Source organism: Rhea pennata, chromosome 6 (genome assembly GCF_028389875.1).
Source record: "Rhea pennata isolate bPtePen1 chromosome 6, bPtePen1.pri, whole genome shotgun sequence".
Lineage (NCBI taxonomy): Eukaryota > Metazoa > Chordata > Aves > Rheiformes > Rheidae > Rhea > Rhea pennata.
The window spans coordinates 40,144,599-40,721,314 of record NC_084668.1 but is presented as its reverse complement, the minus strand read 5'-3'; the positions used below and the strand labels follow the sequence as shown (position 1 = coordinate 40,721,314).

At 44.1% G+C, this 576,716-nt stretch overlaps 3 protein-coding genes and 1 long non-coding RNA gene across 8 annotated transcripts in view; 1 reads left to right on the top strand and 3 right to left on the bottom strand.

Moving 5' to 3' along the window:
• Nucleotides 1-160,538: 160,538 nt before the first annotated feature.
• On the bottom strand, nucleotides 160,539-172,637 carry LOC134142309 (uncharacterized). The gene is made up of 3 exons (XR_009958821.1): nucleotides 172,591-172,637; nucleotides 170,243-170,319; nucleotides 160,539-160,600 (listed from the first exon to the last, which is right to left on the bottom strand). It is a non-coding gene; the product is annotated as an uncharacterized LOC134142309 (long non-coding RNA).
• Nucleotides 172,638-172,917: 280 nt separating this feature from the next.
• On the top strand, nucleotides 172,918-548,890 carry AGAP1 (ArfGAP with GTPase domain, ankyrin repeat and PH domain 1). Of its 5 annotated transcripts, none has more exons than XM_062578166.1 (18): nucleotides 172,918-173,132; nucleotides 295,013-295,071; nucleotides 302,543-302,630; nucleotides 321,812-321,897; nucleotides 326,248-326,389; nucleotides 328,051-328,185; nucleotides 355,684-355,811; nucleotides 366,442-366,597; nucleotides 371,115-371,207; nucleotides 413,726-413,830; nucleotides 427,092-427,260; nucleotides 443,163-443,324; nucleotides 460,337-460,498; nucleotides 502,384-502,538; nucleotides 505,065-505,155; nucleotides 511,396-511,618; nucleotides 546,868-547,123; nucleotides 547,539-548,890. In XM_062578166.1, exons 1-18 carry the CDS (start codon nucleotides 172,970-172,972, stop codon nucleotides 547,740-547,742), a joined length of 2,577 nt encoding a protein of 858 aa, XP_062434150.1. In that variant the 5' UTR covers nucleotides 172,918-172,969; the 3' UTR covers nucleotides 547,743-548,890. The 5 variants fall into 5 exon arrangements, with proteins under 5 accessions (XP_062434150.1, XP_062434149.1, XP_062434148.1 ...); XM_062578163.1 differs by lacking the exon at nucleotides 172,918-173,132 and adding an exon at nucleotides 251,857-253,181; XM_062578164.1 differs by lacking the exons at nucleotides 172,918-173,132; nucleotides 366,442-366,597 and adding an exon at nucleotides 251,856-253,181.
• Nucleotides 548,891-565,715: 16,825 nt separating this feature from the next.
• Nucleotides 565,716-567,355, bottom strand: GBX2 (gastrulation brain homeobox 2). The gene is made up of 2 exons (XM_062579007.1): nucleotides 566,848-567,355; nucleotides 565,716-566,355 (listed from the first exon to the last, which is right to left on the bottom strand). The coding sequence occupies exons 1-2, from the start codon at nucleotides 567,353-567,355 to the stop codon at nucleotides 565,832-565,834; spliced, it is 1,032 nt and encodes a 343-aa protein (XP_062434991.1). The 3' UTR covers nucleotides 565,716-565,831.
• A 7,444-nt stretch (nucleotides 567,356-574,799) lies between these two features.
• The window catches only part of ASB18 (ankyrin repeat and SOCS box containing 18), a 9,673-nt gene continuing 7,756 nt past the window's right edge, over nucleotides 574,800-576,716 (bottom strand). Inside the window, exons 3-5 of the mRNA XM_062578390.1 lie at nucleotides 576,100-576,598; nucleotides 575,525-575,638; nucleotides 574,800-575,187 (exon numbers count right to left, since the gene is read on the bottom strand). Coding sequence (XP_062434374.1) covers nucleotides 575,002-575,187; nucleotides 575,525-575,638; nucleotides 576,100-576,598 — 799 coding nt within the window. The 3' untranslated portion in view covers nucleotides 574,800-575,001. The remainder of the gene's footprint in view (nucleotides 575,188-575,524; nucleotides 575,639-576,099; nucleotides 576,599-576,716) is intronic.

Genomic DNA, 576,716 nt, shown 5'->3' with positions numbered 1-576,716 from the left:
TATCCTGCCTCATGCGGGGTGCCTTCTGAACACACAGGCATGCCCAACAACAAACTGAGAGGGACTTTGCCTAAGAGTCAGGCAAGTGGTGACCAGAGCCAGGAATGTGCTGCAGTCTTCCCTCACAGGCAGAAGCACTCCTGGTGCGCCTAGAGCGCTTCCCTTAGCGCCCTGCTTTGTTTGGAGGCTCTTGGAGCACAGCAGCACGCACAGCGGGAAGCTGCGCGCTGGCCAGCTCCAAGTCTCGGCAGACAGAAGCGCAAGTGAGGCACCTGCTCTCGGTTTGTCCCGCGCATGGGAAGCAGCACGCTGCGTGCCCAGATTGCTTCCCGCTCTATCCTGCCTGCCTTGGGGCTACTTCTGAGCACGGAGGCATGCCTACAAGCAAGCTGAGATGGGCTTTGCCTAAGAGTCAGGCAAGTGGCGAGCGGAACAAGGCATGTGCTAAAACACCTTCCTTCGCAGGCACATTCCCTCCTGGGGCGCTTCGTTCTCTTGCCTTAGCGCCCTGCTTTCTTTGGAGGCTGTTTGCGTCCAGCAGCACGCACAGCGGGAAGCTTCCTGCTTGTGCGCCTCCAACTCTCGGCAGATAGAAGCACCTGCTCTCGGTTTGTCCCGCGCATGGGAAGCAGCATGCTGCGTGCCCAGAATGCTTCCCGCTACATCCTGCCTCGTGCAGGGTGGCTTCTGAACACACAGGCATGCCCAGCTACAAACTAAGAGTCAGGCAAGTGGTGACCAGAGCCAGGAATGTGCTGCAGTCTTCCCTCACAGGCAGAAGCACTCCTGGTGCGCCTAGAGCGCTTCCCTTAGCGCCCCGCTTTGTTTGGATGCTCTTGGAGCACAGCAGCACGCACAGCGGGAAGCTGCGCGCTGGCCAGCTCCAAGTCTCGGCAGACAGAAGCGCAAGTGAGGCACCTGCTCTCGGTTTGTCCCGCGCATGGGAAGCAGCACGCTGCGTGCCCAGATTGCTTCCCGCTCTATCCTGCCTCATGCGGGGTGCCTTCTGAACACACAGGCATGCCCAACAACAAACTGAGAGGGACTTTGCCTAAGAGTCAGGCAAGTGGTGACCAGAGCCAGGAATGTGCTGCAGTCTTCCCTCACAGGCAGAAGCACTCCTGGTGCGCCTAGAGCGCTTCCCTTAGCGCCCTGCTTGGTTTGGATGCTCTTGGAGCACAGCAGCACGCACAGCGGGAAGCTGCGCGCTGGCCAGCTCCAAGTCTCGGCAGACAGAAGCGCAAGTGAGGCACCTGCTCTCGGTTTGTCCCGCGCATGGGAAGCAGCACGCTGCGTGCCCAGATTGCTTCCCGCTCTATCCTGCCTGCCTTGGGGCTACTTCTGAGCACGGAGGCATGCCTACAAGCAAGCTGAGATGGGCTTTGCCTAAGAGTCAGGCAAGTGGCGAGCGGAACAAGGCATGTGCTGCACACCTTCCCTCGCAGGCACATTCCCTCCTGGGGCGCTTCGTTCTCTTGCCTTAGCGCCCTGCTTTCTTTGGAGGCTGTTTGCGTCCAGCAGCACGCACAGCGGGAAGCTTCCTGCTTGTGCGCCTCCAACTCTCGGCAGATAGAAGCACCTGCTCTCGGTTTGTCCCGCGCATGGGAAGCAGCATGCTGCGTGCCCAGAATGCTTCCCGCTACATCCTGCCTCGTGCAGGGTGGCTTCTGAACACACAGGCATGCCCAGCTACAAACTAAGAGTCAGGCAAGTGGTGACCAGAGCCAGGAATGTGCTGCAGTCTTCCCTCACAGGCAGAAGCACTCCTGGTGCGCCTAGACCGCTTCCCTTAGCGCCCCGCTTTGTTTGGATGCTCTTGGAGCACAGCAGCACGCACAGCGGGAAGCTGCGCACTGGCCAGCTCCAAGTCTCGGCAGACAGAAGCGCAAGTGAGGCACCTGCTCTCGGTTTGTCCCGCGCATGGGAAGCAGCACGCTGCGTGCCCAGATTGCTTCCCGCTCTATCCTGCCTCATGTGGGGTGGCTTCTGAACACACAGGCATGCCCAACAACAAACTGAGAGGGACTTTGCCTAAGAGTCAGGCAAGTGGTGACCAGAGCCAGGAATGTGCTGCAGTCTTCCCTCACAGGCAGAAGCACTCCTGGTGCGCCTAGACCGCTTCCCTTAGCGCCCCTCTTTGTTTGGATGCTCTTGGAGCACAGCAGCACGCACAGCGGGAAGCTGCGCGCTGGCCAGCTCCAAGTCTCGGCAGAGAGAAGCGCAAGTGAGGCACCTGCTCTCGGTTTGTCCCGCGCATGGGAAGCAGCACGCTGCGTGCCCAGATTGCTTCCCGCTCTATCCTGCCTGCCTTGGGGCTACTTCTGAGCACGGAGGCATGCCTACAAGCAAGCTGAGATGGGCTTTGCCTAAGAGTCAGGCAAGTGGCGAGCGGAACAAGGCATGTGCTGCACACCTTCCCTCGCAGGCACATTCGCTCCTGGGGCGCTTCGTTCTCTTGCCTTAGCGCCCTGCTTTCTTTGGAGGCTGTTTGCGTCCAGCAGCACGCACAGCGGGAAGCTTCCTGCTTGTGCGCCTCTAACTCTCGGCAGATAGAAGCACCTGCTCTCGTTTTGTCCCGGGCATGGGAAGCAGCATGCTGCGTGCCCAGAATGCTTCCCGCTCTATCCTGCCTCATGCGGGGTGGCTTCTGAACACACAGGCATGCCCAACAACAAACTGAGAGGGACTTTGCCTAAGAGTCAGGCAAGTGGTGACCAGAGCCAGGAATGTGCTGCAGTCTTCCCTCACAGGCAGAAGCACTCCTGGTGCGCCTAGAGCGCTTCCCTTAGCGCCCTGCTTTCTTTGGATGCTCTTGGAGCACAGCAGCACGCACAGCGGGAAGCTGCGCGCTGGCCAGCTCCAAGTCTCGGCAGAGAGAAGCGCAAGTGAGGCACCTGCTCTCGGTTTGTCCCGCTCATGGGAAGCAGCACGCTGCGTGCCCAGATTGCTTCCCGCTCTATCCTGCCTGCCTTGGGGCTACTTCTGAGCACGGAGGCATGCCTACAAGCAAGCTGAGATGGGCTTTGCCTAAGAGTCAGGCAAGTGGCGAGCGGAACAAGGCATGTGCTAAAACACCTTCCTTCGCAGGCACATTCCCTCCTGGGGCACTTCGTTCTCTTGCCTTAGCGCCCTGCTTTCTTTGGAGGCTGTTTGCGTCCAGCAGCACGCACAGCGGGAAGCTTCCTGCTTGTGCGCCTCCAACTCTCGGCAGATAGAAGCACCTGCTCTCGGTTTGTCCCGCGCATGGGAAGCAGCATGCTGCGTGCCCAGAATGCTTCCCGCTCTATCCTGCCTCGTGCGGGGTGCCTTCTGAACACACAGGCATGCCCAACAACAAACTGAGAGGGACTTTGCCTAAGAGTCAGGCAAGTGGTGACCAGAGCCAGGAATGTGCTGCAGTCTTCCCTCACAGGCAGAAGCACTCCTGGTGTGCCTAGAGCGCTTCCCTTAGCTCCCCGCTTTGTTTGGAGGCTCTTGGAGCACAGCAGCACGCACAGCGGGAAGCTGCGTGCTGGCCAGCTCCAAGTCTCGGCAGACAGAAGCGCAAGTGAGGCACCTGCTCTCGGTTTGTCCCGCGCATGGGAAGCAGCATGCTGCGTGCCCAGATTGCTTCCCGCTCTATCCTGCCTGCCTTGGGGCTACTTCTGAGCACGGAGGCATGCCTACAAGCAAGCTGAGATGGGCTTTGCCTAAGAGTCAGGCAAGTGGCGAGCGGAACAAGGCATGTGCTAAAACACCTTCCTTCGCAGGCACATTCCCTCCTGGGGCGCTTCCTTCTCTTGCCTTAGCGCCCTGCTTTGTTTGGAGGCTGTTTGCGTCCAGCAGCACGCACAGCGGGAAGCTTCCTGCTTGTGCGCCTCCAACTCTCGGCAGATAGAAGCACCTGCTCTCGGTTTGTCCCGCGCATGGGAAGCAGCATGCTGCGTGCCCAGAATGCTTCCCGCTACATCCTGCCTCGTGCAGGGTGGCTTCTGAACACACAGGCATGCCCAGCTACAAACTAAGAGTCAGGCAAGTGGTGACCAGAGCCAGGAATGTGCTGCAGTCTTCCCTCACAGGCAGAAGCACTCCTGGTGCGCCTAGAGCGCTTCCCTTAGCGCCCTGCTTGGTTTGGATGCTCTTGGAGCACAGCAGCACGCACAGCGGGAAGCTGCGCGCTGGCCAGCTCCAAGTCTCGGCAGAGAGAAGCGCAAGTGAGGCACCTGCTCTCGGTTTATCCCGCTCATGGGAAGCAGCACGCTGCGTGCCCAGATTGCTTCCCGCTCTATCCTGCCTGCCTTGGGGCTACTTCTGAGCATGGAGGCATGCCTACAAGCAAGCTGAGATGGGCTTTGCCTAAGAGTCAGGCAAGTGGCGAGCGGAACAAGGCATGTGCTAAAACACCTTCCTTCGCAGGCACATTCCCTCCTGGGGCGCTTCGTTCTCTTGCCTTAGCGCCCTGCTTTCTTTGGAGGCTGTTTGCGTCCAGCAGCACGCACAGCGGGAAGCTTCCTGCTTGTGCGCCTCCAACTCTCGGCAGATAGAAGCACCTGCTCTCGGTTTGTCCCGCGCATGGGAAGCAGCATGCTGCGTGCCCAGAATGCTTCCCGCTCTATCCTGCCTCATGCGGGGTGCCTTCTGAACACACAGGCATGCCCAACAACAAACTGAGAGGGACTTTGCCTAAGAGTCAGGCAAGTGGTGACCAGAGCCAGGAATGTGCTGCAGTCTTCCCTCACAGGCAGAAGCACTCCTGGTGCGCCTAGACCGCTTCCCTTAGCGCCCTGCTTGGTTTGGATGCTCTTGGAGCACAGCAGCACGCACAGCGGGAAGCTGCGTCCTGGCCAGCTCCAAGTCTCGGCAGAGAGAAGCGCAAGTGAGGCACCTGCTCTCGGTTTATCCCGCTCATGGGAAGCAGCACGATGCGTGCCCAGATTGCTTCCCGCTCTATCCTGCCTGCCTTGGGGCTACTTCTGAGCATGGAGGCATGCCTACAAGCAAGCTGAGATGGGCTTTGCCTAAGAGTCAGGCAAGTGGCGAGCGGAACAAGGCATGTGCTAAAACACCTTCCTTCGCAGGCACATTCCCTCCTGGGGCGCTTCGTTCTCTTGCCTTAGCGCCCTGCTTTCTTTGGAGGCTGTTTGCGTCCAGCAGCACGCACAGCGGGAAGCTTCCTGCTTGTGCGCCTCTAACTCTCGGCAGATAGAAGCACCTGCTCTCGGTTTGTCCCGGGCATGGGAAGCAGCATGCTGCGTGCCCAGAATGCTTCCCGCTCTATCCTGCCTCATGCGGGGTGCCTTCTGAACACACAGGCATGCCCAACAACAAACTGAGAGGGAGTTTGCCTAAGAGTCAGGCAAGTGGTGACCAGAGCCAGGAATGTGCTGCAGTCTTCCCTCACAGGCAGAAGCACTCCTGGTGTGCCTAGAGCGCTTCCCTTAGCGCCCTGCTTTGTTTGGAGGCTCTTGGAGCACAGCAGCACGCACAGCGGGAAGCTGCGCGCTGGCCAGCTCCAAGTCTCGGCAGACAGAAGCGCAAGTGAGGCACCTGCTCTCGGTTTGTCCCGCGCATGGGAAGCAGCACGCTGCGTGCCCAGATTGCTTCCCGCTCTATCCTGCCTGCCTTGGGGCTACTTCTGAGCACGGAGGCATGCCTACAAGCAAGCTGAGATGGGCTTTGCCTAAGAGTCAGGCAAGTGGCGAGCGGAACAAGGCATGTGCTAAAACACCTTCCTTCGCAGGCACATTCCCTCCTGGGGTGCTTCCTTCTCTTGCCTTAGCGCCCTGCTTTGTTTGGAGGCTGTTTGCGTCCAGCAGCACGCACAGCGGGAAGCTTCCTGCTTGTGCGCCTCCAACTCTCGGCAGATAGAAGCACCTGCTCTCGGTTTGTCCCGCGCATGGGAAGCAGCATGCTGCGTGCCCAGAATGCTTCCCGCTACATCCTGCCTCGTGCAGGGTGGCTTCTGAACACACAGGCATGCCCAGCTACAAACTAAGAGTCAGGCAAGTGGTGACCAGAGCCAGGAATGTGCTGCAGTCTTCCCTCACAGGCAGAAGCACTCCTGGTGCGCCTAGAGCGCTTCCCTTAGCGCCCTGCTTGGTTTGGATGCTCTTGGAGCACAGCAGCACGCACAGCGGGAAGCTGCGCGCTGGCCAGCTCCAAGTCTCGGCAGAGAGAAGCGCAAGTGAGGCACCTGCTCTCGGTTTATCCCGCTCATGGGAAGCAGCACGCTGCGTGCCCAGATTGCTTCCCGCTCTATCCTGCCTGCCTTGGGGCTACTTCTGAGCATGGAGGCATGCCTACAAGCAAGCTGAGATGGGCTTTGCCTAAGAGTCAGGCAAGTGGCGAGCGGAACAAGGCATGTGCTAAAACACCTTCCTTCGCAGGCACATTCCCTCCTGGGGCGCTTCGTTCTCTTGCCTTAGCGCCCTGCTTTCTTTGGAGGCTGTTTGCGTCCAGCAGCACGCACAGCGGGAAGCTTCCTGCTTGTGCGCCTCCAACTCTCGGCAGATAGAAGCACCTGCTCTCGGTTTGTCCCGCGCATGGGAAGCAGCATGCTGCGTGCCCAGAATGCTTCCCGCTCTATCCTGCCTCATGCGGGGTGCCTTCTGAACACACAGGCATGCCCAACAACAAACTGAGAGGGACTTTGCCTAAGAGTCAGGCAAGTGGTGACCAGAGCCAGGAATGTGCTGCAGTCTTCCCTCACAGGCAGAAGCACTCCTGGTGCGCCTAGACCGCTTCCCTTAGCGCCCTGCTTGGTTTGGATGCTCTTGGAGCACAGCAGCACGCACAGCGGGAAGCTGCGCACTGGCCAGCTCCAAGTCTCGGCAGACAGAAGCGCAAGTGAGGCACCTGCTCTCGGTTTGTCCCGCGCATGGGAAGCAGCACGCTGCGTGCCCAGATTGCTTCCCGCTCTATCCTGCCTCATGTGGGGTGGCTTCTGAACACACAGGCATGCCCAACAACAAACTGAGAGGGACTTTGCCTAAGAGTCAGGCAAGTGGTGACCAGAGCCAGGAATGTGCTGCAGTCTTCCCTCACAGGCAGAAGCACTCCTGGTTCGCCTAGACCGCTTCCCTTAGCGCCCCTCTTTGTTTGGATGCTCTTGGAGCACAGCAGCACGCACAGCGGGAAGCTGCGCGCTGGCCAGCTCCAAGTCTCGGCAGAGAGAAGCGCAAGTGAGGCACCTGCTCTCGGTTTGTCCCGCGCATGGGAAGCAGCACGCTGCGTGCCCAGATTGCTTCCCGCTCTATCCTGCCTGCCTTGGGGCTACTTCTGAGCACGGAGGCATGCCTACAAGCAAGCTGAGATGGGCTTTGCCTAAGAGTCAGGCAAGTGGCGAGCGGAACAAGGCATGTGCTGCACACCTTCCCTCGCAGGCACATTCGCTCCTGGGGCGCTTCGTTCTCTTGCCTTAGCGCCCTGCTTTCTTTGGAGGCTGTTTGCGTCCAGCAGCACGCACAGCGGGAAGCTTCCTGCTTGTGCGCCTCTAACTCTCGGCAGATAGAAGCACCTGCTCTCGGTTTGTCCCGGGCATGGGAAGCAGCATGCTGCGTGCCCAGAATGCTTCCCGCTCTATCCTGCCTCATGCGGGGTGGCTTCTGAACACACAGGCATGCCCAACAACAAACTGAGAGGGACTTTGCCTAAGAGTCAGGCAAGTGGTGACCAGAGCCAGGAATGTGCTGCAGTCTTCCCTCACAGGCAGAAGCACTCCTGGTGCGCCTAGAGCGCTTCCCTTAGCGCCCTGCTTGGTTTGGATGCTCTTGGAGCACAGCAGCACGCACAGCGGGAAGCTGCGCGCTGGCCAGCTCCAAGTCTCGGCAGAGAGAAGCGCAAGTGAGGCACCTGCTCTCGGTTTATCCCGCTCATGGGAAGCAGCACGCTGCGTGCCCAGATTGCTTCCCGCTCTATCCTGCCTGCCTTGGGGCTACTTCTGAGCATGGAGGCATGCCTACAAGCAAGCTGAGATGGGCTTTGCCTAAGAGTCAGGCAAGTGGCGAGCGGAACAAGGCATGTGCTAAAACACCTTCCTTCGCAGGCACATTCCCTCCTGGGGCGCTTCCTTCTCTTGCCTTAGCGCCCTGCTTTCTTTGGAGGCTGTTTGCGTCCAGCAGCACGCACAGCGGGAAGCTTCCTGCTTGTGCGCCTCCAACTCTCGGCAGATAGAAGCACCTGCTCTCGGTTTGTCCCGCGCATGGGAAGCAGCATGCTGCGTGCCCAGAATGCTTCCCGCTCTATCCTGCCTCATGCGGGGTGCCTTCTGAACACACAGGCATGCCCAACAACAAACTGAGAGGGACTTTGCCTAAGAGTCAGGCAAGTGGTGACCAGAGCCAGGAATGTGCTGCAGTCTTCCCTCACAGGCAGAAGCACTCCTGGTGCGCCTAGACCGCTTCCCTTAGCGCCCTGCTTGGTTTGGATGCTCTTGGAGCACAGCAGCACGCACAGCGGGAAGCTGCGTCCTGGCCAGCTCCAAGTCTCGGCAGAGAGAAGCGCAAGTGAGGCACCTGCTCTCGGTTTATCCCGCTCATGGGAAGCAGCACGCTGCGTGCCCAGATTGCTTCCCGCTCTATCCTGCCTGCCTTGGGGCTACTTCTGAGCATGGAGGCATGCCTACAAGCAAGCTGAGATGGGCTTTGCCTAAGAGTCAGGCAAGTGGCGAGCGGAACAAGGCATGTGCTAAAACACCTTCCTTCGCAGGCACATTCCCTCCTGGGGCGCTTCGTTCTCTTGCCTTAGCGCCCTGCTTTCTTTGGAGGCTGTTTGCGTCCAGCAGCACGCACAGCGGGAAGCTTCCTGCTTGTGCGCCTCCAACTCTCGGCAGATAGAAGCACCTGCTCTCGGTTTGTCCCGCGCATGGGAAGCAGCATGCTGCGTGCCCAGAATGCTTCCCGCTCTATCCTGCCTCATGCGGGGTGCCTTCTGAACACACAGGCATGCCCAACAACAAACTGAGAGGGACTTTGCCTAAGAGTCAGGCAAGTGGTGACCAGAGCCAGGAATGTGCTGCAGTCTTCCCTCACAGGCAGAAGCACTCCTGGTGCGCCTAGAGCGCTTCCCTTAGCGCCCCGCTTTGTTTGGATGCTCTTGGAGCACAGCAGCACGCACAGCGGGAAGCTGCGCACTGGCCAGCTCCAAGTCTCGGCAGACAGAAGCGCAAGTGAGGCACCTGCTCTCGGTTTGTCCCGCGCATGGGAAGCAGCACGCTGCGTGCCCAGATTGCTTCCCGCTCTATCCTGCCTCATGTGGGGTGGCTTCTGAACACACAGGCATGCCCAACAACAAACTGAGAGGGACTTTGCCTAAGAGTCAGGCAAGTGGTGACCAGAGCCAGGAATGTGCTGCAGTCTTCCCTCACAGGCAGAAGCACTCCTGGTGCGCCTAGACCGCTTCCCTTAGCGCCCCTCTTTGTTTGGATGCTCTTGGAGCACAGCAGCACGCACAGCGGGAAGCTGCGCGCTGGCCAGCTCCAAGTCTCGGCAGAGAGAAGCGCAAGTGAGGCACCTGCTCTCGGTTTGTCCCGCGCATGGGAAGCAGCACGCTGCGTGCCCAGATTGCTTCCCGCTCTATCCTGCCTGCCTTGGGGCTACTTCTGAGCACGGAGGCATGCCTACAAGCAAGCTGAGATGGGCTTTGCCTAAGAGTCAGGCAAGTGGCGAGCGGAACAAGGCATGTGCTGCACACCTTCCCTCGCAGGCACATTCGCTCCTGGGGCGCTTCGTTCTCTTGCCTTAGCGCCCTGCTTTCTTTGGAGGCTGTTTGCGTCCAGCAGCACGCACAGCGGGAAGCTTCCTGCTTGTGCGCCTCTAACTCTCGGCAGATAGAAGCACCTGCTCTCGGTTTGTCCCGGGCATGGGAAGCAGCATGCTGCGTGCCCAGAATGCTTCCCGCTCTATCCTGCCTCATGCGGGGTGCCTTCTGAACACACAGGCATGCCCAACAACAAACTGAGAGGGACTTTGCCTAAGAGTCAGGCAAGTGGTGACCAGAGCCAGGAATGTGCTGCAGTCTTCCCTCACAGGCAGAAGCACTCCTGGTGCGCCTAGAGCGCTTCCCTTAGCGCCCTGCTTTCTTTGGATGCTCTTGGAGCACAGCAGCACGCACAGCGGGAAGCTGCGCGCTGGCCAGCTCCAAGTCTCGGCAGAGAGAAGCGCAAGTGAGGCACCTGCTCTCGGTTTGTCCCGCTCATGGGAAGCAGCACGCTGCGTGCCCAGATTGCTTCCCGCTCTATCCTGCCTGCCTTGGGGCTACTTCTGAGCACGGAGGCATGCCTACAAGCAAGCTGAGATGGGCTTTGCCTAAGAGTCAGGCAAGTGGCGAGCGGAACAAGGCATGTGCTAAAACACCTTCCTTCGCAGGCACATTCCCTCCTGGGGCACTTCGTTCTCTTGCCTTAGCGCCCTGCTTTCTTTGGAGGCTGTTTGCGTCCAGCAGCACGCACAGCGGGAAGCTTCCTGCTTGTGCGCCTCCAACTCTCGGCAGATAGAAGCACCTGCTCTCGGTTTGTCCCGCGCATGGGAAGCAGCATGCTGCGTGCCCAGAATGCTTCCCGCTCTATCCTGCCTCGTGCGGGGTGCCTTCTGAACACACAGGCATGCCCAACAACAAACTGAGAGGGACTTTGCCTAAGAGTCAGGCAAGTGGTGACCAGAGCCAGGAATGTGCTGCAGTCTTCCCTCACAGGCAGAAGCACTCCTGGTGCGCCTAGACCGCTTCCCTTAGCGCCCTGCTTGGTTTGGATGCTCTTGGAGCACAGCAGCACGCACAGCGGGAAGCTGCGTCCTGGCCAGCTCCAAGTCTCGGCAGAGAGAAGCGCAAGTGAGGCACCTGCTCTCGGTTTATCCCGCTCATGGGAAGCAGCACGATGCGTGCCCAGATTGCTTCCCGCTCTATCCTGCCTCATGTGGGGTGGCTTCTGAACACACAGGCATGCCCAACAACAAACTGAGAGGGACTTTGCCTAAGAGTCAGGCAAGTGGTGACCAGAGCCAGGAATGTGCTGCAGTCTTCCCTCACAGGCAGAAGCACTCCTGGTGCGCCTAGACCGCTTCCCTTAGCGCCCCTCTTTGTTTGGATGCTCTTGGAGCACAGCAGCACGCACAGCGGGAAGCTGCGCGCTGGCCAGCTCCAAGTCTCGGCAGAGAGAAGCGCAAGTGAGGCACCTGCTCTCGGTTTGTCCCGCGCATGGGAAGCAGCACGCTGCGTGCCCAGATTGCTTCCCGCTCTATCCTGCCTGCCTTGGGGCTACTTCTGAGCACGGAGGCATGCCTACAAGCAAGCTGAGATGGGCTTTGCCTAAGAGTCAGGCAAGTGGCGAGCGGAACAAGGCATGTGCTGCACACCTTCCCTCGCAGGCACATTCGCTCCTGGGGCGCTTCGTTCTCTTGCCTTAGCGCCCTGCTTTCTTTGGAGGCTGTTTGCGTCCAGCAGCACGCACAGCGGGAAGCTTCCTGCTTGTGCGCCTCTAACTCTCGGCAGATAGAAGCACCTGCTCTCGGTTTGTCCCGCGCATGGGAAGCAGCATGCTGCGTGCCCAGAATGCTTCCCGCTCTATCCTGCCTCATGCGGGGTGCCTTCTGAACACACAGGCATGCCCAACAACAAACTGAGAGGGACTTTGCCTAAGAGTCAGGCAAGTGGTGACCAGAGCCAGGAATGTGCTGCAGTCTTCCCTCACAGGCAGAAGCACTCCTGGTGCGCCTAGAGCGCTTCCCTTAGCGCCCTGCTTTCTTTGGATGCTCTTGGAGCACAGCAGCACGCACAGCGGGAAGCTGCGCGCTGGCCAGCTCCAAGTCTCGGCAGAGAGAAGCGCAAGTGAGGCACCTGCTCTCGGTTTGTCCCGCTCATGGGAAGCAGCACGCTGCGTGCCCAGATTGCTTCCCGCTCTATCCTGCCTGCCTTGGGGCTACTTCTGAGCACGGAGGCATGCCTACAAGCAAGCTGAGATGGGCTTTGCCTAAGAGTCAGGCAAGTGGCGAGCGGAACAAGGCATGTGCTAAAACACCTTCCTTCGCAGGCACATTCCCTCCTGGGGCACTTCGTTCTCTTGCCTTAGCGCCCTGCTTTCTTTGGAGGCTGTTTGCGTCCAGCAGCACGCACAGCGGGAAGCTTCCTGCTTGTGCGCCTCCAACTCTCGGCAGATAGAAGCACCTGCTCTCGGTTTGTCCCGCGCATGGGAAGCAGCATGCTGCGTGCCCAGAATGCTTCCCGCTCTATCCTGCCTCGTGCGGGGTGCCTTCTGAACACACAGGCATGCCCAACAACAAACTGAGAGGGACTTTGCCTAAGAGTCAGGCAAGTGGTGACCAGAGCCAGGAATGTGCTGCAGTCTTCCCTCACAGGCAGAAGCACTCCTGGTGCGCCTAGACCGCTTCCCTTAGCGCCCTGCTTGGTTTGGATGCTCTTGGAGCACAGCAGCACGCACAGCGGGAAGCTGCGTCCTGGCCAGCTCCAAGTCTCGGCAGAGAGAAGCGCAAGTGAGGCACCTGCTCTCGGTTTATCCCGCTCATGGGAAGCAGCACGATGCATGCCCAGATTGCTTCCCGCTCTATCCTGCCTGCCTTGGGGCTACTTCTGAGCATGGAGGCATGCCTACAAGCAAGCTGAGATGGGCTTTGCCTAAGAGTCAGGCAAGTGGCGAGCGGAACAAGGCATGTGCTAAAACACCTTCCTTCGCAGGCACATTCCCTCCTGGGGCGCTTCCTTCTCTTGCCTTAGCGCCCTGCTTTCTTTGGAGGCTGTTTGCGTCCAGCAGCAGGCACAGCGGGAAGCTTCCTGCTTGTGCGCCTCTAACTCTCGGCAGATAGAAGCACCTGCTCTCGGTTTGTCCCGGGCATGGGAAGCAGCATGCTGCGTGCCCAGAATGCTTCCCGCTCTATCCTGCCTCATGCGGGGTGCCTTCTGAACACACAGGCATGCCCAACAACAAACTGAGAGGGAGTTTGCCTAAGAGTCAGGCAAGTGGTGACCAGAGCCAGGAATGTGCTGCAGTCTTCCCTCACAGGCAGAAGCACTCCTGGTGTGCCTAGAGCGCTTCCCTTAGCGCCCTGCTTTGTTTGGAGGCTCTTGGAGCACAGCAGCACGCACAGCGGGAAGCTGCGCGCTGGCCAGCTCCAAGTCTCGGCAGACAGAAGCGCAAGTGAGGCACCTGCTCTCGGTTTGTCCCGCGCATGGGAAGCAGCACGCTGCGTGCCCAGATTGCTTCCCGCTCTATCCTGCCTGCCTTGGGGCTACTTCTGAGCACGGAGGCATGCCTACAAGCAAGCTGAGATGGGCTTTGCCTAAGAGTCAGGCAAGTGGCGAGCGGAACAAGGCATGTGCTAAAACACCTTCCTTCGCAGGCACATTCCCTCCTGGGGCGCTTCCTTCTCTTGCCTTAGCGCCCTGCTTTGTTTGGAGGCTGTTTGCGTCCAGCAGCACGCACAGCGGGAAGCTTCCTGCTTGTGCGCCTCCAACTCTCGGCAGATAGAAGCACCTGCTCTCGGTTTGTCCCGCGCATGGGAAGCAGCATGCTGCGTGCCCAGAATGCTTCCCGCTACATCCTGCCTCGTGCAGGGTGGCTTCTGAACACACAGGCATGCCCAGCTACAAACTAAGAGTCAGGCAAGTGGTGACCAGAGCCAGGAATGTGCTGCAGTCTTCCCTCACAGGCAGAAGCACTCCTGGTGCGCCTAGAGCGCTTCCCTTAGCGCCCTGCTTGGTTTGGATGCTCTTGGAGCACAGCAGCACGCACAGCGGGAAGCTGCGCGCTGGCCAGCTCCAAGTCTCGGCAGAGAGAAGCGCAAGTGAGGCACCTGCTCTCGGTTTATCCCGCTCATGGGAAGCAGCACGCTGCGTGCCCAGATTGCTTCCCGCTCTATCCTGCCTGCCTTGGGGCTACTTCTGAGCATGGAGGCATGCCTACAAGCAAGCTGAGATGGGCTTTGCCTAAGAGTCAGGCAAGTGGCGAGCGGAACAAGGCATGTGCTAAAACACCTTCCTTCGCAGGCACATTCCCTCCTGGGGCGCTTCGTTCTCTTGCCTTAGCGCCCTGCTTTCTTTGGAGGCTGTTTGCGTCCAGCAGCACGCACAGCGGGAAGCTTCCTGCTTGTGCGCCTCCAACTCTCGGCAGATAGAAGCACCTGCTCTCGGTTTGTCCCGCGCATGGGAAGCAGCATGCTGCGTGCCCAGAATGCTTCCCGCTCTATCCTGCCTCATGCGGGGTGCCTTCTGAACACACAGGCATGCCCAACAACAAACTGAGAGGGACTTTGCCTAAGAGTCAGGCAAGTGGTGACCAGAGCCAGGAATGTGCTGCAGTCTTCCCTCACAGGCAGAAGCACTCCTGGTGCGCCTAGACCGCTTCCCTTAGCGCCCTGCTTGGTTTGGATGCTCTTGGAGCACAGCAGCACGCACAGCGGGAAGCTGCGTCCTGGCCAGCTCCAAGTCTCGGCAGAGAGAAGCGCAAGTGAGGCACCTGCTCTCGGTTTATCCCGCTCATGGGAAGCAGCACGATGCATGCCCAGATTGCTTCCCGCTCTATCCTGCCTGCCTTGGGGCTACTTCTGAGCATGGAGGCATGCCTACAAGCAAGCTGAGATGGGCTTTGCCTAAGAGTCAGGCAAGTGGCGAGCGGAACAAGGCATGTGCTAAAACACCTTCCTTCGCAGGCACATTCCCTCCTGGGGCGCTTCGTTCTCTTGCCTTAGCGCCCTGCTTTCTTTGGAGGCTGTTTGCGTCCAGCAGCACGCACAGCGGGAAGCTTCCTGCTTGTGCGCCTCTAACTCTCGGCAGATAGAAGCACCTGCTCTCGGTTTGTCCCGGGCATGGGAAGCAGCATGCTGCGTGCCCAGAATGCTTCCCGCTCTATCCTGCCTCATGCGGGGTGGCTTCTGAACACACAGGCATGCCCAACAACAAACTGAGAGGGACTTTGCCTAAGAGTCAGGCAAGTGGTGACCAGAGCCAGGAATGTGCTGCAGTCTTCCCTCACAGGCAGAAGCACTCCTGGTGCGCCTAGAGCGCTTCCCTTAGCGCCCTGCTTGGTTTGGATGCTCTTGGAGCACAGCAGCACGCACAGCGGGAAGCTGCGCGCTGGCCAGCTCCAAGTCTCGGCAGAGAGAAGCGCAAGTGAGGCACCTGCTCTCGGTTTATCCCGCTCATGGGAAGCAGCACGCTGCGTGCCCAGATTGCTTCCCGCTCTATCCTGCCTGCCTTGGGGCTACTTCTGAGCACGGAGGCATGCCTACAAGCAAGCTGAGATGGGCTTTGCCTAAGAGTCAGGCAAGTGGCGAGCGGAACAAGGCATGTGCTAAAACACCTTCCTTCGCAGGCACATTCCCTCCTGGGGCGCTTCGTTCTCTTGCCTTAGCGCCCTGCTTTCTTTGGAGGCTGTTTGCGTCCAGCAGCAGGCACAGCGGGAAGCTTCCTGCTTGTGCGCCTCCAACTCTCGGCAGATAGAAGCACCTGCTCTCGGTTTGTCCCGCGCATGGGAAGCAGCATGCTGCGTGCCCAGAATGCTTCCCGCTCTATCCTGCCTCATGCGGGGTGCCTTCTGAACACACAGGCATGCCCAACAACAAACTGAGAGGGACTTTGCCTAAGAGTCAGGCAAGTGGTGACCAGAGCCAGGAATGTGCTGCAGTCTTCCCTCACAGGCAGAAGCACTCCTGGTGCGCCTAGACCGCTTCCCTTAGCGCCCTGCTTGGTTTGGATGCTCTTGGAGCACAGCAGCACGCACAGCGGGAAGCTGCGTCCTGGCCAGCTCCAAGTCTCGGCAGAGAGAAGCGCAAGTGAGGCACCTGCTCTCGGTTTATCCCGCTCATGGGAAGCAGCACGATGCGTGCCCAGATTGCTTCCCGCTCTATCCTGCCTGCCTTGGGGCTACTTCTGAGCACGGAGGCATGCCTACAAGCAAGCTGAGATGGGCTTTGCCTAAGAGTCAGGCAAGTGGCGAGCGGAACAAGGCATGTGCTAAAACACCTTCCTTCGCAGGCACATTCCCTCCTGGGGCGCTTCGTTCTCTTGCCTTAGCGCCCTGCTTTCTTTGGAGGCTGTTTGCGTCCAGCAGCACGCACAGCGGGAAGCTTCCTGCTTGTGCGCCTCCAACTCTCGGCAGATAGAAGCACCTGCTCTCGGTTTGTCCCGCGCATGGGAAGCAGCATGCTGCGTGCCCAGAATGCTTCCCGCTCTATCCTGCCTCATGCGGGGTGCCTTCTGAACACACAGGCATGCCCAACAACAAACTGAGAGGGACTTTGCCTAAGAGTCAGGCAAGTGGTGACCAGAGCCAGGAATGTGCTGCAGTCTTCCCTCACAGGCAGAAGCACTCCTGGTGCGCCTAGACCGCTTCCCTTAGCGCCCTGCTTTCTTTGGATGCTCTTGGAGCACAGCAGCACGCACAGCGGGAAGCTGCGCGCTGGCCAGCTCCAAGTCTCGGCAGACAGAAGCGCAAGTGAGGCACCTGCTCTCGGTTTGTCCCGCTCATGGGAAGCAGCACGCTGCGTGCCCAGATTGCTTCCCGCTCTATCCTGCCTGCCTTGGGGCTACTTCTGAGCACGGAGGCATGCCTACAAGCAAGCTGAGATGGGCTTTGCCTAAGAGTCAGGCAAGTGGCGAGCGGAACAAGGCATGTGCTAAAACACCTTCCTTCGCAGGCACATTCCCTCCTGGGGCACTTCGTTCTCTTGCCTTAGCGCCCTGCTTTCTTTGGAGGCTGTTTGCGTCCAGCAGCACGCACAGCGGGAAGCTTCCTGCTTGTGCGCCTCCAACTCTCGGCAGATAGAAGCACCTGCTCTCGGTTTGTCCCGCGCATGGGAAGCAGCATGCTGCGTGCCCAGAATGCTTCCCGCTCTATCCTGCCTCGTGCGGGGTGCCTTCTGAACACACAGGCATGCCCAACAACAAACTGAGAGGGACTTTGCCTAAGAGTCAGGCAAGTGGTGACCAGAGCCAGGAATGTGCTGCAGTCTTCCCTCACAGGCAGAAGCACTCCTGGTGCGCCTAGACCGCTTCCCTTAGCGCCCTGCTTGGTTTGGATGCTCTTGGAGCACAGCAGCACGCACAGCGGGAAGCTGCGTCCTGGCCAGCTCCAAGTCTCGGCAGAGAGAAGCGCAAGTGAGGCACCTGCTCTCGGTTTATCCCGCTCATGGGAAGCAGCACGATGCGTGCCCAGATTGCTTCCCGCTCTATCCTGCCTGCCTTGGGGCTACTTCTGAGCACGGAGGCATGCCTACAAGCAAGCTGAGATGGGCTTTGCCTAAGAGTCAGGCAAGTGGCGAGCGGAACAAGGCATGTGCTAAAACACCTTCCTTCGCAGGCACATTCCCTCCTGGGGCGCTTCCTTCTCTTGCCTTAGCGCCCTGCTTTCTTTGGAGGCTGTTTGCGTCCAGCAGCAGGCACAGCGGGAAGCTTCCTGCTTGTGCGCCTCTAACTCTCGGCAGATAGAAGCACCTGCTCTCGGTTTGTCCCGGGCATGGGAAGCAGCATGCTGCGTGCCCAGAATGCTTCCCGCTCTATCCTGCCTCATGCGGGGTGCCTTCTGAACACACAGGCATGCCCAACAACAAACTGAGAGGGAGTTTGCCTAAGAGTCAGGCAAGTGGTGACCAGAGCCAGGAATGTGCTGCAGTCTTCCCTCACAGGCAGAAGCACTCCTGGTGTGCCTAGAGCGCTTCCCTTAGCGCCCTGCTTTGTTTGGAGGCTCTTGGAGCACAGCAGCACGCACAGCGGGAAGCTGCGCGCTGGCCAGCTCCAAGTCTCGGCAGACAGAAGCGCAAGTGAGGCACCTGCTCTCGGTTTGTCCCGCGCATGGGAAGCAGCACGCTGCGTGCCCAGATTGCTTCCCGCTCTATCCTGCCTGCCTTGGGGCTACTTCTGAGCACGGAGGCATGCCTACAAGCAAGCTGAGATGGGCTTTGCCTAAGAGTCAGGCAAGTGGCGAGCGGAACAAGGCATGTGCTAAAACACCTTCCTTCGCAGGCACATTCCCTCCTGGGGCGCTTCCTTCTCTTGCCTTAGCGCCCTGCTTTGTTTGGAGGCTGTTTGCGTCCAGCAGCACGCACAGCGGGAAGCTTCCTGCTTGTGCGCCTCCAACTCTCGGCAGATAGAAGCACCTGCTCTCGGTTTGTCCCGCGCATGGGAAGCAGCATGCTGCGTGCCCAGAATGCTTCCCGCTACATCCTGCCTCGTGCAGGGTGGCTTCTGAACACACAGGCATGCCCAGCTACAAACTAAGAGTCAGGCAAGTGGTGACCAGAGCCAGGAATGTGCTGCAGTCTTCCCTCACAGGCAGAAGCACTCCTGGTGCGCCTAGAGCGCTTCCCTTAGCGCCCTGCTTGGTTTGGATGCTCTTGGAGCACAGCAGCACGCACAGCGGGAAGCTGCGCGCTGGCCAGCTCCAAGTCTCGGCAGAGAGAAGCGCAAGTGAGGCACCTGCTCTCGGTTTATCCCGCTCATGGGAAGCAGCACGCTGCGTGCCCAGATTGCTTCCCGCTCTATCCTGCCTGCCTTGGGGCTACTTCTGAGCATGGAGGCATGCCTACAAGCAAGCTGAGATGGGCTTTGCCTAAGAGTCAGGCAAGTGGCGAGCGGAACAAGGCATGTGCTAAAACACCTTCCTTCGCAGGCACATTCCCTCCTGGGGCGCTTCGTTCTCTTGCCTTAGCGCCCTGCTTTCTTTGGAGGCTGTTTGCGTCCAGCAGCACGCACAGCGGGAAGCTTCCTGCTTGTGCGCCTCCAACTCTCGGCAGATAGAAGCACCTGCTCTCGGTTTGTCCCGCGCATGGGAAGCAGCATGCTGCGTGCCCAGAATGCTTCCCGCTCTATCCTGCCTCATGCGGGGTGCCTTCTGAACACACAGGCATGCCCAACAACAAACTGAGAGGGACTTTGCCTAAGAGTCAGGCAAGTGGTGACCAGAGCCAGGAATGTGCTGCAGTCTTCCCTCACAGGCAGAAGCACTCCTGGTGCGCCTAGACCGCTTCCCTTAGCGCCCTGCTTGGTTTGGATGCTCTTGGAGCACAGCAGCACGCACAGCGGGAAGCTGCGTCCTGGCCAGCTCCAAGTCTCGGCAGAGAGAAGCGCAAGTGAGGCACCTGCTCTCGGTTTATCCCGCTCATGGGAAGCAGCACGATGCATGCCCAGATTGCTTCCCGCTCTATCCTGCCTGCCTTGGGGCTACTTCTGAGCATGGAGGCATGCCTACAAGCAAGCTGAGATGGGCTTTGCCTAAGAGTCAGGCAAGTGGCGAGCGGAACAAGGCATGTGCTAAAACACCTTCCTTCGCAGGCACATTCCCTCCTGGGGCGCTTCGTTCTCTTGCCTTAGCGCCCTGCTTTCTTTGGAGGCTGTTTGCGTCCAGCAGCACGCACAGCGGGAAGCTTCCTGCTTGTGCGCCTCTAACTCTCGGCAGATAGAAGCACCTGCTCTCGGTTTGTCCCGGGCATGGGAAGCAGCATGCTGCGTGCCCAGAATGCTTCCCGCTCTATCCTGCCTCATGCGGGGTGGCTTCTGAACACACAGGCATGCCCAACAACAAACTGAGAGGGACTTTGCCTAAGAGTCAGGCAAGTGGTGACCAGAGCCAGGAATGTGCTGCAGTCTTCCCTCACAGGCAGAAGCACTCCTGGTGCGCCTAGAGCGCTTCCCTTAGCGCCCCGCTTTGTTTGGATGCTCTTGGAGCACAGCAGCACGCACAGCGGGAAGCTGCGCGCTGGCCAGCTCCAAGTCTCGGCAGACAGAAGCGCAAGTGAGGCACCTGCTCTCGGTTTGTCCCGCGCATGGGAAGCAGCACGCTGCGTGCCCAGATTCTTCCCGCTCTATCCTGCCTGCCTTGGGGCTACTTCTGAGCACGGAGGCATGCCTACAAGCAAGCTGAGATGGGCTTTGCCTAAGAGTCAGGCAAGTGGCGAGCGGAACAAGGCATGTGCTGCACACCTTCCCTCGCAGGCACATTCCCTCCTGGGGCGCTTCGTTCTCTTGCCTTAGCGCCCTGCTTTCTTTGGAGGCTGTTTGCGTCCAGCAGCAGGCACAGCGGGAAGCTTCCTGCTTGTGCGCCTCCAACTCTCGGCAGATAGAAGCACCTGCTCTCGGTTTGTCCCGCGCATGGGAAGCAGCATGCTGCGTGCCCAGAATGCTTCCCGCTACATCCTGCCTCGTGCAGGGTGGCTTCTGAACACACAGGCATGCCCAGCTACAAACTAAGAGTCAGGCAAGTGGTGACCAGAGCCAGGAATGTGCTGCAGTCTTCCCTCACAGGCAGAAGCACTCCTGGTGCGCCTAGAGCGCTTCCCTTAGCGCCCTGCTTGGTTTGGATGCTCTTGGAGCACAGCAGCACGCACAGCGGGAAGCTGCGCGCTGGCCAGCTCCAAGTCTCGGCAGAGAGAAGCGCAAGTGAGGCACCTGCTCTCGGTTTATCCCGCTCATGGGAAGCAGCACGCTGCGTGCCCAGATTGCTTCCCGCTCTATCCTGCCTGCCTTGGGGCTACTTCTGAGCACGGAGGCATGCCTACAAGCAAGCTGAGATGGGCTTTGCCTAAGAGTCAGGCAAGTGGCGAGCGGAACAAGGCATGTGCTAAAACACCTTCCTTCGCAGGCACATTCCCTCCTGGGGCGCTTCGTTCTCTTGCCTTAGCGCCCTGCTTTCTTTGGAGGCTGTTTGCGTCCAGCAGCACGCACAGCGGGAAGCTTCCTGCTTGTGCGCCTCCAACTCTCGGCAGATAGAAGCACCTGCTCTCGGTTTGTCCCGCGCATGGGAAGCAGCATGCTGCGTGCCCAGAATGCTTCCCGCTCTATCCTGCCTCATGCGGGGTGCCTTCTGAACACACAGGCATGCCCAACAACAAACTGAGAGGGACTTTGCCTAAGAGTCAGGCAAGTGGTGACCAGAGCCAGGAATGTGCTGCAGTCTTCCCTCACAGGCAGAAGCACTCCTGGTGCGCCTAGACCGCTTCCCTTAGCGCCCTGCTTGGTTTGGATGCTCTTGGAGCACAGCAGCACGCACAGCGGGAAGCTGCGTCCTGGCCAGCTCCAAGTCTCGGCAGAGAGAAGCGCAAGTGAGGCACCTGCTCTCGGTTTATCCCGCTCATGGGAAGCAGCACGATGCATGCCCAGATTGCTTCCCGCTCTATCCTGCCTGCCTTGGGGCTACTTCTGAGCATGGAGGCATGCCTACAAGCAAGCTGAGATGGGCTTTGCCTAAGAGTCAGGCAAGTGGCGAGCGGAACAAGGCATGTGCTAAAACACCTTCCTTCGCAGGCACATTCCCTCCTGGGGCGCTTCGTTCTCTTGCCTTAGCGCCCTGCTTTCTTTGGAGGCTGTTTGCGTCCAGCAGCACGCACAGCGGGAAGCTTCCTGCTTGTGCGCCTCTAACTCTCGGCAGATAGAAGCACCTGCTCTCGGTTTGTCCCGGGCATGGGAAGCAGCATGCTGCGTGCCCAGAATGCTTCCCGCTCTATCCTGCCTCATGCGGGGTGGCTTCTGAACACACAGGCATGCCCAACAACAAACTGAGAGGGACTTTGCCTAAGAGTCAGGCAAGTGGTGACCAGAGCCAGGAATGTGCTGCAGTCTTCCCTCACAGGCAGAAGCACTCCTGGTGCGCCTAGAGCGCTTCCCTTAGCGCCCTGCTTGGTTTGGATGCTCTTGGAGCACAGCAGCACGCACAGCGGGAAGCTGCGCGCTGGCCAGCTCCAAGTCTCGGCAGAGAGAAGCGCAAGTGAGGCACCTGCTCTCGGTTTATCCCGCTCATGGGAAGCAGCACGCTGCGTGCCCAGATTGCTTCCCGCTCTATCCTGCCTGCCTTGGGGCTACTTCTGAGCACGGAGGCATGCCTACAAGCAAGCTGAGATGGGCTTTGCCTAAGAGTCAGGCAAGTGGCGAGCGGAACAAGGCATGTGCTAAAACACCTTCCTTCGCAGGCACATTCCCTCCTGGGGCGCTTCGTTCTCTTGCCTTAGCGCCCTGCTTTCTTTGGAGGCTGTTTGCGTCCAGCAGCAGGCACAGCGGGAAGCTTCCTGCTTGTGCGCCTCCAACTCTCGGCAGATAGAAGCACCTGCTCTCGGTTTGTCCCGCGCATGGGAAGCAGCATGCTGCGTGCCCAGAATGCTTCCCGCTCTATCCTGCCTCATGCGGGGTGCCTTCTGAACACACAGGCATGCCCAACAACAAACTGAGAGGGACTTTGCCTAAGAGTCAGGCAAGTGGTGACCAGAGCCAGGAATGTGCTGCAGTCTTCCCTCACAGGCAGAAGCACTCCTGGTGCGCCTAGACCGCTTCCCTTAGCGCCCTGCTTGGTTTGGATGCTCTTGGAGCACAGCAGCACGCACAGCGGGAAGCTGCGTCCTGGCCAGCTCCAAGTCTCGGCAGAGAGAAGCGCAAGTGAGGCACCTGCTCTCGGTTTATCCCGCTCATGGGAAGCAGCACGATGCGTGCCCAGATTGCTTCCCGCTCTATCCTGCCTGCCTTGGGGCTACTTCTGAGCACGGAGGCATGCCTACAAGCAAGCTGAGATGGGCTTTGCCTAAGAGTCAGGCAAGTGGCGAGCGGAACAAGGCATGTGCTAAAACACCTTCCTTCGCAGGCACATTCCCTCCTGGGGCGCTTCGTTCTCTTGCCTTAGCGCCCTGCTTTCTTTGGAGGCTGTTTGCGTCCAGCAGCAGGCACAGCGGGAAGCTTCCTGCTTGTGCGCCTCCAACTCTCGGCAGATAGAAGCACCTGCTCTCGGTTTGTCCCGCGCATGGGAAGCAGCATGCTGCGTGCCCAGAATGCTTCCCGCTCTATCCTGCCTCATGCGGGGTGCCTTCTGAACACACAGGCATGCCCAACAACAAACTGAGAGGGACTTTGCCTAAGAGTCAGGCAAGTGGTGACCAGAGCCAGGAATGTGCTGCAGTCTTCCCTCACAGGCAGAAGCACTCCTGGTGCGCCTAGACCGCTTCCCTTAGCGCCCTGCTTGGTTTGGATGCTCTTGGAGCACAGCAGCACGCACAGCGGGAAGCTGCGTCCTGGCCAGCTCCAAGTCTCGGCAGAGAGAAGCGCAAGTGAGGCACCTGCTCTCGGTTTATCCCGCTCATGGGAAGCAGCACGATGCGTGCCCAGATTGCTTCCCGCTCTATCCTGCCTGCCTTGGGGCTACTTCTGAGCACGGAGGCATGCCTACAAGCAAGCTGAGATGGGCTTTGCCTAAGAGTCAGGCAAGTGGCGAGCGGAACAAGGCATGTGCTAAAACACCTTCCTTCGCAGGCACATTCCCTCCTGGGGCGCTTCGTTCTCTTGCCTTAGCGCCCTGCTTTCTTTGGAGGCTGTTTGCGTCCAGCAGCACGCACAGCGGGAAGCTTCCTGCTTGTGCGCCTCCAACTCTCGGCAGATAGAAGCACCTGCTCTCGGTTTGTCCCGGGCATGGGAAGCAGCATGCTGCGTGCCCAGAATGCTTCCCGCTCTATCCTGCCTCATGCGGGGTGCCTTCTGAACACACAGGCATGCCCAACAACAAACTGAGAGGGACTTTGCCTAAGAGTCAGGCAAGTGGTGACCAGAGCCAGGAATGTGCTGCAGTCTTCCCTCACAGGCAGAAGCACTCCTGGTGTGCCTAGAGCGCTTCCCTTAGCGCCCTGCTTTGTTTGGAGGCTCTTGGAGCACAGCAGCACGCACAGCGGGAAGCTGCGCGCTGGCCAGCTCCAAGTCTCGGCAGACAGAAGCGCAAGTGAGGCACCTGCTCTCGGTTTGTCCCGCGCATGGGAAGCAGCACGCTGCGTGCCCAGATTGCTTCCCGCTCTATCCTGCCTGCCTTGGGGCTACTTCTGAGCACGGAGGCATGCCTACAAGCAAGCTGAGATGGGCTTTGCCTAAGAGTCAGGCAAGTGGCGAGCGGAACAAGGCATGTGCTAAAACACCTTCCTTCGCAGGCACATTCCCTCCTGGGGCGCTTCCTTCTCTTGCCTTAGCGCCCTGCTTTGTTTGGAGGCTGTTTGCGTCCAGCAGCACGCACAGCGGGAAGCTTCCTGCTTGTGCGCCTCCAACTCTCGGCAGATAGAAGCACCTGCTCTCGGTTTGTCCCGCGCATGGGAAGCAGCATGCTGCGTGCCCAGAATGCTTCCCGCTACATCCTGCCTCGTGCAGGGTGGCTTCTGAACACACAGGCATGCCCAGCTACAAACTAAGAGTCAGGCAAGTGGTGACCAGAGCCAGGAATGTGCTGCAGTCTTCCCTCACAGGCAGAAGCACTCCTGGTGCGCCTAGAGCGCTTCCCTTAGCGCCCTGCTTGGTTTGGATGCTCTTGGAGCACAGCAGCACGCAGAGCGGGAAGCTGCGCGCTGGCCAGCTCCAAGTCTCGGCAGACAGAAGCGCAAGTGAGGCACCTGCTCTCGGTTTATCCCGCTCATGGGAAGCAGCACGCTGCGTGCCCAGATTGCTTCCCGCTCTATCCTGCCTGCCTTGGGGCTACTTCTGAGCATGGAGGCATGCCTACAAGCAAGCTGAGATGGGCTTTGCCTAAGAGTCAGGCAAGTGGCGAGCGGAACAAGGCATGTGCTAAAACACCTTCCTTCGCAGGCACATTCCCTCCTGGGGCGCTTCGTTCTCTTGCCTTAGCGCCCTGCTTTCTTTGGAGGCTGTTTGCGTCCAGCAGCACGCACAGCGGGAAGCTTCCTGCTTGTGCGCCTCCAACTCTCGGCAGATAGAAGCACCTGCTCTCGGTTTGTCCCGCGCATGGGAAGCAGCATGCTGCGTGCCCAGAATGCTTCCCGCTCTATCCTGCCTCATGCGGGGTGCCTTCTGAACACACAGGCATGCCCAACAACAAACTGAGAGGGACTTTGCCTAAGAGTCAGGCAAGTGGTGACCAGAGCCAGGAATGTGCTGCAGTCTTCCCTCACAGGCAGAAGCACTCCTGGTGCGCCTAGACCGCTTCCCTTAGCGCCCCGCTTTGTTTGGATGCTCTTGGAGCACAGCAGCACGCACAGCGGGAAGCTGCGCACTGGCCAGCTCCAAGTCTCGGCAGATAGAAGCGCAAGTGAGGCACCTGCTCTCGGTTTGTCCCGCGCATGGGAAGCAGCACGCTGCGTGCCCAGATTGCTTCCCGCTCTATCCTGCCTCATGTGGGGTGGCTTCTGAACACACAGGCATGCCCAACAACAAACTGAGAGGGACTTTGCCTAAGAGTCAGGCAAGTGGTGACCAGAGCCAGGAATGTGCTGCAGTCTTCCCTCACAGGCAGAAGCACTCCTTGTGCGCCTAGACCGCTTCCCTTAGCGCCCCTCTTTGTTTGGATGCTCTTGGAGCACAGCAGCACGCACAGCGGGAAGCTGCGCGCTGGCCAGCTCCAAGTCTCGGCAGAGAGAAGCGCAAGTGAGGCACCTGCTCTCGGTTTGTCCCGCGCATGGGAAGCAGCACGCTGCGTGCCCAGATTGCTTCCCGCTCTATCCTGCCTGCCTTGGGGCTACTTCTGAGCACGGAGGCATGCCTACAAGCAAGCTGAGATGGGCTTTGCCTAAGAGTCAGGCAAGTGGCGAGCGGAACAAGGCATGTGCTGCACACCTTCCCTCGCAGGCACATTCGCTCCTGGGGCGCTTCGTTCTCTTGCCTTAGCGCCCTGCTTTCTTTGGAGGCTGTTTGCGTCCAGCAGCACGCACAGCGGGAAGCTTCCTGCTTGTGCGCCTCTAACTCTCGGCAGATAGAAGCACCTGCTCTCGGTTTGTCCCGGGCATGGGAAGCAGCATGCTGCGTGCCCAGAATGCTTCCCGCTCTATCCTGCCTCGTGCGGGGTGCCTTCTGAACACACAGGCATGCCCAACAACAAACTGAGAGGGACTTTGCCTAAGAGTCAGGCAAGTGGTGACCAGAGCCAGGAATGTGCTGCAGTCTTCCCTCACAGGCAGAAGCACTCCTGGTGCGCCTAGAGCGCTTCCCTTAGCGCCCTGCTTTCTTTGGATGCTCTTGGAGCACAGCAGCACGCACAGCGGGAAGCTGCGCGCTGGCCAGCTCCAAGTCTCGGCAGAGAGAAGCGCAAGTGAGGCACCTGCTCTCGGTTTGTCCCGCTCATGGGAAGCAGCACGCTGCGTGCCCAGATTGCTTCCCGCTCTATCCTGCCTGCCTTGGGGCTACTTCTGAGCACGGAGGCATGCCTACAAGCAAGCTGAGATGGGCTTTGCCTAAGAGTCAGGCAAGTGGCGAGCGGAACAAGGCATGTGCTAAAACACCTTCCTTCGCAGGCACATTCCCTCCTGGGGCACTTCGTTCTCTTGCCTTAGCGCCCTGCTTTCTTTGGAGGCTGTTTGCGTCCAGCAGCACGCACAGCGGGAAGCTTCCTGCTTGTGCGCCTCCAACTCTCGGCAGATAGAAGCACCTGCTCTCGGTTTGTCCCGCGCATGGGAAGCAGCATGCTGCGTGCCCAGAATGCTTCCCGCTCTATCCTGCCTCGTGCGGGGTGCCTTCTGAACACACAGGCATGCCCAACAACAAACTGAGAGGGACTTTGCCTAAGAGTCAGGCAAGTGGTGACCAGAGCCAGGAATGTGCTGCAGTCTTCCCTCACAGGCAGAAGCACTCCTGGTGCGCCTAGACCGCTTCCCTTAGCGCCCTGCTTGGTTTGGATGCTCTTGGAGCACAGCAGCACGCACAGCGGGAAGCTGCGTCCTGGCCAGCTCCAAGTCTCGGCAGAGAGAAGCGCAAGTGAGGCACCTGCTCTCGGTTTATCCCGCTCATGGGAAGCAGCACGATGCATGCCCAGATTGCTTCCCGCTCTATCCTGCCTGCCTTGGGGCTACTTCTGAGCATGGAGGCATGCCTACAAGCAAGCTGAGATGGGCTTTGCCTAAGAGTCAGGCAAGTGGCGAGCGGAACAAGGCATGTGCTAAAACACCTTCCCTCGCAGGCACATTCCCTCCTGGGGCGCTTCGTTCTCTTGCCTTAGCGCCCTGCTTTCTTTGGAGGCTGTTTGCGTCCAGCAGCACGCACAGCGGGAAGCTTCCTGCTTGTGCGCCTCTAACTCTCGGCAGATAGAAGCACCTGCTCTCGGTTTGTCCCGGGCATGGGAAGCAGCATGCTGCGTGCCCAGAATGCTTCCCGCTCTATCCTGCCTCATGCGGGGTGGCTTCTGAACACACAGGCATGCCCAACAACAAACTGAGAGGGACTTTGCCTAAGAGTCAGGCAAGTGGTGACCAGAGCCAGGAATGTGCTGCAGTCTTCCCTCACAGGCAGAAGCACTCCTGGTGCGCCTAGAGCGCTTCCCTTAGCGCCCCGCTTTGTTTGGATGCTCTTGGAGCACAGCAGCACGCACAGCGGGAAGCTGCGCGCTGGCCAGCTCCAAGTCTCGGCAGACAGAAGCGCAAGTGAGGCACCTGCTCTCGGTTTGTCCCGCGCATGGGAAGCAGCACGCTGCGTGCCCAGATTCTTCCCGCTCTATCCTGCCTGCCTTGGGGCTACTTCTGAGCACGGAGGCATGCCTACAAGCAAGCTGAGATGGGCTTTGCCTAAGAGTCAGGCAAGTGGCGAGCGGAACAAGGCATGTGCTGCACACCTTCCCTCGCAGGCACATTCCCTCCTGGGGCGCTTCGTTCTCTTGCCTTAGCGCCCTGCTTTCTTTGGAGGCTGTTTGCGTCCAGCAGCAGGCACAGCGGGAAGCTTCCTGCTTGTGCGCCTCCAACTCTCGGCAGATAGAAGCACCTGCTCTCGGTTTGTCCCGCGCATGGGAAGCAGCATGCTGCGTGCCCAGAATGCTTCCCGCTACATCCTGCCTCGTGCAGGGTGGCTTCTGAACACACAGGCATGCCCAGCTACAAACTAAGAGTCAGGCAAGTGGTGACCAGAGCCAGGAATGTGCTGCAGTCTTCCCTCACAGGCAGAAGCACTCCTGGTGCGCCTAGAGCGCTTCCCTTAGCGCCCTGCTTGGTTTGGATGCTCTTGGAGCACAGCAGCACGCACAGCGGGAAGCTGCGCGCTGGCCAGCTCCAAGTCTCGGCAGAGAGAAGCGCAAGTGAGGCACCTGCTCTCGGTTTATCCCGCTCATGGGAAGCAGCACGCTGCGTGCCCAGATTGCTTCCCGCTCTATCCTGCCTGCCTTGGGGCTACTTCTGAGCACGGAGGCATGCCTACAAGCAAGCTGAGATGGGCTTTGCCTAAGAGTCAGGCAAGTGGCGAGCGGAACAAGGCATGTGCTAAAACACCTTCCTTCGCAGGCACATTCCCTCCTGGGGCGCTTCGTTCTCTTGCCTTAGCGCCCTGCTTTCTTTGGAGGCTGTTTGCGTCCAGCAGCACGCACAGCGGGAAGCTTCCTGCTTGTGCGCCTCCAACTCTCGGCAGATAGAAGCACCTGCTCTCGGTTTGTCCCGCGCATGGGAAGCAGCATGCTGCGTGCCCAGAATGCTTCCCGCTCTATCCTGCCTCATGCGGGGTGCCTTCTGAACACACAGGCATGCCCAACAACAAACTGAGAGGGACTTTGCCTAAGAGTCAGGCAAGTGGTGACCAGAGCCAGGAATGTGCTGCAGTCTTCCCTCACAGGCAGAAGCACTCCTGGTGCGCCTAGACCGCTTCCCTTAGCGCCCTGCTTGGTTTGGATGCTCTTGGAGCACAGCAGCACGCACAGCGGGAAGCTGCGTCCTGGCCAGCTCCAAGTCTCGGCAGAGAGAAGCGCAAGTGAGGCACCTGCTCTCGGTTTATCCCGCTCATGGGAAGCAGCACGATGCATGCCCAGATTGCTTCCCGCTCTATCCTGCCTGCCTTGGGGCTACTTCTGAGCATGGAGGCATGCCTACAAGCAAGCTGAGATGGGCTTTGCCTAAGAGTCAGGCAAGTGGCGAGCGGAACAAGGCATGTGCTAAAACACCTTCCTTCGCAGGCACATTCCCTCCTGGGGCGCTTCGTTCTCTTGCCTTAGCGCCCTGCTTTCTTTGGAGGCTGTTTGCGTCCAGCAGCACGCACAGCGGGAAGCTTCCTGCTTGTGCGCCTCTAACTCTCGGCAGATAGAAGCACCTGCTCTCGGTTTGTCCCGGGCATGGGAAGCAGCATGCTGCGTGCCCAGAATGCTTCCCGCTCTATCCTGCCTCATGCGGGGTGGCTTCTGAACACACAGGCATGCCCAACAACAAACTGAGAGGGACTTTGCCTAAGAGTCAGGCAAGTGGTGACCAGAGCCAGGAATGTGCTGCAGTCTTCCCTCACAGGCAGAAGCACTCCTGGTGCGCCTAGAGCGCTTCCCTTAGCGCCCTGCTTGGTTTGGATGCTCTTGGAGCACAGCAGCACGCACAGCGGGAAGCTGCGCGCTGGCCAGCTCCAAGTCTCGGCAGAGAGAAGCGCAAGTGAGGCACCTGCTCTCGGTTTATCCCGCTCATGGGAAGCAGCACGCTGCGTGCCCAGATTGCTTCCCGCTCTATCCTGCCTGCCTTGGGGCTACTTCTGAGCACGGAGGCATGCCTACAAGCAAGCTGAGATGGGCTTTGCCTAAGAGTCAGGCAAGTGGCGAGCGGAACAAGGCATGTGCTAAAACACCTTCCTTCGCAGGCACATTCCCTCCTGGGGCGCTTCGTTCTCTTGCCTTAGCGCCCTGCTTTCTTTGGAGGCTGTTTGCGTCCAGCAGCAGGCACAGCGGGAAGCTTCCTGCTTGTGCGCCTCCAACTCTCGGCAGATAGAAGCACCTGCTCTCGGTTTGTCCCGCGCATGGGAAGCAGCATGCTGCGTGCCCAGAATGCTTCCCGCTCTATCCTGCCTCATGCGGGGTGCCTTCTGAACACACAGGCATGCCCAACAACAAACTGAGAGGGACTTTGCCTAAGAGTCAGGCAAGTGGTGACCAGAGCCAGGAATGTGCTGCAGTCTTCCCTCACAGGCAGAAGCACTCCTGGTGCGCCTAGACCGCTTCCCTTAGCGCCCTGCTTGGTTTGGATGCTCTTGGAGCACAGCAGCACGCACAGCGGGAAGCTGCGTCCTGGCCAGCTCCAAGTCTCGGCAGAGAGAAGCGCAAGTGAGGCACCTGCTCTCGGTTTATCCCGCTCATGGGAAGCAGCACGATGCGTGCCCAGATTGCTTCCCGCTCTATCCTGCCTGCCTTGGGGCTACTTCTGAGCACGGAGGCATGCCTACAAGCAAGCTGAGATGGGCTTTGCCTAAGAGTCAGGCAAGTGGCGAGCGGAACAAGGCATGTGCTAAAACACCTTCCTTCGCAGGCACATTCCCTCCTGGGGCGCTTCGTTCTCTTGCCTTAGCGCCCTGCTTTCTTTGGAGGCTGTTTGCGTCCAGCAGCACGCACAGCGGGAAGCTTCCTGCTTGTGCGCCTCCAACTCTCGGCAGATAGAAGCACCTGCTCTCGGTTTGTCCCGCGCATGGGAAGCAGCATGCTGCGTGCCCAGAATGCTTCCCGCTCTATCCTGCCTCATGCGGGGTGCCTTCTGAACACACAGGCATGCCCAACAACAAACTGAGAGGGACTTTGCCTAAGAGTCAGGCAAGTGGTGACCAGAGCCAGGAATGTGCTGCAGTCTTCCCTCACAGGCAGAAGCACTCCTGGTGCGCCTAGACCGCTTCCCTTAGCGCCCTGCTTGGTTTGGATGCTCTTGGAGCACAGCAGCACGCACAGCGGGAAGCTGCGTCCTGGCCAGCTCCAAGTCTCGGCAGAGAGAAGCGCAAGTGAGGCACCTGCTCTCGGTTTATCCCGCTCATGGGAAGCAGCACGATGCGTGCCCAGATTGCTTCCCGCTCTATCCTGCCTGCCTTGGGGCTACTTCTGAGCACGGAGGCATGCCTACAAGCAAGCTGAGATGGGCTTTGCCTAAGAGTCAGGCAAGTGGCGAGCGGAACAAGGCATGTGCTAAAACACCTTCCTTCGCAGGCACATTCCCTCCTGGGGCGCTTCGTTCTCTTGCCTTAGCGCCCTGCTTTCTTTGGAGGCTGTTTGCGTCCAGCAGCACGCACAGCGGGAAGCTTCCTGCTTGTGCGCCTCCAACTCTCGGCAGATAGAAGCACCTGCTCTCGGTTTGTCCCGGGCATGGGAAGCAGCATGCTGCGTGCCCAGAATGCTTCCCGCTCTATCCTGCCTCATGCGGGGTGCCTTCTGAACACACAGGCATGCCCAACAACAAACTGAGAGGGACTTTGCCTAAGAGTCAGGCAAGTGGTGACCAGAGCCAGGAATGTGCTGCAGTCTTCCCTCACAGGCAGAAGCACTCCTGGTGTGCCTAGAGCGCTTCCCTTAGCGCCCTGCTTTGTTTGGAGGCTCTTGGAGCACAGCAGCACGCACAGCGGGAAGCTGCGCGCTGGCCAGCTCCAAGTCTCGGCAGACAGAAGCGCAAGTGAGGCACCTGCTCTCGGTTTGTCCCGCGCATGGGAAGCAGCACGCTGCGTGCCCAGATTGCTTCCCGCTCTATCCTGCCTGCCTTGGGGCTACTTCTGAGCACGGAGGCATGCCTACAAGCAAGCTGAGATGGGCTTTGCCTAAGAGTCAGGCAAGTGGCGAGCGGAACAAGGCATGTGCTAAAACACCTTCCTTCGCAGGCACATTCCCTCCTGGGGCGCTTCCTTCTCTTGCCTTAGCGCCCTGCTTTGTTTGGAGGCTGTTTGCGTCCAGCAGCACGCACAGCGGGAAGCTTCCTGCTTGTGCGCCTCCAACTCTCGGCAGATAGAAGCACCTGCTCTCGGTTTGTCCCGCGCATGGGAAGCAGCATGCTGCGTGCCCAGAATGCTTCCCGCTACATCCTGCCTCGTGCAGGGTGGCTTCTGAACACACAGGCATGCCCAGCTACAAACTAAGAGTCAGGCAAGTGGTGACCAGAGCCAGGAATGTGCTGCAGTCTTCCCTCACAGGCAGAAGCACTCCTGGTGCGCCTAGAGCGCTTCCCTTAGCGCCCTGCTTGGTTTGGATGCTCTTGGAGCACAGCAGCACGCAGAGCGGGAAGCTGCGCGCTGGCCAGCTCCAAGTCTCGGCAGACAGAAGCGCAAGTGAGGCACCTGCTCTCGGTTTATCCCGCTCATGGGAAGCAGCACGCTGCGTGCCCAGATTGCTTCCCGCTCTATCCTGCCTGCCTTGGGGCTACTTCTGAGCATGGAGGCATGCCTACAAGCAAGCTGAGATGGGCTTTGCCTAAGAGTCAGGCAAGTGGCGAGCGGAACAAGGCATGTGCTAAAACACCTTCCTTCGCAGGCACATTCCCTCCTGGGGCGCTTCGTTCTCTTGCCTTAGCGCCCTGCTTTCTTTGGAGGCTGTTTGCGTCCAGCAGCACGCACAGCGGGAAGCTTCCTGCTTGTGCGCCTCCAACTCTCGGCAGATAGAAGCACCTGCTCTCGGTTTGTCCCGCGCATGGGAAGCAGCATGCTGCGTGCCCAGAATGCTTCCCGCTCTATCCTGCCTCATGCGGGGTGCCTTCTGAACACACAGGCATGCCCAACAACAAACTGAGAGGGACTTTGCCTAAGAGTCAGGCAAGTGGTGACCAGAGCCAGGAATGTGCTGCAGTCTTCCCTCACAGGCAGAAGCACTCCTGGTGCGCCTAGACCGCTTCCCTTAGCGCCCCGCTTTGTTTGGATGCTCTTGGAGCACAGCAGCACGCACAGCGGGAAGCTGCGCACTGGCCAGCTCCAAGTCTCGGCAGAGAGAAGCGCAAGTGAGGCACCTGCTCTCGGTTTGTCCCGCGCATGGGAAGCAGCACGCTGCGTGCCCAGATTGCTTCCCGCTCTATCCTGCCTCATGTGGGGTGGCTTCTGAACACACAGGCATGCCCAACAACAAACTGAGAGGGACTTTGCCTAAGAGTCAGGCAAGTGGTGACCAGAGCCAGGAATGTGCTGCAGTCTTCCCTCACAGGCAGAAGCACTCCTTGTGCGCCTAGACCGCTTCCCTTAGCGCCCCTCTTTGTTTGGATGCTCTTGGAGCACAGCAGCACGCACAGCGGGAAGCTGCGCGCTGGCCAGCTCCAAGTCTCGGCAGAGAGAAGCGCAAGTGAGGCACCTGCTCTCGGTTTGTCCCGCGCATGGGAAGCAGCACGCTGCGTGCCCAGATTGCTTCCCGCTCTATCCTGCCTGCCTTGGGGCTACTTCTGAGCACGGAGGCATGCCTACAAGCAAGCTGAGATGGGCTTTGCCTAAGAGTCAGGCAAGTGGCGAGCGGAACAAGGCATGTGCTGCACACCTTCCCTCGCAGGCACATTCGCTCCTTGGGCGCTTCGTTCTCTTGCCTTAGCGCCCTGCTTTCTTTGGAGGCTGTTTGCGTCCAGCAGCACGCACAGCGGGAAGCTTCCTGCTTGTGCGCCTCTAACTCTCGGCAGATAGAAGCACCTGCTCTCGGTTTGTCCCGGGCATGGGAAGCAGCATGCTGCGTGCCCAGAATGCTTCCCGCTCTATCCTGCCTCGTGCGGGGTGCCTTCTGAACACACAGGCATGCCCAACAACAAACTGAGAGGGACTTTGCCTAAGAGTCAGGCAAGTGGTGACCAGAGCCAGGAATGTGCTGCAGTCTTCCCTCACAGGCAGAAGCACTCCTGGTGCGCCTAGAGCGCTTCCCTTAGCGCCCTGCTTTCTTTGGATGCTCTTGGAGCACAGCAGCACGCACAGCGGGAAGCTGCGCGCTGGCCAGCTCCAAGTCTCGGCAGAGAGAAGCGCAAGTGAGGCACCTGCTCTCGGTTTGTCCCGCTCATGGGAAGCAGCACGCTGCGTGCCCAGATTGCTTCCCGCTCTATCCTGCCTGCCTTGGGGCTACTTCTGAGCACGGAGGCATGCCTACAAGCAAGCTGAGATGGGCTTTGCCTAAGAGTCAGGCAAGTGGCGAGCGGAACAAGGCATGTGCTAAAACACCTTCCTTCGCAGGCACATTCCCTCCTGGGGCACTTCGTTCTCTTGCCTTAGCGCCCTGCTTTCTTTGGAGGCTGTTTGCGTCCAGCAGCACGCACAGCGGGAAGCTTCCTGCTTGTGCGCCTCCAACTCTCGGCAGATAGAAGCACCTGCTCTCGGTTTGTCCCGCGCATGGGAAGCAGCATGCTGCGTGCCCAGAATGCTTCCCGCTCTATCCTGCCTCGTGCGGGGTGCCTTCTGAACACACAGGCATGCCCAACAACAAACTGAGAGGGACTTTGCCTAAGAGTCAGGCAAGTGGTGACCAGAGCCAGGAATGTGCTGCAGTCTTCCCTCACAGGCAGAAGCACTCCTGGTGTGCCTAGAGCGCTTCCCTTAGCTCCCCGCTTTGTTTGGAGGCTCTTGGAGCACAGCAGCACGCACAGCGGGAAGCTGCGCGCTGGCCAGCTCCAAGTCTCGGCAGACAGAAGCGCAAGTGAGGCACCTGCTCTCGGTTTGTCCCGCGCATGGGAAGCAGCACGCTGCGTGCCCAGATTGCTTCCCGCTCTATCCTGCCTGCCTTGGGGCTACTTCTGAGCACGGAGGCATGCCTACAAGCAAGCTGAGATGGGCTTTGCCTAAGAGTCAGGCAAGTGGCGAGCGGAACAAGGCATGTGCTAAAACACCTTCCTTCGCAGGCACATTCCCTCCTGGGGCGCTTCCTTCTCTTGCCTTAGCGCCCTGCTTTGTTTGGAGGCTGTTTGCGTCCAGCAGCACGCACAGCGGGAAGCTTCCTGCTTGTGCGCCTCCAACTCTCGGCAGATAGAAGCACCTGCTCTCGGTTTGTCCCGCGCATGGGAAGCAGCATGCTGCGTGCCCAGAATGCTTCCCGCTACATCCTGCCTCGTGCAGGGTGGCTTCTGAACACACAGGCATGCCCAGCTACAAACTAAGAGTCAGGCAAGTGGTGACCAGAGCCAGGAATGTGCTGCAGTCTTCCCTCACAGGCAGAAGCACTCCTGGTGCGCCTAGAGCGCTTCCCTTAGCGCCCCGCTTTGTTTGGATGCTCTTGGAGCACAGCAGCACGCACAGCGGGAAGCTGCGCGCTGGCCAGCTCCAAGTCTCGGCAGACAGAAGCGCAAGTGAGGCACCTGCTCTCGGTTTGTCCCGCGCATGGGAAGCAGCACGCTGCGTGCCCAGATTGCTTCCCGCTCTATCCTGCCTGCCTTGGGGCTACTTCTGAGCACGGAGGCATGCCTACAAGCAAGCTGAGATGGGCTTTGCCTAAGAGTCAGGCAAGTGGCGAGCGGAACAAGGCATGTGCTGCACACCTTCCCTCGCAGGCACATTCCCTCCTGGGGCGCTTCGTTCTCTTGCCTTAGCGCCCTGCTTTCTTTGGCGGCTGTTTGCGTCCAGCAGCAGGCACAGCGGGAAGCTTCCTGCTTGTGCGCCTCCAACTCTCGGCAGATAGAAGCACCTGCTCTCGGTTTGTCCCGCGCATGGGAAGCAGCATGCTGCGTGCCCAGAATGCTTCCCGCTACATCCTGCCTCGTGCAGGGTGGCTTCTGAACACACAGGCATGCCCAACAACAAACTAAGAGTCAGGCAAGTGGTGACCAGAGCCAGGAATGTGCTGCAGTCTTCCCTCACAGGCAGAAGCACTCCTGGTGCGCCTAGAGCGCTTCCCTTAGCGCCCTGCTTTCTTTGGATGCTCTTGGAGCACAGCAGCACGCACAGCGGGAAGCTGCGCGCTGGCCAGCTCCAAGTCTCGGCAGAGAGAAGCGCAAGTGAGGCACCTGCTCTCGGTTTGTCCCGCTCATGGGAAGCAGCACGCTGCGTGCCCAGATTGCTTCCCGCTCTATCCTGCCTGCCTTGGGGCTACTTCTGAGCACGGAGGCATGCCTACAAGCAAGCTGAGATGGGCTTTGCCTAAGAGTCAGGCAAGTGGCGAGCGGAACAAGGCATGTGCTAAAACACCTTCCTTCGCAGGCACATTCCCTCCTGGGGCACTTCGTTCTCTTGCCTTAGCGCCCTGCTTTCTTTGGAGGCTGTTTGCGTCCAGCAGCACGCACAGCGGGAAGCTTCCTGCTTGTGCGCCTCCAACTCTCGGCAGATAGAAGCACCTGCTCTCGGTTTGTCCCGCGCATGGGAAGCAGCATGCTGCGTGCCCAGAATGCTTCCCGCTCTATCCTGCCTCGTGCGGGGTGCCTTCTGAACACACAGGCATGCCCAACAACAAACTGAGAGGGACTTTGCCTAAGAGTCAGGCAAGTGGTGACCAGAGCCAGGAATGTGCTGCAGTCTTCCCTCACAGGCAGAAGCACTCCTGGTGTGCCTAGAGCGCTTCCCTTAGCTCCCCGCTTTGTTTGGAGGCTCTTGGAGCACAGCAGCACGCACAGCGGGAAGCTGCGCGCTGGCCAGCTCCAAGTCTCGGCAGACAGAAGCGCAAGTGAGGCACCTGCTCTCGGTTTGTCCCGCGCATGGGAAGCAGCACGCTGCGTGCCCAGATTGCTTCCCGCTCTATCCTGCCTGCCTTGGGGCTACTTCTGAGCACGGAGGCATGCCTACAAGCAAGCTGAGATGGGCTTTGCCTAAGAGTCAGGCAAGTGGCGAGCGGAACAAGGCATGTGCTAAAACACCTTCCTTCGCAGGCACATTCCCTCCTGGGGCGCTTCGTTCTCTTGCCTTAGCGCCCTGCTTTCTTTGGAGGCTGTTTGCGTCCAGCAGCACGCACAGCGGGAAGCTTCCTGCTTGTGCGCCTCCAACTCTCGGCAGATAGAAGCACCTGCTCTCGGTTTGTCCCGCGCATGGGAAGCAGCATGCTGCGTGCCCAGAATGCTTCCCGCTACATCCTGCCTCGTGCAGGGTGGCTTCTGAACACACAGGCATGCCCAGCTACAAACTAAGAGTCAGGCAAGTGGTGACCAGAGCCAGGAATGTGCTGCAGTCTTCCCTCACAGGCAGAAGCACTCCTGGTGCGCCTAGAGCGCTTCCCTTAGCGCCCTGCTTGGTTTGGATGCTCTTGGAGCACAGCAGCACGCACAGCGGGAAGCTGCGCGCTGGCCAGCTCCAAGTCTCGGCAGAGAGAAGCGCAAGTGAGGCACCTGCTCTCGGTTTATCCCGCTCATGGGAAGCAGCACGCTGCGTGCCCAGATTGCTTCCCGCTCTATCCTGCCTGCCTTGGGGCTACTTCTGAGCATGGAGGCATGCCTACAAGCAAGCTGAGATGGGCTTTGCCTAAGAGTCAGGCAAGTGGCGAGCGGAACAAGGCATGTGCTAAAACACCTTCCTTCGCAGGCACATTCCCTCCTGGGGCGCTTCGTTCTCTTGCCTTAGCGCCCTGCTTTCTTTGGAGGCTGTTTGCGTCCAGCAGCACGCACAGCGGGAAGCTTCCTGCTTGTGCGCCTCCAACTCTCGGCAGATAGAAGCACCTGCTCTCGGTTTGTCCCGCGCATGGGAAGCAGCATGCTGCGTGCCCAGAATGCTTCCCGCTCTATCCTGCCTCGTGCGGGGTGCCTTCTGAACACACAGGCATGCCCAACAACAAACTGAGAGGGACTTTGCCTAAGAGTCAGGCAAGTGGTGACCAGAGCCAGGAATGTGCTGCAGTCTTCCCTCACAGGCAGAAGCACTCCTGGTGCGCCTAGACCGCTTCCCTTAGCGCCCCGCTTTGTTTGGATGCTCTTGGAGCACAGCAGCACGCACAGCGGGAAGCTGCGTCCTGGCCAGCTCCAAGTCTCGGCAGAGAGAAGCGCAAGTGAGGCACCTGCTCTCGGTTTATCCCGCTCATGGGAAGCAGCACGATGCATGCCCAGATTGCTTCCCGCTCTATCCTGCCTGCCTTGGGGCTACTTCTGAGCATGGAGGCATGCCTACAAGCAAGCTGAGATGGGCTTTGCCTAAGAGTCAGGCAAGTGGCGAGCGGAACAAGGCATGTGCTAAAACACCTTCCTTCGCAGGCACATTCCCTCCTGGGGCGCTTCGTTCTCTTGCCTTAGCGCCCTGCTTTCTTTGGAGGCTGTTTGCGTCCAGCAGCACGCACAGCGGGAAGCTTCCTGCTTGTGCGCCTCTAACTCTCGGCAGATAGAAGCACCTGCTCTCGGTTTGTCCCGGGCATGGGAAGCAGCATGCTGCGTGCCCAGAATGCTTCCCGCTCTATCCTGCCTCATGCGGGGTGGCTTCTGAACACACAGGCATGCCCAACAACAAACTGAGAGGGACTTTGCCTAAGAGTCAGGCAAGTGGTGACCAGAGCCAGGAATGTGCTGCAGTCTTCCCTCACAGGCAGAAGCACTCCTGGTGCGCCTAGAGCGCTTCCCTTAGCGCCCTGCTTTGTTTGGAGGCTCTTGGAGCACAGCAGCACGCACAGCGGGAAGCTGCGCGCTGGCCAGCTCCAAGTCTCGGCAGACAGAAGCGCAAGTGAGGCACCTGCTCTCGGTTTGTCCCGCGCATGGGAAGCAGCACGCTGCGTGCCCAGATTGCTTCCCGCTCTATCCTGCCTGCCTTGGGGCTACTTCTGAGCACGGAGGCATGCCTACAAGCAAGCTGAGATGGGCTTTGCCTAAGAGTCAGGCAAGTGGCGAGCGGAACAAGGCATGTGCTAAAACACCTTCCTTCGCAGGCACATTCCCTCCTGGGGCGCTTCGTTCTCTTGCCTTAGCGCCCTGCTTTCTTTGGAGGCTGTTTGCGTCCAGCAGCACGCACAGCGGGAAGCTTCCTGCTTGTGCGCCTCCAACTCTCGGCAGATAGAAGCACCTGCTCTCGGTTTGTCCCGCGCATGGGAAGCAGCATGCTGCGTGCCCAGAATGCTTCCCGCTACATCCTGCCTCGTGCAGGGTGGCTTCTGAACACACAGGCATGCCCAGCTACAAACTAAGAGTCAGGCAAGTGGTGACCAGAGCCAGGAATGTGCTGCAGTCTTCCCTCACAGGCAGAAGCACTCCTGGTGCGCCTAGACCGCTTCCCTTAGCGCCCTGCTTGGTTTGGATGCTCTTGGAGCACAGCAGCACGCACAGCGGGAAGCTGCGTCCTGGCCAGCTCCAAGTCTCGGCAGAGAGAAGCGCAAGTGAGGCACCTGCTCTCGGTTTATCCCGCTCATGGGAAGCAGCACGATGCATGCCCAGATTGCTTCCCGCTCTATCCTGCCTGCCTTGGGGCTACTTCTGAGCATGGAGGCATGCCTACAAGCAAGCTGAGATGGGCTTTGCCTAAGAGTCAGGCAAGTGGCGAGCGGAACAAGGCATGTGCTAAAACACCTTCCTTCGCAGGCACATTCCCTCCTGGGGCGCTTCGTTCTCTTGCCTTAGCGCCCTGCTTTCTTTGGAGGCTGTTTGCGTCCAGCAGCACGCACAGCGGGAAGCTTCCTGCTTGTGCGCCTCTAACTCTCGGCAGATAGAAGCACCTGCTCTCGGTTTGTCCCGGGCATGGGAAGCAGCATGCTGCGTGCCCAGAATGCTTCCCGCTCTATCCTGCCTCGTGCGGGGTGCCTTCTGAACACACAGGCATGCCCAACAACAAACTGAGAGGGACTTTGCCTAAGAGTCAGGCAAGTGGTGACCAGAGCCAGGAATGTGCTGCAGTCTTCCCTCACAGGCAGAAGCACTCCTGGTGCGCCTAGAGCGCTTCCCTTAGCGCCCTGCTTTGTTTGGAGGCTCTGGGAGCACAGCAGCACGCACAGCGGGAAGCTGCGCGCTGGCCAGCTCCAAGTCTCGGCAGACAGAAGCGCAAGTGAGGCACCTGCTCTCGGTTTGTCCCGCGCATGGGAAGCAGCACGCTGCGTGCCCAGATTGCTTCCCGCTCTATCCTGCCTGCCTTGGGGCTACTTCTGAGCACGGAGGCATGCCTACAAGCAAGCTGAGATGGGCTTTGCCTAAGAGTCAGGCAAGTGGCGAGCGGAACAAGGCATGTGCTAAAACACCTTCCTTCGCAGGCACATTCCCTCCTGGGGCGCTTCGTTCTCTTGCCTTAGCGCCCTGCTTTCTTTGGAGGCTGTTTGCGTCCAGCAGCACGCACAGCGGGAAGCTTCCTGCTTGTGCGCCTCCAACTCTCGGCAGATAGAAGCACCTGCTCTCGGTTTGTCCCGCGCATGGGAAGCAGCATGCTGCGTGCCCAGAATGCTTCCCGCTACATCCTGCCTCGTGCAGGGTGGCTTCTGAACACACAGGCATGCCCAGCTACAAACTAAGAGTCAGGCAAGTGGTGACCAGAGCCAGGAATGTGCTGCAGTCTTCCCTCACAGGCAGAAGCACTCCTGGTGCGCCTAGACCGCTTCCCTTAGCGCCCTGCTTGGTTTGGATGCTCTTGGAGCACAGCAGCACGCACAGCGGGAAGCTGCGTCCTGGCCAGCTCCAAGTCTCGGCAGAGAGAAGCGCAAGTGAGGCACCTGCTCTCGGTTTATCCCGCTCATGGGAAGCAGCACGATGCATGCCCAGATTGCTTCCCGCTCTATCCTGCCTGCCTTGGGGCTACTTCTGAGCATGGAGGCATGCCTACAAGCAAGCTGAGATGGGCTTTGCCTAAGAGTCAGGCAAGTGGCGAGCGGAACAAGGCATGTGCTAAAACACCTTCCTTCGCAGGCACATTCCCTCCTGGGGCGCTTCGTTCTCTTGCCTTAGCGCCCTGCTTTCTTTGGAGGCTGTTTGCGTCCAGCAGCACGCACAGCGGGAAGCTTCCTGCTTGTGCGCCTCTAACTCTCGGCAGATAGAAGCACCTGCTCTCGGTTTGTCCCGGGCATGGGAAGCAGCATGCTGCGTGCCCAGAATGCTTCCCGCTCTATCCTGCCTCGTGCGGGGTGCCTTCTGAACACACAGGCATGCCCAACAACAAACTGAGAGGGACTTTGCCTAAGAGTCAGGCAAGTGGTGACCAGAGCCAGGAATGTGCTGCAGTCTTCCCTCACAGGCAGAAGCACTCCTGGTGTGCCTAGAGCGCTTCCCTTAGCGCCCTGCTTTGTTTGGAGGCTCTGGGAGCACAGCAGCACGCACAGCGGGAAGCTGCGCGCTGGCCAGCTCCAAGTCTCGGCAGACAGAAGCGCAAGTGAGGCACCTGCTCTCGGTTTGTCCCGCGCATGGGAAGCAGCACGCTGCGTGCCCAGATTGCTTCCCGCTCTATCCTGCCTGCCTTGGGGCTACTTCTGAGCACGGAGGCATGCCTACAAGCAAGCTGAGATGGGCTTTGCCTAAGAGTCAGGCAAGTGGCGAGCGGAACAAGGCATGTGCTAAAACACCTTCCTTCGCAGGCACATTCCCTCCTGGGGCGCTTCGTTCTCTTGCCTTAGCGCCCTGCTTTCTTTGGAGGCTGTTTGCGTCCAGCAGCACGCACAGCGGGAAGCTTCCTGCTTGTGCGCCTCCAACTCTCGGCAGATAGAAGCACCTGCTCTCGGTTTGTCCCGCGCATGGGAAGCAGCATGCTGCGTGCCCAGAATGCTTCCCGTTACATCCTGCCTCGTGCAGGGTGGCTTCTGAACACACAGGCATGCCCAGCTACAAACTAAGAGTCAGGCAAGTGGTGACCAGAGCCAGGAATGTGCTGCAGTCTTCCCTCACAGGCAGAAGCACTCCTGGTGCGCCTAGAGCGCTTCCCTTAGCGCCCTGCTTGGTTTGGATGCTCTTGGAGCACAGCAGCACGCACAGCGGGAAGCTGCGCGCTGGCCAGCTCCAAGTCTCGGCAGAGAGAAGCACAAGTGAGGCACCTGCTCTCGGTTTATCCCGCGCATGGGAAGCAGCACGATGCGTGCCCAGATTGCTTCCCGCTCTATCCTGCCTGCCTTGGGGCTACTTCTGAGCATGGAGGCATGCCTACAAGCAAGCTGAGATGGGCTTTGCCTAAGAGTCAGGCAAGTGGCGAGCGGAACAAGGCATGTGCTAAAACACCTTCCTTCGCAGGCACATTCCCTCCTGGGGCGCTTCGTTCTCTTGCCTTAGCGCCCTGCTTTCTTTGGAGGCTGTTTGCGTCCAGCAGCACGCACAGCGGGAAGCTTCCTGCTTGTGCGCCTCTAACTCTCGGCAGATAGAAGCACCTGCTCTCGGTTTGTCCCGGGCATGGGAAGCAGCATGCTGCGTGCCCAGAATGCTTCCCGCTCTATCCTGCCTCATGCGGGGTGCCTTCTGAACACACAGGCATGCCCAACAACAAACTGAGAGGGACTTTGCCTAAGAGTCAGGCAAGTGGTGACCAGAGCCAGGAATGTGCTGCAGTCTTCCCTCACAGGCAGAAGCACTCCTGGTGTGCCTAGAGCGCTTCCCTTAGCGCCCTGCTTTGTTTGGAGGCTCTTGGAGCACAGCAGCACGCACAGCGGGAAGCTGCGCGCTGGCCAGCTCCAAGTCTCGGCAGACAGAAGCGCAAGTGAGGCACCTGCTCTCGGTTTGTCCCGCGCATGGGAAGCAGCACGCTGCGTGCCCAGATTGCTTCCCGCTCTATCCTGCCTGCCTTGGGGCTACTTCTGAGCACGGAGGCATGCCTACAAGCAAGCTGAGATGGGCTTTGCCTAAGAGTCAGGCAAGTGGCGAGCGGAACAAGGCATGTGCTGCACACCTTCCCTCGCAGGCACATTCCCTCCTGGGGCGCTTCGTTCTCTTGCCTTAGCGCCCTGCTTTCTTTGGAGGCTGTTTGCGTCCAGCAGCACGCACAGCGGGAAGCTTCCTGCTTGTGCGCCTCTAACTCTCGGCAGATAGAAGCACCTGCTCTCGGTTTGTCCCGGGCATGGGAAGCAGCATGCTGCGTGCCCAGAATGCTTCCCGCTCTATCCTGCCTCGTGCGGGGTGCCTTCTGAACACACAGGCATGCCCAACAACAAACTGAGAGGGACTTTGCCTAAGAGTCAGGCAAGTGGTGACCAGAGCCAGGAATGTGCTGCAGTCTTCCCTCACAGGCAGAAGCACTCCTGGTGTGCCTAGAGCGCTTCCCTTAGCGCCCTGCTTTGTTTGGAGGCTCTTGGAGCACAGCAGCACGCACAGCGGGAAGCTGCGCGCTGGCCAGCTCCAAGTCTCGGCAGACAGAAGCGCAAGTGAGGCACCTGCTCTCGGTTTGTCCCGCGCATGGGAAGCAGCACGCTGCGTGCCCAGATTGCTTCCCGCTCTATCCTGCCTGCCTTGGGGCTACTTCTGAGCATGGAGGCATGCCTACAAGCAAGCTGAGATGGGCTTTGCCTAAGAGTCAGGCAAGTGGCGAGCGGAACAAGGCATGTGCTAAAACACCTTCCTTCGCAGGCACATTCCCTCCTGGGGCGCTTCGTTCTCTTGCCTTAGCGCCCTGCTTTCTTTGGAGGCTGTTTGCGTCCAGCAGCACGCACAGCGGGAAGCTTCCTGCTTGTGCGCCTCCAACTCTCGGCAGATAGAAGCACCTGCTCTCGGTTTGTCCCGCGCATGGGAAGCAGCATGCTGCGTGCCCAGAATGCTTCCCGCTCTATCCTGCCTCATGCGGGGTGGCTTCTGAACACACAGGCATGCCCAACAACAAACTGAGAGGGACTTTGCCTAAGAGTCAGGCAAGTGGTGACCAGAGCCAGGAATGTGCTGCAGTCTTCCCTCACAGGCAGAAGCACTCCTGGTGCGCCTAGACCGCTTCCCTTAGCGCCCTGCTTTGTTTGGAGGCTCTTGGAGCACAGCAGCACGCACAGCGGGAAGCTGCGCGCTGGCCAGCTCCAAGTCTCGGCAGAGAGAAACGCAAGTGAGGCACCTGCTCTCGGTTTGTCCCGCGCATGGGAAGCAGCACACTGCGTGCCCAGATTGCTTCCCGCTCTATCCTGCCTGCCTTGGGGCTACTTCTGAGCACGGAGGCATGCCTACAAGCAAGCTGAGATTGGCTTTGCCTGATTTGTCAGGCAAGTGGGGAGTGGAACAAGGCATGTGCTAGAACACCTTCCTTCGCAGGCACATTCCCTCCTGGGGCGCTTCCTTCTCTTGCCTTAGCGCCCTGCTTTCTTTGGAGGCTGTTTGCGTCCAGCAGCACGCACAGCGGGAAGCTTCCTGCTTGTGCACCTCCAACTCTCGGCAGATAGAAGCACCTGCTCTCGGTTTGTCCCGCGCATGGGAAGCAGCATGCTGCGTGCCCAGAATGCTTCCCGCTACATCCTGCCTCGTGCAGGGTGGCTTCTGAACACACAGGCATGCCCAGCTACAAACTAAGAGTCAGGCAAGTGGTGACCAGAGCCAGGAATGTGCTGCAGTCTTCCCTCACAGGCAGAAGCAATCCTGGTGCGCCTAGAGCGCTTCCCTTAGCGCCCCGCTTTGTTTGGATGCTCTTGGAGCACAGCAGCACGCACAGCGGGAAGCTGCGCGCTGGCCAGCTCCAAGTCTCGGCAGACAGAAGCACAAGTGAGGCACCTGCTCTCGGTTTGTCCCACTCATGGGAAGCAGCACTCTGTGTGCCCAGAATGCTTCCCGCTCTATCCTGCCTCATGCGGGGTGGCTTCTGAACACACAGGCATGCCCAACAACAAACTGAGAGGGACTTTGCCTAAGAGTCAGGCAAGTGGTGACCAGAGCCAGGAATGTGCTGCAGTCTTCCCTCACAGGCAGAAGCACTCCTGGTGCGCCTAGAGCGCTTCCCTTAGCGCCCTGCTTTGTTTGGAGGCTCTTGGAGCACAGCAGCACGCACAGCGGGAAGCTGCGCGCTGGCCAGCTCCAAGTCTCGGCAGACAGAAGCGCAAGTGAGGCACCTGCTCTCGGTTTGTCCCGCGCATGGGAAGCAGCACGCTGCGTGCCCAGATTGCTTCCCGCTCTATCCTGCCTCGTGCGGGGTGCCTTCTGAACACACAGGCATGCCCAACAACAAACTGAGAGGGACTTTGCCTAAGAGTCAGGCAAGTGGTGACCAGAGCCAGGAATGTGCTGCAGTCTTCCCTCACAGGTAGAAGCACTCCTGGTGCGCCTAGACCGCTTCCCTTAGCGCCCTGCTTTGTTTGGAGGCTCTTGGAGCACAGCAGCACGCACAGCGGGAAGCTGCGCGCTGGCCAGCTCCAAGTCTCGGCAGACAGAAGCGCAAGTGAGGCACCTGCTCTCGGTTTGTCCCGCGCATGGGAAGCAGCACGCTGCGTGCCCAGATTGCTTCCCGCTCTATCCTGCCTGCCTTGGGGCTACTTCTGAGCATGGAGGCATGCCTACAAGCAAGAAGAGATTGGCTTTGCCTAAGAGTCAGGCAAGTGGCGAGCGGAACAAGGCATGTGCTAAAACACCTTCCTTCGCAGGCACATTCCCTCCTGGGGCGCTTCGTTCTCTTGCCTTAGCGCCCTGCTTTCTTTGGAGGCTGTTTGCGTCCAGCAGCACGCACAGCGGGAAGCTTCCTGCTTGTGCGCCTCCAACTCTTGGCAGATAGAAGCACCTGCTCTCGGTTTGTCCCGCGCATTGGAAGCAGCACTCTGTGTGCCCAGATTGCTTCCCGCTCTATCCTGCCTCGTGCGGGGTGCCTTCTGAACACACAGGCATGCCCAACAACAAACTGAGAGGGACTTTCCCTAAGAGTCAGGCAAGTGGTGACCAGAGCCAGGAATGTGCTGCAGTCTTCCCTCACAGGCAGAAGCACTCCTGGTGCGCCTAGAGCGCTTCCCTTAGCGCCCTGCTTTGTTTGGAGGCTCTTGGAGCACAGCAGCACGCACAGCGGGAAGCTGCGCGCTGGCCAGCTCCAAGTCTCGGCAGACAGAAGCGCAAGTGAGGCACCTGCTCTCGGTTTGTCCCGCGCATGGGAAGCAGCACGCTGCGTGCCCAGATTGCTTCCCGCTCTATCCTGCCTGCCTTGGGGCTACTTCTGAGCATGGAGGCATGCCTACAAGCAAGCTGAGATGGGCTTTGCCTAAGAGTCAGGCAAGTGGCGAGCGGAACAAGGCATGTGCTAAAACACCTTCCTTCGCAGGCACATTCCCTCCTGGGGCGCTTCGTTCTCTTGCCTTAGCGCCCTGCTTTCTTTGGAGGCTGTTTGCGTCCAGCAGCACGCACAGCGGGAAGCTTCCTGCTTGTGCGCCTCTAACTCTCGGCAGATAGAAGCACCTGCTCTCGGTTTGTCCCGCGCATGGGAAGCAGCATGCTGCGTGCCCAGAATGCTTCCCGCTCTATCCTGCCTCGTGCGGGGTGCCTTCTGAACACACAGGCATGCCCAACAACAAACTGAGAGGGACTTTGCCTAAGAGTCAGGCAAGTGGTGACCAGAGCCAGGAATGTGCTGCAGTCTTCCCTCACAGGCAGAAGCACTCCTGGTGCGCCTAGAGCGCTTCCCTTAGCGCCCTGCTTTCTTTGGATGCTCTTGGAGCACAGCAGCACGCACAGCGGGAAGCTGCGCGCTGGCCAGCTCCAAGTCTCGGCAGACAGAAGCGCAAGTGAGGCACCTGCTCTCGGTTTGTCCCGCTCATGGGAAGCAGCACGCTGCGTGCCCAGATTGCTTCCCGCTCTATCCTGCCTCATGTCGGGTGGCTTCTGAACACACAGGCATGCCCAACAACAAACTGAGAGGGACTTTGCCTAAGAGTCAGGCAAGTGGTGACCAGAGCCAGGAATGTGCTGCAGTCTTCCCTCACAGGCAGAAGCACTCCTGGTGCGCCTAGAGCGCTTCCCTTAGCGCCCTGCTTGGTTTGGATGCTCTTGGAGCACAGCAGCAGGCACAGCGGGAAGCTGCGCGCTGGCCAGCTCCAAGTCTCGGCAGAGAGAAGCGCAAGTGAGGCACCTGCTCTCGGTTTATCCCGCTCATGGGAAGCAGCACGCTGCGTGCCCAGATTGCTTCCCGCTCTATCCTGCCTGCCTTGGGGCTACTTCTGAGCATGGAGGCATGCCTACAAGCAAGCTGAGATGGGCTTTGCCTAAGAGTCAGGCAAGTGGCGAGCGGAACAAGGCATGTGCTGCACACCTTCCCTCGCAGGCACATTCCCTCCTGGGGCGCTTCCTTCTCTTGCCTTAGCGCCCTGCTTTCTTTGGAGGCTGTTTGCGTCCAGCAGCACGCACAGCGGGAAGCTTCCTGCATGTGCGCCTCCAACTCTCGGCAGATAGAAGCACCTGCTCTCGGTTTGTCCCGCGCATGGGAAGCAGCATGCTGCGTGCCCAGAATGCTTCCCGCTCTATCCTGCCTCGTGCGGGGTGCCTTCTGAACACACAGGCATGCCCAACAACAAACTGAGAGGGACTTTGCCTAAGAGTCAGGCAAGTGGTGACCAGAGCCAGGAATGTGCTGCAGTCTTCCCTCACAGGCAGAAGCACTCCTGGTGTGCCTAGAGCGCTTCCCTTAGCTCCCCGCTTTGTTTGGAGGCTCTTGGAGCACAGCAGCACGCACAGCGGGAAGCTGCGCGCTGGCCAGCTCCAAGTCTCGGCAGACAGAAGCGCAAGTGAGGCACCTGCTCTCGGTTTGTCCCGCGCATGGGAAGCAGCACGCTGCGTGCCCAGATTGCTTCCCGCTCTATCCTGCCTGCCTTGGGGCTACTTCTGAGCACGGAGGCATGCCTACAAGCAAGCTGAGATGGGCTTTGCCTAAGAGTCAGGCAAGTGGCGAGCGGAACAAGGCATGTGCTAAAACACCTTCCTTCGCAGGCACATTCCCTCCTGGGGCGCTTCGTTCTCTTGCCTTAGCGCCCTGCTTTCTTTGGAGGCTGTTTGCGTCCAGCAGCACGCACAGCGGGAAGCTTCCTGCTTGTGCGCCTCCAACTCTCGGCAGATAGAAGCACCTGCTCTCGGTTTGTCCCGCGCATGGGAAGCAGCATGCTGCGTGCCCAGAATGCTTCCCGCTCTATCCTGCCTCGTGCGGGGTGCCTTCTGAACACACAGGCATGCCCAACAACAAACTGAGAGGGACTTTGCCTAAGAGTCAGGCAAGTGGTGACCAGAGCCAGGAATGTGCTGCAGTCTTCCCTCACAGGCAGAAGCACTCCTGGTGCGCCTAGACCGCTTCCCTTAGCGCCCCGCTTTGTTTGGATGCTCTTGGAGCACAGCAGCACGCACAGCGGGAAGCTGCGTCCTGGCCAGCTCCAAGTCTCGGCAGAGAGAAGCGCAAGTGAGGCACCTGCTCTCGGTTTATCCCGCTCATGGGAAGCAGCACGATGCATGCCCAGATTGCTTCCCGCTCTATCCTGCCTGCCTTGGGGCTACTTCTGAGCATGGAGGCATGCCTACAAGCAAGCTGAGATGGGCTTTGCCTAAGAGTCAGGCAAGTGGCGAGCGGAACAAGGCATGTGCTAAAACACCTTCCTTCGCAGGCACATTCCCTCCTGGGGCGCTTCGTTCTCTTGCCTTAGCGCCCTGCTTTCTTTGGAGGCTGTTTGCGTCCAGCAGCACGCACAGCGGGAAGCTTCCTGCTTGTGCGCCTCTAACTCTCGGCAGATAGAAGCACCTGCTCTCGGTTTGTCCCGGGCATGGGAAGCAGCATGCTGCGTGCCCAGAATGCTTCCCGCTCTATCCTGCCTCATGCGGGGTGGCTTCTGAACACACAGGCATGCCCAACAACAAACTGAGAGGGACTTTGCCTAAGAGTCAGGCAAGTGGTGACCAGAGCCAGGAATGTGCTGCAGTCTTCCCTCACAGGCAGAAGCACTCCTGGTGCGCCTAGAGCGCTTCCCTTAGCGCCCTGCTTTGTTTGGAGGCTCTTGGAGCACAGCAGCACGCACAGCGGGAAGCTGCGCGCTGGCCAGCTCCAAGTCTCGGCAGACAGAAGCGCAAGTGAGGCACCTGCTCTCGGTTTGTCCCGCGCATGGGAAGCAGCACGCTGCGTGCCCAGATTGCTTCCCGCTCTATCCTGCCTGCCTTGGGGCTACTTCTGAGCACGGAGGCATGCCTACAAGCAAGCTGAGATGGGCTTTGCCTAAGAGTCAGGCAAGTGGCGAGCGGAACAAGGCATGTGCTAAAACACCTTCCTTCGCAGGCACATTCCCTCCTGGGGCGCTTCGTTCTCTTGCCTTAGCGCCCTGCTTTCTTTGGAGGCTGTTTGCGTCCAGCAGCACGCACAGCGGGAAGCTTCCTGCTTGTGCGCCTCCAACTCTCGGCAGATAGAAGCACCTGCTCTCGGTTTGTCCCGCGCATGGGAAGCAGCATGCTGCGTGCCCAGAATGCTTCCCGCTACATCCTGCCTCGTGCAGGGTGGCTTCTGAACACACAGGCATGCCCAGCTACAAACTAAGAGTCAGGCAAGTGGTGACCAGAGCCAGGAATGTGCTGCAGTCTTCCCTCACAGGCAGAAGCACTCCTGGTGCGCCTAGACCGCTTCCCTTAGCGCCCTGCTTGGTTTGGATGCTCTTGGAGCACAGCAGCACGCACAGCGGGAAGCTGCGTCCTGGCCAGCTCCAAGTCTCGGCAGAGAGAAGCGCAAGTGAGGCACCTGCTCTCGGTTTATCCCGCTCATGGGAAGCAGCACGCTGCGTGCCCAGATTGCTTCCCGCTCTATCCTGCCTGCCTTGGGGCTACTTCTGAGCATGGAGGCATGCCTACAAGCAAGCTGAGATGGGCTTTGCCTAAGAGTCAGGCAAGTGGCGAGCGGAACAAGGCATGTGCTAAAACACCTTCCTTCGCAGGCACATTCCCTCCTGGGGCGCTTCGTTCTCTTGCCTTAGCGCCCTGCTTTCTTTGGAGGCTGTTTGCGTCCAGCAGCACGCACAGCGGGAAGCTTCCTGCTTGTGCGCCTCTAACTCTCGGCAGATAGAAGCACCTGCTCTCGGTTTGTCCCGGGCATGGGAAGCAGCATGCTGCGTGCCCAGAATGCTTCCCGCTCTATCCTGCCTCGTGCGGGGTGCCTTCTGAACACACAGGCATGCCCAACAACAAACTGAGAGGGACTTTGCCTAAGAGTCAGGCAAGTGGTGACCAGAGCCAGGAATGTGCTGCAGTCTTCCCTCACAGGCAGAAGCACTCCTGGTGTGCCTAGAGCGCTTCCCTTAGCGCCCTGCTTTGTTTGGAGGCTCTGGGAGCACAGCAGCACGCACAGCGGGAAGCTGCGCGCTGGCCAGCTCCAAGTCTCGGCAGACAGAAGCGCAAGTGAGGCACCTGCTCTCGGTTTGTCCCGCGCATGGGAAGCAGCACGCTGCGTGCCCAGATTGCTTCCCGCTCTATCCTGCCTGCCTTGGGGCTACTTCTGAGCACGGAGGCATGCCTACAAGCAAGCTGAGATGGGCTTTGCCTAAGAGTCAGGCAAGTGGCGAGCGGAACAAGGCATGTGCTAAAACACCTTCCTTCGCAGGCACATTCCCTCCTGGGGCGCTTCGTTCTCTTGCCTTAGCGCCCTGCTTTCTTTGGAGGCTGTTTGCGTCCAGCAGCACGCACAGCGGGAAGCTTCCTGCTTGTGCGCCTCCAACTCTCGGCAGATAGAAGCACCTGCTCTCGGTTTGTCCCGCGCATGGGAAGCAGCATGCTGCGTGCCCAGAATGCTTCCCGTTACATCCTGCCTCGTGCAGGGTGGCTTCTGAACACACAGGCATGCCCAGCTACAAACTAAGAGTCAGGCAAGTGGTGACCAGAGCCAGGAATGTGCTGCAGTCTTCCCTCACAGGCAGAAGCACTCCTGGTGCGCCTAGAGCGCTTCCCTTAGCGCCCTGCTTGGTTTGGATGCTCTTGGAGCACAGCAGCACGCACAGCGGGAAGCTGCGCGCTGGCCAGCTCCAAGTCTCGGCAGAGAGAAGCACAAGTGAGGCACCTGCTCTCGGTTTATCCCGCGCATGGGAAGCAGCACGATGCGTGCCCAGATTGCTTCCCGCTCTATCCTGCCTGCCTTGGGGCTACTTCTGAGCATGGAGGCATGCCTACAAGCAAGCTGAGATGGGCTTTGCCTAAGAGTCAGGCAAGTGGCGAGCGGAACAAGGCATGTGCTAAAACACCTTCCTTCGCAGGCACATTCCCTCCTGGGGCGCTTCGTTCTCTTGCCTTAGCGCCCTGCTTTCTTTGGAGGCTGTTTGCGTCCAGCAGCACGCACAGCGGGAAGCTTCCTGCTTGTGCGCCTCTAACTCTCGGCAGATAGAAGCACCTGCTCTCGGTTTGTCCCGGGCATGGGAAGCAGCATGCTGCGTGCCCAGAATGCTTCCCGCTCTATCCTGCCTCATGCGGGGTGGCTTCTGAACACACAGGCATGCCCAACAACAAACTGAGAGGGACTTTGCCTAAGAGTCAGGCAAGTGGTGACCAGAGCCAGGAATGTGCTGCAGTCTTCCCTCACAGGCAGAAGCACTCCTGGTGTGCCTAGAGCGCTTCCCTTAGCGCCCTGCTTTGTTTGGAGGCTCTTGGAGCACAGCAGCACGCACAGCGGGAAGCTGCGCGCTGGCCAGCTCCAAGTCTCGGCAGACAGAAGCGCAAGTGAGGCACCTGCTCTCGGTTTGTCCCGCGCATGGGAAGCAGCACGCTGCGTGCCCAGATTGCTTCCCGCTCTATCCTGCCTGCCTTGGGGCTACTTCTGAGCACGGAGGCATGCCTACAAGCAAGCTGAGATGGGCTTTGCCTAAGAGTCAGGCAAGTGGCGAGCGGAACAAGGCATGTGCTAAAACACCTTCCTTCGCAGGCACATTCCCTCCTGGGGCGCTTCCTTCTCTTGCCTTAGCGCCCTGCTTTGTTTGGAGGCTGTTTGCGTCCAGCAGCACGCACAGCGGGAAGCTTCCTGCTTGTGCGCCTCCAACTCTCGGCAGATAGAAGCACCTGCTCTCGGTTTGTCCCGCGCATGGGAAGCAGCATGCTGCGTGCCCAGAATGCTTCCCGCTACATCCTGCCTCGTGCAGGGTGGCTTCTGAACACACAGGCATGCCCAGCTACAAACTAAGAGTCAGGCAAGTGGTGACCAGAGCCAGGAATGTGCTGCAGTCTTCCCTCACAGGCAGAAGCACTCCTGGTGCGCCTAGAGCGCTTCCCTTAGCGCCCTGCTTGGTTTGGATGCTCTTGGAGCACAGCAGCACGCACAGCGGGAAGCTGCGCGCTGGCCAGCTCCAAGTCTCGGCAGAGAGAAGCGCAAGTGAGGCACCTGCTCTCGGTTTATCCCGCTCATGGGAAGCAGCACGCTGCGTGCCCAGATTGCTTCCCGCTCTATCCTGCCTGCCTTGGGGCTACTTCTGAGCATGGAGGCATGCCTACAAGCAAGCTGAGATGGGCTTTGCCTAAGAGTCAGGCAAGTGGCGAGCGGAACAAGGCATGTGCTAAAACACCTTCCTTCGCAGGCACATTCCCTCCTGGGGCGCTTCGTTCTCTTGCCTTAGCGCCCTGCTTTCTTTGGAGGCTGTTTGCGTCCAGCAGCACGCACAGCGGGAAGCTTCCTGCTTGTGCGCCTCCAACTCTCGGCAGATAGAAGCACCTGCTCTCGGTTTGTCCCGCGCATGGGAAGCAGCATGCTGCGTGCCCAGAATGCTTCCCGCTCTATCCTGCCTCGTGCGGGGTGCCTTCTGAACACACAGGCATGCCCAACAACAAACTGAGAGGGACTTTGCCTAAGAGTCAGGCAAGTGGTGACCAGAGCCAGGAATGTGCTGCAGTCTTCCCTCACAGGCAGAAGCACTCCTGGTGCGCCTAGACCGCTTCCCTTAGCGCCCCGCTTTGTTTGGATGCTCTTGGAGCACAGCAGCACGCACAGCGGGAAGCTGCGTCCTGGCCAGCTCCAAGTCTCGGCAGAGAGAAGCGCAAGTGAGGCACCTGCTCTCGGTTTATCCCGCTCATGGGAAGCAGCACGATGCATGCCCAGATTGCTTCCCGCTCTATCCTGCCTGCCTTGGGGCTACTTCTGAGCATGGAGGCATGCCTACAAGCAAGCTGAGATGGGCTTTGCCTAAGAGTCAGGCAAGTGGCGAGCGGAACAAGGCATGTGCTAAAACACCTTCCTTCGCAGGCACATTCCCTCCTGGGGCGCTTCGTTCTCTTGCCTTAGCGCCCTGCTTTCTTTGGAGGCTGTTTGCGTCCAGCAGCACGCACAGCGGGAAGCTTCCTGCTTGTGCGCCTCTAACTCTCGGCAGATAGAAGCACCTGCTCTCGGTTTGTCCCGGGCATGGGAAGCAGCATGCTGCGTGCCCAGAATGCTTCCCGCTCTATCCTGCCTCATGCGGGGTGGCTTCTGAACACACAGGCATGCCCAACAACAAACTGAGAGGGACTTTGCCTAAGAGTCAGGCAAGTGGTGACCAGAGCCAGGAATGTGCTGCAGTCTTCCCTCACAGGCAGAAGCACTCCTGGTGCGCCTAGAGCGCTTCCCTTAGCGCCCTGCTTTGTTTGGAGGCTCTTGGAGCACAGCAGCACGCACAGCGGGAAGCTGCGCGCTGGCCAGCTCCAAGTCTCGGCAGACAGAAGCGCAAGTGAGGCACCTGCTCTCGGTTTGTCCCGCGCATGGGAAGCAGCACGCTGCGTGCCCAGATTGCTTCCCGCTCTATCCTGCCTGCCTTGGGGCTACTTCTGAGCACGGAGGCATGCCTACAAGCAAGCTGAGATGGGCTTTGCCTAAGAGTCAGGCAAGTGGCGAGCGGAACAAGGCATGTGCTAAAACACCTTCCTTCGCAGGCACATTCCCTCCTGGGGCGCTTCGTTCTCTTGCCTTAGCGCCCTGCTTTCTTTGGAGGCTGTTTGCGTCCAGCAGCACGCACAGCGGGAAGCTTCCTGCTTGTGCGCCTCCAACTCTCGGCAGATAGAAGCACCTGCTCTCGGTTTGTCCCGCGCATGGGAAGCAGCATGCTGCGTGCCCAGAATGCTTCCCGCTACATCCTGCCTCGTGCAGGGTGGCTTCTGAACACACAGGCATGCCCAGCTACAAACTAAGAGTCAGGCAAGTGGTGACCAGAGCCAGGAATGTGCTGCAGTCTTCCCTCACAGGCAGAAGCACTCCTGGTGCGCCTAGACCGCTTCCCTTAGCGCCCTGCTTGGTTTGGATGCTCTTGGAGCACAGCAGCACGCACAGCGGGAAGCTGCGTCCTGGCCAGCTCCAAGTCTCGGCAGAGAGAAGCGCAAGTGAGGCACCTGCTCTCGGTTTATCCCGCTCATGGGAAGCAGCACGATGCATGCCCAGATTGCTTCCCGCTCTATCCTGCCTGCCTTGGGGCTACTTCTGAGCATGGAGGCATGCCTACAAGCAAGCTGAGATGGGCTTTGCCTAAGAGTCAGGCAAGTGGCGAGCGGAACAAGGCATGTGCTAAAACACCTTCCTTCGCAGGCACATTCCCTCCTGGGGCGCTTCGTTCTCTTGCCTTAGCGCCCTGCTTTCTTTGGAGGCTGTTTGCGTCCAGCAGCACGCACAGCGGGAAGCTTCCTGCTTGTGCGCCTCTAACTCTCGGCAGATAGAAGCACCTGCTCTCGGTTTGTCCCGGGCATGGGAAGCAGCATGCTGCGTGCCCAGAATGCTTCCCGCTCTATCCTGCCTCGTGCGGGGTGCCTTCTGAACACACAGGCATGCCCAACAACAAACTGAGAGGGACTTTGCCTAAGAGTCAGGCAAGTGGTGACCAGAGCCAGGAATGTGCTGCAGTCTTCCCTCACAGGCAGAAGCACTCCTGGTGTGCCTAGAGCGCTTCCCTTAGCGCCCTGCTTTGTTTGGAGGCTCTGGGAGCACAGCAGCACGCACAGCGGGAAGCTGCGCGCTGGCCAGCTCCAAGTCTCGGCAGACAGAAGCGCAAGTGAGGCACCTGCTCTCGGTTTGTCCCGCGCATGGGAAGCAGCACGCTGCGTGCCCAGATTGCTTCCCGCTCTATCCTGCCTGCCTTGGGGCTACTTCTGAGCACGGAGGCATGCCTACAAGCAAGCTGAGATGGGCTTTGCCTAAGAGTCAGGCAAGTGGCGAGCGGAACAAGGCATGTGCTAAAACACCTTCCTTCGCAGGCACATTCCCTCCTGGGGCGCTTCGTTCTCTTGCCTTAGCGCCCTGCTTTCTTTGGAGGCTGTTTGCGTCCAGCAGCACGCACAGCGGGAAGCTTCCTGCTTGTGCGCCTCCAACTCTCGGCAGATAGAAGCACCTGCTCTCGGTTTGTCCCGCGCATGGGAAGCAGCATGCTGCGTGCCCAGAATGCTTCCCGTTACATCCTGCCTCGTGCAGGGTGGCTTCTGAACACACAGGCATGCCCAGCTACAAACTAAGAGTCAGGCAAGTGGTGACCAGAGCCAGGAATGTGCTGCAGTCTTCCCTCACAGGCAGAAGCACTCCTGGTGCGCCTAGAGCGCTTCCCTTAGCGCCCTGCTTGGTTTGGATGCTCTTGGAGCACAGCAGCACGCACAGCGGGAAGCTGCGCGCTGGCCAGCTCCAAGTCTTGGCAGACAGAAGCGCAAGTGAGGCACCTGCTCTCGGTTTATCCCGCGCATGGGAAGCAGCACGATGCGTGCCCAGATTGCTTCCCGCTCTATCCTGCCTGCCTTGGGGCTACTTCTGAGCATGGAGGCATGCCTACAAGCAAGCTGAGATGGGCTTTGCCTAAGAGTCAGGCAAGTGGCGAGCGGAACAAGGCATGTGCTAAAACACCTTCCTTCGCAGGCACATTCCCTCCTGGGGCGCTTCGTTCTCTTGCCTTAGCGCCCTGCTTTCTTTGGAGGCTGTTTGCGTCCAGCAGCACGCACAGCGGGAAGCTTCCTGCTTGTGCGCCTCTAACTCTCGGCAGATAGAAGCACCTGCTCTCGGTTTGTCCCGGGCATGGGAAGCAGCATGCTGCGTGCCCAGAATGCTTCCCGCTCTATCCTGCCTCATGCGGGGTGCCTTCTGAACACACAGGCATGCCCAACAACAAACTGAGAGGGACTTTGCCTAAGAGTCAGGCAAGTGGTGACCAGAGCCAGGAATGTGCTGCAGTCTTCCCTCACAGGCAGAAGCACTCCTGGTGTGCCTAGAGCGCTTCCCTTAGCGCCCTGCTTTGTTTGGAGGCTCTTGGAGCACAGCAGCACGCACAGCGGGAAGCTGCGCGCTGGCCAGCTCCAAGTCTCGGCAGACAGAAGCGCAAGTGAGGCACCTGCTCTCGGTTTGTCCCGCGCATGGGAAGCAGCACGCTGCGTGCCCAGATTGCTTCCCGCTCTATCCTGCCTGCCTTGGGGCTACTTCTGAGCACGGAGGCATGCCTACAAGCAAGCTGAGATGGGCTTTGCCTAAGAGTCAGGCAAGTGGCGAGCGGAACAAGGCATGTGCTGCACACCTTCCCTCGCAGGCACATTCCCTCCTGGGGCGCTTCGTTCTCTTGCCTTAGCGCCCTGCTTTCTTTGGAGGCTGTTTGCGTCCAGCAGCACGCACAGCGGGAAGCTTCCTGCTTGTGCGCCTCTAACTCTCGGCAGATAGAAGCACCTGCTCTCGGTTTGTCCCGGGCATGGGAAGCAGCATGCTGCGTGCCCAGAATGCTTCCCGCTCTATCCTGCCTCGTGCGGGGTGCCTTCTGAACACACAGGCATGCCCAACAACAAACTGAGAGGGACTTTGCCTAAGAGTCAGGCAAGTGGTGACCAGAGCCAGGAATGTGCTGCAGTCTTCCCTCACAGGCAGAAGCACTCCTGGTGTGCCTAGAGCGCTTCCCTTAGCGCCCTGCTTTGTTTGGAGGCTCTTGGAGCACAGCAGCACGCACAGCGGGAAGCTGCGCGCTGGCCAGCTCCAAGTCTCGGCAGACAGAAGCGCAAGTGAGGCACCTGCTCTCGGTTTGTCCCGCGCATGGGAAGCAGCACGCTGCGTGCCCAGATTGCTTCCCGCTCTATCCTGCCTGCCTTGGGGCTACTTCTGAGCATGGAGGCATGCCTACAAGCAAGCTGAGATGGGCTTTGCCTAAGAGTCAGGCAAGTGGCGAGCGGAACAAGGCATGTGCTAAAACACCTTCCTTCGCAGGCACATTCCCTCCTGGGGCGCTTCGTTCTCTTGCCTTAGCGCCCTGCTTTCTTTGGAGGCTGTTTGCGTCCAGCAGCACGCACAGCGGGAAGCTTCCTGCTTGTGCGCCTCCAACTCTCGGCAGATAGAAGCACCTGCTCTCGGTTTGTCCCGCGCATGGGAAGCAGCATGCTGCGTGCCCAGAATGCTTCCCGCTCTATCCTGCCTCATGCGGGGTGGCTTCTGAACACACAGGCATGCCCAACAACAAACTGAGAGGGACTTTGCCTAAGAGTCAGGCAAGTGGTGACCAGAGCCAGGAATGTGCTGCAGTCTTCCCTCACAGGCAGAAGCACTCCTGGTGCGCCTAGACCGCTTCCCTTAGCGCCCTGCTTTGTTTGGAGGCTCTTGGAGCACAGCAGCACGCACAGCGGGAAGCTGCGCGCTGGCCAGCTCCAAGTCTCGGCAGAGAGAAACGCAAGTGAGGCACCTGCTCTCGGTTTGTCCCGCGCATGGGAAGCAGCACACTGCGTGCCCAGATTGCTTCCCGCTCTATCCTGCCTGCCTTGGGGCTACTTCTGAGCACGGAGGCATGCCTACAAGCAAGCTGAGATTGGCTTTGCCTGATTTGTCAGGCAAGTGGGGAGTGGAACAAGGCATGTGCTAGAACACCTTCCTTCGCAGGCACATTCCCTCCTGGGGCGCTTCCTTCTCTTGCCTTAGCGCCCTGCTTTCTTTGGAGGCTGTTTGCGTCCAGCAGCACGCACAGCGGGAAGCTTCCTGCTTGTGCACCTCCAACTCTCGGCAGATAGAAGCACCTGCTCTCGGTTTGTCCCGCGCATGGGAAGCAGCATGCTGCGTGCCCAGAATGCTTCCCGCTACATCCTGCCTCGTGCAGGGTGGCTTCTGAACACACAGGCATGCCCAGCTACAAACTAAGAGTCAGGCAAGTGGTGACCAGAGCCAGGAATGTGCTGCAGTCTTCCCTCACAGGCAGAAGCAATCCTGGTGCGCCTAGAGCGCTTCCCTTAGCGCCCCGCTTTGTTTGGATGCTCTTGGAGCACAGCAGCACGCACAGCGGGAAGCTGCGCGCTGGCCAGCTCCAAGTCTCGGCAGACAGAAGCACAAGTGAGGCACCTGCTCTCGGTTTGTCCCACTCATGGGAAGCAGCACTCTGTGTGCCCAGAATGCTTCCCGCTCTATCCTGCCTCATGCGGGGTGGCTTCTGAACACACAGGCATGCCCAACAACAAACTGAGAGGGACTTTGCCTAAGAGTCAGGCAAGTGGTGACCAGAGCCAGGAATGTGCTGCAGTCTTCCCTCACAGGCAGAAGCACTCCTGGTGCGCCTAGAGCGCTTCCCTTAGCGCCCTGCTTTGTTTGGAGGCTCTTGGAGCACAGCAGCACGCACAGCGGGAAGCTGCGCGCTGGCCAGCTCCAAGTCTCGGCAGACAGAAGCGCAAGTGAGGCACCTGCTCTCGGTTTGTCCCGCGCATGGGAAGCAGCACGCTGCGTGCCCAGATTGCTTCCCGCTCTATCCTGCCTCGTGCGGGGTGCCTTCTGAACACACAGGCATGCCCAACAACAAACTGAGAGGGACTTTGCCTAAGAGTCAGGCAAGTGGTGACCAGAGCCAGGAATGTGCTGCAGTCTTCCCTCACAGGTAGAAGCACTCCTGGTGCGCCTAGACCGCTTCCCTTAGCGCCCTGCTTTGTTTGGAGGCTCTTGGAGCACAGCAGCACGCACAGCGGGAAGCTGCGCGCTGGCCAGCTCCAAGTCTCGGCAGACAGAAGCGCAAGTGAGGCACCTGCTCTCGGTTTGTCCCGCGCATGGGAAGCAGCACGCTGCGTGCCCAGATTGCTTCCCGCTCTATCCTGCCTGCCTTGGGGCTACTTCTGAGCATGGAGGCATGCCTACAAGCAAGAAGAGATTGGCTTTGCCTAAGAGTCAGGCAAGTGGCGAGCGGAACAAGGCATGTGCTAAAACACCTTCCTTCGCAGGCACATTCCCTCCTGGGGCGCTTCGTTCTCTTGCCTTAGCGCCCTGCTTTCTTTGGAGGCTGTTTGCGTCCAGCAGCACGCACAGCGGGAAGCTTCCTGCTTGTGCGCCTCCAACTCTTGGCAGATAGAAGCACCTGCTCTCGGTTTGTCCCGCGCATTGGAAGCAGCACTCTGTGTGCCCAGATTGCTTCCCGCTCTATCCTGCCTCGTGCGGGGTGCCTTCTGAACACACAGGCATGCCCAACAACAAACTGAGAGGGACTTTCCCTAAGAGTCAGGCAAGTGGTGACCAGAGCCAGGAATGTGCTGCAGTCTTCCCTCACAGGCAGAAGCACTCCTGGTGCGCCTAGAGCGCTTCCCTTAGCGCCCTGCTTTGTTTGGAGGCTCTTGGAGCACAGCAGCACGCACAGCGGGAAGCTGCGCGCTGGCCAGCTCCAAGTCTCGGCAGAGAGAAGCGCAAGTGAGGCACCTGCTCTCGGTTTGTCCCGCTCATGGGAAGCAGCACGCTGCGTGCCCAGATTGCTTCCCGCTCTATCCTGCCTGCCTTGGGGCTACTTCTGAGCATGGAGGCATGCCTACAAGCAAGCTGAGATGGGCTTTGCCTAAGAGTCAGGCAAGTGGCGAGCGGAACAAGGCATGTGCTAAAACACCTTCCTTCGCAGGCACATTCCCTCCTGGGGCGCTTCGTTCTCTTGCCTTAGCGCCCTGCTTTCTTTGGAGGCTGTTTGCGTCCAGCAGCACGCACAGCGGGAAGCTTCCTGCTTGTGCGCCTCTAACTCTCGGCAGATAGAAGCACCTGCTCTCGGTTTGTCCCGCGCATGGGAAGCAGCATGCTGCGTGCCCAGAATGCTTCCCGCTCTATCCTGCCTCATGCGGGGTGGCTTCTGAACACACAGGCATGCCCAACAACAAACTGAGAGGGACTTTGCCTAAGAGTCAGGCAAGTGGTGACCAGAGCCAGGAATGTGCTGCAGTCTTCCCTCACAGGCAGAAGCACTCCTGGTGCGCCTAGAGCGCTTCCCTTAGCGCCCTGCTTTCTTTGGATGCTCTTGGAGCACAGCAGCACGCACAGCGGGAAGCTGCGCGCTGGCCAGCTCCAAGTCTCGGCAGACAGAAGCGCAAGTGAGGCACCTGCTCTCGGTTTGTCCCGCTCATGGGAAGCAGCACGCTGCGTGCCCAGATTGCTTCCCGCTCTATCCTGCCTCATGTCGGGTGGCTTCTGAACACACAGGCATGCCCAACAACAAACTGAGAGGGACTTTGCCTAAGAGTCAGGCAAGTGGTGACCAGAGCCAGGAATGTGCTGCAGTCTTCCCTCACAGGCAGAAGCACTCCTGGTGCGCCTAGAGCGCTTCCCTTAGCGCCCTGCTTGGTTTGGATGCTCTTGGAGCACAGCAGCAGGCACAGCGGGAAGCTGCGCGCTGGCCAGCTCCAAGTCTCGGCAGAGAGAAGCGCAAGTGAGGCACCTGCTCTCGGTTTATCCCGCTCATGGGAAGCAGCACGCTGCGTGCCCAGATTGCTTCCCGCTCTATCCTGCCTGCCTTGGGGCTACTTCTGAGCATGGAGGCATGCCTACAAGCAAGCTGAGATGGGCTTTGCCTAAGAGTCAGGCAAGTGGCGAGCGGAACAAGGCATGTGCTGCACACCTTCCCTCGCAGGCACATTCCCTCCTGGGGCGCTTCCTTCTCTTGCCTTAGCGCCCTGCTTTCTTTGGAGGCTGTTTGCGTCCAGCAGCACGCACAGCGGGAAGCTTCCTGCATGTGCGCCTCCAACTCTCGGCAGATAGAAGCACCTGCTCTCGGTTTGTCCCGCGCATGGGAAGCAGCATGCTGCGTGCCCAGAATGCTTCCCGCTCTATCCTGCCTCGTGCGGGGTGCCTTCTGAACACACAGGCATGCCCAACAACAAACTGAGAGGGACTTTGCCTAAGAGTCAGGCAAGTGGTGACCAGAGCCAGGAATGTGCTGCAGTCTTCCCTCACAGGTAGAAGCACTCCTGGTGCGCCTAGACCGCTTCCCTTAGCGCCCTGCTTTGTTTGGAGGCTCTTGGAGCACAGCAGCACGCACAGCGGGAAGCTGCGCGCTGGCCAGCTCCAAGTCTCGGCAGAGAGAAGCGCAAGTGAGGCACCTGCTCTCGGTTTGTCCCGCGCATGGGAAGCAGCACGCTGCGTGCCCAGATTGCTTCCCGCTCTATCCTGCCTGCCTTGGGGCTACTTCTGAGCATGGAGGCATGCCTACAAGCAAGAAGAGATTGGCTTTGCCTAAGAGTCAGGCAAGTGGCGAGCGGAACAAGGCATGTGCTAAAACACCTTCCTTCGCAGGCACATTCCCTCCTGGGGCGCTTCGTTCTCTTGCCTTAGCGCCCTGCTTTCTTTGGAGGCTGTTTGCGTCCAGCAGCACGCACAGCGGGAAGCTTCCTGCTTGTGCGCCTCCAACTCTTGGCAGATAGAAGCACCTGCTCTCGGTTTGTCCCGCGCATTGGAAGCAGCACTCTGTGTGCCCAGATTGCTTCCCGCTCTATCCTGCCTCATGCGGGGTGGCTTCTGAACACACAGGCATGCCCAACAACAAACTGAGAGGGACTTTGCCTAAGAGTCAGGCAAGTGGTGACCAGAGCCAGGAATGTGCTGCAGTCTTCCCTCACAGGCAGAAGCACTCCTGGTGCGCCTAGACCGCTTCCCTTAGCGCCCTGCTTTGTTTGGAGGCTCTTGGAGCACAGCAGCACGCACAGCGGGAAGCTGCGCGCTGGCCAGCTCCAAGTCTCGGCAGACAGAAGCGCAAGTGAGGCACCTGCTCTCGGTTTGTCCCGCGCATGGGAAGCAGCACGCTGCGTGCCCAGATTGCTTCCCGCTCTATCCTGCCTGCCTTGGGGCTACTTCTGAGCATGGAGGCATGCCTACAAGCAAGCTGAGATGGGCTTTGCCTAAGAGTCAGGCAAGTGGCGAGCGGAACAAGGCATGTGCTAAAACACCTTCCTTCGCAGGCACATTCCCTCCTGGGGCGCTTCGTTCTCTTGCCTTAGCGCCCTGCTTTCTTTGGAGGCTGTTTGCGTCCAGCAGCACGCACAGCGGGAAGCTTCCTGCTTGTGCGCCTCTAACTCTCGGCAGATAGAAGCACCTGCTCTCGGTTTGTCCCGGGCATGGGAAGCAGCATGCTGCGTGCCCAGAATGCTTCCCGCTCTATCCTGCCTCATGCGGGGTGGCTTCTGAACACACAGGCATGCCCAACAACAAACTGAGAGGGACTTTGCCTAAGAGTCAGGCAAGTGGTGACCAGAGCCAGGAATGTGCTGCAGTCTTCCCTCACAGGCAGAAGCACTCCTGGTGCGCCTAGAGCGCTTCCCTTAGCGCCCTGCTTTCTTTGGATGCTCTTGGAGCACAGCAGCACGCACAGCGGGAAGCTGCGCGCTGGCCAGCTCCAAGTCTCGGCAGAGAGAAGCGCAAGTGAGGCACCTGCTCTCGGTTTGTCCCGCTCATGGGAAGCAGCACGCTGCGTGCCCAGATTGCTTCCCGCTCTATCCTGCCTCATGTCGGGTGGCTTCTGAACACACAGGCATGCCCAACAACAAACTGAGAGGGACTTTGCCTAAGAGTCAGGCAAGTGGTGACCAGAGCCAGGAATGTGCTGCAGTCTTCCCTCACAGGCAGAAGCACTCCTGGTGCGCCTAGACCGCTTCCCTTAGCGCCCTGCTTGGTTTGGATGCTCTTGGAGCACAGCAGCACGCACAGCGGGAAGCTGCGCGCTGGCCAGCTCCAAGTCTCGGCAGAGAGAAGCGCAAGTGAGGCACCTGCTCTCGGTTTATCCCGCTCATGGGAAGCAGCACGCTGCGTGCCCAGATTGCTTCCCGCTCTATCCTGCCTGCCTTGGGGCTACTTCTGAGCATGGAGGCATGCCTACAAGCAAGCTGAGATGGGCTTTGCCTAAGAGTCAGGCAAGTGGCGAGCGGAACAAGGCATGTGCTGCACACCTTCCCTCGCAGGCACATTCCCTCCTGGGGCGCTTCCTTCTCTTGCCTTAGCGCCCTGCTTTCTTTGGAGGCTGTTTGCGTCCAGCAGCACGCACAGCGGGAAGCTTCCTGCTTGTGCGCCTCCAACTCTTGGCAGATAGAAGCACCTGCTCTCGGTTTGTCCCGCGCATTGGAAGCAGCACTCTGTGTGCCCAGATTGCTTCCCGCTCTATCCTGCCTCATGCGGGGTGGCTTCTGAACACACAGGCATGCCCAACAACAAACTGAGAGGGACTTTCCCTAAGAGTCAGGCAAGTGGTGACCAGAGCCAGGAATGTGCTGCAGTCTTCCCTCACAGGCAGAAGCACTCCTGGTGCGCCTAGAGCGCTTCCCTTAGCGCCCTGCTTTGTTTGGAGGCTCTTGGAGCACAGCAGCACGCACAGCGGGAAGCTGCGCGCTGGCCAGCTCCAAGTCTCGGCAGAGAGAAGCGCAAGTGAGGCACCTGCTCTCGGTTTGTCCCGCGCATGGGAAGCAGCACACTGCGTGCCCAGATTGCTTCCCGCTCTATCCTGCCTGCCTTGGGGCTACTTCTGAGCACGGAGGCATGCCTTCAAGCAAGCTGAGATTGGCTTTGCCTAAGAGTCAGGCAAGTGGGGAGTGGAACAAGGCATGTGCTAAAACACCTTCCTTCGCAGGCACATTCCCTCCTGGGGCGCTTCGTTCTCTTGCCTTAGCGCCCTGCTTTCTTTGGAGGCTGTTTGCGTCCAGCAGCACGCACAGCGGGAAGCTTCCTGCTTGTGCGCCTCCAACTCTCGGCAGATAGAAGCACCTGCTCTCGGTTTGTCCCGCGCATGGGAAGCAGCATGCTGCGTGCCCAGAATGCTTCCCGCTCTATCCTGCCTCGTGCAGGGTGGCTTCTGAACACACAGGCATGCCCAACAACAAACTAAGAGTCAGGCAAGTGGTGACCAGAGCCAGGAATGTGCTGCAGTCTTCCCTCACAGGCAGAAGCACTCCTGGTGCGCCTAGACCGCTTCCCTTAGCGCCCTGCTGTGTTTGGATGCTCTTGGAGCACAGCAGCACGCACAGCGGGAAGCTGCGCACTGGCCAGCTCCAAGTCTCGGCAGACAGAAGCGCAAGTGAGGCACCTGCTCTCGGTTTGTCCCACGCATGGGAAGCAGCACGCTGCGTGCCCAGATTGCTTCCCGCTCTATCCTGCCTGCCTTGGGGCTACTTCTGAGCACGGAGGCATGCCTACAAGCAAGCTGAGATGGGCTTTGCCTAAGAGTCAGGCAAGTGGCGAGCGGAACAAGGCATGTGCTAAAACACCTTCCTTCGCAGGCACATTCCCTCCTGGGGCGCTTCGTTCTCTTGCCTTAGCGCCCTGCTTTCTTTGGAGGCTGTTTGCGTCCAGCAGCACGCACAGCGGGAAGCTTCCTGCTTGTGCACCTCCAACTCTCGGCAGATAGAAGCACCTGCTCTCGGTTTGTCCCGGGCATGGGAAGCAGCATGCTGCGTGCCCAGAATGCTTCCCGCTCTATCCTGCCTCGTGCGGGGTGCCTTCTGAACACACAGGCATGCCCAACTGCAAACTGAGAGGGACTTTGCCTAAGAGTCAGGCAAGTGGTGACCAGAGCCAGGAATGTGCTGCAGTCTTCCCTCACAGGCAGAAGCACTCCTGGTGCGCCTAGAGCGCTTCCCTTAGCGCCCTGCTTTGTTTGGATGCTCTTGGAGCACAGCAGCATGCACAGCGGGAAGCTGCGCGCTGGCCAGCTCCAAGTCTCGGCAGAGAGAAGCGCAAGTGAGGCACCTGCTCTCGGTTTGTCCCGCGCATGGGAAGCAGCACGCTGCGTGCCCAGATTGCTTCCCGCTCTATCCTGCCTGCCTTGGAGCTACTTCTGAGCACGGAGGCATGCCTACAAGCAAGCTGAGATGGGCTTTGCCTAAGAGTCAGGCAAGTGGCGAGCGGAACAAGGCATGTGCTGCACACCTTCCCTCGCAGGCACATTCCCTCCTGGGGCGCTTCGTTCTCTTGCCTTAGCGCCCTGCTTTCTTTGGAGGCTGTTTGCGTCCAGCAGCACGCAGAGCGTGACGCTTCCTGCTTGTGCGCCTCCAACTCTCGGCAGATAGAAGCACCTGCTCTCGCTTTGTCCCGCGCATTGGAAGCAGCACGCTGCGTGCCCAGAATGCTTCCCGCTCTATCCTGCCTCGTGCAATGGCCATGGCACTGGCAATTACGGCCTCAGGCAGAAGTCACCTCGCAACCACAAAGAGTAGCCAGGGGCCTAGCATTGCTCTGTCAGGCACTGCTGCACAAGCCACCTCGCAACAGCGACCAGCAGCATACGACAAGCCCTGCCCTATCAGGCCCTGTGGCACAAGTGAGCTCACAACCACCAGCAAGGGCCGTAGCATTGCCCCGTCAGGCAACTACAGGCCGGTCAGCCTCACCTCCCTCCTTGGAAAGGCGATGGAACAGCTCCTTCCGCATGTCATCTCCAAGCACACGGAGGAAAAGAAGGTGATCAGGAGTAGTCAGCATGGAGTCACCACGGGCAAAGCGTGCTTAACCAATCTGCTAGCCTTCTCTGATGGCATGAGTGGCTGGGTAGGTGAGGGGAGAGCAGTGGACGCTGTGTGCTTTGACTTCCGCAAGGCTTTTGACGCTGGCTCCCAGAACATCCTCCTGCATAAGCCCAGGAGGTGTGCGTTAGACGAGTGGACTGTGAGGTGGATTGAGAACTGGCCAAAAGGCCACGCAGAGGGTCATCATCAGTGGCACGGCATCTGGTTGGAGGCCTGTGGCTAGTGGAGCTCCCCAGGGCTCAGTACTGGCTCCCATCCTGTCCAACTTCTTCATCAATGACCTGCACAAAGGGACAGTGTGCCTCCTCAGCAAGTTTGCCGACGAGACCGAGCTGGGAGGAGTGGCTGATACCCCTGAGGGCTGTGCTGCCACGCAGAGAGACCGGGACAGGCTGCAGAGCTGGCCGGAGAGGAGCCTCATGAGGCTCCACAAGGGCAAGTGTACGTAGGCAGGAATAACTCCATGCCCCTGTACCGGCTGGGGGCTGACCTGCTGCGAAGCAGCTCTGCAGCAAAGGACCCGGCAGTGCTGCTGGACAACAAGTTGACGGCGAGGCAGCAATGTGCCCTTGCGGCCAGGAAGGCCAATGCTATGCTGGGCTGCGTCAGGAAGCGTGCTGCCAGCAGGTCGACGGAAGAGATCCTGCCGCTCTGCTCGGCCCTGCTGAGGCCACATCTTGAGTACTGCGTCCGGTTCCGGGCTCCCCAGTACGAGAGAGACACGGAGCTACTGGAGAGAGTCCAGCGTCGGGCTACCAAGATGATCAGAGGACTGGAGCATCTGCCCTCTGAGGAACGGCTGCGAGAGCTGGGCCTCTTTAGCCTGGAGAAGACGAGACTGAGAGGGGAACCCTATCAATGTGCCTAAGTATCTGAAGGGAGGGTGTCAAGGGGATGGGGGCTCAACTCTTTTCGGTAGTCCCGTGCCAAAGGACTAGAGGCAACGGGCACAACCTGAAACCACGGGAAGTGCCGCCTGAAGACGGGGAGGAATGTCTTCACTCTCACAGTGACAGGGCACTGGAACCGCTTGCCCAGAGAGGTTGTGGGGGTCTCCTTCTCTGGAGACGGTCAAAACCCGCCTGGCTGCAACCCTGCCTAACATGCTCTAGGTGACCTGCTTGAGCAGGGAGGTCGCACTAGATGATCTCCAGAGGGCCCTGCCAACCTTACGCAGGCTGTCAGTCTGTGATTCGGTAGGGCCAGTCTCGAAAGAGTCGCATGAATGGACTAGTCGCGCTTACCACTCGGAGTGCTGTACTGCTCAAACGCCTCCCCCATCAGGCAGCTCTCACAAGAAGGAGCTCTGCGTGCACCAAGAGTGCCTCTGCATGCCTGCAGAAACTCCGCCACATGTGCCTCACTCGACTTTCTAGCCTCCGGACCCTTGCACCAGGCCTACTTCTACCTTTCTCTTAAGGTTGCCACCATGCTGGAACGCCCTCGGCACCATACCGGACTCTCAGACAAGAGCTCTGGCCACACCAACTGTGCTTCCACAAGCCTGGGGCAACTCCTGAACATCGGAACGCCTCACCATTCTGCTTGCCGACACTCGTACCAGCCCTACTCACCCCTTACCACTAGCAGCGCTTCACTGCTCAAACGGCGCCCACGCAAAGTAGGCCGCACAGGCCAGAGCTCCAGGTGCACCAAATGTGCCTGTATATGCCCGGGGCAGGCCCACAGCACAAGCCAGGCTCCGCTTTCCAGCCGCCTGACACACCACGCCTAACCACAGCTTGCCGCTGGCAGGGCCACCTTGCTAAAGTGCCCCATGCCCCATCCAGGCTGCACAGGCAAGAGCTCCGGGTGCACCACGGTTACTCATGCATGCCCACAACACGTGCTTTGCTCGCCTCGCTCCTCGGCTGACAGCGACAGCAAGCCTACCGACACCTTACCACCAGGAGCGCCACCATGCTAAGACCTCCCCCAAAGGCCTGCCATTGCCCCGGCAAGCAAAAACTTGAGCCAAGCCAGCAGCTTTCCGCACAGCCCACGCCACACAAAATAGCCACGGAAGGCTCTGCCTCCACACTCCCTCTTGCCGTGGCACAGGCTCAGTCCCAGAGCCCCAGGCAAGGCACTGACCCAAGCAGCTTGGCGCCTGGCAGATCAAAGCTTGTGCATCTCCCAGCGGGGCCAGAGGAGCGCTCTGCTATGTCGCCACTAGGCCGCAGGCTGCACAAAGCACTACTTCTCTTCCTTTGCTTCCCGAGCAAAGCACCTCCAGCGCTCCACCCAGTGCCACCTTCCCTTCTCAGGGCTGCACAGGCATAAGCACCTCAGAGCCTCAGGGGGCACGCATCCACAAAACACAGGGCTCACAAGACAACAGCGGGAGCACTCCACACGCTCTCAGACAAAGAGAGCCTCCAAAAGAGCTCACGGAGGAAAAGGCAAGGCTCAAGGGCTTCCAGCACACCGAGGCCAGACAGCTGGCCAAAGACTCGCCAGGCTGCTTGCAGCAGGGCTGTGCTCACCAGCACTCCCTGGGCGCCAGTTCCTCCTAGCACTGCATTCAGACCAAACGCAGGCAGCCCGCTGCCATCTAGAAGACACGGGAAAAATCCAGCGGCAGCACTGTACGCCACTGAGGCAGAAGGGACCTCCCAAGCCCAGGATAGCACTGGCCTATCAGGCCTTGTGGCACAAGTGACCTCACAAGTGCAAACAGATGACAGGGGCCTGGCACGGGCCTGTAAAGCTCTCGCAATGGCGTAGCAGGGCCAAAGGCAGAAGTGACCTCACAAGCGCTCGTAGCAGTCAGGATCATTGCACTGTCCTTTACTAAGGCAGAAGTGTAGTGCCAGTCCCAACTCGGTCAGGCACTGTGGCACAAGCGACCTCCCAGCAACCAGCAGCAGCTATGGCCATAGCCTTGGCAATTCGGGCCTCAGGCAGAAGGCACCTCACCACCACCACCAGGAGTAGCCAGGGGCCTAGCATTGCCCCAGCAGGCACTACTGCGCAACTCACCTCGCAGCCACAAGCAGCAGCCAGGGGCCTGGCACTGGCCTGCAGGGCACTGAGGCAGAAGTACCCCACAAACCCCAGGAGAGCACTGGCCTCCCAGGCATTACGTCAGCCGTGACCTCACCGTGACAAACAGCTGACGGGGCCTGGCACTGGCCTACAAGGCACGAAGACACAAGTGGCCGCACACCCCAGAACATCAGCCACGCGCCTAGCAATGCTGTGGCAGGGCCTCAAGCAGAAGCGACCTCACAAGCACCAGTAGCAGTCAGTATCCTAGCACCGAACGACAAGGGCCTGGGGCAGAAGTGACCTCACAAGCCCAGCTATCAGCCATGCGCCTAGCAATGGCCTGTCAGGGCCTCAGGAATAAGTGCCCTCACCGCCACAAACAGCCGGGCACCGGCCTGCAAGGCATGGAGGCACAAGCGGCCTGACAATGCCCAGGCTGGCACTGGCCTATCAGGCACCGTGGCACAAGTGACCTCCCAGCAACTCACTGCAGCTGTGGCCGTAGCACTGGCAGTCAGAGCCTCAGGAAGAAGTCGCTTCACAACCACATAGAGCACCCAGGGGCCTGGCACTGGCCTGGAGGGCCTCAGGCACAAGTGACCTCACAATCCGGGCTGTAGCTCTGGCCTATCAGGCAGCGCTGCACAGGTGACCGCACAACTCCCAACAGCAGCTAGGGGCCTGGCACTGGCCTGTAAAGCGCAGCGCAACAAGTGACCTCACAAGCCTGGGTCGAGCACTGGCCCATCAGACGATGTGGCACAGGAGCCCTCCCAGCAACTAACAGCAGCAATGGCCATGGCACTGGCAATTAGGGCCTCAGGCAGAAGTCACCTCGCAACCACAAAGAGTAGCCAGGGGCCTAGCATTGCTCTGTCAGGCACTGCTGCACAAGCCACCTCGCAACAGCGACCAGCAGCATACGACAAGCCCTGCCCTATCAGGCCCTGTGGCACAAGTGAGCTCACAACCACCAGCAAGGGCCGTAGCATTGCCCCGTCAGGCAACTACAGGCCGGTCAGCCTCACCTCCCTCCTTGGAAAGGCGATGGAACAGCTCCTTCCGCATGTCATCTCCAAGCACACGGAGGAAAAGAAGGTGATCAGGAGTAGTCAGCATGGAGTCACCATGGGCAAAGCGTGTTTAACCAATCTGCTAGCCTTCTCTGATGGCATGAGTGGCTGGGTAGGTGAGGGGAGAGCAGTGGACGCTGTGTGCTTTGACTTCCGCAAGGCTTTTGACGCTGGCTCCCAGAACATCCTCCTGCATAAGCCCAGGAGGTGTGCGTTAGACGAGTGGACTGTGAGGTGGATTGAGAACTGGCCAAAAGGCCACGCAGAGGGTCATCATCAGTGGCACGGCATCTGGTTGGAGGCCTGTGGCTAGTGGAGCTCCCCAGGGCTCAGTACTGGCTCCCATCCTGTCCAACTTCTTCATCAATGACCTGCACAAAGGGACAGTGTGCCTCCTCAGCAAGTTTGCCGACGAGACCGAGCTGGGAGGAGTGGCTGATACCCCTGAGGGCTGTGCTGCCACGCAGAGAGACCGGGACAGGCTGCAGAGCTGGCCGGAGAGGAGCCTCATGAGGCTCCACAAGGGCAAGTGTACGTAGGCAGGAATAACTCCATGCCCCTGTACCGGCTGGGGGCTGACCTGCTGCGAAGCAGCTCTGCAGCAAAGGACCCGGCAGTGCTGCTGGACAACAAGTTGACGGCGAGGCAGCAATGTGCCCTTGTGGCCAGGAAGGCCAATGCTATGCTGGGCTGCGTCAGGAAGCGTGCTGCCAGCAGGTCGACGGAAGAGATCCTGCCGCTCTGCTCGGCCCTGCTGAGGCCACATCTCGAGTACTGCGTCTGGTTCCGGGCTCCCCAGTACGAGAGAGACACGGAGCTACTGGAGAGAGTCCAGCGTCGGGCTACCAAGATGATCAGAGGACTGGAGCATCTGCCCTCTGAGGAACGGCTGCGAGAGCTGGGCCTCTTTAGCCTGGAGAAGACAAGACTGAGAGGGGAACCCTATCAATGTGCCTAAGTATCTGAAGGGAGGGTGTCAAGGGGATGGGGGCTCAACTCTTTTCGGTAGTCCCGTGCCAAAGGACTAGAGGCAACGGGCACAACCTGAAACCACGGGAAGTGCCGCCTGAAGACGGGGAGGAATGTCTTCACTCTCACAGTGACAGGGCACTGGAACCGCTTGCCCAGAGAGGTTGTGGGGGTCTCCTTCTCTGGAGACGGTCAAAACCCGCCTGGCTGCAACCCTGCCTAACATGCTCTAGGTGACCTGCTTGAGCAGGGAGGTCGCACTAGATGATCTCCAGAGGGCCCTGCCAACCTTACGCAGGCTGTCAGTCTGTGATTCGGTAGGGCCAGTCTCGAAAGAGTCGCATGAATGGACTAGTCGCGCTTACCACTCGGAGTGCTGTACTGCTCAAACGCCTCCCCCATCAGGCAGCTCTCACAAGAAGGAGCTCTGCGTGCACCAAGAGTGCCTCTGCATGCCTGCAGAAACTCCGCCACGTGTGCCTCACTCGACTTTCTAGCCTCCGGACCCTTGCACCAGGCCTACTTCTACCTTTCTCTTAAGGTTGCCACCATGCTGGAACGCCCTCGGCACCATACCGGACTCTCAGACAAGAGCTCTGGCCACACCAACTGTGCTTCCACAAGCCTGGGGCAACTCCTGAACATCAGAACGCCTCACCATTCTGTTTGCCGACACTCGTACCAGCCCTACTCACCCCTTACCACTAGCAGCGCTTCACTGCTCAAACGGCGCCCACGCAAAGTAGGCCGCACAGGCCAGAGCTCCAGGTGCACCAAATGTGCCTGTATATGCCCGGGGCAGGCCCACAGCACAAGCCAGGCTCCGCTTTCCAGCCGCCTGACACACCACGCCTAACCACAGCTTGCCGCTGGCAGGGCCACCTTGCTAAAGTGCCCCATGCCCCATCCAGGCTGCACAGGCAAGAGCTCCGGGTGCACCACGGTTACTCATGCATGCCCACAACACGTGCTTTGCTCGCCTCGCTCCTCGGCTGACAGCGACAGCAAGCCTACCGACACCTTACCACCAGGAGTGCCACCATGCTAAGACCTCCCCCAAAGGCCTGCCATTGCCCCGGCAAGCAAAAACTTGAGCCAAGCCAGCAGCTTTCCGCACAGCCCACGCCACACAAAATAACCACGGAAGGCTCTGCCTCCACACTCCCTCTTGCCATGGCACAGGCTCAGTCCCAGAGCCCCAGGCAAGGCACTGACCCAAGCAGCTTGGCGCCTGGCAGATCAAAGCTTGTGCATCTCCCAGCGGGGCCAGAGGAGCGCTCTGCTATGTCGCCACTAGGCCGCAGGCTGCACAAAGCACTACTTCTCTTCCTTTGCTTCCCGAGCAAAGCACCTCCAGCGCTCCACCCAGTGCCACCTTCCCTTCTCAGGGCTGCACAGGCATAAGCACCTCAGAGCCTCAGGGGGCACGCATCCACAAAACACAGGGCTCACAAGACAACAGCGGGAGCACTCCACACGCTCTCAGACAAAGAGAGCCTCCAAAAGAGCTCACGGAGGAAAAGGCAAGGCTCAAGGGCTTCCAGCACACCGAGGCCAGACAGCTGGCCAAAGACTCGCCAGGCTGCTTGCAGCAGGGCTGTGCTCACCAGCACTCCCTGGGCGCCAGTTCCTCCTAGCACTGCATTCAGACCAAACGCAGGCAGCCCGCTGCCATCTAGAAGACACGGGAAAAATCCAGCGGCAGCACTGTACGCCACTGAGGCAGAAGGGACCTCCCAAGCCCAGGATAGCACTGGCCTATCAGGCCTTGTGGCACAAGTGACCTCACAAGTGCAAACAGATGACAGGGGCCTGGCACGGGCCTGTAAAGCTCTCGCAATGGCGTAGCAGGGCCAAAGGCAGAAGTGACCTCACAAGCGCTCGTAGCAGTCAGGATCATTGCACCGTCCTTTACTAAGGCAGAAGTGTAATGCCAGTCCCAAGTCGGTCAGGCACTGTGGCACAAGCGACCTCCCAGCAACCAGCAGCAGCTATGGCCATAGCCTTGGCAATTCGGGCCTCAGGCAGAAGGCACCTCACCACCACCACCAGGAGTAGCCAGGGGCCTAGCATTGCCCCAGCAGGCACTACTGCGCAACTCACCTCGCAGCCACAAGCAGCAGCCAGGGGCCTGGCACTGGCCTGCAGGGCACTGAGGCAGAAGTACCCCACAAACCCCAGGAGAGCACTGGCCTCCCAGGCATTACGTCAGCCGTGACCTCACCGTGACAAACAGCTGACGGGGCCTGGCACTGGCCTACAAGGCACGAAGACACAAGTGGCCGCACACCCCAGAACATCAGCCACGCGCCCAGCAATGCTGTGGCAGGGCCTCATGCAGAAGCGACCTCACAAGCACCAGTAGCAGTCAGTATCCTAGCACCGAACGACAAGGGCCTGGGGCAGAAGTGACCTCACAAGCCCAGCTATCAGCCATGCGCCTAGCAATGGCCTGTCAGGGCCTCAGGAATAAGTGCCCTCACCGCCACAAACAGCCGGGCACCGGCCTGCAAGGCATGGAGGCACAAGCGGCCTGACAATGCCCAGGCTGGCACTGGCCTATCAGGCACCGTGGCACAAGTGACCTCCCAGCAACTCACTGCAGCTGTGGCCGTAGCACTGGCAGTCAGAGCCTCAGGAAGAAGTCGCTTCACAACCACATAGAGCACCCAGGGGCCTGGCACTGGCCTGGAGGGCCTCAGGCACAAGTGACCTCACAATCCGGGCTGTAGCTCTGGCCTATCAGGCAGCGCTGCACAGGTGACCGCACAACTCCCAACAGCAGCTAGGGGCCTGGCACTGGCCTGTAAAGCGCAGCGCAACAAGTGACCTCACAAGCCTGGGTCGAGCACTGGCCCATCAGACGATGTGGCACAGGAGCCCTCCCAGCAACTAACAGCAGCAATGGCCATGGCACTGGCAATTAGGGCCTCAGGCAGAAGTCACCTCGCAACCACAAAGAGTAGCCAGGGGCCTAGCATTGCTCTGTCAGGCACTGCTGCACAAGCCACCTCGCAACAGCGACCAGCAGCATACGACAAGCCCTGCCCTATCAGGCCCTGTGGCACAAGTGAGCTCACAACCAGCAGCAGCACACAGGGCCTGTCACTTGCACACAGGTATCCCTCTTTGGTAGGAGGAATTCAAGTCTCTCCCCAGCGTGAAAGGGGCTATGTGGAAGATGCATTTAAATCTTCCATCCCTCTTGTAGACTCTGCTTGATATAGACAGCATGCTGGATGTGTTGGTGCTCAGTTCCTCTACCTCCAGCTTCTTGGAGTTTCAGAAGATCTTGCTGGTCTGGCATTTACCAGGAGTGCGGTTCCCAGGGCTAGTCTCTCATTTGCAAGGGAAATTCCCCCACTCAGGTGAACCCCCCCCCCCCGCTGTACCCAGCAGCAGTGGCAGAGAGCACACTGCAGAGAGGAAAATGGCTCCCTTGTGGGAGCAATGTTCCCCACAGCATTTCGTGGCTGCAGTCAGCATCCCTTCCCCCTGCCCCACTTCTGCACTGTCAGGGAAAGCGCTGCCCCCTGCCCCTTCAGGCCAACACTGGTACCAAGCAGAGTGAGGAGCTGCAGCCTCCTTCCAAGGCCCCACAGAGCTGGCAGCTGCCTCTGTCACCCCTCGGCGTTCTTTGTGCTTTCCTCACTGGGGCAGAGCAGGGTAGAAGCCCCCATGCCTGCCCATGCCAGGCTGGAAGCTTTTCTCCTCAGACTTCCTCCTGGGCCTGAGCCCCGAGGGCCCAGCAGCAGGGCAGGGCTAGCCGCAAAGCCTCCTGGTCATGGAGAGGGCCTGGAGGGACAGGTTTGGAAAGAAGCAGGGGCTGCAGTGGGAACGGGCTCCAGCTGTCAGAGTGGCCACAGCAGGCGAGCTCTGGTTGCCTGCAGGACCTGAACCCAGCCATTCAGCTCCAGCCCAGTGCCGTCGCCCTGCGTCTCTAGGGGTCACTATCTGTGCCAGCACTGCCCCACACCTCTCCCCAGGGCCGCTTGCTGCTCAGCCAAGCACCGCTGTTGGGTCACTGGGTGTGATATCTCTGTCTTGGCTGCCCTCCTTTCTCTGGCAGATGTTTAGGGAACACCTTCAGCCCACCGAGAGGACAGAGGTCCTCCTCACAGCCATCGGGGGCATGAGTGTTGGCAGTACCTGTGACACACATGTGTCTGGATGAGCTTTTGACAGAGTAGCAGACAACTAGCCTGTAGGTGGCATGGCTGGGGCTTGAGGCCACTGGGGTTGTTTCCTCTGTTACCCAGGTCTGCCAGGCACCCAACACCCTGTGAGGACAGCACCGAGTGGTGCAAGGGCAGCTGTTCTTGGTAGGAGCTGGGTGAATGGCTGCAGTAGAGTAGCAGCCCCGCTCTGAGCTGTGTTCCCTGAAGGTGCCAAAGATGGTGAGGTGTATGTTGAGAAGTGTGCTGTCCGTCAGTGAGGCATCTACATGGCACAGTGTGTACAGAGGTCTTCTATGGCTCACCTGCATGTACCCCAAGGAGGTGGTTGTGAGCGTGTTGCGCTGTTCCCCATCCTGTGACAGATAAGGGCCTTCTGGCCTCTAGTGCTTAGAGCTCATGCCATGCAGTCTGCGGGACAGCTGGAGGTTTTCAGCCCTCTGCTGAGGGGCTGGGTCCTCCCGTTGTGCCCGTGTGTCAGGCAGGGCTGCAAGAGGCAGAGCTGACCCCATCTGCCTGCCTTGAGCCTGTGAGGCTGGTTGCCTTGCTCCCTGCCTGCAGCACAAGGGACTTGAGGTTGGCCCTGTGGTGGTTGGTGGGGCAGGGCATGCTGGGTGCTGCCAGCAAGGGGCAGTGGGCAGAGGCAGGGCTTGCAGGCAGCCCAAGCCAAGGCACTGTGCAGCTGCCCAGGCCAGGGTGCCTCAGCAGTGGCACCTGCTAACAGGGTACTTCAGGCCAGCAGCATTGCTGTGGCCATGTGGAGGGTGCTGGTGTCAGAGCCCATAGCTGCAGGGAAGGTGCTGAGGGAGCTGCTCAACGTGCTGATGGAGTGGCCAGCACACAAGGCAGTCATCTCAGACAGGAACAACATGCATGTCAATCCCTGCTGCTTGTGCCCCCTATGCCCAACGCTGGAGCCGTGTCTGGGTGGCCCTCCGCCCTGTTCTGTCTCTACATCATGCTTAGTGGGCTGGAAACCTGGGTTGGGGGCAGACTTAGGGTCCAGGGCATGCTTAGGGGTCTGGCAGGAGCAAGGCACAGCCCAGGTAGGCCTGTGCATTGAGGGAACGTTCACGTCACCCCAGGAAGGCTTATTGTGGCCATGACAGAAAGAGGAGCTGAGCCCCAGCAGCTCCCATGGCTTTGCTCTTTCTGCATAGCAAGTCTGGGCACTGCTTCTGCATCTTCCATGGCCCAGGACAGCACCTGAGCATCACTGCCAAGACTGGGCCGTGCAGCAGAGACATCTCAGTAGTGAGAGCTCTCTCTGGGTGTTTTCTGCAGGCAACCATGGCACTGCATGAGATCCTGCAGCGGCCCACCTGCCCACAGCATGTGAAGTCATGTTTCGCCCAGCTCTTCCTGGCATTGTTATTGCAGATGTCCTTCACTGCAGATCTGATGCTGGAACAGGCTGAGATATGCTGGAGGCAATGCCAAGGAGAAGAGTCTGCTTGTGCCAGCCCCATGAGGTGCTCCATCTCAGCCCTGCTGTCTATGCCATGGACCTACAGGCAAGGCCAGGGTGCCCACATGACCTGGTGTTTACTCTGCACACAGGTTAACAGTGTGGACCATGAAAGGACTGTTTTGCCGTTCTGGCTCTGAGAACCAGGTGCTGGACATGGCAAGGAAGGGTGGCTGGGACATGCTCCTCAGTGCTGAGACCCACCAAGGGAAGGAGGTTGACTGGCCAGGTGAGAGCTGCCTTGTGTCCACACTGCCCCCACATTTCTCCTCTGCAGACAGGCTGCCTTCCACAGCCTGCAGGGATGCGCAGCCCTCCAAGAAAGGGGCTGCAGACTCTGGGCTTGTGACTTCTGCCAGAGAGATGAGAAAGACCCCAAGACAGCTGCATGTTTTCCTCTTCCATCAACTGACAGAGCTGCTCAAGAGCGAGAAGTCCTGCCGGAAGATCCCCGCCATGGCTTTACTTGTGCAGGTGAGCCTGATAGCAGGCAGTGCCTCTGTGGGGTGCCTCTAGCTCCAGTGCTTGTATCCACAGCGGTGTGATGGGTGGCAGTGAGTAGAAGTGGGGCAGCGGGTGCCCTGTGATTAGTCCCCTTAGCCTGCCCCCCCTCCCCCCGTGGTGGCATAATCTTGTCTCCACATGTATTTGATGCCTCCTTTGTGCCAGCTCTCTGTTCAATGGCTTCTCAAAGGCCTGAGGTTAAGAGGCTGTAGCTGGTGGAAGGGAGTAGAGGAACAGGTGACAGATGTGCACAGTGCAGCCTGAGGTGCAGGGCAGGGAGTGGGGCCCCAGAGGCTCTCAGCACTCACTGTTGCCCACGGGCCAGTCTTTGTGCCTGGAGCCCTTACCCAGAGCTGTTGGTGGGATGCAGCACTGCCCAATGCAAGAAGTACTGCTGGCTCTGCCAGTATCTCTGTGCTGTGTGTTTCAGCTGCTGGCCTACAGTGTCCTTCCTGGAGACAATGATGATTTCCTGATACTCATTTGGATGTCTCTGCTGCTCATGAGGCACCTGCAAGACGCAGACAAGGACATGAGCACAAAGGCCCTGCTGGTGCTCAGCAAAGTGCTCTGTGTCATGGAGAGACAGAGAGTTGTCAGCATTGCTCCGCTCCTAGCTGAGAAACTCCTACTGCTCATTGATGACGTAAGGCTGGAGGGAGAGCCAGGCCCCTGCTGGTGTGCCTGTGAGGCTGTGTGCAGGGTCATGGCTGTGGCAGATTCCATTGTGCATATGCACCCCAGCATGTGAATCTGTGCTTCCCATCACAGCCCCTGTGTACTGCCTGGAGCCTTTTTGCCTGGTGACTATTGGGATCATTTCCTGTGCTGCCCATGGTGTCCTGGCTGCAGGACCGCATTGCGCCGGGATCCTCTGTGCCCTTGACTGCTCTGCACTGGATTTGGCCCCTGCAGCCTTTTCTGAGGCCAAGTCCAGGGGCAGTGCTGAGCCAATAGCCAGGAGCAGGCATGGATGCCAGGTGGGGCTGTGCCCTATGGCTGCCTCTTGCTGCCAGCCTGTTGAGCTGGGAGCCCTGCTGGAGCCGTAGGCACTCAAGAAAGGCTCCCCAGGAGGGCCAGGCAGGCAGAGCACAGGGAGCCTGTCCTGATGCTGCCCATCCCCAAGGCTTGCTGCCAGCACCCCGACAGCCCTGCTAGGCATGTGGCTGAGCACGACCGCAAGCTCTTGCTGCTCACTGAGGCAAGCAGAGGGGGCCTGAAGCAAGTGGATGGGCCTAGGTAGCTCAATGGAGAGCCATCCTGGGGCAGCTCTTCTGGGCCTCAGTTAGGGGTGAGTGGGGGAGCGTGGCCAGGGCCAGAGGAGCCATTCCAGGCACAGACATTTCTCCCAGCTGCACTCTCACTGGCTGCAGCCTGTTACAGAGGGGCGCTGTATTGCCCTGCCTGGGCCTGGGGCCATTTTGCAGTGTCTGCAGACCTGGGCCAGAGCTCCTTGGGGTGGAGGGAGGCTCAGAAACCTTCATCACCCCATCAGCCACACTGACCTCAGAGCTGAGTGTGGGCTTGGAGCAGCCAGTGCTGAGGCGCCCCCTCTTCCTTCCCACCAGGACTCCAACTGCATGTGCAAGGTCTCCATCCACCTCTTCAGTGATGTGATGAAGAGTGTAGTGGGCACCAAAAAGCAGCAGATGAAGATGCAAGTACACAGGAACCTGCCCCCCTGCTCTTCCACCTGCATGATGAGAGCCCAAGAGTGGCCTAGGTTCAGATGTGTAACCTGAGCAGTCATTTGAGTCCCTACAGGCTTCATGGCTACCTCTGCAGGTGTCCAAAGATGGGGCTTGATCCCCCCCCCAAATCCCTGTTGCCCCTGTGCTCTGCGCAGGGCTCAGGAGATGTCTGGGCTGGTGCATTCGCCCTGCTGCCAAATCCTGAGCACTGCAGAAAGAGACACCCTGCTTACTGAGTTCTGCCTGTGGTTCCAGTGTCCTTGGCCTGCGCTGAGAGGGGCAGCACCTGCAAGGGGTTTGGGGAGCCAACCCCTTCCCCAGCACCAGAGCCTGGGGAGAGCCTGGGGAGGGAGATGCAGTCAGGGGAGGGGTCGGGCCTTGCGTCCCAGGTACCCATCTCTGGGACCAGAGCCCAAGTCTGGGCAATAGAGCAGCCCAGGGAGCCCAGCACCCGCATTCGGACTGCCTAGGTGGCCTGAGGTGCCTGAGGTGGTGGTTGCCCCCTCCCCCCTCCCCCCTGCATCTGCACCTGGGGATTGAACCCCATGGCAGACTCGGTGCCCAGCTGCTGCCTCTTCCCATGATGGGCCAGGGAAAGCCCCAAGGCTTGCCAAGAGAAGGAGGACCCAGGGAATTGTCCCCTGAGCTGCGGTGACATCACCCAGTCTCTGCTGCTGCATAGGCCTCGCAGGAAGCCCACCTTCGCACTGCCAAGTTCCTCAAGTGGAAGCAGTTCAGACACCTGGCTGAGACAGCACAGACATGGAGGATCAGCGAGTGCCTAGTAAGGATGGCTGCAAAGCCCCCAGACCAAACCTAGACAAGGCCTGTTCCCCTCCATGCCCAGTGTGTGGGGCAGGCTGTTCTGCCCCTCACCCTGGCTGGCACTCAGAGCCGCCAGCCTAGATCAGCACTCACACTGCCCTTCTCCAAGCACACTGCCCCAGTGGGTTCTTCTCCAGCCACTTCTTTCCTTGCTGACCCCTGGGATGCTAAAGCAGCCCTTGGCCCAGTTGGGCCTTGCAGCAGGAGGGCACGTCAGCATGCTTGGAAAGCAGCCTGCCCTCTGCTCCCTCCAGAGCTTGGCACTGGCCAGCTTGTGCATGGGAGTCATGAGTGTGCTGGCAGGGGGAGGCTGGTCCTGGGTGGAGGGACTGCCTGGCTGTGTGGGGAGGGTGTACACCAAGCCCGTGCCCTTGTGGTCTCCCCAGGTGACAAGGGGCAGGAGAAGAACGCCTACACCAGAGCCTGGTGTACTCGGAGAGACCCAGGAGTCCTTGCAAGAGGCAGCCATGAGGTTCACTGGTGAGCCCCAATCACTGGGGTCCCTCTCTGTCCCAGGGACACCCAGCTTGGCCTCAGCCCTGGCTGCTGCACTGTCATCAAGAAGCAGCCCTGTGGCTGTTGCATCCCTGAGTGCCTGATGCAGGGCCTGGGCTCCCAAGGGCTCTGTGTCACCTCCTCCCATCTCTGCCCGCATGTGAGCAGCTGGTGGGTGTCTTGTTCAGTCCCTCACAACAGCGCATGGGGGATCAGCCCTGCCTGAGGGGAGGTGGGCACATCATAACCAGGCCAGCAGGGCTGGGGCCAGGTTTCCTACTGGGTGTGAGCTGAGGAGCAGGATTTGTGAGGGACAGTGTGCATGTGCCTAGGGCTCACTGGACAGTGCATGAGGAGCCAGAGTAAGAAAAAGCTGGAGGACATCTGCAAGGGTGAGTGAAAGTAGCCCGGTGTCCTCCATGGCTGGTGGGAGAAAGACAGATGCTGGGCAGGGAGTTCCCATGCCTGCCCTAGGCGAGGAGGGCTCTGCTCCCCATGCAGAGCAGGGATAGTGTGGGTAGAGTAGAGTGAAAATTTCAGGCTCCTTTGGGATATTGCTGGCCAGCAGCTCCCAGCTGATCCATTTGTCCCCTCCCTCCCCTGGCTCCCAAATGGCTGTGGGAAGAGCTGAGTGGGACTGGCCATGTCAGGAGGGGATGCTTGGGGTCTGTGGAGATATGGGGCCTTGATCTCTGCTCTGGTCCTTTCTCTCTCAGCCTTTCGAGGCTTGCAGGAGGACATCAACCCCTCCATCTGCTGCCTGGCCACACAAACCATCCTGCTCCTGAGAGCTCCAGGGAAGAAGATCCCACCACAGGCCTGTGCTACCACCTAAGGAGAAGATGGGAGCGGTGACACTGTCCTCTGTGTGGTGGCTGTGTTTGCTGCTGGAGCTCAGCCACGTGCTGATGCCAGGCTGCTCTGCCTATTGGGGCCACCTGAGCGTGCGGGAAGCTGGGGGTGGGGGGAAGTGATTCCTGGCTTCTCTGCCTGCCTGCAGGATAGCTCCAGCCCTCAGGCCCAGCCTGGCCCACCCTGTGGAGCCCGTCTTCCACCCTCTGCTGTGCTTTCCCCAGAGAAGCAGCCTCGTCTCTTCACCACATGTCTGTGTTGTCTTTTCTTTGGAAAAATGAATTGGGCGGGGGGGGGGGGGGGGGAAATCTCAGGCCATGAAGGAATCATGCTCAGCCTGGAGGGGCAGGGCATGCACTCTCTCTAGCAGTCTGTGCAGCCACAAGATTCCCCTCTTCCAGCAGTCAGAGCAGTGCTGGGAAAGGCTCCTTGGCCTGCGGGTGGGCTGCACGCTTTACTCTGACCTGCAGCCTCTCCAGCCACACTGAGAGAGGAAGAACCGCTGGGATGCCCATTGCATGCCAAGGACTGTGAGTGCCTGCCGCCAGCCATTGCAGCATGCAGGCACCAGTGCAGCAGAGCCCAGAGCTCTGCACAAGCGCTAGAGGCTCTAGCCCTTGCACAAGAGGAGCTCTTCAGGCACCACAAGTTCAAAAGACAAATGGGGGAGCAGCTTATCAATGAGTATAAGTATCTGGTGGGAGAGGATCAAGAGGACGGAGCAGGGCTCTTCTCAGTGGTGCCCAGTGAGAGGCTGAGGGGCAAGGGGCACAAAGTGAAGTGCAGCACGTTGTGTGTGAATCTTAAGAAAAAGCTGGTTTACTGTGAGGGTTACTGAGCAATGGAACAGTTGTTCAGAGAGGCTGTGGGGTTTCCTGCAGAGTTGTGTCATTGCCATGAAGTGGCAGAAGGCTCTGGAGAGGGGCAAAGCCCTGCACAAGATGGGGAGGGAGAAAGGACAGAGGTGCAGGAGGGCACCAAAGTGGGGAGTGAGCAAAACTCCACCATGTCCTGGCTGTGGGGTGGGAGCACTCTGTTCCTGGAGGGGTGCTTGAGCCATGTGTCCTAAAAGGAGGGTCTGGAAGAGCTCCCTTGCTGCTTGCTTTTGGCATGGAGAATCCAGGCAGTAGAGACCAGGAAAGAAGAGAAAGGTGGAATGCGGGGAAGAGGCCAAGAGGCTTTCTCCACTTGCCACGCAAGTCCAGTTCCAGCAGGGCTGTAGGGATGCCCCAAGGTTAAAGGGGCCACTGCAAGCACAGCTGTCCATGTGCTTTGGGAGGAGGCTGCTCTGGGAGAGGAGAGGGCAGCCATGTGCATTTCCGCACGCTTGAGGGTCTCAGCTCTTTGGCTGCAGAAGGTCCCTGCTGGCCACTGTCTCCAGCCCATGGCCCTTGGCCCAGAACTCCAAGCAGGTCCCAGCCCCTGGACAGACTTGGCAGGCCACAACCAGCAGTGGCCAGAGCTGCTGGTGCCCACCACCAGCAAGCGGCTGCCCCCTGTGAGTACCACCAGTTGGGACATGCAGGTGGCTGAGCAGTAAGAGCTGCTCTGGGAAAAGGAAAGCCAGTATGGAAAGCTCAAAATTAATGGACCCAGTGTGACCTGACAGGATCTGCTCAGATGCAGTATAAGACCTGACAGTGTCTGGGGCACCCAGCAGTTTCTTCCAAGAAACTGGCAATTTGTAATTTGGGGTAATTTGTACTTTTTGTGGCAAGTATGATTCAGATGCAAGATGGCAGTCCTTAGAGCATTTCCCTGTGGAAAAGGCCAGCAGGCTGCACAAAGCTGCAACAGAGATACCTCAGTGTCAGCCCTGAGGCCATTACCCTGTGTGCCCATCCCAACCCTTGCCTCACCACCATGCAGAGATTGTGTGGCAGCCCATGGCCTTTGGCTGAAGCTGCTGGGGACAGTAGGCACCGGTATGCCCTGCTGCCCCCATGGGAGCAGGGCAGGGCAGAGGGAGCTGCTGGGGAGGTGCTGGGATGCATGGCTCTGGCAGGGCAGTGAGGCAGCTCCTGGCCCCTGTGTATCTTCCTGGTTGGAGTTTACAGGGGAGGAGCCTGGCCTGGGGCTTGGGGTGCTGGAGAGAGGAAGTTATTAAGAAGGAAGTACTTAACTGATCGTGAGCTAATCCTGTGTTCAGTTAAATGAACTCTCATGCTCCAGGAGCATCTGAGTAGCCCAGCAGCCTGGAGCTGCTGGTGGGATGCAGCACTGCATGATGCAGGGAGTCCTGCTGGCTCTGCCAGTTTCTCCCTGCAACATGTTTCAGCTTCTGGCTTGCCGGGACCTTTGCTGAGAGGGTGATGATGTCCTCAACATCTTTGCAAGGCATCTTTGCTGTGACTGCTCCATGACACAAGGGCTGGTGCTCAGAGACTTCAGCATGTTGTGCAAGACACCAGGGATGGTGAGGAAGGGACAGCTAGGTGAACCTGTACCAGCAGTGCTGGGTTGGGCAGGGGATGCTGGCTAACATGGTAGTTCAGGGGGGTGCATGATCAGGTGGCCAGGGCCTGGGGAGAGATGTGCTGCTGGGAGTGGACTGGGGAGCAGGAGTTGTGTTTGTGCCTAGAGTTCATCAGGCAGTACATGAAGGACCAGAGTGAGGAGAAGCTGGAGGACATCTGCAAGAGTGAGCAAGGGCAGCAGGGTAGAAGAAGGGGCTCATGGGGAAGAAGGCATACATGGGGCAGTGAGCTCTCATCCCTGCCCCAGGCAACGACTCTGCTCCCTGTGCAAAGCAGGAGCAGTGTGGTTAGAGGGATTTCAGGCAACTTTGGAACATTTCTGGCCATCAATTGGCAGCTGATCCATTTGTCCCACCTGCTCCATCCTGGCTGTGGGAAGGAAGGGCTAGGTAGGACTGGCCGTGTCAGCAAGGGAGGCTTGGGGTCTGTGGCAATGAGGCAGGTGCTCTACTCCACCTCTCTCCAATGCATGCAGGGTGCTGGTGCAGCACAGTCAGCAGTTGGAGCCTCCTGTCACCACAGGAAAAGATGGCATGCTCCAAAGAGCAGGATCTCAGAGACAGCTGAGCTCAAGGGTTAGTCAGCCATTGGGGTGTCAGTGCTCTGGTCAGTCCTTCCTCCAGAACCAGTTGTGGCCTCCTGTGTCCAGCTGGAGAGAACCCCACTTCTGTTGCTCATTTCATTGTGTACACCACCCTGTCATGCTAGAACATGAGTCAAACATCCTCAGATACCCAGGACACAGCCTGCCTGGGCAGGTGCAGCTGCAAGAGCTACAAAGTGCTCTTCTGGCAAACTGGATGAAGTCTCTCCAGCAGGTGCTAATGAGCTCTCACAGCCCAGCTGTAGGAATGTTCTCTCCCTCCCAATTCCTATCTCTTAGACTTTGCAGGCTTTGGCAAGAGTTGGTGCATGACACAGCCATCGTCGTTGTGCAGGTCCTCAGGGAAAAGGAGAGGGAAACCAGGTGCCAGGGTTGTCCCTGCAGAGCTGGCACAAACTCTGGGCACATCCTCAGTCTCCATGGCCCTGGGGATCTCATGATGCTACCAGGAGGCCCTGTGATCCCCTTGAGAATTCTCCAGCCCCAGACACCAAGGTGGCAGTTGTGTTCAGGCCTGTATGGCTGCACTTGTGAGGCACAGCCCCAGCAAGGGGACTTGTTCCCCAAACTCCCACAGAGTGAACTGGAAGAGAGGAAGGCTGCCAGCATCCAGCTACATTAGCTTGGTAGCTGCAGGGCTTGGGCAAGGCCGCACACTTTGCTCTGCCCTGAAGCCTCCCCTGCCACACTCATAGAGGAAGAACTGCTGGGCTGTCCATTGCATGCCAAGGGCTGTGAGTGCCTGTGGCCAGGCACCACAGGGTTTTCCCATGCAGGTGCCAGTGCAGCAGAGCCCAGAGCTCTGCACAAGCACTAGAGGCTCCTTGTGTAGTCAGGTTGCTCTGTAAATCAGTAACAGGCAGACACTACACCCCAGCCATGGGCCACAAAACCAGGCCCTGGGCTCAGCACATCTTCTCCCTGCACAATCCCAATGGCCCAGAACTGGGGGTAGTGGCAGCGGCAGCTCAGCCTACAAGGAGTTGGCCTCACAGAGTTGGCACCAACGGATGGCAGCTCGCCCAGCCCTGTGCGGCTGCTGCCCTTGGTCGCTCAGCACTGGCTCTCTTCTGGGCTCTTGCCAGCAGTGCCTGTGACAGGCTGGGAGGCAATGGGCATAAACTGAAACACAGCACGTTCTGCCCAAAGCCAGGAAAAACCTTTTGGACTGGGAAGGCAACTGAGCATTGCAGCAGGATGTCCTCAGACAGTGCAGAGTCTCCGTCCTTGAAGCCAGTCAAAATCTGACTGGACGTGGTCCTGGTCAACCTGTGCTAGGTGACCATGCTCAAGAAAGAGGCAATTAGATGAGCACCAGAGACCCCTTCGAACTGCAACCTGCTGTGTTCCCGCTTTGTGGAACCTCACAGCCTCTCCTGGAGGGAAGCTCTGTAGGAGCGCTGTGGCTCAAGCCAATCAGGCCTTCTCACACAAGCTATAATTTGCCCCAGTGGATCTGGCCAGGTTCATTTCTTGCCCTGGCAGAAACGACCACGGGCTCCAGCTGCTATCTGGTACTGTCAGATCACACAGTCACCACGATTCTGTTTCAATACACGTTTTATTCCTGCACAGCTACCTGCACACCCTGAGTTCCAATACTTACAGGGCACAGTTGCTTGCTGATGGCAGGCACCAGCGGCTCTGGCAGCTGCTGTTTGTGGTCTACAAAGTCCTGCCTGAGGGCTGAGATACCCACTCAGATTTCAGTGCTGAGGCTGCAGGCTGGGGAGAGCAGCCAGCCAAAGAGATGAGACCTGCAGCGTGACTTCTCATCTCTGGTCTCTGGTGCTTGTCCTGCTGCAGGTGCAGCAGGCACAGGTACCCACATGCTTTCTCCTCAGGGCAGGGTCTGCCTCGAGCCTGCAGAGCTCCTTGTAGGTATTGCAGCTGCACCTGTCCCAGCAGCCAGCCTGTCCCCAGGAGAGCTGAGGGTGTTTGGCCCAGCTCCTGGGAATTACATGCCAAGGGGCCGAGGGGGCTGAGTCCTGTCTGGCTGCACTTGGCCTCTTCGCCACAAACTCCAGCCTCGCTGCACTGCTCCCACTTGTGTTTAGAAAACCTCCAGCAGGCCTGTGTCTTCTGCTCCCAGCAGATTTAACCCCTGCGGCTTACCATGTTGCCATTTCCCCCTCCTCCATTACAAGGCCTGCCAAGAGGCAGAGGACTTTTTGGGGCCGGCCAAGGCTTTCTTGTCCATGAGGGTTTTTATTCCACCTTCCAAAGCCTCCTTGCCCCAAGGCCTGTGCAGAGCTCTACTTCCAGTGCCCTGGCACCACCTGGCCTGCCTCACCTGGCCTGTCTCAGGTGTCCCCTGGCTTTGCCACAAAGCTCCATAGCAAGAACATCCTGCCCACATGAGGCCCAGCTGGGGCAGCTGCAAAGGCTGAGGCCACCGTGCAGCAATGAGGCCACACAGAGAGAGCAAGAACCACAGCATTGTCCAGGGATTTGTCCTCAGGAGGAACCAGGCAGAGAGCTGGCTTTCACCATCAACGGAGCCTAGCCAGGGGCTGCTAGGACCAGATGGTGGTCCCAGGCACCTGCCACTGGGCAGTGGTGACATCATCAGCCCCACATCACTCTCACCAAAGGCCCAGGGATGTCATCAGACTTTTCCCTGGGCACCCAGCAGCGAGAAAAGGTACAGGCTGTGCTAGGGAGGGAGGGCCCTCAGGAATATTTCTACCCTGCTCCTCCCATTGCTGTCCCCACTAAGGGTTCCTCTGCTCAGCAGAACAGTAGGCCTCAGCTCCACTTGCTTTATCAATCCTCAAAAGTAATTTATGGCAGCACCATGGGGTACTTTGCTGCTTTACCAACAGAACTGGGACGAGGGGACTCCCAGTCCCCTGCACCCAGCTGGTCTCAAAAGAGGGGCCAGCTGGCAGCTGGATGGGAGGCCATGGGGCAAAACACCAACTATGCCACAGCAGCAAGAACCTGGGAGAAAGGAAAGCATGTTTTACTGCAGAATCCCAGCAATGCAGCCTCCAGGCACTACCCTGCTACCAGTACCAGGCCTCACACCCCTTTGCCTAGAGCGCACAGGGCACTCACAGACACACTCCTCCTATCATGTCAGGGCTCAAGGTCAAGATGCAGACACCAGCTCTCACCAGCACCTTCAGTAAAAGGGGTTGCCCACAGGCTCCCAGGCATGGACAGCACAAGTCCTGAAGGCTGACCCACCCCACCTGTACCTGGGCTCCTGCTTCTTTCTGCCTGGTGGCCTTTCCCCTGGGCAGGTGCTGCCTCTGCAGCATCAGCAGCCTGCACCCATTGTATGGCCCCAAAACCAGCCTCATAGCCATCACCTTGTGCCCGGGGCCCTTGCACATGCCACTGCAATCCCCCTGCCTCCAGCAAGCAGCAAGGGCCCTCCGCTTAGGCTCTGCAGGGCACAACCACCTCTTCAAGAACAGGCGGCTCAGATCTCACAGCCAGGGCACAGTTGAGCTTTGTTCACGCCTCACTTTGGGGCACTCTCTTGATACCTCACGTGCCTCCTCCCTCCCTCCTCATCCTGGGCAGGGCTCTGCTCCTCACTGCCAGCTTCATGCTTCCATGCTATGAACAGCATCGCCTGTGCTGAATCAAAGCCCCACAGGATAAGATGAGAACAAAAGAGGTCAAGAACAAGACCACTCTCTCTCACCAGCACCCCAAGCCCCAGGCCAGGCTCCTCCCCTGCAAATTGACGAAAAAAAGGCACACGGGGCCAGAAGCCACCTCACTGCCCTGCCAGAGCCATGCGTTCCAGCACCTCCCTCTGCACAGCCCTGCTCCCACAGGGGTAGGTGCCCACTCTCCGCAGCAGCTTCAGCCAAAGGCCATGTGTTGCCACACAACCTTGTAACCAGCAGCCTAGCAGTTCCTCCTCTCTGAGCATGGCAGGGTTTGTCCCCTCAGGGGGCACAGGCCCTGCTCGCCTCCCCGGGCAAACCTCTGTTTGCCTTTGAGGTGCCGCATGGCCCCAATGAGGGTCTGGTGCCCTCAGGGCTGCTGCTGTCCTTGTCTGCTCCCCCTGACTGCTCCTCCCTGTCCCTGTCCTTCTCCACCCCTGTGAGCGAGCCCCAGCACTCTGTGCTGGCTTCAGAGAGTTTTGGGTGCCTGGCAGAGCTGGAGTCAGAGGGGAAAAAACCCTGGCGGCCTCGAGCCCCAGCCATGCCACCTACAGGCTAGTTACCTGCTCCAAAAGGGAGCCATCCTCTATCACAAGCTCATCCAGACATGTGTGTGTCACAGGTACTGCCAGCACTCATGCCCCCGATGGCTGTGAGGAGGACCTCTGTCCTCTCGGTGGGCTGAAGGTGTTCCCTAAACATCTGCCAGAGAAAGGAGGGCAGCCAAGACAGAGATATCACACCCAATGACCCAACAGCGGTGCTTGGCTGAGCAGCAAGCGGCCCTGGGGAGAGGTGTGGGGCAGTGCAGGCACAGATAGTGACCCCTAGAGACGCAGGGCGACGGCACTGGGCTGGAGTTGAATGGCTGGGTTCAGGTCCTGCGGGCAATCAGAGCTCACTGGGGGCAGGAGGGAAGCCTTTGACTAGTCCCAGCCCACGGACAGTGCGCAAGCCCTCTCCCCAGGGACCACAAGGCCCCATCAGCCCTACTCGGTAGCCATCCCTCTCTTCCTCCAAGTCACATGCTGACCCCACAGCTGTCAGTCCCCACCAGGGAGGTGCTGCTTACCCTGCTCACTTCACTGGCATCATGGGACCCAGAAAGCCAGAAGGTGTTTACAGCTTCCCAACCCTCTTGGAGCTCTAGGTGCTCTGGCCTATCCTGCGACAGCTCCCTGCCTGCACAGGAGGGGAAACGCAGGGCAGTCAGCAGGAAGGCTGTAGAAGTAGAGACAGCCCACTGAAGGCATCAGGGAGAAATCTCCCCTGGCAGCTGAAGAGGGCATGCCAGGAAAGTCTGGGCAGCAGGACACCCAGGGAGGGTCTGTGCCTGGTGCCAGGTGGAGGAAAGGGACTTTGCTTGCAAGAATACAGAAAGGCGGAACAACTCTGGTCAGATCTTCTGACATGAAGCAAGACAGGAGGCTCTGGAGCAGCAGGTGCTGCTGAAGGTTTCCTAGGCTGCTGCTAAGCAGGACAGGGATGAGTGCCTGCTGCCTGGGTGCCCATGTCTGCAAGGAGCCAGCCCCATGTGGCTTCTTACTCTCTTTCCCAAAGGAAGAATCTGTACAGGTGCCAAAGAGCATCCGCTGCTGCATGACTACTCCCCGAGTCCTTATAGGCACAGCACAGGGTGAGATGCCGCATCAGCTGGCTCAGGATTGGAACATGCTTCTGGGTGAGGCTGGCAGAGCTGGCACTGCTTCCCTGAAAGCAGCTACAGGGCTGGGAGAGGGAGGCAGCACTGACACCAGGGCTGAGGGGCACTGCTCAGCCTCAAAGCCCTGAAGCCACGCTCCATCCAGGGCTGGAGTCCAATGGGAGCCAGAGCTTTGCTGGCCCCTGCTGGCTAGGTCTGAGGTCTAGCTGCACTTGTCCTCTTCTCCATAAACTCCAGCCTCGCTGCACTGCTCCCACTTGCTCTAAAAAAACCTCTGGCAACACCTGTGTCTTCTGCTCCTGGCAGATTTTACCCCCACTGCTCAGCACATCAGACCTCAGCAGACTCCTTTCCCCAACAGAGCAAGTTCCTGCCCCAGGGATCAAAGTGCAGAGATTGCTAAGATGAGTTGAATGCCTTCATAGCAAATCTATTTCTTCAGGGGATATAAAGCTGTTGGTTTCATTTTCCAGGTAGCACGTCCTTCGCTGTGGAAGTGTTAGCAGAAAGTCAGTGAGATGGTGCCAACCTGCACGCAGCCCCAGGTTCTCCCTGGGGATGCAAGTAAGTAACAGCTGGGGAAGAACAAGCTCTTTTCCAGTGCCTGAGCAAGAAGCTTTTCCAGCCCTGCTGGGCCAGCTCTGTGCCCCAGGGACCACATGCAAGAGAAAGGGCAGAAAAAACAGTTGATGTGACAGCAGAAATCTTAACTCCAACTCAATCCACAAAGGACTAGAAACCAATAAAGCCTGCCACAAGCTGGTTGGTCTGTCATATGGCTGCAACATCACATCTCACCACTCATGTGGCCCGCATGCAGCAGGTATCTTTTGCTGTATGGGGCACATAATTTCAGTCCGGTGTGGACACCAAGCATTTGACAGTCATAGAAATGAAACTTATTTTTCTTTCCCAGAACAGTCTCCTGGCTCTGTCACCACTCATAGCTCTTTGCACAAAATGCAAAAATAGAAGGGGGGAATATTTTATTCAGGAGCACAATGCTCAGCTGAATTCTGAGAAAGCAGGCTATTATTTGTAAAGTGTCTCATCCTAGGGCATTCAGCTGTGCAATACATCTCATGGAAACAGTGTCAGAAGTCCCCAGTGCAATAAACCTGGCCAGGATGGAAGATGCACAGCCCAGTCCCAATATTTAAAAAGAGGCTTTTATAATTTATTGTCAGACTAGAATTTTGTCTCAACCCTATATTTAGTGTATTCCAGCTGTTTGATCCAGTCATAAGAGATAATCAGCTAATAACTACTTGAGAAAGCAACCAAGGAATCAGTTTTGTCCAGATCTTGACAGGTGACAGATTACACAGTACAAGTTATTTGATAAACCTAGATTTATTTCTCTAATAGAATTACCCTCTGACAGTCATAGCCATAGTGGGTAGACAATTCATGAGCATTTTCAGTTGAGGAGCTTTGCCATCAAAACAATAGTACCAAAACAGTTGGTTAGCTCAGAGTCGTCACAGACTCTGCTAAATGGAGTCAGACTGATCCCGATCTATACAAGCACCCAAAGAGATTGCCCAATATACCATGTTTTTGCTTTGCCAAGTGATAGTGGGAACCTTGCATGAATGTAGAAGGTCGGAAGCAAAGACTTGATTGCCTAATACTAGTGTGAGAAGATATCTCCCATTTTCATTGAACTTGGGGAACAGCCCTTTCCAGGTAGCATGACAGGAAAAGAGTTGGCCAAGATAAGAGCTATAATCTTGAAGACTTGAGCACTTCACAGCACTAAACCAAGGCACACAGCACATGCCAGAGAAGAGCAGTGAGGGCACATCCTGTCTGTAGGGGCAGGACACAGGGTTGTGAAAGCATGTGCAAAGCTGACCAGCAAGGGCTCTTACATACAAGGCTAGAAACTCTCAGTTTCTAGAGATAAGTGAGTGTATGAGACACCTCACTGTATGTACATGAGTCTAAAAATGACTTCTGGGTCTCTTCTACAGTCATGTGTGTGGCCTTTCTCCCCACTGCTCTGTATAAACAGCCTGGAAAAAGAAAACCGGAAAGTTCACCTTGAGCAATCATGGGGGACTGCAGCCTCCTGCAGACATGTAAACCTGATCACTCAGCATTACCAAAATGCCCGTTCTGCGGAGAGGTCACCACCCGTTGCTGTTGGAAGCAGCCTTGTTCTTACAGGGCTGTTTAACCTTGCCACATACGCTCATTTTCTTGCCTGATTGTCAGCCATATGTTATATCCAGAAGCTAGCACATTTGCAAGACCAGTGTCTGACTTGATTTTCTGAGTTTGAAAGCACTGTTGCCACCTGTGGCACTCAGACCCCTGTGGAGCAAGAGAAGGGAACAAGATGGTCCAGCATGGACCAAAAGCAACCCTCCGGCAGCCTCTTGATCCAAATATCCCTTGGGCACAAGTAAGGGCAACAGTAACAGCCTGGGGCAGGCATAATAGGCCAACAGCTGGAACTCCTCCACAGTACTTCATTACAGTTCATTATTTAATATAATGAGAAATTTGGCTGAGTTAGTTTACATTGTATATGACAACATATGTAAGTACTAGATGAATGCCTTACAGATAGAATAGCAGCATTATATTTAGTAATAAGAACAGATTGAATGCATATGTCAGTCTCTGGCCTACATATGCCAAGTCCACAAGCTGTGTGGAGAAGCAGGTGATGCGTATTTTGGTAAATATTCTAGAGTTTGTACCAACACAACCTGAGAAAAGATTTAATAGGAAAAATACAGATCTTGCATCGGTGCTTTATTATGAATTAGCAGAGTAGCAGTGCTGCAGATTCACTAGCTGAACTCTTTTGAACAGTGTTATTTAAATAAGTGCTTTAGTTATAGCTCCAAAAGCTTGATGGCCTTATATACAATTAGTCCTCTGCTTTGTATTATAGCAAAATACCATAATTTCTTCAGCAGATTAGTTTACCTTTAGAAATAGACCTGTGGGCTGGGGAAGGTCACTGGTTTGGCAGCCCTTAAGCTTAACTCAATTTAAGCCATAGGCCCAAGGCCTTACTTTTCTGACACAGCCAACGTCTGACTTGGTTGAAGCCAGCCAAACTGACATATAGCTGATTGAAGCTATATGGGGACATGTCCTGTCGCGTCTGTAAAGGGGATGGCATTTTGTTTCCCCAGCTGAGAGAAAAGGCATTCCTTCTGAGAATAGTAAATGCAAAACCGTTTCACTCTGCCACCCCTTGGCAAAAAAAACCATTGCAATATTAATAGCAGCTATTTTTGTGCTGTGCTGCTTCCAGTCCTAGAAGAATAGTGTCATTCTTTTGCAAGTTACTGAAAATCTTTTCTCCAAAAAAATGCCACACAGTTAGGAAAAGGTCCAGTAAGTTAGACCAAGCTAGAAAGAGGTCCATCCCCCACCTAAGTTGCATACTACTTGTACTGCTTCTGTTGAAAAAACAACAATATATGGTTATCTATACAGAGCTAAGATACATTTATAATAGGATATCCAAGCCAACACTATCAGAATTACAATGTTTTGCAAACTCAAATTTAAAAAATAGTTAAAGCAGAAAGTTCATAGAGTAAGGCATTTACTTTAGGGATGTCGGAGCAGAGTCAGGTACAGCAAGTATATGCATATCTGATTATCCATCTGGGGTCTCTCCTCTGCACAGGAGTGAGAAACAGCTCAGAACTTGCTTGAATTTGCTTTAAAATTTAGCACTCACACAGTTATCAGGTAAAGCAAGATCCTGGGGTGAGGTGGCAATTATTGGCTGATGTTACCACCTTTAACCCAGGTTGTCAGCAGAAACGCTATCAGGTCTCAACTGCAAGACAGTTAAGCAGCAGGAATTTCTGTAAAGCTGACTACAGTGAACATCCATTAAGAGGTGCCACATAGTCACTCATGACTGCTCCATTTACATTTAAGAAACCAAAACAAACACTTAAAAATAGGAACAAGCAGTGATGTGAACAGCTGACAAGCACGACACTGCAAATACATTATATCAGCAGTAAAACAGTCTTTTCCTCTGAACTAATGAAGAGTCACTGGCGGAGAGGAAAGCAATGCTTCCTAAGAAAAACATTAAAGTGAGTGACATCAGGGGACAGCTCCCATGCTCATTTTGGAGCAGCCACAGTCTTTTGGGGCATTGTGTCATGCCTCGCATAGGGGGTATGCCTGTATTTCAGAGTGGTACACTCAGCCTCCCTGCCTAAAGCACTCCCCAGGAAGCTGTCAGAAAGGGGAGCAAAACAGGAGAGAAAGAAACAAGCTAAATGCAGAGCCTTCTATTTGCACCGGAAGTCTGCAGTGTGCCAAAGGAGCTCTGCACAAACTGTGGGAGATTTTGGTTCAGAAAGCTCAGATTTTCATTCTACCATCGGATGTCATTGTGGTAAGAGGCAAACAGCACATTTGGTCTCCCCCAGCAGCCATGAGAGCTGTTATAAGAACATCAGCAGCCTCTTCTTTTCCGGTTCTGTTATCCCATAAGGAAAAAATGAAGCTTGCAGCAATTATCAGGAGTCCTTCCCTTTCAGCTCAGAAGCTATTCCAAAATGTTTCTGGGAAATCTGCTGAGTAGGTCAGGCAAGGAAAGCAGTTACATTTCATAACTGACTCCACTACACTCAAAAGTTGCTTCACCTCCTAGGTATTGTGAGTTTGAGCACCTGCAAGGAGCCAGGCCATTCATAGTCCTCAGCACTAGAGGGATATCCTCAAGAGCTGTACAAGAAAATTTCACACTGAACTAGAAGTAACAATGTCAAACGGACACCCTCAAGGTGGAGAAAAAGGCAAATGTATTGGACACGCAGATGCCACATACAGCATGGCTTTTCTGTAGGAAATTCAGGCTGAAGCAAGGTATAGCTTTGTCCCAGCATGGAAGCAGTCTCAGCTTGAGCAATATGTGCTCTGCATCCATATGGAGCTACCATTCAGCCCCTTTAGTTCTCCCAGTTCACCCCACAAGCAAGTGCTTCTTGAAAACCAGGGCTTAATGTGATTGTATATAAAGCTCTGAAAGCACAAAGTCCTTTCTGAGCTAGCTAACAAGTCCCCTGGTAGAGATGGTTTTCCAAGGCACAAAAAGTCTGTATCTTCTGAACACGAGGGAATTTCCATGCATGTAGAACGGCAATAGCAGTAACCAGCAGGAAAGAAATACCTGGAATAAAGCTTAACAATGACATCTTTCTGTTGAACGCTGCTCTCCCTTTATTTCTAAAACTAGAGACTTCCCAGTTCTCTTTCCTTTCTGAAAGGCAAAAGGGATTCCTGTAAAGCTTTTTCCTTTCCAAGAGGTAAGTTTTTTTGCTTTTTGATTTCTTTATTTCCTCTGCTCAGAGGAGGAAGTAAGGGGGAGAGAAATCTTAGGTACACTGCTATATTTGTTTCTCAGGAGTATTTCAAAAATCCAGTAGCAACATATTGTCACAAGACAAAATAGAAGCCAGATGCCAGTCATACCTATTCTTTGAAAATGATGTTATGACTAGCCACGTTAGGAATATAAAGGTCTGGAACAAAATGAAACCAGACCTCCGAGTTAGAAGTCTATGCCAAAACATTAGAGGCTACTTCGGTCAACTGGAATAGGGTAAACCAATCCGGTGTAATCAGGGGCAAAGCCACCATCATCCACCAGCATGAGATTGAATTTGGTCTTGTTGAATTAACGTTTCTTTGCCAGCCCTAGAGGAATTAGGCAGATGAACAGCTACCTTCTGAAAAACTTTAGATGTCTTAAAGACGGATAAGACTTAATTAATAGAGTGCTTTCAGTTCAAAAATAAGGCTTTCCTTCCACAGAGGGAACCCTTTAGTTCATATCTGAGCTTCTCTCCACTGCCCAAGGAAGTCTTGCAGAATAAGCACAGAGTAATCCGGAACCTCTAGTAGCCAAGCTAGTAATTGCATACAACATGGAGCCCATTCAAGATCGAACCCTGGAAGAAGTTTCATCTCTATTATGTGAGCCTGCACACTGTTCCCTCAGAAGTAACCTAAAAAAGCCTTGCAAATCTTTTCTGGAGCTATTAAGGACTAGATCACATCTCACAGGCAGTAAAATTAGCTGTCATTGCTAGCCTACTTTATTACATTCTTTCCACTGTTTTTAATTCCTTTCTACAGATAGCCCAGAAATACATGGATGTATATTCTGGCTTTTGACTGCAGTAGAGACAAGCTATGTCTGCCTATTCTTCTACATGCAAATAAAAAGCAAGGAAAATCTTTTTCAGGAGCAGAGCTACCACCTCAAGCCAGCTTCTATTTACCTGAATTAGACCCACTGCTTCTAACGTCCACAGGGTTGTCTAACCATATATACACCCTGGTACTTACAGAAGAGCAACTATAGGCTCAAGGTGCTCTGGATTGCCAGAGTTCATACCACACAAAAAGTTGCTTCATAGTTTCCATTTAAAAAGTCTTGGATCCTGTTTTGTTGCAACATCCAGCTGTATGTTAGAGGGTTAAATTCTTCATTTCTAATGCACATTGTGCCACTAGCTTGCTGTGTGACCTTTTAGCAAATCAGTTAAAACTCTTCCTCCTATTTCATTTGTACTTTAAATTCTTATTACAGATAAGTAATGCAGAAAGTACATTCCCCTGTAGAGCCCTTCTGTTAAGAAATCCTGACAGGCACTGTTGTAATGAAAATAAGTCCTACTCCAGGACTATGTCCAGGCATTACTCTCTACTATGGACCTAGGCCACAAAATGAAAATGGAGCCTACGCCAACCCAACTGGACCAGCAATACAATTTTAAGAGAATGAAAATATTGACCAGTGCCATGATCCTACAGTAAAAATTGGAAGAGCAGCTACCTAAGTGCCATAAACCAAATAATCCTTAGACTATAGCAAGCACCCATTGAAACCTCACTCCAGGATTAAGAGCTCTAACACCTGCTAGGCTTCAAGTAATATGTGTAAACCAAGTGCTACAGAAAGAACAAACATGCACTAATCAGAGATGATAGTGTCCGAATGGCTTGTGCAATGATGCTACATAAACCATGCTTTCTCATTAACCCCTGGATCTCACTCTCTGCAAAAGTTCAGCAGTCTGTTGGTACTTCTTCCCTGACATTTCAAGGCTGTGAACCTTTGAAAGATGCATGAACAGACTGAAAGTGTAATTCAAATAACTTGGGCCAATTTAAAACTACAAGAAATATCATTTAGGAAGCCAGAGTCATACTGAGACAGCAATGTAGAGAAAAGGCAAGCAAACAGGCTAAATCCCAGCTTTTATTATCTGTAATTGTTCTGAGATCAAGGAACACGTTTTACTGTAGGGAAAAATAAGATTGCTTCCTGTGGCACAGACATGCAGTAACCAGGCACTCTGGACTCTAGGTACATGCCTAAGAACAGCAAAGTGGACATGAGCTGGAGGGTATTTTTGTATGCTGAATACAACAGTCCCAAGACTATGGACTGACAATACAGTAAAAGGGATTTTAAGCTTTTTAAATACCTAGCTAAAAATGCTCTGGTCCTCTGAGAAAGATCATCGATCAAGCATGACTCTCGCTTGGCCTTTTCAGCCCCTTCTACAAGATTGACCGTTGTCTGCTCTCATTCCACCGGGATGAATCTGCACGATGCTAGCCCAAAGTGGTCATCTGCCCAGACCTGCTCCAGGGTACATCAGTCCTGCTGGCTCAGCCAGTTCTGCTCAGATCTGGTGCAATAGGAGCAATTCACTTTTTCCCTGGAAGGCAAGACAGGAACATAGATGAGTAGCACGCCAACAAACCTCCAAGCAGAGTCCAGTCATGTCCCTCACTTCCTAGTTTATCTGTGAGCCCACTTGCAAAGACTGTCTACATGCTAGGACTGTCTGCACTGAATAAAGCTAGGGGGGACTATTCAGTGAAGCATGGACCCCCCAACAATACTCCTTGCACAGTGTCAGTTTGCAAATTTAGCTGCATTCAAGCACAGAGACCTTAATTTGGCATTTAGTGTCCTGCTGTGTTGCTTTGGTAGTTTTCCTATTACTGTTGTGAATAGTGTCTGTGCTCCTACATAATTAAGAGGAGCATAATGCCTACCAGGTGTTTCTAGTTTGCAAGGCTGCTTTTTCATGCAAGTGAGAAAAAAATCTGTAACCAGACATGAGCAATCAAGAGGCAGACCACTGCACACACTGCTTTTGCTAGCAAACTTTACTTCCTGCTTTGGGCAAAGACCTCAGATGATTAGCAAACTGCTTCATTCTTCAGCTCTGTGGTACCTTCTGTGAGCTCAAAGTCAAATTATAGTTTGTGTCTTATGCATTTCTAATGTATCATCAAGGAAATACCAGATAGCTGGTTCAGATGTGGAAAGCTTTGACACACATAGCCTCCTCTTCACTAAAATAGTCTAGGAAGCAAGAACCAACTGATACCCAGTTCAGAAACAGGCCCTAATGTATACACAGAAGTCTGCATTTTCTCCCTACATTATATGAATACAGCTTAAATGAAGGGTCTCTTTGCACTGAAAGATATCCATCTACCCATGCTAACAGACCACGAGTGTGGTTTGCCCTTTAGTTTCGAGACAGAATAAATACAATAATTGTGCCTTAAGAAACCTGCAGTACACAGAGAGGTATCATTTATGATCAAGTGATATAAAGCGATATATGGCCAGATGTCCCCTACCTTTGCCATTCCCCCATGACAGTCCTGCTTCTCCAGCTATTGTGGCACTTCCTGACTCTCCAAGTGAAAGGAGGGGAAAAAAACAGGTTTAGACTCCCGTATTGGGGCTGTTCCTGCCTCTTGGCTAGCAACCGCAGTCCCCAAAGTCCTCCACTCCCCTTCCAAATTCTCCCATGGGGCTCTCTCTCCATGTTCTCCAGCTTGCTCAGACTCTAATGAGCATTTCCCTCTGTGCAAAGCCTTTCTCCCTACCTTTTTCTACTTCTTGTTCACTATCCCTCCTTTCTTTTTATACACTAGAGGGAGGGGAGGACCCATAAGTTTTCACCTAGCACTGCAAACACTCCACCAGCACAGCTGTATTTAACTGTTTTAAACTCTGCAAGATGCTCTGAGTTGAAGATGCTGGCATACCAACTAACTTTAAGCAAGCTAAAAGCAGGATGCTGACACTACTGTAAATTCAGTAGCATACACATAGATCCTGTATACACAATTCCTCCGATAATCCATGTGTGCTGACAGATATCTGATGTTTTGATACAACATTGAGGTTCTCTTCAGTCTAGGAGTGGAAGGCAGCAACTGCTGTGTGTTTATCTTCTGGCAGATGTTCATTCTCTTCAGGCTCAAACATGCCTCTCCAACTTCTCTGATAAAAAGCACATTGTTTACAGTAAGCTTATTTTCATGGAAGAATTTAGCTTGCATCTAAAGGTCAGACTAGGAGGAAATGTTCATTAGCACAACTGAAACCATCTGAAGGGATGTATCGCAGGGTAGTACTGGCTCTGTGCTGTTCTCCAAAATGAAGCTACTAGTGTAGAACTATTTAGGTTTTCAATGCAATGCCTCATTTTACTCCTTAGAAAAAAGTGAGACTAAACTATAAAAATTAAAACAACTGCTTGAATGCTTCCAGCTTCATTTACTTTACCAAGGAAACAAATCTCCTGGGAAATGAAAGAAACCTGGTATCAGCCTAATTAGCACAGGGTTTTGGAAAAAGCCAGCTCTTGAGGCCTTGCACAGCAGCCTGGCAAGCAGGTCATGCCCTAGATGGAAGGCCTGAGCTCCCCGGTGAAGTCCCAGTGCAGGTGCCTCCTCTCTTTGAGACTACTGACATCAACGTCTCACCCCGTTAGGGCATGGGAGCTGCCAACAGCATGCTTAAAGTTTCTCCAGCTTTAAGCGTTGCTTTTGAAAACAACTTTACACACACCAGTTCTGTGCTGGCAGAGCAAACCAGTTGCAGGTGCTGGTATTGCTGAACACAAAGCCGCACACTCCCAGCGCTCCTCCCTGTCCCCACACCATTCACACAGGAGCATGACACACTAGGGCCTCCTCTCTGCCTGTAGTGCCATTCTTTCACTCCTTGCTTTCAGCAACCCCAGGAGAAAAAGGGCAAGATCTACAGCAGGCGTGAGCAATTGCTGCAATTATTTATTGATAAGTCAGGGAGATGGTGACCAGTAATGGCACTGTGCTCAGACTTCCCAAGGTGGGGGCAATACAAAATAAAATTAAAAAAAACCCCTCAACCTTGCTTCCTGATATTTTACAAGTCAGACATCATTCCCTTCCAGTTACCCATCTCACTTATAAACTAAAACTTTACTGCAATTCAAAACAGAGTGCAGGACTGGGATAGTCCTTCTACACTAAGAGCTTTTTTTTTTTTTTTTTTTTTCCTTCCCCGAATGCCCTGAAAAATCCCAGCCCAGAAAAGTTGCCACTGGACTTTTTTTTTATTAGATACTGTATTGCTTTAACACTGATCTTCAAGATTGTTCCAGCTGCAGTAGAGGTTCCCCTGTAAATCAGTGCTTCTTCTTGCCCAACCAATTGTAATGAACAAGTTCCTAAAATATTAACACTGAAGTACTAGTAATAGCTCCATCCCTTGGTAGAGGCCCATTAACCTCAAATGGATGATCCTTTAGCTCTAGGTGTCAAGGTGTTGACTGCTCAGACCAGTCTTGCCCAAGCCTTCACGCACCCACTGCCCATGTGCCACACTCAGATAGTCAACCCAGTTGTGCCCTGAGCCATGAAAGGAATGTGCCCATCTCCTGGATGAATCACTTTGGGCCACATTGTAGCCTTGTCTCCAGTCCCATCTCCTGCTGCCTTTAGTTCTCACCTTATCTTATCTAGGCAAGATCTGCACCTTATCTAGGGCTGCTGATGGACCTGCCACCAGGCAGCATGCTGCTCAGCCTGCTATGTTCAGATGCTGCAGGACTGGTGATGAAGGCACTGCCTGCTCTGGGGTCAACCTTGGCTCCCAGCTTGCCCTCCTGTGTGGAGCAGTCCCACTTTCTACTCACTGACACAGCAGCTTTTCAACCTCAATATGCTTCAAACAGAGTTTAAGGTTAATGTGTAGAGGAACTGCTTCAGATCATCCCCCAATTAAATTTTCTATTTGTTGAGCAAAGGTAAAATAACTGGGCTTGGACTAGAGTGTCCATCTAAGAAACCCTGGCCTCAGATGCTGACATCTCCAAACATTTTCATTGATGGATCAGGCAAAAGCTCAGGATTGCTTCTAGAGGAACTCTTCCCGGAAACTGCTTTAGCTCCTGACAGGAGCATAAAGCAAGGCTCCCTTGCATGCCTTCATGTGATGAGCTAGGAAGGACTGCTGAACTCTTGAGCTCAGTATGATCCATCTTCGAAGGCAGCCACTCTGTTGCAACAAGCCAATTAAATCTCTAGGACAGCACTCCTTCAAGCTAGGTTCAGCTGTCAGACTACTTACCAGCCTCACAGTCCAGCCTTAGCTTCTTGCCATCCTGCCAATGTAATGACTGTGAAGCCAGAGGTGCTGGGGCCAGGTCTGGCTCCAACAATTGGAATGGCACAGATTAAGAAGTACAAGGCTTCTCAAAATACATTTGACATCAGACACCAAAAAAAGACTTTCCATCATTGGATTGAAATATGGAGTCCACTTAAATTTGATTTCTTCACTCCTCTTCCCCCCCCCAAATATTTTTATAAGAGCTCTTTAGCTATAAACAATAAAACTCCCTCCCCCCTCTTCCTGACAGGCTCTGTTCTCTCCAGTATCACTAACTGGACCAAAGGAGGATTAAATCACATTAGAGTGAAGGTAGCCACACAATTCTCCCACAGTGAACAGCATCATCATTCACTATGTCCATCGCAGCCTGGAAATAGCTTTGTTTGTGGATGAACATGCATTCCTGTGACCTCTCTTGTCTTTAACAAATGTATAATGGCATGCATATTTAACAGAAATGTACTGAGGCAAGACTACTAACACAACACTCACCCCTGGGAAGAGGATGAAAGAACAAACAGCATGTGACAGATGTTACTCATGTCTTCTAAAGCATAACTGGAATGGCACTGGGATACTGCAGCAGTAAGCACAGTGCAGGAATGTGTGAAACAAACAGTTTTGCTTTCATTTCCTTCCCATGCTGCAGAAAATACATCAGGATCTCCAGGACTGGAATATTTCTCTGGAGCAAAATGAAACAAGATCAGGTACTTTGCTGGCCAAGCAATTACATCAGTTCCCCAAAGGGAAATTATATCTTCAGCCATCACATTCAGTCACTCAGCATGCATGACACCAAATGCTAGGTAATTAGGACTCAATTTTTTACATTACAGGGAAAACAACTCCCCTCCCCTGTCAAGCTAACAACCTTCCTCAGCCAACATGCCTGAACTCTTAATTACAGTTTTGAAGGGCTGAGGGCACAGATTTGAATATCCCTCTTCAGATTTTAAAATGATAGCATACTTTTTCATCGTTAAATGTCTACCTCTACAAACAATTCCAGTGGGATTTATTAGAGCTTTGGAGGCTGCTGTTTTAAGCCTTTCGTATATAGTCAAACAGATGAATCAAATGGTATTAGTGCCCTGGTTTAACAAAGACAGACTGCAAATCAGCCGACAACATCACTGTCAGAGACGTCTACTTACATACTTAGGACTGGAGGAAGCAAGGTTTTTTTTGTAGAATATAGCAACATACTACAGATAGTCTTGAGTGAGGATGGAAGATGGATACGAGGGTTGCAACTTAAGGGTAACTGCCACTCCAGGTAGAGAACAGCTTGGTGCTACCTACACTGCTCCACTACGAAGAATGGCTCAATGTCTTGAAGATGACAGTGCTATATTTGTATTGATGATCTTGTTTCTTCTTTGTTCTCTACCCTCATTTTCCGCTACGTGGCAAGTCACAGATATCCTCCTTTGGACATGCTTAGTGGTGTAAACTCAGACCTCATATGTATAGAGTACTCACACTTCTCTGGGATCATGAAGCTTCCTACATGGTTTACCCTAACAAAGTAAGAGAAAGAGGATGTTCCTGGCAGAAAATGATCTTTCGGTCTGGAAAAGAGGATTTCTTGGCTCAGAACTGTTCAATACTGCCATCTCTCAGCCTTGCAGATTCGGTCATATCTTCAGAGCCTGCTTGTCTGCTCTGAGGGTGTAACAAAGCCCAGTGCATTTCAGGCAGCTCTTTGCTCACCATACTCCATTATACTCATCAGACACCAGTGGCTGGCAGCTGCCAAGAAGCTCTAACTTGTCATGCAAATAAATCTGTGCTTGTTCTCTCCTTGTTTACTTCATACAATTTTCCATTGTCCTTGCTCTCCTTCACTGATTCTCTGCTATTTTAGCCAGTCATTTCAATGCTTTGGATAAATTGTGTGTTACACTTCTCCCTTGAGGAGCAAGTAATCATCACCTATGCCAACGTACCTACCTGCCAAAGAAATATTGACAGAAGCCATTAGCTTCAGCAAGTTCTTTTCTCATGATATTTTCTTCTCTGCTGAGACCAGTCTAAGTTATCTGGTCCACTAATCCCCACTTAAAAAGATGCTTAACTCTTAAATCCCAAACCTTGAATCAGGGTTGCTTAGCTAGAATTGCCCTTAGAGAGGATTTACCCGCTTCTGGCTTTACCTGGACTGCCTCCAGTTTCCCCCAGGATGTGACACTGGAGTAGGTTCTCCCAGCAGCAGGCTCACCACCTAGTAACTCCTGAGATTGCCACTATCCTCAGCTCACAACACAGGAAAACATCTCAGGTGACATATCCCTTCCAGTCTAAACCTAGACAGTCTTCCTCTGCTTTCCTTTGCTTATCCTCTGCCTTCTTTGGAAATGCAACTTACATTTCTCTTTGGAAATTTTCCTGGGAACACCAAACAAGAAAGTCACAACAAATTTGGAAGAGAAAACACTTGGATTGCTATCCCATCCTCTATTTTATTCTTAGCCTCTTGCATGACATGTTCAGTCAGATTGTCAGATATTTCACCAGACGCATGCCACCCCAGCCAAACAGCTCAGTTTATCTAGGTGGCAGCAGGGTCTCCCCTTGCACAGTTCCACAGACTGAAATTTCCATGCTTCGTTATCCTGTGATTTCTTGATGGTATGCCTTCCAGCTGCTTAAGGTATACACCCCAAGAAAGGCACTCATGGGGGCATTAGCCAAGAGGAGTTCTCTAACAGAGTCCAGAGCTTTGTGTATAACAGACCATAAGAGTCACATTCATTAGAGCTCTAAATCTGCAACTCTAACTGAGACACCTGATTAGACATGGAACATCCTAAGTCCCTTTGACTCAAGTATATTAATGCTTTTTGCTCTAATATTTACAGCTATTAAGAGCTATGAGGAACAATTGCAATTACATGGCACAGATACCTGCACAAAAGCAGAAGAGCAAGTTCCCCAGCATTTCTGCCATGAGCTCAAATCATGTCAAGCAACAGCTCATGTGAAAGAGCAAGACCAGAAGGCAGAGGGCCCAGTGCAATGGAGACAAGTCATCATGTTTTGCCACCCTCCCATAAAGTCACTTAAAAACTGAAACTGATGGAAAATAACACAGCAGCCCTGTGCCTCCAGTCACCTTTGCCTGGGAGACATAAAATCTGTAAACTGCAAGTGCAGCTTGCACATTAATTACTCTGCAGGATTGTTACACCGAATGTGGTAATTTGTGCTTAGCCTTAATTCTTGGAGCATGCCAAAACCCACTAAAAAGGTTGATATAATTGTCATATCCAATGTGCTTTGACTGAAATGGAGAGTTAAACTCCTCTTATGGAAAAATACAGAAGGAAAACAGTTCATTCACATATACAGGAAAAAAAAATCCATCTTAAATCAGTGAATTAATTGACAGAGGCTACAGCAGTTGCCTGTGCAACTGGTACAGACTCCATTGGTTATGATCAGTACTAAGCACAGGATTGCCAGGCAATGTTAAACGGAGCATATTTTTTTTAAGCCGTATATTACAGTTGCACTGAATGCTCCACTCCCTAGCTGCAGGCTAAAGGATCGAGTGTCCAACATACACTATGGAAAGAATATGAGCAACTGTTTTCTAGCATGAAACCCTAGCATCTGCTCTTCATGTCTAAAAGCAAATTAAGAGTGCTTCTTTCCGCTGGCTTGGGCATAGTGCTAACCAAGAGCTTGCTCCTCCCAGCCTTCTTTACTACCTGTTCATGCATATGTAATAAAAATGTTTAACTTGGCCACCGTTATCTGTAATAATTTTGTCTGATAAAAGATGGAGTGGGGGATTTACGCTTGCTGGGGTATAGAGATTAAGTATTGTATTACCAAGCCCAAATCAAACATGTCTGACACAGACAAGATATTTCTTATTGCTGAAGGCCCTTCAAACAAGCGCTGTGCCAGGGATGGCAAAGTCCTTCTAAGCCAGTTGGACCTTAGGAGGAGTCAGTCTCTAGGTCTAGCACTGGGACAAAAAGCTGACCTAGTTAGGAAATTGAGATATATGGAGCCACAGAAGTACCTTTGTCTAACTGGGCCCAGACATCATTAAAAACAAGAATCAGTCAAGTATCAGATGCATGGTTAAATCCCCACAAAACATTACACCAGAAGGCAAGAGATAGGCAAATGTGGTTAGTTAGGACCCTCACCTCTGCCACCTTGTGGCTTGAGCTCTCCCATCTTTTTCATTGCAGCAAGAATATTCTGTTCTCCAATTCTGAGTAATCTCATCTCAGTTTATGTATGCTGATCACAGAGCTGGCTTCCTCTTTCAGCATAAGGCACTAGGACTTTCTCATTTTTGCTGTTGTTCACCAAGCACCAAACAATGTGACACCAAAATGTTATGAGAAAGAAAAGTCCCCAAAGACTGTACAGTGACAACAGTCCATAAAAGTTCAAGAATCTCTAACCACAAGTTTAAGTGAACAGCTTGCATGAATCTGAAGTGGACTTAAAGGGTCCACTGAAGGGGACAAAAAAACTAATTGCATCTCAATAGAAAAAGCTGATATCATAGTTTAGTACTGTTTTTGTTGCTAAACTACGAAAACTTGACCTTTCCTGTTGACTTGATGTGACCAATTTAAAATACACTTAAATCAATGCAATTCTGATGAGACTACTGAGCAGACAGTGAGAGTTAGGTCACTATGTGCTACTTTTATTTTAATAAAACACTCATACTAGTTGATCTAAATAGCTTGTTTGAGCAAATTCACCAATATGCCTGATACCACATTAGCTGTCAGCTAAGCTACATTACATTGGCTATTTAGAAACTATTACTTGTCTGTCATTTAAGGTTCAGATATCAGTTCCAATCCAAAGGACACTGACTACTAGATGTGCAACCTAGTTAAAGCACAGCTATGTTTCCTAACAACACCTAAGAAAACCCAACCTACAGCTCTTAGAAGCTGATGGTCTTAACAACCGAGTTGTCTAGATACATGGCTTGAGGATAATGTTTTTCCTAAAGAATCTGCTTTGAGTTTGTCTTTCGAATTCTCAAGAAAAAATTATATTTCTTGAAGCCTAATTGAGCTGCATTAATCTCAAAGTCTGAACTGCTTCAGATCAGTATTTCTCTGTAGGTATTTCTGTACATGTCATCAAAGAGACAGTCAAGATTTGTTCTCTGCTAGCCTGAAAAATAATAATACTAACTCCTCAGTTCAACTATATCGTCAATGCTTTCCCAGTAAGTTTCAACTAATTATCTTCCAAAACAAGGAGAAACAAACATAAGATTACCACATTTTAGTGTCAAATACACACATCCTGCTTCAAAACCAACTCACCTCCAGGGAGCAAATCATTGTGAATGTGACTAGTTTTCAGATTCATTCATACAGCAGCTTCTGCTCTGAGCTAATGAAAAAAAAAAAAAAAAAACCCACTCCAAAAGAAAAAAAAACACCCCACAGTCTGAGGTAAAATAGACACCTCATTCCTCTCTGAATTTCAGTGATTTCTAAATAATACTTGCAGACTGATCAGCCCGGTATAATACTGGTTGCAGACTACCAGAGGAGGGCAAGAGGGGGAGCAATATAAAGCCTAACTAACTGTTTCAAAGGTATATGACCTCAGTTCACATTGAAGGATTACTAAAATTTTATCCAGCTGCACATGACCTATTTGGCATCCTGTATTTTAACATTTGGGACTGGAAAAAGAGTAGCATTAGAGTCAATAAAGACATCTCTATCTCTAATGTGTATAGAAGCTCTTCAGCTGGCCAAAACGAAGTTGCTTTTCATGCAGTTGTGGACATCAAACAAAAGCAGCATTTGCAGTAGCAACAAGGCCAGGTCGTTCTCCCTGGCTGAATCTCCCAGAGGATGAGTTGATGCAAGAGCACTCCCCAGCAGGTGAAGGAATGCTCTGAGCCACATCCGCTCCTGATGCGCTTGCTGGAAAAATGCCCATGCAGAAAAATATTTCCTAGCACAAAGTACCAGCAAAGGCAAGACCAAAGCAATTGAAGCAGTGAAGCCACCTGAGGGCTGTTAAGTCAGGCTTTGAACTGCAGCTTCCCTGCCGTGGAGATGTGGATAGACAAATCTGTTAGTGAACCTCAGAGAGCGCCTGGAAATAAGCAGCCACACACAGAACATGAGGGCTGCTTCTCCAAAGTGCTTTTCTGCCTGCAAGCCGATAACAATATACAAACATGAACCCAGAGGAACTGTTCCATACCACAGCCAACATCTGTCTGGACAACAACTTGTTGAAGCAACATCTCCACTACAAGTACAACAGATAATGCAGGTCTAAGAGACTCTCATGAGAATCAGGCCACCCGTGTTCTTCCCTGCTGATAAAACTCCACACAGAACTTTATCTAAGCTACCCTGCATGATTATTTCATAGTGAGGCATTCACACTCAGTTTTCAAGGGTTAGGTATTTAAGTCATACCAACATGGAGGATACCAGACCACCAGCATCTTCCTAAAAGGATACTGCAGGATTTTTCAGATACTAGGAAAGCAACCAAGCCTAACAGGCAACCATGTGACTGTGCAGATCAAACTGCTTCACAAGAATAATTTCAAAAGATCAGAAGGGCATTACTGAGATCCTAAATCCTGTCCTTGAACATATAAAGCTACAGGAACCAGAAACTGCAACTTGCAATTAGAGGAGAAGTAGTAAAGAACTCCAGCTTAATTCCACACCAACAGTAACAAATATTTGCAAACTATGTGGGAAGGCAATTGAAATAACCTGCATAAGTGAAGCTGAGAAAGCTAAGTACTTCTGTTGAGAAGGAGGGGGTGGTTGAAACATGAACAGGATGTGAGGATCAAAACGAGCTCAAGAGGGCAAGTGTATTTTAGCCAACAGCTGTTTCTTTCCTGCTCTTCTCATTTACATTTTCATTTCCATGACAGAAGACTGAGATCTTACTGTAAACACAAAATTAAGACTGCTAGCAAGGAGCAGGACAGGCTGGAGTCTTGTTTAAAGACCATTGACTGAAATGGTCAAGTCCCTGCAACCACACTAGCAGTAGCAATCATCTTTGAAGGCATTACATTTCGAAGCATCATATTTACTACAGCAGCTATGTTGTGGGAAGGATGCTGTTTAAACCAAGTCTTCAGTCTCTAGAGGGAACAGACAAATGATTATTTTGAAAATGCTATCTACCGCCTCTTCCCACTAGTTTCATCCCTTTTCATCAACTTGAGCCCACCACTAAGACTTCTTGACACTGCAGCTGAATGGATTGTCTCATGTTAAATAGCTGCCATTTTCTGCCACTCCTACACAAACTGACGTAATTGCAGAAGTGCAGAAAATAGTCATTAGAGAGTTTACAGTTTACAAAACTGTAAACTGCCAGTCTACAAAAGCATAGAGCTGTAGAAGGGAGGATCACTTCTCAAATACAGGTGCAGGTGCAAAGTCTCTGTGCCTGCAGGAGCTCAGAACACTCTTCATGTTAAAAAGACATACTTTTAAAGTCACCATGGCAACCAGCCATAATTAATTATGGCCAAAGTAGACTCTGGACTAATGAAAATGGGCCTTAGCAGCATCTCACACTCTTCAAACTGCTTGCTTAGCACCAGTGGTAGAAGAGGAACAAACAGGTGGATGGGGACATTAGTGGATTATTCATATCTCAGGGGAGAACCTCACACTTCCAGGTTGTTAGTTGCTATGTTGTGGTCAAACAGCTTAGTAAAAATATATATATTTATATTTATTTTTATACAAACACATATATACACACACATACATATACACCCCTACACACAAAGAAAAGAATAAGACAGGTTTCCCATAGCTTCTGCCCTAAGGACATGAAGGTTACTCTGTCAGGATGCTGCTACAGTGCTACAGGTGCAAGATCAGGTGAAACCAATGTTCTGGCCCAAAATGGAGAAGGTAGATATTTTGCGCAAAAAACAGTTCAGAAGAAACTCTTAACTGAAGAAACTTGGGGAAAATGGTTTGTGAAGGGCCTTAGAAGCAAGATACATACTCAAAACAACCCCTTTGGCTTCCAGGCTTTGCACAGGAAAGAAGCCATGATACTGTGTAGATGCCATATTAGGTAGCTGTTTATTGGCTTATCAGAGAATTGGGCATCACTCCCACATTTCTAAAGATTATTTGCTCGTCTCAAAGAGTAGCACATTGCATAAGGGAAAGGTTTGGCTAAACTCCCGAAAGCAGCTACCTCCAGGCCTGGAAACACGGCTATGTTGACAGCTTAGTGTCCTGCAAGGCCAGATTCATCCCCTCTGTTACACTTGTACAAGAGATGCAGGACTGGCAAATTGGGGAGGCTGTTAAACAACCTGTGCAACATGTCCTGTGGCAGAATCTCAGAGACCAAAAGTCATATGCAAGAATTAAAGGAATAAAAGGAAAGTGTAAAATTACATAATGAAATCTTGCTATCCAATGACAGAAGTAGTCAGGGTACATGGGAGATACCAAACAGAAAGGGACTGGCCTTACAAGGGTGAGAGGCAGGGCAAGGGCGACCACATGGACAAGGATCCCTTGGTATAGTCCCTCCTGCTCCAAACAAGTGCACAGCTGTGTGCAGCCACCAGGACAAGAAGCATTAGACTTGCATGTCATTATCCGCCTGGTGCCTGAGCACTGCCTGAAAGACTATAAAAACAGCCGCACAACTCCACTAAGGCATATAAAGAATGATATTAGCTACATGTTTGCGGAAAAGCAAGTTATGCAGCTGCCTGGCCAAGTTTCAGCAAAGCCATTCCCTTCGTTGTGCAGCATGTCAAGGCAATTGCATGTGTTTGCGATGAGCTCTTTGTCCTCTTCACAGCTAGTTTCACCCATTGTGTGTAGCAGTGGACTAAAGCCCACATACAAATTAATTAATTCAGGATGGAAAGGCATTTGCCTCTGTGGTTTAGTCATACTTAATTTCAGTCACATTTGGCTCTATCCAAAACAGACAGATGAAGCTGAGTTTTGTCCAGACACTTTCAGGTTTGCTGAATTTGGGAATACACAGCTAGAGTACCATTTGCACATTAGTACAAAGAAGAAACTAGAGATTTATTTTTCCTGGTACAGCTATCATTTGTACAAGACATACCACAGAAATCCGGAAGGCCAGGCATAAGACAGTACAGATCTTAATTCCAGGAACTGCGCTGTTCAAGAATCCTTTCCCAGGCAGCCTGTAGTCAGTCATCGTATAATACTTGCTGCAAAAGGTCATGCAAACTGAGTGCTTCTCCTCTTTGCAACCTATTTCCCCAGCTATAGATCTCCAAGACTGTATTTTCCTTTGCAATCACCAAGGCAGCAAGCGCCAAAGGTCAAGCACTGCTGTTTTGATGGTTAACATTTAGACATGGTCTGCAGTTTTCTTAGCTGCCTCTACAGTGCAGTGGCCCAGTACCAGCACTTCTAAAAGCACCTTTAAAAGAATTGTTAGCCCTGTGGTGGACATCCTAGAGGTTCTGTCTTTCCTATTCTGTAACATGTCAGAATACCTTTCCTTTTGTGTGGCACTGAATAAAAACCCACATCTTCTGAGCAGCTGTACTAGTGGTGTACTGCTACTGCTGAACAGCACAACTTCTCCTAGGAGGACGACAAAGTCCAGGACTTCAGCACGGGACCGTATTATTGTATGAAGGTTGACTGAACAAACAGGAGATGACAGTTTAAAACTGCATAAGCTGAAAGAAGTAAGGATCACACCTGGCTGCACATCTGCACTGACGAGGGCAGTAACATCCTGCCAAGGGGATGCTAGAAAAGAAAGCAGGCAGGGAAACAGGTGATCCAGCCATGAAAAAAACTCCAGTAAAATAGAGCACATGTGCAACATATGTTAACAGCATGAGAGTTGCACAGCATGTTTGAGCAAACATCCTAAAGCTTAAAAAAATTATGTCTTGAACCAAGCCTAGTGACACACGAAATGACTTCCAAATTCCTCCCCTGCAAACAACTGGATACTATACTGCAGAAGTCAATTAGATCCTTAGCACAGTCAGCCCTTGCTAGCATTTTAGTCCATGTCTTCACCATACATGACAGTTTCTGGTGCCACAAGGCCACATGCATTGATTTCAGTAATGGATTCAAGAGCTCTTCTGTTGCTCCCGTGGTGTCACCACCTCTTCAGGAAAATTCCCACAGAGGTAATCTCTTAGGGTAAGTTCAATTTTCCAAAGTGCCCTGGCAAAGCTGCCGTATAAGACAACAGAAGGAAAAAATTACATGAAGAGTCACTACTCCTTTGTGCAGAGGAGAAGCACTGGCATATTTTATTTAACCTGTGTCCTCTCAGCAATGGGATTACCAAAAATCCCTTTTTTTCTGTAAATCAACATATACTAAGTACCTTGAAGTACACATCACCACCAGAATATTCCTACTAAAAAACCCTATACCAGTAGGTTGTACTGATATAAATATAAATATACACATACAGTATAATATACTGTTATACTGATATAAATCAGTATACTTGATTTATTTTTGCACTAACAAATTCTTTATTTTGCAAGTCTGATGAGGACCACTAGATAACTCACTAGAATAGCCAATATACTTCGCAGAATATTGACTAGATAAAGCAATATAATTACAGGAGACCTTAAACACATGAAAATTAAGGCACTGGATACCTGCCCAGAAAGCCTACCATCAATAAAGGGTTTAACAATGCTGTGTGAAAAACAATTATTACACTTAGAATACATATACTTTCCATATATTGCTGGCCCACGTGTATATTGTATATTGTATTTATAATTTGTAATACATGTGTATTATATTTATACCAGTGTAATTACATGGCAATTACCATACAATCATAGTTAAGGGAAAACCCAGTGGGCCATCAGACATAGCGCCTTTGAAAGAGACTGATTAGACATGGAAAATATAATTAAGCAATAGAAGGTGAGTTGTTTCCTCGTAATTACGTCACTTGGTGTATTTTCAAGTAGGTCACTTGAAAAGGTAGCCTAGTTCAAAGGGAACAGAACTCGCACAGCATTTTGAAGTCTATGGGAATGCTGCTGCACAGACAAGTCAAAAGCGAGACTCACTCCCCAGTTCTGCAGAAATGTACAGCTCAGGAGAGCTGGAGAGTAACTGCAGATTTTGCAGCAAGCGAACTTGGTTTCTCAGATCACATTACAGAGGTGTTTTAACCTCTTTGGGAAAGAGACAGTTGGCTCTCATTTTTGTGTGTTCCTGGAAAAAGCTATACTTTCACAAACAAGTTTCACTACAAAAAGCATTTTATGTTCATTCTTTTCTTCCTCTGAAAGGATCCTCCTTAAGAAAAGCTACAAGCAGAAAAGTATGACCATGGATTAGGCTTTCCTAGGCTAAGCTAATAAGCTAATCAAATGCCACTTGCTCTTGTCACTGTATCACCTAACTTGTCACAGATTGCACAAAACACAATTATCGCATCTGAAACTTTGTACCCATTTCACACCACAGATGGATTTCAGAACATTAATATCAAAAGCTGCAAAAACCCATGTCCCTGTCAAAAGCCAGATTCAGCTTCTCACCATCTGCTTTTTGAGACCTCATGGGCAAGTAAGTGCAAATCCTTGTCTTGTCCACAACTCACTGGATAGCCTAAAAGTTCACAGCCTCCAGCACAAAACGTACTTCCTTGCCATTGATACATCTAGAAGAGTAAGCACTCGATTCTGCCTTGCTCAACATTAGCAGGACTGCTACACACACACACACACACACACACACACACACACACACACAAAAAAAAAAAAAAAAGACATTTTGGAGAAGGTAAGGTTTGTACTTACGGCCTCAGTCCACTCACTAGAAAGCTTTCAGTGAAATATTTCACAAGCTAATAGTTTTTTTTAGCCAAGCCTGCTGATGTCCACCACCACCTGCCTTCTCTACCCAGTCTATTCTTGTCTGCCATTTATGGCTTTGTAGAAACAAAGCCACAAGAGACATCAAGAACGTCTAATCCGGTCTCTTCTGATCTAGCAATACTTGAATCCCTGTCAATCAAGCTGATGCATTCTCCATTTCCCATTTGATACCTCTTTCCTAGGAAAGATACTCTGTTGCCTTGGAATCAATTAATCCCATACATTTCAGGCCCTTGCAACTTGAAGAACCATGCTGAATTCTTATCTGGCCTCCAAAAGTTTTTGCATGTGAAAATAGGCCAGAAAAGAGGCATTTGTTGCATGCTAAATGAACAAGAAAAAAAAAGAGGGTGAAATAAGTGGTCACAGTCCAGACTTGAACTAAGAATGTGCCTTATACAGCCTTTTCTGTACAAAAAGCCCAGATAAAACCAAAAACCTGATTATGTAGATTATTCTTTCATGTCACACTTTGATAATCTTCTATGGAGACTTTAAGCTTCTAACATACCTCTCAGAGAACAGGGCTTGCATGAATCCCACAAGGGCTAGGAAGGAAAAAAGTCGATTTATTCTATCATTCAGAAAGCTACCGCAACCACAGCAGGAAGCTGTGAGAGCCTGGCGTTCTGCCAGAAGACAAAGCAAAAAGAAAGCTATTCTGTTTTTAAGCCAGCCACACTGAAATTAAGCCTGTAATTTCAGTATGTTGAAAGGGGCTCTTATAGCTTAGTTGCTATATTCCTAGAGACCTACACAGGCTCCAAAAGGCAAGAGCAGTGTAGTATGTGTGGGCTTATTGTGTCTACCACCTGCCCATACGCAGCAAGCATGGTAAACATCAAGTTTTTCTGAAGATACAACCCTTCATCAACAAGGGAAAATTTCAAAGCTGCAGCGAGACTGAGGAATGGCTTCATTGCAGTCTGATACCTCAGAGACCATCCTGCATACCGCAGCTCTGCGCATCCAGGGCCCATCTCCCAGGACCTGCTGCCTTCTCAGGTCTCTCTAGTCCGGTGCAGACCTGCTGGTCGTTCAGTCTTAACTGAAAAACCTTTACCCCTCTTCCAAAAGGACGTGATACTCAACAGCTTCACAAACGCTGCGTAGTTTAACAGCCAGGTACCCTTGATTTTTAAGCACTAACCTTATTTTTCTCTGCTCCTCTAAAAATGAGCAAAATAAGAATAGACAGTGAGGTTTAGCCCATTTCTATTAACAGCTTGGTGATACTTGGTTGACAGTACAAAATAATTCACATAAATTCTGAAAATCCTTAGAAGAAAGAATTGTGTTTTTCCAGTGAGTCACTGGTTTGTTACCACTGCCAAAGGAAGGAAAGGGTAACCACAGTACTGTGGCTACCCATGACTAGAAAACATTTGTGGCTTTGGTAACCATGGTCAGATGCAGCTAGACCAGAGGGGCTGCACACGCAGCCACTCTGCAGCACAACAGGAGTATGAGCACGGCCTTCCGACCACCCTCTCCGGGCAACTGCTCAGCTCCAGCCCTGTTATCAGCTTTGAGCGCAGATAAAAGTAATGTCTTTGTGGTAAAACACCGGCTGGGACATACAACCCCACATTAAGTACCTATTTCAACTACCAGAGAAAAGATGAGCAAACCACTTTTCTGCTTTCTTCCACTTCCCCAGGGGATCAGTACTCCCATACTGAAGGGTAGATAAGCACCATTAGCAATTACAGGGCACAAACTGCATATATAGGAGCTATCCTTCCAACAAAATGGAATTGCAAATTAGCTATTGCATTACACTGAAAGGTATAAACAAGATTTACCCCAATTTGGTTTACTTTTGTGTAAACTTTTATGCCCCTGTGAGTCTTCCAGACAAAAAGCTGCAGTCAAATCACTTGCAGCAGTTCAAAGTGACCTTCTGAGATTGACTGCTTTTACTCGGCGCATTTAAGAGTTGGTTCTGATTTATTTACCTCAAGCTGCCTAAAATCTGTGGAGTTCCACTTGAATGTGTTAGACTTGGCTAAAAGCCACCCTATTGTTATAGAAAGTTGATGCCATCCTATTGTTTCTAGGTTTCTGCTAATCACATAAAAAGATTAAGAAAGTAAGAAAATAAACCTTGTGTAGTATTTGCCAGTTATTTTCAGGTCTCTGAAAGAACATAATATTTACACAGCACTAAAGATTAAAACAAGTATTGCCAGTGACAGCTTAGAGCACAGAGTTACACAACAGCCGAAACAGGAATAGCGTGAAATAGGAATATTGTGCCTACAATGGTCTCCTATGCCTGCTTGTTGTTCTTGCCTCCTGCACCACACAGAAAAGATTTCAAGGGTTTCTTCCTACTTCACAGTCCCCATTAAAGGTTCATATTTTAACTGTAATTTGGCACTCATTTCCCTCACTTCCTCCGTGGCTCCCTTACCCTTTTTCCTTTGATTGTTATTCCAGAAAGGAGGAGTATTATCCCTGCCTTTTCACTAAGCACGTTATCTTCAAACTCCTTGGTCCTCCCCTCTATTCAGACCTTGCTCTGCAGAGCTCACCCACACAGAGATTCAAGCATCAGTCCCTTTGCTCCTGCTTTCTCATCTTCCCACACTGCAGCCCGCTATCCCATTTAGTCAGCTAACTCCACCTCTCCTCTTCTTCCTCTTTCCTCTTTAGATTCACTTCAAGGCCAACTTTGCTTCCTTGCTGCCGGGCTGACACAGCTGGCAGTGTCAGAAAGCAGGAGGAGGGGAGCCAAGCAGGGGAGCTTTTATTCAGCAATGCTTCCTTGACAGAGCAGCTGCTTTGAAGCTCCAAGGTCCAATTTCTACTACTGGAGTTGCTAGTAATAAAAAATAAAATGAAAAAATAAACCCCACAGCTAAATATAACGCTGCTTTCAAAGCATACTTTGTAGATAGTGGATACTACTGCCTTGAAACATAATCAGAAACTGTAAATAGACAAGTCATGCCAACTTCTACATGAGATAGTTAAGCGCTTGATAGGACACGTGTTAGCACGAGGACTTCAAGCTGTAGTCATCAGCCTGCAAGACCTGACCATTCCCTTGTTCTTCTCCAGGTCCTACACAAGCTGCTCCAGCTTGGACCTGCCACCCCATGTTATCCATCTCTCGGCACGGCTGCTCCCTTAGAGATAGTACATAGGTCTATGGCAAGGATAGAGGCAGACAGTGCACTAATGGCTCCCACAGCTATGGCTAAATTAGACTGTTAAATGCTCTGCAATGCACATATGACCACTAGAAGTTTAATAAGGTGTGAGTTCAGATCCAGCACTCCAGCTGAGTGTGATTCACACTGCCTTTGCAGTAACTTCTGGAGAATTTGACATTAGTCACCCAACAGATTTGGTACAGCACTAGTCAGATCAATATGATTTCAATGATTGACAGCTCAATCCAGGCAAAAATGTGTTGAGTCGTGGAGACAGCATTGTACAAACACTGTTCTCTGGTACCTCTCCTTCGGTGAGATTGCAGGCTGCTGAGTATTTCACCACGCTTTTCCTCTGTTTTCTAGTGCCATTTGGTATTTCATGAAAGGAAATCTAACAGGGAAGTTATAAGTCATAGATTGGCAGATGGGTTTGTCATTTGAAAGATTTCATCAGAAGCCAGTTACTTCACAGGAGCATACAACACACAACATGCTAGCTAAATAGAAATTAAAGCCTTGAGGGAGGCTAATTTAGATGAATGGTCCAGAGAGCATGGGTTAAATTGATGGGGAAGAGGGCAGAAATGGAGTTGTTGGTGAAAACCTAATAAAGTTTCCTTTTCAGGACTAAAAAAAAAATATTGATGAGCATCCACTGATGCTGATAATTTGAAGCATTATGTTTTCCCTTAGGAAAATCCGAAAGACACTGGTGAGAAAGTTGCTAAGACAGGAATTAGAAAGAACAACACAGGTGGAAAATCCAATACTTGTTGTCATTGCAGTTAAAAGACTGACAGATTATTGTAGGGTTACATTTGCAAACAAGCCTTCAAAGCAAGCTCAGCTGGGGTCATTTTTGCATTTTGGGAAACCTAGAGATAAAATAAGCAGGGAAGGTTGGCTAGTTTGCCACACTAGGCTTAGATATTAGGAAGGTGCATCCCAAGGGACATTTGAAAGCAAGGACTGTGGAAGGGTAATAAAGGTCTTGGCAGTTCTCAGTCACTCCATGGAGCACGGAAAGGTGCTGAGTGAATTCCTTGCTCCACAAAATCAAGACAGCCCTTCCATTCAAGGATGGCACATGAAGCCAACTTGCCAGCAAAGAGTCAGGAGCTTGGCTTTATGCTACAGAAGCATCACCCATCCTTGCAGCTACACCTTCCTAAGCATTAACACATTCATTACCAAGTGTGTGTTTAAAGTCAGTGAGAGCTGCTAGCGCCCCATCTCTTGAGAGAAGCTTTCAGAGTATGAACTCTGAGCAGCATGGGCTATCTACAGGGCTGAGTTAGCAAAGACAAAAGATGGTGGAGGAGAATGTCTATACTAAAACAGCTCTAAGTGCCATTGCAGATACAATTTTGATGGGGAAAACAGCTTACCTAGCTATTCTTTTGCATAATAAATGTATTTTGCCCCCCTGCATGTCACTGTTTACCTGCCACAAAAACTGTATTCAGCAGTTCTTTCTCTCCTTTTCATTACATATATTTATCTTCCTATACACAGAATTAACTTTATGCACGCAACACATCTTAAAATTTTATGCAACTTGCATTTGAAAGAGAACTTTTTATAGATGTTTTTTCCTTCAGTCAGCCACTGACACATCTTCAGTTAGGCATTTTTTTGTAGCTTTTGTCAAAATGGTTACTGCTACTTTTTCCTCGTTTTTTTTTTTCTTTACAAATTTTGCTCACCTGAGAATATATCTTCCTTCACTAGCTCAGCTTTTAATACAGTCTGTTTCTATTTATAACAGTCTTTGCACTGCAGCATACCCACTCCCTTTTATCTGAGGAGTCACAAAGCTGAGTCAGATCTTTTCATGCTGAAGGGTGAGTAGGCACCTGCCTTCCAGAAGGGATGACCCTTCAGCTGTGGGTAGCCAGACTTTTAGCATATAGTGCTGCCTTAAGTAGTACGATCACAGCCTTAGATGCACAAATGGGGTTAAATCCAGCCAGGGCCCGGTGAGCATTTGTACATGGAGCTCCTCACTCAAGGTGTGAAAGCATCTTCCTAAAAACACTTGTGGTTCCAGCTTCTAGGTGCAGCTATAGGAAGACCAGGGCCCATGGTAGCAGCTCAGGCTATCTTTGGCAGCAATGTTTGAATTCCTTCCGCTCTCTCTCCTAACCCTCAACTTCAGCAAAGCAGAACAGAGGCAGATTGCTGTTATTGCTGGGACACTGAACAAACACACTGCCCGTGCGTGATCCTGTCCCCTATATTCCAAGTCATCAGAGGCTCAGTGAATTATAACTAAATGAGACAAACACACAGTCGTACTTAAAACTCTTCGGTGAGAGGTCTCATAACTGAGCCCTGCTACGCACCTGACAAGTACTGCAGAATGTTTTGTAGCAAGATTGCCCGAAGTTCATGGCCTACAACACATACTAATAATACGAATATTATAAACTGAAAGTTGTACCTGGGATAAGTTCTTGCTTTATAGCGAAAAAGTTATAAAGCTTCCTTTTCCTGTTATTGGCTGCCAGAGACATCTCACTTATATTAGCGCTCAAAATCTAACTAACATATGGGATTGAGGGCATTACTTCAATCTACTTTCAGTACTACTTAAATACAGGCTTTTTGCATCTGCATTTTCCCTTTCTCATTCAGGATCTCAGTAGCTAAGAGGTTTGCTGAATATAAAGGCAATCAACATGAAGGTTATAGAAAAACATCAGATTTATTATGAAACAAAATGATTGCTTTTGTGACCTTAATCCTTAAACAAGGAGCTTAATTAGGACTAGTCAAAGGACTATTTCTCTTACTAAAATCCTCATCTGGAATGAAGGACTATTCACTATTTTCTTTTCCATTCTTATCAAGCAAGGCCTACTTAAAATATAGTTCTATCAGTACGTTCAAGTGAATTGCAGTGCCAGAGTAAGCTCCTTAATTTTGAACTGAATATCTTAGCTATCTCCAATCTAGCAAATTCAAAGAATTCATACAAACCAGCTAGCTGCATTGACTCAAGACAATCTGGAGAGTGCTCATAGCTGAAGTGCGCCTCTTGCAAAGGAAAAATTTGTCTTTATGATTAAAAGCAAGCAAGAATCACAGAAGAGATGACTTGCCAGGGTTATCTTCTGAGCCTCTGAGGCAAGAGGGAGACCCTCACGAGGATGTCCGTGACATTAGGCAAAACTTGTACAGTCGCACAGCCCTTTTTGTTATCACAGAGGGCCAGAGCCAGGGACAGGACAGGATCCCAGATCCCGGTAGCATGCAGATACCATAGCCACAAAATACTCCCGCAACCCACGCTTCCTTGATTCACTTGTCAGGGGAACAGCTGGCCAGTCTCAGTTAAACCCTAACCCAGGGTCTTCTCTGAGACTTGAACATGCCAATAACATTGAGTTTATCTTCTCCTCCTCACTGAACAGCAATGTCTGCAGCTTTTGATGTGCATTTCTCAGAGCTCAAATACTTACCTCCCTTAAGAACTCGGGGGAGCAGATAAGACAGCTCGCCTTGCGCAGCATCTGGTTTAGCTTTGGAAGCTTGTGTGTGGGCAATAGCAGAGGCAATGTTGAACAGTGGCTCTACTTGGAAAAAAAAATCTGATGAAATGGCTGTGGTTCAGAGGAGATCCTGTCCACTAACACATCCTCATTGTAAGAACGGAGGCTTTACATGTCTGAAGAATAGCTGCTTTTTTGCTCCAGTTTGTTTCTAAATGCTGCCTGTGACCAGTTCACAATTCTTCAGGTAAGCTGTAATGGATCTATTCCAGGAGGTCAAAGCAAGGATATTTACTACCTGTCTTATCGCTGCTTTCCTAGTTGCCTAACACCAGGGACACCATCCAATACTTTCAGAGGGTTTGGGTTTATTTCATATATCTTAGCTCACAGTTCTTGAGTAATAGCTTTAACTGTAGTCAGGCAAGGAGACTGCTACATTCTTGCACAAGTCCTTGAGTAAGTATAGCTACACAAGCCCCTCCTTCGAAACTGAGCACAGGCAGCACATAAACAAAAACTTTTTTTAAATTGGGAATTGAAATAATTCAGGGTCTAAATACCTGAAGCAATTCACCCTAATCTTACTGAGCCCAAACATACCTCCATCCTGTGGTACTGACAGCAGTTGCTGATGTTCAGGTCTAAGTCTAGGCACGGGCTGCTGTCTGCTGCCCCAGCCAAGAGGGGAGCTGTTGTCCTACCAAAGCCAAATCTCAGCCACACAGCCCGGGGGCTCCTCTGTGGCACTGCCCTAGCCTGCAGCTGCCAGCTGTTCCAGCCAACTCTCAAACAGGCTGGATATTCAGATCACAGCTGCCCAGACTTATGTGCTCTGTATCAGCTGCTGAACCAGGAACCAGCCAGGAAAATTGGTGCCCAACATCCTTTCACCTTTGTGCAAAGCTCCCAAGATACTCTGAGGCAGCATTCCTCATCTCCCAGAGTTGGTTCTGAGGCCAGCACTTCTCCTTTGGTCAAGGCAAGCCCTTTCCACCCCATTGCTCATCTCTGGAGTGGGGATTTGCCTTTTGTTGTATAACATTATGCACAGCACAAACACCTGCTTTGCCACAAGGCATCTGAAATAAGCCAGCCATATGTAAAATGGATATATGCCATCAGCCACGACCTCCTTCACCTATCCAACAAGCCAGAAGCATCTTCAGCACAGGACATGCTCGAGAGCTTTGAACCCAAAGATACAGGCCTTTTCAGGCCTGTGGTGATTAGCAGTCTCAGAAAGACACCAGCCAGAAGCTTTACCTTTGCAAAAAGCTTCTGTAGGAAGCAAGGCAAGAGAAAGGTGGAAAACTGCCTTACAGAAGATGAGTTAAGTGGCAAATAAATGCTCCTTACAAGGATGTATTATTAAGCGAGGACCAAGCTAAATCTTTACACAGACTCCCAAATTCATACAAGTTGAGCTTGAATACACTAGAGTTTAAACTGTCCCTTTAGAACATGGTAGTGTTATTTTGCTGGAAAAGGATGGAAACACTGCTTTTTTCTGCTCTACCAAGCAGTAGCCAGTCTTAAAGCCTTGACATTTTGTTGAGCCCAGAAATAGGGGAGTCATTTTGTGTCCTGTTTTTTTTTTTTTTTTTTGCCCTGATTCTTTGAAGAGTTTTGAAGATATATGTTCATGCTCGTTATTACATTGAAGAACTCTTCTCTCTTGGCAGTTCTATTAAAACATTACATTGCTTGGTTAGGTTGAGCTTTTTCATTCCAAGAGCTACACAAACCTTGAAAGCAGTCATTTCACTATGTAGACATTCTTCTGCAAATCTTGGGTGAAATATTCCCCAATCTGAATTTACTGAAGAGATCATTTACTCAGTTTCTGAAACACAAAGACTTCTTTCCCCCAAGAGGTGTCTGTGCTTAGGAGCCTGGAAAAGCCATACCATAGCTGCTTTCATTCCTAAAAAGATGAGCTGACAAAGGCAATGACAGCTTTCCTCACCTAGCTGCCTTCAGCTGAGCTCTATCCACCCCTATAGTCACTGCTGCCCAATCCACTACAGGCAGCAGTGTAATATGACATTACCGTGGCCTCTAGAAAGATGCACCAAATATCTCCACGAGCCATTGCCAGTGCTTAAGGCTTCACCCTGCATGCTGACGTTTGAGCTGGTTACAAACTGAGGAACATACAGAACTGCTGCAAGTTTTCCCTTCTTACATACCATCCCAACTTTCACGCCAACTTTGCCTTTCATACCTCGCTGATACTCGAATTTTCTCTTTGCTTCATTTTAAATGAGGCTCAATATATCACCATGATTCCAGCCTTCAAAGAGACAGTGCACCTCTTGCCTGGACCTGTGTTCAGGACTTCAGAAATCTCATCCGTTTAATTTCTGGACAGATGACCCTTTACCTAACACACTTATTGTCTCCCTGGAGACATCTATTTCTATTCCCAGCAATGTCTAAGTGCTACCAAATTTTCAACCTCAAAAATGTCCTAGAATACTGGATTAGACTAAATTCATTTCCTAAGATATCATAGAATCAGTAAGGTTGGAACGGCCCTCTAGAGATCATCTAGTGCATCCTACCTGCTCAAGCAGGGTCACCTAGAGCATGTTAGACAGGGTTGCAGCCAGGCAGGCCTTGAAGATCTCCAGAAAAGGAGACTCCACAACCTCTCTGGGCAACCCCTCATGTTCAGGCAGAACTTCCTGTGGTTCAATTTCTGCCCATTGCCTCTTGTCCTGTCACATGGGATAACTGGAAAGAGTTTGTCCCTGTCTCTTTGACATCCTTCCTTCAGGTACTTATACACATTGATAAGATCTCCCCTCAGTCTTCTCTTCCCCAGGCTAAAGACGCCCAGCTCTCACAGCCATTCCTCAGAGGGCAGATGCTCCAGTCCTCTGATCCTCTTTGTAGCCCTATACTATGAAAGAAGCTATATGAAAAAGAAAAACTCAGATGGGACATTGCAGATACCCAGAACCCAAGAACTGCCAGTTGGCAGTTCACAAGCAAGAAAGCTTGCAGCAGCAAAGCAAGAAATTGATGGTCAATTCAAACAAAAGCGTGTATTATTAGAACACGTCAGATGATTGCACTGCAAATCCCTTGAGTTTCTACATGGTTATTTTACAAGCTGAAACACAGGGGGTATTGAAAGAGGCAGCAATAATCCTCAAAATCGGATATAGTGGCCTAAGCACAACAGAAGGAAATTACTTGCTTTTATAAGCACATTTGAAAGGTACATTTCACCTCTTGCAAAAATTCTTCCTCCTCAGGATGGAACACTCCCTGCTGTTTAGAAGCAAAAGTTGCATTTGTACTGCTTGTATGCATCTCTGCTCAGGACATTTCAGGCATAAAGTATCTTCTCAGTTTAGGCTTCTTTTATTGCTATTAGCCAAAGAGGAGAAGTATACAAAGTATACAGCAAATCAAGTATTAAGGAAAACACTATAATAGATTTTTGCCTTTCTGGAAGTTTCTGGCACAGGTGAAACCACAGGTGAAAACCAGGTTAGAGAGGTAATTGAAACTTTATTGCGTAGAGTTTACAATAAGAAAAGCAGTAATTGCAAAATTAAGTCAATGATTAACTTGTCCTAAAGACAAGGGCACTAACTGCTGAGCATTTTCCTGGGCAAGAAATAGGAAGATGCTACAAAATGGTCAATTTGCATGCAAGTACAACCCACATAAAGAAGAGCTGCAGCCCCTCAAACAGCTCAGCATTACAGCCTCATTGCAGAAGTGCTGGGATGTAACCACTGGGTAAGTGTTCAACTTAACTTCAAAGGTGGAAAGTCCACTATAGTATCTGCATCCTACTTGCATAATGCTTTATTGTGTTGATTTAGCAACAGAGACTTATTTGCACCCGCAGCACAGAGGGTGTTTTTGTCTTTCTGCAAAACTCAACACAAGCAAAAAGATGGAAAGCTGGAAAATCACAGCAGGAGGAAAGGCTCCTAGTACAGTAGCTGATTTCCTCAGATTTAAACACTGCAGGAGGTGTGGTGCCTCTTCCAGGAGCGCATTCCTGCCCCGAGCAGGCAAAACCAAATCAGACTAATAAAACAAATCCCCGAAAGGCATGTTGCAGGCTTGCAGCACTCAGGCTTATAGCAGGATGTCTACCTGCATTCTTGCCTTCACATCTGGGTCTAAATCAAAAGAATTTGAGCAGTTTCTGGTGAGATCAGTGTGCTGCTCCAGCAAGACATCCAGAAGCCCTTCAGCTTCACCAGCAGCACAGCTACCTAGCCAAATAGCTGCAACTGTAAGAGTTTTCCAGTAGTGCAAAAGGCTGTTGTATTAATTTTTTTCTCTAGCAGAAAAGTACTACGGGAAAATGAGTGCTTAATGATTATAGCACCAGGCACAACTGTTGCAAGACCACCTAGGGTAACCTTGAGCTAGTTATTTCATCTGAGCCTCTAGTCCCCAGCTGTAAAATAGTCTAACAGCACTGACATACAAGCCTTGTGAAGATAACTAAAGATCAGTGCTCAAACCTCACAAATCAGGATCAAATTTGATAAAAAATATAAAGAAGATATAACTCTACCTTTCAGATCTAATCTATCAACGCAACAGCTCCCTAGCTTAATTTCTTTGATAGCTTGGTTTCCAAGAAGAGTACATGAAGAGATATTCTTGGGATTATACTGAGCTATGGTAATAACTTTTATTTATTAAATCTCCAGTGAGCAAGCTTTTTATAGCTGCTCAAATTAAACATGTACGACCTGTCTGTTCTGTAGTCAGCATCAGTGTTATCTCACTGCAGAGAAATACAATGGAGAACAACAACATTCTCTCTTCTGCAGCCAAATAATTTTTAATCACATTAGCCATAGGACTCCTATTGGTAACCCTTCCTCTGGGCCCTCCCACTTCTTAAAGCAGAGGCTGATAGAGAATTCAATTAATGTTCCCCCTAAGGATAACACATTCAATCACAGTAAGTGAGGAAAAACATGCTCAGATTAAAAAAAATTGCAGCCCCAAACTTCCAGTAGAAAGCCCCTATGCTGGTAGGCAGACTACCATTAGTCTCATGCAGTAAGGAAGGACTTTGTGTCTTGGTTTTGTCAACAAAAGCTAGTTTTGCAAGGCACTGTTGTTGTTGAGTGTTTTCCCCCACCCCTGCTCTCATAACAGACTGTCATCTTATTTCAGCAATGACGTGGAAACGCCAGGGAAGCCCGAAGGCGTTCCCAGGGTCAAGCTTTCAGAAGATCAGCACTGGGCCTATTGTACTGATTCAATTTTCACCATCTGTACAGCTAACGGTTGAAGAATATGTAAATCCTTTATGCCACCACTTCTAACGCTCAAGTTACCAGAGCCTAAAACATACCCAATTAGCACACAAAAAAAAGCATGGATTAATTCCAGCCCTTTCTGAAGGGCAAGTAAACACGTTCTCAGAGGAAAACAGTGCTCAGCTTAAGGTTTTCTCCTACTCACAATTTTTTACTGTAGTAAGAGATTCAGTTCAGCTTCACCACATGATCCTCAAATGGAGAATTGTATCCAAGTTATATCATTCAATCTCTGTGCAGACCTTGAACAAAAACCACCATCTGATCACGACTGTGATGGAGAGCACCTGACTAGAGCAGATGATTATTCATGGAGAAGGTCGCCACATGGTAAAAGTAGAAACTAAACTGGAGTTAACCAGGCATTCGGCTTGCACAGGCACAACTTCAGGACAATTCAGGGCAATACTTGTACTCCCAGGGCCAAAGCTGATGGCTGCTTCTCATTCTTCTATGAAGGCCAAAACAGTGTTAGGTCAAACACTGCCCACCCCCAAGGAAACCACCCAGAGGGTGTGCCCTGGAGGCAGGACAAACAACACTATTGCAGACATGCCTAGCTCTCCTCCGAGGCTGTCGCATCCTCCTGAGTGCCAGCAGCACATGACTGACCCTGACATGCTTCATTCTGCAAGGACTGCAGAAACATCACTCCTCAGAGAGAGTCTTCACTGAAGAATTCACAATCTACCTTCACCTCCCACCCTCCAAACATTCAATTGCAACTCAGAACAAACGTGCAGCTCTTAACAGGTTTGCAATCTATATCATGCATCTTCAATCATATAGAGCAGCCTTCTTTTTTTGCATCTGTTCAAGCAGAAGGCATTCTGCAACTCAAAGGACTAAGGCTTTAATAAGCAAAGCCTTTAAAGCAAGTTTTCTGTATATCCTGTCACAGCAAGCTGAAGTACTCAGGCAGAATGTGTAAAAAAGCAGCTTCTCAACCCATCCTGCTGGAATGCTGCATGAACACACCGAGCAATGCTTGCTGAGTCACAGCAGTAGCAGCAATGTCTTCCAACTACACACGATTACCTGGGGTTTGAGAAGTCTGGATTTCAGAACAGAAACCACTGCTGCTCCTACAAGTTGGCAGTGAAGCAAAACACAGCATTGAGAAAAAAGGAAAACAAAGCTAAACTGTCAGCTATGTTGGGTAACTTTTCCAGTCTTACCAGCTTGTGACAGTGGCAGATGGCCCAGTCTGTAAATTAGCAACTACCAGATGGGCCCTCTAAGTAGCTTACTGCAGTAAAATCATTTGTTCGTGGATTTAGTATTAAAATGTTCTTCATCGTTCGGGTACAGTTTGGCCACAGAGATACAATGTCAAGTTGACTGTGAGAAAGCATTGAAGCTGGGCAGCTACTTCTGCAGTGCAGGGCAACTATGGGGGCACCTTTGCCATTCACAAGCCAGGCAGGCGTACAGGAGATATTTATCTCTGAAAACAAAGCCAAAAATAGTTAAACAGTGAGAACAAATGATAGGACTTTGTCTTCCATATCCAGAATTAAGAAAACTTCCAAATAAGCAAGCTGGGGAAGGACACCCTGATGAGCTGGAGAAATACCTACCTGGTTGACACAACTTCTTCAAGACAGAGTAATCATCAGCTTGGCTGTATATGTTAATGGGGGAGGAATCACAGCTTGTCAGCTGCTTCAGTGCCATCACTCCCTTGTTTCCTTCTTTTCTTCTTCCCTTTTTCCCCCCTCCCTTCCAGCCATTTTGGCTCTAGCTCTTCTGCAGAATTCGCTTATGAATTGCAGAGTTTTGACCATCTTGTGCACCTTTTATTGTTGACCTTTTATGTAGAAAGGACACTGTGGTGATACCTGCTGCCTTGGTACTCATGGGGAACTGCGGCCTATGAAAGGTTAAGAGGCCTTTATACAAATCTGATTTCTACTCCTACTTCAGTATCTCAAAGATGATAAAATTACTAGAAAGAAAAAAAGAGCGAATGTCATTTCCTTCAATTTTGTGACAGAGGCTGATAGCCAACATTTCCTAGCTTAGTTGCTGTCCTCCCAGGCTGCTCCTCAATTTAAAGGAAATTGTCTCAGCAGTAGTGAGCTGGAAGCTAGAGACCGACGTTTATTGAAGTGAAATAACTCGACATTCCTTACATTTCTTCATAAAACCACAAGCATTTGCATCTTCCTAGAGCTTCTTCAGCATGCCATGGCATGAGGTCCTTTAAGTATTAGGCCCAAGTGCCTTGGCATATTTTTTAGCTCGTGTCAAATATTTGAAAATCATGATTTAATTCCTCCAATGGCACTCTAACAGTAAAGACTCTGAAGTCACCAGAGACAACTGACAAGCAAAGAGAAATGACTCAATGTTTCCTTGAAAGTATTGTCACATGTGATGTTTTATATTTCTAATATATAGATAGCTGGCAAAGCAAGCAAAGCAGCCCTTTTTCTAAAGCCCAGATAGTTAAATCATTTCTCAGTCTGGAAGCTCAGTCTGGAAGTTTCCTTGTTTGACACAGCTGACAAAGGCAATGGGGGTTTTGCTCAAGGTGTGGGGTGTTCCACCTCCCCCTCTCCAAATCAGTCTTTTTGAGGCAAAAAGGCTACCAACTACTAGGAAGTTACAGTGACCTTCTCAAGTCAAAGTTAACTTTCAGAGCCTTTAACTTTTGACCAGAATTTGGAAAAGAGGACAGTTTCTCCCATTCTTTCATAAGAGTTGCAAGTTAGACATAAGTACATTTATTGCTCCTAATTATGGTTAACTCCACCCAAAAAATCTTCTTATGCAATCTGTAATCCTTAATTAAGCATTAAGGATCAAAATCTTATCCACAAAACACATGGAAGGAGCATCAATAGCCAACCATAGCTGTCTGTAAGACATTTGTTGTTTTAGTACCTTCTTGTGAAAGAAGGCATTTAGTACTCTGAGAAGCGCAGCACTCAAAACCACTGTTGTGCTATAAATCATTGCTATTTAATTTTGTATTTTTTTCCATGAGGTGACAGGACCATTTCTGAATGAGGTTTTTACAAAGAGAATGTGGCATTTAAAGGGCTTCATGCTCCAGCTGAGTAGGCTGTTAACATTCAGTGAGCCATAACTATTATGCACGAGCTAAGAGAACTATTATGCTTCAGGAAAGCATGTCACACCAGTATCAGTCCAAGGCTGAGAAGGGCCTGCTACATCAAGAGACGATGCAACTAAATCTCAGTCTCCAGGGAGCACTGGGAATTGCAGCAGGCTTCCCCGCTCTTCCCTTTCACTTACACAACTCCTTTCCTCTAGCAAGCATTTTCCATCTCATTGCTGATATGGCTAGTCCCCAGCTGTTTGTTTTCTACCTCACATCTCATTCAGTAGAGAAAGTTTTAGAAGTTGGATCACAAAGACCAATGTGCATTGTAATAAAGCTTAGAGAGCTGCAGAAGTAGTGGTTGCAAAAGGAACTGTTCTGGCCATCTGACTTCTTGGATATAGGATAGTCTTTTTAGCAAAAGTCCTTGTCTGATCTGTAAAAGTCATTTGTCACCCTAGGCCTTTATTCCAATAAATCTGCATTTCAAGTACTCTAAATCTGACTTGAACAGGAAGAGCATAGCACTTCACCCAGTGTCTGGACATCTGGGACAGTACATTTCCTCTGTGAACTAGTGGTTTTCTTTGCTATCCCACCAAATGGAGTCCTACCCTGAGAACTAAGACAGATATTCCTACTGGAATTAAAAACAATCTAGCATTTTCAGCATAAAGTTTATTGTTGTAGCCTCATTTCCTGTTGGTCATTCTTCCTTCTCCAACTCTTCTCTGCTGAATCTCAATTTGTCTTCAGATTTTACCCATGACCTGGTGTGACATGCCTTCTAACCTCTGTCTCTCAAATTGCTCTATAGTCATGTCGTCCTGTCCAAAAAAACCCAGGGTCTCTTGGCAATGAAGCACATAAATCTGCATTTAGCAAATTAAACAGCAGCAACAGAAAATCCATCTCTGCTGTTTGGAGCCCTGTCTGCCAAACTCAGAAGTCCTACCTACATTCAGACAGATGAATTTCTGCCTGCACTTCTACTCCACCGTTCTGCTGCCTTCTGTACTTTCAATATCTTTTCTTTGAAAACCTACAGTTATTTTTCTGGATACTTCTGCCACTTAAATGACTTCTTAATGTGCTTTTCCCAACCAACTCACCTACAGAGCCTCTTGGAGCAAGTTGGACGGGGATGGGTTCCTGCCCCTTCTCACTGAAGCCAAATTCTACTTTTTTAGTAAGCAACTGTTATGCACAGAATATAATCAGTTGCTGCTCAGAAAGTCTATCCTCTACACCTCATCACTTTGGGGTCTTCCTTCCATATACCATCTTCCACTACTTTAGTGGGATGGTAGCTTCACTTATGCACCTGCCATTCCACATTTATTTTTAACATAGAAACATTTGAGATCCTGGCAAGCATGTCTTGATAGTGAGGACAGCACTTACTTTGTGCTCTATTTATCCTTCTGTTCCCTGTTTTATTCTCGCCAAAACCAGTCTTTTCCTCTCTGTGTGCTGTTCCCATCATAGAGTACTGCAGGATTTCAACACCTCGGCAGACTAAGATTTGCTTGGATGGATAAAGTCCCTAGAAATATTTTCATTGTAAATCCAAAGGTATTCCTTTATACACAGTCCCAGGATGCAAACTCGTGTGGGAAAGTTGTATGTCACCATTTCTTGCTCTTTTAAAAGCTGAAATGTAAAAGCATTCAGCGTAAGAATTGGAAACAGAAATATCTCTGCTTAGTGTATGGCTTGATCGTATGGCCCCCCACTTAATCCCTGAACAACTGTGCATGGAGGAGCGGTTGCTGTTACATCTTATACTTCTGCTGCAGATATTTAGGAAAGTAGACCAGTTTTTGCTAATTCTTTTCGTATTTAAGTAAAAAGCTACATCTCTACAACACACAAAGAAATACTTATTTAACATTTTCTGATATCAAATCATATCAGCTTCAAGCTAACAAAACCCCAATGGTACAATAAGTCTAAGCAACTATCAAGAATCTCTATTTTTATCCATTTATCAATTAATGCAGTGAATCTCTTAACAGCCAAAAATCACTTAACCCCCTCCACCTGCAACATTGCCAGTCAGGCCAAACACGTAAACAGCTTCTGCACTGCCATCTGTGCCAGCCAGCAGAGGCTGTGTGGACTCCTACACTTAATATATTTGGTTGACGTGCTACTTCACCAGAGCATGTTACGAAAGCACACCTAGAAAACCACAGACTTTACACAGATGGAAAAAGATAAAAATAGGTTAAATGCTGGAACTATGAACTGTAACTCAATCACATTTTAGGGTCACCTTAACCCAAAATGTTCATGGCTGGGCAGCTTCTTTCAATTCCATGATTATGCAAAGACACATGGCAGCAGTACTGGGTGTTCGGTAAGTGCCTTCATGCAATGCAGAGCACAACAGTTTGACCTGTTGCTTTGACTCCAGGTAGCTTTTGTAGGTTCTTCCCTTATGCAAGTCAAACCAACAATAAAAGGCTCTTTTCCTCTTCCCAGGCCACAGCGCAAACTACTTCAAACTCAGGATAAACATTTTTATTTACCACACTTACCAGACCAGGCTCATCCACTGACGCTCATGAGACTGGAAGCTAGCCAGTCCTTTTGCATCTGTTGGCAGTCAAATTCTACACTGTCCTAACATTTGCCTCAGCTTTGTCCTATATAGGAGCAGAGGTACTTGGGCAAGTGCAAATGCAGAAGCCTATGCAGATTTGATCAAATTTAGACATCAAGTATGCATACGCTCTCAGTAACAGCACTCCCCAGGCTTCTCAAAGTCCTTAGCTTGGAGTATTTAAAAATACAGTAACCAAATTATTCTTTTCCTCCACTCTCTACAGACTGCTTGTTTCTGTTATCTTAATGCCCAGAAGAGAAAATCTGGATCAGTTTAACCTTTGCTGAGGGAAGGAAGAGAACAAGAACTATGGAAAGGAGTCAGGCTTGAAGTTTGAAGGGCTTCGTATTAAGCATTCTAGCTGAATAGCTCAACTGTTTACAGTTATCCTTCAGTATGGTTTATTGCACTTTTTTTAAACCAGTGATGCAATCGAGACTTGAATAAGGCCTGGTTCTTCTGTACTGAACTGATTCCCTGAGCTGAGCTATTTAATTTGACTCTTAGATCAGGCATGAATTTGGCTCTGTGATACAATGCTCAGAGCTCTAAGGGCTCCAAGTGCAGATGTTTAAACACTATGCACCAGTAATACATGTCCACCAAGGAGAAAGAGGTCTTTGCAGGCAAAAGAAAATGAAGCCAATCGGGAAGAACACTGGCAAATTTGAGGCCACACAAAGAGGCAGTGGTAACAAACTGTCATCAAAACAGAACAGAGTATGATACTGTCTTGCTGGCAATAAATTGCAGTTGTGAGAAAACTGATACACTTAAGACTGCTCAATGCATTTTCCCAGCTGCAGGTCATTTTGAGACCTTGGAATATAAAAGTTTTAGCCAATAAGCTTTACACTTCAAAGATCCTCCCTGCTAATTACAAATTACTCATTTAACACTTTTCCTTCTATTCCGTGTGATATTTTCATGTCAACTTGCCCATTCAGGAATGAGCCTTGGGCACACCAGCCTTCCCTTGGACTACAATTCTTTTGCAACTAAGAGTTGAGAAGTTTACTGGCGATCTTTGGAGAATTAGAACAGAGCCAGTTCAAATCCTCTTCCATGAGTACACAGCAAGTTCTGCTCAGAGTGAGGAAGTACCACTACAAAGCAGTCCTAAGGCTTAGTTCTCAGCTGGCTCACTGGAAGACGTGCCTTTATGTGAAGATCAGAGAGCCTGAGACAGGAGGCTAGGTCTTTAAGAACTTCAACAGTCCTGTGGTTAAAAGCATACTTCCAAGTCTCTTCTGCTAAGAAAACTATTCAAATAAAATACTGCAACAGTCAACTGTTAACCATTGAGGAACCACACATGCACACCAGGAGTTCATGTCACATTCATTTTCAAGCCTCATTTTTCAAGTACCCTGGCTGCATTAGCCACGTCGTGCAAAGCTGCAAGGCCAGGATTACAAAATGATGTTAAAGGTTTATATTGCTCAGTCCAAGTAGGATGCGATTATACTACCTCATACGTTCCAGCAGATGTACAGCCAGTAGGAGGACTTCAGCACAGGATTTACAACCAAAATCCTCAACCAGCACCCTCTGCCACAGAGGCACAGAAAGGACCTTCTTTTTGATGTCTCTTCTCTATAGCCAGTTCCGGGATTTGGCTAGAAACAGCAAGTAGTTTTCAGTTAGCAACCATTTCATTAGCATCCACTGAATGGTTTTATTCATATCCTTTGTCCAGTTTATTTCTGTACATGCTTAGACAAAAAAGCTCAGTTTGAAATGCTAATGCAATCCCCTTCTAGTAGACTTGGGATATCCTTTTCACTACTATTTTCTTCTGACCTCCAAAGAGTTAAGATCCAATTTTATGGGGTTGCCATTACCACCTGAAGTACTGCTCTGGCTTTTGAGATGCTAGTGCCATTCCTCAAGCTGTCGGTTAAGCAAACAATTCCCCTGCTTCTTAAAAATATTCGGGAAAGGTTTGGGCAGTACTCTGTTGCAGCACACACCATTTTTGTCCATAACGCTCAAAAGCTGAACAGCTTCTGCAGGGGAAAGGGACAAACTGCAAATTAAATTTTGATTTTCAACCAAAAAAAGAGCAAAAATACAGAACTCTGCAACAGTACCGAAGAATACTTTTTCCTTTCAACGAATCTGATAAAAGAATTGAACAAGTAGAAGTTCAGTGCCATCTGTCTCTGGAGGCATCCAATTATAGTATCAATCATTTTGTATCATAAAGCTAATAAATTGCTTAAGCTCTTCAGCATTTAAACCAGTTTTTCAATTCATATTTAGTAATAGTTACAAAATACCAGCTGTTAGTACAAGCCTGTTCCTTTAGATTGTCTGATAACTGAATAGTTGTCCTTTAGCCATATCTTTATTCTTCTGTTGACAAGTAACATCATGCAAGAGAAGAAACTCTTGACATTTGTGCCCTAACTTCTACTTCTGCAAATTAAAGGGTCAGCAGCCTCTGGAAGCTTTGGCTGGACAGATCTTGAAAGCTACTGTATATCGCATTCTCCTAGAGATTAAACTTTTGCTGGAAAACAAAAATATGAATCGTCTCATGTTTCCTGCCCCAGGCTCCTCCGCACACATCTTAACTGTGATTCAGCAAGGGAACATTTCATAGCTTCCTCTTCAGAGGAAATTAAGATTGCTGTATATCTTCCGCATATTTATACAGTTCAACTCCATTTAGCTGAGGGTTAAACAGAGCAAATACAGTAGCTATCTAAAGCTTACACAGATATGTTCCTTCTCTGTTTGCAGAAGGCAGCTAAAGGTTGGATTTATATTTTAGTGAGATTCTGTTTTTCATTAAAACCCAGATGAGTCTTAGTTTTCTTCTGTCAGTTTGGGTAAGAAATGTGCATTCCTTCTTAGAGGCAAAGTATTCACGCTGCCAGATTTAGGCTTTTCCTAATCTTCTCAGAGAATGAATTATACTGAAGAACCACTTAAACTTCTCTGAAACTGCAATTTCCTTGAGTGGCAAGCAGCCCAATTCTATAAAAAGTATCAGTATAAAGACAACTGTATTTGATGAAGGCTCCTGCTGATGTCAACATGAGAAACCAGCAAGACTGAGAGGTAAAAACATGCACCCTGCAACCAGAATTAAAGTCAGTTCCACATGGGACAAGTTTTATGACTGTGAAGTACTGCTACACACTCAGTCCCATTTGCATTATTTTAGTTTTTCACATAAGGTGTCTACAGGCTTTGTTCCGAAGAGGTTTATAGTAGCATTACAAATTTGTCACTACCTTGTTTTGTCAGGAGCTGTCGCCTTTTTATTATTGGCGTTGACTCAGCATGTTTTCTATGGGCTGACAGACATCTCTGCATTCGGGATCTTGGAATGGAAGTGTCTATAAACGTACATTTGTACGGTAACAAGTTCCTTCTGGTCTTGAAAGAAGCATCGTCAGGAGTAATATCAGGTAGATAAATCAAGATTAAGGTTCATTTCCTCTGGCTGATCATTACAGCAATGACTTTGTAGACCAAGTTTTGTCCAGAGTCAAGGATCTATCAGTACAGACATTACATAAGAGGCCTGAGCTCACTCACGTTGCAAGTTCTAACTGCGTGTCTGCCGTAGTCTCAAAAGAAGCTGGAAATGGTCAAATACAGCATCTCAGAAACCTAAGGAAGAGACAAAAAATTTGGATCTTTCTCTCTCCATGTCTGGAGTTAGGAACTTAAGCTAAAACAGACCTGGTGTCACATCTCTGGAAGATGCAGCTTCTGCAGCTAGGCCAATAGCCACCACTCTTGCACAGTTTGTGTGTGCAGTTGTGAAAGACTCATCACCAGGCATCTTATCCTCTCCTCAGAGAGGAAGCAAATTTGAAAACCTTTACCCAAACTGTAGCAGGAAATGGATACCATTCTCACCCCAAACACCTCCCAAAAGAAGTCACATGACCACTACAGAGAAACAAAATTTGGTCTCATGTTTGAATTCAGAATTTTCCACAAATACCCTGACTTCTTAGTCCTCCACTTCTCCAAAGGCCTTCCCAGCAGGCTAGGCACTTGCAGTTGGATAATATAACAAGGTTTATTAATGGCAGTCTGTGCTTCATGTTTACTTGATAAGAAAGGCTGATTCTCTGTTCTGTCCCAACTGGCTCCACCACCTGGAAAGAGTATTTCTCTTTCCTGCAAGCTGTAGACAAGCTTGGTAACAAATCTTCTCCCAGAAATGTTACTCAAATGTTTGAGCCTCCAGTTGAAAAAATTCCTAAGACCATGCAGCATGCTATAATCAGTTTGTCCAGATGTTGACTCGGATGCTCTGTGATGTTTTCAACCAGTTGTTTTACAGAAAGTTTGCCAGGAGAGATGCAGACTTGTGAGAAAAGCAAAATAAATCTCTCCAAGTGATGCTTTACAGTTCAACAACCTGGTAGCTGGGTTTGCAGACTCTGAACATTTCAGTCAAACTTACTACAAATGAGAGATGATAGCACTCAAGGACCTCAGGTTCATGAGTCATAATTTTCAAGTGATTTGATGGCATAAAACTCACGCACTGCAGAATAAGCTACAGCTGAACTGCTGCGGATATGTGAATCACAATGCTGTCTCACCAAGGAAGAACTCAGGTTAACCTCAGCTTCCTGAAGGGTTGTCTGAAATGCCAGTTACTGTATTTAATAAAAGAAAAATATGCCCTCAGGGGTCCTGAACAACAGTTAATAACATTCAGTGACAGTAAACGAGTGGCATAATAGAGTTTTTGTAGAGGAGCTCAGCTAATGACTTTAACCGCAGCAGACAGAGGCTGCTACGAGCTGGATTTGAGGGGAGTCTGATACCACAATGTTCATTGATTCTGCAATTGCTAAGGCAGGCTAAGAGTTGAGTGATAAACTCCGACTGTGGACAGCTGAGTCAGTCATCTTAGCTTAGGAAAAGACACCAAGTAAATCACTTATTTTGACAGTTCAGGGATGATTCAGCTAAGTTGAAACCTCCTAAGTCAAGCATGTTTCTTGGCTTCAGCTGCAAGCAGAATGTTTCTGTTGATAACCCGCCAGGGCCCTAAGGCACCAATAGGCCTTGCTGCCCTGAGTAGCTCTGCCTGGGGGCCAACACCCACCTTGGTCATGGCCCATGAGATCTATTTAAAACTCAGTCCTGGATACCAAGTTCTGACCTCCCAGTCATGGCCTGGGGTAGCTGTCTCCAGGAAGCAGGCAGTTTGTCTCCAGTTCTGCATCCAGCCCCATCTTCTACTGTTCCTGACTAGACCCCCTGGATGGACCTCACCCTGGTCCATCCCCTCACCTCTCTCTGGGAATCCTGATGGAGCCTATTACCTGCACCCAGCTTTGCCAACTGTGTTGGGATGCTCTGGGACTGTGCTTTGTTAGTAAGAGTGTTGCTTCTGCTAGAGTCACACAAGGCTCACCCAGCTCTCACTGCCCCCAGACATAACCTTGGCTTTAACATAGGCTGTTTTCTGCCACAGGAACCCTATCACAATGCCACTGACAGCAGGCTTGCACATCAGCATCATTTGTCCTCATTCTGGGGACACAGACTCCAATTGCTTTCTCAGCAGTGATTGGCAGGTTAGGTAGCAAGTGGAAGCCTGCCTATTCAGTATATCCTCAGGGCCAGGAGGTCTCGTGTACATGTCTCAGCCTGTCGTGCCATTTATTAAAGCTGGCATTGATCTTCCTTCAGTTCAAGAGATGCTCTAGAAGAGCACTATGTCAACGCAGCAATGCTTTAGATAAAGATCTTCATCTAATTCAAATCTTACTGAGAAACCTAAAGAAACAAGCAGAAGGCACATGCAGGCAGGGTACCTAAACCAGAATTAACGGACAAGAATTAAGTTTTGCTTATTCACCAATGCTACCCAGTCTCAATCCTTTATTTTCATTTTTTCAGTTTATCTTCTTCCTCCCCCTTCACTGACCTGTAAAGGACATTATCAGACTCTGAATAGCATAAACCCTCATAGCAACTGAGCTATAGCTGCCTCTTACAGCCTAGCACATGTGTGTTCTAGCAGTAGCGCTATTACCACATCCATGCTGTGAATCCCCTCCTGTGCAGAGGCTTCAGACAGCCTCTCTGCAGCAAGATACTGTCAAAAAAACAGCTGAGAGATTCATGTTCCAGCACTGTGGCAGTGGCAAACAAGAAGGTTCTGCATGACCATAAACCCAACCAAATCCATCTGCACATAAGTTCATATTTACTAGCACACAGTCAACAATTGCATTTTATTTCCCTGATTACTTGCAGGCTTCTGCATCTCACCGATGCATAAGCAGGTTTTCTGCTGCTATTATAAAATGAATTACCTCATGCATGAACGGCCTTAATATCAGTTGAAGCTCCAAGCCATTCTGCTGCACTGACATATGTTACACCCTGTTCACCCTGCTCTGCAAAAGGCATATTTGCTCCAGAAATGACTGAGCAGATAAAGCAGTAAATGGATGAGAAATAAGGTGCAACATTAGCCCTGATACATTTCCCGTTATTCCACTGCCTTTGCCCCTGGTTTACTTCTTGGTATAAATACAGGGTTACTGGTCAAGCTATAGGGCTTTAACATACCTCTCCCTCTATCTCCATTTCTCACAAATCTTACATTCCTCTGCCTGTCATGTTTGTATAACTCTTACTCCATTTTTAAGACAGTTATGCAAAAAGGCATAAATCTGGACCTGGACAGTATTGGTCACCTTAGCTAGTAAATAATCAAGTCATAATAACACCAGCAACTGAGATGAAAATGTTATAAATAGAAATATTCTCTGTAAGCAGCTTGCGACTAAGCTCACTTTTGAGCTAATATCTTCCTATGGAGATAAACTCTGCAGGAAAGCTCCCAGAGCTATAAATACCCAGAATTCATTAACAGATCTTTTTGTTGCAAAAATTCTTTTCCGGCTGTGCAGCATGTCACTGCTGTTCCCAACCCATTCTCTTTTCACAAGCTGCAATTGTCTAACCTCCAGCTCCGGCTGGTCTCAGAAATCCACAGGAAGAAAACATTGGGGCAGTTCTGAATATTGAGTCTTATTATTCTAGTGCCAAAAAAGGACAGAAAAACACCACAAGAGACGTACTATGTCATGAGAATGTCTGAAGTTTCATGTTCTTTGGAAGCTTTAATGTTTTGCTCATCTACCACTGTTTTTTATGAAAAAAATTATTTTAAGCACCTATGACTTGATTCTACAGGTACTAAAGCAGTAAGAACTGCTGATTCCAGTTCAATCCCTGTTCCTACTGCACTCCTGGATCCGTTTCCCAGCACTGCTCTGCTTAAGTGTACCAACGCTGGCCTACAAGGCTCACTGCTGTGGCTGTTTCCATGCTGAGATATTTTTGCTTCCACGTGGTTATCCAGCAGAGCCTCACATCAACGCTTCATTTTTCACAAAGAACTTGCAAAGCGTAGCGTTATGTGTATCAAAGGTCTTCTCCTGCATCTGCACACTGCATGGCAACACTTCCTTAAACAAGGGCTCATTTATGCTTAGTCCAGTTTAAGACCTGCTTATTTGTTTCTGAGAAGTAACCTAGAAGAGCCCAAGACTTATTCTTTTATGCTGAAAGCCAAAACCAGAGCAGGCTGTTATCTTTCCCCCTATCTGACCCCTGTTCAAGGTAATGTTATCTACTGGAGAGCTACAGCTAGCAGGATTTCTTGCTCATACTTATTTCTCTGGCAGGATTCACTTAATTTACTGCAGGTTGGTACCAAGATGCAGTCCTGTTGCTCTTGCCACATAGGTGTTAGCCGACAGTTTCCACGCAGGGTTCGTGATATAAATATCGAGCATTTTATCATTCAACTGTAAAATGAAGTGCTCTTCTTCCACCTCGCTTGTGCTTATCAATAAACCCTTGGTAATGCTCCCAGTTACCACCAGAGCAGAGCGCCAGTCTAAGGGCAAGAAAGTAAGCTTCAAAAAAACTAACAGAAATCATCTATCTTGTTGCTTGTTACCTATTCCAGCACTACTGCTCAGCACAATAGTTTTTTGCTGTATTGCTCCTTTTCCTTGAGGGAAAGGCTGAATTTAAATAAGCTCCTTCCACACAGCAGAACTGCTCCTCTCACCCTAGTCTTTGCTGAGGTCCCTGTTTAAAATCAGGAGCTTCAGGGCTGCTTGTTAGCTGGGCAAATCCTGCTCTTGCTTCACCTCTAAGAGTAATGCTTGTACAAGGGAGAGGACAAGAGCTGAATACTGAGTTTAGCTATGCAAGCCAACTGAGCAGCACATCTTAAGGCATCCTAGTACGTGCTCTTTTGCTGCATGGCAAAACACTTTCTGCAGCTCTCTGCTCCAGACAAGACCAGCAGTTGTGGCTTGGTCAGTTTTTCTGCTCGAGAAAACAACCTTGGCCCTGCTTGTTCCAGGCTGTTTCTGGGTACTTGGGCTTTTTCCAGCCACTTGTGACTTTAAAGATTTAGTTCAGAAACGCCAGTGTCGCACAACTTTGATTAGACAGCACTCTCCAAGTCCACTAGCACTTACACCTAAGCAAAAGCTTCCAGAAATGAGACTGATTCTTAGACATCTCTGCTTCCAGTGAAATAAAGCTCGTGTTATGACATGTCCTAAGTCAGATCATCTCAAAGTGTAAACACATTAGGCAATCCCAAGGCTGACAACCAAAAGCATACTGAAATGCAGCAGAACAGTAAATCACAGCTAGGAGAGTTAGCAGCATGCTATAAGCTACTGCTCTATTGAGCTACGACCCACCAAGGAGACTGTATAATTACTTTTTCAGGCTTTCTAGAAGCAAAGGTCAGATTCTTCAACCTCATCTAATAGTTCATGCTTGTAATGTAGCACAACTACAGAGATCACTGGAGAATTTAGCTAGCATAAAACAGATTAGGGAGTACTTTGAATCTAATCCTGAAGAGCCTAGGAAGGTAGCCATCACCGAGCTAAAGCCATCTTTGTGCTTCGCTCGTTCTCCAGGGAAAGATCCAGGATGTCTATGTAACATGATGTATTTTACAAAAGCAGGCTTTAATCAGACTGTTCCTTATAAGGCATCTACCTTTCATATCTGCAAATCATTTCAGGATAGTCAGTGTTGAGTACTGCCTGCATTCACATATCTTTATGTTCAGGGGGGTAAGAGACATGGTAAGGTAACATTTCGCTAGTGCACTCGCTACACTTTGTGCAGGACCATCTCATTTCATTGTCAAGTACCTGACGGCCACCTTAATGATTTTCGTGCTCACCCAGAGGAGGTTGCCGAGTGACATGTTGAGGTAGCTGTTAAGCCTCATTGCTGGGGCAGAGCAAGCCACTTCCCTGGTGGTTGGCATTTCCACATAATGGCTCGTCCAGCTTGCGCGTTCTTCAGCAATTTTTGCTCTCGTGCAACTGTTCAGACTTGTAGCATTAGCACACGGGGTGAGTCCCTTGGCATCTATGCTCCTAGAATTGGTCAGAGCATGTCCTCCAGCTCCTAACCTGCCCTGTCATCCTTGAATATAACCAACTTCTCCCCCTCCAAGAAAAGCAAGGTCTATACAAACAATCTGCTATAGAATCAGCTCATTTCCAAAACTTGCTTTTCTAAATCACCTCTACAGATTACCTCAGGCTCATGTGACCTTTCACATCATCTACCATTATTTTAATTTTATATACTCTCCTCACCAGTGACCAAGTGGTGGAATAACACAAATGATAAGCCCAATGTCTTCCAGTAACTCTTTCAGCAAATGTCTTTTAGGTAACTACCACAACTTTGGAGATGCTTTAGTTTCAGTTGGACTCCACAGTCACTCCTCACATGAGGTACAGTTTTGCTTGCATTGTTCTACCTGCTCTGCACTCAAATTGCGCTTCAAAAAGGGGAAAGCAGAGAGTTGTCTCAGCTTCTGAAGCAGCTTTTTCTTGAATCTCATCAAGTACAGTTATGGGCAATTTTAAGACCACCTGCAGCATCAAGTTGCTTTTACCACCACATCAAAGTATATACCTGACAAATGTCCCACTGTTGCCTTTGAGTAAATCTCTTGGATAAATTCCTGCTCACTGGTTCAGAACTACGAGGGTTGCAAGTCAGCCCAGCTGACTCGTACTTAGCTTATACAATCCCGTTTTGTTCTCTAATCTTTTTGGCCCTCAGTAGAAGTTACCCAGGTTTCATTATTAGAAAATGGATTTTTACTAAGTATTACCTTCCAAGAGTTCTTCAGTTCAGACCCAGTGCCTCACTCAAGCTACAGGAATCCTTTCTATGTTAAATTTGTCTGCACCTTTCATACATGCAAGATTTTATTTCTCCAAACGCACTTGGCACCAAGGGGTAAGAGTATTTTACAATCCGCTTTCATCAAAGGTGCAAGTTTAACAGAAGCTCCAATTCTATCTGCCTCTAATCAGTTTTTTGAAAACTATCTTTCAGAAGTTAGAAGCAGTGCACAGAATAGTCTTTTCAGAGTATAAAGCTAATGAAAGACCAAAACATTCCCACTCATTTCATGATAGAGGATTTCATTTACATACCGTTCAGCTGAATCATAGCGCAGCCTTACACCCACACTGGGCATGCAGCCTATACAATTTACATATGTGTCGGTAAAAGGTGAAAAACGCTTTGCCAGACAAGTTCCCTAATCCTTTTCTCATAATCTCTTCCACTACAAGTGCCCAGTTTTTATCATGGTTCATGACATGCTAAAGACTAGTTTAGAATTGCACCTTAAAGATTTCATGAGTCTGACAAGGGTTCTCTTTTTTCTCCCTCTCCAAATAACATTTTTTCTGGAAAAGTGACCATCTAACCCACTACAGTTTTTCAATCAAGTACAGAAACATTGAACAAAATGTGTCATCTGCTAATTTGGCATGCATTTATGCATTTTATTCTCCTCCAGTGACAATCATTCCAATAGGGCAGTGATTACTTAGCTGCAGGTTTCAGACCAAATTCAAGTACCTCAGTTGGCTAGCGGTGATGATACACAGCTCTGCACACATTTCTCACATCTACTATTAAAGAGGAGATAGGTGTTTCCAAATCCTGTGCAGTAAAGGCCCTCAAACATTCTGCAAAAATAGTCATCTGATAGCAGCTTGTTATTTATCTCTGGCCTCTGACTATAATCCATCAATGCCTACACTGCTAGTCTTAGGAGATGGAGGTCTTAAGGTGCAAGGATGACATTCATTTCATCTGCACTACTTGTTGTGCAAGTAATCTAAATTATTGGCTTTAACAACTGATAGATAGCCCAGACAAAAGTGAGTGTACATCAGGAACAGAAGTCCTGAACACCAAAGTCCTTTTCCAGCTGTGTACTTGAGGAAGGATATAAAGAAACTTTGATGTATGGCAATCCCACCCAAAGCAGACATTTGAGCAAGTTACCTGCTTTGCATTCACATCTACTGCTGACTGAGCAAACATGTCCAGAACTCTGCCCACGCTGATTCATTTAGTTACAAATGCATTACACTCATCTTAACCAAAAGCCTGTGCTCCAGATATTGCCTCTTCCACCTGTAGCCTCTTCACGGCCCAGAAAAAAAAAAACTTCCTAGAGTCCATGCACAAATACACTCTCTTGACTGTGTACCATTCTGGACACTCCAGGCTGGGCATTTAACTTTCATGTAAATATTAGGAAAAGCTTGTAAATTAGGAGGCCCTGTGCTGACCCCTGCCATAAGCTTTATGTATAGAACTGCTTAGCACCATCAGTTCCTGAAAAAAAAAAAAAAAAAAAAAAAAAAATCCTGCATCTGTGGGGTGATTTTCCATGAGTAGTCTCAAACTGAACCACCATTTTCTAACCACCTAGCATGGCAGCTTTGACCACCTGCTTTGGCTCTTGCATTTCCACGTTTTCAACAGTCTCTCCCAGGTCTAGTGCCATATTAGAGACTTGATGCAAGTGACAGCTAATACTAGCATGTAGCTTTAGAGACAAACATTTGTTCCTCGCATGGATAGGTAGGGCATGAGAGTAGACTCAGTTCATCCAGATAGTCTTCATTCACTCCCAAACATACACAAGACCCTGCTGAGCAGTCCTGGAAAACAGTAGCTGCTTGATTTAGGAGACAGCTCCAGCCCATCATTTATCCTGTTATCCAGAATCAAGAATACTGGTTTTATTAACACAAAACAGTATTGTAAGACAAACAATGGTACAAGTTAGCCAGTGCAAATAAAGGCAAGTATTCTCTAAAAAGCTGATCATGTTCTGTTACCAACTCATATTCTCCCCTTCAAAGATTACAATCTAAAAAAACATCTATAGCCAAGCACTGGCATTTTCTTCCGAGTCGCCCGAGCAGTCATATCTGTTTCAGCACTTTGTACTGATGGCTGATTTCTCTTTATCATACCACTCCAGCTTTTATCTGTCATTTCACAGTAATTTGAAAGCTCTGCTATCTGCTTCTGTTTTCACTCCTATTTTGATGCTTCTCCTGTATTTTATATGGGGAGAGGGAATGTTCAGTTCTCCTGTCCTGCTGTGCCTTGCATACCTGCCCTTTGTGCCCTTCACCAGTTTTTCCTGTTTGTCCCTTTTTTATATCTGTCATCTAGTTCTGCCTGTTCTTGTCATCTTCTCTGCCCTCTTCTACTCACGATAACCTTCACAACTAGCTGACCTGGAGCAACTGGCAGCCCTAAACCAACAAAGTTGCAATTACATTGGCAAGTTTAAAGAAGCAGGACCAGAGAGGGAAACTATGTGGCCAGGCACTATGCTGTTCAGCAAAAAATGGATATGTCCATCTGGGTCTTATCTATACTAACCACTAACTCTTCCATAAATTCCAGCAATTACAGAAGCCGAGATCCTAGTAGCAAACTAAAAAGCTGTGTTGTCAAAGTCAATGCTGGAGACTTGATAGTCTCTATAATGATACCTACACTCCCTCAAGAGCAGAGATCTGCCGCATATAGGCAGATTATGAAATCAGAAAACACTCAGAGCTCCCAAGAAGGCAGAGCTCAAAAGCGGGTTGCCAGGGGGTGTTGGGCACCGAGCCATCTATTTCAGTGAGGACCAGTTTAACCATCACCTCACAACAGTCTCCAGAAGCTAGATGCTTTAAAGGAAGCTGAAAGAGAAGAAAAAAAAATCAGCCTCAACTGTTGTATGAACAGGTGATAACTAAGGCGAGCCAGGTTTGAGATGTACCAGTTCTAATCCAGCAGAAATCTCTGAAGGCATCTCTGGAGATTTTATTCACACTGTGGCATCACAGCAGTAGTGATGCTAACTTGCTCAGATTGAGCATCCTCAAGTTTATTTTGGAAAATGATAGTTCTTGAGGATACACAACAGGAATTATTATTCCATCTGTCAAACATGGAGCTTAATCATGCAAAGTTTTAAGCATACTTGAAGATCTAGAAAGAAATTTAGCAGGAAAGTAGGCTGGAATTTTAGGGACTAAACGATCCATTTATCCTCTGGAATTAGAAATAGGTGCTTTTCACACTTTAGGTTGTACCTGGCACTTAAATCGCAGCAGGTGAATGTTTGTTTTTTCCTCACCAGCTTTGCACTTCACCATCCTTTGGGGAGCAGAAGCATGATCTATGCCAAGGGCAAAATACCTCCATGCCACATCAAATAGCAACCTACATTTCACAGCTTCTAAAGTATCCGTCTTCCCAAATTAACAACCACTGTGCTAAAGACCTGCAAGAATCAGCTAGAGTTTAAATCTGCGTAAGAATGTTATCTTTCACATTGGCTTTCATTCTTTACTGTTCTATTATCTGCCAAATTTGTACCCAAAGTTTAACTATATCATTTTTCCCCCTCAGTTGTACAAAAAGGCTTTAGGCTTTCTGCAGACGGGTTTGTAAAGCCCTTACTCTCTGGACCACTTATTATTTACAAGCTGCTGATGCCTCACAGAGGGGTTACTAAAGGCCATCTGCCTAAAGAATTCTTGCTTATATTCCTCTTGCTTTATCCTTCAGAAAAACAGTTGCATAAAAGCAAAGGTATTTAAAGCTTGATCCATCCTACATCGTCCTGCTGAAAGCTATAATCTGTCTGTGCTATCTCAACTGATATTTGTGCAACTGATTATGTTGTCCAAACAAGGGATTATGATTCCAGTTTGGGAGTAAGCAGTATGAACAGAGGACGTCTGAAGGGACAAGCATTTTTTTGTTCCATATAAGATTCCTTAAACAAAAGGGAGAGAAAAGAAATACATCTTACATAAAGGGCAATTGTTTCCAAATGGAACATTTCATGTTTTCCCATTGAGCATGAGCTGCTCTAGCTTTTATGGAATATTTTATTAACAGGTCTGTTAATGCAATGCTCAGCTCTAGCACAGACTTAATGAAGAAAACAAAGCTAGCACAAACCATCCTTTTGTCTTCTGATTTTCTCTTCACACATAGATGAATCAGAATTTTTGCATTATCTTCTAGTTTATGGATATTGGATGAATATTCCTACGTCTCTTGCATAAAAGACAATTCCTTGTACTAGCTTCTCAATTTTTTCTACACAAGCAAAGGGCAGGATGTGCCAGACTTTGCTTCCTGGGCATCAACCCAAGGAATACATTTGGTCCATGACATAACCTTTGTCACACAACATTAGAGTCTTTAGAAGACCAGCCAGAATCAGGGAAACAACTGCACAATATGTCTCACCGCATAATTAAGATACAAGATAAACAAGCTCTGGATATTTTACCTGAGGGTCTGGCCAACTGAAGAGAGCTATCATCATCCATGGCGTGTTTTAAACCATTCGGTATGAGCAAGGACAAGCCGTGCCATTCAGATAGCCAAGAACACCAAATTATTCTTCAGCTGCATAACCCCAGCAAGTGTTCTGCCTCTACAACTATCTGTAGTGCAGTAGTCCAAGGATAGTAAGTAGGATCATACATCTCTGCCTCCAGCCTATCTTTTTCTTCTCAGACTAGGAGAACTTCAGCTCAAGAAGTCCAGACAAAGCAGACTGCTGTGTGCTAGGGCTTTTTTTTTTTTTTTTTTTTTTTTTTTTGCATTTGGACAAAAAAGTTAACATCCCCATCCTGTCCAGACAAATCATACCTTGCCATCCCTTTTCCCAAATTACACTTATACAGTCAGATTGTGGCTGGCACTACTTGTTAGAAAGGCTAGGAGTCAGGATTCCTACTAAAAACAAGCAATTTACAAAACATTAAAGTTTCTTGAAATACTGTTCCTTCATCATGGGAAGGATATATAAACCCAGAGCAGATACAGAGAAAGGCAACAGCAACGATCCATGCAAAAAGCCACTCTAGCAAAGGTAGAGAAAGGATAGGGGATATGATACTGGTCCGTAAAAATCACAGGTGGCGCATATTGTATCTTACACTATAAGAGGTAGAAGGCAGTAAAGGAAACAAGCAGTTTCAAACAGAAAATGGAGAAAAAACCTACAGCACAGAGAAGCTGTAGAACTTTCTTCAAAAATGCTGTAAGAACAGCTTATACATATTCAAAAAGGCCTTGGACAAATTAGTAGAAGAAAACAGTAACATGAATGGCTAATACAGACCCCCTACATCTGGTTCAGAAAAACCCACATGCTACAGATAAATGGAGGTAAGGAATATAGCAAACATAGGTTAATTTAGCACAGAAAAGACTTCTGGATGCCATCTGGTCCAACGTCCTCATCCCTTGGTTGAGACTAGGCCAATTTCAAAGTTAGATCAGGTTGCTCAGAGCTATCTACTTTGACTTCTGAGTGTCTTCAAAGATGGAGATACTACTACAACACTTTCTGAGTTTTTAACCATGGGAATTTTCAAGATAGTACACTGTTTTAGTGAGGCACCTCTGTTTACTCCCAGGAAAGAGATGTCATGCCCTATGGTTAATGGAATTGGGTTTGATTTGTAATAATGGAAGCTTTGATGTTGAAATCTATTTATGTCCTGCATGTACTAGCAAACTACCTGGAATATGTTCAGTAGGAATCACTGAAACAGGAGGCTTTTGCCTCTCAAGCTTGTGCTGCAAGTGAGGCAGTGCAAGCTAGGCTAGCAAGCAAGAGTGGAATTCTTGCACATAAAAGCATTTCTCTTAAGGCTCACATTACAAGATAGCTGATACCACAAGTATTAGGGAAGAAATGCCATGCTTTGAAAGTATCACGTGATTTTTCACCTTGAAATTAAGTAGTCCCATTACAGACAGAGCAGCTCCAAGCTAATGGTAGAGTGTCTCCACCAGAACTTAAGTACAAACTCTCACTTTCTCTCTCAGATCAGCTGCTAGAGTTGCTGCCGTATTGTTTTGGGCATTATTGTTACCTTCTCCAAAGCAGCACCTTACAGCTACAAAGCCTGTTCTTCATGGCTTTTCAATGTGCTGCTCCAGGCAAACGTACCCAGGAGGCCAATTTTAAGCTCTGCAAATGGACTCCTTTAGGCATATAGGAGAGCCCGTACCAATTCTAAGAGGCACCAAATCTCTCAGGTTTAATCTCACTAAAACTGAAGTTCAAGGTACAAGGCAGAGCTAGTGAAAAGGATAAAACCTCGTTTCCACTGTGAACTCCAGCTGGTACATTCCATGCAACTTCGTGCCAGTGTGTCTGTCCCACGCACAGTCTGACAAGGTCATTGACCCAGCAGTGCCTGTAGAACAGACGTGCCAAGATGCCTTATTCAGTGACAGAGGGTAGCAACTTGCACTGCATTGTATTTTAGTAAAGCATCAAAGCAGCATAACCACTACAGAAAACAAATCGGACTGTCCTGTTGAAATAGATGAGGGAAGTTGGGTTACGCTGTCTGGTTGGATATTTCTAAGATTCTCCCGAGCCCAGAATTACACAGTTGGAACAGCAGAAAATCACCCAAGAGAGATATTTGATCTCAGTGCCACATGGCAACAGCATGCTGAGAAAGGTTGATTCCTTACCATTTGTATAGCATCAGGATCCCACAATCATTCACTCACGATGGAGGTGTTAAATGACACGCCTGTGCCTTGCTAGTCATGTCAAGGATGACAGCAGAGTGCCAATGGGCGCAAGGCGAGACAAGGGAGGCATTATTCCTGGAACTGTGTTTTTACACAGCCTGCAGGCATTAAAACATCTACCCTTCACCAAGGCATTAGAAAGCTTATATTCTGCAATACTGGACTGCAACGAATTTAAGTCTCACTCTAACAAGCTTGAATAATGAATGTCTTGTATGCATTTCTAATAGGGTATTGACAGACTCAGATACACAGTGCAGTATATTCCTGTTTGAGGATAAAACATGAAAGTCATAGAAAGCGATTGCCTGAATCTATTGCATTAGTCACAACTCATACTTAAATTTAAATAAAATCAACTAATCAGAGTGGAACCTGTGATGCCATTACTATCAGATAGCCCCTTCTGGCTCAATCTGTTCTTGGGTTTGTTTTTAATCAGTCGGTAGCACATTGATCTCAAAGGAGCTGCAAAATTTATTGCTTAGAGCCTTTGGCTAGATACACCCTTCATGAGCTGCATAACCTCAGAGCTAAGCTGACAATGTTTTTGCTTGTGACAAGCCACTTGCAATATCAAGCTGCTTCTGCTAGTGCAATAGGCATCCAGCTAAACTCCAGGGAGAGCTGCTTCTTATCCGCACAGCTTATGTAACACTGCATGTGGATGGCTGACTGGTTTTCTTTCAGCACAAGCAAATATTTAGATTCATTTTCCAGTGTGGCAAAATATTTGTCTTCCAAAACATCCGTGGCACCGAAATTGTAAGGGCAAGGGCAGTACCCATGCTCTCCTGAAATCAAATTACTAGTATGCTTGAGCTGAACTGCTAGAAAAGTGAGCAAGTCATTAGAACAAGAGATTAAAGAAATTGCAGCTGTGGAGACAAGCATCCAAAAGTGTGTATTTGCCTGGAGATCTGAGGTTGAGTGCAGAGCACCCACCATCAGGGCAATCCATCTAAACGTGGTTAGCTGATTGATCTCTCCTCAGGAAGCAGCAGCTCTCCACCACAAAATATGAACTCAGTGCCTGAAAATCTTACCAAATGAATTACCAAATCACTGCTCTGCTACTGGATTTCCTATTCTTTAGGCTTTCCTGCATTCCTGTTGCTCTTAAAAGATTTGTCCAAGAAGCTTGTTGCATGTTTCACTATTACAGAATTGCAATAACATAAGAATTCATTGTCAGACAGATCCAACCTTACAGATAATACCAAGGAAATACAAAGGTTTCTTTAGCAAAGAATTTCCAGTAAAGGGTCTTGACTCTACTAAAGGCCTAAATCAGTTCTCCTTTCTTTTTAAGGGCCAATTAATTTTATTCTATAACAAATGTTTTCTTCATCTTTGAGCTCAAAGAACCTTATGATATAGAAGAAAAAGTGGAGCAGAAGCCAAGTTTCAGTAATTTGTGAAGACGATTTGGACAACAGAGTCGAAAAAATAGCGAAAAATAAGGTTAAGAGTTTGAGTCAGTGCAATGCAGACACTGAAATGAAGGGCTTCTGATCACTTGTAATAGAAGCATTAGAGTGCCTGTGGGGCTAGCAGGCTACCATCTCCCAGCATGTTTGATAAAGCCAGGATTATAAGGAAAGTTAATGTCATACAACTACAGCTAATAAATTGGAAAAGAGGCACACAAACCTTTTGCCTGCCAAGAGGGAACAGAAGACTGTGGGGAACACTAAAGGAGAGGCTGGCAAAGTGCAGGGAGAGACTCAATCAACCCTTGTGCTACACCATATGCTTGGCCTCCCAGAATAACACAGAAAAATCAGCTGCTCGTTTTGAGCCATTAGGGTTCCCTCAGGCCACATTTCAAATGTCACTACAACCATTTTTCCTATATGAAAAGAGATGGTCTCATGTAATCAAAGATAAAGAAGCCTAGCATTATGCAATTTTATTAGAAATCTCCCAGGCTGGCTACAATAAACTCAGCACTTAAGTCATCACAAAATTCAATTTGGCAATTACAGGAGCTGCAGCTGAAAAGATTTAAGCAGATCTCATTGTGCTATTCCACTGGAAATGTCACAATCAGCCAGCAGTTCTTCAATACAGAAGAACTCTTTAGTGAATGCTCTGGACTGAGAAATATTAATTCTGCTCCCAAGGCAAACCTGCTTCTGCTCCATGGACCTGAAATTGTAATGTGAAGCTCAAGTAAATAGTTTAGTATGTCCCTGCTTGCTAGTTGCTCTTAAAATGCAGCAGGGGAAAATAGGACAGGGACTGTGCATCTTCTTTTAAATAATTTCTTAGACAAAGGATGAGCAGTAGATTGTAAGATGTACAAATATGTGACTCCAACAGCTTTGAGAGGGAATCTCCTCCTAGAGCTTAGAAGAGGGAAGGTAATCCCCTATTAGCAGTTACCAGGCTGTGAGGCTGTGCCTCTTATTCCCAAGATATTCTGAATCTTGTTTACTACAGTGGCAAACCGCCCCCCCCATCTGTCCTAAATGTCAGTACTATCTACCAAATGTTGGCAACACCCTAGGACTTGCTATGTGAATTAGTCTTCCATTTGCTTGGTTGGAGGCCATTAAGTTCTATTTCCTGTAACACCAGCAGAAAAGACTTCTGTTCGAAGAGCTCATTGAAGCTATTTGCCTCTCCAAGAAAGGAAGGATTTGAAAAGTCTGTTTTTTAAGCGATTACACCATAAGATACAAAAATAAATGTATTATGCAAGACTGGCAAAATAGGAAATTCATTGTTAAGACTTGTGTATTGGATGCATTTTTCCTCAGATCCTGATACAAGTTTAGCTATTCATCATTTATATGATCTGTATGGCATCGACAGAGGCACAAGTATAACAGAAACAGCATTTTCTTACAACTTTTTCCAAAGGATTTAACTAGTCGCACACTGATATAACCAACTCAAACATGAATATGTGAACCAGTGTTTATAATTTTGTGTCTGATAAGACCAGGTGTCTCTTGGTCTTACCTTAACTTTATTCAGGACAAACATGCTTTTACTTCAGAAACAGTCACTTGCTCAAGATTAAGCTTTCAGAGGAAGGACCATCCCAAATAGTAGACAATTAGTAATTGTTTATATAGCTGTTTACACTAGCTTAACAGAAATAACATAATAGACAAAAGAATGAGCACTTTTGCTGCCTTTTCAGCACAGAAGCAGTTACTAATTACTATATTTTGTTACCCATCTCTTTAATGCTTCACTAATGCATACATACCAGCAATACATTTAGTAATTACTACAGAAGAGATGCTGAAAGCTATGTTTTTCTGGCAGTCAAGTAAAGGCCTTTACTCAGTTAAAAAATATATATATACAGTACTCATACTGAAGCCAATCTGCAAATAACTTGGACTACAAATGAATTTGAGTTAAAAATATTTTTAAAGTACCATTTTTTCTTTGAAATGCTATCAAGTCTATCCTTATCAGTTTAGTTACCTTTATAGATAGAAGGCCAAATATGGTCCCAGCTCCTGGAATATGGGAAGGTACTGGTACAGTCTTGTCAGACTAGAAGTTTCCAATCTGCATAGCTCTAGCAGGATAAAAGGAAAGAAAAGCATCCTGCCCATATTCCAGCCCAGATTAAGACAGATACAGGAATGTCAGGTAACGTCACCACTAGCACATGATGCTTGCAGGGGCACCATGATTCAGCTCATGGACTCACTCAGTAATGGGCTGCCTCCCTCTTTCACCATCCTTGCATGCTCTGGTGCGGCTGCTTTACCCCTATATTAAAACATATATTTTCTTTCACCAACTTCTCCCACTTGTTGCCCCCCTAATGTTAATGCACATATTCCTTGCACCTTCCAGACTCAAGCTTCACCCTTGGAGCCATAGGTTTTACAGATGAGAGCGAGCACAGCATGCTGTATCCTGCCATCACTTCAACCCTCTGATACCCCCGAGGAGCACAGGAATGGGTGCAACACAGGTCAGCACCATGCAGACCACGCGTGCCACTTCATAGAACACCTTCTGCAAAGTCATCAGCATCTTGACCTTGCAGGAAAATGTCACCACAGCCACCATTTCATTACTTTGCTTGGGGCCATGCCATGATGTGTATACAGCTGTATCACACCAGTAACATCAGAGGGGAGGGGGTTGAGAAGCTCAGCATTGTGATGAGAAGCCAACAGCCATAACCCATGAGCTCAAAGGATGATCTCTTCCCTGAAAAAGAGAACAGGGAGGAGTTAGCAGAGAAATCTGTGTGCGGACGGACCATGCTGAACATCTTGTTGTGGGTACGTAATCTTTCTGCACCAATAAACCAAGGCAGTTCCCCCTGCAGTTTCCCAAGACCACAATGCTGAGATTTAAGTTATAAGAAAGCAGCAGGATTTAAGAAAAATCAGTCATTTTATATCTGAATTGCATTAAAGGCATGGCACCTAGATACATCTGGTTTTTAAGCAGAAATCATTAACAAGGCAGTAAATTGATGTTTCTGGTAAGCAACTACCTCTATAGGAAGATGGACAACATATTCTTAAGTAAATCTCAAGAGAAAGACTAATTAGCAACTCCAAGTGCAGATGAGCACTGCTATTTCACTTTTAAAACTCATCCATCATGCTCTTCCTCCGCATAAAAACATTATGCTTAGACACATCTGAAGTCTTAAATTCTTAATGAAATCAACACAATGCATTGTGCTTTAGTAGAGAATTCATTTTTTAGTCTAACCGGTGTGGCTTGGTCATCTTTTTAATTGAAGATTCAGTACTATATCTGTATTATTTTTCCCTTTGTATTTGAATCCTAATTGTGATTTCCTTCCCAGCTGATGATTACAACTGGCATCAGCATTGTGAAGTTGGTGTGATTCAAGAGCAAACTGCAAAGCAAGAGGCAAAAAGGAAAAGTGTTTCTCTTTATTAGTATCTTGCAATGCTTGGACTGACGTTAGTTAGCTAACACTGAATTCAAGTTATAATTGCCAAGGAACTTCTTAGTGCAAGACAATATGAAAAATGAGTTATATGAAAGCTGCATTGCTATATTTCCTAAGAAAAATGCTGGAGTTTTCTGTCAGTTCTTTATTAAAGTCCACCTTTTAATAAACATGGTGCACATGAGGGTCATTTTTATTTTGACCTTTCTAGTATGCATTTCACTTACCATTCTGCTCTGGAAGTGGCAGGTCCTGGTACCAACCAGGCACAAGTACGAACAAGCAGCTCTGCAGCAATTACCTGGGCATTGCACAAAGGCAACATGAATCCACTTGAACTAGGTGCCCGGCACTGCAGCAGCAGGAGCCCTGCAAGAGTTAGGCATCACTCAGAAAAATCAGACACACGCATGACTCCTAGCAGAAAAAGTAATTCACAACATGAGAAAAAATTTGAGGCACACTCAAACATCAGCTTGGTCTCCCTGATGCTCCAAAACAGCCATGGAAAGGAAAACACAAAAGAATTAATCCTATACATCACTTTATTTCTGCATGGTTGTCTTCTTGCTTTGACAGCTGTATACAGCTCTATGTAGCACTAGCTCTTGATTATCTCAGACTATAATAAATTAAAATTGCAGGAAGCTGGTGCATATATACAAGTTTAAACTACTATTCTTACTGTTAACTTCTGACATTATGCCTAGGATCTTCTCCTCAAATGCAAGGCTAGCCCCTGATGAGTAAATAACTTCTGTCACCAGTAACCGATGAGTAAATACCCCAGCTGACAGCTAAAATAAGGTAGTCTCCACACATACTGTTCTCTTGCTCTTCACATCAGTTTTCAGCTAGTGTTCAACATCCAAAACAAATGCAGCAACTGCTATCATGTTATACCACCCACCTGCACATTACACCAGCATTAGTGTGTTATACCTAGCCTAGCTCTGCCTGAACCTAAACCCCAAAGTTACAAGGCTCAGGGTTGAACAGAGATATTGGTAGCAGTAGCTGCAAAATACCATGCCCAGGATTTTATAAAGCTCATTGGTTTCAAACAGAAAAGAAACCTCGTTATATACAAGCTAAATTAGTGTTACCTCTTCCTAAACAACACCAGCTTTGTGGGGGAATTGCTTAGTCTGCAGCAGTTAAGTCTACTATTTACAGAGCTCAGAAAAGGTGCCAATGTTACAACATCCCTACTATGCAGTATATTCTCTAAAACCTTGTGCTGTCAGCACAGCTACCTGCAGATGTGAAGAGTATTTCTTTCAGGTACATGCAGCACTTGCACCAATAGCTTGTCTTAACCTGACTGGGAATCCAGTGTATGAAGCTGAATATTGAAGGAGAGATGGTATGAAAAAGTAAGAGAAAATATGAGATAGGCTGACTTACAAAACTAATTGAGCCTTGGCACAGTATCATTCCCCTTGCCTACACTGGCTGTAAACTCAGTCACGGTGGAGTATTGCCAGTTTGGAATGTGAGGACCACAACAAACGTACCTGATAAGATACAAGCATTAGGCAAATTCTCTGCCTCAAGCCCTTGATATAAGGACTAAAGCTCAGCTGTTACCACTGTCCTCTGAGCAGTGTTATGATACTGCCTTTTAAAATTAGATGTAGCCATAAGAAAATAAATACTGGTAGATTCAAAAGACTACACTGCATTTAACTTCCCATATTTGAACCATGAATACCAAAACTGTTTGGTTGTTTACACCATTTAGTAAAGACAAGAGTCTTAGTGGTTTTGCCAGAAGATCAATTCAATTCAAAATTTTCTCCTGAAACAGTTTTAGCTCTTTTAGCCATTTCATTTCTCAGAAAGTGGCTTGCATCTCTTCTGATGAGGTAATGAGTCTGCAGTGGTTGCATTTGCCTGGAGAGTACATGGCAAGCTTCTCGTCTGCCTGTGGAAATGAAAGCTCCACTGAGAATAGAGGTTAAATCCCCATGACAACCATATGGCTGTGGGAAGTGAATTAGAAGTATTTGAAGAGCAGGGAAGAGATTTCACAGGCAGGGATGTCAGCTGTGATAGTTGCATTCAGAGAGGCATCATAGATTCTGAGACAATTAAAAAGACAATACACAAGGTTTCAGGAAAAATAAAAAAGAGAGAAGAGACTGTTGTGCTCGGATTCTTAAATCCGCCAAAACTCAGTATTCATTTCATTTGAAAAGTACCCTTTTATGGCAGTCTGAATGAAGTCCTGACCAAAGAACTGATTGACATGAATCACTATTTCAGTGTACAGTTAGACTGACACTGGTATATGCATTGCAAGCATCATTAGTCACAAGCTTGTTAGAAGAGCACGTTGCCAAAATGCAGAAGAAAAAGCCAATTTGAGCTAAACAGCCTGCCCCAATGTAGATAACAGATGTCCTCTTTCAACACAGGTATCTCAGAAACTTCAAGTGCTATAATATACCCTTAGTAGTTTAACTAATTCCCTCTCTAAAAGGAAAGAAAAAAACTCATACAGTTACAAGACAGGCCTGCCAGGCAGATTTAGGCGACATTCACCATGATGAAAAGGGAAGCAAGCAAGAGGGTCAGAGGCTGAAGGAAAGTACGAACAGGTATGAAGCAGGAGAGACGTGAACATTTACTAACTAGTAAAGTCAGCTGGCATCTCCATATAAAAGATAGTGCTGAGTTTACGCAAGGAACTGCTAGAAAATGCCAATGGAAAGTCTCCTGGACTGGAGCAGTGACAAATATTGGCTGGAGAACGGATTTCAGGACAAGTTTTTCAGCTCAGCACGTCATTTCAGTCAGGGCATGCTACTGAGGTTTACGCTTGAACTGCAGTGTGCCAATAAATTGGTATTCAGGACACTTTTGCTGCACCAAAATACTGGATTTCTTTTTGTGTAAGGATAGCAGAGTAATTTTACCTGAACAATTAAAACAGGCCTCTAGCATGCCATAATGAAAGGATCACCTAATTATTTCCACTACAATATCCAGTTCTATCTTCCAATTTTACAAGCCATGCCTCATGCTTCAGCTCATACCAAGGCAAAATGACACAATGTTCTTATTCACCCTATACTGATTAGGTAGAAGTTTGTGTTTTACCGCTTCCCTGCGTAGATGACCTACAAAGAGGGAGATGGCACTTTCTGGTGCCAACTAAGTCTCTACAGCTTAAGATGCCAAAAATCTAAGTCTTGCTAGTGGATTCCAGCAAGGATTCAGACATGCAGTACAGTTTCTGACTCATGGGAGCTCTTCGGGGAGCTTCTTTGCTGCTTCTGCAGCAGGCCATAGAGCAGTTGCAGCTGTTACAGCCCTAAAGTAAGGCAAGAAGTCAGAGAGAACATTCAAGTTTATTTCTGAACATAGTGGGGGTAACAAAATTGTGGCTGCATCAAAGAAGAGATGTCATACTCAGGTTGGTATCTGCCAAAGTGCAGATGGTGCCCCACATCTGGGATTACACTGTGGCTTTCCTGTGCTCCCTCAATACGGCAGATGGCTTTTTAAGAAAACTGGTGAAGAGTAAGCTCTCTGTAGGGGCTGTCTTTATGAACCAGGAACGTGAGGGGATATGTTGTCCTCTCCTTTGTAAACAGCTTAATATTGTTTGGTAACAACATGCTGTTGCTACACTGTATACACATACACTGTATGGATTTCCACAGGTCTGATGCAAGCCAGAATATAACAATTTTTCTGAATTCTTTTTGTTTCACATCTAAGAGTTAAGTCCAAGAACAGTTATGGAAATACATAGAGTATATGCACTTACAGCTGGCAGTCGTTCGGACCAATATGTTTGAGGATTTCATTGCTCCTACACCACTTCTACAGCTTCAGTTGCCTTGATACCCATTTCATCTTAAAAACATACCAAACCCACTATTATCTTGGACAGGGGTATATTTTTGACTTTATCAAGTGACATCACTTTGAAGAACCTCCAAGTGTTTTAGGTACTGGATAAACAACTACAAGACAAGCTGGGAAGATTGCACCCATAACATCAGATGAAATGTTAAATATACTGCCATCAATTTCTTGGAAAATAACCTGTCTAGACAGCTGGAAGAAAAACCGAAACATTTAAATATCATAATCGTGGATTTCCTTTTGCCTTCCTATGCCAGCTGATAATAGCCAGGGTAGTGGATAAGTAGTGGATAAATTTAACTTTATTATTACACTGCTAGCCAACTTTGGAGGTTCAACTTTCATAACCGTTAGCATAATGAGACCTTTAACATCATTGTAGTACAGCTACTCAGGAGCCACACTAAGGGGCTCAGAGGCTTAATCTGTTCTGCCTACCTGAGACAGTGTGGTGACAGGAACATGCAACCAGATCCATCAATTACTGATTAGGTTTCTGCTCACTTGACATCGTTCTCATTTAGAAATCACTTGAAGCTGCAGCTGGAGCATGGAACACCTATATCATCTCACAAAGTTAACTTGATTAATTGCTAGGCACACTTCTGCCAACATTTTGCAGCATTCTGTTACTTTCATACCAATCTCTTGCACAACTGTACTCGTACACTATCACACTTTGTTAAAGCAGTGGATGGCTGATTGCATTTAAGAACATTGCTTTGCTGCATTCATTCACCCAGCTCAAACCATACCTATTTAGCTGTCCCAGGCAGGCAGAACAAGATAGCTAGGAACCAGAGGCCCAGTTCTTAATCAGACTTGAGAAAAAGCAAATGTTCCTCTAAAGGATACCACCCAATTAAACTCCTATAGAGAACTTCATGTACAGCTCACTGTTCCTTCAGGGACTTCTTAAAAGCAAGTTATTAAACTGAGGCATCTCCTCACTAAGGCAGTAAAAGCTGCTTAACGTTTCTCAGCAGAGTTTGCTGTTACCTAGGCAGTGTTAAATGTGGACTGATTTGCTGCCTCCAAGTCCAGTATCAGGCCATCTCATTAAGTTAGATGCGGTGGTTGCTTAAGGATCAGAGCTGTGTGCCACTTCCCACATTCAGGGCAGTGGTATTGGGACAGAAGCAGGTTCTAGTACCCTCTACACAACTACTCCATAATCTTATGGATAGTCAAAGCCAGTTAAGGATGCTCTCAAGTTGTGGGAGCTCATGGCACATTAGGGTATGTATTGGCTAATGACATTGTGATGTAGGGAAACTCTTGCTCCTTAGGACCTAACAGCAATACTCACACTAAATCAGATTCGGAGAGCTCCAAGTTTTACATAAATTGATCATCAATTTGGAAGGCACTTGTAATGCTTCTTGGCACCTGAACCCACTACACCTCCTGAAGCACTCAGCAGAAGAACAGATTTTTCTCTACATACACCAGGCCATCCAGTAAATGGAAAGGATGAGTCATACTGACCTCCTACCCAGCATTTTAAATATGTTTATTTCACAGACTGAGAACTCATTTATTTTATCTGTTCACCTCTCCAGCTGACAAGGTCAGTCAAATGTCATTTTGTGGCTAAACAGTCAGAAATAATGTATCACAGCATTCACTGAGCGTGTATTTTGTGTGTAGTGCATACTTTTCCTTTGCATGTGGTTAAAACAGCATGCTCCTACCTCCCCCAAAGGAGACTGTTTTCAAAAAGTGAAAGTCCTCCTAACTAGTGATAGCAAGCTGAATAGTGCCAAGTCTTAGAAAGGCATGACTGTCCATTTTCTGGCCAACCCAAATGAGTCAGTGTCCAATGTAACACCAAGAAATAGTCATTCAGAAATGCTCAGCAGTAAATATTTCACATCGTTACTAACCACCTTGCTAGATCATAGAAAAGGTTAGTATAGTCCAACATCCTGCTTCCATATGGTCAGGTCCATCCCTAGCAAACGCCTAGGGAAGAACATAAAAGGAATCATAAAATAAGCCCCCAAGCACAGATACGGCTTTGTATATTTAGTAACGTAATCTCTTCCACTAACATCATCAGCGTCCTCTTGAACTCACATATACTTCAGCATCCAGGGCTTTTGGCAGCAAGGAACTGAACAACTAATTTATCTTTGTGTGAGCCAGCTTCCTCTTGTTTTCAGTTGATGTCCCATCTTTCTGGCTCTAGCTGAGAATTCACTTCTCTTTACCAGAAGTCTTAATCTACACAGTCCATATAAAAGCAGACTGATAGCTTCAGTCACCCTTCTGAGCTTTTTCCATTCCTGCTTTTAAATACCACATGCAATATTAAAATGCACACATACTACAGACTTATGCAAAGTAGCATAATGTTCTGTTCAATTCGCTTTTTGTGTTTGGTTGCCACTGAGCTCAGGTTTCCATAAACTCATTTCACTGTGCTAAAACATCTGAACAGAGTTCATTATATGTGAAAATTAAGAGTGAGTAAAGACAGAATGTAAACACATTGAACTACTACTGCTGTTTTGCTACACAGGCAGCATGGCTGAAGCTCTAGTGCTTCAGCTGCTCAGCCTCAGCCCTCACTTCCCTGACCTTGAATAAGTGAGCTGGAACAAGGCAAAAAATATGGGGATAAAGTTCACTGACATGAGCAAGCTCTTCATTGAAAACACTGCAAATTAGCCCCACCAGTTTCTTGGTTCAGAGGTGCCTCAAAAGCTTTGACAGGAAAGAGTATCAAGATAGATTTGAAAGACAGAATAATCCCTACAGTGGAATAGCTTTTTGCTTGAGCTGTCCTGCCAGGCTCTTATCAGGGAGCAACAAAGGCCAGCTTCTCCCTTGCTGACAGGGAGCCACAGCCAGTAGGGCAGGGGCCACCAGCCAGGGCCCATCCTACAGTACCCAAGTAATGCGAGCAGAGATAGTAGCTAGGTTCAACCTCCATCAGGAGCCCAGATCACCAGACATGCACACAGTAACGAGGCTAGTCCAAGATCAAGCTGAGAAGTCAATCTACAAGTCAGGCCTGTCCCAGAGAAGGTAACCAGGGTTGGAGAAAGCCCAGTAACAATGAGACAGGTCTATAATGACAGGACAAGTCTGAGATAAGGCCAGGAGACTACAGAACAGAGCCCAAACCAGTAGCATCTATGACCAAGCCCAGCCACAGCCCAGGGCTGAGCTTAAATGGGCCTTCTGGGCTCATTGGCTGGGTGTGGGTGGAAGCCTCAGGTGAGGCTGGTCAGTGCAATTAAAGCCTATTTGTGTGCTCAGAGCCCTGACAGCTCTACTCTGGGTATTACTAAGATGAATAGAAATTAAATTGATTAAAAATAGCTTAGGTTTGTATTTCATCAGCCAATTCATTAGCACCAACATGAACTAATTGAACCTACTGATTTTTAGCAGAATACTTTTTTGCAAGAAATTCTTCTCATAAAAAAAGCATTTAGATGCTTTTGCTTAGGCAAACCATCCACTATGATGTACTCCTAAATAGCTTCTTCAGTTATTTTAATTCCTTTTTCATCTTTGCAAGAAAATTGTATCTTAGATCCCTGCAAGCAGTTTAAATGGGATAAAAGAACTGTCCCAGAGCAGGAGCTCATGCAAAGTACTGAGATATTTCATTTTTTTCAATTGAGAGAGTTAAAAGTCTAAAGTCTAATTCAGGCAGATAAAGTTTGTCTTGCCAAGAGTTCATTATTAGCTTGTCCATAACTGGTCCAGTCAACTTTTAACACATTTTTGCTGTTTATTCCAATCAAACAAATGCTGAAGTGAGCATCACCGTTGGGACACTTCAGAAAGCAACCTGCTGACCAGACATCTCAATAAATCATGTACCAGGACTGATCATGTTAACCAGCACCATGAACTTCCAGCATCTTATTCCTTCAAACAACAAGTTTATGTGGTGGAAGGAGGCTGAAAAGACACAAAAGCTGATCTTCTGTTATATGTGTTACATTAAATTATTGCAATTTCTCAGATGATTAATAAAATCTCTTATTAAAGCTCATTGCAATGTGGATAAAATTAGGACTAAAAGTTGATCATTGCTTTAACACTAGCATTAGTAACAAAAAAAAAAAAAAAAAAAAAAAAAAAAAAAAAACCCAAGATGTCTATTAATCTCAGATGCCAGATTCTGTTCTTGTAGTAGTAACCTCATAGGGTCCAAAAAAAGTGCTGCTCGATCATATATACTGTGAAGAAATCCCTACCTTTTATCTCTCTGGCTTCTCTTTTATATTGTTCTTGGTACCAAGTCAGATTTTGCAGTTGCAAGGCTGACTTTGCCTGTTTCTGTTGCTGTTACATAGCTCAACTGTTAAAGCAGTTGCGAGCAGCTAAGACCAGTTTTGGCAAGTTTACATTTCCTTTTCTTCTTTCAGGTTATCCTGATTTACAACATCCGTGTGCTATACAATTAGAATTTTGAACCTTTTGTCCCTCTCCAAGCATGCATTTGATTAACCATTTCCAAACAATATGTCCCAGAAAACTACAGCGTAAGTAGGAAGTGAGCCTGCTGGTAACCTCCATTTGGAAAAGACCTCAGGTTTGTTTCATTCCTGACATTGCCCACATCCGTGCCACACATTTCAATAGAGCTCAGGTATGATTAATCCAATCTAACCTGACTATCCCTGCAACCTACACAGTTCAGCAACGAGTCAGATGCACTTGTGCCTGATAGGCAGCTGGGACTTCTCATTACATTTTAAAATATTTTACAAGTGGCTTCAGTATTGCTTTTTTGCGCAGAAAAAATGCTGCAACCTGCTTACTGTCACCCAGTGGTCTATCAACAAGTCACCTAACCTTCCAAATACTAGCCCAGTGCTCTGTGCAAGTGGCCACAAGAAGTCAGGCTGCTCTCCTTGTGCGTTTGTGTGCCAGGTGATCCGTACAGTGTGCATTGCAGTTCAAGGTCCGTAAGCATTGGAATGCTCTAAGTTCCTGTTGTGCCATGTTCTCCTCAGTTTTGCCCTTACAGGCCCAGAACTGACCCATCTGTTGCAAAGTTTTCATGCCTGTTTTGCTCTGAAGAGCAACTTTACCCACAAATTAATATCTAGACACTCAACCGGAATTTGGGATAAAGTTTTGAACATCTCTCTAAAGCAGATACAGAGCGTCAGCTAGGAGGAGGTCATGCACGGCCTCTGGAATCTCTTTCGGCAGGAAGGGAGTGTTAGCACCTTTTATCACTCGCCTTACAAGGACAGACATCAGACAAATGTGATCAGTTCTTGCATTTAAGTGCCCCATCTCCCACTAAACACTAAACTTCCAAGTTGATTCTGGTTTAACATCAGAGGCAGTGGCTATTACCTCCGCGGTAGCACAATCAAAATCCTTTGGAGAGGCTTCTAAGCAGGCTCTTCAGAGGAATCGCCGCTCCATGATATCATTGTTTTGGTTACTATGATAGGGGAAGTTCCAAATCATTCGAAGACTGCTCACTGTAAATACAGACAGAAGACTGCCATTGTAAATACACTGCCACAGAGAGAAATCTCTTCTGGGGAATGACTCCTCACTTCCCTTTGCAGTGCTGCAGTGCTATTTTGCTTATGAAGTTGCCTCAGTTTACTTTGCCCTTGCTGGCTATTTCCCCATTTTCATTTAGAGGCACACTACCTCTTGGTATTGTTGTCACAACAAGATTTAACCCTGAGTTACTGCATCATGTTTCTGCTTGAGATCAGGCCCCCAAGAAAGAATAAGTTGCCATGAGTACTGTAAGAGTAGATGCATCTCAGCCATACCTCTAGGGGAAAGGCTGGGGCTCTGGTTCTGCTAGGAACAGCCAATTTAGTCAATGCAGACTAGCATGCAATTATAATCTCTACTGAAGTTGCGCTCATTACAGTTTTCCTGTCCATTTCCCATCCATTACCAGACCACACAGTGATCCTTCGTTTCTCTAAAGCAGTGACTAAAATTGCTTCTAGATCAGTAACTCAAAAGACAGAGTGAGAATAGTGTGCCTCTAAGCTGTATAACCCAAAAGACTATCTATCCTTACTCTGCACCCACACCAGGTAGATACACATCTATTGAATCTAATGATAGAAATTTGACCTGTCACTCAAACATGTGATGTCAGGCCATGAAACTGATTGTTTCAATCCACATAGTTTATTCAGATTAGCATCAGAAAATGAAATTTATCATCAGGACTGGTACCCTTGGAGTACACTCTTACCTGAAGTCAGAAGACTATTCAATTGTGAGAGCCATGGAGTTCTTGATATATACAATTTAGGTTCACGTTCATAACCAGCAACCTGAAGCACTTGATAGAGATGTTGTCTCCATTTATTCCTGCAGAATGTCTTGCACCAATAACAGGAATGCTATTGCCAAGAAGCAGTAACATTTTTGTCCTCTTGAGCACAATGCTTTTAACAAAAGTATTAACTCTCAGTTAAACCAATCACTCTTAAAGAAGAAAGCATAGAGTTGAAGTTAGCTTTTGGGACTTCTGCCAAGTATTCTGGGTTAGATAACTATCTGCATCCAGATTTCATGTTCTGCAAGACAACAGCATCTCCAGGTCTGTTTTTGCATGCCTAGCTCCAGCAGATGTGCACATGTGTTTGTCAGCTGCCTGAGCACTCAGTTTTCTATTCCATTTTCCAATCTAAGAAACAGAGCCACTGTTATAATAGTTTATCTCAGCTTTGAGAGTACTTTATCCCAGGTCCCTTATATATAGTTTAACACTACAAGGCCCCTAAAACTGGGTCAGGGAATATTTAAAATACTACTATACTTTTTTTTCCCCCAAGTCAAATAGTGAATAGATACTGAATGAATGAAACACTTACACAAGTAAGTGTTTATGGTTCTCAAGATAGTAGGCCTGAAGTGCTGCTACTGGAGACCACAGTAGAAATTTTTCACTTGCTTTATTATGACCTAATTTTATGATGGCTGATTTGACTATAAACCCTTCTGAGCCAAGTCTTTGTAGCCCTTTCTTGAGCCCTCAGAAGTATGTAGTGGTAGCTTTAAACACTTCCCACACAGGTCATCAAAACTCAATAGATGGCTGAAGGTTAATGACTTAGTCATATTTATAAAAACTGAGGCGACTGACAAAGGAATAAGTAACATTCCAAGACATGCTTTCATCTTACTTCATCCAGCCTACTATTCTGAAAACTAATGCCAAGACTCCACTGTTTTTAGCCCTTAAAGGCTTAGGTCAACAGCAGCTTGTTGCATGCGGTATTGAACTTTGGACAAGGGGTAGAGACATGTCTGCATCCTAGCCTCCCTCCTTGCAAAATGCAGGCCCATCATGTCTGAAGCTATCTCACGTCAGTTGAGTTCAAGGAGATCTAAGTTTGCATTTTATCTAGGGTCTTGCATTTCAAAGTAGTGACAAGAGTTAATCCTGTAGACAAGACAAGGTGCAGGCTAGGCTTTGAGGTCTTTCAGCTTTCCGTGCTGTCTGAAACCAACCTGTACCACACTGCTGATACATGGTAGTTTACTGCCTTAAGAATACTTCAAGGAGAGGATTGAGCCACAGGATCTAGCTAATCTGCTCTAAAAGTAACAATTTAGCTTTCTTTGAGGGATGTCATACTTTAGTCTTTTGGCTTTAACCGAATTCTGGTGCTTAAAATCCCCAAGACCTCTTCTGAAGCTACTGTAACAACACTTGACCTCTCTTTTTAACACACTCTCCACCTTTAGAAGAGCCAAGGGGACCAAGCCTTCCCTCTCCAGGTGTCAGAAAAGCTGAAGCAAACTTTACAAATAATGCAAGAGCAGGGGAAAGGATCTAAGCTGCCTCTGCAAAGTAGAGGAAATGTTTTCCAGCAGACAAAATACTATTCCATTCACTTTAGTCTGGACATCAGCCATCAACTGATTACTGTACCAACTACAGAAACTGTGCCTATGAGCAGTGTCCAGCTTTTGGAAGCTTCTTTCTTCAGCTGTTTCAACATAGAGCTAATGCTAGTAATTCCTTAAGGCTCTGACCGTACTTTTTCAAACTCCTTTCATTTCCCTTCAAGGTTTTCCTTGAAGGGAAGGGAAGGGAAGGGAAGGGAAGGGAAGGGAAGGGAAGGGAAGGGAAGGGAAGTGAGAGTGTTTGCCTGCCTTTAACATGCATACAGGACCTGGGCCCAAGATCTTCTTCCCCAGCTAAGCACACCAGCAACGTTGTCTCTATCATTTGTCTTCCTACTAGCAGACAGAAAGACAACTCCATTTCACACAGGGCATCTCTGCTAAAAGGTCCGATTCTGGTGCCTCTGGGCATTCTGCAAAGGAAAGCAGTGGGGCCAGGACTCAGATCCTCTGAAGAAAAAAAGCTGTATCATAGTTAATCATTGATAACATTAGCCTTTAGAACCTCATCCTACAGCTTGCTTCAGTGGTGGTACACAGGCTAATGATCAGCAAGTAGAGTTCTGCCTCTGAGAGGCTAAACCAGGACATAAAAGAAAACATGCCATTTGTTTTGTTTTGAAGAACGGGTCATAACCTATGCAAGGGAGGAGTCATTATCACTTCTAACATAGTCACTTCCACCCTAAGTGAAAATTACTGGTTTCTGCTGCAGGACTACCTTAATTGAGTTGGTATGTTCCTCAGGTTACTCGTCTTGCCCAGGAGCAACTTACCCTCTACAGAACTGCAACATTTTGGCAAACCCTGCCTCAGCAGGGCAAGCACCCAGCAGCTCCCAGTTTGAGCTCTGTAGCAGCTCATGTGGTATTCACTCCACGGTTGCCGGCAAGCTGGGAGCAAGCACAGTCGGTACATTTCTATTCCAGGAAGTCTCAGAGGAACCATCTCAGGAACTGCAATACCAGAATGAGGTTCCTCTACAATTCACATGTCAGTTACTAATTTAAGTGCATGAGTGTTTGTTGCAGTGGAATTCTAGTGGGAAACCTCTGGCTATTTATAAAGCAGGAGAATCAACAGGTTTTACAGTAGCTTCCTACTGTAATGTATGCTACATCTAGCTCTGTTATGGATACATGACATACTGAGGGATAGTTCAAGTATTAACCAGGATCAAGTCTAAAATTTTGAGTTGCTGGTTACATATTTCTAACAGCAAGCACGTCATGCAAACCTACATTTTAAACTAAATGCTAGGGATGCTCAGTTCTTTGAGAGTTAAGAATGACCCTTTCTCTTTCAAATTTCAGGATCTGATGTCCCTTGTGTAGTTGTAACTTCCCATCCCAGTAAATTCATGTTAAGTGGTTCATGGAAGGTGATGAGATTTGGGCAAGTCCAAAGCATTTCTGGATGAAGGTAACTGTACATGGAAAACATGACATTTATTTAGTAACTCCTCGACTGTGTCCTCTCTGTGCTTTAGACATAAAGAGTATGATTTAGGTAGCCCTAGTTCAAACAAGGGTTGCTTCTTGGCTAGATGTTTACTGCTAATAATCCTCCCTGGCTATAATAATTGTGCAGCATTCTCTAAGAGCCTCATGATGTTCAAATTATTATTGAGTATCAAGTTTCACGTTATTATACTTGTTCCCCCCTTTTTTCTATTTTTAGTTTTTGCAAATGATGGGAAGTTGCAGTGGAATGAAAAATCACACCCAGCTTTACAAAAACAATCCAACACTTTATTTTATCCTGTAATAACAGTGCTATGATAGCAGTGGGTACACAGGAAGGAGATTTTCCAGTTCAGTATATACCTAGCAGCAAGCAACCTGGGATGAGCAGGTCCCATAGTGCTGTATGACATTGAATATAAGTCCTGCCATTATAAGAAGCTTTTCCAAAGCTTAGAATCACAGAAAATATGTTTTTTGTGTTAATATTAGGATACATAGCTGGTGAAGAGCTTTAGAACAGCAGTAATTACTGCAGAAGAAATAGCCGGGCTTTAACAGCTGGAAACATTTCCAAGACTCCACCGCTAAGCCCAGCTTATGCATAGAATTAGGTCAAACCTAGGCAAACTGTAAGTAAAATGTGAAGGTGGAAATATGCTAAGAGCCCTTCCTTAGCTCTACACAAATAACCTGTGGGATTGCATTACTTATTTATCAAAAAGCTACAGCTACCAAAGGGGGCACGTAAGGTGACACACACTAGCAGTGAGTACCAGACCCTTTCTGGGGAATTCTTCCGCAGCGCTTTCTGTAGACCACAGTGCAGTGCAAGCAGGCCAGAGAAACCATCTCTACTATGACAGCCTTCCACTGCAAAAGGCTGAGTTGTTATCAGTGAGCTGTTGAGCAGTTTAAAGAATGTACAGACCCAGCAAATCCCATCAGTGTTTATGGTAACCATGTTCTAGATGACAGTTGATGGCATTTTGGAGACCCCCCCATTCTGGCATGGTGCACCAGTGAGGGACAATGCTGCTTGTTGGGGGTTGTTGGGGTTAAGGGCCGATTCTGTGCTGTCATGGCATACAAGTCACTCCTCAGGGAAACTTCTCACATAGGAAAACCAAAGGGGTGGAATTACTGTGCCAAGTAAATATTACTGATTCTGAAGGACAAGTTCCAAAGAAAAGCAATTCAAGTTACACTATTGTCAAATACATACCCAGGAGGAATAAACGTCATACTCAGAACTACTGTCCTTGGTACAGGGCCAGACCTGTTTGGAACAAGCAGCGGGGCTGAACTCCAGATGTTATTGCCGGGAGTCTGTAGCCATCCTGAGAGCTCAAGCTCTGAAGTGAGCAACTCTGCTCACCCACCATGTATTGCTGTGGATTCTGGTGTTGCCTGACAGCACTCTTCTTCCTGGCCACAAAGCCTGTTGCACAGCTGCAGCCAAATGCCTGCTAGTCCATTCCCAAGCTACTGCTATGGCAAGCTGCTTTTCTAATACGAGTATTCACAAGCAGCACTCTCCCTGCCATGGCACACACAAGTGTTTAGGGCAAGAAGAACAAGAGTTCTCATTGAAATGTAGGGGAAGAGCATGACAACCTCTGACTGCAGTTCTCAGCTTTGCTTTCATGCTATTTTACCTCCCATCTCTGATCAACAATAACTCGCTCCCCTGCACATAACACCAAAGGAAACATTTTGGTTTCCTACCAGACAAATGTTGTGATGTATAGCCATGTTCTGTAGCTGTATATTTGAAGTTGCTATTTCAACTATGCAATCTGCTACCTTGGTGCCTTGTTAGGGGATGCTGGGTAAGCCACTTGCATAATGTCATGCTCTTAAAATATCTTTCACAAGGTCTTCAACAGAAAGGGAGTTCATAGTTCTGATCTCTGTCTTGCCTTCAGGGGAACATTTCTGGTAGCACAAACTCAGTGAAGACTTCTTTGCTACCTTTTTTTTCAGAAGAGGTACAGGCAAGGGCAAGGGTAGGTCACTGCCCCTCACAACAGGAAGATCCGTACTGCTCTTTAGACCCTCTTTGATGGAGCAAGCTTAGCTCCTCAGCAACAGGTAACTCTCACTGGGACAGTCCTGGGAACATGATCTTCCTTGATAGTTACCTACAGCTCCTTGAAGCACAGGGTCCTGACCACAGTTTGTCTGACCTAGTTGTTTTGCTTTTCTCTATCCATTTCTTATCCTGTCTCTTCATTCCTTACCATGAGATATTACAGCATTATGCATGTGATATTGCTCTAAACTAAGGTTATTTTTCTAATAGATTAGTTTGAATTGCAGTACTGAGAGACCTCTCCTATAGTATTTTGTATGAAATTGATAGCATGTTTGAAATTTCAAAGGTAACAACTGAGCTATTTTTCCCTACTGCTTAAAGCCCTGTCAGCATAGCACAGCTGAAGCTAGATCTGAGCTTAACCTGGAATTATGTGATGAATCAAATATTGATTCTCTGTCAGGGAAGTGACAACACGAATAAGCCCAGAGACACTTTCAGTGTAATCATATTTAGCTACAATAAGAGCTCAATAAAGTGCTGAGTATCCAGGAATAGGGATATGAGGCTGTCACTGGACTAACTCCGGTATAAAATTCAGGATGTTAACTGAGCCCTGACTCAGGGGTACCAATATCAATGGGCAGATTGAAAAAATCTTTACCACATGTAGTTGAAGTTTGCACTGAAATGAAGCTGTCTAAGCTTTGGATAGCACAAGTAGAACTCAGGACTTAAAGCCTTCTTTCTTTCTTCATCTGAAGATGACATTTATTTTCACTGTAAACATTTTAACTCCCTGTTTTAAGACTAGAAAATAGATGATTATCAGCCTGACAACAGCTACACACAACTCCAGATTTGATCAGTGTCTTTGGTTTAATGAAGATGATAGTTGTGTAGATCTGTAAATACTATAAACAGTTTTACAGTGAGACTTTACTTAACAAGAAGCCGAAAACTGAGGCAGTTTAAGCAATGGCTCATTTTAACATTTCAGACAATTTCAGATTAGTGAAAATCTAAATTCCGGGGTCTAAAACCAACAGTTGACTCCAGAACATCTTTCCCCATATGGTGAACACATATTGTTACTGCTAATTCTTTGCTCTGTAGCAGAATGCTAGTATATAGTTTATTTCTGAGTGGAAGTCTCTTAAAGTAGCACTGTCTGAAACTGCAAACAATGTCAGAATTTCTGGTTGCTTTTGCCACCCCATGTTTTTTCAAGCAGCTGTGGCATAGAGTATCATTTTCTCAGGTATCACAAGAACACTGAAGACTGAGCTAGAACTTCAACAACCACTTGTTGTTGCTACCCCATGATTAGTATTATTTGAGCTAGTTGGCATTTCTCTGAGAACAGATTTCACAGTCTGTGAATGAGGTTAATTCATTAGTTACATTTGTTTTAAAGCTTCTTGAGCAATCTAATCACTCTGTGATAGTAACTGACTGACCTAAATTTTTCCCCAGTAAAATAACAGAATTTCATCCCAATTTGTTACCACAGGGAGCTTAGCCTATTTAAGTTTATATTCTGACATTCCAATGCAGACCATGACAAAAGTGATTCAGGAGAGCTTGATGTTTCCATAGCTGTTTTCCATATGGGTTTGTTTTTAGTCTGCATGGTGATGTCAGCATTAGCAGGCACAAAGATGCATCTCTAACGTTTCCTGTATTTTTCCAGACACACCCCATGCATTAAACACAACACTGCTCGTACCAACAGTGGTCACATGAACAGCTAGGGTATAAGCTCATGAACAAGCAGGGAGACAGACCTCACTAAGTGAAATATTGCTTATGACTCTCAGCTAGCTCTTTCATGACCAGGGACTTCCTTTTTTGGATCATCCTTTGGATGAACAGAATCCTTATATTCTCAGTTTTCTTAGTTAATCCTTTCTCTACTAGGTCTGCAAGTGAACCTCTCTGTCTAGTTATCTGTGATATTTGAGTGTGCATATTAAATGCTGTCACTGATCAGGATAGGATGTTTCAACTCTTTTTTTTTATGTAATTTCAATAAACATTTCAGCTACTGATTTAGTAACTAAAAGTTAGTCCTGCCTAATTGTCATTTCAGCAGTCAGGAAGGCATGCTCCACTATGTTGCTACAGAACATCAGAGGGAGGCAACACTGGGTATTCAAATGAAATTCCATGAGAGTTCTCCATTTCCAAGATCTGCACTTAAATATCAGCTTCTTGGGATTGTGAACCCCATCTTTAACTCCTCTGAGGATGTTTTATACAATCACATTTCCATTAAGGTTTAACTCTGATGCTAGTTTTTAGCACCACCTGTCAAGACTCAGTTCTAAAAACAAAACTGAATTGTCCAGATGTCAAAAGTTCAGCTACAGCAATTGCATATTCTCAGATTTCTTTCCTACACTTTCTGTACAGTTAGGCCACAGTGGACAGATTATTCCTAGGAAAAGTAGGAACTGGGAGCTAGAGCTGTTTGACATATGGCCTCAGTGCTGCTTCCCAGTTACTGAATACTTCAAGGAATAGCAAATTGAAATCATAATGAAATCATCTGATTTATCTTTTTGTAGTCACGGCAATGAGTGGATTTGTTAGATAGGGAGGAGGAGTAGGAGGCTGGCACAGATGGCACCGTGGTACATAACCAAGCACAGAATCTGCTCTATGGGAGTGCAGTGCAGCAGGAAGCTCGCCCTCTGAAAGGAAAACCAGGCACTGCCCTGCTTCCAGTGACAGAAGACTAACCCGGGGTCATGCTCATTCTGTGCGCTTCACTTCAAAGCACATCAGCCCTTTAGAATCGTAAAAATAGTCCAAGTTTCATGATCTCCACAGATTCAGAGATGAGCACCAACCTTAGTGGTCATCCCGCCTTTGACAAAAGCAGGCCCAGAAAAGCTGCAAAGTGCCCAAGCTAGCCATGGCCCAGACCAAATAAAAACCAGGCTAGATTCGTTAATGGCTCACAGCAGTGCTGCCAAAGCCATTCCCTTTGCCAGTTCACATTAAAGGATGATGGGGCACTTCAGAAGCCAGACTCCTTGTAACAGAGTTTAATAGCTAAGAGATCAGCATTGCTCTGTGCATCACAAGCAGCATTTCAGGCTAATCTCAGCAGCAAGCACAAGCGAATGTTACTTATTGTTACAGCGTATTTACAGGAGCTATCTGAGTAAGCTGCAATAGTAGCTTATATTTTGCTTTAATTTTACAAAGCTTACACGGAAGCTATTATGTAGCAAAAAAAAAAAAATCAGGATAGCAAAAGCTTCATAGAAAGTGTATGAGTCAGAGTATTAGAGAAAGGCTTTGTATTAACAGGGGGTTTTAATGCTCCAGTTTTTTTTGTGTGTAGTAGCTGCATCTATTTACATTTGAGACTACTCTAACTGGCAATGTTTTCCATATCTTAGCCAACCATGAAACCACTTCTAGAGCTGGAAGGATATAAGGAATAAGGCAGCAGTGGAAACAGTCAGCCCCGTATGTAACAGGGGCTATTGCTTAACTTTGTTCTGCTGTTGACTTAGGCATTTTGTGAAAAGATCAAGTAGTGTGATGCAATGCTTCTATGCCAGAACAGTAGAAATCAGGGTAGAGGGAGGAAAAATCAGAGCATTATAGCTTTCATTTACTAGCTTTCCTCATCCCATTAGCTTATGCAAACAGTTTAAGGTGACTGAAAGCAAAAATCCTGTTATGCTTCACAAGTTATTATCTTCAACAAATACCTTGAAGAGTGCTCACAAATCAAAGCAGGGACTATATCCTTCTTGCAATTCTTGTTATCCACTCAAGATATTTTTTCCTAGGATTAGAAAATAAGAACATTGATATAAATTATAACAATTCCTGTTGAGAAGAAAGAGGGAAGAAGACACAGGTATCTACGACCATATTTGCCCTCTCTTCCTTAACTGTCCAAATGAGTAAAAAACAGCCCTTGCTGCAGTCAGTAACCAACACTGAGAAGCTTTTGTTCCTCAGCTTGATTTGAAGGTTTCCCTGTGTGAGAATCAGAATGGGAAAATTTGTGATAAGTGATTGTCTTAGGAAAAAGTAAGTTCCCTTTGGTAACTAAAATGGTCAGCTCACTTTTACTGGTTGCTGACAAAAAGACTGTTCAGGTCTTCTTAATGTGAATGTGAAAGCTATTTGCAGTTAATTAGGTGTATCTGTTCTCAGAATAGCACAAGCAGGAGTACCAAAAACTCTATCTCATATCACACCTCTTTCTTTCACTTCTGCAGCTGGTTGTATAATTTGTTTTTTGGTGTAAGCCATCACATCGAGAAAGCCAAGTGTTACTGGGCTTATCTGCAAACAAGGTAGTAGTTGCTCTGTTACAGCATGAATTGGTAGCAACTTCTTATCTTAGGCATAATAGCATATGTATTATGTGAATTTGCTTAGAAGCAACTGATAGAAACAGCACCACAGCCATTAATTGGAGGATCTCTCTGTCCTTCCTTCAGCTCTCTCTCTCTCTCTCTCTCTCTCTCTCTCTTTTTTTTTTTTTTTTTTTTTTTTTTTAAGGAAGACCTGCAAAAGAGTGTCAATAGACAAGCCAGCGAGCAGACGGCTACTATGTCACTAAGTACTAATGGACACAGCACCATTAAGTATTGGATTTTATGATACCCCATATTCTTCCGCTTGCAGCTGAGCTTACCGAGCCTTGTTTGGGTTATACATACCAGCCAGCCTTACTCTCTTAAGCCATTTGGGTTAAGAATACAGTTGCATTACTATAATTACTATTTCTGCCCTGGAAGTCACATGATCTGCACCACTATGAATTTCGCAGACATCCTTAAGAAAAAAAAAAAGCAATTTGCATTTTCTAAAACAGATGCATGAATCTGATAAATGCATTAAGTTTTCAGAAGCTTTTATCTCCTCTGGCCTTAAGATCTAACATGACCAAACACCAAGTACTCAAGACAAAGCTTTTTCAAAAAGATAAATTATTTAAAAACATAAAAAAGCTTGTCATAAGTAATTTAGGGAAACAACTTTATGAGAGCATAACAGTTTCTCATGCATGCCACGCCAGAGGTGTACATCCAAATAATGGTATTTTGTATAAATATTTTGGGAAAAATAAATAGAGATTACACCATTCACTGCTGGGGGACATGTCAGTAAAATGGTACAGTTTTCTGAGGCTATCCCTTACCAGGGTGTCCTTGTGCTCAAATCTTTTGCATATTAATGCTTGTTGCACATTTTACAGCTTAGAAGTTTAAATTCATAAAAAATTAACCTAAAAATGGATTTGCTGGGGTGAATTTCTAACTCTGTGCACAGTTGCTCCGCAAATGATATTGCTAATAATACTTGTTTATGCCAATGATAACAATTTTCCATTAGGCTGCAATTTGTTCATCTAATACGAAATTCAATTCATAGCTTTTTGACTGAGAATGCTGCTGTTTTTTTAACACCGTTTTTTCTCATACCAAGCTTTCAGGGCAATACAGTATATTACACACTTTATGATACGCAAAGAATTGGGGCTATTGCCAGAGGCGGCTGGCAACTACGAAGGGCATTAGGCGCCAGGAAGCGGCCTGCGTACTCCCTGCGGCCTGGACGTCCGCGCAGAAGAGGCGCCTGCCGCCCTTCAGGGCTCCCCGCGAGCGAGGGACGCCGGGCTGGCTGCGACCGCGGGTGCATCGCAACCGGCTCCGAGGAAGCGGCTCGGGGCAGGGCCCTTCCGGGAAACGCGGCGACGAGGCCGCCGCTGCGGCCTGCCCCGCGCCGACTACAACTCCCAGGGTGCCGCGCGGCGGGCTCGGGGCGGGGGTGCGGTGTGCGGCCCGGGGGCGTGACCAACGAGGGCTGCGCGGTGACGTTACGGGGCGGGAGGGGGCGTGGCCTGCGTGAGCGTGAGGCGGGCAGGCGAGAAGGACGCAGGGGGGGAGAGTGGAGCGAGCGCGCGGGAGGGGGGGGAGAAGCAGAGCGGAGCGGGGGGGTCGTCCCGGAGCGAGCGAGCGCGCGCCGCAGAGAGAGCGGGGGCGCGTGCGCGGCCGTTGGCGTGGCCGTTATCACCCCCCCCCGCCACGTTCCCCCTTACCAGCCTCGTCGCGCGCGGGGCGCCGGGCAGCAGGCGGCGGCTGGGCCGGGGGCGCGACGCTGCGGAGGGGCCGGCCGTCGGCGCGGGCGGTGAGGAGCTCGCCGCCGCCGCCATGGGGGTGGGGGGCTACTGAGTTGCCCTGCCCCGGCGGCGCGATGAAGTGACAGCGGGCGGGCCGCGGGCGGCCCCGGTGCCCCGTGCGGGCTGCGAGGCGGAGGGGGCCGGCGCGCGTGAGCCGGCGGCGGGCGGGCGGGCAGCTCGCCCCCGGCGCGCCCTCCCCTGCCGCCCCGCCGGCCTGCGAGGGGGGCAGCTCGGCGCGGGCCGGAGCGTGGCGGAGGCGCCGGGCCGGAGCGGGCGGGCGGCGGCGAGCGGCCGCACCATGAACTACCAGCAGCAGCTGGCCAACTCGGCAGCCATCCGGGCCGAGATCCAGCGCTTCGAGTCGGTGCACCCCAACATCTACTCCATCTACGAGCTGCTGGAGCGCGTGGAGGAGCCGGTGCTGCAGAACCAGATCCGCGAGCATGTCATCGCTATCGAAGGTGAGCCGGCGGCCCCGGCGCGGCGCTCGCGAGAGAGGGGGCGGGGGGCCCGGAGCAAGTGCTGCTCTTTGCTTTGCCCATTCGTGGCCCGGCCCGCAGGGCGCTCGCTGGCGCATTGGCAGCAGCTATTGTGCCCTCCGGGCCGCCTTCTCCACCTCCTCTCTCTTCCCCCCCCCTCTCCCCCCCTTCTTGCTCCTTCTCTGCCGGCACGGTTGTTTGGGGGCGATTGACCTGCTGCCCGTCCGCTCCTCCACGCTGAATGCCCAGGGTGCTCCTTGGCGCGCGTTGTCTTTACAACCAGGCAAGAGGTGGATTTGTCGAGAGTGTTGCTGGAAGGGGACAGTCAGCACTGCAGGGAGAAGTTGCTTTGCTACTTGCTGCCTGTCAGTGTACAGGCAGAGCAGCAGTCCTGTTAGGACAGGGTTAAAGTACAGGGATGATGCTTGTTGCTTACCTTTGCAAGGCTTTGAGAAAACGAGATTTTCCTTAGTGTGCTTTTCCTTTTCTCTTGCAGACCTTTAAAGTACTGGTTCCGGTTTAGAGGTATTAAGTAGGTAAACAAGATGTACAGCTGGCTTACAGGGCAGTAGTCTATGCAATGGTGTAAAGACACAGGTGTGAAGTCAGCATGGAGTTAACAGGCTTCTAGGCTTAGATTTATATGGGTCTATCCTTAAGGGAGTCTTAGGAAGTGCATAGTAAGAAGAGATTATTGCTGTTGGGAACTTTGCTTCTTCTCACTCCAGTGATGCTGAAGGAAAGTATCTGCAAACAATTTTGACCGAGAATGTGCATTTTAAGATTTTTTTTTTTTTTTAAGTTGTATGGCCTTGCAAAGGAGATTTATTGTATGGAAAGTCCCTGAGGCTGGCAGCACCTGTCACATGCTAAGTTTGATACAGAGACTTTGTACGTTGTACAATTTTATGCATGTTCTCCATGATGCTTGTCGCTTGCTTGAAATTATGGTGGATTTCTGAGCCCCTTGCGGCAGTGCTTCCCTCTGCTTTCCTCTTTCATTGAAGAGATGGGCTCCACTGTTCCTTTCTCGGTGGTGTTTGGACTTCTGCAGGGTGGAGGATGTTCTTCAGCAAAGCATATACATGTATTTCTTCTGTATTGGTAGTTAATGCATGTTTATGTGGTATAAATATATTCCTTGAATAAGATGTTGAGGATGTACTGATGCAACTGAGTTTGTGTTGGAGCAAGAGGAGAATGTGGAGCAGTCTATGTAGCTATTTTTATGGCATGTGAGTTATGTTCATCTCCATCTATTAATGATTTGCGTTACGTAACTGTAATGCTGTTCATTTAAAAAATTCAAAAGCTTTAAAACTGAAATAGCGGATGGCAAGTACGCTTCAAAAGCGGAGTCCGGCTGATGAGTAAAATTCTCGTGTAAAACTTGCTGGTTAACTTGCATTGGGCACTGAATCATGAAGCCAGCAGATGTGATTCATGGGAAAAAATTGCCTGAAAAAAAGTTTATTTTAAATCTTCTCTGTTCTTGGGGCTCTTCAAATAACTCTGAATATTCAAAAAATGGCATATATAAGGGAGGGAAAATCCTGCTCCTGGATTGCAACTGCACATGGTATTCTTTCCAAGATGCCTTTATCTAACTGTTTCTGACTGATAGCAGCTTTTAAGCCTATGTAGTAACTTTATATAGCGTGTAGGAATAACTTATAATAGTGTGTCTTGCTGCTGCTGAAATACTAGAAGTCTCTTTATCTGAGCTGTAAAGAATTTAGCAGTCTAACAATACTCCCTACATATTTCAAGCTTTTCAAGTGCAATGTATTCAACCTTCCTTCTGGTAGATAAAAATTGGGATGTAGTTGGCATGTGGCTAGCATGAGAAAATGTTAAGTAGCTTTTTGCTGAAACAGTTTCTTTAAGCAGAAAAAGAGACCTAAGACTTCTTCCCTTGTACTATCCGTAATCTGATATGTTATCAGATGCAACAGTTCTGAGTGAGGAAAAACTAATGAACTAAAAACACTGGATAAAAACAATTGAAAATGGGTTGCCTGCATTTTGCTGCAGGTCAGAGTCAATAATTTAATAACATGCTCTTCAATTCCATTTTTTATTATATGAAATTCATATAAAGCAGGCAGACAAATTCAGATGCTGTCATTTACAATGTTAACTATAGTTAAGTTCATGACAGACAGAACATGTACAGATAGTTAATGGTTTTACCGACAAATATGTTGATACTTGGTCAGTATGCAAAAACTTGTACATCAGGTGTGTAGTGTGCACAGAAATGGGGAGAAAAAACATGGATTGAGTTCAGCAGTCTTGAAACTGCTGGAAATATCCTGGGATTTCAAGATGCATTCAGCTATTTCCTACCCTTACATGTTTGTCTTAACATCATTGTATCAGCTTCTTTTTTTTTATCACCCCAAACTTGGACTATCATTCTTAAAGTTTTATAACAATGTAATGCTACAAAACCAAGAAAAAAAAAGGTGAAACAACATGAAAATAAAATTTCTAATCCTTCACAAAGGAATTTCAGAACAATCTAACAGTATCAATGTCATATTGGCCTCTAAGTCTATACAAACACTGTTGCTAATTTACTTCTTATTAACAGATGTATAATATAGGTAGTGATGAGTGTCTGAAATAGTTTTTTCTTTTTTTTTGTGGTGGTAAGCCCGTCAAAATAGATTTTGCTCCAGCTAGCACTGCTACAGGTTTTGAGTGTACTTCTCTAACCAGAGAGAGGCAGTGAAAATATAGCAAGATGTCTTTAATCCTCTACTAGTAAAACAGGCTTGAGATGCTGACTTCTATGTAATCTGCAGGCAGTTATAAGGCTTTTTCCTCCCTCTCTCCCCCTGGTTTATACTTTAATGTATAGACCTATATATATTTAATGTATAGGAAAGCTGGGAGTTTTGTGTATTTGTATATTTTTTTATCTAAGGGAGAGTTGTTGCCTTAAATCTCAGATGCTATACCAAACAGTATTCATTTATGAATGACTGTGACCCAGAGCATCTTATTTCCATTGTAATTTTTCTGTTAAAGAAAACAAAGATGTAAAAATAATGTCTTGTGAATGTGAATTTGAGTTTTAGGTGAGATTATGACTATTAAGTGTTTCCTATCAGTCTTGAGACTTGAGAAAAAACATCAGCCTTAGAAGAAAGGCAAGGTCTGTGCACTTGGAAAATACTTGCTCAAGGCAGTGCGGAGATCCGGGTGCATTGTGGGAGGGGGTGGGGGAGAATGGGAGAAGATACAAACTTTGCTTTATTTTTATTTTTTTTCTTGAGTCATTTAAAAAGTCCTGTTTCTTGAAAATGAAATAACACAGGGTGGAGCTGGAAGCACGGTTTGAGTTCACATTCACTAGAGGAGTCTGTCAGTAACTGATATGGGATTCCATGTTGGTCTTGCTAGCTGTTATGACTATTCTTTTCTTGAAGCCCTCTAAATTTGCAACTCGATGCTGACACCAGGCATGTTAGAAGGGCAGTAGTGTAGGGGAACTAGATTTATTGGTGATAATGTACTCAATTTTTGAGTTGTTGACAATAGTAATTTTAAATGTATGTTGCTGCTGAGCTATGAGACAGATGAGTTCACCATGAAAAATGAACATACTGAAAAGTGAATGTGCTGTAAAGATACTGTTTTCTACTGTTGAGTGCAAGACTATCTGTTTTTTTCTTCTGAACGTATGTTTTCTCCTACTTGTGATGATAGAAGGATGCCAGGCACATCAATGTTGATTTTTTTGACTTTTTCCTTGAGAATGAGTGACACTTAGTTGAGACTGTGACATTTGTTTAATTTGGCAGCTTTGTGATGAGAGGAAGGTGGATCACTGCTGTAAAGTAGCCTTCTTTTCATAAATGTGAGCTTTCCTGCAGGCATACAAATACTCATGGGAAGTAGCAAAAGCTAACTATATAGGATAGGACTTGGGAAGGAGTATAGTCACTCTGAAAATTGATGCCAGTCGCTCCTATTTATCTGTTTGTTGAAGCAGACTTGTATCTCCAGCATACAGATAGATGATTCAGTCAAGCTCTAGGGGAGCTGGGGTTGCGAGTATGTTGTGTTTTTTGTGGGTTTTTTTTTGTTGTTTTTTTCTGCTTTTAAACATCAAAAGAATGATGGTATCATTCAAATACTTAGGCAAAAAAGACAGCTGAAAAACAAGTGTTACGTAAAACAATTAAATATGGAACCTCGATATCGCTCACCTTATTCAAGCTTGTGCTGTCTCTGAGTTGTGGATCAAACTCCCTGCAGAATTAAATTCACAAGGAATTAATATGATGCATTTACATACATTGAATCTGAATGCCGGAGTGTTTTCTCCATATCTAGTTCATAGGTGCATTTGAATATATTCTGAGTTTGCATATACATAAGTACTGATTTATACTTAGGCAATGATTACTGCTTGTATGAGCTGATGTAACATGTTTGAAAAAGTTATCTTAATGTTTTTATTCTGCTGTAGCTATACATGAACAACTTTGTGTACTGTATTCTGTATTAACCTAGCTAAAAGGTAATAATTTCCTTGATGTGATTTTGTCTTCCTTTCTGTAGACTTTGGGACAGACAAATCTAAGTGCAGTACGTAGTTTGTAGTGTTAATGGCTAATATCAAAAAGGAGAAGTGTTTCTTTTTTCATGAAGAAGGTGGTAGGCTTCAGCATTTGAATAACCAAGGAAATGGAAATGTTTGTCCCTAGGTTTACTTGGATGGTAAACTGAAAGTTTGGTTTAATTGTAGTGGTGTCTTTAGATTACTGGACTGTCTTATTCCAGGTAGAATGACTGTTTTCTGGATTATAAAAAATAAATACCAGATGCTTATTGGGTAAGTGCTTAAAAATGGCAAATCAACAGCAAAACCTTAAGCTTTTAACTTCTGAGGATAACTTTTTCTTTTCCCTTCTTTTCTTTTTTTATTTTTTTTTTCCTGAGGCAAAGAGACATGCTGTGGATCAACTGATGTTGTCAGAACAAATGTTGTAACTCTGTAGGTTTTTCATGGAGTGTGCAGGACTTCTCCCACCATTTGCTTTGGGGGATTAGTTTAAAGCGGCATGCAGTAATGATGAAACGAGAGTTCATGCTGCTGTGTATACAGATTGTTTTCTATTTCTATTTAAATTGGCAAACAAGTCCTAGTTTCTAAGGTGAGGTGGCACTCAGCAATGCAGGAGTTTTCAGGCTTTGATTCTTTCTGGCTAATCTTAGGCACTTGAGAAAAGAAAACATATTGTAACATCAGTTGCTCTGTATGTGCTGCATTGTATTTTTCTAAGGCCAAACAGGCAATTGCAGTTCCTTAGAGGTGACTGAGGTGTGCAATTTAAGCAACTTCACGGGATTTATTTTCTAATAGGGTATATTATCCAGTTCCTTAGGTATGCACAGCCTTAATCTGTTTGCTTTTTCTACCTAAAGCAAATGGTTTTAATCTTCGGTCATGTGTTTTTTTGATGCTGAAATAGGATATACTTCAGTAGTTGTAAATATTTGCAGAGGTGCATTTGCAAACATACTGTAGTCAGACAGTTTCACATGAAAATAAAAACTACTCTTTTTTTATTATTTTTTATTTTTTTTGGGGGGGGGGAGTGATGTAGATGGGGAATAGTGATTAGTGCAAGGCAGATGAAGAAACTTCTCTCCAAACTTCGGGAATACATCGTTCTCATCCATATGGCTTTATATCGTTTGTGGGGAAAAAAAATTAAAATGATTGCTTACTGTCAGCGTAAATTACAGCAGATAAAACTCTACCTGCTTTTGAGCAAGAAGATATTAAATGTTTTTGATAATATGAATTTCTGTGGGAATAAGAGAGAGATCTTCTGTAATGTTATTTGTCTTTGACCTTCTTTAAGGACTGTTTGTATTTGATGCCACCTACATTGATGAAGGATTGTGGTTAAACTTTTTTAAGGTTCTGACTTATCATTGTACCATGAGATAAACAAAGAGTGCCGGATGTGTTACCCACAAATTGTGGGATGCTGGTCACATTTGATTTAAGGGCTTCTGGGAATTTTCTACCATCAGGACTCAAATGTAGTTTCATAAATGTCACCTGCATATGGAAAGAGATCTGCATGTGGAACTGAGATGTTGAGTTATGAAATAAAAAGAACATGTAGTCAGTGCATTGAGTGACCAGGCTGACTTGTGCTAGGTGGGCACAAGTACTCACCCTTGGGAGAGGTGGTAGAATAACTTAAAAGGAAATACTGAATTTCCCTCAGTACCTTTATAATAACACAGCTTAAGGTTTTTATATCTGACTAGATTTTAATTTCATTGCTTACAGACTCTTTTTTTTTTTTTTAATTGCAAGTGTTTTGTATATGAAGAATGCATCTGCTAATGAAATTTCTAAGGCTTTGTTGTGAGTCTTTGTGCAGGTTCACAGAATTGGTAAGGTTAGAAGGGGCCTCTGGAGATCATCTAGCATTTGGCAGTGATTATATCTTCTATTAAAAGAAAGCTGCAGGTGGTGTTCTTCCTGTTAGGATATTTTTTGTGAATTTATACCTGTGTATTTGTTTTCTAAATCTTCTTTTTGGTAACTGCCTAGGAGAAGGACACAGCAAGATACCCACAGTTGCAGGGTTTTGTAGCAACCTGTGGTTTTATTCTAGCTACTCTGTTAAACAAATACAGTGCTTTAAGACTTTTTTTAAAGTGTTTATTTCAGTACTGTGACTTAGCACGCTCAGTATAGAAGCTAGGAAGCCTACATTTTAGGTATCACAGCAACTGAGTTCTCTAGGGGAAATACATTAAAAGCATGGCACTCAGTGGCTGCTAAGGCAGCAGACTATTAGTCGTTTAAATGCACACCACTTAACTTTCCAAATGTTCTTGGATCTGAATTAACTAATTATGAACCAGAAGTGGGACTTCTGTATCACTTGGTCAGTAACTCAAAAAAGGTATCTTAGGACCCTGAGTAAGATTTGGCATATGAGTGTGTATCAGCATTGAAAGTGAGTGTAGCAACCAGATAGATGTTATACTTAAGCAGCATATCTGTGTAAGTGTTGGAGTGCTTGCTTCGTATTTTGTTACTTCTTATGAAGCTTTTCATTATTGAAAGACAGCTTGTACACAGAATAATGCTTCTAGAGTAATTGTAGCATGGTGCTGGATATCAGGTTTCATTTCCCATTATTGTCCTGTGGAAGTTAGTGTGGTAAGAATGACTAGTGATCTTACGATACTGAAATGGCAATGTAGTTTAGGAATAAAATCATCAGTGTGCTACTGTATTCCGGGCTGCCAGAGACTGTCCCTGTCTGTATGCTCTTAGGTAGAGTCCTCTCCTCAAGGCCTGGAATACGAAGTAGATGTTTCAGATAAGAACTGCGTTGCCGTTGGGCTAGGTTGGTGAAGATTGTGAACTGAAGTTATCCTGCAGTTATGGAGTATTTGTGTTACCTGAAGGGTGGAGTATGGTGGATTGGATTTTCATGTTTGTGCCCTTGCCTCCAATATTTATTGAACATGATAGTTTATCTCACGTGGGTAGCCTTGGTCATAAATGTTTAGACAGTGTTTTGATAAAACCAATTTTTTATCCAGCAGTGGATTTCCTCTAAAATACCAGCCAAACCAAATTCACCATAGTTAGGTGGGTGAGGAAAGCAATTAAGATGCCCATGGCTGTGTATGAATTCATGAAGCGCAAAACTGAAACTAGATCTCCTGGATAGGGTGCAAGATCCTTCATGCTAACCGATATGGAACGGTTAAAATGTACATCCCTAGACATTCACAGAGGTGAAAATGTTAGAGCTACTTAACTGCATCAAATAAAGGGTATGAAAGTGTACCCAAAGCATAGGGATAACTGCTCCTGACTGTCATTTTAATCTATTGCTTTCAACTAGGTTAGCAGGTACAAGCTGATGGAATTGTCCCTTCTGCTCCCTTGCTTCCTGCAGCATTGAAGCCAGAATTAGTCATCCAGTACAATTACTTTAAGTGGTTTGAAGCTTTTTAATCATTTCAGAGTATTGCAAAGACCATGATCGTATAATCAACTTTCCTGAGGCGGCTGCTGTTACCCTCTGTAGCTCAGTGAAGACAAATAGCCAGCTGGAGTAGTAATAATCTAGTACACTCCTTTCATGGCTTGACTTGAAAAATTACCTATATTCCTTTCAAAATTTTGGGTTGACTACACAGGATTCAAAAATTACGTTGTTATTTATGGATTGTATGGAAAGCACTGTTGCGTAATATTGGACTTGCATTTCTCCCCAGCTTGAAGAAATACAAACTTTTGCTTTGCTGTCTTCCTCTCTGTGTATGAGGGAAGCTTGCAGCATAATAGAAAAACAGTATTCATCTTCAGTCTGTTCCATCTCATTTGAGAAGGAAAGGTGCAGGTGGGTTTTTTGCTCCTGTTTTTGGGGGTTTTTATCTTTTGAAGACTATTGGAAAGATGAGGTAGGATTTGTATGCAAGTATTTGAAAGGACTGAGAAGGAAGAAAACTAGAATTGATTAAAAAAATAGAGCTTTGAGATAGCAAATAGGCAAGGAGGGCAAGAGAATGTCAAGTGTAGCATAGGACAGTGCTGAAGCTGTGGGTGTTGGTCAGTGGTTAGATATTGGAAACTTCTGTGATGACAGCCTAGAACATTTATGTAACCCTGTGTGGTCGTCCAGTACAGGAGTGGCTGGCTTCTGTCCTCCCCACTTAATGCTTTCCTTCTGAGCAGCGTAATTGATGATATTAAGACTGTTTCTTAGTTTGTAGGTTAGATACAAAGAGGCATTTTGGTCTTGTTCTCAAACTACTTGACTTTTGGAAAGCCTACTTTTAATGCAGAGGGATTATCCTGGGACAGAAGATAGACATGCAATTCTGTGCAATGCTTGAAGGATAGATGCTCTAATTGTAGACCTGATGTTTTCAACAAGATGCACAGTGATCTAAAAAGCTAATGAACAGCTATCCCTGGAGATAAGGCTAACCCAATTTGGCTATTAAAATGAGGGCTTTGTGTAATATTTTCTTTCTTAGAGCGCTAGACTTAAAGACTGGAAAGAGTAGGAGATCAGTAGTGCAGAGGGAAAAACAGGAAAAAGGTCTCCTGAAAACAAAGCCTTTAGTCATGTTGAAAAAGTGTGAAATAGTCATTGAGCTGACATTGGATATTCTACTTGGATTTGCTTCTTAATGTCTTTTCTGTTGTGAACTTAAAAGTTAGTGATGTGAATTAGACTTTAGTGACTAAGTTCTTCATGATATGTAAAGATTAAGTAATAGCTGATACTTAGGTCACAGAAAAATATTATGGCCTTTATGCTACTCACGATCATCTTAGTAAGCAGATGTGGTAGGCATTTATGCTCAGGTGAAGGTGGTATACTCTTGTAAGAACCTAACAAGTTGGCTATAAGAAATAGGCAAAAGTCAGGTATATTTTAAAAAAAGAGTAAATATCATGTTTCTTAAAGAAAAATGGGGGAGAGGCTGAAATCAAAAAAACTACGTTAAACCTTTCCTTTAGAGTATTTTTATTGGTTAGAACCAAAACTAGAATTACAGCTTGGAAAAATCATAATAGCTAACTGCTTTATCAGAGTCCTCACTATCAAATGCTCTCACTAATCCATCTGTAGCATTCTGTTATTAACTGTATTGTCTCTGTTTCTCACTTGAAAGTTTTACCGACTGTATTCCCAAGTACATGTGTCAACTATCAAAACTAGTGAATAATGCCAGTGAAGGAAAAGAATGTTCCTTTCCTTTTTCAAACATAAAATTGATAATATGCTAGAGTTTAAAATGGATTTATAGCAACATCTTATTTTTTCAATACGGAGATGTCTTAAAATGTGTCTTGAAATGTGGTGTGGATTTTGTTTGAGTTTGGGGTTTTTTTTGGTGTGTGTTCTTGTGGGGGTTGAAAGACCTCTGAGGGTCTTTGGGCAAGCTCCCGATCCCTTTGCATGGAGTCTTGACAATGACAGGTAGCTGCTTTGCTTGAAACGGTCTGTTTTGAGAGCGCTACTGGTATACTCTGACTATGAAGAAAATCTACAGCTTCAGTCTTAATGTATGTGGGAGTTTGCTGTGGGCAGTGCAGTTGTGTGAACTGGAACGTATAGGTTCATCCTTTGAATTGAATAAATGAAAGCAGGCAGAAAGAGAAACTAGTTGTGGAAAACTCTTCCTGCACCCTGTGGCAACTCCTCTGTTTAGTCCCATTTTATTCCTCTTTTTATGCAAAAGAAGAATCTAATTTTAACCTGTGTTAATTAAGCTTAAAAATACTTCATTGCTATGGGAATGTGGCATTTAATACTATTTAAATGTGTAACAGTATCTTTTCTTGCTATTGACTCATCTTGAAAAATTAAATTGAGTAGGGTGGAGCTAACCAAAAGGACATAGCTTGCTTGAGGCTTGATGCACCAATTGCTCGGGTGCATAACCTTTGAGGGGGAAACGAGCAACGTGTATTAATCGGATAGGTAACAATGCTAGCCAAGTTAGACACACAAATGTTTACAGTGGACATCTGCCTTAAACTGCTTAATGTATTTTGAAGCTAGTATTCTAGCTGAAATCAGGAGATCCACATGACCTTTTGAGCTATTCTTTTCATGTATGTATGTGTGTGTGTGTGTGTGTGTATATATATATATATATATATATGTGTGTGTGTGTGTGTGTGTCTTTATATATATATAAAGACAGTACCTCTCAGGGAATATTTTGCTTATTGCAACAGCTTGCTTCCTGCTGCATAAGAGAGGGAAATCAGTTAGAGGGTTGCTGGTTTGATTTACTATGCCAATTGATGTGGTAGGTGATGTGAACTGTGTGTACTAGTTACTCACTTGCCATTGCTCTCCAGATTGCCTTACAAAAGCTTCTAAAGTGGAACAGTACATGTATTTTAAAACTGGTCAGGATGCAAATATAAGGAATTGGTGGCTCATGTTATTTTGCAAGTAAGTGCCTAATGTAAAAGTATTGGTCCATTTTAGTCAAAGGACTGTTTTAGGGCAACTTAAGTGACTTGTTTTCAAAGGTTGATTAATGTAGTCTCATAGCAGATCTAGTGTTCCAACAACCTCTAGAAAATGTAGTCATGAACTATTTCTAGAACATACTCTCCATCCACCCCCTCAACATTGATGTTAGTTGTATGGTAAAAGTAGAATACATAAGATTACATGGTTTCAGGTCGTAAAGGACATGATATACCACTTAAATTTGTGTTGACACATACGTGCCAGTCAGTGCAGCAGCAACTGCAGTGGATAAAACAAGAATAAGAATGGGAATAATTCATCCAGTGGTATTCGGGTAATAGGAGGTTATGCTGACTGTCTCAAATCCTGATAAAAGGAATCACGTATGACATATTTATGCATTGATCTAACTTAACCAGATCTGATGTAAACTAGGAAGCTTTTATATTTTTGGGGTGATAGGAAAAATCTTAATGTTAGATTATGGAATACAAGAGGCTCAAGAAATGATTGTGTCTTCACTTGAATTAGGATGGCCCTGTTTGAGGAGAGCTGAATAACAGTTGATTCTTTAAGAATTGTAGAAGCTGTTCTCTGTGTGAATGAGATAGGTGGACAAAATGTTTCTTTCCTGTAATTGCAGTTCTGTCAGATGACAGGTGTTGATGGTGAAATCAAAACATCCTGATGTGGTCCATTAATTCTTGACAGATGAGTATTTGACAAAACATACATTAATCTACCCTGAACTTAATATTCAAGATGACTTGGATGTTTTAATGAATATGCAGTCTTCTAACTGGAGGCTTACTGTGAGACCAAGCCAGTAGGCACTGAAATGAGACTATAGGCAGCTGAATGAAATTAGTCAGCTTGGAAAAAGGTGTGTGTTAGCACTGGTGTTTGACTGTAACCTGAATGTAGGCCGTCAATAGCAAGAGGAAAAATACCTCAGTGACCTTAAAAGTACAAATATGTCCCATTAGGGATTACTTAATGTTGGGTAATGACACGCTATTAAAATTAAAGTCCCAATATGTATTCCTAGATCTACTATCTAGGCCAGTCCAAGGGTTGTTTGTTTGTTTAATTATTTATTTTTAAGAAGAATTACTATAGAAAGTAGGAAATAAAAACATTTTGCCAAAGTTTGTAAAGGATCTAAAGCAAGTCAGCCTATGGGGCTTGTTTCAGAATTGATTTTGCCATTTCTGTGTATGGTGTGTGTGTGGAAGAACCTTTTACAGCATAAATCAGATTGCTTACACAGGCTGAGCCAGCTCCCTGGCCCTTCTTGGAGAAGGAGGGTGGTGCTCAGTGGAGGCATCTTCAAAGTTGTCTCGTGGTAAGGACTACCGTGGTAGAAGATGCTATCAGAAGAACTTGTGTTACTATCTAGTTTTGATATATTTGCCTGGATTATCTAACGCTCTGCAACCATTCTTGTATAGCTTTCGTAACTTTTCTCTATTCAGCAAATGGGGATATTGCTTACTAGTAAAGTGATGTGTTTGATTAAGTGCTTTTCTTCCTCTGCTATCCTGAGATGACACTTATGTAAGTCAAATGCCAATGAATAGATTTGGTCACAAATGGTATTAGAGCTTTTAAACAGGATCAGGAAGGCAGTAATACAAAAAAACCCTACTGTGAACAGATATGAACGTGGCTGTATAAATCTATGCAGTGTTCTTCCTGATTTGTTTATTTATACTTTATTATAATCAATATATGGCTCCAGATGCTGTTTTACTTGCTTTAGTAAATTGGAGGTACTCAAACTAGCTTACTCAAAGTTACTTTAAAAGGTGTGTAACAACCTTTTTTTAAAAAAAAAAAAAAAGGTTGTAACTGTTGTTATGTGTTAGAGAAATGAATGGCTTTGAAAAGCCTTCTGTTCCTGATGTTTTGCGTGATAATTGTGACTGTGATGTATGTGAATATTGGACCTAGCATAAAACTGGTTAGCTTGGAGGCAATGTTAATGTTAATGCATGGGCCTCAGTGCAGATTATGGGAATCCTTTAGGGTCTAAGTAGGAGGATGGTTAGTCTGTGTTGATATTGCATGCTCTCAGTGTTGCTAATACTTAAGCTAACTAGATTGAAGCTGACTAAAGTAATTAGAAGAAGTATTGGAGTTTTAAGTGTGGTGACACTTGAGCTTTTTATCTTGCATTTCTGGAAAAATTTTGTTTTGAAAGGCAGTACGTACTATGAATATGAACCATATCTTCATTTGCTCAATTCCAGTCTCTCTTTCTCCCCAGGTTAACTTGATAATCCAGTAAATATAAAGGTAGTTCATATTTCAAGATTTAAGCTAAAAAAGGACCAACTTCAGTGGAACACATTCGATAGTGATTTAAAACACAGGTTTCACTGTGAGACTTCAGGTCTCCTAGAAGGATCATGTCTGAACTGAGGAACTGAGTTATCTGTATGCTTCACAGGTGCTTGTTGAAACACTGAAGTGTAAAAAGCTAAGGTCAAGAAGAGTTCAGTGGACTTGAACTTGAAGAAATACTATTTAAATTTCCGTAAAGCTCTGAGCAGGCAACAGGGATGGCAGCATGACATGTGTTGGTTGTAAGTGGTGTCCTTCAAAATTTATATTGCCAAACTATTGAAGCAGTGCCATCCTGTACAGATTCAAGTAAAAAGTAATGATAGTTGAAGCCTACGTTTTTGTCTAATTACAGCCTGGTCTTATAAGTAGAGCATCAGATTTGAGTCTGGTAATTATCTTGATAAAGTTGAGTCTGTGATAGTTACAGTGACTCATTCGTTTGCTTCAAAAGTGGATTTTGTCTATTGGACACTGTAGTCAAGCTGCTTCATAAGCATGCCTATTGTATGTAAGAATGATCTGAAAACCAGTTCTCTGGGTGCTGCTAGTCCTGGAACTAGAGGCAGTTCATAAAACAGTTTATTCTAAGATTATTTTGTCTTTAGCACAAGATGCTAATGGAAAACATATGAAACTTGAATTACATGGGAGTTCTGTATGAGAAAACTGATACTAGATTGAATATCCTCTTCAAAATGGAGGATAATTAGAAACTTGGCTGCTGATGGAAAAACATGAGATGCAAAAAAAAAAAAAAAAAAAAAAAAAAAAAAAAAAAAACTTGAAGTGGGAGAGAAAGAATACAGAGTTTTTTAACTTTTTAATTTGACAGTAGGTGATTCCTATATAGCTACTAAAATTGATTCTATTGATCAAGCTATCCCAAGTACATGGAGGTTAAGTAGTGGTTTCCTAACTTGAATAAGTGTTATTTTGTAGAGTACTTGCCTTGGAGATAAGACAAACAGGCCATTGAAATGTAGACATTCAGTAGGATATAGTGGCTTCAGTGAATGTTGATTTTACTCTAGTAAACCTTTCAAGTGGTTGTAGGAGAGCTGCAGAAATCTCATCACTGAAAGTGGGCAGCTAGTTGCCATAAGTCTTCTGGAACTAAGAGTGCTAATGATTTTTAGCTTGGCCTGTCTGAGATGACAGCAGTCAAAAGATGCTTTGTTACCTGTGCCATGAGGGTGCAGTCTGAGAGTATAGGTATTTGTTACAAGGTCAAGTATACTGGATTAAAATGTTGGGTTGGTTCTTGGACAAGGCAGTGTCATCAGCAGCTCTTTGCAGTGCACAACACTAAAAAGGGTTGTATCACTCCTATGGGAATGATTTATTCTTTTAACACATGAATTCAGCAGCATTCTGAAATGCAGGATTACAGCGGAATGTGGTTTCAGAAGTGAGAATAAATACCTTTTGTGAGAGTGTAGATTACTAGTGGAAAGTTAAGAGAAATACAGAATGCAGATTGTGATTGAAATGTTCAAACAGTTGAACTTGTTATTGGGCTTGGGAAAACATCGTATGTGGCTGTTCAACAAAATGCTATACTTGAGGATATTGAGGACTATTTCTCTTTCACGGAAATAAGCCTGAGACTTTGAGTTCGCTGTATGTTAAAAAAGAAAATCATGAGGGGAAGAAAAGATACTTCTGTAAAGCTATATTCTTTTGCTTGGTGGTGAAGGTAGTAGCATTTGATGTAAGGAAATAAGGAAGGTTAATCCTCTCGCAAGTTTGTCCTTTTGGACCAGCTTGGTGCTCTCTGGGGAACTGGGGAACGCATGGGCCACCTGTGTGGTGAGTGACATACACTGGAGTGGTCGTATGATTTTTCTCAGTTGGTGGCACTTACGTTTTTTGGCCAGATCTGTGAGTTCTTCTGAAGGATCCTTCAGGGGTCTGCTTATTGCAGAGTGCTTTTGTATGTGAACAGAGTGCTGTTGCAAGTTCTGTGGCTGTTGCTAAGGCTGGTCTAGGCAATTTCTTCCCACAGTTGCTCGCTTCTACTTCTGTGCTTCTCTTTATGCTGTTTCGGCATCAGCATTTGACAAATCTGGTTGAGAAAGAAATTTGGCTGAAAAAAGTGGAAACGTGTGGTTACAAGTGGGAGGAAGGCTGTGAGATGACACTCTTAATAGCAAAAGAAAAAAAGTTTAGTATATAGAGCATCTTCTAGACAATCGCAGATAACTTACAGAATCGACTTATGAGGAGGCCTGGAAAGGACTTTGTATGCCAGGGAAAATCAAAGGGAGAGGGGAAGGTGAGATATGAATATTTGAATCTAAATAGGAATTTGCACTGCAGTATAAAGCTAGAGATGAATCTCATGCATGCAGTGAGAGTAGAAAGGATTAAATCTGTGAAGTGCACTGTGACTCTTAATTATATTCAGACATGTGTGGGTAATAGCCACAACCATAACTTTAGATCAAGGGCATCTGGTTTTGGAAATAAAAAGAACAGAAGCCATCCCTCAAAGACTAGTGATTGGTCTTGGGAGACTTCAAGGTGTAAGATAAAATGACAGAGGGAACAGATTTTCTGAGGCTTCTGAATACCATGTTAGTTGGCTTTGAAGAAATGAAGGGCTTTGACTTAGACTTGCTTCTTTTTCTACCCTGCATGAGTGCATATCAATGTCAAATTTAATACTGACTTCAATATTTAGATGTTGATAGACTGTGCTGTTGTGGTGACCATCTGATTCAAAAGCAAAAATTTTGAACGAAATCATCAAGGGTGTTGGTTTGATTCGCATTTGCCATTTTCTTGTCAGGAAGTGCATAAATGCACACTTAATTTTTAAATGTTAAAGTGAAGCGTGAAATTTAACAATTGCAGTAAATCAGATTGTTTAATTTGTTGTACTCAAGTGGCATGTGACAAGGGAATATTTGTAAGGAGAGATATGCAAAGTACCTTGCTAATGACAAATTGTCACATAAGCTGAAGTAATTCTGACATCCATAAATCAGGTGAACTCCCAATCCTACTAAATAAAAGAAACAGCCCCAAACAGATGACTTCAGTGCTTCAGTGACAGGAGTCAAGTAGTGCCTTCAAGTTTTTGGTTTTGTGAACAGAACTAATGAAATATTGTTTCCTGTGGTTCTGTCCTTTCCCGATACAGCTTCACTGTAAAAATGCCAACTATCACCTGCTTTTCCTCCACTGTATCTCATGCTTCCTTCTGTAAGCCAAGCTTTTAGCTGAAGAAGAGGCAGCACTTGCCAAGGCTATGTCCAAGGTACCTACCTGTGTGTCGACAAGCTCGCATGCGCTGATGTGAATGCCGTATGCAGGTTGACTAATGGCAGGCCAAATGGAGCTGTGCACGTGCTGAATCCATTCTTTTGGGTGAAAGACTAACCTAAGCTGCTTTCCCTGTCCTTCTTCTAGGCACTTAATTATCTACACTTCTGCTGCTGTCAGATCAGGCTGAATCTGGGTGATAAATTCAAAATTTTGAAGTGGAAGGGAGGCCTTTTCACGTTTACATTCAATGAAGCTTGATGGGACTGCAGGAGAAGTCTAGAAAATCAAGTGCTGACAAGAAGGATAGAGAAGAATGCTTAAAACATTCTTCCAGCTGAGAAAATGGATTCACTGTGTGTATAGCTCTGTTTGGGCTGTTTAACATGCTGTTTTTTATTCAATGGCTAAACTGACTTAATTGAAAAGAAATGCTCAAACTTCTGCTCTGTGGATAACCTTTAAGAGGTTAAAGCTTTATATTTAGAGAAGGATACAGTGTGTTTGCAGTCATGTAACAACGTGTGGCCAATTGCTAAGCTTGTGAGAATTATGTGTATTGAGTAGATGAGGCCTGATTAATAACAATTGAAGGTACTACAATACTGTTAGTCTTCCAAAAGTTAGGCTTTTTACGATCTAAAGAAAAAGGCAGGGTGAATTTTGTGATCCTGTTGGAGGCCTTTTCAGATTAGTCAGGCAAGATAAGATTGTAATTTGAGAGTTACAGTTCTATACCTTTCTGTGCCTTAGCATTATTACAGCTTCAATTAAAGTTGAATTCAAGGTGCAGTGATATACTACTTGACTTGTAGTATGATTTTAGTTGAAAATAGTGCTAGGAATACCAAAGGCTTTTGGTAAAGTTGAGTAACAAAATATAACTTGCTAAAAATCTTATATGTATTTTCATTATCTTCTAAGGGTGTAACTTAAGAGTGGACAACCTACAATGAATAATTTGCTGTTGCTAAAAGAGGATGCTACTTCCATCTCACCAGCTCCCTTTGTGGAGGTTTTTGAGGGATTGCATTGTGAAGTCTGGGACAGATTGCTGTGCTGTCAGGGGGCTACTGGATCTGTTCAGTGGGTTTTTGGACTACTCGGAAACCTTGTTTTCCTTGAGCAAGGGAGGCACCCGTGTAGCTGAATGCTGCACAGAATCTAATGCAACTGAAATGATCAGTAAGCCTGATCAGTAAGTAACTTCTAAGCTCTAAAAATTTAACCTGTTTTTCAGGCAGCTGTGTGCCTTTTCCCTCTCTCTGCAGCTGATTATAAAAATGCTGAACCTGAGTTGCTTTTATAATCAACAGCCTAAGATTTTAATTCATCTTGTCATAAGGCTAGTGTGTTGTGTATTTTCTGTATACTTGCTCTTCTGTTTGCTGTGTGCAATTTAGAATACTGTTAAATTGTATTGCATGCAAGTCATGCAACTAAACACAAATTTTATTTTGATAAGAAGAAATTTGTAGTACAAATAAAGCACTGAAAGGTGATACAACAGGAAATATATTTATGTTGGCTGAATGTTTAGGATTTTGCACTGAATACTGTAACAAGGCATAGCTGCAGTTACTGCTGACAGTATTTATGATTGTCAAGTATTTGTGTGTCACTAGATAGGGAGGAAAGGAAGTCTTGTCTTGGAAGATGATCAAGTTCTCCGTTAGAAACAGAGAAATGATAATAAGCACCTTAAAAAGAGAGGGAGCATGCAAGTAGCACTTGCTGCAAACTCCATCTGTGCTGTAGTAAAGAATGGATTAGTAGAACTTGGTACATATGCACTATTTACTAGGCTTGAATGAAATAAGAAGCATTTCTCTGGAGCTAACCTTCTGTCCTATGATAGTGCTGTCCTGGACATGAATACTTAGTACATGAATACTTAGTACACGATAATGTAATAAATCATCTTTCAAGAAACCGTTGGCTGTGTGGTGACTCCTTAAAAATTATTGCGGGACCCAGAGGAACAATTATCGGCTGAAGTATTCAGTGAAATTTTTCATTGGACAGTTGGAATTTTCTGTCAAAGGTTAAGTTATCTCAATGTACATGAGTCATTGAGTGCCAGTTGTGTTTGACTTGGTCTCCTTGCATTTGCTCCTTTTTCTTCTCATTTGTTTCACCTACAAAGTCAGACTACTCTTTGGGGGCAGGTTTAACTCAGTGGTCATGGCGCTGCTAATGCCGAGGTTGTGGGTTCAGTCCCCATATGGGCTACACTAAGGGTTGGACTAGATGATCTCCAGAGGTCCCTTCCAACCTTACCATTCCATGATTTCCATGATCCTAAGTACTCTGGAATTGCAGCCTTCTGTGAGTTGGTGTGGAAAGCCAGACAGTGTAGTAGAGGTGAGAATTCTTTCAACACACAATTTCCATGGAAATATTTATCAGGAAGTTTTACTGAATGAAAAAAAATAAGCTAACTGGCTGGCTTAGATCAGCTTTCTGATGTTGACTTAACATGTCCTTTTCCCTAGTTGACCTGATATTGAGGTATTTCAGTATTTAGTTAATTCAGCAGTTGACCTTCTTGCATAATGGCATTTGAGTTGTATTTGTCAACAGTTATGACAGTTTTATCTGCCTTTTACTGGTTTGTTCTGCTCAAACAAAAAAATACTGAAATTTAGCTCAGTTTAGATTTCCTCTGTCAAATCTAACTTATAGACAAAATGTCTGTTACAGTTAAGTAAAGCACACCCAACGTAAGCATTCCGGTATTCTTATTGGCAGCAGCCATCAGACTGTGTGCTATGTGACACGTAGCAATGTCAGATGTGACAGTGCTAATATAGCGGATGTAATTGAAGACCGTGGGCATATTCTAGTTAGAGCAGTAAGACTATTCAAAACATAGGTCTTTAGCTTTTACAGAATGTGATTTTATTTCAGTGATTGACTCCTGTACTACTTTTATTAGCAAATAAAATGTATCTTAAATTTGCTGCAGATATCAACTACTGAAGGGGAGGAAAACATAGGAAATGATACTTTTGGGGAAGTAAACATCCAGTCCTCGAAGGAATGGCACTGCAAAAGTTGGCCAAATCGCCATGTATGCTGAGAGAAATGTTGGAGAGAAACAGTCCTAGTCACTGTGAATTGCTGGGGTATGCGGCTGGTTTGTTAAAATCAGTCTCGCTTGAAGGTAACTATGGCTGAAGGCAATAAGAAGATGATAACCATCATCCACAACATGAAAATAATGAGTTTTGTGCTAGGTTCTGCCATTTCACTGGAATACGTCAAACATACCAACCTCAAGCACTTGTGAACAGAATGCATAATGTGGTGGGATAGATCAGTGAGCTTTCTTTGATGTTCTACTTGAGATAAAGCTAAACTGAATGCTTGAAAGTTTAATATACTGACTTGTCTGAATGTGCAGGGTTCAGATCATGTACTGAGACTTTTCTTGCAAAACTGCTCAGTTGGAGGTAACAAATGGTGTCATCACATGTCTGTGGCATGTGTGCTGTATTTTTGTGCTACATCTTGGAAAAGTTTCCTCTATCTAGTTGTTCTGGCTGTGGCCTTTCTGAGACTCAAGAGTTTGTTCGGTATTCTAAAACTCCAGACTCTAAAACCATCACAGCACAGGAGTGTTTCAGTGCTGAAAGAGCTGTAAATTTTGAGGAAAGTTGTAGATATTGCCAAGTAAAAGATAATCTGATTTTTTTTCTGACCAATGAGTTACTACTGGATAAGCAGAGCATGCAGGCAGGAGGAATGTTTTCTTACAGTAGCATTTGTGTCATTTGGAATGTGACAGACATCTAAGACAAATTTTATAATGTAACTCTTTTTCTTTTGAAAATAACTGTCAATTAACTTCTTTGGTTTTGGTACCTAGTGCAGCTGTACTGATTTCAAAAACAGATTTTTAAAGACAGGCCCATCCAGAGGCTGTAGGCAGAGTATATATGAGGCATTCTATTTTTTTGGAGCAAAGATACAATTTCAAATGATGGAATGCAGTGAAGTGGAAAGGAATGATCTAGAGAATAGAGCCATTGGTATTCAGTTTGATGATTTGAAAGGGTGAGGAAAGGACAGAGTGTTAAGTGAAAGGATAATGCAATGAACTTTGACTGTTTTTGTGTGCTGAACCTACTAACTGGTTAATAGAAAGAACCTGTGCACCCACTATCCTGCAGTGGGTGAGCAGCTGTGCGTTTAAGATTTGACGCTGTGAGAGGTCAAGAGCAGTTCAGTGAGACAAAAATAGGTGACTGCAGCCTTTGGCATGTGTATCTGTGTGGCACTGGTAATAGGAAGCTCTGCGAGTCAGACATACAAAGGAGTCCCTCCAATCTGCTAGACTCCTCTAAGGCATTGGCTTGAAATTGTCTGGTGATTCATGTCTGCAGTCACCACAGATACCATAATAACATTTTCCTACATAACCTCATTGATCTTGATGTTTAAAGCAGTTGCAGTTTGTGTCTATTACTCCTCAGTGAATGGTTTCTGAATTTTGGTTGTTCTGGTAACTATACTTGTCTTTGGTTTCCAACAAACTTGACTTGACTTGACTCTGTGGTGTGCTTTTGACACTTCTTGCTCTGGGAATAATGGATAGAAGCGCTCACCTCTATCTGTAGACTAAGTGTTCGAGTCTTTACTTCAACTGATTTTCTGGGGTTTTTCTTGAAGCAGGGAAAATGATCATGTCAATCTTTATTCTCACCTGACAGGTGAGAAGGACCTACTTAAGATGAGCTTACTGCTGATGTAGGGACTAGAAGTGGTGTAGCCATGTCAGTTTTGGGAAGCCTTGAAATCAGCTCATGTCATATCAAGCTTATCTTAAGTGTAAATAGTTCTCCTGGCTTAAAGATATTCAACTGGCAGTTAAAGCTGTGTGAAGAAAGGATAATTATGATGGAATATTGTCACACTGACGGAGTGCTGTAGTCTTCAATGACTACCTATGATGTCTAGATTCAAGCCTACCTCACTAAGCACTTTACTTCAGCTTGAAGTAACTTGTTCAGTTTTAAATTATTTTTGTCAAATAACTTAAGGTGAGCTTTTGCTAAAGTTTCCTAAAAATAAAATACCAAATGTTCAGAATCTTTCGTATTGTCTGTGCTTAGGAGAATGGGCAATTAAATACCTGGCCATAAAAAAGGGGTATTTGGGGCAGCCTGCTTTGAATGCTCAAGTATGTCAAATGCTTGATCTGATAGGCACTTAAGTGATTGCCTTTTCAGGCAAATGAACAAAATGTTATATTAAATATTTCCTAGAAATATTTGACAGACTGGTGGGTTTAATGCTTGTCTGTCAATCTACAGTGCTACCGCAGGACTTATTTCTTTTTCTGATGGAAGTATTTAATTCAAAACTGGAATATTGGATCCATTTGATTTGTTTCTGAACTTAGCAAGATGGACAGACAGTCATAGCTGTGGATGGTAAAGTGTGGTGAATTTCTGTAGTGCTATAGCCAAGGCTCTAATAAATGATCCTTACTGTCTAAGGAAGTTGAATACTTCTTAAACCTTCTTCTAAAGTGCTCATGAACCATGATCTGTATGCAAACCAAAGACAGTGATCAAGCTTCTTTGGTTGCTCCTAGCTGCTACTTGGAGCTAGTTTTTATTTCATTAGGTTATTGTGAACCTGTGGAACTCCACTGCTGTTGAGAGTCATGTCTATGATCGCTTGCTTGCGACTGAGTAGCTTGTGGGGGGAGGCTGTGTAAGTTGCTTTTTAGGCCTTTGTCAGATGTGTACTTGGCTGTAACTGCTAGATAATAAATAAATAATATTACAGATACCTGAATTTTCTTGTGTTCTCTGAACAGCTCTTGTCAATAACTCTTGCTGCTGACTCAGAGGTCTAGAGAAGGGATGAAGAACATGTCACAGAGCAGAAAGAAAAGGATTTTAATTTTGGGCTAGTAACTTTGCAGTAGAAAGAACATAGTTAATTTTGAACAACTTTAAGTGAAATAAAGGTAAAAGTCAAGACAGGACAAGAAATAGGAGCTCTCTGATGACAGGATCAGGGTAATAATTAATCAGCCTATTGCCTAGATTAAAAAAGAAGTCTACAGGAAAACAGTAATACGAATAGAGCATATAAAGTATGGGGAAAAAAAGATGCCATAAATATGGCTGTTACCTGTAAATACAACTTAAGGAAAATGCCAATGAATTGATATTCAACCTTGAGTTAATATTTTCAACTTGTGTTTAGTATTAAAGGGAGCACGTTAGTAAGTGAAAAGATTCTCCATAAGAACTTATTTTGCTTCTTTTAATATGGTGGCTTCTTTTAAAGACTTAGCTATGAGACCTTGTTACATTTTGTTTTGTTACAGATATTCAGTTGATGATACTGAAGGAGGTTGCTCGGAAAAAGGGGTCGCTTATTTGTGGGCCAATCATCTGTTTCTGATCCTTGGTCTGAAGTTTGCATAAAGGTTCTCTGATCTGAGTGAAAGAAAATGTGAAGGAACCCTAACTGAAACTTTTTTTTCTCCTCTTTCTTGCCTGTGATTTTTTCCTGTTTTAAGTGTTGAAGCAACTGCCATATTATCTTATGGATGTTTTTTTCTTCTTGGAAGAACCTTGTAATAAGCTTTCTTTTGGCATGTCTCCTTTATACCAAGAGTTAATGAGTAAGACGGTCAGAGGTTCTCTGCTTGCACTCGCATCAAAGATCAGGTGGTATACAGAAAATTACCCCCCCTCCTACAGGTGAGAGCTGGGCAGATGCCCAAGGTAATAAATATATTCAAGGAGGTTCTCTGGTTTTCTGTGGATGGAGAAAAGTGGGAGCAACCTGGCACCACTCTTAGAGGCTCAGGAGCTTAGTGTGAGAGATTACTTCTTGAGGGCCCCAGAACGTCCTTAGTGCATTCTTCTTCTGTAGGTGTCTGCTAGTGGAAAGGGTAGAGGAGGGACTGAATTGCTTGAGTTGGTGGGTAGCAAGGTAAAGCAGGAATCAAATTCTCACACTACTAGAAGTTATTGCTGTTAAGAATGGACTTCAGGGGGAAGAGGATTAAATTCAGCAGCTCAACTTAATCAAATAGACCAAATGAATTCAGACTTTTTCTGTTTTCCCTTGTGATTGCTGTCTTTAGCTTTGAGCTTTTCTATCCAAAGTCAACACACAAGGGAAGTAGTCTAAGGTCTTCTCTCTCTAAGTGAACTTGCGTTAAAATGAAATCTGGCATGCTAGAATACGTAAGTTTTTTTTGAGACATGACTTGTGGCAGCTATAGTCTGTATGCCAACTGTACTGTGGGTCAGTTCTTCAATTATTGTTGTATTAATTTCAAAACCCCATCTATGGCAAACTCCTGAAGAGTAGTCATTTTTCTTTTTCTTCAATGAACTTTAGTTCTAGCAATCTATATATAGATTGTAATACTCTAGCTCACCTTACAGGGCTTGTTCTCATGTTGAAGCAAAATGATATCATCCAGTCCTCTCATATCTGAGTTAATGTTGGGGCTGTATTTCTTTGACAGTCTGCTTTGTGTGACATGTTCTGGCAGGCGGATTTAAAAGCAGAACTGCGCTAGCTCTTAAGATTTAGCGTAACAATTGTAGGTAGATGAAAACCATATTGGAATATTGACTCGAAGCATAAACCAGGTGGGTGATAAACACTGCAGAAAAAAGCTTATTCGTAAGCGCTGCAGGCTTTCCCTGGTGAGTACTGTACTGAGTATGCCTGCGATAGCTTGTTTGCTAACATTAGAAGCCTATGTGTGAGGATGCTTAATAACAATGGGAGCTGTCCCTACTTCAGTAAGAATGCTTATTTTTGAATAAATGTAATGCAAATTCATGTAAACTGGAGTAAACCACAGTGAAATTGTGCACTAATAATCTCTTTTCCTTCTCCTCACTCCTTGTTAAGCAGAGTGTCAGAGGCTCTTAAAAGGTCAGATTATAGTGGTATTAAAACTGGAAATAAATAAATATACAGAAAATAATCTACTAAGCATTGGCTTAGGACACTTAATAGTGACAGAGGGGAGTCTGGAAGTCTGCTCAGTTTTGCCAGTACAGTTGATTTAGGTCGTTCTTAAAACCTGATGTATTTTGAGGATAAGCTGCTCAGTTCATGACTGTGCATCTTGTGGTTTACCTTATGTTCTAGATATCTATGAGGAGTGAGGATAGGAGATGGCAACTGTAAATGCCAGAAACTCATAGGCAGTGCAGGACTGGTTTGGAGATCTGCTTTTGTTTGGACTTAAAATGGTGATGTGCAGCTGTCTGTTTGCTTGAGCTGAGATGCTTACTATTTGAGTAGCAGCAACATAATTGATGTGGAAAAGTAGATGATTTAAAACTAGAAATAATTGGTCCAAAATTGTTTGTTATACCTAATGTATGCAAACACAAAAGTGTGCTTTGCTTGTAAGGGTTGGGGGATGTGTGGAAGAACTGAAAATGCTGCTAGGGGATTAGCCCTGTAGTTTCTCCTATCAACTCCAAAGCAAACACACCACCACCAAAACCCACTCCAACAACAGTCAGCAAATATCCATAAGTGTTCAATGCTTAGTAATAGTTGAATTATGTTATCAGTCTATAATAAAGGAAAAGCTTCTAAAGAAAGTGAGGATTTGATTCCATTGAATTGGCTAATAATGTAATGCTGTAACAAGCTGCAGTGTAAAAACAATTCCAGCAAATAGGAATTAACTGATAACTAAAGCTAAGAAAATCAATATCTCTGATTTAGATTGCTAAAACATTATATATAAATGAAAAAGTTTTAGTCAATTCTAAAATTGCCTTAAGTTCTGTAAGTTCTAAGCAAAGTGGTTGATCATAATAATCACTTAAAATATTTTAAGTCTTACACCAGTTGGGTAATTGTAGTTATAAACAAGTTGAAAATTAACCAGATGGGCATAAGTTATGAGTAAACTGAAAAAAAAATCCTAAAAAAAGGATTGAAATAAAATGTTTTGAATGTTCTTTCAGCTGGAAATAAATGCTAGCTTTCAGCTAAAACTTCCTGAAATGACTCTTGTACTAAGAGAAACTAAAAAGTAGAACTTGAACAATTACACCTGGATAATATAAACTGAATGAGTAGGAAAAGAACTAGAGAAACTGTCTTGAGCATGTTTTCTGAAGTAAGCTGGCTTAGTCTCATCTAATTTATGTAACAAAAGTAAAATTATTGTGTATGTCCAGTATTTAAACTAACCTTCTGAAATTGATAGGAACCCATGTATATCTTTCCAGGTAGCAGATCTTAAAATGTTGAAAATGGAGTCTGGAAGTCAGAAATGGTATGCTACTAGTGTTGGTCATCAGAAAAGAAGCCTTGGGGCAGTTGGTATCTGACAAGTGAATGAACAGGAGGCTGACTTATGTGGTCTGTGTATTCCTCTTTGTGACTTAAACAAGTAAATCATTTATTACTTGTGATAGCACTTAAACTATAAGCAAGGTCACATCTTTCTTTCATGCTATGTACTATAGCACTTGTTCTTGAAGTATGACACAAACATATATATAAAATTGAACTGAAACTTTCATGAGAATTGTGCTAAGAATTGGTGTGAAAAAGGAGCATAATGTGTTATTCATGAGAAGTAGTAAGAACGTCTTCTACTTTAGGCCACGTTGTACCTCTCTGTTTCAGTTGTGACTCCGTTTCTGACCCTCTGCTCCTCTTTGCCTCATCTGAGGCATATATAGGCCAGAACTAAAACTAGAGTCATGTAAATAGTGATAAACATCTCTCTGCCTATGAAAGACAAAATACAGGTGGCACAAATGGAAAGACTTTCAAATCACAATATGAGCTAGCTTGATCTGTATTTCATAGCTGGCCAGTGGTGGATGTTAATGAAACATTCCTATTACACTTAGTCTGGCTAATCCTTCACCAGGCTCAGTGATGCTGATTTTACTTAACTGTTTGTTAATAAAATTGTAAACATGAGATTTGGTTTGCCTGTAATGATGTCAGAAGGTTGAGACTTTGCTAATTCCGGTTGCTGTTGCAGTGACAGAAGCTGTAAAGACTTCAATGAAACTTGACCGTTATCTGACAAAAGTGGCTGTTGAAGGCTTATTGCCAAATGTGGATCTGTATTTAAGCAGATATAGTTACCTGGACTTTGTACTGGATTGTTTGACAGATGAAACTTCTGTGATAGTGCAAGATAACAGCAGGTCACAGTCCAGGAATAAGGTCCTTAAGAGTATATATTCATAGATTAATGGATGACTGCCTAAATTTGTAGCAAATTCATGTTATTAGATGCAAAAGTTTTGATGCTGATTCTCAATGATACATTGGCGCTCTCACAGTGAATTTAAGGACTGTGTGCTGATAATGGTCTTTCACATTAGTGCACATAATTTGCTTTTTGAAACCTGAAACAGCCCCCTCATTTCTAAATCTGCAGTATTGACAGCTGAGATATAATGATATGCTAGTAAGAATTGTAACTCTGTCAGACTGAGAACTAAATCCTTGTTCCTAAACATTAGGCAGCCTCTACCACCAGATATTGAGCAAAATATAAATCTGGCTGACCGTGCTGTTAAGTAGATAGCAGGTCTTACCATGAGACTTCATCAGTGGCGCTGGATATTGAGAGTGTGGATACCAATAGCAGCTGGTGTTCTATTTTCAGAAGCATCTGAGAGCCTTGATCTGGAAGTGTTGATCTGCCAGCCTCTTAAGTCAGCTCATCTGAGAGTCAGACGTGGGCACGCAGGGAGGCTGCAGAGGAGCAGATAGACTCTTTCTTCATGGTCAAGGCTGTGGGTGGAAACTGCGATAACTTGGAATTTCTATCCTTATGCAAGAGGAGAAACTTATTTCCTAGTATAATGCAGAAGAACCCACGACTCTTAAGATGGGTGAAGTTGCGACCTCAGGAAATAGCTCAATGCTTCTTCAGAAAGCTCTTTTAACATCTCAACGATATGTTTGAACCTATGTATGTGCATATGGGTAATGCACAAGCTGCTTTCTGCACCTTCCTGTTCCTTTGGAGGATGTTTTTCATTTCAAAGGAATCTGAAGAAGATAGGGTGTCAAGCACAGGTATGATATTTTCTGGTTTGCAGTACAGTTTTTTTGTCCTAAAAACATGTCTTGAATGGCATTTCTTACTAAAAATAGGATAAGACACGATACCTGTTTCTAAAGCAATGAAGTAATGAGGGATTTCTTGGATCACGTTAAGCTCATCTTTTTCTCAACTGTTCAGAGAAATACCTTGCAGATGTACTTTGGAATAAATTTTAGTCCTCTGTTACTATTGAGCTCGTGCCACTATGAATGTAGATATGTTTAGGGGAGAGAGTTGGATTTTTAGAAGGAAAACCGTTAGCTGTACTTTGGGGTAGGTGCACTAATTCAGTAAATGGAGGCGATGTCACATGCATTACTGCACAAAGAGCCTCTTAAAAGTATCAATGTGCTGAAATTAATGTTTGTATTTAAAGTTTTTGCTTGTGAAAGTGATAACCTGAAGATAGTGCTGTTGTGCTGTCTGGAGTCAAAGGTGTTCAGGAAGAACTTTTGTGGGATACAAATACTGCTTTCGGTGGTGCAGAGACCGAGAACTTTCTAAGAAGTTTTTAAAAGGGCCAGATAAGCAAATATACTGTTAATCATTATGAAATCTGGACCTAAAACTCCAGAGAAACAAAGTCATTTTCAGTTAAAAGCATCTGAAGAAAGATAATAGTTTCTAAAAATGGAATACCTGAAAACAGTTAATTTGTATGTCATCTTTACTTGTCTGGAAGAAGCTTTTAGAAATGACTGCAGACATCTGCAGTGCTTTTTAATATTTGATAGAGTCGTACAGTTCTCATTACAGCAAATGCATGACCTGCTCTATTTCTGTGAATCTGATTCAGAGAGGGCATGAGTAAAAAGGTTAGGTGGGTTCCTTATTTTCCTATTACAATATAGATATTGAGAGATGGTGATATATTTGCTTATAAAATGTGTCCTTTCTGTGTGCAGTAGCTCTGTGGCGGTCTGATAGTTTTTAGGCATCTGCAACTGCATCGTGTTCTGCTGAAGTGCTATTTTTGCTCATGTTTGGAATAGATGAATTGGTAAGGTACAGATTCATCGCCTGATGCTGTTAGGATTCTTATTACTGTAGAAGTTATTTTTGAAACTTCAGGGAACGTAGTGCTAAAATCTGAGAACCACTTTGCCATGACTTGTATATGCAGAAGAGGCTTTGAATGCATGCAAGAAAGGTTGTATGCCAGATCTCTAACAGGCTTCACAACATGTTTTTGTTTTGTGAAAATCATGAAAACGTAGACTTTTTTCTTTTCGGTTTGTTGATTCCTTAAATTTCCTATTTGCCATGCTTATTTGTGCAGCAAGTTTATTGACAATGGACTTCTCCATCACATTACATGGACTGCTTTGAAAACGGTCAGGCTGTTTTGATAGTAAAGAGCTGTAGTAGCTTACTGAGGCCTTGTGTTGTGATAAAGTTGCTTTTATTTAAAAACAAGAAAATACAATGCCAGGAGCATCTTGTGCACATTCTAGCCAGAAGATGCAACAGAATATTAGCTATAGGGCAGGTGGCTTTTTGGTGCTGCTGCTGACCATGGTGTGTATTAGCTAAGTATGTGTAACTGAACTTCCCAACATGAAACTATCCTAAATTTTCTTTGTGCTTATTCTGTAGCTGGAGATGTCAACTTTTCTTTCTGTGGCTGGCTTTAATAACCAGTCATTTGTAGTCAGGTATGGAGAGCTGTGAAAACAGGATGTTTTTGTTTGAGCTGGATTTTGATAGTGTCAGGTGAGTGATTACAGTAGGTCAGGTAAAGGTATTCTGTAAGACAAAGCAAACTATTTTAGATGTATTAAACATATATGAATGGTTCAGGTAATGAAATCCTAAACAAATTGTTTATTTGTTTTAATTAACAATATAGCTATAATGGCGGCAACCCCTTTCCCCCAGCAGGGCTAAAATGAACAGCCAGTGCATATCAGAATCAGTGGAAAAGTATTTTTGTGGTATAGTCTTGTCAGTACTTGACAGAAGTTGACGGAGCTAAAATCGTGATTCCTTCCAAATTCAAAATTCAAAAACTTTGGTCAAATTCTCATTTGTTGGGGGAGGGGAATAATCGTTGTTTTCCTGTGTTTTAGTCTGGTAAGTGGATCACTTGTCAGATTAAATGGAGAAATTGAAACTTTTGGTCTCTATTAAGCTGCAGTCTGATTTAACTTGGTAGGTTTAAAAATGTGTGCTTTTAAGGGTAGTGTGTTAGGAAAAAAGTACATTCATTTTGGAGAAATATTTTTTTTTTCTGAGGTACTTAAAGTATCCCAAATACTCAGTTCTGCATATTCCAGTGATTCTGCTACAGAGACATATTTTCAAAAATGAGGCTTAGCAGGTAAAATATTTGTCAATATACTTAGTATTTGTGATGAAGAGTTATGTGAGTCAGTGATGTTATTTATGTGGTTTAAGCAACTCTTGAGTTAACTTAATATCCTTATGCTTTGTCGTTAGCTAGTTTAAAAAACACCCCCACACTTGAGTTGACAAAACTTTTGTGCCAGCATGCTGTACTGCACTATTTTTTGTGCAGCAGAGGCAATCTTGCAGTGATGTTAAAGCTTGAGCTTCTTTTTAGGAAAATTTTATATGCAAAGTATCCACACTTCTAAATACAGCAGCAGCAGTAAAGACTCTTGCATTCCAGAGACTTTTTTTTTTTTCTGTTTAAGTTAGTGAGCAATGATGATAAGTTTGTTACTTGTCATTAACAAACACTAGCGCATGTCTAACAAAAAATGAGCCCTTTCCTTCCCAGAGCCAAACTTTTATTTTTCTTTAACGAGTATCTAGCTGAAGCCCCATATTTCTGGGAGCAGAGGTGAGCTATAAGCCTTGTGAGCACAGTTATTGTCTCAGCAGTAACTGGCAGAAGTAGATGCTAGGATAGTAGGCATGGATATTGCTCACTGTCTGCTGTAGGATCTGATAATTCACAAAAGTAAAATTTCTTGCTTCTACTTCAAACTTACTTTTTCCTAAGGATTTTTTTTTTTTTTTTAAAGAAATCTTGAACTCATTTCAGAAAAAGCACTCTTCTTACCTTCATGTTAGCTACCGGTTACATTTTTCTACTATTGGTGGTGAGCGCTTAGTAATTGCTGTACAGTATTAACTCAGCTGTGTTTAATAGCTGTCAAAGCAACGTTTTAGTTTTGTAGGATTAATAACAAAAGAAACAGAAACAAAACGAAAACCCAGTGAGAGGTTGTAATGCTGCTGCCAGTTCGGTGTGGGGATCTCAGGGAATGTAAGCACCTGCTGTGATGTTTTTAGCAATGATCAGTAGTGCAGCTAGATAAAAATTGGCTTTTTCAAATGTCAGTTTTGATAAAATTCTTCGAGATAAAGACTGAAAGATCTTGTTGGCATTCATCAACTTCTCAATATGGGTCTTAACAGCACTGGCACATCATTGAGTGCTGTCACCTAGACATCTCAACAGTTGAGATGAAGTTCAACAACGTGGAGTTATTTGAGGAGGTGAATGGCAGCAGCTTTTAAGGAAATTTTGATGAGATAAGAACTGAAATACCAGTTTTATGGGTTTTCTAGTTTCTCTGATGTAGGGTATAGATACCTGCTACAGAAAAATTGAGTAATGATAACTGTTGTAATGTGTACACTCAAATATGTATTGTGGTGTTACTGATGGACTGGGGTTCATACGGACACTACTGTATCAAAATTAGGATACTTGCAGCAGCTTAGCAGTATTGAGATACTGATCAAGAGATTCTGAGAAACTTCTGGATGTTCAGGCTATTCATAAGAGTTGGGACTTCTAAACATCTTCCAGGAACCTCTGTGATGAATTGAAAGGAATTGCATGCTAGGAATTATGCAGTAAACTAACAAAAGAAGAAACCTTTTAATGAGGAATACTCCAGTTGAAAAAGTTTTAATAAGCATACTTAATATAAAAACTTACATTGCATATATGGATTTTGAAATTCAGCACTTAAATGTGGAGCAAGATTGCTTCTCCTGTGATCAGCAATGTTTATAATATTCCTGTCATAAGGAGAAGGGCAAGTGGAGAGTCATGCTGGATTTTTCTCTTTAACTGGACAATATTTATGTGAGAAATCTCTGTTGGTAGAGCAGAGGTGCAAGATGAATAATGCGCTGAAGGCAGGTGACTATTGATTAACAGGTTGTACTCATGGAGAAAACAAGATGTAGCTTAAAATGCTGTTTGTGACCTCTGAGGGGGAAATATCGATTCTTTTTTGTGAGTTGTTTTCTATATGGGAAAGTATTATGTGAGTTTGAGAATCCTTGCATAAATATTTCATGTTCTGACAGCGGCAGTGGAAGCTACTAATAATGTGGTTAAGCAATCAAACACGAGGGATTATGCATCTCTTTTCCCTTGAGTTTTGCAAAGTCTTATCGTTCTGGTGTCCTTAAGTATTAACTTACATAAAAAGGGCTATGGCAAGTTAATTAGCAGTAATTGTTGGTATATTAGTAAATACAGAAAGACCAGATTGGATGTACCAGAGGAACTATAATACTGATAATACTGATGACATTTGGAAGCTAAAGATGATTCAGGTAAAAGAGTTTCCTTAGGTATCAAAGCAGTGGAAGTGCGTTTTTGGCAAGTCAAAAAAAATATCTGCCAAAGGAGGTTAAGAATGCGAATGCCGAGGTCCTGGAGAACATAATACTCTAATGGGGGACATAATACTCTAATGGGGGTCCATGTTGGTGGTGGTGGGGGGAAATCTTAACTCTGGCTGTAGACCTTAAAGAAAATCTTTTCCTGCTTTGTCATTGTTATGATCTATGTGCTAACTCAATTCAATGGAAAGTGCAATAGTCTGTTAAATGTAATTTGTTTTCAGACCGGGAGAAGAGGTATATTATACTGCATAAGAGATAAAGTAGTAAATAAGGCATTTGCTGGGTGTAACGAGCAAAATCCATCTGTCTCCTGAACTCTCTGTGCATTCAGTGCGTACTCTGTGGGGACAGAAAGCATGTGCTATAGGGACTATCTTTATTAAAGAATCTGCAAGTAAGCGCTTGTTTAAACCAGTCTAAAAGTAATTCTTTCAGTTATTCTGAAACTTTTTAGTGGTGAAGTCCAGATGTATTCAAAAGCTTCAAGGAATGGTGCTTAAATGGGCAATTCCTGTTGACCTTGTCAAACTGTAGTAGGTTATACATTTGTTGATCCAGCTGGGAGCTTATAAAACATGTGGGTATGATGTTGTACTATTATTGTTGGTATTGGCCTTGTGCCACAGAGTATCTGTTTCTCATCCTCCGGTAGAAGACAGTATCTGGTTATGAAGAGTACCAGGCATTAAGATGTTCTGGTGAGTTTCTGAAGAAGAGGTATTACTTTATGCTTTAAAATGAATAAATTGTCTAGTTTAGTCCCTTAGAAAAAAAGGTGAAATTTCATTAAATTAATTTAAATCCTAATGTTATGATCTGGATTTTACTTCTAGTAGGCTGGTGCATGTGCCCACAACAGATGTATTTTGTTTAACACTCTTGAAGAGTAATACTGGAGTATGTTACGTGACTGTGTTGGGGACTTGAGTCTGAAGTGATTTGGTCACCAAATTTTAACTGTATAACTGAGTGCAAACTTTGATTGTATAGCCAGAGTTGTCTTTAGGTGGCTGGTTGAAGAGCCGATCTTACCTATCGATGCTGAGTTATGTATTAATGAAGTCATATTTTTATAGTGAACTTGATCAGAGGAATTCATTTCTTAGCGTTTGTTTTATGACTTGTAGAGATGATCAAAACTATTGTCAACTTTCAGAAAACCTTAATTTTGGTCTACTAAATTTAAATGTAGCTTTCTCTTGGTGAAAAATACCAGGAGGAGATAGCAATATCTGTAATTCAGATGAAACAAAGAAGAACAATACATAATGCTGGTAAAGCAACGAGGAGTATAAAATCCTTTTCAAATTAGTAAAAGCCTCAATTCATCAAAACTGGTATCTGACTTTAGTACTATTTAGAGAACTATTTATTTTGTTATCAAAGGTGTGGTAGTTTCAGGAGAAGCCTGAAAGAAGGAAGAAATATGGATGGTGTATCTTCCATGTACAGTCACGTGCTGGGGAGTGCTGCAACTCATTCAAGAAGCTGTTGAGAAGTGTTTGAAGTAAGGCAAACACCTTGTGCCTGTGTCTGTGAGCTCGTTTTGCTAAGAATTAATGATTGTAGTTCAACAGTCAACATATGATCATGGAAATACATATGTAATATTTAGGATAGGATATTTAAAGCTTTTTGTTTGTATTTTTGGCTGGAACTTGCCATACCTACTTAGTTATAAGTTGGTGTGAATGCTTTGCTTAAGGCAGCCCGTGCACAGGAATTGTAATTCTGTAAGTTCTGGTAATTACATAATGGGCTTAATTTTTGATTACATCTTTTTATTGTTATTTTTTTCTGCCACTTAAATTGAAAAGTGACTAGTGCATATATAAGCTCTAGAAAAATGGCCTACTTTCCTGTTCTGAAATTTTAAGTTTTAAAATCTGAATGAATCTTTAATTATGAAGTTAATTTATTATTATTATTATTATTATTATTATTATTATTATTTGTCACAGCACAGCTTAACACTCTTTCCTTGCCTTTTAAAACTCGGTGCATGTGTAAAACTATGGAGAACTTGAAGGGGTGTTTCGCTTCAGTAGTTAGGAAGGGCCTGGTTCCCAAGAAAATGGAAATAAAAATCTTGCAGGATTCTCATACCATGTCAGAACTGCAAGCATCTTGCCTTCATATCCATGTACCCAGCTCAGCACAAGTTTAAGATGTGTCTAAAGGTATTACCAAGGATGCATTGATCGTACAGGATACATTCAGATACTTGTTTAGAGCAGGTGCCAGTTACATATGGAGAATCAGTTTTCTTCTCAGCCCACAGATTTCCTGTGAGGAAAGATGTATTTTGTTTCCTCCTGCTGTCATAGCCAGCAGCAAGTTGAATGGTGCTGTGTGGGCATGTCGGCATCAAGCTGGAAACTGGATGTGTAAGAGGCATTGGGAAGCAGTGCCAAACGTTAATCAGACTTTTACCAGCAGCATCTTTGTCCTTTGGATGTGTCTATTGAACATGGCCCCTGCCAAGTTTCAAGATACTGCTTACCTTCGCTGGAATTGGAGATGAAGCGTTCAGTGAGAGAATCCCGCCAGTGGGCTTATTTCATAACCCCAAACCTACTTTTTTGACACGCGCACGTAGCAGTGGTGCTCATTAGCTTTCATGTTAGAAAACTAAAGCTTTCCTGTCTTTGGTGAATCCTCAGTTAAGTTTTACACGACAGTGTTCAAGTTCTTCCTCTTTTGTACGGTCTGAATTAGTACAACGTATTTTTCCATGATGGTAACTTGTTCTCCTGGCCATCACATGACCAAACTGAAATAGGCTGTTAAAATGTCAATCTTTGCCATTACTCTCCACAGCATTTGTTGGTTTTAGACCTTTTCTGTTCTTTAAGAAGCATCAATGCAGCGGCAGTTCCTTGGCAAATTTGTGGCTCTGCTTGTGGATCTGGACAGTACTGTTGTGAAGTAAATTGGTCAGAGCATGTTTACCTTGCTGGGTTTCAGAGAGCAAATAATTCAGCTCGTTTGTCATGAGAGGAAAAGGCTCGATTTCCCTCGTCTGGAATGGATTGCCATCTTGAATTGAGTGGGAAAGCTAAACATATAGCCTGGAAAGTACCTCATTCTGTGATAGGCAGCTATGCTACTTTAGTCTAATCTGAGAACCAGTAAGGGAAATAAAGGAAGAAGAATCTGAAATGCTTTAGATTAGACCTCGTCTGAATTGAAATTCAGTGCATAAAATTATGCAGCACTTTCCTCCTAGTTAATGGAGGTATTTCTGTAGAGCAGTTGCTGTACTTGAACTGAAACCTCATAGCAGTACACTGGAGAGTTGCTGGTGAAATTTAAAAGCAGAACTTCTAATTTACTGTTGAAAGGCAAAATTTTGGGATCAAACCACTCATTAAAATTCCTGGATTTGTATATAACTAGAACTTTTTTTTTTTACTTGAAAACTTTCAAGCAAGGAGCTTTGATGTGACATGATGACTTTTTGTAAGAATAAGCATGTCAAATAACTTGATAACTGAAAAAAACTGGGATAGTTTTCATATACTGTTTAAAATCCTGCCCCCTTCTGGTTCCTGACAATTCTGTGAATTGGGCATGGAGAAGATGAGAATAAATGATATGCAAGTCTTTGGAACAAGCTTTCAGGTTTTGCAGTAGAAGGAATAGTTTTGGTATGTTAAAATAAGCCAGTGCTTTAAATAGATGTTAAAGGAGATTATGCAGTAGACTCTAAACTGTCTTCTTTCCCTGTTTTTTTTCTTTTTCTTTTTTTTTTTTTTTTGGGGGGGGGGAGGGGACTTCATCTTTCTATGTGGTTAGAAGCTTTCCTTCAGTTCATTTTTTTGACTTTGTAATGTACTGTAATTTCTTTTCTTTTTTTCTTCTTTTTTTTATTTTATTTTTTTTTATTTCTAAGGATACCTTTGCCTGGGTGCTGTGTTGCTGAGTAGAGGAGTTATCGCTGCGTGCCAAAGTACAGCTGCAAGCTGTGCTGGCCCCCTGAAAAGATTGTATATTACTTGGTGCTAGTCTAGCAAAGATGCTAAGATTTTTTTTATTTTTGATAGAAGCTCTTACAGTTTCTTCTAACGGAAGATACTAGTGATGTAGGTTCACATGCTTTGTTTCAATTAATGTGTTTGTACATGCTTTAAGAAAGGTAAGATTTGGAATGAGAACAGATTTTGAATAAATTGAGTAACCTGAGTTATATGTGGGTTGTTATGGAAAAAAATTCTAAGAATTTGGAGTGCCAAGATTGATTTCCTGTTTGAAAAGGAGTTGAGAAACAAGTAATGTTGTATGGGGAGAAACATGTATCACGTGAGTGTTAAATCACACAGTCTTAAATGGTGTAAAATTAGGGCTTTGGAAACAAATGAGAACATATCTGGCTGACTCCTGCTGAGTTTCAATCCAAAGGTATCTTTAATACACTGGTAGTGGCAGATAAATTCTAGAAATCAGAAAGTGGTGGTAAGAGGTGTATTAGTTTTTTTTTTTTTTTTTTTTGCTTTCAGGTTTTCTGAGTTGGATTGTTTGTATTCTATTCTCACTTTTGTTATCAGCTTTTTCTGAAATTTAAAAATTAAAAAAATAATTGCTAAAGCATGTGAAATGCAGGTTTTGTAGCAAGTACCAACTCTGACCAGTAGGTGGGGATAATGAGATGCGTAAGTCAAACTAGAGTCTAGTCCTTGGGGAACAGAATAAAGCTAAGTGGTATGTAGCAGGCATGAAAATTGATATTTTGTTTTTGCATTTCATGGGAATTACAGAAGAAATTAAGAAGGTCTGTTTTTATTAGGACTTGAACTTGAAAAGCCACTATAAGTGTTTTTGTATCATGTGGGTTTCCTTAGGTTTTCTCCTTTTTGTCCCCCCACCCCAGGCTTATGCAAGTAGTTGAAATGCTTCAAGACTCTTCTGGAGCTCTTCTAATAGTATGAGTCAGGATGATACTTGATTTGCTCACAGCAGTTTTTTAGTGTGCCCCTTGATTTACTGCTATATAACCTCTCATCCTGCTTTTCAAAGTTACATAATGGGAAGGAAACGGGCTCAGCTGAATTCAGGCTTTTAGGGTGCGTGTTAGAGCACGAAGGTCCCTCTTATGGGATAAGACTATATGCGACTTGTAAAATCCTCTTGCTGACTTCAAATTATAATCTGCTTTCTCTGATAGGTAGGCGTTTTTAATCAAGCAGGTGAGAGCAGTGCCAGCATGTTACTGCCAGTTTCTTAAAGTGCATTAGGACAGTCTTTATCAGTTTTCAGGATGACTATAGATTATGTTAACATGTTACAAGCCCCCATCACTGCTTTATTAATGACAGTTGAAATATCAGTTGGAAGAAAATAATTGTACTCATTTTTGTACGTGAACATCTTAACTTCCATAGTTCTTTGGATAAATGGTGTTCACATAGCATTAAGATAACTTGGTGCATATAGTGTTTTCATGTGCTGCACTGATAGTTTATGAGTTCGACCCCTAAACTTATTGCATGCTCACCTTATTACTTCACAGGTTGAAACTACAGCCACTGAATCTCTCAGCCATCCATTTTTACTTGGCAAATGTCAAGTGGTATCAAAGTAGTGGTATTCAGTGAATGTCTCTTGCAGGAGTTGAGCCTTTTGTTCTCTGAATGTTTTGCAGTTGTATCTCAGTCCCCTGCTTTCTGACATTTTAAAACTGCTTCTGTGAGTAGAGGAGTAGAGTTGTACAATGAATCAGCTCTACTCATTGTGTAGTGGCCGAGGTTAAAAAAAATATGAAGCTTAGAGAAATTTTAGACACCAAACTGAGCAATATGTTCAATAATTGAATATACTCAAGCCCTTTTTAATTAGAGGTGCATACAAGTGTGAGTTGAGAGGTTTTCCATAAAGGAAAAGCATGCATCTGAAAAGGAAATATTTCTCTTCAACTGTCATGAATTTCATAAGAGTCAGCATTAACTCTTTTTTGCATTGCATATGCAAGTACAATTTGCCTTAAATTAGCTGCTGTGTGGCTTTGTGGAGAGGTAGTGCTCCTTATGAACTGTTTTAAGGCAATTATGTACTAGAGGAATAAAGGAACCTTAATATGAGCAGCTTTTGTGTAGTGTTTGTGCCTCTGTTTCTTCTACCTTCCTCTTTCACAGCAGTGAAAATAATTGCAGGCTTTCTAGGGCCTTGTTTGTGCAAGGCCATACAGGAAAACAGTGCCCTGAAATGAGTGGCTGTTGATACGGAAATAGTATCTGGAGTCACAGGTTTGTGCAAACAAAACTGACCCAGCAGCAAAAGAGGTAATTCTGATTTAGAGATGCTTCTTTCAGCATCCCTGTATGTCAAGATGTCGTTAATTCTCACGTTGCATGGCTGTTCTGGATCTCTGTATCAAAACCATCCAGAATAAGTAAATGTATTTGCAGTTGAGAATGCCTCCTATAGTTTGGTTAATGGCGTAAGAATGACTAAAATGTCTCAGGTTCACACCTCAGGATAGCAGAGAGGACTTCTGAAGGAGAGTGTGTGTGGAAGCTGCTTAGATGTCTCGAGAAATTTTTCATGTTAAATGTTTGTGGGTTTATGCTTGAGAAACGAATCTAAAAGGCAGAAATAAAATACTGTTGCCTTAAAAACATTATACAATTCTCAAGACAGTAGAATGTTAGAATTGAGTTTCCAGAAACATGGGGACTACTTTCTTTATATTTGGTGAATAAATTTTGATCTCTACTGTCCCCTGTATCCTGAGTCTTGAACTTTATAGTTCCAGGCTGTGTTAGTTTTTGAGCTCCAAAATAGGGAGGAGTGAATAACCAATGTTTCACCTCATTACGTGAATAAATGCATTCTCTTATGAGGCATTTAGTAGTAGGGCAGAAACCTAGGCTCCTTTAGTGCAAATGCAAAATTAAAAAAAATATATATTTCTTATATGTACAAACTAATGTTGTTTGTGTCTGCCTGCCATACAAATGTAGTTTTGTTTAATTTAGAGGAAAATGCATGCTAACCCTGTAACCTGCAAAGTGAAATAGTAAAGGTCAATGTTGATTTGTTTGATTCTCCTGTGCTTATCGCTTGCAGGAGGTAACCTGAGGTGTTGCTCTCTGGGCATGTCCTCCTCAGCTTTGGCTGATGTTTTCAGTCTGTAACTGGGTTTTCAGAAACTCTTCTGGAGGTTAAATCCCATTGCTTTCAGAAGATCTCCTGTGAGATGTCTAGTTTGGTGATTAAAACTAGCAGTGTAAAGTGTTTACCAGTCTCTAAGGAGTATGTTTATATTCCTTGTTGGCTTGATAATTGCTCCCTGTGGTGTTGTAATCCTAAATACCTCAAACTTGATAAGCAGTTGTGAAGTGGTACTGTAAATAGGTGGTGTTTTGGTTTTCCTGGTTTGGTTAAATTGCATGATGATAAAAGGTTGAGTTGTTCCTGTATCTCTCTTCCCCCTCAAAAAAAAGCTCAAAAAAAAAAAAAAAAAAAAAAAAGTCTCTGCTGTAAAGAATGAAGGGAACACATTTAAATGTATATAAATTAATTTTCATGTGAACTGTTTAGGGGATGAAGGCATCTGTAGGCTGGGTGGCAGAAGCTGAGCTGCTTTGTGTGTGTATTATATATGTAAATGTTTTGTACCTTCAAGTCAGTGCTTCGTTTACGAAATGATGGAATAATGACTTGCAGTACAATGAAGAAGAGTTTCCTGAATAGAAGCGAAAATGTTGTTGCACGTCTGAAAGCATTGAAAAAAAAATGAAGTAGACACATTACAAGTTGTACAGAACAGTATATACCTTTAAGTGCTAGGCTGTGCGGGAAACACTGTCCCATGGCTAAATACTGACTCATTTCTCTTCTCTTACTTGCCTCTGTAACTTTCAGAAACTGTTTCAGTCACCTCAGATGTGTCAAAATTAACTTGTGCCTAGCAAATCAGCCTAACAAAATAACAGGAATGAGCACCCCAGTGTGGTTGAGATAATCGTGTTTCATTGTTCATTCATGAAAACCTGTTATGTTCATACATACTTGAATTGTTTTTCACACCAGCATTACAAATATTTTCAATTCTGTCACTTAGAGTTAATGATTCTGTATAAGCTGAAGATGTGATTTTAACAGTCAAATTCAAGATGTTCCTATTTGTCGATCAGCTTGATGGCTGTGGAAGCCAAATGTGTTGTTGGTGCAAAGATACTGTATGAAGACATCTGACTTAAGTGATGTTAAATCCACGAATGAGACTAGTAAATAAACCTGGATCTGTAGCACAGTCCCAGAACAATGAGCGAGATTTCAGGCAGCTTGTTTTAAAGAATCAGGTCAGGTAGCCTGCTTGGCTGCCCTCTGATAGGGGAGAAGGAAAAGATGTGGGGAAGATTTGGAATTTCCAAACTGCTGGAATTTGGATGCTGCAATCCATAAGACATTGATAATGTGTCTCAAGTGGGTAATAGTTTTTTTTATTTTTTTTTCTCCTGAAATCACACTGTACAAGATAGAACCTGTCCTAAATATATGAGCGTGAGAGTGTTTTGATGTCTGTGTCTCCCTGAATACTGTCACTCATATAATGGGAGTTTCACATGCTTTGGGTACATATGATAAAGATTAAGAACTTTTTTTTTCTGTCCAACGTGTCAAAAGAAAAGGAAGACCAACATGTGTTTTACAGCCCATTATCATTTCCTTTCAGGTTATAGTGAAAACATCTGTACGTTATCACATGTGACTGGTGAACTTCAGCTTATCAGTCAAGAGCATCATTTTTTTTTTTTTTTTTTGCAGGATGAATGTTATTTTAATTCAGTTTCTGGCTTTGTTTCCACATGGTGGTTTTAAAACTGGGGCACAGATGCACCTTCAGCATATAATGCATGTGCATAATCAAAAGCACTGGTTTGCAGTAAATAATTCATGTCAGCTGGGGCACTTGGTTCTGATAATGAGATCTCAGGGGCTTGGCTCTTTCCAGATGATACATGAAATATTCTTTGCTGTTAGTCATTCACAGTGACAAGTACTTAGTTAACAGCTAATGGGATTTGCATGTTGAGGGAAAGGAAATTCCGTAAGTTTTCTAGTTGCTTCCATAGTTTCTTGATGCCAGTTTTCCCTATCTGCCTTGGCTTTAAACAGCTGTTAAGGGTTAGTAGGGCAAGTTGACTACCACCCCTGGACCGAAACCTCTAGGAACTGATGATTGAGGGATATATTTGTCAACTGTACTCTTCTTGGGCAACCTTCTTCATACAAGATCTGTATAGTAATTCTGTGTGAAGGGGAAGGAGGTTGACAGATGTGTGGACTTTCAGAAGAGTCAAGAAAATGTTGAGGGAGAAAAACCATACATCTATTTTCACATAATCCTTAATCTTGTTTCAGGAACACTGAGCTTTGGTTAATATAGTGCTATCTTTAGGCCAGCTATGGTAGAGCAAATTACTTAATTTGTATTATGTTGTGTACTTGATAGGATGTTGAAGTAATAAATTGCCAGATTAACTTCTGTCTTCATCTTTTGGCAGATTTCTTTCTTAACTAGCACGTGTAGGAGAAAAGAAGTAACTACACATGCTCAGTATCTGTTGATGCTCACAAGCTTTCAAGTCAGCAGTGTAAACCTTTCTTAAAGAATGCTTATACAAGTAAGGTTATTTAACCACTGTGGGTACTCCACCCTACTGTTTTGGCCACTAATAATTTAATATTTTCATCAAAATTATTATTCTAAAAGTTTCCTTAGTGAATGTGTTTAATTGGTACCCTTCCCTAGTGCATAGTACTGCAGTAGTTCTGAAGGCTTCTGTAATTAATAGTGTATTAGCATATGCTTGTGCTGTGTGCTTTTTATCCCATCTGCTGCCCATGAAACTTGGCTGTCAGTCTTACATGCTTGAAGCTGTTCAGGGCATTAGAGACAGGGTCAATGTTTTCCCCCTTGCGAATGCTTAAAACGTTCCCCACAGAAGTGGGCAAGAAGGGTCTTTGGAACTTCTGTGAATGGCCAACTCCATTTCTTGATTTGGAAAGAAAGGATCATGTTTTTAAGCAAATGGCTCTCTTAGAAACACAAGGTATTTGGGGGCGCCTCTTGGCAGCTGCAGTTTGAAAGAGAAAAGTAGGATCATTGCTTGATAATGTGTGAGCCTCACTGGTGCAGTAAAGAACATGTAATGCTTTTCAGCATGGAAGTGTGTTGCGAGTTACACATTGCACAGGGCGCTTCCTCTCTTTGGCATAGTAATAGGAAATAACGTGCTGGCGGGTGGCTTTCTGAAAGAAGGAAGGCAAAGCTAGATGTGATGAGATAGCTGAATGCATGTAAATACGTTGCTGTTATTATCATGATGAGCTTCTATAGTCTCCAAGGCAGTTAGCAGTATTCCATGTGTATATTGATAATTATTCATTGTATGCATTGCTTTTGCAGTGAAGTGGCCCTGGCGGGAATGGTATGACACTGTTATCCAAGTGAGCATTTTAGCTATTGCGCTTTCTTGCTTGAGAGAATTGTGATTTTTCTTTTTTCATTGCCCTTATAAGCTTTTCCAGTAAGACCTGTGCTGTGATACTTTTTGCCTGCAAATAATATTTAATTTAAAATACTTTGCAAATAATATTTAAATTTAAATACTTTATCTGAGCTCTTTTTTGTGAGCATATATAGCAAGTGAAGAGGATTAGGACACATTAGGTTCAGCTGTTTTCTGCAGAGAGTGAATTAACAAAATAGACATACATTCCCTTTCCATGTGAGCTTAACATGTAATGGTCATATGGGTTTCTGCAAAAATGGGTCAAAGCCGTTTTTCCTTTTTTTTGCCTCTAGGCATGAAGGAAAAAATTGGACACCTGGCTTTCATATATGCCAGGCTTTTTATGTCTATTTTAATATGCCTTCACTACAAAAATAAAAGCTCTTCCTAGTCCTATTCTCACTCTTGAAAGAATTGTAATTTAAAAATAGATGGGCACATTTTGAGGAACTGATTTCTGGAATAAAATTTTCATCATTAACTGAACCAAAGAGATGAATAAGAATTGAGTGGGTTAGTATTTTAGTTAAGACTAAAGGCATCTTAGGGCCTTCTAAGTGTTCTTTAAATGGGACATAGAGTTGTACTTGCATACCATAGGGTGCCTGTTCTATACGCTTCAGCTTGGAGTGAAGCTATGTGAACCTAAGCAAAACTAGGTAAAGACTGGTGGATGCTGTTCAGGTTGTTAGTGAGGAGTGTTAGCACTTGAGAAGGAAAGTGTGGATTAAATTGCTGAGGGTGTTCGATAGTCTGCCTAAGAATATCTACTTGATTCTTTTTTCACTCTTATCTTTTGCTTTTGGAACGATCTTGAAGGTTTGCATAGTTACATGGTGAATACCTTGCAGTAATATGGTGAATTAAGGATAAAATAGCACTTTTAATGTGATAGGTATGAGCAAATACAGTACTGCTACTCTTCAGTGTTTCTGCGGGGATGTTTTCAGTAAGGTGAAGTGCTTGACTGAACTTTAAAATTATTTTCAATACTTACTTACTAGACTCCTTTACACTTTCTCCCCTGTTTCCTTACTGCTTGCCTAAAACTACTTGTACTGAATGAGTGGGAAGGCTTGTGTTTTTCTTAAACCACAGTAGAATGTGGTAAAAGCAGGACATGATCTCTTCTTAGAAAATAGGATAATAGCATATTACACTTTACAGGTAAAATTTTATTAGAACACAATTAGGCTCTAATTTTTGAAATAACTCAAGCATGTTTAATGAAAGAGCAGAGTTACTAGTGCTGCCAGTAATGCTTTGTCATTCTTTAACCTTCCCTGCACTGTACAAGCTTCCATCATAAATTATGCTGTTATTTAAAACATAGTCTTCCTCTTCTCATTTGCTCTGCCTTCTGCACTGGGCAGCAAGGGAAATAAATAGCCTTTTTTGCTACCTGCTTGCTCTTGTGAATGAGAGTGATTAGGTAGGAACTAAGAAACTGAATTTTTACTGTCCATCCTATATGGAAACAAAGTGATGGCTGCCTCAGATTTGTTGCTTCCCTAGCCAGAACTCCAGCTGAAACTTCCTCTAACTAGAATACTTGAAGCAAAATTGTCAGGATAGATGCTACTGAATACATAGAAGATATCAAATATTGTCTGAGTACATTCTTTTAGACAGAACATTCCTTTTTCCAATGTTACGGGCTATTTACATAGAAGCTTCTTCAGAAAACACATGCATACGTGGAGAGTAGAAGTAGTAATGTGGGAGGAATATGTAACAGTACTGATAAACTGTATGATTTTTCACTTGTAAAATTCCTGTTGAATGTTTCAATGTAATTTCGTAGTTCTTTGCATTGTTCCTCTTGATATGAAAGAAACATTGATATAAACGCATGTACCACAGTCATATCTTATCTTAAAAGCTGTCTACTTCAGCAGATACTCCACTAATAACATTTATTTGAAATAACAGCCTGATTTTAAATCCAGGCTATGCTGGGTTGATTGTTGCTTTCAAATGTAGGTTCTCCAACAGAGTGGTGGTTTTTCTTTTTTTTCCTTTTTTGTTTGTTTGTTTCTTGTAGGCTTCTTTCAGTAGTTTCCTTTTTTTTCTTGGGAAGATAACCTAGATTTATGCTTAATTTTGAAACTTCAAGCATGGTGGAAGTTCTGAATTGAGTCAGACTTCACCGAGGTATGCGCCTAGCCTAGCGCTTCACCATGCAAAGTACGACTAATGCCTCTTCTTTCTTTGAATCGGTTTATGGGTAGGTAGCCTGTAAGATCATGGCTGGTTGGTGCGTTTCTACTGTTGGCTCCTGCTTGTTGCTGGGTTATGTAAAAAGCAGTGTTGATGATACCAGGTCCTTTCTTTTTAAGGAAGGCCTTTTTCTTTAACTCATTATTTTGGTCTTTGGTAGCTCTGGCTGTTCGGAGTTAACTCCCATGACTTTGGCAAATCACACAATTTGAATATCTGGATATTTTTCTTAGAAATTCTGTTCATAGCAAGGCTTACAGATCGTAAGATTTAAGAGACAAAAGCTCTGTTTAATGGCTCTGACCTTCTGAAGGCTACCTTCATCTTGAAGGCTCTTGCTCAGAAAGATGGCTGACTGGCTTTCTCCCTTCTACTGAAGTAGAATCCTTTAAGTTTGGACCTTGTCCTGTCTTCTTGTGGGATGGATGGTCTTGTGCTCAGGTATCTGGACTTAAAAATGCTGAATGTCTTGGATACTGTCTTGCAGTTATTTTGCCTCTCAGTCTACTGCCTCATCCTTTTTTTTCAGGGGTCTTGTCAAATCTACTTTGGGAGGAGATCGTTTCTGTTATAGTTCTACTGGTCACAGAACTGCCTCTTGTCAAGGGAAGCAAAGGAAAAAGATTTTTAGATCTTTTGGAAAATGAGGGCAGGCTAGCTGTGGATGTAAGGAAGCTCAAGGTATGTATTTGCTTATTCCAGTGCAGAATGTGTTAGTGGGTGCAATAACGTGATTTGGCTTTTCTCTCTTGATATTCAGCACAATGATTTCCACGTTGTAGTTTATGTACAGCTTAGGTGCAGCTTAGAGGCTCAGAATGGACAAAGGGGAAAAGTACAAATATGCAGTGTGTGACTTGAATGCCCGCATTTATGTTTTGCAAAACTTTTCCAGACTTATGTGGCTGGGGCTGCCTCCCCCTGGAAAGGTACTTAAGTTCTGGTAAAAGCCTTTCTCGCTAGGTCAGCAGGGACTTCCTTAGCTATGTTGAAGTACATGTTCCTTATTAAATTGGTAGAGTCATTCAGTGTGTGTAGAGACAGTCCTGTTGGCTTCAGTGGCATTCTGGCATGTATAAGAATTGTTTATTTGGGGAAGTTACTGAGAATACAAAACTGCCTAAGGTTTTGGTGCTCTTAGGAAATGTTTTTTAATGTCTAAGTTAAAGCTCTGAGTTATGTAGAACACTGCGCCTTCAGTGCTGAAAGAACAATGTGGCAACCCCACAAGAAGAAAGCTGGGAATGCCCCATTGGAAAAGTTGCTCCGAGACTGTCTACCAGACAGTCTGCCAGAAAAATATTGAGGTTCCAAACAACTTGTATCCGCTGTTGGGTTAACATAGCAGGGGCCTCTTTTGGGGAACCCTGAGTGAACTAGTAAAGACCTTGGTTACATCCACAACTGCCTTAATTTCAAGGATTAGAGGTAACCTTTATAATAAGAGGATCTGGATCATCTGAGTGAGTTGTTTAGCTGATCTTGATCTCCCTTGAAAGTCTTTTTCTTTTGATAAGGTCATACATATTCATTTTCAAAAAAAAAAAAAAAAAAAACCCTATAGTGATATGAGGTTCATGTTTTGTTTTTGAGGTGCCCATAGTTTTCTTTGCTGACCTTCAAAGCCACAAGGTAGGTTTTAACTTCTGTGGTGAGTAGTAAGAGCACTAGCCAGTAGGTTTGGAGTCCTTGACATGCTGCATGTTAAGTCTTTATTTTTGGTGGTGACTTTTATTTAACTGAAAAATAGGACAGGAATTTTATAGAGATCTTGAAGTCTCTCGGTAAGACTTCACTATTTTGCATTCAATTACAGCCAGTACTTCGATCAAGCTAAGTTTAGAAAAGTTACTAATTATTCATGTCTTGCCATGCCTCTGGGAAAATGTACATGTATAATGAAAAACATGTATAATGAAAAACATGATGGTGTTAGCCATACAGTTTTAATTCTACATTAAATATTACTGTTTGAAGTAGAAGACGTTTTCAGTTCAAACTTTTCTTTTTTTTGACTATCGTATGTTTTTTTTTTTTTTTTTTTTTTTGTTGTTGTTGTTGTGGGGGGTGTGTGTGTGTGTTTTGTTGGCTTAAATACACTTAAATCACTTTGGGAAGGAATTGATTTGAATTGTATTTCCTCTGTTCTGTAGCAGGTACTGATTCATCCATTAATTCACAGCGGGAAATGCTTAAATAGTATTAAGATGGGGAAAATGTTGTATTTAATTCCCATCTGGTGCCTACCAGTGAGGTCATTCTAGGTAAGCCAGCATACACATCCTATGTAGGATAAATGGTACTGGTGACATGTTTTTTCCTACTTGATGGTGCTGTATCCTGGAAGGATAATACTTGTTTTTAGCTAGGAAGTGAAAGCATATATATGACAGTGGTGCAAAGACTATTACAGATGCAGAAGCATTCTAGTTTGCCAGCTGAATGAGATATTAGAAAATCAAGTTTCCTTTGTGAGTTGACCTCAATTTTGTTGGCTTAGAGAGCGTATACTTACTTGAGGCACACTCCTGCCTTAAAGATGGGGGATGAAGGAGTTGAACTCAAGGTGAAACTGATGTTGCACTGTTGTGTGACTTCAGCTATAGCCTAGATATCAGATTTACTAAGGACTGGCTTTTATGAATATTTTTTTCCTCCAGTGTATTATAATTCTCTGTTAGCAATGATTTTCGCAATACTGGGAGGAAAGTGTAAGAGCAATATGGTACGGTGAATGCTTCACCTTTCAAATGCTGTTCTTGATAATGTGGAAGAGCTAAAGCAGATCAGCTGAAGCTAATGGGGAGGTTGGCAAAATGTCTAGCTTGCTGTGAATCAGAAGTCTGGAATCAATTGCTTTTTCGTGTCTAGAAGACGATGAAAAGTCATCAGATACATTTTGGCAAGAACAAACATACGCTTTACAAAGCATTTGTGTGCACATTCTCCACTTCGTTGTGGATACCTGGGTATTCTGTGTAATACATTTTTGATAATTGTACCTTCTTTGACTTGCATCTTGCCTAAATGTAACACTAACATAAATGTTACTGTGTTAGTGGACTGTTTTAAGAAATGCAGCAGTTTGAAGTCAGCATATATTATTTTAAAATGACTTCTGAAATGCAAGTTTTTATTTCCTATCAGTAAATATATGTGTATGTTCTGACCATAATGCAATCCCTACAACATCAGCAACGTGTTCGTAGTGCATTGTTTGGGGATCGTAAATAATTTTGAAGCAGCAGGAGTGACCTACTTTGAAGCATTTGCCTTCTGGCTGTTTTGTGGGTCCTGCAAATTCCTAGATCCCTTGCATTTAAAGGCAGTCTTCTTTCAGTTTTAATTTTATACAAAAGTAAAAATTTTAATTGTATTATGCATATAATTTTATTATAGTATTGTTATGCAACTAAAATGATGGTGCTCTGTACTGTTGTCATTTTATTTCCTAAAATGTTTTAAGCACAGAATCAAGCATAGCATGTGTAATAATGTTTCACGTGCAGACTGCATAAACTGTGAATTACTTTGTTGAACACCAGGGAATAATTACAAGCAAAATCTTACTATAGTGAGACTTGCTTTTCTGCTGCTTTAGGTCACTACCACTCCTTGTAGGAGAAGTGATTATAAATTTCTTGTGTAATTGAGGATAATGTTATCAACGTTAGATTTCATGGTAGAGGCTTATGATTTATCTAGGCAAGATGATTGCAAAATGCACAATTTTGGCTAGAGGTAGTGTGAGATATTCTGTTCTACCTTCCTTATTTAGCAAAATTTCGTGAGTTTGGTTACTGCAGATAATTGATCTACCATTGTTAATGATATCTTTTGCTGTTCTATATTTTTATTCAACTTTAAATAGAATTTTCCCAGGGATATATTATGTGCATAACTAATGTGTGAGCACTCCCTTTCCAGCTTTGGTCTAACATACTGGATGTTTGTTGAACTTGAAGTTTATATTGATTTTTAAGCAAGGACAAGGTTTTGGCAAAGCATGTCATTTACCAAGTTCAACTAGCAAAAGGTATGGAATGACAGAAAACAAAGTGTATTATCTGGCCCAAAATGATATGGGTGGGGGTAAAAATTCAGAGGATACTGGAGGGCTAATTATATGGTAAGGAGATGGAACGTGCTCCATAGTTTGTAGTAATGCTCAGAGGCATTACAGCAACTGTAAAACTGTCCTGAACATCTTTTTAAAGAGGGTCACTGTTCTTTGCCTGTGGATTGCTGCAAAACCTCAAACAGTCTGGTTAAAGCAAAAGACAAGGCCAAGTGACCTCCTTTTCTTACTGAAAATCCTAGATTTGGAGGAAGTCTTCCAACTGGTGTTCAGTTGGGATGACTTCCCAAATTGTTGAGTATGAGAGAACTTAACCTTGAAAGGGCAATGGAACTTGCTGCTTTGGTTCACCTCTCTCAGAAGAGCTGATATGCTTAGGTAAGTGAAGGCACTTTTATTTTTCCCACAACCAGTACTGGTTGCATGGGACATTACTGTGTTGCTCAGACTTTTTGTCATGCTACTGCATGCATGTAGTGAGAGAGCAGCTACATCTGGGATAGGCTCTCTTCCAAGTCTGTTAGGGGAGCATTAGTAGTTGTCTTCAATGAAGAATCATAACCTTTTGCCTCCGGAAAGATGAAATTGCTGGGGACAGGGAATCTTGCTGAATTACTAGGATGATTTAGATTTTTCTAAGTTATGTGTTCCTGTGTTTTCCAGTATCCTGCATGGGTTTCTGAAGACAAAACAGGTCTCTTCACTGTTCTCTGGGATTGCTCTGGAAAAATGAATCCCAATTATAACCTGTCAGGCTGTCAGTGAAGCTGCACAAGGTATCTTGAGTCTTAGCAGCAAACAGAGGAAGAACAATATTCTTCGCTGCCCGTCAAGAGCAGAATGCAAGGCCAGTTTTGCAGTGTGACCTCTGAGCTGAACTTCAGTTCTTGTTCTCTATCCATAGATCTTAAGTATCACTTTTAAACATGTTCTTTATTAAGCTCAAAGCAGGAGTTGCTTCAGATCCTTCAGTATGGGATTCTGATCTTATCGGAGGACTGCTTTGTTTCCTTCTCATGTCTCACCCCTCCCTCCTACCCGGCCTCCCCCTCCAGTGCAGGCTGACCCAAGGTCTTTCAACAGGCAGGTCTTGAGCTTGTTTTTCCAGACTGACACTTTTATAATGAAATGTTTTGAAGCAGAACTATGTGGTACTCTGGGTTGCAATTGCAGCAATTAGCTTCCTCCTGTTATTTCTTATGGCAGTGGCACTTTCATATGGTAAACAGTTCAAAAAAAAAATCAATTTCCAAATTTTTGATTTAACCGTTCTTAGCTATCTCATATTGGCAAAGAGAACAGTTTGTTGAATTTATTGGGCTTGTGGTTTGTCTTTTTACTTTTAGCTCTGAGAGATGGCCTTTGCTGTGCCAAGCTTCCCAAGTGCTGGAGTTTTACCTCATAGTGAAGAACTTGTTCTCTCAAATTAGTGTAGGAATGTGTGGGTGGGACTGTTATCCATAGTACAGCACCTGATTTGGGCACCTGTGTGCCTCTGTGAGCACATGTTAATCTTTATTTTAGTTGACAGATGTTCAGATTTGCCTTCCAGCGAGTGCTTGGCTCTCTGCAAGCTTTGTATGTTTGTTCAGTATTTCTTATCAATATACATCAGGTTGAATTGTCTTTCCTGTAGACAATGAAAGAGTGTCACTTCTGTCCCTTGGGGCTAGCAAAAAGAGCCTTTGTGTTTTAGGTGAGTATATTTTAAAAACCTAATCTTTTGCCTTTCTTTATACTTGGACATTTTCTATATATATTTTAAGAAAGCAAGATGGAACAAGGCACTCTTTCTGTAGTTCTTGTATTCTTCCTCTGCAAATATTTGAAAGCTTGATAAAGTAGGGTTGAAGTTTGGGAAGGGGGGCGGGGGTAAGAATTCTTGTGCTGGGTGATTTTGACAAAAGTAAAAGGAATGTTCCTGGACTTAAAGGAGTAAGTAAGTAGAGAATTGGTTTCTGTCTGAAAAATGGTCAGAACTGCACAAACAATTTTAGGTAGTTAATGTATTCTTCTGGACTTAGTAGCTGTGAATACTCAGGTTTAGAATACAGCTCATTTGCTGTCCCAAAATACCATTAGACAGGAAGGTTATAATGCTTTTTCTGAGATGCACATCAGTGCATCTTTCCTTTCCCTTGTGTTCTATGCAGCAATGTTGGAACTGAAGGAGAATCTCAATTACCTACTGTGTTCTGCTTTTAAGGTCTAATAATACAGAAGGAAATAAAAAACGTGTTTCCTGCCTTATTTAAAGTAATTGCATATGACCGTAAATATTTCATCACATATATACTGTATGCACTTGAAAAAAGTATTTTGGATCTTGGGTAATACCATATAAGATGACAAAATGAATGAAAGTCAGATGGTAATATTTGACTGTAACCAGCTTGGGGAAGATGGCTGAATGGGTACTACCATAATAAACATGGTGAAAATAGATGTGCTGTGTGTTGCCATATGAACTGATTTGGAGAGTAATATCTTGAAGTAAGACTTTTACGGACTTAATTAAATGGTTATATCTGCCTTAGTTTGACTGGAGGAGCAAACTGATAGCAGTCATTTTGCTCTAGTTTCTGATGCCATAATTGGAAAATAGAAAAATGAAGATTTTTTTTGACAGATGTGCTACCAATTTGAAGATAATGGAAGCTTTTTGAAGCAGCTACTCAATAAGAAGCTTTTCTATGTGTATCAAGTATTGCCTGCTGTCTTGTAAACAAATATTTCCCTCAGTGAATTTGATAGTAGCTGAGCACAGTTTGATGTTGCTGTGCTTAAAGCATGGATATCATTCTTGCTTTTCCTGTATGTCTGGAACAAGAAAGCAAACTCAAAATATCCATAGAATGAATTGCTTGCAGATAGCTCTGAAAGGACTGAATTTTCATCTGACATCTTTCAGAGAAATGTAGGACATGCTCTTGTCATGAGTTCACTGTGTTTGGAGCAAGATTTATGCTGTGAACTGGTGTTTAGTTGATGTTTTGTGATATTAGTTGATTGTATTATCATTATGAACAGTCTTTAGCTAATCGCACGCCTCTTGAACCATGTTCTTCTAGGAGCGTAAGGTCATCTTTCCTTGTTATGACAACACTCCATCCCAATACCATATAAATTCGGTTGTTCTGTAGGTGTATGGGACAAGGCATGTCCTGCCTTTCAGGTTTATATAACCTGAAACTGTGATGCTTTATGGCTGAAAAGAGTCTAGAAAAGCAAGATAAAGCTGAAGATCTTTAGCATCTTCCCTGACGTCACTTACATATGTCTAGAGGCTGTGTAAGGCCAGTGGTGTTTTTCCAAAAGGTGAAGGAGACCATTAGCACAAAAGTTTGGTCTGAAAACTCAGTGCTACAGCTGCCCTCTTCCCCCTAAACCCCCAAAAGCTAGTGATGTTAGCTAGCCCCAGTAATCACTGTGATAGCATTTTGTTTCTGCTGTACTCTTATTTAAACTGTTACCTTCCTCTTTAGTTAACACTGCTACTTCTGCTGTGAATTTTGGTAACAGTCTTTTGAGCTCAGCCTGTTCGTTCTGTCAGTGATACAGATGTAATTGAGTTCACACAGATTGCTCACTTAATTGTGGGACAGCCAAAAAAGAACACTAATACATCAGGATGAAAGCAAGGTTTGGCCAAATGACACTCTGGCAAGAGTGGTGTGGGGACCCAAGGTTGCATGTTTGGCAGACAAAATTGTATTTTCTTAAGAGAGCTCTAGCTTTTTTTCTGTTGTCTAGATTTATTATTCTTTGTTTTATACTATTGCTGTAGTTATGAATTACTTAATATTCAAAGTTACTGCCATTTTAACAAATAATGACAATTTTTTAATAAGTTTGCTTTCTCTTGCTGTGTATGGAAAACCTAAGTTTCTGTCTCTTGAATGACTCTTGTTTTCAGTCTCATTTCTATTCATAGCACTGAATAATAGTTTGGATAGTTTGCGTAATCTGATCTCCCTTAGAAATGTCAGCATGGTTGCTTAAACCTATAAATATTGATAGGTTGGCCATTGCATCTTAAATTTCTGGCTTTGATTGCTGTTCAGATGCTCATATAGCATTAACCTGAAATTCCGCACGTTTTCTCTCTATGTGAGCAGATAAATCCATTGTGTAAGCCAAGCATTGCTGGCATGAAGAGAACCCGACCAGCTCCTTTTCCTGTTAAGGGAATCCATTCCCATTTGTTTGCCTTGTTATAGCCAGGACCTCCAGTGCATATAACTGAAAACTCATGGGTGTGTGTGTATGGGTTTGGTTGTTTTTGTTTGCTGTTTTTTCTTTTCTGCCTTGTGTAGACTACTTTCCTTTTTATGTTTTTTATTCTTTTTTTTTCTTTTTTTTTGCAGTACATGAATTAACTACAAAAGAACTTCCAGCTTAATTGCTCCTTCATTTTGAAGTACTCTGCAACTCATTTTCCTTTTCAAGGAGCTATGTGTAATTGAACACTGGCTAGCTGGGCAACAGGAGTTGAGTAGACTTTGCATAAGCAACTACAAGCTTTATATGTCTCCTGCTTGTCTATCACGCTCTCCAAGTCCTCTTTTTGAGCACCTGAAAATGCACTGCTGATGACACAGGGAAGCACAGCAGCCTGGTAAAGAGCTTGCTCTGTTTTACTAGGTTGCAAAACATCTTAAAGACAAAGCCGCAAAGGGACTTGGAGTGGCTTTTCGTTCAGCATCCCTAGGATCTGACTGTGATCTGTGAAACCAGAAATGAAGAACTATTCCTCTTGTTTTGGGTGATAGATGAATTATCCTCATTTAGAAACATAACCCTCCAATATCTCATATAGCTGAAATAAGCAGCTATTTGCAGCCACAGTTGGGTAGATTCCATAGAGGGAATCTTGATATATATTTCACTTTGGCCTCTGGAGAACAGTAAACTGGGACCAGAAAACCTCCTAGTGTTTCCAAGCTAGTAATGTGTGTCAATTTTTTCTCATGCTAAATGAAGTGAGGCCTGGCTAGTACCAGAGATTTGAATTATATGTAAACGAATTACTAGATGTAAGAAACATGTAACTAGTAGCCCGCAGCACAGTAGTCTTTGACCTAGCCTGAGCCTTAGATTAATTATTCCTTGTAATTGCCATCGTTGTAAGCAATAAAAGACAGAAGTTCATTCCTTTTCTAAAGAAAGGTTCACAAGAAGATTGCTATGAATTAGAAGTAATTTTGAAACTGCTAGTTGATTGTATTAGGTACCTCAGCTGTGAACATGTAACTAGCTAAGAAAAGTGTCACCCTTCCAATTGCAAAGGCCATTTTCAACACCTAAATACTGGCGGATAAGCTTACTAACTTGCTGTGAAATGTTAGGCTGCTTGGAAGCCACAGTAAATGCTCTGATTTAGGTCTTGAGCTACTAAAAGTTGTTTAAATGACAAGTGATTGATTTTTGAAGCTTAGAAATAGAATTGCATTGTTAATATGCTTAGTATGCTTCTTAAGTGCTTTGTAATGTTATGAATGGCAGTGCTCACAGTTGATATTTCTCCTATATACACAGTTAAATTAGAGGCGGATTCATAATTTTCCCATTTGGATGACTGCGGTGGGAAATTTTGTGGGCTGGAGCAGATTGGAAAGACAAACTTCCTGGGTATCTCCTCTTGAGAAAAATTTCCTTTTGACTGAACATCTGTTTCCCTGCCTCAGGATTAACCTTTAGCATTATATTTGCCAAACAGTTAAATCGTGAGTACATGTGAAACTGCTAGAGTTGTTTTTTTCCTTTCCGTTGTGAATTTGCATACTTAAAGCAATAGATGAGTAAGGTTATGATTATTTTTTTTATAAAATAGGAGTAGGAATATACATTTTCAGTTCTTTTAAGATAGCACTGTATGCGTTGGGGAAAGCATGATTTCTTAAAATGGACAATGAACACTTCATTAGTCTTTAAGCACCTGCCTGAAACCCTCCATGAATTAAGGTGCTTCAGCATATAGAAGTGCCAGATACGAGTATCAGTTTTTATTCTATCAGTGGGTCATTTTGAGGCTCATGAGAAGAACAAACTATTTCTATATGTTAAAGGAATGAAAGAATGCAAATATTTAACCATTTGCTCTTTTTCCTTTAGGTCTGTAAGCTGCCTCTCAGTTTGAGAGCAGTTTCAATTCCTGAAACTTCACTACCCAAAACATGAGTACTTCATTACCTTGGTATAGTAAAATTGAATTAAATAGTATTATGAAGATTCTCAGTTAGCCTAGGCTGGGTCTGATAGGATGTGTCTGAAGATGCTGAGAACTGGCCAATGTAATTGCAAGGCCACTTTCTTTCATCTTTGGAATGTCATGAAAATCAAGATAGGCTCTTGGTGACAGAAGAAAGGCGAATGTTGCACTTCTCTTGGAGTGCAAGAGTATCCAGAGAATGGTAGGACAGGAAGGCTAATTTCAGTTCCTGAGAAGGTTATGGAGCCAACCTTGCTGAAAGTTGTTTCTAAGCACTGGAATGACAACAAGGTGAGTGGGAACAGCCAGGTTAGATTTGCCAAGGGAAAATCATGCCTGATCTGATTGCCTTCTGTGATCCAATTGTTTTACTGCGGACAAAAGAGGAGCAATGAATTTTCTATGCTTTCATTTTAGAAAGGCCTTTGATGTGATCTTCCATACTATCCTTGTAGCCGACTTGGCGAGATCTGGGCTAGATAAGTGGACAGTAAACTGGCTGGAAAACTTGCTGGGCTTGAACTGTTGGGTTTAAAGGCTGGTGATCAGCAGTAGCAAGTCCCAGCTGTTGGCCACTTGCTAACAGCATCCTTCAAGGACCAGTACTACAAACAGTTCTGCATAATGTTAGCAGCCTGGTCCATAGGTTGGAAAGTGCACACATTGAATAAGTTTGTGCATGATGCCTAGCTTGAGGGAGTAATGCATATGCTGAAGAGCATAGCAGCTGTTTAGTGGGATCTTGAGAGGCTGAGGAAATGGGCTGATGGGAAGCTCATGAAGTTAAACCCAGGCAAATGCTGAGTCCTGCCCTGGGATGGAATAACCCCACGCAGCATACCAGGCTGGGGGCCAATATGCTAGGGAGCAGCTTTGCAGAAAAGAACCTGGGAGTCCTCATGGACAAAATGAACAGGAGCCAGAAGCATGCCCTTGCAGAGAAGGCAGATAAGTGCACTCTGGGTTTATTAGCAAGAGTGTAGCCAGACAGTTGAGAGAAGTGATCCTTCCCTTCTGTTTTGTTTTGCTGAGACCACATCTGGGCACTGCGTCCAGTATTGGGCTCCCTGTACATAAAATAAATGGACATATTGGAAGTAATCCAGTGAAGAGGCACCAAGGAATGGAGCTGAAGCACTTGATGTGGGGAGAGGCAGAGAGGACTGAGTTTGTTCAGCTTGGAAAAGAGAAGAAGGAGAAATCTTGTTGCTGTCTGCAACTTTTATGGAGGGTATAGAGAAGGATTTGTACCCTTCTGGAAGGTGCATAGCAATGGATCAAAGGTAATAGACAAGTTGGAACATGGGAGATTTTGATTAGATATTAGGAAGAGCTTTGTCACCATGGAGGTGGTCAAATACTGGAACAGGTTGCCCAGAGAAGTTGTGGAATCTCAGTCCTTTGCAATATTTAAAACTCTACCATGCACAGCCCAGAGCAACCTGCTGTAATTGGGTCTGCTTTGAGCAGTAGATTAGACGAGGTGATCTTCAGAGGTCCTATCCAACCTCAGTTATTTTATGACTTTTTGTCTGGGAAGAAGAGAGGGCATAAGATCTACACAGCTTGTTCTTAAGCTGGTTGGATCTAGATGTGTTCTGCCACGTATCACCTTAATACTTTGAGTAGCTAGCATGACATAGGAATGCTTAAGCCCTCTTTACTAGTGAAAAGGGGAAAATCCTGCTAAGAGTAGAAAGTGGAGCTCTGACCAAGAATTGCAGATGTATTTCTGTTTTTAGAGTGTTTAATCACTCTGTCTACCTATTTGTTGAGGTTAAGTAGCAAGTTCCATTTGCACTAAACTTGGAGGAAAAAAGACTTGAAAACATTATTGCTGTAGTATATCTAGTAGATGATGATCAGTGTTGAGTGGTGGGATGATGTATGGCAGTGCCAACTTTTAGCGTGACTTTGAACTCTTACATAGATTGATATTAACTTCAGAATATTCTGCAGTTATCTTAAGGGTTGTCTTAGTCCCAGCTTTGAAATAACTTACTAAAAAACGTTTCTGGGCAAATACTGACTTGAGGTATTTTAAGTGTCCATGACTCTTCTACAGCAGTTGTTAATTAGCTCTTACTTGACCCAGTGCATGAACCCTCCTTCTCCTGAAAAATAATAAAATTCTCTACATATTCTTATAATCGGAGTTAAGAAGTTGACTTTTTGCCAATGTAGCTATGCACACGCTTAAGTGATCAGGGGTCTCATGCTAATGCTAGGTCAACAGGGTCTGCTTAGCAAAATTTGTGTGGAAAACAGCATGATTTTCTTTTAGAAGTTGATTGAATCTTGCTTATATTTGGAAGGAATGTTAGCAAGTTGCAACTTCAGATGCATCTTTTTTAATTGGAAAGATTTTGAGGCACACTTAGGAAATAATGCTGTACAAGGCCAGTGACTTGAAAGTACTTGTAGGAAGATGATGGTTTTCCATGATGTAATTGTGGTTAAACTGGCTAAAAGAGCACAATATATTGCATCAATCTCTAATGTTACCTAGAGTGCCAAAGACTTTGTTTTTATTTTTAGAGCTCCTACAGTTTTTTCAGAATGCAAGTGTTACTGACTTAGGATTTGTTTTTACTTTAAGTACTTGGAAAAATCATTAAAGATGACTGTCTGCAGAAACGCTAGCAAGCTTCACAGTCCCTGAGGTATGAATATTGGTGATCCACAGACTAGCTTAGAAATGTTGTCATTGGAAGCAAGACTTGTGTTGATGGATTTGAAACAGTTTTTGCATGATAACCTTTTATACAGATAAATTAGTCTAGTGATTACACAAGTTAGTATGTCGTTACAGAGGTGTCCATCTTTTAGCAATAATTTCTGGGTTTTGTTGCTGAAAAGCATAGCTAGTAGTGGTGTAAACTTCTAACAGACAGACAGGAAGTAGGCACTAAAAGATGTAGACCGCTTTTAAGTGTGAAAGGGTACCTTGTGTCACACATTAAATCCAAGAAAGTTTTTGTGGCCCTGTTCTAGAGCTGCTGAGGTAATGCCGCTGTTGTTGAGGGGAAGAAATGGAGAGACCTAGTTACAAATGTACTTTAAATCTTGAAGAGGCAGATAAAAGTTAGCTTTGGGAATGAGGGCAGGGAGAGGAGGAGAACAGTATCTCCAAGCGAATTTTAAAGGTTTCAAGGTAAAACATTAACTATAGCCAAAGCATTTGGTGCGGGTGGAGCATTGCTCTTCCAAAGGATCTGCATGTTCTTGCTTTCTCAGCATTTTGCTCACTGCATTATGCAGCAGTAGTGGGAACTCAACCTAGTAGTTGTTCACATAGTGAGCATGTTACTGAATGACCTCTAATTCCACGCAGTAATATCTAGTGTTTTGATGTAAAGCCTTTCTAGTTATGATACTGAGCAGTTGTTTGTTTTTGCTTCCAAAATATTTAAAAAGAGGGCTCAGAGTCTCTTGTTAAGAATGTTATTCTGGACATGGTGGTACTTCTGTAAGTAATACTGTAAAATAAAAGACAACTTATCTATTTTTGACCATTTAAATCAGGCGATGCCAATGTGGTACCATCGTTGCTTGCAAAGGTGTGTGTGTGTGTGTGTGTGTTTTTGACAGATGTTATGAATATTCTTTTTTCTGGTTTTTTTAAACTTGAACCTTCATCAGATGTGCATACCTGTAATGAGGAGTAGAAGTCTCCTTAGAATTGTTTTATTCTCTAGGATTTGGTTATTTGTTGTAATGCACATATTCTTGAATTCACTGAAGACGAGGATGGCAGAAGAAAAGGGGCATCTACTGTAGATGCAGAGGAACTTGATTTAGTGTTGGTGATTTGATGCCAGCTTTAAGCCTTGTGCTTCGGTAGCCTTTCTTCAAATGTCAGCTAGCAATTCGTAGGTACTGCGATGGTAACTGTAAAGTTGGTTGAAAAAGATACTTCGTAGAGGAACAATTTGCTGCTAGAAAGTTTAGCGTTCAGTCTCTTTACCTTATGCAGCTGTGAACTTGTATCAGTATACTGGAATCTAAGAATGTAATGATCCAGAAGCAGGAGAAAATATTTTTTTTAGTAGCATATATTTAAGGATTTTGTGGTGGAGACCAGCTAATGAGAAAGGTGTGAAATACGTTTAGTCTTCAGATATAAGTAGATGAAATGGGAAGTCAAATCATGAGTTAGTATGCTAGTTATCTTCTGCCTCTCTGCAATGGGAGCATTGAAACAGTCAATGAGATGTTCCCTTTTCTAGGATATAACCACATCTATACAGGCAGAATGGACTATGAATTTTGTGAGGTGGGCTTTCTGGGTTTGCATGTGATGTTAAAGCATCTACTGAATGACTGAGAAGAGTTTTCTTGCTATTTCTTCCTCTGCTAGAGAACTATACAGTTACACTATGCAGAAAATTAAGGAGAAGGCAGTTATGCTTTTCAGATTTTTCTTTCAGTATGTAAATACTTTAAAAGTTACTTTGTCTTTTGAAATGGAATTGAAAATACCAAGACTGTGTTTGACTGGTCTTAAAACCTTCACATATGTCACAGCATCATATGAAAATTTAAATCAGAAGGGAACTTGGGAGGTTATCTAGTCCAACCTCCTGCTCAGAGTAAAGTCAGGTGGAGTATCCGAAAGTATCTCTAAAGTGTATGCCTTGGTTATGACCTAGGGGAGTATTAGCTGTGTCCAGCTTTAAATTTGCTGGAAGCCGTATCCATTATGTTGTTAGTGTTTTTCTGTGAGCTGAAGTTGTTCTCTAGCCTGGCTCCTCCCTGGCCTCTGGTGTCTTGCAGGTCTGAAAAACAACCAAGAAAATTCTTTAGGCTTCAATTAGTTTTTTTTTTTGTTTGTTTTTTTTTTTTTTTTTTTGTAGTCTTGTTTTGTTTTGATGGTGTAAACAAGCATACACATAAAAATTTACATTTGAAGAAGAATGAAACCTGTATTAGGGTCGGCTAAGTGGCTTTATAGCCCAGGTGAGTTGCAGTGCTTTTCCATAAGTTGCCTGGGGCTCAGTCTGAGCTGTAGAGTCTGCCACTGAAGGGTTGCTAAGGTAGCTGTCTCTGACTGTTTTTCTGATTTTTTTTGTACGGGATCTTAATCTCCTGTGAGAGTGACTGGAAGGAAAGACTGTCCAGGGATTGCACTGTGGCGTCTGCTACAGCGATCGTGTGTTTTTGCCAATTGCTCCAGTCAGCTCCATGGTTGTCAACTAAGTGTGAAAGGTGACAGAAAGAATAAATGACTGTGAAGTCTTAATGCTGTGTTTGTAATTATAACCCCATATATCTCTTTTAGGTTGATTGAAACAGAGACCTGCCAAATTCTGTAGAGCATCTCCCAGAAGCCTTAGCCTTTCCCAGTACTTACTGATACTAGCTGGCTTTTGATCAGGGCTGAAGGTCAGTAGGCTTGTTACTTGCTCACCTGATGTGTTGGCCTTTTCCTGCTAGATTAATCATTATGTTTATTGCTGAGGTCATTACGATCTTGTAGGTTGGAGTTGCATTGATTCTGCTGATGTTGCAGAAGTGACTGAGCCAACTGGCGATGTTCCTACACTAGAAGTCCTTGACTCCTGCTGTTGCTAACTCTCTTTAAAAGGATTTCTACCCCTACTTCCAACCAAATTCATTCTGAGGTGACAGATTCATTGTTTGAGTTGGGTAACTTCACTGGTACCTTCTGAATTCTGAAGGATCAGTCTTTTTTGTTCAATTTCCCCAGTTCAGGTGGTCTACAGGCAGAGGACCAGCAGTAACTAACCTGGGGAAAAAATCCAAATTGTAGTTAAGCCAGTTGCTCCTGGCTTTCTCACCCTTCTTGTGATTATGTAATGCTATTCTTCAGTGTTAAGTGCAAAGACGGGTTTACTTCGGCACCTTCACGTGTGTATAAGTACACAGTGGCAGCCAAAAGCACTAGAGAAACTGTAATGTGGCTAAATGAATTTTGCATTTAAGTGCTTCTCAACAAATGTAGTTGGTAACCTGTCATCCTCTGACTACTTTGGACAAAATGATACAATGCAGCTAATTTTCTTAGTACTCTATTGCTGAAGATGAATTCAAAAAATCAAAATTGTCATAATGTAATTTCAAAGGATTCCTAAAAGCAGTTGAAATTCTTCAACTGGCAATTTTCTCCTTAATGTCCTGGTTTAGTGTGACAGCACTTGTGATCTTGGTCTCAAGTAAATTCCTCGCACAATTGCCTTCCCAATTCCAGTGAACAATCAAAAAAAAAAAAAATCTTTTCCAGGTCAAGAATGCATACTTTTTCACAGCTGTTATGTCATGTAATTCTGCAGTGAACTAAGTTATACACAAATAAGGGTATCTGTGGAATTGTATTAGTCCTTCTTTTCTATGCTTAATTTTCTTATGCTTTTATATGCTGTTTTTCTGTACTTTTTATCGATGCTTAATTCACAAAACAGAACAAAAAACCCCACTGTTTCTTCAAGGCTTGCAGTCACTGGTAGGATTGGTTGCATCTGCTGCCAGGAGGCTGGATTAGGCTTATATGATCATTAATTTCCAGGGGATTTTTCAGATGTTTAATATACTGCTTTGTATTATCTAGACAAGAGTGCAAGTAAGGCAGTAAAAATACTCTCAGTTTTTGGCTGTCTTCCACAAGACAGCTTTAAATGAACCTTCTCCAACTTTCAGCTTTTAATAAACATGTCTTAGCCACCCTCCATCTGAAGGTTCTCTGTCTATTTGCAATGAAACTAAGAGATAAAATAGACCAAGTTCAGTTTATTTGATTGGATTATATTTGCTTTGCTTGGGCTGTTGTGAAAATTGATTGTATGTGTGTTGCCTGACTAAAGAATGTTACCAGACTTGTGAAGGCATTCTCACAATTTGCTTATCTAGTTTTCTATTGGCGAGTTAAAAATTACATGCATTCTGCAAGTCACTAATAGTTCAGCACATGATATGTATTTGCAAGTCACTAACAGTTCAGCAGACCAGTTTGTTCTAATATGTTGTTAAATTCCCCAAAGTCACTGAATTTTGAGACTTTATAATTTGAATATACAAATGCTTTTAATGAATAAAAGTGTGCTTTTAAGTACACCTCTAACTGGTAACCACTGTTATGGCATTTGAATCTTATTTAAACCCGAGTAAAGAACATTCTGAGTGCATAAATCATAATTTTACAAGCTAATAGGACTGCTAACTATTTTAGTGCAAAATTCTTCTTCATTTAAAGTTAGGGGCAAGGAAGTTTGTACAGCTGAATAGGCAAGTGCTGATAATACAACCCATTTGCATGAAATCTGTAATGGACAAAGGACTTTATAATGCTTGTCTAATTCTCATACAGCTTCATGTGACAAGGTGATCACATGGAACTGAATAAATGTTAGAAGTTTGCTGTCCCCAACTTGGTTATGTTAGAGGACTGTACGTATGCACCCAGTCGGCTCCAGTGCGATGCAGTACAGCTTTGCTTTATTCACCTCCTCTGATTTATGTGAATCTGTTTTCGTTGGTACTGCAGTGGAGGAAGAGTGCGCAGGCAGCCTGACTTGTATCTCAGGTTGTAAGATGATTACTTGTAGCACATTTTACAGTATCTACTATTAAAACTGCTTAATATAGTAAGTATATTAATAAAACTGCATAACTATTAAATTTTAATGGGGATGAGCTATGTGGCTTTGTGATGAATGTGTGACTGTCAGAGACATGGGAAGTATCATGCTGCATACTTGCTTCAGAAATAGATACGAGATTTTTACGGGGACTGTATGTCTTACGGTATTGCCTGGGGAAGTAATTGTTTAATGTGTGCATACTAAACTCCTGACTATCCCTGTATGTTATTGTAGATATTTTATTTCTGGGAATTTTTGCAGTATCATAGCAGAAGGGAATCACAATGGGAGCAAGTACATATGATTTAATGTTTCTATAAAACTCTCTTTAGAACAAAGAGGTTGTAAGCCATCCAATTAATAACTTCCTTATAGGGGTTAGCTGTTGGTATTTAGCTTCACAAACACCAAGAGCAAATTCTTTAAATTATACATAAAAGTCATAGTAGAACTTGAAGGAGCATACTTGAAAATCTTTTCCTGATAAGAAGGTAAAGAAAAATGTGGCCATTCATAGTTTTTCAAGGTGGGCAGAACTTGAATTTTTGAATGAGAAAGTTTTGATGCATCATATTTTCTCTGCTAAGGAAGGCAAATGTGTTGTCTTCTAAGTTTTCATCTGTTATGACTGATCTGATCCTAAACCTTTTAATCTTTGGCTTCAAATCCTGTGTTCAGTTTAATGCCTTGTATTTCTCAGGATCTTAAAGACTTTGCTTCATAAAGCTTATTCCACACTGAGGCCATAACTTAAAAGATTTTTAAGACAAAAGTTGATTTTTTTCTTTTTTTAATCTACAAAGTAATTTGGACCACTGCAAATTGCTGTATGTGACTTAATGAATTTAAAGAACTGTTGAAAGAAGGAGCAGGAAAATATTTAGGCTTTCCAGACTATTTTTCCTTTTACAAGAGATTCACTCTAGCTCCTGCCTGGTGTATAAATGTCTGTCAAATGGTAGGATCCACATATAACAAACTAACTGTATGCCCAGTTTTCAGAAAAATGTTGGTGGCAGTGTTTTAAATTGCTGATGAAAAACAGTTGGATGGGCTTTTTTTTAGTAGAGCTCAGAATGCTGAATTGTGTCACTTTTAATATAAATGTAAACCTAGGTTGCTGTAAGGTAAAACTCACAGGTTATGGACTTGGAGAAGAATGATGTATTTTCTCCTATTGCCAAAATGAGATAGGGACGGTTCTAATGGTAGGAATAGTTTGACTTCAGACTGGCCAAAGAACGCTGTAAATCTGGTTGCTGCATCTGCAGTAAGCTTGTTCTATGCTAGTGATGACTGAAGTAACATGCAGTCACTTGTGTTAATCTTGGTTTCACCATCATAGTATAACAGGCAGGGCTTTTTCTTTCATGAAAGAAGTACTTTTAAAAGTGTGTATCCATTTACTGAATACAAAACATTAATGAATAGGTACTTTAAGAACTGTTTATAGAAGAATGATTTCTAAAAAACCCAAGGTGTTTGAATCCCTTCAAACACACTATAAAAGCTAAACCTTTACTGCTTCTGAAGCTTTCTAGAGGTAGAAGTAAAGTGTCAGACATGCCTAGACAAGGAAATTAATTAAACCTGTCAGAGGCATCATTTAATTCTTCCGCGGCCTGAGAAGCTGAGAAAATATTGTCTTTTTCTAGTGCTTTGATGCCTAGGAGTCAAACGTGAATCCCAAGGCAATATCTAGAACACTACTATGAGTAACACTACTAGAACACAGGCACACAAATGTTCATCAGCAGAATTTTACATGCTCAATTGCTGTTAGGCCAGAAGTAGTCCCTGGGAAAAAGATATGCACACATGCTGTGTTCTTAAGGCACTTAAGGCCTTAGGAAATGCTAGTTAAGCTCAAGTTGTCATTATGACCGGACAGGATATGACAGTTTAGACCTGACTGCATTCAAAGGTCTTCAAGTCCTTAGGTGGTACGTATAATGCAGAAGCTGCTATGCAAAGAAGCTTTCATCTATACTTTCACATAGATGCCAAGACCATGTTTAATACAGAGTAACAGAGAGCACCCTCGTTCAAAGGAGTAAGTCTTCACTTTCATTCATAGCTGTTTGATTTACCAGCGTTACCATGAGGAAGCACTAAGGTACACGTAGGCTGATCGTCACCTTGGAATTTTTCAGCATGAACTTCGTCAACTGTGTGTTCTCAGACTTTTACTCAGGACTATACAGTTGAAGATTTCTTCTCCTCAACTAATTTACATAACACACTTCACTATTTCAAGGATAGTTCAGGCCACATTTTACCATTTTCTGCTCTACAAGAACTCAGTTACAGTAAGTAAAGTAAGTAAAGTATCTGAAGAAACAATGTCATGCCACTACCTAATTCTCTTGATGCAATCACAAGCTTTCAACTTCTTCCAAAAAGGTTAAGCACCCAGGAACAGTCCTTGCACAACAAAATTCCGTGTCAGGTCAAGGAGAACACACCCCAACTCTTGGTCTTCTGCACAAATACTGCATGCCCCAGGCTATGCACGCTAAGTTTTACTAATAACATGCTTATTTTGATTATCTCATTTTTTTCCTCGAACAATTTCTCTGTAGCAGAAAAAATACACTTTCAACATCACTTCTTTCAAGTTAGAAATATTTAATTTTAAATACTGCCAAGTAAACTGGAATATGCGTGGAACAGTTCTTACACTAGTGCCAGCAGCTCTGAACACAGGCCAGCGAGAAACTGTAGCTGATGACAAAAACCCTCCTGTTAGAAAACAGTGCCATCACCATGCTATATCTTGTTGCCTTCAAAGTATGGTCTTCGGGCTTCCTTCCTTCATTGAACCATATCATCTTCTATACCCAGATGTTATTCCTATGTTATACCATCTGTTATTCCTAAAAGAATCCAATCCTCTAAATGTGTATGGAGATTAGCTTAAGCAAAATGACTCATATTGAGACAGCTTTTGCCTGTCGGTGCCATCCATGATTAGAAAGAGGATGGAAGCTCATCCTCATCAAGAATTTCTTCCACAAACTCCTGGAGTACTTCTATCTTCAGCATATTTTCATGTTGTTAATTTGAGAACTTTGCAGAAGCTTCATATGTGGGTCTCACCAACAAGGTTAAAAACAGGTAGACACAATTCAAGATGAAGGGCTAGTCTTATGCAGTCTTATGCCTTCTTTGTACCTGTAAGAGGAAACACACTAGATCTAAGGTAGTTCTTTGGCTTCATGTGCAAGAAGAGTAGTCACTGACTGGACAAAATGTCCTTTTCTCTTTATTCCTAAACATACTACCAGGACAGGCCCAATCTTAAAAAAACAAACAAGCCCACACACCCCACCAGCAAGTTTTTCAGATGTTACGTTTTTTTCAAATTTATCAGCAGTAACTATTGAACAATGCTTCAACTCCCAGTGAACGTCAGCATATTTTCCTGTCTTTCATCTGCATAGATTCTCAATCTCCAAGCTTTAATTACTAGTGGGAAATCATGTTAATGACTTAGAGGTTTACAAACGCTTGCCGTTTCACTTGGAAATTTGTATCTTCCTTCCTACAATCAGTGCAAGTTCAACAGATTTATCACAGGTACAGAAGGTAGAAACAGTCTCACAGCACGAGAGTTCTTTCAGATCAGCACATTATTGATGATCCCACAGGTAATCTGGGCAAATTACAACTTTGACATCTGCCATATGATGCAGTGCAGTAAGTAAATAAAGGGTGGTGTAATGCAGACAACAGAAAGAAACCATACTACCTACTACAGCATCTACAAACCTAGAAGCTTACAGCTTGGAATCTTTTATTCTGAGCTCTTCACAGATGGCTTAATCAACTGAAAATAGATTCTGGGATTAAAAAGCAAAACACCTTAATGGTATAAACTGCACCTGAAAGTAGGAAATCTAGCAAGAGTTTGAGCTTAGGGCTGGACAGCCTGTCAGAGGAGGACAGTGTAAATGGTACACACTTTTAAAAGTACTTCTTTCATGAAAGAAAAAGCCCTGGCTGTTATACTATGATAGTGAAACCAAGATTAACACAAGCGACTACATGCAAAGTCAATGTATAGTGCAGTTTAAGGGCTGGATATGACCCTACTAATATGAAGTTAGCATGGTAGTTTGTTGTAGACATTGCATAAAAATAATTTTAGGGGACAGCAGAGCAGTAGAAGCTAGAAAAGACACTTTGGGGTTTTCTTTTGTTTTTTTTTAATATAGAACTTCCTATCTTGATGTTCCTGGGTAAAAAGGAATGGTAACTAATTTGAATATTCTTCTGTTCAACCAACTGTATCCTGTTGGCTGATCGTGTTTTTGTTTATGGTGCACTAGCTTTTCCTGTGGAGATGTATGTTTTTCATAGGAGGTGTCACCTTTGCTAGATATAGTTGAGTAGCCACAGCAGGTGTCAAATACTCAATGTATTAACAACTGCAGATACTTTAAAAGAAAATTCCACAGGTCTGACTTGCATTTGACTACGGTCATGGTGAAATCTTTATTTCTAATATCTAGTTGGGATTTTCTTGCTGCAGCTTGTCCTTTCAGTATGTACCTCCAAAGACTCCTGTTCTGTCTTTTCTGCATCTACCATTAGCTAGATAATGATGACTACAGGATCTCTCCTTAGCTTTTTTCTTAAGACAGATGAATGTCATTATTACATTGAATTACAGAATTTCTAAATGAAAAGTAAAGCTGTTTTGGATTATTACTTAAGCATAATTACAGTGAATAGTCCCTAGCAACTGTAAGAATTTTGGTATCTGAAAGTTCTTCAGTGCTGTAAGATGAATAAGAGAAACTCCAAAAACAGTTATAGTAAAATAGGCTGAAGTGGTCCATTAAAATGGACAATGTTATTTTGTGTTGTCTCCAAATGTAACACTAGAAAGAAAACAAAATGAAACCACTTATAGAATGAATGAGCTGTGGCTATGTGAAGGGAAGTAACTTTCATCTGCAATTTTTTTCATTTTTTTCCAAAGCAAGTGCAATATCCAGAAAACAGTAGTGTTAAGTCAAGGGTTAGTTGAGTAGCTCATGTCTCCCTATTGAAATTTCCCTGTTTCAGTTCTTACTTGTGTGGGGTTTTTTAAATAGTTTTAATCATGTGCTTGAATTTTGAAAGATGAAGTTTTTAAACATGGCTGAGAACTCTTTTGTAAGAGTCATTTGATTTCTGGCCCATTTGCGGCATGTGAAATTTTTGACAGCAATCTCGACTGATTCTTCCATGTTCAATAATGTGTTCATTAGAATGGTATTTCCTGAGCAGCTGGGGTTGCTTAGCTTTGGAGCTAAAACAGCAGAAGCAAGGAAGTGAATTTTCCAATCTTTCTTTTTTTTCCTCTCTCTCTCTGTCTTTTTTTTTTTTTTTTTTCAAACATGCACAAAATTTATGTTAAATTTTCTTATTAATGAAAAGGTATGGAAACCATTTGAATACTGGAGGCAGGGTAAAGAGAAAATGACCTGTTGCTATGGTCTTGTCATGTACAATGAGAGAGTGAGCTTCAAGAATTATCTTACTCCTTCCAAACTAGTCTATTCTATATTGATAGGAAAAGCTGCATTTCCTGATGATCTCTGGGTTAAAAAGTGCTTCTTTCAGGCAGTTCTTTTCAAGTGCTAAAAGAGTTGGGCTTTTATGTTGAAATGATTTTGGTAGGTCTTCAGTTCTTAGCCGAACAATCTTAATGCTTCTCATTGGCAATGTGATAGAAAAAATAGTACATGAACTGGTATATGTCAACAAAGGAGAATGTGTGCACACATTACATTGAGAAATGTGTGTTTTAAAGGCTACTGTAAGAACTATCATTCATTGGAAAATAAGATTCTTGAGATTTTAGTCTTATATAAGTGGTATCTTTGTCTATTATGTACTGACTGAACAAGTATAAATATTAACTACTTGTAATACTGGTACTGAATAGTATTTTCTGGCTGATGTAGATTTGTGTATCAACATCTACAGGTTTTATTTTCTTCCCTAGAAGGGCCTGTGTAGATCTCTGATGTTTACCACCTGTCTACTTTCAGGCTTGCAAGTCTGGAAGGGCATAGTTGAGGCACTTGAGCTTCCTGGAGTGCTTTCTTACATCTTCACACCCTCAGTGTAATGAGGGTTTGAAAACTGTGCACCGTATTGTGGTATCTTAGTGTGTCTCAGTTTTAGGCCTGCAGAATCAGTCCTACCACCTCTTTGACAGTTATGGAAAAAATGCATCTCAGATTACTTTTTGTAGTTAGGTACCATATGCAGTCTGATGTATTGGAGGAGATGATCACAGTGAGCACTCTAAACAGATGCTTGTAACGTGATTTCTCTGTTCTGACCTTGCCGTATTGTTGAAAAAGTTGTGATAGAGGAGTGCAGGGAGCTGTACTTAAAACTGAGGCACACCAAGATAGAGGGCTGAGTGCTTTATACACAGAGCAAGTGGCAGAAAGCAAGTAACACACTGCATTGGTCTTTGGAAGAATTTTTTTCATCTAATTCTTTCCCTTCTCCCCCTCACTTTTCCTTCTCCTGAATGCATGATAATAGTTCTGTTTTCTTCAATAGCTATGCCTGGAGTACACTGCGATACATGAGCTAGAAACAAATGTAATTTTATAGTTCACATGAATATTCATACTACATCGTGCAACTCATTAAGCCAAAGAAAAGGGGAGCTGTAGTGGACAAGAAGGAGACTTGCTCAAAGTAATGCATGAAGGGCAGAATGAGGCTAGAAACGCAGAAGTGGCAGAGCTGTAACGATGGAGGTAGGTGTTTGAGTGTAGGTACTAGGTAAATGACTGCTTGTCAAGTCACATATGAACTGAAACTTGATGGGGTTTGCTAATTTGCCTAGTTTTACTTATGTATTTTGTGTACTTCAGTGACCCTCAGAGTCACTCTGTAGTTTTCAGCATCTACCCTGTTGTAGGTACTTGCTAAAACCATTTTGGCTTGTTGGCTTTCAGTATGACTGGAAGACACTAATACACAAGTTTTTCACATTATTGTCTTTATTACTATACTATGTTCTTTAAGACGGAAATTTCAAACAATTTTGGCAAATATTACAAGCTTTTACTGACTGCATAATTCATCTTTGATTACTTCTAATGCAAGTCTGCTGTAATACATTGGTAGCTTATTGAATAGAGTAACTAGAGTGTTAGATCTAAGCCACTTCCATTCATCTGCTTTTCTATTGAATGCATGCTTGTGTGATTTCAGTACAAGTGTGTAGGTGCAGTAGATATGTATATATAGTAAAGTTATTGTTCTAGAATAGGCTAAAATTTGGGTAGAAACCAGCACTTTTCAGAAATGGTAAGAGAGGAAGCACAAGCCTCTCTCCTCCCTGTAGCTATTCAGTTTGGGAACATGAGATAATGTGAAATAGCTACAGTACTGAGTTTATCTATAGTTACCTATAGATAAGACCAGACTATTCCCCTCTTGCCACCAGTGTTAATCTCCTCTGCTTTATAGATCATCATGCTTACAGTTCATAAATCTGGAGTCAAATACAGGCTACATGCATACACTTAATTTTGATGATAAATCTTGCATACCTACATAACATTTAAGATTTTGACCCAATCAGCAGTCACTACATTCTTATGCTGTCCAGTTCAGTTAATAGATGGCTGCTTCAATAACAGGTGTCATAGAATAGCCTTCTAAATTGAGGTTAAGTTCATGCTTTTAGTGTAGTACGTTTTCATAAAAACCTAAGTCTTTGAATTCATGACACTTCAGGAGTCTGTGTAGCCTTCATGTGGATAGAAACAGTCAGCTAATAGTCATTGATGAAAAAATAACATTTTTTCTTTTGTTATGTAAAAGTATAACCAGAAGTGATTTCTTGAGTTTTATGTTTTTCATTGAAGTGCAGTCATGACACTTAGTGTGTAAGAGAAGTGAAAAAGTGGTTTGCCTCAAAATGAGCAACACTAGCAGCTGTCTGAAAGTTTACCTGCTTGGTGTGATACTGAAACACTGTGTCAGAGGCAGAAGTTGCAGCCCTGCATTTGAGGGACTGCAATAAGTGTTGATGCTGCCTGGCAGGATACTTTCTCTGTATGTGAGAGAGGGCTTAAAGGAAATGAATGAAAGCCTGAGTTGAAAAGCAGTTCACTTTTAGAAAAAATGCATAATATCTACAGTCAGGTAAAGGGTTTTTTGATACTCACAGCATTTCTTATTGAGATAGGTGTGACTTTTAGACTTACCAATTGTGTATTCAAACTGAGTTTCTGATTTGACATTTTATATGACCCTTGATTATTGTTTCCAGCCCGTAGAGGCACATTGGGTGTATAGAAAGGTGAGTCATCTAATTTGTTCTTAGAGACTTTGGAATTGTTGGCTACCAGTAGTTGAAAGGGCAACGAGAGTGTATCCTTCCAGGCTGTGCCAGCTGATCCTTTTCTGAACATTTTTTTAAAGTATTGGTTGCCTTTCTGCCACTTTTAGATGTCTGAGAAGTGTGAGTGATTGCATAATAGTGTTCTGTCTTCAGAGGTGAAAAGAATAGTGTGCAAAGACCATATACTTTGTGTTGTTTGTATGTCTATTTAACTTCAGAAGTATGAATGCTCCAGCTTTAATTTTGCTTTTATCCTTACAGAGAGGTGATATGTGCCAGCAGCTTGGATAAAAAGAATTAAAATTTATGAGGAATGATGGTGGAACACAAGTTTGGGGATCATCTGGTGAATTGACTGCAAGGCTGCAAAGAGTAGTGACTCTTACTGCTTCCCCATAAAAGCAGATGGAACTGCAGATAATTAAGCATTAACACTGCAGGGAGAATTTCAAGCAAGTCTGTTTTAGCATTTAGTGTTCTTATATGAAGTGGTGTAGGAATTTGATTTGTTTCTGCACAAGCAGTCTGTGTTTCACCTGCAGCTTCTTTCTTCATTTGTCTAACAAGCCAGTTTTTCTAACTCCAGTGCACCAGAGTGTTCTGATGGTTTTGCAGTGTACAAAACAGGGCCATCTTCAATATGGGCTGCTCCATACCAAAGTCCTCAGGTTTCTGGTGTCTCACAGGGGTACCGCATGCTTGCGATGTCTTGGCCTGAAGTATTAACAGACTTGAATGTGATTGCTGTGCTTCATTTTATTTTGTCTGTTCTGTTGCTTTGATTGTTTTACAGCAGCAGAAGGTTGCAGCTCTCCTGTCAGAAGGAATGGTAGGTTCTGAAAACATCCTTTAGTTAAAATGTTAAGATGGTTCTTTCAGTGCCGTTTTACTGAGAAAACTTGTAGCTTTTTTTATTGAAATCAATGGAGATCCAGCTGCAGTCAGTCTTTTTTATTTTTTTTTCCTTCAGGCCAAGAAGCAGATGAATAGGCAAAATACATTAATTGTAGTGATGCCAGCAGCTTGACAGAAATCAAAAAGATAATGTTAGCCATGCAAAAAACTGAAGGTTTTTGTGCTTTTCCCCTTTGATAAGTATTTTTGTTTCTGTTCTTTTAAGTAAACCTCATTAATGAAATGCCACATCCCAGGCATTAGAATTGCATACAGTTTGGAGTTTGCTTGAAGCAGACTAATTAGAATAACTTTTTTTTTTAACAGTATCTTTAGCATGTATGATGGTAAAAAAGATCATAACTGATTTAACACTTAATCATTTTCCCATTTCACTCACCGTTAATAAGTGGATACAAGTCAAAAGTTTCATCCATTGTATTCATATTATGGAGCAGTATATTCTATTAAATGAGTCTTAGGCTATTAAATGCGTAAGTCGGTATGATTAGGTATGATTTAAGTTAGAAGCACGAAAGTGTGCACTCAGAAATTAAAATATATGGTGTGCTGACCTTGTAATTGGACCTGCTGCCTTGTTAAATAAGTGATGGTGCTTGAAGTTTGAAAATACTCTGAGTTTTCAAGATGAACCACAGTTGCAGTTAGTAAAATTTCTGTTTAGATGCCAAGACCTTTGCTTAAAACCAGCTGACTCTCTCAAAGTTGAGCAGTTGTTTCTTGTATGTGAACTTCTGTGATAGTGCCATGAGGTAGCTTTGTACTGGTTGTTTTTGAAGCAGTTAACCAGCTGAAGCTGAAGTTAGGTGTCCTGTGACCTGCCACGGAAATGTGTGCAATGGATGGAGACCTATTCATGGAAGCTTCCTTGGCTTTGAATGGGTTTGTTGCTGCCTCGCTTTTTCCTCTTAAACACAGGCTTGCAGCTCTCCCCTCCCTCTCTGGTGAGAGAAACACTAATGGTTGAGTTGTATCTTTATGACACATCCCATTACCCCTTTCCTCTTTCCCACTCAGCAGCCAGTGTTTTAAGGACAAGAATGTAATTTCACTGTGCCAACAATAAGCAAATTACTGATAGCAAATGACTTCCTGCTGGTAGCTCCTCTTCTTTGTATTGTTGTGAGATGTAGCTGTTCTTCATCCAAGGAAAGAATCGCCTACAGTGAATTCAGGCCTTATTTTAATGGACGAGTGCATAGTGACAGAAGAGCACAGATCAGTGGCTTAATGTAAACCCTGTGGCTTGAGAGGCCTTGAGTTTGGTCTGTGCATTCCTGGTACCCTCTAGCACAATGTTGTTCTCATCCAGATGCCTTCTCATGTTTCTTCGTTGTACACTGATCTGTAATGACAAACAGCGGACGGAAAGCAGTCTGTATGTGGAAGTGAAGAGTGAAATCAAATCTGAATTATTGTAAGCATTATTCAGGTGACCTAATTAAACTTTTTTTTTGTGGAAGAGAAAAAGAAACAGCAACTTGAAATGATACTGTGCATCAAGAATTAAACCTTCAGTTTGCAAAGACCATAAAATCAAGTCTACATTTATTAAAAAACAAACAAACAAACAAACAAAAAAAAAAAGATGGAGCAGGAAGATTTGAAACAGTGGAAGTTTTCCAGTAAAAAGCCAAACATAGGCATATGAACAAGCTGTATTACAAGAGTTGTGTACCATTAAAGCTCTCAAAAGAACAGAGAAAACTGATGGAAATTTTAATCATCAGATGCTACATATATATGTATTAACACATGTACATGTACGCATGTGCGCGTGCGTAAGGACATATATTTTCAGTGGTGTGTGCTGGAGATTCAGCTGGCAATGATGTGAAACTATACTCAAGAATATTGTTTGGAATAGGCAGTGTTTGCACTGGCAGCGAGTGCTACATTCACACGCTTTTACTCATCAGTTTAGTTTTCACCTGCAATCTAGATCCTTTCTTTTGTGGCTTGTGGTTTTTTTATGGTGATCAGTGTCTTACTACAGATGCAGCTGGTATTGCTACATTCCAGTTCCAAAGAAAGGCAGACCTGGTAAGACGGAAGTCCATGTGAAGATTGTGTTTGAAGCATTTTAAAAATATATTCGAGACGCCAGTGTTGCTTGTGTTCCACAGGGTGGATTAAAGCAAGTTACTGGTTTTTGTTGTTGAAAATTGAGACTCTCAATTACAGTAGATTATTTCTGTTGTGTAGAGCATACAGTACACTATTCATGCAAGTCATCAGCCTGGGTTTTGCTGTAGTTTGTTACGAAAATTGCAAAATTAGCCAGCTTTCTATGTGGAAGATCAGAAGGCCATATTTTCCATATTTAAAAAGCTACTGTGCGACTAACAGATGCACTGGGGTTTACTGCTGTTAGTAATGAGCATCTCAGAAGTATTTGTAGGTATGCTTGACGTTGGCAATAGGATAGAAAGTGGCAACTATGACCACCATCCGGGTGGGTTGAATGGGAGCTTACAAATGCTGTTTTTTCAATATGAATAGCTGGAGAGAGAATAAGATATGGCCAAGCATAATATTTTGGAGGTGTTTCTTGTACTTGGCAGAGTATAGTGCAAAAACATTTAATCTTAGAGATGGAATAACAGGGACACACACGTCTTGTCATCAGTTCCTACTTTGCATGTGCAGTGGACCTGATACTTTTCAGAAGCCCTGTGTTTTATTGTATGTGTGCTTCATGCTCTTCTCTTCAAGTTGCCAACAGAATAAAAGGTAAATGGGAGCTAGCTGCTTTAGGACACAAGGAGTGGACTGTTAGTCAAATGTGTTGTTTGGATTGGCTGCAGATACTTCTGGCTGCTCAGATCATGGGGCCTGTGGGACTCCTGTTATAGGACCAGAGCTGTGCTCATCATGGTGGCGGGACCAGTAGTAGGGTAGGAGGGGGTGCACTGTAGCTGCTGGAAAAACTTGGACCTCAGACTGCTCTTGAGGGACCTCTCTGAGGGGGGCTTATAGCTGGATTATTCCTGAGACACAAATACCACACGTGGGCTAGGGATGGAATACTGACTACCTTGAGTTGATATATTGTATAGGCTTTGGGGATTATGGCAGAGTAAGTGCCAGTTCTGTGCCTCCATGGTAACTTAAAAGCTCTTTCAAAAAGAAACAAAACGTAAAACCCAGTATTCAGTAAAATACGCTGCTGCTATAAGAGACTGAAGGTTGCAAGGAAGTCTAGTGACAGATTTGTTAAAGGTGGGGTAATTCCTCTATTTCATGGAGAAAAGAAAAGACAGGACATGCAAATGACAGTCTTTTGAATGCCAGCAAAGTTGGTTGCATTAAAAGAAGTCTTCAGTTGCTGGGTGGTGAATAATTTATGATGAGTAGTCAGCTTGAATAGCAGAGCAATCTCTTTGAATATGATTTACTATGCGTAAAGGAGTTGTTATAGTATCTTGACCTGATGATTAATGCAAATATTGCCACAGTCGATGAGACTGTAGCTTACCAACCAAAGCACAGCCTCTTGGAGAAGCAGGGGAGGTGCTAAAATGAAAAAACAAAACAAAACAAAAACAAACAAAAAACCCCTAACCTGTCGGCAAATTTAAGAGATGTGTAAGTAAATGTTTATGCAGAAAAGAGCCATTCACATGTCCGATTGGGTGCATTAGATCATACCATGGCTCCCTAGCCAGGAGGAGGGTGGGCGTCTGGAACAGGGTGCCTGCTTCCATAACCACCAGGGAGGTCACCCAGTGCAGGGAGGGCAAGAAGACAAATGCTCTGAAGGGAACTGCAGGAATGTGTGGCCTATTTGTGCTTAAAAGTGGTTCCTCTGAAGGCTTCTGTCATCTAAGGCAGATGAAAAATGGATTATTCCACTCCTAGTAAGAAGCCTGCTTTCCTAGAGAAGTGCAAGGGAAAACGTGGCATGGATTAGTGTGGCGGGTACTGTGAACAAGTTCCTGCGTGCTCAGAATGTTGGTTTACTACACTGATTTATAACAGCTGAAGTATAGTGTTCTGAACTGCTTAATTGATAGGTTTCAGTACTCATGCACTTCTTAGCATGTCTTATTTTCTGATGTACGATTCTTGTATTTCTTGTATATAGACTCATTTTTCCTTGTGTGCTCCCCCCTCCCCAGCTTATTTAGAACTGCATAGTAGAGGTGACTTTTTGGATGCCTGAGAAATGGCAAAATCTACTCTAAATTTGTATGTTTAGTGCTGATTGAGCGCTTAAGAACTAGAAATGTGTTTTGAATGCCCAAGCATGAGCTCTGAGTGGATGGTAACTATTTCTTTAGGTCTACAGTTGCAGTTGGTTTTCATGACATATGTGCTCAAGACACATGCGCAAATCTTTTCAGTGATAAGAACCTCAGAGCAATGATGAATAATAAATGCTAATAGTAATAAATGCTAATTATTCAGGGTTAATTAGAAACAACGACACGTGTCATAGCTGAGATGGTGAGTTAGACCGTGGATAGTTCAGAGTGAACTACTGCTATGTGTTGCAGGATCCTGGCATAGTCTGTAAACTAATGCGAACAGTGGTTCTAATAGAGTGTCTTTGCCTGTTGGATGCATCTACTATGAGAATATAACCTCTAAACCTGGAAGTAGTCCTGAAGGCATGTCAAGTCCAGCTCATACTATACTTGCATTTCAGCCAGGAACCAGGGTGCTTGTCTGGGGTGCACCTAAAAAGCTTATGTGCTCTCCTGTCTGACTTTGAAGCTACACTCAGGCTTAACTTGCCTTCACAACTGTGAGGTTGCATTCATACTGGAGTTGTTTTGTTTTTCTCCTCTTTAAATGTTTACTGGTTTTGAACATTACGAGCATTGGTAAAAACATTGTTGATGATAGGCTTGGAGTGTACATAGCAGCTGAAGCTAGTTTTTAAGTTTTTAAAGCTTGACTACTTTTTAAAGAAAATAAACAGGAAATATAAACCTTATTCCTAGGGTTTTTTTGTTTGTTTGTTTTTTATAACCTTCTGGTGTCCATCACTATACCTGACTATTGACACTTTTTTAATATGGGCACCAGCGGGTAGTTAATGGCTTCAGTACCACTGATCTGGACTGTATGAGACTTGGCAACCTTAATGTGAAAGAAGTACCATATACCTTTCTGTATTCCAGCTTTTTAGAAGAGCCGGGATCTGTTGAAACTAAATGACTGTGAAAGATATGGTAGGTCACAGTTTTGCATGACTAACCACATAGCAATGGTTTCATGCAAAGCATTACGGTTAACAAATTTATTCACGATAATTGTAGTTGCCACAGATTAAAAGAAGATAAATCCTGGGTGATTTGACTCTTCAGTGTCAAAAAGGCAGTATTACCCTTGATCTGTCCTTCACCTTAGACCTCAGGACGCACTGCTGATTGCTAACTCATGTGAGATCTGAGTCTCTGGATGAAAATTCTCGGGCTTCCTGTTGTCTTGCCCTTATTTTGGCCTGGATAAATCCTTGAATTGTTAAGTGAGAAATGTTCAGCTTAGCTAAGTTGTGTGTTTTTGGAAAGTAGCCTTGGAAGAAGAAAAATAGCTGAGTGCAACAGACAACCCTCCTACCTCACACCCCTTTCCCATGTGTTTAGTGGCAGCAAACCTTTCTCCCGTGGTCCGTGTAACTGTAAGTCCGTCCGAGACGTGGCAGTGTCCTGCGCAGCGATTGCAGCTGGGTGGCAGGAGCGTCTGTTCTCGCTCCGTTCCGCGATCCAGCCCAGCACTTGAGGAGTGCTCTGGATGCTGGAGGCTGAGCTCTCCTACTCCAGGAATATCTGCTGTTTCCTGATGTTGGGGGACTCAGTGGTGCTCTGCTTGCCCTCGGAGAGGGTGTTTGTCTGAGGCTCGGATTACTCCTGCACGCGGGCATTTTCATTTGGAAACAGCCGCCTTTCAGCCCAATCGGGGCAGCTGATGGCGAGCTCTAGTTGTCCGGCTCTCCTTTATACTGAGGACGAATATTAATCAGATTTACTCTGCAAAAAAGGACACAAAATAGGCAAGCGTACAGCCTGCTGTAAACAATGAAATTGAAGGCTGCTGCTCTAATCCCTTGAATACCGGACCGTGCTTCTCCTGAGCAATGCATTTCGGGATTTGCAGGAAGGTGCGTGCAGTTACCGAATGGATTTAAATTGTCCCTTGATGTATTTTTGGAAGGGGCCAAGAGGACTGGTTATTACTTATGAGGACGCTGTACAGGCGTGAAGAGAGGCGCAGGAGCGGGGTGAAGAGCTGGAGGGGAGCTGCCACTGCTGAACTGGAGGCTGGGGGCTGCGTAACCTTTCCGCAGTCCTGGTGCACAGCAGAGTGACTTTGCTTTGGAAGGGGGGCCTGAGTGGGGTGTGCCACAGGATTTTTTTTTTTTTTTTTTTTTTTTTTTTTTTTTGCAGTGGTTTGTGGTTCTGCATTTCAATTTGCAGCTCCAGAAGCGCATGTCTCCCGTACCTCCAGCCCCGGCAGCGGGCGAGGTAGGATGTCTGGGCTGAACGTTGCTGCCTGAAGGGAGGAGAGGGGAGGGGAGGGAGACATGTACCTTCTGGACAGCAGCGAGCCGCCGGCCGCCGCCTCCCCGGAGAGGATGCAGCGGGGGACACCCCAGAGGAAAACGGTCTACCGCATCTCTGTGACCATGGTGAAAAAGGAGCTGCTAGGGCCAGAGGGAAGCCATCCTGGCCCGGAGGTGCCCCAGCACGGGCGGCGGGGAGGGAGACAAGCTCTGGACTCTTCCAGCCTCACCAGGGCCGGGCTGCTGCTGCTGGAGGAGGAGGCTGAGGAGGAGAGCGAGGAGCAGGACAGAGTACCCAGCCCCTGCGGCTTCCGCAACTTCAGGACCCTCAGCACCGGGCAGCTGGAGCTGGGCCGTCTCAAGGTGCCGCGGAGAGTGGCACAGCCTTTCCCCGCTGAGCTGACCTTCAGGTGGCCCCGGGAGCCAGACACTGCCGCCCCTGAGAGGGCGAGGAGCAGCCCTTCACCAGAGGAAGCAGCTCCCGCTGCTGCACTCGCCCCCCACCAGGGCCCATGCCCGAGCAGCGGGGAGCCCCTGCCAGCGGTGGCCACCTGTGGCGGGGCTGAAGCTGCAAGAGAGCTGGAGCTGGCTGCCTCCCCCGGGGGCGATGCTCAGCTCGGGGCCCACCACTCACGCACTGACCGCTCCAGCAACGCGCTGCGGCTGGGGGAGCAGGGGCAGAGCCCCTGGCGGCAGCCAGGCCTGCTGCGGCGCAGCTTCAGCTTTAGGCACTGGAGCGGGGGGGAGCTGCTCCGGCTCCGGGCGCTCACCCGGGTGCGGCGGCACAGCAGCTCAGGCTGCCTGCCCACACTGCCCGACCCTCCACCAAGCGCGGCGGCCCCGGCGCTGCACTCGCCGCCCGCCGCCTCGCCCGAGCCGTCTGCCGCCGTCCCTGAGAAGCGCAACACCCTGGACGTAGGCGAGGTGCTGAGCAAAGCAGACCCCCTTTCTGAGCTGGAGCGCTGGGAGCGGAGCAAGAGCAAAAACCGGACCCTGGATAACAGCGACCTGCAGCGGCTCTCCGAGCGCCTGGGGCGGGATAGCCCTGCCGGTGGCGGCCCCGCTGCCCATGAGCACCGGCTGCTGCGCTTCTTCAGTGGCATCTTTGCCCGCAAGGATGGTACCTCCACCCCCTTCGGCAGCCCCCACGGCCGCTCCCCGCGCAGCAGCTTCTCCAGATCCAGGGCTTATTTTAGCAGCCTCAGGAGAGCCACTGTGGATGTGCAGTCTAGCTCCGAGAGCATCAATGGGTCCCCTCACAAAGGTGCCCTTTTTCTTGTGATCTGGGAGACGTGACAGAGGGGAAGCACTGCAAGGGTTTAAGTCGGGGCTGAGGGATGATGGTGCCAAAAGGCCCCTCTGCTTGAGGAGAGGGAGGTGCTGCTGTGGGAGCATGTGATCTGATGTGTTTTATACAGTGTTTTGAAATATTAGATAGTGCTTTTTTTTTTCCTGAGGTGCATAGCCTGCTGGTTGTGATGGAGGCAGATTGAGCTGTGTGCCTTGTGAATGGAAAAACTCAGGGGGCTTCGTTGCGGCCCCTAGGACAGTGGGTGAGGCAAGTGGAGCTTGCTCAGTTATGCAGCGGAAGCTGAACTCCTGTGTTGATGAGTGTGTGTATATAGGTGTGTGTATATTTTATATATATATATATATATATATATATATGTATATATACATATAGGTCAGTGGGTGGCTGAGTGCTTTGCAGCATTTGGGATTTCTCCTTTGGGAAAGATATTTTTGAAAAGGGATTACAAGGGCCAGAAGTGTATCTGCTGATGTTGGAGTGGGTGAGTATTGCTATAAAGGCATTTAACTTCATAAATATCTGTCATCTTGGTTACAAAAATATGTAATAGTTAAGTGTTCTTTAAAACAAACTCAAATGATGCTCTGAATTATCTTACGTGGTTATGTATAGATGGAATCTGGAAATTTCCAAGTGTTGCTAACAAAAGATGGCAATCAGGTGGGGAATTCTGGGCTTCATGAATCTTTGGGATTCAAGAAAAACTCAAAAATTGAAGCTTACTGTGGGATGGGAAGTCAAGAATTGGCTAGCTGAGTTTTGTAAGGATCTGAAAGGATTGTGGTATGCTTGACTGAGACACGATAAACTGGAAATGCTCGTTATGGAGCTTCACTGTAAGGTAGTGTGTTTTCTTCTTAGCAGTGCCTTTTAGGTGTCTAGATCAAACATTTAACCAGTAATTGTACTAGCTTTGAGCACAAAGTGCTTATCAAATGTCTTTGAGCACCAAGTGCTTATTTGGATGTCATCTCCAAGCATACGGAAGAAAAGAAGGTGATCAGGAGTAGTCAGCATGGAGTCGCCATGGGCAAAGCATGCTTAACCCATCTGCTAGCCTTCTCTGATGGCATGAGTGGCTGGGTAGGTGAGGGGAGAGCAGTGGACGCTGTGTGCTTTGACTTCCGCAAGGCCTTTGACACTGGCTCCCAGAACATCCTCCTGCATAAGCCCAGGAGGTGTGCGTTAGACGAGTGGACTGTGAGGTGGATTGAGAACTGGCCAAAAGGCCACGCAGAGGGTCATCATCAGTGGCACGGCATCTGGTTGGAGGCCTGTGGCTAGTGGAGCTCCCCAGGGCTCAGTACTGGCTCCCATCCTGTCCAACTTCTTCATCAATGACCTGCACAAAGGGACAGTGTGCCTCCTCAGCAAGTCTGCCGACGAGACCGAGCTGGGAGGAGTGGCTGATACCCCTGAGGGCTGTGCTGCCATGCAGAGAGACCGGGACAGGCTGCAGAGCTGGCCGGAGAGGAGCCTCATGAGGCTCCACAAGGGCAAGTGTACGTAGGCAGGAATAACTCCATGCCCCTGTACCGGCTGGGGGCTGACCTGCTGCGAAGCAGCTCTGCAGCAAAGGACCCGGCAGTGCTGCTGGACAACAAGTTGACGGCGAGGCAGCAATGTGCCCTTGCGGCCAGGAAGGCCAATGCTATGCTGGGCTGCGTCAGGAAGCGTGCTGCCAGCAGGTCGACGGAAGAGATCCTGCCGCTCTGCTCGGCCCTGCTGAGGCCACATCTCGAGTACTGCGTCCGGTTCCGGGCTCCCCAGTACGAGAGAGACACGGAGCTACTGGAGAGAGTCCAGCGTCGGGCTACCAAGATGATCAGAGGACTGGAGCATCTGCCCTCTGAGGAACGGCTGCGAGAGCTGGGCCTCTTTAGCCTGGAGAAGACAAGACTGAGAGGGGAACCCTATCAATGTGCCTAAGTATCTGAAGGGAGGGTGTCAAGGGGATGGGGGCCTCAACTCTTTTCGGTAGTCCCGTGCCAAAGGACTAGAGGCAACGGGCACAACCTGAAACCACGGGAAGTGCCGCCTGAAGACGGGGAGGAATGTCTTCACTCTCACAGTGACAGGGCACTGGAACCGCTTGCCCAGAGAGGTTGTGGGGGTCTCCTTCTCTGGAGACGGTCAAAACCCGCCTGGCTGCAACCCTGCCTAACATGCTCTAGGTGACCTGCTTGAGCAGGGAGGTCGCACTAGATGATCTCCAGAGGGTCCTGCCAACCTTACGCAGGCTGTCAAATGATCTGTAAGCTGCTGCATCTCTAAAAAAACCAAAATGGTTAGAAAGATTAAGTTTTCCTTAAACTGCAGATAAATGGAAATTTTTGCAGGGATCGATCAATATGGTTTTTATTGTAGGGAAGTTAGAGCGGGAGATGCTTTTCAGTGCTACCAGCCTACCACAGATGCTGTGACACAGAAGTGGTGCTACAGATGGACATTTGGTGCTTGAGGCACTAGGAGCAAAGTCCACTATTTGGACTTAATAACTGAGAGGAGTAATACGTTATTCGTGTAGAGACATTTCTGTGGGTTTGCAATAACCTTAGTGGAAACTGTGGTCTGACCTTGATTAAAGTTTGAGGTAACCACAACAAGGAGTAACTTCATCCCATGGTTTACGCCTGTGCTTTGCAGTATGCTTACACTGTTACTGTAATTTAACATAGCATGGTTGCAGACCTGGAGAGTAGTCTTTTCCTTGGGACAGGTTTAAGACTTTAGTTAATCAGTAAACAACATGTGCAGCCTCAAGACTTCCCGGTGAGGTTTTTTTCTATATGCCACTACCAAATTTATCTGTTCAAGATCAACTTTGTGTCCTGTTTTCCTAGGTATGGAAAAATGCGTGTCCTGGGTGTGAAGATACGGTTACATGTTGGAAACTGTTGCAGGCTTCTGTTACAGGTTAACAGGTCTACTGTCGGCATCCTATGCTACTGTCTCCCTTTTTTGGGGGGGAAGAGTGCGGTTACAGATTTTGCTGTCAGGAAGTTCATTTTGTCCAAGGAGAAACTGTATGCAGAGCCTCTATGGATTGATGCTTGCTGATGTCCTTCTGGAAAGCCTAAGTTTTAAATTAATCTGTTCTTAAATTCGTCTGTTATTTCTTAGGAGGTAAGAATGTGTTTAAGACAGTACAATTAGTACACCAAATATTCTAGTATGTTAGATTAGAATGATTTGCTATTCAGCTAAGACTTCATTTTACTCCTTTTAGTGGATGTAAAATTGGTATTGACAATCTGGTGACTGGAGTGTAGAGTAATGGTGAATAATGGAGACACAGGTGGAACCTTTATTTTCCTGTGTAACTGGTTGTAAAAAGAGGTTCTATTACTCAAAACTTTCCTCCCTTGTGACACTGGCATTTTGCATGTTTGGTGCCATGTGTGAATTATTTGACTGCTACAAAAGCACTGTCTAAAGGCTGTGCAGAAAGCAAGAGTATAAAAACTTGTATTTGTTTCCATTATCAACTTGAAACAGTTGCTCAGTCCACATTGAAAAATTTGCTTGTATGCTATTTTTTGGAAATCTCCTGGTCTTTATTGTAGCCAGGTAAAATATATTAGAACAAGCTGAAATTTTATAGCAAAGAATGAACAATATTTAACTCTACCTATTATTTTTGTTATTGAGCTTTACTTATGCTATGAAGTGGGCACGAAAGTTTTTTGGTGTTGTTTGGTTTTCATTTTTTTTTTCTTCTGGAGGAATTTTTCTTTATTCTACCAGTAAATTGCCTTTCGGCATTGGATGTTCTTGTTTTGAGAATTGTGGAGTTAGATGACAAGATGCCTTCTTTTGTTTGCTTTTTAAGACCTAATTGCCAGCTAAGATGAACTACAGTTCTAGGTCACAGAAATGTTGAACAAAATTTCCTGAAAAGTTAACTTTTAAAGGAAAAGCCGAAAGTACCTATGGGAAGGAAACGGTGACCTGTCTGCCAGCTAGATTTGGGGTGTGAGGAGGAGGCGTATCTTGTGGGTCTTGTTCAGTCTACGTTTTTCTAAACATTGCAGTGTATTAATGTCATGACTTTTAGACCATGGAGGTGATGTTAGCAAACCTTTTTCTTGCTGGCTTTTGGCTAGCCTTGTTTTAGTAGCACAGTAAAAGGTTGTTGGAGCACTGTGTCAGAACAGTTATAAAGCTTTTTGTCTAAATCTTTCTTTAGAAACTTTGTGTCAAAAATTGCAGAGAATTAGTAGCAACAGAGTTGCAGGGCATACTCTTTTTTACATGTCAATGCTGGTCTGTTTTGAAATAATCATTATGCAGTAAGCCAGTCCTGTATCAGTACTGATCTTCCAAAAATTGAGCGTTTTTCAATTTAAATTAAAAACAATTACCAAGTTTTCTTGTCACTGGTTTTAGTAGCCTTATTTCATGGTATTCAACTTGTCAATTCACTTACTTGAAATAAGAGAAGTTCTACCATGTTTTCCCCTCTGTCCTCCCAACTTAAATGAGCTTCCTCAAGTTGAGGAAACAAGATCAGCTATTTTTGCCTTAAAACCATTTAAGGGAACTTGTCAAGGGAAATATTGTTCCTCATCTAAACCCTTTTCCCCTTGAAGTCTTATTTCGTTGTTCTTTCTCGTAATTTGAGAAACTATTGCTGTTCTGAAGGAATATCATCATTCTGGGGCAATGGGGTCCTAAAATAGCTTTTTTTTTCCAGTGGTTGTTATTTGATGCTTTTATCTGGGGACAGCTTTATTTCAGTACCCCTCTTACGGATTTGTTAAGCAGAATTGTGGCTCAAAATGATAGAGTAGCAAAAAGAGTTTTGAGGATTGCGTTAGTGCTCTCCTGAGTCGTTCCCCTGCCCCCGAATTGAGAGGAGTTAGCATTACGCATAAGTGTTAATACAAATTCTCCTCAGTTTGTAGTCATAGAAAATAGAAACTGGGGAGCAATCTGTGCTGGAAGCCCCCAGTCTGTGTGTAGTTTCACTTGAGGTAATTGGACTTTGCCTCCTCTTAGCACAGCTCCTTGTCATCTCTTCCTTGTTAACCTCATATGACTCCTGCTCTTCTGCACTGGTGGCATTTTCAGCAGCAGCCCAGTAGACTTACGTATGCTTTTATGAGTGTGCAGATTTGGGGAGTATGGTGTGAGTGTACTGGAACTGGTTCCTCATAGTTCCCTGTACTGTAGTTGATGTTTTCTGGTGATGTGCTGATGCAAGCATGTTAATTTTTGAGAGCATTTGGACAGTCTCCTTTTCTAATAGACTGTCTTCTAGAATTTATCTAGCTATTTCACTTGCTGTGAGTGTTGTCCAAACATTATTATGAAAATAAAATCTAGCAGATAAAGGGATTGTAATCATCTTAAGCATTGTCAAGAGTTGAATAAGAGGGTTTTTTTTTGTTTTTTTTTTTATTTATTTATTTTATTGGGTAGTCCTCTGTCAGGCAAAATGAGTGCCAGCTGCACTGCCAGATGATTAAGAACTGAACTGGTATTAAGGTCACTGGCTGAATTAGAGAATGAGATGGATTAATGTTTGCACAGTATTGAAATGTATGCCAGATGCTAGCAGTGATGGCCTCTGTTTATCTGTTAAAATCCAAAAGAAATGTAGTGTTTTGATGTTGCTCCATATAAACTGTTTAATGCATAATGGCAGTAATGAGTAACTTTCTGTGCAGGGCCTTGGTTATGATATGCCATTGAATACATCTGTAAAAGTATTATACAGGTATTCATCTCTTTTCATCTCATAAACTAAGCACTGTAAATTAAATAACAGCTTTTTTGTTTTCTTTTTCTTTCTTTTTTTCTTTTTTTCTTTTTCTTTTTTTTTTTTTTTTCACCAAATCTGCTCCAATTGCTTGGTTACCTAAATAAGTAAACACATTGTGTTTGAATGAACCTTATGTACGTGATGAGAATACCATTTGCACAAGGGAAAAAAAAAAAGGAACATTCAAATCCACGTTATAGTTGTTCTTTTTCTCGCAATTACTGGCCCTGAATTGGAGGAGACTTGATGTGACACCAAGGATAAGGTTACTCTAGACATACTAAAATGAGTAATCAGTTCTAGACTTAACATCAGAACATTTTGATTGCCACAGCGAGGTAAATATGTGGAGCAGCATGCATCCTTTTCAAGACCAAAGGAGAGGGGTCATAGCTCATAGGAGCTGCTTATGAAGGAAACTTTAAACTTTGCTGATTGAAATGTTAGCAGTTCTTAATGGACTGTAAACAGAAAATAGAATTGCTTGTAACAGATGGTGAACCCTTTTCTCTCCAGTAAACCAGTGAGAGCTTTCGGTTGACACATTTGACAAAATACGGTTTCAAAGCAGTATGTTGCTTGCTGCACAAAACAAACTCGTTAGCAGAATGTTACATTCAGATCTGTAGTTTCTAAGTTTAGCACTGAAGGACTTGACTGATGTGTCTTCTGAATGAGCAGTTTGACTCTTTTTTGCAAATCAGAGCTTATTTTGATCCTACTGTTCTGGCCATTAGTAGCTTCTGTTTAATACAGAGTATTGAAGTTTAACTGTCAGATAGCAAATCATTTGTGAAATACAATAGTTAAAAAAGTTTGTAGCTATTGCTTCCTTCGGCATGGTTATAATCTTAAAAATAGGTATTGGCAGCACAAAGAGTGCAACTGTATTTCAAGTGTGTGCGTATTCGTCCATACTTTGAACCAAATAGGGTTAAATAATATCATTAATTCAGACTATTAATGTAATAGTGTTGCTTTTGATAATTAGTGTTAGGATTTCCCCTAGGCAACTGCTGTAAACACACAGTGAAAGGAGATCTGTGCCAAAAAAAACCCAGAATGGGCTTTTTCATGTGCGAGGGAAAAGAAACATCAGTGTATTGAACTTGGGAAACTGTAATCTAGTCTGTTCATGAAAAGCATACAACATAAAGCTATTATCTTGACGGAATTTTAAAATAGAGCATTTGATTTTGCTGTTTCAGATTTGTATATAATGACAGCTTTTGACAAATACGTCTGCTTTATTAACAAAATAGTACCAAATGTTTTCTTAAACAAAATAAGCAACAAAGACCATAAAGATGATAATCATACAGTGCATAGTAGCTTCCTAGAGTTTTTCTACTACTCTCAGAATATACTGAAAAAGCTAACTGATGCACCTTATTTGAGATTTTCTTTGCAGAAAACAGCTAGCTGATGGAGGAAGTGTGAGGGACTCTGCTTTCCATGACATACACAGCTGCTTTCTGAACTTTGCCAAACTGTATTCCACCTGTGAAACAAGGCCTGTAGCAAATGTAGACTCATCCATGCAAGAATTCAGAATGAAAGGGAAACCCCTTGTGGAAAAATGGCAGGTATTACAGCCAAACCAGAAAGTAAATGAGCCTTAGTTTGTAACTGAGGCTGATTTACTTAGCTTCTGTAATAGCTGTAAGCTTTTTGGAGTGGTTGAGGACTCATGGGCCACCCATCTGTCTAGAGATTCATTTTCTGCTTTATAATCGCCTTAATCTTGACCAATATAATTGGAAGGAAGATGTACAGAGTGAGTATCCTTAAGCTAATTCATATCTTCATGGATAGTACTTGTTTTCATATATTTCGACCTCATTTCTCTGAGGTTGCACAAAGATGTAAAGGTCACTTGTCTGAAGTTTATAATGGAGACGTTCTCTGTAAGTAGATTAAGACATTACAGAAAAGTCTTTTTGAAGACCTCACATAAGATTTGGCCGTAATGTCAGAGATAGTGCTGAACATCAGCCATTCTCCATTCTGAGGTTGGGCACCTTATTTGTGTAATCTCTTGGTTGTGGTTATTTCATTTGGGTGATATACAAAGTTGTTTCTAACAAATATTGGAAGGCCCTTTATCTGCAACTTTATTTTCACTGGTTTGGAGATGGAAAGATGGCATTAAATAGTGCTGTTAAATAACTACTGAAATCAAAATTCAGCTACTACGATTCTTGTTGTATCAAATCACTTATTTTCTAGATGAACTGATAAATGTGTCCTTTCTGCTTCTGGACTGAAAGTGAGCTTCAGCTTTGGAGCTACTTATGAAGAAATTATTTGAAAGTTTCCAGTGAGTTACTCGTTTTCCAGTCCTAGTAGTGGGTTCATATTTTTCACAGCATCCAAATTGCAGAAAGTTTTGAATGCCAATGAACTAAACTTCCATTTTGTAGATGAAGTTGCATAGCAGATCTTCCCTTGTTGGAAGCTTAAAGTGCCAGTTTTAGCAAGTTAGATTTGAAGGGAGATAAAGTATTGTGCTGGCTGCTGCAAGCTCCTGGCATTTGCAAGTTATTTATGATAGCTCTTTAGATGTTTACATGTATTTGCTGCTGGGCTTGTCTGGCTGATTTGCTAGAGAATATAGATTTCTAAACACATTGTTTTGCTTGTATGGACTTGGGGTGTGTGTATATAGATATAACTGTCTGTAGTTTTGAAGAAGAGGATTCTTAATACTGTGATGCATTTTTTTTCTGCTTATAGCCATGTGGGAAGTCACTTAATGGCAGTACTATGATTAAGACAGGAGGGGAGATCTATTTTAGGAAGTGGATGCTAAACCACTTAGCGTGGTTGTATTCGAGATTGTATTTGTAGGGATATGTAACAGTGTTCAAGGTGCACACACTACTTAATCAGTTTTACTGGTACTTTCTGTAAGTCCTTAAGTCATTTGGGTCCTAGGAACAGGATGTTTGCTCTTTGTGTTGATATGAAATTATTCTGTTTCGGCTCATTCTTACTGTTAAGCAGCACTTTCTTTTTAAGATCGAAAACTGAATGAACAGTGGCCACATTAGCACATCTAGTGTTGCTATTATGGAGTGTCCTTACATAGACATTGCTCTCCTTGCAGCTTCTGAAAGCCAAAGCCTTCTCTGCAATGAGCATCAGAATTACATACTGCCTGAAACATCCTCTGCTTTTCCAGGGCTGTTCTTGCATTTCTGTTGGGGATAGCCTGCCTGGGCAGCTGGGTTGTTGACCTGACTGTTCTTTATGCAGTGTCCTAGTTCAGAAGCTCTTCTGCTCAGAGATACAGAAATATTTATGTTGGCAAGGCAACAGCTTTTCTATCTCAGTCTCAAAGCAGGGAAAAACCTTATGTTGGGGTTGTAAAAGTTGCAAGGTTTCACTTCTCTGTAGTTCTAGTTCTAATCGTTAAAGCTGTTAAAATAGGATGTGTGATCCTTTTTGCATCTTACAGGGAATTGTACACAGGACCTGGGGGAAAACAGTCTTGTATTTTCTAGGCTGATGACTGGAGTTGAAAAACACCTGTTCTCTCAGACCCTTGGCAGTGGAAAACAACCAAGCTACACTCCAAAGAGAAAAGCTGTTTCTGTCCATTGCTTTCCAGTGTCAAAGCTAATATTTTGGACTTCTTTGCCCAGCCTCCTGTTTCCCACAGTGGTGTGGTAGGTCTTTATTGGCTCTCTCTGGGCTCCCTCTCACAGCTATAATGTCCTCTTGTCCATTTCTTCTTTGGCCAACCTATGTGTCTATTCAAGTGTTTTGTTGTAATTCCTTCTTTTTTCTTTAACTTCTAATTCCCTTTTTTTATTTTTTCTGCATTTAACTATTTTGCCAGTTGTCCCCCACTTATGAAGTATTGCATCAGTAGGGAAAAAGAAAAATTTTTCTACCTGTCTCTGGTTTTTGCATACTGACTCCCAGCTTCATTCATCTTCCCTTGACGATAAAGATGTTAATTTTCACTAAGTAGCTAAAAGGAAGAGAGATGTAGCCTTGTTATCTAGGGACACTGCCCAGGTGAGAAGCAGATCCATATGTCAGTCTTGTAGTCCTTTCCCTGCAAGCAGATTGCTTTCTCCTTCCTCTGTGTAGAATTAGCTTTAGGCTTCTGGATTTTTTTACATTTTGGATAATGAAAATCTCCTTATTAACAGTTTTTTTGTTTTAATATTGCACTGTAATCTCTTGAATAGAGTTGATTTTCAGCTAAATTAAGCAATTATTTATTTAAGCATGTATAAGTTTGTATATTATCAAGTAATCCATCAGGTGTCTATCATATGCCTTTTCTCATTATTTCATTCAGTGACAGGTGCCATGGCTAAATATTTTAATTATCCTGTAGATGTTTGCAGGTTACTTGGAAGGTGTCTTAGTTCTTAGTGAAATGGAGGAGCTGGAGATGTTAAACTGCCTCACTTGATAGCTCTAGAAGGCAGGTGTGAATGTATGTGTGTTCTTCTGTAAGTAAAGCTTCCTCAAGTTATTCATATAGCTTTGGGTTGGTCCTTAACTGTTTCCTTTCCTTACAAAGAAAGGAAAAAATTATAGTGATATTCTGCCAATTTTGTAGGTGTCTTACATCTGTAGATGTAGGGACTTGTAGATATCCTTAAAACTGAACCTTAGCTGCTGAATATCCATCTATTTTTTTTGTAAATGGAGGTTGCATCATTATTTTTGTAAGGCTTGTGAAATCAGAAATAGTGTTGATTCTGGATGCATCTTTTTTTTCCTCTTTGCTGTGGAAAATGGATTTGTTGGAGACAAAGGCAGGTTTTATTTTATTTAGAAGTTGCTTAGAGGTCACTTAAAGCATTGGGTCAAAAGCACTTGAGAGCTTCTCTCTGCCTACTTCTGATTTCCAGGTAGAGCATAGCTAGAAATGTGTTCAAGGCCCCTTGCTTTGCTACAGTGTTCTGAAGAAACACAACTGCTCTACTGCTTTTATGTGGTGCCCCCAGTCTCCCCCCATGTGATGCTGGTGCTCCTGCACCTTTTCTGGGTAGTGCTGAGGTGAAGTGCTAGTGGGGTCTACTGAGGGTTTCTTGTCTCTTCTGCAAGTGAGAATGGAGCCTGGTGCTATGGTGTTAGGCACAAATGCTTGAGAAATACCTTTTGAGAGTTTAATTGATAGCTTAACACCCAATTAGTCGCATTTTCCTGCTGAACTAGTTCAGGCAAGTGCGTTTTCAGCCAGTTGCACAGGCTGCTGATAAGCTAGAGTTATGGTGCAGCACTAGTGAAGTTCTCATTTCCACCTGTAGTCTTGTCTGATAGGGCTGGTGGCTGGGTGTCAAAGGGAGATGAAGTTCTGTTCCGAAAAAAGGCATTTTATCACTATGACGCTCAAAAGCGTATGGAAGCCTCTTCCAAACCACGTTTACAGTGGTTTACAGTGGTGTTGCAAAGAATGTTGCTTCTGCTCCGATTTAACTGGGACAGGCAACTGTCAAAGGTGGTGTTGGCTTTTCACACCTACGTTCCAGAAGCCATAAATAACATACTGTGAAAATAGGCTGCGCTTGAGTAACGCTGAGGAAGATGTGGCTTAAGCATATAAAAAGTGGTTAGTTTTATGTGCTGTTTGTGTGACTTGTATTAACGAAGGAAAACAATGCAGAGTGTCAGCTGTTTTTCGTAAAGGATGATGCTGGCTTTCTCTTTAGGGATTGACCCTTGGATCTTTCCTGCTTACTCCAAGCAGGGCTCTCTGGGGTGGTTAAATCTGAGTTGCCCCTAGATCTTCTTGAGACGTGGAATAAGTTAGGTGTCAGCTAAATGCCAGTGAATGTTAACAGTTCCACTTGAAGTAACTTTTATCTCTTGTTCACTTCTAATTAGTTTAAAAAAAAATCTAAGCATAATTTATGTTAGAGAAATACTTAGATATCAAAGATAGCTGAAAAGTCCAGGCTTAGTGCAGATAGTGATATTTGATCTTGTAATCTTGCCCTGAATGAAGAATAAAGCTAGTAATACAGGTGAACTTCAGATTTTGAGTTTGATAGAAATGATGCGGTCTGGGAGAGGATGTGAGGTTATCAAGAATTTATTTTGAGTTTCAGTTTAAGAATATGCCAAGCTTCCGGAGTCTTGACAAAATAAGTTATTTTTACTCCGTTGTAGCATGAATATGTCTTAAACACTGTTTTCACTCTTCTGTACTTTTTAATACTTAGGTGATTAGGCTATGTATTTTAGATATTATTTATCATACATGTTCTACATGTCTTTTCACTTTGTAAATAATTTTATATATTTAATTTTTTAGGCATTGCCATCTTAGGGGAACAATCTGCACAACTAAGGACAGACAGCTAAGGAAGAAATATTGGTGGAATGGCTATGTTTGAGCCCCCTTTTCCCCCCTGCACTTTGCCCTGTATGGCCCTGTGGATGAAGGGGTTATGTGAGTGGAAGATACTCCCAGTGTTCCAGAATGCTTAATGTCTAATTGATTTATTTTCACTTTCATATTCATTGGGCTTTGGTTCAACCCCAGTCCAAGCATTAGAGCAGTTACATACTGTTCAGTGTTTCCATAATGTAGTATAGAGGTACAAGGAGAGTACTGGCATACTTCCCTGCATTGGAGTGCAGAAACAAGGACTTAAAACTGTAACGAGGAGGAGGAAATTATGGGACCATAGGTTAGAAATATTTGGAAAGAAGCCTATTGATAGGAACAAACTAAAGCTATTTGGAGTGACTTGAGGTAAAATTAGTCTGAAGTAGTTGCAAACATAAAATTCGAGAATGCAAGACTTGAAAATAGCCTAGGTTCAGATCAGATAAATGAGATGTGTTTGGACCCCTGACTGCGTATAAAGATAGGCAAGTAGGCTTGGTCTTGCCTGACTGATGTAGGTATGGAAATATTGGAAGTACATTTAGTCGTATAGAGAACTTTGTTGTGGGACTCTCTCACCTCTCTTTGCCCTTCTTATCTTACAGTCTTGGGCACAGAATGAGTGGAAATTACAGAAGCAAAACCATCCCATTGATTTATTTTCTGTTCAGACTTAAATTGTGTTAGAAGTTTTTTAACTTACAGCAGCTTGCCTCTCTCTCTTCAGTCAGGCAGCTTCATATTGGTGAGAGGCCTGTAGTAGCGCTTACTTATTCAAGATATTTTGGTGTCTGTGCAAGTGAATTACCTGTTAATTTAGTTAACCTCCAGCTGTTTGAATTGACTCTATTTCTAACCCAAAGGGAGGAGACTTGTAAGTGCTAGAGGCTGGTCATAGGGCATTGCAGTCATCTTAAGCCTTGTTTTAACTGTAACTTCCTTCCAACACTGATACTAATTGATACAACTGAAGAACTTTTTTTTTATTTTTTTTTCCAAAAAAAGCATTTTGTGCTAATTTCAAGTTAAATTTCTTTTTCTGCTTTAGGAGCTAAATGATTTTTTTTTTCAATCTGATTGTGCTGGTAAGATAAAAACAAAATGGTTGCTATGGTATTGTGGTGCTGTAAAACTATATAGCTTGTAGTACGGCGAGTGATGTTGTTCCACATATCTATGCTTTGGAAATCGGGGTGGGGGAGAGATAGCCCATTTTCTGTCAAAAGATTGGTCGGCTGTGTGGCCTTCTGCTGACGATTCTGTGGAGAGAAAATACGTGTTTCTGTTGTGTTTGCTAAGTTACGTTGTAGTGATTAAACTTTGCCTGATGCAGAATTTCCTCTCTCTTGGATTATTTGCAAATCGAGATCAACTTTACAGTGGCAGAGCAAACACCGAAGCCAGGCGTGGTGTGTAGTTGGCACTGCAGGCACTTGGTTCTTGTGGGCTGGAGTTGCAAGGAACGTGCTTGGACTACTCACTGTAAAGGAGAGTCCTGCGTTCAAAGGTTGAGAGCAGCAGGGCAGGGTTGCAAAGGAGAGCCAGAACCTTGCTGTGGTTTTCTAGCTAAAGTAGCTCTTGAAAAGGACTATAACAGAGCCTAGAGTCTGAAAGAAGTAAAAAAGTTTTTATTTAAGGTTATTTGAGAATAGTTAACAGCCCAAAACAGCCTAACCCATATTAGCAGCTTACTAACAGAGATGTAACAACTTTTCTTCAGAGACAATAAGGATTAAAGTATGGATCTGTTTGTGTCACTCGGGTACAGATAGCATCTTCCAGGGTCATCTTTCAAACAGTGGCTTCTTGCATTTCAAGTAGTCCTGATCCAGGTTGTCCTCAGTAAAAGAGCAGGACTCTACAACCATTTATGACTTATTCTAGATTTTCCACATCATAAGGCTATCAGCCAGAGTAGCCACTAGTATTTTCTTTATCTAAACTAGATGCTTTCTTCAAGAAGAGAAACTTGCTGCTGATGGATTTTACCAAAGCTGTCTATGGACAGTTTTAATCTGACACATTCAAAAGTGTTCCTGAGGCAAAGAGCAGTGAAATACTATGACTTAATTCAGGTCCTTCTCAAGTTGTGGAGTAAGTTTGAAGGTTTGAGAGGATCAAGAAACTGGTGGTGCTTTTTATCTGGAGATTGAGAAGTCTGTCAGTGCTCTTCATTACCCCCTCTTCTTCCAGTCCCTTGCAGAAATTCATTCCCAGAAAAATTCCCTAAATTCTTGTTGGCTATCCATCCCTGTTGCAGGAGAAAGATACTGCAGAGCCAGGTGCTGTGACATTCTTTCTGTCTCATGGCATTTCTCTCTGCTTCACACAACCACTAGAAAATGCATAAAACTGATGCGCTGCTTGTTCACCATCCTAAGAGCTCCAGTGACACATGGCAGCATCTGGGGAGCAGGACAAACTTTTCCTGGAATTAGTTCAGTAGGGACAAATAGGCAGTTGCTTTTAAAATCAAAGGACTCAAGAGTGAAGTGGGTTTTAGTTGCTGTGTTGTGTACAATTTTGCTTTCAGTAACGGTTAAGTGATATTATATTAAGTTCTTATGGTTGTGCAGCCTTTTCTCATCAAAACTGAGGTTCAGTTGCAGATTGCCTGCATTGAGTTGTATGCTCACATACAGTATGCCAAACCTGTGACCCAAACTTAGCTTTGAAATCCCTGTAGTTCCCTAATGTGCTTGTGGCTCTTCATCTAGGAATCCTTTTCCTCAGATGAACTGGAAAAGAAATAAGCACTCTGAAGGAAATTGTTCCCAGAGTGACCCAGTAACTTCTAAAAGGAGTGAGAAGCATAGGCAACATGCACCAAATTTTTGTGCAATAGCCTCTTCCAATGACTTTTTGTTAGAAGGTGTTGGGACTGCTACTCTTTATACTTACAAGGTATGTTCCTGTCACAACTTGTTTTAATCTCTACCCTTGCAAAGTATGTAAGGAATTGCCTGATAACAAATCCCTTTCCATCCCCAAACAGAGAAATCAAGTGCGTTTTAAGCATGCCTCTTAACTTGTATTTTTAGGGCCCCTGGTTTGAGACTTGGACTGTAATGAACCTTACAATGTTTTTTTTTTTTTTTTTTATCTAGCATGGATAAAATATGAAAAAGACAGAATATCTGTTTTATGATAAAGTACTGCTGATGCAAGCTGTTCATGTCCGGGGGCAATGGTTGCATTTGGTAGTAGAAGATGCAGTAGGTTATTACAGACTGTTCACTTAAAAAATGCACATAATCCTGTTTCCATGAGCACAAGATTTAAAACAGTCTTTGTTGTGGTTCTGTTTTCTTTTCAAGGTCAGTTTTCTGTCCCAAAATACTATGCCGTAAGTGAGTTGCTGGTGGTTTCTGAAGTGTGTGTGTGGGAAGGGGGAGATGATGATGATGATGGGGGGCTGGTTTTTTTTCTCTCTTTCCTGGCTTTTCCATTCCTCTACTCTCTTGTGTCTACATATCCATCTCCTTGCCAGCCTGGCTGCACAGCTGCTGCTGAGCCAGTTATCTATCCCAGGGCCAAGTGGTTACCAGAACCCTGAGCAACTAGTCAGGAGGTGTTAGCCAAGCTGCAGGCCAAACTGGCAGAGGTAGGAATTCCTCCCTTTGGACAGTGGTTTTTCAGTCAGAAAAATAGAGGGATTTAGCTGTTCCTTCCCTTACTGTACAGGGGAGGGACTGCTGTACGTGAGAACTTCAGTGAGGATTGTATGAACTTTGCAACACCTCTAAAATAGTAGCATAGCATAGCTGAGGTCCAAATTACTCAGTGCGCAGAATTACTAGTAGCTCCATTCTTGTGGACACACACCATTACCAGAGCTTTACATGGTGCCAACCTGGTGCAAAAGCTTGTTCTTTTTAGTACAAGCTGAGAGGGTGTTCCCCCGCTGTCCCTTCCTCTCCAGAGCAATTCTAGGAATGTGTCACTGTAGTCATCCCAGTAGTGCTGTCCTTCGTCTATCGCAGTTGTACCAGTGTGACAGACAGCTCCAGTAATGTGGGCTCTCTTTAGGGGAGGACAGTGGACATGTCTCGAAGTAAAAGTATGGTGTATAGTGGATGAATGATCAATGGGGAATTTGTATCTTCTGAAATGTTTCCAAGTGCTTTGTTTATTTTAGAAGCTTGTCATAGCAAAATGGGCAATGTTCCTCCTATCTGCTGGTTGGTTCCAGTTCTTCAAAAATTAACTCATAATCTTATGACCTTTTAATGGGTGTTTTTGGAGTGTGTAGAAAACTGTTTAGCGTACTCTTTACTTTGGTCCTTCAATCGTTTTCTTTTTACTGGTGTGACTGCATGTGGTAGTTTGAAGGAAGCTCTGTTTCAGAGCTGACATTGCTTCTGTCTGGAAAGATGTTTCCACTGTTCTAATAAGATACTTGCTCATGAAACTCATTGTGCCACTGCTTTGAAAAGGAATAGCAGTGTTGGCATTAGCATTTCATGAGTGGGCTTGTCCTGGATGTTCTGTGTATAGTAAGGTGAAGTGGAAGATGTCTCTAAACAAGCAGATTTTATTCAGTTTCTTTAGACCAGGAATAATACTTAACTGTACAATGAATTAGGATGTCAAACGTTTTGCAGAATATTTCCATGTTTATCAAATATTCATGGGCAATAGAAAATACAAATACTTATGTACCATTTGAGTACCATTTCTGTTGTGTAAGGCATTTATAACTAGTATTACTCTCTGCTTTCAGATGAACTCAGGTCTTTGGTTCAATTTTTTTAATTCCTTGTTTTACTTGATTTGCTCAGAATTCTTCTTCCTGAGATCAGCTGAATGGTTTTCAGGTGCTTTAAACATCCGTTCTCTCACATCCTTAATGACATACGTGTACATTTAGCTTGTCCTAGCAATTTCTTATTTTTGGACTTGGACATAAACTGTGTTCTTAAGGGGACTTCATGCCTTTATCAAGGAGATTTTAACCTGACCAGTTAACCTGACCAGTGGTATTGACTGCCAGTAGAGGTGCTCTGGGCTGTTTGCACAATCGGTGTTTGCTGCTGACCACAACCATGGTGGCATTGGGCAGTTTCCTGCAATCGGCTAGCTATGATGATGCAGAAAGGTGGCTGTAACTATTCCGAAGTGGTCTCCTTAGTTCTCTGATGAACTTCTGTGGGTTTCCTACAGCAGCCAAGTTGTCTTCTTTTAGCTCAGTTTGCAGTGGGACAGCAGTACTTGCCTGTCTGTTGCTGATCCCCTTGATGTGTTGAGTTTGACCAATGTGGTCAACCAGTAGCATTGGCTACAAACCACCCCAGGTGTCTTAGTGGTAGTGATTTTGAGGTGCTGGCGTACAGGAAAACCCTGCTACTTTCAGCTTGGAGATTTTCAGGGCACAGGATGCACTCCCTATCCTTTACATACAGGGATCCTACTTCTTAGTTAACAGATGGATCTAGATTGGTTTCAAATGATTACATACCTCCCTCTCTGTATTAACAATGAATCCACTACAGAACAAAGTTTCATAGTTCAGCTTCCTAGTTCAATCTGTATGTAACTCCCAGTAAGGGATTTCCCTGATGCACGAAGACTACTCTTACTTGTGTTCAAGCTGCTTGAGTTTGGCTGATATGTCAGCATTTGTATCCTTTTCAGCTGATTTAAGGAAATTTTTTTTTAAAAAATCTTTGCTACGTTTTTTATGGTTTAGCATCTTATCTATTTAGATATCTGTATGTTTATATGTAGATAGATAGTAATAGCTATCCTTATGCATAATATTTATATAAATCTCTCTATGCACTATGTAACTCTCTCTATATTGCTTTATGCACGGAAATATATATGCCTATGCCTTGAAATGCAAAACTTCTAAAACTCTAGTTCCAGTGTCTGTATTCTAAGCAAGCTGCTGTTTCTTTTTTGGGGGGGAAACTTGAAATACAAGGAAGTTTGGAGATACGATAGTACCTGTGTTCAACTTCAGACCATGAAATCACTTTGAATCAGTTCTGCTGCCATCATTTTTTTCTCATGCTTGCACAGTAGAATATCCACCCAATGGTATAATATTAGGAAAATATGATTTTGGAACCAATAACATTAGCTGAAGGTTCACAGGTGTTGAAATGTACAGTCTTTTAGCTTTCACAGTTTTTCCTTTTTGATGTCCCTTTCCTCCCCTTACCCCCCCTCAGATGTCTTGAGCTTAGGACAGCAAGCGGCTTTTGTGTTTGAAAGCTTCTATAAGATGTCAGGGACCCTTTTGGGCCATGTCTTTGGACACACTTTGTGAGGAGTACATAAAGCTGAGACAGTTCATTTAAATAAAATTTGAATTACCGTGTAGTGCTCTCAGTCTTTGAGCTTCCAGTCAGGTATGAAACTTTAGGAGTTAAGAGTATCATTTAATTTTTATAGCAGACTTGAGATAGAAGCTAAGATGACCTCAACTTTCTATAATCTGAGAGAGGATTTAAGCGTTGGGTATTTTTTGAGAGCTGCTGTGGCAATCGTATTGCAATTCTGGAGAACTATTACTACTTCTGAGCCTGCAAGAGTTTGACATGGCAAACGAAGTATTTTCATTAAAAGATCTCTGTCTCCTACTGGAGCTGTACGAATGTGTTCAGAATGTGCTGGAGCTGATGGTAGGGCAGCTCATGTGGAAAACAAAACATAAAGATCAGGTTTTCAGTAAGCTTTTGTGCTATTTGTAGCATTTGTTCCTCAGCACATTATAAATCGCTTCTTGAAATAGTTTGGAAATTGCTGAAAAGAACTTCAACAACCTTCAGATTCCTGCAAGCAGAAGGTAGCCTCTGCTGGAGGAGCTCTGTAGAAATGGCTTCGTAGTTCTCCTTGGTTTCTGATTTTATGTTTCAGGGAAACTGGGGGATTTTTGTGCTTAGGAATAGTTCAGGCACAGGTTTAGGTGCTGCTCTTTTGAGAAGACTCTTCCTTTGGCTTAGCTTGAGGGTCTTAGATGTTGATATTTGGCACAACTATTCAGATTGTTTTACTGCAATGTTATGATATATTTAATCTTGAGTATTTATACGAGTAGGGAATGGGGTAGATGTCTTGTTTGTATACTGGAACAGATGACTTGCTTTCTGGAAGCCTTAATTGGGGACTGTTTTCATATTAACTTCAATGTACTTAACACTTACTGTATGTCTGTACTGAACAACAAGCTAGGATGCCAGCTTTCAAACATGATGTCTTTATGCAAATATTGTCAAGTATATTGCTTATCTTTCCTTTTGCTTTCCTTTTGCTTATGCAGAACAGCCTGAAATTCCTAATCTGGCTCATCTTTGAAACTTTTATATTACATTAAAATGGATAAATGGATGGCACCGTCATCTTTCTTTTTTTTTTTTTTTTTTTAATACATTTTCCAGCAGTATCCTTTGAAATGTGGCAGTATTTTCAACATGGTGCTATTGATTTGGTCAAAATAGTCAATAAAGATAGTAGAGCTTTTTCTACTTAGTGTGTGAAGATAGCACATGTGACTCTGCAGACTGACTTTTTATCTGTGTGTAGCTATTTGCCTTTCAACTTGCATAAGCTTTCTTTTTCTCTAGTCAAAAATGATTCCTGGTTTGGCTGTTTTCATTTGTTCTGGGTTGCAGCTGTCTAGTTGTCTTGTCATTCTAGAGACAACTTTTTGTGGTTGCTTCCTTTGAGATGCATCTCCAACTATCTGCTGATAGTTGTCCAGTTGAGTAAGCAGCAGAACTGGTCTTTTTGGGTCTTGATTTATTTTGTGATACTTATACGTTTGTTGCCCTCATAAATGGTGAGATTTCTGCAGTATCTTATAATTTGCAGAGACAGATAAAACTAAATTTGAAGGTGTTAACTGTTTGATACAAGTCCACTAGGAGTGGTGGTACTTGTCTTCTCCCCTTTGCAATAGCTTTTAGGTGAAGTGCAAGCTGATTTTTGTGTGCTCATGTGTAGTTGTGTTTTGTGTGCTCCAAAAGACTCTTCGTTTGTCTGAATAGGAGCTTCATCATTCAGTTGTTCTTCTAAGGACCCTATGTGACTATTTGCTGTCTTGTTTATGGGGAAAAGATTGAAGCTATTTGGATTACTTAAGTGGCTTGTGATCGTGAAGTGACATTATGAGATGTCCCTCCCACAACCATCCACTCCTTTGTCAGATGGACTAAATAATATATGTTATTTTATTTTTCTGCAAGCAAGAGGTGAGATGTCCAAAAATACTTGCCTCTCTCATATGAAAGGCAGCCTGCATGGCACAATTGCTCAGATGATGCTGATCTCTACTACAGTTCTCACTGCATGTTGTTAATCTTTGTTAGATAATTTTGTTCTTTTTTGCTGTATTATAATGCACAAAGCTATTTAATGGGTAACAGATAGTTTTCTAGTGATTTTCCAATTCAGCTTTGACATGATTTCCAATCATTAGTCATTTTAGACTGTTAGAGTTAACAAATCTTTGTGTATGAAACTGTTGCGGGCAAAACAGTCTCAACTGGGCAAATTTCACTTAATTTATTGCCTATTAACATTAAACTTGTGATGAATGATTTGGCTTTTGAGGAAGAAACAAGAAGACAAACAATTAAACACTTGAAGTACCTTTCCTGCCCCTTCCTGGGCTTAGCTTCAGTCCAGAGCCTCTCCTTCCCCTTTTGTCATCTCAACCTTTTTTCACTGTGTTACACTTCCTTCCTCCAAATGCCTTCGGTGAAGCGATGGACAGCATGGGATGTTGGAGTCTGCCATGATGGGTTCTTTCTGCTACTCCTTGTTTTTTACTCCTTCCCGGTGGTCCTGTGCACCAGCTGTGTGTGTATGTTGGGGGCTGGGGGGGGGGTGTTGCGCATGGGCACAGCCCTTTTGGAAGTGTACGTCCAGCATGGAGCACCCTCCTTCCGAGAGTCCGTCTCCAGCCACATTCCCAACAATGTTCCCATCCATGTTTCTCCTCATTTTTTTCTGCAAATGCGTCTCTTCACATCTTTCCTCGCATGTCCCGTTTTGTGTCTCCTCCCGAGTCTTGACACGTCTTTCCTTCTATGTCTGCCTTAGCGTGTCCTCACATCTCCTCCTGTGTCTCCTCTCACTTGTCGTTGTCTTGTGCCTCATGCCCCTCTCAGATCCCATCCTTTCTTATCTAAGTTTGAGCTTCACTGTGTTCTCCTGAGACAGGTTGTGGTTTTGACACGTCAGGGGCTGTTTCCATCTGTTATGGAGCTGCCCGTGACCATTGTAGGACAGCTGATGACCTTGTCCCACATAAAGCATCACACAGCCCCCCTGCTACCAAAATCCTGCTGTATCCCAATATAGGACAGAGCAGGCCATGCTGCCCATACTTTTCATTTGTAACGCTGAGCAGATTAAACTGAAATTCTCTTATGAGAAGCCATGTGACAAAGCACCTGGCCAGCACGGAGGCAGCACTGAGAGGGCTGGAGGCACCAGCCACAGCCTCACCCTGTGTGGCAGTGCTGATATGGCTGCTTGGCAAGAGAGTGCAGCATGGCCTGAGATAATGGTGATGTTCCAAGCTTGTTAAACACGTGATGCCATTTCTTTTATACAAACAGTAGGCTAGTGCTCAGCATTTAATTCTGTAAGGTGACCTAGAAGATTGAGGTCAGCAAATTACAGTGTGAAACAAAAATGAGAGGATGTTGGCATGGACAGAATGGATTATCTGAAAATAATTCTACTGTTTTGCCAATATATAGCACGCACTACTATTTGGAAATATTGCATTTTAACATAAGTGTAAGCTGCTAGAGCAGTTCATTCTGCCTTTATCCTATAGGGGATGTTCCAGCATGCAACCAGATATATTACTTCAAATTGTTATTGTTAAATGTGGTCTTTATTTCTCAGAGTTGACAGTAGTTTGCAGAACAAGGAACACTACCCTTTAAAATCTGATTTAGTTAAAGTCTATGAATCAGCAGAAGCATAGATGATGGGTGGTTCTCAGCCCATAAGGAAATACCTCTGCAAATGATAAAGGTGAAGTGTTACGTGAAGCCAGTTGATACACACTGCATTACCTCTGCCTTGTGCTAAATGGTCTGCAGAACTGAACTTCAAAGGCATTGAATTAATTACCTGAAAGAACATGTTATAAAATCAGTTGGATTGTTACCAGTCTTTTGCGTATAAAATGTTTTATTTGTAAACATGGGAAAAAGTTGAACAGTTGTGTTTAATGAAGATATTTCAGTCATGAGAAATACCTTATTTTTAGACAACGGTCTGCCCTGTATTATTCTGCATGTATGGTTCAGAAGCAAGCATATCTGGTTGTTTTGGAGGCTTACATATTAAAATATCTACGGGTTTTTCTGAACAATATATTGTAATAAGAGGCAGGTAGTGTTTCCAGCTCTGTTCACCATGAAGGACTTATACTTAGCAGTGGACCATGGCACATAACTTTCAGAAGTAGAAATCTTCAGCGTAGAACAGTTCTGACTAGCTGGTGTTTCATAGTCACCTATTAGAAGTGCAAGTTCCTGTTGACCTATTCTGACACCACTTATGTCTTTACTAAACACATAGCATTTACAATATTGTATTTGGGTTGTTATCAGGCCTTTGAAAGCCTGACTTTCGTGAGATTAAGATTGCTTATTCTAGTTGAAAGTAGCAGACAAATACTTCAAATTCTTCCCTTCTCCCCATACCTTCAATCTTTTTTGTTCGTGATCAGTCTTTAGTGTCTTATGAATAATATCATTATTTGGTAATGTATTCTGCAGTATGAGGAAGCATGCTTTTATCAAATAAGCAGAAAGGTCAGCAGTGACAATTAAAGCAGACATTTTTCATGTGCTAGCTCTCTCAAATGAAAAATAGATATATCTGTATTACAATTTGAGTTAAAGTCAGCTGGAATGTCAGTTATAAGGAAAATATTACTACTTTTGTGATAGCCTATGTACAATAAGCTGTATGTTCTATTCCTGCTCTTGAAGGATAATGCTAGAGTTTATGCAATTAGTAATTCAGATGCATCCTGCCACTGTGTCTTTCAGACATTTTAGTTCAAATTTATTGGCAGAGTACTAAATCTCCAGTTGAGAAATGACTAGGCAGAAGACTAATGTTTTTGGTGTATCAGTAAAATCTAGTTGTGCTTGTTAGATTTCTCGTCCCATAGGGCGACAGTGCTCAACATGGTGTGTCAAAGCAGCAGTAATGCAGGTGGGCCCACAAAGGGCAATGCAGGTGAGGACAGCTGCGAACACTTGCTGGCTGCTGCACAAGGAATGAAAACCTTGGCTTTGGAAAAGGAATTCATATACTGTTGAGATTTAGTGTGCTTTGTGCATGGTCTGGGGCATTTCAAATAAATGTTTTGTGCAAGCCTGCTTTCCAGAGTTGTTCGCGCTCATCCGGAGTCCTGAGCTGACTGTCATGGTCTGGTTTGCTAACACAGTCTCTGTAAAGATGTTGGAGGGACTGCATGCTAAAAATACTTTCTTAACCCCACAGCAGTGGTTTATGTCGGCCTTCCTGAAGGAATGATTCCCTTTAATTAGTAAAACAGTGAGGTTTATTTTTGGATTTAGTTTGTTGTCAGTTTTGGGATGTGAACTCTTATGCAATGTAGTTATATATAAAAAACAAAACAAAAAAAAAAACTATGATGAGGCCAGCTACAGCTGTTAGCAGCAGCTGCAGCATGCACTGTGGTTGTCCTGTTGCCTCTCCTTGCTTGGGAAAAATAAATCCTTTTTAACAGGGAGGAGGAGCCAAAAGTTGTTTTGATCTGCAACAGTAGCTGACTTGATGCGATAACCTTATTCATTGTCTCTGTGTGCACTGTAATACAGAGAACTTCTAGTTTCCTTTTCCATATAAATGAGATTCTTGTAGGCCGTGGAAGATGGAACTGAAATTGTCAAACTTGTTTTAATTTCAAAAAATAAGACATGTCAGTTGGGTAAATATCAAACCCAGTTTCCTCATTGCCTTCCTGAGTGCATAATTGTCAAAATACTTGAAATCAAGTTGCTTGGTCAGTTTGCGTTGTGACCCTTGGTTTGCTTTTACCCTTGGACTGCTTGATTGTCATGCTGCAGTCTAGCAGAAGGGGTTGTTGCCGTGAAGAATGTGAGTCGGAGACTTCATGCCAAGATGCTCAATCTTGTTTGGCTGCAGAATTGGAGGCACAAAGGCCCCATGCTGGAATATGGGAAACGGCCATTTTTGTGTCTTCAGGATGAAACTTAGAATTGGAGCAGTAGCTCTGCTTGAAGCTCTGATGCGTGAAGGGTTGGTGACACCTCAGCAGCACTGCAGTCATCACAAATTCTCTAATGTAACGTCTTTATGTGAGGCTAGAGACAATCTTTCTAATCCCCTCCAAGTTGTGTGAAAAGCAGTATAGTCCAACTTGTTCTGTTGCTGCTTTTCTGCTTGTTTTATTTTGGTACATAGGCTGTAGCTATCAATATGTTTACTTTTTGTTTTCCATTTTTCCATTGTACAGCTTCCCAAGTTCTATGTTTAGTTATGAGTTTAAGGCTGAAATTAATTGTGTGTGTGTTTTTTTTTTTTATTTATTTTTTTTAAGAGTGTGTGCTAGTGCTGGTGCAAGAGCGGAGTCTGACACCCGTCTTGTGGGCTTTGAAGTACGTTTGAGTACTCTGTGCTCTTGACTTTGAGGTTTTCCTGAACATTTCTCATAATGAATTTCAGTTGCTAATGTAGTTGAGTTTACCTTAGTAAGAAGTAAAATGGTGAAAAAGAATAAAAGGCATGAAGGGACAACCGGTCTCCAGCTTTCCTTTTATTCAGCTCATGAAAAGGCAGTGAGAGGCGATGCCTTTAATAAGAAACAGAATAGGAAGACAGCTATTTGAGTGTTTGGATGCAGCAATTTAGAAAGGAATCAATTTACAACTTGGCCGGCTAGCTTGTGTCACAGGTCAAGTCAGCAAAGCAGCATGACGGTATAGCATGAGGGCTTTTGCCCAAATGGATCCTTTTCCCAAATTATCCTTTTAATAAGGCTCTACTTGCATGTTGTAAAATGATGAGTGGGAAAAGCAATTAGAGCAGGCTTGTAAGCGATCTGCGGACCTGTTAGGTTTAGCAGAATTGTTTTCTCCTTCCTGATCTCTGCTTAGGCTTCTTTAAGAATATCATTTCTAGTCTCATAATTTGAGTATATGCCAGAGGAGATGGGAACTTGATGAAACTCTGAAAATATACTTGAGTTTCTTGGCATCACCCAGGAAACACAAATCAAAATTTAGCCTGAGGGCCAGATTTTTATGAAGGCCAAGGAATGACTTTAATCCTGGGTGAATGTCCTGAAAAAAGGAAATATTACTTGTTGTAAATAAGCTAAAATTCAGTTCATAATCTCAAATGGAAAAGTATTGGTAAATTCGTATTTGAATATTAGTGTTTTCAAATAAAAAAAATCACAGTAAAATAAAAAAAATCATAGTGGCTTGCCTGACTTTAGGCCCCCTTGATTCAAGCTCTGGCACTAATTTTTCATCTGCTGTGTGAAGAGGAGTTGTGGGTGCAGTTTGTGTGGTGATGATGATGATCAGTGAAGCCAGATTTAGTGTGACATGTCAGACCTTTCAGGCTTCCCAAGTGAGTGTGGAAATTTGAAGGGAGTTTCATTTGATATGAGCACACGTGCTGCTTTGAGCATCCTCTCTGCCAGATTGCCTTGCTTCTGCTCCCAAGTCCCAAGTGCATCGAGGGGGTGGATGGGACAGTCTGGTTGAGAGGAGAAAATGAGATTGGTGGTTGCAGAACTAGGTGTTTTTGGCAATCGAGCTGCTTTCCAGTGTCATTAAGCTTCCTACAAGGCTGCTGTGCGGTTTTATCTGTGAATGGCTGTTGAAAGGGGTTTTGTGTTCTGCAGAGAGCAATAAGCAGCACTTTTTAAAGTGTATTTATGCTTAATCTCTGTGAGTGAAGTTCCTGTGACAAATGCTTTGTTTCTAAAATAAGTATTTCCTGCTTGTTTAGGTCTGCTGTTTTCTGGATAATAACAGGTGCATTTTAAATAGGAAGCTGAGAAAGGAAGCTGCCTTCTGAATGTTTAGCCGCATATTAGTTTTTTTGACCTTTGTTGTAAGGAGTTCTAAGGCAGAAGAAAATGGTACCCTGAGTCCTTTCTTCTCCTCTTTGCTTTCTCTCTGCTTTGGGACTTTGGCTTCTACTTACTGAACAATGTGGTTAGATACACATTAATGGATTTGATGGTTCTAATGGTGGCTTAATGTTTTGGTGATTTTTTACTGTCTAAGACAAAACTCTAAGGAAACTGGGTTAGTGAACATTATCCTTATAACAGGAAAATAGAAATTAATGGTATTTGAGTAGTTACTTGCCTGTTGTTCTGTTTGTCTGCTGCTCGCACTGGGAGGAGTGCCGGAGGTGGGAATCTGCACCCGTCGGGTCTGCTGCTGACACAGAGAAGCTGGCTTCCTGTGTAATGGCTAGAGGGAAAAGCGAAGGCAATGGAGAAAATCAAGGTTGCCCTTCTGCTTGCTGGAAAAGTCCCTTTTCTCATCCCATAACTATAGAGGGGGCATTAGGGAAGCTGAATCTTCTGAACTGACCAAAAATAGATGGTTTGAATACCTTTTGTCCTCACCTCCATTTCCTGATTTAGGTCCTCTGATTCGCCTATGAGGAAATACACCTTTCTATCTTGCTGGGTCTATTTGCAATCAGAATAAAAAAAGGGGCCCCTTCTCACTGTTTCCTTGTTGCTGTAACTAAGGCTTTCGTACTGGTTCCAGCTCAGCATTAATTCCCTTTGAGAGCAGGCCTTGGAGTGCATTAACATTTTTTTGACGTTTGACAAAAGCGCTGTTTAAACAAGTTAGATGTGCATCAGGCTAATAAATATAACAGCGTAAGATTATTCCTGCTCTGCTGTTCTCTAGAGAACAGTGTCTCATTTGTATATTTTCCACTAATCATCTCCAAATCTTGCATGGGTGATATCAAGTTAGGGAAAGTGGCCTTAGTATTACATATGGTATAGTCAGGGAAAAAAAAAACTCTGTTTTGACAACCGGCATAGCAATCTCTGAGACATGACTTGAGTTCTAAAAAATGTTTTCAGAAATGTGTTGCATAAACAAGTCATAATTTCCCTTGTAGGAAGGGAGAATGTTTTTCTAGATGGCCTTCTGTATGAACATGCTGGATACATTCTCTGTAGCCACAGTTTAAACACTTGAAAAAGTAAATCTGAGCAATCATATGATGCTAGAGCACAGATTTTTTGAGTGGTAAGCAAGGAAGTTTGGACATAAGTCAATCTGAAGCAACTGAACTCTGATACTCTGTTTTTTTTGCCCCTGGGTGCTATGACTGCTCAACAGATGGTGCAGGATAATGTTGATATCCTGAAGAGGAATAAAGCACCCTAGTTCACACTATTGCTCATCTTGCAGTCTTGTCTAGCACTGCTTGTTCATAGGGGACTTCAGAGGGAAGATCACTTCTGCAGTGCAGCATGTAGAAGGATCTTGGTTTGTGAGCTGAACTTCTTGATAGCACCCGTTCAACTACATTGACTTGACAGTGACTGCTTGGGTGTCACTGGGGTAGAACTTGCCTCTGTGCACATTGATCATACTTATAGAGCACAACCATCGAGCTGGCAGAAATTGCTCTACAGAACAAGATATATACAGATAGCTAAATGATGCCATCTGTATGGCATCCCATTGGGGAAGGGCAAACTTGGCTTGTGTAAGGGGAAATCAAGCCTCAAATTTACTGGAGTTCTTTAGGGAAAAGGAAGGGAAATCTATTAAATGCAGTTTATTTTGATGATTAAACAAATTTCAGCAAGTTTCATTGGTAGAGACCGGAGTGAAGCTGCCATCAGATAAGTGTGTTCTCTTTTTTTATATAGCTACTTAAAAAACAGGAAATGACATATACGAATAAATTGTTGAAATTTTTTCCCCAAATATGAAATATTCAGCAGTAAGTCACAGGTGGACCTTTGCCACAGCCAGTTCTGGCTAAGATACTGAAGAGTGCCCTGAGAAAGGGGATGAAATGGGATGATAATTCATTGTTCGTTCAAGTTAGCTTGAAAACAAACAAACAAACAAACAAAAAACCCCAAAACAGGAGCTGCTTCTGCAGTGTTGCAGAAAAACCTTGTGATGTTTAGTGAGAAACAAAATGGCAGATGAAAGTCCACATGGCTGAAAGCAGAGAGTTGCGTGGGGAGGGAGCCATCTTAACTCTAATGTATCCCAGGCTCTGAAGGAGCTGCAAGTCTCAGGAAGGATCTTGGCATCTGTAAGAGCTTTGTGGAAAACGTGAAGGAAGTGTTGTGTAGGACTCGAAGCACATGCAGAGCGTTAAGGATAGAAAACAGAGTGTGTTGTCATGCCTCTGTTGAAAAGGAGTGGTGTACCCAGCTCTGGAGACCTTGTGGTGGTGCCTGTGGTCCTTCCATCTGGGAAGGAGTATAATAGAACAAAAAAAGCACATAGAACAGTACTATGTCTGATCCATACAAGAACCAGTCAAGTCCAGTAGAACTTTGCAGCCTGGGAAGGAGAAGATGATGGATTGCAAAATCACAAGGGGCATGAGGGAAAGGGGGTGAAGAGGGAATCACTGTTGGTGATCCATCCTTACGCATGGGTTTTCAATAGGGGAACTGAATGCTGACCTTGGTTTGGAACCGTGCAGGGCAAGGTGTATGATGTAAACCTGTCCCACTCTTCTAACTATGTGCTGCTGACCTGTGGCAGTATGTAAAGGCCCATGAATTACTGTTCGAGGTTTTGCCATGTTCTTTGGAGCTTGTGTGCTTGTCATTGTTCCCAAAGCGTGACCTGATGGTCCCTTTGTCTCTTTCCTGCTGTGTGCTTTTTTGTTTTTCAAGGTGTAGATGTCTAATTTGTAGTGTTTTGTCACTGTGCCTTTGATCGTTTGCACCTTGCTGCTTCATATTCTGCGTCTTAGGTTTTGGTGGTTCTCAAATATCCCCCCAATATCAGTCTGTTCTGTGGGATGCTAGCAATCGAAATTCTCTGACTAGGCTGACTTGTCCTTTTAGACTTGGTTTTCACTGGTTGTTGCTGTTACCTTAACTAGTTCCTCCTCTGCCAAGTAGTGACTGAGTTCTCCTCATTCATTTTTTGCTTTATGTCCGAGCTGGTCATTCTTACCTATCTGGAAAAGCTAAAACTTTTCAGCCTGTCAGACAATGTCTCAATCATTTCTGCACCACTTTCAGGACTTCCTTTTTTTCTGTCTTGCTGAATAAAATCCCTTTTCTCCCTGTATTCATTTAGAACGCTGCTCTGGGTTTTCCTCCACTTCATCTTTTTTTATATTTGTCTTTTGCCACTGTTTCTTCTTTTGCTTACTATGTAAGCTGTCTCTCTTAATCTTTATAGTCCCTCATAGCTAAGTCACTTGTTAATATTCAGATTTCAAGAAGAAAGGCTAATTCCATATTTGTGTGTAGCCAGGAAAGCCAACATAGGCTATGTGTGTTTTGTTTTTGTTTTTTTTTTTTTTTCCTTCAAGTGTCTCACTTTGGATATTTTGGACATCTTAGCTCAGATATGTATTTAGTCTTGCATTTTCAACACTAATATTCAGCAGTTTGAGCCATTTGAGGAAAGAAAGCATGTCATTCTTTCCATGTCTTGAGTGTGGTTTGTTCAAGCTTCAAATCTTATCACCAGGCTTGCACTTTGTTGCATTTTGAGGTAATCTCTTTTGTGCTGGCTCTAGCCTTCCCTGGGGACAGCAGAGTGGGTATAAAACAGACCTGACCCTTGACACTGACCTCTTTGCTGGTGAGGCCCAACAAAATACGGAGACATTCACTGAACAGTTAATCTCCAGTGGCTTTTTTTTTTTTTCCTGGGGTTGAGTTGTACAACATTGACTTGTTTAACTGCCTTCTATGAGGCTTTGATACTTAACAGAAATCTTTTGTAGTGCGTGGAAAAAACACCATGGTTTCATCGCCGAATGGTGCAGATTTTACTTGAGGCATCATCAGCCATGTACTCATCTGTGAGGAATACAATTTTCTGTTGATTCACGTGAAATAACGTGGTAGATATTATCCATGTGTATGGATGTAGCTGCCCTAGCTGGCATATTATACAAGCAATCTAAGGCAAGGGGGTGAGTGTTTCAGTGCATCTTCCGACACCCTTCTGAACATCAGTGCAGCAGCATCTTCTCCCTGCTCCTCCTTTTCTCCCTTGCCATGCTAGGAAGCTAGCCCTAGCTAGGGCCTGTCCAGAAAGTTTTTCTAATATATTACCTAAAATAAAAATTACTATAAAAAACAGTCTTCTCTTCTTAAACATTCCAGTACATTTCCTACAGTGACTATGGGCTTTGTCATCTTCTGTCCTGAAAAGTGGTAAAACTCAATTTCTCTTCCATTTCTGCTTGTGTTCTTCTCCTGGGTAATCTGATAATGCAAACTACTTCCAACCTTTTTGTTGCCATAGCATTTGTTTTGGTAATTCATGTTCCATAGCAATCCTTTAATTGAGCAATTTTAAAAATCAAAGCAGTGTGAGCTGGGGATACAGTCTTTGCAGATCACTTAGACAGTAAAATACATGCAGTCATATCTGATTGTTTGTGACCTTGAATTCTGTAGGCATGACATCCTCAGCCTCAACTGGTCACTATTGTCTAGAAAGGTGGTCAAGGCTGCAAAATGCCCTCTGTGCAGAGGTACCCACCTGGTGCACCTGCTTGATAAATGGGAGAGGAGCTGAAGGACCTGTCTTCAGAGTCCCTGGCAGAGGTGGGCGAGAGCTGGCATATCTAATTTAATGAGTGGTTTCTGTGGATCTCCTTTGCCGGAGATGTTTTTTGTTGTGCCTAGTGAGCATCTCTTTGGAAGTACAGGGAAAACCAAAACCCTAGTAAGACTCCGTTGAAACTAAGGACATATCTACAACACTTTAAAAAGGAGTTGCTTGCTTTTCCAATCTTACCATGATGAGGATTGGTCTTATTACAAGTCTGCTTTAATTTTTTATTTCTGACTCTCTGCTTTTATATTCTTTTGGTGTTGTGGACATCATCCTGTTCCTAAGAGGGGTCAGCCACAACCGTTATTTTTCAGTCTCATGTTTCTTGGAGGAGTGCTGTTGAGTATCAAGGAACTTGATTTTATTGGAGTTTCATTTCAATCCAGATCATCTCTGCTCAAAACTTTGCTCTTTGAAGTGTCCTTCTGTTCTCAGGCTTGGTTGCCTCCAGGGAGAACACCAGTTTTATCTCTGGGATTTCAGTTTGTCTTAAACTAATTGCGTGTTAGCTGCAGAATCCTACCTATTGCAAAAATACAGGGAGCGTAAAGTTTTTCTCATAAAGTATGTTGTTTGTTTAGGCTAGGAGCTGTTGATGAGGGGAGAATGTCTACTCTTTTTTTTTTTTTAATATAACTAGTAGAAATGGTCTTGTCTGGAGCTGTTTAGTATTTAAGAGCAGAATAATTACGTTGATGGTGCTAACTGTGGAAATTGGGAATCATCTTAGAGGTGATGTTTAATGTTTCAGTCCGGGTGTAGCAAGTATGGGCTGTTCCCACCTGTGGAAATGAAGCAGATATCATGTCTTTGCAATCAATCCAAAGCTTGATGTTCATTCAACAAAGTATAGCCACGGGTACAAGAGAGGTGAGGCAGGGAGTTGGGATTGTAGCAGCAAAAAGCCCTCACTCCCTAATTTTAAATATATTTAAATTCAATCAGAAATATATTTAAATTTAATCAGGGAGAACTGATGTGCCATGGTGATAGAGGAGCGATCTCAGCTTTGCAAGCCCGGAAGCGCATTTTGTTGGCTGACTTGGCTGACTTGTTGACTTGTTGACTGTTAGCAAATGCATAGGTTTTCTCTTGCCCTCCCGCTTTTGTTTCCATGGCAGTGTGAAGGCAGAGCCATCGCAGCTGCCGGTTGCTATTGGAAGATAGATTTTTGGCACTGACCTAAATATCTATTTAATATAGTTCTCAGTGACAGGGCATAGTGCTTTTTTTTTTTTTTTTTTTTTCCCCTTGCTCGCACATGTCGAATACACTTACTGCTCTAATGAGTTTCAGCCGAGGTGCCTGATGCTTTAAAGAAATTAAACTTAAAGCAGTTCTCCTTTGGTTTTCAGACTGTAGTAGATGTGTAGCTATTTATCTGCTTGCTAGTAAGAGCAAAAAAAATCAGGAGTTGTCAGGGTTTCCTATAGGAAATCTCTTTCAAATACATAAATGAACCTTTTATAGTGCCTTCATTTTGTACAGTACCATAAGTAGACTGTGTTCAGCTGATGTGCTGAATGATGGTGTTTTTTTTTTTTTTGAGTGCTGAACTCCAGTGTGTTGATACTGTGGCAGTTTTCATGGCTTCCATAAGGTGCATATTAATCAGGCTAATGAAGTGTGAACGCTTGTGTTTCTGCGTGTGGGGTCACAGCTTGCCCAGCAGAGCAGGCCTGCCAGCGGCTTTTGATAAACTGTGTAAAGGGGATAAATGACACTACTTCAAGCTGGGAAGGAAAAAAATCCTGTTTGGAGTATTGCACTGCCCTCCCCCCACCCCTCCACCCCCCCAAAAAAAAAGAAAAAGAAACACCTAAAATAACAACAACAAAAAACACTTTAGCCAGTTAAACAGTTCCAAAAGTGATTTCTAATCAAGATGCAAAGGAAAGCTGTGCAAAAACACAATCTGTCACACCCTCTGTCCCAAAATAAGTGAGGAGAAAGGAAAAACCTATTTTTTTCCTGTTTCCCATCTAGAGTGTTTTTGAAAAACTCTTTGTTGCTTCATACCTATTGTTAGCAGTTGTGGACAAATTTGAGTATACAAGCGGAGAGGTTCCCTGACAAAACTGTCTTTGAACAGGTATAATATGAATGAAAAACATTGTTATATTAAAAGGACCTTTTGGTCCTTTTGTGACACTCTGAAATAATATTTTATTCAAAGGTTAAGAATAGCAATGTCAAAATATTTTTCTGCTCTGCTATGTCAGAATTGAATTGTTGCTTTGGCTTAAAATGCTGCAGGCTGAGTTGGAGAAAATTTGTGTTGAGGGATTACCTCTATTCTGAAAAATGCACATTTTATTAACGTCGGAGGTCTCAAACCAAAAGCTGCATGTTCCCTTCTTTGTTGAGAGAATTAGCACACAAGCTGTGGGAAATATGTTCTAAAAAGGCTCATTCGATAAGACTCCAGAAAAGAGATGTATGGTTTTATGTCTGCCTTTGTGGGCAAGTGGTAACTGGTATGGGTGCTTTCTGTACCTGTTTGGTTCTGGGTTTTGCCTTTGAAGCAGGGAGTATTTCCAGGTATTGCTTGTAATGCAGAAATTATTGGGGGGTGTGATGCAATCGGTGGTGCTTTAAATTCGTTCAAGTTTTTGAGGGCTTCTGTTCTTATTAAAAAAAAAAAATCAGGGAGTTTCCATGAGAAAAATCGCTTAGCTTCCCCCCCCCTCCTTTTTCCTTCTTTAAAAGGACAGGGAAGGGACTTTGGGATAGCCTGAGGGAAGCTCTTAAGAAGTTTCCAAGAATCATGGAAGATTTAAGTCTTGTTGCATCCTTTTGCAAAGCAAGGTGCCTGCTTTTTGTTCTTCTCTCCTTTTAGACAGCTTTGCTATTAGGTTTTCATCTGCATTAAATGATGTGTGAGCTACTCAGACTTTGGTTTAAATTAATAGTCAGGGGTGAGCTGTCTCAGTGATAATAAAGGACAAAACAAGGTTAGTGGAACAAGGGGCTGTGCAATATATTGGATGAGGTTGAGGTTATTCTATTGGCGGATGACTGAACTACTCTTACTGGGTTGATGGTTGAGAGATTGGTGAACTGTAGGGTGCTGCAATGAGATTTGGCCAGTTTGGGCTCCCTTCAAGTATTAATCAACAGACAGATTTTGTTGGTGTGTGTGTGTGCACGCTTAATTAGAGGGTCCAGAAAGATAATAGGGAGCTGTGAATTTAATCAACTAGAGTCGTAAGTATTTAATATGTAGTCTACCTAGCTGTTCTGCTACTGTTGCCAGTGGGCCAACATGGGGGACATGGAGTTGATGTAGTCCAAGTACTTGGAAGTTGTAACATCTTTCCCCTTTCCCACACTGGGTCTTCATTCATAGCTATCAGTGACATTGATGTCCTCTCACTGCCGTTTATATCTTCTGAAGCCTTTTCACAGCCATGTGTTAATGCCAATCCAGGGAAAAAACCCTCTTGGTTTTCTAGACACACAGCTTCTGTGTGTGGTTTTCTTTTTTTCTCTTTTTTTTTTTTCCTTCCACCTTTTGGCCAGCCAGTCCATAAGAACATCAGGAGGTGAATCGAGCCACTTTAACCAAAGGACAGTCTGTCTGTATTATCTTCCTTGCAATGTTAGATTTCAGAGTTAAAATGTGGTATGAAATGGAGTGATGTTCACCAGAGAAGTTTTTTCCTGTGACTATTTCTATAATTGTTACACAACTTCTCCGTTTTTCATATATTTGATTTCTTTCCTTCTTTTTTCAGTCTTGGATGATTGAGTTGATCTGGATCTTAAGTCTCTCAATGGTATTATTTTGCTAACATTTATGTAGTGGTTAGTGAATGTTACTGGTTTTGAAGAGTGAAATAGGATTTTTTTTTCTTTGAAAGTTATTCTGAGCAGGACTTAGTGGTGAAATGATCATCATGCAGCATTAGGATGTCTGGAGTATGGAGAGTCCCCCATCTTGCCAAGGATGGCCATCAAGTCCAAGATTTCATCACAATATTGTGTTAATGGGGAACCAAAAAATAGCATGTACACCTGATTCTTAGTACTGGAAATGATGAAGAAAGTTTCTTTGAAGTTGAGTTATGAAGCTGAGGTTTTAGGAAGATTCAGGCATCTTGCTGTAGTTTGTTCTTCAGCATAAGGATGTATAATTGGACGCCAGGAAGTCTAAATGTAGTGGAAAATACAAAGAAAAGGAGATGCGGAAAAAATGAAAGCTGTTTTACGGAAAGTAAATTTGGTTCAGAAAATGCTACTTAAAATATCTTAGTGCTCACTTTAAAAATGGGTGATTGACAGCATACATATTTGAAGCTTTTGATCGTTGATGCAGAAGTTAAATGAATAGGACATACAACTGTGATTAATTATTGACAAAAGTCATTCGTTTCGTATGTGCAGCCTATAGTTAGATGTGAAGGTTGAGTTCACTTGAATTCCAGAGTTGGAAAGTAATGCAAACAAGTCGCCAGTTGACCAGCTTTATACATGTGGTTCTATTTATTATGCAGATCTGTTCCAATATGTTAAAATCGACACTTGGTAGTGGGTGGTTTGTTTCTTGAGTACAGTGAGTTTGTGGACTGCTCAGTCTGTGCCTTGTATGCTGCAGTTTGCATCCAATAGCTCATGGTCATGCTTTAGTCGTAAAGTCTTTTTTTTTATTTATTTATTTAAAACTTTGTTTAAAACAAACCAACCCTCCAACCCCAAATCCCCAAGCATGTTGGTCGTGTTTTATCTGTAAGTATTTGACCTTTTCACCTTAACTTCCATGAGTTTGGGGATTAACTCTGCATAAATCACTGCATTTTGAAGTGTGTGTGCCAGAAGTATATTGGTTAGCGAGGTACTTCTAGTGCTTGCACCAACGATGCTGTGTTCCTCTCTGTTTTTTTCTTGAAGAGACCAGATGCTACTTCGTGACGTCTTCTGGTTTTAATTGTAATTCATTATTCCTTGTAAACATGCCAACGTAAATTATACTGAGGAGGGACAATTACCTCATCGATCTTCTAATAAAAGTTAAAAAGGGGGCAGGAAAAGGCAATGGAAGACTTGCAGTAATTTCATTGCAGATTGAAGAGAGCTAATAGCATCATGAAACCTTGGCTTTGATTAGCTGCATCAGGGTTGAGCTTTCCTGAAATTAGAAGCTTCTTTTCAATGAAATGTTCAACTTCTGCAGCGTTTTAGACACTTAGAGGAAGTGTGAGTAGTGATAACCAGGTGCGTAATGAAGAGGAACTGGAGAGGCCTCACGCACTGCAGTGTTAAGTATGAGAAGGGCATAAATTGATGACGTGTCTAGTTCTCTGGGTAGGCATTTGTGGCAAATGTAGTTGCTTAGGTGGCTGGGACAGAAGGGAACAAGTAAATGATGTATGTTGAATTTGGCGTACCCCTAATAATGCCAGATAGCTTGTGTATCAGATGGTAACTTCTACCCTTTTCTCTCCATTAAATTAAATACTAAGTTTTCAGCAGGTCTGTTTGTTAACGCAGTTCTGGATTATGTTAATTGTGAAGCTTTTGTTAACTAATGAGGTCATCTTAAATGAAATTGGGTTTGTTCTAAGCATTTCCCAATGAATACGTTCTTGGAACTTAGAGGAAACTATACACGCGGCATGCTTAGAGTAAAATATAGACTAAGCCTTCTAGATTTCACTTCTGCACGGTGAGTATTGCCCTCTTACAATAGAGGGGATGCTAGAACGTGGACTGAAAATGCCTCTGTTGGGAAAGTTGCTTTATTAGGCCTTAAGAGTAGGCAGTGCTTGATCCCTCCCTTCTTAGCACAGCACACCTGTAAGCCCTTACCTGGGCTAATTTTTGTGTTTCTGGGGATGCAGGTTTTCTAAGTATTCCTCTTCAGCGCTCTTTTCATGTCACACTAGTGACTTCAAAAACAAGCAGGCAAACAATGGCGGCAGCGACAGCACCCAAAGCAGTGTGGCCATGTTGTCACTTGTTACTCAAACGCTGCGTTTTTCATTGAACAAGTATCTAGGTACAGTCACTCAAACGTGCAAAACAAGAAGTAGTTACCTGAGTATCAGGTGGTCAACACCATGTCAACTTAGTTTTGCTTGACTTCCTGTATTGTATGGTTGATTAGGGTTGAAATGCATATATTTATCTTTCTGAAGGTACTTGGTAGCTGAAACTATTTTGGAAGGACATTGCACTGTTCTTGATGTGTTTCAATGAGTGAAGGACCAAATAGCTTTGCAGAGTGAATGAATTAATGCTGGCTAGAAAAAGGTTTTTTCTCTGTTCAGCTGGTTGCTGTCTTTCTGCTTTGTGTCTCAGTCCCTTGGCTTTTTCAAATTTTACCTCTTATTGCCTCTCCTACCTACTCTGTGTGGCTGGAATGCAAAGATCTTAATTAAATAAGCTTAATACTTAAGAGAAAAAAGCATAGGGATTATGAAGTCCTTGCTACCTCTGCAGAGCTACTGCTTGGCTTAATTAGGTTTTTGTCATTCTCAAAACTGAAAGCACTAGTTTATGTACCCTCCTTTTGTTTAGTCCTATCTGGTAGTAAAATCCAATGCTCCTTTCTACTGGAGCCTCTTGAAATTAATAGACAGTTCTCCTACACCTACCTGAGTTTGAAGGTTTCCTTGATCAGCTTAGCTTTCTTCAGAGTGACACCTGAGGATCTGAAGAGGAGCTGAAACTCCTTGTCTTGTGCAGATTTGGCTTGTTCTTCCTGTACCTTTGCTGCAGAGACTTGCATAGGGAATGGCTGGTTTAAATCTTGTCTGTTTGTCTGGCTTTAGCAGCTAAAACTGGAAAAAAAAAGCAGTGCATACACAGGTATGGGAAAAGGAGAAGCAGGCGTGTTATCCTTGTCCTAAGCTTTACAGAGGAATTGAGCTTTTGAATACAAGAGGAAACCCCAGCCATTTGTATGCAAGTCCGTAATGTGTTAAGCTGTGTTACCCTCTAGGCTGTTAAACATAAACTTGGTTTATAGTAGAGATCCTTCAAGTTTGTCCAAGCTGTCAAACTGTTATCATAGCTGGTTGAAAATTGAATCCTTCAGTGTGGTGTGTTTTAAGAGAGAGTTTGAACCTAACTTTCGTTCAGCCCCACTGTGTCCAAAACATGGTGGTTCTCTTGTGTTATTCTGAGCCTAATATGATAAATCAAATGTGTAGTTCTGGTATTAATTGTATAAGAGGGGAAAAAAGTTTTGGAGCAGTGCTGTGAAGCATAAATGAAGCTTTGTGTTTGGGTTATGAAGAGGAATGTGGGGTCACATACATCTGTCATGCAGTTGTGTGTAATTAAAATCTAGTGAAAACTGTTTCATGGTCTTGGTCTTCACCAGTTTTTCATGATTTGATCTCTTCTTTCCGTGGTAAAATTTGGGCTTTTAACTGTTAGTGGTGCAGTAATGTGTTGTTGTGATATGGAGGCTGTTAGTATAATTATAAACTAATGAACATGTTTTGTGGCAAAAGTGGAAATCAAAAGCAACAGATTAGTTTATCTCTACTGGGAAGTGACTAATGATTAAATATATGAAGGTAAAATCTAAATCAGCACTTGCAAGTTTTCATGCATTTGGAATAACTGAGTCTCTGAGTGTTTCACTGTTTCTACTGCTGTCCAAATGAGCGAAAAAAAACCCTGAATTTTCATGACTGTTCAGCTGCCAGCCAAATGTTGACTTCTGTTGTCCTGTAGCAATAAATAATGAGTATATTATTTTGCAGAAGTATCAGTTAGGAAACCTGTGCTTTATGCCCTAAACAAGTAGGCTTTGTGCAGCAGGGAACTGCTTTTTTTTTGTTGTTGTTGTTTTTTGTTTTTGTTTTTCAGTTTGTTCTTTTCATGGTTGAATTGGATGGGAATTTCTGCTCCTTTTCTACTGCTGTCCAAATCAACAATTGTTCAAAGCAGAACCACGAGAATTGGTGATTTACAGTCAGGGAAGAGGTAGATGAGGATGCCTCTACTTCCAGCTGGCTAGGACAGGTTTCTGGAGCAGGGCTTTGATTCCTTCTGTAGTGCTAGAGTCCTGTGCAGACTTGCCAGGGGCTGTTGCAGAAGCTGTGGGACCTGGAGGAAGGCCATCAAGTTTGCCACACGCAGTATGTTTGATAGGGCTGTACATTCAACTCTGCTCCTCTTGACCACGAGGAGAGTGATCTGAAGCTCAGGTGTTGCAGATTGGGTTGCTGCAGCCAAAATGATTGAGGCACTCGTATTCCTTCCCCCGCTCAGCATCTGGCATCTTCCACTGCGTGCTTGAAGGGAAGATCTTCCTGGCTGCAGAGCTGCTAGCTGTGGTTGTGGTCCCTCTTGAATACCTTCACCATGAGGCTTCTGGAGCAGGTCTGTTAGACTGCATTCCTGATCAAAACGCTGCATCTCTTGCCTGTTTTGGGCTGGGTGTCTTATGGAAAGACTCCCCCTGATTCTTTGGCTTGAAACTAATATTTTCATGTACTGCTGATTTCTGGATTGTCTCTTTGGTCCTTCTGGAAGCAAGCGGATGAGCATCCGGTGATCTGAGCCTGCTTGGCTGGCTTCCAGTCTGCCAGTCTCTTGTGATCTGATGCATCCGTTTGGCCCTAAGGAAGATGATGGAACGGTTGTCACTTGGGTCAGCTGTTTTCACCCTGGATGAATTTGAACTGTTACCTTGGTCCGTTTAAATGGAAGTCATTGAACTGTAAACTGCTGGTGACCTGCCGTAAAAACACAAGTTGCTCTTCACAGAGTATCTTTACTCTTTCCTAAGTATCTGCTACTGATCTGTGCTAGAAAAAGGATAGTGGATCTCTGACCTGACCTGGTGCAGCCTTTTTGTATGCTATTGCAGTATTCCCAAGCTCTGAAGTGAACTACTGTGTATCCCAGCTGCCCTGAATTACTTGAAAATGAGGAATGTTTTTGGAGAAGAGCACTGTGACAACTGAGGCATTTTTTTTCCCCCTCTGCCTGCCCCAACTCTCAAGCACTGTTTATTTTTTGCTGTCCTCTGTCCTCATCTTCCCCTCTCTTGGCTTGGAGTCTTATTTGGCATGAGACTGATAATATTTGACAAATGCTTGCTTTCCCCTTCAACCCGAAGAGCTGCTTCTGTACTCAAGACGAGGTGATAACTGGAAAATGCAGTTCATTTTTTCACCCCCTTGTAGTGTTTCAAGACACTTTTTACCTGGTAATTGTTTCATGCAATGCTTAAGCTTCTAAAATGCTTTAGTTTGCTTATCCAAAGTGTATTTAGTAATCCTTGGCTTTTCTCATAAACAATACATATATTGTAAGGAATGCTGGTTACAGTCATGGGACAGAAGCAAAACAAAAAACCCGTTAAGTCATGTTTGCTCTCTAAAACTGTGAATAGATAAATCCCAACTGACAAACATCAGGTTGCAGGAAAATGATCTCTGCGCTGCCTTCGGGTCAGACCTGCTTAACGGAAGAGGCTTGTGCTTTTTAGCTGGTTGTACCGTGCCATGCAACATAGATACACACCAGGGACTTGAGGTTGTTTATCACCTTAGATTGCTTTAAATGAACTTAGTGACAGTAGTGTCTTCTATTCCAACTGGAATACTAAAAGTGGAAAATCACTTGCATGTTTTCATATTCTGCGTCGAGAGAGAGAGAATGAAATATCCTCCTGCCTTTCCAGATTGTCCATAAGTGAATGAAGGTTTTGGAAGTGGTTGCTTCTAGACAGCTTCACCAGTGTAATCGGGCATAACTTTTGACTTGTTGTATACTGTAATCCTGGGAACTGGCTCTGTTCCACTGGCACATTTTCAGTGCTGGTGAATCGAGGTTACGTTGTAATCTGCTTGGTGGGAGTATATTGTGAATGTGAAACCTAGGGATAATCTTGTAATCAGTTTTGCATTGTTTTGGAAAACGTTAAATCATGATTTAGAGTAACACTGAATTTGGAACAAAAAAGTGGTATCTCTTTGCTTTCAGCCAGCTAGACCCTTACAGACGGAACCAAATGTGGAATGTTTTCTGAACTAGAAAAATTGAGTCCTATTTCTCATTTTCAAATGCATGCCTGAGAAAGGTTGGGCATGGCCGCAGCCCTGATGATTTCCTTTGTATTAGGAAGCAGAGGTGAACTTGACTTGCCAGTTTTTCCAAAATCAATTCCCCTCTGCCTCCAGTAGTATTAATTTCACGAACAGTTTTTATTTAATTTTACTGTAAATGTCCATGTGGATTATGTATGTCCAGCTGGCACTCTTTTTATTTTCTCTTCTGATCTGGGGAATTTTTTTTAGATTTTTATTTTATTCTGTTCTTTTAATTGCATTTGATCTATTTTTAGTAGATGTGTGTTGTTTTTTTTTTTTTTTTTTTTAATGTGGAGTAGCTCCATGATTGTCACAGTACTGAAATAGCTTTTTTTTTTCTAGCATAAACCAATATTCTCACTTACCTGGGTAGGGAAATTACCACTGATGCTAGTAAGTGCAAGTGTTGACATCTGATATGCTGAGGAATCCAAGGTAGCTTTTGTAGAGCAAAAATTGTATCATGGTGGATGGGAAGCAATTGGTCTATATATAGCTCAGAAAAGAGGAGTTTTTTTTTTCCGTGACACAGAAGAATTGTAATTAGCTTTTAGTCTCGTTAATGTGCATTAAGATGATAGCCTGAGTGTAGAGAACATACCCATTCTGCAGTACAATCATTTCCAGGGTTCTGGCATTTATAGCATTTAGGAAACTCCAAGTGAGTTTGATGTTGAACGAGCTACCTCAAGCTTGAATGTGAATTTTCATGTTGGGTACCTAACATGATGTTTAGGACAACTGGCCAGTCAATACTATTGTACTGACTCTGTGCGTATTGTTCACTTTTACAGATGCCTTTGTAAATAGCCAGGAATGGACACTAAGCCGAGCTGTACCAGAGCTCAAAGTGGTGAGTTTATATTTACTTTTACCTCTGAAAAGCATTCTCAAAATGTTATGCACAAATGTGAAAAACTTTGAGGTTTGTTCAACTTTGGAAGTGGGTGGAGAAATGTAGAAAGCAATATTTTTGAAAAGCAAAACAATTTCCTTCAGCAAAACAATCTGTATGAAGTTTATGTATCTTTTTATGAACATGCTTCAAAGGTCTACTCAGGTATTTTATTTCTGTTTCAACTCGTTTGCTTAGTTGAGCCAGCTTCCTAGTGCACGCTTCTGAGTAGAGAGATCTTACACTTTAATGGGGGTAGAGGGAGAATTAGCAGGTCACCTCTAAAGCTATATGTAATATCTAAAGCTCTTTTTATCTCCTTGTAATAATTTTCGCTATTTGTTCAAGGACTAAATGCCTTTTCTCAATATTTTAAAAAATTTCAAGCGAATGTTCTGTCTAGGGGTTTGTTTGGACTTGGCTTGATTGTTCGTGTATCTCGTGTGTGGGTTTTTTTTTTTTTTTTTTTTGTCATGGTTAGTAGAAATGGAATGTTTGGAAGGTTAATTTAGCCAGTTTAAAAATTACACTTTTAGTGTAAGAATTAAGAGTGGCTTGACAGCTGCTTCCACTAGCAAAATTTTCCTTTTGCAAAATTTTTTGATGTGTATGTGAAAGAGAAGTCAAAAGGATCACAGAGATGGGGGTGAGGGGGATTTTATGAAGTTACTGTTGTAAAATCTGTGACCAGAGGGGCTGGTGGTACACACTGAAACCTCTTAGTAGTGATTATTAAACAGGCAGCTTGTCAAGCCAGCAGCATAAAGTTGCTGAGATCAGATCGTTGTGGTGTACACCATATGGAAGTCCGCATTTAATCACGTAGTGTCAGTTTAGAAAAATCTATGAAACTACAGTATCCAAGATACAGTACTTGGTAATACCTCTCATAGGGGTCTGTGGTGGAGAGAATGCAGGTCACCTTATGTTTAAATTGCTGTAACTGTAAAGCTGCTCTGATCCAGTCCTCATGTGAGTGGCGAAGTGAATTGGACAAAACCATAGCAATTTAAGAATGGACAGCTGGGGCTGTGCTTCATTAGTCCAGTTTTCATGTGGTAAACTTCTTTTTCCAAATCTGAGTCGATTATAGTGTCTAAGAAGATGAGAGAAAGCATAGGTCAAGTTTAACATGACATGCTCTTACCCAAATGGCATTTAAATTGAGACAGCTTCCTGGTAACTGGAGTTATGCTGCTGTTTTGATTTCAGCAGAAGAGAAATAGAGTAGTCAGTGGATACAGCGGCCTGATTCAGTTTGGCTGATGGTGCAATTTGGAAGAGGTATTTGCAGAAAATATGTTATACAAGAAAATACTAGCAATGTAGGACTGGAAGGTATCGGTTGCATATGGGCTACTGCAGTCATAGCTAATTGAAGTTAGTGGGGGGTCTACAGAGGGTGCCTTTCTTCATCATGTCTCCCTCCTCACCAGACCAAGCACAGCACCCGGTAATCAACTTAAGGCTTGCTGATGAGAGCAAAGTTGCGATTACTGTATGTTGTAATACAGAACACGAACAAGGGCAGAGCCTTAGGTAAAACTTCCAGAGAAGGCCTTGGAGTACAACTGTTTCTTGCGATACCAAGGCTACATTACGTGAATGCTTTCGTCTTGGACGTCTTGCCCTAGTATTGGATGAGCCGGTGGCACAAACGTAAACTTTGGAGCAGCCGCTCTAGAGAATTGATTTTAAGCGGTCAGCACATGTGAGCCTCGAGCTTATTGTCTGAGGCCTGAATTTGTACAGTCCTGGATAAAAGCAGAACTTGTACCATTGCAAATACAATAGTCTGATTAAAATGATTAAAACTAGTAGCTCCTGCTGTGGCCATGAACTTGTGCTGCAGCAGGAAGGGCAGACTAGGAGCCCCATTGAAAATCTGCTTTCTTTGCTCTCAGCGTGCCCGTGTCCTTTGCCTCCGGCTGAGGAAGCCAAGGGCAATATTAAAAGCCAAACCTGTTTCCTGCGCCACAGATCTATCATTATATTCACCACTAAGGGTAACTGTGGGTGCATTGTTTCAGCTTGTGTCCGAGTGTTGGGGAAGACAGAAGCATGGTGCGCTTGTCACTACTTGGTGCAGCAGCGCAGATGGAGAGATGAGGTTTAGTGTTGCAAGTTTATGAAACTGCCCTCGCTTTAGCTGCTGGAGTGGGCTGTACTGTACAGGACAAGATGGTTAGTAGCTCAGTGGGAGAGGTGGTCTTCTCCATAAGATCTGGGCAGCCTTTAAATTGCAGATAATATTTCATTTTTATGGTGACTGTTGCTATACAAAATGCCCTACAAAAGTATAAGGGGAGAGCAAATAAAATATTTGGGGTTGCAAGACAGATTTTTTCCAACGTACTTTCAAGCAAGAATACTAGTCCTTTCTTCTGTCTCCTTGTTTAATAATACATGCTGAACTTAAATTAAGTTCAGCTTTTCAGAAGTAGAAGTTAAAAAAAAAAAAAAAGAATAAGAAAAAAAGAAAAAAAATAAAGGAATTGCAGTCTCAGCACGTGGGCTTGCCTAGGTGGGCTCGTGTGTATGTCAGCCATTGCTGTCAGGAGGTTTGGGAGGTGGTTGTCCCTCTAGGGTCCGGACCTTGGGAGCATCGTGTTGCTGCAGGTTGGACTTCTGCTAAACAAATAGTTTCTGTAACTGGAACAGTTAGAAAACCCTGGGGCCCCGTTAGGCCCTGTTAGGCAGAATAAACTGGAGGTCTTTTTGGACAAATAACTTTGCATTTACTACTTTAAAACATGCACTAAGTGTATGTGTCGTCAGGATTGTGTGCTAGGTACCTTTAAAATGAGTAATATTGCCGATACATTTTGTATTTATATAGAAAGGCTTTAGTAGCATATGGGCATAGTGTTTATGGGAGGGATGGTTTGTTTTTTAAGCACTTCTAAAGCATGTGAACAAATGATTACTCCAAATTGAATGCTGCACAGTGCTAAGGACAAAGCAATGTGCTGTAGCCTCCTAAGCTGCATTTCTCGGTTTCTGAACTGGTTTACAATGGTGTTTTTGGTCCATAACACACTTGTAATAACTCTGTGTGTTTCATCTGTTCATTTTCACTATCCCTATAAAATAGAAATGGCTCAGATTGCATAGAGAATATGGGAGACAGGAACACAGCTGCTCTGGATATAGGCTGGTGTGCTTGTCATAGTATGTGAAACCATCCTGAAAAACAAGTATTAATCCTGATAGAAATATTTCTTGGTACTGGAGATCAGATTTTTCAAGTGTGAATTTTATTGCTCCTGTTTTTTGGTGCTAAATATCAGAGAGAGGCTCAGAGCAGTGTCACTTCAGCAGCGCAGTGAATAAAAGAAGGCTGGTAACGCTGGATTTTAATTCCACTGCTGTTTTGTATGTGGATAAGACAAAATTGACAGTACATATTTTTTTTTTCATTTTCATTTCTATCTTTCTTTAAGCTTCTGAAGTCCTATTGTTAGCTCAGTGGGTTTTGAATCTATGAATTAAAAAATAGACCTGGGAGCCTCACTCTGAAGAAAGAGGTGAATATTCTTCTAAAGAAATGCAGTGTTGCACTGTCTTTAAAACTCCAATGTTTTTGATTATCAGTATGGAGGCAACTTGTGAAAACGAAGGAAAGGAGAAAGAGGGAGGACCTGTACTACCTCACTTCAGGGGCTCTGCATGTCGTACATGTCAATGGTTTTAATGCTTCCTGAAAGAAGAAAGCTCTACTCTTACTGCCTGTGTCAGTGAAGTGGTTTCTTAATGGAGATCCACCTCTTGCTGCTCCTGTTCGTGGTTTTCTTGCCTCCTCATGTGGAAATTGCAAGCTCTTCAGGCCAGGCAGCTAATGCATTAGAGTCCTACATATATACAAATTAGGGTCATTTTAAGTAACTGTTTTAACCATTTGTTGTAAATGGGTTTTTCTAACTCCGGTTGTATCTCCTTGTTTAATGACCACCTCCAGCCCCAGGGCTGTATTATTTTTGCACTGATGATGACATAGCAGGTCTGAGACATAGCCTCGATATGTTGTTTCCAAAGGTCTAGAGGTACAGTGAAAATTCAAAGTCCTGTTCTCTACTGTTATTTTCCTAGTAAACCCATGTGAAGTTGGCTTGTTTTCCAATTCCTCAGGAATTATGTTACTCAAAGGGCCATAGCCTGGTCACAGACTATTTATCTGCAGAGGAGACAACTTAAGTGGTGTGTTTAATCTACTGATTTAGAGATGAGATTTCCAACTTCCTTGCCCTTTTTGGTCTAGGCTATCATAATATAGGGCTGATGGGATGGAAACTTGCCTGGGAGTGTGAGGTTCAGCTACTACTGAGGAATGACCCTGCCCGCTGTAGGGAATACAGCATATCACTGGGCTTGTCATGGAAGAAAACAGACAACTAGCAAGCCATTAAATTAATGTCTCTTTCAAAACAAGAAATCACATAGAAGTAAACCCAGTATTTGTGATGTACTGTTTGTGCCTTGGCCACTTCCACTAAAAAATGTTAAATGAGTTAACGCATGCTAAAACTTACTATTCTGGTGTTTGAGTATCCTGAACAGTGAAAAATCAGTTCTAATGGGGAAGGGTGAGAAAGGGGCAAGTAGCCTCTTGCAGTGAGGGCCTGTACAGACAGGGAGAGGGCATACAAAGAGGTTACTTGATGCTTTGAGGTTACAGGGCATACATTAGAGACAGTATTTTCTTCCTGTAGCTCACCCCTAACGATATCTAATTAAACATTGGAGAAAGCTAAAATGAAGTTGCGGTCAAGTCAGGTATTCAGAGCAGAAATAACCAGAGCTGGAGATCTGCAGTATTGCATTAGCTTTTGCTAGTCTTTGTATGTGCATGGAGAAGTCCCAAACCACTTTTCCCACTTCTCTCTTCCTCATTCATTGAATGCCTGAATTGGGATCAGTACAACAACAACAGCAAAGCTCGGTGTTGTATGTTGTATATATATTCACGTTGCCTTCTGTATATAGAAATTAATTTCCATAGGAATTTTTCTTTAGGTCTTGTCACTTAATTTTTAGTGACCCAAGATACTTTTGCAATGTATCTGTGTGATGAAAGATCATAAAAAGATGGACTTTGAGACAGAAATTTCACTTCTAGCACTGAGCGCTCAAAATGAAATCCCTCGAGCCAGACCATGCAGCAAACTATAGCACGAGGTATCAGCTAGCTCGCCAGTTAGGAACCTCAGTGATACCTTAGCGATCGGCTACGCGTATCATGAAGTAAAGATCTCAGGTGATTTTGGAATTTCAGTGCTGAAAGTTTGTAGGATCACAGTTGTACTGATAACTTATAGCTGTGCTAGGTTAAGTCACTTGTTTGTTGGTCTTAAAGGGTGAAGCAGATCTCATTGGGTTGTGTGGTGGCCTGACCGGAATGAAGCTGTTGTGTGTTTCTAGAGAGCATTGACTGGTGTCAGTGGTGTCTGAGAGGGCAAGGGCTGGTCATCTGCAGAACTGCCAGTCGCCTTTCTGTTATCTTGTACTTATTTTTAGAAGTAGACATCTCGACATACACTAGCACTGCCTGCAATTCCTCTTAGATGTAAATTAGATTAAAAGCTTCCAGTATGCTGGTTTAAACACTCTTTTAAGTCAGCTTACGTAGAAGCCTAATGAACAGATGTCTTTTGCCCAACTGCTTGGGCTATGGCTTCCTTCTTATTTATGTGGGACCATTCTTTGTTGATAACAGCTACACTTGCAGTGGCTTCTGGTTGTACTTATGGCATCTTTGATTATAAATTATTTCATGACTGTTCGAGTTGTGTCCTGCTAACCTAATCGCAGGGGCTCCAGGGAGACTTGTGAGGCTGCCTTCTGTTTGCTCTGTGCCAAAGTTGCTGCTTTAACTGAGCTATTCTTTGTATGTCAGCTAGAGAGGGAAAGCGGGTGTCCTTCCTAGTGCTGCCTTGGTGCTCTCCTCACTGAAGTGTTTGTCATTTTAAAGAATGACATCCCTTCTCCAGTTTTCTGACTCTTAGCTCTTTGGTTTAAGCTATTTTTAATAAGATGCTAGCTTATGTTATCAATTAGGATTCAGATGATGAGCAGTAATGTACAACTTGCTCATGCTACCTCTATCTATTTGGCCAACTTAGGACAAGCTGTGTGCTGATCTGCTTAACTCCTGGGAGCTTGTTTTCTGAACATGTTAGTTGGGATCAAGATAGATACGTAGAAAAGGATCGGCTTAGTTTTGCATAAAAGAGGAAGTAAATACAATTCTCTTATCCTCCCCCAAAAGCAATGTGTTCAGAGTTCTGTTCCTCAGGGAGATCTGAATCAGTAAATGACAACTAAGCAAGGAAAAAAGGCATTTCGTTGAAGCATGGAGAAGGTGTACTGTCTGACACTCACTGTCAGCTATGAAGAACAGAGCAAACATTGAAATCTTGGATTCTGCTTGCTGCACATGTCAGTCCACTTTTGGTTGATGGTCAGCCCAGGGACAAATCATCAGGGATCATATCATCCGGCAGCGTGAGGCTGTGGCTTGAAAGGGGTGATCTGCTTATTACTGTGGGAATAATGCAGCCAGACTTGTGCATCAGCTGCCACCCCTTGAAAACAGCAACCCCACAAAACAGAATTAGCAGGCTTTCAAGTCTTTGGCATTTGAACACCTCTGGGAAGAAAATTCTTATAGTGTTGAGCTGTGATCTACCTCTTTTGCCTTTCTTTAGAAGAAATACTTAGTAAACCAGCTTAACAGAGAAAAATTATGTATACTTGAAGTCTCTTTGCATATATCTGGTTGTCAGTTGATACAGATGTCCCTGATGCAGATGTTTAGGCATGGAGTGCAGGCAGTTTTAGTTATAAGCTTGTTGGAAAGTCAACTGGTAAAGTTAGAGACTAACAAGCCATAATGGACATGCCAAAATCTGTATTTGTATTGCTAAAATATGTATATTTGTGTGTGTGTGTGTGTATATATACACATGCACACATATATGCATGTGCGCACGCACATGTGCGTGTGTGTGTGTGCTTAGAGTTGGTGTGAATCACAAGATGGATGCTCTACAGGAATATTTTCCAATATTAGATATTAGTGATGTGTTTATATCATTGTATTCTCCAGTTAAGAGGTGGTAAGGCTGCTCTGAGAGGTCTTCGTCCTGCCTGATGTTCCCAACTAACATCACTAGTGAGATGAATAAAGGAATTCTGCTAACATAACCTGATTTTGGTTTATGTATTTGGTATGTGTATTCTGTTGTAACCATAGATTTTTGACAGGTACTCTTGCCTGTTGGCATTATTTGAGATTTTTTTCCTGTCTTGGCTTCTTCCTTCAAATGCTGAGAAGTTTGTTTTTGGTGTTGAGTATTTGCCTAAATATGCTGCTTTTTATGAGGATTAACTGCAGTTTAATTTCTTCCTTTCTTTTTTTTCCTGTTTTCAGGGGATTGTGGGTAACCTAGCAAGTGGCAAGTCTGCACTTGTGCACCGGTATCTGACTGGCACATATGTCCAGGAAGAATCACCTGAAGGTACGTGGATATGCACATTATTAATAGCATACAGATTTTGCTAGTTTTTTTCCTAGACTGCACTCTTATTTCTTCTTAATCGTGCAGAAATGAATTAGGTAAAGAATCAGTTTTGCTTTTACACTATATTAATAGAGAACTGTGCTTTTCCTTTAACAATCTCCAAACTGGAGATAAGTGCAGGCAATGAGTATAACTGTACCTTTTCCATAACCACTTAGCATCATTAAGTGCTTTCCCATCCATTATTTGTCCGTATGGGAAGCTTTTGTAGTTGTGTATTGAGAAGAGTTTACTGTTGTGAGTAGTGCTAGTACTTTCCATTTGGCGGCTGAAAGCCACAGTTACTGAATCTTGTATTGGGTTTCTGTAGTTTCACAAGCTTAAACTGGATGTAAATTGTTCCTTGTTTAACTTTTAAAACTTCAAGACCAAAAATTTTGTAAGAAATATTTTTATGCCACAGAAAACTTGGTTTGTACTTGACAATATTGCAGGGTTTAACAACAACCCAAACTTATAGCTTGAAATCAAAATAATCATAGAGTCTTATTGAGGTATATCTTACACTAAATACTTTCTTGGTTTTTATTTATTCTCCTTATGAACTTTTAAATCCAACTCTGAGACACTGAATTTCTGGTTCCTTCTTTTCCTTACTGGCTGTTCCATTCTTTGCAGATATGGATGCAGGTAACTATACATTCTCTTCATGGCAGCTCTTGTCTTGTTTTGAAGAGACAGAAGGCACAGTTTTTGTACTATAGTGTTTTCCCCTTGTTATGTGTATCATCTTGATTTGTTCCCTTTTGATTTCAAGTCTTTAGTACATCTCACTGTTTTTGTCCCTTGCCGTAGTTGTCTTTTCTTCAGTAGTATGTAGCTTCATGCATCTATGGTAACATTTGTTTCAAATTAACTCTTACCAAAGGAAGCTATTAGTCATAGTATTTGACATTTTAACCAGTTTTCTTTAAATTAAAATGGGAGGAGAGGGAAAGGGATGGATAAGGCTGTTCTGATATAATTGCAGTAGCAGTGAAGTCCTCTAGTTCATACTCTCACGTTAAAAGTTTTTGCTTCTCTGTAGCTGGGACTAGTGTGGGGTGATAACTGGAGATGCTGACAACTGCATGTTAGCTTGATTGTTCAGTGTGCAAGGATAGTTTGCTGATCTGAAGGAGAAGGTAATGGTAGATCACATTTATGCCTAGTGCATCTCTGTGCTGATAGCAAGAAATGAAAAGATAATATGCATATCAAGTGAATACAAGTCTTCAGAAAAAAAAAGTCATTATCTCTACTGATCTCTTTTCCCCCTCATCTCATGAAAAGAAAATATTTTGTTTATTCTTGTGAGACCTGAATGTCTTGGTTATTCACAGGGTTACCAGTACTCTTCTCCTATACTATGAATATTTTACATGGTGTTCCTTGGGAGCATTGCCATCTGTCCCTTTTGTCTTCAAGATTTTTTTTTTTTACAGTGCTTGAGTGACATTCAGACTGTTTATCCTCGAAGAATTAAGTTACCAAAGCAGTGTCAGATCATTTCTTTGCACATAAGTGTAGCTGACAAGCTTCCCTAATGACACCATTCCATTTCATTAATAGTGGAAAAACTAGAATAATTAAGAGCTCTAATTCACCTTGTAAGGGAGAGGTCAAGATTTCTAATCAAGTTAGCAGTAAAGAAATCAACCCATATAATTTATCTTTAGTAAATATCCATAGAAATGATTGGTGGTGTTGTTTTATTTCAGTGTAAGTCTATACCCTGTCATTCTGTGGGAACTGAGACACCAGTGCAGATGGTTCTCTTGCACTGGAGTAGAGACCTTGTGATTTGGTATTCTGCATGGGACCTGTAGCTCTCCGTAAATGGAGACTATGTTTAAATTCTAGACACAGCTTTTATGTTGGAGACCAGTGCAGATCTTCCTTTGGTCCTTTTTGGGGTCTTTGAAATGTCCGAGTTTATTAAGTTGGATAGAGTAATGTGTATGTTAGGTATTGAGGTCTCAGCTGATTGACTAGTTTTTAGAAAAAAACATTGACTGACTTTGGCTTACTACCAGCAAATTTTATTCATTGGTATTTGTCAGGCGTCATATAATTGGTATCTAATTGGGGAATGATTGATGCTTACTTCATGTGAGAATGGTGATTACAACCAGAGACTACTGTTCCTGCTCTCCTTTGCCTTCTGAATTGCTGCAATTACCGTGAAACCTGCCCCAAGTTAGACAAGTGCCAGATCTCCTTTCAAGCCTTTAAGGTAGCTTCAGCACTCCAGTAAATGAATCTTAAGCATATACAGGTGGTTTCATGTTTCCTTCAGCTCTTCCCTTTAAGACAAGGCATTCCTACTGCTCTTTCTGCATGCCACACCACCCCCTCAAGAGGAGGAACTGTATAACATCGCAGTGTAAAACAGGTTTTCTTCATACTGTTTGGCCAGACTTTTATTTCTGGTCAGAATTAACCTCTCTAGACTCTTGCAATGTTGTAATGTGAACATTTTTTTTTCTGTTAGAATGAGATAAGTCACACTTGGGGAGAAAAGGGATTTTTAACTTACTTTGTGTACTTAACATGCTTTTGGCTTTACTCCTGTAGAATACATTTTAAATCAGATGTTTCTTTTCACACAACAAAATACAATATATTGCCCTAGAACAACCTGATTTTCTGTTGTATAAGTCTTGCAGTTTTTTTACTGTAATGAAACTGGAAAGTGTTTTAAAATAGAACACTTATTAAAGCGATTTGTGATCTTTCAAAAACCTCCCAAGTGATTAGAAGAAAAATAGCTTCTAAGCAGTCATTGGTGTGGTTTTTAATTGTTTTTTTAGGGTAGAGCTACAAATAAGATTGCATGCCACCTGGTGTGTGTTTTTCATCCATCTAAAATTCGGTTCTGCCTCCAAGGACATAATGAAACGCGGTGTGCATGGAATAGAGGTGAATTGAACTTGACAACAGCAGTGAGTTTCAGGGCTCCCTGATGTTTTCTAGAAAGCCTCAGAGGCCTGGAACATGAATTCAGGGCCTTTGCACATCTCTCTGGTACGTCTGTGAAGACCCTAATTGATGTAACGATTATTTCAAGGGTTGTTTTTTTCTTTTTTTTTTTTCTCCAGTGAGTTTTTTATTTGTATTTACTATGTGTAAAGTCGTAGTCAAGTGCTTCTGCTCAAGATGTCCCAACTGAGATGAAAAGAATGTAGTATTTCTCTCCTACCCCATCATCAAAGTGATCTTAAGATTTGTGAACGTAAACACAAACTATTGAAACTGTCGAGGACATTTTTGTTGAAAAGCAATAAAATAAAAATAATAATAAAAAAGTAGAGAGAGAGAGGTGAGGTCATGTTAACAAATCCCCTTAAGTTGGAAGATGAGGAGAGTTGAAATGAGAGTTGGGAAGAGGTACCTTTTTCAGGAGATGGATAGAGAAAATAGTACCTCTGGGTGCACAGTAAAATGTAAAGTAGAAAGCTAGTGCAGTAGATGTAACCAAAGCAGATATTTGGGAAGTTTTGAAAAAGATTTAAGGCTACAAGTCTCTAGAATAATGCATATTTACGAGGCTGACGTAAAAATAACTGAAAGCCCATCTTCTCTTTCCTGAAGTGGGAAATTACCTCCTTTTTTGCTGCTAGCTCTCTGAGAATTAATGATACCTAGTGGCAATCTGCTTTATTTTGGCCTTAAAAGAATGGACAAATGCTTTAATTAGGCTAATAATTGGATATTCAGGTATTTTTAAGACATGTGCTCTTGTGAGAGGGTGGAGGGCGGGGGGGAAGAGAAAAATATTTTTGATCTCTGAAAGTTATAAAGCCTCTTGAGCAACCTAACTGGAGAGGGCAGATAGCCGCTGCAGTCAGTGGAGATTTCGTGTGTCTGTGTAGAGAAACTTGTGAGCATGATCTAGATGAATATGTACGATGTGCCTCTTTTAACAGAGTTCGTTCCCTATCTTCTGGGTTTATAATGCTTGAACTTCCTCTTCAGTACAGACTGCAAAAGAAAAGCATTGCTAATAAAATTGCTAATTGTTAAGTGGAGTTACACTTAACAACATACAAAATATTTTTGTTTCTTTTTATCAGAGGATTTTTTACTCTCATGTCATAAGGTTATTTGGTTGCCTTCCATTTCCTCCTTCCAAATTACTTTAGCTGTAGCCCGTTATAGGTCTTGTTTTCATTGGAGACTGGATTGAACGTATACATGGGGTTTCTCATTCTAGTTGGCTTATCAGGATTGTGATCACACTGGTTTAGGTGAGGTGCAGTGATTTGTTTAGCACTTGGGTTTTGTAATGCTGCTTCTGCTGCATCCTGGATATGCTACAAGCTTCAGCAATTTAGATGCATCACATTTCAAATACACTTACCTTCAGTTAGTTGTTGTTCTGTGTTTTAAGAATTACAATGAATGTGTGTGTGTGTCCCCAGCCAGTGGTGCAGCATAAAGCCTTTCTTTTTTTTTTTTCCTCTCCAGAAATTTGTGATCATTTACTTTTTTTTCATTTTCCAAACTTGATTTAAAGATTTTTTTTTTACTATAGCAGCCTTCACCAAGTAACTTTTTTCAGTACCTGCAATGAACAGAAAGCAACAGGAATGGTCAAAAACCTTGACATTTTTATTATTTTAAAAAAACAAACAAAGCGTCACCTTCAACCTTACCGTTGGAGAAGAATGAATATAACGAGAACTGTGAAACCCAGTTTCTAGCCTGTTACCAAATATTGGGATATGTAAGTCCAGTATGGCTGGGTCCTGGAAGTATGTATTTGGCCTATGCTTTTTTTTTTTTTTTTTTTTTTTTCACCTGATACCTATTTTGTTATTAGTTTCATTATGATATCCATGTTTTTCAATTTATGATATCTGGTAACTATTTCTTGCCATATCATGCGATATCAGCAGGATGCATTTACAAAAGGAGGGGTGAGCATGACCACTGATTAAAAATTTTGATTGCTTTTATTCACCACCTCCTTGTGAGCTTTTCATCTACCTGTGGACTCTCAAAAAAATATGTATACTAAAAAGTATAACCATCATCTTACCAGTCCAAGTAACCTTCCTGCTGATTTCTTTCAGCAAAACCATGTAATGTTTCAATTGTTGGGCACTGTGATGAAACCAAGAATGGTGTGTGTTTGTCTTGAACAAAAAAAAAAAAGTATGAATCGTCTTGCTGTATATTAAATTATGTATTCAGACGAACAAGACAGGAAGGGAACATGGTGCTTTGACTTTGTTTTCTACCTTCAAGTGCTGGGAGATGTAATAGCGAAATGAGGATCACAGTTTGGTGCTAAATAGAGCATGGGAGCTGCAGCAGAATTCGACCAAGTTTTCTTTCTTTATTTTTCTCATTGTTAATATATAAGATAGAAATACAATTGTTCATTTTGCAAACGTTTAGGTTCCCAAGGTTACACAATCTTCTCACAGAAGTAATTGACTTCATCTGGTTAAAGCTCTTTTTCAATCCTGTACGAATAGGGAAGAATCTTGAAGGTTGCATTTACTAAATAACCAAATTTTGTCTTTCATGAGTAAAAAGAAAATACCTGTTCCAGGCAAACTCTTTGTTGTATTCTCTGAACAACTCATCTGAAACTTGAAAGAATCACAGTGAATTTACTCTCTGAATACATACTTTTCTTAAAGAGCAATTTCCATCCTTTCATCTGTTCTTTTCTGGAATTTCAAAAAATCATTTCCATACTTGGCTGACTTTACACATAGCTTGTACAGTGAGACTTTAAGAATTGTAAGTACATATAAGTTCAAAATAGCAATATTAACCTACCAATCCATTGTTTTTAAAGAAGCTGGATATTTCATGTATCAAAATGTTCAGGCCACAAAATACAGAAGCTGAAGTTCCCTGTACTGACTTCAACCCCCTGGTGCAGTATTTCACAAGCTTTCTGCAGTGCTGTTCTGGGCAGCTGCAGCTGAGGTCTCATCTGTGAAACCTAAATAGCTCTTGGATACGGAAGACAGCTATGACTTTAGATGTATGTGTTTCAAAATTATCTCCGTTTAGTTCCTTGTCTTCCATTTGCTTATAAGAGTACTGGCCAATTTCTTATTTCTTTAAGTTGGCATTTCGTACTGATATCCGGGTATGAAAGAGCATCCTTGTCTTTTCTGATCGTTTTAAAGTAGAGCTGCAGTTGGTTCTCTTGGGTTTTGAGAGCCTTTTAGGCTTAGCATGAAAGAGTGTGCTTATGTATTCTGAAATCTCTGGTCTCCAGCCCTTCCCTCTTGTCTTCCTCTCTTCTATCCCCCACTGAGATGAGCAGTTTAGAGAATTAGGTTTAGAGAGTTTTTTGAAAAGTTCTCCATTCCAGCAGTCAAGCTGATTGCTCTTTTAAGAGTTGCGCAAATAAGGAACTATGTTAATTAAAGGAAAACGTTAGGATTTGCTGTGTTCCTGGGGAGAAGATGCTGAAGGAGCAGTTTCGTGGTCGGGACTTCCCTTTTAGGTTGTGTGCCTTGAGGGTGGAGTGATCTAAGTGAAGATGTCTTAAGTGCAATGAAGCTTTATTACTCAAAGGTTTTGAAGACTAATGTCCGTAGGATTTGTGCCCTTCTTATAACAGGCTCCTCAGTTTTCTTACTAGATAAAACCTGTAATTTAGATTTATACTGGTTATTATATCTTTAGGCTCTTAATAGTATTAAAGATGATTCCTGACTCTCCAGCGTTCTTTGATTTCTGGTGCTGTTGAGTCAAGCCATTTTAGCATGACAGTTGGTTGAAGAAGGGTGTGCCTTTTGTTTTTATTAAAAAAAAAAAAAAAAAAAAAAAGATTTTTAAGCTTTTAAAAGTCATAGCCTTATGTTTAGTTTTTAAAAATCTTCAAGTAATATATAAGTGTTCTCAGCTTCCACATAGTGTTTCCTTCTCAGCTTGTATTGCTGGGTTTCTGTGTGTATTTTTTTTTAACTTCCATTAAATACACTGCTTCTTTTTTTTTGTTGTTGTTGTATTGGCATATTGTAGAGTGTAATAGGTAGCCGGTTTTATTTGCACTGTGTTTAATTCTCAATGGGCTCTTGAATTTGCTGCTGTAGGAGATTGTCACTAGGCTTTCTGCTCCTTTTAGCAATGACGAGGGCCTCCTAGTTTGAGCAATGGCAGGATTGCTTCTGGCCTAGGTGATTGACTGGATTCCACTTTCACCATTACTCTAAGGACCCTCACTCGTCCGAGTTCTCTATGTATATACCATGATGAAGGAGGAAAAGGGATGGAGGGAGAGGATATCGGCTTGATTCCTGGCTCTATTATGTTTTGGGTTTCCCGATGAGTGAGACTTTGGAATATGATAAAACATAGATGCTTGCAAGCAGATAGTTCTTCTCTTTGTGTGGCCTGCAAAAAGCCTCCACATCCATCAGAATGAGGGTATATCTGTGGCTTGTGACTGTGCTCCCTGTAATCAAGTCCAGCTTTGGATATTACATCGTGAGTATACACTACCTGCATGAGGATGTGTCCTCAGCTCAGATAGGAGTGGTCTTTGAGCCTGCAGCAAACAATTAAGGACAATTTGGGTTATTGGAAAGGTCTGTTCTCCTGAGGTCTGCAGAAACACCACTGTGGATGGCACTTGCTAAGCTCCCCCTGTTCTGGAGAGAGATCCTTATGTGGGAAAGGAGGAGGAAACTATTTTTTTTTTTCCAACTAACTTTGATGGCAGTAATCTTTTAGTGACAAAAACATGAGTTTAGATATTTCTGCTGATTGGACAGAATACCTGAAATTGTACGCCTGGCTGCGTGCAGTGAAACCTTTAAATGGACAACCTATTTTTCTCACAGCAGCTAGTTTTAGAGTTTTCTATTTATGTTTGCAGTGCTGCAGCTTGACGTTAGGTACATATACCTGGAAATCTTGTTTTTATTTTGGCTTCATCGTTTTCTTGCTCTCTCTGGCTCGCCCCCTCAGTTCTGAGCTATACTAGTATGAGAGGTGTTCAGTACAATACACAGAGAAAATAGCTTTTTGTAACTGTAAGGCACAGTATATTGCTATGTAATGATGGGTCTGGTCTCATATTTGAATTGGATTATTTAGGGGGTAATCAAGACACAAAAAACAAAAACCCTCCTCGCCTGAGATGCTAATAGTTGTTTTGTCCTGATTTCCTTAGCAGACTTCACTGTAATTACTTATGTTCAGACAGCTTATAGTATAATTGCAGCTGGTTAAGTCCCATTTTAACTTCAAGGTTACCATTTACAGTGTAATATTGTAATGGAAGGAGAGATATCATAGAAGCTGGTTACAACCAAAGTGTATTTAAAAAAAAAAAAAAAAGAGAGAGAGAGAGAGAGAGAGGAGGAGGAGGCTTAAGAGCAAACCTACCCCCCAAAAAAACCAAAAACAACAAAAAGAAACCGCAAACCCAAACAACCCCAAACAAAGCCACCCTCCCGCACACCAGCCTGCCATTTTTGCTTTTAGCAGGTATGTTTTAAGCTTATTAGTTATGCTGTTTTTGCATTGTATGTTAGGTCTGTGAAATTAGACTGGAACTTCTGTAAGGAAATTTTGAGTGGGTGTTGGCAGAGGATGATTTACGTGTTAGATTGAAAGGTAGAAGCTATGTGAATATTTGGCTGAGCTGGCTGAGGGTCTGCAAGAGAGAATATACGTTAAACTGATCTAATTATTTTTTAAGGAACTGCAGTGTTAAAGAGCTATGGTAACTTAGGTTGTGGGACTAACTTTGCAAAGTGCTTTCTTGTACGGAAGGTGTTACTTTTGGGTTTAAGCTTTTTAAACTAGAAAAAGCAGGTTGATGGAACTGGGTATGTGTGCTAAAGTAGTATCATGCCCTGCCCAAAGAAGCTGATTGCTGCTTTTTGTTGTTTGTCTCCAGCTGACTTGAAAAAAAATAAGTTTTTAAAATTAGACTTGTAGCATATATGCAATTAGTGGGTGTGATGTGTGAGCAATTGTCTGCACCTGCTGTCAATAAAATAAACTAGAAAAGTCAAGAACAAGTTTAAATAAGCTGTCAGAAATGCCCAATTTACTATTTTATAACTAGATATTGAGCCCTGTAGATAAATCTACAAATATCTTTTTTGTTTTACATTTTAATACTTAACTAGGCATCACTTTTCAAGTCTTTCAGCATGTTCATCTTCAGGAGCTGTGTCTGGCTGATCTCGGACATCTGACATTCATGGTTCTGCCCTACCAAAGTTTAAATCAACCTGTGCTACAGTAAGAGGATATGGTGCCAGGAAGAAGTACGAGGAGCAAAAGCAGCAGTGCAGGAAGCGCCGTGGCAGCTCAGCCTGAAAAGCTGAGCTTAGTCGCATAGTCGCAGGATTCAGTGTTTTGGAGTAATTCCCATTGGTGTTGCAAAAGTAAGAATATTGCTGAACGAGGTTGTCTGGCACTTGCAAGCTTAAAACCCGGCAGTGTGTGCAGGGAATTTGAATGGATGCTGGTGCAGGTAGTTCTTTGCAGGTTCTTATTGGTTTTTGCCCTCCACATTAAACTTTCAGCAGTGTTTTTTAATGGGAATGAAACATGGAAGAAAGAGGCATACTTAAAACTTAGGTCTCCAGGCTTTACATGCTGAGTGCCAATGTTTTTGTCTTTATGTGCAATAGACGTCAGGTGAGAATATGTTACTTCCCTATGCCAATTTGACGGGTGTCTAATATTTTGTTAGTGGAACAGTTTCAGAGGGGAGTCCTTATTTGCACAGGGCTCAGGTGTTTCACCAGTTTGCATGAAAATCAGCTGAGATGTTTCAGGGTTTTCGAAGTTCAAGGTGGAGCCCTGAAGTAGTGTTATATTTCCGACCTATTCGTCACATTTGAAAATTTTGTGGGTTGAGGTTGTGCTTCTCTTCAGAAGACAGACAACTAGGTCCTTTCCATGGTGCGTGTTTAAAGTGATGGGCATTATTCTGTTGCACTTGCTAAAAAGTAGTGTGATGCTTTAAACGTGCATACTTTTGTCTAGAAGGGCTCAGTGATGAGCTCTGCATGATAACAGGTACCAAGAAGGTACCAATTAATGCTTCATCTTTTTGATTCATCACAGCAGAAGCAGCCAGAGAGCTTTCATTAGTGTCTATTACCTTGGTATAATTTAGTTTTCGGTTTCATACAAACATGAAAATTAGGAGGAGGGAAATTACTTGCAGCCACCTTCAGTGACGCTCGCGTGAGAAGGAAGAAGAGGACAAATTTCCTGACGTGAATCATTGCAGCTCTGTGATTGGTTCAACTTATGCTCATTCACGCCTTGCAGTCCTCTGTCAGGGTGCTGGCATGTGCTGGGGCTGAATTCTCCACTCAGTTTATCTGCAGGCTTTTGGAAGGAGCCTGGTTCAGTGTTTCGTCTGGTCTCCCCAAGTCCATGCATCTGTCCTGTGGTACTATTTCAGCAGTGTCATATTCTTAAGTAACTCCTAAATCAATTTTCAAAGCTGTCTTTGAGAGAGACCTCATCTGTATGGCTTCTGCAGAAAAGAGAAGCCCCATGTTGGTGCCTCCTGGCCTGCTTTAATAGCTGGAGTTGACTAGGTTGTCTGGTTGGTCAGACACATAAGCAAATACTGATTTTGTTTTAAATGGATGCTGCTTATAGGTACAGGGATGCTTCTAGCTAGCAGAGGGAAATCATACCAATTTTAACTCATACGATGGGCAGCCATACTAAAACGCACGTTAGCAGGCTCGTTCGTCACCAAGCTACTGTGTATGTCTGTGCTCGTTTCATTCAGCTTGATACATAAGCAATAAACTGAAGATCTTTGTGCTAACTTAGGCTGTTAAGGTTAGCGCAACGCAGGATTTTCTTCTTTTTCCCCCCTCTGTTAAAATTTTTCAATAGCAAATCCTACTTTCCTTCTCTAAAGAAATCTTTTCCTATGTCATTTTTGTTTCCCAGGTTCCAATTCTGTTTGTCAGCTTCTTTTGGGGGGGCTATAAACCCTCAGGTTTGTACCCTGAGTTTTAGTGGCTGTACAGAGCTTTTCTTTCACCTGATACTTTTGCTGATTTATCTGGGATGATAATAAAATAAGAACGGAAGAAGCTATAATGTCTTTCCCTTGTCCTGGAACAGGATCAGTAGGTTTTTCCTTACTGGGAAGCTTGAAGTCATCTTTCCTCCTAGCTTGTTCTTTTAAAGTAACCTCCCTTCATGCACTCTTTCTCTTATAGTATGTTTTCCAGGCTTTTAACTGTTCTTGCAGTTGCCTGTGAGCACTTTTCAGTCTGTTCTTGTGCTCCCTGTAGCACACACCCTGGCTGGCGTGAGCTGCAGGTAATGGTGAGGATAACGGGACAAGCTGGCCGTGTGGCTACAGGAATCGGCAGTGGCTCTTCTGCAGTGCCAGGGGTTTGCCATCTGGTCTCGGCTGCTGGTTATTACCTGCTTAGGTGCAGCAGAACTTTGCATTTGCCCCTCTAAGATGTCTTCTGTTTTTTTCCACATTGTTTTTCCTCATTTGTTAAGGTCATGTTCAAGTATAATCCAATTTTCTAATGTAATTGCAGTCCCTCCTGCTTCATTATCTACTAATTTAATGGCCTGTTCCTTCCATTTTTCAGATTATTAATAAAATATTTGCATGAGGCTTGCAAGTCCTGCAGGAACTTGCTTTGTTATCATACCTTTTTATGACAACTCATTTGAGTACTGAGCACAGCTTTTCTCTACTTCTGCACCCACATTTCAGCAGTTTCATTAAGACTGCTTTTCTAATTGCTTTGCAAGCAATGTTCTACTGACAGGCAGAAGCTTTATGGAGAAAATACAGCTTGTACTGCTCCTCTCCAAGTCTCTGTCCATGTAGTAAAAGAAACAGTCATGGAAATTTTCTTGGTACCCAAATTTCTAATATTACATTGGTAGTAAAATGTGTTTGGTTCAAGTGAATATTTTTCCCAGACTGGTTTGGAAAGCAGAGCTCCTTCTGTGTTTTCATCGCATACGTTGGCAGCTACTTGAAATTAATGGAAGCAATTGCTTTATGTTTCATTCTAAGTAGCTGGTGTTTAGGCAAGAGTGTGGTGCAGCAGAATATCATCCACTTGAGGGGCTGTTCCTTATTTGGATAATTTACAGTCTCACTTAAGGAGCTTAGGACTGTACTGACTTATTTTTAAAATTTTGTCATTTTGGAATGAGACCAATATTTTTGCAGAAATGTCACTCAGTGTAATTTCCTCTAACTCCTCATCCTCAAGATAACCCCCCCTCCCATTTTTTATCTAATGGCATTAGTTATGTTGTAATTAGTTTTTAAGATAATGGCATGTTATCATCCAAAATGTGATTTCTGATCCTGTGTAACTTGAGATTTTTTGTGGACCCATCAAATCTGGCCTTCTGTAGAAATACTGCAGGTACTTCAACGAATGTATCTCAAAATTAAATTGTTAGATATCACGATAGCATGCAACTGCTACTAGAATTCCAAAAGTAAAGACCTGCAAGCTTGCTTTCATGGAATTACAAGAAGATATATTAGTGCTTCTTTGACAGCTGTTCTATGTATTAATTGCATAAAGATAAGATTATCTATGTAATAATGTTTTGTGCCTGTGGGTAAGTAGTAGTCAAAACACAGTAAGGATCGTCAACAGGAGTTACCTATCTGCATGTCTTTGCTATCCATTTAAAAAGTAGCCAGCTTGGGGAAGTTAAAAATCAATGCTTCCATCTGAATTACTTTTGCTCACCTAACTCTGCAGTATGGTAAGAGATGAGGAGCTCAACAGCAACTGGTTTGGACCAGAACCTCTGTTTCAATTGCTGGGGTGAGGTGGGGGGAATTCTGTAGATCTGTGTGTTGCAAGGTCACTTGTTACTGCAAGGAGAACTCTACCACCTTCTAGCTCATAATTCCTTCCGTGCCTTTTCTGAAATGGATGTTCAAGCTACAAGTCGGAAGTAGATGATGGGTTTCAGAAAGCTCAGTCCAGGTTGTCTTGCTGTGCTTTCTTCCAGTGTACTTGGTCAGGAAGCTAGTGCAGTTAACTGCTTGTGGCCATAGCTCTGTCTGAGAGTGGTGGTGGTTCCTCAGTCTTTGCTCTGTGGTTTACGCTCAAGCTAGCATAACCACATTTTTTTTTAATAGCCTTTAGTATTATCTTTGACTTTAAATAAATACCCTGAAGTTAATTTTACAATGGACTGAATAATAGTTTGTGGTATCTTCTCTGCTACTAACACCAAAATGAGCTGACATCAAGCACTGAGCACAACCATCTTAATATTGTGAAAATTAGTTGTTAATGCTTTTTGAGTAATACTACACTTTATATGTGGAGAAAGTCGTCTTCTAAGAGATTCTTGAAGTTGTTATTTTTATTTAAATAAAGTTAAGTAGTGTTGAGGTACAACACTGGCATTATTTTACTGGACTTTTGCAGTCATTCTTTAGTGCTGCTTTTTAGTTGCAGAAGGTTTTATGAGCATTTGTTTTTCCTGACTTTGACAAACAATTGTTATGTATTTGGTCCCAAGATGATGTGTGTATGGGCTAAGGGAATAAATGATTTCTTAATGTGCTTTCCTGAAGAGAAGCTCATATTCTTGGCAGTAGTATTTTGTATTTAAAACAAACAAAAACCTTACCTATGAGGAAATCTCCATTTGTCAGACTACTAACCACGATTATCAAAATTCACATGTCATTGGGAATCCAAAATGAAGGCTTTTATGGCTGTTTCAGTCTTATCTGCCTTCTCTCCTTTGATGCCCCACTCCCTCCTCCCCAGCCCCCGTAGTCGTGCTAGACGTTCAGCTGCTGCACGTATTTGTCATATGGCCAATCCTTCAAATTTATCTTTCTCATATGGCCAAATAACTTCATCCCCGTGGCAATTTACTTGAATAAAGAGTCTGGCAAATGAAGTTGAGCCTGGGGATACAGTATGAAAATCAGTAGTTGCTTCAATGAGCAATTGCTCAGTGAAACAGTTATCAGCTAGAGGAAGAGGCATCCGGGCTTTCCTAAGTAGGTAATTCTGCAGAAGAAGGTTTCCATCTATGTAGACAAAATCCACAATATAGAGCGACTTTGATTAAAAATGCCCGAGAAATTTAAAATCTGTATCGGTTTCAGCAAAGGCTTTTTTTATTGTTATTGTTACTGCTGATGCAAGACACTGACCCTCGCGGTGTGCTGTGCATAAAAATGAGATTAACAAGCTTTTGGTTGATTCCTTCAACCTGGTTTTCCTCATTTGTGTTAGGTCTTGAGCCACGCTTGCTGAATTGCTAGTGCATGAAATTTATTTAGCTTTACATTGGTCAAAGCTCTATTGTCATCTGGAGCATTTTCAGTAGAAATTTGGCCTTATGTGCGTAACAGACTGTGTGTTTTTGTGTGTTGCACCATGAGCACTTCTCTGCCTTCTGGTAGCTACTGCGTGTGGTTCATAGAGCAATAATATTTTGTCTGTTTATGTGGAATTGTGTTTATGTCTGAAAATGAGTCTCTGTGAATTGATCTTGCGCTGGGAAACTGAGAATCATGTCTTGTAGTAATTTTTTAATCTAGAATTTTAGGGAGCGTGGGGGGAAGCCCAAATACTCAAATCCTCCCAAATCCCTTCCACACAATTTCAAGAATTTCTTCTTTTGAAATTTCCATGTTTCATAACAGCATTTTCCAGCTGTGCTTTTCTGGCTGTAAAGAGTTACGTAGGATATTCACTGGCACATCTTTTTCGTAATGACAAACATGGGATTGACGTTGCAAGTAAATATGGTTTAGCTGTCGATTACACATCTTGTGCTCTTGCATCTTTGTGCGGTGACAGGCCTATTAGGATGTCGCAGGAGCGATCATCCCATCCATCAGAGCTGCAGGCCAGCCTGCCAGTCGTCTTTATTTTGACGACCTCTTTAGGTATGTAGAGGAGTTGTGAAATTCCCTTAATAAAAAGCTGCCTGTGTCATAACACGGATGTGCCTAGAACAAAGCTAGCTATGTTGCTTGGGACTGCTCGCTGTGTTTTGGAGCTCACCCTTTAAATTAAGAAGGTAATTTCTTTCCTTTTGACGTCTTCAGCTTAGCTGGTACCTCGTGGCTCCATCATATATGCAAATCCTCATTAAAAATACAGTAGTGCTCTGGGAGACTTCTTGACTTCTAAGGTAAGGTGGTTAAGTGTTCAGACCTGCTCATCTGTCAAATCTTTCTTTCCTTCTGTCCCTGAAATGTGCTGTAAGCTCCAAAGGTGCGTTTTGCAGAAATCGCTAGTGCAGTGCTGTCTCCGATCGGGCTGTGTCAAATTAGCTGCCGTTGCATGGCTGTTCCTTTCCTGGCCTCCGGATGGGTCATGTCAGGGCTCATCAAGTCAAAGGCAGAGTTATTCTGTCATCTGCATTAAGAATCCTAGGACCATAGATATCTACAGGACAGTCACATAGCCTTGATTTCCTATGCTGGCAGAAATCCATATATTCTTCACTTACTATTTTTTTCTGCATAAGTGCTTGATATTGGGGAAGTGTTTTTTTTTTTTTTTTTTTTTTTTTTTTTAAATGCATCTCCTATGTAGTACCTGATACTACGATGTGCTCAAGATGAGGGCTCTTTAATGTTGTAGTAACACAAATTAGTAGGGTTGCATCTTGCTTTGATCTCAAATTTACATAAACAATTTCTTAAATAGGGGATGAGAGTGGATCTGCTGCTACAGTTTGAGATGTTCACTTCCCCCCCCCCCCCCCCCTCAATGCTTACATTGGCTGGAAATCTGGGGCATCCTTTCAAACACTTTATTTGGGGATTTACCAGATTTAAACTACTTAATCATGAAATACCTAAAGCCAAACAAAACAAAACAACCTCAAATGAGAACATGTGGATATGGATATATTATTTTGGATTTTTTTTTAAGTTCTCTTTTCTTATTTATGTGAATACTTTTTCAGTGATGGGAGAAGAGACACTAGGTGATGTTGATATGACATTTTCTTTCTTTAATAATTGAGCTGGAGAATGTTTGTAGTGTCTCTCTGACTGCAGACTTGAATATTTTTTTGACTGCTTGGGGCAGGGGGAGTAAGATGGGGGTGATGTTTCTGATAAAATTTTCTTTGTGATAGCTCCCTCTTTTTTCAATTCACTTGGGAACACACTGCAAAGTTTGAATGCATCTGACTCACTGATTGTCACTATGAAAAGAGTCAGATATCCACCAGGTGATGCTGAGCTATTGGCTTTCTTAGCACATAGCAGAAATCCAGAAGCTTAGTTTTTCTTGCCCTCTGAGTGAAGAATATAAAACAAAAATTGTGGCAGATGACATCAGGGGAGCAGAGCTATCAAGGACATCTCTTCTCCAGTAAATCCAGACTGATATGGCAATCAAAATTAGGCTATAGAAGCCTGGAGAGGGAGAGTCAGAAAAAATGTTAAGTAGGAGAAGGTGAGGCATCATATAAATGTTTTTTCTCTCTTTGGATATTTGTGTGGGAAAGATATTTGCCATGGTGCACTTGCAGCAGCATTTAAGTGCGAAAGTAAATGTTGAGCATTGTGAAGGAAGTGGAAAAACTACTGCATGTACCAGGTAAAGAGCATGCTCAGCTTTAGGGGAAAGCAGCCACTTTGATGGAATTAAATTTAATGTATGCTTGTTGACTGCACTACTGCTCTTCCAGCATGACAGGCCTTGGAAAAGTGGTGCAGTGTGTTAGTTTTTATTTCCAGTGTTAAATTTAAATTCTCCCATTGTACTGAATATAAGGCACAGCAGGGAAAGGCAAAGAATGGGTATGCAGGCTGGTTGCTTAATGTGGATTCATGTGGGAAGAGAGCTGTTGGATAGCTTTATCCTGTATTTGTTAAATCTAGTACACTTCTTAGAGCTGCTTCCTCAAAAATAAGTCTTTTTGATGTGTTAGTGACCTTGAAGTGTGTCTCAAATCATATCACTGCTCACATTTGTAGTCTGTCTCTCTCTATATATATATATTAATATTACAGTCATGGGTGTTTTTCTAATTCTCTGGTTAAGCTTTTTATTTTGCCTTGTCTGTAACTTCTTTATGCCTCTGAGGCCGGAGTATGAAGATGCAGCGGAGTCTGAAAGGCATCCTATTGATGAGAGAGGAATAGCAGCATGGTTCTTAAATATATTTGCACTCATAGTATTTTATAAATAGCCAAGTGAACTTTCAATACTCAAAAAAGGAAACGGGAAATGGCAATTATGCAGAACGTTCACTCTTCAATCACATATATAGTGCATTGCCATTGTTACTTAAAGCTTAATGTATGTCCCTGGAGGGCTATGCATTAAGTAATTAGTTTTATTTAATACTTTATTATGAAGCAGATGCAAGTAATTGACTAAGTTATTCTAGAAGAATAGGAATAATTATATGGCTAATAGAAATTTGGTTTCTGAGAGCTAAGGCTGGTTTCCTTTCAAAGGCTTATACGCTATTTTGATCTTTTTCTTTTCAAGTTCACCATTAATATTTATTTATCTCCCACTTATCTTGGCAGCCAAAACAGAATCCCATTTTTGACTAATGCTGAAAATCTGTAAATATGTGCTCTCTTAATTCTGTACAACAAGTGACAAGAAAGGTGGTAATCTCTTAATTGTTCCCTGTTTGATGCCTCATAGCCATTCATAATATGGTAAATAAAAAAAAAAGGAAGGAAAAAAATCTATTCTAATGTCTTATATTAATCATGAAATGCATATAAACGTTCTTGTGTACTGAGTGTAGGTGAACTGTTGAGTAATATTGGTGTGAAACCTACTGTGATGGTTGGGCAGGGGGACTGGTGGGTCCAAGGCAGTCTGGTGCTTCCCTGGAGGTCAGCAGCGATTGCGTGAAGGTCTGAGGGCACTGTCAGCCTGTATACACTGGCGTGCTACTTAGAGCGGCTCTGTGGACCTAAGACCTTCTCAGTCCCCTGCCAAGTGTTCAAATGTATCTGTTTCGATAGTGTAGTAGGTACTGAAGTAAGCATCGTTGGGATATTGGATTGAAACAAAGCTGAAAAGGATTCAAATTTTTTTAAAATACTTAAGTTTCATGTTAGTTAATGATATGAATCTTCCAGACCAAGATAAAACGTATAGGAGCTGATTGGAGAGCATGAGGTGAGGGGCCCGCGGGCTGTTCTGGTTTAGCAGCTAAGATATGGATGCTTTCACCTCCAGCAGAGGAGTATAAATCCAGCCCAAAGACTTGGGCAAGCCAAGTTCACTAATGCTGGTCCAGGCTCAGTTGTACCAGAGACCCTGCATGCAATTTGGTCCTTATCTGATGTCAGTCATGAGCATCAGCATGGTGCCTGTGATGCCCTGGAGCCTGGAGATAAGTTATCCCTATTCTGTCCGTGGGTTGTACTCCAAGTCGCTGATGGGACAGCAGAAAGGGAACGTACAGTGTATCTGCAGGTCCTCTTCTAGCTCCTTGTGTTCAGCCCACTGCCCAAGTACTAGGTACTCTTCATCTCCCTAAAACAAAAGATTGGGGATTGGAATTTGGATCAAGGCTTGATTTTGCTCTGTTTACCTAGTTTTCCAAAACAGGTCTTTATTTTGCCCTGCTAGCAAGTGGTACAATGTTCTTTAATAGTTTAATACATCACTACAGAGGTACCACCATGTAGTTTTTCTGTCTAACATGTGTGTAGTATTTTCCCCTAACTGTTATTTGTGAATATAGAAGTACCATTTTCATAACATTACATGTGTCCTGTAAGAACTGGGCTTCTCTTGAGGAAAAGCTAAGGCATCTAGGAAAGCTATTTTACTTCTAACACATGGTGTTTCTGTTGCATGCAGCTGTCCCATGTTAGCATTTTTTGAGATGCTTTCTCACCATTACACAAAAAAATACCAAATACTTGGTATTAAAACCAAGTACATATAACATATAACATGAGAATTAATATTTGTAATGCAATTTGGATTTTTCCACATTATTTGTCTGAAAATATTTGGTTTAGCTTTTCTTAGTAATTCCTATGCTAGAGCATAGGAGCTAATCTTTTATTCAGTGTTTTATGCATGCATGGAAAAAGCTTAGCGCTTTTCTTTTTCCCCAAGCGAAGCCTTTTTCTGTTTTGTGTTTTGTACCTTTTCTCTCTTATAATGAGTTACTTTGTGTGACAGGTGGGAGATTCAAGAAAGAGATAGTAGTGGATGGACAAAGCTATCTGCTGCTGATTAGAGATGAAGGGGGCCCTCCAGAGGCACAGGTGAGCATTGCACATGGAGCTTTACTAGGCTAAAAACACCCTTTCTGTTTTATTTTTAATATATCTGAACCTTCCTTTTAAGAAAACTTGCTTCGTTCTACACTTTCCATGGTCCTGTTCTTCTCCTGGGTGATTATACATATGTTTCGCTCAGGTGAGAAATGTTCTGTTTAGAAAATGCTTGAAGTTGCAATTGCAATGCAAAATAAGTAGTAAAGATGTAAGGCTGTCTTGTAGTAAATGCCTAATTTCAGGGCCAGAAGATGCTTCCAGTGACAAGAAAATTGCATGTTGCAGACTTAGTTCTGTTTAGTTAGGATATCAAAATCTTTCAACTGTGATTCTGTGAAACAGTGGATAAATGCAGAGTGACATGCGCACTCGCGTACAAATCTGTGTTCCTTTTTTTGGATTGCTTTCCCTTCTTCCCTCCTGTGGCATCTTGAGACTCGACTTCCCAAGCTGCAGCTCAGCCCCACTGCCTCCTTCGGTTGCTGAAGTGGGGCCTGGGGAGCGTGTAGTGCCACTTTGGCTCATCGGAGGCAGCTCCTCTACTGTACGCAAGATTTGCCTCAGAGAAGATGCTCGTGCTTTTCTTTTGTGTTTTTTCAACTCTGTTACCCTATTTCGGTGATACAAAGTGAAGCATTTGCCTGTGCGATCCTCAGATCGCTGAAGAGCCTGCCAACCTGCCTGCCGGCAGCGTCCTCATCCTCACTCATCCATTTTGTTTGCCCTCAACCTTCTCTTACCTGGACGTTGTTGGCAAGGGCTTGCACGTGCATGCTCTGCCACTGGCTTTGCCTTGCTCCGCCGTTGGGCAGTGGGGCAGCTTTCGAAAACCTCACAGTGCTGCTGAACAGCTGAGCGGGAGAGGCGCCAGCAGGAGCAGCTTGTGCCTCGGGGCTCCACTCTCGCTCATTAGCTGCAGGAGGCTTCGAGCCTGGGAGAAGGTGGTGGGACAAAGCAGAGGAGAAAAAGAGGTAGAGGAAGCGGAGACCCAGATCGACATCCTGGAAGGAAGGAAAAACCAAAACAAGAGCTTAGTGTCTCTTGACACATCTGCAGCCATGCGAGGCAGGAGCCTCAATGAACTGTACTGTTTTTGGCTTTGAATAATTTGGCTGAGGTACACGACGTTTTCCAGGCCTCAGTGCTTATAGAATATTCATTGGGGAGGAAAAAAACCCCAAAGACTGAAGGTATATACATAAATCTAAATGTTTTTGTTCTTAAAGAATTGGGTTTTCTTGCAGAACTCACTTGAACTAACTGCAAACACCAAATTTGTTGCCTTTGCATTCTAGATAAATTTGAGGTTTTTAATTACCTCCAGTTACTGTTACTGAATTTGTTCCTCAGCAGATAAGGAGCATGGGAAGGCTTGCGGGTTTTTCAGCTAATGCTATTTCACTTTTCTGAAGAGATATTTCACATTTAAGTTCTCTTCAGATTTGCTTGGTCTAATTTCAAATTCTGAGTATTTTAGGAAGATCTTTATTTTTGGTATTAATTCCTGGAATGAAAAAAATTACTCCTGCATTCATGACCACTCAGAATTGCTTAATGAAAAGGGGACCTTATCTGAAGAATAACATGCATCTGCCACTGTTTTATGATATAGAAAAGGTTAGTTATTTTTAGCCTTTTTTTTTTTTTGCTGCAATATTCAAGTTTGGTTGTTTTTTTTTTTTTTGTGTGTGTGTGTGTGTGTAGAATTAGAAGTACAACATGAGTAGGTACCAAGGTGAACTGCAGTCCTTCTGGACCGCAGCAATGCTGAGGACAAGAGCATCCCCAGATGGTAGTGGCTTTGCTGGAGCACAAAGAAGGCTGCAGTATGGTCCAGCTTGCTCTTCCCTTTCCCATCAGCAAGGGAGGGAAAACCAGCTCACCGAAAGACTCACTTTCTGGATCAGTCATTTTTCTCATCCAATCTGTGCTTGGTCTAGGATGCAAATATGTAAAGGGTTTGAAAATAGCTTGTTTCAAGGAATGAGAACATAGTGAAATGCCCTGACCAGCACTGCTTCACTGCTGTCCCATGCCAAGTTTGCCAATATAGAACGTTTCTTTTGCCCAGCAGGTTTGATGTTAGCTCTTGCAGTCATCTACTGCAAGTGCGATGTTCTCGTACTGTAAAGCCCAATTAATGTAGCAACTGAGCTATGAAGAGCAGCCACAAGATATTTCTTGAAATTTAGAGCTTCTGTTCACAGCTTGGTTTTATTTGGTTTTATTAACATTATTTATCTTGGGAGAAAAAATAGATTTAATCACCCTTGTGAAACTGAAGATGGATTGTATGCGATACTCAGCAATTTTTTTTTTTGCTTCAAGCTGTTTCCAGCACAATAAAACTTGAAGTATATTAGTGTGAAATAAGGCATCCTTGGTTTTCCAGATTGTGCATGTTTTCCAAAAGACCTTTAGTTTCTATTGTGATACATCTGGTATTCATGAAGTTCAAACTTAATTTCTTCTTATTTCTCTTCTTATTTTGAAATATTAGAAGCATTTTGTGGCTGGAGGGATTGCACTGAATAATCCTTCTGAGTGATTTAAAAAAAATTTTTTTTATATTCAGTATAGAGCTACTGCTACACACTGAAACGTGTTAACTTACTCTGAAGAGAGTGTTAGCTTCAAGACAGATGCTTTATGGTCTCCTTGCTGGAAGCAAGAATTCTTGGCATAATTCAGCTGATGCTGGTCAATGTGAAAATTTTATGTTAAACCCGAGAGCAAGTCCTCGCCAATAAGACTCTCTGCAGTAATTCTAGTTAGGTCTCCTGGTTTTAACAGTTCAAATGTAACTTCATGGTCGTTGAGCTTATTCTGCCAGAAACTATTTTGCGTAAACAGGATTCTGGCCTTACCTGCTAGGTGACCGTTCTCCTGACGGTCTTGAAAACCTCACAGCATGTGTTGCAACTTCTATGCTGTAACTATAAAAGATGATGATGTGTTTGTTTTAAAATATTCTAAACATTTCATGAAATGTGGACAAAAAAACCTCAAAATTTTATGCTCACTAACATAAATTAATACTCAGTATGAAAAATGGGTAAGAAGTAATCCTAACTTCTAATTTTGGAAAAAGAATTTCCTGATCTCGATATCTTCAGTACATGAAGAGTCATGCTGTCGGCCCCTTCTTTTTTTTCCCCCTTCACTTTACAGGCACCAGTTTGGGATACCTTACTAAAAGCTGAGATGTCAAAAGACTATGAATCTACAAACTAGTGATTAAAGTAGATTTAAAACTGCAAGACCAGAAATAAAACCATAGGGATTGGTAGGGCTCAACGGAGTGCTTGCAAACCTAGGCTGATCATGTACAACTTTGCTAACTATGTGTAAACATTTTCTTTTTAATTAATTTGCTTGCAATCCATAGATGTTCAGTGTGTCCCTAATCTTGGCGTTTTGTTGTTCAAGCAGTAATATAGTGAAGAGCATGAATAACGAGGGCTGAAACTTGTTTCTGTTGGTCTAATTTTGGGTAGGAATAAAATCACTTAGGGAAATATAATGAGGTAAGCTTCACTGAGTTGTCTTTGGGCTGTAACTGGAAAGATAAATTTGCTGTTATGTTAAATGTGTTTAAACTATCCTCACTTGTGAGCTCCAACTTTTTCACTTGCCTGGTTACTGAAACTGTACCTTGCCTTGGCCTGCTTGTGTGCATGTCTGGTAGTAGATTACTGGTGCCGAGGGAGAATAGTTGATTTGCACACTGAAGGCTGAACAAGGCTTTCAGTACGGTTCGTCCAATTAAGGTGTTTAAGTGAGTAATTGGAAATTGAAATTAATCTTTTTGGGGATATTGATTGAGAGGTAAGAATTTTCTTAGTTGGGCTTGTAAAACCCCAAGCATAATATTTGTCCTGGCATTAACAGAAACATCTGTGCACATGCATGTAAAGCACAAGATGTGGACATAGCACAGTAAACGAGGCACTCACATGCCTAGAGATAAGTGTTTTTTTAGATCTAGCTTATGAATACAGAAATCTGAGACACTAGTACTTTCTTTTTCTGTGAATCAGAATCCATTTGCACTGATAGTAATTGGGCTTATAATGTCATATATTGAAGAAGAAAGAGTTGATAGGAGAAGTCGTTGTGTATCCCAGATCCTACAAGGTGCAATGATCAACATTGGTTCATTGCGTTGAGTGATACATCACAACTTTTTAAGCCCTTGATTTTCACTGATAAGATTTCTATAATGTGTATTTGTTTTCCATCAATGTAAGATAAGGTTTGTTTCTTTTCTTTTTCTTTCTTCTTCAGTGTCTTTTTTTCACTATATGTTTCTTCCATTTCTTTTTTTTTTCCTTGCAGTTTGCCATGTGGGTGGATGCTGTTATATTTGTCTTCAGCTTGGAAGATGAAATTAGCTTCCAGACTGTTTACCACTACTACAGCCGTATGGCTAACTATCGTAACACTAGTGAAATCCCCATGGTACTAGTGGGAACCCAGGGTAAGTGCAGTCTTGATTTTACCGTTCCCTATGGCTTTACTCCCATGACACTGGAGCTGGCAATGCCATGCTCCTGTATTTTTTTTTCCCCTTCCCTCCCTCTCTTGCATCAGTACTGATGCTCATCTGACCATGACAGCTTGTGGATAAAATGGCAGGTAATCAACTAAGTTGAATTTTCTGCTGTTTCGGCTTCCTCAGCGGACTTAAAACAGGGCCATGGGACTGCTTTGAAATAGAAGAGAAATGCCTGTGGGATATACCCTTGGGGTGCTGAGGGAGGGTAGGACTTTGCAAGACTGATTTTAGATTGCATTTCCACCTGATGCAAGAACTAAAGTAACCTGAAATGAAACCCCACAATTCTCTTTTGTTCCAAAACCTTTTCTGAAGCGGCAGCTAATGTCAGCTCTTGTATGGCAAAACATGGCAAGGGGAAGTCGCACAAATGTTGCTGCTCCAAGTGGATTGCAGGGTTACTGCTCTTCGCTGGACAGAGAGCATGACTGAGACTCCTGTAGCTTTGATTGCAGGCATCTGTCTTTTTAGCATATGCCACTGTTTTTTGTGCATGCCACCAGTTTTAGTGCTGATTAAGCTTTTCATTGCTTTCTGGGCTGGCTTTTTCTGTCAGCCTGGTGGAGAGCAAGTGGTTTGCTTTCAGCCACCAGCCTGCAGGAATGTGAAAGCCACGTGGAGCAAGGGGAAGCCTGGGGCCTTGGGGCGGAAACAGATGATAAAAAGTGAAAAGGGAAGTGGGTAGAAAAAACTCCTAGGACAGCAGAAACTACAGCCAGAAGCCAGAATGAGCATCTTTAAAGGGCTGCACTGTCAACTTAACACTAGCTTGAAAGATGAGAGGGAAAAACATCCCCCTGAGGTGTTTTTATCTCTGCATTTATTTCACTTTAGGTGACGGATTTCCATTTTGTTCCGTTTATTGCTAGAAATGAGTTTGGTTTTCAGAATTCATTTTCTGTTGCAGCATTGATGTAAAAAGTATTGTTTTTTAGTGTGACTAAGAATGGAAATATTTCCAATTTTGGCAATAACCATCAGAAGAAAACGTAGCTTTTAATTTTTTGATTTTTATCGACTGTCGAAGTGCATAATGTTTTACCACTGAATTTACCTGCTCATTATTTAACTTTTTAGTTTAAGAGGTATTTTGGAAACGAACTGTGAAACAACTTCCAAAACAGGAGCAGTTGCCTCGCCGCCTCTAGCATCAAGCTTTCTGAAACGTGTTGCGGCAAGAGAAGCAGGGGCAACGTTCTCCTGAGGACCTGCAGTCCAGGCCGCAGTACTAAATTTGCTGGGGAAGCCAAAGCTTTCTAAAGCAGTGCTGTTGCTTTTCTGTTTATTTCTGGTTAAATGTCTTCAGCGCCCTCTGCTGCCATTAAAAAAAAATCTCGCTTTCTAAATAATCCTTCTTTTTTTATTAATTAGATCACATGGGAGTGTAGCAATAGCATCAGCTGATGGGTGGCTATGTCGGCATTCAGAAATGAGTCTTGGATCTAGCATTGCCTTAGTCACTCACTTGACGTTCACATTCAAGGGAGGCATTTTCTTTGAGTGTTCAAACTCAGAGTATTTGTAATTACAAGAAACTGTCTCTAAATTATATTTAACGGCATACTTTTCTGCTGTTGCTATAGATGCTATAAGTTCCAGTAATCCCCGTGTCATAGATGATGCCAGAGCGAGGAAGTTATCCAATGATCTCAAGAGATGCACTTACTATGAAACCTGTGCTACTTACGGACTCAATGTGGAGAGAGTCTTCCAAGATGGTAAAGATGACTCTTTTTTTTTTTCACTTTGCATATCACAAAGTACTGTAGTTGCTGATGTTTTATTTTAAATAACAACCAGTGTCAGTCTGATTGCTCAGGTGGTTGCTGCTTTTGCGTTCATTAATGTTTAAATAAAAAAGAAAACGCCGTTTTTTAGTGTTACCTCTTGGGAGAGCTGGAGATGCTGCACTGGGCTCGGGCTTTGCAGTGTGAAGTCGGTCTCTGTGCACCCTCTGGTGGAAATGAGCAGCCGTGTGCGTTGGGTTTTGCAGCTGTCTGCTCTAGCCATGGCTGTGCCTTATCTGAACCTGTCAACTCTTTGCAGCAGCAGTTATTCTGCTTTGATTAATTTTGATTATTAGTTATAGCTAGATTTCTTTTCCAATATGTATTCCAAGTGTTAGTGATAGTTGACACCTGTACAGTCCACCATTTTTTCTTTGTAAATGTGTTTTTGAGAGAGAAGCTGTAAAGAAGGAACTGTGGAAAAAACTCATAAGCTTCCAGTAAGCTTATTTTTGTCTCTACTCACTGCCAGTAATAAGTAAAAGCAGCTGAGAACCATCAAGCATTTAAATAGCAGCAAGGTTTTGTTTTCACCTGCGTGGCAGTCAACCAACTCATTATTTACTAATAGTATTAGGAATGCTGCTGTATCAATGTTTTGCAGTTGCCAGGCATGTCTGGGACCAAATTCAATTCCTAATAATTTTTGCTGTTTATTTTGGTAGGAAGCAAGGTACCTTGCTCGCAATGTTAAATGAGGGGGTGTTAGTGAACGGTACAAGCGGTTAATAGGGAGTAACTGATTACAGGGCTTTGGCCGTGTAGCTACAGCAGTTCAGTTTGAATACTGGCTCACCAGGTTTTGGTGGCTTCATCCAAAGGATTGGGTAGCTTAATAAAGCTGCAGACCTTGGAAAGAGGGCGGGTAGAAAGGCGGAGATTTGAGGAAAAAGCCCAGAGCTGGGCTGTGTTTGTGGCGCCCTTGCTCTCTGATAGCCGCGAATTTAGTACACTATTTAGTGCCTCATCTTCTTCGAATTTTATGTTAAATTGGCATGTCTTTTCCTTATGTTATACTAAAGGAATCAGGCTCCCTCTTCAGCAAGGTAGTTTTTTTTCCCTCTCTCTCTCTCATTTGACTCCTTGCACATTGTTTTATTTATTTTTTGTTTTTTAAGTAGGACTACAAGCAAATTTTCTGATGCAGCTCTTGAGTTCAGCAGCCTGTTCAGCCCTCCTGGTTTGCTTGAAAGCAAGCTGCTCTGTGTTGCTTATAACTCTTCCTGTGTTCAGGTACTCTCCAGAGCCAATGCAATCAATTATCACATATCAAAAGCATCTTAATCTAAATGTAAAGGCCACTTCTTGAGGTAAATATTGCCAAGGAAAAACAGAAGAAAAAGCAGGACTAAGGGCATCCCTTAGGGATGAGGGACAGGTTAAGCAGAATTCTTCACAAGGCAGGAGATGCTTTTAAATATTTCTTATCCATTATATTATTTTGACGAAACCCTGAGTTGATGCTAGCAGCCTTTATAAAATAACTGCATTTTTCATAAACCTGATATAGACCAATTATTGCATCTAAAATGTTCATTAGCAAGTGAATGAGTAAGAGTGGCTTTTTTGTTTGTAGCAGAGGGAAGAAAACACATTATTTTAAGAACTTTGGTCAACTCTACCACAGTCTCCCAGAAATGTAGCTGTATGCAAGACCCAGAGCCGTTCTACCGATTAAGAGCATTTTGGGGGTATCAGAGTTGTTTCTAGACTTGGCTTGCAGCTGGATGGATGTCCATTCTTGGCTTTAAGTATAGGATTTAATCACTTTGTGTTAGAGGATAGGTTCAAGTCAATATTTAAGTATCCCCAAATGTTTGCATTGATATTTCTGTTAGAGTATTTCTGGATGCTGTCCCTATTCTTGCTGGCTTGTCTCTTTGAAGATCTGTTCGCTACTGCTAGATTTTTAGAGAGGTGTTGATTGCTGTGTGGGGTTTTTTGTTTGTTTGTTTTTTAAATATGGGTATTGTATTGGATGTAGTGAGGAGAGAGTTGGTTTTGGTTTGGTTACTTTTGCAACCAACAAGTCCTATTTTGATCAAATCAAATGCTATGGAATGATTTGCGTCAGCAAATATATATTATATATACATTATGTGTATGTGTGTGTAGTTTTTACAGAAAATAGTCTGTTTTATAAGCTTTTTTTATTTTTAAGTTCACTTCTTGCTCTCTGTTTTCTATCTCAATATGCTGTAGATGTACCTTTCTGATGAAGAAATTGGAAAATTTCAGGAAGGTTGTTTTATTGTCTCTTACACTGGACATAGAGTGGAAATTTGATTTCTTAGCTTTTCTTTCCCCTGCAAGCACGCACTGAGCTCTCTTAATTTTTTTTGTCATGAATTTTTGTCTATTATGCTTTATTTGCTCTTTTCCTGGCAATTAAGGTCAGCAATAATTTAATTGAATGATTAATATTATGAAAATGATACTTCATTATTTAATAGCATGCAAATGCATTGTTTACAAAGCTTCATTAGAGTTAATGTTCCTACTTTGTAATGTGGACACTATTCTATAATACTATTTTGTTTTTGTCTAGAGACATTTTTTTATAAAAACTCATCTGTAGTTGATGTGGTCTTATGTGTTTCTAGGTAGTTGTTCTGTAATGTTTGTTGAAGCCTAAAACCATGATTTGTAAACAGCAGTTGTCAGGACAATTCTTAGTCTTTTGAAATGATGATAGAATGATAAAATCATATAATGATGAGTTGCTTACGTTCCTGTGCAGTAAGAGTGATTTACAATTTAAACTCTTGGTAGCACTCTTAATTTCTTAAGCATTCAGGCATCCTGTGATGTAGTAGGCAGTTCTTTCTTTTAAAAGTTTGGACCCTCCAGTGAAGCAGGACTTGTGGCATTTTAGGAGAGGGGGATTGTAACCTTTGCTGTTGTCCGCTTGGCGCTCGTTTTGGATGCTGTCAGAAGCCGGAGTTGTGGGAGCAGGTTCCCAGTTTTGCCCCAAAGTGGGAAAAATTGCAGGTTCTGGGGCCAGCTGTCAGGCAATATATTCGTTTTTAGGTTTTGATAGTTGGAAGTGGGGATTATTGGATAGGGGAATTGAGAAAGTTTTAAGGAAAAAAAAAAAAAGGTCTTACTGATATGTGGTCTTGCTTCAGGTTTCCTCATTAAGAATTAGGGTATTTTTTCCGCCTACTTATCATAATAGATTTTATCAGTGACATTGGAAATGATTATTTTAATATTTCTTGTCAGCACAGTATTGTAATGGCTATGTTCTGCCCCAGGATGCTTTCCTAATGATTTTAGCCCTCTAGAATTAGCTTGATGTACCATTAATGCATAAGAATTGCTTTTATTTTTGTTCATGACGTATTCATAATTGCTTTAGGTTCAGATTTTCACTGACCCACTTCACTGTGAGCTATGCAACTGTTACACTGCAGCAAGAATGTAAAGCAAAGTAAAAGCAAATGGTCAAATATTTAGAGAAGCAGCTTCTACCATCAGTGTAGCTTGCATCACTATGTATGAAATGCCGGGTTTTGAGTCTATCATTTCAGTTCAGTGTTGAATCTATTGCTGTAGTTTACCAGTTAATTTTGTTAGTGTGCTTGTTGGTGACGGAAGGGCACTTTATACATAAGTTTCAGCATGGGCATCCTGCATATTGCTGCAGCTCACTACTCTAGCAGTGCTTGTGGAGAGCTGAATGCTGCAAACCTACTAGTTTGTAGTCATCTTGGTACTGTATTATTTTTATATTATATATATATTCTATATTATTTTGTATATATATATTATAATGTATTAATTTTGGCAGAGGACTTTCCTAAGCTGATTGTCAAGGCTAGCTGCCTGACATGCTTATGTATGTGGTAACCATACATAAAACTGTTTGGCTTTTCTTTTTCTATATACATATGTTACTGGTGAACCTTGGTGAGAGAATGATTTTTTTGCAATTTCGAAGCTTAGAGCCTTGCTGTTTAAGGTATCAGTAAATAAATCAGAGCTGATCCTGTAAATGAGTTACTGCTTGATGGAAGTTTTTGGATGCGACTTAGCCCATCTCTGATACCGCGGATGGCACTACAGCTGTCTTGTCCTAGGGGTGGGTTTTTCTAATTCTTTGGCCCATGTCCTAATGCCCCATATCTGACGGCCCATGTCTATTGTGTGTGCAGCCGGGTTTATGTGTACACACTGTACGTTTGCTACCCAGCAGCTTTGGGATATTTTGCTTTGTATGAATGGCTGTGACACAAGAACTTCTATTTTAAAATTCTGAAAATAGCAGTAAACTTGTAAATATTGGAGTAGGAGTTTCAGGTGTGTTGTGCCAGACCTGGACTGCTGCGCCAGGAGTAAGCGGTTGCTGCGTCACTGTTCGGACTTCTAGCTCTGAATGCTTTTGCAGTCGATTGAATGGTATCCTGTAAATTAAACTTATATTTTAGAATGGAGTGTCTGTTGTGCATGCATAAGCATGTATCAGAAACTGATTTTGTTTTCAAATCCTACTCAATGTTATGTTGACTAACTGTTTCAGAAGGATACCTTGAAGTTTAAGTTCTCCATTAAAGCGTGGAAGATGACAAATTAATTCTTGTATATCTAGATTGCAGGGAAAGGCTGTCACTTGCTATCAGTGTTATCAGGTCAGTTTTTATAGATGCATTTTCATTAAGAAATGTTAATCAATCTAATGGGAAGAAAAGAAAATCTTAGCCCTATTACGCTGACAGATTTTTAGGAAGAGGCAATATGCGCTCGTACGCTAAATATGGCCTTAAGGCTTCTGCGGCTTGAAAGTGGGAGGCTGGCGCAATGTGGACTCGAAGTGCTATGCAGAGCCGGGGAGCAGGTCCTCTGGCTTCTGTAATTACTTTGATTTCCGTAACATACAGCTGTGACCTTTCGGGAGAGCGCTCATGGCTATGGTGCAGCGTCTGAAGTGACATGCAGCTCTGATTACTCATTAGTTAGACTAGTCAAAGATGGACTATATCAGCCTGTTTAAAATTTTGACTTTTTTTTTTCAGTGCTACAACAATACTGGGAAACAAATCTGGTTTGGTTTGGTCAAGCTATTTGGGCTCAATTTTTACAGCTTCCCCTGCTCCACTGCCTGTTGCTTCTCTATTAAACAGTCTTTGAGGTAGTAGTTTAAGCTAAAGGCTCCTCATCTACTATTTATGGGAAAAAAAACCACCTGTCTTAAACTAGAAAATTACTTTGTATAAGTTGCTTGTGACCAGGCATGCATTTAAAGGTAAGCTGTAAAATTGGCGTGTTGTAAAAATACGTTTTATTCACATATTTCCAGGTGACACTCTTGAAAAGTGTTACCCGTTGGCATTGGGAATTTGTACTTGGCTTCCTGCAGCCATCGCAGTAGGCTGAAGCGCTGAGTCTGTTTACATACATTGGTTGCAAGTATTTCACCCTGGCGAGACTTCCTTTGTGCCCCATCGTTTTTGGCAAAGGATTTGTCCCCTGTTTTTGAAGGAGAGATCACTAGGGGGCAATATCGCAGTGGCCAAGCATGGCTTTGTACCACTTCCTCCAACGGCACCCCCCTCTCCTTTTGAGGATACAGACATAAAACTAATACGCTGCTTTAAGAGACCATTTAGGCCTGCAATAAGATACACTCCATAAAGTACGTGAAGTTCCTGGATCAGCAGTACACAGAAGTGGGAAGCGGGGGGAGAGGTTGCAGCTCCGTGGGAAGAGCGGTGGAAGGAGACAAGGGCAGCAGAAGCTAACGCGTCTTTTTGCAACCCCGCAGAAGCGGCAGGGGTCTGTTCCACTGTGCTGTTGGTTTTAAATGGAATTGTCAAATAAAATCCACTCAGTTCTTTCTTTTTGCTGGAGAGATGATATTTTTCCCTGAAAGGTTTCTTCTCCCCCAACCCTATTCCTTGGTCTGAAAGCTCAGTGCTGGAGGCCCTGTGTTGCAGCCAGGCTCTTCCAGGCTGACCGCTTGGTACAATTAGCGTTGTAATCCGTTAACTCTGCTCGTGAATTGGCCGGAGGGACTTGTTAATAGCGTAACAGCATGCTCCACATTCTGCGGGACAGTGAATTAGCACTCTGAATCTTGCAGCACACTGAGGTTATTGGAAGAAATTTCGGAGCCTCTTACTGAATTACATATGAAAAGGACTATGGTCATTAGTGTCCTGCATTATTTATTTTCATATCAGATTCAAGCCATGTCTAAACTTAGGAATATGCTTTCAACTTTGCTTGTCTTAAATACACGATTTTTTAATGCTGTGGGATTTTGGTTTTGCAATGTTTCCAGCTTTGGATTGAATAGAAAAAAACTAGAGAGATGAGGTCAGGCATGCTGCTGAAGGTCAGTGCCCGTGTGATGCTTGTTTTTTAAAGGATATATTTGCTGAATTTTATTTCCAAGCATGAGCAATACACCAAGTTTAAGGAAGTCTGACTTTTTCTTTTTTTTTTCTTTTCTTTTTTTTATTTTTTTACATGAGTACTTACTGCTTGAGGAACAGTTGGAACCTTGTGTTGTTGTCAGCTCCATTTCTTATATTGATGAACAATATTTGCAGACTTGAATATTGCACTTAGGTGTGAACAATGTTGAAATTTAAGCTGTTGGTGTTCAACAAGGAGTCCACATTTTTAATTTTCTGTTGTTTCCTGTGGGATAACCATGTTCTTGAGCATCCCTTAGAGGCTTTCTGGTTTTAAAAAAGTGACACTCCCCCAACCCTAAGCCCAGTATCTCTATAGCTTTCATGGAAGTAGAGCTTAAGGGTTCAACTGGCCAAAAGGCGGCAGAATCATCCTTTCTGAGACTCATCGTTTCTTGGAGTGCACCATTTCCCAAAGCTGTAGAGCTCTAACTCTTCTGTTTCACTGTTTGCCTTTCCAGGGACTTGAGATAAATGAGAATGAACCAGTTATTCTGTACTTTGAAATGAACAGTGTAGTATTCTTTCTTTTCCAATTGCTTACAGCCATGGAAGATTTAGTGAAGTTTAAATAGGTATTAAGGTATTTTGTGAACTCTCTTTACAGATTTTTCCTCTGAGCTTTGTGTAGCTGGATCAGAAGATTAAAGGGATTTAGTAAAGAAAATCGGTGGAAAAAAAGCTATAAATGAATAAATCTGCTACAACTTATGTTTTGGGAATTTTTGTGTGTATATGTGTTATTCTGCACTTGACATTCTATTTTTTCAAACTTCACTAAAAGCTCCTTTCCCATGGATTTGTATCTCCTGATTGGTTAACTTGAGTTTGCATGTTCTTGTATGCTATGGTTCAAGTTCTTTTCTTTTGTACTTGGGGACTTATGAGGTCTCTTCCTTCTGCGGTTTACCTCATGCTTGGCCTTTACTTCACGTCGCATCCGCTCTGTTTGCCGGGAGTCTCACAGGTCTTTTGCCTGGTTGCCTGTCTTCACAAAAACTGCAGAAACTGCACCATCTTTGAGACACCATAAGGTTTTGTTCAAGTCTGCCCATGGATTCAAAAGTGAGACGGAGGAAAGCAGAAAGCGAGCTTCTCGTAACGTAACTGCATCCATTTGTCTTCTCATTCTTGGGATCTTGGGTGAGATTGGGAGAAGTGTTGTATTTAGGACCTGCTCTTGTCCGTACAATGGAGCATCATTTACTTGGTTATATGTTGAAAGCGGTCATCTTGGCAAAACTTTTCATGTACCTTGTAAATTTTATAGGGTTAGTTTTATGGCCCTATCCTTAACTCTTGATTTGAAGTATATGCATGTTACTTAACGTAGAACGCGATCGTAATGAAGATACGGAGGAGATGATTTTTTTGAAGAGTTGAGTAAATGAAGGACCTAGTTTATCACCAGAAATTTCTTCAGACCTAATTGAGGGAGGAATGTTGAGAAACTTCATCAAAATATGGAAATTTTTCCTTACTGAATGTTCAGGATTGGCCCAGTAGGCTTATAGCCCTTAATGCAAACTTGCAAAGAAATCCTGGGACAGGAGAAATACTGGTTCTTTGGTGGTGAATTGCTTTACAGTGGCCATAGACCTGAGGGTGAGAGGCATGTTCCTTTTTCCTTCACTGAAGGTTTAAAAAAATACTGTTGACCACGTGTGTGTCAGCAGTATCTATAGCCCAGCCATTGATTAAATCCAGATTCTGTTTGCTGATGTAGAAACAGGCGCTGTTGTGAAGGAGTACAGTCATTCTTTCTCCAGAGAGGCAGGTTGAATTCTGTTTTGTGGGGCTATCTAGTATCTGCTACTGTTTTTTGTTAAGTCCCAAGTGAAATTCATTTCAAGTCTGACAGCAATCAACTACTGGTTTTTAAAATGCAAGTTATGGTAGATAAGCCTCTCTGAATAAATGGCTGTTTTGAATATACTGGTGTATACTTTTCAATTTTTTTGTGTGTATGGTTATATTTCTATTTCAGACCTGTTTGTTTGTCACTTTTGTCACAGTCTGCATTATGCATCTGGGTTGCTGTTGTATTAGCATCTTGGGAAAATTTGCTGCTGATAATCGTCTCACGTCTTCCAGAGCCTTATCCTCAATAGAGAAAAAGAAAATATAGAATGGAAATAAGACAGCTGGCCTGTCAGGTTGTCAGAGGTTAAATTATGAAAAAGATTTCCCTGGAAAAAATTCTAATGCTGCATTTGTGGTAGAAGTGGTAACGGAAGTTGAAAAGGGCAGTGATCATTGCTTGGAATCCAACAGCAGAAAAGTGACCTGCACAGCAAACTGATTGCATACCTTTGCTTCCCCCAGTTTGTGCAGCTGCAGGGGCTGTATCCAGATGCTAGGATTTAAAAAAAAAAAAAAAAAAAAAAAAGTTCTTTTTAATAGCTGTCAGCAAGACCCTTTAGCCCTGCTCTTGCAGTTGCTAATGATGCTGTAATGGAGGGTGCTTGAGCTGCCCATAAGGTGAGATAAGGGCCAAAAAGGGCTTCACCAGAGGCTAAGCCCCTTAAAGTAGCACTTTACTATTTCTTTTTAATCACACTGACTGCCTTTATCTTAGCTGTGTCTGATGCATTTCTAAGAGGCCTGTCTACCCGGGGGCTCACTGGCTCTGTTTTGGGTGGATAGACAGTCCCCTGTGTAGTTCTTGACCTGCATTTTTGTTAGATTTTCATTAGTAATTCTTAAGAAAATGTGTTAACACGTCATCTGTTGTCTCACAGCACGTAATCCTTACAGCTTGGCTGACAAGCCCTGAAGTAGGGGGCAGGACCAAATGACTAAAGCTTCCTCTCTTTAATTATCCCTAATATGTCATCTTGTGATCATTGGTTTAAATTGCCTTGTGTGGATTTAACTTTAAATTTGTTAGCACAACAGGACTTTGCGTGGCTTAGTGGCACTGAATCAAAGAGTAAGAGCAACCTGCCAAGTATTTTGTCTCCAGAGAGATGCAAGGAAAGCCTGCCCTCCCCTTCTTGCTACAAAAACAGGAGTGTTTATAAAAATAACACCAGGCTGCTCTGGCCTCACCAAGACACTAATAGCAAAATTGGAAACAAAACTGGGCTCAGGGTAGGAAGTAAAGGCTTTCAGAACAAAGTAATGGACTTTATGCAGTCTGTGGAGTCTTGTAAGAAAAATGGGCTTCAGTTTGGGAAGAGCCCATGGCACATGCTCTGCTTGAAAGTGTATCGTGCTTTGGTGCCTTACTGCACTGTCCATTGAGGTTTCAAAGAACTATTGTTGCTCTTAAATATTTTTTTCTAGCTTATTGCACTTTGGAGCTTCCATCTATGTTGCAAAATAAACAAAAAGCGCTCTCAAAACACTAATATTACCTTTATATGAATATGACTATGGTTTCTGTAACTTTTGCCCACTCATGGGTATTTGCAATCTGTTCAGTAATATTTCCTCAAGGGACTAGCACAGTTTTTCCCCTTTTTCTAAAGGGATGCTTTTATGTCAGAGCTATCAAACATTTAACACTTGTGTAATAAACATAATCCTTTTGTAATGCTTTCTGTTGTGTAAAACACATGTTTTAAACATCAAAGTTTATTATTCGAAAGGATGGCTCTTCAAAAGCGTCTTCTGAAATGCGTCGCAAAACGTTCCCTTTCAGCTAAGCCCTATGCATATGCAAATCCTCTTGGGGCTGCTTGCTTCTCCGGGATTAGCCCATGTGTATTCAGAGTTCAACACTCCCCCCTTAAGTGCAGTGTGCAGGGATGGTGGGTGTAGGAAGCCAGGGTGGCTGTGGGCACTCATCTTCCCAAATCCCTTCCTTCTGCTCAGAAGGGTCAACAGCTGTTGAATCCTTTTGAAAACGTGTGTGGTGGTCTTCCCGCTTCCTATAGCAGGAGCGAATCCTTCAGGCTGCTTATGTAACTTAAGTCTGGCTAATGCAGAGCTACTTTTTTGGATAGTGTCTCATCGAGCTGGACCAGTTTTCTTAATAGGATTAGGGAAACCGGGGGCTGCAGCCAGCAACAAGCAGCGTTGGCCTCAGTAACGCAGATCAGATGATATATCATGATTCGGTATGAGCTTGGAATCGGTGACTAGATCAACCTCCTACATTAGCTCAGGAAGTGTGGGTTAAACGAGTGGACTGTGAGGTGGATTGAGAACTGGCTGAATGGCAGAGCTCAGAGGGTCATCACCAGTGGCACAGAGTCTAGTTGGAGGCCTGTGGCTAGTAGAGTTCGCCGGGGCTCAGTAGTGGCTCCCATCCTGTCCAACTTCTTCATCAATGACCTGCACAAAGGGACAGTGTGCCTCCTCAGCAAGTTTGCCGACGAGACCCAGCTGGGAGGAGTGGCTGATACCCCTGAAGGCTGTGCTGCCACGCAGAGAGACCGGGACAGGCTGCAGGTCTCTGCAGGGTCCACAAGGGCAAGTGTACGTAGGCAGGAATAACTCCATGCCCCTGTACCGGCTGGGGGCTGACCTGCTGCGAAGCAGCTCTGCAGCAAAGGACCCGGCAGTGCTGCTGGACAACAAGTTGACGGCGAGGCAGCAATGTGCCCTTGCGGCCAGGAAGGCCAATGCTATGCTGGGCTGCGTCAGGAAGCGTGCTGCCAGCAGGTCGACGGAAGAGATCCTGCCGCTCTGCTCGGCCCTGCTGAGGCCACATCTCGAGTACTGCGTCCGGTTCCGGGCTCCCCAGTACGAGAGAGACACGGAGCTACTGGAGAGAGTCCAGCGTCGGGCTACCAAGATGATCAGAGGACTGGAGCATCTGCCCTCTGAGGAACGGCTGCGAGAGCTGGGCCTCTTTAGCCTGGAGAAGACAAGACTGAGAGGGGAACCCTATCAATGTGCCTAAGTATCTGAAGGGAGGGTGTCAAAGGGATGGGGGCTCAACTCTTTTCGGTAGTCCCGTGCCAAAGGACTAGAGGCAACGGGCACAACCTGAACCACGGGAAGTGCCGCCTGAAGACGGGGAGGAATGTCTTCACTCTCACAGTGACAGGGCACTGGAACCGCTTGCCCAGAGAGGTTGTGGGGGTCTCCTTCTCTGGAGACGGTCAAAACCCGCCTGGCTGCAACCCTGCCTAACATGCTCTAGGTGACCTGCTTGAGCAGGGAGGTCGCACTAGATGATCTCCAGAGGGCCCTGCCAACCTTACCCAGGCTGTGACTAACACTGAATAATAGCTGCCAGGTGGTGCACTTTTGGCCCTTGGTTTGCAGGTTTTTTGGCTCGATTTGATTTTTCCCCTCACGCTCACACACTGATGACTTATAGCCATTGCATGAAGATTTCCTTTAACTGCTAGAACTTCACGTTTGCTTTTTTAAAGCCTTTGTGGGGAAGTTGAAAATTTTTATTAATGATTCCATGCAAGTGCCAGCATGTTCATATTTTGCTGTTGTTACTCAGCTGGCCCGAAAAGTCCTTGCTCCGTCTGAATTATTTCCAGTCTTCTCACTGGCATTAACTACTTTACCTTAACACATATACCGGCCCCATTGAAGCCTTCATCTCTAGTAGAGCTGCTGCTGAGGGCGAGGTGTTCTTTTTCGCCCTGATGGTGGTGCAAGACGCAGGGTGCACAGCCCGTGGGCACCCACTGGGTGATGCTGCTGTGGGGGTGCTTGGCTGCAGCAGCAGCTCTCCTCGCTGGGAATTCAGGATGCTGCGTTCACTGCCAAATAAAAATGTTTTTGTAAGTGTGCAAACACACATTATTTACAGTTCCAATATAATAGATCCCCAAATTTCTAGATGCTCCTGCATGCTTGGATGGCTTCTGGACAGTCTTGTGTGCAGGTCACTTTAAAAAGTGGAAAGTAGTTTGCAGAGTTGCAAAAAACAGTTCTAGGCTTAAAGCTTCAAAACACAAGCGCCTGCCTATCTGCCATTAATGAAGGGGCATAATTGACAGGTGCCGAAGAAATATATGTTTTTTTTCCCTACAGAAAATTGGATTTTGTGCATAAAACTTGTTAACATTAGCAGGGACAGGTCATTACTGGTTGCAAGTTATCTATGCAAACTCCAAGAGATGTAGTGTGCTGCTGATGCTGCTGGTGGTGGTGATACTTCTGTGCCAAAAAAATGGTGAGGAGTAAATCAGCTGCAGTTTAGCATGTATTCAATTGCCTTGCTCTCATCATTTATGCCTCTGCTGATGACTGATGCAGTTGCTTGTGTCTTATGCATCCTAATTTACAGTCTCATGCAAAGCTATGTTTACATTTAAGCTGCGCAGTGGTGCGACTAATGAAGTATAGGAAATTTATAGCACTTGGTGATTGATTGGATAAGTACCTAGACATTAATTGAAATCTGAGGACTTTCGGCTGTCTTTCAGTTAAAAAAAAGAAAAACAAACACAAAAAAACAAATAGTTTCACTCATCTAGAAAGTTTTATTTTCTTCATAGTATTTTGGAAGTAGTTTCCATGTTTATGGAAAACAAGGGCTGGAAGGGAAAGGTGGGAGATTAGTAAACTTCTTTGTTTTTTTTTTTGTTTTGGTTTTTTTTTTGTTTTTTTCCCAACCTGGGTCACTATTGGACCTCAGGTGACTATTTTTTAGCTACTGATCACCTTTAGGTGCGTATTAATTTGTACATGTAGTAGTAAGGAACTTTGTTCCTTATTTTAAAATCCTGGTTATGAATACTCTTTTTCCCTATTTAAGAAGTTGTATGCAGCATTATCTGAATAAATACTTTATTCTGATGTCTTCATTAATAACACTGTCAAGCTGGTCATCTCTAAAGTGATTGCAGAGCTTCCTTCGGAGCTGTCATTCTGTAAATGTACCGTTCTTGCTGAAGCTTAGTCTTGTGAAAATGTCTAAATTTCCCCATTAAGTGCTTAAAAAGTAATAAAACTAAAGCCATTAGCCTTCACTCCTCGGATCTGCATCAAGAAGAATATTCTTCAGTGCAATAAATCTGATCGAGTGTTCGACGTTTATATCATTCGAATTTATTCTCTGGAAATGGACCTTTGAAGGTAAATTGCATTAAGTGGAGCGGTGTAAATTTTTAATACAATCTTATTGTAACTGTTAGCAAATGATTAAAGTGCAAAGGGGGGGGACTTACGTGTTTTGTGAGATTTATGCTAAATGCTATACGATGCTTCTTTTCAGGTGACTTACTGATTTGTATGAAAACTAAATGCATGTAAAGACCACAAAAAACAAATAGGGTGCTTAGCTGTTGGTATGGAGGACTCCTTATCTGCTTTTGGATTTGTGGAGAGCATTTTGGAAAGGGATTTTATTCACTAAAGAGCTGAGTAGCAGTCTGACTGCTGTGGAACTGTTAAAGTAGCAGATTCAAGGCATAAGATAATATTCTTCTCAATGAAAAAAGTATGCCTGGGAGGTAGATTTCGCTGTCTCAAGGGACAAACCAACTCAACAGACGAGGAGTTTCATTTAATCTTATTTAGGTCTTGAATGCCTTCTTTTTAAGACTTTTTTCCTTATATACAAGAATATTACTCTGTTTGTTTATCGAGATGGTGAATCGTGTATAACTCAGATTTCAGGCTGGGTGAAATATTTGTATATCTTTTGAATGGCACTTCAGGTATATTCACGTTTTGGTTGCTTTTGTTTGCACGTTCAGCCTGCTCTGTATGTTCTTATGTCATAACTCAATTTAATGCAGAAGATTGTTTTCTTTGGGTGCAGATGCACCAGTACAGGAACAGTGAAGTTTGAGTGTCTTAACTATACCTTAAATTTTTATTTTGAAAAATTCTGCTACAGAACACATGTATGGCGTGCATATATACTGTTCAAAAGCCATCAAGCTTATTTTGTCCAGAGATGTAAAACAGCTTGAAGATGATGCTGCTGATGATGAAGGTGATTGTCAAGCAGGTGATATTCTGTGTGAGAGATTACATGTAATTTCTTTTGGTTTCTAAAGGAAGAATATTCACACTTTGAAGAATGTCCATACTTAAGGTGAGGGTAGTAATCTTTGCTCAAATCTTCATTGGGTATGTAGTACCTTGCTGTTGGCTTTTTTTTTTTTTTAAACATTTCAGTGCCATGGGAATGTAAAATTTTTGGCGGATCGCAAGAGATAGGTTAAACTGGGTGATTCTGGCTATTAGGGTTTGTTCTGCTGGTCCTCTGATATGCCCAGGTAGTTCTAATCCAAGCATGGTTTTTCTTCTACTTGTGAATCATCTGTTTTTCTGTCTCTAGCCTGCCATATGAAAGTAGGCATGTCCACTAGATGTGTCAGGAAGACAGGTCAAGAGAGAAATAGTTGAGTATGAATTTTAATCCACCATAACAGAAATGAAGTATTCCTTCAATTGTATGATTTTGTTAGTTAAGTTAGGGTTTGGGGCAAAATAGTTATGCTCACCTCCTACAAAGTTGCAGGGAAAGCATGATGTGGTTGGAAAATGACATAAAATGAGAATTCAGTTTAAGACACACAATGCTGATTTCCATTAAATATATGCATTAATCAGACTCTATGTGTATGAAGTTTGGTCACCAAGGAACTAGGAAGCAAAAGAGAGCCTACTATTTAGTGGCACTAAGTACTGGATGTACCACTTAATGGCTACCTATCTTGATCATTTTAAAGAGATATTGGATGAAAATTAATTCTGAAGACCAATACGAAACTGCAACAGAACGCCAGTCTACAATCACCGATGTTCATTGCTTAAATAGGTAATAACTGGATGGAACAGCCAGAAGTGAGGCTGCATATTTTCTTGATAAGTAAAATTAAGTAGTCCTCCACATGGGCAATTGACTGTTACCAGAACCTCAGAATGATGGATTGGGTAGCTCATGTTCGGTGTTGTCTTGAACAACCTACTCGTTTGCATCTTATGTCTGAAGTTCATGAACCATCTTGAGGTGGAGCAGAAGGATGGAGCTTGTCCTCCACGCTTACAGTGATCGCTGACTATAGACAGGGCTTTTTGTCCTTCGTGAAGGTAATACTAAGTTCTGCCCTGTGTAAGGCAAGAGCAGTTGAGGCAAACTGCTTGGTATATTTGTGACTGTTCAAATGCCTTGGAATTTGAAGACCAACTACACTGCTTTGAGCTATCACTGGAGTGCAGCTAGCACACTATGACTGGTCCTGTGTTTTGGGACTGGGCGTGCTGTGTGTATGCCTGGTTCTCAGGATTCACGGGATTGGTTTGTTAGGAAACTATTTCAAAACATTTCTGCCATTTTAAAAATCATTGGCTATTCTAATAAAAGTCCCACATTGTTTTGTTAGCAACAAAACTTGTGTGCAATTCAGATTTTTTAATTATGAAGGATTCCAAAATTCTTCTGTGAAGTGAGGCACAAATTAATTTCAATTTGTGATTTGCACAAGTGTAAATAGGTGGTGTTATTCCTGTGATTGATAGACGTATCTTGCAGTCTTGCTAATGAAACCAAACGGTTTCCTTTCCTTGTCCGTGTGGTATTAGTGAGCTTATAGGGCAGGCCCAATACTTTAGGAAGTATAAAGGTTGTCTTTTAAACTGTATTTTAATGGTTAGTCCCAGGAAATCATTTTTTCACAAAGCCACTTCAAAATGTAAATACAAAATTGCTTGCCAGGTGATAAAAATTGCTAAGGATAGTTTTATGGTATGTTATTGGGTTTCTAAATACCTTTTCAAAACATAGAATCAAATTATTTTACTTATGAGCAAGTTCTGAAATGCATCAATTTGACATGATTGTATTTGAATGTATGGGGGTTTGAGTTTTTTCTTGTATTTCAACAGTTTTTAACCTCTTAATTTAAAATAGTACCCTTTGAGGGGAAAATAACAGGATTTATGACTTGATCCTATTGTAATGGAAAGCCCAGCAGAGCTTTGTGGTTTACAGACTGAGTAAATCCATATGCAAAGTTCTTTACCTTAGAAATATTTCTGACACAGTGCTTGCCTGAGAAATTCCCAAGCATCACGGTTTGAGTTACAAAGAAAACACATGTGGGGTGCTTTTCTTTTGTCCCTGTTTATATTTTAGATGCCAGGTTCTGTCCAGCTTGTTTTACGGATTGATTGGCATATTTGCTTACTTTATCTTGGGAGACAATTATTTGCATCAGCGTGCAGATTAAGTGATGCATACTGTTACTGGTGGAACCAAATTATATTGGCACTGATTTGAGATATTTAATACTGAACCTTACATATGATTCTCTTTCTGTATCTGTTAAAATGAGCAGTCATTCATTCTGAGACCCAAGGCTGAAATTTGTGCGTTAACAAAACTATCACTAAAAATCGAAGTTACTACTGAGGTACAGTATTAAGTGTACTTTGAAAGGAGGTATATTAAAAGTTTTCAGAGTTGTTAACCAAATTATCCCATGGTAGGTGAATTTGATTAATTGTGGTGATCGTGAAATAGTGTTTTGCAGTATAAAATTACTTGCTTGCATATACAGTTCTTAATCAGCTGTATTATGCAATAACTTAATTCTGGGTAACTGTTCACATCTGAGAAGCTGTAATTTTAGTAGAGCGGAAATGTTGAGCTTTGTAGTAAGATGCAATTTGAGGGTCTTTTGAGTAGCCTATGTACAAGGTGTAATCACGTCCAGCTTTTCTCTGTAGCGCTTGGTATGTTCAACGCTTACCTTTCCTGGCACTTTGGCATTGCTGTTGAGCAGTATGTCAGCCTATTACTTGCCCAAGACTATAAATGGACATACCAAGCATTTGTGTCTAGTTAGAGAAGTTTTAACCACTACACATTAGAGAAAGTGAAGACTGATATGGATTAGCAAAATAGATGGGATTAGTTATATTGTGTCTCACTTCGCTCACCTTCCATACAAGCTGTATTTCTAGATTCATAGTTGTATATTTGGTTGTTATGACAATTTTTTTTCCATTCCAAAATTAACATTAGCAGCTTTGACTTTGTTCCATCCTGAAGATAACTGTTTGTTAAAATTGGCATTTAAAGCCTCCACTTAATAGGAGCAATTACACAGTAGCTTCATTTCCAGCAAATGAACAGCCCTAAGAGGTAACTGAGACATAAGTGAAGGTAAATCTGTTTTAATACAACAAGATAAACAGTATACAGGTAAGAATTGAATCTTATATTTTAAAATGTCATCCTTATTTCAGGAGCAACTTTGAAGCTCTCACTGGAGTTATTTAAAGTAAGCTTTGTCTACGTTCTAGCTTACTGTGAAAATAGATCCCAAAAGGATGACCACATGTCGTTGGAGAAGGCAATCTGCTGTACTGTCAGTATATAGTATTCATTCACAGACAAGGAAGGATTTTATTTCTTCTTAGAAACTTTTAATGTGACAGGAGACTTGGAAAATATAAATGCGTGTAAAAGATGAGCTTATCTGCACTTTTTTTTTTAACCCGCACAGCCTAGGAGGAATGGCTTCCCTCCAAGTTGGAGGACTTAAGTAGGCTTATTTAGCCTTACTAAGTTAACATGTGGCATTTTCTGAAAGGCTTTGGAAAGCATTAATCTGTATTGTGTTATGGATAGGTTAGCAATGTCTAGATATGTTTTATGGGAAGGAGTTATTGAGTATGGATAGGAAAGACTACAGAAGATGATAATTTTATAGAGGATACTGACCGGTGTGCACAACATGCACCTAAAAAGGCTGGGCATTCGGATAGGTAGATTATTATTGTTGCATTTGCTTTTACAATGTTTAATATTGCGTCCCCTGTTTTCATTTTGGTTATTTCATTTTGGTTTCATTTTTGTTTTTTGGGCTGTTGAACCTGTAAAAGCAAGTAGTTTTAGATAGCTGAAACAGAATAACAGGACTTTAAATATATATAATGGTCTAAACATCTACCTGCTTACCTTCTCACCAAGGAAGAGGCATATTTCATGCCTCTTTGCTTCCTTGATAACTGGTAGGCTCTCTTGAGTCACTTGCTTGTGCAGGGCTACTTGAGGAGTACAGGCAGATGAGATGAGCCAAGGTCTCTTTGGTATGATTATGCAGTGCTTCAAAGGAAGGTACATTTTAGTTAAGAAATAAAAATGCAGGTGTGTATATAATCAAATAATAATAAAAAAAGACTTGTTAACCAAGATTTTGTCATCTGAAATCTTTTAATGCTTTTTTGAGCTGAGGATTGCAAGCTTTTGCCAGGTGTTGTTGGACCTTTTTGCTATGCATTCTTGGATGAAAGTACCAACCCATTTTATTGTCCCAGCAAGTATCACCATAGTCTGTTACAGTCTTAAGTGGATTTGCATGTGTACTACATGCTTGCACACGAGAAGTCCATATTAAATCGACTGCTGGCAATGTTGTTTGAAACAGGTTGATTGAAACAGGTTGATCATTGTCTGAAATAACTGAAATGGATAAGATTTCTGAGGACAAGACTTTTTTTTTTTATGTTGATATGAGATGGGAGGCTCCTTAGCAAAAGAGGGAAATGAGTGCATAGCAGGGCTGTGATTGCATCCCTATGTTGTGTCCAAGAAGCTCGAGTCTTCCCTGCCCTCAAACAGCGAACTGCTCTTCAGACTCAGCAAAAAGTTCCCCTTAATGCACCTGTGATCTTGGAGTTTGTAGCAATTGAAAATGTTGCACTGCCGTTGGCAACACATTTGTGACAGATGCAAATAATTTTTTTAGTAAGCAGCCTGAGTCATTTTTACATTCAAGCCCAAATATGAAGTAGTCTAGTACTTGTTTTGTATTATAGCTGGCAAATGGTATGCCAAGGTGTCCTTTAAAAGAGCCATAAAAAAGTTGTTGTTTAGGCTAGAAATTAATTTGAACTTAAAATAACAGACAGAATGGCTTTAAAAGTGGATGCTTACATTAATGTTTCTTTTTCAAAAATCATTTCCATTTAGTGCCTGCTCTTACAGTTATTACTGCTGTGCCTGTAGTACGTAATTATGGAATAAATTTATTTTTATTGAATACTTATTTATTGTAAACGTGGAATATTAAGCTAAAATGCAATTGCAGTAAAAAAGTATGTTGTGAGCCACCTTTGGTTTCCAGCAGTATGTTGCTCTTCAGTAGGGCTTTTGCTGTGAAACAAGTCAACAGCAGGACTTAGAAGCAGAAGCAAATTTTTTTTGTTCATCTGATAAAACGTGATTTTTGTTGCTGTATCAGTTATGCTGCTTCTGCTTTCTGTCTCCCTTCCTGGATGTGTTAAGGCTGATAGATTTGTTTGGGGGGGGGAGGAACTGGTAAGGACAAGGACTTCTGCAGGAATGAGTTTTATTATATTTAAAATTTTATTCCCTGATGTTCCTCCTGTTGGCTGGAGATGCTAGCTAAGGTACTTTGTGCTCTATCAATTTCTATGTTCTGTAGGAATTACAGTAACATATGGTGACCACTGTTGACACAGGGAAATACCCTTTGAAAGCAAATACGTGTCCTTGGAAGTGTTAATTTATCAACGTGAACTGGGCAGTGAGAAGAAAAGCATGAAGCATTGGATATGGGGAGAGTGTGATCTCTCTTGCACATTATTTTAGGTGACTTGCAGAGGCTTTTAAGCTGCTGCACATACAGAAACTCACTGCCAGCATGCACCCGAACAAATGGAAGCTCAAGATGGTTCATTTTTTAACAAAACCAGCTATCCAGCTAGGGTGGGAGGAAGCGGGATAGCGTGCTGGCTCCCAAAAGGATGCTGGCAGCTGAGGATTGATTTGGATGAGGGAATTCCTGATGGTCCTGACAGCTGATGTCAGAAAACAGAAGGCGACAAATTTGGTGATGTTTCCTAAGCTGTTTTCCTCCCTTGCTGTTTTAAGGACTAAGCAAAGATTTTCAACCTACGAGGAAAACTCATGTTTCACAATTTTTATCAGCAAAACTGAGAAAGGTATCGCACAGAAACCTTGTGATTGAACCTGATTTTTTTCTTGTACTTAAAAATATCACCATGCCCTTTGATGATATGGTGAGAGCATGGCCTTCTCAAAGATTCAGTATAGTGCATATATTGCTTAGCATCCTTACAAATCACTCTCTTACTGGGAATCTTGTATAACACCGGTTGCACTGGAGATAGTGTTCTGTGCTTTTTTTTGTAGGCAGAAATCTTTTGATGATTCGTAAGAGCAATTGCCTCACTAATTCTCATGAATGTTACTGCAGTTCTCAAGCTTGCAAATAGCACTAAAATTTGTTGTAGGATTAAAAAAAAGGGGGGGGAAAGAAAGAAAAAGACTGCACATTCGTTTTCAGAGAACTGGCTGTCCCTCTTACCAAGAGCTTTTAGGTTTCATTCAAAGGATTGTCTCACCTTTTGCAAATTATTAATAGGAAGAATGAAGTGGTCAGTGACTTCTGGCAAAGGTACGATGCTGTTTGTCATTCCATGTTATTAAAATAGATATTCATGAGAATTTGTCCCTCCTATTGCTTCTCAGTGAACAGTGACCACTCCAACTTCTGTTGAAAACCACTTTCTTCGTATGAAGAAGTGGAAGAAAAATGCGGTGCAAATAATTCTTGCATCTTTTCCACCAACTGGTGGATTTTAACTCAACCTGATGTTGATTAACTCAACCTTGGCACGTGAACAGCACACGGAGGATGCTTATGGGTGAGTGGCTTTGGCAACCAGGCACAGCGTTGCAGGTGAGATGCTGCTGCTATTTGGGCAGGATGGGTCAGACCTTGAAGAAGGTGCAGTTGAGCTGAGAACTTTCTGTCCCCAGGTGGAAACCTGGTTCTTCTCAAGCATTGGGCACTTCACAGGGTCTTCCTTGACCGAACTTGAAAGCAAAATACATTTTAGGCATTCCAGTTCACGAAATTAACTTTATATATATAGAAGTTAGGTTTTCTCTTGCCAAGATTAAATGTTTGCTAAGCCTCAGCTTGCCTCTTCATTGCTTTGTAACTCCTTAAATGCTCTCATGAGGGTCCTGTTTGTTTGCAGAAGAGACATCTTGACTTTGCAAATGAATTTATTTCAGCTTTCATATATATGGATAGATGGCTTACGGTAAAATCTCTCTGAAATTGCTAGTTTAATTGAGTATATAAAAGTAGGAAGAACACAGATTTTCTCTTTTTTATTTTTTTTTAAGATAGCTAAAATACCTGTCAGTAACTTTATTTTTGAAACACACTGCATGGAGCAAGTCAGTATTCATTTGTTTTGGAGACACATTTTTTAGCAAATGTGTTTACATTGAATAGTTTTTTTTTTTTTTTTTTTTTTTTGTGGGTGAGTCAGGACCTGAAAAGCTCCAGGGCAAAACCAAGATTTATTTCTGCTTTGCCACTATATAAAAGCAATCGAGATTGGTTTTAACAGTAGATCTTCCTCTGGAGAGACATATTTCAATGGTGAGTGCTTTAGTTTTCACCTGAAAGCTGAAGCTTTTCAAATGTATATATGGTCTTGGGAATTTTAGAGGGATTAGAGGGAGTTGGGGCTTTTGATCCAGGTGGCCCTTGCTTAGGGTGGGTTAAGTACCCTGTGAATCAGTATTAGGGAGAGGCCTATGTAAGAGCCAGGCATAGAATGCAGCTAACAGACACAGCAGTTTGCGCAGCAGAGGCAGTGAACAGACATGGCAGTTTGTGCAGCAGTTCATGCAGGAGGAGTGCAGTTAGGTGCAAGAGGATATCTTTCTTTTTTTCCAGTCCTAGTAGCGCCCACTTTCACAAACATGGTTATAACTTGCCGCAAATCACGTTTGCCTGTAGCTGTTGGAACTGCTGCATTAGCTGTGTCAAAAGCTTCAACCCAGACAGACCCTTACAGCAGATGCAGCCCTACAGGTCTCAGGCTACAGGGAGTGCTTGGAGCCTCTCCAGAAGCCCTGGGCTGAGAGTCAGCCCTCTTGCGAGGTGTGCTGTTGTTGACGATTTGTGTCATCAAGTCAAGGAGTTGTGGGATGAAGTCAGCAGACTGTGAAGTATCCGAGAAAGTGAGCAGGAGATAGACAGGGCATTCTTGGAGACTACACTACTTCAGGAGTCCCAGTCTCCTGCAGCAGGGGAGGTGCTGGAAGGCTCTGTGCAGAGTGAAATAGTACGGCACAGCCTTGTAGAAGGCAGTGGGAAACTAGTTGCTTCTCATAGAAGAAGAAGAAAGGCCCCTAATCCTCCTGTAGACTTGGACTTTCAGTTGAAGAACTGATTTAATACCCTCCAGGATGAGGAGGACCTGGATCTGACTTCAAGGGAAGCAACTGGGCTGTCAGACCCTGTGCCTTGTGTGAACATTCAGAAGAGGTGACAAGTGGTTGTAGTGGATGACCCCGTGCTGTGGGGCATGGAGGCACCTATCTGCCGACCTGACCCCCTCCTCTAGAGAGGTATGCTGCCTGCCAGGGGCACAGATACAAGATGTCACTGAAAGGCTGCCAATGCTTGTCTGCTCAGGTTATTCCCCATAGCATGGGGAATAAACAGGAGGAACTGGAAATCTGTGCGCGGTTGCAGGGCCATGGTCTCATTGCAGTCACAGAGACATGGTGGGCTAGCTCGTGTAACTGGAATGCTGTCATGGATGGCTATCTCCTTTTTTTTAGGAAAGACAGGCCAGGAAGGTGAGGTGGTGGAGTTGCTCTTTATGTGAGAGAGTAACTGGAATGCATCGAGCTCTGCCTACGGGTGGAGGAGGAGGCACTTGAGAGCTTATGGGTGAAGACCAAAGGGCAGGCTAACATGGGGGACACTGTTGTGGGTGTCTACTACAGGCCACCTGACCAGGAAGAGGAAGTTGATGAGGCCTTTAGACAGCTGGAAGTAGCATCACAATCACAGGTCCTGGTTCTCATGGGAGACTTCAAGCACCCTGATATCTGCTGGAGGGACTACACAGCAAGGCACAAACAGTCCAGGAGGCTGGCTAGTATTCAAGCATCACTTCCTCCAAGCTCAAGAGCAGTGCATCCCAAGGAGAAAGAAGTCCAGCAAAGGGGGCAGGAGACCTGCATGGATGAACAAGGAGATCCTGGCAAAAGACAGAAGAAGAAAGTACACAGAATGTGGAAGAGGGGACAGGCTACTTGGGAGAATTATAGGAATGCAGCCAGAGTATGTAGAGATGCGGTGAGGAAGGCTAAGGCCCATTAGGAATTGAATCTGGCAAAGGATGGGAAGGGCAACAGAAAGGGCTTCTTCAAATAGATCAGTAACAAGAGGAGGACTGGGGAACATGTGGGCCCGCTACTGAATGGAGTGGAGGCCCTGGTGATGAAGGCTACAGAGAAGGTAGAAGTACTAAATGCCTTCTTTGCTTCAGTCTTCACTGTTCAGGGCAGCCCTCAAGAATCCCAGAGCCTGGAGACAAGGGAGAAAGTCTGGAGAAAGGAAGACTTTTCTTTGGTTGAGGAGGATAGGATTAGAGATCTTCTGGGCAAGCTTGATGTTCACAAATCCATTGGCCCTGATGGGATGGCCCACAGGTACTGAGGGAGCTGGTGGACGTTGTTGCCAGGGACTCTCCATCATCTTTGAAAAGTCATGGAGCACGTTATAGTTTTTAGTGTGATGCTAGTCATTATATACCTATATTCTACCTGTATTCTTCCTTGTAAGAGTGGCAGCTTTTGCTGAGAAGGTAGTTTTCATTCCTGTAGGAGTTTTAATTCAGTTTTGGTCTTAATTCAGATCTTTACCACATATGATGAAGACAAATCCATGTGCATATATTAAAATCTGACCTTAGCTTTGCTCTCTGCATTTGCTAATGCATTTCAAAATATTCTAATATATGGCTTTCCAGACTCCAGATCGATAAACCAATGGTTCTGAAATGACAGAGTGCTACGATATTCCTCTGTAATTTAAACATGATTAGCTGATGAAGGTTATGATCAATATGCCACGCGAACATAAATTAATTGATATCATCCTTTCAGGATGATAAGAGGCCTATTGGAGGTGGGATGTAACTAATGAAGCTGCTTCTTCATATATACGAGTCATTTTTTATACAATGTATTTTCACTAAATCACGGTTATGCCATCATTCATTTACATGAAAAACATAAGCCACAGACCAGTTTGTTATTGAAATTGCATTCCTTTGAGAAGAAATTGTGTGCTTATGCTGTTAAACAATATCTCTGCCTATGTTATAACTTATTGAGGACAAATAATCTTGCAATTTATATAAATATCTCTTTATATTCTCTGAACAAGACAGATGGATTATGTTGAGTTTAATTACAATAAGTTTGTGCCTCACTGACCCTTTTGATGTGAAGACAGGTGCAAGTGAGGACAGTCTCCGTTACAGAATTTAGTAATTTTTAAGTAAAACAGTAGCCTTGATTTTAGAATAAGGAACAGAAGTGTTAATGTTAGCAGACGTCAGCTTGCAAGCTCTGTGCTTGCAAGTTGGAGTCTGTTTTAATTCATGGAACTGGTTTTAATGGAAGTTAAGGTACTACCTCAGTATACCCTGGCTATATCAAACTAAACTAAAGCTGAATGTTTGATCCTGTGAGAGTACCTGAGCCCTGGAGCAGGTTGCCCAGAAAGGTCATGGCGTTTCCATCCTTGGAGATGTTCACAACCCAACTGGACGTGGTCCTGGGCAACCTGCTCTAGGCGACCCTGCTTGATAAGGGGATTTGGCTGGGATGATCTCCAAAGGTCCCTTCCAAACTGAACTCTCTTGTGATTACATAGGAAAAATAATTTTTTTCAATCTTGGAATATTTGAAATAATAAATCTGTAAAAATAAAAATGTACAACATAATTTACATCTCACCCTTTAGATTCCCTTTTCAGAGAAGACTTCCCATCAATTAAAAATAATGTTGCCATATATTGTGCTCCTGAGTCACATAAATACAGCATAATCAGCCTTTTATACCTACCCTTCCTATTCCGTATGTGATAGTATTTAATGTCTTGCTACCTCATATTGCCTATAACTTTAAACTCCCCTCAGCAGATATGGTCTGTGGAAAACCTCGAGTTTTTGCATTTGTTGTTAGAGAGCTGTTTCAAAACTAAAAGTTTCCAAATCTCCTGTATCTAGGAATATCTCTTGAGGTCAAGAAGACACAGCACATCATATCTTAGAGTAGTGTATCCATCAAACCGTGACAGAGTAGAAGAAATTGTATCTTTGGAAACTGTTGCACTTTACTTGAGTTAATAACTTAAATGTCTCAAGCTGATGCTGTGATACCTGTTTGGATGGGGGCAGGTTTAGCTCAGTTGGTTAGAGCGTGGTTCTGCTAATGCCAAGGTGGTGAGTTCAATCCCTGTACAGGGCTACGCTGAGGGTTGGACTAGATCATCTCCAGAGCTCCCTTCCAACCTTACCATTCTATGATTCTATGGCAGATACCTTCACATATAGCATGCTTGTAGTGAAGTGCCCTAGTATGAGCTTACTGGAGCGTGCTTTCTTGAGTGTTGATTTCTATACCTTGAACAAACTTTGACTTTTGCAGTTTCTACTCTTCCCCCCCCCCCCCTTTTTCTTTTTTTTACTTTTTAAAAAAGCATTTCGGCCATAGTGGGATATAACTGCTTCAAAGGATATCGTTGCTGCTATGGTTGGTCTCCGCCTCTCAACATCTTGTGGCCCAGGGGTCCCAAGTAGTAGTCTTCCCTGGGAAGAAGAGGTGCTGTCCATGTTTTGGCTTTTCTGCTTCAGTTTGTCATTCACAGAATCTTTTGGTTTAGATGAATTTCATAAAGTGCTTCGCTTCATAGGCCATTACATTTTGTTAGTAGCATTTTGGATTAGCCGTTATACCAGTCTGTTCTTACGGAGACTGGCATTTTATTTCCTACTTAATCTGTGACCCAAAAGGTAGGGACAAATACAGTGTAAAGGGTTTTAAATATTCATCACCTTGCTTGTCTGAAGGCCTTAACTGAATAGCAGAATGAACTACAATTTCAGTGCCTCACAGATGAAATTTCAGAAATAATTTGATTTTTTTTAATCATAAAATTATAGGAGATGTATGGTAATTACTGCATTTCAGATGAACTGTTTCTGCCTTTTATTATGAGCCTGTTAACCTGTATATGAAGACATTATGACTCTGATCCTTGTCCATGTTTGCTAAATGCTGTTTTTCTTTGGGGATTATAGAAAATTTCTCAAACTGCAAAATAAATCTGATAGTTTTCAGCTGTGCTAGTGGGATTAAGTAAAGACTAAAATTAGAAATTATTATGTAGCTTCTTCCTCTAGTGAGTTTAAATGGGATGGAGCATGTGGCCGAATGAGCCCAGGTATTCTATGTCAAGAACTTCTCCTATTCCATTTTCTTTTCACATGCTTTAAGATTGTGTGTTTCCAAAACTGATCATTCTGGTGTGGTGTTCAGTAATTAAGAGAAGGTTATTTTATCCCTTGGCAGCAGAGAATACAACTTGCTTTGTAAACTGAACGGAGATGTGTGGACTGGGAGCCTAGCATTCCTATCAAACAGGCATTTTGTAATAGAGGACACCTTCCAGGATCTGATTAAGATTAAATTAAATTAAAATTATTAGTGAAATACGCTTATCTGCAAGGAGAACATCCAGAAGAAGAAAGGGAAATATTCACTGCAATAAGCTTTGTTAGTGTGGCATTATCTTATAAGCACATATTGGGCTTGCAGTAGCACATTTTGGGGAAGGGGGGGACTGAAGAGAGGAGATGAGCATGTATTTTGTCTGAATATTTGCACTGTTTTTTGCAACTCCTGCGCCTCCTCTCCCTCCCCCCTCCCCTCCGCTTTGATGTTAGTGATTCAGTGATGCTTAACTGGTGGCAAGTTAAGCATCTGGGGCAATTTCATCCGTGCAGAGAACAGAGCTGGAGCAGCACATGGAGATGACTCGTGAGCACATCACAGAAAACCAGCATCTGTCTTCTTAATTGGATATATTACATTCAATTCTTGGTGCAGGATTTGGCAATGGGAATTTGTTTAATAGCTGTGCCCTGTTGTGCATGTGTATTTTCTGAGTCTTCCTGTATATTTTTTGAATTAGCATTCTTCAGCGTGTCCTGTAGCTTATCTGCCTGTGTGTTTGTTTATCTGTTTTTCAGTTGCCCAGAAGATCGTTGCCACAAGGAAGAAACAGCAGCTCTCGATCGGACCCTGCAAATCTTTACCAAACTCTCCAAGTCACTCATCTGTGTGTTCTGCCCAGGTTTCTGCTGTACATATCAGCCAGGTACAGAATACAGTGCTTGCTTGAAAAAGGAACTGATAGGTTGCTTTTTCATCTAATGTATATAATGCCATTGCTTTTTTTTGCTGCTTGGTTAGGTAGTCAGCCTCTTTCTAAAAGGTGTGAGTGTTCCCTAGTTTAAAGCACCTTTTTTTTTTTTTTTTTTTTTTTTTAATTGGCTTGACTTTGTTTTAAGAAACTGCTGTGATGAAGTGGTTTGGATTTCAAACCGTCTTTGATCGCCCTGATTATGCCCAGCAGCCTGCTGCTTTGAGTAGCCTAGTTGTTATAGGAGCAGGATTTGCAGTACTGCTTTTTAAAATTACCATACTATGTTCTTGATTATTGTTCTCATTCAGTTGTGCGCACTTAGCATGCTTGAATTTTTTAGTTACTACTACTGCATGCAGTTTTAATTACATATCTCTGTTATGCTCAATTGAAATGATTCCCTTTTAATGACAGTGATATATGTTGCTAATGACTTGCAGATGCTATATGTAAAAACAAAATGATACCTTTTATGTGAGGCAGGAAGTCTGACGGCCTTGATTCCATACCTAGGGTATTTTTTGGAAACGTCTGGCTAATATCATAACTTTCTAATTGATGAAATTTTTACCCACATACATATTAATACTGATCTTTATATTTCTGTGGTGATACCCTTCCCCACTAGTTTTACTTTCTAGTGTCAAGTGAGCGTGCACAGTCCGTGTGCATGTTCACACTTCAGATTTTTATGAGCTTTGTCTTTGAGATCTGAGACCTTTGCAGCCAGGCAGTTCATGTTCCTACCATGCTTCCTCGCTCTTGACAGACGTATTTATAGGGCTGTCATGTTGGTCTGTACATTCTATGGCCAGAACTGTGGCCCAGGTTCCTCATTATCAGTGTCTCAAATGTCTCCTGTTTTCCACAATAAGCAACCTGAAATGTTAGATGCTCACCAGCTTTCTTGGCATGTTTTTTTTTGTTGTTGTTGTTGTTGTTGTTGTTTTTTTCCCCCAGCCTAAACTCACATACCAATAACTTTTGCTAAAGTTATGCTGCAGTCTTGAGCCACCTATGTGATATTTTGTTTGAGCTATGAGCCTTTCTCTCACATTGCAAGTGTGTGCGCTTTTTGGCAAAGCAGTATAGTGAAGCCCTCTCTTACTGGGGATTTTGAACTTTTGTAGTACATTTTTTTTTTAACGTGTTAGGCTGTCTTCTGAAGGCCCTCTGTTTAGCTTTATATAACAGGACCCCCTGGTTCTGTTGTGCTGATAGCAATTGGTCCCTACTTCTGTGCACTAGTGAAAACTTCCACCATTGCATAAACTCTGAAGAAGCAGATGCCAGTTTAGTTCCAGAATTCTTTACCTTGAGCTGAACCTGGATACCAACTTGAAACTGTGACTGTGACTTCTGGCAATTAGGCCAGAAGAAAACACCAAAGCAGCTCGTATCCCACTCTTTATGGCAAGTGCTGAGGTGCATGACTTCTCTTCTCTTGGTGCAAGTGAATAACAGTTGTTCACATAGGATTTCTTCTCTTGGTGTCATGTATGACATTGAGACTGTTTCTTCAGCCACAGCATCTCTGACCACATCACCAACACTGGCACTTGGAGCTAACCTGTCATGCAAAATGCTTTTTCTCCGAAGAGTGCTTGAAGTTGTGTGTTCCCATGCATTTAGATCAAGAAGAAATCAGCTGTCCTGCAAGGGCTGGCTTTGGTACTGAAACCAGCCTTACTCAGTGATGAAGGAGTAAATTGGCCATCACACAAAAATGGCATGGCTTTCAGTGCTCATTGTACTCTCAGATTCAAGAAAGACTTAATTTTTGTCTGCTGGTGATTATATGACTTGTCAAGACTTTCTGAAGAGGATGGGTGATGCTTTGTACAATCTAATCCATCTATTTTTTCTGTGTTGTCTTAAAGCAGCTGAGATGACCCTTCTTGTTGGTGAAGCTTTTATGTATATCATTAAATTTCAAGGTTCTCACCAGTTTCTTACCTGAGCGCAATTTGGAAACTAACAGTAAAATGCCAAATTCTAGATAAATTGTTATTCATTTATGCAGCAAGCTTCTTGTCAGTGATAACAACTGTTTGGGAAAATGAAGATAAGGCAGCTTTTGCAATAGGATTGCTACTGTTTGTTGCAGTAGATCTTTAACTTTTTGACCAGCTGATATAATTATTTTGTGGGGCAGTGGCATCTTCAGCCAGATTCATTTCATCTGAGGCCATCTGAGAGTGGAGGCTGTCAGAGGCAGTCCTTGCAGATCACTTGAGACAAAATGAGGTGCTGTTTCTTCTCTAGTTGGATCACTGTGGTGATTCAAGTCCTGCAAACTCTCCAGATGACTCTTGTAGTCACAAACTTAGGCTTTAAAAGAAAAGTACAGAAGTGTCATCTTCTCTGGTCTAGTCCTTTACATACCTTAGGGAAGGTTTAAGACTTAATACCAGTGAAGGCTTTTCTACGTGTTTACGTCAGTTTTCAAACTATGAGAGTCTTGTGTGTTTGGATGCATGACTATATTAATATCCAAGTGATGAATACCTAGGAAATGCATCCTGCCCAAAAATGCTTTCAGATGTCTATACTCTGGTATCCATGTCTTTCCAGAATACAAAAGGCTACATGTTTCAAAGACTAAATCCAGTTGTGCTTGCAAGGAAGTGGTTTTTTTTTGTTTTCCTTTTCTGTCTAGCTTTTTTTGTGATGCATGCATGTCATGTCTAGGTAAGAGTATTGCTTGGAAACTTGTGATAGCCAGGGTCAATGATGTTTGGTGAAGTATTTTACATCCATACATTGGCTTTCGGAACATTACAGAAAGCATGAGAAGAATTTTATTCTCAAATACTAGAATATTGTTCATGATTCCTTATGGACAGAACTCTGTCAACAAGAAGGATGGTGCAATATTGGTTATATTCTTCTACCAAACAATTGATCTATTTGGTGCATTGAGAAATACTTTTGTCAACAGCTCATCTTCTGGGCTTTCTGAACACTTTAAGAGTTGGACTAAGTTGATTTGAGAGGAAGAAGTGTTATTTAGTGCTCTGAGGACCTTTTGTGGGCCATAGGGTATGGGCCAGAATAGATATTTACTTTTCCTGTCAATGAGAAATGCACATCAGAAGAGTTGAAGTCTAGTTGCTTCTGTATCTGGTCTCCTCTTTGTGTCCTTCCCACCTTTCCTTCTCCTCTGCTGTGCCCTCCCACCAATCTTTGAAGGTATGATATGCTTGTAGACCATGCTGAATTTTATTTCCAAGTAGTGTGAATTCTGCTTTTATTCAGGAAACCATTCAGCCATTCCTCTTCCCTGAGCTCATTCCTTTGGGAATGGAATTGTCTGTGTTGAGTTGTATGTCTTGGCATATCAGGAAGGCTTTTTTGTTGTACGGTTGAAGATGCTTAAGTTGCAAGACTCTATTGCTAATACCAAACAGGTGCAAAGGACTCCTTGTTCTTCCCAGACCCTGAAAGTAGAGGTCATGGTTCCAAAAATCATGAGGCTGCCCAAGTGAGCACCACCTTCAGCTTTCAGTGCACTCTGGCTCAAGATGTGCCAGTCTTAGTGTGACGTACCTTATCCCTGGAACCTGTTGGCTAGTTACTTGGAGCTGTACCTGTATCTTCATCAAAGCTGATGCTGTTGTAGAAGTATCTGGTGATCACATGGCGCTTGACTCTGTCTGCTTGTACTTTGCAATATATGCCTGTACTACAAGTACTCTGCTATGACAGAGAGGGACTTTGTACACGCCACCTTCCATGCTGCCAGAGTTTAAAAGTATTACCCAAGCATGAATGCTCCTGTGTAGGCTTGCTCCCAGTGTGATTGTATATGTAGACTGCAAAGAAAAGTGTTCGTTGGTCAGAAACTTCGCTCTCAGGAGATTTATGTCACACCGAGAGAGGTGTGGAGCTTAATGTACTTACTATTGTAGCTCGAATACTGTCACATGAGCTAGCTCACTGCTACGTGCTGCAAATTTAAACATTATTTGTACTTGCACTATGCCTCCATAAAGTTTTTTTCTACCTCAAGGTTGTCCAAATATGTAAGATAATATGTTAAAAGTGCAATCTGATTAATCATCCATCGTTTTACTGTATATGGGACCTGACTATGGTTAAGCACTGAATCGGAAGATACCATAATACTTTGGGAACATTTGGAACGTTTGGAATGAGCTATACTGCTGAAATATCTGTGCATTTTAGTAAGGAGGAGACAGCACTGCTTTATCAGTTTTTTCTTAAGCAAGTTTTTCTTTCCATGTAATTGCAAAACAAATCCGAGAATAGAGGTCAAAACTCATATTTAATATGACTGCAGAGTACATTGTAAAGCTTTTGTATCTACAGGATAATTTCTAAGTACTCTCTAACATTTCTTGAAAGAGAAAGAAAAAGGCTAGTCACTCATTTGTGTAGTTTCACACACAGGATACATGTACCTGATGGTGCAGTCTTCAGAACTCAAATGTTAAAACTTGGTGCCTCTGTAGGTGTACTCTTTCCTCTTTTCTCAAGCTTTACTTGGCCACAGTTGCATTCCTATTATTTTTTGTTCAACCTTCTATTATCTTTTTCTTTCCAAGGTCTCTTAAGCTTCAGATTCAGACTTGATCTTTTAGTTATTCATTAAGCAGTTGCTGACAGTGTAGCACTGAAGCCTATTGTCACATTCCATTAATAAAATGTTATTAAATTTCACTGAGTTTTTTTTTTTTTTTTTTGGCTTCACCAGCTTACAACCAAACTATCTTCAGATTCTCTTGATGCTCTGTCTGTCTGGCCCATCCATGTCTGTTCTTTCTGTTTTCCACCTTGTAGTTACAATGAGAAAAGGCAGAAGCTTCTGAGAGGGACAACTCCTAATATGTCCCAAAGGATGGGATTAAACTGCTAACATGGGAAAACAGAACAGACAATTTGATCTTCTTGAGGAAGGCTAGACTTGCCAAAATCTTGAGTGTCATTTATCTGGATGTATGTTTATAATCTACTGTCAAATTTGTATTCTAGGCTCTCCAGCAATAGCATGGCAGCATGCTCAAAGATTTCTGTCTTCTGCAGAGGCAAGGAATAAACAGTCTCTTCTAAAATCCGTCTTTGAATGTGTGGTTTTATATGACCAACCTGACTTGAATAAATTGGACTCCCAGCTCTAGTATTTTCAGATGATAAACTGAGATAATGAGACATTCAAGCAAAAAATTGCACACAACCCGGTGAAGAAAAATGTGTTGCGATGAGAGTGTTTTCCAGGAGGCTTCTGTATTATTGCAGAAATATGCTTTTCCTTCCTCACTCCAAGAACAGAAGGTGCGGAAACTGAAGGCATCTTGTCATACAATTTGAAATCTGTGGTCTTTGATCAAGGCTTAGTTTATTCCAACTGTTTCCAGACTTCCTGAAGGCTCTGGATATCTCTTCTCTCTTCTAGATGCATGATCTTGCATTCGTTCCTCCTCAAGCAATATTTAAAGATGACTTTATTGAAGGATCTCTTGCTGTTTCTAGAGAGTAGAAAGAGTCCGTTCATACTGGGGTACTTGTCAAGAACAGGAATTTTAACTTCATTCCTTCTATGCTGTCATTTCATGTTTTGGCCTGATATTTGTACCATGTGTGCTTTATGAAGTATTTTGCTGTACCAGATGATCTATATGAGACACAGAGTGAATATTTTGTCCTTTTCTTATAACTGACTAGCCAAGAACATGTCGCTAGCAAATCTGAGGGTAAGTCCAACCTTCTTAGGTCACTGCTTAGCTCCTGATGTGCGAAGTAAATTTTTTACTGATTTTGCTTACCAGTGAAAGTGGCAATACATAAAAGCTTTGATGAAAATGTAGGACTTGACTGACTTTGGTCCTTCTTTTTCAGCAAAAAATTAAGGAAATCGTCCAAAAAGTTTTCACTTTTTAATCAGATATTGACAGGGATGTCATTAATGGTATTAGCACTTTGGTACTTCATTGGGACAGTATCTATGTTTGAGGTAACTGTACTGAACAGACCAATTTGGTCAAGTTATGTCAGAACGATAGCTTCACCTGTGTTATTCTGTATAGTGACTAGATTCAGCTAAATTAGTGCTTGTTGCCATGACTTTGAATTTTTTTTGCTTTGTTGGTCTATGTGGCAACAGATGTAAGCCTGCTTAGAGGCTAAGGGTATACACATTTTTGTAACTGCAATACTGGCAGTTTGTACAAGGTACATATTAAAAATCAATAAATCCCTGAAATGAAAGACTTTCAGAGTTTTCTGTAACACTGTGCTGAAGCTCAGTGACCATCAGACCATCTAGCTTCCTAGAAAAAGGAATTTCATTCTTCCAGAAAAAAAAATATATATGTAGGCTTGTACTATGTATGTCCAGAAGTCTTTTAGCATGCTTGGGAGCAGACATGCTGTCTTAAGGTGAGAAAATCTTTTCTCCCTAGAAAGCCAAGCAAGGATGCATCTGTGTAAGTGGTTCTACTGAGGCTAACAGTTACCCTACCTGGATTCAGTTGGGGAAGGGTAAGTCCCCTTGGTAAGGGGACTTCTGTCCCCTTTGCTGTGGTTCTGGTAAGAGCAGTGCTTCACAGAAATGGCCCTTTGCGCTGGCATTTCAGATACATTCATTTCTTGAGGGCAGCTTAGGGTAAAAAAAAAAAAAAAAGTGATTGAAAAGGTAACGTGAAGCTGTGTAATATCCTCATGTATATTAGAGCACTTATTTGATTGGTTTTGACTGCCACAAACTTGACCGGTTTGTCAACAGTCAGCAATTGAGTTTGTATTTGTTATGTGTAGGGTTACACGTGCTGTAAGGAAGGTTGTTCTTTGGATTCACTGACTTGATTTTTATGGCTTTGGACAAATGTTAAGGTCTGTGAGTTATAGCTATTGCCATGTGTCCTAAATCCCATACATCACTTCAGTGAACTTGTTATTAAGCGCTTGCATACTGATTGCGGGAAACTTTCTGCAGTCTTAATGCAGCATGATCTCTAGATTTTTATCCAATGCAAACAAACAGCCTGATGGAGACCACTCATCCTTTTGTTTCTGTTAGCAGTGCATCAGGTTCAGATGTTACCAGGAATATGGTTTCCAAGTTCTTGTCTGGCTGCATTTTTCATTGCTACTGTCTGTGCAGGCTAGAGCTTGAAAGTCATGTCAGAGCTCATTCTGGTCAAACCCTTTTCTTTATCCAGGCATTTCAGAGTAGCCACATGGTTTTATATGTGTTTGCTGTAAGTGCTGGCACCCTGAATAGGAGTTGGAGCTTTTTAAGTGTTGGTACCCATCCCTTCATTTTATGGGAGCCTTGTGGTTTTCCACTTTTAAGTCTTTTATTGAAATAGATTTTTTTTTCCTCTGCTGACAGTGGATTTCATATGGCTTATTTTGAAAGCACTTCGTAATTTTATTTACAAGGTCAGAAATCCAGTGAGGCTAGCTAAAGAGAAGGCATTGGCTGCAGGACTTGTTCTGTACCAGGGTCTGTCTTTGGGGATTAGACTGCCTGACTTTCTGTGCTGAATTTCATCTCTTTAACACCGGTAAATACACGTAGGTATATGTATTTCCCTTTAGGAGTTACTCACTCCTAAAAATAAATCACTTAAAATTTGGGAGACAGTATGTCAGCACAATAAGTATAAAACGATGCTGTAAGATGCCAAAAGATTAAAAAGGTAAGACTTGAGGGATTCATTTATACATTCTGTCTGGAAAATGAGTGCTTGAGGTCTATTATCTATTTTTAGTTAACAGAAAGAGATGTATGCGAAGAGATGCATACTTGGGAAGCTGGTCAATATTGTGAAATGAAACATAGCTGCATCCTTTTATTTTTAACTGCCTGAGGCTCAAATCCTGTTACCAGTGTACAACATTTGAATCCTTTCTTCTTGTGTTTTTCCTGCCCTTTTTGCATAGGATGGTTTAAGGATGTGTTTTGGCAGTAGTGTTTTTTTTTGTTTGTTTGTTTGGTTTTTTTTGAGATGTAGACTTGTGATGTTTCTTCTTTTCTGTAGCATATTCATCACATTATCATCTTTTTTTTCATTCTGTGATGAGCCTTGCAACTGCATGGATTTCATCTTAAATATTTTCAGCTCCTCCTTCCCAGTTTGCTTGCTTTCTCTGGATTTTCCTGCCTGCCCCAACTGGGCTTCTCCTTGCCAAAGTGGGCAGTAGGTCTTCACTCTAGCATGGAAGCTGTTTCTTGACACTAGTTGCTTCTCCCAGCATCCTCACTCTCCTTCTCTAAGTGCTGTTTTGCAGTTGTTGAGTTTCCAGCTACCCTCTTCCTATAATTTCTTTTGTCAGCTATGTTTTAAGGCTCCCCTACTGCTTTGTGTACTGATTTTCCAAGCTTTTGGGTGTTTGAACTTTGGTGCATTTTTGGTGAGTGCTTTAACAGTGTCCTGGTTACATATCTTTTCTTTTCTTGTGGTGTTTTGGGGAATGTGTTTGTTTTAATGTAAGAGTCTTTTCTACATTTCTTTGGAGAGGTAATCTCCAATTTCCATAGGTTCAGCATCTGTCTTCACACAGGTCATTTACTATCTTAACATGTTTAGTGCATTACTTGGTATCACAGCAAGGTGCCACAGAGAGAGGGGAAAATGAATACAGGGTAAATTAAGGTCATTTGTTCCCAAGCAGCCCTGCTCATTTCTCACTTGTGTTACCATTCTCTGGTAGAATACTAAAAACGGTCATTACGGCTCATGTTCTTTCATCTCCTTTGCTTTATACTCTTGGGCCAGCTCCAAATTCTACTTGCTGCTTTCTCTGTGCACTTGAACATGTAGAAGAGCTCTGTCAAGATCCTCTGTTCATTCCAGGACCATTACCTCTGGCTTCCTGGCAGCCACTCTTCTCCAGGTCAGTCAGAACGAGGGGAAGATGAAATTTTATTGCCTCTTTTGCTGTTTACAGAGGGAACAGAAGAAACTTTCGTCCATCAAAAAATTTATTTGATGTACTGCAAGTCCTGTCTTGTCACCCAGAAATGAGATGAGCATCTTGTTATTTATGGAGAAACAATGACTTTCAGGTTCCTGGATTTTTATCAGCATTCACTGGCCTTTCAGCTCAGACGTGGACTTCTTGTCTCACACCTCTTTCTACACTACATTTCTTGAATAAAATAAATAAGACAGGGTGGAGGGGGGAGGCAAATCTGGAAATGTTGGAAGAGTCAGGAGTTGCAGTCCCAAAAAGTAAGTTCCACTGGATGATATGAAGAAGGGTTGTCTCCTACTTGGTTACCCTTTGGAGGTTTCATCTGCCAGATCAGGTCTGCTAGTGACTCGACCCTGGTGCTTACACTGGCCTCAAAGGTTTATATGAGAAGTGCCTGCTGATGCCTCCCAGCAGGAGTGCCTCCTTCCTACGGCAGCTTCATGCATATGTAAAATCAGTCACCAGAATAGGAGCTTTGTAAAAGACTAAGTTCCTTCTTTTCCTTTTAAGCAACTTCTCTTCAGACATCCTGAGAATACCCTGTGTTCTCCTCCTGCTTGCTCCTGTTAGGAAGCTTGACCATTTCCAAGATGCTCTCCTTCACCCTTCTGTGGGCATCATAAACCTTTATTTTTCTCCTCATATGATACCCATGAGTTGTTGTCAAGAACCTTTATATGCTGCTGCTCTTCTGCTGCACTTTTCTGCACTTTTCTTCCTTGCCCACCTCAGTCCCTAGCCACCAAATACATCCCCCTCAAAGGATGTGTTGTATCTTATAGGGAAAAAGCATTACTTTTTTTTCTCTCCAAGGTCTTTTCACATCCCTTTTAAATGGAGTTTTTTAATACTTGGTTATATTATCTATTATAAAACAAAATAAAGCTTTTCTAATAGTCACATTTTGGTCCTTTCTGTCTGATACCCTCAACTTCCTGCTGTTAGTTGCTGCATCATTTCATTAATTTTTTTAGTTACATTTACTCGGTGATTATAATTTACTCCTTGTGAGACTTTGTAGCTTCACTTTTTTGGCTGCTCTCATTGAATTAGAATGGCTTCCTTAAAAGTTTTGTATTCCTCTACCTGTGGTTTTCATGCCTTCAGTACATTTGTTAGGAACTATCTATCATTATGGTAGTGTTTTACAACATTGAACTATTTTCATTTTCATGATTAGTTCTCTGTGATTTGATGTCTCTAGACAGGTCCAGTCTAGATTAAGTCCAACTATAAAGTTACATAGCAGTAGATATTTTTTACGGTTGAGGCAGAATTTGGTATATTCCATTTTGAAATGGAAAAGTATAATTTACAGCCTTTTCATGTTTTGCTTATGCTGCTAATAAAACAGATGAAAGTCTGTTTATCCCGTTAAGGTTATACTGTGTAGAATGAAAATGTGCCTGCCGTATAAACAAAAATATCTATTTTTTTCAAAAATAATGGCAGCAAAAAATGTATGCATTTCCAAGGCTTGGAAAGGAAATGTGTGGAAAAGTGGCAGTAGGGTAGGCCTGCTATTTTCCTGAGCCGAGGTTGCTAATCTTGGATATCAGGACTAAATAAGATACAGCTGTGCATTGTAATTTCTTGCAAGCAGTGTATCACTTTTTAAAACTAACTTTAATCCTTGCAGACCAGTAATGGAGGAGGGAGTTTAAGTGATTATTCCTCCTCTGTCCCATCAACTCCAAGCACCAGCCAGAAGGAGCTACGGATTGATGTTCCTCCCACTGCCAACACACCAACACCTGTCCGTAAACAGTCCAAGCGCCGATCCAACCTTTTCACGGTGAGTGAGCCAAGGAAGACAATGTTGCTGTATTTTAAGTAGTGGTTGGTGATGAAGGACTGAACTTCCTCCCTGCTAAGTTGAGCTGGTCTAATCCAAACAGAAGCATTGAGATGGATCTGCAGGTTTGAAAATGAAAGCATCTTAGAATTACCCTGGGGCTCTTATATCTGAGGACTTTACCAGAGCCTAAATGCAGTTTTCTTACTGGGAATTTCAGTGAAACAGATGAATTCGTGGTTGAGTTCTGGAGCACTTGACTTGAACTCACAGGGCTGTCTAGGTTCTGTGCTTCGGCAGCCTTCCCTCTTCCAATGATCAATGAGAAAGCTGGGCTTCTACTCCCCGAACTGGACGTTGTACTAAAGAATACAGCTGCCCTGAGCTGCTTTAATAAAGTATTGGGAGTTTATAGGGAGGTCTCAGCCTGTTTTTTCCAGAGAAATTCTGTGCAGTACTAGAAAATGTAGCTACTTGCTAGTTTTATTACTCTACAGTGTCAGTTCACTTCTCTTTTCCAGCACCAAAAGATGTGACAGAGATTAAAATGACTGTTTGTTTCAAACCTGTCTGGTTTTGGCTTCATTGAGAAACCAGAAAATGTATTTAATAGCTTGACTGGCCCCCCGTGGCAGGTTACGCACATGTAGTTTGGAAACCTGAATAAAGCCTTGAGTGATGATTTGCTGCTTTTAGCAATTTTACCAGAAGTTTTGTGTAGCAAAACTATTGCGTGTATAGCTGTAGCGCTGAAAGCAATTTTTTGCCACTATTTTAACATGCTTATAACAAACACAGAATTCCTTTGGGTTTGCACCTGTGTTCTTTTGCAGCTGTGGCTGTGTTAGCCACATTTAGGAAGCCACATCTTCTTTGTCATCCTAAGAAGTATTTTATATTCCAAAGGTGATGTCATGTCCATTTCCCAGAGGCAGTTTGCTCACTGGCTGTATTCAGGCAACCATTTACAAAACTAGTGAGACTATTTCCTTGTAACCTAAACAAAATTTGATCTCTAAGCCTTTAGCAAATAACCAAGTTCATCGCGGTTTTGGAGTCTGGTGTGACAGTGCAGCATTTCGCAGATCGTGTCTCATCTGCCTATCTTGTGAACGATATTTTGATAAGTTACAGCTCGTAAAGCTCCTACAAATTAATTAAAATAACACATTTGTCTTTAATTTTAACACCAAAGCATGCAAAAATGAGTGGTATCTGAAAGCTTGTCAAGATCTGGTGCTGACATTTCATAGGGGTTGCATGGGTTTTCTTTTCTGCCTCCCTATTTATGGGAATACTTGTCCCTGTTTGGGAATACTCGTGGGTTATTAACTCCACTAGATGTCAGTGTCATCCTAGAAACTGAAAGCAGAGTAATAAATTTGGAAATAGTCAGAACCAAGAACTGTTACAGCTTCTCAGAAGCATTTACCAACCGTTTTTTGTCTTCAATAAAATGCAGTGAGGGCTGTTTAGGTGTAGGTGACGTTTGGAAAACTGGAGATGTTTTAAATTTGAGAAGGTGCAAATTTGAGAAAGTGAATGAGGAGAAATATACGCATCCACAACCGAGGAAAAGGTTCGAGAAGGCTTTTAAGGCAGCTCTATCTGCTATAAACAAATGGACTAAAGCTATGGTTTACAAAAATCAATAGCTTAGTGTGAGAAGTGGATATGCTTACCTGAGAAAGTGTTGACAGTTGTCTTCATGCCTAATATCTGGGGAAAAATAGGGGCAAAAATAAGTGCCATGGTTATTAAAAATAATAATAATTTTTGCCTTTTGTGAATTAATGTTGTCTGTTAAGATCTGGGCATATTGAATGTTGTTTATTCAGTTACTTCAGCGCATGCATTACATGGTATTCGGCACCAACGTTGCTATAACACAGATTTCGTGCCATGTCAGCTAGGTTGTAACCTGGAGTTCTGCAGCTGAACGAATAGATGTCCTGTACTTCTGGTTACAGGTAGTTATGCACAGACATAGAAATTGAAAATATTTTATTGTGCAGCTCTGGGGCTTTTTGCTGTGCTTGTTTCCTAAGCTGTTGCTTGCATCTATCACTTAAATTTCTGTTTGATTGCAAATTGATCCTTGTTACCTAGAACAGGGGATAGGTTTAGTTTCCTTTATGAAGGTTTTCTTGTTTTGGAAGAAAACTGGGTTAAGTAGCAAATAGATGCAATTGCCTTAAATCTGTCACAGTATGTGAGTTGGAATAGGATTGGGAATTTCAGCCATGTTAATGTTTAAGTGCATTGCGTGTAGTATCTGATCTTGATGATTTCACTGGCTATGAATATTTTCTGTCAAGTAATTGTTGCAATAGCTGACTTTCTGCTTTGGTGATAAAATAAATCAAGAAATAAAGCAGGAGGGTAAATGTCCTGTGTTTTATGCCTGCTAGTAACAGGAAGAACTAAATAATAGTGTATAGCCAAGATGAGGATTTAAGATGCAAATGAGGTAAACTTCACTAAAGAAATAACTGTAACTACTTGCCAATTACATAAACTGCTGGTTCAGTAAGATGCATCTCCCATCTTACATCCAACATTATCTATTTTACATGCTTTTAAAATTGCAAGAATGGCTTGTCTTTTGTTTTGTTAAAATGACCACTCTATCTCAGTCTTTCCTATCTCAGGATCTGCTATTAGAGGTTCGGCATTCTTACCTTTGGGTTGTCTGACCTGTTGGTACTGGGGTCTGTCATGCCTCAACTCTCCTGTTCGCCTGTAGAAAGGTGCTGTTGTCTGCAACTTGCTTTTATAAACGGTAGAGCCTGGGAGAATTCTCCCCTTGAAAAAATCATGTATTCTGTGATTGCAGGCAGCTATAACAATTTACCTAGCATGTTCCTAGGTTTCTATATTGTCAGCACTTGACAATGTTTTGTCTATAGTTATTTCCTTTCTATGTGCAATGTATTATTTCCTGACACAGTTACTTTTATGGAATGGAACATGTGAATCTTTTTTTTTTTTTTTTTTAATCAGCGCATTGATATTTAGTTTGCTTCTCAGAGATGGGATCTTTTCTTTTTTTTTTTTTTTTTTTTTAAAAAAAGTCAAATAGAAAGAAACATTCAAGTTGACAACTTCCCTCCCAAAGAGTTGGCTACCTTCATTGAGTTTCTTTAAAATCTGTCACTTCCAGCCGCTTCGCCCCATTGAAGCTTTGTTTTGCGTTTTATTATTGGGAAGTGGCACTTTCAGATTCTGAAATCTGTCTTGAAGGAAGAGGAACAATAGTTATCTCGAACGCTGGATTTCATCCCTCCCACTTGTTTTGCTTGCTTTCATTTATTCTTTGTTTAATTCCCTGGCATGTCATTCCATTGCCCCTAACCATAGTAACTAGTGATAGGAGCCTACTCCCGGCGGAGCCGGGAAAAACGCAGGTTCCCCGCTGGGTAAATGTGTTGCTGAGAATGGTGTTACGTGAAGTCCTCCTTGGTGGGGTTTTTCCTCCCCTTCCCTTCCCTCGCCTCCGAAGGAAACTGCTCTGGGCAATTTTATTCCTTCCAACCTTTTGGCTGCCAAACGGTACAATCTGGGAATGGCAGGGCTGGGATTTTAATCTTGCTCCTAATTTTGGTGTCTTTCAAATATCTCTTTAAGCTGCCCTGGAAATCAAAATGCTGTGGTTTTCATCAGCTTTCTGTTGTGGCGCTGGCCGTCCGCAAATGTATTCGTTTCATATATCATCTGGCGTTTGAAAAGCACGTGAAAACGTTTCCCCGTTTTCAATACTGTGCGAGTAATGTTCCTATTGAAAAGTAATGGAGTGAAGTTGTCACTTGTCAGTTGGGTTATTAAGGAGGATGACTCTCAGATCCTTTTTTCATAATAAAATAAATCTGTCAAAATCATTACGCTTGTACCTTCTTTCGCAGTAATGGACCAGAATCTAAACATCATCTTAAAATTCCAGTGTAACTTTATAAGGCCCTGAAGAAAGCTGTGCTCCGAAGGGAGCTCTCGCTTTAGCAAGTACTGCGTGGAGGCAATTGAGGTTTTAAGCATTGAATCGATTTTCGCTATGCTGTTTTAAAATTGTGTTCAGGTAACTTTTCTTCCGCATCAGTCGCTGCCCAATTCTTGAAGCTCACGCTTTCTAATGATCTAAAAGTAGTATGAAAAAAAAAGAAATTAATTCGTGTGATCAAGGTGGCATCAATTCACACTGGATGCGAGACAGGCCGTATTTGAGTGTATACAGGTAGGTATCGGGTTTCCTTGATGAACCTTTCCTCTTCTTTGGAGCCACTGCAACTCCTTAAAACAAAATACCCTTTTAAACAAGTGGATGGCGAAAGACCAGAGGTGGTGTTTTAGAATTCAGATTTTGAGACAGTTGTGTACTTCTGTAGATTCCTCCCATCCCTCCCAGATCTACGTTACTGTGTCAAAATGTCCCTTTTTAATTGCTTCGGGGGGGGGGGGAGGGAAGCATCTGTTATGCTAACTGCCATATTTAACGGCACACAAACTTTCTTTTTGCTCTGCAGTCTCGAAAAGGGAGTGACCCAGACAAAGAGAAGAAGGTCCTGGAGAGCAGAACAGACAGCATTGGAAGCGGTCGTGCGATCCCAATTAAACAGGTATGCTGAAATAGATATACGTAGATATATATACACATATATAGATATATATTTTTTTTGCTTTCCGTAGTCGGACGCGCACCTCAGGTCTCAGGCACGCTGGTGCTGGGCCTGTGTGCCCAGATTTGTTTGATGTGCTCTGGTGATGAATGTGGAAGTCACTCACTTGACATCAATTAGGAGAGGTTCCTATGTGTATTAAAATAGGATCATTAGAATAAGAAGAGGGAAAATGTGACAACAGGCCTAATGAAGTGCAGTCTGCCGGCCTGCATATGGAGCGCGTTTCCAGGCTGCGCTGGCTTCAAAGCCTGCCTTTGTAGAGAGTGCTTTGATTGGGCCGGTCGCTGCCAGTCGACAGGGGTAAATCAGATCGCTGTACAAGAGCCCCTTGTGATCGCAGAAATAGCCTGATGTGGCCCTAATTTGCTACCGCAGACGGACATCTGAACACAGTTTCAGGCTGGTTTGCAACAACGAGGCAATTAGTTGTGATAATCATAGCCGGTGTGTCAGCTGTGCGCTCTTGTTTGTAATTTGCTAATGAAGGAATTGTAACTTTGATTAGGTTCAGTTTCATTTAGACCTTATTATATAAGAGAACATTTACAGCTGTAATGTGTGGCCTTAATTAAACTTCCTCATTACACAACAGGACTTGAATTCAAGGATTTGTTTTGGTCTGTTTTACTAGCCGAGATGCACTTTCATTAGCCCGGAAACTGGATGCTAAATTGTTGCTGCCAGCACTCCTTTGTAAAAGGCAAAAGCGATACTGCAATCTATTGCAAAGTATTTGGGTGAATGAGATGATTTGCTTTTTCAAATTAAATTATACTGAACTGGTGCCGTGAAGAGCACTGGGCTGAGCATTTGTATGGGATGCTTCACAAATAGTTCTTATAACAGTGTTCGCAAGTGTTTGCGTTCTGGTGAGCTACTGTGCTGTAGATGGCATAAAAGCTAGGTGAAAGCAGCTTATTTTCTTACTCCCTAAGTGTTTTGAGGGTTTTTGGGTGCTTTCCTACCTTCCGGTGAGACTCTTGCTATCTCCTTGGTTGCTTCTCAATCTTTCCTCGGTCCCTGCCTCATCTTGTCAGGTAGCCCTGGTTCTCCTGCTTTGCTGTTGAGGGGGGATTTTTGGTTTTTTTTTTTTGGGGGGGGGAGGGGGGAGACGACTTTGAACTCTTAATTACGTGATGATTTTCTTACTTAAAAGGCAGCTAAAAATACTTTTTTTTGCACCCTCAGAGAGCAAAACTGCTGTCATCTCTGTGAATCAGTAGTAGGCAAATTTTAATCAAACACTGTGATTCAGAGTAGTGGTTTGAACCTAGCTGAGCAATGTGTTTGGCACTGTGCTCAGGAGAGGAGATTTCAAAACAAGCTGCAATTTTTTTCTCCAGCTTTTGTATGGTGTGATATGGATTAGGCTGGCTATAGTTTTTTGGGGAGGGAGTGGGAGGGGGTGTAATGCTAATTAAACGAAAGTGCCTGTGAATGCAAATGCAAGTGGAAAAAATGAGGAATGCACTTTTCGCTATTGGTTCAAAGCCTATGTACTGTTCTCTTCTACAGTTCTGTTGTATGAAATGATTTTGGTTAAAAATGCACCTATAGAAAGCCTGTCTTGAGACTGATGCTTTCCGAAGAGTAAGTGTGCGCTGCCAGGTTGGAATAAGATACCCGCTACGGTCACCCTGAATTTCTATATTGAAAAATTCTCCTTGAATCCCCTACTTTGCCTACTGCAAAGAATACATAGTATACTTTCGTCTGTCCTTTGAGTAAGATCAGTCTTTTGGGAAGCTGTACTTTAAATTCTTAATCCCAATTGCAGAAATTGCCTTCTGCCAAGTATGAGCAATCCTCAAAAACTATTGGAGAAGGTCTTTAGTTGGCAGCTGTATCCTATTCATTGGGAGCTGGAAGAGGGGAGGTCGAGTGGTCTGCAGGGTTGTAGGACTGCTGCTATCAGTAGTATTTTGCACCATATTTGTGCATTAAGAGAATGAATGTTGGAGCTCAAAGTTTTTCTAGTTTATAGTTTTCAGTAAAGATCAGAAGACCGTCATCATCTAGCCATTGAAACAAGATAAGACGAAGTAGAAGTAGTGCTGTCTTCAATTGCAAAAAGATGCCGCATAAAATAGACAAAAGCAAATAACTTAATGCTTCTGGCCCAGGGAAAATGAGTGTTGGATGTGATGAAGCTACTTTTTTCTTCCTTGGTGTTACTGAATGCTGGGAAGGAGATGGAAGGGACTGTGATAATACCCGCAGGTCTAAAAGAAGCTGATATTTGCCAAATACCCTAGTTTATAGCAGTGAATATAATTCTCCTATAACTTTTTGCCTAACAAATGAGGGAGAGAAGAGAAATTTATGCTTAGATACGCAGCTTTTTGGGTTTTTTTTTAATATGTTCTCAATTGACTGCTGCTTTGACCTGCTCACCTACTTTAGTTATTTTTCTGTCGTAAAATGGAAGCAGCATTTATCTTTTATTTTTTTAACTGGAAATGTTTAATTGTAAATGGAAATGCAATGTGCATTCATACTGAGAATGTTTCTCTATAATATAAAAATATATTCTAGTTTAAAGTGGTCTTTGATTACCAGCTGTATTTTTTCAAGCCAGCATCAAACTCTTGCCGTGGGAGAATCATAAAATCGGTAAGGTTGGCAGGGCCCTCTGGAGATCATCTAGTGCAACCTCCCTGCTCAAGCAGGTCACCTAGAGCATGTTAGGCAGGGTTGCAGCCAGGCGGGTTTTGACCGTCTCCAGAGAAGGAGACTCCACAACCTCTCTGGGCAAGCGGTTCCAGTGCCCGGTCACTGTGAGAGTGAAGACATTCCTCCCCGTCTTCAGGCGGCACTTCCCGTGGTTTCAGGTTGTGCCCGTTGCCTCTAGTCCTTTGGCACGGGACTACCGAAAAGAGTTGAGCCCCCATCCCCTTGACACCCTCCCTTCAGATACTTAGGCACACTGATAGGGTTCCCCTCTCAGTCTTGTCTTCTCCAGGCTAAAGAGGCCCAGCTCTCGCAGCCGTTCCTCAGAGGGCAGATGCTCCAGTCCTCTGATCATCTTGGTAGCCCGACGCTGGACTCTCTCCAGTAGCTCCGTGTCTCTCTCGTACTGGGGAGCCCGGAACCGGACGCAGTACTCGAGATGTGGCCTCAGCAGGGCCGAGCAGAGCGGCAGGATCTCTTCCGTCGACCTGCTGGCAGCACGCTTCCTGACGCAGCCCAGCATAGCATTGGCCTTCCTGGCCGCAAGGGCACATTGCTGCCTCGCCGTCAACTTGTTGTCCAGCAGCACTGCCGGGTCCTTTGCTGCAGAGCTGCCCTGAACATTGGGCAGGGAAAGCTAGTTGTCTGCCAGACTGTTCAGGGCAGCTCTTAACAGCAGATTTCGGGCTCTGGTGGTATTGTATTGCATTGCCAGCCTGCTTGTCATCTTGGTGGGCTCCACTGGTGCAAGACATTTGGAGACATCACTGAAACGGTAGGAATTCCTGTAGGGTGTCTCTCTGCATTTTAAGGTTTTATGGTGAATAAGACAGATGTGAGAAGGATCTTTCTGACCTAAAAGTTTTAATAATCTATCATGTTAGTATGCTTGTGGGGACAGTGTTTTTTCAATAGCAAACCTCTTCCATTTTTTGGTAGCAAATAAATGATTGCTGGGCCAGAAAGAGAAATCTGTTCTCAGGAAGTTCAGTGCAGATTGCGGTATTCACAATCTTGCTGCGGTAGAGCTATTTCATTATCTTTAAAGATTTTTTTTTCCCTCTCCTTCTTAGCTTTTCAGCCTCCTGATTTCCAATGCCTGTCCTCCTATTAGCCCAGAAGTCACCTTGCAGCCCTAGCCCATGACAGAACCAAGTGTCATATCCAGGGCTGGGAAAGGTCTTGTCACTGCAGGGTTGTTCTTCGTGCACTTACTCTTTTACTCTGCCTTTGGGACATCTTTAAAGGCATGTAGTGACTTGGCCTTTTTACTATCTGTTGTCAGTATTTTCTTTGATTCTTTGTAGGTTCTTACAGTGTTTATATCTCAGTAATGCTCCCTAAGAACTGTTGGCCAGGCTGTCCTGCTGGCACAAGGCTAGAAGAGACCTCTTCTTGCATAAATGCAAGCTCGTAGATGCAGATCAGTGCGTCAGTGGTGCCGGTTGTGCAGTGGAACTTATTAGCAGGTTTACTGGGGTGGGGGAAGCGAGCTCCCATAGGAAATTTAGGGTCTAATACTGTGAATTTGACTAAATGCTACTTGCTCAGTTGACCAAATGCTACTTGTGAAAGATAATTAAAAAAAAAATAATAACAGAGTGAAAGTCTTATCGTTCAGATGTTAAAATCAGTGGTTTAGATATCCAGTGTATTCCTGCTGTACATAGGTGATTCTTGTCCCGTGAAGTCTGCCAAAAATCAGAAATGGTGTTTCTCAATGTAAAAATATGTTAATTGGAGATTGGAAACGTCCTTTTTTGATGACAGAATGTGAGATGTTCTCCAGTGCTAGAAGGCATGCTAAGGGGAACCAACAGAAAGACTTTGGCCGAAGCTGATTTAGCCTGAGAATCCATCAGCAGCACAGAAGCGGTGGCAGTGTGTCCTTGGGAGCAGTCTGCGCAGGTGTTTGGTGGGTCTTTTGGTCAAAAGAAGCCGAGTTGTACCATGGTCCTTAATTCCTATATTTTCTCCCCAGATTCCAGATAGTTTGGTGGGAAATATGCTTAGGGAAATTGTCCTTGTAAGGAAATACCGTGCTCCTTCATGGCTTTTTTTAACTGGAAACACTCTGATTTGACAGGCTTAATCTTATTTTCTGTGTCCTTTCTAAATGTTAAAAATCACTTTTCACTACAACGCTAAGTATGGTTTTATTAACCGAAGCCATTTTAAAGCTGTTCTGAGCAACCTTATTCCCAGCAGAAACGCAGAACACAAGCAATGCTGCCTAAGTATGTTTTTAACACATCTGGGCTTGCTTTTGCCAAACCCCTCGCAGGTGTGTGAACTTTCAAGAAGTCCATTTTCTCAAGAAACTGAAAAACCCACTATAAAATGAGAAGCCAGCTTTCCCCTTGCTATTTAGGTGCATCAGCATGCCTTAAAATTCTGTGCTTTCAGTGTCTTTTGGTAATTGTTAATGCTGTAATTTTCCAAAAAGGGGTGGTGGTGGTGGGGAATTACATCCTAAAATGCTAAGATTGTGTGTTTAATATCTTTCAACTTTTGGGAGATTTTATAAGAGACTGTGTGGAGATTCCTCACTTTTACTTCATTGGTATGTTACGATCTAACTCCAAAATGATTGGTTTTCAACATAATTGCTGGGAATTTTTTTGCAACCTTGCTCATAGGCTGTTTTAATTCTCTCCACTGATACAAGCAGAGTCCCAAAATGTCCAGGATGATACTGGCCCAAAGTTAAAATCTATAAAAAGCTCTGTATTTCTGAGAAAGAGGCGCTTACACTAGAAATATTTGTGCCATTGTCTTAGTTCTTCCAATGCTACAGCTGAAACAAAGTTACCGTGAACGGCTTCGCCGAGCTGGAATATCCTCTGTTCAAAACCATTTCTTCCGCAAATGAAGGCTTGTTCCCTGGCATCCTGGATGAATATTTTCAAGTACGTATTAGGCTTACCTTAGGCTATAGGTTTTAGGGTGACGTATTTTCTACCCCCACTTTTTTTTTTTTTTTTTTTTTTTTTTTGGTTTCAGTGCTTTGGAAAGATGGCTTTTCTTTTTTGAGGGCTTACTGAATCTTTATCAGGAGGACATATTCCAATAATAATAATAAAAAAAAAAAACAACAACAAGAAAAATAAAAGCAAGAAGCTCCGCTCAGCGGTGAGTGGGCTTGTCATGTATTAATTTTTCATTGCTGTGGAGAATTGTACGTACATAATCACTTGATTGCAGTGGGAGTTAGCGAGCTCCTATGGTGTCATTTGCATAAATCTTGTTAAGTCAATGGCAGTTAATGAAGTACAAATGAGCCTGGAGAAGGTGACATGCAAATCGTGGGTGGCAGATGGGAGGTCTGTTTTGGGGATGGCAGCTGTGTGCACTTTCCTTTTTTTTTTTTTTTTTTTTTTTTCCCTCTCCTCTCTCTCCTTCCCCACCACCCCTCTAGATTAGAGTGTAAATAAATACATAAGAGCTGGCCTTGACTTTTTGCTTTCAGGGATTCTTGTATTTGGCATCTGCACTTAATCACAGATGCTCGTATTATTATACAGCAGAACTATGTAACCTTGAGTGTTCTTTTACCCAAAATTGTAATGCTGGAGCTTTGGTCAAAATAGATGTTGAGATGACACCCGAAGCCTTTGCTTACGCCAGGAAAGGCTACACACCTAGTGCTTCCAAATTCCCGCACAGCCCCCGAGTTTGCTGTCTCGGAATAGCAAACTTGAAGTGTGGCGGAAAAAATAAATGTTCTAGCACTTAGCATTGCACCAACGACGCAGTGAAGAGTTTGCCATCCATGACTTGCAAAGGTGAACTTCAAAATCCGTTCACTTCTATCAGTTTGCAAATGGCTATATTAATGGAGAAAGTTGATTATCTTATTCAGGCTTTACTCTGAAAGCTTTTAGGTGATATTTCAAATGACCTTCTTTGCCTGCCAGTTTGAGATTAGCTATTTTCTCTCTTCTACGCTGAATTTAGAAAGACAAATATTTTTTAGGTAATGTCGAAGATCCCTGTGGAACTCTGTTGGCAAATACCATGGCAGAACTTTGTAGCTGAAACACTGATTTGATTTTTAACAAAGAATTTGGATCCTGCATGCACGTGTTGCCATCTTTCCTTAAGATGGATGTAAACTAAATTGAATCTTCAGAATGTGCGCCTGAGTTGTATAAAAGAAGATGGTGATAAATTTGTCAAAAAAAAAAAAAAAAAAAGTTTTCAAAAATGTTTTCGGCAAACATCTCACTTCTTTGTATGAAAGATGTCGCTTCAGTTACCTAACTTCTGAAATACTTGAAAAGGTGTGCTGTGACTTATATTTCCTCATCAGCAAAATTAAGAAAAAAGAAAAGAAAAACTTGCGTTAATTTGGGGACTCCTGAGAACTCCTCGACTTTTTTAAAGTCTGGTCATTGAATTATCAGCTTTCAATTCTTTTTCGAGTGCCGTAATCATAGAAGAATCCAACTGTAGCAGTTTGTCAGAAAGATTTCCTTTTCAGGGAAAACTCTGTGCTATACTTAAGGTGTACTGAAAAAGCCGAAGTAAGGAGTTTTTTACTTAATTAATGTTCTTGCTAGTGAATTCTTTTGATGCATATGGTTTTATGTGTATAACTGCACACACAAATGTACCAGCTAGAGTTTGGAGGAAAAAAAAAAAAAAAAAAAAGCATCAAGGAAGCAACTCAGATGCAGCAGTTAACAAAAATAAGAGGATTAAGTGTAGCTTGTTTAAAACTCTTTTTTTATGGGACTTGGTTCTAGCATTCATTCTTGTTATGGGTCTGGGGGGAAGCTGTCCTAGTCACCTCTAGCAGCCTGTCTCCTTCAGCTCAGCCTAGCTCACGCTGCCCAGCGCCCAGCCTTGCTATGGAGCTGGGGGCTCTAAGGAGCATTAGGTGGGGTGGGATCATCATAGGTCGTGAAACTGTTTTTTCCTTCAGCATTTTGAGGCTTAGGCAGAATGCAGAAGGTATTGCCTTGCTTTCTGATCATTTAAATTTCAGGAATTAGTGTTTTATGTTTTTAAATCTTTTAGACAAAATGAGTGGGAAGTAGTAATTATCTACATTCCGTGTCATCTTTGCTGGTTTATTTAGGTCAAGAGAGAGATGTTTAAAGCTTCACTTGTGGAGCTTTTAATGGGTTTTGCCCCATGTTATTTCTATAACCCCGTGTCTGTCTGCCGTTCTGTGCCCCTCTGCCTCCAGTCTCTCCTCTCTCAGTTCCATACAGTAGCAAATCAGTCCGACCTGTGCTGCCTCTTCTTGACTATTTTCTTCTTTCCTCTTTGTAACCTCATTTTCCTTTTCTAATTTTTAGCTCCAGCTGGTGCATTTATGTGTGCAGTTACATGTGTAAGACTCTCGTATGGAATAACAATTTTGTGTAGTCGTGGACAGTAACATCAAATCTGCAATATGTTTTCCAATGAAAAAGCAAGAGCTTGACTATACAGCTGCTAGAGCATTTCATCAAGGTTCAACAGCAGTATCTTTGAAATAGGTTTTGAAGTAAAATTGTGAGCCACATATAGTCAGTCAAACCGATTTCCTTAGTCCTCCTCACTAGCAGAAGAGCACTGTAACGCTTCGGGCAAGTGTCAGAGCTGAGACCCACCATCGTCATCAACAGCAAATGCTTTTTGCAGCAGGTTTCCTGAACGTAAATGTTTACTTTGATGCTACTGCGCGAGCGAACAAATAAGCACCCATCTGAGCATCTACTCTTGTTTAATTCATCTGACTTGACAGGCCATAAAACTGGTCTGGCAAGATTGGGACTGATTCAAGCTGCCAGCTAGTGTGCTGTCAGGCCCTGGGACCTGGTGCTGAGCACTAAGTCTTAGTCTACTACTTCTCCCTTCCATGTGCACATGAAATCAAGTTATAATTTGAGTTTAAAATGACTTGCATATGTGTGACCAAGCACGTTTCGAAACAAGATCAACAGAAGACTGCTGGAGGACCCATGAAATTCTGTGATTTACTTGCCCAAATCTTACCTCTGTGTGTCTTATGTAATGTGACTTTCTGAATAAATGTCACCTACCGAGCTCAGGTCCAGAAGTTCCTGCTTCATTTACAGAGAGTCAAACCGTTCCTATGCAGCCTCTGCTCTTTGCTGTACACCAAAGGATTCCCCACACTCCTATTGATTTAGTTCCTATTTAGTGACTTATTTAATCATGTGAAGAATGGTGAAAACTTCCTTCTCTTCACTTAGCTGAGCTTAAGGTTACTTCTGATTTTCAGGCAGTGCTCTGAAGTAGGCATTTTTGCAATTGCTGTTCATTTATTACGATGTATTAAACAGACTTAGTATGTTCTCTTTGAGCTGACTCAAGAGCAAGACAACACATGTTGTTGCCAGACAACATTTCTTTTTTTTATTTGACTTTCAGGCATTCCTTGGAGTCTCTCCTGGCTGTACAGCAGGATATTTTAAGCAAGTTTGAGATTTGTGCAAGGTTAAAAAGTTAGATGGTCAAAATTTAAATAAAGGACAGCATAGTTTTATCTAGAAAATGGTATCTTAGATGCACTTACTTTCAAAAAAATGAGGAGGTGCCCATTTCTTAAACTTTTACTGTGGTGGCTAATTCTTGTGTCGTGGTGTATATCTTTTCAGGAAAGGAAAAAATATATATACCAAATGTATTTTGAGAGTGTCTCTGAGAGTATTAGTCTTTAGTGGTCAGTGAACTCCTTTATACTGCACGGATGTCAGGCAAATGTCACCTAAATGAACTGGTGTGTCCCTGGTGTTTTGGGTGAGGGGTATAAAAAAAAAACTGGAGCGCAGAGTTCAGAATTAGCAGCAGGTTTGTACACACCGTAAGAATTGCTGTTCAGTTAATCAGAAGGTAAATGAAAGCAGGTTTTAGTCTGAACACTCTCAGCAATGGATGGCATTTCTGCCTGAAAATTTGCTGGCCTTTAAATCGGATTCAGGAGGCAAATATCAGTATCAGGCATCGCTCTGTGATCGTCTGGGGCATATGGCCTACCTACATTTTCCTGTGCTGTTTAATTAGGTACTTTGAACAACAGAGTTTAGGGTTAGGAAAGAGGGTGCTTCCCCTTGGCTCCTCTTCTATAAAAGGAACTAGAAGAATAACTGGAAGACTTGGCTTCTTCATGCAGATAGTTTGCAAATTCTTAATGTTAACGTAGGGACAATAATAGGAGACCATGAACAAGTAAATGCCAGTTTGAAGTGGATAGACAGGACTTGTAGTTTGATGGGATTGTTCCCTGGTTTAAATAATCTGATGAAATAGAAATTTTTGCCAGCTCTACTTTGCTGCAGAAAACCGTGCTGCTGCCTATTTTAATAAATGCCCTAAGTTGTACTCTGACTCCCATATCTGCACGTCTTTTATTGCAGCTCTTTACTCAGCAGTATTGTTTCTGGTCTACTGCCCTTTCTCAATGTGATTTTTTTTTTTGTTCCACCTTTAGGAATCTTGGCTTCTCTGCCACTGATTTCTCTCATTTTTGCAAACTGTGGACAAAAATATTCACAAGCCAGTCTTAATTTTGCTGCTGCATCTCCAAGCTGGCTGCCGTCCTTCTGCGTCGACTCTATCGAGTCACGTGGCCAGTGATCTGGTGTCAGGTAAATCCACCTGTAAAGGACAGGCTGAGTTGACTTAGCTAATAAATCTGAAAGTTGAGACACTGTTGTGCACGTAGGCCTCCAAATACTTGTTTACAATCCTGTGTTGGCATCTCTGGAGAGCGGCTTTCCAAAAGTCTGAAATGCTGCAGCTAACAAGGAACTGGCAGGTGACGTTGTTTTATTCATTTATTTATCTAGTGGAAGGTATAATTTCTTGTGTCACACTTCTGTCTAATCACAGTAATCAGTATCTGGATATGCCTGTCCAAATCTGAGGGTGTGCTTTCTAGCTCAATACTCTTAGTGCTGAAATCTTCTGTGTAATTCCTCTGCAATTGTTTATAATCAGAACATACACATTTTGCTGTGTTTTAATTAGTTGATTACTACTTTTAAAATGTTTTGCATTCACTGTGGTTCTGCAAATTGTTAACTGGTAGCTACCAGTATAATTAAATATTTCAGAGCACTCGGCTATGGTTGCATTGAACTGTGAAGAAATAATGTTATATAGCCAATCAAAAAGAGATACTTGTAAACTCATTTAAAGCGTCAGAGTGTGTTAGGACTATCATGGTGATGCTTATTGCAGCAGAAATTAAAGATACAGTTTTGTGCTAAGAGGCAATACAGAAATTAGTTCCTGAATTAGTTGTTAATTGATTTGGTAATTCCCTCGGGTCTGCATGCTCTTTTTTCCTTTTTTGTTGTTGCATTCAGTTAACAGTGACTATTCCCAGTGCACTCGAAATATTTTTTCCAATTAGATCAAATGTGCCCTTACATCAGAGGAGCGGCTATAGCTACACGTACCTGCCTGGAATAATATTTCATTTGACTGTGAAGGCTATTTTTTTTGTTGTTGTTGTTCGTGTATGTGTGTGTTGTTTTTTTGAGGTTTTTGTTTGGTTTTGGTGATTTGGTGATTTTTCAGATACTCAGAACCATTGCTTAAGACAGTATTTGAAATGAAGTAACATTAAGAAGTTTCTTTGACTCTACTGGATGTAATGGAAGTCTCCTGTGATTTCAGGAAGCTTGCTTCAGTGCAGATCTTTGTGAGTCCAAGCAGCGGAACAAACAAAAACCAGCAGATGTAAATAGCCTGATCTGTTAAGATGCAGAGGGAGGGATGAGGTTTTTGCTCATTTAGAGGAAGGGGAAAAAAATAACAAAACAGCACATTCTTCTTTAATAACAGAATCTTTGTTCTGAATAAGTACTTTTTCTTCTGTTTTGGTCCTGTTAAATTGGAGGCACATAGAGATTTGTGTTCTGCTATTAAGGTCAAGACCTGCTGTTTTCACGTCTTGCTGCTCTCTTCTCAGGGAGCATGTGTGAGTCGGTCTAGTAGAGTGCTGGGTCTGATGCCCGGCAGAGCTACTGCCCTTAAACCCTCTCCTGCCCTGGGCTAAGGTTTGTACTTGTCAGTCAGAGGGGGAATTGGCCCCTTCTTTCCCTTAACGAAAAAAGGCTGGCTGAAGCAAAAAATCTATTCAGCTCTCTGATAGGGACGATACCCAGTTCTCCCTCATCCCTCAAGCGGTCCATCCCAACATGCCCACAGCTTCGTCTTGCTTTCTGGATTTCACTGTTTTACCTTCTGGAGATGTTCCAGAGTCACAGGAGAAAGCTGGAATTGGGGTATTTAACGTGTAAGAATTGAATTTTTCCCTCATTTCTCTTAATTCATCTCCTGTTAGTGTTTTTAGTCCCTAAAACATGAGTATTGTGTCTCCTATTGTATAAATTGTTCTTGTTTTAGCTTTAAAACAAGAACTTGCAAAAAAATAGCTTGTTGTAGTTTCTCAGACCAAGATGAGCATCTGGGAGAGCTGCTGTTCAGTAATATGTGAACTCAGGTTGTTGTTGACATTATTTCATCCATTTCCACTTGATGTTTGATGGTGGACTTTTGAGGCGATATGCAAGAATTGCAGAGGACTTGCTGTAATTTTTTTTTCCAAAAGTTGAAGCAACACTAGTCTACACTGATGTGCCTGTTGCTTTCAAACTTGCAAAGAGCTATCAAGCAGGCATTACCAATACATTTTTCAGAGAAATTTACTTTGTCAGTAAGTTTTAGTTGTACTTGACTATGACCCTAAGAAGTTGTGACTGTTGATGAAGCTAATAGAAGCCTCTTTGGTCCTCACAGCTGAAATGGATGATTTGTGATAGCTGGAATGTGAATTTACCAGTTTAACTTTAGAGTAGCTTGCTCATAACTCTTCCCAGTGTAGTGTTTCTGGTACAATGAACGTGAGAGGAAATATAGTATTATAAATTGCACTAAATTTTACTTGATAAATACATGTATTTAAATTTTTATTAGTTTTTTTTGCTTAATTGGGCACGATTTCAAAAATAGTATTCCATTTGTCCGTGTGACAACAGAAAGAGAACATTCTGCCTTTTAAGGCAAAGATGGGAGGAATAGTAAGTATCAAACAATTTAAGGAAAAATGATGGAAACTTTTGTTTTCTTCATGTTCTGCTGTTCAAATTGATGCTCTAAGAGCTCACAAATTAATTATGGCTACCAGTTGCAGATGAACTTCTTCTCATCCAAAAGTAACATTCTTATTTTTTCCTTAAAGGTAGGGCAAAATTACTGGGTTTGAGGAGTAGTTAACGATCCTCCAGCTGACAGATCAGGTGTGATTGTTGCTCTTGCACATCATTAGGATTCAAAAGCAGATATTTCAGCCTTTGCTTGATGGTTTTGATCAAGTTGAGCATCCTTTGAGAGACTGGGCAAATAGTTTGAAAATAGGGAGGAGGAGAGAGCCAGGAAGTCTCCCTGCTTCTGTAGAAATAGTGAGGCCAGAGTTTGTCCTTTATTCAAAATAACACACACACAAAAAAGACTATGGATAAAAGGACCAAGTTTTAGAATAAACCAGTTAAGGAATTGTTTCCCAATGCTGCAAGAGGTTCAGAAAACAAGGGGCAAATGAGTAGGTGAGTCAGACTCAGGGAGGAGAGGATTTGGTTTTTGAGGCTCTGTCAAGAAGGTACTTGTGTTTTGCCCAGTGCCTGATGCTGTCAGAGAGGGGATCTTCCAAGTTTTGATGGTTTCCATCCCTATGATGGGGCAGCAGGCAGGACTGCAACCTGCAGGAGAACTCTCTCCAGGGAAGCTCGGGAGAGTTTTCATCCCTTTCAGGTGTTCTGGTCCTCAAATCCAGTGTGCCAGCATATTGCTATGTCTGCAGCATGTGTTTAAAGGAAGCAGAGAACATCGGAAAGAGGCATCAGAATAATTTGGGGGAGAGGAGGAGGGAAAGATCAAAAGCAGTGGAGGTATAAAAAGAGAACATCAATAAAATGGGCCATAATAGGACTTTAAAAAATTTATTATAATTTTCCAGTGATGAAGTTGTGTAATATATCAAGGTGGCTTCTCCACGTGATATGCTGAGATTGACAGACGTGAGGTCACTAAGGTATCTTCACTGTTGCCCTTAGGCTAAGGATTGGCCCTCAGCCAAAAGCCATTGACTGAGATGGCTGTATAGAGGTACTGCTGTAATACTTTTCTCCATGTTTCGCCTAGAAAATGCTTACAAGAGGCATTCCTTTTTTTTATTATTTGAGCCATCTATATCTTCTCAGATAATTAAAAAGAACTGCAGAACCACTCAGTGGCATATAGAGTGCATGATTTTATAAATTGAATGGAAAGAATTGACCTTCAGTCATTCTTAGGAGTTGAGATCCAGAGGTGCCATCTGATAGTCATGATCCTTCCTCGAGACATAAAGATTGGAAAGAAAGAATTGCAGCAAATCCTTCAGGACTGTGTTTTTCTTTCAAAGCCGTGCACGTTACATGTTGAGTTTCCCTTCATGGTAGCTCATCCGAGATTCTGGGGCAGAAGAAATACTCCTCTTCGGCAGCTGTCCCTTTGTTTGGAGGGAACGCTGTGCACGAGAGGTGAGCATGGATGTATCTGCCCAAAGTTTGGTGGCCGGAGCTCTTCCATGGGCGTAAGAGGGGAACTAGGGTGGAGGTGTAACGTCACAAGATGACGCAGAACGCGTACGGCAGCAAGCGGGACTGCCTGATAGACTTTCCTTGACACGGTGATTATTAATACGTCGTAAGGATGTTTAGGGGATTCCACCATATTTGTATGGTTGCCAGCAAAATGTTGACAGTTGCATTGTGGTTAATAAATTCATTTAGATTTATAAGCATTGTTTACAGAACCTGTTCGCCTGCTGAAACTCTAGCAGCATCTGTTCCTTCTTACTAATTAACTGCTAATTACGAATGAGCTTTGTGTGTTTGTCAGTATAACTGGCTCATGCATTTTGTAGGGAACATTAACAAATTGATTTACATAGTGGTAAAGCAATCAAAAGAGTAAACTGAACAGCACGCATTTAAAGCCCTTTAGCCTGATTTTTTTTGAATGAGGCAAACTTTGGGAATTATAAGTATTTCTGTGATTCTTCTACTTCCTTTTAATTTTGTGCTAATTGCGTGAGAATCCAAAGTAGCAATAGTAAATTAGAAATAGTAAAGGGGATGAGGAAGGAATATTACTCTTTTGTAAGTAGGGCTATCTATGAAGCATATCTACAACGATGAGTAGAACTGCTTTGATCGACCTTCTGAAATACAAACAGTGGAAGTCACTGCACTTCCGTTAAAGTACTGTTTCCTCTGATCTCTCTTGTATCCTTCAAAAGCCTTCCCACTGCAGTAATTAGCAATATATCTGTAGAGAAGTCTCAGCAGACAGGCCAGATGTTGATGCTTAAATATTTTTGAATTTAAATGGAATAATTCAGTAATGCAATTAAAAAAAAAAAAAAACTTTAAAGTTTATTTTGCATGAGTTAAAAAAAAACAGATAATAGAAAGTTCTATTTAATATAAAGGATCATTCACTTTATAATAAATTTGAGTTGAGTGCTGTTATGAAATTACATGGATATAATTCTTTTACAGTTGTCCCAGAGCTGTAAAGCTTGAAATGAGCATTGTGGTTAGTATTAGGGAGAAGTCTAAAGAAATACAAACACAATTGTAGGATTTAGTGTTCCCACATAGTTGAATATAACCATGAAGGATAGATGGAGTGGTTTATATAGAATAAACAAACTTGATTTGCTAGACAAACTTAATTGCCTTTTTTATAGAATTTCAAAATTAGTGCATTGAACACAACAGATGCAAAATATTCGGATTTCAGTGAAGCATTTTGATACTGCCTCACTAAATCTTAGTTGGAAATTAATTCACATTCATTTGGCTAAAATGTGTCATGTGGCTTAAAATCTGTCTGTAAGATCATAAACAAAAGATAAAACTAGACGATAGTTTGAGCCAGGTGGAAGTAGGCTAGGACTTTTTTAACATTAGGTCTGTTGCCATTCAGTGCTATCATTAATGATAACATTGAAAGTGGAGGCAAACAAATAGCAATCAAATTGGTAATCTGTGTTATAAAGCTGAAACGCCCAGAGAGAAAGGGGAAATCATGCAGAGGAAAATGATTGGAGTTGGTGACCAGAATAAAATGAATTTGACTTGTACAGATGCAAGTTGGTTAATATCAAGCAGGTAATTGTATGCTGTCCTAGGCAGTTGCATGCTAGATTTTAATTTTTTTTTTCCTTCACATTCACTGATGGTAACAAATTTTTGATGAAACTTTGGATGCTGTTTTATGCCAATGATACATATCTGCTTCAGAAAGTGCATTTCTATCTTTGTTTAAAGTAACAGGGAAACCAAGGGCAATACAGTAGAGTAAACTAGGCAGGAAGATTGAGGTTGAACTCAAGCTGAGTTAAAATTCCACTGCCCAAATTGTTGCTATTTTCACCCAAATTTGGGATGTATTTCTCCTTTACTTTTTGATGTGTGCTTGTGACGTCTCACCGAGGTACTTCTCGAACAATGCTTAGTGACCTGGAAGGCGTTCGCTGTTTGGAGCAGCCAGGGAGGCTTGGGCTGGTGCACACAGACCAGGAGGTGGCATGTGCTGGCAAGTTTGAGTCGGTTTTGTATTTGAGCAGTGGATGCAAAAAATAGTGGATATGCTTTGATGATAAAAAGCTACTGCCTTACAGTAGAAAGGAGATGCCATGAGAAATGATGGGCTCACCATTGAGGAGGCAGAGCCAGGAGATGTCCACAGCCCATCGGAGAAACACATGGATTAGGCGAAATGTTTGCAGCAGTGCTAGTGGGTGAATCTCATCTCTGCAGCTCTGAAGCTAAGTCTGCTTCTAGCCAAAGGAGATTTTGGACTGGCCATCGGGTGTATCTCAGCAGTAGAGTGATGCAAGTTCTTGTATCAGGTGGCTGCTTTTAAGATTAGAGGGAGTAATGGCAGTTGGTTTAGCTAAGCTGTGACAGAGCAGTTGTAACTCTATGTAGGAATCTACAGTTTGTTTCCCAGGAAAACTCTAGCTGCTATACTCAGATGCTTGTGCACGGATGTGGCATGGTAATAAAGAAATTATCCCAGGCCTACTACTAGGAGAAAGCTTTTGGACTCCAGGCTGTAAAATTTTCTCTATAAGGGAATAACAAAAGTTAAGTGATGTAGGCGTTCTGGAAAAACAGAAACCAGTAAGACATGTACAACAGAGAGATTCTGTAGGTGACAATCTGAGCACCGAACTCATTTCTTTCCCCTCTATAACTAATATGATTCTTTGTCAGAAAAGAAAAATACCAAGATATATGATTTGTGAATTGGTTTATGGTACAGTATATCACCCTATTATGAATGACAGTATTTAAATGATTGGGTAGAGAACTGGAGAACTGCTACAAATCAAGCAGCTAGATTAACATCTCATGTTCTCTTCTCTTGTGTGAATATTTCGGGAGGGAAAAATTAAGAAATCTTTGAGTGGGGGAGATGCTGGAAAAGAAAATCAATTAAAACAGCCAGGTGCAAATAGTTGGATTGTTTAGAAATGTGACTGTCTGAAAGTGAGCAATATAACAGAATGGAAGAGCAGAAGTTAGAGCAATTGAAAAAAAAAATCTGATTCCTAAACTCACAATACCTACCTCTATGACCAAATTAAAACCCCCGAACTGTTGCTGGGAAAAAAATACAGTGGAAATCCTAGGCTGAAAGCTTACTGAGCCTTGCAAGCAAATTGAGTGGAAGAAGTTATCAGGATGTAACTGAGTAAGCATAGAAATACATCAAGTTGGTGTGCCTCAAAAAAAAAAAAAAAAAAAAAAAAAAAAAAAACGCAGGTGGGATTCTATGGTGTGTTGTACCTCCTGAAGCATATGAATTTTCAGCACTGGGTCAGGCAGATGAGCTGTGCAAGTGCCTTCTGATATAATAATATAATACCGGGGCATGTGCATTCAACCAGGACTGAAGGGTACTCAACATTCTGAAGGTTGATGTGTCTACTTTGGTTAAGCTAATGTCATGGCAAAGAACTTCTTCAGAGTGCTTTCTGACTCGGCCTTGTGCATGGTGAGTGTTACTGGCAATTTGTAAGTCATGGGAGTGCTGTATTTGTAGCAAAGAAATGATACATGCCTCTTCCATCTGTTAGATGAGAATGGGGGGAAATGGTGGTGCTTCCAGTCCCGAGCCCCTGGTTACTGATGGTCTTTTCTCATGGATGTCATCTTCCAGTTTTCAACCTCTAGGTTTCTAGAGCCCTCTCCCTTTTTTCGTGTAGAAAAGCCACTCTGTGTTGACATTCAGAGAAGAGTTGTGAATTTCATTGTGTAAACTGGCATTTTATGTGGATGAATTTAATAGGTTTTCTGGTTCTGAAAAAAAGTGATAGGCTTTAAAAACCTGGACTATCCTTCTGTTTGTATTGCCATAAAAGAGTTTTGTATTTTTTTTTCCCACAATGGAGAGCTCATGCCTAGATCTGTTTTTGTGTTGGCTTAATAGACTTTTTTTTTTAGGGTTTTTTATGTAGGTGCCTAGCTAGAAAGAGGTATGTCATCTTCATGAAGTTAAATATGGGGGCCTCTTAGGCAATCAGCAAACAGCAAAGACCCTACACTAAAGCAAAACTTCTCTTCCTATCATGAAGCTCTCCTGAACTTATATGTCTACATCTCCTTCCAGCTGCTTGGGCTTGGAGGGTGCTGTCCTGATTTTTTAGTAGTTTGAGATGGCACGTTCATCTTGATTTTACTGTGTTTGCTGCAATCACCTGTCATTCCCAAGACACTTAACAAATGCTTTACTTAAAGTTCTTGGTTTTGGTAGCTGAAATCTGTCCTTTGCCTATGCCAGCTAAGCAGGTAATGGCAAAAAAAAAAATCTAGGCTCAACTTCATATTCTACTAGTGGTGCTTTGGTTGCTTTGCAACACCACAGTCCAAAAGAAACAGTCTGTCTAGTGCTTGGCCACCACTGCAATTTCCCACTGTTCTTTTCACGCTGGGTCATATTAGTGGCGCAAAAACTGCAGAGGGAACGTGCTACTTGGCTGTGTGATGGCAGTGGCAGAACAGCTGCTGTGCAAGATTTGTAACTTCTCCGCTTCTGTAGGTGAAGCGGCAGACAAAAACAAGGGCGTTGGAAGTGAGAAAATAAGTGAAAGGGTGCTGATATGATGGATAACAGAATTAGAGGAGCAGAATTCAATTGGAAAATCATACTGCTGTGAGAGGGTAAGAATCAAGGGGCAAAAATCTCTATTAAACAGATGAGGGGGACAAATACTGAACAAAGACTAGGAAGGACAGAAAGAGCAAGAACAAAAGAATCAGATGATATCTTCAATAACATTAAAAATGTTAAGCACCTTTCCATGCGTGACACCAATCCCTAGAGGCTTTTGGTTCTTTAAGGTGCTGATGTCTTTAAGGATAAAGCAGAGTGATCGATTGCCAGCTCAAAGCAATGCATCGGTGCCTCTGGTGTTGGACTGCTTCGGCACCTTGTCAATGCCTCTCAGCTGTTTCCAATTGAACAGTCTTAAGAGTTTTCAGTCTATAGATTTCAGTAACAAATGCACTGGAGTTGATGCATGTGGGCTGTCAGAGTGCTGATTTTTCCACTGTTGAAATCTGAAGGCAAAACATCAAAGTCAGTCTGCAGCAGTTGGTGTATTGTTAAAATAATTGCCTAAAATAGGTAAGATGAGTTTGATGAATCAGTGGAGAAGGAACCAAGAGATTACATATTAAACAAGATGTCCTCTGATGCTTCTCTGTTTCTGCTGTGTTAATCATAGCTCCCAGGAGCTCAACCTTCTCCAAAGTATCTCCAGGCTTCCCACTAGCAGTGTTCCCTAAACCCTCTGCCACTGTGGTCTCAAGCTCTTGTAAGCAAAAAAGACAGAAATACATGAATTTATTAATCTTTCCTCCTGCAGGGTAAGAGATAGCATGTGCTACAGCTGGTACAGAGCTATGGATGGGCCAAGTTGTAGTCCACCATTCCGGCAGAGGACTAAGCTTGCTGTAGTCTTTCCCTAAATTAGGGACTTCTAATTTTGATCGTGATCTTACAGGCATCAACTAAAATGCACAAAACTTGATCTGGCCATGTCTAACTGTCCTACAGGCTTCACACGGCCATTAGGAAGAGTCCTTCACTAAGTCTTTCTGCTTCTGAAACCTCGCAGTTTGGAAGAGATTCCCAACTGGGGGAGGACTGTCGTCCCCCTTCGTAATAGGGGCACAGCAGAGAGGGCTAGGGGTGCTGTGCAGAGGACATACACAGACTACACGCTGCATTAAGAGGTCTGGAAGAATAGGGGTAGAAAATGAGCAGGTTAACTAAATTTATTTTCAGTTTTATTTTCTATCTTTAGTGTACAAATACTTCCCAGCACTTCACAAATGAGGATTTTGCCTGTAACTAGCTGTGAAGATTTATCACCATTAAACCAGTTAAAATAGTAAGAAATTAATGCATCTGTCCTTTTTTCCTCCCCTATGACATATAGAAAATAATACTTTGAGAGAGACCACAGTCTAAATATTTCAGTGGTGTGATATATACTACTTATCTGACATATTTCTGGTAATTTATTGGCGATGTTAGCTTTGAAATGTTGCTGTGCAGCATTTATCATGCAGCAGTCTGAAGGATCCTTGAACGGGTTCCCTTTCGTCCCAGCGATGCAGGTATCCTGGTGGTGGTGTTCACCAGAGCTCCAAGTAAAAATGACTTTGTTCTCTGCTATGTTAAATTGGCTGGTTAATTCTGGTGTTATTTACCCTGTAATTCATTAGTTTTACTCTACCATTGGCAGCTGACAGGCTGTAATTTCACGCCTTGCAATAAAAGATGTCCCATAATCTGCTTCATTTAGCAGCAAGAGAATTTAATGAAATTAACTGCAGTCCTAATTATGCCAGTGAATACTAAAGACTGCTATCAAGTTTCCTCAGAAAAGGACAAGGTCCACCTCATGAAGGATTTAGAATATAATTTCCTGGGAAAAGTTGCAAATGTCTCCTTCTATTGGCCAACAAGGGCCAATTACAAGTGCTGATGTGACTTTAATGCACTAGTTTGCTCTGAGACTCTCTCACAAGAAATAATAATTTTTCACTTTTGAGCAAGTTTTTAGAGGTTTAGCAATAGCTGACCTGTGAGCACTTGCTATTTTGCTGGTATTTCAAAGAATTTTTTTCTTCCTTTTTTTGTGGCACCTTGTTGCTAGATGCTAGTCTTTTACAACTGATGAGGTAGTTCAAATACTTTATATGTGGAGTGAGGATGTTGGTCTTTGAATGTCTACGCGCCAGGGAACATTAGACGACTTGTTCTGATATCTCGTAATTCATCGGAAGTTCATAGTGAGCTCAACTGCACAAATAGAGCAATTGAAAAGAAATAGGAAAAACTCAGGAAGAAGCATGCCAGAAGAGTACCAAAACTGCATGAATGATAGAGGGAAAAAAGCGTTTATACAAAGGAGTGTGTCTGGGTTTGGGGAATCTTTAAGGCTGTTCTTTACAATTTTTGTAGCGTCTTCTAATGGATGACTCGTGTGTGTGTGTGTGTGTGTGCATTTTTGTGACTTCATATCGAAAACGTCTTGGTTTGCTGGCAGGGGTTTCTAAATTTTCATTCCAAAATATTGGTTGAGGTATTTGCCAAATATGTGCTGTACTGCTTTCTAAGCACTGCTTCACTTGGACAACATGATGTGGACTCTAACCGCCATTTTATGGCTTGAACGATGTTAAATGTAGTTAATTGGAAAAACTTTTAACTGCAGAGAATTTCCCTACGAATAGCCTTCATAATAACCGTCTCGCTATAAAACGCAAAACGCTTTGCTCACAAGGACAACTGTACTATAAAGGTGAAGTGTATTGATCAAATTACCTGAGATAATAAACTTCGGATGAATAACTCCTGTATTGATGAATGGGAGAAGTCTTCCTTTTTGCCTAATGTTGTTAGTGTGATGGGGAGGCAATTGAGAGAGCAGTATTACAGGATGCGCAGTTGCCTCAATCATTGCTTATATTTTGAATTTAAGTAGCTGTGTGAAGTTGATGGAGAATTGCATTGGATTTTTACTATTTCTGCTCTTTTTTAAGCTTTAATTTGTTCAAAATACAATTGTATTCCTTCAGATAAAAAAAAAAAGTTATGTGACAGTATAAAAGTGAATGTGAATGAGGGAAGAGACTTAAAATGGTCAGTACTTGCAACAACTTGAAAAAACAGATTAAAAAGGCAGCAATGAACTTCTCCATACCCATTAGTGCAAACTGAGGTCAAGACGTGTTTCAAGACAGGGAATAGTTCAGGGCCCCGGAAAAGAGGAAAGGAAGGGAGCTTTGTGGTGGAAGGGAGCTAGGAAACAAATGAGATTTTCTTTTCTTTTCTTTTTTTTTTTTTTTTTTTTTTTTTTTTTTTTTGGTAAAAGCTTGGCACATGTTTTTTGTTCATGTTCTGATGAGGAGGGATTTCATGCATTTGTTGCAATTATGAGAAAGCAAAGCAAGATGGAGGAGATGCCTTTCTTAACAACCTGATTTTTGGATTTGACCATGATATCAAGTACCTAGGGAACTTGCAATATCTAGCTGGGGATAAGCCTAATGCAGAATTTCTCATCTTCTGGAGCAAAAATGGAAAACTCTAATTATTTGAGATACAGCAATCATCTGTAGTTGTGTGTATGGCTGAAGAATTGAGGGGAGAAAATTTTCTTAGTAGAATAATTAGGAATAATCTCAGAATCTTGGGTCGAACAGCGTGGAGAAAATTTGAAGTATTCAAAGACATTTACATTCCTGAAATGTGGTATATGCCATCAGGAGAAAAGACTGGAAATTAAAAAGAACCATAAGGAGCTGATCACCTGCAGCATTCATAAGCAAGAATTATAAACTAAGACCCTAAAAGAAAGATGTACGTATTTCAAGCAAAAATGTTTTTAAAAAAACAAAAGCATGTCATTAACTGGTCCTGGAAACTTTAAATGTGTTTCAACTTCAAGTGGAAGGAGCAAGTGAGGTTATATGCAATATTAAAATAAAAATTGGATTTAAAATGAGTTGTGGTAAGGGAGTGTGGAATTAATATTAGTAAAGGACAGGGGTTTACTCAGGAGGGAAAAAAGGCCATATTGTTCCTTGGGCTTGTAGCTAAACCGTACCCAAAGTTGGTTTGGTTTCCAAATGTGATTAGGATGTTGGTCCAAGAAATTTTCTTCTCGCATTTTCAAAGCAGTAGCCTTTAGTTTGAGTTCAATTTGTCCATGTGTGCTTTAAGAATATTAGACACATGAAGAATTTTAACTTGAATCTTTACAGTATTTAATGGAATAACATGTTTCTTAAGCTTTCGTAACAGCAGATTTCGTCATCTTGGGAAAGTCTCCAAAGATTGAACTGAAGTATCTAGCATACATTGAAGGTCTCAGTCAGGCATCAGAAAGCCAAATGAAGAAGGGAATCAGATGCAGGAAGAGATTTCAGGAAAAACATTGTGTGTAAGCATCGTAGGAGTGATATGAACTCTTAGACTCCTTCATTCAGGTTAAAAAGCAGATATATTTTAAAAATCCTTTTTAGGTTTATTAACCAAGACCAGAATATTAGCTTTTGATGGTGTCATGTAATTGTGCACTTGCAAGAAGAGCTAGCATAATGTTTATCTGCTGCCCTGATTCTTTTGCTATATTATTCGTATTTGATTTGGTGTACACAAAGTATGAAAAATTGACCCAAGAGACTGTACCGCTTGAATGCCAAAGCATAATATCATAAATATACCCATATAGTACTGTGAAATTACAGTATATTAGAAATGAAGACACAAGCCAGGGTTCCTTTGTTCTACATACTAGAAAATATCTTTATAAAAAATTCAGAGACTGTGAAATGCTATGTAGATCTGGTCACCTTGTGTTTCATATGTGTGTATGTATGTGTATAAAATGTTTTTAGATATATAGTATGTACATATAACGTGTGTGTATATATGAATTATATGCATATTATATGTGCACACACACATACATATAAAAAAAATCTTCTGTAGAAATGGAAAAGCTACAGAAGAGGGCATCCAGAGCGATACAGAGATTTGAGGATCTCAGTTCAGTCAAAAAGGTGAGAGAGACAGGTCTGCAGTCTTTGCAAAGAGATTAAGAGGAGCTTTCTTTTAACGGAGTGCATTGATTCTACGAGACCATCTGAGCTTATGTCAAGTGCAACACAAGGGGCAAGAACTTAAGCTAGAGGAAAGACCAAGCACCGCAGGAACGCAGATGGAATCTGAATAGCGATAAAACAGAAAGTTTTCCGTACATCACATGCAAAATTCAGTTTGAATTATTAGCAAATGTTAGCTTGACTGAAGGTTTTTAAGGGTTCATTCTTTAAGTTCACTTCACTTTTGCTGGTTGCCTTCAAACTTTGGAAGAATAACATGTAGTTGATACCAGCGAGCTACACTGGCAAACTTTGCACCCAAAATTAAAATCTCAATTTCAAATGGGAAATAGATCAGAAGCCCACGGAGGTAGAAACTCGGCTGTGAGAAGGTGCTTTGATGTCCATAATGTCTATTGTTTAATGCCTGGTTTTTGCTTTTAAATGCCAATGCACAGCATGAAGGCCAGGCCCTCCCACGGTGCAACAGAGGGTGCTTTGGGTGGTAGGGAAAAAAAAAAAAAAAAAAACAAAGGAAAAAAAAAAAAAAAAGGAAATGTTCCATCCTGATCCTGTGAGCAGAAAGTTAACAGGTACAAATGCTTTTTGGAGATCTTTTTTAAGAAAGCGTGTGTTTAAGTGTGCAAGTTCGAAGCAAGTATGCTGTGTGTGTATGCGTGCAAGAGAAAGTTAGCAGTCAGTCAGGTTTTATCTCTTAATGAATAGAGACTGCTGAAGTAAGGGTTAGGTAATTGAGTTTATAATTAATTAGCCATAACCCTCATCAGATAAAGCAGTTGTCGAGATTTTTTTTTTTTTATCTCCTTTCTCTCCCCAGGGCCTGCCCTTCCTTGTCCTTGCGCTGACAGCCAGCACTTATCTTAGGCCTTCTCCGGGCCCTTGCCCATCAAGCTCTCCCTGCTTTTGCTGATTTTGGTGGTCAGCCGAGCCCCTTATTGTACTGTAGGGCTCACAATCAGCGCAGCTGTCGGGCACTCGGATGATGAATTAGCGGTAGGAGTTGACGTATAGGTGGACTCCAGATTGGACTACCGATAGCTTGCAGAGCTCCCGGCCACTCTGATACACTGCTGACACTTTGCAACAAAGAGGTTAAAAAGGTAGATGTAGTAAAAATGCTGCATTTCTGCAGAAAGTTAGGCTACTTACAAAGAGCCCTTAATTTCTTCCGCTGTGCAATTCGCTGTAACAATACCGCAAAAATAAATTAGGTTTTACACTGTTTCTTTTGGTGACCTTATCTCCCTTGTGTTGTAGGTTGATCTTGTTGGCTTGCAGCAGGGGTACAAACTTTAGACGTATCTTAAAAGCATCAAGATTGTGAAAGGTGTCTCGTCTCTGCCTGTTGAGCTAGATTAAGGGGACTCAAACGTCGAATTTATCCTTTGTCAAAGCACCATCCTTTTATTGGATGTATTGGAGAAAAGGAGCTTTCTTGCTGTGTTTACAGTAGGCTTGTGGCATTGAGTTGGTCTTTTCAGAGAGGTTTACCTGCTGGAGGAGAAAAACTTTCAGAAACAAGGCAGTGGGTTTCTCTTCATCTAGAGGTTTTTGAATTAGAGATGAGGACTCCTCTGTCTTATAATATTGATTTCAGGCTTCCGATAAGCACCATTTCTTCTTAATCTGAGTGGGAGCACTAGAAAACGTAGCTAAATCTCTTGATGTAAGGTAGAGTTGATTCTTTTTGAAAATGTATAAAGCACTACTCACCTGTGGTCACCTTAATTTTTGAGTAGACTGGTAAAGCTTTTCTTTTTCCTTGTCTTTTCAGTCGCAACATGCGTTTTAAGTTTGACTTCAATTCTTTGCAGACTCAAGCACCAGAACCTTCCCTGGGCATATGTATGCCTCTCTAGAATTGTACTGAAAGTTAAATCAGTAATATATTAGTTAACCTCCATTTAAGCTGTCAGTGTAAGTGCATAAAAGATATTACTGATGGCAGAACAAACCTGTTCCATTTCGGAATAATGACTTAGCAATTGTCCTAGTGAGTCTTATAATGCTGCAGCTACTCTGCTCTAATGCATGTAGCTTGCCAAGCTCTTCAGTTAACATAAAATGTGTACTTCATCCAAGCAAGGGAAAGCAACATTTCACGTACCTCACTACAAACTATCTCACTGCACAAATAAAAGGGAATCGTAAGGGAAATGATTCTGTGGATTAGATTCTGGGAGGAGGTGCAACAGGGAACTTCCAGTTAAAAATGCAGAAACCTTTTTTTCACCTTGAGAATGGTCAAATATTGGAGCAGTGGCCTAAAGAGCCTGTGACATCTCCATCCTTGGAGATGTTTGAGACTTGACTGAACAAGGCCATGAGCAACCCGATTGAAGTTTGCTGTTGTCTGAGCAGAGGGTTGGAATGGATGACCTCCGGAGGTCTCTTCCAACATATGTCTTTCCATGCTTCTCTGAGTTTAGACTGTGCTCAGGTGATCACTTTTTAGAAGTCACAGTCACTTTTTAAACATTGGTTGTTCTGGAACGCTGATGATACATGTTTGTACTCAAGTGAATTTAGTTTCTGTTAGGTCAGTTAAAACAGGGAGATAACGTACGTGGAGGATCACCTCAAAGAGGAGTGAAAATAAATAGTGGGCTAGTATGTAAAAGTCCCGTTTTCAGCCACTAGAGTTCTGCGACATTAGAGGTTCTGCTTATCCCTAATGGAAATGCTTTGTTGGCGTTCTGAAGGGCTTTGTAGAAGCAAATCACTGTCATGTTTAACTAATGCACTAACAGGGAAAGTGCAGATGATCAAGCAAACTTGAACACAAGTTTGCTCGGGTTAGCTGAAGGCATCCAGCCAAGGGACTCTGTTCAGTGGAGACCTGATCCCTGGAGATCGAAAGGTCTCCAACTGAGTTCTCAACAGATTGCTGACCTCTGACTGAGAACATAGCTTAAACTGTTATGCCACACATCTCCAAATACAAAGATAATTAACCAAGTTCTCCAGCCGTGGGTTGCCAATTCTGCAAGGAACACACTGCGCACCTTGATTGCCATCTACTCAGCTCTTTCTGCTTGTGACCAACAATCTTTCTGCCGTCTGCCAGTGCAGGCAGGGGAGCTTCTCACAGTGCACGTGGATGTTCCTGCATACAGCTCCTTCGTGTGGGTCAGACCGGCTGCTTTTGGATCTCACGACTGGAAGTGAATCAAAGGGAGCAAACTGTCTTCTCACCCCCCAATGAGGCACTTAATTGTGTTTTACATGTGAGCGAGACCAAGCATGAATGCAGTAGAAGAAAAGAAGATAATGATTCTCTGTATAATATAAGAACTGCACCAAAAATTTTTTCCAGGTGGAGAATTTGTACTTCAAATGAATATCAATATTGTATTATGCTGTCTCATGCAGAAGGATAACTAAGAGTGCAGTACTTTTAATTCTAGGAAACAGTGGGGGGGAAAGCTTTTGCTTTAAAGTTGAAAACTTTAACAACATGTTGGAAAATATTTTTTTTTCTGTTTAGTTTTCACAAGGTTTTTTTTTTCTGAAGGACTAGAATAGCATTGTCAGTGCTTTGTAAAAGACTATTACTATTAAGTCTCTAAAGTTTTACTAATATGGTGTTGCTGTTTGAAGTTTACTTTGAATAGGACACATTTTCCTCCCTAATACTGACCTATTTTTGCTATTCAGTCAGAGGAAGATGTTTGCCTGTATAGTAAATCAACTCAACTTAAGGCTTCTTTGTTGCTGCTAGTAAAGGAAAATGACATGATCTGTTCCTAAATGAGTGATTAAATGAGATTTCAGCTGTCATGTTCCAGTGTTGTTGAAATCTTCAGGAACAAGTGGAGTATGTGATAGGATATGTTAAAGAATCCCTGTTTTTTAAACCAATAATGAGATCTACTCATTTATACTAGAGAGAAAAGTACCAGGAGGTGGGGGAGAGTGGAGAAAAGATATTTTGTAGCTTTTCATAGTCTAGAAAATTGTTAATATCTGCAGGAAGGTCACAAGGATGAGGATGTAGTTCAGGCCATGGACTACAGCTGTGAGATAGTTTACACTTGTTGACTTAGCCAGAGGCCAGGGCTTTGGCCAGATGGATAAAATTCTCACTTCTGCTTCAAAAGAATAGTTATTTCATTACTTGGCAGGAGTAGTGAGAAATGCCAGTCAAAACGTTGATGATACCAGTACCTAAAGCAATCTCATGTTGGTACGGTGGCACTTAACTAATACAGTTCCTGCAAGCTTGAAACAGCACTTAAATATGCTTTGATCTGGACTCCTGACACCTATTGTATATCAGTATATCATTTGTCGTCATTTCACGGGAATATTGTGATGATGTAGTCGACTGGTGTGTCAAAATAGCTCTGGCAATAAATCCAAGAAAAAAACTGCACAACACAAAAAGGAGAAGGCCTAGACATAGTATAACTGTTTGTTGCAGGCTTTGAAGCTATATTTTTCCTCTTTTTGCTAATTATTTGTGACAGTTTATCACTGTTTTTCTAAGTTTATATTCTGCAGTGAAGTACTGAGTTTGGAGGATGGAAGGAAGTTTCCCCAAGAAAAGACAAAATCAGGAATGCAAATAAAATATGTTTCTGAGAGTATGAGCCTGCAGTAATACTAATAAGAAATGCCACAGTGTTGGACAGTTAGAGCATGTGAGCAATCATGTCTTACCAGAAGGGTTTACTCTATTGCCTGTAGCAATCCGATTCCTGCTATTGTAGAGTATTGTTTGGTTTTTAAATATCTGGGATGCACCACAACATACTGCGGTGGTTTGTATTTTTGCTTTTTAAGCACTCAGATGACGGTACCGTTTTACTGACCGTTCTCCCCAGAGGTGTGGGAGATGGTCACAGAAGTTTTCAATGGTGCTGGCCTTTTTTTTTTTTTTAATTACAAAATTGAGATACTAGGAAAACTGGATGGTCTGGGCATAAAGTTTGGTACTTTACGGTTAAGCATTTTTCCGAGTGTCTTTCAGGCATTCAAACTTTCAAAGAACCGACTTATTAAGGTCAGTGATAAGATAGCAATAGACAGCCTAAACAGTGTTGCAAGGATAAATTAAATTACGACATATTTGCAGATATGTTCCGCCAATAGGAAATAACGGGAGTGTTTTTTCCTGGAAGGTATCTCGGAGAGTGAGCGAGCTGTGATTTACTGGATGACATCAGTGTTTCCTTCCTCTCTCTGGCCGCTTCAGAGCGAATATTGAGGGGATTGATGGGCCCCTCTTCTTTAACGACTTTTCTAAATTGATTTGGTCATTGCTTTTTGTCACTTTTGTAGAATTAACATGGAAATGGGGGGGGGGAAGTCCTACTGACACACCCGTGCATGGGGGTATTAAAGTTAGTAGTACCAAGTTTCATTTCATCAGCAGCCATAATTGACAAATAATACCCCTCATAAATACTGCCAGGCTTTTCAATTAGTTTTCATCTAAAATTCGGGATGCAAAATGATGGCCTGTCAACTGACAATGGATGACAAAAATTAATAAATTGTCTTCTAAATAGTATGGACACTTAAGAAAAATTGGGCAGCCAATTTAGCACAGCATGAACCGGGGGGAACCTTTTGTACTGTTGCCGTGCCACTAATGTTGTCTGGGTCTTTATTAATGGTGCTTGGCTGCTGATGACAGTTTTGTTGCTACTGGCAACTTTCTTCATTAAAATTAAAGCCAGCGTCAAATCCCATTAGCTGCACTCTGGGTACCTTGCATTTTTATTTATATAATTTTTTTTTACCAACACATTCTTTATCTATAAGAAGTTGGAAAAGGTGATTGAAAATTAGTCTTATCTTGTCTATGGGTGATTATTTAATGAAAGAATAGTTTGTTTGTTTATTTTTTATCGAAGATGTTATAACACGCCAGCTCTACAGGCAAGTAACCACACACACACATCCATAACTGATCTTTATAAATTACCTTTTGTGAACATAGTGTTCTTCTGTATTGCCTGCAAGCTAGCTCGTTCTTAGTTTCTCTTTCATAAAACAGTAATAGCCTCTAAAGGAGAGAAGTTCACCACCATGATATTCTGTTTCCTGGCTCTTTGTTAAATTAAAAACATGAATGATGTTGCATGTGGGCTTAAAACTGAGTGATCAACATGTGTGAAGGACTGGTCTTCTAGGGAGAATTTCTTCGGAGTAAATTAACTTTTCAAAATCTTTTGCAGCTGTAAATTGTGATTTTTTTACCTCCCTCTCTTCTCCATTAAGAAAATTCCTCCTCCTTAGCTCAGTTCCAAGCCAGAAAGGGTGCTGAGACCCATAGGGAGATCTATATACCATATAACAGAAGACCACCATCTCCTGAGAGCAAAATTCAGAGGGATAATTTTCATTCTTCAGCTGTCAATTCATGCTTAAATCTTCATATGTAGAAATACACAGCACAGGACAGCAGTCCTTGCTGTAGCTGCTGTCACTATTGAGTGTTGTAAAACATGAAAATGCTGGATGATTGACTCACTAGATGTGTGAGAGGTGAGCAAGTATCTTCATACATCTAAAGAAAGGTTCACAGCAACTTTCTTAAGGCCTCCCATGAAATGCCCAACACCACCAGGAATGTCTCAAATAAACCTATTGCCAAAAATATCTGTAGCAGACCATTGCCTAGCCTTGCGCATTTGCTAATGGGATATACTGTTGCTTGAGTCTTTCCGCCTGGCCTTCTGCGTGGCTCAGACTTCGTGTACCTGAGCCATTTCTAGGGCTGGGACTTTCCAAGAGCTTTATCACAGCCTCCTTGTTACAACAGCACTCAGGGCTAGCTCACGTTAATTGTAGTCCTTTATATGGGGTGCTGTGCACCGCAGCACGCTTGCTAGCTTCACGGGCACTTAAGTATAGGAGTGAGCTGAAGAGCTCCTTCCAGAAAAATTGGCAGATGGCTTTGGCTACTATCTTTTGGCACGCTATTTTCATATCAATATAAGTAGAGCAATGCAATTTTTGTATCTGTCTAAAGAGAGCAAGTGCTGTATATGAAATACCGTTTAAACATTTGCTTAAATAGTTACTTTCATGAATTATCTTGTATGGTAAATGGAAAAACAATTAACAGTTGAAATGATGTTTTAAATAGATGCACTTACAATAATTTTTTTGACTAAAATATGTACTGCATGGCTGTCAAACCTGAATTTCAGTTCAGCTGAAATGTAGAGTAAGTGACTGTGCATTACCCTAGGAGTGGCTGCTTTTTATAAAGGAAATAAACTGATGATCTTCAGTGAATATGAATCTAATAAATCCAAGTTTTGTCTTAACTTTTCCCTTCTAAAATCTGTCTTGGTTTAAAAGAAAAATGGTGTCAGTAGTTAATTGTTGACTGAAGCTTAATATCTGTTGAAGCAAATGAGGCATGAAATACACTACATAAAGTATTTTATCTGGAGTGATTTTAACATTAAAACAATATTACAGTTTTTAATTTACTGATACAACATGCAAAATCCTTTATTTTGAAATTGCACTGATCAATGCTGAGCTTGTAAGAGGGAGAACAGAACAAGGCACAGTAGGCCCAGAAAAAAACAAAGTCATACTGAAAATTATTAGTCTGAGATCATGTAGATTATAGCCTCAAAATCAGAGAAAATGGCCTCAGCTACGTTTTTGCTGGGGTTCAGGAAGAAATTGCAGATGTGGAAATACCTTGATGCAGTACAGTCATCAAATATATAGCAAATACTGCAATATAGAAGTGAAGTGGCTTCCAAAATGTGGATCCCAAGTTTGTGCTGAAGAGACAGGCCAGTGTTCTTCGCTCAGCACAGCTGATGCTGTGCGTTTCTCCTCCTAGGAACTGGGCCCGTTTTCTCCCCTCGATGTCTGAGCTCGTCTTTGACAAAAGCCGTGAACCTGCTGGCACGTGTGTTTTTTCTGATTAGCAGATGTCATCTAAGGGATTTTTTTTTCTCTCTCTTTGAGGGCGGGGGCAAATTTTACACCCAATAAAATGCATTTCTTCTTTCAAGAAGAACACAACGGAGAGAAGAGGGTCATGGCCCTTGACCAGTAGTACAGGAATTTGGGTGAATAAATACACACTTCTATGTTCCTCGAGCTGAACCCCAAACGACTTTGTTTTCAATGGTAAAGTACAGATTGATTATAAGCACAATCAAAAGTCATTTATTTAAATGAAAAAAGTGATAGTGTACGTTCTCAAGGGGATTATTTAAAAAGTCAGGGCTCTGCTGCTGTTAATAGATATATTACTGTACCTTTTCAAAGGGGTGTTCTGCTGAGCAGAAAAATCACATGTATTTCTGATCAGAAACTGGGCTTTCTGCCATTTTGGAAGAAGCAAAGGATTTTGTGGGTCCTTTAAAATGACTTATCTCTGACATCCTGGGATAAGTTTGAGAGTAAAAACCCTTTTCTGTTATTTTGTAGCAAACATGCTGTGGTAAATATTTTGGGTACAGGTGTGTGTGTGTGTGTGTGTGTATATGTATATATATATTTTATAAACGGTTTGTTTTTAGGCTAGTTCGCTTATGTCAAAGTCTGCTCAGATGTTGAGCAAATGGATGTGGTCATAGCAGTCCTTTCATACAGCTGCCTGTTCGTGTCTGGGAATGTTCTTCATTTGTCTAAAGATTTTTCTCTTGTTTAAGAAGAAATTGAGAGGACAACTGCTTCGAGACATTTCACCTGAACGTAGGATATAGTTGGCAGTTCATAGTGTCCAAAGTAGGCTGTGTTCTTCCGAGTAGATATGACATCTCGTTTGTCACAAGGGTGTTCCTTCCCTCTTCCTCTTCTCCCCTGAAGTACAGAGGTGACCTCTGTGGCAACTAGGTCTAGCACCGTCTTGGTTTGGAGTATGATGGTCTCTGAATGCTTTCCTCATCTCACAAAATGCAGAATGCGGTTCCAGAAAGCCTGTTCGAAAGAAAACAAAGTTTGTGTTAAAATTGTACTGAAACATCCTTTCAAAAGTGATCCTTGTTATAGATGGTTCTTTAAATGGGCAAGTTAAATGGGGAAGAATCATGAGCGAATGGTTTTTCCTATTTCCGCAGCTTGTTTCAGAGCATTAGAGATGGTTTTGGGAACTGTAGGAATGGAGGAATTCATTTTAAACCTGATAATGTCATATTTGACTTGACCCTTTTAATGGGTAACCTATTCTAGCATGTTAGTGTATCTGCTTGTGTGACTGCCCTTTTAAACTTACCTCCTCTTAATGCCTAAAATTCTGCAGGTAGGTGCATACCTCAAACAGATGAGACAAAAAGCATTTCTAAACTAATTTCCCAAGACAAATGTAGCACTTGCTTTCCATCTCTGCAGTCAGCTGAATTGCTGCTTCTTGATTTTGTATCTTCTTGGCAGTTGACATACAGGAACGTTGATGCATATTCGCTCAAGATGCACAAGTATGTATTGCTTTGTGTTAAGCCAACATGCAAATGTGACTAGTGGACTGGGAAATTTCAGTCCCTGAATTCTAGAACTACAAATATGTTTTGCAATATATATAGTATTTTGCAATAGTATCTCCTGAAGCAGTCCTGTGTCTGGAAGATGCTAAATCAGTATGTACAATTTCTCTGAAAGTAAGGTGAGTTGGTTCAAGGGGCTTAAGGAATGATCTTTCATTGGGGTTTCTTATCCTTTGCTCTGCGACAACAAGAGGATGCGAGTTGGCTAACACATGCTATCCACATCTCTGAAAGAGCGTCATCTGGAGTCCTCCTCCTCTGAGTGAATTAGACATCTTAGGTGTGTAAACAGTATGGCAAGTCAGAATGTGCAAGTATTGTTTTACGTGTATATATAAACACATCAATGTGTGTGTGTATGTGTGTTTTTCCCTTTCTTGGCTCTGGGGGAGATTTGAGGAAAGAAAATGGGGTGGCTGGAAGGAGAAGTGATGGAGCATCTTCGCACCACTGAGCCAGCTCGGTGACGGTCCCATCGTGAAGCAGTCAGAGCAGTGGCACTGCCTACCCAGCAGCTGTACGTACTGCAGTGACGGGGGCCAAGGATCCCATGCTGGGAGAGAACAAGGCAAAAAAAGAAAAATGAGGCAATCGGGAGATGCTGTTAACTAGAATCAAGAAGAAGATACCCTTCTGCAGCGGAAGAGAAAAGATTTTCCTTGCTTTACTCCCACAAAAGATTGAGGCCCTGAGGTATAACTATTCAGTGGAATTTTTTTTTTTAATGTGGGACACTCCTTTTGATTTAAAAAAAAAAATCCCATCATAGAGCAGAGTTTCTGAGGGTTGCTCAGGAAAGCCTTTTTGGTCCCCAAAATTTCCCGGCACTAAGTGCGAATCCTTTCCGCACAATAACATGGAACACAATTAAAAAAAAAAAAAAAAAAGAATAATACACTTTTTTCCTGCCAGCATTCTTGGTTTTGTTATTCAGGAGATGCCGCATTAAATTGGATTTTGTGTCCATCATTATTAAAATGTGAAGTGTGTCGGTCACAAAGCATACATTTCAGGGCAGTTAGCTGAATAATTCTTTTCTTTATTATCCCAAATTACTGCTGAGCTCTGGAGAGGTGAGCAGTTTAGCCAATTATTGCCATTTGAGCTGGATTTGTGGGTGATTAGCTCCTGGTCGAATTCAGTCCCGGCAAGGGCTTTGAAGCCTGGGCTCGTGTGATTTTCGCAGCGGTGAGGTAGGAAGAGACGCGGCTAATGACAGGAAGGTCGCGGGGGTTAGGTGACCCGTGCGGGGGGGGGAGACAGGGGGACGAAGAGGGGGGGGGATGTGGGGAGGGGGGGCGCCTGGCCTGTGCAAATAGGGCATCGGCAATAACAAGTGTGTCGCTAACCCCGCCGTGCATAATCGGAGTTTTATAGGGATTGTTGGAGCTGCTGACAGCTCAATTAAAGTGTAACCCTTTGTAGCGGGCAGCCGGGCAGAATGACAGAAATATTACCAAAAAAAAAAAAAAAAAAAGGTTGGGGGGGGGGAGAAACTGGTTAAAGCTCCCTACAGGGGAACTGGTTAAAGCTCCAGTCGTCTTTTTCTGCCCCCTCCCCATCCCCGGCGCTGCAAAAAGCATCCATTTGTGAAATAATAGGTTGTCCGGGGGAGGGGGAAGGTGCCAAACATGGCTCCAAAAAAAAAAGGAAAAAAAAAAGGCAGCTTCTCTTAAGTGGTCTTCCTCATGTTTCCATAGAAACACTATAGTATCAGGAGAGAAAGTTAAAAAAAAAAGCGGGTTTTAAGCTTTTCATGGCTTTCTCTCGTGACTTCTCTTCCTGCTCTCCCCCCCCCCCAAATCCCTACTTCATACAAAATACAAGAAAATTTTGGAGGCTTCAGGGGACATAGTGCCACTGTAATGAGAGCCTGGGAAATTTTGTACTTATTACTTTTTCCTGCCTGACCACGGAGCTGTTTTTACAGCCGTGTTTCTCCTGTTCCACCCTTTTCTGCCGTAGCCACTCCACGTGGTAACGTTTGCTTACACCGAGTCGCTCTCCCAAGATCATTTTTTCCCCTGTGGTTTTTGGCTGAGCCGATTTGCACGGGCAGTGACTTGGCCGGCACCCCAACGTCGGAGCGGCGGCGTGAGGCGGCAACGGCTCAACCGGAGCCCCGCGCCGCTGGCTGCCCCGCGGCTGCCGCAGGCCCTGGGCATCCACCACCACCGCAGATGTGGTGATTCCGCATCACAGCATGTTTTGCGTTAGCCCTGGCGACGGCGTGAGGGCAAACCGCGACCGCCGATGCCAAGGGGTTAATAACCCTGCTGCTTGAGGCTATTAAGAGTTGTGATTTTTTTTTCTTTCTCTCTTTCTTTTTGTGACAGTGTAAATGGGAACAAACCTCTTGCACAATTTCTTTTTTGCCTTCTGAAGTGAGGAGTTTCCTTGTCGGGCGGCTGCACGCCATGTGCCGAGCAATGGCTTCCTGCTCCATGCTCTGCGAATTGCAGTACGCTCACGTTGTACTCTTACCTTCTCAAACCAATAGTACTTCCCAATAAAACTAGGTTCTCCTGCTCATCAAGATCCTGAGGAATCTGTGCCCGTGATGTGCTGGAAATGTGGACCTACCTCCTCAAACAGTTGCAAGCTGTGAAAGCTTCACTTAAAATTATTTGCTGCTTATCAGAAGAGCTTGTGCATTACCCACAGTTAGGGTGTGAGGTCAAAATCCAAAGGTTGAGCTGTGGGGGCAAACAAAAACACGGTAAGGATGAACGCTGTCTTTGGAAGTTTGCTCTTCCCGTTGGCTGTGTCTCTGGTGGTGAGGTTTCTTGGAGCAGTTCAGTAGTCCTCCTTCTTTGAAGGCAACAATCTCGATCACGGGTGCTAAAACGGAGTGTGAAACTTGCCTAATCAGTGCTCAAATGATTTGAGTAAAGCTTATTTTCAGTTTAGCTCTTTTTTTTTTTTTTTTTTTTTTTTTTTTTTTTTTTGGTAAGTAGATGAGTCGGTCAAATTTTAGCAGAACTATTAGCCTTTTGTCCCAAGTTCCCAAGTCAGATGTTCTCCCCTTTTTTTGTTTCTGGATGGAGCAGTCAGTCTCAGCATTATGTAACCACTTACGATGTAATTACCAGTTACCCTGTGTTACTTGTGCTTCGAGAATATTAGAAGAGTTGAGTTCAATGTTTTGAACTTACAATTTATCCCCAAGACCATGAAGCCTGTGAATAACATCCATATGGATAGGACAGCTCTTACCTTAGGGTGTGTTTCTTGGCTGAAAAGTGTGTTTAGAAGCTGTATCAAAACTCTGGAGAATACTGTAGTGCAGGTTTTTAAGGCAGGCTTTTGCCTCCATCTGCCTGACTGCCTTAAGAATATATGGGACTTTTTTAATGCCATGTCAATGTTAGAAACTGAAGTTTGAGAGTATTTGAGGTCTACGGTCTTCAGATCTCTTTGGAAGTTTTCTGTTTTCGTGTAGCTTTTTGTGGGTGTGTGTGTGTGATTCTTTGGATCCCCAGTCCCTTATACTTTTTTGAGATGTTTGCTACAGTTTTCCAACTTTGTGAAAGGTTTAAGCAGTTTTGTAGCTAATTATCCAAAAGACTAACCAGCGTTCCCTTCAGATTCTGGAAATGAAGGCTCAAATCTGGTAAATTAGGGAAAAAAAAACACTTTCTGTCCCTATGATTCTAAGTTGAAATGGTGGGCATTTTGAGCTGCTGCTGCTTCTCTAGAGATTTGATTGCTTACTTCCTATTTCTGAGTTATCTATCATATGCTGGAAGAATGGACTTTTAAATGGACTAGAAACTTACTCCAGTTAAATGTTCTGGAAGTAAAATAATTTCTTAAGTGATGGTTTTTGTTTTGCTAGAATATAGATTGGTTCTAGTACTGCTAGGTTGACTAACTAGTGCTGCAAACCTGGAGGGTTCGTCAAGGTTTGTTTACAAAGTTAGTGGTGTTAGGGGAGATGGAAGGATTCTTGACCAGAATTCAAATGGAAGAGTTGTTCGTGTTCTTGACTATAAGCAGTTGACATTGCAGTTGATTTGGGTCGAGGTCTTTCAGAGTATGGGTTTTTTTTTTTTTTCTTCTGTGAATAGGATGCAAATGATGGAGCTGTATAAAATTCATAAAACTGCTGGCTGCTAATCATAGTTATGAGAACTGGAGGCCTGAGTGGAAAATTAAGAATTTATGCTGTTAATGATTAAGTACAAAATTACATATTTCATTCTGTCAAAACAGCATCAGGATAACAGTATGGGGTTGGCTAAAAATTGAGGAGGGGAAGAAAAAAAAAGGTCTTGCAGAGTGCTAGTACCTCAGCCATGGCAGTGGTGCAAGTACCAAGAGAAAAAAGGAACAGAAAGTATCAAATTTTCTTTCCTGAAGGTGGTCACTGGAGATGCAACCTTGGCTCTGCTGGCCTACCTAGGGCACTGCCATTTTATCTTGGCATCCTAAGAAAAATCAGATGTACTAAATCCTCCTTTAAAAAAAAAAAAGTGAAGTCAAGAGCTATAGCTGGAGCAAATGAAGAAAATCTGTTGTCATCTAGCCTGTGATCACTGGTAATATGCTGCTAGTGACAGACTCAAGTTTCTTGTGGCCGCTGCAAAGTGGAAAAATACAACCAAGCACAACCGGGAGTGTGAAGTATATTGCTCTTCATAGTGCATTAATTCTGCAGGCCAGGCCAGAGCTGTAGCCATCTCTAACAGCTAAGATGTGCATTTTGATTACATTTATTTACAGGAGGCATGTAAGTCTCTTCTGTCACCACCTGTCCAGAACGCTTGCATATCAGCATCTCTGATGCGGTAGTATGCAACTTTTGAGGGGTGCTCTTTTGAATGATGATAACTTGCTGCTTTAAAATCTGCAATATTTCCTTAGAATAAATTTCTAACTATTTCACAATTGGTGTTCATTTGTTGTTTTAAGTGGGCAAGGTTTGTAGCTTACAGGAAGGCATCCAAAAGTGCCTAAGTTCAGCTGATTATTGCGTATTCAGATGAGCCTTTTGTATTCTGTGTAGCGGTCCCTTGACCAGTGGTGTTTTACCTTACATCCAATCAATCCTACACTGGAGGCCTTTCATTAGCTGCTCCTACTCTCCCAGTAACGATCAGGATGCAGAGCTTGATAGCAGCCTGTAACTTCTCCTGGTGCCCTCAAGCCCAACAACATAAACTGATTGACTCAGTTAGGGCCCCAGTCTCTAACAGCAAATGCAATCAATAAATCTTTGTTGGTAAATAATTGCTATTGAACAGAGTTTTAATATAAATTTATGAGTGGTGTTTTATCACAGCTTGAGGCTACAGCAAGCCACTGAGTGATGGATTTCAGATAATACTTTCATTCATTACATTAACTTTGTAAGTTATTTAAAGCTTGTACACTTAACATTGCTTTTGGCTTGCAGTGACCTCCTGGGACTAGATGTAGCATGCACATTGCTAATAAAGAGATTGCAATACATACAGACAGTTCCTCGGTTTTATTTGCACAGTGATGCAGTTCCTTGAGCGAAACTCAAGAAGTGAAGTTCGCGCACTCTAGCTGAAGTATTTTTCCCCTTGCTCATTAAAAGTACGGGCAGTGCTGTCTGGTAGGAGAAGTGTTCTACCATTAGTTTCAGAATTGCAGTTTTGGAGGGAAGGTGGTAAAATTTAATTTGAAGTGTTAAATTCTTCTCAGTTTGAGCAAATTGAAGGTGTTAAATTCTTAACGTAGTGAATCTTGAGGCTTAGGTCAGCAATGCTGAACCGTAGTGCTAAGATTGCATGCGGAAAAATTGTAGCAAATAGAAGATTTGACACAAATTAGTCAGGATAAGTAATGTTATCTGATTAATAACTTGAGTTGATTTACTTAGTTCAGAAAAGTCCCTTACTGAATAGTTGGGAGAATAAATGTGATTTTTACAATATGCTGTGGGTATATGTGGCCTGTTTGACTCTGGAGCACTGTAGATAAACCCAAGATGCCTCTAAATTGCTTTGGAGGCAAAGGTCAGTGGGAGCCAATGTATCTGGTTTCCTAGGCAGAGTACTTGATGGAGCTTAAATGTAGACATAATCAACACAAGTGAAGGTTTTGTGGGTTTTTTTTTTTGTTTGTTTCTTGTCATATCTGGGCTTTTTTTCTGCTTTAGGTTTAGTTAATGTTAAAGTACATTTCTAACTGATCTAAACTCCAATACTAAGAGCATTTCTCAAGACCATTCTATATAATTATCACAGACAAAGTGACAGTCTCTGGCCTTGGAAGAAAAGCATGGTTTGTATGTGCTTCTGGGCTTTGTAACTCTTTATATTAGCTCCTTGTGTTCAGAGCAGTTTTCTCCATAGGTATTGTAAAGTATTTTTAATGCTAAATCCTAAAACAAGATTTAATCCTAATCCTAAAACAAGAATCTATTCTTTTATGTAAGGGTAGTCCCTAAAGAAAATGGTCTGGGAAATCTGATTTGTTTGCTAGTAAAACATAAATGGGGAGATGTGAGATGTTTCATGTTGAATGAAATTTTAAAAATGAGGCAAAATGCCCATTTTGGAAAATAATTTCTTCATTTAGACCCTAAAATAGATTTTTTTTTTAATTCACACCTGTGCAGTAACAAAACCAGTGTCTAATAAAAATTGTGAAAGTAGAAAGCTTTAAAATACCATCACAATTTGTTGACCTTATAATTGGCATGGATCAGAAATCACGTAAGGAGTGACGTGTTTTATACGTCACGATGGGACAGTTGAAAAGGTGTGAAATATATTTCTACTTTCTTCAATTTTTTTTTAAAAAAAGATCACTGGTGTAATCCTTACAGCTTTTTTCCCATTAAAAGGTCTAAGGAACAAACATAGCAGAACCAATGCAGGGAAACAGCTTTAGGAGAGTAATTTTTGATCCATGTAGCACAGCGATAACTAGAATTGGGTCCTCCTAAATGCAAGCACACGGACCGTAGGTGAGGTATGAAAGACTGGAAAGGTGAAGCGGCAGATCACCTACCATAGACAAACAGCCACGTCAAAGGCAGAGATAAGCTTTCATTTTTTAATAGAAGAAAACAATGTCTGTACCCGCCAGAAGGCTGTAATTGGGATGCGCCGCTCATGCTCGATGAACCTTTTGTGAGAAGCCATCGCAAAAGCCCGTTGGGGTTGCTGAAAGTTTGAGGTTGAGCCGCCTAAATGCAGCAATGAACAGCACAAAAAAGCGAGACCTGATCCCTGGCTGGTCAGAAAGCTGCAGTTTGTCCTAGGGTCTAATTTGGTCGCCAGATGCAAACTTGTGTTTGCAGTCCCATCCACAGATTGTTTTGAATTGCCAAGGGTGGTTCTCCTGGCCTATATTCAAAGTATTTGTCCAGGAACGGGCAGTTACAAAGTCTTTTTATTTTTTTATATATATATTTTTTTTATCTTTTCTTCCCATGTGGAGTCATCTTTCCAGTTGCAAAAAGAGTTATTAATTCATCTAGCTTGTGGCATGGGGCTTTAGCTGAGTGTTAAAGATCTGGATTTGGGGATTTTTCTCCTTCTGGAAGGGATCTGGTCACATAATGGCCCAGAGTTGATTCTTGTCTGCTCCTGGCTGGGGCATTTGGTCTCAAGAGGCAACATTTTATTAAGCCGTGTGTTTAGTGAGAAATCATATAGCACAACTTGCTCTTCTAAAGATGTTCCCACTTTAACCAAAATTCAATGATAGTTAGGAACAGCATGCTTAATAGTGCATCTGTTATTGTTGTTGTTGTTCTATGCCCTCCTTCTGTTTTTTAAGTTTATTTAGAATGGAAACACTCTTTAGATAAGAATAAGAGAATTGAAAGTTACGTTAGTTCAGATTCCTGGTTATGTTTTACTGAAAGGACTGTAAGCGTTTGGGCTAGATGATCTCCAGAGGTCCCTTCCAACCTTACTGATTCTATGATTCTATTTAAACCTCGAACTTGATCTTTGAAACTACTGCGTACTCGTGGTACTACAGTTTGTACTAAAATGTCATGTCAGAGATGGAGTTGGACCTGCATTGTGGTACAGTGGAGTCAGTACACCAGTGCCCTCCCAAGAACTTGCTTGACAGCTAATTCACTAAGTCTTTCAGTGACCAAATGTATGCATTTGTTAGGAAAAGACTTGCTTTTGGAAATTAGTTTCCTACGGAAGTGTGTTGCTAAACCATAGGTAGATATACCACCTTAAACATGCTATGGCACGTTAGATAGAAGTGACTTCTATTTTAAGCTGAGAGCAGATTTATATTGTAGAGTAATTCCAGTACATTTAAACGTGATGGTTTTTAATCTGAACCATTGATTGGTAAAATTCAAAGTAGTTTTTAGATCAGATGTGGTTTCTGGGAAAATGAGTTGTCCTGCCTGCCTTCTCTCATTACGTTTAGGTCACTAAGTTATCCAGAAAGTATTGGAAAAATTCTTTCGTTAGCTCTGTTTTCATTTTGCTGCTGTAGCCCAGAACTACTGTTGTTCCTCTTTGCTGCAGTGGATGGTTAGAAGAGTTTCCATGCAGCGTCACTGTGCTAAAAAGGGAGTCAGAACACAAATTTGTGCATTGCCGTGTGTACAGATGCCAAGTTGGAGCAACAAAGGCATCCACGTATAGGAGAGATCAAAGAAGTGCGTGCTGAAGTGAGCAGAAGCCATGATTGCTTGGAAAATTCACTCGTCCCGAGATGTAACATTTGTTTCAGAGTTCTAGCAAAAATGCACTGTTATCTTTATCATTGTGGAGTGTGTGGGGGTAACCTTACTCCGTGTCACGTTAAAATAATACACTTTTCTGAGGAACGTAATTCAATGCAAAGGGGCTTTATTTGCCTGTTGGACAAAGCCAGTATTGATACAGTGTTTTCTCTTCACTTGACTGACTTTATAAAACTGTACTTACAGCGTTTGCTTCTAAATTGTAAGCGCTGGAGCTGCCGGTGATGAAAAGGTGTATCATGGGAGAGATGAAGGACACTGAGCAACATGTAGGAGAAGACATAACTAAAAAGTTAGCAATTATATTTAGCTTTTTCCATGTCTTAAATAGTTGTGCATTGGCAAAACAGTATTTAATTACTTTTTTTCCCCCCCCTTTAACAGGGTATGCTGCTAAAACGAAGTGGCAAGTCATTGAATAAAGAATGGAAGAAGAAATACGTTACATTGTGCGACAACGGTGTGCTGACCTATCATCCTAGTTTGCATGTAAGTACACCATGCCCTGTACATTCAGCAGATGCCAAGCCCTGAGAAAGTAGTAATTTCATGTTTTTGTTAAGCCCTTTTGGGTGGAGAAGCTTCTTTTTCTCCCTTTATTGCCTTGCCCCCTCCTCCCCCCCAAAAGCACAATCTGAAATAAAATTCCACAGTGGGAGTGTAGGTGGATGGTTAGGGTACTTCAGGTTCACTGGAACTTGAATCCCAGAGGCAGTTGAAAAGGTTTAAGTGTTTATATTTTGCTGATGCTTTGTGTGGTCTTGCTGTCAATACCGGGATTAAGAAGCACCGCCACCAACAAATATACTTTATAAGGGAAAGTGTCCTAGGTGCAGTCAATAGTGAGGAAGTTTCTGGTATTTGTCAATGTGCAATAGTTATGATTTATTCAAGAAAGTAATTATGAATAGCTTTTTGGAAATGAGGTAGCTAAAAAAATATGTGCCATAAAGCATTTTTATGTTAGTGTCTAATATTGTTTCTGCCCCTGGATCTTGTTTGTGGCTCTGCATATGTAGCACAATCCATGGGTGGAAGGAGTATAGTCATCTGACTTGGCACAAGCACATCTGGTACCTCCTGGGTCTGGTCACAGAAGAAAAGATGAGATTTGACAGTGATTACTCCATGCCCAGTCAGTTCAGAAGACAGAGTCAAAACGAAGATTACATTTCAGGAACTCCTGAGCGATCCAGCCTCTTCTGCTCATTCTCTAGTACAAGCAATAGGAACACAAAACATTTTCATGAACCTCATCAAGGACTTTAGAGTCATATCAGATCTTGTATTTAATAACAAAGCCCATCAGAAAATTAAGGGTGGCCAGTTTTATAATTTTTCGGCCAGTTGTTTCTAAAGCTGTTGGTTCATTACGGGCAATTTTTTCCTCCAGAAGCAAAAAATCAAAGTTCCAACCAGATGCATTTTTGTATGTGTGCCCAGGGCCTCGTAGACCTGCACATGGATCTGAAAGACAACTTTTGGTTTAGACATTCAAAATCACAGTGCAGTTGGGGTTGCACCAACTTAGTGTTCTTGTCTGCTAAATATTAGCACTATCTGGCTTGGCACAAGACTTCAGTCTCAATTCCTGCCCTAATAATGCTTTGTCATAGCTTCTGGTGTTGCTTCCATGTCTCTTTAAAATTGTTTAATAAGTTACGTGATAACCAGCTGCAAGGCATTGCTGCTTTCCATCAGAAATCATGTCCCTCAGCACTTGAGAGTGAGGTTTTATTCTTTTTTATAGTGAGGATTTGTCCTCTCTCCTCCTCCCCCCCCCCCCCCCACCGTTCTTTTCCATGGAGGAGATGCTGCCTTTGCACCTCCAATGTTTGGAAAATCTGCAGCAGAGTAGTCTTGAAATACCCGAATTATGCACTGGTTTTGCTCACAGAAGGGAAGCACAGGTACTGCATGTGTTCGAGGTGACCCTCCTACATTGGTTCCCCTCAGGCTATGATGGCCAGCTGTGGGTCATGAAGGCAGAAGTGGGCAGGCGGCTCTTGCCTGCACCCAGGTCCCTTCCTTGCTTTGTCCAGGGGTCTGTTGTTCCTGCCCAGGGACATGCACATGTGTTAGTTTTCCCATCCCTATTGCAGACAATAGAACGCTTCTCTCCAGGCTTCCCCGGAGCTACTTAGTCTCCCCCAGAGTGAGAATCCTTTGAGATTAGAGGTAATTACTTTGAGATTAGAGGTAAATCCATTGGAGATTAGAAAGATTCCATTTAAAGAAGAAGTAATTACTTGCCTGTAATTGTTTCCCTCTCTCCCTCACCATGCCTGTGCCCTCCCTAAGAAAAAGGTAGCCATCTCCTTATTGCCCTTTGCTCAGACCTCTTTTCCTAGGTCTGCAAGGTTTGTGAATAGCTCCTTTGGCCTTGACTGTATTTCAGCAGGTAATCAAGCAGGCTCATCTCCTACTTCACAAGAAACTACTGGGAAAACCATAGTACCCAACCAGAGGCTTCTCAAGACGCCCTCACCAAATCCGGTTCTTAGGAATTTCTAAGCTTCTGCTCATTCACATTGAAGTCTTTCGATGACGTCATTTATATTATAAACAGTGCGGTTTGAATGACTTACTGACTTTAGCCTTGAAAGAGTGACCATGCTACTTCTGTAGTGTGCTTCGATGCTGTCAATGGCATGTTTATTGTCAATTAGCTGTTGGAAAGAAATCCTGTAGAGTGGTCTTAATCCGTCAGTCAATCGTACGTCAGGCAGTTACTGCACACGTGCTTTGTTTTTACACCTTGCAATTCATCATGGTGTTGCCCCTTGTTTTGACATGCTCCAAAGCAGTGTTATGAGTCAGTCTCCACCTGGACTGGAGAAGCGTTGTAAGGTGGACTTGACATTTTTATCCCAGTGCTGCTCTATTTATCAGTCTTCTGCGCTAGGGCTGGAAACTAAGTAGCATCTCCTCTGCTCAATATAAACCACAGTGGGAAGGAGAGGTAGGACTGGATATTTGAAGCCAATTGGGCTCTCACTACAATGTGTACAAAGCTTTATAGTAGCCAAGTCAGAAAGTTTGTATTTACTCTCGGGTGGGTTTTTTGGTTTGTGTTTTTTTAATGTTGTGACTGAATTGCTGCTTTAGCAGCTTTGTAATGTTTTGAAAATGAAAGGCATTATTCTTACCAACCTTCCCATTAAACGACATGAAAGAAAAGCACTTCTGTTAATCACCTAAAGTCAGTTTCTTAAGCTCAAGAGAAGGCTCGACATTAACCTGTCAGCTTAGTTATCTTCAGTTATTGCAAGCAGGCAGGTCATTTTGATTGTACAAAATTTTGCCCTTTTTTTTTTTTTGTGTATGTGTGTGTGTGTGTGTGTGTGTGTGTGAAGCGTATGGTGGGCTGGCCTCTAGTGGTGGCAGAAATAAATGAGGTTAGAAATAGCTTGGTCTTTCTAGGCTGTGGCTTGAGTCAGACTGGAGGACTTGGTTGAAAATTTGCATTGGGAGAACCTATTAAAATATTTAGTGGCTGATAGTGAGCACTGTATTAAATACTGCTTGACATATGGTCCCAAATGGAGCAGTTGTCTCTACTGTCAGATGTGTCAGCTGCTCAGACGCTTTTTATTACAGTGAATGTCTCCATATCGCACAAATCAGCACTGTTGTCCCTCTCTAAAAAAAGGATAGGTTACAAAATGAAAGCTTTTGAGATGTGGGTGGAAATCAAGTTAGCATCCAAGGTATCCCTGGAAGGGTCAAGGCAGTTTGGCAGGGTAGCATGTTGAAATGACTGCTGCATTGTGCCAGCTAAATAAGTAACTGTGAATGCCACCAGCTTGACGTTTTACACAATAGCTAAATGGATATTCCTCCTTTTTAAGAAAGTGGGGGAAAGAGAATAACGGGGAAAGAAAAAATATGTACATAAGCACCCTACTGTTTTCTTACTTGGTCATGTTAGGTTTTTTTTTTCAAGAGCCTCAAACCTCCTCTTCCCTTGGGATGCCTTGGAGCTACGCTGATAGAAAACGGTGGGGATAATGAGAGAGCACTTTGACCTTCAGGCTTCAAAGTTCACCCGAGCTTCCTATTCATCTTATACTTCTAGAGTATAGCCATTGAGTGGAAGACTAAAATTCGGGCCGACAAATTCAGCATCAGCCTCCCCAAAGGGCCTCGTGGGAATTTGTCTAGGCATCTCTTGGCTTTTAATGGCAGCATGCCATGTGTAAGGGCTCCTGAAATGTATTCGCCAGGATACCTGCTGGGCCCTGCTCCACATGGCTGCTTTATGTAAGTCTTAGCCTGAGGAATCGCTGATGATGTTTCGCCTCCATATCTCTCCTGGAGGATTGCCATCATACATGTATGATGTATGTACATGTCAGTAGATGATAAAGCCTGGGCTGTGAATGTCCATTTGTACTCCTATATCCCTGTCATCGTCACTGCCCCTTGCTTATGAAGGAAAAAAAATACTGAAAAATTAGCTTTTTCAGAGAAGGTGTTTTTTTCCTTTTCTATTTAGTTTGTTCTAGATGTGTGTATTCAAATGAATGCATAGCATTTATGAGGGAAGAACAGCTTCATAAACACATCAGAAGGAAGGTCTGGTGACCATCTCTTAAAGCTTAATTAAAACATCCATGGTATATACATACTATGTCCATATACAGCAGGGTTTCCTTTAACCTGCTGAGATTATCCTGATATTTAAATTCTGCTCCTGTCCTCACTGATCGAGTCTGGCGATCTGTGCCAAGGTGTGTAGGGTTGTTGCAGCAACTGAGGAGGAAAATCTCTCCTGTATCTGCTTGAGAAGCATGTGAATGCAACCAGTCTACTCAATTTGTTTGACAGTAGCCACAATTTTAAACCCCTTTCTTCAAAGTAGTGCTGACTGGGACTTAGCTTATGTGAGCTAACTCAAAAGAAAGCATTAGCAATGTTTTTCTTGTCATCCAGTGAAGTGTGTATATCTAAAAATTAAAAAAAAAAAAAAAAAAAAAAAAACAAACCAAAAAAAAGGTGCAACTTCAGCATGGCCAGGAGTCATTTCTGATACTAGGTTAAACTTTGTACGAGGGCTTCAACAATACATTTTAAAGATATACCTTCGCAGAAAGTGATATAATGCAACCACAATACTTTGGCTGGCAAGTTCTGCAGAGATTGGGGGCAGTAGGCTGAGTTTTTGGTTGAGTTTTCTTGTTTGTTTTTTCCTATAGGAAGTGGCTAGAGCTCTTAGGACAAATGGAATGCTTTTGAAATCGCCATCAATATTAATACCTGGCAGCATTGCTCATCCATATGCCTTTCCCAACAGGCTTCATAATATTTAGTGCTTTACTTAAAGCTGCAGTTGAAACATATTTTTGACCATTGTTAGTTCCCACAATTTTCCTGGAAAGTTTGAATGTAGACAGTCAGCTTGCAAATAAAGGGAGTCCTGTCTTTCCTGTATGTTTTTTCTAGAGAATCTCATGTTTGTTGGGTGTAACAGTTTCTTTGTTTGGCCTGTTGGCTCTTTCATTGTAGAGCTGACTGTTGCTCTGAACAAATAAGCTTTTGTTTGTGAGTAATTGCCTACAGACCTCATTTGGGTTCTGCCTTCTTTTCAGGCTGTGCATTACTTCAGGCTGTTTAATAGCCCACAAAATGTGGCGTTTGTGTTACTTACACAGAAATATTCATATTTCTAAAATGCCATCTGGTATACCTGTGTTTTTCTGCTTTATTGCTTGAGATGTTGTTGTACCTCTTGAAAGAGTTGTGATGGGAACAAATTGCACAGAGCAAAAATGAGGGTATATTTTAAGTGGTGAGGAGGATAAACTTGTTTGAAGCAGCTAATGCTTAGGTTCATATTATAGTTACTATGACCATTAGAATGCCTAGGACATTGGTTAAGATGGGAAACCAAAATGTTATGAAAAGTTGCAACATGTGTGTATAATGATTGCTCATTCCAGGTGATGAGTTAATGGTAATGTATTTTTCCACCCGCCACAACTGAGACTCTTTTGGGAAGCCTTTTTATCAAAGCAGTGTTCAGAGCAACATTCTCCTTTTTAACATTATTGATCTGAATTTCCCAAAGCTTTCACTTCTTAATTCTAGCACACTTCACTGTGAATTTATGTGACTACTAGAAATAACTACAGGGAAAGAACGAGCCTTACAACCATGCTGCTTTAACTCTCTCTCTCTCTTTTTTTTTTTTTTTTGGTAAAGATACTGAATACGAAACTTAGCCAACTGTGTTTTAAAAGTAAAAGGTCAGAGAGAGATCTAGCTGTGGCTTTTAGAAAGTATTACACCTGTAGCTGCTAGAGGAGATTGCTCATTCAGCTTATAGCTTACTGGAAAACTACTACATCTTATGAAAATGGCAGTGCAGTGGGGGTAAGTCTGGGTGAACAACTTTAGTATTGGGGCAGGAGGATGTGTTAGGTGTTAGCGGTCCTTTAGACAGACATATAATTTGGGATAACTTTTTTGCCCAAAACCCAATGGTTCAGTGTCCCTTTGAACTGGAAACAGACTTGGTTGAAAGGACCATTGCATCTGTTCCGCAGAGTGAAAAGTCAGACTGTGGATTCCTTGGGATCTTGTGTAATGATCAATGAGCTACGCTGTGAAAGACTGCTAAAATATATAACCATGGTCCATGGTGAAGGAAAGGAGGACTGATAATTCACATTAACTTCTTGTAATCACTTCCAGGACTTGTTACAGCTCTTTGCAGGTCACTTAATGCACAAACAAGGAGGCTGTGAAGCATTTTTAATTTTGAAACTCTTCATTTTGGAGGTCAGGATCAGATTTATCACATGTCATTAGGGTAGGATATAGTAGCAAATACAATACTGTTAGTTGCAGAGCTGTGCAAGTCTGCCATGTGGAGTAAGGAACAGCAAACATGTTTTGCTGTGGTTCCAGAATATTTCTGGTATTTGAAAGAGTTGCAATTTGGATAGTAAAAGCCAAGCTATTAATTAATCACAGGGGTTTATAAAATTAGAGCTTCCTGTCCAACAGAGCTAACTGCTGTGGGTATAAATGCTTCATAAATTACTCAGGATGGTAAAACTGGTGTGTCTTTTACAACAGTTCTTGTTCCACAGTCTGGAAGAGATGTGCAAACAGAAAATGTTTCAAAATATGGTGAAAATGAGTGATCAATTAAAAAAAAATTTTTTTTTTTTGAAACCACTCCTGTGTTGCAAGTCTTGCCCCACCTTCCTCTCAGACCCTGGAACATGGGAAGAACGGATTAATATTGTAAGGTAGAGATAGTGAATGCTTTTTATGGCTCAGATTTCATGTTCTTGATTCCTAATTTGAACAAAACAGATTCAAGATGACCCTCTTTTTGTCAGGACCTAGTGCTTTAGGGTGATCCGAGTCTTCCAGCGTGCATTCCTGTTTGTATGTTTGTCCTGGAAAACAACATTTCATTGTTTTTCTCAAGACTAACTGTCTGTTGTGGTGCTGAAGGATATTATGTCTGTGTTGATATGTGAGGAGGGAGGATGGCTACCGCGGCAGGCGCGTTTGAGGAACGTATTCCACTGCGGCTTGTAACTGGACTGCAGGTTTGTGGCGGGGGTCCCAGCGGCGGGGAGAGGACTTGGAGGAGACTTTTCTTTCTTCTTAGGTGTGCCTGTGGCCCCAAATGGAAACCAATCAAGGAGCGATTTATGTTCATTAAGCGCTTGTCAAAACTGAAAAATTTTCTAATCAACAGCAATCTAGCTGCGGCCCCTCAATGGCTGGGAGTGTCGCCGCCGCAGTATCGGCTATTTGCCTGTTACAACTCTAGGCTAGAAATCCGCTGATGATTACATTAGGCTAAGCTGCGAAGTAAATGAACCATGTCTTATTTAGGTGCAACTAGCTTCAGTGTAGTCCTGCCCCGCAGGGCGCTTTATAGCGTTTTATGGCTTTAAAATTAGTGTAGCTTCCCATTTGCTGCAGGGTGCTGCATGTTATGCCTTTGAACTCAATAAGCAAAGGCAAGGGGGCCTTTTGTTTTTTTCTTTCCCCCTCCCTCTTTTCTTCTTCTTGCAGTTTAGCAATTTTGTTTTGCATCTTTTCCAGACGGCATTTTGCAATAAAAGCGTCTGACTGCCGTGTGCACACAAAAAAAAAAAGTCAAGGGCTTGGGCCATTTACCAGTCTGCGCGGATATTGGGGTTTGATTTTTCCTTTTTTGGTTTGATTTTGGGGGAAGGGGATTGAGGTCGGTTTGTACAAAAGCGGTCGAACAATAGGCTGTGCAGGTTCGTACTGTCGGTGCACTGAACTGGACTAGCGTTTCGGAAAGCACACACCACCCTGAGCTCCCGGCTGCCAGCAGCCTTCCCAGGTGCCATCGTCAGGTGCCGTCATAAACTTTCTTTTCCATAATTGTGTGTCGTTACATTCTGTTTTACCTCCGATCAGGAAACCCTATCTGGAGCTCAGTAAACTAAGCCCTGTGTGTCTCGTGTGCAGTTGGAGAGGGGAAAAATTAGCACAAGATGAAGGTCTTTTTCCTCCCCCTCCAAAGCATGGCATATACCAATGGCAGGTTTGGGAAAGAGTTTTTATCTGTCCATTGTGGGCCTGGACCAGCTCCTGGTGGTGGAAAAATGGGCTTGTTCGGAGCCTAACGGATCAAAAAGAGAAACTGTTCGATATTCTTACTTGCATTGAAAATGCACTTTTGTACCATTAAACAAATGGAAAGGTACATATGCAGGGAGCATCTTTGTTTTACCCATTACCAGTAGGAGAGGAGGGTTACTGGGCCAGGTACATAGTGGAAGAAACATGGTTGGCTACATCCTTGTGTAGCTCTATAAGATGAAGCAAATTTTTTAAAAAGAAACCCGTCAAAAGTGGCAATCCTCAGATGCAGAGATTTGGCATCAAGTTTGAATCCTATTCAACTAGTGCCAAGGTGTAGAAGATACGATTCAAATAGAGTTTCTGTGCACTCTGCGGACCAACTGAACCCAGCCAAAGGAGGTCCTAGTTGTCTTCTGCCTTCTTGGCCAAGATGAATATGTTGCAACAATCGCAGGATATAAGTGCAGTCCAAAGTAGTTTGAAGGGTAAGAGCCTGACTCGGTCTGCTGGGCCACACAGCAGAGCTGACCTTTCCTACCTGGGCAGGCTGCCAGAACTGACCCACCTGAGCATCTCAGTGTGGTGGAAACCCAAATGAGTAGAATCATCAGGCCCTCATTCCTCGTGGTCTTGTTTTCTTTTACCTTGAAAATATTTTTCAAGTGTGCAAATCAAGAGTAGGATGCTAATTATACGAGCAGTGGGGTTTTTACTCCCATCTGGCATGTAGATGGTTGCACAGAAAGCAAATCGCTGAGAATATGGTCCTCAAGATACTAAATGATAAATATTTCTTTTAGTAATTCAACATTTATGTGCATTTTCTTGCTATAATGCACTGGTGATGAAACACTATTTTTGAAATACAACCTAGGTAGTAGAAATGAGCATTTTCTTTGAGCAATGACAAAGATGACTGTCTCTTGTAGTAGGGCCACCTCTGGAGAGACTTAAACAGTAATATTTTTGGTATCCCAAGTGTTACACACTTAACATGAGTGCCATGCATTATGGATCTCTTGGGCAGGAAATAGGCAGCTACATACTCTTTGATAGTGTATTTAAAATAAGGGTGGTGGGCTTAGATAATCTGCGTTCAGATCTCAGCTCCCTGGAAGCAGCACTCTCTCCTGCCTTCCCCACAGTTTGGTTCTTTCTCTCCTGAAAGGTGTCTAAGTGGGCAGCAGCATTAAGCACAGGTGTGGAAGATGTCGTTTTTAGCTGCCCAGGCAGCTCTTCCATCCTTCCCTTCCCTCTCCTGGAGAAATTAGAAGGCAGCTCGGAAGCATCACGTAGGCTGGGTCCAGCTTGTGGCCCAGACTGTCTTTTCTGGCATCAAAGGCAATCAGAAGCCGCTGTGATGTGTGCCAGCATGTTCAGCCTTGAAAACAAAAAGGGCACCCTGAAATAGCAGTGTTTCTTTTTGGTAGGTCTGTTCAGAGAACAAAATCATATCCATTTGCTCAATTTGTGTATCTGGAAAGCTTCTATTGACTTAATTGGTTAATTTAATTTCTGCTGTAATAAATGAAGAGCTGTATTAAGACAAGATCTAAAATAATTTTGCTTTACATTAGTCTGTGTCTCAGCACATCGTGTCTTTTTACTCGGGGCAATTCATTTTGCGATGCTGTCAAATAGCGTTTTGTGTCATCTTCAGTCAATGTAGTTTTTATGATTTTCACTGATAGTTTAGCAGTTTATTTAGTCCTGTAGATAATGGTCAATGGCCTTGAGTAGTCAAATTAACACCGTAGCAGCACTATATTTGAGCAAATCGCTAACGGTAACCTTGGGATGAAAAGCCATGAGAATCAATACAGTGAGTGTGGTTTTGGGGATTATTGATTGATTGATGTGTCCTGGACTTAACTCGAAGAAGCCGCATTGCCCCCGAGCTGACTAAGATTAAGTCGCCAGTTACTGATAACTGTAGGCCATTACCTACGTAGTCACAAGCTCAGAGATGAACTGGAGACCTTTTATGGTCCTGAGATAAAGAAATTGCGGTGCTCTACGATCGAACCTGCCTACCGACCTGGAGGAAGATGCTTGCCATGGCCATGAGAATTTGAGATGCTGTCAGTTGGGTTCTGTGCCACCCGTTATTCTTGCAGGCATCTCTTTGGGACACAAAGGCACTAATGGCATGGCTCTGCGGATGGTGGTAGCCGTGGTAAGTGGTGCTGCCATCAGCAAGCCTGGAGCTGGGGGTCTCTCTGCCACAAATCTCAATTGCTAGCAGGTTTCTCTCATTGCACCTCATTTGCATCTGGGACATCAATTAGCATGTTTGTTGAGGCTAATTGAATGAAACTCAATCATAGCTCTTAATTGCTTGACTATGTGAAAAGAAATCACATTAATGCAGCTAATTAAGTGTATGGCAATAGATGCAACATAATTAGGAGTGAAATGTAAAAAAACAAGCGGCTGCGAAGGTGCGAGAGCAGGGGCGCGAGGGACATGGGTTCCCGGTTATCCTCTTCCCAACGCTTTTGGGGAGGGTTCCCCGCGCTTTGCTGTTCGCTTTTTTTTTGCGTCGCTAAATGATGAACATGGACAACTTGAGAAGAAAAATGCAAATGGGTTTGCAATTACTACTTTTTCAAGCTGTTGAGGGGCAGAAGATGGCACTTCTGGGGTGGCCCGCTGTTGAGTGGGCTCTAGGGACTTGTTAAGTGCTGTTTAAAAGTACTTGGCTTTGAATTACCCTCATGCCTTGTTAAAGGGTTTTTTCCCCTTTTTTCTCGGATCAGCATTTTCTACAACTAACATCTAGGGGAGTTATATCTGTAGCATTTGCATATCAAAATCAGGCTTGCTGTCTCCTCTTTAACGCAGCATATTCCAGATGACAGCACGACCCTCATCTGTTCTAATCTGATCAAACCATACATTGCACTTCTGAAGCCGCTACATTATTTTGTAGTTTCAACTCTCATTCCCCGAGCGCAGATCTGAAGGCATGGGTGCGGGGGCGGATACTGGGCTGACGGGCAACTTGGTGCTTTCCTGTCTTCCTCCTCGGGGAAATGCGGAGATTATCGCTATGCATCTTGCACACGATGAAAGAGTCCTTATTATTTACATTTGATATATCCCTATAAATATTTAAGCTGACATTAATACCTATGTGGCATCTGTTCTGTTTGGGCACTTTCATATAACAATAGTATGGGCTACAGTGTATTTATTTCCTGTTTGCCAGCACTCGCTTACTCTCTTGAATTGTTTATAGCTCACCTAAGCCTGTTTTACTCTCAATTAAAAGTGCTTTAATAATGCCCTGTCACATCTCACAAGCTGGCAGGATAGCAGGGAAATTGTATACCCTATTCATCTGAAGAATTTGGAATAAACCCTTCATTATCAAGTTTAAATGGAATACACTGGTTGTTGTATGTTAAATAAAATGTGCCTATTAAAAAGAGTACATGCTGAGGTTTAGTCACTATCTGATTAAGCCTCATTTTAGAGCCCATAAGCAATAAATGCTCAATTATCTTCTGGTTATTGTATTTTAATTTGTGAAGAACTGACACTGAACAAGAAAGTTATGCCAACTTGATAATTTGTAGATGAAACAGTTTTGTGCACATTGGCCTAGCGACGAGTGAAGTGAGTTTTTGTTAATAGATTTCCTTTGTTTCTTTGGGCAAAAATGCTCTGCTTCCTCAGCCAGTGAACTGTTCAGGCTCCCTTTTTTGCTGTAAATAATTCTCAAACAGCTGGGAAAAGAAGCTCGTGTGATTGTTTAGGGTTTTTTTTTTTTGTTTTTTGTTTTTTGGTTTTTTTTTATCATTGTAGATTAATGTTGGTAGTGCAAAAAAATAAATGCTCATCCAGGAGTAGATTTTGGTATACTTTGAGCAGAATATATAATTTGTATTATAAAAACTGTCAAAGGTGAACGGATTTTTATGGGGGAACTGATTGCTCCCTGCATTGTGGCAGTAGTGATTTAGACCTAGAGTATGCTTCTAGTCCACTTCATGCATTTACTTGTAAAATTGATACTCTGGTGGTATACAGGTCTCTGTGCTGCAGGTTTATAACTGACCTAGTTAATGTTGGTAGTCTTTCATATAATACCTTCTAGTCTAGCTAAATATTGCAGTGCCCTGGACACTTGTACAGCAGGAGGAAATCTCGTTGTCAGCAGGTCTTTGGTTGCATGGGCATTCGCAGCATCACACAGGCCTCTATAAACTTATCAAGGTCTATCTTTGAAGGAATTACAATTCCCCTGGTTTCCGGCCTCAACATACTCACGAACTTATACCTATTTCTCTTCCTGGTCTTTAGTTAAAATAGCTGGTTTCCTTGTGGGATACATATACTATGAAACCATTGTACCTGCGTTCTTACCCCCTTCTCATCCTTTATTTTGTGATGCTGTGCAGCCTAGCCTGCATTTCTTCTCTTTAGCTAGGCTCTCTTTTTCTTTGGTTGTCCTCATAGTTGTCGCAGCTTGAAATTCCTATTTTTTTTCCTGTAGCACAAGTAACAGCAATAGTGTGTTCCAGGGGATGTGTACCTTGGTGTCTTGTATAGTAGCTTAAAGATTCACAGTCTCTATTAGAAGCATCTCTTCTGCTGTGTTCCAGGGTTGCGTTTTCAATGGTCGCCCTACAGTTTTTTGTGGAGGAGGGATGATATTCCAAAGAAACAGTATCATAATCATAGCAACCTTACCAGTCAGGCCCTCTTTTAGCTTTTAAGCTTGTTAGCTAATTTCAGCCATATTTGATAAAGAAAGGGAGAGATAAATGCTCAAAACTAGCTGAAGAGGGATCCAAGTAAGCCCACAGGTGGAGACTAGTGGATAATGTCTCATCCTTTTACTTAGTTGGACCTACTAGCTGGTAAAATTGCACATATGGCTCAAAACCAGCCTCAGCATGAGTTGTCTCTCACCCAGCTGGTGATGGGAGGATGTAGTAGAGAGCTAAAGGCTTTGTGGTGTATTCATCGTAAAAAGTGCGGATGGGATTACCTGGCGCGTGGAAGGAAGGGGGAAGTGCAGTTATCGTGGTGGGTGGTGGCAGATGATGTTGGATGCAAGTCTCTGGAAACCAAGCTCCCTTAGTTATTCTGCTTGCAGAACTGCTTGTTTGATACTGTTTTTTGTTTGTTTGTTTGTTTGTTTTCCTCCTGCCAGGACTATATGCAGAATGTTCATGGGAAAGAAATCGACTTGCTGAGAACCACTGTGAAAGTCCCGGGAAAGAGGCCACCCCGAGCTACATCAGCTTGCGCACCCATTTCTAGTCCCAAAACAAATGGCCTCTCCAAGGACATGAGCAGTTTACACATCTCGCCGAATTCAGGTAAGACAATGCCGTATTAGACAAAAGAAGGAAGGACTGCATTTCCCAGCGTGTACATACGGATTTGCATGTACCACTAGGATGGGAATGATATCTAGGAATACTTATACAAATCAAAACAGGCATTGATATGTAAATGTTCAAGCCCTCTCTGAGTAGTGATCTGTCTTCCGTGAGAGATTTTTAATCTCTGCATACCTTTCAATATCTATCTATTACATTTATTACCGCATAAAAAAAAGTACAGCATAATTTGATGGACGTTAGCATTTGTGAACAATTGATGCTTCTCTCACTTAGTGAACCTCACTTTTGTGAGGTTCACTACTTTAGGAAAACAGGAGATGTAACATTTGAAGGGGCTGTTTGTGGGTTGCTGTTGAAATCCACAGTACTTGGTTTCAGCTTCACAGTGATGCGTAATTTTGACTTTACAGCAGCAAGATTCTTCTGTAGAAAGCTATTTTGGTTCATTTATGGAGGTAGTTTATAGCTCTTTGTGAGATCTAAACCATGAAGTTTATTGTTCACTGAAGTACTTGTCCATACAGCTAAATGGATTTAAAAAATTGCATTAAGAAAAACATTTAAGACAATTTATCTTGTAAAACACACAGCTCGTGATTGTATAGGGTTGGTATGGGAGTTCTGTCAGCATATTTGGGATGACATCCATAAATCACTTAGTGCCTTTTCTGGTTATGATTAATATAGACATCTCCAGCAGAAGCTGACAAAACCATCCAAACACACTTTTGTTCCTGTACAGTAGACACTACCCAGGCAGGAATAGTATAAAACCGTATGAGTAGCCGTAAGAAGTAACTCAGTGACCGTGTTTTTCAACTGTCTTCTCTTGTGTAGTAACAATTATTGTATGCTTCAAGTCAAGATGTAATTCCTTGTATTTTTCACGATGTGTGTTGTGCCATGTTAAGGAAAGAAAGAGAAGAATTTTCTTTCCAATATCAGATGCTGTTGAGTGAGACAAATATTTTCAAAAAAAAAAAAAAGTGGTGCTATTGAGCAGCATCCCTGCAGAGGAACAGTTCTTCTGTGGCATGTTGTTTTAGTTTGGCTGGGGCCCTGAAATGTCTGAAGCTTTTTTCAAGTTGTAACCTACCCCTTGAGAGGCACAGAGCTGGCATTGTCACTGGAAGAGTTCATAGGAGACAATTATTCATGGTTGATTTGTTTTTTCCATTTTGCCATTTAATTTAGATGGGGGGGGGGGGGAGTGTTTTTGTTTTCCAACGTATCCCAGAATTTAAAGTAGTGCTGAATTGAGTCAATAAATCAGTAATAATACATTCAAATAAGACATTTGGACACCCTGAAACAGGCAAAAATTATTTGATTGCTGTGGATGGGTGAGTTTGGGAAAGACGCATATTCTCAGCTACATACTAATATAATACTTACAGCATGCAGTTTCCATGTTTTGCTATACACTTGTGTAGGACTTTAATGGAATATGTGATATTCATTTTATTTCAGGACTCTTCATATGTAATGTTTTCTTTACATGAAACTGTGCAGTAGATGGCTATGCCTGGCAGTAGGGTTAGGCACTATAGATGTATCATGGCTAGCCTGAGGTTTTATCATACAGCAGTTGTTTTACAAGAGAAAAGGCAATTACATTTGGAAGTGCTGGATTTGGAAAACAGTTCTGCTTTTAGATAGTGTTTTATGAAGAAGATAGTAGAAAGAGTCGGGCCTTCTGTCCTTTCTCTTGTTCTAGCAAGTAGCTTCAAAATGGTAGAAGACTTCTGTTGCTGATGTCTCATTGCTCAAGAGATCTACTGTGACTGATTTTTTTTACTTAATAATTGATGCCCTCCTAATACAAAGGCTGCATCCAAGTAAAGTTGAACCTGATTTTTAAATCATTACCCCCTTTGAAGAGTACTTTAATTTCCCCTCTCACAAAGCTCGGAGACTACAGTGGTCTGTCTTTAAGTAAGAGAAGTGCCTTGATCAGCTCGTCTTTGCATGGCTTTCTTCCCAGAGATAAGGCAAGCATTGATCTCTTAATTAATTACCCCTGTTGCTGGTTGGAAGCATTACTGTTCTAAAGCATGGTTACAACTTGGAGGGGGAAGTGGGTAAAAACGGCCCAGGCTAAATAGTATTACGCTCTACATGGCAGCAGCCAAGCTTGTACCGTAGCCCTGCGTCAGTACCTGCTGTGTCATGTCAAGTTTGGGTATCGGAAGACCTGGCAGGGAGATGATTAAGGCTTTAGTATGAGATAAAGGTCAGGTAGGATGCACAGCTGTCTAAGATTATATTTCATGCAAGATTTTTCCTAATAACCATTGCTTCTGAAATTCAGATTGGTACATTTAATGCATTGTCAGCCATGATCCATTTCCTTCAGGGTTTTTCCTTCTCAAAGTAGTTTTGCTGCATCGTTTCCAAACTTTTTACACTACTTTTATCTGTGCAGCTACCTGTCAGGAAGCTGCAAATATTTGCAAATTATCCTTTGTTCCATCCACATTGCTGTCTCGGAGCTTTTTCTCTGTTGCTAGTATAGGCAAAATGGTGTCTTCATCTTGAGTGACATTTTAAAATTGAGGACAAGACTGAAGTTGTCTGGTACTGCTTTTTTGCTGGAAGGTTTCACAGATCTGCTGTACGGAGGAGGTCTGGACCGAGGACGGGAGGGATCAGCGCTTGCTATTTTTATTCTTAGGTATGTGAAGATATTACCTCTTCCCTAGAACCATGGTGTTCTTTATTCCTCTTGTGTTTTGCCATCGTAGACCGGGTATCTGCAGTAGAGTGATATTTTTCCATGCTTAAAAATTAGGACAGTTCTTCATTTAATTGTTTGATGTGGTCAGACACTGACTAATTTTCCTTCTGCTATTATGTAATTGTATACATAAAAGCTGTGATAGGAGAGGAATACCAGTAGTCAATTAAGAAAGGTCACATTTAAGATTGCCTCTGGAAATTGAATTCATCATCTTTGCTTATACACTGTGATAGCTCAGGCCAGTCTGATTGTTTGAAGGGCTTCAGGACTTTGAGTTTGTTTACAAGTGTTTCTCTGATGAAATTACCTGTTTTCCACTGACTGTATTCTTAGAAATGGTTGCATTTATTTTTGCTTCAAATGTCAAAAACATTTTTTTTTAACTTTTCAAAATGGTAATATGGCAAATGGTATTGTAAGTTCCAACTGATCAATGTTTTATAAAATGCTATTCATAAGATTCTCCTTAAATATGAGTATGGGTGCCAACTTTAACAATAATTATAGGTATTTGATGTCTCTAATGGTTAAAATGTAATCCCAAACTGTGTATTTATAGTCAGTCTGGCTGAATGAGCATATACCTGACATATTTTAAGTTCATCCCTCCAGGACTGCCAGATAAATAACTACTACTTTATTTCTTAGTCAAATTTCTTGTGTTTTAGGTAGATCCCAGCACATTGGCTGGTCTGGTGGGAAGGCGGAGTAAAAGCCTCTCGTCCCTGGAGGAGTGGGTGATGAAAAACATGCTTGCCACTGGCAAGAGAAGCACTGTCATAGCTTGACACTGAAAAATGCCCAAATGCTTTCTCTTCATGCATGAGTTACCTTTAGAAGGAGATGTGCAGGGATCAGTAACATTCGGCGTCGGTGTTGGGGATGGCACGTGGACCCATTTGAAGGAGTACCTTGTGGAGTGAGGGAATGGAAGCAGCAGCACCTCGCAGGAGAGACTTTGGGGGTAGTTTTCATCAGGCTCCCCCTTGAATTCAGATGAGGTGATCATTGCTAGTGGTATCTCCAAGTTTGCTTCAACTGAGCTCAGAACTTGCAGTGCTGGAAGGAAAGGACATAACTGTCCTTCCATATGGAAAGTAATGGTTGCATCAAACACCTTCAGTCTTTCTCCCACCTTCTTGAGGCCAGTGAAGGTCTTTCTCAAAGTGTCTATGATAGTATTGCTGCTTCCTCGCGTGTCCTGATATTATAGGAAGTTGCATGGTGTTTTTCCCCATGCTGCCAAAATTCATGAGTGGCAAAACTGCAACTGTAAAAGAGTGCAAAAAAAGAGCATGAAATAGCACAAGACATTTGGAAATTCTTTACAGATCCTTCAAGCTATCTTTAGGAAATTTTCTTAGTCATTATCCTTGTTGACTTTTAAATAGTAAGTGGTGGGGTAGGGAGGATGTTCAACTTTGAAAAATAGCCTACAAATTTGTTTTGTATTTTAAATACCGTACTATTGAATCTCAGGCCTGACTGCTATATGTGATTTTAGAGTAAGAATAGGAGGAGAAACTAGACTGATAATGGAGATGTAACAAACTCAAGAGATGCATACTCAGTTGTCCAGTAATGTGATTTATAACAGCCAAGCAGTAAGTTGAAATTTTATCCATTGGGTCTATTTGACGTAGGTGTCACATGCAAAAGGAAGAGTTCAAATATGCATCATTCCTAACTCATTGAAATTTATCTCATTACATGGCGCTTCACCCTGTCTGGGCAAGGCTCTCTTTCTCATTTTTAAGTATCGGGATAAACGCAGACAGCTCTAAGCTGGAAGTACTTCTGGAGAGGGGAATTTTGCGACCAGTTGAGTTCCAGCGCTCAGGTAGGCCAGCACACCTACCTGTAAATGGGCCGCTGCCCTGTTCTCTGCACCCTTTAGAGGGTGACTCCATTCTCGCTGCCTTTGGAGCAGGTCCGGGGTTCAATTACTGCCGGCTTGGGTTAGGTTTGAATTGGTGACCCAAAGGTAAACTCCGTATTCCTTAAAGTCTCTCCCAGGAGTCATTTATTTCTTCTTCTCTACAAACAACCCAGAGCTTGAGCTGCGGCAAGAGTCACTGATGTAGAAAGTTCACATCTAAAAATAGCTTATGGTGTAGAGACAAATTGTTTCCTGATTAGCACTTCATTTCAATAATTTGGGGCTATTAAATTTACTTACAATAGTGAATGTACAGTCTGGGAAGCATCCTACAATGTGATAGCTACATAGTCATCATTAAGTACGCTAAAGGTTGTTATCTACTAACTGCATGTGACATTTCAGACATGTTATAAAAATGTGAAGATGCTGTTCTTACAAATGTGAGTTTTCTATCTGTTATTAATTGTGATCATCTATCAAATCTGTGCTGTGGTCATTAAGTAATCTTATTTTACACTGAAGCGCTTAGAATGAAGCTAGATTGTAAAGGGCTGCCTCCTAGGTGTTCCTTTTAAAAAGTCAAAATTATTAACTTTTTTTTATATGTTTTTTTTTTATTTTTTTTTAAGTCAGACTGGTATAGCTGTTTTCTGCCAAGTATTTCATTGCTGGATCTGGAGAGAACCAGTAGCCTCTGAAGTGTGACATACCCCATGCTGGAAGGAAGGATGATGTAAAACCTTTGCTGGGGCCGTTCCTTTACGGTGATGCATTGTGAAGTCAAGTCCCAGTCCAAAGTGTACTAAATTATTCCATCTTTTCATAGATACTACAATAATCTCCTTTTAAGTGGAGGTTTACCGTGAGAATTGAGATGTTACGGTCAGGCTTAGATATTCGTAAAAGCACATTGCACACCAAGAGCTTGCAGGCAATTACTCCGAAGCCTGTAGGTCTTGGATGTGTTGGTAAATATTTGCACAGTTGGATCTTAAATCCTTGCATCTTCTCAACTCCTTGTTTGTAGGTGATGGAGCATCCTGAGGTTTTGTACATAAGCAGTGCGTAATCTCCCATCTGGCAATGTGAGATTTTATCAGATAGGCTTCTTCAGGGATGTAAGTCGGCAGTTTTTTGCCTGAATTGTGTAGTCTAATGTAGTACTAGTGGAGCTAACAAGAAACGCTTTCTGGGCTTAACTTGAGCCTGAGTTTTACCATTTTGGTACAGATCACAAACACAAGTTTGTGACTTTTTTTTGCCATTAATCACCCAAGTCAATTTTCCATTCAGTTGGGTTTGCTGTTAGTGCAGTGATATACAGCCACCGTGAGCAAAAGGACAAGTTGTCAGTTTGCACCCTTTAAAGGAAAAAAGCCTGATTTTAAGTGTACTGGAGATTTCCAGTTCATCCCGCTAGAGGGGGATCCCACAAGGTCACCCTTTCCAGTTGTTTCCTGCCGATGCTTGTCTTCTGCAGAATGAGGGAGAGGTCAACTTTCACCTGTACCACCTCACATTTTTTCGTATCAGGGAAAAAGGGAGTAGAGGAAATAATAGTGTTAACGAAGTAAATATTTGATTTGTTTGTTCTATCTTAAATACTCGTTTGCTCCCATTTTCAGGGCAGTCGAAGTCTTTCCTCTAGTAAAAGCTTGCTTTCTCTGTGATTCTTCCTCCGCTCCTGCAAATAGTGCCGTGCTCTAACGACGATCAGCTAGAAATGCACCCTGAACCTTTCTGGGGCTGAAGGTGGATGGTGGCCAAGCTGCAGCCTTTTGCTAATGGCGTGGGGCCCCTTTCGCTCTGGGTCTCGTGCCTCGGCACACGGTATCCCAACTAAAATCTCCACGCGGGCTTATCTGGCCAGTGCTGCCTTGCCAAGATTTGATACTCTCACGTTGCAGTGCTAACCAGTTGAATGCTGAGACCTTTTGCAGAATTGCTTGTTCATTTTTCCCCCCACCCAGTGATTTTAAAATATTAAAGCCGTCGGGAGAGTCAGCGCTGATTTACCAAAAGAATGGGGGGAAATACTCACAAATGCATTTTGAGTATCAAGTTGTCGTTGACATCTGAAGTCCCAGCCATGCTGTTTTCCTCCACACTCCAGCAATCAGGACATCCAGCAAACCCATAAAAAACCAAACTAATAGCATGAATATTCAGTGACCTAGAATACTAATTATTGTCATGAATATTAATGTGATCGGACTTGCTTTTTCCTCTTCTTTCGCTCTGGCTCTTTTTTTTTCTTTTTTTTTTCCCCCCTTTCCACTCAGCCGGCTCTAAAGATGGACCATAATGAGAGCATTTAAGAGAGAGAGCGCTCTCCGCCGTGACAGGGACCGGGGTAATAAGGAGAGCTTGATTAACGCGGTGCACTTGGGGGAGAGATGAGAAGATTCACGTGGGCCTGTTGTGGGGGAGGCAATGAGGCACCGGCGGCTGTGTTGCTGCTCCCTCAGATTAATGAGGCCTAAGAGTGCATTAGGAACAGTGACAAAGGTTTGATCTAATGGGCTCAGTCATTTTTCCTTTGAGTGACAGACGCACAGAAGTAATTGGCTGTGCAGAATGGCAGCTCATTGACAGTACTTAAGGATACATTATCCCCGTTGTGTGGCCCGCAGAGGCTGTTTATCAAAACTGCTCACACTGCAGACATGCATTCGCTTTGCGGCTGTTACAGTGGCAATAGCTATTAAAAAAAAATAGTAGTAGTAACATCGCCTTCATATCTATTGTCTCTTTCTCACCAAAAAAACTTCCTTTGTTCCAATTTGTCTGGAAGATCCTGGAATACCAGAAGTCTCCTCCCCGCCCTCTGCTTCCCAAAGAGGCTCCTAGTTGCAGCTCTCCGGGTTTGGGGAAGCTTGAAGGCTTCCAGAGTTAGTTGGGTTCATTTTCTCCGGTTTCAAGGTACATCCAGTGCACTGGTAAGGCCTCCCTCACACAGCCCCTTTGCAATTTCAGTATTAATAATTTCCACAGGTAGTATTAGGAAGCATTTTATACCCTTACCTGAGGCCCCTGCACATGCTTCACTTTACATGCAGGCCCCGTAATGCCTCTGTACTAGTGCCTTTTGCGTTATTTTTGCGAGGTTAAACTTGTGGTTGTTAACAGGATTCACAACCAAGTGCCAATAATAAAAAGTAATGCGTTTTGCTAATGCAAAATAGTCATTTCTAGGGTTTAAATCTGCAATCTTCTAAGAAACTGGTAACATGAAGCAAGGTTTGCGCAGAACGTGGAACATACCTTATTTATCAAAACTGTCATTTATTAAAACTACTGCAAAAAGAGTATTATACCTGCTGGAAATTTCCCAGGAAAACTTGCCCAGAAGTACTCTTTGACCCTAACAGAATAAAATCTACGAAATCTTAAGCAAAAGCATTTGGTGAAGATCTTGAGTTTAACTTTCTGTTAGAAGAGATGTCTTCTCTGAGGGCTTGACTTTCCACCACATTTGTTATGTTGGTTGGACATGCTCTGAAAATAATAGCTGTCCTCGTTATACTCCCAGCACAGTTTCCCTCACTGCCAGGATGTTTCTTGGCATTGCCTTGTTTGTTCATTAGTATTGACCCCTCTTGCTTTGACGCTACTAATCATGCTCAGCTCTCGGAGGCTGCAGTGTCAGGCTGCGAGATGGAAGGTCTTTCTGTTTAAATAGCTGCTTATCTTCAGGAGATACATTTGGAAGATAAGTGCTTTGGAAAAAACTTAAGAAATAAAACCCACATGCAAGTTGTTTGCTACAATATTGAAAATGAGTGTTAGCGTACTGAAGGAGAGTCTCAATCCTGGAATCAATGAGCGTGCGTTTGAGAGGTGCCGTTATCTTGCCGTTTCTCATTCCATCTACAAGTAACCGCAAATTATTTTAGGTCCTTGCTAAAGCCGAGGCAGGAATGGCGTGCTATGTGCACCCTGCAGTCAGATTGAAACGGAATCCGTAGCAGTCCTTCAACAGGAGGAAGACAGGTTTCTCCCCTATGAATCGTGCCCTTCGTGAACCTCACTGTAGAAACTGGAGCTCTCTGTCTCTAGTCCCACAGCTGCCCTTCCTGCAAAGGGGCCTGACAGTGTTCATAAAGCTGGGCAGCGCCTTCCTTTTCCAGCCTGACCAACTTGCCTCAGTTGGAAAAGCAAGGTGCTGTCTGGCAAATAAGTGGCTGTTTGACTAGATTGCATTGCTGGGCATGAACCGGCTCTGGAGTTGACAAGGGAAGGGAAGATGCATCTGCAAAAGCCTGACACTGAGATCAGAGGAAGCAGCTGATGGAACCCAGAAGAGCTATTCCCATATTTTTCTCAGCTTAAGCAGGAGCTGTTCCAACATTCGTGTTAATCGGCAGAACGGAAGGCAGTGAAGGCAGAAAGCAGTACTGCTTGAATGGTCAGCTCCTTCTTACGGAAGTTTTGCCTATTAAAAAGCTTGTGCACAGCTCTGAGAATTAATTCATGAGGGTAATACGGAGTTGAGGTTGGGGCAAGGGAATGCTTTTTGTCTATTTGCGGCTAACAAAGCGACCTCTTTCTTGCGCTGTACTGCTGGAAGAGACTTCAGAGCACGGTGCTGGGTATGGTTAGAGACCAGCAAACCTACTGCCAGTCTAATCTACTTGGCAGTGCCTTTTCCTGAATTAGAGGGCATTTCAAGAATATGCAGTATTCTTGCAACATAAATTCACCCACCATGATTTGAAACAATTAACCCTCTGATACCAGGAGTCAGGATTTCCTGACCCACAACTCTAATGTATTTTTCATTAGTTCTAACAGCTGGTGAGCTGAGCCCTCTGGCCTTAAGAGGTTTATTTCTTTTTGGAAGAGAAACTCGTAGTGAACATGATGAGTTCAAATAAAATGTGTTTTGTAGCAAAAGCATAGCAATAGGCTGTAGTGCATCTAATTCGGTCTTTTCTGCTCCTGTGCAGTCATTCACTGCAAGTCTCCTACACTGCTGCTTCATGGTTAAAAAAAAAATTTATAGTTCTTCACAACTCTTGCATTGTCTGCTTGTCTCATAAACATATACTATTAGTTGAACTTCTGAGTAAAGCTTTCTGCAGCTAAATGATTTGTTTTGGGGTTGATGGGAAAACACAAGTGTGTATGCAGCAGTGAATTGAGACAACTTGCATCCATTTAAGTCGCTTGTATATCTCACTTTTTATGGTGCAGTTGTGAATTATATTCATTCTGCATTTGTAATGAGTGGGCGGCAGAGTTGGTGAAGGCTTAGTTTAAAGTGATGTGTCCATTAAAATAACCTGTGCTGCCCAGTGATGATTCACTGCAATATTTTGGTGAAGTTGAAATACAGCAAAAGGGGAGTCACTGAAGTGTTGTCCACCGTGCTGTTTTATTACAACACTAAACCTGATTGGTTTAGTTTTTTGTTAAAGCAATTACTGAGTACATGTAAGAGAATATTTATTATGAACCTTATTTTTTTTTGTGTGTGTGTATGTATATATATGTGTGTGTGTGTGTATATATATTTCTTTTTTAATAACATACAGCATCTCTGTTTCTTGATTAGGTTGGCACCTAGCAGCTCTCAAGGTTGTGTGTTCATGTAAATCTTGAGTGATTTTCAGAATGATTTTAATTACTGTAGTCTGACTTTGCCTTTGTAGTCATGTTTTGTAAAGCTGAAACAGTAGTGCAACTGTGCACAAAAGAGTCCTCTGTGCATAGGAAAACAAGTTATACAGTTTGGCTCCAGTGTATGTTTGTTTCCATCAGCCTCTTGATATGTACATGTACACACAGGCATGCACGTGCTCCTCTGCTAAGTTCCTTTTAGGTTGAGTTCCTTATCTTGACTCGCTCTTTGCTGTTTGAGGCTATTTACGCTGAATAGATGGATAAATAAATTGGACTTCGTATGAGAGTGCTCGCTTTTCTCAAAGGCACTTCTGTTAAACGTTGCCCAAACCTGGAAATTGCCTTGAATCTTAATTTGGATGGGTTTTGGAGAGCTTAATTGTCTGAACGTTTTGTAAGCTCAGTCATAACAGGGTATTTTATAATATCAGAGAAGATAGTTTTAATAAAGCTCTCCAGAGCTAGAAAGAGGAACTCTTCCTTTGATGCCCCTTTGGTAGATGAAAACACTTTTGTTCAATGGGAGACCAGCATCTTTTTTGCTCATTTGAGACCAGTTCTGGCAACATACTGATATTCATTCAAATATAAATGCCATAGTCACTTTGAAATGCAAATTGTTTAAAGAAAAATAGCATATGGTAGAGGTAAGTACCTTTTCAAATCAGCTCCTACACTTTAGGGATGTGAGTACAGCTAAAATTATTCTTTGGAAAGAATCTGGAGCCTTTGACACATTGAAGCTTGAACTAATCAAGGCTTCCCAGTAAGCATATACACATATCCATATCAAGGAAACAGTGCTGAGAATACATGGATTAGCATAGTAATTTAACTGCCCCCTGCTAATCAACTTAAGCAACCAGCTGATGCATATGTGATGTATTTGAAGAAACACTCTCTCAGAACTCCAGAATGGACCAGGTAGCTGACCATGTATTTCATGTTAATGCTGCTGTGTGTATATATCATATGTAGCATATACATATATGTGCATGTATATATTTATACATATATATGTGTGTGTATGGGGGAGACGACAGATGCAGAATGAATCAAATCCTTCCTTGCTTAGAAAACTCCAACGTACAAAGGCTTCATACTATGCCTTCCTCAATGTATAGGATTTACTTCTCAATGGGTATTGTTAGCCTCTTATTTTGAACTGGCTGACTTGTTGGCCAAAAATCCTGGTATTTAAGGGAAAATTACTACTTGGAGGTGGGAGTTGGGGAACAGGGAATTGCCTGTTGTAGAAGGAGGAAAAAAAAAAAAAAAAAAAACTAGGACTGTTCTGTAGAAGCTTTGTGCAATATACCAAGTGGGCAAGACCAGCAGCTGACTTTAGGTAGTCCTTCCTTGTTTTGGTATGACAGCATTACTACAGACTAGTGCTGTGGAGTACATGTCCTGAGCATCCTGTAATCAGTTGGTTTGAGAAGTGAAAAAATTAACAATGGGGATTAGGAAATGGTGTTTTTTAAAAACGATTGTAGCTAACAAGGTTGTGTTAGAGCTGAACGTATTGATGGGGGGGATGGGACTCCAGTCTTGTTTTCTTTAGACAAGCTCTTCTGATGTCTAACCAAGGATCTTGACTTGCGTGGTCTGATTTACTGAAAAAAATCTTACAGCCTGTGAAGAAAATTTAGCCTTGAATAAATGTTATCACAACAGGTAAAGGGACAGATTGGTAGCAGGGCTGTTGGACTGTGGTAACAGAAAAGATAGCTGGGTTGGGTTGCATCGTAGATCAAAGTACAAATGATGGGTGCTTGGGAACTTTTCTTTCTCTCTCTCTTCTCTCTTCTCTCTTCTCTCTTTTCCTACCCCCCCCCCAACAATCCATAACTTTCACAAATGTGAAAGCCTGTTTGGTTTGCAGAATAAGTCGCTTCCCCTGCAGATTAAAGTAATGTCATAACTTTGGTTGTGGAGTTGCAGAAGAGGGCATTAAAGTGCAGGTAAAGGTTTTGGTGCTGACGTGATGATGTAGAAGTTCTGTTATCACGCCAGGTACCCTTTTTAAAGCTTTGCCTTTGCATGATGGTTAGGAAGTGACTGGATACTTTTGTTCAAAAATTTGTGAACTAGGCAGAAGATGTCAGCATACAAATATTGCCCCTCTCTGCAATTCAGCCATCCAGCACAGACTAATGGGGATGTGTCACCCAGGCAAAGATGTCCAGTAATTATTTTCCATTTTCCCATGATACCTAGGGAATGCTCCATCTGAGCTTTCACCTACCAGTTTTCTCCTTCATGATCTTTGTTACGAAGATTCTCTTGCAGGAATTCATCAAATGCAGCTTCCCGTTTTACTAGGCGCAGAATGAAAGATTGCTACGGGCTAAAAGTGCACTTTCGTGGCATTGCTCTTCAGTCCAGCAGGGTAGATGCCATTTGTCAGGCCCTCGGAGGGGAGGAGGGGGTTGTTTCCCCATGGGGAACCTAATTGTTTGTGAAAAATAAGTTGTTTCCAAAGCCATTTACCAGTAATAGTCTAAAGATGCTGGAAAAGGTGCTGCAGGGAAAAAAAAAAAAAAAAAAAAAAAAAGGAAAAGAAAAAAGAAACCAATGGTTTGGATTAATCAGCCACATAATTGTTACCTGTAAACCTGATTATGTAAACTTACTCAGTTAAGTTGATTGAAAAGCTGAAGGCTAATAAAATTAGAAACAAGACCAAGGAAAAAAAAAACTCTCCTGTAAGGTCATTGTAATAATAAAAAATAGTAATAAACTCCCCCACACAGTAGATTTTGAGCTTTAAAAGTTTTTCCTTTGAAGAAAAATGGAGGGGAGGGGAAGGGGACTTTTTAATCATTCACAAGATCCTAGAAATATTGTTTGGAAGGATCTTCTGGAGAACATCTCTAATTTATCCTCCTGCTTGAAGCAGGAGTGTTGGTGGTGCCAGATGTGTTCAGCTGTGGCTTTGTGCAGCTGAGTTTTGGAGACCTGCAAGGATGGATGTTCCCCAGCTGCTTTAGGCAGCCTGTTCCAGGGCTGTATTATCTTCCTGGTGAAGTATTTGCTGATACCACATCTACACTTTCCAAGCTGCAGTCTGTGGCTGTTGCCACCTCATATATTACCTGCAATGACCAAGTGTTTGGCTCCATCTCCTTCTGATAGCTGCAGGCATCTATTAGATCAGCCTTTAGCTTTCTGTTCACCAGACTGAAGCAGCCCAGCTTGCAGAGTGCTCGTCGGCCATGTGCTCTAGGCCTTTGGCCACCTCAATAGGTCGTCTGGACCTTGTCCAGTTTCCCAACAGTCTTCTTGAATTGTAGGGCCCTGAACCTGAATGCAGTGTTTCAGGTGCTCCTGAATGTGGGCCCAGTGTGTGGTTTGTTATCTGCAGCAAAAGGACAGTGTTAGCACATACTCTGGTATCCACTATAGCTCAGAAATACTTATTACTCTCTCAGTTTGGTTCTTGGGCTGTGTTGCTATGTGGGATTATTCTGTCTTGGGGGCAGAACTTAGAGCTTCTCCTTGCTGAAGCACAGGAAATCTCCGTTGACCCAATTCTCAGTTTACTAGGGTCCCTCTCGTCTCAAGCCTGCCCTTTGTGTCAGCTGCTCCCCTTGATACAGTATCATCACCAAAATTAATAATAATGCTCATGTTTTCTCTGGGTTGTGAAAACTGGAGAACAACCCCACTGATTATTTCAAAGTGAGCATCAGCTGCACTGCAAAGATTCGTTTGGAAGGAGGTATTTCTTTTAAGAGAACTCAAAATATGAAGTGTCAGCTTTCCATTTTCTCTTGCCACTTTAAAATACTAAGCTATAATTTGAACCTCTGCTTTGTGCCTTCAGTTCTGTAGGCATGGTTTCTCTGCCGAACCTTTCTTTGGAAGATACCTTTAAAAGGTGCTAAAATACTAACATTAGCAAACTGCTTTCAGTTGGTAGGTCAAACGCACAATGCCCTGGAGGGCACTGGTTGTTGGAGGCATCAATTTTTTTCAACACTGTCACAGATAGCACTCCGATTCTGGATTTCTTGTGGACAAAAGGGTTGCTTGGGGAAAGTGATTAGAGAGGAATTATGTGCCAGTGGCTAAAGCGCTGCCTTGGGGGAGCCCAACTCAGTTCTAAAATCCGCCGTAGGCTTTGCGCAACTGAGCAGATAAGTTCACTTTCTTTGTATCTGTAACTTGTCTAAGAAGTAGAGATTACTGCACAGAAGTTCTTGAGACTGAAGATTGAAGTACATTCAGGTGGACAAATACTGTACTGATGGATCTGTGTAACGAACTAAAGACATGGATTAGTCTTGGGAAAGGGGAGGAGAGAAAGGGACAATTATGCCAGCTCTAATAAACACAAAGTAGTTCACTAAGCTCTGCTGTCTTCCCAAAGGCTGCTCTGGGAAAAGACATAATGATAGAACTGGGAGTCAGGAGATCTGGGTTTTATTTTCAAGTCTGCCACAATCTTCCTTTGTGGCCCTGGGTCATTTAACCTCTGAAAAATGCGGGAAATGATAGCAGATAATTAACAACCTCACAGGAGCATTGAAAATTAATTCATTAATTTTTCTGAACTCATCAGTAGAAGGTGCAATGGAAATGCAAAGTGTTAGGATATTTTATAAGATTGTGTCTGTTTCTTTCCCTTTACACCTGTTTTTAAAGAATATTCTTAAAGCCATATAAGCCTTGTGGGGTGTCTTTTGAGAGTAGACTCTCCCATACTGTCACTAATGCCAGCTATCCTGTGGAAGAGCCTTCTATGGAGAATGAACCTAGCATGGTAAAATACTCATCCTGGGCCAGGAGTGGAGTAAACTGGTCAGAAATCCAAAATGTGGAGCAAACTCTCTGGCACATACCAAGCCAAGAGGAAGACCACTGGAAATCTGAATTTGTGGAAATGGTTTTAATTGTTTTGACTCTAAAACTGATTCAACCAAATCGCTCTTCACCTATCTTTACCTCCTTCTCCCAAACACTTTTATTGTCCTAGCCCTCATGGATCATGAAAATACTAAAACAGTTTCTTGTATTTACTGTTTATGATTCTTCTTTTTTATATCTCACTTCTTTTGCTCATATTTAGTAACACACCACTGCTGTATTTTGACTTTACCTGGGGACATGGCATTTTATTTAGTGTTTATTTAGTGTTAAGCTGTCTTAAAATTTTTGAGTTGGCTGCATTGTCTCAGACTTTGGTCAGTTGTATTAACCGTAGTTCTCAGGTGTTAATTTCTTGTCCGTGCTCAGTCTGTGTCCTGTGTGCTCTAAGCCAGTGTTCTCCAAGCTGTGGCACATCTACCTTTAGCAGTGGAGAAGCTGCATAAAGCATGACTGCTAGCAGGGTTGTGGAATATTGTTTTCCAGAAGGCAGATGAACAGAATGAGTTGAAATCTGTAAAAATCTAGGCTCTTTTGTCAGAAGTTTCTAGTTAGGTTTCACTGGGCTGCTGAAATTTGTGGTGACCCGAGGTGGTCACAGGACTGTTGCCTTCAGAGGTTCAGAGAGTGGTGCGTTGTTGTTCATGTTGGTTAAGTAATCTCTTTTTCTGCTCTGTTAAGATGCCCCCATCCATTTTCACGTAAATCAATTTTGTCTTCTCTATTGACACCAATTTGTTTTCCATTTGTGTCTAGGGAACGTGACTACTAGCACATCTGTGTCTCAGATGGCCAGTGGGATCAGTCTAGTCTCCTTCAACAGTCGTCCGGATGGTATGCATCAGCGCTCTTACTCGGTCTCCAGTGCAGATCAGTGGAGTGAGGCAACAGTCATTGCAAACTCTGGCATTAGCAGTGGTAAGAAACCTGGAGTTTGGGGGGGGGGGGGGGGGAGGGTCTGTCTGGTCTGGGGCCGAGGGGGTAATTTTATATTTTGCTGTAAAAACTGATGATGTTCATCCAGATGCTATAAGCCAAACTTTTCACATCCAAAAGAAAAGGAGAAATTAGATGAAAGAGCACAGATCAATATAATAATTTCTCATCAGGAAGAGCTAATGTAATTATAGTGTGTAATTCTAATTTCAAGTGTGTAGTATAGGCTGTTCGCTTTGTATCCTTACTTTCTTGCTCTGTGTAGCAGTAAATATTAGCAGAAAGTTATCTGTCAGATCTTTTCAGCAATATTTTTTTTTCTCTGCTGTGATCTTGCTTTAAAGCATGCATGCTACAGGCGTGCTTCCCCTTCCCCCCCCCCCCCCCCCCCCCCCCCGGAATTTTTTGTGTGGAGTATTTAATGGTATTAAATGAACAAAGGCTGTTCCAGATTGTGTTTGGCAGTGGTTGGATTGTAACACTGAGACAAGGGGTTGGGTTTTTTTTTCTTTTTTCTTTCTTTTTTTTCCCCAGAAAGTCTGTAGGGTATTTGGTAACAAAATGTTGCATCTGGTCTCAGTGGAGAGTATGGGCCAAGGACTGAGACTTAATGCAAGCTTTCGCATGTAGTTTACCTGCTACCTACACAGGTTAGGACACGCGTGGAGCAGTTGTGGTGAGCAGGCTGGGATGAGATAATATCCAATGCAGCATGGGGCAGATCTGGTTGGTGTCGGTGCAACACATGTCTAAGGTCATGGCGTCTCAAATAAGCAGGTGGAGAAACCATGGAAAGCTTGTGAAACACAGAGCAACAGATGAAGAGATGAGCATGTGGAAGAAAGCACTGAGAAGAGCTTATGTGAGAATAAGGATAACAGAGGGGGAGAAATGGGAGGTACCTGTTTTGTTTCTGATGTCTTTCCCTAAGATAGTGAGAACTGTAGGAGCAGGAACACATCTTTCGGTGTTCCATGTGTGTCTGTATAATATGTGATGTTTGAGATTGAATATAATCCAGGTACTACCTCTGGGTTTTTAGGTAGCTTTCAGTGCCACCTTATGAGAACGAAGAGTTTGAGTCTTAGTCACCTTGGCTCTGACTGACATGAGCTCTTTAAAGTGCTTAAGCACATATGTTTCTGGAGCTCTAAAATCTTGGGCAACATCTTCAAGGTTATGGCATTTGCATCAAAATGATACAGATTTTGACATAGTTTTTAAAGTAAACACGCTTTACTTCAGTCTACCTGAGAGAGAGAAATCCTTTTAAGTAGAATGATAAAATTGTGGAAAGCTCTTTCCTTCTCCATCCATCCAACCCTCCTCTTTCGTTGGAAGCCAGTTAGTCTTAGGCCATGGCATTCTCCTGCTTCAGACCATTTTCCTTCAAGCACCAGGAGTATTTTTCTCTCTTATCCTTCGCATTGCCAATGCCCGCAGATTCCTTCAGCCTAAACTGGTTTCATAGTCCAGGCCACGCATTTGTGTGTCTATTCCTGAGTTGCTTTGCTGTTTTAATCCACCCTAATTCTACCTTCGTTTTAAAAGGTCATACCAAAGCATCGGCTTCTCGCTCCCTTCTTTTATACTGTAGCTCTTCAGAGAAAAGTTGGAGAAAATTTTATGTTATCACTAGAACGAAGGCAAGGGAAAGACCAGAGTTAGTCACTCTCTGGTCTTTCACTGCTGGCCTATTTGCAGGCAGGTGAGCGGATACCATTGCCTTGCTTCCTAGTGCCGGAAGTGAAACGTCAGGCTGCAGGAGAAGACAATCATCAAGTACAGAATTCAATGAGTTCTCTAAGTGGCATGCAATTAATATGCTGAGAAGTAGAAATATAACCTAAATTCCTGCCACTTCCTTTTCCCCTTTTCTTTGTAATGCTGTTTCTCCTTTGGAGATATTTCTGAACTTGTCTCTAGCTCCTGATGTTGTAGTACAGCTGGTCCTGAATTACCGATAAAGGGATCCTTTCCTCCTGCACAAGCCCCAAACTCCAAGTATGTGCAGCACCTGCTTCTGACTTGACTTTCATATATGATTACTTCTGGATCAAAAGAGACGACAGCTAGAATTATCTATGAAATATTTATTCAAAAATACAGGTGACTGGTGCGTAGTTTTGAGTAAGCCTGACTTAAATAATTTCTTGCAGAGGTCTTGCAGAGGTTTACAGTTAATGAGAAGGTTATTTTCTTCCTGATATGTGGGAAAAGAATTGTGCTCTTGAACGGTCTCAGGCAGCTAAACATCAGTATAAACATAAGTGTTGGGATGAGAAAACTGCTAGAAAACGTCAAGAATAATTCATTGCTATCAGTCTATCATCTTTCAGTAAGCTCATAGATGTATCCTTTATGCTGGCGAGTTGACGCATGAAAAACCCTTTTTAATTTAAGGGTTTTTTCTCCATTAAAAGATTTTGAATTTTAGTCATAAAAAGATAATACTGTGAAAGCAGCAGGTATGGAGAGAAGCTAAGCATCTTTTGGAATTCAAATGCCAATGTACTGGAGAATATGCCTGCTTATTGTCACATGGTTTTATTGTAGACAAAATAACATATTGGGATTCAATTTTTCTCTGCACCTTTTTTTTCCACATTAAATTAATACTTTGTGTGGCTCTCGAGAACTTTTCAAAGTCTTCCTAACCAGACCTTTGGTTTCCTGGGGCTTCTGTCTTTTAAGCAGCTGTGAACATCTCCTAATTAGATAAATTACTTTGTAGTGGGCAGAGCCACAAAACAGGAGGTGCTGGTTAAATTAAAGGGGAAAAATAGAAAAATCTATTCTCTGAAATGGAATGCCCCACTGCTTTATGACTATTACTGTTGTAAGGTTTTACATTTAAGTACCTGAGGTTTAAAATTAAATGTCTAATATAATTTGGCGCTGGTAACATGAAGCCTGTGCCTGCCCTCAGAGAAAATCTAGACAGCTTGGTTCAGTGTTTCAAATTGCTGTCTGCTTGATAGTGAGCGGATCGTGGGATTGGCTCACTATTTAGCTAAGTGCCACATGCTGTTCAGCATAATTTTAAATGCAATAACATATTTGTCTTAAAACTCAGAAATTAAAAAAGACTGCTCTAGTAGTACATGAAAAATTAATTCTTTTTACATTTTTTTCTTACTCTTGTAAGTATGTGACAGAAGTAATTTTAGCAGCAAGAGAGAATAAAAACTGGGGGCAGTAAATCGCTGTCCAGAAACCTCTTGTGTAGATTCTTTATGGACCCAGAATTGATCTACATGTCAGATCCTGATGTAGTTTAAACTGTTTATCACCCTAATGGTGGTAGAGAGACCATGAACATCAACTTATAATCCTCCATGAAAGAAATTGGTGTTTGCAGTCAATGAAGGAGCAGCTTAGCTTTATTGATAGATTTAGAACAATTACTGCTGCTGCGACTATTGGCTGATGGCTTTTCCTGGACTGGATTGGACACCCATGATTTTTTTTTTTCGTTGATAAATCTTTTTCTTGATGGATATTTTTTTTTTTCACCAGGAATTATCTATACTTTCTCATTGCTAGGCAGTAAGAGGGTCACATAGTCTCAGGAAAGCCATTGCTAACTAGTTTGGGGCTTAAATTTTGGTGCGAGACGGGGCGGGTTTTGTGTTGCAGGTGTGCACCTCTCAGGTCTCCCGGACTGGCACGGAAAGTAAATGCGTATCTGCATGATTCCTCCTCGGCAAATTCTGTTGTTATTTGTATGATTTTTGTTAACTTTGCTATCTGGAGAAAGCCGTACTATTTGGAGAGATCTGGGAAATCAAGGGTACTGCTTTGAAGCTTCTCAAACTTGAGTAGAAAATGTCATTTTCTTCTGGAAAACAGACCTAATGGTTAATATTAACTAGTAGTGATGTTGCCGCTAACGAATGATGATGATGATGCTCTCTATCCTACAATGCTTACAATTCATACTTCCTTAAATTGCTAGAGAGACAGATCCTCGAAATTACCGGCACGGCTTTGAGACCGAGGAAACGGCAGGCAGCTGTATTAGGGTGCAAGCTGCAGTTCACGCGACTTATTTCGCAGAAGACTGGGGATATCAGAGCCTACCTGCCTGGAAGAGTAGCTGGTTCGTTCTGCTTCTAAAAGTGTTTGACTTACAGGACTGTGTCCCAGGAATATCAGAGGGAAGAATTTCTTCCTTAAAATAATAATATTAACTTAAACAGTGCTGCAAACAGTTGTTCACATGGGACAGGGATTTTTTTCCTGCTTTTGCAAATGGTCATTTAAATTCCAGCATGATATAAAATACCGCAGTAAGTCAAATATGTATTTAAATATCGTCTGCTTAGGCTTTATCACTCTCCAGTTGCTTGTAGGAGCCATTTGATCTCTGCAGTAATTTGTGTGAATTGTAATAGTTGGTGGCTTTTGAGTTCCTAAATATGGGATATTAGGGTTTATTAATTTGAAATAGAGTTCTCCCTGTGCCGTGGGGTATGAGAGGCCATTGGAGTAGGTTATATTGGTGCAGATCTTACACCTTGCCTTATTTTCCTGATTGCACTGATTGACTGGTGGAGTCTTGTGCCATATGCTGGAAAGAGTGGCTTGACTTGCTTCTGACGGACATATCACTTTCATTTCAAAAGTCAGCCACACAATGTGTCTTAGAGTTGCTTGAATTCAACAGACCAGTTCTTGACTAGGATAAATTATGTAATTGCAAACAGATTTATAGAATTTCAAAATTACTTGCATTAAGCTTAAACAGGCAATTTAGATTGGAAGAGGTTTTTCTTTCCCTCCTTTTTAAAGAAGGAAAAAATTAACTGGAAAGTGCATATGAAGTCATTTTCTCCTTTATTAGTTGTTCTGGAGCTCTTACAATTTTGAATGTTGTAAAACACACCATATATTGGAAAGCGTGTGTTCATGTGTGCAAAGAGTTTGTATTATTCTTTAAGAATAGAAAGGGCAAGGAAATAGTCATATACTTTTCACACCCTTTTGTGATCACCAAACAAATCTCACTTCTGGCAAAGACTTCCAGAGGGAAACTTTGTCAGCTCAGCAGGGTAAACTCTACTAACAGCAACATGAAGCTGTTGCTTGAGCTTTCTAAGCAGCATACCTTAAGGAAACTTTTTTTTTTTTTTTTTTTTAAAAATAAAAGGACTACTTTTTAACAGGTAAATGCTGATCCTCCCTGCAGAGTATGTGAAATAGAGCTCAGCCCTTCTGCTCTCCTGGAAAAAAAGACGTGGCAGCTAAATATCTTTCCTGTTATTCTCATTCCAAAATAGGAGTGATGACAGCACTACAGGATAAGCCCTTTAGAAAGGGTCTCAGAGTGTTAAACTAAATGGTGCTTGCTGCCAGCGATTTTTTAGGCATGTGCTGGCATCCACAGCCAGTAAAATGCAGTACTTGCCCATTTCTTCTTGTAAACCATAAGGATCTCAATTGAATGGGTAAGTTTAAAGCAGAGTTTCCGTACTCTGAACGTTTAGCCTTTATGTATGCTATGAATTTATTGCCAAAATAATGGGGGAAAAAACTGTCCTGTCACACAGATGAAGAACACTGTGAGATGTTCCCAAGCTGCTGCTGAACGTACTATGCCAAAAACCGAGTCAAGGGCCCAAACCCCCTGCAAAATCTGTTACCTCCATGCAACAGGAGTTCAAATGCTACTTGTTTGCTTACTGCTTCCAATAAATTTTTTGTGCCTTGTTAACTGGGCTGCAGGTTGCAGATTTCAAGAGGGGCTCCACTGGTGGAGAGATTATGCCCATGTATCATTGGATAGCAAGCTGCTGCTTTGCAAAGGGCTTGAACTGCGCTGTGTTGTAATTTTAGGTTAAAAAGGATTTAGGGTACCTGGGCATTTCTACACAACTTTGCGAGGTTTCAGCTAAGTTTTTCTTACTCGCTTAGTGCTGCTGTTTGATTAGTGAGTTGTGGTATGTGGATTTTTACAATTCTGCAGTTCTCTAGAAACACATCTGCTTTTTCTGTCTTCAGATCTTTTTTCCTAACCCCCCCCCCCCAGATTAAAATGTAAAGAATTGTTGCATTCAGCACTTAAACCCTGTGCTGAGTTCCAAAATGGCAAGAAATGTGAGTTTTCATCTTCTGATAATTTGACATTGGCAACCTCATGCTCATCTTAATCTTGTTCACAGCCTGAAGTGCCAAATGCCTGTCAGTAAATTGTTTATGTGACCAAATTAACTTACTGAATGGAACTATAAAGCTTTGCTTTTTCTGACGTTTACTTATGGATGCTTAAATGCGTATTTTGTATTTAGTCTAGCTTCATTTAGCTTGTGTTTGGTTTAGCTTTTTTAATTTTTTGTTACTTTTTTTCCCCCCACTTCAGAATGAGAATGGTGAATATTCTTTTTGTCAGGGTTTCAGGGTCATATCCCAGAGTCGCTACATGTTTCTGACCTCTCACATGAAGGGTTAGTGTTGCAGTCTGCTGCTCATGGACTTTGATCATTACCAAAAAATCAGCACTTTTTCATATGTATGCGTGTGTGTGTGTGTGGTGCGTGTGTAGTGTATAATATAGTATGCACAGCTGTCTACTTGTCTAACTTCAGCTACAAGCTGTCCCTCTGTGGCTTAAATGGTTGACATTTGACAGAGGCAGCACTTAAGTCTGCAAAACATCCTCAATTCACTGTTTCCATATTAGTGTTTGTCAAAACGGAAGGGTTAATGCTGCAAGTGATAGCTCCCTGGTACAAAGTGAGCTCTTCGACAGTAAGGAAATCCTGTAATCTCATTTGCATTTAAAAAAAGCAAACAAAAACCCCCCAAACCCAAAGATCTTTGAAAGATTAAACTACCTCTTGTTTGTTGTTTAAGGTTGCTTTAATCTTCCAAGTATCTGTCCGTAGTTTGGAATGAGTTGTGCTGTGATGCCGCCTGTGTTGAGGTGTGCTATCAGCTGTGATTGGTTTTCCTCGTATGGCGAATAAATGTGGCCTGTGGTCGTAGCATGCTTGAACAGCTGCGGAGACATCAACATCAAGGGCGACGTTTGATTTGAGGATGTATATACGTTCAGGAAATATGCACCTCGATAAATCGTAGTTGCAAGGAAAACAAGTAAGTGAAGCCAGTTCACCCAGTATGCTACAGGAGTTTTTGAGCTTTGAAACGTGTTTGTAGTGCAAAGAGAATAATGGGAATCCAGAGAGTCATGTTCTCAAGTCAACTTACACAAAAGAAATAATACTGCGAGAGCAAAGTATGGAGCTTTCAAACAATGTTATTTGAATTAGAGGAGTTTATAAAGTTCCATATGCCCAGTGCTTTCCCTAAAGACCTTAAAAGTAAGCCCTAACCGAGGAAATGAATGAACTTTCCAGATCAATATATTTTTTATTAGTGTTTTTGTTTTAAATAAATCTTAATAATTAAAGGTATGTAACAGTCTAACTTTAAATCTAGTTAAAGTAATGTCTTAAATGAGGTTGGAAAGGTGAAAATTTATATATAGCTAGCACTGGATAATTCCTGACTTCGTAATTTCTCTTCTTCAGCATCCATACATCTTACATTCAAGTAGATGTTTATAATAATTAGACTTGTTTAATATATATCTACAGAGCACAGTGCTTTGGTTTGCCAGTATCTGGCTGAGGGGTGGGCAAGAAACTCACATTCTGCATTTATTTCCTCTTGGACTTAATGAAGTTTCTGTTCCAGTTAACAGGAGAGTGGTTGTCCCATCAAGCATGTCTGTTTGCAGGCTCAGTTTCTTTCCAGGCTAGATCATAGAGCAACAGGTCCCAGGCCGTTATGTATACTTTACCTATGAAATCGAACACTTCAAAGCTTTGTCGTAGCTTGTGTGGTGAAAGAAGCCTCTGTGCCGAATCTGATACACGAGCCCTTCACAACCTGAGAATTGTTAGGGGACAGCTGAAGCACAGAGGCTTGGACTTCCTGCAGCTGGAAGAGCATCTTCTTTCAGGTCACGGGGCCCTTGATTTGTCACAGTTGGTGTAGCTGCGTAATTCAGCCACTGCAATGTGCCCCCCACAGTCCATGGTGATGATGAGGATCCAGTTTACAGGACTGTCAGCTGAAGCTCTAAGCAAGCGGCTCTTCTGCTGCAGTGATTTTGTGAGAGCAGAGGAACTGCTGAGTGCTCCGAGCTGAGGGCCCAGACTTCAGTTATCCTAAACCTACAAAAGAGCTGGTAGTTTCCACTGAGCTGGAATAAGTGCTTGAAGAAATAAAAAAAATTATTTGTCCATGACATTTATAACACCTGACACCTATAAAAAGGCAAGAAGGACATTATACCGCTGAAACTCAGTAGCTTTGTATGAAAAGCAAGATATGTTTTACTTCTTAGTTCTGGGCGTTTATAATAGCCCAGTGTTTGTTTTTGCATGTGATCAAGAGTATCTTTGGTGGTGTTTCCATTATTTCCTTTGCTTTCTGGTGCTCCTGGAGCCCCAGGTAACTCTTAACCTTTTCCTGCCTAGCAGGGGACAATTAACTGCCTATCTGGTATATTACAGTTATTCAGCTTTAATTGTAAAAATGTTAAATTTCAGAAACACTGGTATTAAAGTTTACCACTGAAGTCTTGTAGACTGACAGTTGAGAGTCTCCTAACCTCTTCTCAATTACCAGTGAGGGGCGGTTTTTAAGCTTGAAGGTTATCCACAGATTATACTGACTGAAGGTTAAAGTATAAGTCTAGAGACAAGAGATGTGGCTCTTTTTCTGGCTCTTCAGCATTTCTTTGAAGAGAGTTAGCAGTTCTTTTCTGTCTCTTTCTACCTTTCTTGAAATGCAAGGTAAATATTTCAGTAGGAAATGGTTCAGTGAGACATGCATTCATTATTTTGCAAGTGCTTTTAGACCTCAGGGCTCTATTTCAAAGCAAAATGTTGTTATGTGAGTTTCTTGCAATCAGAAGACAATGCTGATGTTAAATCAGAGGGGAACTCTGACCCTCTACTTACAGTTGAAGTGAATTTATTAGTCGCATCATTTTGACAAGGGCTATGAAATAGTATTTCTCACATAATCTTGTACGTGCTTGGCCGTGATCTAGCTTACTTGACCAAGATGTATTCTTTTTAAGAGAGCTCCAACTGTTTCTTATTTTGCAAATCACCATTAATTGGGCTGATCTTTATGGGATCACTAGCTACAACATACAACTAACTGCTGGTGGCTGGCTTCAAAGGTTTTGTGACCATTGAAATACAAAGTGGTCGATAGGCTTATCAATGCATGTGACTTGGAATCAAATGCAAGCGACTGATCTTCTGAACTTTATTCTTGACCATTTGGCTAATATGAGATGGCTGTTCATGGGAAGGCAGTTCTTGGACCTTCTTGGTGGATGTTGTGTGGGTTTGATAAGGTAGAAAATGTTGGCAGGAGAAACCTAACCAGGAGATACTACCCTGAAGCCTTATGGTTTGTCTTCAGAAGGACCATCCATTCTCATTCTCCCTCATAGGGATAGTTAAGAACTAGTTATCTGAATAAACTAATCCCTGTGTAACTACTTGCCTTTTGTAATACTCCTCACTTCTCCATTTTGTCTAAGCTTGACAGCCAGGACAAGCTATGCCCACAGCATCATCCACCTCATTAATAGCAATTCAGGGTGACACCGTGTAAGAATCGCATCTCTCTTCTCAACAGATCTGATGCTGCCCAGCCAAAACATTATGCCAGAGGAATTAGAGATATCCTTTATACATCTAGACTGTAGATTTATTCAGTGGGAGCCATGAAATTAACTTTGCCTTGGGATGTGGTGGCATCCTGAAACATCCGAGACTTGCATCTCTTTCTAGTTTGTTGTCCTGATATACTCAAGCAACTTGTCATGCTTGATCTTTCTACAGGGCACATTCAGCGTACAGTACAAATGAGGCAAACAAAGATACTTGTAGGTAATAGAGGTTAAGATAAATTAGCAAACTGTTAACTCGGAGTAGTTTATAATATCTCTGCACCTGACCTACACCTGATTAGGCAAGCTGTGCAGAGGAAGGGCTGGCAGCCCATTTCTAGTTCATTGGCCGAGTCTTCTGGGTTTTCTAAAATACAGCTACTCTTTACTGCCCGTGCTTGTCACAGTGCTGGCAACACAGCAGGGTCAGTTAGGAATAGACGTGCCCTCTCTTTGATACGGATCATAAATTTCCTTCTACGATACCAGGAGCTTGCTTCATAAGATGGCTTTGAAAGAGAATTAACTGATTCTGGCCACTTCTTTTTCTTGCTGTGGATGCTTCGATTTCTAGGGAGCAGGATGGTACCTTGCTAGCACTGTAATGACTTGTCCCTTAGGAGGGAAATCATAGCAAGCAATATAGTGTTTTTAGAAAAGCAAAGGCGGGGGGAAATGTTGCGTCCTTTGCTTTTATGCTTCCTTGAAGATGGTCAGATGTTACGAGTTAGTAGGCAACAAACTAGAAGCAAGCTTGTCTTTTCTTTAGATAAGAGAGATGGTAACGAGAGTCTCGCTGTCCTCCGAGTCAGTGGAGCCAGTCCTTTCAATGCATTTGCCGTAGTGTCGTGAGACTAACTTTCTCTCGCAGGTCTGTGGCTGATGTCCCTTGCTTGTCACAAAGCACCTCATTAGGCTGCCAAGTGTAAACGAGCCTTTCGTTCTGAACACGGCTTCAGGTCCGCTTTGCTTGAGGCATCCTAAGATGCATCAAAAGCCAGGACCTCCAAAAGTCAGGAAATCTTTTTTTTTGTCAAGAAGCAATCTTTGTTTTTTCTTATTTAATTGAAATTGCCATTAGAGGCAGCGAGACAGTAACTTGGGCATTCAATGGGGCTTTCTGTACATGACAGGATAGCTTTGTGATTTACAGGCTCTAGGCGCAAGACTGGAAAAAATGGTAGATGCAGTGGAAAGAGAATACTCCTGAGGCTCTTTCATCTCCATCCCACAGTTCTGCTCAGAGCTTCCTTTTAATTTCTTTCAGTGCAGCAGGTTAAATTAAGCTCTCGACAGCTTGAACGTCCAAGCTTAAATTCAGCGAAACGATGACCGGATGCGCCCGATTCCGACCGAAGGTGTGATCCGTGCCTGCATTAAAAATGTTTGTATTTTGTTCCCTGTGCTATAGCCCTTGTGTCGCCCCCTCTTCCCCACTCCCAGATGTTTATTATCTTCTACGGGCTTCTGCCAAGCTGCGGTTTTGACAGATTTTTAATGTCGGTCCTGTACATCCATGCCTGACTCCAGCCTTATGCAGTCATTGTGCGACTGCAGCATCCCTTTCACTTGGGTTTGAGGCAGAGTAGGAATATAAAGAACTTGATAGAACATTTATGGTAATAGCTGTAAAGGGAAGCTGTAGAGCATTGGATTTCACAGCCAGAAAAATCTCAGCTCAGGGAAATGGGTCTGAAATACAACTACAGATGGTTTTAGTCTATTGCTTCCCCTGTTTAAATAAAAGGATTGCTTTTTTTCCCCCTCTATTTAAAACACGTGTGGAAGATGAAAGTGTCCCGCTATTTTTTTTTTTTATTATTATTCAGTCCACCAGCTACCGACATCTTTGGCTTATTTCATTTCGGCACTAATAGCATAGTAAAAGTTCTGAAACGCACTCTTTGGATTCAGCCTGTCTTGGGTCGTGGCAGAGATTCCTGCTGCAGGCAGATCTGTTGCTGTTGTTTTCGTCATCAGTGCTTTCTTTTTCTGTTGAACCTGGTGCTACTAATTGTGTTGCTGCTTCTGCTCTTTAATTGATCTCATTCACCGTTCGGGGCTTTTGTAATGCCTGGCTTCTTGTCACTTGGGAAAATCAAAAACCCAAATTAATCACTCTCCAGCCTCTTGAGAATAAGGCCGCATTGGGGAGCTGGGCTTGACAGAACGTCTAATTTCACTTTGAAAGCCTGTTGGAAAAATTTAACAAGAAGATGCAAGAAAAATGTAAACCAGATCAAGCTGGACTTTGGTCTGTGGAGAATAGTGTTCTCACCTGTTGAGTTTATTTCAAGTTCTTGTAAATAGGTGATTTGACAAAAATACCAGATAAATCAAAAGGCACAAAGATAGAAGAGGTCAGAATATCCTTGTTTCCACTTGAAATGGTTACAGAGGAGAGAAAAGGTGGTGTGTGTACGAGAGAGAATAGGAACCATGGGCCAAAGACGAAGCTCCCTTCTCGGATTTTTCTGTCTCAGCTGTGCCTGTGCGCTGTACTATTCCTGTCCATTTTATGTTGCCTGTTTTCTTATGCTTTTAGGGCTCCCCCCGCCAGCCCTTCTGCTGTGGCCTCAGGCACTCGTACGTGCTTATTGTCCCTATCTTTTTTCGCCGCCTCGATTGCTGTGTTGGTATCTTCTGCCGCTCTACTGCATGTGCCTTGCCAGCAGCCAAGGAAGGCTGACCTGAATGCTCTTCTCCAAGTGCTCTTGCTTCAGAGTTTAGGATGCAAGTCATTTGTGCCAGGGCACCAAAGAAGCGCAGGCGAGATTTAAACTGAATTTCCTACTCTTTTCAAAGGCAGGAGGGCTCTTGCAACATCCTTAAAGGGTGAAAATGGAGCTGTCTTTGAGACTTGGTTGGGGAGTGCATACAGCTTCCAAAAAATGGGAATAAAGAAATAAGAAGTGGGGCTTTTGTGGAATGTTAGGTGTTACAAACGTCATATAATACTGAGAGAAGATATCCAACTTCAGTGTTTCAAACAGCAAATAAAGGGCAGTACTACAGCACAGCCCTTGAGACTCTGCTGAGAAGAACTGTTTGATTTCTTTTTTTCTTTTTTTCATTTAACGCTCCTTCTTGTAATGCTGGATTGCAGCTTTAGACAACATACTTCTTTCTTTATAAGTGAGGGATTTTGTTAGCAAGTGTAATTTGTTGCTCCAGAGCATGCAGTGAGCTGCTGCATATTTAAAAATGAGCCCAAATAGCTTGCATTGATATGAACTTGCCCATACATAGACCCTGAATTGACCCTTTTGCTACTTTTTCAGGGATGAGAGCCTACACTTTGTCATACCCATTTGCTTAGGAGCGTCTCTCTTCCCTGGTATCAGCTTGTTAGTATTTCACGACCCTGCAGAACTGGGAGCTCCCATTTTGCCCTTGCTCTGGGAAGGCAGCCAGACACACGGGTGCAATTTGTGGTGCCCTCCTTAATGCCACATGCAGAGACTTGCATCTCTTTCTAGTTTGTAGGCAGTCAGGCTACCAGGACTCTCCTCGCATCAGCTCTCGGCGTTGGCCCCTTTGCTGAGCCCCGAGGAAAGGGAGGAAGAACAACTCTTTGCTCTCAGAGGGCAGGTAGAGTCATCCCCTAGCCGAGAGGAGAGGAGTCTCTCAGCGGTGCGTTGCCGCGCGTGTCGTTTACAAATGTGGCACCACGCTTGCAGGCTGGCGGATGCACCGGGCAGCATAACCGGCTCCCTCGCTCTAAGGCAAGAAGCGAATTTTGTCCTTAATGCTATATAATGTAGACATCCACCCTGCAAATGATGACCATCATCAAGGCGAGCTGCCCGTGCCGTCCATCAAAAACCGCCAAGCTAATGATGGGCTGGGCAGATAATCGCGGGAGAGTTAATTGTAAGGTTCGATATGGCATCTTGTCAGCAGAGATAAGTTGTCACGTTTTCCACTTGAGCTGAAACTAAATGATTGTAAAATAAGTTATGAGTGTCCTTGGGCCTGTCTGCCAGAATGATGGCTAAGAATACATTCCTGGCCCATCAGTCTCAAGCAGCCTGCTTGATATTTATGCGAACTGAATGTTATTTTATTCCCCCTCTAGTCATGCTTGTCAGCTCCCCGAGTGAAAAGTGAAACTGCTGCTTTGACTCATACTTCAAGTATTGAAGCTCGGAGAGGCTGCAGATTGTTATTATTATTACCAGCATTATATATTTTTTTGGGTGTGCGTTGAACGTTGATGCCCGATTGGGAAGAACTAATGGCTGACATTGAGCGCGCGGGATGGCTGCAAAACAGCCCATCGCAGGCCAGTGAAACGCGTCTTATGGCTTCCAGTGCCTCTGTCAAAGCTGGTTTAGATGTGGAGTAATGAGGCGCTTGCTTTTTTTTAATTTGGCCTGCCTTTTTCTTTTCCATCTCCCCCCCCATTCTCAACTCCCTTTATATTTAATAGCGTCGGCAGTGGTCGTCTGTTCTCCCGCGTGGTAATTGATACAAAATAAAATGCATTATTTGTATTCAGTCAGGAGGAGGAAATTGCATTCAGTGGGCTGAAGCCTGAACTCATTTACAGTTTGCCGAAGCCGGGCTTTCAGGAGCCCTCTTTTCAATTTGAAGAATACCTTGTCAGGCAAGAGAAGTAGTCGGGGATGGGAAAGCACGGCGTGTAAGCCTCGCGCGTTTTGATTGCTCATATTTTAAACCGGGAGAACGTTAAATAACTTCCATCTTCAAAGGGTGGTCTCGGAGAGGGGGATATAGGGCATTAATACGCTAACGGCGTAAGCGAGGCATCCGTTTAGCAGGGCCTCGTGTTGCTTTTCTTGGCCACAGGGGAGGGAATACCGAATACCTCCAGCTCCTTGCTTCAGAGCAATTTGACCCAAGGACGGCAGGCTATCGCCTGCAAAGGGCTGCGGATTGGGAGGATTTACCGTAGCAGGTTGAGTCTTTGGGTCTCCAAGCAGGAGCAGGTGAACCTTACGCTGAGAAATCGCCTTGGTTTTTAGCGCTCGTAAACAGATCTCGTTTGCGTAATTTAGAGTCCAGGAACTGGACTGAGCCGAAGGAATTACACAGATTTACGGTAGTATTTCTGACAAGAGAGGCTTCTCAAGAGCGTTCTTTTCCACTTTATCGGGAAAGGTTACAGCTGTAAGCAAAGTGGTTATTAAAAAGATTCTGTTTTTTTGAGGGATCTGAGCTTACAAAAAGCTTGTATGAGTCTTCTGAAAACCATGGTTGTGTCGCTGTGGTTTCATCAACATTTTGCAGGTGCTGTTTGGTGCATCGTGACTGAGATCTGTGTTTCCATCGACGCGGCGCTCATACTTCGGTCTCATAATGGGGAGTGCTTGCAGACTTAGACGTGCCTCTCTCGCTGTCAGGCATTTGGAAAAGCCCTTTTGAAAGGCACGAGCGGTGGTAGAGTTGGTGCTTCTTGTTTTTTGTTTTGTTTTTTTCACCCCGTAAGTAAAACAGGATAATTCTTCCGTAAGCTGAGAATAGAGGTTGGTCCATGCACCATGTTTCTCTCCTCCTTGTGGGGGAAGAATGAAGCATTTAGCAAAATCATGCTGTATGTGAACAAGCCTTCCTGACCAGTGTCCTCTCTGGGATTTGTCCGGTGTATTTATGAATTGTGATGTGCTGGTGTGTTTTTTTTGGTTTTGCAAGGAAATGGAAATCAGTGAGAAGCATTTGGTGCCCCACATCTTAACTACGGCGCCCATTGCAAAGCTTAGTGCCCTTAGCACCTTAGCAGACACCTTACTGTAGTACCGGACTCTGCAGCTGGCTTCTCTTACTAGGAGAATTTTCTTTTCTTTGCTCCAAAGCATTTTTTTCTTCTTATTCATGTAGGAAGCACAGTCCTGAGTCACAAACTGGAGAACATTATTCAGGCCAAACAGTAAGCAGCTTGCATTCTTGGTCATACCTCTGTATTGCTGTCATCCTCTTCTGCATCTTCTCCTCTTCTCTTTTTTTTTTTTTTTAGAGTCAGGGAGCGAAAGATAGCAATGTCCCTTCTGCCCAAGGATAGTTGAATAGTAGTGTGGCTGCTGAATAGGATTCGTGTTCGCCTTCGTCTGGAGGGACAAAACCCTTTGCAGGATAACTGCTTTGATTATGTCTGGTGCAAGTACTTAGATCTCTTATATAGATAGGCAGTAAATATGTCCTCATGCTTCCCTTTGTGGTTCAGTCCTTTGTTACTGAGTTTGAAACAGTGGACCCAGAGAAAAGAACCAAAATCTTTGGTGTAAAGTTTGTGTATAGAGTTTGATTTGGTCTTTATTGCCAGGTATTCAGCTGCATAAGTTGTCCCTCACCAATAGCTTGCAGCACAACCACGCTTTGCAGACAGGTACATCTTCCTTTGAGAGAGAAAAGCAGATTGAAAATAAGATTCTTGCAAAAAATTCACATTTTTATTGTGGTTCTTAAGATTTATGGGGTGGTTTGGAGGTGGTGATTTGAGCGCTTAGAGGATGCTGACAATCATAGTTCTGTTGTGCATTAGCTAATCTACTTTTTTAGAACTTCTTTCCATTTGCACTTTATCAGCACAGAATGGACTGTGATGTGGATCTCTACTAAAGAGAGCAAGAGGGGCATCATATTACCCCAAATTTTGATGTGTCTGAGAGCTCTGTATAAAAATTACTCTATTACTAGTTCTTAAAAATGTTACATGTTGTGCTACTGTTGCTAATGTGATGGGAAACTATGTATTTTTCACTGGCTGCATACACTAAGTGACCCATCCTCACATACAGTATTAGTTGTATCGGGCATGCCTGAACTATAAACATGAAAAAGAAAATTGTTTTCCCACCTTTACGGCAATTACCACCTGTTTTAGTGTGTGCTGTTGTCTCTAGTATTAGCTAAGCTAAGCGCCCAGCGGACATTATGGTGGCTCTGTTCCATTATGTGTTAAAATGTCCTAGTGCTGCATGAGTTAATTTGAGGATCGGTGAGGTCTATGTAAGAAGGAGCGACTGGAAGCAGTGAAGTGATTTCCTGTTGTTTTTTGTCAGTTCTGGTTGGCCTGCTTCTAAAACTGGTGCAAAGAGTCCTGTCGATTTGATAGGACTTGAATCAGAACTTGAGCCAAGCAATGGATGTTTTTAGGAGGTTTTACTGTAGCCGATGGAAGCCAGTGAGCTCAAAGGTTATTTGCTAGCGGACAATAAAAGATACTATCTTGTTGGTTTCACCAAGCCTCTAGCAATCATTAATTTAAATTATGCACTAATTTTATTTTTTCTTACTTTTTTTTCCTCCTTGACCTCTCTCCGTACTGCAGATACCGGGTTAGGAGATTCTGTGTGTTCGAGCCCGAGCATATCCAGTACAACCAGCCCCAAACTCGATCCACCTCCTTCGCCTCATGCCAACAGAAAGAAACATCGCAGGAAGAAGAGCACTAGTAATTTCAAAGCTGATGGTGTCTCGGGCACAGCTGAAGGTAAGCTTGCTTTATGGAGGAAGTCTGAATTCTGAAAATACTTTGTCCTTGTTCCAAAAAGCGTTTTTGAGTACAGCTCAGCTATGTCGTTGGCTTTGTACAGAAAAGGTAAACAAAATTGTATTGAAGTGTAGAGGAATTAAAGCCTCTGATCTCCTAATGATACAGCTGAGTGACCTGTGGCATCACATGACTGTGACTTCTTAAACATTTTGAAACAAAATTTTTCTTTTAGAAGTGTCCCCAAGCTAATAGGGAGCATCATTAGTAGTAAAGGTAAGGTACAGGCATACTTGAAAGTTTAAAAAGAAAAATAGTCCAGGTCCACTGAGTCAGTACATCATGCTAGAATTTGTATTTTTTCTCAGTATTGTTAAATCTTGTGTTCTCTCTTCTGCTTAGACTCATTCTGTGCTCTAGAATCATTAATGCTCTGATGCCTGTTATAGCTTGAATATTCAGCTGCTCATGGACAGGTGGTGTTATCTGAGGATAAAAAGAAAAGGGGAGAGTTTAAATGTTTGGGTTCCTTTTTAAGAGCCAGAAAGCAAAAGCCAGAAAGAACTTCTTTTTTTCCCTTAGTTTAGCTTACTATTTCCAACACGAACACTGCTATAGCTGTTCAATGCCCTTCTGAAGGGGTAACAATGTATACAGTCGCCAGATATGATATAAAACATGCTTGTATCTTTAGAAAAGAAGAATAGAAACATGCTATGATTCAACCAAAAGAGATCCAGAAAAAAAGATATACAAGGGTAGTTGGAAGCTCAGAAACTGGGGAGTCAATATATAAGGAAAGATGAAAAAAGGAGACAATGGAATAACGTTGTTGGAAAAGGGGAGTGTTAAGTAAGAAAAAGATGTGGTTGTAAGCATTGGCGAGTAAAAACAGCTAATTCAGTATCAAAGAGCACTGGAACGAGTTCTGAAAAAAAGGATGACAATTGCAGGCAGCTGAAGAGACATTAAAAATAGATGTGATAATAGTATACAACTGAGAAGGGGCATGTTAACTACTACTTAGTCATCCTTATTTTCCATTTATTTAATTTCTCAATTGCACTTCTATCGCGTATGGAATTTATTTCCTCAGCTATCTATACAAATCCTTAAAAAAAATAGCTTTTTTTCATAATAGCTCCTGTTGTGTTCTCTTTCCAGTCATTTAGCTATCTTTACTGTTAGTTCCCTCTAGTTTATGGCCTGCAGCCAAGTTCTATTTTAACCTTTCATTTTTAATTTCTTTTTTCCCCCCCAATCCCCTTTACACCTCTTATTTTCATACCTCAACGGCAAGTTACAGAAGGGATTTTTCACCACACTCACCATTGGCCCAAAGACTATTTTGTTGAAGTCAGTATGAATCGAGACCAGCTGGATATTAACAGGCTTTGAAAAATCTCTTTCTAAGTAGTTAATGCATGTATGTTTTCTTTTGCCTGGTGAGATTATTTTCACAAGTCGCTGGAGTTAGAGCCTGTGTGGTCCTGGTCTGCAAGCACAGACTTTTGAACCACAGCAAGCACCCAGCGATTTGCAGTTGTTGTGCGTCTTGCCTCTGAAATCCCTATTCTGACAGAAGAGGGGGGCACGCGGCTCCTTCCTCCTCCTCGCCCTCTCTTGCTCTACTCCTTACGTGATCCTGCCAGCTTCTTAACATGCTAGGTTGAAAGCCTTGTGCAGTAACTTTCCACAACTATCCTCCTTCTTGTAAATTAAATAAAAGCTGCTTTCCGAAGGGCAAGAAATGAATGGCAAACAGCACCAAGTGATGCAGCAAAAGTCTTCACAGGGGACCTTAAAAGTACCAGAGAGAGCGCAGATGTCTGCATTCAATCTTCGTATCCCTACGTTAGCTTTCTTCGATTGATCTGCCTCTTCTGTGTGTTGAGATAGGCATCCTTTTCTGATTTGGGGCTCGCAGTTGCATGAGAGAAGGTGCTAGTGATGGTAGATTCCCATTAAGTTCTTTTTGTGAAGGCTGTCAAAGGGATGGGGGACTGCTTTTTTCCAATTTTAGCACGGATGTTGCCTCCATTTGCCTTTATTTTCTAGTGTTCAGGTTGATGTAGCCCAAAGCTGTGTTTGGTGGACCTTGTGGTTCCCCAGACCGGTACTGTCTACCTCTCTGAGCTTGCTGTGATGCTCGTTAATGGGAATTACTTAAGTCCTGGGACAGCCATTGACACAAGCCAGTCTGCTATTAGTGGCCAGTGTGTCTGAGATGCTTCAGGTTGTTCCATTTTTTTCCCAGAGTTGTAGGATGTAGCATTTTCAAGTGTGTCTTCATTTAAAATAGCTTTCAGTTCTCAGAAAAAGACCGACTACCCTATCTTCCAAAGCTATTTTAGAAATCTGTCCAGTGGCCTAAATAAGATTCCTTTTTTATTTTTATTTATTTATTTATTTATCTCCTCTTTCTCTTTTTACATACTTGCAGTAGGTATAGATGTAAAGCCTTATAGCTAAAAGTGTTTGTCTGGATTACTGTAGTTTTGCAGACTGCAAATGTAGGTTGCATAGTAAAAGGTTAGATGTTCTGAGAGATGCTTGCTTAGCCCTAGCAACTTTGATCAACTATTTGAGATGCTGCAAGTGGCTTGGGGAAAATGAGATACAGAAGGCTGAATTGTGGGGCAATGATATCTTCCTTTCTTCTGGGAATCTTGAGCTTGCTGCGAATAGGAAGATTCTCCAGAGTAGGTATTTTCGGGAAGTTACAGTGGATCACTTGAATCATTTCAGTAATTCTAAATTTGAAGTTGCCTCCCCTTGGGTCCAGGTACATTTCAAGTGTCAGCTTTCAATTAGAAATTCAGAGTTCTTATATTTTTGTCTATAGCAAAGTTTAGATGTTTTCTGAGGTTTAAATCTGGTCAAATTCTTTAGCATTCCTACTGCACTTTTCAGTCTTATCTCTCCTTGTATGTGCCTGCTTTGATCGCTGACCTCTGCCCAAGTGTTCAGATACCACAGCGATGGACAGTAGTGAGCCCAGAGTGATGGTAGTCACTAATTCCAAGCACTGATGCTCATGTCTTTTATGGCCTTCGATAAAGGTCACACTGATCCTTGTTTCTCCCCGCTATCTGTACATTCACAGCTCTTTCTCTCTCTGGCATTGCATGTCTTTCATCTTACTTCGTTTTTTCTTGTTTTCCATGTGGCAATGATGCTCTAGTTGGATGAAAATTAAAATGCAATTGCTGTTACGGAAAGCCAGATTTTGTTGAAACTTCTCCAAGTGCAATGAAACTCAGGGAGAAGTTTTTTGGTTCCTATCTGTACAGAACTCATCACTGAAAAAAAAATCTCTCAGTGTTTTTGAGGCTAACAGCAGGAATTCGTACATTAGGCAAGGTGCCAGCAACCAGCAGTGCTTTTCCCACCATGCTATCAAAACTTGCTCGGAGCAGGATTTTACAGTGCAGCGTTTCAAAGAGGAATAGCTGCTCAGAGCCTGGCTGTTTTAGTGCCCTTGTGCTACCGCGCTTGGAGGAACTGCCAGTGACAATGGACAGGTTTTTCAGCTTGAAAACAAGTGGAAAAATTAAAAGCCTTCCTGTAAATACTCTTCACAGAGAGGTCCTTCCCACTGGTTATTTTTCTTACTCTTCTTAGAGGGGAATTGTTTTCTAAATCTTCATGGCTGTGGCAGCTCGGACCTGCCTGCCTTCAAGCCATCGCTGAGATTTTAAGAAAGCGCAAGATAATGGCCATCTTTCCCTCAGCATCGAGCCTCGATCATGGGCGCCTTGCAAGCGTTCCCTTGATGGAGAGCTCTGACGAACGAGGCCAAAGTTGCCATTGCTTTTAGGGTCTCTCTGGCTACATCCAGGCAGATGGGGTGATCTGTTCCTTCACCATCGGCACGGTGCAAGCCAGCTTGCAGCAAAGCAACCCCAGCTCCCCATTCCTAGTCGCGCAGATGTATCCTGAGAAAGACAGCTCAACAGCAGAGTGATAAACATGATTAGCGGCTCAAGGGAGCTTTCCAAACTCTGTTTTGTCTGCAAAGCCGTGGTCCGCGCTCTTCTTTATTGCTGGTTTCTAAAGAGCTTTTGAAGGACGAGGATACTTTTATGGTTTTTTTTTTCTTTTTCTTTTTTCTTTCTTTTTTTGGGGGGTGTGTGTGTGTGTTCTTAACGCAAAGATATTTTGTTCTCTGCTTCTTGTGGAAGTGATTGCCTTTTCCTGTGCTTTTTCGATCTTTGCAGTCTAGTCCCCAACTCTAGTTGTGTACTTTCCAGCTTGTAGTTTAGAATGAATCCCAGTTTATTGATAAATTGCCTTCCCCCCCCCCAGAGTGAACAAAAGTATGTATTTTTAAAGCTTACATTTTCCACAAGCATCTTCAATGTCACTGAAATCATTCTTTTGTTTTGGATCTCAGGAAGCATTAAAGATGAGATAGAGTTAAGTTTGAAATGCCTGGCCTTTGGAAATAAGTATATTTGTTTTCTTGTGGGTGAAAAACAGGCTTTAGTCTTGACTTCTCTTCTGTACTCTCAACAATAAGCAAAAATTTCACTGCTTTCATCCTGTTTCCCAGTTGAGTGGGCACTTGAGTCCAGCAGGGTGGGATAATAGTGTCATTAAAAAGTCAAGGAAAGTGCCAGTGTACTCACAGGACTTCTTGGTCCCTTTCACTCCCTCCTAAACCCAAATGGCAAAGCAAAGAAGTGGGAAATAGGGGAATACAGTCCTTAGCATTGGTCTTTTTCTAGCTATTATACGAATTACAAAAAAACATTTTGTGTACATTGAAAGCAATAGGGAAGCTATTGCAGTATGGGATGTGTGAAAAAAAAAATCAGTATGTTTTGCCTGCAGCTTCTCACCCTAAGCTTTCCTTGGTCTAATCCCTGAAGTTTTCCCATCACCTCATACTGGTATCACATGTTGAAATGATATAATTGGGCTTGCCTCTGTACAGAGCATGGTGCATAGACTTGGCCTTGACCATTTTAACATGTTTTCCTTTGGTGCAAAGTTCTAGTAAGTGTGCTCTGGCCTATATGATTAAAAAAAAAAAAAAAAAAAAAAAAAAAAGCCACCAAAAACAACAAAAAAAGCAACCATCTAACTATGTACTAAGAGCTTTGGGAATTTTAGGAATTTAGTGGGAAAAAAAACTCTTGAAACTTCTCCCATGAAACAGATGAAAAGAGTGAGGTGAAAGCAATAAGCTGTAATATTGGTGAGACAGATCCTTCATTTGACGGAAGGGCATTGCTAATGCTAATACTTATTTTTGTTTGTAGTAGGCTGAATCGAGCTTTGTTGTGAAGGTCTATATTCTTGATGCTGTTCTGTGGCTCTTTATGATATGGAAGAAACCTCCTGACATTGTCAGAGGACAGCATGTTCAGACACCTTTTCAGCACAAAAAGTCACAGCATTTTTTTCTCTAGAAGGAAGATGTGAAATATAATATCTTGACCTGCAGTTGCACAAGGGCAACGCTACTCACCTATTATAGAATCTGTAACCTTTGCAGTCTAATCTGTTAGATGCCAAGGTCTTGTATGGGCTATGTTGCTTGAAGTAATGCATAGAGCTAAGTTGTCACCAAAACTTTCTCAACTAAAAGCTCTTCCTGTTTTTTCACAGGGTAATTACAGTACTGAGGTTGTACAGGCAAATAAACATTGTCCACACATGGGGACTCCACTGAGTTATTCCTTGTAATCTTTTCATGCTATTTATTTCATCTAGTTTCTTTAAATTGCGTATCAGTAATTGCAACCTGCTGTGTAATAGGAACAGATATGGTGGCATTCTTGGAAAAGTATTGTTTATTTTGGTAAGACAGCTTTTTTTTTTTTTTAATAGAAATATTGAGATGGGTGAATCAGGTACAAATGAAATAAAGCCTGGGAGTACCGTATGGCATTAGGCCACAGGAGAATTTTTGGTGTAGGGATGAGAAACCTTCCCTATCTGTAGTCTTCTCACAGCTTATTTAGACTTTCTAAATAAAATAGTTTACAATTCAAAGACTTGGTAGCAGCCTAGTGAGTTCATCTCGCTCCGTGACGAGCACACAGGCCCTCCCAGCACACATCTGCATGCTTAGCCAGAACACTGCAGCAGTCAGTTGGAGTGGGCTCCTTAGTGTGTGTTAAAAACAATAACCCAAAGTTAAGCCTGGGAAAAAATCAATAGGGGAAACCAGTTTTTCCTTAGCTGTTTTCGTGCACAAGTTGTTTTTGTAATTATATGCTCCTTAAAATGGTGAGTGATGTCTTAATGACCACTGCCCCTCTCAAAAAGAGCAGGACTACGTCTGTACAAGCAGAGGGTGTTCCAGTGCTGTTACCTTGTATTTATGTGCATCTTGGGTGGACATTTTGGGGAGAGCAGTACTTGTTTCTATTTCTGGACTCTTAAGTGCTAGAAAGCAAATGTTCCCCAGTTCTCAAAAATAAGGCTGTTCTGCAGTATTTCAAATGAGATTGATACAAAAATAGTGGTTTGACTGCCAGGCTGAATAATAAAATAACTGAAAACAGTTATTTGGAGCTGGAAGGGTTTGCTTTATAAGCACATAGCTAGGAAATTTAAATAGCTTTGTAATTCATGTAGGGATACCCCAGAATTCTGTTCATGAACCACTTACTGTTCTTAGTGTCATTTGTATATTCTTATGCATGAAGTATACTTCCAAAATTTCAGCAAGTAGCATTTTGCTGAGTTTTATACTGCACACAAAAGACCAGATGCTACTTTGCTAAACCTCACTACATCTAGAGTTTAGTAAGCTAGCTTAAGTGTGGTTTGATACATGTTTGCTTGCTTGTTCTGTGGATTGTTTTGGAACAGTCCTAGACCTTTTCTGATCCTGCAGTTCTGTGCTGAAACTACTTTGCGGCGATTGCTTCTTAAAACAAAAAAACAAATTTCGGTTGGCATTAAAAAAAAAAAAAAGAAAGAAACAAAAATTTAAGAGCAAAAAAATCTAACTGCATTTTCCTTCTCTGTTTGCATAGGAACTTAAACAATGACAACAGGATTTGACCATATTTATCGTCTATAATGCTAAAGGCTTGTTTTCAATTAAGTGTACTGCAGCATCTCAGAGGTTGCACCTGTTCAGTGTCAGATCATTCTTTCATTGTAATTTCACTGATCATCAGCAAATTCATTCGCTGCCACATAGGAGATGCAATATTGGATGATTGCCGTACACCTGAGAAACAGGAGGGCAGAAATTAATAAAATCTAGACCGAATCTTCAGAGACTTCCTTTCAACCAAGGCATAAAGGTCACTTGTTGGGAAACCTTCAGCCTTAGTTGTCACAGCCTATCTGACATGAAAGGTTTGCTGTTGAAAGACATTTATGTTGATGCTGAGGAGTGAAAGACAAGGGAGGTGAAGCTCATCTATTGTTTTAACCTACTTCATTGCAGGCTAAACAAGTTGAAAGATTCCTTCTTCTCTTTAAAACTACTGTTAACTCAGGGTCAGCAGAGGCTGCACGTTCCGCCTGCCTGGTTGGAAGGAGACGTGTCGCAGTGGTGGTCAACAGAAAAGAGGATTTGGGAAAGGATGAGTCCCAGGTGGTGTCTGTACACACATGTCTAGAAAAAGATTATGCTTATTTTTTTCTTGCATCTGTCTGAAAAATGGTCCCGCTCTTAGTGCTCGAAGAACTGTGCCATGTTTTAACTACAGGAATGTACGCTGGGTATCCTCTGTGCAATTGCTGTGCTGTGATTTGGCCTGGTCTCTTTGGAAAAGGAAAAAAGTTCTAAGTAGCCTTGTAATTAAATGAAAACATGTTGCACTGTAGAGCTTTACTGCTTCCAAGTAATCAAAGTCCTTAGAACTATTGCATCAGACTGAGACAGGAACCCTCATGAGGAAGAGAGTGCCTGATGTTCACAAGATGATGTTTACAGGATGCCAAGACATATTTTTAAGGTATTGATATTGCCTAGAGAAGTTGCTTCCATGCGTATCTGGTGAGAGTTTCACAAGTATGGAAGCTTTACACATGGAGAAGGTTTATGTATGCTGTCAGGATGGTTTTTCCTTTGCATGTTCTTATCTCCCCAGAAGCTTTCACCAAGTTCCTTCTGTTAAATACAATGTAATTCTTCTTTTCACAGCATAACTGCAGTCTCAGTGAAGTCAAGGTGTTGCAGTTTAGATGAACAAGGTGTTTTGGTGTGAAAGGGAGCTATTCTAGAACCAATTGGTGAATGATGCCTTATCTTCAGTTTTGTCTTTTGTGTTTTGCCTCATCAGCTAACTGGAATTGAGAAACAGATATATTGGGGAGAAACTACTTTTAAAGAATTAGCCCTAAGTAATTCCTTTCACGAGACCTTAAGCAGCTAAAGCACTAATTTTACTGGTTAGACAAAAGTGAAGAATTAAAACCCATGAAGGGATGTTAAAATCAAGAACACAATCTCTTGCTCAGGAGGTCCCCAAACCAAGGACTGTGCTAGGAGAGGTACGAGGGCACACACAGCTGTATCTGTTGCTCTTCTGCTTTTCCACAGGCGTCTCCTACTAGTCGCTGATGAAAGCGTAACAGCCTAGATGGACCTCTTACTCTGACCTGTTGTGGCTGTTCATACAATCTGCATCTCTACAGCCTGCTTTGTTAAATTGCTGTTTGCCTTAGACGGCACAGGGCAGCTTTGAGGGGAGGGTTGATTGGATGCCAGTTGATTACAGGCTTGCTTTTTTATTCATAATGTATAAAGCGAGACTAATGACAATGTCTTGATTGTGGAGGTTTCCCACGTCTATCTCAAGCCTGGAATTCAAGGGGGAATGTGTCAATAGGTCTGATCTAGCCCTGAATTTATAAAACATGCACTTTGGCATTATGCTAAAAAGAGCTCATAATCAAGAGGTGCACGCAGAACAGAGTCTAGAATTAACAAGTTAGTCACTTGTCTGTTGCAGAACTCTACATTTTAGTCAATTATGGGTAAGTCCTGAAGAACCTCTGTTGCTACTCATGCATTCTTAGGTTAAGAGCAAGTCTGAGTGTAAACCGTCCCAAAATATGCCTTGTGCTTTCAGCCTCTTGGCTCCAGGTATGAAGAACCTCAGTGGGCAATGAAGCCACGCTGGCCTTTAAATCTGAATGAAACTAAGCGACAGCCTTTCCTGAATGCACAGGTCGGTCTGTCCTCTAAATAAAGGTGTTCCAGGCACATCATCTAGCAAGACAGAAGCAGCAAGTCTCATTTGACACACGTTGTGGATTAGGTGTACCTAATACTTGCAGGGATGTCAGAGCGAAGATGATGTTTCCAGGTCCGTGTACACGCAGTTTACTCGGCGTTGTCAGTCTGACGCTTTATCTGTACCTTTCTCATAGGCATTCCAGGTTTGGGGGACTTGATAGTTTTACTGCACACAGATAGACTCTTGACAATGGCAGCTACATGCTTCCTCCTCCTTTCTTTTATGATGAGTGGGATTTTTTGTGGCTTTCTCTTACACTTTAGGATTCAATAACAATTTTCAGAACAAAACCCTCCTTGACTTCTCATTTGGGTTCTTTGTCAAAGTACTGATGTCAAACCAAGGTAAAGCAAGCCCAAGCTGAAACTGAAGAAGGTGACTCTGCATCTAAATAATGTTATGACGTTGTTGAATACGCAGTGTAGAACACTTCATGTAGTGGTTTTTGAAGGGTAGGTCAGAGTGAGCTGAACTTAATGCTTCAACCTTCTCTGGACAACAAGTAAATTTGTATGTTGACGAGCGCTGTGCACCTCTGGTTCTTGCATACTGATGGAGATGTTTTAGTAGAGAACAACATGAAGTAAAAGGTAGAGCTTGAAATTCTCCCCTTGCCCTGAGGAGTTGCCCTTGAACAGTACACATTTGGAAGCATGGCAAACTCCTATAAGAGGGTGGAGGTTTTGATGGTGAAGGATGGTGAGAGCCATGATACAAGATTTGCTGTTCCACTGTTGCTCTGATTTTTCGTCTCATGTTTCTGTTCAGAGATGTATCTATAATTTGGTTCTTGAGTTTGAGTTGCATTTTGATAAATGTTTGCATGCGTTAATCCTCTGGGACAGAACATGTTGCGTTATCATTTGCCGTACCAAGGGCAGTTCATTCTATTTATTGCAAATACAGACAAAAAAAGGCAAAAGTGACTGGGGAAAGGGTTGCTTTTAACTGTGCTGACTCTCGCTTCCCCTGTAAGTGCTGGGTTCTCGTCCAGTCATACCAGCCTATCCATTTGAAAACTGCGGTGCTGGAGCAATTCCAGTTTTGATGCTCTGCGGCATTGATGTCAGGGAGGCATTTACAAGACAGCCCCGAGCAGCAACGTAGACATCTTTTATTTCAAGCTCCTGAGCAGTCAGTCATTTCCAAGCTGTACTGCTGTCCCAAGTTTTAATCAAATTACACCTTAAATTGGCTGTCAAATTTGGGGAGGAAATGTATCTTTTTTTCTCTGAAGTCTCTACCACAGATGCAAGTGCTGCGCGTGAGATTTTAGTGATTGGCTTGCTGCATGTTTGTTTTAGATCTACTGTTTTCAAGCCCTCCACCTTGCTCTTCATAGATACAGGTTACTTGTCATAGATGTTATGCATTGTATGTAGTGTATATAGTTTTTTTTTTTTTTAAGAAAAAAAAGGAAAAAAAGGCCTTGTCATTGACATCTCCCTTCTCTCCTCTGCCCCCTGGAAAAAAAAAAAGAAAAAAAGAAAAATTAATAAAGGTTTCTTTTGTGAGTGTGAGATGGAGAAAATTGGCCATTTGTCTGTGAAGTAATAGGCTTTGGTATAATATGGAAATCTGTCAAATGATTAAATTCGATGACATTAAATCACAGTTCGTGAAAAGGGAACACTGCACAGTTTAATTCTATTTAATTTTTGCAGGGTGGGGGGAGAAAGAGGGGGGAGGAAAGAAAAAATGTTTGAGTTTCTCTTAAGCTGATTTCTCTGTGCTCTTTCTTAAAAGTGCCTTTCTAGTTGCCACACCGTGATGTGATCATTATCTGTCACCTCGTCGCCTTGCTGCCTCAACATGCAGTAAAATAAAAAAAAAAAAAAAAAAAAAAAAAAAAAAAAAAAAAAAAAAAAAAAAAAGAGGAGGGGGAGGAAAAAAAAGGGGGGGGGGGAAGAGACCAGAGGAGCTTGTGAAGTATGACTTCCTATCCCAAGACTCATTGCCTGCGATTCGTACCGCTTGACAGTAATGATCTTATTACAGTACTCTGGACCTTGAAGAGATTTCAGGAGGAGAGCGAAAGGACGTGCCTCGGCGTAATCAAGTGGCGCCGCGTATTGCACGCGGTTTTGATCACACGCTGATTGGGCACAGTTTTAGCCCATCTTCTAGTCAATTATGCATGGCCCCTTGCGCTCCGGTGACGGGCAGAAACATTGATAGCTGTTGTCTGGGCCTTGGCAGCCGGCCAGGGGCTTGAAGTGCCGGGCGCGCAGCCGTTCCGGGATAAGTGCTTTTTAGTTGGAATTGATTACCTTGCTTTAGGTTTGGCTTAATAGCAAAGCCGTATTGGAGAGGGCTTCAGGTGAAAAATGGACATATTAGCCAGTTGGAGTAGCTGAACTCCTAGTCAATTTTTAGCTTTCCCCTGTTTCCATCTAATTTGTATTTAATGATGTAGCGTTTGATAATATTTAAGATATTTCATTTCAGTTGCTGCTGAGCACACATGTTGAGCGCACGTTAAATTGCAGTGTATCAATTTTCGGGTTTTCTGAACGAATACGGTTTAACCTTCAAACTGCAGGAACGTGTCTTCCGTTTCCGGTGTCCATTGCAGTGAGTATTTTGCGTCTCTGCCAATGTTGCAAACATGACGTTGCAAAGCAGACCGAGCACTCTTTCTAGCCCCATAATGAGAATAAATCCCTGTTCTTTCAAAGAAGCAAGGGAAAGGGCAGGTAGCCATGTGCTTAGTTTAGATTTTCCTGGTAGAGGCTGATTCTCGCCTATAAAAATGTCACATCTCTCTTAATCTAGGTTCCTCCTAAAATGAGAAGGAAAATCATTCAAGGCAGGCACATCAAACTTGGAGGATTGCATGAGTAAATTTTTAATCATAAGTGATGCTTGTTGCTCCAGCACTGCAAATCCTGTTTCTCGTGTGTTTGAATGTCCTACAATACCTAATTCTGGGATTTAGGGCCCCAAAGTGAGAAGGAGACTTGATAATAAGCTGAAGCCAAATGTTAGGTTAGCCAAGTGCCAAGCAAAGAACTTGCATTTCTCCTGTTTGGGATTTTTCGGTCATGCTGTGCCTGTCGGGGAGAAGATACAATCAAAATCCTCAGATAGCGCTCAAAATTTCTATTGCGGCAAAATTTCTATTGTCAGTGCAATTCTGCTCTACCTGTCTACTGCTCACTGGAAGAAAGCAGTTCTCCAAAAGGCATTGCAAGCTCTCGGCCTTTTCTAAAGGTGTTTCTACCTCTGAACGTCTCTGTCATGGGACTGCTTCATTCTGAGGTCAAACAGAATTTACAGGGTTGCTTAAACAGGGGAAATCTGAACAAAATCTCAGCGCTCCTTCGATTTGTGAGTCAAACCTTCCATAGGGAACCTAGCACTATTCTACTGGGTCCCTTTTAATCGGCCTTTTATTTTTTTCAGCTTTGGGTAAAACTCACCCTCTGCCAACCATCCCTACTCCTTAAAAAGCAGCTTTAAAATTTTTATGTTTCTTCTATTCTTTGTTAATATTGGTTCTGACTTCCTGTGTAGGGGCCAAAGCAGAATTAAAGGTTTAAAAAAACTTAGTCCATCAGTCCTGGTGGGTTTTTTGTTTTGTTTTCTTTTCCTAGCTCCAATTGTCTTCCAGTGAATCAGGAGTCAGCTATTGCCTGAAATCCCATATCCTGGTTTGAGGGAATTTGCAAGTGTTTTAGTCAGGCCACAGGAGCTGTGATTCCCCCCCCCACCACCACCACCTTAGGAAGAGAAATCTGCCCTTGAAATCTCTACGCTTGGTGACCTCTGAGCTTTGATGCCTATACCAGCCTTCAGGATTGCTGTATGCTCCTCAAACTTCTGCAGGCTGCACTGAGGAGAGATGAGTTCCTCGGACCGGGGCGAGGGGGGTCTCTGCACTTCCAACTTCTTGCTGTTTTGAGGCCTGGTGTGATATGAAGCCATTAGTTCCCAAATTGTAAGAAACCAGAAGGCCCATAATCACCTGCTTGTTTTCAGTGTTTCCCAGTGAGAAGGTTTCTTTCTCCAGCTGGAGCTATTTCATGGGGATGAAAATCGGAGCCCTGTGAACTTCAAATGAGTTCATGCTTTAAGTATTATTGCAGGTGCATATTAAACCCAACTGTGGACTTCAAGGTCTTTGGCCTCTTAGCGTTTGTTAATCAGGCTTTGCAAGTCTGCGACAGTCCAGAGGCTCTGGTTGCTTAGATGGATTAGCTGTGTCATCCTTGTCTGCGAACATAGTAAACATCTTTCTGCAGTGCTATGGCAAGAGACTTGTTACTTCCCAGTCCTTCTAACCCCACAGGTAGCTGTCCTGGCAACAGAGAGAGCTACTAGCTTGCTCAAACCTTGCTACAGGACCTTCAAAAGGTTAACTTTTTAGGATAAGGAAGTCTACAGCGCTGGCTCTGATGGGTTTCTTTGTGATCAGTGGACCTAGTTGTTTGAGCCTGCTACCAGTTTTATCTGTGGGAGTAAATTCTTCCTGTAAAGGATTATTTTTTGAAGGACTAGGAGAAGACAGTGACAGAACAGCTTCCTTAGTAGTGTAAGATATCTTGCAAGCATCTCATAACATATTGAACAGCATGATGTATGCAGTGTCAGCGACAATTCCTGGGAGGCATACATGACAATCCTCCCATTTCGCTGAGATGCTGTAATGTGTGTGTGTGCGGGGGAAATATCTGTTAACAGGTTGCTTTCCATTTTATTCGTTTTGTTTAATAGAACATGATTCTTGCCTGGTCTGCTGCAGTTCCCAGGGCACGTTCCAGAAGAGGTTATGTTTGATTCTTGCCAACAGGAATCCTGTCAACTTCTTCCGTGGTGTTTTCCAGGTGTTATGGCATTGACTTGGCCTTGACTTCCTTTTCTCTTCTTTCTCCAGTGCTTTTAGTCTGTGGTTTTAAGCTGGGGAGGAAATACTGCAGTTCGCAGTGATGGATTCCAAAGCCAGGCAGGAGTATTTCTGACTGTGCTTCCTTTGACACAGAACTGGCAGCTCCTCCTAAGATCACTGCGGCTGCTTTTCATTTCTTCTCTCCCAAGCTTCTGCTTTCGGGACCTGCCCGGCTGTGTGCACGGTGTGCAATTGTCACGCAAGCTGGTATTTCGAGAGAAAACAATATTCAGGCGTTTTAGTTTTGAAATCATCATTTTTAGCTTGTTAGTGATGGTGGCTGGATGGTGATTGTTGCAAATGCCATTGCTCTTCAGCCAAGGTAATGCTCCGTAGAGGTAAACAAAACAACAAAGTCAGCTGGCCTGTTCCCACACAACTTGCAGGCTTTAACCAACATACTTGTACATAAAAGTACAGCTTGTGATTTACTTAACCTTAAAATTGGAAGCTATCCTATTACTTTGGGCTTAATATCATCATTGTCACACACATAATTACTTTTTGGTTGGATGGCTGCCAGTCAGGAGGCTGTGAATGGTCAGTTATAAATAACTTTTTTTGAAAAACCAATTCAAATTTTATGGTGAGACATGCTGTTTATCACACGAATGTCGCAGCAGTCTGAGCACAGAAAGGTGGATTTAGTGAAGGAAATCATACAATACTTATCCAGCAACTGGTACATGTCTTTCCAGTTGTTACATCTTTAAAAAAAGTATATCTGGAGCCTCTGTAAATATCTCACAGCCAATAGTGTCCATTGATTTTGTCTTATTTGTTTAAGGGATAAATTGCATTTCAAAAATGCGAAATACGTATTTTGAATGTATGGTGGGACTCGCAGTCAGTATTTGCCATGTCCTTCAGGTACAGAGGAGCCTGGGTGGGTATTTCTAGTAGAGTTTTACACAGCTGAAAGAATCAGCAATCATCTGTCATGTGGGTTGCTGGTGTTTTACACGCTGAGTTTTTTTTTCCTCTGACTTCAGCTGCAAGTCGTTGACTTCAGTACCTCAAGGGAAAATTCTCTACTTGGGGAGCTGAAGTGTTACAATCATCTGTGTGGTGTAATTCAGACTTGTAAGAGGCATGGTCTGTGGTCTTCAGATGGTACAACATGGTACAACATGGTACAACAAAAGAGTTGTACCTCTTTTCAGCCCCAAAGCATCTTTTGGGTTGGTTTGGCTGATGTAGAACAGTTGATGAAAACACATTACGTGCAGTCGTTTCCAGAGCAAAATTAGAGCTAAGTGTGCTATTTAAAGACAAAATGTTTCTGTCTCCTTGAATAAGAGATTGAACTGGAATGTTGTAAATATGAAGTATGTACGTTTTCACCCCTAGAATATAAAGCTACAGGTGCGCTAGCAAAGTAAAAGTATGAAGAGTATTTCCGACATTTTGGATTCCTTAGTTTGAACTAATCTGCTTTCCTACTTTTTATGAAATGCTCTTAACTTTCTAGTGCTTAGTTTTTGTCAAAAGATATAATCACATGCATTTATTCTGGCAAAGTCTGAAACTCCTGTAAGTTTAAGTCAAAGGTGAAATAATTGACAGTGATATCATACATCTGTGATATATGGTCCAAAATCAAGCTCTTCAAAATATCACCGAGAATTCCTGAGGAATTGTTTACAAAAAATCCCCATTTGGCAGGCAAGGTACCTGAATTTCGTGTAATACTTAAGAGGCCTCAGTGTTTTAATTAAATTATAACAAACCTTGCTGCAATACATTGTAGGTTAATACATGGCTAACCTATTTAATGTGATGGAGTGTAAGTTAATATTTGCCAGATTACATGACGTATTTGCTGTGAGGATCCATAATGATTACTAGGAGAATATTTAAAGCGATGAACTTTTAGTGGGTTGTCAGCTATATTCTTTTCTGTCAGACTTAGTGCATATAGCATGATCTCAGTTTACACAGGCAAAATTCTTATTAATAATTAGGTTGCCATTGCTGATAGGTAATCTTTAGATTCCCTGATGCTAAGTGAGAGGGCAGACTTCAGTAACAAACTGTTAATGCCGTTTAAAGGAAAGGGATGTCCAAGAATGATGGAGAGTTTTTTTGCTATGAAAGTCAAGACTTGGACTTTGATTTATGTTGTACTCTTAAAAAAAAATAGATTGGGCTAGTAGAGAAACCATTTACCTGTAAAGTGATTGTACTGTTTACCTAGTCATGTTAAACAAAATTTGGACTCTTACAGGAGTTTTTGTTTTGTTTTGTTTTTTACTCTGAAGATGGCTAAGGTTTGGGTAAGAATTAGCTATGTAATTGTTAGCTTCTGATGCTCCAGGTACTTGACTTTGAGCTGTGGCTGAAGCTCCTGAGGGCAGGTCTACCTCAGGATCTGCTTCTGTAAACTTGAGATATACCAAAGGACTTTTAGGGTAGTACTCTAGTTCATTACTAAGAAGAGAAGGTATATTCAGAGCTGTCATATAGTGTGACATGAAATAATAGAGATGAAGAAGATTGGCAGTAGGGTTTTGCTTTTTCTTTGACCATATCAGTAGTTATCTGCTGCCTTTAGTATTGAAAGTATCTGTCTATAGACTTTTTTTTTTTTTTTTTTGCTTTTTATGAAAGGTGTTTCACATGTTGTCTGTCGTTCCCCAAGCAGAAGAGGAGCTGATCATGCTGCAGTAGTCCTTCCACTTGATAACTACAAGAACACCCTGCTTTGTGGTTAATACAAGTATTCTGCTTTCTGCAGTTCTTTATGCTAACGAAGAAGGAAGTGTTTCTTTTTTGCCAGAAATATTTCTTTTCGTCTTTTTATTTCTTCCCACAGCCTTTGTCTGGAGTAGGTGCTCTTGTTCCGTATCATCAGGTCCCATAATTTGTCATAATGTTACTCAATGGCTCGTCTAAAAAATGTAAAGGGGCGCTGTCAAGGTTGTTAGGCCCAAAGTTTAACCTACAATACTTCTGAAAAAGAGAAGATTGACATATACTGTCCCCCAGAGCCCAAATGTCCTCACAGCTTCCAAAAGGCAAGCAACGGCCCGAATAAAACCCAGAATGATCTTCTGAGCACCGCAGAAGCCAGCATGTTGGCCTCTTTGAGACTACACTTGTGAAAATTGTTCTGTACTCAGGCTTCGCTGGTAGGAGGACGTTGAACATACAAGAAGCCTCTACAGCGTGTTAAGAGAGCGGGACTGCTGCTCGTTCCAGTTAGCCTTCTGGCATGAAGTAGGTCACGGAGACCCTGCGAGGTACAGAGCCCTTCTGCCGTTTCAAGTTCACCACCTAGGAATTGTCACCATCCAGCTCCGACAATACTTACCACTTTTTTTTTTTTTTTTTTTTAGAGTACTTTTGTCCTCTTTCTCTGCCATCTGTCTTTGGGGACGGGTTGCGTTTTCTCCCCTCTTCTTTTTGGGGTGAAACTACGTTCCAGCTGGGTGCAAGCTAACTCAGTTGCTAGGGTGAGGTTCTCTTCTTTAAGTTACACTGATCTGGGAGGTTAAATTGGTTGGTTAGGATTTTACAGTGCATCTGGTTTATTCCCATTCCAAGCAGGAAAAGCTGACTGTATTGCTTACAGCATTTTCTGCCATGGGCTAGCATTTTTAAGATTTTTTTATACCTCGTGTGATGTTACAGCTCACCTGGGGAAAAATGTGCGTTATCTCTCCAGAGGGAGCCCAGCAGATCAGTCGCTAGTTGATACCACGCTCGGTGATTTTTTCCCATGAGTAGGCTTTGTATTTCCTACCATAGCACCTTGCTTTTGCTTTGTTTTTTCAGGCTCAGTTCCTTTAACAAACCCATTTGATCTTACCCACCAGGCAAGCAGGCCTTAACTTGTGCACACACGCAGATAGGCACAATAAAAAGAGTCTACTAATCCATCAAGCTTTATTATATTTGATTGCGGTATCTTTTGACAGAAATCTTGTACTATTGTGTGTCCCGGTTCGCCTGTGCTATCAATTACTCTGACTATCTGCATGTTAACACCACGTGGAGGGGCAGAGCCTCGGCTTGCTTTTGGAGGGCTGATTGATGGCTTAGAGGAGTGCAGCGGGGTCTTGCCGAAGCCTTGCAGCCCCTCGGAGAGCCGGTGTCTCCATGTTGTTGGTCCTGCTTCACCTGGGTGCTAAAGCATGCACGAGAAGTCGAGATTGCATGGTACAAGGCCAGTGCTGGTCCTCCACCTTGAGCAAGCACAGCCTAGTCCCGTCCACTTGTATGTATAACCACCACCATACAGGTTTTAAAAGGCTTATTTTGCATAACCGTGCGTGGGAGTAAAGGTTAAACATAATTAGGTGAATTATGTGAAAATGTATAGGAAATATATATATATATAGAAGTGCTGAAGACCTACAGTTCTCAAAAGAGTGCTTGTATTTTTTTAAAAAAATGATGGTTAAGAGTGGAAGTGGAGGAAACAGTTCAAGAAGATATCAGCTGGAAGGCTGGTGAAGGTGATGGCAGTGAATATGAAGCAGCAGGTAGAAGATGTAAATGGTTGATAAAGGAAGTTAAAAAGTGTTGGAAGAATTGATGGTCTCTAGGGGCAAGGATGATGATGGAGGAATTTCCTAAACTGAACAACAAATAAATTATAACCAGGATACAAATCTAATGCTTGACAAAAAGGTACAATAATGATTCCTGAATTCAAAAGAAACTTTTTATTAATTGGAAAGAATCATAATTCACTTGTACCTTGGATTTTCTACTTCTTTTGTAACGAGTAAGCAGTTAAACAACAGCTAAATACCATCTACACTGTTGTGGGGTTTTTTTTGTTTGGTTGATTGGGGTTTTTTTTTGCTATTTATGTCTACATAACCAGATTAGTTGTGCCCAGGAGTGCCAGGGAGTTGGCTTAGGAGCCTTTTAATCAACCGTCATTTAATGTTTAAGGGCTCTGGTAGCAGTGGAAATGTTTCAGAAAACTAGAATAAAATGGATATTACTGCTCATAGCTAAAAGAGCAAAAGGATCCTGAAGAATCTCTGTGTTACTTAACCTCATAGTGATCCTGAGCAAAACTGTGGGAAGGCTGGTGTGCAATATGATCAGAAAATAATCTCATATGGCAGAATAAGCAACAGAGTTATCTAAACTTCTTATAGGAAGTCACAAAGCAATAAAAGGCTGAATCATTTTTAGTGCTGTATTATTCACAATATACTTGCTCTTCAAAGGCACGTGAGTTAGTCCTGCATGATAATATGACCAAAAGAAAGGGAAAGTAATCAATGCAATTTAAATTAAAAGGATTGAAATGCTTAACCAGCAGATCATAAAAAGCAGTTGCAAATAGTTATCCGTCGTCCAAACACACTGAAGAGTCCAATTGGGTTTTGTTTTCAGCCAAATGCCGTTTGCCTCGCTGTGAGGCATGTCCCTATCACCTACTTCTTCCTGCCCTGCATTTCATTGTGTCACTAAGTCAGGACCTGAGCTGACAGCCATGGACTTCCCTTGCCGTTCTGCTGTCTTCCTTTCTCACGTTAATTTACCCCCGTGCTGCCTACAAGCCCAGCTTCGTGTTCTCTGCCCTGTGTTCGTTCCTTGGAAGATCTGATCTCGCTTTCCTCCCGTTAAAGATTTCTAAGAGAGAACGGGCGTGCGAGAATTAAGCAAAAATTCGGAACTAGCTCTGAGCCCTCGTTTTCTTGTTAGCATGCTGCAACCTGTAATATTGTCACCTGGTTTTCTGTTTCTGTGTTTTTAACGCAGCTTCCTCCATGCCTCCCTTTTCTCTCTGTGTTGTCTGGGCTTCAACTTTTGATTTGGACCTGTGTACATCAGCTGTTTTCTGTCACATATGATCTCTGGCATTGTCTTGTCTATGCAGCTAACGCGCGTCTGGGGATTCGCAGTCTTGTGTCTCAACTGCTGCAACATCATCTTTCTTGGTCTTGATGTGTGCAATCTAGCCCCATTCAGATCCCTCCAAAGACCGCTACAAGGATTGCTCCCTCAGGCCATCGCTCCTACTGGGTTACCCTTTGCCTGGCGTCCTTGCCCCTGGCTTTCTCTGCTATGTTGCATCCAAGCTAGCTGCTGCTTTTCACTTTGAGGAGCCAGGACCACATGCTAGCGTTCGCATTCCCCGTACTGATTTTTGCTGCAGGTGAACCTCAACATCTGATCTGTTAACTTTTTTCTGTCACGGGTCAAGCGCATCTGATCCAAATACATTGCAGATTCTTGCAACTTTGCAAAATATTATGCTAAATTAAGGCCAATGTATACAAATACTAGAGAAATCAGTGAAAACTTCACTTGTCTTTTTAGGCCGTAGTCCAGATGGGCAGTGAAGGAATTGTTTAACCTTTAAATGCATGCACAGAAGATGATGGGATCACTTGCCCTTAGACACACATGTAAATGCAGTTTTTTACTGTGGTTTAGTTGAATTGTGCTGTGCTCTTTATTTCGTGTTTAACTTTTTTAACAGGAAAATGAAAAGAGGAAGTACATTTTCATCTTACAGACATTACTGTATATGAAATTGATTTTAAATCACATGGGTTGTATTCCATTTTTGATTAGTTACAGCATAAGATAGAGTGAAGTACCTACTAGTCTAACTATGCTGGATAACCATTAAAATCTTCGGTCCTCACATTGTTCAGTTCTCAAAATTAGAATGCTTTTATTTTCCTTCTGCATATTTTCTGGGTTTTTTTGTTTGTTTTTTACTTTCCAGAAGCTATTTTTCCTCCATTATATCGGGGGGGGGGGTTCATTTCCCTTATCTGAACAGTTAAAACTTCTAGGTGCCACGTTGACAAGTGATGCAGGAGAAGGCGAACTCTGGGAAGCTGAGCCCCGTGAAGGGTTTGCTGCCTTTGAAAGCCTGACATGATAAAATACAGTGGACTTCTGCAGGAAGTAGTGTAATACCAATAAAACCAATACAACCAATGAAATAAAGCTACCGTTGATGGACTGCTTATAAATACAAGGCTTCATTCCTTTCTTGGGAGAGGGGAGAAAAAAAATCCTATCTCATACTGGCTCAAAAGAAGTCTCGTCCCCCTCTCCCATCCAAGCAGAAGATAGGCTCTGTGGTGGGCAGCAGACGATGCAGCAACATAACAAACAGTCTTGACAGCTCTGTGTGATTCTGCAGTTCAGATTTTGCCATCATGAAAATCCATAAACTATACAGAGCTTTCTGAAATCCTTAATGCCTTGCTTGTATCGATGATTTCATTTCTGTGCTGCAGGAGCATGGCCTCTCTACCTAGTTGCGAGCAGCAGCTTATTGTTTTTACGATACTCCTCCCCTTCCTTGCCATGCTTTCCCTCCCCATCCCTCCCAAAAAAAAAAAAAAAAAAAAAACTCATTGCGTAAACTGATTTGGGGATCAGCCTTGATAAAACGCCCGCGTTCATCCCCACGCGCCGGTGCGGCCGTGGCGTTAGCTGGGCTCGATTACATGGATGCTCTAGCAGAGGCTGCCACATCCGAGTCGGAGGTGTGTGGAGATTAACCGGTGGCTGTCCAGCCATTTGTCATACAAATAACAGTGCCAGGAGAGTGAAATACTATAAATCATTTTTTTTTCCAGGATTGAAACCTTTTATCAGTTGTGTCAGTTCCATTATTCAATAAGCGATTAGTAACAGCCATTGTCATTTAGCCATTTAGTAGTTAACAACTCGGGTCTCTCGCTGGCAAGAAAGCCTTTGACACCAGCAGCTGATGTAAATGCAAGATTTAGTATTTATCTTTCCAGGTGAAATGCAGTTGTTACTCTGTGTTATATTGAAGAAGGAAAGGCACTGGAGCTTAGACACAAGTCTCTTGATTTGTTGAGCTCTTTATTTATTTATTTATTTATTTATTTTTCTTTATCGCACGGTCATGAGGTGTTTGTGTATGTCCTGTCCACAAATCTGCAGTATTTAAAATATGCAGATACAAAATTGCATCCCCCCTCCCACCCCTGGCTTCCAACTTCTCCATTCTGAAGCTAATCACAGCATCTCCCCAGGGATTTTCTGCAACTGCAGCTTTTGAAACATGTCAAATTATTAAAATGATAACATTCATTTAAGAACCAGCTGCATAGAGTCAGAAGTTAACCCTGATCTTGTTGGATTTGCTCAAAGCAGTATTTAATATCTGGGCAGATAGTGGATAATACCGCACCCAGGGCAGCTTCAATTTAAGATTTTTGCATTTTTCCCTGGTTGTATTCTGAGGAGCAGCTTGCCACATGTGCTTTCAAAAATCCAGAGGAGGATGCAATCCGTGGAGAAGAGACAAAATGTTGGAGAGAATTTTTCTATTCTCAAAGGTAATTTTACAGCAGAAGAGTCTTGACTTACCTGATCCCCAGTAAGAGACCTATTTTAAGACCAGTCACCCAAATGAGAGACACCTTCAGGCTCCATTGTAAGTTGTTGTAATGGCTATTGGTTGAGTAATGAGTTTTGAAAGTTAGGTTGGCTAATGTTTAATGTGAAAGGTCCTGAGGTCCTTGTCCCATTGCCCACTTTATGCTAGGAACTAGCCTACTAAATTTTGCAGGCGCTGAGGAGTCCTAAAATACAATTTATTACATTTATTACTGACTTAGCTAAATGCAGCTGGTGGGAGTGTGATCCAAGATAGGAACTTCTGCTGGGATTAGTCCTAACAAATTTATCTGTGCCTCAGGGTGTCCTCCTTGTGAGGTAGGGCCCGGAGCCCATGGCAGGTTAAGGCGAAGGAACTGAAAGGTGTCTTCCTACTGCATCGGCACAGGCAGTTGTAGAAGCTCAGGCAAAAGCAGAGATGGTGACCTTCCTGTTTTTCCACATGCATTCAGTTTTATAGAGAGATAGTCATTGCAGATGGCTTAGTAGTTTGTAAGAAAAGGCCTTGACACAATAAATCTCTCCAGCTAGAATGCCTCTACGGAGGAGCCCCGATGCTAGCATGGAAAGTTGCACCACAAGTGGACTAACGGGCTTGAACTATTAAACACCTAATACTGGGAGATCGTCTGGTGTTTATTTTCACAAATGATGAAAATTAAGGAAGAATTAAACGTAGCTTCAGTGGAAAGTATTGTTGCATCCGGTCACATATGGATGTGATTCTCTACCAGGAGCAAACAGAACGGTTTTGTGCATGCACGCTCCTCCTCTGCCCAGCCAGACATGCCTGTCGCTGCGTACCGTGCTGCAGGGCAAACTGCTAATAAGCCTCGATCATGTAGTGGATTTTGCAAAGGACGGAAACACTTCAAATAAATCCGTTTCTAAGATGCCACATGGATATCCTCTTCTAAAATGGTCTAGCACAAGTTCCTTTGCACAACTTGAACTTGCTTGTGTTGAGCAAGATTTAGATCCTCTAGCCAAGTTACCTTACCAATAATGCTTTACAGCTTGGTTATATGTGTAATAATCTTTAGGATCTAATACAACAATTGCTTCGTTAGAAGAAAATTTCTTCTAAGTTTTATGCAGCTGTATTTTGTAGTCATATTTTTATTTGCATAGGATGAGCTTGCATTTCGTAGTGGTGCAGATAGTATGGATTAAACATGTGAGGAAAATGTGAGAGTCAGGGCAGGAAACGAAATTCTGACTTCCCTTCAGTTTTGTAATTGTTTTAAATTTTAGGATAAGTAAAAGATGGAACTAACAAAATGACTCTAATGCCAAATGCTTAATCTATCTTTATTTGTATCAACTTATATGCCTCCTTTGATAACAGTGAGGATAGTGAGAAGTCTCCCTTGCCATTTTAAAATCATGTTTATTAAATGTAGAACAAAATAAATCTAAAATGAGCGTCCTGGCAGGTCTTGGGAAAAATCTAATTCTGCATCATCTGTATCTGCAAAAAACCTCAAAGAAATGAGAACTGTAAGGATTACATAGATACTGATGTCACCCACTAAGTGCAATTAGCTTTGGCTTATTTTTGGTAGGGCACTGTGGCCAAAGTTGCTCTGAAGCACATTGAGTAGTGCAGAGTACTTTCCTGACCCACTTTATGCAAAAATGTTTTTTGTCTTTGAACAGTTTATGATTTCTGTGCCATACGAGAAAACAAGTGTGCTCTCTTTGGCTTTAATTCAGCCCAATGTTATTACTTTATTGTAGTATATTTTATTTTTAGCTTACAGTATTTCCACCGTGACACCTAATATACATTGGAAAAGAAATTTCACAAAAGAAGCAATGGCTGCGCACTTAGAAACTGCAGGATTCTGGCACTGCGAATTACTTCCAAAGCAAGCAGAGAGACTATAACTCCTTTTGAGGAGAAACAGCTCTTTCTGTTGTTTTGAAACTGTTTTCATGACAGTAATTGCTTGCACTAGCAACAAAATGTGGCTGCATTTTGTGCAAGGAGGGAAAAGGCTGAAGAACGATGCATCTTTGCGTAATGGATTTAAATGCTCCCTGTTTATCAGCCTATAACGGGCAAGATTGTCGGCTCCCTATCCATAGATGAAACTGATGGTCCGAAACGCGAATAAATCCATCATGCCGTAAAAGTAGTGGTTCTCAGTGGGGTAAGCAAGTGAGGCTTTTCTCTTCTCGCTGAGCCAGTGCAGGGTCTGAACAGCAGAAATAAGGGAGGCTGATAGAGAGCAGCGCGTGGCCGCCGCTCACTTCTCCCGTGGTCCTCTCATCCATGGGCAAGGTGCTGCTCATGTGCTCCAGGTCCTCTTCAACCACATGGTGATGTTTGCTCCAGCACCTCTCCGAAATACCTTAGCTCGTTCTTAATGGCGGTACCTTTTACGTTCCTTAACGCCAGTGTCGCTGGTAAGGGTTGACACTCAAGAAGTCATTGCAGATGGCATGTGTGGTGGCTTACCCTGGCTTGTCGTCACAAGTGTCCTTCCAGACACGCAGGGTAGTGCAAGGAGGGGATTCACGCGGCATTGCGCGGTACCGTTTTTGCCCTTGGCATTGTGTTGGCTATGATGGGGTTAGAACTGAAAAGGGTGGTTTCCATCCACGTCCGGGTTTGACAGTGGGGCCCTGTGTGTCGTGGGTGTTACCTTAGCTGTGACTATGCTAATTGCGAGAACGAGATTGATCTTAAAATCAAGATATTGACTAGGTAATAGGATAGGAATTCAAATATCTTCAAAATTCTAGAGGTCTCAATATAGTATCTTAAATCTAATTAGGTAACAGAAAAAAAATTACTACTGCAAAACTAGCATGATAGTAGTAGCTTATATTTAGCGTTTGACATTAAAATATCGTGACTCAAGTAGTTATTCCATAAGTACTTTGTTACTTAACCAAAGATAAAGCAATACGTACAGTACATATGTGTAGCTTCTGGGTAACTCTAATAATATGCAAGTAATGCTACATTTTTCTCGTATTTCCTATTATACAAGACATGATAGAAGTGATGGAGCAGTGTCCGAAGGAGTCCAAAGGTCTGCTTGTGCCCTGTTCCACCAACTCAAAGTAGAAGTAATATGGGCAATAAATAAGAAATATTGAAATGCCATTAAGATTTTAAATTCTTTTAATAGACGCGTTTGGGTTTTTTTTTTTTTTTTTTTTTTTTTTTTTTTTTTTTTTTTTTTTACAGTTCAGTTACTAGAATGGGTTCAGATGGGGTTTACAGAAAAATGTTATATGGCGTTGAATAAAACTAATTGTTTTTTGAAATTTTGTTCTGGAAAATATTTTTGCATGGTGTAAGCTTTTTTATACTCCCCTGTGCAATACGTCCTAGTGCAACCGTGCACAAAGGGGGGAAAAAAAATGGGGGCAGTATGACAAACTGGTTTTCTGATTCCATAATAACTCAGCCAGCCTTGTGAAGCCGACCCAATTGGAGAAACTAACCTTAGAAATTGGTCGATCAAATGCTACAAGCCAAGTACTTGTTTTCCAGTATTGAAGCTGGTGGTCTAGTGATCACAGCCAAGCAATTATGGTCCTGTTAGATAGCATGAGTAGTAGTCATTAAATAATTATACCTTTGATTAGCTGCTTTAACTGTTCGTTGCCTTTGAAATATGATAGTATAATTTGAAGCTTTTATTAAAAGATAATTTTTCTAGGTGGTTGAAAAGGATTTTTGTGTGTATGTGTAAAAGACCCATAATTTTCTGCTTCAGATGATGAAAAACTGAGAAAAATGTTTCCAATTAGCATTTATTTTTGTCACTTTGAATCTTGTATGTTTATAGCATATTGGAAATGCACTGAATAGTTTAGCTAGTCCTTTACCTTCTGCAAAAGTTTCCTTATTGAAAAAGGAATTAAAAACCATTTTATATGTTTTTTATTAGAGTAACATTTTTCACCATCGTGGGTAAAAGCGTGAACTTGGTTTTATTCTTTTTCTTAGTTTGAAATGGTCAAAGCTGAAGCTAAGCCAAATGTAATTAAGCTTTAGTGGACAAGGAAGTGTTTTTTTGGAGTGTCCTGTGGTTTAAAAATACAGCATTAGATAGGGTTTTCGTTTGGGGGCAGGATTTTGGGAGGTGTTCTTTTTTTGTTTGGTTGTTTTTTTTGTTTGTTTGTTTGGTTTTTTTTTTTAACTTCTGGCATAAATATTTACTTTTGGTTAGGTAACTTTTATAACTGTAGCTTGACATTTCTGCTAATTTCTTTTATCCAAGTTACCCTGTTTGAAGTATTATATATATATACATAGATCCAGACCTTCTAAGGAGCTTGATACCCAACAGCTTCTCTTTTTCCCAGTGTTCAGGTGTCCAGAAAGGAACTGTTAGATGTATGAAAGGCCGTTATTGTCCAACTTCAGTTTCTTAGCTTGTTGAAGACCCTTTGATGGTTGTGTCTTTTTGTATTAGCTCTGTTTTTGTTGTCTGTTGAGATGTATATCCTATTAACACCAATCAACTAAGCAGAAATATTTGAAAATTTTAGAATCTCATTCGAATGTTTAAAGGATTTTGGAAATATGGTTTAGTGGATCTGCTATATGTACTTCTGAACGTTTGTGAGGAGTTGCAGCAAAGTACTGTATGCTTATTAGTTCTTTGCACACTGTATTTTTCTAAAAAGGATCTGCTTTTTAGTTGAGTTTAGTGTTTGCCAGACCTAGAAATGCAAATTGCTGCTCTATTGACCAACACGGAAGAAGAATCCCTGATCTGCTGTTCCAGAGCTCCCTGGTGCAAGAAGAATTGGAAAAGAGCAGGAGGAGTGCGGAAACATAGAGGCCATCTTCCAGCTTGGTGGCAATTTTATGGAGATCACATTGGAGTTCATCCCTGAATACCCTCCAGACTCAAGTTTGCTTCTTACGTTTGTTTTTATAGATGGACATTAGATACGATAAGCAAAAAGTTCACCTGGCCTATGCAATAGGAGAGGGCGATTCTCCAGCATCTTCTTGGGCTTTAATTGTTCTGCAGTAAAGCCGAATAACGAGCCATCTTTCCATGCATGGGCAGCACGGGGGGTGAGGAGCAGCTCGGTGGCGCCAGTGGCACGCCGCCGCTGTCCCCAGCCCCCTTCCACCGGCGAAGGGGGAAAGATCCTATTATTTCTGATAATTGATGCTGAGGGCTGTGGCGTGCCTCATTTAATCAGCGCCGCGCAGCACACTCCGGGGAGGTAATTCATGCATGCTTGAACGTCCAACATGGCTGGTGAGGCTTGGCCGCACCACCTAACGGCTACGTCATTTTTTTTAATCAGCTGTCTGAGGACCATTTATCTGATCAACGAAGAACCATGCCACATGGAGACCCAAGGTGACATTAACTCAGCTGTAGCTTCTCAGGACGGCGGCACAGAAAGAGCTTTTTTAGAACGCAACTGTAGATGTCAAGGCTCTCCTAAGCATAAAAGCACATTTCTGCTTATCCAAAGTATAAATGAGCATATTTGAGTAAGTTGAAGGAGGTTGATAATGATGTTTAGGTGACTAGTGCCTTAAGCATCCTTCGAGGACCTCACAGGTATTAAATAAATGTAGCACACATGTTAACCAAGCATAGATTGGCTCAGAGTGAAGTATCCAAGAGCAAATCAGCAATGGTAAGGTTGCCCATGTTTCCAAAAGCAGCTTGATGCCCTCCAGGACTGTGAGCTGAAACAGCAAACTGCTGCCACTGCTTTGTCCCTGGGGCTTGCTGTAAGGGACAGTGGCCTCCGAGCTGTCAGCTCCCACTGGTTTTCAGTGTCTTCTATTTGGATCCAAATTTCAGAGCATATGTGAGGTAGCATTTGGATGTTGGAGGACCTGGCCAGCTATTAAATAGCCTGTACAGCACCCACTTCAGAGTGTGCAGGTGCATCTGACAAACCGGAAAACTGAAGACATCAAAATACCAAATAAAGCAGGATTGTGTCTAGTCAAACCCAATGAGGCCATTCAGTACCTGCAGATCCATGGCAAGAGCTTCATGACTGCTGGCCTTCACGTGTTGTAGCTGCAGGTGCCCTCTCTCCATTTGCAACTGTCAGTCTGTAGCATTTCTTTGTGTCAAGCCACAAGGGTTCAAATCATGTTCGATTTAAGCAAGGACTTCATAGAAAACCCAGAAAAGGTGCAGGAATAGTAGTAAATGCTTCTGCCATCTCCACATCTTTATAGTTTTTGAGGCCTGAGTTGGAGATCTGGAAGCTGTGTGATCTTCATGCAGCCAGTGAAGCACAAGGACAACTTGGTGAGAGTTTTCTATTTAATAATAAAAGCAAGAAGGAGAAGTTTGTTTGGAAAAAAACGAATACAAAACAAAACAAAACAAAAAGTTCCTTAAACTCTAGAAGAGCTCATAATCTGTTTTCTGGAAAGAAGTTTATGGAATCAAGACCAGCTCCTGCAGGTCTGCCCCATTAGCACTTTTTAGGGATGTAGATGCCCCAGAGGATTGCTTGGCTGCAAAACTCATTGCCTGCAGTTTGTGTGTGATTACTCACCATTGCTCGATGGTCTTAGAGTCTCAGAGAGGGCAACTTGTTTTACGGTGCCCGTGTCACATGAGCTGGGTGCATCTCAGGCACTCTGCTGCGGAAGGGAGTCTGTCGAGTACTATCAGCAGATGCAGTAGCGGGGGGAGGGGGGAAGCATTTATGAGTCTTGGAAACAGAAAATGTCCCATTTCAAGAACCATCAGACATGATAGGATTGAGTCACGCTTGTAGGGCGCTATGGATGAGAAGTTTGCCTTACTGCTTCTCTGTAATGGCAGTGCTGGGTTCAGCAGGATTGTGTGGCTGGTGAATCGGCATGGTATTTTCAAGGCTAGAATGAAGATTACGTGCAAACAGTTTGAAATGACTTTTATATAACATTATGTGCAGGGCCGAACAGAACTCGTCAGCTGTCATGATTAACACAACCCTTGCTGAAACAACAGATGGCTGATACGGTAACCCTATTTTATAGAAAGCACTACTATCTAAAAAATGTGAAGTGCAGTGCGTTGAGAGTGTCCATGTACTGCTTTGCAGGGCAGTGCCCACTTTCCAAGTGACTGCACAGGGAGCATGCAAGCAAAGAAAGCAGGAAAAGGGGCATTTTTCTAAGTGGCTCGAGCAAGTATTGAGCCTAGAATTGTTGATCTCCTGGGTCTGAGTTCAGTGCAGGCTACAGCGCAAGCTCGACGCCCTGCAAGATGAAGAAGTCTTTGTCCTGGCCACGGCTTCTGCAAGCTGTGATCTCTGGAGGTCATGGACAATGCCTGGGAAATCTTTATTCGCTCTCCAGCTGCAAATAGTCCTCGCTGAGAAATAAATGAACAACGGCAAGAGTTTTGTCTTACAAGTTTCACCTCAGCCATACTTTTTAAAAAATATTTAGATAGTGACATTGCACAATGCCTCCTAAGTCAAAGCCTCCTGCATTTCAAATATGCTCTGAACACAAAGCTGGTGTTAAACAGCTAGAAAAGAATGGCAAAATCATCTTGGAGAAAATGGTAAGTAAAAGGGGTGAAGGAGAAAAGTCAAGGAGAGTGTGGTTATCCCCACAATAATCGCCTTCTGGTTGACGGTGGGGGAACAGGCTTGTGCAGCCATCCTTTCTGTATGCAGCAACCACTGGTGCGTCGCCCTGAGGAAACACAGAGAGTTTTACCACGACGCAGCTTTGCATGCTATTCACTCACCGTAAAAAGGTGACGATGAGATTCTGAACATTAGAGAAAGAAATGCAAGCGGTTTGATTAAACAAGCAACTGCACGTCCATCTAGCAAACGCAGGAACTGCTTATCTGCAGAAGTGTAGTAGCATGACTAAGTGCTGCAGTTGAAGTTCAGTGCAAGGAGGAAACAGGTTTTTTCATTTCTACGTCATTACCAGGGTGAAAATTGTCTCACCGGGCTTGCATGGGACTTTGTAGGACTGAGCTGATGCATGCGTTTGGATGGGGTGTGGTTTCTCTGCAGTGTATGGAGATTTTCAAGTAGCTGTTAAATATTTTTGTGGCATAACTTGACAGCTGCTGTGACCTCTGTTCTACCTGAGCGGTGGTTCCTGCTATAAAAAATAAATAAATGGGCCTTTGTAGCACTTGGCACAGCTATGTAGAAGCTCATCGTTCTTTCCTCCTAACAAATCAAGCTGGTAGATTCCTGGACCTGAAATGATACATTTGAACTAGATATCCAAGGGGGCATGTGCCCCATGAGCAATGCACCAGATCACAGGTGAGACAGCTGAAAGCAGCTGAAAGCACTCCAGCAGTCATCATGAGGCTTCATCTTAAAAACCACATCTTGGCCTCAGAGAGTCATGGCTAGTGATTACGGCATCGGTTTGGAGGACTGGGAAGAGCCTACCTCCCTATCACTGGGTGGCAGGGAATGGTTTACTGTGCTTGTCCCGGACTGAGGCTTAGAAAGCACATGTTAATTTGCCCAGTGAAGGTAGGAGGTTAATCCTGGCAATCGAAAATTTAGGAGTTAATGAGCTTGGGTGCAATCAGCAGTGGCGCTTCTCCTCCGTGCCAGCATTCTGGACAGGATGGTCCTGTTAAAAGATTAAAATAAGTATTTCTTAGAGCTTTTGATTGGAAACCTTTCACTTTTTTTATGTATACATTAGCAACTAGAGCTCGTGTTAAACTAGCTTGTGAACCAGCAAGTGAACCCAGACTAGATAGGCTGAATATTCTGGAATATAAGTCAATGACAAATCAGGCACGTAATGACCTCCAGTGCCTGTTAAGGCTTGGTTTGTAGGTAACAAAAATTTATAGTCGGTATATAATTTTGAAGGCAGTCAGGGTAGGATGGCTAAGCAGGGCCCTAGCCATCCATCACCCTGTGGGAGGCTGCGCTGGGCACCGTCTGAAGCCCAGCGACAATGATAACACTGTATTCTCCAAGACGGCAGAGCACCGCAAGGAAGCAGGCTGGAGCCTAACCGATGCTCAGAGACATGCTAGGATGAATGGGGACCTCGGCATCACTGCGAAAAAGTCCATTTGTTTGGAAAAAAGAAAAAGGCATGACACTGAACGCATTAGGATGGATTCTTTCATCAATAGGTTAATAGAAAACCAGGCGGCAAGTTCCCTTCCCGCTTATACATCCATACTCGATTAAAGTATGAAAAATGCAAGCGGACTGGGAAAGGGTCTTTATATACTGGAGATACTCTCCCTTTTCTGAGGGGTGCCAAACCTCAATTTTGCCTATTTATATGTAAATTTTTGTCAGGAAAGGCAAGTTTTCTGCTGGGAAATTGAGCCTCCCTAGTTGCTGCTACCTGCTGGGACTTGCTAAACATTTCTTAAGCCTGAAGGTTTTGCATATTGGAGGACGCCTGCAGTGAAGATTTGTTTAATTTTGATGGGCATTAATTTTTAGATGGACCTAACTTAGGTAATGTTACCTATTTTCGTTTCAGTAAGATGCATTCTGGAGGAAAGCCATTGCTCAGATCACTAGGTCTCCATTTTTCCATCAAGTATAAAGCATTAGAGGTTGCAGAACACTTTATTAAAACAATATTTAGCTTAACACTGTAGCCTGCTTAGGTATTTCTCTTCAGCTGCAGTTTAATAGCTCTCTTAGAGTGGTGTTGCTGTGCATGTTGTTTGAAGACCTTTCCCCATGTCTATGAGGATGACGTTCAATAGGCAACTTTCTGCGGCTGGGGCAAGAGAGGAGTTCAGGGCTAAAACCAGATTTGGTGGAGGAGCACGTCACCCACTGGAACCACAACGTCTATGCTGTTTCTTGGCCAGTACCCACGGGTAGCAAACAAGTGGTTTTTCCAGGCTTAAACCTTAAGCTGAAAACAGAGCTTTCTGTTACGCGTCTAAATGACTTCACCTCACTGTCCCTTTCCAGTGGAAACAGCTGTTTGATCTGAGTTTTCAGATGTAGAGGGGTTCCATCATATATTTAGAAAGAAAATTTCAAATAATATTTTTATCACCATGTCTGCTATGTCGCATCATGTTCACGTCATCCCAAAGGATGAGAGGCCCCTATGCTGTGGGAGAAAACTGCTTTACCCTGGGCTTATCCTGAGTTTCTTCCCAACAGGCTCCGCACTCAATCAGAGCAGGCCACTCCTCAGTTTTAAAACATGTATTAGAAACGAGTCATTATTACCACCTCAATTTTAACTGCCCTATTTAGAAATAAGATCTTAAAAAAACCCTCCATTTCACAAAACATTTATGCACTGTTGGGCAACGTTGCATCCTTCTTGGGTGCGTAGGTAGGATGTCGCAGCGGGTGTAAAGCCTGCAGAGAGGTGAGTCTTGGCATATGCGCAGTTGCCTCCGTGGATGGGACGATAAACTAGACAGAACTAGCTGGCTGAATGTGCTTCTCATGCTGTGAGTGCATTTTTGAGGCAAGGCATGTAGATTTTCAAAAATACCATAATTTGCATGGTCTCCTCGACACCCTTCAAAATAGTTAAGTAGCGCCACAAAGCTCAATGCTACAAATGGTTGATAATTTAAGCCCATTGCATCATCACCTGAACTTCTAAAGTCATCGTAACCCCAGGCATCCAGTGGGTAAATACGGTCTTTTAGAGGAAAGGCTACGGCTGATCCGTTTGGCTTTTGTTGTTAATTAAACAGCATTTTACAAGAATCGTTTTGAGCCTAATTGTGTGTCCTATATGCAAAAACTTTGTGCTTTTTCTTTTTTTTCCTTTTAATCTTGTCCAAGCTCATCATGTTTTGGAGACTTAAATATCGTCCATGTTGCCTGTGGATTTGAGAGGTGCTGTGTGCATTTTGTGTGTTTAGCTCTTCCGGTATAACTGGCTTGTGCTTGTATTTTACTTCTCATGCTATTTTGACGTTTCTTTTTTTTCTTTCTTTCTTCCCCCCCCCCTCCCTTTTCATTTTTTTACTCTTCTTTTTCTTTATTTTTATTCTCTTCTCTCTTCTTTTTTTTCCCCTCTCTCTCTCTTCCCCTTCTGCTGTCTGGATGCAGCCAAACGCAAAGCGTGGAAACTAAACCGTGTTGGTAGCCTGCGAAATATATACAGCAGCAGCAGCACCAACACTGAAGGTAACAAAACAACACGTTTTAGCTGAACTGCCTCCCCTCTACCCCCTTCTTGTAACCTGCTTTACCCCAAAACTTGTCCTTGTTGCGGCTCTCCCTTTCCAGATGCAGGAATGAAAATCCAAATTTGCCCAAAGCATGCGTGCTTTCGTCTCGTGTTTGCAGAGTCATTCCCGTGGTCTTTTCATCTTTTTTTTTTTTTTTTTTTTTTTTTTGGTTTGTGCATTTTATTTTGCCATTCATGTTCCTTTCAGCTTACTTAAATTTTGACCTTTCCCTCTAGTCGCGGAGCAGCGATGTTTAAATTACTTCAGGAACCCATTTTCCTCTTTTATTTATTTATTTATATATATATATATATATATATATGTATGTTTTTTTATTTTCCCTTTATACATGTGGGCACTCAATGTAATATTTCCCAAGTTATTACAGTTTTTAAAAGTGTTAGCACCAGGTGTAATGATCTGTAGCCAAATACAATAGTGTGTGCCGTGACATTTAAGTAACAGTCTTAATTTGTTTTGTGAAAGCGTTCTCCATAATGCTCTTTGCAGCTCTAATCCAAAGGCGAGACAGTGCCGGGTCATTTGCATGTGTTACTCTTGCTTGTAAATTCTGTATATTGTTGTATTTCTAAAGGTCACCTGGTGCCAAAGTTCACAAATTGACTTACATTGCTTTTTTTCCCACCGAAGACAGCCGTCATGGCTTTTGTATAATAGCAGATTGAATTTTCTTTTTTCTCCTTCTTCCACCTTCATTTGAACAACACAATTATAAACTTGCTTCTTTTTTTATTTCCTTTTCTTTTTTTTCTTCCCTCCACCCCCCATTATTATGAATGTCAAAGGTGGGAATTGTTTGGAAGCCAGGCAAGGAGAAAAAGCCTCCGCCATCCTCTCTGCCAGCGTGTAAGAAGAGGGGAGAGAGTGCGAAATATGGAATGCAAAATAGGTCACAACTCAGTAATCTCAGTATAATGTGGGGAGGGGGGGAAGGATTTTTTTTTTTCACTTAAGTGCGAACCAAATGGGTCAAGTAATCACAAGCGCATGCCCTAACACTAATTGACTTATTTTGGAATGATTATAACTGTAATATTTTTCTTAATGTCACTGTTTTCTGGGCTGTTGATTTTAGTGATTGCCAAGCAGTGGCATTAAATCTCCTGTAAATTTTAAATTGCATGCTATTTCTGTAAACAAGTCCCTATGTTCACATCCTGATCATTAACCTTTGGTGATTTATATCACCGTCCTTTTTTGCACAATTACTGCTGTGCTGCTGTCGGATGCCTTGCTCTCACTGCCAAATAAAGTGTGTCAGGGAAACAAAAGTGCAATTTTCCTGCAGCTTGTTAAGGAAGCTTTTTTAATTATGATTTTGTTTTAATTCTCGTTGTAAATGTAAAATTGTTACCTTTTAGAGCAAAGGTAGCAAAATTCTGTTCTGATCTTTTTCTTACCTTTTCAAGCACTGCATGCAAAATATGAAATGAGAGAAAAGCTGATTATTGGAATGAGTTTGCTATTTTTTTCCTTTTGAAACAAAACTAGCTAGCTACTTTTTAATGATTTTCAATTCTGTCTGCGTTTGATGGTTTGAATCTCCTCACCAGAATTTTTTTCCTCTCATCATATGCATGGGTGTGACCATTACGGGTTTACTTATTGAGAAGCTGGCGGTTTTGTATCTCCTTGTCAGTTAAAATTTTAACAGTGAATCAAGTATAAATGATTGCCTTAAAAAAATAAAATAACAGTCAAGATCCTATTTTTAGGATATGCGTAGATTGCAGAGCCTTTCGCCAAACTGATCAAACTAAGTATCAAAGGCAAGCAGAGTGAAGGGACCTTGCTTCGTATGTGAACTTGTCCCCGAAAGCCATGGTTTAGGAGTTTCAAGAAATGTCACCAGTCTGAAATTCTGTACCGAAATAGGACAAAATTGTCTGTCTTGGGAGTATTAGCCCTACTAAAGGTCCAATGTCCTCCTTAATTTTGCATCCTTGAGCCTGGACATTAAGCCTTTGTGTTATAGCTGGAATTGCGAGATTGGCAAATGTAGAGTTAATGAGCAGTGCAAGCAGTAAAAGCCACATGTTTAGATAATTATGCCTTCAAAAAGGGGAATGGTGATAGGAAATGACAGTCCAGAATAACAAATCTGCTTCAGTCTTTAGCACATGCTTGCTCAATTGCATTTATACCTTTCTGCAGGACAGAAATATAGCAACTGCAGCAACTGTTTTCTGCAAGATACTTGGCACGGGGGGGATTTCTGCTGGGGCTTCCCTTTGGGGAATCTCCTCGCTTGTGCCGCTGCTTGCAGCCTGTACACTGTGCCAAGTGGCGAGTCCTCTTCGGTTCTGGTTCCTCTCTGTCTCAGCAAATGAAAAAGTCCCACCTGCTGCTTGCAGGCAACTGGGGTGTGACCAATCCTTTGGTTCTCTAGGGGAACGTGTGCAATAACCAGCTTGTTGCATTTAAAACGGGCTCCACGCAGTTCACTTTCATGGAGGTGCCTGTACCTGCTGTCATAGCAGGGTGGTTAAATACAGCATTATTCTTCTTGTTTCAACACAACTTGCAGCATGCCCTGGAGAAGCCTCTGTCTGAAACTAAGTGACTGCTCTGGATCCTGCAGTTAAACATTCATAAAGGTCTTAAATCCTCATTTTTCCCTGTTCTTTGTGGTTACGTGTATGACAGAAGAGCTGCAAAGCTCTCCTGGAGAATTTTTCTTCTGCATGTTGATGGCCTCCAGGACTACCTTTCATTTAAAAGGTAGCCGTGCCTTTGCTGTCCTGGTGCTACGCCTATGCCGAAAGGTTGCAGCATAAGAGCAGACAGAGGGGCAGCTGAGCAGCACGCCAAAGGTATGTGCTGCCCCATCGACTAGCCCTTATCATCTAGAGACTGCGTCTCGCAATACCTCTCCGTTAAGGAAGCTCTTCGGCTTTGAAACACCGGAAATTTTAATAGCAAACTGCAGGCTTGAAACATGTTCAAGGTTTTTAGAAAAAGTGGTGTTAGGAGACATCTAATGCACATCTAGACTTACGAGCTGAATTCAAAAATGACTTTGTGGGCTTCTTCCAACCATCGCTGTCTTAGCATCCAAATGAAACAGCAAGTACATGTGGCAGAGGGAGCTGAGTCCCCCGAGCTGGGACCCAGCCTTGCATTTGTCATTCCTGGGTAGTAGTATAAAACAGCGCTACGGAAAAAAAAACTTCCAGTGGAACGCAACCTTTATCGAGAGCTGTGGGCAACTGATACCAGAGCTATATTGTCCTGATAGGGTTGATTTTCAAAACTAATTAGATTTAGACATTGGGTTTGGAAAGGGGAGAGAAGTATTAGCATAGCCATGCCCAGTGGGACATGGCACAAATATTTCCTTAATTGAGGCAGCTAATAAACATACTCATCTTCCAAGTTACAGGGATAATTTACACCAAGTGGCAAAAGGCAATGATAGTTAACATTATCTAGTCCATGAATAACGTGCATCTTTGTTGTAAACAAATTGCAGACTGTAAACATCTACTGTTTATTGCTAGGGCACCTCGGCAGCTTTTCATCATCATCCTTTTGAAAAGATTAAGGGTTATTAAGGAAGGGTGCTTGAGCGGAAGCGAGTTTGGAGGGATGAAGGGCGTGCTGAAGAGGGAGCTTAAATAGGTCTCAGTGTTACTTCAGGCATGCTTGAATAGGTTTCCAGCTATAACCTCAACTCTTGGAGATGGCTCGGTGGCCATCTGAAATATGTCACCGCAGCTTTTGGTTCCGCGCTTGGCTCACGGTCTCCGGAAAACACGCCATGGGGCAGCACAGCTGACGGCAACTGCACAGCCTTGGCACCGCGCAAAAGCCGCCGGTTATAAGCCACCACCTCGGGAGTCAGGCAATACGGTTTTATTTGCAGTTCTGTCCGAATATTCGCATGTGCCTATGAGAAAGTGCATAATCCTAGCATGCCTTCGTCGTACACCTGTGCAATAGTTTTTCTGTTTAAATGCAAGCTTTGGGGGCAGCCGCGGTTTGTGCCCTTGTCTTAAGTTGACCTTCAACTACGCTAGTAGCTGCCCACTGTTGGAGTTGGTGGCTGTTCATGCAGGTCTTGATACTGAGAATAAAAGACATGGGAAGTGGAAATACTAAGAAAGGTAGCAATGGAAAAATAAAATACATGCAGTGTAAGCAGTGGTACCGTGAAGCCCCTTGGAAATGGGGATGATTCACATGCTACTATATATGAAGGACTGCTTTTCCCCGAAACTGAGGGATTGCATGTCCGCTTCCACTGGTCCTCTGCGGTGGGAGGGGAAGAAAATCACTTTCGTTTTGGGTCCCATTGCATCATAACCTCATGATTTCAGCTCTTTTCTCGTCTCAGCCACCCCTTCCTGCTTAAAAAAAAAAAAAAGAAAGAAAAAAGAAAAGAAAAGAAAAAAAAAAAGCTAAACAAACATCATCATTTTTTAGGCAGCTCCTGGTGATAATAACTTCCAAATGGAAATCAGTTGCAGCTGTTTGCTGGCACTTTAACCCTTTGTCTGCTCCGCTTCCAGGAAATAATTGATGACTGATTGGCCCATTAACCTTTTACCAAAAAAAAAAAAAAAAAAAAGAAAGAAAGAAAAAAAAAGTTTGACAGCCCGGACTTGTGTAATGAGGAGGGATTCCTGGGGAAATCATCTTGATGGCAGAGTTGCTTGCCCCTGAGGATGCAAAATTAGCCCCTTGGGATCTCGTCTGCATAGAAACTGGACACAATTAGCGTAATATCCGGTGTTATTAATGTAGCCTGGAGTAATTGGGCAGGTTGATTTCGACAGGTTGATGGTGCTAAAATACTATTATAGTGGGCCTTCCTGTGAATCACTGTTAAACATGGAAACCTGTTTAATGAAATTTTGTGATTGAGCTCATAGGGGTTTAAACAGCACGACCTATAATTTTACTGGAGAGTAAAAGGGGAATAGTTTTGTCCTGCCGCTTGGGTTTTCTGTTTGCATATGCGGTGCTTGCGGATTTGTGCTTTAGCTGCCCACGCCGCACATGTTGTCTTTTGAGGCATCGGCTCGGTGGGTGATGTGGAGTAGGCTCTGCTGTTTTGTTTGCAAGCTGTGCTTGCGAAATATTTTTTCATCATGTTTAAGCAGAAAATATATTGCTGAAGTCTTCAGCTAGTTCATTTGCTTCTCATCTGAGCTTTCAGGAAAGAAATTTAAAGTTGCAGCAGCTAAAAAGGAATGCCAGCTGCTATGTTCCTAATGCGTTGTCCATAGTGACCAAGTTTTCAGCTGGATTACTGATGGCATTAAAGTGTCCTTCTAGCCCAGGCGTTCAACATGCTGCAGCTCTTTTAACCCACAGGAGGTTAGGGCATCTTGGGACGTGCTCTTCAACCTATGACATGGATTTGCCATCCCTGAATCCCAAAGGATGAGGGTCTTTCCCAGCCTACAGCTATTGCACTTAACATTGGGGAGCTTCTCAGGAGAGCAAGCAAGGTGGCAGCTTGTCACGATGTCATCTGGTCACAGCAGAAAAGGTCAGGAGGTTAGACAAGAGAGCCTTTCCTTTGGGAACGGCTGAAGGTGTTTCTTGAATTGCACTCTGGCCTTACAAGCTAGTTGTGTGTCTTGTGCATTAGACCTTCCAGAAGAACAGCATAAATGTAACGTTCCTGGTGCAAGGGAGCGAAAAACACTTGCAGAGGTGCTGTTGTGAGCATGGTATCTCAATCTTACTTTTGAAGCATGAGTGCCAAATAATGCCATGTAAAACTGGTTGGATTGCAGAATTTATTTCTGATGACCAAATTGTATCCCATTCTTGACCAAAAGAAACCAATTTCGTGAGTATGATTTATTAACAGATGGAAGGCAGGAGAATCCAGTTATGCGGTCTCTTGATTTTGGATGCTACTGCCGCAACAAGTCACCTTAATGCTGCACCCTTCTTGCTTGGGGTGTATTTAGGAGCATTTGTTCTCCTCCCCCTAATAGGCAGCCCCCAAATGCTGCCTTGGCTCCTTCAGCTCTGCACCATGCTTTGGGCTCACCTGCCAGCGGTACGGCATGCAGCCAGTGGGCTGGTAAAGAGAGGCGCAGCCAAGACGCACAGCCGTGCGGAGCAGAGCTGCAAAGGGCAGGATGGTTAGAGAAAGGCAGGAGAAGGACCTGAGGTATAAAAAAAAGCAATGAGAATAGAAAGGGCCTTTTATACTGTATATCGTAGCATCCCTGCCCCATCGCCCATACTAATATATACGTCTCAGGAGCACCAACATTGCTGTGAAAATCTTTGAGCTTAGCATTTATGTTTTATTTACAGCTCCTGCTTATGAAGTAATTCCTTCTGATATGCACTTTACCAAAAAATTTGCATTCTTGTGTGTACTCACTTCTAACTTCCCTGCTCGCATAAAGGGGAACCTTGTTTGGACACAAGGAAGCGTTTGCAGCCAATTTATGTAGAAGGATTTTCTGAGCTGGTGGATTTGGCGACTAGGCATTTGGAAATCCTCTTTTTGCAAGGCTTCAAAAGTGCAAAGATATGTTACTTAGCCATTAAAAAGGCTAAGAATGATGAATTTCCTAAATTGGAGCCACTCTACAGGAGACTGCTACAAGTGGGATTTAGTTTCTCTTGCTAGTGTTCCCTCTTCTTTGTTAGGGCCCTCTTCCTTCAACAACACTTTCTGGAGATGCTTCAGCTTTTAGTCAAGATAACTGCATTTTCCTAGAGAGGGCAGCGCACAGGGCTGAAAGCAGTTTCCTTTATTGTTAACGCTCTCTTTTAGTCACTCTTGCATTTCTTTCTTAAACTCATGAAGCTCCATTTGGTAACTGTGACTTTTCCCATGACTTAACAGTAGCATTTTGCATAATGTCTCTATCTGTTTTTTTTAACACTATATTGCTGTAACATAAAAGTAGCTATGCAGTTTTAAAGTTGTACAGTTGCACTGTTTCTCTTTTTCTTTCCCCATTTACCCACACAGTTTTTTTTTAATAACACTGCTGCTTGAGATGTCCTCATTCACCTTGAAATAACCTTCACCTCCAGGTTTATTCTCAGCTCAAGGTGCAAGGTAACCTCGTGCTATCTTTTGAAAGTTCATTAAAACACAGTCTAATTACCTGCTGCTATTAGCAAGCTGACCTCCACAGGCTTCAGTGGGACTCTGGAGATTTACACCAGCATAAGCGTTGGCCTTTCTAGCCTGGAGTTTATCGAAGAAAGCCCGTTGCCCCATCAGTTGAGCAAATGACTTCCAGTGCACAGCGCTACAGTCTTTAAAGCAAGGGCTAGATTTGTCACTTATCCTTGCATGCTTATGGATGACAGGGTAATGCAGGAGTTTCGTGGCTCTGAATGTATAATAAGTCATTAGTAGACGAGTGAATGTAAATGGCCTTTCTAAAGCCCATTATGGCTGATGTTCACCAGAACTTTGTGCTCTATTATTCTCTTCCTTTCATGCTTCATGCCTGCCCTTCCTAATTCCACTTTCTCAGTTTCCTTGATTTTTTTTTTTTTTCCATCTGCCTTTAGTGTCCCGGGTGTAGTTAAAGTGTGCGCCCATTTAGTTCAGTTTTGCTGCTGTTTTCGTACGCTGCGGTCCTTTTGCCTGAATACTTGTCCTTATGCTCTAGTGGCGCTAAGGATATTTCCCTGACCCTTTTTGCTAGCTACTTGGATCATTTTTTCATCTCTTGTGTTGAATGTGAAAATTGAAGGGATTGAAGTGATATTAATCCTGTATTATAACCCACTCTAATTATGCTGTAGGGGAAAAAAAAGGACAAATCTGGTCTTAATATGTTCTATCCATGCATGTACATGGGTATAACATATATTGAACGTACTGTAAAAGTAGAGTAAATTGTCAAACCGTTGTGTCAGCTCTTTATTCATCTCTTGTTTTGGGGGCACTTTGTTGTGTCTGGCATGTAGGTCTTGCCACCACAGGCATGAGTCTAAATAGTGTTTGTTAGCCACTTTGTGATTAGAGAAATGGAGACACTCACACTCACACTCGATTTTTCAAATGTTTACCCAAAACAATATATTATCTATGTCAAATAACAGGAAGGAAAAGGTAATGGATCGACGCATTTTCTGATGCATCATGCAATACCAGTGTTGCCCTGTATATACTTGGATATATTTAACCTCAGATGTCCACACATGTATTTGCTAGTTACATTGCAGAAATACTCATCAGATGAGATCATGTTTAGGTGTAGCTATTGATATCTTCAAGGTTACACTTCTTCTTATTTTTATTTATTTATTTTTTTCCTCCAGAACAAGAAGAAAACTTTGAGTTTATCATTGTCTCTCTCACTGGCCAGACTTGGCACTTTGAAGCTACTACGTATGAAGAAAGAGATGCATGGGTACAAGCCATAGAGAGTCAGATCTTGGCCAGTTTACAGTCATGCGAGAGCAGTAAGAACAAGGTACGATACACAAAGTACTGAAAATAAGTAATGGGACATTGGTCACTAAAACGAAAACAAAATCACCAGCCCTATTTTGAAAACCTGCACTCCTAGAGATATGCGTGAGCTAGGCAAAGGTTAGAGAAGTATTAACCAGCTGCATACATATGTCAGCTATCTCAAGAAAACTGGTACTCCAACCTATTTTGCAAGTTAGTTTTACAGCAGTTGAATAAATTGTTTATTTTGGGCTGGAGGTCTGTAGAGGAGCCTTGAAGGAAACCCTGTCTTAGGGGAGAGCAGAGGCAGATCCAAAAAACCAACTCATTTACTAGACAAACCTCCAGTTAAAAATTATTGAGCTCCTACGTGGCAAAGTTTTAACTAAACATTTTGGTGGGCCTAATAATACATGTACAGTAATATTCATCCTCATGACTCTGCCTATGACGCTGTGATACGACTCAAAGAAATCAGAAATAAGCTATTGCCCTCAAGTCTACTGTTTTGCAAAACCTCTGTGCAATTTTTCTTTTTTTTACTTGCACTGAATTGATTCTTTAATATAACTAATATAACAGAAAACTGATCAAGAAATGGCTCATCGAATCTTTTTTTGGGGGGAAGAGGAAAATGGCCTAAGAGGAATAGGCCTCCTTCTTTGCTCTGCTTTTGTATTATGATGGAAATAACTTGTTCTCCTTTCCTATCAAAATAGATATTTAAAATCTGATACTTCTTTGGCTATTGTCCATTTTTGGAAGGGCAAGGTGTCGAGTGGCAAGGGAGGGAGAGAAATGGGGAGTAATTGTTCAGACCTGTACATCCCTCAACACCATCCACCTAAGAAATATCTTGAATCATTTCGTATTGCTAAGAAGAAGAATTTGAATTTTTTGAAATGAATACGTGCATTCATTACCTCTTTACGAGAGTAGTTCAGACACCAGTAACTATTATCATCATCACAATATAATTTATTTTCCATTTTATTTAAAAGAAAAAAATAACATACTGTTCTGAAATGGGGAAGAATCACTGCCTAATCTTTTGTGCCTGACTTTCATGGAATTACATGTTCTAACATGCATATCTTAGAACCCAGAACTGCGTATATACTTTAGAACATGCTGCTAAGGCAGCATGACAGAGGAAATTTGTACCCTAATACCTATATTAAAAAAATTAATATTACAGAGGATGAAGAGTGGCTGGTAATATTTACTATGCAATACCTATGGAAGAGACTGGACTTTGCATATATTAAATGTCCATTCAAAAAGAAGACTCCATTTACAAGATTATGCTCATATAAGGAGCTTTTTTGGTCATACACTTAACCTGCTACAATGCTTAGAGAGATTTTTTTTTCTGTGAAATATTACTGACATCTGGATACACAGCAGAAGAACTAATTGGAGTAGTTTAAGAGCGGTTAGTATGTGTCCTCTGGAGATCATCTAGTCCAACCTCCCTGCTCAGCAGGGTCATCTAAAGCATGTTAGACGGGGTTGCAGCCAGGCGAGTTTTGACTGTCTCCAGAGAAGGAGACTCCACAATCTCTCTGGGCAACCAGTTCCAGTGCTCTGTCACTCTCTCAGTGAAGAAATTCCTCTGCCTGAACGTGAGGTTGTGGAGTCCAGAGGTCCCTTCCAACCTTACTGCTTCTATGATTCTATGAATTCTACCCAACTAAACCACCTGACAAGCTTTCGAAGAAGATAATTGTTAACTATACCAAATTATGGACAAATTATGAGTTGTCGTGGACAATAAATTGGCTTAAGCAGAATGAGGGCCAGGACTTAAGTACAGCAACGAAGAGATACGCACTCTCAGTCTATCAACAGGACGCATACTAACCGCTCTTAAACTACTCCAATTAGTTCTTCTGCTGTGTATTCAGATGTCAGTAACTACTTGTACCTAGTGACAGTTTTTCCAGATCCAAGGAAAGGTCATTGGTAGGTCTTCATGGAGAGAATTTAAGTGGAAGCCATCTGATTCGGTCTGACCTTTTGATGATAAAAGGCTTTCAGTTTCTTTTGCAAACTACCCCTTAGTCTTCATTAGCAAAAGCACATGCATCAATAGAAGAAATTGATTTTATCAAATAATATTTGCATCTAATTTATCTGAAGAAGTAACAATGCACTGTGACTACCTTCCTTGGTAGCAAGATTCATTTTTAAGCTTGGCTTTCACCTGTGCAGCCTCCCCGGTAGTTTGAGTCCAATCCAGTATCTCCAAAATGCTGGATCTTCCTATACACAGTAAAGAGAGATTTAGGAAAAATCTTGAGCCATCAGAAATATAGGAGGAAATAGGAGTATCTGTTTGGCAAGCCTGAAATTGCTATTCTTGAAGATGCCAAAGGAGCACTTTTTCTTGAGAGCCAAACTGAAGTCTTCAGGTTCCTTGAACACCTTTGTTTGACCCCAGTCTGAGCTTTGTTTTTTGCTTCTCGTGCAGCCGACAGTTGTGTTGTCTAGGCCTTTTCATTGGGTTCTTATTAGTTATATGTCTGTCTTTCAATATCCACAGTCCCGAATGACGAGTCAGAATGAGGCCATGGCCCTGCAGTCAATAAGGAACATCAGAGGCAACTCTCACTGCGTGGACTGCGAGGCACAGAGTAAGTATAGCTGCTGGTAATGCAAGAGCTTGGCTTTTAGTGTTGACCCCTTCTCCTCGGCCAAGACTTGCGTGAGCACCCATCACGGTCTTTGTCCTTTCGGTATTATGTTCTTTGTGTGGTTTGCATATGTTCATTATGGAGTCTGCTTAATCAGGCTTATATTTTATGTTTATTCGTACTTAATATATGCTATGTCCAGTTAGTCTTTTTTTTTTTTTTTTTTGGTTCCCCCATGATGTTTCACTTGCAACTTTAAATGTGAGCATTTCTTAACTTTCCTGTGAAAAAAAGGAAAAAATAGTGTGCTGTTTGACATCAGTTACTCCCATTTTCCTCCTGTTTGGAGGTGGAGAGGGCATATGGGCCTTGGCAATATTCTCAAAGAGGTAAAGTGTGATTTTGTGTTTTCTTACTTGTCAGAAGGAACCAAAGTCATTGCTCATTATATCTAGATGCTCAAAAACTGATTTGGGATTTTTTTCCCCTTTTGTGTTTCTTTCCCCTTTTTATTTTTTAAACATCTACTTAATGTTCAGGAAAGTGTTCTCAAGAATACTTTGAGCTGCTGTTCACCTCACTAACCCCAGCTGAGGTCATTATTCTGTTGCTCTTTAGTTCCAGGGGTTTCTAACAAAGCCATAAAAAGGAAGTACGCTTGCTCTAAAGCAATTAGTTGCAGAAGCAGAAGGAATGAAAACTTGGGAATCTTTATTTCTTTGATATTTGAAAGTCAGAACTTTTCTTGTGATTTTATGTGTGCTTGAAATGGAAAATTATTCATTCATTTATTTTTGTTTGGGTAGGTGGGTTTTTTTTTAAAAAAAAAGACTGTTTAGGAATTTGACTACTGATCTAAGCCATTTTAATATCCCAGTTAACTTTAAAGTAAACATTCGTTCAGAAATACAAGTGCTTTTGCATGATTAATTCACTGTCTGCATAGTTAACGATTTAAGCTGATTCAGTCACCCACCAACAAAGCTATTATTCCCTACCTCAACCTCAGAAGGTTCGATGGGAACGGAGGTAACATTGGCAGGCATTTAAAATATATTTTTTTCCAGTCTATACCAAATGGTCTTCCCATACAGATTTATTTATTTCAATTGCTTCTTTTGAAACCTGTCAGGTATTTATGGGCTGTCTGCAGGTGATGGATTAAAAACCAAGGCAGCTGCTCTGTCCCCAGTGGTTGAGCGCACACTGGTATGAGCCTTGGCTGGCTTGGCCTTTGAGCACCAGCACTTGCATCTTGTAAAAACAGCTTGTTGACCTGCTCAGAGGTGATCCTCAATAGAAGTATAGGGACTTCTCACCAACAGAGAGAAAAAATAGCAGCATCAGTGGATGAAGGACTTTACATTCTCTTGACTAGTAATCCAGCAGCAAACTTATTGGTTTGGCCTGTATTTTAACATACACAGGCCCAAAGTGCTCGTATTTATTAGTGTTGTTTATTAGTGTGTTGAGGTTTACTCCAAAGTTTGTAAATCATTCAAGTAAAAGGCATGAAAGATGCTGAGCTGAGGTCTTCAAGTATCCTATATGTATATATGACTTAGCTGAAGTACTCGTGCGCGGGAGCAGCCCCCAGTGCACAGTGTTGCTGATTCCTGCTCTGGTCTGTCTTTACTCCTGGGAGTAGTATTTTCCTAGACCATGCGCACTGATCATCAGAGGAGAGTGGAGAAGTGTGATCCCTTCAGTACAGACTGCTTCCCACAGCCGTACGTGTCCTTTCTGCTCTGGGGATAGATCCCTGATCCATTTAAGCTGGCCAAAGTAAATGCTGCCACCAGAGTCTGTGTTCCTCTCCCTGGTTTGGTACCTACACTGGCATTTGCGCAGCCACACTGGGTGTTCAATCAAGAAAGCAATTGTGCAGGAAAGCAATGGGATTTTTTGTGTTTTCTTTTTTTGTTTTGTTGTTGTTGTTGTTGTTGTTTTTTCTTTTGGTGTGTGTGTGGGGGGGGGTTTCCTTTCAGCCGTATTATTTTTCATCCAGATTGGATATTGGACCAAGCTGCCACACATGCACCCTGCCAGCAGAAGGGAAGTGCCAAGAACATGTTGCTGCGGGAAGGCAGGATGGGACTGCCCTTTCTGGCAGCAGTCAACACTTTGCTGTGTTTTCTTTTAGTTTAGTTTAGTTTTATTTTAGGGGGGAGTTGAGGTGACTCTGGAACGGCAGTCAGAGCTGCACTTAATTGTTAGCATTCTCAGAGATGGTTTAGACCTTTGTCTCTTCTTGCCATTTGGCCTTCCTAATTTTAAGGCCACTGGTTTTCTTTTGAAAATTTTGAGATCTTTCTGAAGTGATGTATCTTAAAATCTAAGCATGCACATCTTGTGAACCTCAGTTTGCTGCTTTTTCTGCCAGCCTTTGCTTTGTTTCCTTCTTTCCCTTTCTGTCCTGCCTGGAAATGTCCTTACCCCGGAGCATTTTGCATCACAAACAGCAGTGCTCTTGTGGAAAGCTTGCATACTTTGCATCTTCACAAAGCCAGATGTTTGGGAGCAAAGGAATATGAGATGTTGCTGTCCCTCAGCTCTATTCAGGAGCCATCAATCTTCCACTTCAGAAGTCTCATTCTTCCTCTTTCTAGAACTCCTTGCCTTTTTAGCACTTCATTATAGCACTTTGTTTCACTTGGGAACTTCTGCTTTGTTGCAAGTTAATTGAATAGCATTAGTGTGCTGCAAGCCTTCTGGCCCTGTAGCAGGGTCAGACTTAAATTTTTTGCGTATCCTTTTTTAATATTCCCATCCCAGAGTGATAGATACGAGACACTGAAGCGAAGTCCTCTTCAGGTGCTGAAGTTTTTACCCAAGTGGATTTTTTTCTTCGTGTTCCTAAGGGAAACTAATGTCACCTTTTCCCAGAGGCCACGAAAGTGATGGGAGTCTCAATCCTGACTTCTGTCTGGAGAAGGCACTTAAAAGTCCAATTGCTTAGGCAAACCCAGCTGAATTTCTACCTCCAAAGGACTCTAGCTCTTCCAGTGTTAATGATTAACAGATAGATCAAAGGATAAACACGATTCGCTCATTTAAGATATGGGAGGGCTTGGAATATCAGATCTTCTCTGTTGTAGAAGAAAACAAAGAGGACAAATAAAAAGGAGACTTTCATCATGAGTTTTCCAGTCCAACAGAGTTTGGATATCTAGTAACTTACTATTGTGTATTTTGGATTTAAAAGCACCAGACACTGAAGCAGTAATTTCTCTGGCACTGGGAAGCCTCTCAGACCCCTCAGAAGATTCAAGTTTATACATAGGATAGAAGAAAACTCTCAAAGAATTGAAAAGATGTCAAGTACTCTCTCTTTTGCCATGACTCTTTGCAAGATGCCTTTGCTCAGCACTACTTCTTTCCCTGGTTCCTCCCCATAGAGGTTTTATCTGCTCAGCTCAGTCTTATGTGTGCCAAACTCATCGGGATTCAGTACGGTAAAGCCCTTCGTCAACCACCCCATGTTCAAAGGGATAAAGGAGATGGGGTGGAGGCTATTCTCCTAAAAGTGTGGCTCCCAAGAGCTTTTGCCTTCAAATGATCAGTCTGATTAAGGATCAAGTTGAAGTGAAGAGGAAGTTTTCAGAGACAGAGCTGAACACCTTTAAAAAATATGGTCTGCTGAAGACCGTAATCTGAGAATATTCAGTGATGCAAAAAAGCTCATATTTGCTGTTTGACAAGCTGTAAGCAAAAGAACGAGGGAAACAACCTTTACAGTGCCTATAGCTTTGTGAATTTGTTTTTTCTCCTCCTTTGCCATCAAATCTAGATGTATGCATATTGGAGAAAAGCCTGACTCTGTCCGTGCACATGGTTATAAGTACCCTAATTTCAATCCAGGATTACTGTTAGCATCAGCAGGAAAGGCGATGGTTGTTCCAAAATGGTTTTTGATCTTCATTGTCTTAAAAGACAGCTAGAGCAGTTATGGCTATATGACCGTGAGTGTGGTGGGTTTTTTTGGATTTTTGTTTTTTTGTTTTTTGTTTTTTGTTTTTGTTTTTTAGCATAAATCAAGGGTAATAATTTTCAAGCATGAGATTAAAAAAGAAAAAAAGTGCTCAGCTATGTAAAGCCAGAAGATAGAGTGCAGATAGACTGAATTTCAGAAGAGGGGAATCCCTGATCATGTTGTTTACAGTAGCTTGCCTTAATTACTGGTCAGCCATGACTTCTGTCATCTGCCTTATGCCATTTTAGGGGCATGGTTTTCATGTGTGCACACTGATGCAGGTGTCATCTGTGAAGTCATACCATTTTTTTTTCCCAGAATCTAAAGAACATGCCATTTGTCCAAGCCATTCAGTGGAGCCCCGTTGTGATCTGCTTCATCCAACTGTGGCCAAGTCTAGTTTCCTACTGGGTGTCTATCATGAATTCAACACTTGTCTTCTCTAGTTTGCCACTTCAAACTCATCTGTGTGTTTTCACAGATACCTGAAAATTAAAATACTGTCCTGACAAACCTTCCGGCAACTTCTTGGTTGTATCAGTTTGGACTACTTCAGGGTGGCCAGCACTGTCAGTTGGCAGTGGATGGATATTTTAGAAATTTATTCATTAAAAGATAAACTAGATTTGCTTCAAGCACGCAGAGCTATTGGGGGGCTGAAGCAGTGTCGGGTCCTTAGCATCAATTCTGTGAGGCTGTCTCTAGAAAGAGCAGTCAGGAGTTTTTCTCCTGCCTCATTCTGAATGAGCGCTGCTTTGAGTTCACCATGCTTTTTATTTTTGTGAAGATAGCCCTGGCCTTTGCAGGTCAGTGGCAGAGACTTCATTCCAAGTCACAGTCTGTAAATTTTAAATGAATATTTGTTCTGTTTAAAGTCAACTGTTTGTTGGTGCATTTTACAATTTAGGGTTTGGGGTTTAGTGTGTTTCAAATATCTTACTTGAGTTCCCCCGCTGAGAATGCATCCAAAGAGATGAGTGGAGGTGACCTGAAGTAATATGCCAGAAAGGAGGTTTTCTTGTGTGTCTTACCATAGGCTTCAAAGCCTTTGCCATTAAAAGTATCTGCTCTCCTTTAATATTTTTGTCCAAATGTGATTTATTTTGGCATACAACTAGAAAATATCTTGTTTTCCATGTATTTTGGATGCCAGAAAAGACTTTCAAGTTTTGGGTTACCCAAAGCAGAAATGAGTCTTTTGATGAAATTGCCCCAAATGGAAGCGGACTTTGGAAATTCATTTTCTATCAGTTCTAAATTTTATATAGATTTGAATAAAAATTGCCTGCCCTTTCAATTAATCACACTTCCTGCTTAGTATTTGTGATAGTTCTTTGGGAGGCCAAGGGTAAAGAGAAAAGAAAAGATCTGACAGCAGGGGAAAAAAGAACCACCAAAAATTCCTCCCATAAAATGTCTTTCATTTCATTTGTTAAAATGTAAGTTTGTTCAAGGAGACTCAGACAAATCTAGATTTTTAAATAACACAAGACAGCAACCAAAAGAGAACCATCCTGGAAAATGACTTTGAATTTCCCGGCTTTTGTCCCAGCCTTATCATTTGTGGAGTGTTTTTCTTTTTCTTTTTTTCTTTTTTTTTCTTTTTTTTTCTCTTCTTCTTTTTTTTTTTTTTTTTTTTTTTGGTCTGTGGAATCTTTCTGGCTAGTACACTAAAACTAGGACTGTTCAAAGTATCACATTTTCATCTTAGTACTTATCTCCCTGATCTTGGAGATGAAAACATACCCCACAGTGCCCACAGTGTATTAGATGTAAAAGCCATACGTAGGTGATGCTATAGATGGTTATTAAGGGAGGTAATATAGTTAGCAACAGAGGTGTTGTATCTAGTCGTGCTTCCCCTTCCCCCCCCTTTTTTTCTGTTGTAATTGGCTACAAGTGGCTCTAGATATCCAAGGAGGGGCTTTTTCCGCTACTTCTTCATAAGCTACTTGCTACTCAGTTTGTTTTCTTTGCTCCTTCCCCTCTCTCTTACTCGCATTTTCCTTATGGCCATAGATGGAGCGATGCATGCCACCTTTTGAGACCCTCCCACAATTTGTTTTTTAATCCTTTTGAGTTTCTCAAAAGAGTTGTATCCTAATAGGGCAAAAATCAACCCCGCTGCGAGGCTTTCCAAGCATAAGTCAAACACCTGAATTTTTCTCCTGTTGCTTTTGGAACCAAAATGATTATTGGCAAACGTGGACTAGAATATTTTGGTCAGTATCTCGTTGTGCTGATTGCTCATGTGCCTTTCCCCACAGACCCTGACTGGGCCAGCTTGAATCTGGGAGCTCTCATGTGTATCGAATGCTCAGGTATCCACCGAAACCTTGGCACACACCTCTCCCGGGTCCGCTCACTGGACTTGGATGATTGGCCTTTAGAGCTCATCAAGGTCATGTCTTCTATTGGAAACGAGCTGGCGAACAGCGTCTGGGAGGAGAGCAGCCAAGGCCACCTGAAACCTTCATCTGACTCTACAAGGTAGGTGCCTCACTCTGCCGGGCTGTGATGCTCAGTGGTCCTCCTGCCATGCTGGGCACATCATTTTGGCATTTTCATCTGAGCTGGTGGGGCCTAACAACGTTTTACCAGGCAGACTTTTGCAGTTCTACCTCTTAAAAAAAAATCATTAGATACATATTTATCTTCACTGCATGCTCAGGAAGAACAAGCATCCAAGAAGGTATGTGTCAAAAGTTGAGTTGACCTTGTTATTTTTTCCTGTTGGGGAAGGTTTCCTCAGGAGCTCTGGGGTTTTTTATTCCATCGCCTGACCTACAGAACAGTGGGAGACTGAAACCTCCCACTGGGTTGGTCCGCAAGCGAAGTTACACCCTGGTATGGCTCTTTGTTTTGTTAAGCCACCAAGTCTTTGGCTCTTGGGCTACCGGTTTTTGATTAATAGTCTACCATCAGTACTTTAAACTCACCCCGGCCACTGCGGTGTAATTGTATCTGACTGTCAGTTCTCTGCATCCTCATTGCGGCTGTCTCAAAAGTCCTGCTCAGTACGGACTTGCTTACTTTCTTCATGTGATATACGTGAAGGCATGAGCTGGCAGGGGAGCACGTTTCCTACGAGGAGAACAGTATTTTTACTTGCTAGTCAAAGCTCAATACTGTGAAAATCTTCTTTCTGTGATAAGTTACCCAAAGCTAAGGGCTTTGTATGCTTAATTTATCTGATGGGTGTCAAAGGAGGAAGATGCTTCAGAAATAACTTGCTGGATTACAGTGGATTTTAAATGTAAGTGCTAATAGTTATAACAAAATAGTGGCTCAGGGGAAGCGGTGTGACCTCTAGCAGACCCTTTTTCAGCAGAAGGGGGTTCAGATATGAGGAAGACCTTCTGGACTACCTTGCCCAGCTTGGCCAATCTTTTAAGTTGTCTTCAGAGGCATATTATAATTGTCTTTGTGTGAGCTCTGGGCCCTAGGCTGCATCCGAACACCGTTTAGTCCCCAGGTAGCAGGCATTAGGATGGAGCTTTAGCTCTCAAGTGTTTGCCTCCTGCATATAAGAGAAATCAAACAGAGGGAATTGTATTATTATTGTGTTAATGCACATACTTCATCTTTGGATCCGGCTTTTTCCTAAATTGCATCAAGTGAAATTATAAGTAGGGAGCGTCTACCTGGGCCACCTCCTGCAGAATAGAAGTAGGTTTGTACTGTTGTAATAAAGTCAACTGTTTCTTATTGCATTATTTCGTTAGCACTGAAAAATGAATTTGTGGTGCCACCTTTGGTTCATCCTCGAGAATGAAGCCAGTACATTAATCAGGCTACTTAGATGAATGGCTATGCATATAAGTACATTCAGGCAGAGCTACATAGAGATTTTGTTTATATATAAGCTGGATGTCTGCTGTATACATGTCTGTTGTTTTACAGCTAATATAATGATTTCATCAGCTAGATTGAAATTAAATTATTGCTGCCTTTCAGTCATCTGTCATCAGTATTGCTGTGTGTTTAATCCAGAGATCTTACATTGTTGCACCTATGTTGCTCCATACTGCTGATGTGAGCTGTAACCTTATCTCCATTCTAAATATTTAAAAGAAAAGGGAATACATAAGTAACTTTTTATATATCAGAATTTGTATAATAAATTAAATGCTGTTGTGGCAAACCTAAAATGCAAGTGATTACAATGAAAAGAGGGCTATCCATTTGAATGAAGTAATTCTGTTCTTCATGTTTGGAAGGGAGATTTGCTTATGGAAAACTAACTTTTTCTCTTGGTATTCCATGCTCAGAGCTTATTTTAATTCCCTTTGTTTCGCTACATCTCCATGTTTATATTTGGCTGTCTATTTTTCCCTCTTCATGTTTGTCAGTGAAATAACTGCGCGTTTTTCCTGAAGTATGGTGTGTTTGGATATAAGCTATAAATGGGCATTTTATAAATACGCATTTCCAGCTGTGTGTCCAAGTGTACACTTAAGGGATGGAAGAGCTAATAGAAAAAATATAATTAAAATTATTTGAAAAATTTCCCACAAAGCGGTTTTCATCTTGCTTGGCTGCTCCACTTTCTTTCTGTCATTTGGAGCAGTAGCTCAAGTGGTATTTATCACATAACTGTCTGGAAGCTCTGCTTTTTCAAAGACAGTGCCTCCAGTTGTACGTTACTTTGGTCTCTGCTAGCTAGTGGACGCGTGGTGAGCTGGTACACCCCAAACAGGGGCTGTCCTACCTGTGCTGGCCAGGCCTGGGACCAGCCAGAGTTTAGAGCAAACCTCAAAGCATCAGTAGAAGACCTTAGGCACATGTGTCTCTATGATAAGCATGTCTCTTATCCCTCTCCAGCCCCCAAATAGCCATCATCTGTTGTCAGCACAATGATGGGCTCTCCATTAATAGAAATTTGTAGAAGCAATGAGCTCTATGAAGGTTTCACCATTTCATGTTGTACATATCTATTGGAAATGAAGCCATCATGAAGCCTACAGGTTTTCAGGGACAAAGAAGTGTTGCTGCCTGCTCCACAAATATTGAGCCCGTGGGACTGGGAAGCTCAAGGAGCAGTCACACACTGGACTAACAGGAACCTGGCTTCAAAAGCAATGCCTTCAGCCTGGGAGAAACTGGCAGTGGAACCCCATATGTTTCTGTTCAGCCAAGGGATGGATGGAGAGGCTCTGAGAGGCTTTTTGCAGGAAGGATTGCTAAAGGTAGACTATGGCATGATTAAGGAGTCTTGCCTAGAGAAGTATCGCCAATATTTATAAAAATGGACCTAAGCCAGGCTTTGAGTCCAGCTTGCAGTTTTAAATTTGTACACTCAAAAGAAGTTAAACCAATGTTAAAATGAAAATATCAGGTGTAGCAGAATTGCAGTCCTTTCCTAGTCCACTCAGGTCCACTCAAGTTCACTTGAAACTCTTTCTCCAAGAAAGTCATGGGTGAAGATAACCCTGGCGATGTATTTTGAACGTCAAAAAAGGCTCTCAGGTTGGAGCATGTGAACTCAAAAGCCAGGGAGTTTTTGCAGCCAAAGGCTTTGCTCCTGCTACTTCCATCAAGGATATCATCCAGGTTTGTCTTCCAATGTTAACATATGTGGGACTATAAGGAGGCTATAAGGCAGTTTATAAAATAAGCAGGTCTGTTGGTCACTTAGTACCTCTGGATCAAAAGCAATGCCTTGGTAGCATCTAGGGTTAAACTGGAGGCCGGTGCGAGGTCCTGGCATGCATGGAAGGTTGACGAAGCAGTAGACAAAAATCCAAGCTGGCTGGAATATGGGAAAGGAGAAGGAAGCGGGGAACAGCTGGCCGCTGCTTGTTGTCCGTGGGCCCCTGATTAGGTCGGCTTTAGCGGGCTGGTAATTGGTTCCAGCAATTATCCGCAGCCCTGAGAACCGCCGCTCAAACTTCTCCAGCCTTGTGACAAATTGGAGCTGACTGCTGGTGAAGGAGTATCGACTTCCCATTTCTAAACAGGGGGATCATTAGTCAAGAAAAGCATCTTTTAATTACTCGCAGGAAGAAAAAAAAGGGGGGGAGAGATCTTTTGGTATGGATCTTGTAACAACTGCCACCTTTTCTTTTTTTTTATTTTTTTTCTTCCAGGTGTATTCAATATTAAATTTATTGTCTTGTTGGGGTGGGAAGGAGGACAGAAGGGGGAGTTTGCCCCGAGTCCCTCCTTCAGTAATGTGGGTTTAATTTGGAGCAAGAAGTCAAATTAGAGTAAATCAATGTTGCAACAGTTAACAGGGTCCGGGGATGAAATAAGGATTTTCCCCTCTAATTGCTATTGATACTATTTAAGCACACTCTTAAAACATTGATTTTGAGTGGTGCAATACAGGAGCGGTCCGAACAGCAGCAGCGGGGCCGATTTTTACCTTGCTTTTTACCTTGCAGCCACAATCACTGCGATGTTTTTCATTCTTCCACTGATGTGATGCTGAATATTTGCCATAGCTGCATGCAAACCTAAAAGTCAAAGGACTCCACAGTTTCAACATCTTTTTGAGAATATGCATAAGTAAAATAATAATAACAATCCACAACTCTGTTAAAAATGTATTCCAAAAGTGAGGAATGAGCAGTCAGTAGAAGCTCAGCTGCTTGCTGCCCTTTGCACCAGCTGTGGGTTTTAAGCTCTGCTGAGACAGGCACAAGGAGCAGTTCTTGAAATGCAGGTTTGGAAGATTTTGGTTTGCATTGCAGGAAATACGGCATGTTTCTGAGCTCGGGTTTAGGTGTTTTGGACTCCACAGCGTGTTTTTTGTATTCTGGCTGGTATAGCAAATTTAGCAAAAGCAAATGCGCTTGAATACGCATAGTCTTTGCTGCAGTTTGGACTTCAGAAAGGCTAGTCCTAGGTGAAAAAGTTCTTAGCCTTAAAATACTAATATATGCATAGTCCTTCCACGCAAGAGCTTTCCATTTTTTCCATATCCAGCAAGTGCTCTGGATATGGTGCAACTTTTCAGTAGACGCAGTTTTGCTCAGGTAGCCTGTTTGCACAGCAAACATAGCAGTTACCATGTTTATTCTGGTTAGCAAAGGTCGTAAGAAACCAGAAAGGTTCTTAATTCTGTCTGATGAGTCTCGGGGTTGGGAGTTAACTTTCACCTTAAGACGCAAGATCCAGTTTGATCCCTAGCTCACTAATGAACTGAATTTAATGGTGTCAGGAAAACCCATTACGCAGCTCGACTGTATTTAGCAGATTTTTACAACGCTGAGCTAAAGGCTGGCTGGCCGTCAAGGCTACTGTCCGCTGTGCCGCGAGTGAACTGCCTTCCAGGGGACAACTGGTGAGTGACTTCCATGCAAAAATTAACAGCTCCCGGCCTGACGAGGTCAGTGTTTTGTGCCTTTTGAATGCTCCTCCGTGCTCGGCACCTTTCTCATTTTAGGGGATGGGGGGTGATTTTTTTTTCTTTTTTTTAAAAAAGATGATTTTTTATTATGAAGGGTTGACCAGAACCCATCTGCAGTTGGGTGGCATCTGCTCCCCACATGTCACTTCCCTCATTAACAAGCAATTGAATTAATTAAATGCTACTCAGAACACGCATAACAAGCTACCGGCAGTGTCCAAATTAGCACTGATAATCAAGGATGATTTCCTTTATTATCCTGCTAAGTGGTGTGCAGGCTCCGATCTCCCTGTCTGCCCTCATCTATTTACATACCCCCAGCTTCTGCCTTTGGAAGCGGAGGTTATCTTACCTAGTTAATTTGCCACGATCACCGAGCATGGCGGATTGATATTCCTGCCGCCGCTGAAGCCAGACCCGTCCCCGTGTCCCCCCCCCTCGCCTTGCTTTCTCCCCCTTTCCTTCCTCCCCAAGCCTGGTCCTTTGTAGCTCAAGCTCCCTGATAAATTAAAAGCCACCCCTGTGGTCTCTCAAGTGAGTAATAGAGGCAGAAATTTCATTTTGCAACTGGCTGATTTAATGATCCAAAGGGTAATTAATGGCCTGATTATCTTAATGTTAAATATGTCCGGCAGCAATTACTGTGACCTCCCGCTTGTCAAGGTCCAGGCTATGCTCTTCTTTCAATTAAGTTCTCTGGGGCTTAATGGTATGAATAAACTCCTCTGATTCTATCATTGCGGGCTCGGAGATTTAAGCGAGCTAGGGGCTCGTTTGGAGTTTTAATCAGCCCGTCTTCTACTTGAGCGATCAGAGTTAACAATTATAACAAGGACAGTTTAACTTTCTCCCCCCACCCCCCGCCACCACCATCCTTTCGCCATCCCCTCCCTCCCCCAACTTCTTCGCGTTTGATTTTATTTTTGTTTTTTAAGCGCTCGGAGGGGAATCACGTTGGCCGCGGCGGCAGCTTTGCGGGGCTAGTCTCTCCCTATATAAATTATCATGTGAATGCTGCTGTTTTTCCGTTTGACAGGCTTAATTAATTGGCAGGAGCGCCCGAAAATGACAGCGCCACTAATTGCGGCTCAGAGTAAATCTCCGTCACCGCGGTGGGCTCGTCAGCGGGCATGCCCCGGCCCTTGCCGCGGCCCGGCTCTGTTGACGTTCCCCATTTCGGTTTTCGCGTCTCGCCGGGGAGCGTGATCGCACGCGACGGCGCGAACGGCCCCAGATGTGCCGCTGGGTTTCGCGGGCGGGCTGCGCGCGAGAATGACATTTGCTGCCAGTAAAGTCCGGGCAGCTGTGCTTCTGCAGCCCCAACAGCTGCTGGGGGACTCGAGATTTGACTTAAGCTATTGCAGCGAGTCCTGGTAACGGGGAGGCTTTTTGGGGGGGAGGGAAAGGGAAAAAAAAGAAAAAAGAAAAAAAAACACTATCAGCGTTTATTGGGTTAACTCACTCGTGGGCTTTCACGTGGCGGAACGGCGCTAAATAGCACGTCTCCCACTAAGCCGGAGTTATATTAGCTCCGTTTTGGACAGCAGATATTTCATGAAGGTAATGAGGAAAACGTATAAATTATTAGTCCGATGGTACTGCGTTTTCAAATGCACACGGGCGCACAAATATAAAGCCTGATTCGTTACAGCCGGGAAACGAAACCCTTTCGCCGTGTAACCGCAGAAGTGAGCTGATTCCAATGTGTTAGGTTGCACGCTTTGCGATTAGAGTAATTGCAATTGTTTTGGAATTAAATTTCAGAAAAAATAAAATTTGTCACTTTACCGGTAGCTTCCAGGAAATGCATCTAATAGGAATAACTGAGCCGAATGAAATATCAGCTTGGGTGGTGGCTGTTTGTATTTCGCAGTCTGGAGGCCTCAGGAGTGGAAATGAAATACTAAGAAGAGGCAGGTTAGTAGGGCAGCGTGTTTTATCGTCCTCCTAGCTGCCTGGGAGACCTTGAGATCCAGGAGCTGTTCCAGTAAAACACTGGTGCCCGTGTACCAGTGGGAGTGATGCCCGACTGATGAAAAATAAAAACAAAATAAAAACAAGACAAAACTCAACCCAAGCCTGGTTGCCCAGGTTAACATGCGATTTAGATAAAATGCTCCTCAGTTCAACTGCACCTTTCCTGCGTGCAAATCTGTCTTTGCTTAAAAAAAAAAAAAAAAAAAACTCAAACGCCTTATAAATGGAAGCCTGACTTGCAATTACTATTACCATCATCGTTCTCTTCGTTGCCCGCAAAGGGGAACCCTGCAAAGGGAGTATTTTTGTCTCCTTCTGCAGCACATTAGAGCAGTTGTTAAAAAGCAGAGATGAAAGAGCCATAATAGTGCGGGTTGTTTGTTTTTTTGGTTTTGTGGTTTTTTTTTTTTTTTAGTCTTAAGTATCATAAATACTACTTTTAATGAATTCTCACTATCATTTGATGTATACTTATATATGAACCTGGCACACCTCTTGCTTCCTGCGTTCATAGCTCAGGTGGGTTATGCACCGACCATTTGTACACCGTCACGTGCTACGTTATAGAGCTGTACGGCAGGCTTGGGTGGCCTCCGTTTGGCGGAGATTTCCAGTTATGCTGGCTAGGTGGTTTATATACCACGTTCTCCTCATTCTGCAGTGGCAGCTGCTACTTCCTGGACAGTTTGGCTGGATATCAGTGATGCTTCTTGGAGTTTTTGGAGGAAAGAGCTCCAAAATGCCTCCTTAGTTTTGTCGTTCCTTCTAGGATTGCGTTCCTGCTTCTGAAGTCTTTCCCGTGTGAGGTTATCTGTACGTCCATTTGTTGTTCTTCTTTTGAAAAGTATTTTTGAAGAGAACAGGAGAGAGGAATGTGTTTCAGCTCTGTTTGGATACCTGTTAACTAAGAAGTGAAGCTCAACTGTCCTTTCTCAAATCTAGATCTTATAACGGGTATTTTCACTGCCACTCATGCAAAGTTTTGAATGAGAATGAGCTACTGTAACCCAGTCATTTTAATGTTGTAATGCTAAAGAGGCTATAATTTCTAAAACGAAAGAATGTGGCTTCCCAAATGGCAAAATTCTACCCCAGTGTCCATCGGAAGTGTTTTGTACCACAATTCTCCTGAATTCTGTGCTCTAATAGGATTTCCAGGTAGCAACAGTTTGAAATATGCCTCCTGTTGATGACTGCCCAGGAGACTACAGTCATGCCGTCGGCTTAGACCTTATTCCTGAAGATAGGTTTAGCTCAGTTAGTTAGAGCGTGGTGCTAATAATGCCAAGGTCGCGAGTTTGATCCCCGTGTGGGCCCCTCGCTTGAGGGCTGGACTAGATGATCTCCAGAGGTCGCTTCCAACCTTACCAATTCTATGATTCAAACAGTTCAGGGTTATATATGTCATGGTTCTTCAGCGTACAGACCATCCTGAGTCATCTTGTTAGTGTATCAGTAGAATTATTTGCGTTAACAAGGCATTTGGGAACTTTACTTGCAGTTAGTGACTAAGTCTGCAGAGGCAGCCTATGTCCAAAATGAGTCCCTGTCCCAACTCACTGGCAACATGGGAGTAAAACAGTTAGGTAAATATGGACGTACGAAGAGACCGTTGCGTCTCGTTGCTCAGGTATTAATCACGGCATTCCTGGAGGCAAACTGGCATCAAGGTTTTTGTGTGAGTATCTCATCAATGGGGCGTTTGAGGAAAGGAGTTGGCCAGAGGAGCGAAGGGGTTCTGCATGGGTTTGCTGGGAGCTACTGGTTGCGAGCAAAGGAGCACCTCGGGGAGATGCCACTCAGTGGTTCGCTTGAAATTTTAAGGACCTAATGATGGAGATTGGTGTGGTGGGCCCGGGGCAGCAGTCAAACTTTGGATACTGGTCTAAAGATAAAAAGAAGGGGAAAGACTGTGAGGGGCCTTCAAAGAGAAGACACATAGCTCTTGTTTCACACAACAGATGTAAAAGTGTGTGTTGTTTTAGCAGCTTTGCCATTTTCGTACGTTGTGTGGCATTTGATATGGTACTGGGTTTTTTTTTGTTTTGGGGGTTTTCTTTCTATTGTGCTTTGTGCCCAAGAATTGTGGAAAGCTCACTCTTGTTTCTGAATTTAGTTTCTTGATGGAAAAAAAATTAGAAACCTATACTCTGAAGTCTTACAGGAAAGAAAAAAAATTTTAAGACCCTCCTGGAATGTATTATGCTTACAACTCAGGGCTTTCTGTTTGAGGCCATCTTGCCTTTTGAGTTTTCTCCCATAGCCCAGGTGATAGAGACTGAAGTGTTTTACCTTTAATGTTCATTCAGTTCAAGATGCCTTTATTCAGTTGAGATTCTTGACAATTTTTTGCTTCTATTTTTCTTTTTTATTCTTTGCTTAATGCATTTGGCTGCCAGCTAAGTTAACCTCTAATTACCTGAAGAAGAAAAAAAAAATGCTAGAAGTTGATGAGCTGTATGCTTCCAGAAAGCTAGGATTTGAGTTCAAGACTCAAGAAAGGATGGTTTCTTTCCATTGTGTGAACAGCAATGAGTAGAGCAATTGAGAGAGATACTGGAAAAACTGTATTCCTAAGTCATAATTAGCTATCTGAAAATGCAAGTTTGTGTTTGCTAGAATAAGAACCAGCCTGCTGGCTGAGTGCCTGTTCTAAAAGTCTCAAAACCATGTAGGATCTTAGCTTCAAGCTTCAAACTACATTTTGAATTTAGATAGGGATTACTTATTTCTGTCCTTGAATCATCTGTCTCCCAAATAATTGACCGGGGTAGAGAGCTCCTGAGATACCCAAGCGTGGGGTTTTATCTGCTCAGTCCTAAAATAACGAGGAAGAAAAGCAACATAGAGGTTAGCAATAGAGAGAATCATTGCCATGTTTATGAAAACCTGCACGGCCCAGTTTTTTAGCTGTGTTCTTACAACAGAGGAATGGCAAGAGCTAATTGGAACAACATGAATTTCATGTGACAACAATTGGATGTTGCATTAAAAAATTGAGGGAAGATGTGGCCTCCATCAAATTAATGGCCAAAGGCCAGTGCTACTTCAAATGAGTCAGAGGCCAGCCGCTGTGGATTAATCTTTCCCCAGAAAATTATTTGATACCTGTCTAAGCTTTTAGAAAGAAAGTAGAAGTGTGGTAGCACACCACAGAAAAACCTGCCATAACAGAAGACGGACAAAAGCGCCAGCATGATGGTGACATTTCACGTCCCTTGGTGACCGTAAGAAGCAGCGGCAGTCAGGGCAAGGTGATGTGGTCTGAAACGAAGCCCTTTGGACTTCCCCGAAACCAGAAAACTCCCTCATGGCTTGCAGTCACTAAATACGTTGGTGAGGATGTGCTGTGCAGGAGTTGGGCATTGCAGCAGGAGCCCGGATCTCACCTAGGAGGTCGAGATGGCTTCTCCGTAGCCTCCCTTCTGCCTGCCTGCAGCCAGAAACCGCTGCAAACTTGTACAGGGAAAGCTCATAAGCATACGCTGGATTTTAGTCCAGACCACGATGCCAGTTAGCTCTTCTGCAGAAGTGTAAAGACAACCTGGTGAGTGAGTTTTCTCTGGGGTCTTGACAAGTCTGGAAGCCTGGGGTGAGAGTCGGCGGCAATCAAAGTCAGTCTTGTTGGTGCATTGGTTCTCTTTTGGTTCAGTAAACTGGTCCCTTCCACCCTGAGGCTTACGTGAACGCTATATAGATACAAGGGAAGTGGTGGGAGTTGTGGCCTGGGGTGAGAGGGCAGATGGAGCCAGATCAGCCCTTTCAGCGGCAGCCTGTGGTTAGCGCAGGTTAGGCATAACTTGAATGAGCACCCCGATATTGCTAACCCCCATTGATGCACTGATCAGCAATTAATAGTTTTGAAATAGGTAACAAGCCGACTCCAGTGGAATATATTTTCTCCCTAAAATGTATATTTAAAAAAAAAAAATTACTGATTTTGTACGAAGCTTGAAATTTGTTGTATGCATTGGAGTTTGAAACGGAGTTAATTGTGAGATCTTATTTATGGTGCGTATTTTAGCAATTTAACATGAAATGTGTCTTTGGGGTACCTTGCTCTGAGACAGGGCAAGCTCAGGGTAGGTGAGTATAAAGCGCTATTAAGCTCATGCAGTTCTGGCTTTCAAGGGTTAGGGTCTATCAAACTGGAGGAATTTTTCTAGGGATGACAGCAGATACTTGCATGGCTCCTGGACCAAGTCCTTGCTCAAAAACACAGAAATGATTGAACTTTGCAACAGAACATTTGCAAGGGAGTACATTTACATCAGCTATGCTTCCTTGAATCCATTCTTATCATTTGTACTGAAATTAAGTGTCCCGCTGCTCGGCGTATGTGTGTGCACACATACCTGCTGCTCTGCAATACCTGAGGAGAATAGAGTAAATAGAGAGTTTCGTCTTAAATATGTCAAGTTAAGAGCAAACAAAAACTAAAATTTGCTGTGTGAGTCATTGTGCATCCTTACCAGAGAGATCCTGGCCCTCTCGCTCTTTAACAACAACTATTTTATCAATCTTTTCTGAAAAGAACAGCATTTAATACAGCTGTTGGTATCTAGATGCGGACGTTTGTGAAACTGGAGGTTGTCTTAATAAAATGGCAAAAAAAAAAGCAATTGGGGGGGGGGGGAATACCAAATGGCAAATATCAGCCATCACGAGACGCCGAGGGTCAGATCCAGCGGCTTGTCTCAGATGCATTCAGCTAAGGCAAGTGCTTGGCGCTTAACCTGTTCTTTTAATTTCCCCTGCCTTACGGTCCTGGCTGGCTCCTTTGCTGTACATCAGGTCTTATCCAAACTTGAAGTTATGCTGCTTTAACTAAATATATCATTCAAATTGGCTGTTACCTAGTGTAAAAGCAATTGCTCTAAAACCTGTTTGGTCCTGGATTGCATTACTGGAGCTTTCTTCAGCTGACACAAATGAATTCTGAAATCTCTACTCAACGGTTGTACACTGGTAAGAGAAATCCGTGTTTAGACCAATTGCTTAGGCGTAATATTTTGGGAAGGCAGGGCCCAAATTGCTGCCGCTGGGGAGCACGGAAAGGCGGATGCCACGTTACCTTCCCCCTGGGTCCGACCCAAACAGGACGTTAGCAGGAGCCCGCTCGCTGTTGGACATCTCTCTCTTATGATTATTTTTTTCCTCCTTTTTCTTCCCCTTTGTTTAAGGCTGAGCTTTGTTTCTGGCTCGGCAGGACGCTGGTCGCCTATGGCAAGGGTCTGGCGGGATGAGACTTCAGTAAGATAACTAAATGAAAAGGGCAGCAGTGAAAAGATAGCGCTGGCTTTTAACTGGGCTTAAACTTGATATACACGCAAGCCCAAACGCAGTTTCCCCATGGCTCTAAAACATTAGCCGCTTCTCAGAGGCAATGCACCTAGCACAGCATCTTAAACATGCGGGTGCTAGTGGGGGGAGCCAGCAGGGAACCCCAGAAGTGACCAGAAGAAATGAGACCACTGTCGCTCAAGCTTTAAAATAATTAAGTAGCAGGATAAAACGCGTCAGCGCGCGCGTAGGTGATGAATTTGAGCCTTCAGGGGTGTGGAATGACAGCACTTCGGCATCCCTTGGTGTGCCTCTTAACTCGACCAGGCAGACGGTGCAAAGTCCTGGCAGCGCAGCGTTTTTGTGCAGGTCTGCAGAGCTGTGCAGTAGAGAGAAGAAGCCACCACTCATAATTGGTAAGCCTCAAAAGGTACAGATGAGATGTGCTTCAAAAAGTGTGCGCGCTGAGCGGGTGATTATGTCATGGCCTAGAAATCTCCCAGCTAACTTTTCTTCCTCCTCAAAAGATTTAAATTTTTGTCGTTTCATCCAGGTCAGAATTTGGAAGTGAGAGTTTTGTTGCATTTTTCACTTAAGTGCAGCACTAGCCGAGCTTGGAAACCAGGCACAAATATGCAATTAAAGCACAACCTCGGTTAACCCTGTTAAGATTCCTCCATAACTGGAAGGAACAGGATTTTGTCATTGTGTACTAAAACTGAAGAATACCTTCAGCCTCCAGGTTGTCATATTACCCAGAAATAGATTTTTGTTTTTCTTTCTCAACTCAAGAAGCAAATATTTGCATCTGTAAGCCTTGCTCCCATAATCCCTACTTGAAGTATTGCTACGGTTGCAATTTTGAGAGGTATTGAGGGGAGAAAATTTGAGGCTTTATAATAGAGATCACCAAGTTTTGCTTCATTTAAAAGTCAGTCTTGCAACAAACAAACAAAAAACAAACAAACAAAATAAAACAGACTTCCTACCTGTGGTTTATTTGACCTCTTTCCCTTCTGTTTTCGAAGTAAGTAAGTACTGAAGAGTGAGCACTGCTAGGCACTCGGTGGACCTGTGCAGGGCTCAATGGCTGCAGCTCGCAGGACATTGATGAACTATTGAGCTATGATCTGATGTGGTAAGGAAGAGAGAGGCTTTTCTGGTTGGTCTGGCTATCGCTCAGTTGTTCTTACCCCTCTGGTAGTCAGTGTCCCAGCAGATTGAGGTGGATTGAGAACTAGCTGAATGGCAGAGCTCAGAGGGTCATCATCAGTTGTGCAGAGTCTAGCTGAAGGCCTGTGGCTAGTGGAGTTCCCCAGGGCTCAGGACTGGCTCCCATCCTGTTCAGCTTCTTCATCAATGACCTGCACAAAGGGACAGTGTGCCTCCTCAGCAAGTTTGCCGACGAGACCCAGCTGGGAGGAGTGGCTGATACCCCTGAGGGCTGTGCTGCCACGCAGAGAGACCGGGACAGGCTGCAGAGCTGGCCGGAGAGGAGCCTCATGAGGCTCCACAAGGGCAAGTGTACGTAGGCAGGAATAACTCCATGCCCCTGTACCGGCTGGGGGCTGACCTGCTGCGAAGCAGCTCTGCAGCAAAGGACCCGGCAGTGCTGCTGGACAACAAGTTGACGGCGAGGCAGCAATGTGCCCTTGCGGCCAGGAAGGCCAATGCTATGCTGGGCTGCGTCAGGAAGCGTGCTGCCAGCAGGTCGATGGAAGAGATCCTGCCGCTCTGCTCGGCCCTGCTGAGGCCACATCTCGAGTACTGCGTCCGGTTCCGGGCTCCCCAGTACGAGAGAGACACGGAGCTACTGGAGAGAGTCCAGCGTTGGGCTACCAAGATGCTCAGAGGACTGGAGCATCTGCCCTCTGAGGAACGGCTGCGAGAGCTGGGCCTCTATAGCCTGGAGAAGAGAAGACTGAGAGGGGAACCTTATCAATGTGCCTAAGTATCTGAAGGGAGGGTGTCAAGGGGATGGGGGCCAAACTCTTTTCGGTAGACCCATGCCAAAGGACTAGAGGCAACGGGCAAAAACTGAACCACAGGAAGTTCCACCTAAATGTGAAGAGGAATTTCTTCACTGCTAGGGTGACAGGGCACTGGAACCACTTGCCCAGAGAGGTTGTGGAGTCTCCTTCTCTGGAGACGGTCAAAACCCACCTGACTGCAACCCTGCCTAACATGCTCTAGGTGACCTTGCTTGAGCAGGGAGGTTGCACTAGATGATCTACAGATCTTCCAGCCTTACTGATTTCTGTGAGATGTTTGAATTCTGTATGTGTAAAGAAACTCCAAAACCAGTGATGCTCTTGTCTCTCCTTGGTAGTTGGAACTAGCTTTTTCTCTATGAAACCAAACTGGGAAATACTGCTTAGGATACCTGTCAAAGAACCACATTAAAAAAAGGGGGGGGGGAAGGAAGGAGGGAGGCAGATAGGATGTTCTCCTATTTCTCATGTAGTTTCAAATAAGAGGGGGATAGGAGCTGCGTAAAGACAACTTGCTTTCGACTTTAAGAGTTCTCCAACCTCATTGCTAGGCTTATGGCTCTAGGGCAAGTTAATTAAAGCCGATGGAGAATTTAGAAATGGGGAAGGGAACCGAGGGGTGGAGTGGGAACATTTCTTAATTATGTTGTGGAATTGCCTTCTAATTCACAGCCTTTTGAAACCCGCTCGCAGCAAAGCACCTGCCTGTGCCTTCCCACGCGGATCAGTGCTGTACGGCAGGCTGCATCGGGCACGCAGGTTTGCTGGTGATTCAGTGAAACAGAGATTTGGAGGTTAAACCAACTCAGCTGTTTTGAATTTCTTTTTAAATGCTAAGTGTCCGTTTCATGTGAGTGATCACAGTTGTGTTAGAAATAAGTCATCACAATTTTGCATTTTCTTCACTTGGATATTTGCAAAGGGTCTTGATGTTTGGAGGGGAAGCATGCACAAAGTTGTTCAAAGGCAAGCTGGACACCCAGCTCCTGCTGATTAGCACTGACAGCTGGGCAACAAACTTCTCTATTTTTCTTTGAAAAAAAACACCCTCTAAAAATGCAGCTGCCACAGACATTTTTACTCTTTAAGCTAAATGTGAAATAACATGTGATTTAGATTTAAATCACATAAAATTACCTAAAACCAGTTTATCTCAAAAGGATTGTGGTTTTGTACAACTCTGTTCCCTTAAAAGCAGATTGGACCTTCAAATATGCAGAACACGTGTGAAGGAAACCCTCGTACCAAAATGAGAGAGGAGTGTGTCTGGGAAACGACCTTTCTGACAGTTTGGGGACTTGAGAGAAGAAGATAGGCCTTAAATGTCTGCTGTCCAAATCTGAGGTTTTCGCTGAAGCTTGTTTTCACATTTACATTTTTATGGAGGTGGACGGCTCATTGGACACCAGAATGTGCGTTAAAATGTGCAAAAAGAGGGAGAGATGAGGATACGAGGAGTCATAAGCTTTATTGTAAGCTTCAGAATGGACGTTTCAGTAGGTTCAAGGAAAATGTCCTTCAAAAATGACCAAGCGTCAAACCTGATACTGTGTTAGGTGGCGTGTGTGATAACCTGTGTTTTGGGGATTTTTTTGTTTGTTTGTATTTTTTTTTTTTCACTGTGGAGAGGTGACAGACAGTCTCACTGCCATAGCAGGACCCATAGGAATGCACCCAATCCATAGAGAAGGCCATCAGGATAACAGGAAAAAAAAAACAGTATTGATCTCAAGAGAAAGGCAAGTTATGAACAAGAAGTTGGGGCTTATTCTTCCCTAGGTTTGAGATGAATAGCTTAGGCTAAATGGAGCTTTTTTTTAATGCTGGAAAAATGTAGAATCCACCCCAGCTCTATTTCATCTGGAAAGATCTGGGGCTATATAACAGGACAAATGATGTTTCTACTGGGTCAGAAAAATCAGCGAAAAGCTAAAGTGAAATTAGGAGACGGGAGGGGAACTGGATGCACTGCCTGGCTGCCATGCAAGGCAAGTGGTTGAGTCCGGAGTTAATCAGGAGAATAATTTGTCAAGCAGTATTTAATGGACAGTTTATGAGTCTGTATGTGGGCAGGGTAGCTTGTAAATTTGAATGTGCCTATTTTCTTTGACAACAATCAATAACTGTGCGACGTATTAATGTGTTTTGAGAGGTCTTCTCAGAGTTTTTATGATCTTTTTGCGTGCGCTCAGATAAGTCAAAAAGATACGACAAAGCAGCAGGACTTCTGTGTTGGAAATCAATACTCTTTTTCTGTAGTTTTTTTGTGAATGAAAGAATTGTACGTGCATTGGCATGTTTATGCCGTTCACTGCGAGGGAGAAGACTCAGTGAGGAGGACTGCATGGCAAAGAGTGTGCCAATATTCATCTAAATGTTTTTTGATCTGAAGTAGACATAGGGTTTTGAAGCCAGTCCTCCAGTTGCCCCCACTCTGTAGGCTCTGGTTCAGGTTGTGTGGTGGCCTTGGTGCATGCAAACTGGTTTCCATTTGGAGAAACCAGACTGGAAGCTACGTACGAACTGAACGTGCTTCAGACCCCTGCTTTGAACATGAGGGTCCAGCCAATGATATTCATCATCAACCAGCGATGAAGCTATTCTTTAAACAGCTTCACACATCTTATGTGGTGGGAAATGTTTGATTCTAGAGATGAGGCTCAATCAAGTCAAAGTACTCTCCCAGGACCATTTGTAGGGGCCTTGGCACTAGCTGCTTTGATCTATACATCTGTTCTGTTGCACCAGTTTATTTGCTGATGTAGACGGAGGCTGAATTTTTCACAGAAAGCATTAGACTGAATTGTGCAACCTGGCCCCAAAACAGTAATCATCTCTCGTACTTCCAAGTTTTCTCAGGGTTTGTAGTATAATTTGGGAACCTTTGGTTGAAATCTGACTCTTGGTAGTCTCACAGAGCTTTTGATTCTGTGTTTTTACTGGAATCTTGGTAAGTATGATTTTTTCTGAAGTATATATATTTACCAAACAGAGCATAATAAAGAGCTGTATAAAATATCTTCCTATTGGGGAAAGAGTTAATTTGTCAAAGATTAGAGTAAATTTTGTAAATTAAAAAAATTTTAAAGTTTATGAGAAATTGTCCTTTAGCTATTGGTTCAGCATTCAGGAAAACTAATTGCACAGCTTAAAACACTTAAGTATTTTCTAGAATCTGCAATTTTTATCCAAGGCTAAATTGGGTAGGAGCTTGCAAAGTTCGTAGGTAAAACTTTCCTCATATAGTGGGTTTGTGCATCTTGGGCATCAGTTAAAAATCTGAGTTTACGGGAAGGCAAAGCTACCCCGACAGTGAAAGCAGGGTAAGAATCAAAGTATGTCAGCTTGGTATGGGGCTCAAAATAGAGATCGGTGCATGTTGTTACTAAAACTTTCCAAAATGGAAGAGAAATTCGGAAAAGAGCTACGAAAAAGATTCCAAGCGCTCAGTGGTGCTTTGGCAGGTGAATGAAATGATAATGGGGAGGTGATGGTTCACAAGCATTTGGAGGTGGTGCACCCCTTGGAAAAGTGGGTTGTTGAGTTCACGAGAAAATGCTTCCAAGAATAGCGGATAAAATTGAGAGGAAGCGTTGAGGCCGATGGTCAGAAAAATCTTCCTGCCAGCCAGATCGCTTGAACTGTGCCATAGTCTCCAAGGGAAAAACGATAAATCCCATTGCTAGCAACCGCACGATGAGGAGCAAGGCAGTGGGTTGAATGATCTAGAAGGCCTTTACTTTCTAGATTCAGTAAAGCTGTCATAAGGGATCTTAGAGCGTTCAGCAGATATAGAAAATGTTTTGTTTTCGTGTGTTTCTCTGTTTCGTGCTGAGCTCGTGGGTACTCCAGAAGACTACAGAAATCAGCCCTCAGCTGAAATAAAGATCTAATTCCAGTGCTGTTTCCTCCTGTGTCCCCTGTTCCCCTATTGCATCCGCTAGATGTCCATTTCTGTAAGTTTTCCCTTCAGAACAAACCTATCATTTTTCACCACAGGATATTTACAGCTTCAATCAGTGCCAAATTCAATTGGCTTCTGATCTCATCGCTGGAAGTTATAGATGCAGATATTATTTGCACTGCGGTTAATTATGGAGCAATCAAACTTTGGCTTTTCCACTGTAATTTCCTCTGCCAGCTAATTTAATTAATCACCCCCAGCTCAGCTCTTCCAGCTGCGACCGGCAGGGTCATTAATTAGACATGTGGTGGTAGCTCATAGACCAGTTCCTGTTAAGGGGCTGCTGCCCACTTGATCTCTCAGGGAGTGATAGCTTTTTCTAAGCATCCAGGCAGGATTAGAGGTAGCTGACACGTTATTGTATCCCCTAGAAGCAAAAGCTGTTCCCAGATGATGTGCGACAAGCAAACAGCTTGATCGACTGCTGGCACGTAGCTCGCCAGGCCTGCATCAGCGATGTAGGGGTCTTCACTTTAGGCAGTCCTGGCAGCAGTCCACCACCGAGGACATGCGATTTAGGGTCTGACTTCTAATTGTGTACATCACACCGAAATCCTGTTTTCTTAGGTTGATTTTTAACGCTGTGTAATTGCCGAACATGGATGCCCATCCTGCGTGCGTTCTGGAGTGGAGAATGCCAGGCAGACCTGGGAGCTTGTAGTAATCCATGCTTTCTATCCTAGTAAAGGAGCCAAAAAAAGGTGGAGAAAGCTGAGAGGCCTCCTTTGGGACATCATATGACTAGCTTTTGTCGGATGGAAAATACAAAATTTCCTGCTGCAGAAGAAACAAATGAAAAATGCATTTTATTTGCCAGAATAAGTCAATGGTTGAGCGTTTTTTTTTTCCCCACTGTAGAAGGCATAGGAAACAACCAGGTAACTCTGTGGTGTTGCTTGGATCTCAAAATAATCCTTTTCTTGAGAGAGAGCATGAGATGGTGCAAGCGAGTGCATGAGCTTGGGGAGCTCGTTCTCTCTCTTGGTTGCATCCAGATTAAAAATCTTACGAGAACGTTGTCAGCCAAAGTTACTTGATTTGGAGTAGGTGATGACTCAGCCTAATAACCCTGTAGAGTCCAAGCATTTGGGTGAGAGAAGACAACAGATCTCTCTTGGTGTGTCTTGCTACCTAGCAATAACAGACCCTTGGTGTCCATCAAATCCTACTCTGTGACTGAAATTTCAAAACATCCTCCAAAGCCACAGCATTCTCAGCCTGCAAATATAGTTGTAATCCAATTTGGGGACCTTCTTTGTCTTTCTCAGCATGCCAGGAAAGCCCCCAGTGGTCCCATTGCACCACGTATTACTGTGCAGGTTCTTGGAATAGTTCAGCTAGAAAAAGCTGAGACTAGCCAGGTTAATTGTAGCTCTCGGGCAGCTTCTTCAACGACGCACAACAGCTGAAGAGTTTTACTGCAGTTTGGCTTTGAACCTCTTGCAGAACTGTCACTTCCAATCAGTGTCTCTGTCTGCCAGAACTAGATTGCTGGTGAATTAGGTCCTACACTACTTTTCAAGTGATCCCACTTAAGACATCTGTTTTAATAATCTGGGGTCACAAATGTGATGCAAAGCCTCCCTCTGTCCAAAACATCCAGCAACCCCAACCAGTAAAACTGAAACTGAAAAAGAAAAAAATAGTTGTCTTCACCACTTGACTGTAAGTGTGCCTGCTTTAAGAGTGAAAAAAAAAGTGCTGTGGGCTTTTGTTAGATTCCTTTCCTGGAGGAGGAGGAGGATGCTGATGACAGCCTTCCCTTCGCATGCCTCAGAGTTTCCACTTAGCTACTTCACATTAGCACTTCTGCTAGACAGTGGGGCGTGCAAACTTCCGCAGGCAGCCACCGGATTGCCGTAAGAAGATCCCTTTCTGAAAATCTCCCCCAGTTTAAAGTTGGAAGCAGCCTACCTGGAAATCCTGCTGCTGGAAGGAGGATGCATGCACATGTTGCAATTGCAGTTTTCACTCGCTATCTGTAGAGTCGCAGGTCAGAAACACTCCATGTGTGGGAAAGGAAAGTGGGCTGCGTATTGGGCAACTGTTTTTTTTTTTTTTTTGTTTTGTTTTGTTTTTTGGGGGTTTTTTTGTTTTTTTGATTGAGCTGATAAATCTAATGAACTGCATTGTTTTGCCAAAAAGAAAAGTATAACGGTGAGGTGATCTGGTACAGTAGTCCCTAAACTCAATGAATGCTCGGTTTGTTAGTCTTGGCAAGTTGAAGAAAATCAGCAAGAAATTGTCTCAAGATGGACACACAAAATGGCACTTTAAACTGTCTTTACCTCTTTCTTAAAAAAGATACTGATAATAAATTACAGCCTCAAAACAGCCACACAGTTAACTAGAAGACAGACTGCTCTTGAAGAACTGAATCTGGAATGATCCTTGTTTCCACAGTGAAGAAAGCCAGGATCTAAAGTTCCTAAGAGAACCTGTCTTCCATAGGCAAGCTGGAAAATTAGTTTGTTTTTGCTCTGCAAAAATTAGAATTACACTTGGTCTTGATCAGCAGATTGCAATCACCCTGTGCTACTTTACCTACTCATCTCGCTTGGTTTTGTTTTATTTGAGCAATAAATATCTTAAATCTTCCCAGAGCTATTGCATGTCTTCTGTGGAGACTCATCATAGTCCTGCCAGGCATTCATCAAGGCTTCCAATGAACCACTACATTAAGTATTCCTCTGCTCCTTATCAATCAAAACAGTTTACTTATAACTTTACTTTTTCCCCCTGAAGTAATCAAAATTTGATATTCCACAGATTGCAGAAAATTGTCCCTCCTCTATTCCGTGCTAATCCATCACACGGAACAGGCATAATTTGGGCATCAGAAGAGCATTAAATGTTTAAATAAGCAAGAGCCAGTCAATGAGAGAGTCCATTAACCGCTCCAGATGACAGGGCAAAAAAAAACGTTTGGCTTGCAGGTACGTTGGGAGTTGCAGTACAGGCACGTCGCAGAGCAACGGGGCGGCTGCATTCTGCAGCAAGCAAAATGTTTTGTGCACCTTCCGTGATGTTACTGAATACTCAAAAACAAAACAAAAAAAACCCTACTGGCTACCTTCAGTTCTTGAAATAACTGTTTTAATAGAAAATGCACTGGACAAGCCCCACGCGATGAGCTTAGTGATCTGAAATACATGTATGAGATGTTTCAGTAGTTCTAGGAAAGTTTTGGGGTACTTCAGCCCACCTTCAGCTATTACAAGTGAGGAGGAGACTTTTTGAGCAGACCTGAGTCCTTATCCCAGCCTGCCGAGGTGGGCTGTATTTCTCCGTGAAACCCCAGTTCCATCTTCTTGTCTGAATTCATAAAAGATCTCTTGTAATTAGCACCCAAACTTTTAAAAGGGTGGCGGCTGGCAAGAGGACAGGAATTATTGGCACCGGCGAGAGTGGCTCAAGCTGTCCACAACGCTCGCGCGGAGCCCCATGGCCCGGGAGCCGAGCGCGGTCGGAGGTGCCTGGGTGCGAGCCATCCAAGCGGTGCGCGGTGCCGATCATGGCTGTCGCTCTTTTGCTGTTACAAGCTCTCCGGTTAGAAATGCACCTCAGCCACGGTCGCCTTAAAAGGTTCCTTAAAGCCTCTTTTTTCTTCCTCTTCCGCCGCTTAAAAGACACAGCGGCTGACAGTCCAAATGTTTGAAATAATTGGATTCTGCATTCTAATTCATCTGTAAAGTATTCGTTGATTAAATTAGCCTAATAGATATTATTTCTTACATGACTGCATAATTTCATCCTGATTGGATCACTATGGCACTAACGAGTCCCCCCATTTACTATTGACTTGGAAATCACAGAAGGCTAGAGATAACTATAGTCTCGTTTCTTTTTATTCTCTCTTTTTCCTTTTTCCCAGGCTAAAAGTTAAACTGATTTATACTAAAAGGGCATACTGCTAATGCTCGGATACAGTGGTGCACTGTATTTTATTCTTCAAGACCAGTGTTAGAATTAAAAAAAAAAAAACTGCTTTATATAATCTGGAGCCCTCTTTTATTTACTCAGTGTGTTGCTGTGAAGCAGAAAGATTAACTGACCATTTAAATTCCTTTGGGGGAAAATTGAAGTATTTTTAAATAAAATACATTTTATTATCTCATCACAACAGATATACGCATTGCAAATGAACCTCGTAAGGACTGCACACATTCAGGGAAATGAAATACTCCTTTAAAGATAATGTCTCAAATAAAGTGGGTTTTATCCCTTATTAGTAAGATTTTCTTTGAGCTGCAATTTGAGTGTAACCAAGAGAAAGGAAGGAAAAAACAAGATTAGGTCTAGTTTTCATGCTAAATGAATAGAGGAGCTATTTCTTTCCTTTAGTAAGAGCAGGGCAAAAGGAGCCCCGTGGGTTCGGGCTTCCGCGTACCCGCCCTGGGGGAAGCGAGCGGCAGCGATGGTGCCGATGCAGCTCTTCGAGTCACCGCGTGAAGTTAAACACCTACCCCAGCAAACCGTGCTTCCAGATGGTAAGGGGTTAACAGTAAGATGCTTCCCCACCACCACCACTACCACCACCACCACCACCACCACCACTGCTCCCCAGCCGGTAGCTGGAAACAGCTGGTGGGTTTTGTATAGCACCGGTGAACTGAGCAGTCGGGGAAAATAAAAAAAAAGAGGGGGGGGGAGGTTGGCAAACACCCGGCCTCGCCGGGACAGAAGAGGTGGGTAAACTCAGGAAACGGTTTTCATGAGTAAACGGTGGGAACAATGGCAGCTCAGCAGGACCGGGAGGGAGACCCGCTCCCTCTGAATAGCTCTCCGAAGCCCGGCGCTCCAAAGGAAGAAGGCCCATTTGCTTGTGGGAATCCAATAAATTGCTTCAGGAAGGGCCAGTCTATCCAGGCTAATGGAGCGGTGATTGACAGCTGGTTCTCATTACGGTGCCCATCGGGGGACGGAGGGAATTCCAATGTTATTTAAGAGGTTAAGTAGAAATAAGCTGCAGGTGATGGCCCAAGGCTGAGCATCCTGCACCGCTGGGCTGATGTTTTGGGAAGCACCCCTGCAAAATTTATAAGCAAGCAGGGGCAGCGATGGTTTTGCTTTGTAAACTTGGGTCCTACCATGACTCTGAAGGATCTTAGCTGGCTGCACGCGCGAGGGGAGCGGGGAAAGGAGGTATTTGCGGGTGTGAATTGTTGGAGAGGTTCTTCTCCTTAGTGGTGGAGACAGAAGTCTGTAGAGTAGGTGCAGCCTGGCACTGAGATGAGCCCATTGCATGACCCACCAGGTCTCAACGCTCTTGCACTTCCCCATGTGGGATGAGGAGGATGCACAGTGGAGGTCAGCAGGAAGAGGTTGCATTGGCTGCTGCTTCTCCTCAGCAGGAACCTGGGAGACCCCCAGCCTTTTTCATGAGCCCCCACAGAAATATCCAGCTAGTCCTCGAAGCCAAAACTTCTCCAATGATACTCTAAAGGGTTTTATGTACGGCTGGTGCCCTTGCTGTGGCAGCTGACTAAAGCAAATCACAAAGCATTTAGCTCAATCAGAACAAATTCGATCAACCGCCGGCATAAATGAGAAGTAATTTTGAATTGAAATGTGCAAAGGCCCCCGTAGGATTGTGCCAGGTTTCTGTAGTGCACTTCTCTAAAATCTGAACCTAGCTTTAGAAGAAAAAGAAGATACTGGAAGAAAAACGCATTACTATTAATCCAGGTTGCCTCATGTTCCTGAACAGGAGACATCTGTCTGTTGCCTTAGATCTTAAAGCTGAAACTAAAGTCTGTATCTAGCTTTTCTTGACAAAAGAGAGAAGGAAACTTGCTTTGCAAAGCATCCAGCACATAATGTTGCTTGCATAGACTGTAAGCAGTAAAATGTAGTTTCAAGCCAGAAGTTGAAAGTAGCTGTGTGTGCATACTGAACATGTTAAACCATACAAACTTCTTACTCTCTTTTTTCTTCTGTATTTTTCCTCTTTCTAAGTGTGTTGCCAGGATGAGCAGCACTGAGTGTCTCAGTGCTCGTTGGTGTCACGGGGAGGAAGAGTGCCCTAGCCGAGGGATCTGCTCCAAGGCACTATATTGATAGAATATTGCATGGTGTATGGTCAAATACAAGGCTGTAATTTCACCAAGAGATTCATGGATGGCTTGCGAATGACGGTGAAACTCCCGAGTATGACGTGCGTAATAAATCTGGCTCTGTGCAGAATTAGCGTGGGATTCAAGATGATTATTTACTATTTGAAGTTCAGATGCGACTGTGTACGAGAAGCGAGTAGCGCTGTGCATGGAGCGTTGGGGAAGGGCACTTGGAGGGAAGAAGAAAAATAGCCGCTTGCATTGTTTCACAAGTGCAATCCTGGGTAATACTAATGAGAATTGCACTTTAAATGCAGGATTGATTTGTGATGAGATCAGCTCTAAGGAGTACATTTATGGAATGATAACCTGATTGGTGGCACTGCCTCTTGAATGGCTGACGGGGTCTAATTGGCATATAACGCACTATAAATTTATTAGCAGCTTCTGCTTTCCCATTGGTGGACCTTCTCCTGCTAACCACCAGGAAATTACCAATTTTCAGGAGTTAGTCACTCAAGTCGCACTGCGTCTGGGTTTTAAAAAAAAGCCCACATCGCTGCTGTTATAAATTCTGGGTTAGAGCCATCAATAGCCCTCTGAAAATTAGTCACTTCTGTACAGACTTCTCAACCAGAGCGGAAGGCTGTGTGTTTACTATTAAACTTCCCCCACTGCCTTCACTTGTTCTTCCTCCTTGCCACAAATCTAAGTTGCACAAAGAGCATTAAGAGCTAACTAATCAGTTTGGCAGCCCTTGAGCTGCAGCTGCCACAAACCAGTGTAGGCACTTCATAGAAATTACAATTTTTTGGCAGTTCGTGTTCTGGGCTTTGATGTACTTATTGATACATTCAGCCCTGGGGCACATCAGGCAGAGGACATACCCACCTTCTTTTCCAGGAGCATAATAGAAATATTCAGGAGCCAAGATAATTATTTCAATTACTGTGCTTTTAAGATGTGCACTGGAGTCACAAATTAGAAAATAATATTCACATGTTTCTTCTAATTGGTAACAGATTAGGGATATTGTATCTTTTTTTTAATGATTACCAAATGCGTCCTGAAGAGGGATTGCAGGCAAGTAGCTGCAGGAACAGGGGAACGTTTGCCCCGAGAGCGCATGGCAGAGAAGCTTTCAGTTTGGCGAATGTCTGTTAAATTCCTCCGCATCTCCCTCCAGAGGTGCTCTCGAAGTGGAATTTCCCATCATTTTTCTTTGGCAGGCATCTCCTGTGTGTATTTTCTTTGCTGTCAGGTTTTAGGGGGGTTTCCCGTTGTAAAGTGCCAAACGTACGGCTTGCAAATCGGGAAAGCCTAAACTGTTTGCAAGTGATTAATAGATGCAGGGGCCCAATTGGAAATGCCTCAGAGATGCTCGAGTACCGTTTGGAAACTGAGCCCCTTAAAGTCTCTGCTTTTGGGGCACTTGTCTCTTCTAGCATCTTCTTATCCCTTCTGCATAGGAGATTCTCAGATACTGTCAAATTCTCAAAGATTTTTGTGGGTTTTTAGTGATGATGATCTCTCGAGGTTTTTCTTGTTTATCGTCGTTACTCGTGCTAATTGTTGATCTCCTTCGCTTTCTCAGTGATGGGAGATAGCATTTTTTGTATTTGTTGGAGATGGGTTTAGACAGTTTTAGAAGGGCACCAAACGCCTGCAATCCGCCCAGACTTTCGCAGGAGCCTGATACAGAGGGAATTCGCATCCCTTCTGAAAGGGGAAGAGCACCTTGGACGCCAGCTTGCCAAGACAGGCGGCGGTGTCACTCAATAAAAATAATAATTAAAACAAATGCAATGAAAGGGTCCAATAATGCAATCCCTGTAGAGTCGCTAGAATCGGTGACAGTGCAGATGGGGGGCAAAATGGTGGGAGACGTGAAGATTGAAGGTGACTTAGTAGAGCAGGTAAAGGAGCGTTTGCAGCAATGAGGGAAGACATGTCAAGGAGGAAGAGGGTACACAAAGCACCCGAAACAGCCCTGATTTTGGGAGGTGGTTGTGAATGGAAGCAGCAAGGAGGATGCTCAAAGTCGGCAGTGGAGAGGTGGATGCTAAGCAGGTTCCTGCAGCTTCTGCTGCCGAGCAGAGAATGTGGGTCATCGAAGCCTTGCATATCGGGGTAGCTTGGGTGCTTCCCATCCATGTAAGACTTCAGCTCCAAAAACATCTTCTTTTCACTACTGATTTGCCCAAAAGAAAGTGTTTGTTTTTATTTGCTTGCTACTCCGAATGTGTTTTTCTTCATAGTCTGTGCTCAAGTACAAAGTTTATTACTTGTGTTTTCTCTTTTATGTCATACATAAATTGACAGTGTAATGGGTTTTTTTTTCACATCCTCCAAAGAGTATCCTCTTATTGCTTCTGCCAGAATTAAGGTAATATCAAAGCCCCCTGAAAGGGTTTGGCTTTTTTGGTTTTTTTTCCCTTGCAAAGCAACCTATAGCATTGCTCAGAAGTTATTGCCACACCAAAGGATCAAAATTCTCAACCTCTCTGTAAAGTGTTGCAATTAGACTATCTTCTTCCAGTCCCTGACCCTCAAGTAAAGCTCTCATTGAGTTGAGCAGCCAGAACATGCACTTCAGGTCCATGTAGCTGCTGTCCTGTGCTGGGCAAGCTCTCATTTGAGACCTCCTTAAGGTCAACCCTGCAAGTTTGTTAGTACTTTGGAGATAGCCCTTGGGGGCTTTTTTTTTTTTCACTCCTCCTCCCGCTATTTATAAAGCATCGGTGCCCTCATCGTTACGCTACTTACCCGCTTCGCAGCGTTACGAGCAGTGGAGAAGCCCTGTTTCTCTTCTTTCCGCTGTTTATGATGTGATACGTTCCAAAGCAGATCACATCAGCGACTGTTACGGTATCCTTAATGCGCTGCGATGGGTGTGCGCCGCAGGAAGAGGTGCTGCAAGGCACCCCGCTGCTGTGCGTCCCCGTTACATGCCACGTTACGCTGGGGCTGCGGGAACCTACCTCGCTCTGCCTCTCACCTGGCACCGATTACTGAGATTTATTCACAGAAATATTTGTGTGGCGCTTTTCTCCCCCCGCCTCCCCTTTGAATACTGCGCAAGGGCTCCCTGTAGATACAAACGTGAAAGCAGGAACTTGATTTTAGACAAAAATAGCTGCATTTTTAGATAGAAATAATCAGGATAGCAAACTACTTTCATTTCCACAAAAGGTTTTTTAATAGTTTATTTTGAACACAGTGATCTGTTCAAAAGCTGCTTCCGTGTTTTGGGCGAAAATTGAGTTCAAAATGGAACTTTGCTACTGTTGCCTTTTAAAAAAGAAAAAAAAAGTTTGTTATGATTTCTTCAATTATATTTGAAAAAATACTGCATTAAGTGTATCCTTCCTATAAGAGAAAGTGTCAACAAACTGCAAACGAACGGACTCTCCTGACCTCAGTGATTGTATATAGAATGGAAAATTGAAATTTTCAGGCTGTGTTTAGGTACCAGCACAATGCAGTTTGATTTATACACTTAAGACATCGGGTTACGTGAGGTTACACATGAATAATGAAATGCACTGGGTATATTTTTGCAATTAGAATTCTCTGCAGTTATATATCCCATTACTGCAATTGGGCAAGAAGCAAACATACTCATTGTCCGTAATATTTTCATGGTGTTCTAGAGCAGCTTTTGGCTTTTAAAAATTTTTTCTTTTAGTTAATATTTTTAGTGTGCCTCAGCATTAAAGTTGACCATCCTGGACATGGGAGCAGTCTATTTAAGTGGTCTTCTGTCTGATGGTGGTGTAAGCCCTCCTCATGTTTCTGAACAGGAACGGTGGACTCCTGCTACCCGTGTAAGGTATAGGTGTAGGACCACCTAGTGATAATTTACTACTACTTTTTTTTTGGTCAGTGATATGTTGTGGTTTACAGTATCCATAGATGTTTGCGTGCTTGTACATCCATATCTAATGTAAAAGGCGTTGGACAATGGACACAGAAGTTTTTCAGCTGGTCATCAGTCAGTGGTGGTAGTGGTCACCAGTTGCTCTTGTATTCCAGATGCTCCTAAGATCTGCGTTGTCCATCTTATCAGAAAGCCATGGTCCTCCACTGTTCACAGTGCTTAATTTTACCTGTTTTTGCCAAGTTAAGTTTTGAAAAGCCTTAAGACTTCACTGTTGCTGTTTTTTTTTCCTTTTGAATGTTGTTGGCAGTGTTGTCTAAAGATATTGGGAGCTTTTGGCTTTAGTGGAAAAGTACAATTTGCAGCATTCCTCCAGCTTTTTTCTTAAGTCTCCAGGGGTTGTTCTCACTTCACGTTGTTACTGAGAACAAGAAAGGTCGGATTTGTAGTGAGGAGACTTTACCAGCTTGTAGGGCTTAGAGTTGTCACACTTAAAAGCGTTATTCTCAATTTAATAAGCCTTTTCTTAGTATCCACTGTGTTCCCTACAGTTGTATGTCACGTAGCTTTTGCTTATCTTTCTTTATACAGAGTAATATCCTCAGATGTGATATATTTTTTCAAGTGTGCCTTAGAAATTATTAGATTGAGTGTTCTGCAATGAAAACATAAGTTTACTGCAGTTTTATGTGATCTATCAGAGCCCACAATTGCAGGATATTTATCTAAGAAGCCTTAAGTCAGTAAACCTTGATGTCCGGGCTAGGCTGGTAATTAATGTTGTGTGGTAATAAATCCTGCAGGTGTCTAACACCTGAGGGCAGAGATGCTGCTTACTCCGTGGGTTCCTGGAAAAGTGAGCCTGGAAATGCAGAAATAACGGCTCTCTTGGAGCCCTGCCTGCGGTGGTACTAGCAGGAGAAGAGAGCAAAGCGAGGAGGCAGGAGCTTCACTGAATCAGCATGGTGACTCCTAAATACTAAAAAGCGCCGTTCAGTATTAGAGAAACAAATTCAACCTTGCGCAGATGAGAAATCTCTGGCGGTCATGTACAGGAGGGCTTTTATTCCTTAAATGCCCAACTCTGAAAGGAAAACAGACACATCAAGCGTGGTGGTAGAGTTAACGGTAGAGAACGTGTTGATCCATGGGCATTGCAAAATAGCTTCCCAAAGGCGCAAGGGGGTTTTTGCACGCTTCTGATGTGAAGCCACCTCGGCAAGGGGCGATTGGTTTGGTTTTGCTCGCCGTAGGTCTGACGTCAGGAGATCAACCTTGAATTTGGAGTATTTTTACAGCGCTGACTTGGGTATTGCCTCTGTCTTCTGGCGGGTAAGACCGCAGGGTCGACAGTGGTTCGAACTCTGATAGAGTTGAGATAACTTTCCAATGAAGATAATAATTAAATCGTTTGCAAGCTGAGCTCCCTGCGCTGCTGAGCCTGGAGACCTGTGGCCTGGAGTATTGCTGTACGCTTGCTCCCTCTGAAGCCTTGATACAGACGTGTCGGCTTGCCTGCGGCTTTCCTACAGGCTCCTCTTCGTCCATCTGGGGTGTTTAACTTGTAAGAAGTAATAAGCTTAATAGGTTGACTTTATTTAATTATTAATGATCCCTCTCTATCCTTACAGCTCATAAAACACCCTGTAGGTTGGCAAAACACTCATAATATTGATCAGGAGCCACAGAAGATATTTATTTCCACTTTGCCCCGGCGCACATAAATCTTGGTCCTTTCCCTCCTTTTCTCGGCACGCGGGATTTACAGTGGCCTATTTCTCAAAAGCTTTCAGTAATTAAGGAATAAATACCCATCGGTCTTTGTTTGCTGTCTGGAGCCCTCTTGTTTGCCCGGGACCTCTATATCCCTCGTGGCCTGTGCGCCTTCCCCCTTAGCAACGCAGCCTAGGAGAGAAGGCATGCATGCTAGGAAGCAGTCAACTGCTAAGCACTTACTTTGCAATAGAGTGGGGTCTTCTCCTGCAGAGAGAGGAAGCCCCTCTGTTTTCTCAGCATATTGTTCCCAGCTCCTCTTCCATGCCTCTCCTCCCAGTTCCTGCTTTGCTTGAGGCAGGAAGACACTTTGGAAATTCCTTGCTGCTAGCCCTTTCTTCTTGCCTTCCCGTCTTCTCCCCCCCCTTCCCTTTCCTGGCTGCAATTAAAAATACCGCAAACCTTCCCCACCTTTTCAGTCTGTTGCCCCTGCCCAGATGTTTCTCGTCTGTCTCTTTTGCCCATCACACAGTTGCATGGCGGATCCTACCCAATGTGATGTGGTTTATCTTGCCAAGCTAATGACACTTCTGAGACTCTACAGGAAATGCATTGAAAGTGAGGTTGGGGGCTCTGGGAGTCAGATTTACTTCATTTTCATGGAACAGACACATTGACTTTGTCAAATGTCCAACAACAGAGAAAATCTGGCAGTTCTGTTGCAGAGCTGGCCAGGTTGCTACTACATTAAACAGTAAATGGTTGGACTTCAGTGGGCAACCATACATGGCAACACAAGCATGGTCCTTGCACACCCCCAAGGTTTGATTGAATGATGTTAACGATAAAGAGAACATTTGGAGGCTTCCTCAGCTAAAGGTGTGTGTTTCATTAGCAACAGATGAGAAAAATATTTGTAAGAGCATTTTAGTACTGTTGGAAGTGTGGAGGATAAAAATTTGCTTCCAAATGCCTGCATCCAACTTGCTCAGTATTTTTGACGATGGAGAAATGATGGAAAAATAATGCTCTGCCGAAGTAAATACCTGCTCCCTATTACATTTTTAATGCAACCTTGCAAAACTGCATTCAGCCTCTTAGCAAGCAGTGAGTAATTCCAGGTAATGAGCAGGTGACACAACTCTTGCCATGCTCATGCCTACTTTAATAAAAACAGACTTTATGCTGGAGCTGTTGAATTCAGACGACAAGTGCTCAAGGTTTTCCACTTGCGTGCTGTTGACTATGCAATAAATGCTAAGTTGCCATACGAACTTGGCTTTTATTGCCACCATGCACGTTCTTTCCTTGTTTTTCTTCTTGTTCCTCTCTGCCAAGTTTGTGTGAGGGACATGTTACGCTGGAGGTGTTAGAGAGGAACAGGGTGGAGGAATGAGTGGGAGAATCCTACGAAACAGGGGAAGGGGCCTGGGCTCTCAAGGGAGCATCTCCCACACTGCCGTGCAAGCAGAGAGTACAGTACCATTCCTGAAACAAAACTGTGCTCTAAGCAAATCGGCTTTTTATATTCTTGCTTGCTACCTAGTTAGCCCTTCCCCCTTACAGTGCCCGGTATTTATGTTTCCAGATGATAATGATGTGATGTGGCTGGCAGAGTAATTTAAATAATTGGACATTATCGTGAGGAGCAAGCACCTAATTAGATCAAAATAAACTGAGAACTGAAATTTTCATCTGTTTCTAATAACCCTTTACCTCCATACAGTATTGCTGCCACGGTAGAGTTTTCATTATTCACACCACCGTGGCTTGGAGTTGACTCGTGATGGAGACTCCCACCAGAGCAAAGAGCTTGATGGTATTTTTATGGCCAAGGCTTAGTGGATCATTCCCTTCCTGGTGCAGTGGAGTATTTTGCATTCTTACTCAGTTGGGTTTGGCCCTTGTATAAACAGTGAGGCTTTAAGTTTGCGTCAAGAGTATCTGGATTTGGATGGGCAGCTCCAGCAATAAAAGACTCAAAGCTTGATCTTACTAACTGTACTTCATCTTTCTTTAAATTTATTCACTATTTTATGATCTATCAATTCACCTGTGCACGGGCGTTTAGAAAAATTGCAGCTAGCATCATCACAGCAGAAAGGATAAGTCCATTTAATGCAAGCACGGGAGAGGCAGCGTACACGTTTCCCAGTATTAGGTATCACAGGGACCTTCTGAGCACCTGGTGTTGCCTCTGCAGCATGCTCGCTTTCATCTAGTCCTCCAAACAAAAGGATTCCTCTGGATTTTAAAAGTTCAGCAAGTGAGCAAAATAATCTTTTTTTGGCTTACAGTTTCCATGTTAAGACAACTAGAGCTGAAAGCCGTTAGTAATGGAGGGGTTGTTTAGAGTGGAAGTTACCAGGATTGCAGATAAGGGCAGAAAACAAGAGAGAAATATTTACTGGCAGATGTTTAATTGTACATTTATTTTTAGGGCTTGGTTCAGTATCCTTCTCCTGATTAGTTGCTCTTTTTCTCATTTCCTCGTACTCTTATTCAGCTGATTTATTTAAAGGTATGTCAGTGCTGGCTGAAATGAAGCACTGTGCCTCCTCTTCCTACTTATTGCTGACCGCTCCAATAATTCATTTTTTAGCTCATTAGCTAACAGGGGATGTGAGCAGTGGTCCTCCGGGGGATTGGAATGAGGTTAAAAGTGATCTACTGCTGACAACTCTGCTCTTGGACTGGCCTTCCTTTGGGGAAATGAAACCTCAACCAAGACAAGCTGTGGATCCCCGAAGTGAAATTGTGGCATCAGAGAAACAATTATAGTATTTATGTCTTGGTATCACGATTTCTAAGGTGAATGGATATGCAGGAGCTGAAGCTGTCTTCCAGGAAAATCCCCAGAATTTCGCTGTTTGCGATGAAATTGTGCCAGAGATGAGGAGAAGCTGCCTGGGGATGGTGGCTAGATATTTGTTCAAAAGCGGTCACTCTAAATTTCATCTGTAGCAGTCCATGAGACATGGGGGAGCAGGCATCTCCTATGTCTGTGATTAAGTATTGTTTTCTATGAGGAAATCCAAACGATTTATCTGCTGGACCGTTGGATAAGATCTAAATCTCATTTCATAGCTGATGCCAGTAACATGCTGCCCCCAAATGTCTGAGGCTTTTAAAACACCTTTATTTTGTCCGTAATGGTTGTCGTGTGTATCGCTTCCCACCAGAACCCACCAGAGGAATTTGGGGGTTACTTTCCCAGTAAGTGCAAGTCCAGTGGTAGAATGTAGCCTTGATGAATTAAGTCTTTTGGTGCCCTAGGTGGCCAATAATTGTTGGGCAGTTGTTGCAAAACCAGAAACTGAAGCGTGGTAGAATAACACACCTGAGAAGGTTGAATGTTTAGCTGATGGTAGCCCAGCGGCACAGTGTACTGTTGCCTCTAGGAGCCCGCGCTGGCCAGCCGTGTCAGTGGAGGCCTCTTGAGAACCCCAACTTCTCTTGCTGCCCAGGTTTGCAAAAAATTTCCTATAGTTAAGGAAGTCCTGGCTGGAGCATGCAGTGCATGCTAATACAGAGCCGTTACGGGTTCCTTTATTATACTGCAGGAGAAGGCTTCAAGGAAGGACCATTTGCACCCTGCTCCTTTTCTCCCCATCCTGATCCAGCACTAGTATAGGTAGCAGCATGCTCCCTTTTCTCAGATTTATTTTTTTAAATAGTTTTCTAGTTTCTTCCCGGCTGTTGGAGATAGTAGGGTAATAAATGTGAGCAGGCCGTGGGTGTTAGGATCTCTCGCAGCCTTGCAGGTGCAGCAGGATCACCTGGTGTGGCTTGCCTTTGCGCTGCTCCCGCGCAGCGCCTGGCAAATGTGAAGCACGTGCCCAGGAATTTGTGAAGCAGCAGCCTGAAACTCTGCCTTTGCCTCCGTTTCAGTGCGCGTCGTAGCGTTACTGTTACAATTTAGGGTGCATTGTGATTAGAAGTGGGAGATTTGTGTAAAACAGCTTGTTTTCTAAACAGAAAGCAACTTCTGTTCAAGCCGTGCTTATCACAGCAGCTGCTGCTGGGACCGGAGCCAAAAGTAACTATCGCTCAAAAGCTGGTCTGGGGGAGAGGGGATTCATTTGCCGACTCTCTCTTGACTCTAATTTTTTTTTCTTTAGCTGCGGCACAGGCAGAAGCTGTGTCTGAAGCGTATTTTGCCTTTAGGATGTATGAGCCTATGAGAAATAAATCCCCTAAGCCCTGACGTGTGCCAGTGTTGTAGCACAGCGCAGGTTGAATCACTTCATTCTTCAGGCTGGCGCTTTCAAACATGCAGTGGATATATTTGTTATACTCTCGATACCTTTGTACAGTTTAAAAAACAAATATATGAGAGGTTTACTAAACAGTCTTGATTTGAAGAAAATGCTGGAGTTGAATTGCTCCAGCATTATCTGGACCTGCAATAGCTGCAATGGTTAAGAACAACTAAAAAGGCCAAATGCCGCCACCCATCCTCAAAGCAGTGCTAGTGTTTTTTGGTTTTGGGTTTTTTTTTTTACCTAAAAAAAAAGAAATAAAAAAGAAGAAAAGAAATTACAAAGGACATGAGTTCAGGATTGGAATAGTAACAGAAGTCCTTTTCTTCCACCTCTCCAGGGTGAGCACCTGAAATGATACCCCCTTTATCAGATAACCTGCCGCCAGAGGTTAATTTGCAGTTCACCAAATGGCTTTTGGTTTTTGGTATTTTTGCATCTTTTAGGTCGCAGGAGTCACTCTACGGTTTGATTTAAATAAAGCGCTTTTTGTGTTAATTTTCTGTTTATGCTTTTTCTCTGAAAAAAAAATACCTGTACCTGTTTGTAGGGTAAATTGTCCCTAGTAGAGAGAAGTGCCTGCTTTGGGAAGCTTTGCATGAAAGCAGCCCGGGAGGTCACAGTAAGGGCACTCCGCATGTACCAGGAAATGATGCAAAACTAATCCAGATTTGCTGCTGGAAGGATCTGTTTACATAAGTATTTAAAAACAGATTAGGGCTAACCTGACACTAGATTACTGGGAGCAGTGTAAACACTGCTGAAAGGCGTAAACAGAGCTTTTCCTTTTGTACTCCAGAGGAAAAAATATGTCCCCGGGAACAAGTTGCCTTGCTAGTGATGTGCACGGGTTTTCGCGGGCCAAACAGATTGCCAAATCTGGTGAGCAAAAGGGTGCCCCAGACAGGAATTTGGTTAGGACCAGATCTCTTAAAGCATTTAATTGTATGTTAATTTTTTCAGTGGGGAGCTTTCGATCGTTCTTCGACATACCAAGGGGAAAGGGGACCTCAAAGCGTGGTTCGGGTGGTTTGCATTTTGAAAACTAAGCAGAAGAACCTGCCGTATTTCTTGCGTGTTGGAAACATGAAACTTTTAAAATGGAAAAAGCACCCCTGCAAGCAAGGCTGTGTCTTGCAGCAGCCTCCTGGCCCATGGGAAATGCAAGCCCGGTTGCGGGCAGGTCACCTGAGGGGTGGCGGTGCGGTAGCCTGGTGGAGTTTAATCTTAAAACCCCCTATTTTCTTGGGCTTCTCTAGGGATGAAAAAGAGCGTTGGATACGTGCGAAATACGAGCAGAAGCTCTTCCTTGCCCCGCTGCAGTGCCTGGAGCTCTCTCTGGGCCAGCATCTCCTGAGGGCTACAGCCGAGGAGGACTTGCGGACGGTGATCTTGCTCCTTGCCCACGGCGCGCGGGAGGAGGTGAACGAGACCTGTGGTGACGGCGATGGGCGCACCGCCCTCCACTTGGCGTGCAGGAAAGGCAACGTGGTGTTGGTGCAGCTCTTAATTTGGGTGAGTAGCTGCTGTGCGGGGATGGGACCAGAGGTCCTGGCTTGGCTGCCGCTCACGTGCGCTCTTTCGAGGAGTCAGTGCCTTGAAGGAAATGGGCCTTTTTACCCCCCATCTGCTGGTACTTGATGGAAAGGAGAGTGTAGGAGTGAGGAAGGAGAGACTTCCCCAGCACCAGAAAAGCTGTTTGTGAGTACCACCGCGAGAAACTGCTCCAGGTGTGAGGATCTCCCCGTAGAAACATGTACATGTGTGACCCATGCCCATATTTACCAGTCTGCTCTCCTGCCCTCTCCCTCTCCTTGCTTTCCTCTCCCCATCCCCAGCTGAACTGAAATCTCTCTATCCTGAGTCCGTTCCCCCTGTTTTATTGCCCCGTTGGCACCAAAGCTCCCAATGGCATCTCTTCTCTCTGTAGTACGGCGTTGATGTGATGGCCCGCGACGCCCACGGCAACACGGCGCTGGCCTACGCCAGGCAGGCCTCGAGCCAGGAGTGCATTGACGTTCTCCTCCAGTATGGCTGCCCCGACGAGCGCTTCGTCCTTATGGCGACTCCGAATTTGTCCCGGAAGAACAATAACCGAAACAACAGCAGCGGAAGAATGCCCACCATCATCTGAGGGACTTAGTCGCGTATTCGCTGACCTGAATCACACCCGCAGCCTCATTATTCCTCCATTCCCATCACAGCTCTGCTCTGTGAGTCTGCAAACTTTCCTTTTCCCTTTTCCCTTCGGTCCATCCCTGTCCCATCCAGGAACGTCGCCTGTGGGGAGCGCGAGGGGATGAGAAGGAGCAAAAGGGGCTGCAGAGAAAGCCTTTGTTTCAGCGAACGCTCCCGAACGATGACGGCGGCGAAACGGCGGCGCAGGAGCGAGGGTGCGGGGGGGTTCCCCGGGACAGAGCGCGGCAGCGCTGGGACGGCGGGCTCTAGGCACCGGCTCCACGAGTGGGGCAGGAAAGGGGTGGAGGGAGCGGCAAGCAGAAGCAAGAGGAGAAGCAAGACGAACCGGCAACTTCCCGTAACTTGACAGTTAAGCACATCAGTACGTTTCACCTCTACCAAACGGAGCGCTTGGATTTCATTCTTCTCTCTGAAGAGCTTGACGGCATAAATCAGAAGCAAGCACAGAGTTTGTCAGGTTTGAAGCTCCTATGATGGTATGTGTCAAATCAGTTGTAGCTAATCTGTCCAGGGAGAATACTGGCTTCATTACACTTGTATAGTTGAGTTCTTCCAGCATTACCGCTGTTTAATAGAACATGATTAGTCATCACGGAGAAAAAAGCATATTAGCTGAGGAGGTAGTTACATGGCACGCTTCGGTGATTGCTTGGATGTGATTGCAATATTCTTAGAAGCATCATATTATCTCAGACATGTTCTTTCAAGCCCTTGGAGCCCTCCTTTCTAAATTCACTGTCATAATTTAGTATCTGTTTAATTTTTCAGTCCAAAGAGAGGAAATGAGTTGCTGAGTGTTATTTGACTGCAGTCTCCTTGGTGTAAAAACAAAATGGAAAAAATAAATAAGAGTAACTATGAAACACAAAAAGGAATAATGAATACTGCTAAGGAAAAACATTTCAAGTACATTTAGTAAAATTAAGAAATGCATTAAAGGCTAATATTTTTTCAGCCAGCAGAAATATATTCTGTCATTTTGCCAAGGTAAATGTGTTGAGTTTTTGGTCACTCCTGTGATTCATTGCCTAACTTATACAGATTTTGTATTGTGTCTTTAGATTATATGTATGTAAAAGCTATTTGAATAAAAAAAATCATAAATATGCATTGATTTTTTTGTACAGAAGATGACATCTCTGTTAATTTATATACAGTAATGGATGTGAACTAAATAATGTGCAACTAGTTAGGATCTGTGGATTACTGGTCACACTGTACATTGAAAATATTCCCCGCAGTGAACTCTCTATTTCCATTGCAAGCCTTTCAAGAACATATCAGAATGAGATTATGGCACATTTGGCATTAAAAAAAAATAGCGCATGAGACATTTTGGAAAGGTGAAGAGGCTGTTGCTCAGCCTTATAAATATACTTTACTTCAGAAATCACCAAGCTTTCACAAGCCAAGACAAAAAGCTGCGTGAAGATCAGATCTGATTAATTCCCGAATTGATAGCCATCACCAGAGCGGGCAGGGCATGGCTGCTTTGACTCTGTACTTGGCTGCTTTCGGGAAGAAAAATGGCTTGTGAAAGTAGCCTGGACAGATCATTTGAATTTGAAGTTTTAATATTTGTTTTGATTATTTTGGTATTAGCAGACAGATCCTAGCTTCTGCTCTTTTCTACAAACTAGGATTCTGGCACGGGAAAGCAGGCAGTAGTGCTCTTGGCAGAAAGAAAAGTGATTTCTTTAAGTGGCGTATGGCAATGTGAAGATGGGGGAAGGGCATATCACAGGGAAAGTTGAAAACTCAACTGAATTAGATGGCAAAGGAGCAATTATGTAAAGTCAGGGAGGTGCACACAGCATAGTAATTTGCAAATCTACCTGCTCCTTCTGTATTTCACAAGCCTTCGGTGGTGTTCCTCCTTGGGGCTCTGTATTTCAATTGACAGACAACCAGGAGGAGGATAGCATTCACTAAATAAAATGCATGTAGACAAAATGGGAAGGGGAAAAAAATGTACTCTGACTATTTTAAGGGAAAAAAGTCTGCAAATGACAGATTCGGTGTAAAATCATCAAATTAAGGAAGAAAAGCAAAAAAAGGAAAAAAAAAAAACAAGGTGAAAGCAAGAGAATATTAATCAGCTTTTCCTATTCTGTAATGTTCTCGTTTTCTATTTTGTTACTCTACGAGATTTGACTATTGGTTTGGGGGGATCGTTATTTAGCCAGCCCAGGCAAACCATACCACATATGGTTCAAAGTAAGGCTGCAACTGATTCTGATCATGGTGGGATTTTTTTTTTTTTTTGGTGCTGTTTTAAATTTGCAAGGGATGTCTGTTATAATTACTATTCCTCCATCATTCGACGCAGCTCCCTGATCTTAGGTACTTTGCTCGGCCACAGGGCAACGTGTCTAACATGCAGCCGAAGAGCAAGCTGTAAAGCCCGCTGCATCTTGGTGCTCACCAGCTTTACGCCTGTAACAGGGGACCCAGCGTCAATTCGGGAACTGAGACTCTTGTTCCCAGAGGTGCTAGCTGCCTGCTGTTCCCCTTGGGACATCAAGGGCATTTTGTTTCTGAAAGCTCAACTCCTGCACTTCGACTGCATCGTAGAGAGATTTGCCACTGTTAAGTTCTCAGTACGCGTTCCCTTTCAGAGTTGGTTTTGCTTAATACAAAATATTTTCTGTGCATAATTTAATACTCTTTTTGGGCTAGTTTCCTCTTAAAAAACCAAGAAGGATGCTTGAGAAACAAGGGCAGACAGGTTGTCTTGCAGACTTTGGGCCGAGGAATTAAACGCTCTTTTGATACGAATTTTCCGCAGGAGAGCCTTGAAAAAGCATAGCAAGATTTTTTTTGGAAAGGAAATCCCACGGTATTATTGGAAGAATGACGTATCCAGGCAGGCCAACTAATAACCTCATGCTTTTAATTAAAGCAGTAACACAGATGTTTTTAGCCTGAACATAGTTTTTCCTTGGACATACAGGAGTTGTTGGTAACTACGTGGACACTTTTGCTGAATACATGGTGGCTTCCCCAAATATTTGGGGTGTCTGCAGGAAGAATACCCAAGTTGTGTTTATGGTGGCATCTGTTCTGGAAGACAGGGAGGTTTCCAGTCCTGTCTCTTTGAGTCAGAGGACAGTGCACAAGGTGGCCTGCCGTTGTGGGTAGCAAGGAGGTAGGCTTGGAAAGATTTATCACTTTTCTCGGCAGTGCTTTCCTAAACCAGCTTCCTTGCTTCACGGACACGTGGTCAGCAGGAAAGACGTTACAGGACACAGAAGGTGAACAGATCATGGGGTCTGTCCTTGTGGGGGGCGGATGCCGTGGTGGCAGTCAGATGGGTTTGGTGAGATGGCTTTTAAAAGCTTCTTAGCACCTCTTGAGCTGGTGAAACGGGCCACCTAGAAAGGATCTCCAGCCAGTGCAAACTCCATCCCCTGTTTGTTGCGAGCTCTGTGTCTTATACAGTATCATCAGTATGCACTGCATTTAAAAATGAGAGGAAAAGCCCAAACCTTTCCATCTGGTGTTCCCTGTCCGTGTCCTGCATTTAAAGCCTGATCTTCCTGTTGGTATGGTACAGCCTACTTTGCTTCCTGGCTTCTAGGCTTAGGCTAGGTGTGCCACATTGCGGTCAAAACACAGCTGACAACCTTGCGCTACAGCGGAGAGCGTGCGTTGAGGAACATCTCCGCTGTAACTAGTCCAACAGTGCTTGGCTTTGTGGACTGAGGCCTCTAGGGTCTGCGCGCTTCTTAGGGAATGCATTTGCCTATCGCGAAGGACGTTCTTGAAGCCGTCCACGCGGATGGGCACGCGGAAATGGGCAATGTGTGCTGGCGCTTTCAGACTCTGCAGGAATTGCTCCCATTGTTTTCACTCTTTGAACCTGTCTCCTGCTCCTTACCTTGCGTTTAGCCCCTCTCGTTGCTTTTTGGGAACCCACTTGCCAGACTGTTTACACCCTCCGAGCATGTTATAAGCAAATTAAAAACAAATTGAAATCTAGTCGGTAAGAAATCCCCGCAGAAACCAAGTTAGCTGAATCTGTTTCCGTTTTCTCAGAAAGTGGAGTCTACAGCTGTGGTTTTCATTGTGTCCTCCTGTTTAACCCTTTTCATGATCCCAGATACCTTTAAATCCCGCACCTTTAATTCCTCTGCACTTTACCCACAATGACTAAATCCCTAGAAGTGAGTCAGCCTTTGCTATTAACATCAGCACTTTTCTTCTATTTATTTTAAGCTAATTGCTGGTGAACAGTAAAGAAGAGTCGGCTCCGTAAATCTGCGTCTGGCATCTGTACCTTGATATTCCTGGAGTTCAGTAGGGCTTTCCTCTTTGTCACTGTTTGTGTAGAGATAAAACCCAACCTCGGGAAAATTCAGGGTTGTGCCAGTGCAGAGATGTGATTGAGGACTCCCTTTAGCAGATTTCGGGTCTTGTGCCAAAAAGGGGCAGAAGAAAAGCTATTTCTGGAAAACCTTGATGTAATCTGAGCTAGGTGCTGCTCAGAAAGCCAGGTTAGCTGTTGGGAAGTAGAGAGGATTTTAAGTGTTTCTACTTGGGCATCGTGTATAATTGTGTAAACGTTGTTGTTTAATTTGCTGTCTTTCCCTGTTTCCTAAAATTATGTGTATTAGTGCAAAAGGCTTTAGCTGTGCTCGGAGATTTCCCCTGGCAAGAGGGAGTTGAGTAACGTAGGGAAAGGAATAGAGGTGCGAATGCAGATATGATCTTAGAAATGATTTCCAGCACTATAATGTAGTATAATGAGATGCTGGGGTGAGATGCTAGGGTTTTCAGATAGCTTCATCTTTTATATTTGTATGGAGATCAGGAAAAAAAATGAAGTAATTTGTAGTTTGTAGTAATAGTGGAGACAAGCACAGATTTCACAAGAGGGTTCAGAAGGAGCCCTTCACAACTGTCTCGGGGAGCCACGTTTGCACCTTAACAGGGAACGGATGTTCATTTTAGCTGGAGGTACTCATGCTAAAGAATGCAAGTGTTGGGGACCAAATTTGGGGCAGCTTGCCTGGGAGTGACAGAACTTGCCCGTTCAGCGTTTCATTAGCAAGCGTCTTTGTTTCCCCTCTGACAACTCTTTCTGTCATTGGCACGTGGGATCTCTGACCGTTAGTCTTGGATCCTCAACATCTCCTTCCATTTGGATAGATTTGTGGGTGAAATTTGTTGCATAGAAAAGCATTTTTGGACATTCTTCTGAATGACGCATAGTTTGTTTGTTTGTTTGTTTGTTTTAAAAAAAGGCTCTCTAGTCTAAAGTTCTTTTTGGTCGAAGTAGAAAAAATGTGAATATGTGTCACAAATTAGAAGATTCTGCAATGAGGTTTGACTCATTTTGAATTTTAAGCTACAAAAAACGAGGTTGGTTTAAATGGTTTTATTAGAAGGGAATCTCCTGTTTGGAAAGAAAAATAGAGGCAATAGAGCAAAATATCTAAAGCTGTAGGTAGGTAGATTTGTTTATGACGATATTCTAGTTTTTGGTTTGTTGTTTATCATGGGGGGCCAGTTCTTCAAGTGTGTATTTGGTGATCTCATCTCATGACAGCTTATCTTGAGTTGACGGAATCTATCTCACATTTTTCATGGAGGACATAAGGGTTTTGGCCGAGATTTTCAGGAGCTGTGAATAATTCTTGTTTTGAGAGAAGGGACTGCATGATTTCTGAGAACAAGATGGGAGGGTAGAGCATTTTAGGCCCCAAATCACTCGTCATGCTTTTGGTAATGTTGGTCCCTGTGTTTCATTTCAGGTGATTAGCAATATGTGGGTGAATTAACTCCCATGGTTTACTCTTGTTCCCTGGATGCTTGGGGAACTTTTGTCTGTGGGCAGATGAAATAAAAATGTCTTTGTGCATTTGAGTGGTTTCAGCCTCTTCATAAATATCCACGTATCTCCAAAATCTCTGTGGCATATCCGAGTGGTTAGTCGTGCTGACACGCAAAGCTTCAGCTGTCTCTTGGCTGTGACCTTCTGGATGTGTGTTTGCTTCCAGTACTAAGAGTTGACTACTTTGCAGTGCTTCAGAGCTAGTGATTTTTTAACTGTGTGTTATGTACAAACAGTGAAGGGGGGCGGGAGGGGGTTTTCTAGAGGTCTAACGGCATGCGTTGGGGATGACCATGTTGCTTGCTGGCAGTGAATGCACCATCAGCTATTCTGTGTATGCCACGTTTTATACCGAACTGCGGGGAGGGGGTGTCTTTTTGATTTGTTCCTGCAAACTTTTAATTGTCCTGTCCTCCTCATCTTCCTCTACCTCTAAAGTTAGGATAGCTTAATGCCGCCACTATAGCCACACAGGAAACTTGGAGCAGTCCCAGCTCCTCATAAGCAGCTGAAAACATTTCCCACTCATCTTGAATCCGGGTGCAGGGAGTAAAACCCCCAACAGTAGACAATTTGGTAGTGCCTGGTCTGAAGGCAAGCCTCAAACTTACACAGAACTGAGGAAGGCAGTAGCATTTTTTTGGCGATGGTGGTAGGTTGCTCTTTGGCCAGTCATTCCCAGAGCAGGAATCCAAGTGAAGTCATGGTTGAGTTGCGTTGGCAGCATATGGAAAAGGTGGTTGGAGTCCTAAAGTAAAAGCAGTGTGTCCCATACAGATACTGCTTACTGGACTACCTAAATGAGCTTTGCACTCCATGTGCATATGTGTGTTTATATATACCTACCTGCTCTACATACTGCTGTTGGCAACTTTGTAAATGTATGCGCACACATTTACATGTTTATCAAAGTTATAGCTAGAGCCAGGTTTTCTGCTCAGTGTTTTTAAAATGTGCGAGCTTCCCAATTTGTCTAAGTCCAGCTATTTCCAAGCATACGGGAGGCATGCACGGACTGGGGGGGGCGTCTGCTCTGGGCTGCACGGGGCGATACGGGAGAAAGCCAGAGGCTCTTTCAAGCCATTAAACAGGTACCTGGCTTGTGCAAAAATTCAGCTTGTTCAAACAGGGACAGTCAACTTCAGAAAACCTTTAACTTGGCCACCAGGACTGAAATGCCCACTTTACTTGGGATAAGAAAAAAAAACACAGGTGGCCAGCGTTACTGTGGGAAGAAGAGGGGGAAGGAGATGCAGAAGGTGCAAGGAGCCTTGTATATCCAGGGCAACGAGTGGCGTGGGACCAAGCTCAGCAAGGTCTTGCACCTGTAACAAAGTTATTATTTTGCAGTGCTATTGAAAACCCCTCCCAGTGTTTTTTTTCCTACTTACGCAGAGTTTCAACTGGATTCAAAGCATGCTGAATCCACTGAGAGCATTTTGCCAGTCTGCAGGGAAAACAGGACCTAACTGTCCTCTAAAAGCACAGCCCTTTTCTCTGTGGAAATACAAAGTTTCCAGGGGACCACAAGGAAGCACACGCGTTTGGTCCGGTTATCGTTTCCTATTTTAACTTCAGGAGTGTTTTTCCCACTTGCACCCGGGGTCTTTTGAACCGCTCGGGACGTGCTTGGTATAACTCTTCCCTTCGCACCGTCCTACGTGGATGCCGCGGGCTCGAGCAGCCGCGGGGCTGGTGCCGCAGCTCTTGCTGCCTCCGGCCGCTCGGCCCCCTGCGTCATTTGAGCGTATCCCCAGGCCCATTGCCGAGGACCATTCCGTCTTCGATCTTGATGGCACTTTTATTTTGGGCTCCTCTTGGGAAGTGGTTGACAGAGGTGCCGGCCGGGATGGGGAGAAAGGGAGCCCAGGCGAGCAGGGACACCCGTGCACTGCGTTTGGGGTAGAGGCAGAAGATACCTAGCACATGGCAGACTTTATAACAAGGGTTTGATTTTTCTTTTTGTTTGTTTTGTTTATGTTTCTGTAAATAGTAATGTATAAATGATGACAAGACAGTGTGGAAATTATTAAAAGATACGTCTTTTGTTGTTGTTTTTATATTACCTCATTCAGCAAGTTTGTTTTACAATGACTCAATGATGCTTTATTTATATTGTTTGTACTGTAATTAAAACGATTGACGAACATTTCACTTTGCTTGTTGGTTCATATGATTTTGTTTTGATTAAATATGCCAGTTTGTATTATGTTTCCCTTTACTCTCTCTCTTCGCATTGAGATTTTTGTGTCAACTGTACAGTATTCTGAATAAAAAAATAAATAAAAAAGGAAAAAAATTGTAAAGTACTGCAGAGAGAGACTGCTATATTGTACAGGTCTCTTCCTAATAAAGACAAGAAAACATGTTCGTCACAGTTCTGCTCTTTGCTTGAGTCTTCTCTGCAGTGTTACTGAGAGATACCTGCTCTGGCCCTACTTTCTTCTAGTATTAATGATGAGATACTGTCACTCTTAGCTGGTAATAAAGATGAAGTATTATCTGAGGCCTGGGATGTCAGAAGAGCTGGTAATGGCACAAATTGATAAATTAAAAAGCAATAAGTCACCAGGCTGTAATGGTGTATACCTAAGAGTTCTGAAAGTGCTTATGGACTAAATGACAGATCTGCTAGCAAAAATATGCGATCTTTCATTAAAAACAGTTATTCTCCCAGAGGAAGAGAGAGTAGTAAATGTTGCACCTACGCTTTAAGAGTCTCTGGAGGAGATCCAAGGAATTAGGCCAGTAACGGTTACATCTGTATCTGCTAAATTGGTTGAAATGATCATTTAAAATAAGAATAATAAAACATCTTTAAGGTCATGATATGGTAAAGTCTAATCACTTCTTTGAAGGAAAAGCATGGCTCTCTATTTGAATTCTCTGAACAAGTTATCTAAAGCAGTGAGCAGCTGATTGACGCTTATTAACATTTTTAAAGGTCTTTGGCAGAGTGCGTCATGAGAAGAGGCTCAAGAAGCTAAGTAGGCGCTAGGGAAAAGACAAACCTTTGCCATGGTTCAGAAGGCTGAGAGATGTGGCCCAAAGGGAAGCAAGAAGTGATGGGTTTTCACCCGAGTAAACTGTTAACTAGCAACAGGCCAGAAAAGTCCCTGCCGAGACCAATCCGTCTCAGCAGAAGGCTGCCGATAAGGCCGATAAGTAGATGTGGAAAAAAGTCCATTGCCATGTGTGGCACTTCAGAGAAGCATTATCAAGGTGGGTACATCATAGAGAATAGCAGATGAAATTCAGTAATTGTTTAAAGAAAAAAAACAGAAGAAACGTACATTACTGGGACAAAATGGAAGACGACTTATGTAACATGCCCTACGGTGAAGAAAGGAATGTAAGATTTCAAGATACATAAGAGCACCATGAATACAATGAGAAATGCTTCTGTTGGACCACCTATGTTTGTCCTGTTTCATAAAAGATGCAGAGAAATTAGGAATGTTCAGAGATTAATGGAGCTAGGAAGAGACTGAAAAAGTGGTGATTTGCCATCAAACAGAGACATAAAGAGGGGGATTTAATAACTGCAGATAAGCAGTGAAGAGAAAACGAGTTGGGAATGTTTGTTTTCTTGGTCTGGTGACAGACATTGTGCGTGGGCTGATGCTGAAAGGCAGCACGTTCAAAGCTGGTAACCAGAGTTAGAGGTTGTCCAACACATTACTGGATCGAAGACCTTGCAGCGGTGGAATATTGCTCAGGAGAAGAACTGGCCAAGGTTAGGCAGGTGAGTTTGCATCTTCACAGAGTGAGCAGGACTGCACAGAGTATAGGATGGGATTAGTTTTCTGGTTTCTGTCTGCTTGTGTCTTGCTCAATATTTCTTCGTTATCTGGGTTATCGCGTATCACACCTTGCAAGGGGGTCTTCCTCACTTCTGCGTCACGTGCAGTGGAGGAAGCCCGTTGTTCCCCTCTAGTCTTTCAGCTGCATCTGTACTGTCAGTGACTATCTTGGCAGCGGTGGTCTGTGATTTTATTCCCAGGTACGAGATGGAAGAAGATGATGTTTGTGGCCTTGACACAGCTGGTTTCTCCTTCCTATCTTGCTGGGAACTGGGAAGACCCATCAGAGAAAGTGCTGGAGGGCAGCAGAGCCTGCTGCACAGCATGGTGGTGGGGCAGGGAGCATCGGAAGTGGATCGTCTCCTTCCTGTAGGGAGTTGCCAGTTCTGCCCTTTCTGTTTGGGGTTTGTTTTCTACTTCCTTTTACGCTCTTCAGTTCTCGAGGTGCTCTGGGAAGCCAGCACCAGAACTGTGGGGAATGAAAAATTGCATGACCCAAGACGGTTTGCTAATGGATTGATTTTTTAAAAAAAAACTGTTTTGAGTCTGAATCACTGCTTTGCTGTGCAGCAACCATGCAGCTTTGGTCTTGCAAGGTTTTTCTACTGCATTTAACCCCCTTGCATATTGAACTGGCACCTTAAGCAGAGGCAGGCACTTCCTGTTCTCCCCTCCTGGATTTGGAATGTGAACTTCCAACCTGGAGCTTGCTCTGGTTTGCCCCTGGGTGTAAAATTGTAACAGTGTTTTAGGAATCACCTGGTTTCCCATTCTAAAAGGATGTAGTTTTTGAGGCGGGCAAGGCTGGCTCCTACCTCTCTATAACGATGCTCCGAATAGCTGGAAGATTCTGGTGCCAGGGGTAGTTGAGCAGGTTTAAGGATGTTTTGTTTACTGGCACATTTCTCACCAGTCCCTCCAAACCTGCCCCCATGTACTCCTGAAATGCTCTCAGCTGGTGGCATTCACAGATCCCTAGGGAGAAAAGCAAATACTCTCCTGTAAGACAGCAGAGGTCAGAAAGAGCTTTTGAAGGAAAACTCCCATAATGAGAGTAGGGAGAACTCCTTTTTTCTTTTCTTTTTTCTTTTTTTTTCTTTTTTTTTTTTTTAAGGACCAAAACAACAATTGCTGTAAACACAAGATCATTGCTCTGTCATCAGGCCTGGCTGTGTGTTTCCAACCTTGCCTACAAAGGATTTGCTTTGAGGGACCCTGGGAGCAATCACTTGGGGAATCTGCTGCAGAGCCCAGGAGACTTTTGCTCCATAGGTATCACACGCCTTTAGCGCTCAAGCAATTCAAAACCATGCCGTTGGCAGTTTGGCTTTTCCATGTTTGGTCTTTAACGGGAATCCAGAATGACGAATCCAGAATGATGTGGAGGGAGCCACACAAAAAGCTAGGTGAGGATGACCCCAGCAGTCGCCCACTATGCAGTGCTGGGATGGAGCGACCTCCAGGAAACAGCTTTCGGCTGAGATGACTGAGGACGGATGGGGAGAAAGAGCTAGATCCGCATTTGTTTACAAAGAAAAAGCCAAGCTCACTCAACCTCAGTAAAATCCATAGGCAAAACAAAGAGAATATTTTGCTGTCTTTGGTCGTCACAGATGTTGGGTAAAAGAGTGGCCTTGATCAAAGGTCCACCTAAACCAGTACCTGTTCTCCAAGAGTGGCCAAAAGCCAGTGCTAGGGAAGGGCATAAAAGGAGATTATATGAAGCTTTTGCTGTATTTTCTTCCAGCTGCTGTTTACAATTCAGGGGCTTCCCAAGCTGCCTCTGTTTTCTGCATATTTAATAATCCCCAGTGGATTTCTCTTCCGTGACTCTGGCTGATCTCCTGAAGCGCTGGAATCTATGAAAGCTTTTAGCGGCTCCAACATCCTAGGTCAAGGATGTTCGCCTCACCTGAACTGGGTGGAAAAACACTTTTTTTTCCCCCTCCCCCTCCTCCCTTTGCTCTTTACACTAGCCTGGAGAGGAACATATATATGTAAATGTATAATATATTATATATATCTATATATATCTTTTTCTGATGGAGTATTCCTACAGCATTGCAACTCCCATCCAACCTTGGAGTGTGACTTTGGAGAGCCCCAAACAGCAAGAGTTACTAGGAAGGAGCTGTTGGGAGCGTACTGGGGGAATGCATCTCCTTCTGGTGAGCCCACAAAACGCGCAGTAGGAGAACCACAGACTCCTTCTTCCTCTCCGTGACAGGCCTGGGAAACCCACCAGGCAGTAATTTATCTCGCCTAATGTCCAGTAAAGCCCTTAATTGGCCAATAAATGTGGTCACAATAACTGCACTTGACACGCAGCAACGCTGCCAGCAATTAGCACTTATTTATTTGCATACTGCCCTGCCCGAGCTCCGGCTCCGCTCTGCGCTCACGAGAGCTGTTTGTTTTTAAGCCAGGGAGACTCGTCCCCTTTGCCAAAGAGAGGACGAGACCTGAAGTGATGGGGAAAGAAAAAAAGAAAAAGAAAAAGAAAAAAAAAGAGCTAGGGAGCAACAATGGAGCAGAGGTGCAGGAAGAGTGGGGAAAAAGCCTGGCTTGGCCAAAAGGAATAAAACCACAGCGCTGTGTTTGCCCAGTCCCCAAGCAATGTGGGTTTTGGGGCAGCCACTGCTCCCCAACTCTCTCCTCCTCCCCAAACCAAGATGCTGCACGACAGCTCCGGCTCCCGCAGCTCCAGTTGGTACCAGCCACCCTGACTGACTGCAGGCTTCCCTGTAACTGAGCTTAATTAGCAAGCTAATCAGGTCTGGAGATGGTTCCAATTTATTTATTGGCCGATGGCTGCCACTAATCGGCCTGGCCAGTTAATCCTGGTGGAGCTGTGGCCCTGTGCCAGGTGAGAAAGCATGCTGGGTTGGTGCTGGCTGCAGCCACCCAGAGCTGGCAGAAGGGAGCCCCTCACCTGGCCTCTGGGTGCAGGCTGTTGCTAGAGATCCCTGCTCTCCAGGTCCTCCTGGAGCCTCAGCTCTGGTCCCTCCAGAAGTCCCCGGGGTCTCCGGAGGTGGGTGGCTACGGCATGGGGACATGCATTCGGGGTGGCGCCAAGGGAAGGATGCAAGTGAGTGGCATCTCTCGGGCCACGTCCCCAGGAGAGGGGCACAGTGATGCGGGTGGACCACCCACCCTCAGCCCTTTTTTTTTGGGGGGGGGGGGGGGCGTCTCTTCCCACCAGGCATCCACCCCTGAGCTGGAGGCTCTCCCTTTCCCTCACTAGCAGCCCCTGAGCTTGGGCAGCCCTTGATATTTTAACCAAAAAGACAGTGGGGGGGGGGGGGGAAGGAGGGGGGAAGGGGGAAAAAAGCCTTGCTTCTGATTTGAATCCACACAGCTCGAGCTGCCGGCGTTGATCCGAGCTCTGCCTTTCTCCTGGTGATTGAAGAGCCCTTCAGGGCCAGCGTTTGCTCCCCACAAGGGCGCTTAGGGGCAGCAATCACAGCCCGGCGGATGAGCCGGCCGATGGGCCGGGTCCCCGAACCCAGAGGGGGCGGCGCTGGGGCCCGGGGCGCTTCCGAGGCCGACGGCGCACGGCTTCGCGCTCTCGCCCGCCAGTGGGGGGGACGGTTATTAGCGGGAGTGATGGGGATCACCTGCCTTTACAAATGTAACTTTGCGGAAGGAGGCAGGAAGACAGATCACTCTCAACTATTATTCATTAAGGGAAGTCCTTTATAAATCCCAAATTAACAATTTCTCTTGGAGAGCCTTGCCATTACCCGGCTTTCACGGCGACATATTGCCGCTTTGGAAATCTGAAATATGAAAATAATTGGGGAGGGGGAGACAGAGCAGTGGCAGGCTGAGGAGCAGCGTGTCCACATAAGAAAATACAGATGCATGCCTTAAAAAAAAAAAAAAAAAAAAAAAAAAAAGGCACAGCGAGGCGATGTTGCGGATAGATACCGCTTAGACTACAGCTGCAAGGATGCTGGTAGAAGCCCGAGCGGCTTCTTGGCGACAAATGGGCTGTTTGCAAATGCCGAGCGCCTGCCGGGCCAGCTGCAGCCGCGGATGGGTTTCGTAAGGGCTTTGCTATAGCACGTTTGGAGTTTTGCTGCCAAAAAAAATAAAAATAAAATAAATAGTTGCTTTCAGCAGGCAGGCAATGTGATCGAAAGCAGAGGTGCAGCTTTATGCTTGGCCAACGTGCCGTTACCCCTCTTTGGGGATGGGACGGGGGGGATCCTTGTTTCAGGGCACGGAAGGAGCAGTCGGAGCAGCTTGGCCGTGGGGCGCTAGGGAAGCGCTCTGGGTGCTCGGAGCTGCGGGCCGGCCCGGCGCGATCGAGCCGCTCGCTGGCGGTCTAACAGCACTCCCGGAAAACCGATAAGCGGGAGACTGCCCCCTACCCCAGGTTTCGCCCTGTTATTTAACAGCCTCGGAGCGTTAAAAGCAGAGCTGGGGCCAGGCTGCTCGGGCCGCTGCCAGAGTTGGGGGGGGGAGCTTTTGCAGCGGCTCTCGCGGGCTGAGCCCCCGATGGCGACGATGACGGGGTTGGGGGGGGGGGGAGCAAAGTTTGGTAAGTAAGTTTGCAGAGCCGGAGGGAGGGCGGCACACCCCCGATTGGCGCGTTTAATAGGATCAGGTCAGTGTAATCCTGTTTTATCCATTGTAATTCAGGCAGCCAAGGAGACCTCAAACTATAGGGGAAGGGGCTTTTAAAACCGCAGCGGCGCTGCCACAAAGCCAGAGGCTGGAGCCGGGACAAAAGCAGGAGAGAGGATGAAGTGGCTTGAAATAAATAGATTAAGGAGCTCTATGGGCCGGGCGTAGCAGGAGGGAGAAAAGAGCAAGTGAGGGGCGGGCGGGCACCCTGCAGTGCCTGGGGGCAGGAGGGGACCCAGTGCCCCCAGGTTGGGGGGGGGCAGCATGCACAGGCAGCAGCCCAAACCACAGGCCTAAGAGGCAGCCGGATTTGGCCCCCCCCCCAAAAAAAAAAAAAAAAAAAAAAAAACCACGCTCGCTGGTGTTTCCGAAGGCTTCGGACAGGCGAGCAATGCGTGGCGTGGTGGCAGTGCCTTGCGTGCGCTGAGTTTGGCAGGTCTCTTCCCTGCAGCGGGGCCGGGGTGGGGGGCTCTGTCGGGGACACCTCTCAGCACAGCAGCTTTAAAAGCCCTGATGTCTTATTTAAGAGAACTGGGAGAGGTAGCACTTGTCCGGCCTGCCTGCACCCCGCGTCCCGGTGCTGATGAACGGGCTTAAGAAAACGAAAAACCATCACTGGGGTCTTTTTCCCTGATGCGGGCAGCGGGGATCTTCCTTCCCCCTCTGGCTCTGGGCTGCAGCAAAGCAGCCTGGTGTTTCTGCTCTGCTCCCCGAGCAGCGTAATTATTTGATCTGCAGATGTAAGAGGAATTTATTGTAACAACAAATATAGTGATGTCAAAACCCAACCTTGGATTAAAGCCGGCAGCCAAAGGGGAAGTGTATTAATTTCAAACAGCATCAGAGGCCAGTGCCTATTAGGACGAGCTATTCTTCAGACCCCCCCATCAGAATTAATCATTGGGAGTTAATTTGAAGCTCAGACAAGTTGCTGTTAATTTAGTGCAGGGAGGACGGGATGGAATAAAAAGCTGAGGTGCTGGCCGGGCCTCCTGGGTCTCATTAATCAGCGAGCTGAGACGGCCTGGCTTGATTACAATTTGCAAAAAAATTCATTAGAGCCTGGGCGATTGACAATTTTTCTCGCTGCCTGTGATCTGACTCATTAGGCAGCCAAATGAAAGCCATGATGATGGTGATGATGACAGCTATCAACCCCCTCGCTTGTTTATCGCCTTCTTCCCCGGCCCCGGCCCGGGGCTCCCCCTGCAGCCCCACTCCTGGGGGTGGGGGGAGGGCGGACGGACCCCAACCCGGGGAAGAAATAACTTTCCAGCCCCGGGGAGCAGATGCTGGCTCTTACAGCGCTGGCTGCCCCCCCGGCCCCGGGGAAGAGGGGTGGTGGTGGGGGACAGGGGTGAGGAGCAGCTGCTCCTCCCTAAAATGCAGCCCCCGGTGAGGGGGGGGGCACAGGCGGGCTGCGGCTTGCCCAAGCCCGGCTCCGGCTTGCTGCTCTTTGCCAGCGGCTCCCCACCCTGCTAAAAAAAATAATAATAACAAAAAGAAAAGAAAAAAAAAGCCTCCGACACGGAGCAGCACCCCACGCGTGTCCCGGCTCCCGCCGCGAAGCGACCCGACCACAACAACAACAAAACCCACCGCGCTGCCCAAACCCCGGCGCTGCCCCGTGCCGTCACCGTGGGCACGGCGGGCGCTTCCCTAGCTCGCTCCTTCGGTCCGTTCCGTGCCGGCCGCCCGCCCGCGGCTCGCTAAAGAAAATAACGCAAAAGGCGCAAAATTTCCGCCGGCAAAGGGCGGAAAGCAGTGTCGGGGCCGGGGTGGGGGAGAGGGGGGCAGCGCGGGCACCCCGCTCCCCCGGCGCCGCTTCCAGACCCTCCCAGTGCCCTTCAGCCCCAGCATTAAAAAAAAAAAAAAAAAAAAAAAAAAAGAAAAAAAGGAAAGAAAGAAAGAAGAAAAAAAAAAAAGAAGTGCAACTGATATAAATTATGTCAATATTGGTATTGACCGCCGCAAACACTTGATTTACTCGCTGGAGCAGAAACCGAGAGTCTCGCCGTTACCTCCAGAGCGAATTGCTCCTTGCAGCTCTCTCTAATTATCCGCATACAGAGCTAGTTAGGAGCTCTCCGCTTTTTTGCCCGTGCTCACTTTTTAATTTTATTAGGACCCCCTCCCCCCCCCCCGCTTCCCTTTGCCCGACAAATTAATGCTTTTTAATGCCTGCCTGGCCGCAAACCGCCCCCGACGGTCGCCACCGCAAACTCTCCGGCTTCACGGCCACGGATGCAACTGGGGTGCATGCTATCTCATGCCATCAGAGGAAAAAAAAAAATAAATCGAGATTACAAACAGAAAGGGGGGGGGGACGACCCTCCGGGTTCATTTCCCCTCCTCCCCCCCCAACACACACACACACTCGCTGCCCCGGCCACGCTGTCGGGGCGGCGGGAGCAGTCCCGAGGCGGGGGAGGAGACAAATTTACCCCCGTCGGCGGCGAAAACCTGGGCTCGGGGCAGTTTGAGGCCGAGGGTGATGGTGGTGGGCGGGGGGGGGGGGGGGATTCAGGGTGTTTGTGCCCCCTCGGGCAACCCCCTCCCGCCCCAGCGCCTCGAAGCTGACTTTATTCGCACTAAATCCGTTTGCAGCGGCTGCAGCCCCCGCGCTACGCTTTCCTTTTTTTCTTTTTCCTCCGAAAGGGGAAACTTTTTGCCCGTCCCCCCCCTCCCACACACACACACTTCTCCGCCTCCCCGACAATAAATCTGACTTTGCAAAAGGGAGCGAGAGCGCGGCCCTGCAGTGGCATCGCTCCAGCCGGCCGCGCTCCGCTCCGGCCGCGCAGGACGGGGAAAAGGAAAAAGAAAAAAAAAAAGAAAAAAAAAAAATCAAATCAGAGCAACGCCAAATTCTGCACAGAATATTCACCGGGTAGAGGAGGGCAGATTTTTTTTGTTTTTTTTTTTTGTCTTTTTTTGTTTCTTTGTTGGTTTTTATTCACAAGACTGAGTTTGCTTTTAAATTTCATAACTTATAAGGAAATAAGCTACATAGAAATAAATTAAACACAATAGAGAAGATCGTGCTTTTTTTTTTCTTTCCCTCTCTCGCTCTTTAAACATGGCTTAGGCATGAGAATAGGCAAACCGAATCGACAGAAAGCCAGGCAAAAAATATATTAAAAAAATTGTCACCCAGTGCCTGTCACTCAGCCATCCGAAATAAAATAAAATAACAAAAAAGGCATGAAATTAAACTCTAAGTTTTGTTTCGTTTTGTTCTCTGTCTTTACCTTTTGAACCGATAAGAAACAAAACCCAAAAGATGGCTAAATGCGCGCTGCAGGTTTCGCTGGGGATGTCTCTGCCGGCAAAGGGGGAACGAGCAAAATCTCTGCTGGATCCAGCGATGTCACGTTACCACTTATTTGGTCCCATCACAGCCAAGGTATTGCAGCCGAGAAAGCACTGCTATGTACAAAGTAGGGCAGTATAATAATAATAAATATCTGCTTGTCTCTTCCAGGGTTTGATATTCCTGCTGTGAAACAAAACACAGTTTCAAGCCTCTTTCTTTCCTTCAGATTCTCCGTATGTGGAAAGTTTCACTTTAAAGTTCGCTCATAGCTGGGATTTTCTGTGCACGCTTGTAGAGATGTTTTGTTGTTGGATTGTTTGATTTTGTGGGGTTTTTTTTGCTTTTTTTTGGGGGGGGGTGGGAGGTATGGGCTGGTTTGAAACCCCGATTTGGAAACTATTTGCATCCAACCTCGTGGCTCCGCGGGCAGGGAGAGATCAGGGTCTGGCTTGCTCCAGCTGCTGGTGCTGACTTCTGATCGCAAACCTGCTGACGTGCACCGGGATGGGTACCACGATCTTAGGGTTTCGGGACGGCTCGCCTGTCTTGGAGTTGGCATTGCCTGCCTTGACCCGTTTCCATTTGGCCCGTCTGTTCTGGAACCAGATTTTGACCTGCACCTCGCTGAGTTTGAGGGCGTGCGCGATCTGGGATCTCTCCGTCAGAGACAGGTACTTTTTGCAGTGAAATTCTTTCTCGAGCTCCAGCAGCTGCTCGCTGGTGAAGGCTGTTCGCCTCCTCCGGTTTTTGCCCGTGGACGTGGTGTTGTTGGAGTTGTTGGTGTTCTGGGGGTTCTCCTCCAGCGCGTTGCCAGAGTCCTCTTCCTTGTGGGCCGCCTGGCCGGTGATGTTGTCGTCGGAGCTGTAGTCTAGATCGCTGTCCATGGAGAAACTTTCCTCTTTGCCTTTTGGGTCCTCTTCTGCTTTGGCATCATCCTTCCCCTGTCCCCGGATAGCCCCGACTGGAAGCCAAGCAGAGGAATTTCATTAGTGTTTCGCACCGGCCACCCCGCAGCCCCCGTGTCCTCCCTGGCCCGCATCTGTAATCCCAATTTGGTGGGATTTTTGGGAGGTTTTTTGTGTGTGTGTGTGTTGTTGCTGCTGCTGAGTGTGTGTGTGCATTGGCTGATTTTTTTCGGTTTAAGCGGCAGGGCATCGAAACCTCCTTTCTCCTTGGCCTCGGCAGAGCCAGGGGGCTGCTCTGGCACCCCGTGGGCCGCCCTATGGGAAGGGCAGGGAGGGTTCACCCCCCACCCCCCCGGGCCAGCCCAACCTCCCCCGGGCGCCCCCTGACCCTTTTGCCGGGGCCACCCAAGCCACCCTCGGGTCCCGGCGGCCGTTTTCCCCTCTCCTCTCCTCCCTCGCTCCCCTCCGCCCTCCCCGGCTGGGCAGCGCAGCGCAGCGGCCCCGCGGTGGTTCCCCGACGGGGGAGCAGCGGCGCGGCGCTCACTCACCAAGGGAGGCCTGGACGGCGTCGGCGGCGGGGAAGGGCAGTAGGGCGCCGTCCTTGCCCAGGAAGGCTTTGCCGTCGTCGCCGCCGCCGTCCGGGGGGAGCCCCTCGGCCTTGTCGAAGTTGCCCGGGGGCGCGAACTTCCTGGCGGCCTCCTGGTGCTGGGGGGAGGCGGGGAAGGTGCCGGGCAGCGTGGCCATGAGGGTGGAGGTGAGGGCCATGCCCTGGGCCAGGCTGGAGCAGAAGCCCGTGGGCAGGCTGGGCAGCTGGTGGTGGTGGGGGTGCGCGGGGGGCAGCGCCGGCTGCAGCGCGCCCTGCGGCAGCGCCGGCGGCGGCGGCGGCGGCGGCAGCACCACGGGCCGGTAGGGCATGAACATGGGGTAGCCGGTGTAGACGAAGTGGCCGGGGGCGGGCGGCGGGGGGCTGCCGATGAGCGAGTCGATGCTGAAGGCCGTGCTGCTTCCCAGCGGGCGCTGCATCATCATCAGCGAGGGCTGGAAAGCCGCGCTCATGCCGGGCCGGCGGAGCAGCACCAGCAGCAGTAGCAGCAGCGGCGGCAGCAGCGACCACCTTCCTCCTCCTCCTCCTCCTTCTCAGCGCCGCGCAGCGCCCACGCGTGGGGCCGAGCCGGGGCGGAGCGGGGCCGCGGCCCGCCGCCGCCGCCCGCACATCGGGGCTCGCCCCCCGCCGCCGCCGCCGCCGTGCGCCCCCGCGGAGCCCGCCGCCGCCGCCGCGCTGCCTCTGCCCGCCCGCGCTCCCCCGCGCCCATTCACATTTTGCCCGGCTGGGAACCCGGCCAGCCCCACGTGGCCGCCGCCGCCGCCGCCCATTGGGCAGAGGGGGCGGCGGGGCGGGGCTCCGAGCCGAGGCCACGCCCACAGCCCCTCCTCTCCGTCCCTCCCGCCCGGCGGCGGCGGCGGCGGCTGGACGGGGCGGCCCGCGCGTGGGCGGACGCCCGGGGCGCGGGGGAGGCGCCCACGCGTGGGCTGCCCCATTCAGCCGCCCCTGCGATGCCCTCCGCTCCCGTCGGGGACCTCCATGGGGTCCCTCCGTTCTCCCCCGCCCCGACGAAGCGTGTGACATTCCCCATCAGACACACCAATTTGGAGGGAGCCAAAGCATTGAAACCTTCTTTTTCTTTCTTTCTTTCTTTCTTTCTTTTTTCTTTCTTTTTTTTTTTAAGGAAGAAAAAAAACCTGTTTTATTCACTCTTTTCTCTCTCTCTCTCTTTTTTTTCTTTCTCTCTCTCTCTCTCTTTTTTTTTTTTTTTTTTTTTTTTTAATCTGAAAAGTCCCCAAATAGGCTCCATGTGGTTCTGGGTAAAGTCAGCCCCTGGCTTGGCTTTGAAATTGCTTCTGCAATTATGTAAAAGAGCCATTCAGCAACACGGCGGAATTAAAAGCGATCGAGGCTGCTCCCTTTTCTCCGGCGAGCCTCTCATGTTGGCCGGCTCAAAGCCTTTCCAACACGACGTCTTTGCCGAGGACAAAAGGCGGAATAAAAAAAAAAAAAAAAAAAAAAAAAGGAAGAAAGAAAAAGGAGGAGAAAAAAACCAAAAAAAAAAAAGCCCCCAAACTTGTAAATTAACGTCAAGGGAACTTTACGCAATTTCAAAGGCCATAAATAATGATAAAGGGACCAGGCGAAGAGGCAAACCCAGGCAATTAATGGAGGTTCCCAAGCAAAGATCAAGTGCTTTGGAAAATAAAATTAAATGCAAAAAAAAAAAAAAAAAAAAAAAAAAAGAGAGAGAGAGCGAGAGAGAGAAAGGGGCAGTATCCAGAGGGAGGGAGTCTCCCTCCTTTGGGATCCCCCTCTCTGGGGAAGTCACAGCCTTCCCGGGCCAACAGGGCCAGCTGGTTTGGGAATGCTCCTGGGTGTACTAAATAACAGGCCCGTGGCCCATGAAGCAGTGGCCTGGCACTTAGCTCCTCCAAGCGCATCCACTTGGCCTGGTCCCCCATGGGTCATGTGGGTACCCCCAAGCAGCCCTTGGTGAGAGGTGCTTTCTGCCCCCCCTCCAAAAAAAAGCCATGACGCTTGCCACTGGTTTCCTCCACCACCTCACACTGCTCTCGCTCCCCACACAGTCAGACGGGTCCAGGCACGAGTCGCATCTCACTCCCACTGTCCCTCCGCTGACCAATGTAAGTGAGACTTTCCCCATCCCCCAAAAATCTATAAAAAAATTCCATGTGTGCCAGATGCTGCTTTTTTTGGCTTGTTCTTGGTGGAAAAACCCATCTGGACCACACGAAAGTTGGACTAATTTGATGGCGATCACAACATCAGCTTTCGGGGCCCATCTCTGACTCTGAGGGACTTTTGGAAAAGTTGCCCGGCGCGGCTCAATTCCATACGTCCTGGAGGCCGCCGCATGTGGGCCAGCGCTGGGGGGGGGGGGATGTTTGTGGGGGGGAAGGCTCAGGTGCCGTCGCACCCCTGCAAAACACTTCACTGCCATGTGCACTTGCCTCTTTCCCGCACCAAAAAAAGAAAAATCTCCCCCCCCTTCCTCTGGCGCTGTGTGCTGACTAACTGCATGCCGCTGGAGTGGGAACGAAGTGCATGTCAAGAAGCAAATTTTCATGAGTGCGGTGTTGCTTAAGAAGAAGGACCCCCAAAAAAAAAAAAAAAAAAGAAAAGAAAAAGAAAAAGGGGAGGGGGAGCAAAAACCAAGAGGTTCCTCTGTTGGGGAACCCACGTGAGATGGTGGAAACGGGACATAATTAGGCATGGCAATCGGCCGGGCCATGGCAATGTGTACCAACACCCAGCTCCTGCAGCTGTTTTTATTGTCAGCCCTCTTCAAAATTTGCCCACAAACAAGTGCCTTTGCAAGACGGGAGCATTATTTCAGGCGAGAATAGGCTTTTGTTCGGCACATAATTAGCTGATTTTTCTCCGGAGAAAAACGCCTGCGATTTCTGATTGTTGGAGAAGCAAACGGAGCGTGATTGTGCCTGGGAAGTGCAGCCAGCAGGAGGGAGGCAGGAAGGCCCCGCTGCTCCGCGATGCGGGCTCCCCCCGGGGAGGGGGGAGAATGGAGGGAGCAGGGATTTGGGAGCTTGATGTCCCTCGACAGTGATGCCGTGCACCCGCCTGGTTTGGCCCTGAGTTCATGTCCCATTGCAAAGGAACGGGGGCACCCACCACTCTTCTGCTCCCCGATGGCTCCTTGGAGGGTGACGATGGTGCCCGTTGAGGTGGGTTAGGAAAAAACACAACCAAAAACTTTCTGGCATGAGTGCCCCTGGTCACAGCGTGCCCATGGTTCCCTTTGAGCAGCGAGGCAATGTGGTTGGGACGGGGGGCAGATTTCAGGAGGGCTCCTAAGCTGCCTTGATTTGGTGACTATCAACCATCAGGTGGCCTCCAACAGGTTCTGTCCGAAAGCCTTCTCAGGAAGGACTCATCAGCTAAACAAATTGGGTTTTAACTGGGCAAAGTTGGGGGGTGGGAGGTTGCCTCTGATCGAAGTGTATACCTGGCAAGGTGGCAAGATCATGGGCGAAACAAGGAGCTCCCCTCCCTCCAAAAAAAAATCCAAATGAGGGAGAAGAAGCGAGGGATGGGGCATCCCGAGGATGGGTCCCTCTCTGCAGTACCAGTCATAATGTTTTTCATTTTACCTGTTTTTCAGGTGCCTAGAGCACCCAGTCAAGGGTTGTGCTGCCTTCTTTGGTGGGGGGGGGAGAGAGAGAAAACGTGATTTTATCAAAAAATAAAACTCAGGGCTTGCGGAGGCCCTGGCAAGACCATCCTGCTGAGAGGCTCTGCCTTCACTGGGGAAATTTTAATTACACAGAAAATGTGACCGCGAGCTTCTTGTCCTACTGTGCCATTAAATCTATTTTTCGGTGGCAGGGGGAGGTGAAGGAGAGCAAAGCATATGTATGTTGTTGGGGGGGGGACACCTCCTCTCCACCCCCCCCCCCCCCAGTGTGCCAAGGCCATGCCAAGTGGCAGGGGGCTGAGGCAGCAGCCCTGGACCCTGCAAGAAGGGGACAGCCCACATGCTGCTGCCCGGTGCAAAGGGCTGGGGGTGGGGGGGGGGGACACAGACACGACAGGAGTTTTGGGGGTGGCCGTGGGCTTTTATCAATGTGTTGGGGCCGCAGGAGTGAGGGGTGGCGGCGGGAGGCAGGATTTGGCCCTTGGCAGGTGGGTTTGGGGTGGGGGAGGTGAAGTGGGGCAGCGGCAAGGAGGCCACGGCGGGACCCCCCCCCATCCCACCACCCCCTTGGTTTTCAGGCGGGGAGGAGGGGGGGGGGAATCCCTTTCGTGGCTTAATCCCATTAGCTCCTTTGCCTGTTCCCGTTTGAACTCATTTCGCCGGAGTAAATACGCGCCGGCAAGGAGCTGATTGCTGCCGCCGTGCCGCTCCGGTTTGCACCGAGCCCGTCTCTAGCTTTTTTTTTTTTTTTTTTTTTTTTTTTTTTTTTTTTTTTTTTGGGGGGAGGGGGTGGATGTTTGCTCTCGCCACCTCCTCTCTGCACAACTTCCACCCCCTGCACGGGAGATATGCTCTTTTTTGGGGGGAAAATTTCTTTCCTTTCCCCCTTCTTTTTTTTTAAAAAAACATTGTGGGATTTTTTTCCCCCGTGATTTTTAACAAACTTGAACTCGCTCATGGTCAAAGGATTCCTCTCTTTGGGAATTTCAATTAAAAAAGAGGGAGAGTAAAAGGAGGAAAAAATAATGCCGTGTATAAGGACACGCTGAAAAAAAAGAACAAGACCAAAAAGAAAAGAAAAAAAATCAAAAAACAAAACGAGATCTGGGTTCGGTTAACTCTGGTTTATGTCCTGAAATTCGTTCAATTCGTGGCAAGAGACAGTTTTTTCCCTCCCTTTTAAAATATGTATATATGTATTTAAATAACTAGAGTCAAAATGTTTTAAGAGCACTAAAGGGGACCTTAATAAAATGCATCGGTACGGAGAAATTATCTCTAGCGGTGTAAAACCACACACGCTCACGCAGAGGCTTTTGCACGGAATATAGTTGAGAAATCTGCCGGTTTAAAATCCCGAATAAAAGTCTAAAATATTCCCAGGTCAGAGGGGCACCGTCTCATTAAAACCACCGTGGTCCTGAAACTGCACTGCAGACATTAAAGTGCAGTATTTTTCAATTAGAGCTGACGAATTCAATCAAAATTCCATAGATTAGGATGAAATGAGGCATGGGTCATTTACAGGGGAATTTAATTGCAGAGCCATTAGACAAATAGTATATTTGCCATTCTCACATTATCCATCATTTTAGACATCAATAGAAGGAACAGCATCTTTACTAATACAGCAGCGCTTCCCCATCTCTGCCTGTAAACACTCCCTTTCCCCATAGCTCCTGATTATATCTGATTTCATTTAAAGCCATGGGGGATTATAAATGTTCATGCAATCAGGTTCATTAGGACTTCAAAATCTCATTTCTGATTTGTATTGCTTTGCGGATCACCCGCCTCAGTGCGGCGTGCGCGATGCCTCTGCTTTGAAAATCAAATGCGATTTCATTACCGGGGCCAGTTCGGGGCTTGATTATGCCCGTGATGAGGCTCTGCAGCTCCGAGCAGGCTCGGGAGGCACTCGGACACCCCCAAAACCTTCCCCGCCTGCCCCAAAGCCGCTCCGGGGGCCCGATCCCGCCTGCGCCTCCCGCAGCGCCCGGCGCGGATTTCCAAGCGGGATGGAAATCGGGGGGGGAGACCCGACGGGCTGCCCGAGCCTTTGGGGGCTCTGATGCTCCCCAGCCCGGCTGTTCTGCGAGCAGAGACGTGTGTGCACCAGTGCGGGTAATTCCTATTATTTGGGAATTATTTCGAAGCCACTCCGCCAAAGCTCACGGCCGGGACTACTGGCGTTTTATTGCCGCAGGGCGGAAAAAAAAACCCGAGACGGACCAGCCCTGCCACAAGAAAAAGCGAGGAGCGAAGGTCTCTGACATTTTTCCTTAATAGCAGCTTAATATTAACCGCATTTCATAAAACACGCGCATCCAGCGAGACTTGCGAAAACAACAACAACAAAAAACCCCACCTCCCAGAAAGCCTTCATTTCACCCAAATGTATCGTGTGCTCAGCGCTGTGTTAGCTGCCTCAGTAATTTAATTGGAATGAAACGTGAAAAATGTGTCATTTTTGAAGAATTTATGCATCACTTCCTGGAAATCTCATTGTCTTAACTAGCAGCCTACTGTGTTCTGTTTAGCAGCCCTAATCGCATTTTTATGTGCCTCCGTATTATAAGTTAATGTGACCTCCTGTCTTTAGCTGGGGGGGGGGGGGAGAGAGAAAAAAGAAAGAAAAAAGAAAGAAAGAAAGAAAAAAAATCTTTTCCCCTAACACCGGCATCAAAACAAGGCGCCGGCGGCAGAAGCGCCTTTTCCCCACCTGCCCGCCCGAACTTGCTAACTTCGCGGCGTTCGCCCCTTGCTCAGAAAAACAGGAAAAAAAAAAACAAAAAAAAAACCTCAAAAGCCTAAAACTCCCCAAAAACTATTTCTCTCTCTCTCTCTCTCTCTTTTTTTTTTTTTTATTTTATTTCTTTCCCCCTCCTCTTTTCGGGTTCCGCACCCCGCGGGAGGCTCTTCCTCTCCCCTCCCACCCCCAAACCCTCCTCCGCCCGCGCGCGGCCGCCGTGCCCGGGGCTCCCCCTGCGGGCCGTGCGGCGTCGCGCAGCCGCCGCCGCCGCCCACGCGTGTCCGCGGCGGCGGCCCCCACGCGCGCTCCCGCGGCGAGGGCGCAGGTTGGTTTCCCCAACCTGCGACAGGTTTTCCCCCTCTTTTATAACGTGATGTGCATTTTTTAAAAGGCAGGATGGTGGGCCAAAGGCAAGATTTTTTTAATTATTATTTTATTTTTTTTATTTTTTCCGTGAAGGATTTGACCCCCCGGTGGGACTCTGTGTCTGTGCCAGCTTGCCTAATACCGTTGCAAAAGATGCCTTTATCCACGCCCATGGCTCACGCAAAAGACTCGCCAGAGGCACCAAACTTTCCATTTGCTTTTGCCTCTTCAAACATACGGGGACCCAGCCAGGATGTGTTTTCCCGAAGCCCCTTCCCCCTGCTCTGAACGCCAAACTCCCGAAAAAAACCATAATGCCAAAAAAAAAAAAAAAAAAAAAAAAAATCAAAAAAACCCAAACAACAACAACCCAAGCCACCACAAGCCACCAAGGTCACGAGGTGCTAGGCCTTTGGGTGGTGGGGGTGGGGGTTGCCATGGGGCGTTCCCATGCTGGACTGGGCTTGGGGATGCTGGAGCTGGGCAGGTGCTGGAAGGGATGTGGGATGAAGCTGCTGGTGCCCTTGCACATCTGTATACAACTCGGGCAAGGGCAAGTGAGGCCCTGGCACAAGAAGCAGCTGGATTTCCTTTCCCTCTGTGTTTCTGCACAGGTATCAGCTGTGGGGGATGGGGATTCAGCCCATGCCCTGCACACATGGGCTATATAAACCATTAATTAGCTTGGAGGGGGATGGCTAGCAGGGAGCTTTTTGGGTGGTTGCATGCTGGTGCTAAGTACAGTCAAACATGATAAGGCTGATTAAAAAAAATAATAATTTAATTTATTTTTGTTAAATAGTTATTACAATTAACTAGCAGAGCAATTTGGTGAGTGGGGTTGCAGAGCTTTTGCTGCTAGCATCAGGATGACCGCCTTTCCGAAGGGTACGTGTGCATGGCTGCTTTGCTCCCACAAAAATTAATTTGGGGGTGCTGGGGAGGAGGAGGTTTGAGGAAACGAATCTGAGGAGGCCAGCAGCACTGGCTGCAGCTCCGGTCTGGGCCAAACTCTGCTTGCGCCGTTCAGGGTAGAAACCTGTCCCAAGCGACGCAATGCACAGGCTGATGCTAGTGATTTGATATGCGTGCCTGCCCTCGAACCCTGGAGGAGCCCTGCTGCTTTATAAAGACCCTTTAGAATGAATATTAGCTACATCCGTAAGGTGCTTGCACAAGCAATTTTATTACACAATAATTTTATTACTCCTTATAATCTATTAAAGGCACAACTAGAAAAAAAAATCCATACAAAGTTACAGCTCAAAACACGCTTTAGTTATGCTATAAATCCTGGAAAAACAACGATTCATGGTGGAAACGGGCGCTACCGCAGTGCATTGGCACGCTGCTGTGCCGGCCCCTCAAAGCACGGCTCCCACGGGCTCCAGCAGCAGGTAATCGCGCAGGGGCTTGGGCACCGGCAGCAAGGGGATGAGGCGATGGCATTCACCGCCGAACTTCTTCCGGATGGCGAAGCGACACAAATGTTGCAGATGCCGCGCCGTGCCCGACAGCTGGAAAAGGGACTCGTAGAACGGCAGGTGTTGCTGCAAAAGGGGGGGGGGGGGGAAGAGCAGCGTAATTCCTGTTTTTATTTATTTATTTCCTCGTGAAGTCGAGCAAACCGGAGGGGCATGACTGATTCTCCCCTGCGACTGCGTGCGGGGAGACGCCGAGCCTCGCTGCAGGCAGCATTTCAGTGAGCACAGCTCTCCGCGCACCAATGGCGACATCCCCGTGGAAAGCCCAAAAGCAGGAGAGACCCTGCTAACGCCAAAGACTGGGAAACGCGACCGCAGGGAGCAGCTCATCCCTAGTCCGGAATAAAACTCGCTCCTAGCGAGCGCTGAGCAGTGCCACAGAAGCGCCCGGCCGCCGTCCCACCTGAAACACCTCCTCTGGCACCGCCTCGGCCCAATTCTCTGCTACGGGGATCTGCGAGTAGGAATTGAAGAGGATTTCGATGATCTCTGGCACGGTCGCGCAGGACTGGAGCACCTAGAGGAGTGGGAGAAAAAAAAAGATCTGGAGGCGACAGGGCAGGAGAGGGTGGGAAAACCCCTCGGGAAACACTTTGTGGAGGAGCAGAGGCTCTGCGTGCAGCAGCTGGGGCTCATCCGTCCCCGAGGAAGGTTTGGCTTTCTGCCTGGATGGTGATGCTCTTGCAAGGCCCTGGAGTCTGCAGAAGGACCCAAGGGACCTAGGTGCGACAGGACAGCAGGACATGCAGGAGCCCAATTTTGGGGGGAAATAACCCACCAGGAGACCCCCGAGCACGGCTCTGGCCAGTCCTGAAGGTCTAATCCTGCCACTGGTCTCCTGAACATTCACTGATGTCTTCCCCCATCCTCCTCCCAAACAGGGGTGGCCCTGTTGGGGCTGTTTGTCCCCTCCACGTCCCTAAGGACACTCTGAGGAGAAGTCCAAGCCCCTGAGCCCGGCCCTGGAGGAGCCCATACCTTCACAAAGGCCCCTGGCCAGATTTTTTGGGAGCCGTGGTTGAGCAGTGCCTGCACGCAGAGGTGAGGCTGCAGCTCACGCTTGCAGGCGGCCGCCCGCAGCACACAGCCCAGTGGCGAGAGGCCGTCATAGTCGAAGGCGTTGACGTCGGCACCGTGCCGCAGGAGGAAGTGGACTAGGCGGTAGTTGGCCTGGCTGCAGGCCTTGTGCAGCGGGCCGCGGCGAGCGTCGTCGCGGGCCTCGACGTCGGCGCCGTGCCGCACCAGGAGCCGGCAGAGCTGCAGGCAGCCGTCCGGGTCCCGGGGCGCCTGGCCGCAGAGCACGCTGAGCGGCGTCTCCTCCCGCCCGTTCCTCTGGTCCACGCCAGCGCCACGCGCCAGGTAGAGCTGGGCGTGCTCGTAGAGGCAGTGCCGGGCGGCGACGTGCAGTGCCGTGTCGCCCGTGTCTTCGGCGGGCAGGTCAACTGTGGCTCCGTGGTTCACCAGGAGCTCGGCGCACCTGCAAAGGGACGGGGTGCCGGTGGGGCTCGCAGCCCGCCACGGCGACCACCACCGGAGGGACTGGGTGAACGTTCGTCTCACTGGGTCCTCCCTGGGGGGGGAGAGATTTTGGCTGC

Excerpts from the sequence above, each read along its gene's own strand:
- AGAP1 (XM_062578163.1), top strand. The coding sequence starts at position 251,939 with ATGTACCTTCTGGACAGCAGCGAGCCGCCGGCCGCCGCCTCCCCGGAG. Across the intron at positions 443,325-460,336 it reads AAACTCTGGCATTAGCAGTG|ATACCGGGTTAGGAGATTCT; the intron begins GTAAGAAACCTG and ends TCCGTACTGCAG. Across the intron at positions 547,124-547,538 it reads TGGTGCAGCTCTTAATTTGG|TACGGCGTTGATGTGATGGC; the intron begins GTGAGTAGCTGC and ends TTCTCTCTGTAG.
- GBX2 (XM_062579007.1), bottom strand. The coding sequence starts at position 567,355 with ATGAGCGCGGCTTTCCAGCCCTCGCTGATGATGATGCAGCGCCCGCTG. Across the intron at positions 566,356-566,847 it reads CGCCGTCCAGGCCTCCCTTG|TCGGGGCTATCCGGGGACAG; the intron begins GTGAGTGAGCGC and ends CTTGGCTTCCAG.